This window comes from Leucoraja erinacea, chromosome 1 (assembly GCF_028641065.1).
Source record: "Leucoraja erinacea ecotype New England chromosome 1, Leri_hhj_1, whole genome shotgun sequence".
NCBI lineage: Eukaryota > Metazoa > Chordata > Chondrichthyes > Rajiformes > Rajidae > Leucoraja > Leucoraja erinaceus.
Genome location: NC_073377.1, coordinates 59116472 through 59693187, shown reverse-complemented (window position 1 = coordinate 59693187; position 576716 = coordinate 59116472). Strand labels below are relative to the sequence as shown.

The 576716-nt window shown below is 42.6% G+C and overlaps 7 protein-coding genes, 2 long non-coding RNA genes and 1 other non-coding gene across 16 annotated transcripts; 5 read left to right on the top strand and 5 right to left on the bottom strand.

Annotated features, from left to right (window-relative positions):
- Positions 1–9079: 9079 nt before the first annotated feature.
- Positions 9080–133665, top strand: micu3a (mitochondrial calcium uptake family, member 3a). 3 transcript variants are annotated; one of them, XM_055635510.1, is made up of 15 exons: positions 9080–9412; positions 35893–36046; positions 45468–45499; positions 48529–48607; positions 61284–61331; positions 62331–62413; positions 75006–75080; positions 75449–75490; positions 83358–83456; positions 104864–104958; positions 105178–105349; positions 109029–109137; positions 112211–112368; positions 125439–125507; positions 132498–133665. In XM_055635510.1, the coding sequence occupies exons 1-14, from the start codon at positions 9131–9133 to the stop codon at positions 125505–125507; spliced, it is 1497 nt and encodes a 498-aa protein (XP_055491485.1). In that variant the 5' UTR covers positions 9080–9130; the 3' UTR covers positions 132498–133665. The 3 variants fall into 3 exon arrangements, with proteins under 3 accessions (XP_055491485.1, XP_055491500.1, XP_055491493.1); XM_055635518.1 differs by lacking the exon at positions 75449–75490 and having other exon boundaries at positions 9082–9412; XM_055635525.1 differs by lacking the exons at positions 75449–75490; positions 83358–83456 and having other exon boundaries at positions 9081–9412.
- Positions 32714–55330, bottom strand: LOC129697205 (uncharacterized). The gene is made up of 2 exons (XR_008723469.1): positions 54471–55330; positions 32714–32883 (listed from the first exon to the last, which is right to left on the bottom strand). It is a non-coding gene; the product is annotated as an uncharacterized LOC129697205 (long non-coding RNA).
- Positions 133666–143337: 9672 nt separating the features above from the next.
- Positions 143338–216495, top strand: LOC129697172 (palmitoyltransferase ZDHHC2-like). The gene is given in 14 exon segments (XM_055635481.1): positions 143338–145183; positions 159307–159333; positions 161467–161561; positions 167072–167192; positions 168489–168558; positions 169809–169841; positions 173222–173255; positions 173258–173341; positions 183395–183527; positions 188886–189012; positions 191764–191856; positions 192405–192520; positions 203643–203715; positions 207100–216495. Coding segments are annotated over 13 exon segments (1098 nt in total). The 5' UTR covers positions 143338–145059; the 3' UTR covers positions 203684–203715; positions 207100–216495.
- A 2017-nt stretch (positions 216496–218512) lies between these two features.
- On the bottom strand, positions 218513–253739 carry LOC129697179 (CCR4-NOT transcription complex subunit 7). 2 transcript variants are annotated; one of them, XM_055635490.1, is made up of 8 exons: positions 253593–253718; positions 251409–251435; positions 251168–251322; positions 230115–230308; positions 228228–228389; positions 224951–225095; positions 221767–221877; positions 218513–220726 (listed from the first exon to the last, which is right to left on the bottom strand). In XM_055635490.1, the coding sequence occupies exons 3-8, from the start codon at positions 251282–251284 to the stop codon at positions 220595–220597; spliced, it is 861 nt and encodes a 286-aa protein (XP_055491465.1). In that variant the 5' UTR covers positions 251285–251322; positions 251409–251435; positions 253593–253718; the 3' UTR covers positions 218513–220594. The 2 variants fall into 2 exon arrangements, with proteins under 2 accessions (XP_055491465.1, XP_055491471.1); XM_055635496.1 differs by lacking the exon at positions 251409–251435 and having other exon boundaries at positions 253593–253739.
- Positions 253740–253921: 182 nt separating this feature from the next.
- vps37a (VPS37A subunit of ESCRT-I) lies at positions 253922–295974 on the top strand. Of its 2 annotated transcripts, none has more exons than XM_055635468.1 (12): positions 253922–254205; positions 264512–264586; positions 267958–268075; positions 272205–272305; positions 277983–278184; positions 278835–278905; positions 284026–284153; positions 284241–284299; positions 284380–284448; positions 285322–285465; positions 286790–286867; positions 295480–295974. In XM_055635468.1, the coding sequence occupies exons 1-11, from the start codon at positions 254084–254086 to the stop codon at positions 286865–286867; spliced, it is 1167 nt and encodes a 388-aa protein (XP_055491443.1). In that variant the 5' UTR covers positions 253922–254083; the 3' UTR covers positions 295480–295974. The 2 variants fall into 2 exon arrangements, with proteins under 2 accessions (XP_055491443.1, XP_055491432.1); XM_055635457.1 differs by lacking the exon at positions 295480–295974 and adding an exon at positions 292655–293030.
- mtmr7b (myotubularin related protein 7b) lies at positions 295493–399360 on the bottom strand. The gene is made up of 14 exons (XM_055635443.1): positions 399148–399360; positions 362313–362435; positions 357954–358116; positions 355345–355502; positions 352193–352321; positions 350495–350629; positions 346655–346787; positions 341505–341614; positions 338225–338350; positions 333350–333399; positions 322867–323067; positions 318149–318283; positions 314381–314507; positions 295493–295846 (listed from the first exon to the last, which is right to left on the bottom strand). The coding sequence occupies exons 1-14, from the start codon at positions 399169–399171 to the stop codon at positions 295493–295495; spliced, it is 1968 nt and encodes a 655-aa protein (XP_055491418.1). The 5' UTR covers positions 399172–399360.
- Positions 399361–408578: 9218 nt separating this feature from the next.
- Positions 408579–514339, top strand: slc7a2 (solute carrier family 7 member 2). 3 transcript variants are annotated; one of them, XM_055635422.1, is made up of 12 exons: positions 408579–408732; positions 463675–464065; positions 467024–467179; positions 469605–469770; positions 477413–477549; positions 477949–478171; positions 483666–483805; positions 494182–494284; positions 495819–496030; positions 504295–504461; positions 505365–505473; positions 508424–509973. In XM_055635422.1, exons 2-12 carry the CDS (start codon positions 463690–463692, stop codon positions 508594–508596), a joined length of 1962 nt encoding a protein of 653 aa, XP_055491397.1. In that variant the 5' UTR covers positions 408579–408732; positions 463675–463689; the 3' UTR covers positions 508597–509973. The 3 variants fall into 3 exon arrangements, with proteins under 3 accessions (XP_055491397.1, XP_055491380.1, XP_055491390.1); XM_055635405.1 differs by lacking the exon at positions 408579–408732 and adding an exon at positions 408914–409421 and having other exon boundaries at positions 508424–514339; XM_055635415.1 differs by lacking the exons at positions 408579–408732; positions 483666–483805 and adding exons at positions 408915–409421; positions 485908–486044 and having other exon boundaries at positions 508424–514339.
- Positions 470425–516792, bottom strand: LOC129697161 (uncharacterized). The gene is made up of 6 exons (XR_008723460.1): positions 514471–516792; positions 495622–495715; positions 494544–494768; positions 483615–483819; positions 476158–476199; positions 470425–471284 (listed from the first exon to the last, which is right to left on the bottom strand). It is a non-coding gene; the product is annotated as an uncharacterized LOC129697161 (long non-coding RNA).
- A 10187-nt stretch (positions 516793–526979) lies between these two features.
- On the bottom strand, positions 526980–527098 carry trnal-caa (transfer RNA leucine (anticodon CAA)). The gene is made up of 2 exons: positions 527061–527098; positions 526980–527025 (listed from the first exon to the last, which is right to left on the bottom strand). It is a non-coding gene; the product is annotated as a tRNA-Leu (tRNA).
- Positions 527099–533458: 6360 nt separating this feature from the next.
- Positions 533459–559448, top strand: pdgfrl (platelet-derived growth factor receptor-like). Its single transcript, XM_055635395.1, has 6 exons — positions 533459–534092; positions 541420–541717; positions 545990–546141; positions 546328–546621; positions 548247–548386; positions 558575–559448. Exons 1-6 carry the CDS (start codon positions 534035–534037, stop codon positions 558764–558766), a joined length of 1134 nt encoding a protein of 377 aa, XP_055491370.1. The 5' UTR covers positions 533459–534034; the 3' UTR covers positions 558767–559448.
- The last annotated feature ends 17268 nt before the right edge of the window (positions 559449–576716 follow it).

The following is a 576716-nucleotide window of genomic DNA, read 5'->3' as shown; positions in this document are numbered from 1 at the left end:
GATCGCTTCGCCGAACACCTCCGCTCGGCCCGCAAGAACCTACCTGACCTCCCGGTGGTTCAGCACTTCAACTACCCCTCCCATTCCCAATCCGACCTCTCTGTCCTGGGTCTCTTCCATTGCCAGAGTGAGCAACACCGGAAATTGGAGGAACTTGGCCAATGTACTGCCCCATAGTCTTGAACTTAATTAAAACATACAGTAGCTGTAAAGGGGGGACATAGCGTCACTTGGAGGTTTAAAACTGAAAATGGATATTTTCATTTTTTTAGTAAGCGAAGTTATCAACGTATAATTTTTTGTGTGTTGGAAAACAAAATATAGTGGCACAGCTGGAAGACTTACTGCCTCGCACGCCAGAGATCTGTGTTCAATCCTATCCTCGGTCACTGTCTGTGTTGAATTTGCACATTCTCCCTGCAAGCGTATGGGTTTCCTCCCACATCCCAAAGACGCATTGGCTTTGTAGGTTAACTTGTCTCTGTAAAATTGCCCTTAATGTGTAGGGAGTGGGTGAGGAAAGTGGGATAACAGAACTTGTGTGAATGGGTAGACAAAAATGCTGGAGAAACTCAGCCTGTGAGGCAGCATCTATGGAGCGAAGGAAATAGGCAACGTTTCGGGTCGAGACCCTTCTTCAGACTGATGTGAGGGTGGGGGGGACGGGAAGAAGAAAGGAAGAGGCGGAGACAGTGGGCTGAAGGAGAGCTGGGAAGGGGAGGAGAAAGCAGGGATTACCTGAAATTAGAGAAGTCAATGTTCATACCGCTGGGGTGTAAACTGCCCAAGCGAAATATGAGGTGCTGCTCCTCCAATTTACGGTGGGCCTCACTCTGGCCATGGAAGAGGCCCAGGACAGAAAGGTCGGATTCGGAATGGGAGGGGGATTTGAAGTGCTGAGCCACCGGGAGATCGGGTTGGTTATTGCAGACCGAGCGGAGGTGTTGGGCGAAGCGATCGCCAAGCCTATGCTTAGTCTCACTGATGTAGAGCAGCTGACACCTAGAGCAGTGGATGCAATAGATGAGGTTGGAGGAGGTGCAGGTGAACCTCTGCCGCACCTGCAAAGACTGCTTGGTTCCTTGAATGGAGGCAAGGGGATGGTAAAATGACAAGTGTGGTATTTCCTGCAGTTGCAAGGGAAAGTGCCAAGAGAGGGGGTGGTTTGGGTGGGAAGGGACAAATTGACCAGGGAGTTATGGAGGGAACGATCTCTATGGAAAGCCAAAGGGGAGGAGATGGGAACATGTGGCCAGTAGTAGGATCCTATTGGTAGACAAAAAGCTGGAGAAAATCAGCGGGTAAGGCAGTGAAAAGAGATACTGTATTATAATTTTGCTGCATGTCATTGTGGTATATATCATGTCTTGATTGGTGAATATGTTTAGTTTGTGACTTTATTTGAAGCAGAATATGTGAATGCTTCATTGAGCATAATTCCGATTGGTAACTACGCACTTCGTCCGAGCACATTATCGCACGCGTCATGCAAGCCGTCTTAAATTACCACCTAAACTGTCATTTGGCAACTTAAAAAGCTGCCAAGGTTGGCCGGCTGACAATAGAGAAAATAAATTAAGTGAGAGCCCTGCAAGGTATATAATATTTTTGACACTGTCGTAGGCCTTTCTTACATATGCTGTCACAATGCACTGTAGTCTCTAAACAACCCTTCAGTAATTTTCCTTGCCCTCCATTTCAGAATAATAGTGTTTTAAGCCAATAACTCGACACTAGCACTGGCAATAAATAAATAAATAAATAAGTGCCATATCTCAAGAAGGTTTTGTATATTTAGGAATACACATCACACGCTTTTTCACATCCCTGTTTGCAGCTAACTACATGCCTCAAGTTAGCCAAATTAAGGCTGACTTTGAGAGATGGCGTAGTCTGCCACTCACTATGGCTCGGAGAGTGCAGTCAGTGAAGATGACTGTACTTCCCAGATTTCTTTACTTGTTCCAATGTTTGCCGGTTTTCCTACCCAAGTCATTTTTTAACTCAGTTAACCAATCTATAACCTTTATATGGGGTAACAAGGTTCCAAGGGTCAATGTGCACTCTCCAAAGAGGTCATGAAGTAGGTGGACTGGGCCTTCCTAGCTTTATTAATTATTACTGGGCATCCAATATCCAAAAGATATTATTCTGGCTCCACCGACCAGATACAGACTGGTGTCTGCTTGAATCACAATCCTGTTACTCCTCGTCTCTCCCAGCTTTAGTATATTCCTCCCTGCCATTGAAACCCTCTAGATTTACATCCAACCCAGTCGTACTATCCACCATCAAAATTTTTAACCAATTTCGTTGCCATTATAAGCTTACATCAGCTTCAGTTCTGGGTCCCATTCATAGTAACCATTTATTCCCCCCCTCTACACTTGACTCAACCTTTTGACAGTGGGGTTTGAATGGTCTTATGTCCATTAAGGATTTATTTGATAGTTTCGACTATCTACACAAAAAACATGGCCTCCCACATAATCATTTCTTTAAATATCTTCAGGTTCGCCACTTTGTCATGAAAAAATGTCCTTCTTTTCCTGATCTCCCTCCTGTCACAGTGTTGGATAAACTCACTCTTACCTTTGCAAATAAAGGACTGATCTCTGCAGTATATTCTCAATTGATGTATTTAGGAGATCAAAACCTGAACAAAGTTAAAGCTAGGTGGGAGGATGACCTTGGTATGGATCTGTCTGAGGAATGCTGGACAGAAGCGCTGAAAAAAGTCCACTCCTCGTCATCATGTGCTAGATTGGGGCTCATACAATTTAAAGTTTTACACAGGGTTCATTTAAGCAAAGCCAGGCTTGCTAACATATATCCAGGGACGGACGCTGGCTGTGACAGGTGCTCGTTCTCTCCAGCCAATCTAGCTCATGCATTCTGGTCTTGCCCCAAACTTGTTAACTACTGGGCAGTGGTTTTTAAAACCATCAGTGAAGTCCTTGGGATGACAGTGAGACCTTGCCCGCTTGTAGCTGTATTTGGTGTAACAGATAAAACCTTGGGTTTAAATACAACCCAGTCTGATATCATTACATTTACATCACTTTTGGCCCGTAGGAGAATCTTGCTGGTCTGGAAATCTATCACTCCTCCATCTGCCGCTGCTTGGCTGGAAGACGTCATGTTTTTTTTAAGGTTAGAAAAGATTAAATTCACATTGAGGGGATCTGTGAAAAAGTTTTATTTGAAATGGGAACCCTTTTTATCATACTTTGAGGGTCTAAAGGAACTACCTATTGACTGAGGGCACTTGACAGTAAGTGGGGATCCTCCTTTATTCTATTTTGTTACTTTATTATTGTTAAAAAGTGCATTTGATTTTGTGATATATTTGGATTGTGAAAAAATAAGCTGCCAAGGGGTGTTTAGGGAGGGTGGGTTAGGGTTATTTTGTTTATATTATTATTATTATTATTATTATTATTTATAAAAAAACAAAATGGAGGAAAATGTAATGCCATACATCAGATGTACTGTGAATTTTTTTTTCCCTCCAATAAAAAACTATTAATTAAAAAAAATAATAATAAAAAGTGTAGCTTTCCAGCCCTTTATCTCATTGGCCACGCTCGGCTGCAAATCGATGGCAATCTGGTGGACCATCGTCCTTTAGTCGTGGGGGTGGGGGATTGGGAGGGGCCTCACAAGTGGAACAGCTTAGGGCCTCTCTTCATCTAATCCGGCCCTGCCCTTATCCATTCTACTTGTTGCACCTCAAAAAATTCCAGATTAGTCAAGCTTGATTTCCCCTTCATAAATCCATGCAGACATTGACTAATCCAGTCACTGCTTTCCAAATGCGCTGCAATAACATCTTTAACAATCGACTCAAGCATCTTCCCCACTACCGATGTAAGGCCAACTAGTCTATAATTCTGTTTTCTCTCTCCCTCCTTTCTTAAGAAGCGGAGTTATATTGGCTACCCTCCAGTCCACATGAACTGATCCAGTCGAGAGAACTTTGGAAAATGATCACCAATGCATCCATGATTTCTAGGGCCACTTCCTTGAGTACTCTGGGATACAGACAATCAGGCCCTAGGGATTTATCTGCCTTCAGTCCCAACAGCATTTCCTGACTAATGTGGGTTCCCTTCAGTTCCTCCATCCCACTAGATCCTCGGTCCCCTAGTATTTCTGGGAGATTGTGTCCTCCTTAGTGAAGACAGAACCAAACAAAGTACTTGTTTAACTGTTCTGCCATTTCCTTGTTACCCATTATAAATTCACCTGTCTCTGATTGTAAGGAACCTATATTTGTCTTCACTAATCTTTCCCTTTTTTACATATCTAAAGAAGCTTTTAGTCAGTTTTTATATTCCCACATGCTTTCTTTCATGCTCTTTTTTATATATCTACAATGACTTAATTTTAAAAGTAATTGAATGTGCATGACTATCTCATTAACCTTACTCAGATACAGAGGCATACAAATGCAAACATTTCTTCATGTTATGTTTCTGTTTGTTTCAGTTCAACAAGTCCTAGATTTTTCTGGAGACAGGAACTAAAGATGCTGCTTTACAAAATAGGCACCAAATGTTGGAGTAACTCAGCGGGTCAGGTAGCATCTCTGGAGAACATGGATAGGTGATGTTTCGGGTTGGGCATCTTCTTTAGACGGATTGTGATGGGGGGGGGATGGGAAGCTACAAGCGAGGTAGCGCAGGTCAAAGACAAAGTGATAGGTGGATATAGGTGAGGGGGATGATAGGCAGATGGTTGGAGAAAGGCTAGAGATGAAAAGACGAAAAGTGTGAGAAGATGTGCAAATTGTGAGGCCAGAGGAAGGAATATAGGTTTCAAGGTCAGTTTATTATCACATGTACCAATTAAGGTACAGTTAAATTTGAGTTACCATACTAAATGAAAAGCAACAAATCACACAGCCACATAAAATAAAAGTTAACATAAACATCCACCACAGCAGCTCCGCACATTCATCAATGCGATAGAAGATAATAAAGTCCAAGCGAATTTGCAAGGGACCAGAAAATGGGAAACAATAAAGGGTAGTAGATCACAATTAGGGAATAAAGGCCTTGGCAGAACATGCTGGTGCAATTAAACTTCTATCATGTCTCTCCTCAGCTTCTGCAATCCAGAGTAAACAATTTAAGTTTCTCCAACCTTTCCTTATAGCTAATGTCCTGTAATCCAGACAGCATCCTGGTAAACCTCTTCTGTACCTTCTCCAAAGCCTCCACATCCATTTTGTAATGGGCGAAATAGGTAAATCCAAAGAGCATTCAAGGAAAGACAGATTAAGACACTTTGATTTCATAGAAGTGTCTTAGAACTAGGCATCTCTTTGGCATTGTAGTGTCCTGTAGTGTTTGGTCGCTGTAATCCTCAACAATCAGAAGTTAGATTGGAAAGCCTGACAGGACTGGCAGTGTTGGGGAGTGTAGCCTAAGATTCTAAGACTTAAGTTTTCTGGTGAATTTTGTTCACTCTGCAGCAAAACTACAGCAAGAAATAATAAACTAAGGTTTATTTACACATGATTCCGGTAAGGGTGAAGTCAAGTAGTTGCATTCCTTAGTTGATTTGCACACTACCTGCTGTAGAACCAGCCTGGCAGTTTTCCTTCTTCAGGACTTGCCCAGCTCAGTAAGTGGTAACACTATCAAGCCACTTGTGGTAACAGACATGGAAGTCACTCATCGAAGTCCATTCTAAACATATTCTGACACCATGCTTCTTTCAATTCAAAGGATGGGGTGATGTTTCGGGTCGGGACACTTCTTCCCATCTATTTCCATACCCACTCCCTGCCCAGCTTATAACAGACATTAATCATAACCATGAGCTGTATTTGGTTGCACTAAGGATTTTTGTTTAGCTCTGATTTCTGAGTGAGGAGGCAGGAAAGCTTAATTTATTGTCACATGTACTGAGGTACAGTGAAAAGCTTTTGTTGCGTTCTAACTAGGCAGCGGAAAGACTGTCTGAAGAAGTGTCTCGGCCCAAAAGGTCACCCATTCCTTCTCTCCAGAGATGCTGTCTGTCCAGCTGAGTTACTCCAGCATTTTGGGTCTACCTTTAGCGGAAAGACAATACAAGATTACAATTGCTAGAGGTCTTGCGTCTATACACACACACGCACACTGCTACAATGGGTTGGCCCTTGCATTGCTGACTGAAGTCTGCACTGCGAGTCGCGCCCACGCTCATGGCATGCGTCGCCCACCCGTCTCGCAAGAGGCTGCTCGGTCGCTAACAAAAACTCTCTTGCATTTTGCGCTTTTAGCGGAAAGACAATTCATGAGTACAATTGTATCCATACGCACACACAGAGCTACACCGGGTTGACCCATGTATTGCGTTCTACACCAAAGCTCCGCTATAGGATCTTTGTTCTACGCTGCGAGTCCAGGGTCTTGGGTCTATACACACACACGGCTACACTGCGAGTCGAGCCCAGGCTGCACATAATTCCAATTGCAAATGGTCGGTTCCATATATATATATACACACACACGGCTACACGGGGTTCACCACTTGGGTCCACAGCAAAGATCTTATATGGATCTTTGGTCCACAGCTTGCACTATGTCGCGATTCAATTGCAAACGGTCTTGGATCCATACAGACGGCTACACGGGGTTGACCACTGTGATCTGCACTCTAGTATATTTGGTCTGCACTGCGAGTCGCACCCTAGATACCAAAGATCCTATAGGATCTTTGCTAGATACTAGCAAAGATCCTATAGAGTCTTTGGATACTAGTGATACATCTTTGCCCAGGCTGCACATGCCCCGCCCGCCTGTCTCGCGAGAGGCAGCAGCAGCAACAGCGGCGCGTGTTGGGTTGTGTCGTGTCGTATTGTGCCGGGTGGGCGGGGCGTGTTGTGTCGTGTTTGTGTCGTGTTGTGTCATGTTGTGACGTGTTGTGCCGGCTGGGTGGGCGGGGCTGCGCTGCTTTGCTCGAGACGCGACCGCTCGCTAACGGTCCGCAGCAGCAGCAGCAGCGGCTTGTGTTGTGTTGTGCCGGGTGGGTGGGGCGTGTTGTGTTGTGCCGGTGTGGGCCGGGGGGGCGTGTTGTGACGTGTTGTGTTGTGTTGTGCCGGGTGGGCGGGGCGTGTTGTGACGTGTTGTGCCGGGTGGACGGGGCGTGTTGTGACGTGTTGTGCCCAGGGGCGGATTAAGGCTCACTGGTGCCTTAAGCACTGACCAATCTTGGTGCCCCCCTCCTTTCCACACTGACCCAGTCCATTTTAGTTGTTGACCTTGTGGTGCACCTTGGAAGATAACCCTAGGGTGGACCATGATCAAGAAACAGAACATTATGATCAATTTGCACTAGTTTTATCAATTTTTTTTTTTTACAAATCTTCATTTGGTTTTTTTTTCTTTTCACCCTTTTCCCAACTTTGTGGTGCCCCCTTTGGCCCTGGTGCCCTAAGCATGTGCTTAGTCTGCTTAATGGTTAATTCAGATTCAGATTCAGATTCAGATTCAGATTCAATTTTGTCATTGTATGGTCATTGTCATTGTCAGTGTACAGTACAGAGATAACGAAATGCATTTAGCATCTCCCTTGAAGAGCGACATAGCAAACGATTTGAATTAAAAAAATTAAATAAGTGTCCCGGGGGGGGGGGGTGGTGATTGGCAGTCACCGAGGTACGTTGTTTGAGTAGAGTGACAGCCCTAAGCACGAAGCTTGTTCCTCGACCTGCTGGTTCGGCAATGGAGAGACCTGTAGCGCCCCGGATGGTTGTAAACAGTCCATGGTTGGGGTGAGAGCAGTCCTTGGCGATGCTGAGCGCCCTCCGCAGACAGCGCTTGCTTTGGACAGACTCAATGGAGGGGAGCGTGGAACCGGTGATGCGTTGGGCAATTTTCACCACCCTCTGCAATGCCTTCCGGTCGGAGACAGAGCAGTTGCCATACCATACTGTGATGCAATTGGTAAGGATGCTCTCGATGGTGCAGCGGTAGAAGTTCACCAGGATCTGAGGAGACAGATGGACCTTCTTCAGTCTCCTCAGGAAGAAGAGACGCTGATGAGCCTTCTTGATCAGAGTAGAGGTATTGTGGGTCCAAGAGAGGTCAACACCGCCCCTGGTTGTGCCGGCTGGGTGGGCGGGGCCAAAGATCCTATAGCAGAGCAAGATGGGTTACTCTCACGCAAAAGTGTAATTCGCTCATGGGCGGATTCATGGGTGATTTTATGACTCATTTTAGCAACCAGCTCCCGCCATCTTGTTCCGCCATCTTGCTCAGCCATCTCGCTTCCGGCCAAAGATTGGATCCACAGCGGGGAGAGGGAGTGCGCGGCCTGGGGCAGCGGGAGAGGGAGTGTGAGGTCCGGGGCAGCGGGGAGAGGGAGTGTGAGGTCCGGGCAGCGGGAGAGGGAGTGCGGGGCAGCGGGGAGAGGGGGAGACATTGTAGTGTGGGGGCAGGCGAGGGAGTGCGGGGGGGGGGGGGGGGGGGGGGGGGAGATAAGGCCTAGTGTGTGTGAAGTTGCGGGGAGGTTTACAATGTTTCTTATTTACAATGTTTCTTATTTAATGTCCCTTGTCTAGTCTGAAATAAAGTTCATCATTGGATCAGAAGAAATATAATTGTGTGTGTTATATGATTATATACATTTATATAATTTTCATGTATGTGTGTTTATAAACATTTTATTCTTTAACAAGAATTAACAGAATTATGAATCTAACCCTATATCACACACACAAATTTCCCCCGCAATGTCAATTACCCTGTGAGTCGGGTCGGTTCCGGTTACTACAAAATCAACTCAAACACGGCTTGTGAGCCATTTAAAAAGAAATGATTTAAAAATCATTAAAAAAAGACAATTACCAGAGTCAAATTTTATTCTTGACAAGAAGTTTGAACTGACAGATTTATGAATCTAACCCACACAAACTGTTGCCCCGCAACATTGATTACAGTGCGAGTCAGGTAGGCTCAGGTAGGCTCAGGTTACTAAAATGGGCGGGGGAAATGCCCAGGATCCGCTCCATAGCTACTACACGTCAGCCCATTGCGTTTAGCAGCAGTAGCCCATCTCGCTCCGCTATAGGATCTATGGGCGGGGCTGCGCTGCTTGGCTCGAGACGCGGCCGCTCATTAACGGTCCCGCAGCAACAATGGCCGCCTTGAGGAGACTGTCGTCGCTACAGCGCTGGTGCCCCGGCCCTGGACGTCCCGGCCCGCAGCCAGGGGGCGAGTGGCGGCCGATGCTGATACCGATACCGATGCCGGCTGCGGCTGGGAGGCGAGGGCTCTGGGTGGGGGTGGCGTGCGGCGCGGCGGCGGCCACCGCCTCCTGGTACTGCTACGATGCGGAGACGGAGGCTGGGAGCAGGAGGTGGGCTCTGCCCTCCGCTGATGTGCCGCTGCCGGTGGTGAAAGCCAAGGGAAAGGCCAAGGTAGGAGCCGCAACGGTGTGTGCAGGGTCAGCGTGTGAGTGGGATGCGGGTCGGCAGATCGAGAGCCCGCTACGCTTCCAACAGCCACCTGTCACCAGACCAATGCATCACAGTGCAAATAGAAGATTACTCGCAATCATTTCATTGATCTTTGGTGCATAATATTCAGCTATCTCTCTTCACAAGACTGGTCTTTTTTTTGCACCGGTATATGTCCTTGGGATGCTGCACCATTCGTTGCAAACGCCTCCCAGTGATCCTGTCCTGACCTACCCACGGAGAACCTAGGATGCACTAAGCTCCTCTAGTATCTCTGGGATACACTGTGCTCAGCTGATCTGGCAGTAGCTATGCAGTACCACTAACTGAAAAAAAAACATTACCTATTTTCAGGGCATTTATCCAACATAAAATGATCCCAAACCGCAGAAGGGGCTATTAGAACAGATTTCCAAACTCTTAGAGGGAGATAGTCAGGTTTTTAATAATAATAATAATAATAAATTTTATTTATTGGGCACCTTTCAGACATCTCAAGGACACCTTACATAGGTTAACAGGAATATAAACATATAATCAGAATAAAATAAATAATAAAGACATCATAGAAACACAAATTAAAAACAGAATTCAGTCCAAACACAAAAATCAAAAACACAATGTGAAGAGAGAGCAGCGGCAGCTAAAGCGCGCCAGCGTCCACTCTCCCTTCACGGCAGCCATCTTGGACAAAGACTAACAGGATTACCTTACAGACAAAAAATCATCCCCCCCACAATGGACACCACTGTGGGGGAAGGCACAATGTCCAGTCCCTATCCCAAGTTCACCCCAAAGTCAGGCTTATTGAGCCCACCGCAATTGCCTCTACTGAGGCCCGATGTTCCTGGCCGTTCTCACCGGGTGGTCTTGCCCCGGCGTCGGGAGAGTCCTCTCAGCGGCTGGGCCACCTGGAACGGCCGCTATCTAGCTGGAGACCGCGGCTTCCGAAGCCGACAAGGCCGCGCCGGTTTGGAGCTGCCAGGCTCCCGATGTTGAAGTTGGCGCCGCCCACTCCGCTCCGCAGCCCGGAGGTGTTGAACATGGCAGTCTCAGCTCACCAGAGCTCCAGCGCGTCGATCCAGCGCAGCGACCCAGGCAAGGCATCGCCCGCTCCGCTACGCGATAGCGCTCCAGCGCTTTGCCGCCACCGAGGCCGAGGTGCTGGGCGGTCCCCGCCAGGAAACGGTGCTCCAAGCCCACAGGTAGGCCACGAGGACGGGTCGACGGGCAGCCCGGAGAAAAAGCTGCCTCACCGACCAGGTAGGGACCTAGAAGTAAAATTAACCCCTACCCCCCACATTAAAAAGTCCATATCTCCAACGGACAAAAAACAGGATTCACTAAAAACTTTTTTTTTTAAAAGCGAATTAAAACGGCTAGCAGCCGTTCCCCAAGATGGCTCCTCCTCTAGGTTTTGGTATATGTTCATGTAGGTACAATGAAAGTCTTCGCGTTTCCACGTACCCTGTACAGTTGTCTGAGATGTTAAAGCCCAGGAATTTGAAAATGATAACTCTCTCCTCTGCCGTTCCAGCAATGAAAACTGCTAGTGGTCTCCCAAATTCAACTTTCTGAAGTCAGCGATCCATCTCTTGGAAACATAAGAAACTGCACGCTAGAATTTTGAGCAAAACACAAAGTACCAGAGGAACACAACGGGTCAGGCAGCATATTTGGAATGAATGGACAGGTGACATTTTGGGTCGGACCCCTCTTCAGACTGATGGAGTGGAAGGGGATAAGCTGAAAAAGTGGGGATGAGGCAAATCCTGGCAATCCTGATAGGAGGGTACAGGTCATAAGTGATAGGAGCTGAATTAGGCCATTCAGCCCCTTGACAAACGCCACTAATCAATCTGATCAGTCTGAAGAAGGGTTTCGGCCCGAAACGTTGCCTGTTTCCTTCGCTCCATGGATGCTGCTGCACCCGCTGAGTTTCTCCAGCTTTTTTGTGTAACCGCCACTAATCAATCAATGTCTCCCTTCAAACCCCATTCTCCTGCCTTCTGTTCATAACCCTTGACACCCATACTAATCAAGAATCTATCTATGCCTGCCTTAAAAATATCCATTGACATAGCATCCACAGCTTTCTGTGGCATAAAATTCCACAGATTCACCACCCTCTGAAGAAAGAAATGCCTCCTCACCTTCTTTCTAAAGGAACATCCTTTAATTCTTAAGGCAATGACCATATCCTGGACTCTCCCACTAGTGGAAACATCCTCTCCACATCCACTCTTTCAAGCCTGTCACTATTCAGTACGTTTCAATGAGGTGCCCCCTCATTCTTTTAGACTCCAGCGAGTACAGGCCCAGTGTCATCAAATGCTCATCATATGTTAACCCACTCATTCCTGGGATCATTCTTGTAAACCTCCTCTGGACCCTCTCCAGAGCCAGCACAACCTTCCTCAGATATGGTGCCCAAAATTGCTCACCTTACTCCAAATGTGGCCTGACCAGCACATTTTAGTCACTCAGTATTACATCCCTGTTTTAGTATTGATCCCCCTTGAAATAAATGCTAGCATTGCATTTGCCTTCTTTCCTACCGGTTTGATTTGCAGATTAACTTTTTGGGAATCCTGCACCAGCACTCCCCTTTGCACCTCTGATTTCTGGATTCCCTCCCCATTTAGAAAAAAGTCTATGCCTTTATTCCTATTACCAAAATGCATTACTACACATTTTGCTACACTATATTCCATCTGCCATTTATCTGCCCACTCTCCCAACCTGTCCAAGTCCTTCTGCAGAGTCCCTGCTTTCTCTACACTACCGGTGCCCCTTCTCCTATTTTCATATCATCTGCAAACTTGGCTACAAAGCCTTCAATCCCCTCATCCAAACAATGAATATACAACGTGAAGAGTAGCATCCCAGCACCGAACCCTGCGGAACTCCGCTAGTCACTGGCAGCCAACCAGAAAAAAAACCCTTTATTGCCACTCTTTGCCTTCTGACATCTGGTCAAGCTGCTATCCATGCTAGTATATGCCCTTTTATATCATATGGTGCAGTGACTAGGTGAGCTGGGACCTCAGTCATTTACAATATATATTTACAATTTAGTTGAGGGAATTAAACGTGACATCTCCAAATTTGCAGGTGACACAAAGCTGGGTGGCAGTGTGAGCTGTGATGAGGGTGCTATGAGGCTGCAGGGTGACTTGGATAGGTTGGGTGAGTTGGCAGATGCAGTATAATGTTGATAAATGTGAGATTGTCCACTTTGGTAGCAGGAACAGGAAGGCAGATTATTATCTGAATGGTGTCAGATTAGGAAAAGGACAAAGGACATTTATTGTCACATACACCAATTGGTGTAGTGAAATTTGTCTTGCCATGCAGCACACAGATAAAGATTAGACACAACATTAAAGAAATTTAACAATAAACATAAAAACATCCCCCCACAATGGTTCCCACTGGGGGAAGGCACAATGGGGAGGTGCAACAAACATAGGTGTGCTTGTACATCAGTCACTGAAATTAAGCATGCAGGTACAGCAGGCAGTGAAGAAAGCTAATGGCATGTTGGCCTTAATTGCGAGGGGATTTGTACAGGGCCCTGGTGAGACTACACCTGGAGCATTCTGTGCAATTTGGGTCTCAATGAGGGGATCTTATAGAAACATATACAATTCTTAAAGGATTGGACAGGCTAGATGCAGAAAAAATGTTCCCAGTGCCGGGGGAGTCCAGAACCAGGGGTCACAGTTTAAGAATAAGTGGTAGGCCATTTAGAACCCAGATGAGGAAAAACATCATCACCCAGCGAGTTGTGAATCTGTGGAATTCTTTGCCCCAGATGGCATTGGAGGTCAATTCACTGGATGTTTTCAAGAGAGAGTTAGATTTAGCTCTTAGGGCTAAAGGAATCAAGGGATATGGGGAAAAAGCAGGAACGGGGTACTGATTTTAGATGATCAGCCATGATCACATTGAATGGCAGTGCTGGCTTGAAGGGCCTAATGGCCTAATCCTGCACCTATTTTTCTATGTTTTTATGAGAGGGTTGATTCACAAGTTATAGGAGTAGAATTAGGCCATTTGGCCCATCGAGTCTACTCTGCCATTCAATCATGGCTGATCTCTGCCTCCTAATCCCTTTTTCCTGCTTTCTCCCCATCACCTTTTGTCGCCCGTTCTAATCTTGACAGATGGGTAGAGTAAGTGATGAAGACTATTCATGAAAAGTAGACAAAAGGGTGCCAGATAAGGAAAGGAGTGAAATGTAAACTTAGAGGTGAGATATGAATGGAAGAGGAAAGAGGAGACTAGAGAAAATATCAGATTCAAAAAAAAATGTGTACAGGGGGGTGTGGGGTGGGGATGGGGGGAGTGCAAGTTACTGAAATGGTGGGCAATGATCATACAGTGGGAGAAATGGGAGTGCACCAGGGAGGGATTGGGTGATAGGGAGGAATTTCTTTGAAATTGGAGAATTCAGTGTTCAAATGGTTGGGTTGTAATTCAACTAAGGTGCAGTTATTCCAATTTGCATGTGGCTTCGTTCTAGCAATGGAGGAGGCCAAGGAGAAAAAAGACTATGGAAATGGGAAGGGAAGTTAAAATGGTTGGCAGCCATGGGGTTTGGCAGGCAGAGCACGTGTTCAGTGAAATGGTCGCCCAGGCTATGCTTGCTCTTTCCAATGTAAAGGAGGCCACATCCGAAGGACCTAATGCACTGGACAAGGTTGGGGATGCGACAGGTGGTGGGATCACGTTGAAGGTAGCGGCAATGTCAGAGAATGATATGTTAGATGTGGAGCTGGTGGGGGAAAAAATGTGAGGTCCAAGGATACTCTACACTTGTTTAACCTGGGAGAGAGGTAGTGAGAGCAGAACTGCAGGACTCAGAAGACATGGGTGAGGGCTGTATCCACAGCAGCAAGGGATGGGAGGGGGTGGGGGCGAGGGATAAGATTAGTTCCTTGATCTTGTTGATATTGAGCGAGAGTTTGTTGCAGCACCACAACCAGCTGTTCTATCTCTCCTGTAAACTGACCTATTATTCTGCCATGCCCCCCTCCCCCTCCTCCACCTTACTTTGTCCCCTCTCTCTCCCTTATGCCCAAACTGGATCCAGACTGGATTTCTCACCTTTCCACTGCCTCCGTCCACATCCACCTGTATTATTTCATCTAGCTTCACAATTTGCACCTGTTCTATCATTATCTCTTTATATTTCTTTTCATCTCTGCCCTTTATCCAACCTAATCAACCCCCTCCTTGTCCCCCTCCCCTTTACCTGAACCCACCCAACATTTGCCAGGCTTCGTCCCGCCCCCACTTTTCTTCCAGCTTCACTTCACCCCCCCCCCCCCCACATTGCTCATGCATGTCATCCAGAGATGCTGCCTGACCATCACTGTGTCTTTTTATTTACACCAGCATCCACATTTCCTTGATATTCTGTGTCCATATTGATAAAGCTCAAATTCAGCGTGCCTTTTCTTACCTGCCATGCCACTTCCAATGACTTATGTCCATGCACCCCCAAAGATTATTGTCATTGCATTTAATTATTACGGTCAGTCCCATGTACTTACAGTGCCCTCCATAATGTTTGGGACAAAGACCCATAATTTATTTATTTGCCTCTGTACTCCACAATTTGAGATTTATAATAGAAAAAAAAATCACGTGGTTAAAGTGCACATTGTCAGATTTTATGCATGGGTATTTTTATACAGTTTAGTTTCACCATGTAGAAATTACAGCTGTGTTTATAAATAATCCCCCCCCCCCCCCCCCCCCCCCCCCCCCATTTCAGGGCACCATAATGTTTGGGACACCGCTTCACAGGTGTTTGTAATTGCTCAGGTGTGTTTAAATGCCTCCTTAATGCAGGTATAAGAGAGCTCTCAGCATCCAGTCTTTCCTCCAGTCTTTCTATCACCTTTGGCAACTTTTATTGCTGTTTATCAACATGAGGACCACAGTTGTGCCAATGAAAGTCAAAGAAGCCATTATGAGACTGAGAAACAAGAATAAAACTGTTAGAGACATCATCCAAACCTTAGGCTTACCAAAATCAACTGTTTGGAGCATCATTAAGAAGAAAGAGAGCACTGGTGAGCTACTACTCGCAAAGGGATTGGCAGGCCAAGGAAGACCTTCATAGCTGATGACAGTAGAATTCTCTCTATAATAAAGAGAAATCCCCAAACACCTGTCCGACAGATCAGAAACTCTTCAGGAGTCGGGTGTGGATTTGTCAATGACCACTGTCTGCAGAAGAATTCATGAACAGAAATACAGAGGCTACGCTGCAAGATGCAAACCACTGGTTAGCTGCAAAAATAGGATGGCTAGGATACAGTTTGCCAAGAAGTACTTAAAAGACCTTGGAAAAAGGTCATGTGGACAGATGAGATGAAGATTAACATATCAGAGTGATGGCAAGGGCAAAGTATAGAGGAGAGAAGGAACTGCCCAAGATCCAAAGCATACCACCTCATCTAAGGTGGGGGTGTTATGGCCTGGGCATGTATGGTTGCTGAAGGTACTAGCTCACATCTTCATTAATGATACAACTGCTGATGGAAGCAGCATAATGAATTCTATAGGCACATCCTATCTGCTCAAGTTTGAACAAATGCCAAACAGACTGCTAAAGCAACAAAGGAGTTTTTCAAAGCTAAAAAATGATCAATTCTTGAGTGGCCAAGTCAATATGTCAATCACCCGATCTGAACCCACTTGAGCATATCTTTTATATGCTGAAGAGGAAACGGGACTAGCCCCCAAAACAAGCATAAGGTAAAGATGGCTGCAATACAGGCTTGGCAGAGCTTCCCCAGAGAAGACACCCAGCAACTGGTGATATCCATGAATTGCAGACTTCAAGCAGTCATTGCATGCAAAGGATATGCAACAAATACTAAACATGACTACTTTCATTTACATGACATTGCTGTATCTCAAACATTATGGTGCCCTGAAATGGGAGGGGGGACTGTGTATAAACACTGCTGTAATTTCTACATGGTGAATCTAAAGTATAAAAATGGCCTTTATTAATAGCTGACAATATGCACTTTAACCGTATGTGATTTTTTTTATATTACAAATCTCAAATTATAGAGTACAGAAGCAAATAAATGATGGGTCTTTGTCTGAAACATTATGGAGGGCACTGTAGATCAAAATTCTTTGATGCTTCTTATTATAGACACCTATGGATAAATTTAACCAACTTTGTTCATATCTCCTTATTATCAACTTTTGATGTATCTTGTTCCAATACTTCCTTCTTCACCATCCTATTGAAGACAGGTGAAAGACATCTAAAAAATGTCTTTACTGATCTGTGTTTACAGGACAGTTATGCTGTTTATGTTTATGGTTCTGTTTTTGGTACATATAACAATCTAGATTTGAAAAATGAGGAAGTAATCTAATTGAAAGTAACTACATTTTTACAGGACTGGATAGGGTGGATGCATAGAGGATGTTTTCTTTGGCTGAGGAATCTAAAGGGAGGCGTCATGATGTCAGAATAACACGAAGGCCATTTAGTTGAGAGATGGGAGACATTTCTTCACGCAGAGAGTGCTAAATCTGGAATTCTGTACACTGTGAGGCTTTGCTTAGTTTAGAGATACAGCACGGAAACAGACACTTTGGCCCACCGAGTCCGTGCTGACCAGCGATCCCCACACACTAACGCTATCCTACACTCACTAGGGCCAATATACAATTTTGCCGAAGCCAATTAATGTACAAATATGTACGTCATGGAGTGTGAGAGGAAACTGGAGATCCCTGAGAAAACCCACGTAGGTCACAGTGAGAATGTACAAACTCTACAGACAGCGCCCATAGACAGGATCGAACCTGAGTCTTTAGCGCTGCAAGGCAGCAGGTCCGCTGCTGTACCACCGTGCCGAATCATCATTGAGTTCATTCATAGAAAATTAGTGCAGGAGAAGGCCATTTGGCCCTTCGAGCCAGCACCGCCATTCAATATGATCATGGCTGATCATCTAAAATCAGTACCCTGTTCCTGTTTTTTCCCCCATATATCCCTTTAGCCCTAAGATTTTTGGATATTGGAATGGAGTGTGGCGATAGTGATAGAAAAATTTGTTGTTTATGTATATTTCATGCAATATTGGAAATATTCTAATATGTTAATAATGCACACCATAAGAGTTATAAAGCTGGTCAGACGTAGTCCATTGCACATGAAAATGGAGTCCACTGGGAAATTGAAACAGTATAAAAATAGTTTTTTTTCGGTTTTGTTTCTCATTAATTCCATTCATAAAATGTTAAACATTCTGAATGATAAACGTACTTATTCATCACTTCAAAATACTAGAATGTTTTTCCAGGAAAATTAGAAATGCATATTAATTGTGTACAAACCTGTAATGCTGAGGATTAGTGTCTATGAAGGAATGATGAACATCTATGTATTTTATTTTGAAAGTTACACTTGTGTTTATGAGCATTTGTGTCAAACATATAAGCTGTTATTTAATTAAGTTGATTGTTATTAGAAGCAATGCATAATATGAAAGAATATAGAAATCCATAACTGTACTTGGAGTATTTGAAAAAACAGTCACATAAGTAACATTGTGTCGAAACATATTAATCAATGGCCAGATCAATGTGCCAACGAAAGCTCAGTTAATATCATTCTGATCGTTCAATTCAAAGGCAATGTTAAAGGTCATCTAGTTTGAGATTTGTGCACATGATCTTCGTAGCCGTATTGTGATGGTGCAGCAATAAAGTACTGGAGTAGTAATCCAGAGGATTGAGTTCATGACCCACTACAGCAGTACTTTAAATTTTGTAGTGACTTCACTGTAGCTGACTTCATATACACCTCACATGTTTGATTCTTAATTGATGTGAAATAAACTAGTAGCTATAGGCCACTAAATTGCCTGTGGTTTGTGAGGCAATTAGGAGTTGGAACTAAATGCTGGATTTTAAAGTGGCAGCCAAACATAATAAAATAAAAGACACATTTGTGTCAACTTCTGAAGAAGAGATTTTTGGCCTCTTGGCGGGTTTTAGAGGGTGCCAAGGTAGTTATAACCTGATGTTCTGACATATCCCACATGTGAGTGTATCTAGGTGTAGGGGTTTGGTATTAAAATTGGTTTTGAGGCCTTAAGTGGGTCTGATGACTAGAGGGTGGGATCCCACAAAGACTACGCTGTCACTTCTATCCTCATGAGGTATGCTTGGACAGTCTTTTGATGGGCAGGTATGTGCTAAACTGGCAGTGTATATATTTCTCTTATACCGTTGAGGCATTATTAAAAATAAATTAGCATACTTTTTAATACTGCTGTTCGCGCATTATTACTGTGCCAATTACGTATATGGTTAATTGGTCCAAATGATCTACCCCTTTCTTCCTTATCTCTCATTTTTTTCTCTAATCCAGAAAACTACCTGGTTGCTTAGTTTTAGTTTAGAGATACAGCGCAAAAATAAGCCCTTCAGCCCACCGGGTCTTCACCGACCAGCGATCCCCACATATTAACACTATCCTACACACACTCGGGACAATTTTTTACATTTACCTAGCCAATTTACATACATACCTGTATGTCTTTGGAGTGTGGGTGGAAACTAAAGATCTTGGAGAAAGCCCACGAGGTCATGGGGAGAACGTATAGACAGCACCCATAGTCGGGATCGAACCCGGGTCTCTGACGCTGCAAGCGCTGTAAGGCAGCAACTTTACTGCTGCACCACTGTGCTTCTCTGAAACTCTGCTCTGTTCATTTGAATGTCCTTCTTTTTATTTTATGTTTTATTTAAGTTCAGACAAGAATGTTTTGAAACCCCCTAGGAAGTTTTTGAAGCTTTTTGTTTCAGGCTGACGTTTTCTATGAGGAACACTATATTGGCAGTTCATATGTTTGTATATATTAGAATACAGCATCAAAAATGTAGCGGTTCTCACACTTTTTGCTGCTGAGTACCAATTAAGTACTTTCTTAAAGTCATATGGACTGCTTTTAAGATTTTAACACTTTTTGTTTGCTGCCTGATTTGTGCATGTAAGCTTAAAATTAAATGAAAGTGCACAACAGTGATTCAAATAAATTTAATAATATGAAACTTGCCCCGTTTGGTACAGAAAACAACAAGCAGATGAATAAATATTTTAAAAGAAACCCCTCGTGAAATGAGCGTGATTATTTAGCAATGTAAGTCCTATTTCTCTGCTTGCATTGAGGGAGAATGCTTTAGATTCGTCACATATTCCAACTCCAGATATAATTACACAATTTTATAAAAACATAATATAAGTAATAATTTCAAGATCATGTTTTTTATTATTATTCTACATGTGCACATTGAATAATTTCCTTTAAAAAAATAAAAATTAAAAAAGATGATATCCAAATGAGATTTCTGTGGCTGCTGTGCCAATGCAAACTTGCTGGGCAAAGTTCCTCACAGCATCTTTCCAAAGCTTAGTCTGTTTTGGTACTTGGTTTTATTTGCAGCCATTGCAGAATATTTACTCTTCGCCCTGGAAAGTAGAATGCATGGCAGAAGGTTTTGACTGCATGTTTACTGAGTTCTGGATATTATTTAATGACTTCATGGAGGAAGCAGATGAAGTTAGGTTTTGAAATTGTTAGTTCAGACCTTATCACTTGACAACTCCATAAAAGGCAACTGTGAGGATTTTGGATAGACACAAAGTGCTGAATCAACTCTGTGGGTCAGGCAGCATCAGGCAGATCTCAGTGTCTATAGTTGAGAGCAGATCACATATCCATTACTTTCCTTTTCAATCAATCAGAGTTTGAAGGGCAATACTCTTTGACTTTTGGAATAGCTGAATTCGATGGGATGATGATATTTTAATCTGAAGTGCGAGATCAGTGTATTAACTATTATCAGAAGACAAAACATATCAAGATTTTCATGCAACTCTTCCCTAATTTAGCATTTTAAAAGTTGTGATTTTAACTGCCATTTCAAACACACAGGATATACTTCTCTGCACAATTAAATATAACTAAGATAAGCAAGCTGTATATTCCAAAAGCATTCTACTAAAATAAGATTGGAAATGGAATGTCTTTTTGTTCGTATCACAGTTCATACACTCAATTAGGCATTGAAGCAGTCAGTTACTTGAGCACTCAATGCACATAAATGATGGCACTACCATCAAATATCAGTTAAATTACAAATCGGCCTAATATGACTACAATGTCAGTAATTCTGCAGAAGACAGTATCATTTACCAAAGCAACCTTGCAGATTTTCTTGGCAGTGGTATGGCCCAAGAGTCTCCGTCAAATGTAAATGGTGATGTACATTTGGCAATGCGATAGGCCAGGCAATTAGTCATTTTTAATATATCTTAATTTGTCATTATTACAATATATAGCAATATGAATTGAGACACATATAAAATTTACCCCAAACATAAATCCCATGAGATGGCTGTAGCCTTGGATATAGGAACATTTTGGAGCTTCGCAATATCCTAACTATAAAACTGGAGTCGTATACCATTGATTAAATGCCAAAGTTTGTACTGTAAACAACAGAAAGGATAAATCCAATCTGTTAAAGATTGTCCAATCTACCTGCTCTGAATTTTCAACAATGTGTAATTTACTGCTAAGTATCAACAATAATTTGCTTGCTAGTGCACAGTTTCAGTTTTGTTAGCATCACTCGGCTCCAGATCTTATTTGACCCTTTCGCCAAATATGCAGAAAGAGCTGAATTCCAGACGTGAGGTGAGAGTGACTGTACTTTAAGGATGAACCATTCAACAGTTACAAGGTTGTGTGGTTTCCCATTCTTGAAGAATTTGTACACGACTTCAAGAAAGTGAACAAAATAACTTCTTGCCTTGGAGACTGGGATCACTTTTTCTAAACATCAGAATTGGATCTCAAATATCATCAAATACATTACCATTAATTAATAGACTGCCTTTTATAATGTAAATTAGACACCAAGATTGCCAATTTAATAACTGTGGGTATTGAGAGACTTTTAAGTAGTAAAAATCAAATTTTTGCTTTCAAGATGAACAAAAATAACAGTGCATATCTAATCTCTTGTAAATTAGTAATTTGATTAACTATAGGCCATCTGTGCGATACACTTGTGGACATCGCTAAATACAATCAAGCTCCCATAATATTAAATTCCAAAATCCAACAATGGCAAAACTAGTATCCTCTCTCATTCTCTCGCTCCATATTGAGTGATTTTTTTGGTGTGTGCGTAATTTCCCAGCTGTGGACAATAGTGACTGGAGGACATCTGTAAAAACTGAACCATGTTTTGTCATCTGGATTAAAAGGGATCACATTAAACATTACAACTGAGGTCCATGCCCAAAATTCCACAAGTCTATCGTTGGTAGAGATTTAAATATAAATTTAGACTTCTTGGGAGCCAGATGTGCTTTGTTGTACATGAAAATAAATATATCAGTGATATTTTTGGTGGTGCTTTTTATAATGTTGAATGCTAGACTTTAAAAAGGACTTGCTAGCACTAACCTCTAAATAAACGAGATACTCAAAAATATGTATTTCTCATGTACTGAGAACAGTACATTGAACATTCTTACTTGCTGCAGCTTTACAAGCCCATTAACACAATAAGATGCAGATAAATAGGATTCAGTCTTTTTTTATGTAATGTGTATTTTACGTGAAGATCCCCTTCTGAATAAATGGTCACTTTTGCATTTGTAACTCTTTTCAAGAAAGGAAATTGAGTCACTCAGGTTCAGAAAGTTGTTAGGAGTGCTCTGAAGGTTTTAGGTTGTATTGCTTTTGAGTGTGAATAGCATGTGACGGGGAACTAATAGTCCAATGCTTTACTTGATCAGTGTAAGATTATAAGTAGGTACTTGTATTGTTCTGTGACATCCCTTTGAAGCACCGCACAGACAGACAAGCACGTGGCTGATATTTTGCTGCCGTTCTGCTGCTCTGGAAAGCCAGGGGGAAAATAATGGTGACAGTGAGCCCCATACACCCAATAGAACAGCACCATTTGCACACACTCTTGGGATAGCAGCATACCCCAGGAAACATGATTCTTATACTGCTTGAATCTATTGGGTACTGAGATTTTAATCCTCTGGTGGATGTTTGAGCATTAGATTAGGTAGAACAGAATAATATTTAAAAAGTTCAAAATTGTTACATTTTCTACTAAAGGAACAAGAACCATATTGATTTGCTGTTTGTAGAAATAAGACACTGCAGATGCTGGAATCTGGAGCAAAAACAACTGGGGGAAATCATGCAGGCTCTGTGGGGAAGGGAAGGCATTGTTGATGTTTTGGGTCGAGACCCTGCATCAATCTACAATTCCTCCCCCCTTTCTCCACCGTAAATGTTTCTCGACCTGCTGTCAAAATGAAGGATGCTGACTTTATTTCATTGATGTTTTGGCTTGTTTTACAGTTGAAAGCCTGATGATCCATTTCATGGTTTCTATGGAAGAAGCCAATAAAGTGATATTGCTTTGTGTAAGAGGCGACATGCTTTCACAGATGATCCGACTTAAACTGTCATCACTGTGTAATGAATAATCTACTAATAGAGAATTCCCTTGGAAAGACTAATCACAAAATGGCAGAATTTCAAAGTCAGTTTGAAAGTGTGAAACGTGGACCTGAAACATTGAAATAAAGGTAATTATAATGATGAGCATGGAATTGGTTTCCATAGAAAGAAAAATAAAGGTAAGGCAGTAGATCAATGGCAAACATTTAAGGAAATATTTCATAAATTTCAACAAAGGCATTTTAATGATGGGGGAAAAAGTTCCATGAGAAAGATGCACTATCTGTAGCTAATTAAGGACGTTGAGGATACAGTACTATAATATTGAAAGAAAAGGCATGTAACATTGCAAAGATTAGCAGTCAATAACTAAAACTAATCATAAGGGAACAATTCAAGAGTAAATTAGAAAATAACATAAAAAAGATTAACAAAGATAAAGTAAACATTGGTCCATTAGATGAGGGAATTAATGGGAAATTGAGAAATGCCAGATATTCTAAATACAGGTGCACAACCTTTTATCCGAAAGCCTTGGGACCAGACACTTGTCGGATTTCGGACATTTTCGGATTTCAGAATGGAAGATTTTTAGCGTAGATTAGGTAGGTAGCGCGGGCGGCTTGAAAAATGTGGAGCAGCTGCCTCCTCCCCGGAGACCGGGAGAATCATTGCATAAATGTTAGTCAGTTAGTTTGGAGGGATTTTATGTGGTGGTGGTGGAGTAGGGGTGAAGGGGGAAACTTTAATTCTTAGTCCCCTACCTGGTCGGCGACTCCCAACCTCGCGGAGCTGGGGGCTCCGTCCGGCCGCGGGCGGCGCCGGTTGTAGCTCCGACCCCGGCAACTCTACCCCTGGCTGCGAGGCGCTCCAAATCCAGCGCGGCCCGCGGCCGGACGTCCCAGCTCCGGGAATGTCGGGAGTCGGCGGCGTCGCAGCGCTGGGATACCAGCGGGGAGCGGGCAATGCCTTACCGGGTCGCCGTGCGGCAAGCTCCGGAGCGCTGTGGCCGCCGACTCCCAACATTCGCGGAGCGTCGCTGGATTTGGAGCCGCGGAGCTGGGGGCTCCGTCCGGCCGCGGGCGGCGCCGGTTGGAGCTCCGACCCCGGCAACTCTACCCCTGGCTGCGCGGCTCCAAATCCAGCGACGCGCCGCGATGTTGTGTGTCGGCGGCCACAGCGCTCCGGAGCTTGCCGCACGGCGACCCGGTAAGGCATTGCCCGCTCCCCGCTGGTATCCCAGCGCTGCGATGCCGCTGACTCCCGACATTCGCGGAGCTGGGGCGTCCGGCCGCGGGCCGCGCTGGATTTGGAGCGCCTCGCAGCCAGGGGTAGAGTTGCCGGGTCGGAGCTACAACCGCACCGCCCGCAGCCCCACCGGCCACAGCGCTGCGGAGCTTACTGCACGGCGACCCGGCAAGGCATTGACCGCTCCCCGCCTCTCCGACCAGGTAGGGGACTAAGAATTAAAGTTTACCCCTTCACCCCCCCTTCACATAAAAGCCCTCCAAACTAACTGACTAACATTTAAGCAATGATTTACAGATGTTTAAGCGTCTCCAGGGAGGAGGCAGCCGCTACAGTAGTACAGGCCTGGGTTGACCGTGGGTCGTTTTGGGTCAAGTTTGGCGCCAAACGCGATCTTTGGTGCGCAGACGACATCTGGAAAAAATGGCCGGTTTTCGGAGCTTTTCGGTTTCTGGAACTCCGGATAAAAGGTTGTGCACCTGTAATGACTTTGTATTGCTCTTCATGGTGTAACCTAAGAAAGATCCTGACAAGAGATAATCAGAAGGCTATAGAGAGGGAGGGATTAAAAATTATATTTATCACAGAGTAAATATCTCCAAAGTACTTGAATGGGCTGACAATCTCCTTAGTTATGAAGGTCTGCATCTTAAGATGTTGAAGGAAGGGGATACAATGATGATGGATGCATTGGTTACAATCTACCAAAATGTCCTGGATTGTTCAGAAGATTGTAAGGACACTATTCAAGAAAGGAAGGCGACAGAAAGCAGGAAACCAACATCTGCCCAGGAAAATGCTAATTCCATTATGAAGGAGGTAATAGGGTATATAGAAAATCTAAAGAATCGAGCAGAATCGGTGTCAAAGATTTCAAAGATAAATCATGTTTGACCAATTTGCTGGAGTTCTTGGAGAATATAAAAAACAAGGAGGCTAAATTGGAAATAGTAGGTGTGTATTTTGATTTCAGAATGCATTTGGACATTGAGGTTTCAAGCTCCTGTATCTTCTCCAACTTCTTCTTCTTCTTGCGAATGAAACATAAACCAAAGGAATAGTTAGATCTCAAGCCGGGTGTTAAGCAGCCAGGTTGTTGTCTCTGCATCAATGTCTGCCAGGCCCTGAGCTCCATTTGGTGGGTGGTAGAGCGGGCACCCAGAGATGTTGGCTGTCTGTTGTTGTGCTCCGCATTCACAGGCTGGGCTCTGGCGGAGCCCCCATCTCCACATGCTGGCATTGAAACGCCCAAAATGGTAAGAGGTGGAGGTGTTGCATTGCTGGTCAGGGAAGATATTACAGCAGTGCTTTGGCAGGATAGATTGGAGGGCTCGTCTAGGGAGGCTATTTGGGTGGAACTGAGAAGTGGGAAAGGTGTAGCAACACTTATAGGGGTGTATTATAGACCGCCAAATGGGGAACGAGAATTGGAAGAGCAAATATGTAAGGAGATAGCAGATATTAGTAGTAAGCACAAGGTAGTGATTGTGGGAGATTTCAACTTTCCACACATAGACTGGGAAACACATTCTGTAAATGGGCTGGATGGTTTGGAGTTTGTAAAATGTGTGCAGGATAGTTTTTTGCAGCAATACATAGAGGTACCTACTAGAGGAGGGGCAGTGCTGGACCTCCTGTTAGGAAATGAGACGGGACAGGTGGCGGAGGTATGCGTTGGGGAGCACTTCGGGTCCAGTGATCACAATACCATTAGTTTCAATATAATTATGGAGAGGGTCAGAACTGGACCTAGGGTTGAGATTTTTGATTGGAGAAAGGCTAACTTTGATGAGATGCGAGATGATTTAAAAGGAGTGAACTGGGACATTTTGTTTTATGGGAAAGATGTAGAAGAGAAATGGAGGACATTTAAAGGGGACATTTTAAGAGTACAGAATCTTTATGTTCCTGTTCGGTTGAAAGGAAACAGTAAAAATTGGAAAGAGCCCTGGGTTTCAAGGGAAATTGGACATCTTGTTCGGAAAAAGAGGGAGATCTACAATAATTATAGGCAGCATGAAGTAAATGAGGTGCTTGAGGAGTATAAGGAACGTAAAAAGAATCTTAAGAAAGAAATTAGAAAAGCTAAAAGAAGATACGAGGTTGCTTTGGCAAGTAAGGTGAAAGTAAATCCAAAGGGTTTCTACAGCTATGTTAATAGCAAAAGGATAACGAGGGATAAAATCGGTCCATTGGAGAGACAGAGTGGGCAGCTATCTGCAGAGCCAAAAGAGATGGGGGAGATATTGAACAATTTATTTTCTTCGGTATTCACCAAGGAGAAGGATATTGAATTATGTGAGGTAAGGGAAAACGAGTAGAGTAGCTATGGATACTATGAGTTTCAAAGTAAAAGAAGTACTGACACTTTTGAAAAATATAAAAGTGGATAAGTCTCCAGGTCCTGACAGGATATTCCCTAGGACATATAGGGAAGTTAGTGTAGAAATAGCCGGGGCTATGACAGAAATATTTCAAATGTCATTAGAAACGGGAATAGTCCCCGAGGATTGGCGTACTGCGCATGTTCCATTGTTTAAAAAGGGTTCTAAGAATAAACCTAGCAATTATAGACCTGTTAGTTTGACTTCAGTGGTGGGCAAATTAATGGAAAAGATACTTAGAGATAATATATATAAGCATCTGGATAAACAGGGTCTGATTAGGAACAGTCAACATGGATTTGTGCCTGGAAGGTCATGTTTGACTAATCTTCTTGAATTTTTTGAAGAGGTTACTAGGGAAATTGACGAGGGTAAAGCAGTGGATGTTGTCTATATGGACTTTAGTAAGGCCTTTGACAAGGTTCCTCGTGGAAGGTTGGTTAAGAAGGTTAAACTGTTGGGTATAAATACCGGAATAGCAAGATGGATTCAACAGTGGCTGAATGGGAGAAGCCAGAGGGTAATGGTGGATGGCTGTTTGTCGGGTTGGAGGCAGGTGACTAGTGGGGTGCCTCAGGGATCTGTGTTGGGTCCTTTGTTGTTTGTCATGTACATCAATGATCTGGATGAAGGGGTGGTAAATTAGATTAGTAAGTATGCAGATGATACCAAGATAGGGGGTGTAGTGGATAATGAAGAGGATTTCCAAAGTCTACAGAGTGATTTAGGCCATTTGGAAAAATGGGCTGAAAGATGGCAGATGGAGTTTAATGCTGATAAATGTGAGGTGCTACACCTTGGCAGGACAAATCAAAATAGGACGTACATGGTAAATGGTAGGGAATTGAAGAATACAGTTGAACAGAGGGATCTGGGAATAACCGTGCATAGTTCCTTGAAGGTGGAATCTCATATAGATAGGGTGGTAAAGAAAGCTTTTGGTATGCTAGCCTTTATAAATCAGAGCATTGAGTATAGAAGCTGGGATGTAATGTTAAAATTGTACAAGGCATTGGTGAGACCAAATCTGGAGTATGGTGTACAGTTTTGGTCGCCCAATTATAGGAAGGATGTCAACAAAATAGAGAGAGTACAGAGGAGATTTACTAGAATGTTGCCTGGGTTTCAACAACTAAGTTACAGAGATAGGTTGAATAAGTTAGGTCTTTATTCTCTGGAGCGCAGAAGGTTAAGGGGGGACTTGATAGAGGTCTTTAAAATGAGAGGGATAGACTGAGTTGATGTGGACAAGCTTTTCCCTTTGAGAATAGGGAAGATTCAAACAAGAGGACATGACTTCAGAATTAAGGGACAGAAGTTTAGGGGTAACATGAGGGGGAACTTCTTTACTCAGAGAGTGGTAGCGGTGTGGAATGAGCTTCCAGTGGAAGTGGTGGAGGCAGGTTCGTTGGTAACATATAAAAATAAATTGGATAGGCATATGGATGAGAAGGGAATGGAGGGTTATGGTATGAGTGCAGGCAGGTGGGACTAAGGGAAAAAAGTTGTTCGGCACGGACTTGTAGGGCCGAGATGGCCTGTTTCCGTGCTGTAATTGTTAATGGTTATATGGTTAAAACAAGTACGAAGTCTGTTGAGCTTCACCCATGCTCCTCTGGAGAGGTCAGACCCTGGACAGCTTTTATCTGGTGAAGAAATGTAGCTGTGTAATGGAGATGAGGTTGCCATCCACTCCTGTGACCACTTGGTGGCTATCCAGTGTGCTTTTGTCTCAGTTGGCTGGATGGATGCTAGGAATTGTTCTCCAACAAGGTATCAAATGTTGGGGTGACACATCCTCAACGATACTTTATTTTCATTTATTATGTTATCTTTGAGTACTGTGTTTATAGACATGTTATGCTGCTGCAAGTAAGAATTTCAACATTCCGTTTTCAGTACATATGACAATTAAACTCTTTTGACATGACTCTTGACTTCTCAAGGACAATTAGGGATGGGAAATTAAATGCTGACAGTCTGCAAACCTCACATCTCTTGAAAGATTAAAAAATTTAAATGGATGAAATGAGTGGGCAGGAAGTTGGCAGATAATTTGGAAAAATGTGATGCTATCAACTGAATGGAAGAATGAAAGAGCAAACTATTTAAAAGCTGATTCTGCAAAATGACGCAGGAAAGGATCTGTGGTCTTTGGACATGAAAAACAGTTAGCATGCACAAACTGCAAGTATTCAAGTATGAAAGAAGGGAAGTTTTAATGCAATTTTACAAGGCACAGGTGATTTCCGTCTGAAGTATAGCATACTTGTCTCCATGTTTAAGGAACAATGTGTTTATACTGGCAGCAGCGCAGGTGGCTTACTGGGATGAAGAGGTTGATATACGAGGAAAGATTGAACAAGTTGAGTCTTTACTTTTTGGACTATAGAAGAAAAAGAGAAGAACTTACTGAAGTGAGTGACATTCTGATGGAATGTAGATGCTGAGGGAAATGTTTCTCTAAATTAGACTATCTAGAACTAAGGGCTTTAGTTTCAGAATAAGTAGTTGCTCATTTTAATCAGATGAGAAAAAAAATCTTCTTTTAGAGAGTTGTGAATCTCAGTCTTGAGAGGCAGCATCATTAAATATATTTGAGATATATTTTGAACAAATCTCCTATAAATATAATTTACCTAACTCACATTTTTTTAGATATTTACAAATTAGACATTTTTTGAGGGCTACTCAGCCCTTTTTTCCGTTACCACATCAAACCGATATCTTGGGAAACTTTTTATATTTGAACCCTTATCAGAATGGGCTTAATAACGACTTTTTATGAGTTGAGTTTGAAATTAAAAAAAGATACATTTGATAAAATTAAGAATGACTGGGAAAGAACTTCAAATGTCTTTATTCATAGAGAAATGGGAGAGGATTCTTCAATTAGTTAATACTTCCTCAATGTGTGCAAGGCACGCTTTGATACAATTCAAGGTGGTTCACAGAGCTCATATGTCAAAAGATGTTAGCTCGTTTTTATCGTCAAATAAATCCTACCTGTGACGGATATAATTCTGAAGTGGCCTCATTGACATATGTTTTGGTCCTGCCCACTTTTGGAAAAATATTGGAAATAAAATGTTGATACTATTTCTGTAGTTTTAGGTATTGATTTACAACCTCACCCTATTACTGCAATTTTTGGGCTACCAATGTTAGATTCTATTCATTTGTCCCGTTCCGCCCATCGGCTGATTGCTTTTACCACATTAATTGCCAGAAGATCTATTTTATTTAAATGGAAAGATTCCAATCCTTCGACCACACTCCATTGCTACTCTGAAACAATATCATGTTTAAATTTAGAAAAAATTAGGAGTGACATTGTTGAACCCTTGGTTAGATTTTATAGGACTTGAGGAAGATTTATTCAACATTTTCTTACGACATGAACTGTCCCCTCGCCAACTGTTTTTTTTTCTGTTTTTTCTTTTTTTTTCTTTTTGATTTGTTGTTTTTATACATATAAGTTCTCTTTTAAACACTTAACTATATTTACATAGACCGGGAGGTCTATATTCAATGTGTATTTTGACACTGGGCTCATATTTAGGTTATACCTGCCATTAATGTAACCCTGATCCCTATGTATCAATATCACTGTTATGTTTATCATTACTTTTTTGTTCTTTTGTTTTTACTTTTGAAAAAAACGAATAAGATGATTTTAAAAGAAAAGAAAGAGATATAAATTGTGGGCTTTGGGAAAAGAGTAGGTGAATGGGACTTATTCGACTCTACTTCTTTGAGCTGGAAAAGACAATGAGACTAATGACCTCCTCTTGTCATGACAATTCTATGATTCAGATCGAGATGATTAAAATCTGAAGGAATGTAATTTCACGCTGGTAAATGTTAATTTTCAGCCTCGGGGGGTTGTTTGACATTAATTAAAGCACTAAAGTTTCCACGAGACAAATGAATATCCTGTTTTTCTGATATGTTCAGTAGGTTTCCACCATAAAAGTATCATAAACTTCATGAGGTTCGATGTATTTCTCTGGTACGTTTCTGGAGAGAGACGGCAGAAGCAATAAGTTAACGTACTGCGTTTCCCATTTTCTACTTTGACCTTATGGTTGATGGAAGTTTCTCTTTAATCTACACTGTAATGATGACCATCACTATTAGTTATGCGATAATGTTTTGATCAAAAACTCTGGGGCTTTATGCTTGTGCATTAATGGAGTCGTATAGCATAAAAATAGTCCCTTTGGCCAAACTTGTCCATGTTCGACAAGATGTCCCATCAAATCTACCATTTGCCTGCATTTGGCCTATTATCAATCATGCCCAAATGTCTTTTAAATGGTGTATTGTACCTGCCTCAACTACATCCTCTGGGAGCTTGTTTCTTATATCTGTGTGAAAAGGTTGACCCTTGGGTATCTATCAAATCTTTCCTCCCATCTTAAAGCTATGCTCTTCGGGTTCTTAATTCCCATACCCATGGTAATTACTCTGCATTTATCTATTTCCATCATGATATTATACACCTCTGTAAAATCACCCCTCAGCCTCCTGCTCTCCAAGGAATAAATGCCATACATGGTAATACCAGATATTAGCTGGCTGTTGAAAAGGACTTGGAATTTGAAAAATGTGGACAAAGCAGATTTTTTTTTGTAGTTAAACTTGAAATGAACATTTTCTTTTCACGTTAACGCCCTGTTCCTTTTGTTTTTCTGTAAAAAAAAGTTATTGGAAGTGGCAACTTTTATAGCAACCTGAAGTATTAATCATTATAAATCAGAAACATTTAAAGAAACATTTTTATTTCTGTGTCATCCTCATAGCTTTTGCTTTATTTAAAACTTTAGTCTTTATATGATTTAAAGATTATAATCAATCAAAACCATGTAAAACTGCCATGTAATTTGTAAAAGTTAATTAAGTTATTTCACCTTTGAGATTGACCTAAATATTTTTGAAGCAAAAGCAAGTGTGAATATGAGCAAGAAACTAATTGTTAATGGTCACATAAGCTATTTTGCCAATGCAATTTTTAAAATTCTATGCTGCTTCCGTTTGTATTGTATTCCAATGCAAACATAAAATTATTTATTTATTGGGTAGCTCTGGATTGATAGGCAATTTTTTCATCATTTACCGTAAGTGGCAAACGTTATCACTTGATGGGTATGTTCACGTGCGATGAAAGGCTAATGTGTTGTACGAAGTAAGATGAAAGATTCAATTGCTTGTTTATTTTCTTGAAGCTTTGTGCAATTGGTTGGCACCTGTTTTCCTTGAATGGTTGTGAATTCTTTATCTGGAACTCAATCAGGTCATCATGAGAAAACCAAATGTGAAACATCTGAGTAAAAATTTAATGGTGTTGGTTCAAGGTAATGTGAGACAATGTATTGGCAGTGAACCTTGCTTTTAGTTAGTTAGTACTTAAGACAATGATACAGAGTACAACCAATTTATAAGGAATACCCATTGCCGTGTTGTATTTGAATTCTTTTGAGCATTTGATTGGAGGGAATTGGGGTGCAGACAGGAAAACCTCAAGAATTAAAATGAACTTTAAATTCTGACAAGAATTTTACATTGTTTGGTTAGAAAATGTTACTCTGAATTATTAGACTTAAGTCCAGTGAAGGCTTTAATGATCTTTCCTTGCAGATAATCAGTGTGAAATATTTGGATAAGATGATAAATCAAGCTCCTGTTTTTTTATTTCTAATTGATTCAGGATAATATTAAACAGATCCATTCTAATAATTAATGACGATGAAGAAATCCACCCAATATTTTCCTCCTCCAACCAGCATCTCTGAAAAATACATCAATTAACAAGGTAGTCAAAATTGTAACAATTTATGCATTTCAAAGAACTTTATGCTTATAATTTATTCAGAGATACTTATGACGTTTTTAGAGGGTAGTTTAAAAGAACATCTTTATGGACGATTGAAGGAGGTAAAGAGGCTTTAAAGTTTGGAAAGGAATTACCGGGGTAAGCTGAAGCATAGGTTGCTAATGGTGGACGAATGCAACGGTTGAAGAAGCTGAAACTAAGTGGTTTGCAGGAATAGAAGACACATTTGAAACTATGGAAATTGCTTTATAATGTTTTAATACTTCAAGGTAGAACTATTTTCATAAGCTTTTGAATACTTTTTAAGGACAAAGAAGTATTACGTTTTTTTAAGTTGTTTGTACCTCTTAATAAATTGAGAAGGCTCAGATTTGATTGCAGAGATTGCATTCAGTCATGATAAATGTACACCTGTGTCAACAAATAGGTTTAAATTGTAAATTAGGGAATAGTTCAAGGTAGTTGTGCAGTTGTAATTCTGCTTGTAGCATTACGTAGATACTTGAGTAATGCTGATAACCACAGGTGTGTGACAAATGCTCAAAAGGAAATTGCTGCTGTTATTGTTTATATTCAAGCTTTTGAGCTGGTGCATGATTATCAAGAGGTAAGTAAATTCATGGCAAAGGGTGTTCATTTCCATTTAATGTAGTTTCAGGTTTGTTTTGGTAACATGTGAATTGTTAGATCCTGTGACAAATTAGTATATTTTGCCAAATTATACCTTCCTGAATTTTCGATAGCATGCATTCCTTAGAATTATTGGAAAATGAACATTAGCACTGAATACATTTCTTCCAAAAAATTAAAATAAGGCACATGACATCTAAATGTTCAATAATTAGATTTTTTTCCTACAAGAGACATTTTTAGTGACTTCTCTACTCTAAACAGTCCTGGCATAGCTGCCCTTGAGAAGCATGGGTACCGACCACCGCAAGATGTACAGTTCATTCACACCTTCCTCCCCCTTGCTGCTCCCCATCCTTCTTCCATGCTGATCACCATTGCCCTCCTCCCATTCTTTCTCTATTATGAAGTGCTCTGAGAATCTGTTTTTTGTGCATATCAACCCCAGCTTCTGGGAGAGCCTGCAGATGACTCAACGTAATGGATTGAATCTCAAACATGCTTCCTGAATCTCCCTCCCTTTGTCTCTCTATCACTTTGTAAAATTGCTTCATTTTCTAAGGTACTGGAAAACAAAACCTATAATTAATGTCTTAACATAACATTGCCATCTATTCCCTGATATACAGGTATGCTTTCTAAACAAAACCATAAATTTCACCTCAATAGATTTTAAAACTTTGTCCAATGCTTTTAATATTATTTGATATCATTTGATGGTAGAAATGAGGAAAAAAATGTCTGTACACTTATAGGTAAACGCGAGGCAGGCAATGATAAAATATCTGTGTGAGTGGAGATTGTTTGAAGATGAATAAAAGCTGATCATACTAACTGGCACATGAACGCGCAAAGGGTCAATTGTTGTGCAGAAACAATTAAGAACACTCGAGGTGGATCTATACACATAAGCTGTGACCCCCCCGCCACGTCATTTAAAATGGGAATAGACAGCAGATTGGGCCACACAGAGAGCCTAGCAATTAATATTCGGTGTTAAAGGCCTTTGTTTAGGTGTTTGTTTTGATTGTTAGGATTTCCATTTACTTAATAAAAAACAATTATGGGAACTTGGACAAAAGCTGCACAGTTTCCTGGTAAAATAGTAGCTATTGGATGTCATGCATTTTTATAAAATTAACATTGGAAGAGCTTCTTAAGGGCCTGTCCCCCTCAGGAGATCTAAACAGCAACCTCTGGTGACCTTGCCAGCCACCCAAAGTTTCCATGAGGTCACAGGAGGTTTTCGTCACTCTCCCTAATGGTCGAAAGTGGTTTTAGTGGCTTCATCTAGGTTGCTGCTATTTTTTTCATCATGATTAAAACCGGCCTCGACTAAAAATAGGTTGCCGTTTTAAAAATCGATAAATTTTTAGTCGCAGGTCTAGTCGAAGCCGGTTTCATGGTCGAGGAAGGTTTTCAACATGTGCGTGGGAGGTGGTAGGAGGTTGCAGGTCACCTCGACCTTGATTTTTTTTTTTTTTTGGGTGGCGGGGAAGGTCACCAGAGGTTGCTGTTTAGGCTTCCTAAATGGGACAGGCCCTTTAATCTCCATTTCATGAGACCTTGGTACTGTACTATTGAAATGTTTCAATGAAATGTATATATACATCACATACCAGATTTAAGATATGTAATTCTTGTTTTCAAATACTGATTCTCAGAAATTCTAATGCACTCTAGTTTCATTGCACTCATTGTGTTAGAAAGATCGTTTACGGAATTTGTTACCTTTTATTTGGCAAAATACATTAATTAGACAAAAAAATATTGGTTGTGACAATTGATAAAAAAAACAGTATAGTGCATTTCCTAAAAACATGAGAAATTAAATCAAGGATGCCAAATACATTAAAAAATAATATACAATTTATTGTTTCCTTAGTTGGTCAACATAAAAAATCATAAGGAATGTTACCCTTTTTCAACTTCCAGAATGTAAATCATCCAGTCATTACATTATTATATTCTATTTATCTCATGAGTTCAGCAGCAGAGTGAATGGTTGGATGCAGTGATATCTGACATCCAGCTCGTCTCAGGCTTCAGCATTCTACCTGGAATTGCTAGTTGTCAGAACAGTTCACTTGGCCTAGTACAGGAGAGAGTTATGGTTGTGACCGAAGGTAGACAGGTGAGAGTTTACTGCCAGCTGTTAGGTTTTGTGGTAGAGAGCATCCCTATTATCCATTTCATTGAGATCAGTTGAGGTTTATTTGTTTTAATTCTTAGCAATCAATTAAATGTTGCACGTTGTTTAAAAATATCATCTTTTTGATACATCAAACCCAAGTAGCTTGGCATTGCATTCTATATATTTTTTCTCATTCATTATATTGTTTACAGTGTACTCTGTTGTGCTGCTGCAAGTAAGAATTTCATTGTTTTATCTGGGACATATGACAATAAAACATTCTTGACTCGTGACTTGACCCTTGAATAGATTATTTCATTATCTAATCATGGCCAGATCACAGCACTGTTTGTGTGGTTGAAAACCTCAAATCATTTCCAGCCGTGCTAAACTTCTATAATTTTCTATTAATAAGACTATACAACAGAAGGAAATGTCATATTGTTGCGTCTTTTATGTGGGTTTTGAAGCAGGAGTGTGCTTTTTGATTTTGCCTATTCAGGTCCTTCATTTATTTAGGAAATACTATAATTTAAATGGATATGATAAACTGACATGTAATTTTACATGCAAGTGTACATCATTCTGTGTTGCTCTTACTGTATGAGAAATGCAACAGTCAAACATATAAGACATTTTAATTTTGTATTTTTCAGAATACAATAGAAGAAACTGATTTTGAAGATGTAGAACTGTATGTTTCTTCCCAGGAACAAAGATTTAGACTGTTTACGTCATTGGAATATGATGGGCAACTTTTCATGACCCCACAGGACTTTATTGAATCTGTCACAACAGATGAACCAAGAAGTAAGTATGATTGTGCTGTTAAATTGATTTCATACATGCATTTTTTGAAATGGAAAAGAACCAGCCACTTTGCTGTAGGATGTAGGATAGATTTTAGAGAAATGTGAATATAATGAAACATTGCTAAAGGTGACATAATTTACCCCAAGGCATATCGACTGGGGGAGGAGAATAGGGTCTAGGGTTGAAGATTTGTTGCAGGGTTTAGAAAAATGATAAAATGAAAATTAAAGGAGTTCTAAAGTGTTTCTAGTGAACTTTAATTTTTATTTCTAGCTGGATCCTGTTTTTGGAGAAGAAAGTGTAGGATAAAGTAGGATAAATTACTGTAAAGTAGGATGTAGGATACATTTTAATGCAAGAGCAGCTGCTTAAAATGGTCAGATCTATCTTTAAACATAGATCTATCCACCAGAAAAATCAAAAGGTAAAAAATATCCATCCAAAACATTCAGCTGACTTCAGTGATTTGAAGAGAGATCATACGGGTTGAGTGAAAACATTGTCTAAGAATGCAGTGAATGAGCAATGTCGGGCCCTGAAGGTAAGTTTACTTTGGATATGAATAAGCAGTTTCCCTGTGAGGAGAAATTAAGAGGCATCCAAAGCTGGTACAGGTGCACAATCTTTTATCTGACAGCCTTGGGACCAGACACTTTTCGTAATTTGGAATTAGTCGGTCTTCGGAATGGAATTTTTTTAGCGTAGATTTTAATGGCTGGGTAGAGTGCCCGGCTCATATCCGCAAGGTCGCGAGTTTGCGCCTTGATCCTGGCAGTTCCTCGGTGGCGAGTTTGAGTCTTCAATGTAGTTTTTTCTTGCAGAATAAATGTCTGTATGAAATGCAGCGTGTTGAATGAATTCCTGAATTTGTAAATGTGACCGCAGCATTGAATCACCTCCCGCACTCATGTCACCCTAGCGGGGCTACATGCCCTAAGGCGGCCTAAGGCGACATTTTCACACTCTTATATCCGTGTGCAGCAGAGGCGCCAAACGTGAGCTTTGGTGTGCAGACGACATCCCGGAAAAAATGTCTGGTTTCTTCGAGGTAGGCGATATACCCCCCCGCGCAATATACCCTCCACTTCACTTTTATGAAGGTGATTTAGTTCCCCTTTCTTCCAGGACCGACCCGAGGTTCCGCTGTCACCTCTGCGGGCCACCCTCGGTGAACGCTCACTCAACTTTGTCTTGGGATTCCTACTGTCCCACGCAATGTACCCTCACCTTCTCTTTTATGAATGGGGATTTAGTTCCCCTTTCGTCGAGGACCGACCGGAGGTTCCGCTGTCACCTCTGCGGGCCGCCCTCGGTGAACGTCCTGTCTCCCTGTCCCTGGGATAGCAGGGGGCGATCAAACAGCACAATACCCCCCTCCCCCTCCCCCCCACCCCCAACTCCAGAGGAATCCGCTCCCCGATGGGCCGCTACGGCGACAAGTGGCAGTTCGCCCACAGCCCGAGCTGCGCGACCCCAAGAACAAGACGCACCTTGCGCACCATCAGTTTCTGCCCCTCTGGAGTTGGAGCGGGGCTAGGCTGGAGTTGCTGATCTGGGATCTCCGTGCTTGCAGTGGGCCTAGGGGTCGGTGTCCCGATAAGGGGGCACAGCTCGGGCTGTGGGCGAACTGCCACTTGTCGCCGTAGCGGCCCATCGGGGAGCGGCTCCTGGTGGTCCCGATGTCTCCTGCTAATTTGCAGTTTTCCTCTGGAGTTGGAACGGGGCTGGGCTGCTGCTGGCTGTGGGTCTCTGGGATCTCCGTGCTTGCAGTGGGCCTGGGGGTCGGTGTCCCGTTGGTCCTGACGTCTCCGGTGACTGGCATTGCCGACGTGAAGACAGTGCAAAGCCCCCACGCCGGTGCAATGGGCGGGGAGCTGGAGAGGGGAGGGAAGGGGTCACACACATGGCCGGGAAGCAGAGGGGTGTAGGTGGGGTGAAACTGAAGGGAGCGACAATCTGCTGCTCCCTGCCCGCTGAGTTAAAAAATTCCCACGCAAGACTCACGATACACTGTGTATCGCGTCTACCGTGGGAACTTTTTAACTCAGCGGGCAGACAGCAGCATATTGTCAATTATTAACCCTCCCGCGCAATATACCCTCACCTTCTCTTTTATGAATGGGAATTTAGTTCCCCTTTTCTTTGAGGACCGACCGGAGGTTCCGCTGTCACCTCTGCGGGCCGCCCTCCATGAACGTTTTCAAGGACCTTTTTTCAAGGACTGAAAAAATGTCCGCTATTCGGAGGTTTTCGTTATTTGGATCTTCGGATAAAAGGTTGTGCACCTGTACTCCCAGGATAATGAACAAATTCAAGGTTTAATTAAAATAAGAACAAATGTTTTAGAGCAAATATTAGGAATAGACACACAAGGAAAATCAACACATAAATAGAGAGTACAGGAGAAATTGGAAGAACATTACATGAAAGATAAAGGGTTTGGTAATATCAAAGGAAATATACATTATTTGTTAATTTGCAAATTTATGGTGAAAAGAATGGTGACTAAAAGTAAATCCTATGAACGTAGAAAGCAGGGTATGATCTTTATCAAGGAACTGTGGAATAGCTTGGTTGGGTCTTTCAGAGTATTGAGGCTTATGACACCAGATATTGCCTATGTTACATCCTCAGGTGGTCAGCAGTGCTATCCATGAGATTACAACTTTGGCTTTTCAATAACACAGAATTTGGTTAAATTTACTTCCCCATATTGAACCAAATTCTCACCTTGGTGAGGATTAGGATTTCCAGCCACTTCTAACTCCAAATTATTGCATTTGTGCATGGACTTTCATGTAGAATTTATTCTAATTCCAAATAACTTGTTTACACATGTCAACTATCACCACTTCTTGTGATCGGTAACTTTATGGAAGCTCAATCAAGGTAACTGTTTGCTTGTCAAAGTTACCGTCTACACTCTACAGTATAGACCTGCTGTGTGGAAGATAGAAAGTTTAGTTTAGTTTATTGTCAGGTGTACCGAGGTACAGCAAAAAGCATTTGTTGTGTGCTATCCAGTCAACAGAAGGACAATACATGATTACAATCGAACCATATACAGTGTATAGATATGTGATAAGGGAATAATATTTAGTGCAAGATAAAGCCAGCAAAGTCCAATCAAGGAAAGTCTGATGGTCACCAAAGAGGTAGATAATAGTTCAGCACTGCTCTCTGGTTGTGGTAGAATGATTATGTTGCCTAATAACAGCTGGGATGAAACTGTCCCTGAATCTGGAGGTGTGCGTCTTCACACTTCTATACCTCAGGTGTGGTCAGTTTACCGCCAAATGATTTGGTGTGTCACTGGATGAAAGTTTAAAGAAATTACATTGGAAGGGGAGGTTATGAAGAGTGGAAAATGTGGAATTAAATATAAATTAGCACTGCTGCCTCATAGTTCTCCCTGTGACCATGTGACTATCCGCACATCCCAAAGGCATGCTGGCAGGTTAATTGACTGCTGTAAATTGCAACCTAGTATGCATAATATGCATCAGTGACAGCAGATGCAAAAATTGTCTCTCTTACATAAGAGAGACAATTTTTGGGGCCAAATTTCATTCACATTACTAGTAAGTAGCAACCCTTTGGCACTGATTGAAAAGTTTGAACCAAGTAATTGCTGAAGATTCAGTTCTGAGGGTGCATTTGCCAACCCAGAGGTTTTTTTAAATACCCTTTGTTAAGAGGCCTCTTCCCATTGTTGCACACACCCTGTGTACAGAGAAATTGACTGCATGCTATTAGACATGGCTGTGCATGGCTGCTCAGCCAGCAGCTGTCTGTCTCTTCATCTTTTATTTTTTATTTTAGTTAGTTAAGTGTTTTGTTTGGAGGTCTAGACTTTTTTATGTGGGGGGGGGGGGAAGGGGGAAACTACCTTTCAGGGTCCCTACCTGGTTGGAGAGGCAGCTTTTCTCCGGGCTGCAGCTTCGACCCGTCCTCGCGGCCTACCAGCGGGCCTGGAGCGGCGTTTCCTGTCGGGGACCGCCCAGAACCTCGGCTTCGGCGGCGGCACAGCGCTGGAGCGCTATCGCGGAGCGGGCGGTGCCTTGCCCGGGTCACCGCGCTGGAGCTCCGGTGAGCTGAAGATTGCTGGGGAAAACATCGGGGAGCTGCGGGACTGTGGAGCAACCAGCTGCGGGCGGCGGCGCCGAACTTTACTCCGGCTTGGCTTCGGAAGCCACGGCCTCCAGTGCGGAAGTGGTCGTTCCAGGGTTCCCAGGCCGCTGGGAGGACTCTCCCGACGCCGGAGCAACATCACCCAGCGAGAACGGCCTGGAACATCAGGCCTCCGTAGAGGCAACTGTGGAGGCCTCAATGGGCCCGACTATGGATGAACTGGGGTTGGGGACTGGACTTTGTGCCTTCCCTCATGGTGGGAGCCATTGTGGGGGGATGTTCTTTGTGTTTAAGACTCTTATTGGTGTTATGTCTGTACTTTTTGTGTGCTGCAAAATGGCAAGAAGCATTTCACTTCACTACACCTGGGTATATGTGAATGTGACTAATAAAATACCTTTGACACTAATCTCGCTTTGTTTAGGTTTTTGCAAGATCCTAACTCTGAAGATATGATGCACATCTCATGAAATTTATGGCTTTATGTCCTGGTCATAATAAAACTCTAGATATGTACATAGCAAATCTAATTGTGTGAAGTACATTGATTAGAGGCAATTATAGTCAATGGGAGCATTGTTAGTTTATTATCTTGCTCCATAAAGAAAACAATACTTTAGGTATGGTACTAATTCTAATACTTGTGTAAACCTTTTTTTAATTTCAAGCTAATAAAATATCAATTTCAAATTTGTGATTGCCATTAAAATTAGTTGTAGTTTTAATTTTGTTTTTCACTGACTTCTGTCGCAAAGTGTAATTTTTTTGACCCACAGTGCCCTTCATAATGTTTGAGACAAAGACGCATCATTTATTTATTTGCCTCTGTACTCCACAATTTGAGATTTGTAATAGAAAAAAAATCACATGTGGTTAAAGTACCCATTGTCAGATTTTAATAAAGGCAATTTTTATACATTTTGGTTTCACCATGTAGAGATTACAGCAGTGTTCATACATAGTCCCATCTCCTCCCCCCCCTCCCCCCCCCCCCCCCCCCCCCCCTCCCATTTCAGTGAACCATAATGTTTGAGATACAGCAATGTCATGTTTTGCATTTTGTTGCATATCCTTTGCATGCAATGACTGCTTGAAGTCTGCAATTCATGGACATCACCAGTTGCAGGGTGTCTTCTCTGGTGATGCTCTGCCAGACCAGTATTGCAGCCATCTTTAACTTATGCTTGTTTTGGGGACTAGGCCCCTTCAGTTTTCTCCAGCATATAAAAGACATGCTCAATTGGGTTCAGATCGGGTGATTGACTTGGCCACTCAAGAATTGACCATTTTTTAGCTTTGAAAAACTCCTTTGTTGCTTTAGCAGTATGTTTGGGATCATTGTCTTGCTGTAGAAGGAACCGCCAGCCAATGAGTTTTCAGACATTTGTTTGAATGAGCAGATAGGATGTGATTGTACACTTCAGAATTCATTATGCTACTACCATCAGCAGTTGTATCATCAATGACGATGAGTGAGCCAGCACCAGCAGCCATACATGCCCAGGCCATAACGGGGGAAGAACTATCAATCAGCTGTAATTTCTACATGGTGAAACCAAAATGTATATAAATACCCGTTAATAAAATCTGACAATGTGCACTTTAACCACGTGTGATTTTTCTTTCTATTACAAATCTCAAATTGTGAAGTACAGAGGAAAATAAATAAATGATGGGTGTTTGTCCCAAACATTATGGAGGGCACTGTGGGTATATTTAAAAGTAACTCTTTTGACTGGATCAATTTGAATCCATTTAGATGCTGTGTTAAATAAATATCCGGACAGCTTTACGGTTTGAGATCTGTTCTTTTTTATTTCTGAATAGTCTGTTTTTAATGTATTTTGTGGTCGATGTGGATTTTATAAAGGGATTCTGTCAACGTTAATTCTGTCGTTTTTGTTCTAAACAGAATGAAATTTGAATTAAATAAAATGAAAAACATGTATAAATTTAGAGTTTAAATAGAATTATCAATGAATCTAAATTAGCTAAATTAAGATAATTATGAGTTTTATATGTTTAGAAATTGTAGTGCACCCAAAACAGCAAACTAATACAACATTCTGCATGGGCCCTTTTGCTGGTTTTTGACAGAAATATTCTGTTGCACACCAGATCATGCACACCTCACCTTTCAGAGGCCTTGCATTCTGGGTGGACCAACATTGCATACAGTTCACCTCAAAGTTAACTGTCCATTTCCCTCTATAGATGCTGCCTGACCAGTTGAATTCCTCCAGCAGCTCTTTTTGGTCCAGATTCCAACATCTAGAGTCTCTTGTGTTTTCATTTGATTTCTCTCACCTTTGTATCACAGTGACTGTTCTGTGCCCTGGTTCAACTGGCTCCTACAACATCCTCAATTCCTCCTTCTCCACCTCATCTGCTCCCAAGATGTGGCTTTCCATTCTAGGACATCCGAGATGTCCATCTTTAGTAAATGTGGACTGCTCCTTAACCGATTGGTTCACTCAACCCACCCCACTGAAACCACACCTGTCCCAGATACATTTTCCAACAACTGCAGGAGATGTAACACCTGTTCCTTTTTCTCCTCCCATGCCTCATCTGGGGACCCCAGCAATCTTTCTAAGTGAAACGGGTTCACATGCACGTCTTCTAACCTCATCTACTGCAGTTGATGTCCCCAATGTGGCCTTCTGTAGATCAGCGAGACCAATGCAGACTCGGCAACCGTTTCATCGAACACTTGGGCTTGGTCCTCCAAGGCCTGCTGGATCTCCTGACTGCTAACAATTTTAACTCCTATTCCCATTCTAACTTGTCTGCCTTGGTTCTCCTTCATTGCCAGAGTGAGTCTGTGGGTATTATGGAGGAACAGCACCTCGTATTCTGCTTGGGTAGTTTACAACCCAACAGTATGAAATTTTAATTCTCCAATTTTAGGAAATACAGGTGCACAACCTTTTATCCTGTGTTCCGGAAACCGAAAAACTCCGAAAACCGGCCATTTTTTTCCAGGATGTCGTCTGCACACCAAAGCTCGCGTTTGGCGCCAAACTAAACCCGAAACGACCCACGGTCAACCCAGGTCTGTACTACTGTAGCGGCTGCCTCCTCCCCGGAGACCGGGGAGACACTTAAACATCTGTAAATCATTGCTTAAATGTTAGTCAGTTAGTTTGGAGGACTTTTATGTGAAGGGGGGGAAGGGGGGGGGGGTTGAAGGGGTAAACTTTAATTCTTAGTCCCCTACCTGGTCGGAGAGGCGGGGAGCGGTCAATGCTTTACCGGGTCGCCGTGCAGTAAGCTCCGCCGCGCTGTGGTCGCCAACTCCCAGCTGGGGCTGCGGGCGGCGCCGGTTGTAGCTCCGACCCCGGCAACTCTACCCCTGGCTGCGAGGCTCCGCAAATGTTGGGAGTCGGCGGCGTCGCAGCGCTGGGATACCAGCGGGAAGCGGGCAATGCCTTTCCGGGTCGCTGTGCGGTAAGCTCCAGGGCGCTGAGTCCGCCTTCTCCCAACGTTCGCGGAGCTGGGGGCTGCAAGCGGCGCTGGATTTGGAGCGCCTCGCAGCCAGGGGTCGAGTTGCCGGGGTCGGAGCTACAACCGGCACCGTCCGCGGCCGGACGGAGCCCCCAGCTCCGCGATGTTGGCAGTCGCCGACCAGGTAGGGGACTAAGAATTACAGTTTCCCCCCTCACCCACCCACCCCACCACCACCACATAAAATCCCTCCAAACTAACTGACTAACATTTATGCAATGATTCCCCAGTCTCTGGGGAGGAGGCAGTCGCTCCAGACTTTTCAAGCCGCCCGCGCTACCTACCTAATATACGCTAAAAATCTTCCATTCGGAAATCCGAAAATGTCCGAAATCCGACAAGTGTCTGGTCCCAAGGCTTTCGGATAAAAGGTTGTGCACCTGTACTTACAAATACCTCCCCATCTATTTCTCTCCCACACTCCCCCTTTAGCCCCACCCCTCTCCATGTCCCACCTGTTTCTCCCACACACCCCTCCCCTTCGATCCACATTCCCTTCTCTGGCTTCACAATTTGCAAGTCTCCAATCCCTCTATCTCAGTTATTTAATTTCTGGCCTATGTTACAACCATCTGCCTATCAAAAACCACCTTCGCCTGTGTCCACCAATCACCTTCCATGCTTTGCCCTGCGTCTATTTCTCCAATCTTTTGTTCCTCCCACCCCCTCCCCTACAATCAGTCTGAAGAACGGTCGTGATCCAAAACATCACCTTCTATATTTTCCAGAAATGCTGCTTGATCTACTGAGTTATTCCAGCACTTTGTCCTTTTTTGGAAACCAAGATCTGCAGTTCTTTGTTTCCACTAAATAATCCTTCCTTACTTGTTTTACTGCGATGTATACCAATTTGGATTTTCACAAAACAGACCAAATGCATGAGTTGAATTTTTGTGCAAAATTCTGCTTGTATCCTTATTTGAAGCTAGCTTCATTGACACATAATCTCTATGCCTGGTAATTGCGTGTTAGCTCCTCATCTACATTGACTTCAGGTAATCAGGTAGTGCTTCGATTTTTTAATTATTTTCGTTGTTTTCAAATCTCTCTGTGGCCTCGATCGACTCTCTGACTGTCTCATTTCATAGTAATAGAGAGGTACAACAGGGAAACCAGTCCTTGCACCACTGAGCGTGTCCTGCCCCCATTTATATTTATGGTTCGTTAATCCCTTTGCATTCTCCCTACATTCTCGTCCCTTCCACCAAATTTTACAGTGGCTAATTAACCTATCAACCCGCACATCTTTAGGATGTAATAGCAAATAGAACGAACGAAACACACAGCGAGAACATGCAAATTCCATGCAAACAACACCCGAGGTCAGGACTGAACATGGATTGAACTCCTATTGTCCACCCACTGTTGAAGATGTCAGCACCACCATCCGCCACCACCTTCCCCCCCCCCCCCCCCCCCCCCCCCCCCTATCCCAAATCCTGGTCATTGGTGTAGGTTTGATTGCAGATGTGACATTTTTTGCTGACCCAATTATTGTCGTTCTTTTACAGGGAACAATTTCATTTTTGTTATAGGATTTTCTAGACTTTTCAATGCGTATCTTTAACTGCTATCTCACTAATCAGTAAAAACAATCTATCACAATGTATGTTACAACTCAGTGTAATCACAATCATAAATTAGCACACTTTTTTTGTGCTCAAATGTAAATGTAAAAATTCTACTAATAGCCATTGATATTATTTTCCAATTTTAATGTGCGGATACTGGTATAATCCTTATAGTTAACACAAGTTAAGAAACAATACTTGTTTTGCAGGGTTGAAGCCTCGGAGATCACTCTCAAGGCAGGTGAGTGATCTTGAGACAATGGGACCAATCTTCACTTCTGGTTGAACCTGTAAACTGGCCATCAAACCAAGTTCTCGCACCATAACAAACAACCGTTACTTACTATGGCTATAAATGACTACCAAGTTTGTTTTTTCTCTAATACCTTTATCTACATAAAATATGACACTGCAGATTCCAAACACAAAAACAGTAGTAGATCTTGCATTTTGATCAACATTACAAAGAGCTTCAAGCGTCTTTTTACAGAAAATACAACTAATTTGTGTTTAGCTGCCTGTATGATGTATCAAACTAAAATAAAAGTAAGAGTAGAAATAAAAACCTGCAGATGTTGGTTAATACACAAAATGACAAAGTGCTGGAGTAACTTCAGTCTGAAGGAGGGTCTCAACTCGAAACGTCATCTATGTTCTCCAGAGATGCTGCCTGACCCGCTGAGTTACTCAAGCACTTTGTCTTTTTGTAAAATAAAAGTAAGTTTGTCAAAAGATAAGAAAGAACAAAGTAAATTCAAAGTATATTGAAGAATTTAAACTTTTTCAGTGCCTCTTCAGAAACTGCAATTTTACTGTATAATATTTTTATTGATTTAAAATTGGTTTAAAACTTGTAAATGGTGGAGATCATTGCATAGTCGCAGAAGTTAAATACAGAATATTTCATCATCTTGCTGACAATGTTAAATATTATGTTGTCTATAGGTTAGATGTAAAAAAAATTGGAAATAAATTCACCCCCAAGTAAGCAAAATATATGTTGATCGTGAAGGGGTGCTGACATGATAGGTGGGGAAGATGTTTCCTCTTATGGGAGAATCTAAAATTAGAGGTCGTTGTTTAAGAAAAGTTCAGCTCTGAAGACAGATACGGTGATTTTCTTTTTCTTTCAGAATGTCACGAGTCCTTGGAACTCTTCTTAAAAGGGAGGTGCAAACAGAGTTTTTCAATATTTTTTATGCCAGTCAGGTTGATTCCGAAAAAACAATGTGAAAGACTAATGAGGGTAGGCAAGAATGTTTAGTCAAAGTCAAAATCTGATTTGCTGTTATCTTATTAAATGGTTACTGTGATCTTTTTTGGAACATAAGGGGCTGAATGGTCTATACCTGCTCCAATTCAAATATTTGTATATTAATAAACTACTTAAATCCTCTATACAATACTAACAAGTGTGGTTGATATATTTTGGGAAGTCAAAGAGGCTTATGCAGGGCATATGCAATAAATAGCAGGGCATTAACAAATGTTGATAAACAGAGGGACTTCATGTCCTTACTTCCCTGAAAGAAGCAATGCAAGTGGATAAGGTGATGAATAAGATAAATGGCATGCTTGCCTTCATCGGTCATGGCTGGTTAACTGCACTTGGAGTATTGTGTGCAGATTTGGTTGTATCACCATAAGAAGAATATGGTTACATTGGAGAGAGTGCAGGGCGGGTTCACCAGAATGTTGCCTGGATCTGAGGATTTTAGTTACTGAGAAAGATTGGATAGGCCTGACTTGTTTTCCCTGGAGTGAAAGAGACTGAGCAGTGAGCTGATTGAGGTACATAAAATAATAAGAAGCATAAACAGGGCAGACTCTTTTCCCCATGATAAGGGGATTAAAACTAGTGGCATATGTCTAAGAAAAATAACTACAGAAATACCTTTTTGCAGTTGCTGAGAATAAATAACTTTAATAACTTTAAAAGGGGACATGACTTCAGAATTAAGGGACAGAAGTTTAGGGGTAATATGAGGGGGAACTTCTTTACGCAGAGAGTGGTGGCGGTGTGGAATGAGCTCCCAGTGGAAGTGGTGGAGGCAGGTTCATTGGTATCATTTAAAAATAAATTGGATAGGCATATGGATGAGAAGGGAATGGAGGGTTATGGTACGAGAGCAGGCAGGTGGGACTAAGGGGAAAAAAATTTGTTCGGCATGGACTTGTAGGGCCGAGATGGCCTGTTTCCGTGCTGTAATTGTTATATGGTTATATGGTTAAAAAAGGAGTTTCAAAGGGTATATGAGGGGAATTTGATTTTACACACAGAGAGTGGTCAATATCTGGATATTATTGCCAGGGAAGGTTGTGAAATCAGATACACACATTTAAGAGACACTACGCAGGCACAGAAAGGCAAGGCAGAGAAAGACATGAGGTTATGTAGGCAAATGGAAGTAGTGTAGCTAGGCAAAAATGTCACCATGGATATGGTGGGCAAAGGGGCTTCAATGACGCTACATGCACATACAACATTTAGTGTTGTCCAAGATTGATATTATCAAAATTACCACAGAAATTAAAGTTATTTATTCTCAGCAACTGCAAAAGGTATTTCTGTAGTTATTTTGCTATTAATGCAAAAGCTAGTGGATTGAATAATATATATATTTTTAAATTGTATAGGTTTTATGTGCGTATTTGGCCTTTGTTCATTTGTCCCAGTGCTTTAATCACCTTCAATTTCATTTTTCTATTCTCTCTTGGCTTGCCTCCCATTCATCAGCCATTGTAAACCTCGGCTCATTCTATGTTTAAGGTGGTGGTGTATAATTCTAATGGATGTGTATTAAATCCTGCTTGTTCCCATCTCTGTTACCCCCCACCAGCATTCCACAGCATTAAACACCTTCAATCTGGTTTTCCATTCCCCACTATTGATGACCTTGCATCCTAAACCTCAATTTTATAATCTCATAATTTAATTCCTATTTGTCATTCTCTTCCTCTACTTTTAAGACACTTCTTAAATCTGAAATTAAGAGATAAATGCTGGCAATGTTCAACAGGTCAGGCTGCATCTACAGATAAAGAAACAGTTAGCACTTCAGGTTGGTGTACCTGTCATCAGAACTCCTATAATCACAAAACCCAATTGTTCAATTGGGATCATACCATTGTTGTGTAGTAATGCAATTGGCATCCTTACAAAAATATTCTAGAAACTATTTGGGCATGTAAATAAATGATTATCTTAAAGACATTTTTGAAAAAGTTTCCTACTTCACAAAATATGTTATTTCCGAATGTAATTTGCAGGATTTAGAAAATATGCTGACAGAAACTCCGCCAGTATTGAAGGGCTCTTCAAGATTCTTTAGAACTTTGCGTGATAAAGGTCAGTAAAATTTACTTGATGAATTTTTATCGCTTTGTTATTCATTGTGAATTCATATCTGTGGTGACTTGTGACCATGGTAACAAGATTCACCATCAACCTAAGGTGCTTATGATCTAAAAAGCAAAAATTGCAGATACTGGAAATATGAATTAAAAATACAAATTGCTGCAACTACTGCTCTTGAAGAAGGGTCATTGATATAAATTATAAACTGATTTCTCTCTGCAAATACTGACTGGCTGAGTAGTTCTGGAATTTTATATTTTTATTTACATTTTATGTTCAACAATGGTAGATTTGCACTACTATTTGGGTAGCATGTCATCTATCGACACATCATAGGTCACCTGGAGAGAAACAACATCCTCAGTCATACTCAACATGGTTTCCGGGCTGGACGGTCATGTGAATCCCAGCTGATAACTACCATTCACCAAATCTTCAGCTCTGTGGAAGAAACCAAACAAGTGGACGCAGTGGTGCTAGATTTTGCAAAAGCTTTTGACACCGTTCCACATCAGAGGCTTCTTCACCATCTCAAATACTTTGGTGTAGAGGGTTCACTTCACTCCTGGATAACTAGCTTTTTAACTGACAGGGAGCAGTCGGTTGTAGTCCAGGGAACATCCTCATAGCCAGCCCATGTCGACTGGCGTACCACAGGGTACTGTGCCGGGACCACTGCTGTTTTTAGTCTACATTAACAATCTTCCTGATAACATCATATCTAAGGTCTGCCTCTTCACCGACGATCGTGTGGTTTATCGACCGATCAAGTCTCATGATGATTGCCTGATGCTTCAAAAAGATCTGCGCTCATTGGCGACATGGGATAAGAAATGGCAAATGATGTTCAAACCAGAAAAATGTTATGTTGTGTTTTACTAGGAAACCTAAACCAATCCATCATTACTATACACTCTCTGGACATCAGCTAGAGGCAGTTTCTAGTCATAAATACTTAGGAGTTACTTTGTCTGAAAACACGAAATGGAACAAGCATGTGGAAGGGGCAACATCCAAAGCCAGCGGTCATCGTCTTTCTACGTTGCAATTTGCAAAATGCACCCAAAGAAGTTAAGATCCAAGCATATAAAAGCCTTGTATGTCCACATGTTGAATATGGCTGCTCCGTGTGGGATCCTTTCACTCAAGGGAACATCAATAAGATCCAGACTCTGCAAAACAGAGCAGCAAGGTTCATATCTAACACTGACAAGTGGCAGAGCTCAGTCTCCAGCATGATAGAGGACCTTAAACTTCATCCACCTACTACTCGTCGCAAGTTCATCAGGCTGACAACATTCCACAAGATCGAGAATACCACTATTGATTTAAAGATGTAGGACACCATCCAGTTAACCCAAGCACCCATAGGCACATCAACCAGAAGCTACCAACCTGGAAATTATTTTATTCTGCACGGCACTTCATTAGCACTTTCCAATTCAATTTTATTCAATACAGCAAGGGATTGGAATACCCTACCAGCCAGCATCAGAGATCTCCAAAACATCAACACATACAAAGATGCACTCCAAAAGCATCCACATCTCGACTAGCACTTCCACCACCATCATAGTGCTGAGTGATGCTCTGCCTAGAGCTTTTCAGCCTACTACATCCAGATCCAGATCCAGCACAGGTCTTATTATAATTCCATTAAAGTTCACGGCATTTAAATTGAACTCTACTTATATTTTCAACACAAGACGAGGCGGCGCATCAATCGAGTTGCTGTCTTACAGCGCCAGAGACCCGGGTTCGATCCTGACTGGGTGCTGTCTATATGGAGTGTGTACATTCTTCCCGTGACGTGCATGGGTTTTCACCGAGATCTTCAGTTTCCTCCACACTCTAGACGCACAGATTTGCAGGTTAATTGGCTTGGTATAAATATAAATTGTCCCTAGTGTGTGTAGGATAGTGTTAATGTGCAGGGACTGCTGGTCGTTGCAGACTAAATGGGCCGAAGGACCTGTTTCTGCACTGTAGTTCTAATCTAAAAACTAAACCAAGAAGCAGTGATAGGAGCTAAGAGCGAAGATTTATTTTTAAAAGGAACGACTTGAATTGTGGGACATCGTTCTCTTACACTAGAGAAATTTAATATAGCTAGAATTCTTTACTTTCAGATTAAGAGTTAGGAGAAAATTAGTGTCATGTTTTTAGACAGCATTCCATCAAGCACAACATTAAACTGTAACCATTTTTTAGTTGCTCACAATCTTAATTTTGTCACACATCAAAATATGATAGCATTTGTACTGCACCACACTGCATGCTGTCCAATAAAATTGCACATTATTTTTTTTTTTAAGAATATAAAAATAGTACAGCACAGGAACAGGCCCATTGGCTCTCTCATGATGTCTGTCATGCATGATGCCATATTAAACTAATCCCCTCTGCTTACATATGATCCATCACCCTCCATTTAAAGCATATCCATGTGACTATCTAAAAGCTTGTTAAACACTTCTACCATATCTGAAATTTCCATCCCTAACTGCTGACTCTGCCTCTCATAATTTTTTTAAAACTTCAGTCAGTTCTCTCCTCAGCCTCTGATGACCTGGAGGAAACAATCCGAAGAAGGCAAGCATAACATACGCCACCTTTATCACAATCTTTTTGCATTACTACTTTCAAGTAGCTATGGATTCAGACCTCAAGACCCCCCCTGTATATCAATGCTCTTAAGGGTCCTTACATTAACTGTATACTTTCCCTTTATACTTGATCTCCCAAAGTGCAGCACCTCACACTTACTTGGATTAAACTCAATCTGTCATTTCCCCACCCTGTAACTGATCTATATCCAGCGGTAGCCATTGACAGCCTTCTTTGCTGCCTGCGACTCTACCAATTTTTGTGCCACCAGCAAACCAACCCATCAACATTTTTTCCTCTTGTCATTTATACGTATCACAAACAACCGGTCCTTGCACAGACAACTGCAGAACATCATTAGTCGCAGATCTCCCACTAGAATAATACCCTTCCACCACTATTCTCTGTCTTCTATGGGGGAAACCAGTTCTGATTCTAACCTACCAAATCACTGTGGATCCCATGCTTCTTGATCTTCTCTATTAGACTACCATGAGGGAGCTTGCCAAATGCCTTCCTAAAGTCCATGTAGGCAGCATCCACTGCCATATTCATATACAATCATTTTATTACCTCTTCAAAAAGCTCAATCAAATTCGTAAGACATGACCTGCCGTGGAGAAAGCCATGCTGATTGTCCCTAATTAACCAATTCACTTACAAAAGCGAGTAAACTCTATAAGAATCCTCTCCAAGAGTTTCCCTACCACTTACATTATGTTAGGCTCACTAGCCAACAATTTCCTGGATTTATTCCTATTTTCCTTTTTAAACAAAGGGACAATAATGTCTACTCTCCAGGCCTCTGGGACCTCGCCTGTGATTAGAGAGGATATAAAGAACTTTGTCAAGCCCCTAGCAATCTCCTTTATTGTCTCTCTCTTCAGATGTATCCACCTTAATAGCCGATCAAATAAAAGTTATTTTGTACATTTGTTTCCTTAGGTCAAGAGTGTTTCATTGTCATATGTCCCAGATAGAACAATACTTACTTACAGCAGCACAACAGAAAATGTAAACAAAGTACACTGTAAACAATATAATAAACGAGCGGGGAAAAAAGGTATTACTGCAGTGGTGTTAGTTGCCTTCATGAATCTGTGTAGTTAGTGGTAAAACCAGTTATGTAGGGAATTCCAGAATTCTTACTCTGTGCCAATGAAGGAACATTGTACATTTCCACAATGGCAAAACATGTGACTTAAATATGGTACAGTTCTCATGGATGTGCTCTTTATCAGATCTGTAGAAATTTAGAGATGTTGCATAAACATAGAAAATAGGTGCAGGAGTAGGCCATTCGGCCCTTCGAGCCTGCACCGCCATTCAATATGATCATGGCTGATCATCCAATTCAGTATCCTGTACCTGCCTTCCCTCCATACCCCTGATCCCTTTAGCCACAAGGGCCACATCTAACTCCCTCTTCAATATAGCCAATGAACTAGCCTCAACTACCTTCTGTGGCAAAGAATTCCACAGATTCACCACTGTGTGCAAAAAAGTTTTTCTCATCTCGGTCCTAAAAGACTTCCCCTTATCCTTAAACTGTGACCCCTTGTTCTGGACTTCCCCAACATCGGGAACAATCTTCCTGCATCTAGCCTGTCCAACCACTTAAGAATGTTGTAAGTTTCTATAAGATCACCCCTCAATCTTCTATAAGACCCCCCCCCCCCCCCCCCCCTCATGGAAGCAGGTCCTTTGGCCCAACAAGTCGACGCTGTGCATTGATCACCTGATTACGTTAGTTCTATATAATCACACTTTTGTATTCACTCCCTACATTCTAGGGACAATTTACAGTGGCCAATTAACCTACAAATGCACATGTGTTTGGGATGTGGGAGGAAACTGAAGCACCCGGTGGAAATCCATGTGGTCACAGGATGAATGTGCAAACTCCATCAGACAGCATCAGAGGTCGGGTTCGAATCCGGTTCTCTGGCACAGTAAGGCAGCAGCTCTACCATTTGTGCCACTATGGCACTATTTGGGAGGTACTATCAAAGATGCCTTGGTGTACACCGAAGAGACAGTGTGTCAGTGATGGTGATTTTCTGTCATTCAAGTAAACACTAATCCAGAGCATTACAGCCACAATGCTTTTAAGATCCATATCCTGTAGTAACCAGTGTGCTTAGTTATGTATTTATAAAGTATTAATTGTGTTCAATGTAATTAAATCTTGGTATACCTGATGGAAATCTTATTGAGATCATGAAATTTACCTCATGATCTCAAAATCCCCTCATCTGAAAATTTGATTTATTATTTCCTGAGTTTTTTTACTAAAAGTGTTCACCAATCTGACATTTTTTTAAAACCTAACGTGCTGAAGCGAGGTTGATGACGACACAATGCCTCTGCTCCTCGCGGCAAGCTGTGCAAATTTTTCAACGCGCAGCCCCACTGTTTTCCATGAGCTGCGAGTTACATGGCCCAGCCCCCTCCCCCCCCCCCTCAAGCTCTCTCTCTGCCCCCCCCCCCCTCTCTCTCTGCCCCCCACACTCAATTTCTACCCCCTCCTTCTCCCTCTCCACCCTCCTCCCCCTCCCCTCTCCACCCGCTCCCTTCTCTAGCCGCGCCAGCGCAGTTGGGGGTTATGAGTGAGTGGATAGGGCGGGGGATGGGGTAAAAGGAGCAAATTAATTATATTAATATAATCAAGGGGGGGGGGGTTAATGTGTGTGACGTCGAAGGCCTCCCCCCCCCCCCCCCCCCCCCCCGGCAACCGCGCATTGGGGGGACGGGACCCAACGGGTCCCCCATGGTCTAGTTAGTTGTAAAATTTGGGCAAGATAAACGTGAAACAAATTGCCTACATATGAAGAAAAAGTAATTAACTATAAAATAACTTTAATTATTATCAAAAGCCATACCATTGCTTGAGACTTGTAACTAAATGATCAAAACAATTTCTATTGGAAAAATAGCTTAACCGACTGAAAATGCGATAATAATTTTTGAGAGGATTAAGATGTGTTTTATCAACTTTTATGCAGTTAAATTATATTTTAAAGTAGCATAACATGTTTTACATTGTTTTAAACTTAATGCTAATACTTACCCCCCCCAAAAGAATTTTGTAATTTGAAAATTTAAAACATTTGGAAATGTTCATATTTTAAGTTTCTTCGAAAATTTGGTAAAATAAACAACTCCGAAACAAGTGTGTTGTAATTTGTGGAACATTACCCATCAAAGTAATTGGAAAAAATGCTAAAATGACTTTGACTTTTCATACCTTTGTTGGTAGGAGTTTATACGATTTTAAAAACCTTAAATGTCCAAAATCTTGTTCATTGTTGATGGATAAAGCTGCCATTAGAGCTTTGAAGAATTAATTCCTACACAGTGAATACCTGTGATGTAGGTAGTTTTCCACGCTCGGACCAAATAACTATGTTGGAACTGAAACTGAGCACCAGAACTAGGTTGAAACCTGTTAATCCTGGTGTTGAGTTTCAAACCAAAGCAAAGTCACTCACAAAGGTATTATGTTGGCTGTCAAACAAACCTCATCTTTAGATGCCTTGTGAAGGCACTCGAGAATGCCTAAGTCTGTTTGAGGTCCCTCACTAGCAAGACAATTTTATGCTCTTAATTCTATTCACAATGATCAGTATTAACTGTTAGAGTAGCATTGAGTTACAATGTATGTAAGAAAGCTTTTTATGAGGTGTTGCTGTGGAATTTTTCTGTTAACATCTATTTAAACTTCTGGCTTGTCAGTGTCAATTATTTGGACAAGAATTTGATGGCAATCACAAAGAAACACACCAATACTTTGTAATTCAGTAGGCATTAAGTATTTTCATTATATAAACATTGATTTATAACTGGAAGAACAAAGAAAAGATAGAAGATGGACACAAAAAGCTGGAGTAATTCAGCGGGACAGGCAGCATCTCTGGAGAGAAGGAATAGGTGATGTTTCGGGTTGAGACCCTTCCTCAGACTGGTTAGGGATAAGGGAAACGAGAAATATATATGGTGATGTGAAGAGATGAACAATGAATAAAAGATATGCAAAATAGTTGCGATGATAAAGGAAACTGGCCATTGTTAACTGTTTTTATGGTGAAAATTAGTAGCTAATATGACTTGGGTGGGGGAGGAATAGAGAGCGAGGGAATGCTGGGGCTACCGGGAAGGACACTCTTGCCATAGAGGGCGTACAGAGTACAGAGAAAGTTCACCAGGCTGATTCCTGGGATGTCAGGACTTTCATATGAAGAAAGACTGGATAGACTCGGTTTGTACTCGCTAGAATTTAGAAGATTGAGGGGGGATCTTATAGAAACTTACAAAATTCTTAAAGGGTTGGACAGGCTAGATGCAGGAAGATTGTTCCCGATGTTGGGGAAGTCCAGAACAAGGGGGTCACAGTTTAAGGATAAGGGGGAAATCTTTTAGGACCGAGATGAGGAAAACATTTTTCACACAAGAGTGGTGAATCTCTGGAATTCTCTGCCACAGAAGGTAGTTGAGGTCAGTTCATTGGCTATATTTAAGAGGGAGTTAGATGTGGCCCTTGTGGCTAAGGGATCAGGGGGTATGGAGAGAAGGCAGGAACAGGATACTGAGTTGAATGATCAGCCATGATCATATTGAATGGCGGTGCAGGCTCGAAGGGCCGAATGGCCTACTCCTGCATCTATTTTCTATGTTTCTACTTGGTGAGAAAAATCAATATTCATAACACTGGGCTGTAAACTGCCCAAGCAAAATAGATGCTGGAGGAGACCTAGGACAGAAAGGTTTGCGCATGAATGGGAAGGAGAGTTAAAGTGTCCAGCAACCGGGAGTTCGGGTAGGTTCAGGCGGGCTGAGCGAAGGCAAAGAAAAGATGGAGGTGGGGTTGCATGAGTAGAGGGCATAAGAATGGCTCTTCCAATGAGGTTGATGTTGCTAGCAGATTTACAAAGGTAGCTTGTAGTATAGGATAGCATTTTATTAATTGAATGCTGCATGCACCAAACATGGTGAGAACCAAACTTGTGGTTCCAGCATTTGGCTTCAATAAATTAGTCAATATATTTAGTTGTAATCCATAATATTAGTTAATCAAAGATAGGGTTTAGTGATTCTTGTGGATATAAAAGGAAATGGCTGACTGCATGTATCCAAAAACACTTCTTTTGTGCATTGTTTCTACTTGTACATAGTATTAGAAAGTGGATAATTTCAAGCTATCAATTATTGTCTCAACAGTGAAGATTCTCAGAGGGATCAAATACCGAGAGATGAATTTATAATCTTATTCTTTGAAAGAAACTCCTTATATAAATGTACCATAATTATAACACACCAGACTTTGAAGGTGCTGCAGCATAAACATTAACAAAAGGGTATGAATGCAGTCAAAATCTTACCTAGAAAGGAACACTTTATGATTTATTGTTTTATGCTGTAGTTCAAATAATGTACATTTGTTGTTTAAATTTTGTTCTTCGTGTCCAAAAATAGGTAAAATATGTTTCATTTCAAATTCTGTCCCATCCGTTTAATAAATTATTCTCTTGTTTGGGGGAATGAATCGGATCAGCTTTTATGGAAAATAAATTAAAATGGATGTGAGGATGTATCCTACGGACAGATTTTCTTTAATAGTTCTGAATGAAATATAAATATTCCACTGTGTTAGTAACTTTGTTAATGGCAACACCACCATTCATTGTGATCATGGCTGATCATCCACAATCAGTACCCGTTCCTGCCTTCTCCCCATATCCCCTGACTCCGCTATCGTTAAGAGCCCTATCTAGCTCTCTCTTGAAAGTATCCAGAGAACCGGCCTCCACCGCCTTCTGAGGCAGAGAATTCCACGGACTCACAACTCTGAGTGAAAAAGTGTTTCCTCATCTCCGTTCTAAATGGCTTGCCCTTTATTCTTAAACTGTAGCCCCTGGTTCTGGACTCCCCAACATCGGGAACATGTTTCCTGCCTCTAGCGTGTCCAAACCCTTAATAATCTTACATGTTTCAATAAGATAACCTCTCATCCTTCTAAATTCCAGAGTATACAGGCCCAGCCGCTCCATTCTCTCAGCATATGACAGTCCCGCCATCCCGGGAATTACCCTTGTGAACCTACGCTGCACTCCCTCAATAGCAAAATGTCCCCCAAATTTGGAGACCAAAACTGCTCACAATACTCCAGGTGTGGTCTCACTAGGGCCCTGTACAACTGCAGGAGAACCTCTTTGCTCCAATACTCAACTCCTCGTGTTATGAAGGCCAACATGCCATTCGCTTTCTTCACTGCCTGCTGGACCTGCATGCTTACTTTCATCGACTAATGAACAAGGAACCCCAGATCCCATTATACTTTCCCTTTTCCCAACTTTAGATAATAATCTGCCTTCCCGTTTTTGCTACCAAAGTGGATAACCTCACATTTATCCACATTAAACTGCATCTGCCCCCTCACCCAACCTGTCCAAGTCACTCTGCATTCTCATAGTATCCTCCTTACAGTTCACACAGCTTTGTGCCATTGGCAAATTTGCTAATGTTACTGAATCGTTTATCTAAATCATTGATGTATATTGTAAATAGCTGCGGTCCCAGCACCGAGCCTTGCGGTACCCCAATAGTCACTGGCTGCCATTCTGAAAGGGACCCATTAATCCCTACTCTGTTTCCTGTCTGCCAACTAATCTGTCAGCACTCGACACCCAATACCATGTGCCCTAATTTTGCCCACTAATCTCCTATGTGTGATCTTATCAAATACTTTCTGAAAGTCTAGGTACACTGCATCCACTGGCTCTCCCTTGTCCATTTTCCTAGTTACATCCTCAAAACATTCCAGAAGATTAGTCAAGCATGATTTCCCCTTCGTAAATTCATGCTGACTCGGACAGATCCGGTGACTGCTATCCAAATGTGCCGCTATTTCATCTTTTATAATTGACTCCAGCATCTTCCCCACCACCGATGCCAGGCTAACTGGTCTATAATTCCCTGGTTTCCTGGAACTGCAGAACTAGCACCTTTCTTAAAAAGTGGGATAACATTAGCTACCCTCCAATCCACAGGAACTGACCCTGAATCTATGCAACATTGAAAATGATCACAAATGCGTCCACGATTTCTCGAGCCACTTCCTTAAGTACCCTGGGATGCAGACAATCAGGCTCTGGGGATTTATCAGCCTTCCGTCCCATCAGTCTACCCAACACCATCTCCTGCCTAATGTGGATTTCCTTCATTTCCTCCGTCACCCCAGATCCTCTGGCCGCTAGTACATCAGGAAGATTGTTTGTGTCCTCCTTATTGAAGACGGATCCAAAGTACCTGTTCAACTCATCTGCCATTTCCTTGTTCCCCATAATAAATTCACCCGTTTCAGTCTTAATGGGTCCATAAAACAGTTTTAACAAGTTAACAGGTTGCAAGTGGACTAGGTTGAGATTTAAAAAGGTAGATTTATTTTTCTTTTGAATGTTAATGGCACCATTACTGACTATGAATCTTTAATCCAGATGCATTTAATTATTTAAAATTAAATTCCCCGGTTCAAATTCATGAATCCATATGTACATATGGCTGCACCTCATATTCCGCCTGGGCAGCTTGCGTCCTGATGGCATGAACGTTGAATTCTCCCAATTTTGCTAGCCCTAGCTGTCTCCTCCCCTTCCTTAACCTTCGAGCTGTCTCCTCCCACCCACCCCCCCCCCCCCCCCCCCCCTCGGGCTCGGGCTCCTCCTCCCTTTTTCCTTCCTTCCCCCCCCCTTCCCCCCCCCCCCCACCCCCCATCCACCCCCCATCAGTCTGAAGAAGGGTTTCGGCCCGAAACATCGCCTATTTCCTTCGCTCCATAGATGCTGCTGCACCCACTGAGTTTCTCCAGCAATTTTGTGTACCTTCGATCTTCTAGCATCTGCAGTTCCTTCTTGAATACCATAGAACAGTACAGCACAGGAATAGACCCTCTGCCCCACGATGTCTATGTTGAGCATGATACTACATTAACATTAATCCCGTTTCCTGCAGGTGATTCATCTCCTGCCACTCCCTGCATGTTCAGGTGCCTACCTAAAAGCTTCCTTAACGCCACTATCATATCTGCTTACACATCTGGGTAAGAATTCAGGCCACCTAAGTCCTGCATCATAAGAATTCAGGTCACTATGTCCTGTGTGCACATCTTCCAATAGGACAATCTTTTAGAAAATTTACAAATGATACGAGGAGTGAACAGAATCTTAAATAGTACTAGACCAAGTGGGACCCGTTGGGTCCCGTCCCCTGAACGCAGGGTTGTGGGGGGGCGACCTGCGACTCACACACACACACACACACACACACACACACACACACACACACACACACACACACACACCACACCCCCCCCCCCCCACATACACAGTAACCACCCCCCATGATATATTAATATTATTCATTCACTCCTTTTACCCCATCCCCCGCCCTATCCACTCATGCATACCCTAACTCGCAGGCACGGCAAGAGAGGGAGAGGTAGGGGGGCAAAGAGAGGGAGGGCAGAGAGAGAGAGCAGAGAGAGAGAGAGGGAGGGCAGAGAGAGAGGACCCGACCCGAGGACCCGACAGCTCGGTCCCGTCCCTCAATGAGGGCAGAGAGGAGGATGACGTGGACTCGGCGAGCGGGGTGGGCCTGACTTGCTCGTTCTTTCTGCATCTTTTGGAGCGGGGGCAGGCTGAGTCTTGAATAAGGGAGTGGGGTGACGTCACTCGCAGTGCGAGGAAGAAGGACATGCAGACCCATTGTGACGTCATCAGCGAAAGACAGTCGTTTTTAAATTCAAAGTTTTGTTAGATTTTTGAACATTTTCAGTAATAACTCGAGAAATAAGGCATGAGATTTTCAGATAAGGGGATTTCGGACTCCACGAGAAAAATCTCTACCGGAATATGTAAATATATTACCACTAGCACGTCGTTTTTTTGCAAAGACATGATTATACACAAACACACACACACACACACAAATAAATAAACAAGATCAGACTTTTAAGGATATAGATGCTGTTGGAGGATTTTATGATAATTTCATGTTGCAGTATATCATCTATGATTAGCTCCCTGCACTGGACTATTGGAATGTTCTGCAACTTCACAGGACCTAGTTTACTTGCCTTGCTTCATTAATTAATTTCTGACATGAGTTTGGGGCAGGTTCGATATTCTGCATATTTTATGGCTGGCGATTTCCTTTCGTAATTATAGTAGTAGAGCAGGAGCTCTGGAAATAGTAGCTTTTGTGTTTTATGCCTCAATTGTTATATTTAAACAGTAACATTGCCACAAATGAAAAACATATCTCCATTATCACAATTAATCAATGTGTACATTTTCTTTATTATTCTCAAGCCTTCTTTGTGTTATTGTGATCTTTCTGGAAGTTTTTTTTTGTGGTGACTATTACAAAATCTTTCTCCCATAACCTCAGTGCATTCAACCATAGCTATCTGACTATTGGTCACAATCTTCTGTTACAAGTAAAGAAGCAAATGTTTTTCAAAGGCTAGTAGTTGCTTCATGTTTAGTTATTTGTTGCACATTGGATATACTGCTCTCTTTGTTAGGAGACAATCTCTTTTTGTAAAACAAATCAAAACAAAAAAACCTGTTCACACTAATTGAGTGATTACCTAAGGATGTTTTACACCCTGTTATCAAAACCCAAGGAGCATCTTATCATAGATGAATGTCATACAGGTATCTTAATTTTATTTGAGTTTGTAGCCACTTAGAAGGTCAATTATACCGTTTGTTCTCTATTTTTATATGCTTTAGGGGACAAAAGCAGTAGGTCGTAAAGTTAGACTACTTAACCTCAACAAGTGCACTTTAACATTCAGGTTTAGTGTAAACAGGAAACTCTGTTCTGAAGGATAGAAACTAGATTGTGAATGTCCCACTTACAATTCTAGATGTTTTTGACATATTGGAAAAACACTGCAATTCATACAATCCACAATCTTTTTTTTCAAATGCTCTTCTAAATGATGCAAATGTGCAGTTGATTTTTCTTACAATAATCAGTGATGTCACTTTTATTTTAGGTCTGATTGCCTACACCGAATATTTGTTTCTTTTGTGCATACTAACAAGTGAGTTGAGTAAATGGCATGTTTAATAATTTCAGCAAATGCTTTTAGAACGTGTACATGGTATCATTTTACAAACCTATATAAATAATCGGAAAAGCAATCTAAGTCTCATTTTTCTAATATTTTGATTAAAGTACAAATAGTTTTTGAAGTAGGGAAAAAATAACCATTATCACCTTTTATACCTTGTATCAAAATAATTAAAGTAATAACTTTATTTTCTGTATGTTGAGTATTCCTTTCAAGCATTAGTGTATCAGCATGCCAACTGTTAAGTTCTCTGCCTCCAACATTTCTGCTTTGATTTTCTGGGTTTTTTTCTTAAATCATTTAAATATTTGAGACTGAATCATAACGATTTCAAACTTTAACCATTACTTAGTGGCATTTGATTTTGTTTCTTTTAACCCTATTTTTTCCTGCTCTTTTTCTTCCTTGTTATGGGGAATATTAACTTGTCTTTGTTCTAGACGGCAAAATATTGCTAAGTATTTCAATTAATTTTTGGGAATTATTTGAATGCGTGTCATTTGATCAAGTCTCCACTAATCGTATTCTCATTTGAGTAGTCCCAGGTGGTAGTAAGGAAAACATCTTACGACCATTAAAGCAGCAAATTAAGGGCATTATATGAATTTGACAGCATGTTTTTAATGCAATGGAATACAATTTTAAGCATTGGAAACAATGCAACATGGCTTCTAATAACACCTTAATGACACATGAAATTATTAATGACACAGTAAATTAGTGTAAACCAAATTGCATACAGTAGAAAGCTGTTAAGTTCAAACTTTTATTTATTTTGAGAAAATAAAAATATATTTGACATTATAATGAAGGAAGACCTGTTTTTAAATTTGAAGCCTGTCTGTGTATTTTACTTTCATAGTCTTCAGGAGATTTACTTGTAAAGTGATATTTGCTTTAGATTTGATAGCGTGCACCCCTTAAATATGTTACTGTATATAACAAATGTATTTTGCATAAATGTTGCAGAGCCTCATGCAGGTTTTAAAATAGCTTTCAACATGTTTGACACTGATGGCAATGAAATGGTGGATAAGAAGGAGTTCTTAGTGGTATGTACTTTAAACTGTATATCTTGTATACCAATTTTAATTTATTGTAATTAGTAAAAAATATATATTTTAATGGATTTTGCTTTTTAAAACGAGCTTTGAAGCCAATGTAAGAATTATTCTACAGTAGCCTTGTAGCATGCAAAATGTTATGGCAAGTTAATTGAAAATATCCTGACAAGCTTGGAAATATGCAAGTATTTTTATAAACTTGCTGCCCTTCAGCATTTTTTTTAATACTGTGCACATTTGTTGATTGGAGTGAGCACTTAATTCAAAATTATAGCAGGGAATTGAAGAAGGAAAAAGTACATGGAATAATTTGCATTTGGAACAATAATCTTCGGTCAATTAATTATTTATCCCAAGCTATGCTTTCATTCATATTGAACAATACTGATATGAAACCAGATTCTAAAGTAGATGTTATTTATGACAGGATAAATTTGTCATATGACAGGATTTAAATTTCGGATAACAAAATTAAAAATTTGAGGCAATTGAAAATCAACAACTACAGATGATAGAAATCTAATATAAAAACAGAAAATGATGAAAATAATCAGCAGATCAAGCACCAGGTAATATTTCAGATCAAAGACTTTAATAAGAACTGGGAAAAAGATTACCTCTGAGGCCAAGGTTGCCCAGGTGATCCCATTGTTTATGGACCATATGGTTAATGAATTAATTAGGGATTCACAAGAAATCGCAGATATTGGAAACTTGACCAATACATGGTGTTCGAGGAATTCAGCGGATTAGGCAGTATCGGTGGAAGGAAAAACAGTCAATAGTGCAGGTCCAGGCCCTTCTTACTGATTACAGTAGGGTGGGAGAAAGCTAGAAAAAAGAGGTGTGATGGGGCAAAGCCTGGCAAATGATGTGGATTCAAGTGAGGGGGGGCGAATGGGTGGAGGTTATTGATAGGCGAAGTGACAAAGGTTAGAGGTACAAAGGACACAAAATGGAGTCAGAAAAAGTAAAGTGAAATGGAATATCAAACCTTTATAAACCTCTATAAATTATATAAACCTCTATCTCAATAAAGAGCCTACCCTACCAAATACCATGTTCTATTATAGACACAAAATGCTGGAGTAAATCAGCGGGACAGGCAGCATCTCTGGAGAGAAGGAATGGGTGATGTTTTGGGTCGAGACCCTTCTTCATACTCAAAATGTCACCCATTCCTTCTCTCCAGAGTTGCTGCCTGTCCCGTGAATTGCTCCAGCATTTTATGTCCATCTTCGGTTTAAACCAGCATCTGCAGTTCCTTCCTACACCATGTTTTGTTAATGTGCTATGGAAAGATATTTTGTATCCTGGTCTGGTTATATTTCACTCAATAAACAATTGTCAATAGGTGCAGGAGTAGGCCATTCGGCCCTTCGAGCCAGCACCACCATTCAATGTGATCATGGCTGATCATCCACAATCAGTACCCCGTTCCTGCCTTCTCCCTAGATCCCCTGACTCTGCTATCTTTAAGAGCTCTATCTAACTCTCTTGAAAACATCCAGAGAACCAGCCTCCACCTCCTTCTGAGGGAGAGAATTCCACAGACTCACAACTCTGTGTGAAAAAGTTTTTACCTCATCTCCGTTCTAAATGGCTTACCCCTTTTTCTTAAAATGTGGCCCCTGGTTCTGGATTCCTCCAACATCGGGAACATGTTTCCTGCCTGTAGCGTTTCCAAACCCTTAATAATCTTATATGTTTCAATAAGATCCCTTCTCATCCTTCTAAATTCCAGAGTATACAAGCCCAGCCACTCCATTCTATCAACATATGACAGTCCCGCCATCCCAGGAATTAACCTGGTGTGAACCTACGCTGCACTCCCTCAATAGTAAGAATGTCCTTCCTCAAATTTAGAGACCAAAACTGCACACAATACTCCAGGTGTGGTCTCACTAGGGCCCTGTTCAACTGCAGAAGGACCTCTTTGCTCCAAGAGGAACTCAACTCCTCTTGTTATGAAGGCCAACATACCATTCGCTTCCTTCACTGCCTGCTGTACCTGCATGCTTACTTTCAGTCACTGATGAACAAGGACCCCCAGATCTCGTTGTACTTCCCCTTTTCCCAACTTGACACCGTTTAGATCAGGGGTCGGCAACCTACGGCCCCCGGTCTGAATGCGGCCCGTAACGTGAAATCATCCGTCCCGCGGGCGTATTTTTTTTTCCGTAATCATCCGGCCCGCAGACTTCCATAATGTCCGGTACCCCCCCGAGGCCGCGTCGCCCAGGCGCGGTGACGCAAGGAGGCCTGTGCTGGTGGCCCCCATGGCGGAGCCGCCGAGCTCTGGCTGTACCGCATCCTGCGCAAAGCCACCGGCACAGCCGTACACCTTCTGTGGCTGGGCTTCACTGTCGGGATCGGGGTTGTCAATAGGCCTGGACGAGTGAGTGTGAGTATTGGAGCCACTGCCTTCAGGACAGAGCCAAGGCAATGGTCCGTAGGTACGCCATGTTCGTGAGCGACCGTAACTGGGCCCAGTGTCCTCAAAGGGGTGGGATCTATGTGAACACGTGATTTGATGCCTGCAATCCGGGGCGGGATCCATGTGTACACGTGATAGATGTACCCGCCATCCGCTCACAGACATGCATCCTAGCCCCTATTCAGAACACGGTTGCCGATCCCTCATTTAGATATTAATCTGCCTTCCTGTTTTGTTACCAAAGTGGATAACCTCACATTTATCCACATTAAACTGCATCTGCCATGCATCTGCCTGCTCACCCAACCTGTCCAAGTCACCCTGCATCCTCATAGCATCCTCTTCACACAGCCACCCAGCTATGAGTCATCTGCAAATTTGCTAATGTTACTTTTAATCCCTTCATCTGGATCATTAATGTATAACCGAGCCTTGCGGTACCCCTCTAATCACTGCCTGCCATTCTGAAAGGGACCCGTTAATCCCTACTCTTTGTTTCCTGCCTGCCAACCAATTTTCTATTCATGTCAGCACTCTACCCCCAATACCATGTGCCCTAATTTTGCCCACTAAGCTCCTATGTGGGACCTTTTCAAATGCTTTCTGAAAGTCCAGGTGCACTACATCCACGGACTCTACCTTGTCCATTTTCCTAGTTACATCCTCAAAATATTCAAGAAAATTAGTTGAGCATGATTTCCCTTTCGTAAACCCATGCTGACTCGGACCGATCCTGTTACTGCTATCCAAATTTGCCGCAATGTCATCTTGTCGCTATGTCAGGCTAACTATCTATAATTCCCTGTTTTCTCTCTCCCTGCCTTCCTTAAAAAGTGGGATAACATTAGCTACACGCCAAGCCACAGGAACTGATCCTGAATCTATAGAACATTGGAAAATGAACACCAATGTGTCCACGATTTCCAGAGCCACCTCCTTAAGTACCCTGAGATGCAGACCATAAGGCCCTAGGGATTTATCAGCCTTCAGTTCCATCAGTCTACCCAACACCATTTCCTGCCTAATGTGCATTTCCTTCAGTTCCTCCTTCACCCTAGATTCTCTGGCCACTAGTACATCAGGGAGATTGTGTCCTCCTTAGTGAAGACTGATCCGAAGTACCTGTTCAACTCGTCTGCCGTTTCCTTGTTCCCCATAATAAATTCGTCTTTTTCAGTCTTCAAGGGTCCTCGTAACAATTTCTTCCCAATATAAATTCAATTTGAAGTCTTTCTCCTGGACCTATCAGAATGGGCCACACAAATAATGTGAATTGTTCTCATTGAAACACAGATGCTGAGTGAGTTTGGCAGTGTAGATGCTGCAAGCATGTTTTCCTTGATGAGAAAATCTAGGACTGGGGACATGGGCTGACCACCTTTACCCTAACTTGTCTTCTCCGATAATATATTTTTGTAATCAATTTTATTTAGTTTTGTCAAAATCCCAAACCAGTGAACTATTTTTCCTTGCCTTTTTATCATGTGTTTATCTTTTTTTCAGTTTCTGATGACAAGCATATCCCTCACATATTATCTTTGGTTAATTTTACAAACTATCCATTGTACTTGTATGTGCATATATATTTCTGATACAAACAGCACCCATTCATCTCTGCTAATACAGTGCCCTCCATAATGTTTGAGAATAAGACCCATCATTTATTTTTTTGCCTCTGTACTCCACAATTTGAGATTTGAAATAGAAAAAGTCACATGTGGTTAAAGTGCAGGAAACATGTTCCCGATGGGGCCACAGTTTAAGAATAAGAAGTAAGCCATTTAGAACGGAGACGAGGAAACACTTTTTCCCTCACAGAGAGTGGTGAGTCTGTGGAATTCTCTGCCTCGTAGGGCGGTGGAAGCAGGTTCGCTGGATGCTTTCAAGAGAGAGCTAGATAGGGCTCTTACAAATATCAGAATCAGGGGATATGGGGAGAAGGCAGGAACGGGGTACTAATTGGGGATGATCAGCCATGATCACATTGAATGGTGGTGCTGGCTCGAAAGGCCAAATGGCCTACTCCTGCACCTATTGTCTATTGTCTAAGTGCACATTGTCAGATTTTACTAAAGGCCATTTTTATACATTTTTGTTTTAACATGTAGAAATTACAGCTATGTTTATGCATAGTTCCCCCCATTTCAGGGCACCATAATGTTTGGGACACATAGCTTCACATGCGTTTGTAATTGCTCAGGTGTGTTTAATTGCCTCCTTAATGCAGGTATAAGAGAGCTCTCAGCATCCAGTCTTTCCTCCAGTCTTTCCATCACCTTTGGAAACCTTTATTGCTGTTTATCAACATGAGGACCAAAGTTGTGCCAATGAAAGTCAAATAAGCCATTATTAGACTGAGAAACAAGAATAAAACTTTTAGAGACATCAGCCAAACCTTAGGCTTACCAAAATCAACTGCTTAGAACATTAAGAAGAAAGGGAGCACTGGTGAGCTTACTAATCGCAAAGGGACTGGCAGGCCAAGGAACACACCCACAGCTGATGACAGAAGAATTCTCTCTATTATAAAGAAAAATCCCCAAACACCTGTCCGACAGATCAGAAACACTCCTCAGGAGTCAGATGTGGATTTATCAATGACCACTGTCCAAAGAAGACTTCATGAACAGAAATACAGAGACTACACTGCAAGATGCAAACCACTGGTTAGCTGCAAAAATAGGATGGCCAGGTTACAGTTTGCCAAGAAGTACTTAAAAGAGCAACCAAAGTTCTGGAAAAAAGTCTTGTGGACAGATGAGACGAAGATTAACTTATATCAGGGTGATGGCAGGAGAAAAGTATGAAGGAGACATGGAACTGCGAAACTTCATTCTACAGCAAGACAATGATCCGAAACATACTGCTAAAGCAACAAAGGAGTTTTTCAAAGCTAAAAAATGGTCAATTCTTGAGTGGCCAAGTCAATCACCCGATCTAAACCCAATTGAGCACATTGTGGCGGCTCCTAAGGGTCATGCCATTATACTGCCGAACCCCTCGGCACAGGAGTGGTGCAGTCCGGAGGCGGCCTTCAGCCGGAGGGTTTAAAAGGCAGGGTTTGGGTGCCATCTTCCTCTGGTTTCGTCTTCCCTTCAACCGGGAGGAATACAATAAAGGTGCTTCTCAAACACTGGACTTCGTGCCTCCTTTTGAGACCCACGCACCACATTGGTGACCCCGACGCTCCATTGGCGTCATGATGGAGAGACGAGAGAAAGCCCTACCTCCTCACACGCCAGCCCGGCCCGGGCTCTAGACGCAGTCGCCGTTAAGCTGCCTAACTTCTGGACCACCCGGCCGCTCATCTGGTTCCAGCAGGCGGAGGCCCAGTTCAACCTGTGGGGCATCACGGTCGATGCCACCCGCTTCTATTACCTGGTGGGAGCCCTCGACCAGGATGCGGTTGAAGAAGTCACGGACTTCCTCGCAGACTCCCCGGACAATAATAAATATCTCGGCCTGAAAGAGCTCCTGCTCCAGATTTACGGACTGAGTAGGATGGAGCGGGCAGGTAGGATCCTGCATATGGGGGGCCTGGGCGACCGGCGGCCATCTACCCTCCTAAAGGAGATGGTGGCGTTACTAGACGGGCACACGCCGTGCCTGTTGTTTGAATATACTTACCTGCATCTGCTGCCGGCCTACATTCGGTTGCAGCTCACCGACGTCTCGTTTGCCGACCTTCGGGCCCTCGGGAGGCGCGCCGACGCCCTGTGGATGGCGCGCCCTGATGACGTCAGCACGCTGGGCGTCAGCAGAGACGGGGTCGCGCTGAGGTCGACGCGCCCTGATGACGTCAACGCGCTGGCCGTCGGCAGGCACGCCGATGACGTCACCCCAGCAGCTCCCGATTTCCTCCGGTGGGGCGGGGGAGCTGTGGAAGGAGTGACAGCTCCAGCCCGACGGCCCGCACGATTACCCCCAGCGGCAGTGAGGGGTACTGCACCTGCAGTCCAGCGCCAGCAAGCTGCAGGCACCACCAGCAGGGGCAGGCAAGCTCCAAATAGCACCAACACAAGGAGCTGGTGCTATTTCCATCAGTGCTGGGGTGCTGCAGCACGACAATGCCGCCAGCCATGCACATTCCCGGGAAACGCCTGGGCCGGCTGCCAATAGTCCCCGCGGTGGCCGGCCAAATTCACCGCCTTTTCGCCTGGGATCGGCGCTCCGGGACCCGCTTCCTCGTGGATACAGGAGCGGAGCTCAGCGTCCTGCCCCCTTCGCTGGCCGACATTCGTTCCGGTAAGCGGGGGCCCGTCCTCACCGCGGCGAACGGCAGCCCCATCCGCACATATGGACTGCGCATGGTTCCCATCGTGCTCGGCTCCTGCCATTTCTCATGGAACTTCACCATTGCCGACGTCTCCCAACCATTGCTCAGGGCCGATTTTCTCCGGGCGCATTCCCTCATGGTGGACGTCGGACGTCAGCGTTTGGTCAACGCCACTATGATGGAGCCGATCACGTTGCGTTTGGATCAACCGGTGGGACGGCCACTGGCGTCCGTGGACTCCCGATTCGCACGGATCTTGGCTGCGTTCCCGGACATTCTCACTCCGCAGTTTCAATCAGCAACCCCCAGCCACGGGGTGGTGCATTATATCCCGACTACCGGCCCACCATTCCATGCACGAGCACGACGACTGCCACCAGATAAACTGCGTCTGGCACGGTGGGAATTCCGCACGATGGAGGCCTTGGGGATCGTTCGCCCTTCGAGCAGCTCTTGGGCGTCCCCACTCCACGTGGTACCTAAGTCAAGCGGGGGCTGGCGACCTTGTGGGGATTACCGACGGCTGAACGCTGCAACAACAGCGGATCGATACCCCGTACCCCACATCCAGGACTTCACGGCCCATTTGGCTGGGGCCACAATTTTTTCAAAAGTGGATCTGGTACGGGGTTATATTCAGATCCCGGTTCACCCGGATGACGTACCCAAGACGGCGATCATCATGCCATTCGGGCTTTACGAGTTTACTCGGATGCTGTTTGGCCTCACAAACGCTGCACAGGCCTTTCAGCGCCTCATGGACAGGGTTAACGCCATCCGTCGGTTTCCCCGCCCACGCACGGTGCGTGGCCTGCAGGAATTTGTCGGCATGGTGGCATTCTACCATCGTTTCGTGCCATCCGCGGCCCACATCATGCGGCCCCTGTATCAACTTCTGGCGGGTGGGCAGCACAAGAGCGTTGAGTGGACCCACGAGGCGGAGGCAGCTTTTGACGGCGCGAAGGAGGCCCTTGCTCGGGCCGTACTGCTGGTGCACCCGCGGGAAGATGCCCCGACTGCTCTCACGGTGGACGCCTCGGAGTCGGCGGTTGGTGCTGTGCTGGAGCAGCTGACGGGCGGAGTTTGGCGGCCCCTGGCCTTCTTCAGTCGGCACCTCAACCGTGCGCAGACCAAGTACAGCACGTTCGATCGTGAGCTCCTGGCACTGTACCTGGCTGTGCGCCATTTTCGTTACTTCCTGGAGGGCCGCCCGTTCACCGCCTACACCGACCATAAGCCGCTCACTTTCGCCCTGCAGAAGGTTTCCAACCCCTGGTCCGCACGTCAGCAGCGGCAGTTGGCTTACATCTCCGAATACACCACAACCATCCGCTACGTCGAGGGGAAAGAGAACCGGGTGGCCGACGCATTGTCCCGCCCCGCTATAAACGCCGTGTTCGAGTTGGCGCCCGGAATGGACTATTCAGCTCTGGCGGCGGCACAGCTCACGGACGATGAGGTGCCCGCCTACCGGACTGCCATCTCCGGCCTCCGCCTTGAGGATGTCCCTCTCGGTCCTGGGGGAGTGACAATCCTGTGCGATGTGTCGTCCGGTCAGCTGCACCCCATCGTCCCTGCCACCTGGCGCCGGAGGGTGTTCAAGGTGATCCACGGACTGGCTCGCCCATCAATCCAGGCGACAACGGCAATGGTGGCAGCTCGTTTCATGTGGCACGGTCTGCGCAAGCAGGTTGCCCATTGGGCTCGCACCTGCATTCCGTGCCAGACGGCAAAAATCCAGCGCCATGTCCGCGCACCTCTCCAGTAGTTCGGTCTACCTCACTGGCGGTTCGACCAACTCCACGTGGACATTGTGGGGCCTCTACCGCCGTCCCGGGGCATCACCTACCTTCTGACCATGGTGGACCGCTTCACGCGGTGGCCGGAGGCCATTCCGCTGGCCGATACTTCAACGGCTACGTGTGCTCGTGTGTTGTCCGCGCACTGGATTGCTCGCTTCGGTTTGCCGGCGCACATCTCCGACCGGGGGCCACAGTTCACCTCCGAGCTGTGGTCAGCCATGGCTCGCTTGCTGGGTGTGCAGCTGCACCACACCACGGCTTACCACCCGTAAGCTAACGGTCTGGTGGAGAGGTTCCACCAGCAGCTGAAGGCGGCATTGAAGGCACGACTCTCCGGCCCGGACTGGATGGACGAGTTGCCGTGGGTCATGCTGGGCATCCGGCCTGCTCCCAAAGAGTACTTGGCCTCATCATCGGCGCAGCCGGTGTATGGGTCGCCACTCACAGTGCCCGGGGAGCAGCAGGGAACGCCTTCCTCCACCCTTCAACGCCTTCGCGAGCGAGTTGGCAGGCTCGCACCCGTCCCGACGTCCCGCCATGGGACATTTCGCCCACACGTGCCATTGGCCCTCACGGACTGCCCGTATGTTTTCCTGCGCCGTGATGCCGGACGCCACTCCAGAGGCCGTACGAGGGCCCGTTCCGGGTGCTGGAACACGGGCAGTCGACTTTTGTCCTGGACACGGGGGGGCCGGCCGGAGGCCGTGTCGATTGACCGTTTAAAGCCGGCGCACCTGGACATTGACCAGCCGGTGCTGGTTGCTCAACCTTGGCCCCGAGGACGCCCCCCTCTCACGACTCCCTCCACCTGTCATCTGTCCTTCCGCCGGTCCCTCAACCTGTCCCTCCACCTACGCCCTCGCAAGCCCCGGGATCTGCTGACTTCCGCACGTGGGGTCGTGCGCCCGCCGGTGCGTTTTGTGCCTCTGGTTCTGGAGGGGGGGGGTCCTCTGGCGGCTCCTAAGGGTCGTGCCATTATACTGCCGAACCCCTCGGCACAGGAGTGGTGCAGTCCGGAGGCGGCCCTCAACTGGAGGGTTTAAAAGGCAGGGTTTGGGTGCCATCTTCCTCTGGTTTCGTCTTCCCTTCAACCGGGAGGAATACAATAAAGGTGCTTCTCAAACACTGGACTTTGTGCCTCCTTTTGAGACCCACGCACCACAACATCTTTTATAAGCTGAAGAGAAAACTGAAGGGGATTAGCCCCCAAACCTAGCATAAGCTAAAGATGGCTGCAATACAGGCCTGGCAGAGCATCACTCGAGAAGACATCCAGCAACTGGTGATGGCCATGAATCACGGACTTCAAGCAGTCATTGCATGCAAAGGATATGCAACAAAATACTAAACATGACTACTTTCATTCACATGACATTGCTGTGTCCCAAACATTATGGTGCCCTGAAATGGGGGAACTATGTATAAACACTGCTGTAATTTCTACATGGTGAAACCAAATGTATAAAAATGGCCTTTATTAAAATCTGACAATGTGCACTTTAACCACATGTGATTTTCTCTTTGACAAATCTCAAATTGTGGAGTACAGAGGCAAATACATAAATGATGGGTTTTTGTCCCAAACATTATGGAGGGCACTGTATACTTATCTAGGAATCTTAATACTGAACATATCATTTAAAGTTTATCTTAATATAGAACAAATAAAAACATACTGTAGCTATGCCGACTTCAATAGCAATCATTGGATAGTATTGCCAGACCTAACAGCTTAAAAATATTTTAGATGAAGAAACCTAATGCAGAATTGCAAGGTCAGAGTGTTTTTATGTCTGAATTAACAGCCTGATCAAACAATCCCAAATAATTGAAAAAGTGTATTTTTACATTAACTACTAGTAGAGCTGCCCCAGCGATCCAGACTTATTACAGATATCTGGTGCAGTCTGTGTGGAATTTGCATGGTCTCTGCTTGGGATTAATCTGGTTATTTCAGTTTCCTCCCACATACGAAAATTGTGTAGGTTAGTAGTTAAATTGACCACATAAAATGATCCTCGTAATTGAGTGGTAGAATCTGAGGAGAGTTGATGGGAATGTGGGGAGAATAAAAAAGGGATTAGTGTAAGTGGATGATTGATAACAGCGAAGTCTGGATGGGCCAAAAGGCAGTTTCCAATCTCATTATTGTAATTCTATCATGCAGTCTTACTTTGGAAGTGCAGATTTTTTTATTACAGCACTCCACCTTAAGTTAAAAAATAAACTTAGAGTGCAGTCTGTAGTCAGAAGTCTGTGAGGCAGAGGGATGGTTATGTTCTGGATGAACACCATGCATCAGTCATACAACAGATTTTTGCTCTTGATTTGCAGTCTCTTGTGTCTCCACAGCACAGTAAACAGTAGTAGTCTAAGGGGTACTGACAAGGACCTTGCTTGAAACCAATGGTGATAAGCAATAAGGTTCAAGTTCCACTCTATCAGGGAAATTCACCTGACATGATTCGCTGTTGCAATCTATATCGCCAGGTTTGGTTGAGAGATTCAGCATGGAAACGCCCTTGGACCCACTGATTCCTTGCCGACCATCGATCACCCGATCAGACAAGTTCTATGTCATCCCACTTTTGCAACCACTCCCTACACACCAGGGAAAATTAAGCTACAAATCCACATCTCTTTGGGATATCAGAGGGAAACAGAAGCACCCGAAGGAAACCCACGAGGTCACAGGGAGAATATACACACACCTCGCAGACAACAACTGAAGTCTGGATTGAACCCGGGTCTCTGGCACTGTGAAGCAGTATCTCTACCAGTCTCACCACTGTGCCACCATCACACTTCCATAAAAGCCTCTAAGCCAGTGGTTCCCAACGTGGGGCGTACGCCCCACAGGGGGGCAATTTGATTTTTAAGGGGGGCAATTTCCACCTAATGTTTTTTTCTTTTTTTTTACAATTTTTTAGTAATTTCTTGCTCAGAACTTTAACTCTTTTGTTTATTTCATTTTTCTTTTTCATGGATGCCATGTTCTTTTGAAGCTTGTTTAAACCAAGGTATTGGCGTTTTAAGCTTCTTGAGCTGAAACGGAGTTCACTTTTTAAATGATAAGAATTATATATCACCACATGGGGGGGGGGGGGGGGGGGGGGGGGGGGGGGGGGGGGGGGGGGGGGGGGGGGGGCATCAGGATTTTAGAGGTGATTAGGTGGGGCATGGCCAAAAAAAGGTTGGGAACCACTGCTCTAAGCACTTACTGACTCTGTTGATCAAATCCTGCTGTGCAGTGTTTTCTTAGGAGTCGGTTCCCTATTCACTTCGGCAATATGGAGTTCCTGCACTGACCAGGAGGAGGGAGTATTTACAGCATTTTCTTTTTTTCCCTTATTGGCCACAACCGTACTTCCCAGGTTCAAGATTTTTTAAACATGAGTATTTCAGTTCACTTGCTCTATACCAATACTTCTCGATGCACATTGAAAACAAATGCTGTTTGTGCAAGTATAAATCTAAGGTTGTGCAAACTTTTTAATTCAATATGTGGATGTATGATCTTTGTTTATGTAAAACAAAATTAAATAATTTGCCTTTGAAAGTTTATATATGTGCTACTTCCAGAACAAATGTTTGTGACCTAAAACATTTAATAAAAAACTAAATTCCCAGTCTTGATTGAGAGTGGGAAATAGAGACATGGATTGTTTTTGTTTGATAAGTAACATATCATGAGTAGTGATGATCTTTAAAATCTTGGTTTAGTTTAGGACCATTAGTAAATATTTAACAATAATAAATAATATATTGATGACGGGAAAATGGTACCAGAATTTTAATAATCCCCATATTTTACCAACTGTCTTCTAAGCAATTATTTGGACATTTTTGTTGTTTCGTAACTAGTCTTCAAAACAAATTTACTTTCTAGCTTGCTTCATTGTGAAACCCATATGTAAACTTTATTCTTAATTCTAACAGCAGACCCATGATCATGGTTAAAGGAAAGCTTAGTAACGGTGCTTTTAACTTACTGCATATTTGTATGTATGTATGTATGCATGTATAGATTTGAATGCAAGTTATTTCCACCATATTTTATTGTAGCTTCAGGAAATTTTCAGAAAGAAAAATGAGAAAAGAGGAATAAGAGGTGATGATGAAGAGAAGTCTGCACAAGTGGTAAGCACATATTAGTTTCCTGTTTTGATCTAGGATGAAGGTGATTATTTAAACATACCAGTGGCAGTTTAGTCTTATTAATATCACTTACATCATGTCAATTACTAAATCTTCAAAAAACTAAGCTGTGAGTGATAATTTGAGTAGCATACATAAATCATATTCACCAGTTCAAGGCTCCAGAATGAAAGGGGAAATATTAATATCAGACCGAAGAGCTTGTTTCTGTTCTGCCTGTGTGGTTTGATCTGAGATGGTGCTTGTATGACTGACTGCTCTTTCTAATTACATTGTCTTTCCTTTTCCTTTCCTTTTCTCATTTGCTGACTACAATCTCTAACTTGACACCACACCATATGCCATGTAAGAATCTGCAACTTTTTGGTTATCAATATGCTCCTGCTTTCAGTGTATGTATGGCCTTTTAATTGTATCTGCAGTGTTAATTTATGCAGGATACATTTTATGAGTGTAATATCTGAGTATCAAGATATTTGAGTATCAATATATAGCATGCATCTTGATTAACAATACCCAGCACCCCAAAGTTGGTTTCAAAGTATAGAAATTCTACCTTATCATTTTTAGTATTACACATTTGTGGAAATCAATCATTTAGAAGCTCAGCTAAATATGGTCAATTTATTTATTTAAAAGGTTAATCTGAATTGAATTTGGATAATTGTTGAAATCTAATAATTTAATGTCATTACTAAAAAGTGCTATAACATGTTTGGCTTTCTGAAATAATGTTTAGATTTTTTAAATGTAAAGGTCAATAAAATCATTAGTTGAGATTGCTGTGAATAAATTGAGTAAATGCTACTTTATATGCATTAGAAAATGAAAAGAACATTTCTTTTAGACTACATAGATGTTGGGAAGGTGAAAGAAATTGGTCAATAATTTCCAGTGTCTGCAAAAAAATAACCTGAACCAGATTTTTTTCAGTCATACTTTCAACACATTGGTTAGATGGGAAACAAAACAGTCTCATACTAGTTTTAAGGAAAAAAATAAATTGGTAATTCTCTTACATCTGTAATGTAACACATTTCTGCACATTTTCATTCCCACTTGTCAATGGTATCCGTAGTTGAGTAGTAACTGCAGATGCTGATTTACACCGGAGATAGACACAAGAATTCAGAAGAAGGGTCTCAACCCGAAATGTCGCCTATTCCTTTTCTCTAGAAAGGGACTCCAAATGGACTGACTCTCTTCCCACACAGCATTAGGGATCACAAACTACCATTTGCACTGTTTTCTACTGTGCTGTACTTTTTCCCAATGCTTTAATATTAAGTTACAGCCAAAGTGAGTGTAAACAACACCATATTCTTTTGACTCCTCACCTCAGTGTTTCCATCATTCTGATTGTTTCTTTTTGTCACTGATCCACATAACACAGCCCTGGTACTTCCATCCTGTAGTTCAGCAGCAGTGCCCTTCTGCTGAAGCCTCAGCCACAGGCCAGCTCACTTCTCTTTTATACATGGCAACCCATGGAAAGAAATTACAATTAAACCAACATAGAAACATAGAAATTAGGTGCAGGAGTAGGCCATTCGGCCCTTCGAGCCTGCACCGCCATTCAATATGATCATGGCTGATTATCCAACTCAGTATCCCGTACCTGCCTTCTCTCCATACCCCCTGATCCCCTTAGCCACAAGGGCCACATCTAACTCCCTCTTAAATATAGCCAATGAACTGGCCTCAACTACCCTCTGTGGCAGAGAGTTCCAGAGATTTACCACTCTCTGTGTGAAAAAAGTTCTTCTCATCTCGGTTTTAAAGGATTTCCCCCTTATCCTTAAGGTGTGACCCCCTTGTCCTGGACTTCCCCAACATCGGGAACAATCTTCCTGCATCTAGCCTGTCCAACCCCTTAAGAATTTTGTAAGTTTCTATAAGATCCCCTCTCAAACTCCTAAATTCTAGAGAGTATAAACCAAGTCTATCCAGTCTTTCTTCATAAGACAGTCCTGACATCCCAGGAATCAGTCTGGTGAACCGTCTCTGCACTCCCTCTATGGCAATAATGTCCTTCCTCAGATTTGGAGACCAAAACTGTACGCAATACTCCAGGTGTGGTCTCACCAAGACCCTGTACAACTGCAGTAGAACCTCCCTGCTCCTATACTCAAATCCTTTTGCAATGAAAGCTAACATACCATTCGCTTTCTTTACTGCCTGCTGCACCTGCATGCCTACCTTCAATGACTGGGTGTACCATGACACCCAGGTCTCGCTGCATCTCCCCCTTTCCCAATCGGCCACCATTTACATAATAGTCTGCTTTCCCGTTTTTGTCACCAAAATGTATAACCTCACATTTATCCACATTATACTGCATCTGCCAAACATTTGCCCACTCACCCAGCCTATCCAAGTCACCTTGCAGTCTCCTAGCATCCTCCTCACAGCTAACACTGCCCCCCAGCTTAGTGTCATCCGCATATTGCCTTCAATTCCCTCATCCAGATCATTAATATATATTGTAAATAGCTGGGGTCCCAGCACTGAGCCTTACGGTACCCCACTAGTCACTGCCTGCCATTGTGAAAAGGACCCGTTTACTCCTACTCTTTGTTTCCTGTTTGCCAGCCAGTTCTCTATCCACATCAATACTGAACCCCCAATGCCGTGTGCTTTAAGTTTGTATACTAGCCAATGCCTTGTGCTTTAAGTTTGTATACATGACCAACTAAGCCCTTACATTATGGCCATTCAGATTTGTTTGCATTTACATTATTCCAAACTTGGTTAGACTTCATAAATTTAGAGCCTTGGAAACAGAGCTGCTCTCACAGTAATGAAAAACCCTAAATCACATTGCCAGGATCTATTATCTGCACCTTATAGCACATAATATTTAATGGGAATAGTGATTTATATCTTATAGCCCATAAGTTTCCATATGATATATGTACGTGTGTTATACATGTGTTATGAATAGCTTGGAGCTGAACTTAAATACATGACATGCAGGCACACAGATGGGAAAAAAATCACATGTGGTTAAAGTGCACACTGTCAGATTTTACTAAAGGTCATCTTTATACATGAGGACCAAAGTTGTGCCAATGAAAGTCAAATAAGTCATTATGAGACTGAGAAACAAGAATTAAACTGTTAGAGACATCAGTCAAGCCTTAGGCTTACCAAAATCAACTGTTTTGAACATTATTAAGAAGAAAGAGAGCACTGGTGAGCTTACTAATCACAAAGGGACTGGCAGGCTAAGGAAGACGTCCACAGCTGATGACAGAAGGATTATCTCTATAATAAAGAGAAATTCCCAAACACCTGTCCGACAGATCAGAAACACTCTTCAGGAGTCAGATGTGGATTTGTCAATGACCACTGTCCACAGAAGACTTTATGAACAGAAATACAGAGGCTACACTGCAAGATGCAAACCACTGGTTAGCCACAAAAATAGGATGGCCGGGTAACATCTTGCCAAGAAGTACTTAAAATAGCAACCACAGTTCTGGAAAAAGGCCTTGCGGACAGATGTGATGAAGATTAACTTGTATCAGAGTGATGACAAGAGCAAAGTATGGAGGAGAGAAGGAACTGCACAAGATCCAAAGCATACCACCTCATCTGTGAAACACGGTGGTGGGGGTGTTATGGCCTGGGCATGTATGGTTGCTGAAAGTACTGGCTCACTCATCGTCATTAATGATACAATTGCTGATGGTAGTAGAATAATGAATTCTGAAGTGTATAGACACATCCTACCTATTCAAGTTCAAACAAATGCCTCAAAATACATAGCCGGCGGTTCATTCTACAGAAAGACAATGATCCAAAACTTACTGCTAAAGCAACAAAGGGGTTTTTCAAAGCTAAAAAAATGGTCAATTCTTGAGTGGCCAAGTCAATCACCCGATCTGAACCCAATTGAGCATGCCTTTTATATGCTGAAGAGAAAACTGAGGGACTAGCCCCCAAACCTAGCATAAGCTAAAGATGGCTGCAATACAGGCCTGGCAGAGCATCACCAGAGAAGACATCCAGCAATTGGTGATGTCCGTGAATCGCAGACTTCAAGCAGTCATTGCATGCAAAGGATATGCAACAAAATAGTAAACGTGACATTGCTGTGTCCCAAACATTATGGTGCCCTGAAATGGGAGGTCTATGTATAAACATTGCTGTAATTTCTACATGGTGAAACCAAAATGTATAAAAATTGCCTTTATTAAAATCTGACAATGTGCACTTTAACTGCATGTGATTTTTTCTATCACACATCTATTACAAATTGTGGAGTACTGAGGCAAATTAATAAATGATGGGTCTCTATCCCAAACATTATGGAGGGCACTGTACATGAATACAAGAACAATTTTTTTTTAATGAAATAAGGATTACCAATGACTTTTTTAAACTTATTTCTAGACACTGTTTTTGTTTTTGTTTTGTTTAAGATTGAAAAAAAGATAATAAATGTCAGTTTTATCACTGAATGTAAAATCAGTGAACTTTGCATTGTAAGGGAAATACGACTTGTCATGAATGTTACTGTTAGTGCTATGGTGATTTCAAAGATAATGTTAAAACCCAATTATGTCAATTTCCAAACCTTTGTCTCCTTTGCGTTATTCTCGTACATTATTGTTCCATGCCTAACGGCATACACAATACATAAGGATGGCAATATATTAGTACAGTTAATTTACAATATTTGTGTAAGGAGAAGAAAAGAACTGATATTCTAAAAATAAAAAATAAATTAACAGTACAAGATAAATGTCGACACTGCTCGGTCATTAAAATATATTAATTGATTGCAGGACCGACATCCTTTATTCTTAATGTCCATGAACTTATTTACATATCGTTTCAATAGATAAATATATCTAATACATTAAAACATATACAAAATCATATAAGGAAAGCAAGGACCTGCGCTAGGAACCGCTGTTGTTTGTGGTAATGCTTTGGACATAAATGTCATTGGGTTGGTTAGTAATTTTACAGAAGACACCAACATTGGTTGAGTTGTGGTCAGTGAGGAAGGCTGTCAAAGGATACAGTAGGATTTAGATCGGATACAAAGATGTATAAAGGAATGATATATAATGTTTAATCTGAGCAAGTGTGAGATGTTGTGATTTTAGAAGTCGAATATATGGGGAAAGTATACAGTTGGTGGCATGACCTTTAACAGCGCTGATATATAGAGGGAACTGGAGGTCCAATTCCTTAGCTTCTTGAAATGGCAATACAAATAAATGTGGCAAAAACGTGGTATGGTATGCTTTCCTTCATCGGTCGAGGCATTGAGTAAAAGGCAAGAAGAAATGTTGTAGCGTTATGAAACTTCGGTCAGGTGGCTTTTGGAGTGTTGTGTGCAGATCTGGTTCCCCCATTACAAGAATTATGTGGATGCTTTAGACAGGGTGCAGTAGAGGTTGTAGAATGCTGTCTGGATTAGAGGGTATTTGCTTTTTGAAGAGGTTGTAAATTTGGATTGTTTTCTCTAGAGCTTTGGAGGTTGAGGGGAGAGCTGATATAAGTATATAACATTATGATAGGCATATATAGGGTAGACAATCTGAACCTCTTTCCCAGGGTGGAAATTTCGAAGACTAGCTTTAAGGTGAGAAGGGTAAAGTTTAATGGAGATGTGCGGGACAAATCTGATCGTCACCTAATATTGTAGAATTCAATGTTCAGAATGTTAGGTTATAAGCTACCCAAGCAGAATATGAGGTGCTGTTCCTCTATTGTTTGCGTGGCCTTGCTATGGCAATGGAGGAGGCCAAGGACAGAAAGGTCAGTGTAGGAATGGGAAGATGAGTAAAAATGGTGAGCACAGGGAGATCGAGAAAGCCTTGGCAGAACGAGTGCAAGTATTTGGTGAAACGGTCGCTAAGTGTACGCTTGGTCTCACCAATGTTTTCAATATGCTTTTACATAGACGCATGGATATACAGGAAATGAGGGATATGGATCACGTGCAGGCTAAGGAGATTAACATGGCATCATGTTCAGCACAGACATTGTCGGCCGCAGGGTGTTCCTGCAGTATGTTCTATGTAAGAATGCTTACAGTGTATTCAGAAAGTATTCAGGCCCCTTAACCTTTTCCACATTTTGTTACGTTACAGCGTTATTCTAAAATTGATTAAATTATTTTTTTTAATCATCAATCTGTACACAATACCCCTTAGTAAATAAGCAAAAACAGGTATTTAGAAATTTTTGCAAAGTAATTAAAAATAAATAACTGAAATATCACATTTACATAAGTATTCAAACCCTTTACTGAGTACTTTGTTGAGGCACCTTTGGCAGCGATTACAGCCTCATGTCTTCTTGGGTATGACGCCACAAGCTTGGCACACCTGTATTTGGGTAATTGTTCCCATTCTTCTCAAGCTCTGTCAGGTTGGATGGGGAGCGTCGATGCACAGCTATTTTCAGGTCCCTCCAGAGATATTTGATCGGGTTCAAGTCCGGGCTCTGGCTGGGCCACTCAAGGACATTCACAGACTTGTCACAAAGCCACTCCTGCATTGTCTTGGCTGTGTGCTTAGGGTCGTTGTTCTGTTGGAAGGTGAACCTCTGCCCCAGTCTGAGGTCCTGAATACTCTGGGGCAGGTTTTCATCAAGGATCTCTCTGTACTTTGCTACATTAATCTTTCCCTTGATCCTCACTAGACTCCCAGTTCCTGCCGCTGAAAAACATCCCCACAGCATGATGCTGCAGCCACCATGCTTCACCGTAGGTATGGTATTGGCCAGCTGATGAGCGGTGCCTGGTTTCCTCCAGATGTGACACTTGGCATTCAGTCCAAAGTGTTCAATTTTGGTTTCTTCAGACAAGAGAATCTTGTTTCAGTGCCTTTTGGCAAATTCCAAGCGGGCTGCCATGTGCCTTTTACTGAGGAATGGCTTCCATCTGACCACTCCACCATAAAGGCCTGATTGTTGGAGTGCTGCCGACATAGTTGTCCTTCTGGAAGGTTCACCCATCTCCACAGAGGAACTCTGGAGCTTTGTTAGAGTGACCATCGGGTTCTTGGTCACCTCCCTGACCAAGGCCCTTCTCCCCCGATTTTTCAGTTTGGCCGGGTGGCCAGCTCTATGGAGAGTCCTGGTGGTTTCAAAGATCTTCCATTTAAGAATGACGGAGGCGACTGTGCTCTTCGCGACCTGCAATGCTGCAGAAATTGTTTTATACCCTTCCCCAGATTTGTATCTCGACACAATCCTGACTCGAAGGTCCACAGACAATTCCTTCGTCTTCATGACTTGGTTTTTGCTCTGACATGCACTGTTAACTGCGGGACATTATATGGACAGGTGTGTGCCTTTTCCATGTACAATCAATTTAATTCACCACTTGTGGACTCCAATCAAGTTGTAGAAACATCTCAAGGATAATCAATGGAAACAGGATGCACTGAAGCTCAATTTTGAGTGTCATAGCAAAGGTTCTGAATACTTACGTAAATGTGATATTTCAGTTATTTATTTTTAATTACTTTGCTAAAGTTTCTAAACACCTGTTTTCGCTATTTTATTACGAAGTATTGTGTGTAGATTGACGATGGAAAAAAAGAATTTAATCAATTTTAGAATAATGGTATAACGTAACAAAATGTGGAAAATGTGAAGGGATCTGAATACTTTCTTAATGCACTGTATGTCAATTGGAAACATTATGGGGGGCACTGTATCTCTTAAATAGCATGCATCTTACTCTTGGGTTATAATCAGGTGAGAATAGAAAAATGAGAAGGTCATTTGATTATTTCACCTTATTTATACCAGTCATCACACATGACAACTCGATACCTGATTTATGCTAATGTAAGTAATAAAATCAATCTCCCTTCCCAAAAGAACCTACCTCGTTCCTGCGATTCACCAGGTGAACGTTTATTGTATTGCCATTGAGGCAGGTATTAACCATATAACCATATAACAATTACAGCACGGAAACAGGCCATCTCGACCCTTCTAGTCCGTGCCGAACACATAATCTCCCCTAGTCCCATATACCTGCACTCAGCATTACCCTCTTTAGGTTCAGGAACTAAAGCTATGCAGTACTTCAGGTTATTTGCATGAAAAAACGATATTTAAATTTCATGATGTGCACTCCTAAAATTCCAAATTCAATCAAAATAAAGGGAAACAGCATTGATGTAATTTTCATATTTTTTCAGTGTCATGCGTAGAACTTCCACCATATCTGATGAACAGTGTCAAACCTTACAACAATTATACCTTTTCACAACTCTGCAGGTGTTAAAAAAAGATTGCCCAGATCATGCCACAGATCGAAGTTACTGGGATACATTGAGGCGTAACACCAGCCAAGCACTCTTTGCAGATCTTGCAGAGGTACAGACATATCTGAAAAGTCCTGTAAGATTTAAAGAAATTTAGTTCCAATGCATTTTATTTGGAATGTGTGTATACCATCACTTTTTGCTGAGCCAATGACAGTGCAGGTCTAAAGTTATGTTCCAAACCTTGAGAACTATGTAGTGCACTGGTAACACGCTCAGACTACCAATTCTGACAGTTGATGGATTTTAATGTATTTAAAAATAAATAATGTATTTAAAAATAAATTGTTTGTTTAAGTAAAAGCTATCTAAACCATAAAAGTATACTGTTAGTTTCCTACCAGAAGAAAAGTCTTACTGTTTTGTTGCATGTGATCCTTAACTATTCACCAACATGATTGTCTCTTCATGGTCTTGCTAAATTACAAAGAAAACCAATCAATTAGTTTGAACTGCTTCTCATTCGTTTGAAGATGGCCTTCTCCACCTTCACAGCTCAACTAGGAAAATACATTAGATGCAGACATTTCATGGTGTGCCTGTATCCCACTTTTAAAGTAAAGAGCACAGAACCAAGAACAAATTTTTTTACTATGGAGTCAACATTTTTAAATGCTCAAGCATTTGATTTTTGTTAGAAAAATACAGGAATTGAAATTCTGACAGGGTAATGTTTTCATGCAACACATTTCAAAGTCAGCATGGCTTTGTGAAGGGGAGGTCTTGCTTGACAAAATTGCTGGAATTATTTGAAGAAGAAAATAGGACAGTCAATGGAGAGTCAGTAGATATTGTTTACTTGGATTTTCAGAATTCCTTTGATAAGGTGCCACGCATGAGGCTGCTAACGAAGATATGAGCCCACTGTATCAAAGGGCATGTTTGCTGGCATGGAGAGCATGTTGGCAATAAAGGGGGCTTTTCCTGGTTGGCTGCCAGTGACCAGCGGAGTTCCGCAGGGTTCGGTGCTGGGGCCGCTACTCTTCACGTTGTATATTAATGATTTGGATGAGGGGATTGAAGGCTTTGTGGCCAAGTTTGCAGATGATACGAAAATAGGTGGAAGGGCAAGTAGTGTAGAGAAAGCAGGGACTCTGCAGAAGAACTTAGACAGGTTGGGAGAGTGGGCAGAGAAGTGACAGATGGAATATAATGTAGCAAAAGGTGGAGTCATGCATTTTGGTAGTAGGAATAAAGGCGTAGACTATTATAGAACATAGACAATAGATGCAGGAGGAGACCATTCGGCCCATCAAGCCAGCACTGCCATTCAATGTGATCATGGCTGATCATCCACAATCAGTACCCCGTTCCAGCCTTCTCCCTATATCCCCTGACTCCGCTATCTTCAAGAGCCCTATCTATCTTACACATCTTCCACCTAAGATGGCGCCTACCTGCGGTGACATTTTGCCAGCAGCACAACAGAAAATCTTCAAATATAGTATTTCTGAGCTCACGTATCAAAGAATCTGCAGAAATCAACGATGTAAGTAGCGAGCTGCTAATGCATTAGCGCTACTGCGAACTCCCAAAGATAGCGACAGTAAGGGAATCCCCGATCGGAGGGGAATCCCCGACCTTGTGGAGGTGCGCAGGTACAGTAAGTACTATACCTGTAACACTGGGGAGGCCTTCATGGAGTCCGGGATCGAGGCCGTCGGGCATGACTACAAGTAAGACTGAAGCGTAGGGGACTTCGGCCCCCTCTCCCTACCATCCTACTGGCCAAAACAAAGTGGAGGACTTGAGGTCAAGGCTGCTTTACCAAAGGGAGCTGAGAGAATGCTCTGTGTTCTGTTTCACAGAGACATGACTCACCCCCAGCTCCCCAGACTCAGCGGTCCAGCCTTAGGGTTCTCCATCCACCGTATGGACCGTACGCAGGCATCTGGGAAAGGGAGAGGAGGGGTGTCTGCCTCATGGTCAACTCTTCGAGGTGCTCAGACGTGGCAGTCCTATCCAACTCCTGCTCTCCACAACTCAAAACATCTGGCGGAAAGAAAGACATGAATATTCTGCAGCGCAGAGCTCGGAAAAATACTGAAAAGCAAGACCTCCAGGGTGGTTCTCTCCGGTTTGCTTCCAGTTCCTCGTGCTGGCGAGAGGAAAAAACGGGGAGATACAAGACCTGAATGTGTGGCTGAGGAACTGGTGCAGGGGGCAGGGATTTAGATTCTTAGACCACTGGGATCTGTTTTGGAGTAAGGGGGAACTGTACAAAAGGGACGGATTGCACCTTAACAGGTGGGGGACCAGCATTCTGGCAGGCAGGTTTGCCACTGCTACACAGGTGGTTTTAAACTAAATAAGGGGGGGGGGGGGGGGGGGGGAGAGTAAGTTAAAGGGAAAGTTAATAAGTTAAAGGAAAAGATAGTAAAGGGATAGTTAATGACCCCAGAATTAACGGGAAAGAAAGCTCACAAAAGGATAGGAGAGTATGGCCAAGTATAATAGGGATCGATGCGTAAGGAATTAAAGTATTTTATATGAATGCGCGAAGTATAAGAAGTAAAATAGATGAGCTTGAGGCTCAGTTAGAGGTTGGTAGATATGACATTGTGGGGATTACTGAGACGTGGCTGCAGTAGGATCGGGCCTGGGAACTTAATATTCAGGGTTATAAAGACAGAGACTGAAGAGTCACTGTGGATTGAGTTGAGGAATTGTAAAGGCAAGAAGACACTAATTGGTGTTATCTACAGACCCCCAAATAGTAGCCCGGATGTAGGGTGTAAGTTGCAGCAGGAGATAAAACTGGCATGTGACAAAGGTAATGTCACTGTGGTGTTGGGGGATTTCAATATGCAGGTAGACTGGGAAAATCAGGTTGGTTCAGGACCCCAAGAAAGAGAGTTTGTAGAGTGCCTCCGAGATGGATTCTTAGCGCAGCTTGTAATGGAGCCGACCAGAGAAAAGGCAATTTTGGATTTAGTGCTGTCTAGTGAACCAGATATGATAAGAGAACTCGCGGGAAAGGAACCGCTTGTAGGTAGTGATCATAATATGATTTGTTTTAATCTGCAATTTGAGAAGGAGAAGGTTAAATCGGAAGTGACAGTGATGCAGTTGAACAAAGGAGACTATGAAGCCATGAGAGAGGAACTGGTCAAGGTAGACTGGAAAGGAATCCTAGCAGGAATGACGGTGGACAGCAATGGCAGGAATTTCTGGGCATAATCCGGAAGACGCAGGATCATTTCATTCCAAAAAGGAAGAAAGATTCTAAGGGGAGTAGGAGGCAACCGTGGCTGACAAGAGAAGTTAGGGATAGAATAAAACTAAAATGAAAGATGTATAACACAGCAAAGAGTAGCCGGAAGCCAGAGGATTGGGAAACTTTCATTGGACAACAGAAGGAAACAAAACGGGCAATTACGGGCTGAAAACATGAAGTACGAGGGGAAGCTGGCCAGGAATATAAAGGACAGAAAAAGCTTCTTTAGATATGTTAAGGGAAAAGAGTAGCAAAGTTAAATGTGGGTCCCTTGAAGGCAGACACGGGTGAAATGATTATAGGTAACAAGGAAATGGCAGAAGAGTTGAACAGGTACTTCGGATCTGTCTTCACTAAGGAAGACACAAACAATCTCCCAGATGTACTGGAGGACAGAGGATCTAAGGGGGTAGAGGAACTGAAAGAAATTTTCATTAGGCGAGAAATAGTATTGGGTAGGCTAATGGGACTGAAGGATGATAAATCCCCTGGGCCGGATGGTCTGCATCCCAGGGTCCTCAGGGAGTTGGCTCTAGAAATAGTGGACGCATTGGTGATCATTTTCCAATGTTCAATAGAGTCAGGATTGGAGGATAGCTAATGTTATTCCACTTTTCAAGAAAGGAGCGAGAGAGAAAACGAGGAATTACAGAATTACAGACCAGTTAGTCTGACTTCGGTGGTGAGAAATATGCTGGAGTCAATTATTAAAGAGGTAATAATGGGACATTTAGATAGCAGTAAAAGGATTAGTCCAAGTCAGCATGGATTTATGAAAGGAAAATCATGTTTGACTAATCTTCTGGAATTTTTTGAGGATGTGACAAGTAAAATGGATGAAGGGGAGCCTGTGGATATAGTATATCTAGACTTTCAGAAAGCCTTTGATAAGGTCTCGCACGGGAGACATGACTAAAATTAGAGCACATGGTATTGGGGGTAGGGTGTTGACATGGATAGAAAAGTGGTTAGCGGTTGGGAAGCAAAGAGTAGGAGTGACCGGTCCTTTTCAGAAAGGCAGGCAGTGGCGAGTGGAGCAAAGCTCCGTGTTTACCGTATATATTAATGATTTGGAAGAGGGAATTAGGAGCAACACTAGCAAGTTTGCGGATGACACAAAGCTGGGTGGCAGTGTGAACTGTGAAGAGGATGTTAGGAGGTTGCAGGGTGACCTGGACAGGTTGAGTGTGTGGGCAGATGCGTGATTGAAAAGACTAGGCTTGTATTCACTGGAGTTGTATGAGGGGGGATCTTATAGAAACATATAAAATTATAAAAGGAGCTAGATGCAGGAAAAATGTTCCCAATGTTGGGTGAGTCCAGAGCCAGGGGCCACAGTCTTAGAATAAAGGGGAGGCCATTTAAGACTGAGGTGAGAAAAAACGTTTTCACCCAGAGAGTTGTGAATTTGTGGAATTCCCTGCCACAGAGGGCAGTGGAGGCCAAATCACTGGATGGATTTAAGACAGAGTTAGATAGAGCTCTAGGGGCTAGTGGAATCAAGGGATATGGGGAGAAGGCAGGCATGGGTTATTGATTGGGGTTGATCAGCCATGATCAAATGAGTGGCCTCCTTCTGCACCTATTTTCTATGTTTCTATGAATTGCCGTCCCTTCTACCTACCGAGGGAATTCTCCATCAACCTAACCTTCCCGAGCCCTTATTCGCCCTGACGGTATTACAGTCCTAGTCACAGAGGCCGACGTCAGAAGATCCTTCAGTGGGGTGTACCCTCGGAAAGCTCCTGGACCTGATGGTATACCCGGCCGTGTTCTAAAAACCTGTGCGGACCAACTGGCTGGAGTTTTTACGGACTCCCACTTCTGAGGTCTGAGGTTCCCACCTGCTTTAAGAGGGCATCAATAATACCGGTGCCCAAGAAGAGTAAGGTGACGTGCCTCAATGATTATCGACCAATGGCACTAACGTCTGTGGTGATGAAGTGCTTTGAGAGGTTGGTTATGGTGCACATCAACTCCTACCTCGACAAGAACCTCGACCAACTACAGTTCGCATACTGCCACAACAGGTCAATGGTAGATGCTATTTCACTGGCTCTCCACTCTGCACTGGACCACTTGGACAATAAAAACACCTACGTCAGGCTGTTGTTTATTGGCTACTGCTCGGCGTTTAATACCACCATCCCTTCCAAGCTGGTTACCAAGCTCACGGAACTGGGCCTCTGTGCATCCCTCTACAATTGGATCCTCGACTTCCTCATCCACAGACCACAGTCTGTTCGAATTGAAGGAACCACTTCATCCTCAGTAACAATTAGTACAGGAGCACCTCAAGGCTGTGTGCTCAGCCGCCTGCTTTATACCCATAACTGCATAACCAGTCATAGTGCGAACTCCATCATCAAGTTCGCCGATGACACCATTGTGGTTGGACAACTCACGGATGGGGACGAGTCAGAGTATAGAAGTGAGATCGACCAACTGACCAAATGGTGCCAGCACAACAACCTGGCTCTCAACATCAGTAAGACCAAGGAACTGATTGTGGACTTTAATAGGGGAAGGATTAGGACCCACAATCCTGTTTATATCAATGGGACGATGGTAGAGAGGGCCAATAACTGCAGCAAGTAAGAATTTCATTGTCCCTTCTGGGACATATGACAATAAAACGCTCTTGACTAGTTCTCTCTTGAAAGTATCCAGAGAAACGGCCTCCACCGCCCTCTGAGGCAGAGAATTCCACAGACTCACAATTCTCTGTGTGAAAAAGTGTTTCCTCATCTGTTCTAAATGGCTTACCCTTTATTCTTAAATTGTGGCCCCTGGTTCTGGACTCCCCCAACATTGGGAACATGTTTCCTGCCTCTAGCGTGCCCAAACCCTTAATAATCTTATGATGTTTCAATAAGATTCAGATTCAGATTCAGATTCAATTTTAATTGTCATTGTCAGTGTACAGTACAGAGACAACGAAATGCATTTAGCATCTCCCTTGAAGAGCGACATAGCAAACGATTTGAATAAAAAAAAAATAATAATAAGTGTCCGGGGGGGGGGTGGTGATTGGCAGTCACCGAGGTACGTTGTTTAGTAGAGTGACAGCCGCCGGAAAGAAGCTGTTCCTCGACCTGCTGGTTCGGCAACGGAGAGACCTGTAGCGCCTCCCGGATGGTAGGAGGGTAAACAGTCCATGGTTGGGGTGAGAGCAGTCCTTGGCGATGCTGAGCGCCCTCCGCAGACAGCGCTTGCTTTGGACAGACTCAATGGAGGGGAGCGTGGAACCGGTGATGCGTTGGGCAATTTTCACCACCCTCTGCAATGCCTTCCGGTCGGAGACAGAGCAGTTGCCATACCATACTGTGATGCAGTTGGTAAGGATGCTCTCGATGGTGCAGCGGTAGATGAAGTTCACCAGGATCTGAGGAGACAGATGGACCTTCTTCAGTCTCCTCAGGAAGAAGAGACGCTGATGAGCCTTCTTGATCAGAGTAGAGGTATTGTGGGTTCAAGAGAGGTCATCGGAGATGTTGACTCCCAGGAACCTGAAGCTAGAAACACGTTCCACCTCCGTCCCGTTAATGTGGATGGGGGTGTGCGTGCCGCCTCTGGACTTCCTGAAGTCTACAATTAGCTCCTTGGTCTTCTTGGAGTTAAGGGCCAGGTTGTTGTCAGCGCACCATGCTGCTAAGTGCTGGACCTCCTCCCTGTAGGCCAGCTCATCGTTGTTGCTGATGAGGCCAATCACCGTTGTATCATCTGCATACTTGATGATGGTGTTAGTACCATGTACAGGTGTGCAGTCATAGGTGAAGAGGGAGTAGAGGAGGGGGCTCAGCACACAGCCCTGAGGAACGCCGGTGTTCAGGGTGAGGGTTGAAGAGGTGTGCTTGTCTAACCTCACAGACTGGGGTCTGTTGGTTAGAAAGTCCAGTATCCAGTTGCAGAGGGAGGGGTCGATGCCCAGGTTACCGAGTTTGGTGATCAGTTTTGATGGAATAATGGTGTTGAATGCTGAGCTGTAATCGATGAACAGCATTCTTACATAAGTGTCTCTGTTGTCAAGGTGGGAGAGGGCGGAGTGAAGTGCCGTTGAGATGGCATCCTCCGTACTCCTGTTCTTGCGGTAGGCAAACTGATAGGGATCCAGTGTGGGGGGTAGGCAGCTTTTGAGGTGTGCCAGGACCAGCCTCTCGAAGCACTTGGTGATGATGGGGGTAAGTGCAACTGGGCGGAAGTCGTTGAGGCTTGCCGCAGTGGAGTGTTTTGGCACCGGCACGAAGGAGGTGGTTTTAAGGCACGTGGGGACAACTGCTTGGGCAAGTGACAGGTTGAAGATGTCAGTCCAGACGTCTGTCAGCTGCGCAGCACAGGCACTGAGCACGCGCCCGGGGATGCCGTCAGGGCCAGCAGCCTTACGTGCATTAGTCCTACTCAGTGCCACGTACACGTCGTAGGGGGTGAGTGTGAGGGGTTGGTGATCGGCAGGTAGCACAGCCTTGATGGCTGTCTCTAGATTGTCCCTGTCGAAGCGGCCATAGAAGTGATTAAGCTCCTCAAGGAAGGAGGCGTCGCTGGGTGTGGGGGTGATGTTGGAGGGTCTGTAGTCCGTGATGGCCTGGATGCCTTGCCACATGCGTCGGGGGTCGGAGTTGTTGTTGAAGTGCTCCTCAATCCTGAGCTTATGGCAGTGCTTGGCCTTCTTGATGCCCCTCTTCAGGTTAGCCCTGGATGAACTGTAGGCTCGAACATCGCCTGACCTGAAAGCGGTGTCCCGTGCTTTCAGCAGTAGCCTGACCTCGCTGTTCATCCATGGCTTCTGATTCGGGTACATGGTCACCTGTTTGAGGGAGGTGACACTATTGATGGTGGAGTTTATAAAGTCCAGAACAGAGGATGTATAGGAATCAATGTCCGTGTGAGAGTCAAGGGTGGCCTGGGCTGCAAACGCCTTCCAGTCAGTGTTTCCAAAACACTGCTGAAGTGTGAAGTCCGCTTCCTCTGACCAGACTTTAACTGTCCTTACAGTTGGTTTAACCCGTCTGATGAGTGGGGAGTACTTAGGGAGCAGGAACAATGAGACGTGATCAGACTGACCAAGGTGGGGGAGGGGGATGGCTTTGTAAGCTTCAGCCATATTGGTGTAGACTTTGTCCAGTGTCTTGTCTACTCTAGTGGGGAAGGATACATGTTGGTGGAATTTGGGGAGTACAGTCTTCAGGTTGGAGTGATTGAAGTCACCCGCAACAATGAAGGCTGCCTCGGGGTTGAGCGCCTGTTGTTTGCTAATGGCAGTATGCAGCTCTTTCATTGCAAGCTTGGCATTAGCATCAGGAGGGATATAGGCTGCAGTCACAACAGTGGAGGTGAACTCTCTGGGCAGATAGAACGGTCTGCATCTAACCAAGAGGAATTCAAGGTTAGCTGAGCAGTGACTCTCGATGATGGTGGAGTCCGTGCACCATGCTTTGTTTACATAAATGCACAGACCCCCCCCTCTGGTCTTACCAGAGTCTGATGTCCTGTCCGCTCGGAGTAAATGACGCCCCGATAGCTGGATGGCGCTGTCAGGAACGTCAGTGTTGAGCCAAGTTTCAGTGAAGATCAAGATGTTGTAGTCCTTGATCCGGTTGTGGGAGGTGATCCTTAGCCGGAGTTCATCCATTTTGTTTGCCAGTGAGCGCACGTTGGCGAGGAAAAGGCTAGGAATCGCTGCCCTGTGTGGGGCTAGCTCTAACCTGGCCTTTAACCCACCTCTGCGTCCCCGGCGGTGTTTTCGTACCCGTCGCCGTCTGTTGGTGCTTCTGGTGGGCCGAGCTGGCTTGGTGCGCGCTGGTGTTCTGCCGCTCCGTTGCTCCGCGTCTGCGTTACTCCGCAGGCGGTCTTCAGCCCCGCGGCTCTGCTGATGGTCTCCAGCCCCGGGGCTTACCTGGCGTTCTCCAGCTCCACGGGTCGGGTGGTGGTCTCCAGCTCCACGGGTCGGGTGGCGTTCTCCAGCTCCACGGGTCGGGTGGCGTTCTCCAGCTCCACGGGTTGGGTGGCGTTCTCCAGCTCCACGGGTCGGGTGGCATTCTCCAGCTCCACGGGTCGGGTGGTGGTCTCCAGCTCCACGGGTCGGGTGGTGGTCTCCAGCTCCACGGGTCGGGTGGTGGTCTCCAGCTCCACGGGTCGGGTGGTGGTCTCCAGCTCCACGGGTCGGGTGGTGGTCTCCAGCTCCACGGGTCGGGTGGCGTTCTCCAGCTCCACGGGTCGGGTGGTGGTCTCCAGCTCCGCGGCGTTCTCCAGCTCCACGGGCCGGGTGTCGTTCTCCAGCTCCGGGACTCACCTGGCGTTCTCCAGCTCCGCGGGACGGTTGGGCTCCGGGGATCGGGTGAGTACCGGGAGTCGGGCCAGGACCGGGGGTCGGGTCAGGGTCGGGTCAGGGCCGGGGATCGGGTGAGGACCGGGCGTCGGGCGTGGGCCGGGAGTCGGGCGAGGACAGGGGATCCGGTGAGGACCGGGGATCCGGTGAGGGCCGGGGGGTCGGGCCAGGACCGGGGGTCGGGCCAGGGCCGGGGGTCGGGCGAGAACCGGGGGTCGGGTGAGGACCGGGGGTCGGGCGAGGGCCGGGCGTCGGGCGTGGGCCGGGAGTCGGGCGTGGGCCGGGAGTCGGGTCAGGGCCGGGGGTCGGGCGAGAACCGGGAGTCGGGCGAGGGCCGGGGGTCGGGTCAGGGCCGGGGATCGGGCGAGAACCGGGGAGTCGGGCGTGGGCCGGGAGTCGGGCGAGGACCGGGGGTCGGGTCAGGGCCGGGGATCGGGCGAGAACCGGGAGTCGGGCGAGGGCCGGGGATCCGGTGAGGACCGGGAGTCGGGCGAGGGCCGGGGATCCGGTGAGGACCGAGGGGTCGGTTGGGCTCCGCGGGTCGGATGGCGGTCTCCAACCCCGCGACTCACCTGGCGGTCTCCAGTCGGGTGCTCTGTTGCTCTGATGAGCTCAGACGGAAGAGGGAAATTGTCCAAAAAGTTGTTGCAGCCGCAGGAACCGAAGTCCAGAAGTTCCTGTCGGCTGTACGAGATGAGTACAAGACTGCTCCGAGTGAGCAGCCTTGAAGCAGGTAAGGGGATCGTTGCTATTTTTCCCATTCTAGGGAGACACAGGGCGTCGCGGTGTGCCCGCGCTGCCACCATTTTGTCCCTTTTCATCCTTCTAAATTCCAGAGTATACAAGCACAGCCACTCCATTCTCTCGACATCCTGGGAATTAACCTTGTGAAACTACGCTGCACTCCCTCAATAGCAAGGATGTCCTTCCTCAAATTTGGAGACCAAAACTGCACACAATACTCCAGGTGTGGTCTCACTAGGGCCCTGTACAACTGCAGAATGACCTCTTTGCTCCTATACTCAACTCCTCTTGTCATGAAGGCCAACATGCCATTTGCTTTCTTCACTGCCTGCTGTACCTGCATGTTTACTTTACTTGACTGATGAACAAGGACCCCCAGATCTCATTGTACGTCCCCTTTTCCCAACACCATTTAGATAATCCTCCTTCCTGTTTTTGCTACCAAAGTGGACAATCTCACATTTATCCACATTAAACTGTATCTGCCATGCATCTGCCCACCCACCCAACCTGTCCAGGTCACCCTCCATTCTCATAGCATTCTCCTCACAGTTCACACTGCCACCCAGCTTTGTGTCATCTGCAAATTTGCTTATGTTGCTTGTAATCCCTTAATCTAAATCATTAATATATATTGTAAATAGCTGCAGTCCCAGCATCGAGCCGTGCGGTACCCCACAAGTTACTGGCTACAATTCTGAAAGGGTCCCGTTAATCCCTACTCTTTGTTTTCTGTCTGCCAACCAATTTTCTATCCATGTCAGCACTGTACCCCCAATACCATGTGCCCTAATTTTGCCCACTAATCTCCTATGTGGGACCTTATCAAATACTTTCTGAAAGTCCAGGTACACTACATCCATTGGCTCTCCCTTGTCCATTTTCATAGTTACCTTCTCAAAAAGTTCCAGAAGATTAGTCAAACATGATTTCCCCTTCGTAAATCCATGCTGACGTAGACCAAACCTGTTACTGTAGCGACGTTACAAAACTTACCTTCAGCGGCGCTGCAGTTCTGCCACTGGCCATGTGCGCAACTTTGGGTCCTTTAAAGGGGGGGGGGGAGATTAAAATCCAGTTTTCTGCCGCCTGTCCAAGTCGTATTTCTTCGGGCTGCTAGCTGATGCAGAAAAATCGTTCCAACTTCCATTCCCATTTATTTTATTTTTTTAATTGCAAGACAATTTCATAATTATATTAAAATAAAAAGCGACTTCTAACGCTGTCAACGCCTACAACATGACAGATCTCAAGTACGGGACAAAACACGGTGTAAATCATGTAATTTACATATAAACTTGCTTCTTGGGATGACTTTAATCAATCCTCTATAAGCAAAAATGTTATTTGGGCCTCATACGAACCAGCAGTGTTTTTCCTGCCGATATGAGGTTCATATTCACCGCAAATGCAACGTTCCAATCGATCGCGTTCCTGAAGCAAGATGGTTAAAATGCCCATTTTTTTTGGAGATCATTTTGTCTTATTCTCTCTCTCCATGATCATTATTTTAAACTAAATATTCACAACAGTTTGAGTCGCATGTATTGTGCAAAAAACAATAATTTGATTATATTTTGGGTGGATGTTTCTAGATTAATTTATGGGAATTAAAAATTAAATTCTTTACATCTGGGATATAAATTCATGACAGATTTAAAAATCATGCTATATTGTGAATTCTTGTGTGAATGGGATTAGTTTGTTATTTGGATACTTAGGCTATTTAAAAAAAATTATCCTTTTCTTAAGAAATTGAATCTGTTAATTGTTAATGGGAAAGTAGTGGGCAGAAAGGCATGTCATGTGTGGTTTGAAGAGCAAAAACCTGTAGTTCACAATGCCAAAATTGAAAAGTTGAGGAAAAGCAAGGTGTACAGTTGCTTATTAATTACAATCTGAGGAGTATAATGATGCTACTGATTATGATATGCCAATGTACCAGCTAGCAACTGATCTTCTCCATAAATACTTGGTCTATTGCTAGAAATTGTAATTTATTTATCTATCTGTTACGGATTTACAGCATATAATACAATACTAGTTACTGCTATTCAAATAGGCCGCTATTTCATCTTTTATGATTGACTCCGGCATCTTCCCCACCACCAATGTCAGGCTAACTGGTCTATAATTCCCTGTTTTATCTCTCTGGCCTTTCTTAAAAAGCAGGATAACATTAGTTGCCCTCCAATCCACGGGAACTGATCCTGAATCTATAGAACATTGGAAAATGATCACCAATGCGTCCACGATTTCGAGAGCCACTTCCTTAAGTACCCTGGAATGCAGACCATCAGGCCCTGGGGATTTATCAGCCTTCAGTCCCATCAGTCTACCCAACACCATATCCTGCCTAATGTGGATTTCCCTCAGTTCCTCCGTCACCCCAAATCCATTGACTAGTACATCAGGAAGATTGTTTGTGTCCTCCTTAATAAAGACGGACCCAAAGTACCTATTATCTAAATTGAGAGAGAATCCTGAAATCGCAGGTGCAAAAGGACTTGGGAGTGCTGGTGAGGGTTATGGGGAGAAGGCAGGAGAATGGGGTTAGGAGGGAGAGATAGATCAGCCATGATTGAATTTTTTTGGCCTTCCATCACAGCTATGTGATGGATGTTTATGTAAAATGTAATTATGTTGTGTCTGGGTCTATTTGTGTGTAATGTATGGCTGCAGAAACGGCATTTCGTTTGGACCTCTAGGGGTCCAAATGACAATTAAATTGACTCTTGACTCTTGACATGGTGGAGGAGACTTGATAGGCCAAATGGCCTACTCTACTCCTATGACTTATGACGTTAATCTAAAACCTAATCACTAAAATCGTTTGGCCACTTAAAGGTCTTCCGAATGTTCAGTATTGGTCCTCCCAAATATGTGATGCATGTATGCAAAGAGACTGCTGTGGATGCACAGCGAATCAGCAGGCAATGTTCAATATAATATGCTCTAAATTGTCCCTTGCACACGAGACTTTCAAGTGTGCTGGGCCTCAGCAGTGAAGCAAGTCTTAGCTAGAGCGTCGATCCGGCTTTGCTGTTAGGCTGCTGGACCCTACCTGGACTGCTGTTGGGGATCCATCCGAACATACTTCAGGTATGCTCTTACTTTAACTTGGCATCTTATCATAATTTATGATTGCCACAGTTCCCACCACTTCTAGCCCCCAGACTATACACCAGATCCCTGCTAATAGTCTTTGATCTTTTTTTCTCCATCTACTCCAACTGTAATTCATTTGCCTGCACATTTCCTCCACAGTCTCCAATTACTGTAATGACAGGGGAGTGTGGAGAAAATTACTTTGTGCATGTTTGGGCAAAGAAACCCTATTATACTACGCAAGGCACTTTAGTCCTTTTCATCGTGGAATACTGTAACCTGAGCGCCGTCACAGCCAAAGCTGATGTGGATCCCTCTTTCACTACCAGTTTAATGCTCATTTTTACTTGCATTAGACACTCTTGTCCATACTTTGATGTGTTCCATAGATCCAATTTTTATTGTGGAAAATAGTTTTACATATGATTTCTTGTTTACGAATTGATGAACTGTACACTGGAAGGGCCAGGAAGCGAGCGGGCAAGATCATCTCTGACCCCTCTCACCCTGGCCACAAACTCTTTGAATCACTTCCCTCTGGAAGGCGACTCCGGAATGTCAAAGCTGCCACAGCCAGACGTAAAAACAGTTTTTATCCACGAGTAGTTGCTCTACTCAACAGCCAAAAATATGTAGCCTCCCTTTGATCTGGTATTTTGTTGGTTCACAAGAGCGACATACAATATGATTTCAATAAATAAATCTATTTACATGTATACAGACATAGTGTTTTTCCTGTGGGAGGAGTGTCCGGGCGGGGGGGTTGATTGGCAGTCACCGAGGTACATTGTTGAGTAGTGTGACAGCCGCAGGGAAGAAGCTGTTCCTGGACCTGCTGGTCCGGCAACGGAGAGACCTGTAGTGCCTCCCGGATGGTAGGAAGGTAAACAGTCCATGGTTGGGGTGAGAGCAGTCCTTGGCGATGCTGAGCGCCCTCCGCAGCCAACGCTTGCTTTGGACAGACTCAATGGAGGGGAGCGAGGAACCGGTTGGGCAATTTTCACCACCCTCTGCAGTGCTTTCCGGTCGGAGACAGAGCAGTTGCCATACCATACTGTGAGACAGTTGGTAAGGATGCTCTCGATGGTGCAGCGGTAGAAGTTCACCAAGATCTGAGGAGACAGATGGACCTTCTTCAGTCTCCTCAGGAAGAAGCGATGCTGGTGAGCCTTCTTGACCAGAGTTGAGGTATTGTGGGTCCAAGAGAGGTCATCGGAGATGTTGACCCCCAGGAACCTGAAGCTGGAAATACGTTCCACCTCCATCCCGTTGATGTGGATGGGGGTGTGCGTGCCGCCCCTAGACTTCTTGAAGTCTACAATGAGCTCCTTGGTCTTCTTGGAGTTAAGGGCCAGGTTGTTGTCAGTGCACCATGCTGCTAGGAGCTGGACCTCCTCCCTATAGGCCGACTCATCGTTGTTGCTGATGAGGCCAATCACCGTTGTATCATCTCCATACTTGATGATGGTGTTAGTACCATGTACAGGTGTGCAGTCGTAGGTGAAGAAGGAGTAGAGGAGGGGGCTCGGCACACAGCCCTGTGGAACGCCGGTGTTCAGGGTGAGGGTTGAAGAGGTGTGCTTGTCTAACCTAACAGACTGGGGTCTGTTGGTTAGTAAGTCCTGTATCCAGTTGCAGAGGGAGGGGTCGATGCCCAGGTTACCGAGTTTGGTGATCAGTTTAGAGGGTATAATGGTGTTGAATGCTGAGTTGTAATCGATGAACAGCATTCTTACGTAAGTGTCTCTGTTGTCGAGGTGGGAGAGGGCGGAGTGAAGTGCCGTTGAGATGGCATCCTCCGTACTCCTGTTCTTGCGGTAGGCAAACTGATAGGGATCCAATGTGGGGGGTAGGCAACCTTTGAGGTGTGCCAGGACCAGCCTCTCGAAGCACTTGGTGATGATGGGGGTAAGTGCAACTGGGCGGAAGTCGTTGAGGCTTGCCGCAGTGGAGTGTTTTGGCACCGGCACGAAGGAGGTGGTTTTAAGGCACGTGGGAACAACTGCTTGGGCAAGTGACAGGTTGAAGATGTCAGTCCAGACGTCTTGTCAGCTGCGCAGCACAGGCCCTGAGGACGCGCCCGGGGATGCCGTCAGGGCCAGCAGCCTTATGTGCATTAGTCCTACTCAGTGCCACGTACACGTCGTAGGGGGTGAGTGTGAGGGGTTGGTGATCAGCAGGGAGCACAGCCTTGATGGCTGTCTCTAGATTGTCCCTGTCGAAGCAGCCATAGAAGTGGTTAAGCTCCTCAAGGAAGGAGGCGTCGCTGGATGTGGGGGTGATGTTGGAGGGTCAGTAGTCCGTGATGGCCTGGATGCCTTGCCACATGCGTCGGGGGTCGGAGTTGTTGTTGAAGTGCTCCTCAATCCTGAGCTTATGGCAGTGCTTGGCCTTCTTGATGCCCCTCTTCAGGTTAGCCCTGGATGAAATGTAGGCTCGAGCATCGCCTGAACTTAAAGCGGTGTCCCGTGTTTTCAGCAGTAGCCTGACCTCGCTGTTCATCCATGGCTTCTGATTCGGGAATATGGTCACCCGTTTGAGGGAGGTGACACTATTGATGGTGGAGTTTATAAAGTCCAGAACAGAGGATGTGTAGGAATCAATGTCCGTGTGGGAGTCAAGGGTGGCCTGGGCTACAAACGCCTTCCAGTCAGTCAATGTTTCCAAAACTTAGTACTTAGGGAGCAGGAACAATGAGAGGTGATCAGACTGACCAAGGTGGGGGAGGGGGACGGCTTTGTAAGCTTCAGCCATGTTAGTGTAGACTTTGTCCAGTGTCTTGTCTACTCTAGTGGGGAAGGATACATGTTGGTGGAATTTGGGGAGTACAGTCTTCAGGTTGGAGTGATTGAAGTCACCCGCAACAATGAAGGCTGCCTCGGGGTTGTGCGTCTGTTGTTTGCTAATGGCAGTATGCAGCTCTTTCATTGCAAGCTTGGCATTAGCATCAGGAGGGATATAGGCTGCAGTCACAACAGTGGAGGTGAACTCTCTGGGCAGATAGAACGGTCTGCATCTAACCAAGAGGAACTCAAGGTTAGCTGAGCACATGCTGATGTTGATCATTGGTGTTTTATCATTAATGTTTTATTATTATTAATGTTTAGTGTTTTCTGAATCATTCGTAACACTGTATGTCATGTTGTTACTTGTGGGCGGAGCAACAAGGCAAATTCCGTGTATGTGAATACTTGGCCAATAAACTTACTTACTTCCAACAATCATTATAATAAGTACATTGCCTGTAGTATAATTACCTTGCAAGCTATGACCTGCTCTCATTACTATCATCTGGTTTCAATCTTTATTGTACAACTTACTTTAATTATAACACATTTATTATTTTCCACATTTTCTCATGTCTTTAGCCTGAAAAAACGTCAGAAATAGATAATAGACGCAGGAGTAGGCCATTTGGCCCTTCGAGCAAGCAGCACCATTCAATGTAATCATGACTGATCATCCCCAATCAGTACCCCGTTCCTTCCTTCTCCCCATATCTCCTGACTCTGCTATTTTTTAAGAGCCCTATCTAGCTCTCTCGTGAAAGCATCCAGAGAACCTGCCTCCATCACCCTCTGAGGCAGAGAATTCCACAGACTCACCACTGTGGGGAAAAAGTGTTTCCTCGTCTCCGTTCTAATATAAAATATTTAATTCTTAAATGGATGTTTCCATTTTTCTCAATGCGGTGCATTTAAATGTTGTATTTTGATATAGTGTTGTAATGTTATACTGCAGTGGGGGAATGTAGATTGTACTCAAAAATAAAATTCCAAATTAGGGAGATTCTGTGGAGAATATTATTGCTCTGCGTTTCTCTTTAGGAACATTTAATTTCATCTACTACTAGTTACTAATGACACCTTGGAGTTGTACAGAAATCAATAGTTGCAACAGGGTTTAGCAAAATTATGTTAAAATAAATAAAATATAATTGCAACCAAATAAGTGTTAGCATTAAGATTCAAGTTAGAAGATTTATAATTGCTGTCAAATGCTAGTAATATATATATATAAATAATACAAATAAATAACAATTATTTATTGTCTATCTATAATTGCCCTTCAAGGTGGCGGTGAGGCACTTTGAACCATTGCAGATATTCAGGTGAAGGTATTCCCATCATGCTTAGACCCAGTAATGACAAAAGATCAGTGATGTATATCCAAGATAAGATAAAATAGTGTATCATTTGGATGGTTGTGTTGATCCCATGGGCCTGCTAGTCTTATCCTCCTTGATGATAGCTGTTGTGGCTTTGGAAGTTGCTGCAGCAGCAGCCTCGTCAGGCATTTGTAGATGTCACACACTGAACCACCATCGATAGAGAAAATATTTGAAGGTGTTGAATGGGCTGTCATTGAAGTAGGCTATCTTATATGTTTGAAACTTTAAAGGCCACTAAGCTACTGTTGTAATTTCAAACTTTGTTGGAATTGGCCATTTGTTAAGCCTTCTGCACATTTTTTTTGTTTAGCTTTTTTCGGAATTATGAAAGGCTATCTCCATGCAAGCCTTTTGCAGAGGCAATGATTAATCATTTTTACTGCAGACAGAGACCTGAGTTTGGAAAGAGTCGGGGTGATTTTTGTCTATATAAAGAGAAAAACTTGCAGTCACGAAAAAAATCAGACATTGAACACCACAACAAACTCTCAAATAAGCAGTCCCATAACAGGCCTTTGAAGTCGTGACCTTGTTTGTTTGTAAACTGCATTGAATTCCGCCTGGGTAGCCTGCGGCCAGCGGGCATGAACATTGAATTCTCCCAATTTTGCTAGCCCTTGCTGTCTCCTCCCCTTCCTTAACCCTTGAGCTGTCTCCTCCCATCCCCCCGCCCTCGGGCTCCTCCTCCTCCCCTTTTTCATTCCTTCCCCCCCCACCCCTTATCAGTCTGAAGAAGGGTTTTGGCTCGAAACGTCACCTATTTCCTTCGCTTCATAGATGCTGCTGCACCCGCTGAGTTTCTCCAGCATTTTTGTGTACCTTTGAATTAATCCTATGCACTTTAGAAAGCATCCTATCGGAATGGATGAAAACTTAGTTTGGCCACAGCTTTGCCTGAGACTCCAGGAGATTACAGAGAATTGCAGATGAAGCTCAGTCTATCATCCAAATCTCCCCCCCCTTCTCCCCCCCCCCCCCCCCCCCCCCCCCCCCCCCCCCCCCCCCCCCCCCCCCCCCACCCCACCCATCCTCTCCATTTACACTTCACGTGGCCTTGGGGAAGCTGTCAGCATAACCAAAGACCACTTGCACCTTGGTGATTCCCTCTCCCCCTGTCTACCATGGGGCTGAAGATACAAAAGTTTGAAAGCATGTACCAGCAGATTCAGAGTTCCCCACAGTTATCATCTATTGAACTGTTTAAGACTGCAGGTTAAAAACTGCAGATGCTGGAGAAATCGAAGGTTCACATTAACGCTGAAGGAACTCAGCGGGTGAGGCAGCATCTATGGAGATAAGGCATAGGCGATGTTTCGGGTCGACGTTTCGGGTCTGAAGAAGGGTCTAGTCATTGGAACTTTGTGTAACCACAGCGGTAATTTCTACATGGTGAAACCAAAATGTATAAAAATATATTTTAATAAAATCTGACAATGTGCACTTTAACCACGTGATTTTTTCTATTACAAATCTCATATTGTGGAGTACCGATGGGTCTTTGTCTCAAACATTATGGAGGGCATTGTGAATGGTAATAGTAAATCAATACCAATCCCAAGAATTCATGTAAATAGATGTAAGCAGCTAATTTGGGCATTATTTTATGGTTCTAAATCCACCAGAATATGTTTTACTCACCTACCAGCTTTCTGTAGTAAAAGTGATCCTTTACATCCTATTTCTAGTCGGTTGGGGGCGCTGCGAGTCGGCTGCCCTGCTCGACGGAGGCAACTTTTTCCATGTCTCCTCCCTTGCGGCCTAACAGCTTGGATTGTAGCGGCCTTTCCTGGAGTCGGGCCCAGAGCTTCAGCAGCGGGCACAGCGAGGACTTTTCCATCACGGAGGAGGGCGAACCCTTGCCGGGGGTCGCCAGAAAGGAGTGCTCCAATCGCTGGCCTGGTGACTTTGGCATCATAGGGTTGTGGTCTGCGGAGCTTCTAGCCACGGGGATGGCATAGACTTGCCATCCGGAGTCTGGGATTCCTTGCCGGGATGCTTTCAAGAGAGAGCTAGATAGGGCTCTTAAAAATAGCGGAGTCAGGGGATATGGGGAGAAGGCAGGAACGGGGTACTGATTGTGGATGATCAGCCATGATCACATTGAATGGCGGTGCTGGCTCGAAGGACCGAATGGCCTACTGCACCTATTGTCTATTGTCTATTAAACCACATTTAAAGAAAAGGCACATTAAACTTGCAAAGCAAGAGGAGGAGCAGTTTTGTATATAACTTTGCCATTGGCAATATTCCATCACATCACATGTCACTGCAATAATGCACACATATCCACCATTGTAGAACTGGCAGAGAACTGGATACATTGCAAATTATAGAGGAATTGCAGTTGAGAATAGGTCCTTGAGACCTGGAATTTAGGTCCTGGGATGTCGGAGGAAGAGCCATTGAGGGTCCAAGATACAAAGGACGGTTGGGGAAATGTATTGATGTTGCCAGTTTACTTTTGATAAACGTTATCAGACCATGAGAGTAGGGATGTGATAGGTGCCTAAACTGCAGTGGTCATGGGTGTAGGGGAGAGAAAGGCTTTGCATCATGAGTGTAAACCAAACCCCCCCCTACCAGAACACCCCAACCACATAATAAGCAAGGTTGTGTTCCTTTAAATAATGTAGGAGCACGCCTGTTGTTCAAAAACTATATACCACAGAATTTTTCACTGAATAATGTCAAACTATGAATTGCATGCTATTGACAACTGCTGCATAAACTGGAATTTCCATGACTTGCACACAATTATGATTTAGATTAAAATTCTTAACTTAACATACAAAAATATTGCACTAGACAAAATAATTTCTAACTCAGTGATTTATTTTTTGCATGCGAGCTACATTTTAAATATTTAAATTTAATTATGTTTTTATTTATTATTTCCTTCCCTGTTAATGTTATGTTGGTAAGATTCAGGTGCAAAGTGTTCATTTTAGTAACTCCATAGCATCTGTCTCTGTACCACATGAATTTTACCACTTCCAGCATTTTGCTGATAATATGCTTCAAAAATATGAAGATGAAAAAATCGGTCCCATTAAACTTTCCTAATCCCCTTTTAGATATCCTAGGTACTGGGTTTAATTTTGGTTCTGTCTTCATGAACCTTACATTTCTTATTCCATTTTTCTTTAACGCCTCCATCTACATTTAAGTGATCTGTATATCTATTTAAAGAATATTAAATGAATGAAGCACAAGCTTAATTTAACTCGGCAGCAATAGCTGTCCGTACTAATGGATAGACGTTCTGTAGGGATTTGGAGGAATTGGAGATGTTCTGTAGGGAATTGGAAAAAGTCAAGACTATTTTGAGAAACCAAGATGAACACTATACACAAGCCTTATCTTAGTTTTCTTGTACTCTATCTTCAGTTATTATTATATAGCAATGTATCTCGGATAAATATTTTGACGTATGTGAATAAGGTTATACATGTAGAATTTTGAAGTCTGAAAGAATGAGAAGCAGTATTAATTTCAATGTTGAAGGTACAAATAAAAGAAAGTGTAAACAAATGTTAAAGCTAGAGAGGAAAACTTAATCTCGTCAGCCAATGTGCGTATTTCTTTTTTTTTTAGTAATACCATTATCATTAAAATCAGACAGCAGATAGTATGATAGAATGAATGCTAGAGATGGAAATAGGGTTGCTAGTGACAAGCTATTCTTGAATATGGGATAGTTGTTGAATTATAAACCAAGGGTACAAGAGCAATATTTAACTAGTTTATTTGCTTTACACATGAGAAATGTTTGCTTTATAAAAAATATTAGAAGTGACTTAGAGAGACTTGGAGATTTACAAATAGATTATGGCTAAAAATTAGAAAACTTCAAAACCATCTGCCATTACAATATTAATATTTATTTTATTCCAGCGTGCAGAAGAGAGCTTTCTTGTAGATACCACATTACTTGTTCATTTTTTTGGAAGGAAAGGAAAGGCTGAGCTGAATTTCGATGACTTTTACAAGTAAGTCAAAACTGTAATTTATTTTTCTTGATTGAATTGATTTGCCTTGCAAGAACATAGAACATAAAATAGTAATTACCCAGCTTCTGTTTTAGTTATTTCCCTTATCCAGGATCCTTTACTGAATTTTAATAACCAAATAATCTATAACTTAAGCTTTTGATTGGAAAATATTTTGCTTTATGTTCTCTCATAGTCTGTCTTGTAACACTATTTTAGATTCATGGACAATATACAGACTGAAATTTTGGAAACTGAATTCCTTTCATACTCTAAAGGAATGACCACAATCAGTGAAGAGGATTTTGCTCGTACTCTATTACGCTATACAAATGTAGATAACATAGGCAATTATCTGGAGTCTGTTCGTCAAAGGATTCCTGATGAAAAGGTATTTGGTCTTTCTCGTGTGATCTGCAGAATATTCCAACAAATTAAGATAAAACAATCATTTTTTTAGGTGAATACTGCATTTATATTTGGTGATACTAAGGTATCAGTAAACTGCTTTCATTTAAATGTGAGAGGCCTGATGAGTAATGCAGGGGATCTCATGGCATAGATAGGCATGTGCGACTAGGGTATTGTAGCCATTATGAAAACCTGCCTAAGAGAGGGACGAGACTGGCAGAAAGATAAGGGTAAAAGAGGAGGAATGTTGGTTGTTTGATTCAAGAAAGTGTCACGGCAGTGGTCTGAGATGACATTAATGGTGGTTCATACAGTGAGGCCATTTTAGGGGGAGCTGAGAAATAAAAAGGGGACAACTTTGATGGGTGTTCTATAGGCCCCCCCAATAGTCAAATTGAGTTAAAAGAACAAATATGCCAGGAGATTGCAAGCAGTTGTAAGATTAATAAAATTATCATAGTAGGAGATTTTAAATTTCCCAATATAGACTGGGACTGTTATAGTGCCAAAACGTTAACGGCATGGAATTTGTCAAATGTGTTCAGGAACATCTCCTCAGATGTAAGTATAGTGAAGGACATTGCCATTACCCCATTTGTTGACAGCCAATGTCTGTTATCAATTGGGTATCTCAGCAAGAGAAACATCTTGCAGCAAGTAAATGCATCATTGAAAATCAATGCTGCTGGTGTAACAAGTAATCCTTCAGGCAGGGGATGTTTTGGATTATCCCATTGGTTTTGTTTATAAAAGGATCATGTTAATCTATCTTGGAAGAACGTGCAAGCAATTGTATTTGCTTTAAATTGCTACATGTTAGTAATGTTTGTTGTTAAATGTGAAACCAGAAAAATCTGTTTATTTTGTAAGGGTGACTATTTCATAATGTTTTGGAAACGTATATTAAGTTCAGATTCTCATCTTGTTCAATGTACCTTTAGTACATAATTAAAGCAAAATTTAGATTTTAAAATACATTCTGAAGAAGGGTCTCAACCCAAAACGTCACCCATTCCTTCTATCCAGAGATGCTGCCTGTCCCGCTGAGTTACTCCAACATTTTGTGTCTATCTTCGGTTTGAACCAGCATCTGCAGTTCCTAGCTACAATTTTGGGTGTCTACATTCAGTGATTCACCAAATCCCTCCTTTAAAAGAAGATAGAATCACAAAATAATGTTGTACTAAACACCGGCATCAACCTATTCCTTGCACCAGTCCATTCACTCAAACTCAAAAGGGTTTTTCTCTTTTCCGTCTTCTCCAGCCTTTGCTCCCAACAGGTTACTGATTTATTTCTCTTTTTGTTAACCTTTTACTTGTCTTTCTCTCCTTCCTATTCTCTCCAGAAAAATATTATTCACTCTCATATCTGGGCTGTTACTATTGATCCATATCTAAATCATAACATATGAAGTGACATCAAAAAAAGGCTAGTAATAGAAGCTGATCCTAAACAGATTTTGCTTCGCTGCCTCCCAATTCTTTCTTGTCCTTCCCTTTAACACTCCTCCTTGCCACACTATTTTGGCTCTCCCTCTCAACACCAAACTGATAACACCATTGATCATACCAGAATTGAAGGGCTTGGGTTATAAGGATAGGCTGGAGTATTTTTCCGTGTGGCATAAGAGACTTGAGGGGTGACCTTATAGATCTATATAAAATTACAAGTGGCAAAGAGCTATGTAAAGTGTGACAAGAGAATGACACAGTGGCTCAACGGTACGGCTGCTGTCTCACAGCGCCACAGACCCAGGTGCTGTCTGTGTGGAGTTTGTAGGTGGGTTTTCTCTGGGTGCTCCGGTTTCCTCCCACATTTCAAAGATGTGCCAGTTTGAAGGTTAAAACTGTAAATTGCCCCTAGTGTGAAGGATGCAAAAGTGGGATAACATAGAACTAGTTTCCGGATGATCAATGGTCAGCATGGACTTGACGGGCCGAAGGACCTGTTTCCACGCTGTATCTCTAAACTAAACAAAACTATACAAAGCATTGGTTTAAGGTGAGAGGGGGGAAATATTTAAAGGGAATCGGAGGGACAACTTATTCTCCCCACAGATGGTGATGGATATGTAGAGTGGATTGCCAGAGGAGTTGTAAGAGGTGAGTTGAATTACAATGTTAAAAAAGCATTTAGACAGGTACATGAGATGGAAAGATTTAGAGGGATTCATGCCAAACGCTAACTCGGGTAGGCAACTCTTTCATCATGGATCAGTTGGGCCAAAGGTCCTGCTTCTGTGCTATATCACTCCATGACTCTATGAAAAGTGATTATGGTTGTAGCTCGTTAATTAGGTGAACAATCAGTTAAAGTAGCCCAACCCCTGTTCAAGGCCAAAATGTTATTTGCAATAATTAATGTAGAAGCAATATTATTTCTTAATAAATTCATCAAGTATTAAGAAATTAGTTCTGAACTTTGCGAATTGAATTTTCTCTCTTTTTAGCATTCTCTGGTAAAAAGAGAATATCACTCTTCAATTATTTATTTTAAATGTCTGTATCATTTACTCTTAATTAGATTTAAGAGTCAATTTCCAGGAATCTGTTCCCAACTATCCATTATGGATAGTTGATTGCCTTCTATTGAATGCCTTCCATCAGTGTCACTAACGAATCAGAGGTTTCATGCTAATGTATCTGTTTTATAGTCACCATTTCTGATTTAAATTTTTATTCTAGAATTTAAAATTACTTATTTAATTTTCAATCTGCCATGGTAGACATTGAACGTCCTTCTGGTTGTGGGTTACTTATCTAGTGGTGTTATTATAAGTAATGTTCAACCTATGAACCTATTTAATGCATTTCGTTGTCTCTACTGTACACTGACAATGACAATTAAAATTGAATCTGAATCTGAATGATACAATGTAAAGTACTGGAAATAATACTTTATTAATATGGGCATGTGTAACAGTGTACATTCTTGTTCTGTTTTCCTTACTCTGTCTCAAGAGTCAAGAGTGTTTAATTATCATATGTACTGAAACAGAACCATAATTCTTATGTTAATTTGGCTCTAAAAATTTATGTTAAATGGCTGTGGACCATTCTCACTTGTAGTGCATTTTATGTTATCCCACTTTATTATGAAAATAAAATTCATACCTTTGTTTTCTTATCTACTTTGTAGGTTACAAATTAGAGTTCTTAATTACCTCTCTTGGCCTGGAAACTATACAAATAACATGGATGGTGTTGTGTAATGTTCTGAAGATTAGAATGTGTTGTCAGACATAGAAGAATGTTATATCAAAATTCAAAAGATTTCCCTAACTGGACTATGTTTTGTGACACTAAAACGAATATTTGCAGAGGAGCAAAACCATGGCACTCATTTAAAAGTACTTTTTCAATATATTATTTTAGCTGAATTGTGTCAAAAAGAGCAGTTGGAACAATCTTTGACCTAATCTGAGGAAAGTTTGCTGACCTTCAAATATTTTTCACTCTGTGTGTCATCATCAAGTCTAGTATTAACCTTCTATTGCTGGGTTATATCGCACACGAAGTGTTAGATATGGAACCCATAACAATAAATCAAATATAGTACTCAATTAGTTACAATTAAAGGTCTCTTAATTGACACCAATATCTATTGGAGTCATATAATGGATCACTCAGTACTTACTGATGTTATTTACATTTTAGGGGATCACTTTTGATGAATTCAGATCTTTTTTTCAATTTTTGAATAACTTGGAGGACTTTGCCATTGCAATGCAGATGTATAATTTCGTAAATCGATCAATTGGGCAAGGTGAGTAAAATTATTATTTCAAATATTTGCAGAGGAGCAAGCTCATTTGGGTAATATTGATTTTGGTTATGTTTTATAAACTTGTGAATTTGTGCTTTGAGAATAAAAAAAAGCTTTGCTGAAGTAACAAAGACTACTTATAATGATTTACAATTTTGGGCTACGAGCATTATTTTAAATAATAGTAAAGCACTTTTTAATGGCATTTAGCACTGTTTTATTATTACATTTATAAGGAATTGTTTACTTTGACCCCCTTTTTTAATAGTATATCAATCCTAATCATCTTATTTTCTAAGTTAACTTTGAGAAAACTGGAATTTAGGAATTACTGCTTTAAAAACACGTACGACCAAGTTAGATGTTAGACGCAGAAAAGGCTTTTGACCAAGTGGAATGGGCCTATCTCTTTAGTGTTGGAAAATTTCCAATCAGGAGAAAACTTCATCTCATGGGTGAAGCTGTTATATAACAACCCGACAGCCAGAATACTGACAAATCAAATTCTATCACCTAAATTTCATTTATCCAGGGGTAATAGACAAGGATGCACCCTTTCACCAATGTTATTTGCCTTAGCCATAGAACCTCTCGCAGAAAGCATCAGAGTACATTCGGGTATTCACGGATATAACACTAAACATACCAATAATAAGATTTTGTTATATGCAGACAATGTACTTTTGTACTTAATGTACAAAATTATGTATGTAAATATATTTATTGCTCATATTCTATGTTCGCTCTTCTGGGGAGATGCTAACTGCATTTCGTTGTCTCTCTACTGTACACTGCACAACGACAATAAAGTTTGAATCTGAATCTGAAATCTTATACATCATCAACTCCCAAGTTAGTATCCTAAATGTATTAAACCTTATAGAACAATTTGGTGCCTTTTCGGGGTATAGAATAAACTGGAATAAAAGTGAAATTAGGCCAATAAGAGCTCAAGACCCTTCACAACTCCAAAAATTTCCCTTCAGAATTGTTACTGAAAAATGTAGATACCTTGGAGTTTACGTGACTAGAAAATACACCTCACTATTTCAAACAAATTTTCCACCACTAATTACCAAACTAAATGCCCACATTCAATTCTGGAAAACACTCCCTATTTCCCCTATAGGTAGAGTAAATGCCATAAAGATGATCTTCCTTCCACAACTCCTATATTTATTTCAATCAATCAATATATATCTCCCCAAAAGATTTTTTTTTAATTGACTATTATTACAAATTATTACACAAGACTGGCGTTTTATGGGTCCAGATATACTAGACGATTGTTTGAATAGACATGCTGACACAAGCAAGTTAACATCTTACATTTATAACACTCCTTTAAATGCGCATACCCCATCTTCTGCGATCGATAAGCGAGCATGGGAAGACGAGTTGGGTTTATTAATTTCAAAAGATATTTGGGAGGAAAGCCTACTATACATACATTACTGCTCTCTCAATGACAGGCACTCATTGATACAATTTACAAAACTGCATAGGCTTTACTACACAAAGACTAAATTGAATAAGATCCTCCCAACTGTCTCCCCTATTTGTGATAAATGTCATCTACAAGAAGCGACTTTAACCCATTCCTTTGCTTCCTGTATAAAGATACAAAACTTCTGGAGGGGAATATTTGATATCTTCTCTAAAATACTTAAAATTAAACTGGAATACAAAACTGATAATATTAGGTATGTCAGAGACCTTCTAAGTTAACGATATTTCAAACACGTTTCCTTTACGGCATAATAACTGCGAAAAAAAGTATACTTAAATTTTGGAAAAAGACAACAGTTCCCACAGTGAAGATGTGGATTACTGACATGTCCGAGACACTACATTTGGAAAACATTAAGCTTGTTTTGGCTGAAAAGGCAGAACACTTTTTCAAAACATGGTCTCCTTTCACTGAATTTCTGTATGGTTGAACTTTTCACTGAATAACAGTATGGTTGAACACAAATTAAAAAACGATGCTAGAGATGGGTGAACGGGGGGGGATTTTTCTTGTTTATGTGTACGTAAGCCTCATTCAACTAAATATAATATTAAGTTATATCGCCTCTGAAAATTATTTTCACTTACTATATCTTACAGACATGAAATATTTTTAATGATAATTTTTTCAAATTATCATATTAGTTTTGCTAATACAGGTCCACCACCGATTTTTCCGCGCCCTTGGTTCCAGAACTTTGCCGGACCAATTGACTAATTATACCCCTACCAAGTCTCCAAGCACGATGGGCTGCTCGAAACTTAAATACAACAAATACTAATTGTATATTACTTTTATTGTAAAATTTACATTTCTTGCATGGGCAGCCCGGGTGCCAGTTAATGAGTTGCCGTCAGAAGTCCCGATGAGGGTTGGATCAGCAGCCGCCCGTGTGGCCGATGTGCCACTTTCCCGGCAGGACTACCAGGCCGACCACCACCAACACCAGATTTACCCACAAAGTCAGCTATGGGAACAGATCTGCCGGCTCCAGCTGGGCAGAAGTTCCTGAGCCCTGGCTGCAGGACAAAATTTTAACCAGCCGATTGGAGGTCCAGCTGCAGAAGTTGGCTATGGGAATGGACCCACTGTCTCTAGCTGGGCCGGAGTTCCAGAGCCCCAGCTGCAGAGGCAAATTAGAGCCACCGATCGGAAGTCCGGCCACAGAAGTCCCAATGAGGTCGAGATTGGCCACCTCGCCTAGCTTGAGTGCCACATTTTCAAGGGGAATTCTGGAGAGGATTCAAGTGCACTCTCGTAACAATTTTGTCCGGATTAAAGAAAGTGCTGGACCAACTGTTGCTGGAAAATCAGTGGTGGACCTGTAACCTACAGAAAAATTACCTTTTCAATGAATTGTTAACACTTATTAAACTATGGACATTTGTGAAATTTGGAAATATAATCTACCTTGTCTTTTTTTACAAATTGTTGTACAGTAGTGAAATCGACTTTTTATATATTTAAATTGGTTTAAAAAAAAACAGGTTAAATCTAGGCTGATCAGTAACATTGGGAACGGTGTTTCACGTTTTTAATTCTTTCTTTGGCTTGATTATGCAGATGAGTTTAAGCGTGCTGTATATGTGGCCACAAGCCTCAAACTTTCTTCTCATTTGGTGAACACAATCTTCAAAATCTTTGATGTGGACAAAGATGATCAACTAAGTTACAAGGAATTCATTGGTGTTATGAAAGATCGACTACACAGAGGATTTAGGGTGAGTAGATATAGTTTTATAAAAGATTATTGCTGAATTGCTTTGAAAGCATATTTGCTTATCTATATAGCTTAATAGGTGATAATTGCCTTGGTATTCAATCAATACAAAACATGTTAGATCTTTAATGCAATGGAAATCAACTGGAATGCTAAGAACGTGTAACTGAAGTAAACAGTAGCACTTCTGGATTAGCCCAGTGTTATCACAAACTTCTATTTAATGTTTAAACTTTCAAGGTAACTTTTATAAGATCTTGTTGTTTTGAGTAACCACTTACTAAAAATCTTTCATCTATTGAAAATGCGGTCTATTTAAGTGCACCATCCATTGTTTACATACTTATGCATACAAGGATTCAGTATTGCTCTGGCATTTTTTTTATTACCTAGTCTGATTACCAAGTCACATTATTACAAAACTGATTTATAGCTTCATCTAACTCCTGTTTATAGATTTCAAAAGAGTAAGCTGCATATAACATTGTCAATGTAAGATATCTATTAAGACTTTTTGAATACAAATGTGTGGTTCCAGCACTCATTGCAGTATGTTATAACAAACTCTAATTCTTAAGAACATTTTTAAAATAAAAATCAAATTCCTCCACAGTTTGAAAATTATGCCCTATTCACTCCTTTAATAATTCCAAAGAAGCTGATAAAACTCACTTTCATCTCAACCTCTACAGCGAATCAGCAAGTCCAGATAATACAAAAGCTTTCTCATAAATAGGAACATAGAAAATAGGTGCAGGTGGAGGCCATTTGGCCCTTCGAGCCTGCACTGCCATTCATTGTGTGATTGAAACATAGAAAATTGGTGCAGGAGGAGGCCATTCGGCCGTTCGAGCCAGCACCGCCATTCATTGCGATCATGGCTGATCATCCCCAATCAATAACCCGTGCCTGCCTTCTCCCCATATCCCTTGATTCCACCAGCCCCTAGAGCTCTATCTAACTCTCTCTTAAATCCATCCAGTGAGTTGGCCTCCACTGCCCTCCTGTGGCAGGGAATTCCACAAATTCACAACTTTCTGGTGAAAAAGTTTTTTCTCACCTCAGTCCTAAATGGCCTCCCCTTTATTCTAAGACTGTGGCCCCTGGTTCTGGACTCGCCCAACATTGGGAACATTTTCCCTGCATCTAGCTTGTCTAGTCCTTTTATAATTTTATGTTTCTACTATAAGATCCCCCTCATCCTTGTAAACTCCAGTGAATACAAGCCTAGTCTTTTCAATCTTTCCTCGTATGACAGTCCCGCCATCCCAGGGATCAATCTCGTGAACCTACGCTGCACTGCCTCAATCACAAGGATGTCCTTCCTCAAATTAAGAGACCAAAACTGTACGCAATACTCCAGATGTGGTCTTACCAGAGCCCTATATATTTCAATGGCACCCAGGTCTCGCTGTACCTCCCCCTTACCTAACCTAACTTCATTGAGATAGTAATCTGCCCCCTTATTTTTGCCACCAAAGTGGATAACCTCACATTTATTTATATTATACTGCATCTGCCACGCATCTGCCCACTCACCAATTTTCTGTCCACGTCAACACCCTACCCCCAATACCATGCGCTTTAATTTTAGTCACGAGTCTCCCATCCGGGACCTTATCAAAGGCTTTCTGAAAGTCTAGATACACTACATCCACTGGCTCCCCTTTATCCATTTTACTTGTCACATCCTCAAAAAATTCCAGAAGATTAGTCAAGCGTGATTTTCCTTTCATAAATCCATGTTGACTTGGACTAATCCTTTTACTGCTATCCAAATGCCCCATTATTACCTCTTTAATAATTGACTCCAGCATCTTTCCCACCACCGAAGTCAGGCTAACTGGTCTGTAATTCCCCGTTTTCTCTCTCGCTCCTTTCTTGAAAAGTGGGATAACATTAGCTATCCTCCAATCCACAGGAACTAATCCTGAATCTATTGAACATTGGAAAATGATCACCAATGCATCCACTATTTCTAGAGCCACCTCCCTGAGGACTCTGGGATGCAGTCCATCAGGCCCCGAGGATTTATTATCCTTCAGTCCCATTAGCCTACCCAATACTATTTCTCGCCTAATGAAAATTTCTTTCAGTTCCTCGACCCCCTTAGATCCTCTGTCCTCCAGTACTTCTGGGAGATTGTTTGTGTCTTCCTTAGTGAAGACAGATCCGAAGTACCTGTTCAACTCTTCTGCCATTTCCTTGTTCCCCATAATAATTTCATCCGTGTCTGCCTTCAAGGGACCCACATTTGACTTTGCTACTCTTTTTCCCTTAACATATCCAAATAAGCTTTTACTGTCCTCCTTTATATTCCTGGCCAGCTTCCCTTCGTACTTCATCTTTTCAGCCCGTATTGCCCATTTTGTTTCCTTCTGTTGTCCTATGAAAGTTTCCCAATCCTCTGGCTTCCGGCTACTCTTTGCTGTGTTATATATCTTTTCTTTTAGTTTTATTCTATCCCTAACTTCTCTAGTCAGCCACAGTTGCCTCCTACTCCCCTTAGAATATTTCTTCCTTTTTGGAATGAAATGATCCTGCGTCTTCTGGATTATGCCCAGAAATTCCTGCCATTGCTGTTCCACAGTGCCTGATCATTCACAATCAGTAACCCGCGCCTGCCTTCTCCCCATAATCACTTGATTCCGCTAGCCCCTAGAGCTCTATCTAACTCTCTTTTAATTTCATCCAGTGAATTGGCCTCTACTGCCTTCTGTGGCAGAGAATTCCACAAATTTACAACTCTCTCGGTGAAAAAGTTTTTTCTCATCTCAGTTTTAAATGGCCTCCCCTTTATTCTTAAACTGTGGCCCCTGGTTCTGGACTCGCTCAACATTGGGAACATTTTTCCTGCATCTAGCTTGTCCAGTCCTTTTATAATTTTATACGTTTCTATAAGATACCCTCTCATCCTTCTAAATCCAGTGAATAAAGCCCAGTCTTCCAATCTTTCCTCATATAACAGTCCCGCCATCCAGGGGATTAACCTGAACCTACGCTGCACTGCCTCAATAGCAAGGATGTCCTTCCTCAAATTAGGAGACCAAAACTGCACACAATACTCCAGATGTGGCCTCACCAGGGCCCTGTACAACTGCAGAAGGACCTCTTTACTCCTATACTCAAATCCTCCCGTTATGAAGGCCAACATGCCATTAGCTTTCTTCACTCCCTGCTGTACCTGCATGTTTACTTTCAGTGGCTAGTGTACAAGGGCTCCCAGGTCTCGTTGCACTTCCTTTTTTCCTAATCTGACACCATTGAGATAATGACCATCACCCTCTGTTTCCATCCAGGAAGCTAATTTTCTATTCAGTCGTTGGGTCTCTTTGGATCTCATGCAATCTAACCTTCCATGGGCAGCCTACCATGCAGTACCTTGTCAAATGCCTTCCTGAAATCCATATATACATTGTCCACAGCTCTGCCCTCACCAACCTTTTTGGTTATATCTTCATAAAACTCAATCAGATTAGATTAGTGAGATAAGGTCGCCCATGTACAGAACCATGCTGACTATCCCTACTGAGCCCTTGCCCATCTAAATGCATGTGTATCTTATCCCTCAGAATACTCTCCAGCAACTTTCCAACCACTGATGGTAGACTTTCTAGCCTATAGTTCCCATGCTTTTCCTTGCAGCCCTTCTTAAATGGAGGCAGAACATTTGCCACCCTCCAACTCTTCAACCATCTCATTGTATTTAATGAAGACTCCGATATCCATAGTTTTCAATGTTCTATAGACTCAGGATCAGTTCCTGTGGAGTGGAGGCTAGCTAATGTTATCCCACCTTTTAAGAAAGGCGGGAGAGAGAAAACAGGGAATTATAGACCAGTTAGCCTGACATCGGTGGTGGGGAAGATGCTGGAGTCTATAAAAGATAAAATAGCTGAACTTTGGATAGCATTAACAGGATCGATCTGAGTCAGCATGGATTTACAAAGTGGAAATCATGCTTGACTAATCTTCTGGAAATTTTTGAAGATGCAACTAGGAAAATGGACAAGGGAGAGCCAGTGGATGTAGTGTACCTGGACTTTCAGAAAGCATTTGATAAGGTCCCACATAGGAGATTAGTGGGCAAAATTAGGGCACATGGTATGGGGGGTAGAGTGCTGACATGGATAGAGAAGTGGTTGGCAGATAGGAAACAAAGAGTAAGGATTAACGGGTCCTTTTCAGAATGGCAGGCAGTGACTAGTGGGGTACCGCAAGGCTCGGTGCTGGGACCGCAGCTACTTACAATATACATCAATGATTTGGATGAAGGGATTCAAAGTAACATTAGCAAATTTGCAGATGACACAAAGCTGGGTGGCCGTGTGAACTGTAAGGAGGATGCTATGAGAATGCAGGGTGACTTGGACAGGTTGGGGGAGTGGGCAGATGCATGGCAGATAAAGTTTAATGCGGATAAATGTGAGGTTATCCACTTTGGTAGCAAAAACAGGAAGGCAGATTACTATCTAAATGGCGTCAAGTTGGGAAAAGGTGAAGTACAACGGGATCTGGGGGTCCTTGTACATCAGTCTATGAAAGTAAGCATGCAGTAAGTGAAGCAAGCGAATGGCATGTTGGCCTATATAACAAGAGGAATCTAATATAGGAGCAAAGAGGTCCTTCTGTAGTTGCACAGAGCCCTAGTGAGACCACACCTGGAGTATTGTGTGCAGTTTTGGTCCCCTAATTTGAGGAAGGACACTCTTGCTATTGAGGGAGTGCAGCATAGGTTTACAAGGTTAATTCCCGGGATGGCGGGACTGTCATATGCTAAGAGAATGGAGCAGCTGGGCTTGTACACTCTGGAGTTTAGAAGGATGAGAGGCAATCTCATTGAAACATATAAGATTGTTAAGGGCTTGGACACGCTAGAGGCAGGAAACATGTTCCCGATGTTGGGGGAGTCCAGAACCTGGGGCCACAGCTTAAGAATAAGGAGTAAGCCATTTAGAACGGAGACGAGGAAACACTTTTTCTCACTGTGGAATTCTCTGCCTCAGAGGGTGGTGGAGGCAGGTTCTCTGGATGCTTTCAAGAGAGAGATAAATAGGGCTCTTAAAAATTGCAGAGTCAGGGGATATGGGGAGAAGGCAGGAACGGGGTACTGATTGGGGATGATCAACCATGATCGCATTGAATGGCGGTGCTGGCTCGAACGGCCGAATGGCCTACTCCTGCACCTATTGCCCATTGTCTATATCTTAGCTAGGGTACCAGCAATTTTGTCTCTAGCTTTCCACAGTGATATATCTGATTGTTTCTGACAAAGATGTGTCGCTCTGTGTTAGCTATGTAACTTGCAGCAGTAAATATAATTTGACAAGTTACTGGAGCTTCTGGATCCTTTTATCTGTGGAGCTGATTAAAACCGGGTTTGAGAAAACAGGAACAGAAATCTGATTTGTAATATGGAAATGACAAAAGTAACTACAGAAAAATCCTAAAAATCCGATGGGATGTGGATTAATAAATAAAATGCTGGAAGAATTCAGCCGGGCCAAGCAGCATCAGTGAAATTAACAAAATGATCAATGTTTTTGTTTGAAACCCAGCATCAGGATTGAGGGTATAGCGGGAAAATAGCCATTGTATGAAAGTGAGAGGGAAAGATGAGACGGACTGATAGGATTAGAGGTGAGAATAATTTGCTAGCATTTGCATTTCTTGACCATGGTTCTGTTAACTGTGATGTTTCACTCAGACCATGGTTCTGTTAACTGTGATGTTTCATTCACAGCTTATAATTTCTGGAAATGGCCAAAATTGCCAGCTAAAATGAGACCATAAAGAGGTTACAACATTTCTTAATTTTGTGATGTGTTGTAATGACCCTAATTATGATTGCAGTTTGTCAACATTTGTACTTATTAAAATTGTATTATGACATGTATGCAAGGTGGCATCTGTTGTCTTGGATGGTTGCAGGTTATTCAAAATATATACAGAAATACAGCATGGAAAGATGCAAAAAGCGGGTCAGGCAACATCTAGGATTTGAGTATAGGAGCAGGGAGGTTCTACTGCAGTTGCACAGGGTCCTGGTGAGACCACACCTGGAGTATTGCGTACAGTTTTGGTCTCCTAATCTGAGGAAGGACGTTCTTACCATAGAGGGAGTACAGAGAAGGTTCACCAGACTGATTCCTGGGATGTCAGGACTTTCATATGAAGAAAGACTGGATAGACTCGGTTTGTACTCGCTAGAATTTAGAAGATTGAGAGGGGATCTTATAGAAACTTACAAAATTCTTAAGGGGTTGGACAGGAAGATTGTTCCCGATGTTGGGGAAGTCCAGAACAAGGGGTCACAGTTTAAGGATAAGGGGGAAATCTTTTAGGACCTAGATGAGGAAAATTTTTTTTTCACACAGAGAGTGGTGAATCTCTGGAATTCTCTGCCACAGAAGGTAGTTGAGACCAGTTCATTGGCTATATTTATGAGGGAGTTGGATGTGGCCCTTGTGGCTAAAGGGATCGGGGGTATGGAGAGAAGGCAGGTACAGGATACTGAGTTGGATGATCAGCCATGATCATATTGAATGGCGGTGCAGACTCGAAGGGCCGAATGGCCTACTCCTGCACCTATTTTCTATGTTTCTATCTATGGAGAAAATGGATAGGTGATGTTTTGGGTTGGCACCCTTCTTCACACGGAAAGTAGTGGCGGTGAGGGGTGCTGTCATTTTCAAGTTAAGTTGGTTTTGTATCTCTAAATCTCTTCTAGATCAGATATTGATGCTATCTTGTTTTGCATCTATTCATTGATGTAGTGAAATATATGTCAATATAGAAAATGTACGATTTTGGGGAATTGTGCTGCCATCTACTGGTTATCAGCATTATTGTTGAATAAAACAAATAGTTATAAATTGTTAAATTGTTTATTGTCATGTGTCCCAGATAGGACAATGAAATTCTTGCTTTGCTTCAGCACAACGGAATATAGTAGACATAAATCAATACAGAACAGATCAGTGTGACTATATACTATTGATATATATATATATATATATATATATATATATATATATATATATACACAAATAATCAGATAAAGTGCAATGGGCTATTAATGTTCAGAGTTTTGTTTGAGTTGAGTTTAATAGCCTGATGGCTGTGGGGAAGTAGCTATTCCTGAACTAGGATGTTGCAGATTTCAGGCTCCTGCACCTTCTACCTGAAGGCAGTGGAGAGATGAGTGTGGATCCTTGATGATGCTGCCAGCCTTTTTGAGGCAGCGACTGCGATAGATCCCCTCGATGGTAGGGAGGTCAGAGCGGATGATGGACTGGGCAGTGTTTACAACTTTTTGCAGTCTTTTCCGCTCCTGGGCGCTCAAGTTGCCGAACCAAGCCACGATGCAACTGGTCAGCATGCTCTCTACTGTGCACCTGTAGAAGTTCGAGAGAGTCTTCCTTGACATACCAACTCTCCGTAATCTTCTCAGGAAGTAGAGGCGCTTCCTCTATGTGTGCAAGCATGTCCATTGCTTACCTGGAAGTCATATTTATAAACCTTAAAACTGAACCATTCAATGCATTCAAGACTGAGACGGACATATTTTTTGGCCTATTGGGAAGTTTATAATTATGGAGATCTGGCCAGCCATGGTCTCATTGAAACGAGGAGCAGGCTCAAGGATTTGATACGGCCTATCCTTCAAAATAATAATTTATTCTAATGCAAATGAGGCCCAGGAATTGCTTTATGCTCCACTTTGGGACAAGCAAGTCAGTGGACTGTGAGATGAATTGTGCATTAAGGCAAAGGGTGAGGAGGTAGTAGTGCCAGGTACACTCTTAATTTTGTCCACACATATCCCTCTTAGTTAAAATGTTGAGGTTCAAAGGTTGAGGAGAACTTGACCATATATTCTTTCATTGTAGTACTGAGGAAAATGTGATTTGTGCAGGGCTGCCAACTCTCACGCATTGAGAGTCACGCATTTGACAAAATTCTCAGGCTGATCACAAATTTCGCACCCTCAAAAATCTGCAGGTGCTGGAATGTTCAAAATAAAGCAAAAATTGTTTTAGAGGTGAGGAAAAACCATGAGGAGAATATATGTGGATTGCATTGTCTTTTTCCAGGGATACGTGATTAAAGAACTAGAGGGCATTGGTTTAAAGCAGGGTTGTCAAACTACCAGCCTGCGGGATGATTTTGGGGGAAAAAATGTAGTTTTGTTTATCCCGTGCAGATGGTGTGATAGGTGAGACACGGTGGCACCTTCACACCTTTCAGCCTCACCTCCGCGGCTCTGTCCGTCGGCCACTTTGTCCACACCCCATGACATTTTAACCCCGGCCAGGAGCGGGCCTGGTGAGTGGGGGCGTCGGTGCCACCTCCGGAGCCGCGGGGATGAATCTCGGGCTAAGGCTCCGATGCCTGACCGGGTCACTGACCCTCACCTCCCCTGGACCCCAGTTGGACATAGAGAGCACCAGGGCTGGGCCGGGCCGGGGGGGGGGGGGGGGGGGGGGGGGGGGGGGGAATGCTCCCTGGGCATCGCCAAGTCTCCGCTCACTCCGGATGTTGTCGCCGCTTCACAGTCACACACACACTGGCGCACACAAGGTTTAAAGGGATATGGGCCAAATGCGGATGAATGGTTCTAATTTAGATGGTGCGTCTTGATCTGCATGAACAAGTTGGGATGAAGGTCCTTTCCACATTGTAGAAAGTGCTCTGGAGAGGATCCAGGGCTGGAATTTTTTTTTCACGTTGAAGAAAGATTTGATAACTTGTATTGTATTTGATAACTTGTATTGTATATGAGATTGTATTCTCTGCAGCAACGGAGGTAAAGAAAAGACTTAGTTGAGGTGAATAATATTATGAGAATAGGTTCCTTTTCAGAATGGCAGGCAGTGACTAGTGGGGTGCCGCAAGGCTCGGTGCTGGGACTCCAATTATGTACAATATATATTAACGATTTTGACGAGGGAATTAAATGTGACATCAACAAGTTTGCGGATGGCACAAAGCTGGGTGGCAATGTGAGCTGCAATGAGGATGCTATGAGGCTGCAGGGTGACTTGGATAGGTTGGGTGAGTGGGCAGACTCATGGCAGAAGCAGTATAATATGGATAAATGTGAGGTTATCTACTTTGGTGACAAGAACAGGAAGGAAGATTATAATCTGAATGATGACAGATTAGGAAAAGAGGAGGTGTGTTTGTACATCAGTCACTGAAAGTAAGCATGCAGGTACAGCAGCAGTGAAGAAAGCTAATGGCATGTTGGTCTTCATTGCAAGACGATTTGAGTTTAGGAACAAGGAGGTTCCACTGCAGTTGCACAGGACCCTGGTGCGACCGTACCTGGAGTATTGTGTGCCATTTTGGTCTCCTAATTTGAGGAAGGGCAATATTGCTCTTGAGGGAGTGCAAGGTAGGTTCACCAGGTTAATTCCTGGGATGGTGGGACTGACATATGATGAAAAAATGGGTCAACTGGGCTTGCATTCTTTGTAATTTAGGATGAGAGGGGATCTTATAGAAACATGTAAAATTCTTAAAGGATTGGACAGGCTAGCTGCAGGAAAAATGTTCCTGATGTTGGAGAAGTCCAGAACCAGGGGTCACAGTTTAAGAATAAGGGGTAGGCCATTTAGGACTGAGATGAGGAAAAACTTCTTCACACAGAGAATTGTGAATCTGTGTTTTCTGCCACAGAAGGCAGTGGATGCCAATCCACTGGATGTTTTCAAGAGAGAGTTAGATTTAGCTCTTAGGGCTAAAGGAATCAAGGGATATGGGGGGAAAAGCAGGAACGAGGTGCTGATTTTAGATGATCAACCATGATCACATTGAATGGCAGTGCTGGATCATAGCGTCGAATGGCCTACTCCTACACCTATTTTTCCATGTTTCTCACTTGAAAGCTGCAAATTTCACTTGTCATCAGCAATTTACCATTGAATGTACAACACAGTAGATATGCAGCCAACATATTACTCTCCTCACAGTTACAATCATTTCAATTAACTGACAATTGCAGGTTGGAGCAAATAATTTGTGATTGCAAAATGCCAGTTTAAACTACTGAAAACTTCCCACCCATCCTAAATAATAAAATATAATGCCTGTCCTTCATTTGATAGCCTGTCAGCTAAACTGCTCATAGCAATTTGTCATGTTCCTCAGAAGGGCCCAGTAGCATTTCACACAGTTAGTTAAATTTCAGGGAATACTAATCTATCTTCAAATTAGATAGTTATTTTGCATAGAGTGATGTCTCTCAACCTGCAAAGTAACTAAAGACAGGTTTATTCGCTTTTTGTGGTGTTGGTTGAAGAAAGAATGTGTTCCAGATCTCCTTGCACATGTCACTATTTGGACCTTAAATAGCTGACGTGGAAGTCTATTATGATTACATGGTTGAAAGGCAAAGTAAAAATTGGGGATGCTGGAAATTAAAAATTTTAAAATGCAAAAAATATTGAATGTCAGCATCGCTGGACAGAGAAATAGAGCTAATATTTTGTTGAAAATGTTTCATCTGAATCCATTTTATCCTCTGATTCCCACAGTAAGAAGGATTGGCCTGAGCTCCACATCTAAAGAAACAATAGGTGCAGGAGTAGGCCATTCGGCCCTTCGAGCCAGCAACGCCATACAACGTGATCATGGCTGATCATTCCCAATCAGTACCTTCAGTAAAACTTGTGAAAAAGTTACCCACAGCTTAATATATATATATTTTTTTCATTTGATACCTTAGCTACACAAGTAGTTAAAAATCCTCTATGATATAAACCAATAGTATGCATGCAGCACATTGTAATGGAAACTCCACAAGTTATAAAATGATCAGGTAGAATCTGTAATTTGTAAGCACCACTGGGAATACAATGAAAATGCTCAACACTTTTCTAGTTTGTTCAGTAACTAGTTCATGGGCATCTAAAAATTTGTAATGTAATGAAATAAATTATTCAGGGTATTGCAGAGGCACCAAACGTTGTGAATAAACGGTTTCTTTATTCTGGCATTATAGGTTAGTCTTCTAACATAAAGTAATTGTTGCTGCTGCGAGGCTGTTGCCCCGTGGGCTCGAGCTGGGCTCTTGCTGAGGTGGCACCACACTCACGCGAAGAGAGAGGAAGAGAGAGAGGGATGGTTGACCCGGGATTTGTTATATGTACTAAAGCACACCCCTATACCCTGTGACAACTCCTTCCCGCCATTGCCCAGTCACATGACCCTTCCCCCGACTACCGAGGGTTCGTGTAGCAAGTGGCCTAACCACCAGGTGCCGCCACAGGATAACATTAAAACAGTACAGCACAGGGCAGGCTCTTCGGCCCACCATGTTGAACATGCTGCCAAGTTAAACTAATCTCCTCTGTCTGCACATTATCCATATCATTCCCTGCATGTCCTTGTGCCTATCCAAAAATCTTTTAAATTACTATCATATCCACCTACATCACCATCCCTGGCAGAGCATTCCAGGCATTCACCACCCTCTGTTTATGTAAATAAAAATACCTGCTTACACAACTCCCGTTTTCTCCGTCATCTTCAAAGATACGCCCTGTAATCTTTGACATGTCCACCCTGGGGAAAAATGGTTCTGACTACCTGTCTGTCTGACTGTTAGACATTTTGAAATACTTTTGAAAACTTTACCTTGAATAAGCCTATCTTATTGTATGGCATTTTACTCTCTTACATTTTCACTGAAAATCAGACGGCAACTTCTGTCAGCCTGACATACACAATTAATTGCAAAAACCAGGAAGCTACCAACCAGTGTGCATGGTCTGCCATATGTTTCTCTCAATTAATGCCTGTCCCAGAGACTTAAGGGCCTGTCCCACTTGGCCGTCATTTGCGCGCCATTTACGCGACCTGGTAGCGTGTGGGTAGCGAAAGACAGGCGCATGGAGTGCTGTGGAGGAGTGTGGAGTGTCGCACGGTATCGTGCAGCGCGCCAGGTTTTCGTGCTGCACGAAATCTTTCGCACGCCATCGGCCTGTCGCGCAAATGACGGCCAAATGGGACACACTGGCGCGGCGCAACATCTCACCTCAGGCAAGCGATCGCCGAGCTCGGCCTGGGGCTCACGGCTGTTGATAGACACAAAATGGAGATAGACACAAAATGCAGACTGAAGAAGAGTCTCAAACCGAAACATCATCCATCCATTCTCCAGGGATGCTGCCAGTCCCGCTCAGTTACTCCTGCATTTTGTGTCTATCTTCAAATGACGTCGTGCCCTCCAGACGGCTGTGCGGACACATGATGATGCGCTAGACACTCACTACCAGCCTGTCGCGTAAATGACGGCCAAGTGGGAGAGGCCCTTTAACATTCAAACTTATAAAAGGTGAGAAGTGGTGTTTCTTCATCACCAGACACACTGATTTACTGGTCCTGCATACAGACTCCCTGCAGCAAGCAATGTTGTAACAGTTTATTAACCTCAGAAAATGGCAGAAATCCTGAGAAAGAATGAATGGCAACTGCTGTTTGGCATTAATTGCACAATCTGAGGAAATACATAAGGTATTACATACAATGCATAAGGAAATATGTTTTTTGCTTTAAATTCAAGTATTTTGTAAAGTTCTTTAATGGGTGATTTAATAACAATGAAATTCAAACATTATAATTGCATAATTGATACTGTTACATTTGTGAAGTTTCCCAAGTGTAGTATTGTATTTACAATGCAAAAACAAATCATGGTTCCAGGAAATCTGAAATAAAAATGTTAAATACTGTTAATACCCAGGCCATACAACATCTATGTAGAGAAACATTTTCATTGCAATTATTTTATAAAGCATAGTAAGTAAACCGAGTGATTTACATTCTGTCTTGATTTGAAATAATGATATAAAACTCAATTATATCAGTCAGCAAAGTAAAATTATAAAATGCTGCATTAATTTCCAAGCTTGCAGATCATTACTAGACTAATATTTGCTACTAGAACATTGCCTTAGCTAAAACGTATCTAACAATTTGGACATTTTAAAGTTCTTTAAAGCCATAAGCTAAAAAATATTTAATATTACCATCTCTTCGTTTTTCTTGCCTTTCATCCAACAGGGCTACAAATCTTCGCAAGGATACCCCAGTTTTAAAGCCTGCCTAAAAAAAGAGTTTGTCCGCAGATAAGTATGTAGAATTTATCTTTTTTTTTCTTAAAGGAATATTTATTAAAAAAGTAGTGATTTCCTTTAGACTTTATTAGTTAAAATATAATTCTATTCTGTCTTTTTAATTAAAAGTTTATGACTACAATTGTCTTGAGCAATCTCTCAATGGGAGATGCTCTTTAATATATGTTTGTTTAGATAAGATTTTACAAATTGTGGCAAGTAGCTGCATTTAATCTGAGATGCAGATGGTTCAAGAGTCGAAAGTTTTTTTATTGTCTTATGTCCCAGGTAGTACATTGAAATTCTTACTTGCAGCAGCACAACAGAATATGTAAACATAGTACACTGCAATCTTCAGACTTGCAATAACAGACTTGTAATAAATTAGAAAAAAAAGTTCAGAGTGTGTATACACACACACATGCACACATACACATAAAACACAAACAAACAATAATAGTGCAATAATAACAACAATAGTTCATGTAGTTCAGAGCTTATTTTAGATTGTAGTGTTTAATCGGCTAATGGCTGCAGGGAAGAAGCTGTTCCTGAACCTGGACGTTACAATTTTCACCTCCTGTACCTTATTCTCGATGTCAGGGGTGAAATGAGTGTGTGGCCAGGGTGGTGTGGGTCTCTGATGATGCTGGCTGCCTTTTTGAGGCAGCGACTGCATTAAATCCCTTCGATGGTGGGGAGGTCAGAACCAGTGAGGGACTGGGCAATATTCACAACTTTTTGCAGTCTTCACTCCTGGGCATTCAAGTTGCCAACCCAGGCCGTGATGCAACCAGTCAACATGCTCTGTAGAAGTTGAAGCAAATCCTCTCTGACATACCGCATCTCGTAATCATCTCAGGAAGTAAATGCGTTCATGTACTTTCTTTATAATTGCATCAGTGTGCTGGGTCCAGGAAAGATCTTCAGAACTATGCATGCCCAAGAATTTGAAGCTTTTAACTTTCTCCACCATTGTCCTATTGATATAGGCAGGTTTATGGATCTACATCCTTCCTCTTCCAAAGTCCACAATCAGTTCCTTGGTCTTACTGACATTGAGTGCCAGCTTGGTGTGCTGGCACCATTTAGTAGAAACATAGAAAATAGGTGCAGGAGAAGGCCATTCGGCCCTTCGAGCCTGCACTGCCATTCAATATGATCATAGCTGATCATCCAACTCAGTATCCTGTACCTGCCTTCTCTCCATACCCCCTGATCCCTTTAGCCACAAGGGCCACATCTAACTCCCTCTTAAATATAGCCAATGAACTGGCCGCAACTACCTTCTGTGGCAGAGAATTCCAGAGATTCACCAGTCTCTGTGTGAAATATGTTTTCCTCATCTCGGTCCTAAAAGATTTCCCCCTTATCCTTAAACTGTGACCCCTTGTTCTGGACTTCCCCAACATCGGGAACAATCTTCCTGTATCTAGCCTGTCCAACCCCTTAAGAATTTTGTACGTTTCTATAAGATCTCCCCTCAATCTTCTAAATTCTAGCGAGTACAAACCGAGTCTATCCAGTCTTTCTTCATATGAAAGTCCTGACATCCCAGGAATCAGTCTGGTGAACCTTCTCTGTATTCCCTCTATGGCAAGAATGTCTTTCCTCAGATTAGGAGACCAAAACTGTACGCAATACTCCAGGTGTGGTCTCACCAAGACCCTGTACAACTGCACTAGAACCTCCCTGCTCCTATACTCAAATCCTTTTGCTATGAATGCTAACATACCATTCGCCTTCTTCACTGCCTGCTGCACCTGCATGCCTACTTTTAATGACTGGTGTACCATGACACCCAGGTCTCATTGCATCTCTCCCTTTTCCTAATCGGCCACCATTCAGATAATAGTCTACTTTCCTGTTTTTGCCACCAAAGTGGATAAACTCACATTTATCCACATTATACTGCATCTGCCATGCATTTGCCCACTCACCCAGCCTATCCAAGTCACCTTGCAGCCTCCGAGCATCCTCCTCACAGCTAACACTGCCCCCCAGCTTCGTGTCATCCGCAAACTTGGAGATGTTGCATTCAATTCCCTTGTCCAGATCATTAATATATGTCGTAAATAGTTGGGGTCCTAGCACTGAGCCTTGCGGTACCCCACTAGTCACTGCCTGCCATTGTGAAAAGGACCCGTTTACTCCTACTCTTTGCTTCCTGTCTGCCAGTCAGTTCTCTATCCACATCAATACTGAACCCCCAATACCGTGTGCTTTAAGTTTGTATACTAATCTCTTATGTGGGACCTTGTCGAAAGCCTTCTGAAAGTCCAGATATAAAACATCCACTGGTTCTCCCTTATCCACTCTACTAGTTACATTCTCGAAAAATTCTATAAGATTCATCAGACATGATTTACCATTCATAAATCTATGCTGACTTTGTCCAATGATTTCACCACTTTCCAAATGTGCTGCTATCCCATCTTTAATAACTGATTCTAGCAGTTTCCCCACTACCGACGTTAGACTAACTGGTCTGTAATTCCCCGTTTTCTCTCTCCCTCCCTTTTTAAAAAGTGGGGTTACATTAGCTACCCTCCAATACTCAGGAACTACTCCAGAATCTAAAGAGTTTTGAAAAATTATCACTAATGCATCCACTATTTCTGGGGCTACTCTGGGATGCAGCCTATCTGGCCCTGGGGATTTATCGGCCTTTAAACCATTCAATTTACCTAACACCACTTCCCGGCTAACCTGGATTTCACTCAGTTCCTCCATCTCATTTGACCCCCGGTCCCCTGCTATTTCCGGCAGATTATTTATGTCTTCCTTGGTCAGTCGATCGATCTCACTTCTACACTTTGACTCATCACTATCACACAATAGTAGCATTCCAAAGGAACCTTATGTTATAGAAAACCACATTAGATAAATAACTGTGTTAATGGGGGAAAAGAGTTTTAGTTTTTAGAATTTCAGACTTGCAATAATCGTTTTTCTTGCAGGATTTACGACAATAAAGATCTTTCTATTAGAGTCATAGGGTGATACAGTGTGGAAACAGGCCCTTCAGCCCAACTTGCCCACACTGGCCAACATGTCCCATCTACACTAGTCCCACCTGCCTGCACTTGGTCCATAACCCTCCAAACCTGTTTCTTAAACGTTGGGATAGTCCCAGCCTCAACTACCTCCTCTGGTAGCTTGTTCTATACAGCCACCACCCTTTGGGTGAAAAGGTTACCCCTCAGTTTCCTATTAAATCATTTTCCCCTTGAACCTATGTCCTCTTTTCCTCGATTCCCCTACTCTGGGCAAGAGACTCTGTGCATCTACCCGATCTATTCCTCTCATTTTATACACAAAGCTTTTATATAAATTAGCTTTAAGCTTATTTTTGTCACTACATTGAAAATATTAAAGGCTGTATGTTTCATTGGTTAATAAAGTAATATCCCACGTGTCAATAGATGTGCTTGCTTGTTGATTTCAATGGGCATCTACGGTGAGACTGACAGTCTGTGTTCTTGAGAGACAATGATGTCTAATTGCTGCAGGGAGGTTATACAGATTTTTTTTTCCCTGGACTCTTATTTTGCCAGACAGCTTGTCAATTTCCAAAGTATCTTTTAAGTAGCTCTCTAGTGCCTAACAAAATCGCATTATAACTAATTCAACCCAAGAAATGAAAATCATTTTCCATAATTCAGCAATCACTTTGAATCTAATTTGTGGTATGGAAACACCTGTTATAGCAGAACTACCTTTATTTCCCTATTTGGAAATAAACAATCAATATTCTAGCTAAAAAAGAACAAAAGTTCAACGTTCGAAGAAGGGTCCCACTGAAACATCACCTGTCCATGTTTCCCAGAGATGCTGCTTGACCCGCTGAGTTACTCCAGCACCTTGTGTCCTTTTTTGTAAATCATCATTTGCAGATCCTTATTTCTAATATTTTAGTTACATAATTATAAATAAACTAATTGTAAGATTGCTGATATCACACAGTAATTTTACAATTATTTTATCCATGATTATGAAGTGTTTTGGAAACCTAAATATCAGGCAAACATTGATTGTTTAATTCCAAACAGGAAAATACAGTTAGTTTTAATTCACCTAGAACAGGACCAAAATTGCACACATTTTCAAATTATTTTCCTTGAGTTTTTGCTCAAAGGATTTGTGTATCAACAAGCACAAAGACTACGATGAATCTGTGCAATTGGATGATATGTGCTTCTACCTGCTGGTGGAACAGAATATACATTGGCCGAAAGATGTAACTCTGTCAGATTGTCACTTGACTAGTCTATGGGATGGCTCTCCCAATTTTTCAAGAAATCCCCAGATGCTAGTGAGGATGACTGCAAGGGACTAAGCTACATATACTTTTGTCTTGTCTCAAACCAGAGCCTAGGTTACTTCTTAATATAATATTATGGTGATTTTAGAAACCGTAAGAGTAACCAATGTGATAAATGTGAGGTGCTACACTTTGGCAGGACAAATCAAAATAGGACGTACATGGTGAATGCTAGGGAATTGAAGAATGCAGTTGAACAGAGGGATCTGGGAATAATCGTGCATAGTTCCTTGAAGGTGGAATCTCATATAGATAGGGTGGTAAAGAAAGCTTTTGGTATGCTAGCCTTTATAAATCAGAGCATTGAGTATAGAAGCTGGGATGTAATGTTAAAATTGTACAAGGCATTGGTGAGACCAAATCTGGAGTATGGTGTACAATTTTGGTCACCCAATTATAGGAAGGATGTCAACAAAATAGAGAGAGTACAGAGGAGATTTACTAGAATGTTGCCTGGGTTTCAACAATTAAGTTACAGAGAAAGGTTGAATAAGTTAGGTCTTTATTCTCTGGAGCGCATAAGGTTAAGGAGGGACTTGATAGAGGTCTTTAAAATGATGAGAGGGATAGACAGAGTTGATGTGGAACAGCTTTTCCCTTTGAGAATAGGGAAGATTCAAACAAGAGGACATGACTTCAGAATTAAGGGACACAAGTTTAGGGGTAACATGAGGGGGAACTTCTTTACTCAGAGAGTGGTAGCGGTGTGGAATGAGCTTCCAGTGGAAGTGGTGGAGGCAGGTTCGTTGGTATCATTTAAAAATAAATTGGATAGGCATATGGATGAGAAGGGAATGGAGGGTTATGGTATGAGTGCAGGCAGGTGGGACTAAGGGAAAATAATTGTTCGGCACGGACTTGTAGGGCCGAGATGGCCTGTTTCCGTGCTGTAATTGTTATATGGTTATATGGTTAACCAGATTCTTGTGTGGTCTGGAGTAGCGTGTAGACCTGATCAGGAAAGAATTCAGGATTACTTATGGGATCTTAAAAAAAACTGCTGTTTTTTGACAGATATTTTATAGTGTGGTTACCATTACTGAAACTTGCTTTTATTTTATTTGCATGCTAGCAAATTGCATTTCGTTTAATGCAGCTGATAATTAATTTAATTAAAATTCTGGATGTGGCAGTACAATTGGCAATTTTTAAGTGAATCTTTAGGAAATAAATATACATTTAAAATCTTCCAAAATATGTACATTAATCTCTACAAACTGAACCTGTGGATGATTATTAATTTTTCTTTAACATTATATATTCTTTAATTATTCATGGGTGGAGGGGCAGGTAGGGTGGAGGAACCAGGGAGTTTGCAGAAGGACTAGATAGGTTAGAAGAGTGCGCAAAGAAGTGGCAGATGGAATACATTGTAGCAAATTATGCAGTCATGCAATTTGGTAGTAGAAATAAAAGCGTAGACTATTTTCTAAATGGGGAGAGAATTCAGTAATCGTAGATGCAAAGGGACTTGGGAGTGCTGGAGCAAGATTCCCAAAAGGTTAATTTGCAGGTCAAATTGGTAGTAAGGAAGACAAATGCAATGTCAGCATTCATTTCGAGAGGACTAGAATATGCAAAGATGTAATGCCGAGGGCTTATAAATAGGGCGCTGGTAAGACTGCATTTGGAGTATTGTGAATAGTTTTATACTCCTATATCTGAGGAGGGATGTGTTGGCTTTGGAGAGGGTCCAAAGAAGGTTTACGAGAATGATCTTGGGGATGATTGTGTTAACATTACAGTATGATGAGTGTTTGATAGGTCTGGGCCTGTACTTGCTGTAGTTTAGAAGGATGAAGCGGGATCTTATTGAAACTTACTGAATACTGAAAGGTCTGGATGTTGAGAGGATGTTTCCACTAGTAGGAGAGTCTAGGACCAGAGGGCACAGCTTCAGAACAAAAGAACGTACCTTTAGAAAGGAGGTAAGGAGGAATTTCTTTAGCTGGAGGGTGGTGAATCTGTGGAATTTATTGCCACAGGCGGCTGTGGAGGCAGTCTTTGGGTATTTTTAAAGCGCAGATTGATAGTTTCTTGATTAGTAAGAGTAGACAGGGAGAAGACAGGAGAATGGGGTTGAAAGGGAACGATAGATCAGTCATGATTGAACAGTGGAGTCGATGGCCTGAATGGCCTAATTCTGCTCCTATAACCTAAGAACTTGTGAACACTTGTGTTTCTCAAAGACACAATTTGAACTTGTACGGCATCTTTAGCAGCGTATTGTCAGTGAGGGATTTCATGTGTCATTATTAAACAAAATTTGACACAAGATATTAGAACGGTCCTAAAAATTGGTCTCAAGAACTAAGTGTGAAGGGAAAATGGAGGGAACAAAGGAATCCATTGTGTAAAACCTGACAACAAAAGGAACAATGGTAGAGCAATAGGAATTGAGAATAAAGCTAGAATTGTGGGAACACAGAGATCTCAAAGTGCTGAAGCGTTGGTGGAGATGAAATTGATAAGATTAGTGGATTTTGAATGTGGAAGAATATTTTAAAAATGTTGTGTTGCCAGGTTCGAAGGTTACCAAAGCAGTGAATGACAAAGGGATATTAGTAATAGTTCAAATTTATGGAGGATGAACTATGAGAGGCTGGCTAGGAGAGCATTAGAATAGTTAAACCTGAAGTTAACAAACACTTACTAATTTTCTTTTCTCATCTTCTCACACAGGTGTTCAAATGGCTGGTAGTAAAAATGATTGCAAATGTGTACATAAAAAGAAGGCAATACCGGAAACAACTGAGAAGACAATATAAAGCATGTTTCTTTTAATGGTGTTGATTGTCCCAGAAAACCCATACTCAAGGTTGAATGATACTTGGCAATCTATGCAAAGAAGCCTAATTACCCTTATACCCCTATTTGAACTGTACAATTATTTGGAAAATTTTACTGCATTGCGCCTATTCAATGCACTGCTCAAATAGATCAATGGTTTTCTTTTAAATGCTTAAGTAAGAGTTAAAATTACAAGCATGTGTGATCACAAACCTTTGTTATGTCTTATGCTGGTGCTTTAGTGTTACTGATGTATAGAATATAAAATAAGTAGACAAAGATAGAAGTCGAGTAGAAAAAAATAATATGAATGAGCAAGATATAATATATCATTGAACACCTTGATTTTATAGATGGCATAAAAAGGTCATTAAATATATAACGACAAAGTAGACTGAGCATTAATCATAAAATGTATTTTGTTGCGTTGATGAAAAACCTAGGCTAGTTAATTTCTAGAGTGTGAACGGTATTCAAAATCTAAATTATTTAGAATTTAATTTGTAAGGAAAAAAGCATGGGTACATTCAAAGGGAATCCAGAAAATTTGCACGAGTGTAACAAACATTGGTATAGACCTCCTTGGTCTGTATTGTTATGGTTGATCCTGCGTGGTTTATATAAACAAATCTGGCATGGACACATTAGTTTAAATAGGAACATTGCACATTTCTGAAGAAAGCCTGTTAATTGTCATTATTACTTGTAGAATGATTGTATTGTCACCTACTAAGCACACTTTGTTCCCCTGAAAATAAGCTGTATTTATTTTTGACCTATTTATTGTATCACAATTTATTTATATTCTTCCTATCAGTTTTTCATACTATATAATTAAGCAGCATCCACGTATATTTATAAAATTAAACTGAGTTGCTACAGTTATCAGTTACAATTAGTTTCAGTGGTTTAAAAGCAGTTGAACAAACGTAAATACTGATGCCTATGAGAGAAATTACAATTATTCGGTACTTTATTTTCAAAAGTCAGCACCGGATTTGGTCATTTGCAAAATGCCTATTTCAATGACAATAAAGTTATCAAGAACAATTGTTTTAATGGATTTCCAACTGTTATTTTGATTTTGAAAGTTAGAAATTTTGGATGCTTTGCATACTGAAATTTTGAAAGTACTTGACTAAATGGGACCCCGTTATCCCTCACCACCCGTGGATCCCTTTGTCACACGGGAGGCTTGATCCCCCAACGCAATATTCCACCACTAAACCATGGCCCCCAACTGCGCATGATCGGCTGACGGTCCCACACTAACGGCAGAAGTTAAGTTAAAGTTAATAACTTTGCATTTAATATTTTGATTACCTCGCCACCTCTCTTCCTACTCCTATCCTCCTCCATTCCCCCTCATCCCCCACCACTCCGTCCCCCTCTTCTTGACTCCTTCTTCTTTCACCTGGGAAACAAGGAGGGAGAGAGGCAGAGAGAGATGAGAGAGAGGTAGAGGGATGGAAATAGAGGGAGGGGGAGGAAAAGAAGGAGGGAGGGAGTGGGAGGGAGGAGAGGGAGGGAGGGAAAAAATAGAGGGAGGGAGAGAGAGAGTGGGAAGGAGGGCTCGTCCCGGACCCAGGCTCGTCCTTGGTTCCATCCCAAGCCGCGCTTCTTTCTCGGCCCCGATCATGGCCCCATCCCAAGTCCCCGGGCTCGTCCTTGGCTCCAGCCTAGGCCTAGTCCTTGGGCTTGGCCCGTGGCACTACCCACCCCACCCAGCCGCCGCCACCCCTTCACCATGGCGCCGATGGCAATCACCAGCCGACTGACAGCAGACGCGGCTAATCAGTGCGGCGATGGTGCAGGAAGAGGCTGCGCTGTCCTGGCGATGCCCCTTCCTGACTGACAGGAGAGGAGACCAATTTGCGTGGCAGCTAGTGACAGGAAAGGAGACCAATCTGCGCATGCGCGGTTTTTAAGATTTTCAATCCTTAATAGCTTTTACATATACCATCGATCGGAACAAAACTTGTCACACTTGAGCACAGGAGAATGGTGAATAAGGTGGCGAAAAATCGCAGCACTATCGTGTACCGTGTTTCGCAAATAGAAAAAACGAGCAAACCGGAAGAGTACAAGATCAGAGTTGTTATGTATAGATTATAAATTACCATTCACAGCAATATTCATAACTATAGCACTTTTTGATATTAGAAAAACACAAAAATGGGGAAACCTGTCCGACCATACAAAAAAACACTGTGACATTAACTTTTAACAACAAGATTCCACATAATTTTCAAATAACTAAAGCAATACTGAGGATTCTAGAAATATGCTATAAAACAAAATACTGAAAATACTCCCCATGATCTGTGGAAAATGAAACAAGAGTGAACCTATTAGGTCTTAAGTGCTCAGCGGTAGAGTTATTGCCTTGCATTGCTGGAGACCCGGGTTTGAGCCTGACTATGGGTGCTGTCTGTATGGAGTTTGTATGTTCTCCCCATGACCTGCGTGAGTTTTCTCAGAGAAGCTTTGGTTTCCCCCCACAGTCCTAAGGCGTACAGGTATGTAGGTTAATTTGCTTGGTATAAATGTAAATTGTCCCTAGTGTGTGTAGGATAGTGATAGTGTGTGGGGATTGCTGGTCCTCGGACTTGGGCCTATTTCCATGCTGTATCTTTAAACTAGCAACATTATCACATATATAAATTGCTTATTATAAAAAGGTTACAAGGTATTTGACTTCGTTATCAAATCTAGTAGGCTGGAAGGTTCACATGCACCTCTTCTATCCTTATCTATTTCATCCGATGTTCCCAATGTTGGCTCCTGTACATCGGCAAAACCTAGAATAGATTTGGTGACTGTTTCGCTAAACATTTGCACTTGGTCTGCTAGACCTACTGGATCTCCCTTTACTAACCATTTTAACTCCCATTTCCATACTGACCTTTCTGCCTTAGGCCACCTCCATTGCTAGAGTGAAGCCGTACACTAATGAGAAACAGCACCTCGTATTCCGCTTGGACAGCTTACAACCCAACAATATGAACATTGAATTCTCCCATTTTAGATAACCTCCAACAAACCCCCTCTTCCAGACTTGCCCCCTTCTCCCCCCTCCCTTCTCCTGTGCCCCACCTGGACTCCCACCTATTTCTTCCCACTTCCTACATTCCTTCCTCTGGCTTCACAATTTGGAACTCCTCAACCTGTCTCGCATCTGCTTTTATCTCTGGCCTTTATTCCAACCATCTGTCGATTAAAATCCCTCTTTGCCTGTGAGCGCCTATTACCTGCCATGCTTTCTCCTGCCTCTCCTCTCTCCAAGTTTTCTTTCCCTTCTGAAGAAGAATCCCAGCTCAGAATGTCACCTTCCCATGTCCTCCGGAGATGCTGCTTGATCCGCTTACTCCAGCACGTTGTGTCCTTTCAGGCTGGGATAAAGCATGTACTTGGTCGTTTATTTGAAATATGCAGCTCTTTAAATACCAAAGTCTCCTGCTTGTCTGTGTATTAAAACAAATTTACTGAGGCAGTGAATTGTATGATGGAAACAACACTTTAATAACAATGAAAAATAAATGAAGTATCATCTACATTTACAAAATTTGCTTTAATAACCTTTAATTTGTAATTTAATTGATTTGCATTATTTAAGAAATTTATTTTGGAGAGGAGAGTGACTAGAAAAACATTTTTTTTCAGTTTGAACAATTGTTTATTTTTAGTTCCAATAGGACTTTATTGTTACTGCTGAAACTATTGTTTATTTGTCAAGACACCTTCATGTGTATGCATATTATAGAGGAGCCAGAAGAAATTTGGCAACTTGAATAGAATTGAGTTTTTGATAAGCAACGCATGTGAATGCTGCACCACTAGAATTTCGAGCCCAGAAAGATTATAAGGCATTGTTAGCAAATCTGCTAACTGGTAAAGCAATAGATCAGTTGGAAGATTTAAAAATAATAATTTAATGGAGAAACTTTAAGTTGCTTTATTTAAATTACCAAGAATGTTCCACTTTACAAAACGGTACCATGAATGTCTGAAGAAATGCCACAACTAATGAATAGTATATTTTTAAAAAGTAGATATTGATGACACTTCAAAAAAAGCTGCAAAAGATGACAATTATAAGAATGAAAAGAGTTATGAAAATATACATGAAATATGAAAATTGTACATATAGAAAATAAAATATGATTGTCAGAGCAATGTTGACCGCACCTTCAGAAAAAATAGATGCCATTTTTATAAATGCAAATAACTGGCAGGTATGTGTTTTTACATCCTCGGGAAAGGAAGATCATAACAGTGATGAGGATATGCCAAAATTAAATCAAAACTTTTAAATAATCGTACTGAAGTATGTCAAAGCTCAAAGACGAGATAGACTTTCAAGGAAGTAGAAAAGAGTATCACAAATACAAAAATATAGATTAGGGGCAGGGTAGTTAATTTGGCCCCTTGAGACCACTCCACCATTTGGTAAATTCACAGCTGATCACAGCTATCTATAAAAAAGGGCACAAAGTGCTGCAGTAACTCAACGGGTCAGACAGCATTTCTCCAGGAAAGATTCCCGATCTGAAAAGTCACCTATACATATATTCCAGAGATGCTGTCTGACCCACTGAGTTACTCCAGCACTTTGTGCCCTTTTCGTAAACCAGCATCTGCAGTTCCTTGTTTCTACTATGTTTCTTTATGTTTGGCCTTAAAATATTTAGATTATGCGTCCATTGCCGCAATAGTTTCAAATTCTCTCAACCTGATCTGGAAAAGCAAGGGCTCAACGTGTAACATCAACAATTCACTTTCCCCCACTGATGCTGCTCGACCCACTGAATTATCCATCAGTTTTCATTTGCACCGGATTTCAGCTTCTGCGGTCTCTTGTGTCTGAAAGACTCACACATGCAAGGACGAATGTATCCTCATTGACATCTTAAATGGGTGACCCTTGTTTTTCTCAAGTGTAGGTGTGGACTCGGTGGGCCAAAGGGCCTGTTTCCGCTCTATTGCTAAAGTCTAAAGTGTCATCCCAGGTTCTAACCTCTCCAGCATGAGGTAACATCTATTCACATCTATCCTGTCAAGATGGCTTGGGATCTTGTGATTCAATGAAGTACTCTCTCATACTTCTAAACTTAAGCAGAAGTAAGCTTTCGCCTGTTCAATCATTCCTTGTAAGAGAACTTGCTCATTTCAGTATCAGTCTCGTTCACCTTAACTGCTTCCAAGATGAGACCTCACTAATGTAATATATAACCAAAACAAACTGTCTCCAACTTTTGTAATCAATTTCCCTGGCAATAAACAATACATTTTTGCTAGGTTTTCTAATTACTTGCTGTATTCTAGTTATTTGCAAACCATGCACAAGGATCACCAGATTACTCTGCAATTTAGAACTCTCCATCTTTATATTTTTGTGAAGAATGACGAATTTCACTTTTTTTCCCATTACATTCAATTTCCCAGATCTTAGCCCTCTCATTCCACCAATGTAAAAACCCTCTGTAGCATCCTTATGTCCTTTACTTTCCTACTTACCTCTGTGTCATTACTAAATTGACTAACCGTTGCGTTGGTTCCTCAAAACACTTACGTAAATTGATGAAACCTTACCATTAATCCCTTTGGCAAACTACTTGTTACATTCTGCCAACCAGAAATGCTCATATTTATGCCTTTGTTTCTTGTTGGTTAGTTAAACTTCTACCCATAGCAAGATGTTACATCCTACACCATAATATTTTATTTTCTGCAATAACCTTTGATGTGGTATTTATCAAATGCCTTCTTAAAATCATGGTTCTATCCACCTGTTCCTTTTTATTCACAGCATATGTTCCTCTTTCAAATAACTCCAATAAAATGGTCAACACGAGTTTCCATTCACAAATCCTTTGATGTTGCTTAATTATCTTGAATTCTAGTTAGTGCCCTACTATAATTTATTCAATAGTAACTCACAATATTTTCCAAAAATGCCTGTTAAATGAACCGCTCTTGTTTCATGGTTCCTGTACCCCTTCCTTCAAAATAATTCCTTCTTTTCAATATATTAGTCACATTTGCCATTTTTTAATTTGATGGCACCTTATGAGAGGCATGGAAAGGGTAGACTGTCAGAACCTTTATACCAGAATGGAGCATTAGAGCACAGAGCTTGAAGGTGCGAGGGGCAAAGTTTAAAGGAGATGTGCAAAGGAACATTTTTATACAGATGCTGGTGAATCCCTGGAACGTGCTGTCAGGGGTGGTGGATGAGGCAGATACGATAGTGGCATTTAATGACTTTTGAATTGGCATATGAATATGCAGGGAATGGATTGAGTGCAATTAGAAAATAAATGGTCTTTGCATCATGTTTGGCACATACATTGTGGTCTAAAGAGCCTGTTCTTGTGCTGTACTGTTCTATTTTCTATATTAACCAAATCTAGGGAATTCTTGATAACCATCAACCATCTCAGTCCTTCCTTCAAGACACAAAATGGCTGTTAAATTGAGAGGAATTAATGAATGAAGTGCCAGGCAAAATTGTAGCAATTCATCTATATAGGAAAATGTGAAATTGCTCTCTTTAGAGTTATAGGTTAGAGAATTAATTTCTACATGGTGAAAACCTAGATGCTGTGGAACTAAAAAGTAAAGTATCCTTTATTGTCATTCAGACTTTTCAGTCTGAACGAAATGTTGTGCCTTGTGTCATAACATAGAATAAAATAACAAAACACACAATAAACACAGATTTAACATTCACCATAGTGAGTCCACCAGGTCCTACTCACTGTGATGGAAGGCAAAAGTCTTAAAGTCCTTGTCTCTTCACTCCTGTTCTCCCTCTGCGTTGAGGCGATCTAGGCTTCTGATGTTGCAACCCTGCCGGGTGATGGTAAGTCCCGCGGCCGAATCCGAGCTCCGCGAACGAGCCGGTTCAAACTCCGCAGCCCGGGGCGGTCGAAGCTGCCACCCTCCAGTCCAGCGGATGAAGCTGTCATTGCGGGAGCTCCGGAAAACAGGTCACCATCCTGGGACCTGCGATCTCTTGACGATGTCGTCCACTGGCCCCGCAGCCGAGGCTCCAAGTCGGGTCGCCGCCGCCGCGAAAAGGTCGCATCCCCCCGAAGGAAGAGATTCATGTTTCTCCCCCCCACACACACACACACACAACCTAATAAATAACCTAAAATTAACTAAAACAGGACAAAAAGAAAAGACAAACGGACTGCCAGCGAGCCGCAGCTGCAGGGAAGCGCCGCCACTTCCGGACCCGAAACTACAGAGTGGATTCATCCACATATGTGATTAAAATGTCATGGACTGGTACAGAAAATAAAAATATATAATAGAACGTTATCATTTGCATCTGGTTTAACTTAGCTTTGTAAGCCTGTTAAACGGGATTGATTTGTGGCCTAACTCCATATTCCAAACTCTTCTTTAACTTTGGTTAACAAAAAACCTTTAGACTCAATTTTATCTATGCAATTGATCTGGTGTCAATTGCTATTTGTAGAAGGGAATTTTAAGTTTTCACAACTTTCTGCTACGTTGATGGTTCCTAATGAACTTCTGGTTCAAATTTGTTGACTAACTTCCCAAATTCAAAACTTGTAAACAGTGAAAATAATTTAATTTCATTGTTCTTAACAGTTCTCTGTGGTATCTTGAAAAGTAAGTCACTTTGAATGAAATACTACTCTAGTTTGTGTAATGTAAACAATTACAGTATTTTCCCAGTTCTGAAAAAGTATAATTCTCCTGAAATGTTAAGTGCCTGTTTCCACAGATACCGAGTAGTTACAACATCTTTGTTTTGTCAGTCATGGAGCCGTATGACATATACTGTAAACAAGGCTGTCACCCAAGTATTTCAATGCTAACTATCAACTACATGTCGACAATAATCCTACTTACCAACCCTTGGTCCATAGTCTTTATGCCTTGCCAGTTCAAGTGTTGATTTAAATATTTCTTAAAAGTTGTTAGACTCATGCAGTACTTTCCAGAACCCAACAACCTCTCTGCAGGTGAAATAAATATTTATTTCCCTTACCTTAATGTGTCCTCTAGTTTTTGACACCGGTGTTACAAGAAAAACTTTCCTACTATCTTCCCTGTCTATATTATTCATTATTTTGTACATCTCTATATGGTAGGTACCCTCTTAGTCAATGCTTTACAAAGCTGAACCATAACCTCTCAGCTCTTTTATTCTGTTCTAGCTATTGAAAGCTCACCTATGGATGAGCTATGTCCCAGCTAAAAAAATGCCGCCTTCAACACCTTATAGAAACAGAAAAATAGGTGCAGGAGTAGGCCATTCGGCCCTTCAAGCCAGCAGTGCCATTCAATATGGTCATGGCTGATCATCTAAAGTTAGGACCCATTCTTGCTTTTCCCCATATCCCTTGATTCCTTTAGCCCTAAGAGCCAAATCTAACTCCCGCTTGAAAACTCTAACTCCCTCCTGACATTTCTATCTACAAAATCTTTGCCTTATCTACCTGTACTAACAACTTCAGACATCGTTGGACTTCTGCACATTTTGTCAATACTGCCGAGGGGCCCACATTTCATTGTATATTTCAGCAGCAATCAACAGCACTGCCAATTTTGGTATCTTCATTCATCCTCTCTAAGTTCATCATCTCACACTTTTTCGGATTAATTTCCATGTGCCAGTCCTCTGCCATGTTGCCAATTGATGAATATATTTCTATAACCTAAGACTATCCTCCCACAATCAACAGCACTGCCAATTTTGGTATCTTCAGTTTTTTGCATAATTTGCTTCTTTTGTATATTTTTAATTTGCCTCCAATTTGTGTCTTTTGCTTTTGGGCGATATAAATTTGCATTCCTTACAAATTATGCACATTGTTAATTGCTTTCAATTTTCTATTATTGTTTCGCTAATAACAATTCTGGCAGTGGGCTTTCACAATGACTTGTCTGCTGCATGTTCCTTGGTGAAAGTATGAGAATACTTGGGAATGCTCTGCTGATAGTTCAAACGTTCATACAGAATGGTGGAAAATCGACTTTCCTATCTATTAAATCTACATGTTATAGATAGGAAAGGTTTAGAGGGATATGAGCCAAATGTGGGCATATGGGACTAACTTAGATGGGGTACCTTGGTTCAAGGTTCAAGTTCAAGTGAGTTTATTGTCATGTGTCCCAGTATAGGACAATGAAATTCTTGCTTTGCTTCAGCACACAGAACATAGTAGGCATTTACTACAAAACAGATAATTGTGTCCATATACCATGATATGGCCGCGGAATATATACACACCGGGGAATCCAAACCAAACCCGGTGTGCGATCGCAAAGTGCAAATAACAGCAAAATGGGCTATGACTTTGACATAGTAATCAGAAGTTTTTTGTCACAGAGCCATGGATGTTTATGTTAAATGTAATTATGTTGTGTCTGGGGCTGTGTGGTTATGTAGTAGCTATTCGTTTGAACCTCCAGGGGTTGTGGCATTAAATTGACTTGACTCTGGCTCTCTGACTCTGACCTTTTACCTGAAGGTTGCAGGGAGATGAGTGTGTGGCCAGGATGGTGTGGGTCTTTGATGATACTGCCAGCCTTTTTGAGGCAGCGACTGCGATAAATCCCCTCGATGGAAGAAAGGTCCGAGCCGATGATGGACTGGGCAGTGTTTACTACTTTTTGTAGTCTTTTCCTCTCCAGGGCGCTCAAATTGCCGAACCAAGCCACGATGCAACCGGTCAGCATGCTCTACTGTGCACCTGTAGAAGTTAGAGAGAGTCTCCCTTGACAAACCGACTCTCCGTAATCTTCTCAGGAAGTAGAGGCGCTGATGAGCTTTCTTGATAATTGCATTAGTGTTCTCGGACCAGGAAAGATCTTCAGAGATGTGCACGCCCAGGAATTTGAAGCTCTTGACCCTTTCAACCATCGACCCGTTGAATTAAATGGGACTGTGGGTCCCCCTCCTACTCTTTCCAAAGTCCACAATCAGTTCCTTGGTTTTGCTGGTGTTGAGGGCCAGGTTATTGCGCTGGAACCATATGGACAGTTGCTCGATCTCTGCTATACTCTGACTCATCCCTATCAGTGATACGCCCCACAACAGTGGTGTCGTCAGCGAACTTGATGATGGAGTTCACACTGTGATTGGCTACGCAGTCATGGGTATAGAGTGAGTACAGCAGGGGGCTGAGCACGCAGCCTTGAGGTGCTCCCGTGCTGATTGTTATCGAGGCTGACACATTTCTACCAATACGAACTGACTGGGGTATGTGAATGAGGAAGTCAAGGATCCAGTTGCAGAGGGATGCGCAGAGACCCAGTTCTGCGAGTTTGGTAACCAGCTTGGAGGGGATGATTGTGTTAAATGCCGAGCTATAATCGATGAATAACAGCCTGACATATGAGTTTTTATTGTCCAAGTGGTCCAGAGCAGAGTGGAGGGCCAGCGAGATCACATCCACCATTGATCTGTTGTGGCGGCAAGTGAACTGCAGTGGGTTCAGGTTTTTGTCAAGGTAGGAGTTGATTTGCTCCATGATCAACCTCTCAAAGCACTTCATCACCACCGGCGTTAGTGCCACTGGTCGATAGTCATTGAGGCACGTCACCTTACTCTTCTTGGGCACTGGTATAATTGATGCCCTTTTAAAGCAGGTGGGAACCTCAGACCTCAGAAGTGAGAAGTTGAAAATGTCCGTAAAAACTCCAGCTAGTTGGTATGAACAAGTTGGGTTGAAGGACCTGTTGCCATGTTATACGGTTCCATGACTCTATATTTGGACACATGTCCAAGTTGGCCCATCCTCTCTTGCATCTAGTTGAGGTGCCGAAACACGACTGCCATTAGCTGTAACAAAGAATTAGTCATCCAAATGTTGCAGTGTGATGATCACACTTCCATTACCAATATTAGATGATTCATGTGGCAAGCAGTGTGTCAGCAATAAGAATTTGATTTCATAAACAACATTCAACTATGCACTCACAGTCTGATAGTAAAATTGCTCATTTTGCATCCTGGAATTGTGATCTGTGAGAAAAAAAAGATTATCGCAGTGGTAACTGAAGGAATTTATTCACACTGAAGATAATTGCTCATGCTACCTTGTCAAGATTCACAGTTAAATTTGTTCACGAGTAATCAAGATTCAAGAGTGTTTTATTGTCATGTGTCTCAGATAGGACAATGAAATTGTTACTTGCAGCAGCACAACAGAATATGTAAACATAGTACACTGTAAGCAATACAATAAAAGTAGTCTCTTCTAACCCATCATTCACAGAATCAAGCCAACACCATAGCATGAAGCATATGATAATCCGAAGGCCCATCACAGTAAATCAACAGAAATTCACAACTCAAATTGTTGGTACATTGAGATTAAAGATCAGCCACGATCTCATTGAATGGCGGAGTACACTGAGTGAGCAAATGGACAATGCACGATTACATTTTTAAACATCAACTCATTCTCAGCAATTAAGCATTGAGTTATGACAGTATTTGTAGTCCTGTGGCCCTAATTAGAAAATGCTCTGAATATTTTACATGCATATGCAGAAAGCCATAACATATAAATATTACATGTTTTTATGGTCCTATTTCTCACATTTCCTTACAACGTAAAATGAGGCTATTCTAGTCTATGCCAACTCACGTTTCATTTCTATTCAACCTACAAAAAAAATTGCAGGAAGAACTCAGCAAACCAGTCAGCATCTGTGGAGGGAAATAGACAGGTGACAGTTCAGGTTGTGACTGATTCGAGGTCTGATATTTCGATTTGTTGTTGGTCGTTTCCAGCATCTGCAGTAAATGTGCAATTCCTATACCTGCTTATTACCCTGCAGCCCATTGCCTCTCACCAACTCCAATCTGAATTATAGCAGAAATAATTTACAGAGGCCAATTAACCACCCAACCAACCATGATCTTGTTAAAATGACCCTGAACGAGTCAAAGATACACAAAGGTACACAAAAAAGCTGGAGAAACTCAGCGGGTGCAGCAGCATCTATGGAGCGAAGGAAATAGGCAACGTCATGCCATGCCTACCCTGAACGAGTCAATGTGGCTCCTAATTTTTAAAACAGATATATATATACATACAATTCTTCTTTCTTATGCTCTTTAATAATTTCGGGATTGATTATTCGTTTGCTTGAATTCTTTCAAAAAGATTTTACTGCTGAGGCTTCCAAGGCTTCGCAAAAAAACAAAAAAGGGTAGGGAATGGTGGGTCGGCTGATCAATGTGGTGTCTGCGCTACAGTCCATGTGATGCCCGGCCGGCCGCGGCGTGCCGGCGCTCTGCAGTGTGACGGTGCCGGGGCCGGCGCTCAGTCGCGGGGAGACCGAGTGCTCAGCGGACGAGCCGCCGCCACCACCACCACCACCAGCAGCAGCACCAGCACCAGCAGCAGCACCAGCGCCGCGAAATTGGAGAGAAACTGCGCCCGCCCGCCCGGAGAAGATGGCGCCGTCGCGGTCCCGCACCCTGAAGAGGTGCCAGCGGGTCTTGTACTGGGTGCCCGTCCTCTTCATCGGGCTCATCGCCTGCTGGTCCTACTACGCCTATGTCGTCCAGCTGTGCGTGGGTAAGGCAGGAGGAACAGAGCAGAGCAGAGCAGAGCTCGCCGCGTCCCGCCGCTCTGCAACGATGCCCCTTGTCAAACCTCCAGCCCGGCTGCAGCAGCAACCGACCCGCTCCCACATCTCGCCCGCCCCTCATCCCATCCCATCCCATCCCCTGCCCACAGCCTCGCCCGCCCCTCAGCCCCACTCCCTCCCTACCCCTCTCATTCCTCATCCTCCCAGGGTCTCTCTCCCCGTCCCCCTCGATCCCCATTCTCCCAGTCTCTCTTCCCTCATTCCCCATCCTCCCAGAGTCTCTCCCACCTCCATGTCCCTCCCGACCTCCCACTCTCACTGGTGTAACTCTCGCTCCTGCTGCACCCGCTGAGTTTCTCCAGCTTTTTTGTGTAACCTTCTCTCCCCCTCCATGTCCCTCCCGACCGCCCCACTCTCCTTGGTGTAACTGCTCGCTCCTCATTTCTCCGGCCCTGCCGCTTTTTTCTCCCAAACCCCCCCCTCCTCTTTCCCCTTCCCTCTCTCCCCACCCCCGCCCATGCCCGGGTCTCATCCTCCCCTCTCTCCCCATTCACACTCCAGCCGCTACCTTTCTCCATCCCCCCCCCTCTCCCCCTCCCCACTCTCCCCATCCACCCTCTCCCCCCTCCCCCTGCACCGCTGCCCCCTCCCCCATCCCCCCTCTCCCCCTCTCTCCCATCCCCCACTCTCCCCCTCCCCACTCTCCACATCCACTCTCCCACTCTCCCCTCCCCCTCCCCACCCCCCTCTCCCACTCCCCCAAACTCTCCCTCCTTCACTCTCCCCCTCCCCACTCTTCCCATCCCACTCCCTCCCCACTCTCCCCATCCACACGCTCCCCACTCTCCCTCCCCTCACTCTCCCCACTCTACCCATCCTCACTCTCCCCACTCTCCCCTCCCCACTCTCCCCGAGCTCCGCAGACCCCCTCACCCCCACTCCCCTTGACCCCCAGCCCCGCTCCCCCGAGCTCCTCCCGCCCCCACGGTTCATCTCAGCCCCTCCTGCTCCGCTGTGTGGTGTTTGTAAACAGTCGGCGGGTCTTCTCATCACCATTTGATGTGGTTGCGGCTGCCGATCCCATGCCCACTGCAAAGGTGTTCAATTTACATTCGGATCCGTGTGGAGATAAAGCAGGACGTCTTATCCTGGTTAATGGCACAAGAATCGCATATAAAGAACGTGTCTTTCCTGGTGTAATTGGATAATTCCTGGCACTTGGGGAAATCGATTATCGGGTTATTTTTTCCTGATTTTCCATAATCGTGTGACCTAGTTGTAATATAGTTTAGGCGGGTAATTACAGATACAGTACAACTTCCATATTGACATTTGTTTATAACCAAATTAAATTTCAGCCGATACCATATTTCACCTACGCAATAAAGCACGTTAGAGCTTTAATCTAAAGGGATTATTATGCAAAACTATTTTGCCAATCTCAGTGATAGTTGAGATTCTCCTAATGCCACATGACAATATTCGTAACAGAACATCGTTTTAATTTGGAAAGTTTATCTCAAAATAATCAGGTTGCAATGACGTACAAAATATGTGGCTGTGTAAAGAACAATAAACTGCATTTGTAGTGTCTCAGATTCCTGAGCTGAATCTAAATGCTAATCACGTTGTGTGTCTGCCAAGATACATACTAACAGATCTTTGTAGAAAATACATACTTTGTGGCATATAGGTTTCACACACAGTTCAGAAAGGTGTACAAAAATGTACACTCATTGTAACAAAGTTCTGAAATTAATTAAACAGTATTCTTTATTTGGGGGGAAAAAAACTGTTTCATGATCATCGGTAAGATACAACGTTCCTTTCGTGCATATAATGCATACAAAAGTTAAATGTGTTGATAAGTACCGATATGTTTGTTTTGCTCTGAGGATTCTTAGAGAAATAAAACATACTGTTGCGAATCTGTAAAACATTTAAGAACTACATGAGATGCTGCCTATCCCGCTGAGTTACTCCAGCATTTTGTGTCTATCTTCGATTTAAACCAGCATCTACAGTTCTTTCCTACACATAAGAAACACACACATGTATTAGCTTGAGTGCAGTTGCAAGCCTAGTATTATTCTGGATACTAATAGTTCTCTTTATTTTCAGCATTTAAAATATTTTGTTTGTTTCAAATATGGCATACATCTCAGTTTTGGAGGAATTAATTCATGCCAGTTTGATTTTTTAAAATTTAATTTAGCTATTTGGTGAAAAGCTGCAAATAACCAATTCTAGGAATAAATCGTTTGAATAGTGTATGTTTGTGTACCTGTGCACGTTCCAGAAGTAAAGTGTTTGATCCAGAAACCTTATTTCTGGATGTTTTTATGTTATATGAAGGCAAGGACGTGTTTGTGTAGTGTACTGTTGCAATGCCCTGTTTGTGCCATTAGTTTCAGTTGAGATACTACATTGTAGCAACACATTGTGGTTGAACTGACCACTGCAGAAACGCAGCAAGCCTCTGCATTCAGCTATTCCTTTTCCAGCTTATCTCAAAATGCACCCGTCTTGAAACTGAACATTTAATATTTTACTGGCACTAAGCTAATATTTTTTTAATCATATGACTACAAATAAAGCCTTATTTAGTGCTTATTTATTACCACATGAAATCTCATGATGTCCTGGTGCTGTGTTGTGAACATTGCAACCAGTTTGTATGCAGGGAGGTTTAATATTCAGCACAATGTTGCACAACAGTTGGTGTTGGTTGTAGGATAAATATTAGCCGGGGTGTATTGGCCAGGAAAACTCCCCAGTTCATTTTTCAACAATGTCACTGGATATTTTACATCTGCCTGAGAGAGCAGACCTTTATGGCCTTCATAACAAGAGGATTTCAGTATAGGAGTAGAGAGGTTCTTCTGCAGTTGTATAGGGCTCTGGTAAGACCACCTCTGGAGTATTGTGTACAGTTTTGGTCTCCTAATTTGAGGAAGAACATCTTTGTGTTGAGGCAGTGCAGCGCAGGTTCATGAGATTGATCCCTGGGATGGCGGGACTGTCATATGAAAGATTGAAAAGACTAGGCTTATATTGACTGGAGTTTAGAAGGATGAGGGGAAATCTTATAGAAACATATAAAATTATAAAAGGACTGGACAAGCTAGATGCAGGAAAAATGTTCCCAATGTTGGGCGAGTCCAGAACCAGGGGCCACAGTCTTAGAATAAAGGGGACGTCATTTAAGACTGAGATGAGAAAAAACATTTTCACCCAGAGAGTTGTGAATTTGTGGAATTCCCTGCCACAGAGGGCAGTGGAGGCCAAATCACTGGATGGATTTAAGAGAGAGTTCGATAGAGCTCTAGGGGCTAGTGGAATCAAGGGGTATGGGGAGAAGGCGGGCACGGATTATGGATTGGGGACGATCAGCCATGATCGCAATGAATGGCGGTGCTGGCTAGAAGGGCCGAATGGCCTCCTCCTGCACCTATTTTCCATGTTTCTATGTTTAATGCATGATCTAAAAAATGGCATCTTACATAACAGTAGACCATCAGTGTTGCACCAATATGTTAGCCTAGATTATGTGACATAGCTATAACCAAACAGTGTTGCTAACTTGCTTTTGGCAGAGGAATATTATTTATGCTTCGCATGCATTAAGTTGTATGCAAGGATCACAGAAGATAAAAATGTGCCTACTGTTGTAGTGCCTTTGTTACCTAGTACCTGAGGGGCAAGTGTTCAAAACAGAAAATTACTGAATGAAAAATACAACTTTTATAATGCCAAAACATTGGGTTGTTGAAATTAAAGCGTTGTCTTAAAATTAATAAATATTTAGGACAGGACATGCATGAAATTCTGTTAATAACTAACATTGTCCATTACTTCTGGGTCAAACCACCAATTGATTTCTAGCAGAATACTGGCACGCTTGAGTATCTGCCTTGAGTTACAGCAAAACTAGATGATAAAAAGGCTTCACAGATTGCAATCTACACATATGGCAGGAGACTCTGGAGAATAATTAGCATGGTTGTTAGTTCCAGCTGGTATCAAAAAATTATCCTTGCAAGTGTGTTATATCTTGGTAGTTTACAAGTAAATCTTTACTGCAAATAATTTAGTTTTTAGTGGTTCATCTACAACTTTGCTTCAGATATTCAGGGGCTGTTGATATTGTGAAACATAGTCACAGCTCAATGTTCACAAATTCAGGCAATTGTATGTATGTGGATACAATAATAGTATGTTGGAAGTACTCTAGTCAAGCAGCATCTGTGGAGAAGGAAGGTATAAATCATTGCAGGTGGACAAAAGTGCTGGTGAAACTCAGCGGGTGAGGCAGCATCTATGGAACAAAGGAAATGGGCAAAGTTTCGGGCCAAAACCTTTTTGCTTTTACCGATGGCTTTGGATCAACTCTCTGCATCAGGACTGAGTGGCAATAGGAAAGATTGCCAGTACGTAGCAGGTGGATGGGATAGTGACAGGTGAAACCACGTAGGGAGGGTATCATGAAATCAGGTAGGGAGGGTATGATGGCACCAGGTAGGGAGGTTATGATAGAACTAGGTAGAGGGGTATGATGGAACTATGTAGAGGGGAGGTATGATGGAACCAGTTAGGGGGTTATAATGGAACCAGCTGGGAGCAAGAGTTGGAACAAGGGCTTGCAGGTGATAGGTGGAGCCAAATGGGGAAGGGTGTTTGGGTAGATGGAACTAGGTGGGTTATCCAACAATTGGAACCAGGTTATCCAATAATTTTACTATTCCAAAATTCTCCTTACCTTCACCCTACTTGCAAGGTCAATGATGTATATGAAGAATTTGCCATTCACTGTCAGCCTTTCCGATTAAAATTTCTAAATATACCCAAATGTATTCATTATGGAGGAAACACATGTATCTGGATTCCACCGGTATATATATTGCTTTACCAATTGGTTCCATCTGCTTTCTCAGCTGTAAATGATTTAAAAAGTTATTTAATAATCATTTACATTTCTGTACCGGCATTTCTATTTTAATTTCATGATGAATCATTATGCACAGGAAATTATTTGTTAAAGTGAAGGAAGTCATTCTGTTGTTTGGCAGGATGATAGTCGTAAAGTATACAGTCTATTTTTCTTGTTATTTTGTAAATACAGCTACATGTTAAGCTTGCCTTACAGTGATGGAGATTTGATCTAGCGTAGATCTCCCTCGAATACATGGATGTAAAATGGAGCATTTACTTGTTGCTGTGGTTACAACCAATTCCGATTTTAACTGTATTGCTGAGACTTTTAATATCTGTTCACTTAGTGAGGAAGCAATTTTTTACCCATTTTGCATGAAATAAATTCTGTGCAATATGTCATGAAATATCTGTCATACCGTTACCATTGTTTCAACCTCAGTAAATCCTTGCAGTTTGATGCCAGTATAAACCTGATCTTTAGACTCTAAAATATAATTTGAAGGTGTATGGTATATCCACACTCTTGAGGGTGAATTTTCTGTGGCAAAATGGTTGCTGGTTGGTAAAAGTACTTTTAGTCTATCTGGTTATCTATTTAAATTTTAGTAATTCAATTTGTCTCTTTACACACTCATTTAGCAATGCTAAGCTAATCTAGTGAACACATTAAAAAAATATATTAATGCACGTTTGTTCGGCAATAAAAGATTCAAGAACAATGTGGTCTTAAGTATGCGAGTATGAGGATAGTTCCTCTCCTAGCTATTTGTTTTACTGGCTTTATGATTCATGGCTTGTTACCAGACTCAATGTTGTCTGTCCTGTTAGTGACGGTCATTAAGGACAAAGCTGGTAAAGTAGGCAGCCTAAATAATTACAGGCCCATAGCTTTAGCCAGCATATTGTCAAAAGTCTTAGAAAGAGTTCTGCTGGATAGAATAAATGAGTTTGTTAACTCCACAGATAACCAGTTTGGCTTTAAAGCTAAACATGGCACTGACTTATGCATATATGCCCTAAAGGAGATTGTAAACAAATATAGAGGCAAAAACTCTTCAATCCTTGTGTGCTTTATTGATGCTTCCAAAGCCTTTGACCGTGTTAATCACAGAAAGCTGTTTGGTAAAATGAGTCAAAGAGGGGTGCCTGAATACATTGTTAGAATTCTGACCTACTGGTATGCCCACCACTCAGCCCCATTTGGGGTTAGCAATGGTGTTAGACAAGAGGGAATTTTGTCCCCAGTCCTTTTTAATCTATATATTGATGATCTGCCTAAACAGTTTAAAGCCTGTAACACTGGGTGCGTGATTGGTAATATTTTAGTGAACCATATTATGTATGCAGATGATCTTGTGGTCTTTAGTCCATCTAGCGCTGGTCTCCAGCAGCTCCTTACTATTTGTTCCATGTATGGTGTGGAACATGACATTAAATATAATGCTAGTAAGAGTGCTGTTATAGTCTGTAGAACCAAAGAGGATAAATGCCTAAAATATCCTGTTTTTAAATTGTCTGACAACAATCTTAGTGTCTGTAATAAGATAAAATATTTAGGGCATATTATTACAGAACAAATGACAGATGATGAGGATATTTATAGGCAACGACGCATGCTGTATGTACAGGTGAATATTCTCTTGCGTAAATTTGGTGCGTGTGCAGATGTGGTGAAGATGTCGCTATTTAGAGCATACTGCACACCATTCTACGCTGCGCACCTGTGGTCGAACTATTTAAAGACAAGTATGCAGAAACTAAAGGTGGCATATAACGATGCCATGAGAACACTGCTAAGGCAACCTAGATGGTGTGGTGCCAGTAATATGTTTGTGGCTGCAGGAGTCAGTACTTTAGAAGCTATCCTAAGACCCCACATGTATCAATTCTTTTGCAGGATAAATAACTCTAAAAATGTGCTTATTGTGGCCTTGACAAACATAAGGGTTAGCACTACACGCTACGAATCCCAGTTGTGGAGACACTGGTATCGTTGTCTCGTTGTAGGACATTGATCATCTTTTAATCTGGATTTTTAACTTAAGTATTGTGGGTTTTTGTTAAATATAAATTATGATGTTTTTATGTGATATACCATGATTTTACATATATTTATGATATTTGATATGCAATGCATTTTTAATGTAATGTTGCCCCTTGTCTGGACCTTGAGTCCGTAATAAAGTTTATTATTATTATTATTAAAGGAGCTGCAATGTAAATTTCCATTTCCAACACCATTTTGAACATAACTGTAAAATCTTTGTATGAAACAGCAACCTTCCTTCAGTAATATTCACCATTTTTTTGGGTTGGGCTTTCAGGTTTCTGGTGAAGAAGCAAAGATGAGAGTGTTTTTTTCCATTGTTGTATATCCTTAACATTGGCTGTTGCTATGGAGCTATCTGTGATCCAGGCACACTTTGTCAGCTAATGGGAGCATAAAGAAATGAGTTGCATGGATAACATGATTTTATATATATTTACCTATTTAATTGACATTTTTAATCATTGTTGACTTTTGACCTTGATTTAAAAAATTATTATTAAAGAGCTCTGAGGTCCAACATTTTGAACATAATATCGCTGAAACACAACCTTATTATAATATTCAAATGTTTCAAAAAGGCACATATTATTGTGATTAACAGCTATGGAGCTATCTGTGATCCAGGCACACTTTGTCAGCTAATGGGAGCATAAAGAAATGAGTTGCATGGAAACAGATACCTATCTTGACAAATCATTGTTGACTTTGTATTTAAAAGAAAGGTCTGAGGTCCAACAAATACGCTCACACAATATTATAGAAAATGTTTAAAAAGGCACATATTAAGTGATTAGATATTGTTCCAAATGTTAAAGCTTTTTCTATAATATTTTCAGCTTGCAGCCTCCCCCTCTATCACATAATCATTTTAATTTGTGTGGATTTTGTCATGCATGTACCTAGGAAGGTAAATTGTGTAAATTGGCCATTCCTTGCAAGGTGGTGTTGTTGTATTCTTACAACTGTACTGGTTGTTGGTTAGGCCACACTTAGTATATACTGTACAGCAATGGTCAAGTCAAGTCAAGTTTATTTGTCACATACACATACGAGATGTGCAGTGAAATGAAAGTGGCAATGCTCGCGGACTTTTGTGCAAAAGACAAACAACCAAACAACCAAACAAATTATAAACACAATCATAACACACATATTCTTTTACATAATAAATAATGGAAGGAAAATCGTTCAGTAGAGTTAGTCCCTGGTGAGATAGGCGTTTACAGTCCGAATGGCCTCCTTATATATTATTCTTGGAGGCAGTCCAGAAGAGATTCACTGGCCTAATTACTGCAAGCAGGGTTGTCCTGTCACAAACAGCTTTCAAAAAAAAAGCTAGACCTGTATTTTTTAGTTCAGAAGAACGAGAGATGATCTTACTGAAATATATAAGATCGTAAGGGCCCATGATAGGTAGATGCAGAGGGAGGCTTCAATAAGCGGAAACAGTAAACAAAATACAAGGCGCAATTACTGCTAATTTTTGGTACCACATTATATATTGTGATGATCCCTGTGGCGTTTGTCAAAATGGACTAATCTGGATGAATGCGTACAGAAACATACTGAGCATGCAGTGGACGTCAGAATCATTGGATGCTGATGTGGCACCTGATCCTCAAAACAAGGAATTTAAATGCACATATCACACAATACAAGTCACGCACAGAAAATGTCCCCAGTCTGATTGCTAGGAATCAACCATCTTCTCCCCAAACACATACACTTACAAAACGTAATGGATTCAATAAATACTTGCATAAATGAGAAGAGCTGGTTATGTTTTGAGGGACTCTGGAATTGAACCACATGGTCCGTTTAGTTTATTGTCACGTGTACTGAGGTACAGTGAGAAGCATTTTGTTGTGTGCTACCCAGTCAGCAGAAAGACAATACATGATTCCAATCAATCCATTTACAGAGCAAAGATACATGATAACGGAATAACTTTTAGCGCAAGGTAAAGCCAGCAAAATCCTGTCATTGGTTAAGGCTTTGTTCCTGCTGGGTAGTGAGTGTTCCCATTCAGCCTCCAGCAGAATGTGGGGAGAGCACCTGAAGGCAATGCCTCCTTCTGAGCAGCAGGGGAAAAGGCGCTGGTTTGGAAGGCCCATCATCCAAGACTTTTCCAGATGAAATCATTCTCCAGAAGTGAAAGGTACAATGTAACCAGAGGCTGGACGTTCTCTAATAAAATACACCACTGAGCCATGGAGCGCAGATGCATGGCTCCAGCCAAATACCCACATGCTGGCTGCTTTGTCTATAGGTGTGAGTGTCACAGTAGCCTTCAATCTGGCCTCCAAATCGTTCCGAGTGCCACCTACTATATGTCTCACTGTTTGTAGCTGTCTCCTGGGTTCCTGATGTGATTAAGTATTTCTCTTTAGTTCAGATTCAGATTCAGATTTAGATTCAATTTTAATTGTCAGTGTCAGTGTACATTACAGATAAAGCGAAATGCATTTAGTATCTCCCTCTGTAGAGCGACATAGCAAACGATTTTGAATTAAAAAAAAAAAATATTAAGTGTCCGTGGGGGGGGGTGATTGGCAGTCACCGAGGTACGTTGTTTAGTAGATTGACAGCGGCCGGAAAGAAGCTGTTCCTCGACCTGCTGGTTTGGCAACGGAGAGACCTGTAGCGCCTCCCGGATGGTAGGAGGGTAAACAGTGCATAGTTTAGTTTAGTTTAGTTTATTATTATTATTGTCATGTGTACTGAGGTACAGTGTAAAGCTTTTTTTTTAAAAGAAAGTTGATATATGGCATTGATATAGAACGTTGCAAGTGATGTAGATTGTTTTCTTTCGCACCGTGGCTCACCAATGGAGCTGCTGCCCCATGCTTCCAGGGAAGGAGCTTCAGTACGCTCCTCAGGTGTTGTGAATTTGCATGTTCTATGTGATTTCCCATCAAGTCTACTCCGCCATTCAATCATGGCTGATCTATCTCTCCATCCTAACCCCATTCTCCTGCCTTCTCCCCATAACCTCTGACACCCATACTAATCAAGAAACAAAATATCTCTGCCTTGAATATATCCATTGACAGTCTCCACAGCCTTCTGTGGCAAATAATTCCACAGATTCACCACCCTCTGATTAAAGAAATTCCTCCTCATCTCCTTCCTAAAAGAAAGTCCTTTAATACTGAGGCTATGACCTAGACTTTCCCTCTAGTGGAAACATCCTCTTCACATCCTCTCTATCCAAGCCTTTCACTATTCTGCTCTGGGTGCTTCCTCCTCCCACATCCCTAAGGCATAGGTTATCTGTTTAATTATCCACTGTAATTTGTCCTTATTGTGCGTGGTAGAATCTGAGGAGAATTGAAAAGAATGTGGGAGAATAAAATAGGATTAATTGTGGGATTTCTATAAGTGGACGGTTGATGATGTGTGGACTCGGAAGGTCAAGGGGCCTGTTTCTGTGCCGTAAGAGGTACAGTTGTGACTTTCATCAAGGTAATTTGATTGCACTGGCTTCTGATTTAACTCACCATTCTTGTGCACAAAATAATGTTTTGGCACCATTTAAATGCTATGTATTTTGCAAGTTGTGCTAATGAAGTTCTGGTGGGTGTAGTCAATATGGCACAGCAACTTCACACCATGGTTCCAGTGTACCCATTCCAACAATGAATTACAGGGCCTCACCATCGAGACATGAAATATTATGATTGTAGATAGAAAAAAAAAAATAAGGATACAGAGAATATCCTTATTTATTAATAACAATCACCAAGAGAGTGAATTATCGATAACATCAAGGCGTTATGGAAAGCGCTTGCATTTTAAATTTCATTTGAGGAATTTTCTATTATTAACTGCAGCTTAGATTGACTTTGGAAGTTAAATTAAGGTTTAGGTGATTATAGACACAAAATGCTGGACTACCTCAGCCGTACAGGCAGCATCTCTGGAGAGAAGGAATGGGTGACTTTTCGGGTAGAGAAAGGGTCTTGTCTCGAAAAGTCACCCATTCCTTCTCTCCAAAGATGCTGCCTGTTCTGCTGAGTCACTTCAGCATTTTGTGTCTATCTTTGGTGTAAACCAGCATCTGCAGTTCCCTCTTACACATTTAAGTGATTATTTCAGGATATTTCTGTTTATTGATTAATAGACTTAAAATTAAGCTGCAGAGCCTTCAAATGTTTATGCAATGTGGTAAATAAATTTGGATTTTTTTTAGATGCTTCTAAACATAGAAATCTTAAATGTCGTTTTAGTTAAATGTGACCCTTTAAAGGTTGCATGAATGTGCATGAAACATCAATAAGAGGCTTATTATGTTACATTGTGCCTGTTTAAATAGCAACTGGTCAATAGATCTGCCTAATGCTATTAGGTCTTGGAAATGTTGATGTACTTATTTTTATTTAGGTCTATGATGACTGGTTTATTGATTGAATTTGAATGATTCTTTTAGCACACCATTCATGAAGATAAAGTCTTATTGTGCACATTTGTATCAGGTTAGTTGCTTAATGATATCAATATAATTTGGAATGAAGACAAAAATGCTGGAGAAACTCAGCGGGTGAGACAGCATCCATGCAGCGAAGGAAATAGGCAACATTTCGGGTCAAAACCCTTCTTCAAATATAATTTGGAATCTGCACTGCAGGAGGGTAGCACGGTGGCGCAGCGGTAGAGTTGCTGCCTTACAACGCCAGAGACCCTGGTTTGATCCTGACTACGGGTGCTATCTGTACGGAGTTTGCACATTGTCCATGTGACCGCATGGATTTTCTTCGGTGCTCCAGTTTCCTCCCACATTCCAAAGACGGCAGGTTTGTGGGTTTATTGGCTTCTATAACAATTGCCCCTAGTGTGTACGATAGAATAATGTACAGGTGATTGCTGGTCAGCGTGGACTGGGTGTGTCAAAGGGCCTATTTGTATGATGTATCTCTAAACTAAACCAAATTAAAGAAATCTGGCAATGCACTTTGGAAATGTGGGTCTATGTTGCCTTTGATTTTCGAACAGGCTTAGCATCTTGGATTAAACCTCAAGATGAATTACATGCATATTTTTTAACATGTAACTTATTTATGTTGATCCAGGCCAGTTAAAATGCTCCCATTTTCATAATGGCTGAGTGGTACCCTTAGAGAGGGAGATATTGAATGTGAATGGTATGGAAGAATATAACGGTGATATTGGCATTTGGTTATTAAACCTTTCAGATTCAGATTCAATTTTAATTGTCATTGTCAGTGTACAGTACAGAGACAACGAAATGCATTACCTTAGGCCATAATGATTTGAGTTGGACGAATAGCCAGAGGAGGGGGTTAATTTAACTTCCAGCTTTAATACATTCAGGTAGTTCTGGATCTTTAACACACGTTATATGTTATTTTCTTTGCATTGCATACATATTAAGCTATAAACCAAATACTAATAAATGGGAATCGTAAAAATGGTCAGCATAGACAAGGGCGACTGAGGGGCCAGTTTTCTGCGCTGTGACGCATTGACTCATGGTAAAGTGTAGAAATGTTGTTGAAAACAATGATTTAGTTTCTTTCAAAAGTGTTTAATTGTCATATGCACTGGGACTGGAATAATGAAATTCTTATAGTAGCTTTCCTAACACATTAACAGAACAACAAATAAACAAAACTAATAATGCATAAATTATCAGTTATACTAGGTTATTTTCAGATCTCTACTCATTACGATACAAAGCAATTCTGACACAGAAAATATCTTTGATAAATGTTGCTAGCACCCAGGATAAATGGTTTTCAGTTGTAATTGACAACAGTCAACAATACTTCTTGCATTTCCATGCCTTGAAGCTTTTGGCATCAATGGTTGAACAACTGTGGGTAATTGACAGTGCGTGTGTATTAAAGCAGCAGTGTTCCAAATAAAATGTGAGGAGAAATAAAAACCTGCAAATACTGGAAACTTAAACAAAGCGGAACATTCTAAAATAGACATCATTATTTATATTTATGAAGCTATTTTCTATAAAGGTTAAAGGCAATAGTAGAATAATTGTCGTCACCAGTTTGAGATCGTGCCACCTCTATTGCAGAGCAATACAGTCACCTACCTTTTGACATCCATCAACATTACCATTGCTGAGTGGCTGCAGAGTGTACCATCTATAAAATGCACTGTGATCACTCACCTAAGCTACTCTGACAGCACCTTCCCAAGCAATGACCTGTAGCTATAAGAAGGACAAGGGCAGAAGTGTGGACACATGAAACTGCAGATGCTGGTTTACAAAAAAGCCACACAGTGCTGGAATAACTGCGGGTCAGACAGCATCTCAGTGGAGCATGGATTAGCGATGTTTTGGGTCAGGACCCTTACTCAATTTCATTGCAACTCCTCAGCAAATGAAGCAAGCCATGCTAGTATGCAGCAAAATTGAGATATCATTCAGGCATGGGCTGATAAGCGGTGAGCAACATTCTTGCCACAAAAGTACCAGAGAATGATTATCTTTTAGTGGGATTCTAACTACAAATCCCAGATATAGAATGGTGTTACCATTGCTGAATGGCTTCAGCATGTTCCATTTACATAGGGAACGGTTGAATGGGTGAAACAATAGCTGTAAATAGTAAGCCAGTCAGGCAGCTGTTGTAAAAAGAGAACAAGTCTACATTCTGCGTCGGTGATCTTTCTTGAGTACCGCTGTGTATATTGTAAATATTTTCTGTTTTCATGTTGGGTGTCCAGTATAGTGCATATTGTTTCATGATGGTTTTATGTTTTTGGTTTTAAATGTTAGTATTATTCTCTCTCGTGGTTTTGTAATCTAGTTTGCCTCTAACTTGTCATTCTTTTCTTCCCTGTCATTCCCTTGATTCATCCCAAAAGCTAAAAACGAATTGGTTAAACACATCATCTATTGATCCCTTAGTACTCCACAGTCCAGTTACTCTCACTGTGTCATCAGCAGCTTGTCCTTCCAACAACCTGTATCACAAATAATCTTTGAGGTGAAGGGAAATTATCTAATGATCAGAGAATGATAGGAGATGCTTCACCAAATGAGGGTCAAATAGCCAAGGAGTTGTAAATTTTATATATATATATATATATATTTCATGCTGCTTTGGCTTTGCTTAATTTATCTTTTGTTTTTCTTTTTAGTATCAATGAAAAATATTGGAGAAAAAGGTACGTTTTTAATTTAGAGTTGTTTATCAAATAAGATTCAATGACAATTAGAAAGCAACTCTAATATTAAGCTGAGACACATAGTAGGAATGGGGCGAATTCAAGTCACAGTTATTAGTTTGGAAACTCATTGTGTGAAAGAAAATAATTAAGACTTTCTCCCCATATCCCTTGACTCCGCTATCTTTAAGAGCCATATCTAGTTCTCTCTATGTAAATTTGTATTTATTTAACCTTCAGTTCAATTATATATTTTCACTGCTGGTATTGAAAACAAAATGTCATAAGGTCATAAGGAATAGGAGTAAAATTGGGCCATTCGGTCCATCGAGCCTATTCTGCCATTCAATCATGGCTGATCTATCTCTCCCTCCAAACCCCATTCCCCTGCCTTCTCCCCATCACCTCTGACACCTGTACTAATCAGGAATTTATCTATCTCTGCCTTAAAAATATCCACTGACGGCCCCCTTCTGTGGCAAAGAATTCCACAGATTCACCACCCTCTGACTAAAGACATTTCTGCTCATCTTGTTCATAAAAGTATGTCCTTCAATTCTGAGGCTTTGACCTCTAGTCCTAGACTCTCCCATCCTCAACACATCCACTCTATCCATGCCTTTCACTATTCTGTAGGTTTCAATGAGGTCCTCCCTCATTCTTCTAAACTCCAGCAAATACATGCCCAGTGCTGACTAATGCTCATCATAGGTTAACCTACTCATTCCTGGGATCATTCTTGTAAACCACCTCTGGACCCTCTCCAGAACCAGTGCATCCTTCCCCAGATATGGTGCCGATAATTGCTCACAATATTCCGAATGCGGCCATACCAGCACCTTTTGAGACCCTCAATATTACATCCCTGTTTTTATATACAAGCCCTCTTGGAAAAAAATGCTAGCATTAAGTTTGCTTTTTTACTACCAATTCGACTTGCAGATTAACTTTTTAGGAATGCTGCTCCATCACCTCCTAGTCCCTTTGCACCTCCGATTTCTGGACTCTCATCCCATTGAGAAAATAGTCTACATCTTTATTCCTACTACCAAAATGCATACACTTTGCTACACTATATTCCATCGGCCACTTCCCTGCCCACTCTCCCAACCTGTCCAAGTCCTTCTGCAGAGATCCTGCTTCCTCTACACTACCTGCCATTCCACCTATGTTTGTATCATTCGCAAACTTTGCCACAAAGCCTTCCCCTGGCCCAAATCAGTGTATGCAACGTGAAGAATAGCAGCCCCACAGTGACCCCTCTGGAACTCCGCTAGTCACTGGCAGCCAACCAGAAAAAGCCCCCTTTATTGCCACTTTTTGTCCAGCCATCCAGCCAACCATCCATCCAGTATCTGCCCTTTGATACCGTGGGCTCTCATCTTCTTTAGCAGCATCACGTGTGGCACCTTATCAAAGGCTTTCTGAAAATCAAAGTAAACAACATCTACTGACTTTCCTTTGTCTGTCCTGCTATTTCTTCAAAGAATTCCAGCAAAGTTGTCAAGCAAGACCACCCCTTCACAAAGCCGTGCTGACTTCAGCCTATTTCTTCTATGTGAACTTCTAAGTACTCCATAACCTCATCCTTTATAATGGACTCTAAAATCTTACCAACCACTGAAGTCAGACTAACCGGCTTATAGTTCCCACTGTTTGTGCAGCGGGATAATATTGGCAATTTTCCATTCATCTGGGACCACTCCTGACTCTAGTGATTCATGAAATATCACAATCAATGCCTCCACAATCTCTAAAGCCACCTATTTCAGAACCCTAGGGTGCAGTCCATCCATCCCAGGTGACTTATTCACCTTCAGCTTCCCAAACATCTTCTCCCTGGCAATAGACACCACACTAACTTCCACCCTCTGACTCTCTTGAATTTCAGGCACATTGCTGGTGTCTTCCACTGTGCAGACTGATGCAAAAAAAAAGTTATACTATTCCTCTGCCATTTATTTATTGTTGTTAATTGTTTATTTAAATATTGTTATTATAATGCATTGGTGTGCCAGATTTAATCTTAAATCAAATTTGCCCAGTTGATTTCATAATAATATAAAGTTGAAGGACTGGCTCATTCATGCACAAGAATGAATATGATTCTTTCTGTGATCTCCTTTCTTCCAGTTGTCTGTCTAGTATTCTACCATCTGCTTTTCATCATGTTTGTGTGGTCATACTGGAAAACCATCTTTACAAAACCAATGAATCCGACTAAAGAGGTAAGCATGAAGGCAGAATAATTTTTGTTTGAAAAGGTTTGTACATAGGTTTTGTCAATTAATCTTTCCATTTTATGAACTGTTTACATAATAAAAAGGTGCACATTTTGGTATTTTGGTGTGTTTCAATGATGGAACTATTCTCGATTGTTGCTCTAATTCCATCAGTGTTCCAGATAGTACCCTTGGCAGCGATTTTTTTTCAGGAATTAGCTCCATATTACACTAATGCACTAATGCAGCTAATTAGTGTAAACTAGGAATTGGACCGGTGGCTTCCAGGGAGTGCCAAACGGAAGAGTACTTTTCTGTGCAATGGTGTCAAGGATTCTGTGAGCCAGGTCATCTTTTCTAATATTTGGTATGAGGTGACTCAGCCAGAGATGCAAAACCCAACTCAAGGATTTCCCATCTCTTGTATGTTATCAAAAGATAAGATTTAAAGACAAAAAACATTCCTTCCGAAGTGAGCCATAGTAGTGAAGTGCATGGATGAAAACAAGAGACTGTTTTTGAAACGAGAACCTGGTAACACATGTGACCATGTAACATTTGGCTTTCTGGTCTCTGGAAATAAATGGGTACTGAAGATTTATTGGCAAAGCCAGCCTTTAGTTCCATTCATATTATAGGACTGCCTTTTGGACTTTCAACCTATGAACAGTTTAAGAGTTCTCCATTTAAGTTCTCCAAGAACAGATCATAGCACCAGGAAGTAGCCCTCCAGTTTTTTTCTCTCACCATTAACCACAGTATTTTACCAGAGTTACCATTTGCAGGGAATGTAGCTTTTCCAAGTCTGCTACACCTAAATGCAGCAGGAATCTGTTGCGACAATCAGTGAGGTTTTAACGCTCCCTTTAACAATCTGAAAAGCTTTGTTTCAATGGAGCCAAATAAATAACTTAACTGGCAATTGTCAGCTGCACTGTTTCAAGGCCAGATGTGGTGTATTGACAGAAAACATCATGAACAGTTTGTTAGGTTATTTATTAAGAATGTATTTTTAAAATACAATGTTAGATAAGATCTTGATTTATTTTTCATGTTACCTTATAAAGTATCAAAGCTCTTTTGTTTTACAGTTGAAAAAATTAAATCAGACCAGTATGCCTTTGTAAAACTTTTGGAAAGTATACATCTTATTTCACTTAAGGAGATATTTGGACAGATGACCAAATGTTTGGTTAACCATTTTGGTTTTGGGACAGTTTCAAAAGAGAAAAGGTAGGGAAAAGATTTAGGGTGAAAATTACAGAAATTTGGGCCCTGCAGCTGAAATCACAACTATAAATGGAGAAGCATTTAGGTTAGGAGTAGACCAGAATTAATGGAGCCCAGATATTTTATGCTCACTTAATTAACAGCATTGTAACTAATTAATATCAAATATCCATTTCACTTTTCTACTCATACTGCACACCTCTGCCAATATTTTCACCAGTTAGTTTTCCCTTTCACTTTTGTTGGTCATTGATTTAGATTTAGTCTAATATGCTAACTTTTACCCACACTTATGCAATCATATGCATAAATCAGGTTGTGTATTGAATTCCCACAAAACATATGGATCTTAGCTTTAGGGGCTAGTGGAATCAAGGGATATTGGGAGAAGGCAGGCACGGGTTATTGATTGGGGACGATCAGCCATGATCGCAATGAATGGCGGTGCTGGCTCGAAGGGCCGAATGGCCTCCTCCTGCACCTATTTTTTATGTTTCTATGTTTCCATGGTTTTTTCTTAAAAGCCTAATGACATTTTTAGTCATATTTATTTTATATATTAAAAAGTTGTAATTTCAGAATTCTGTTTCTATAATCTGCATATTTTTATTTTAATGCAATTGTGTCCCTTTTACTTTGTCTCTAATTAGTTATTTTTAATTTTATCTGCTCAATTTTCTTTGATTTATAGATTGAGTGTATTCAATTTATACATTGAGTTGAGTGGCAGTGTGAACTGTGAGGAGCATGCTATGAGAATGCAGGGTGATTTGGACAGGTTGGGTGAGTGGGCAGATGCATGGTAGATTCAGTTTAATGTGGATAAATGTGAGGTTATCCACTTTGGTGGCAAAAACAGGAAGGCAGATTATTATCTGAATGGTGTCAAGATGGGAAAAGGGGAAGTACAACGAGACCTGGGGGTCAGTCAGTCGCTGAAAGTAAGCATGCAGGTACAGCAGGCAGTGAAGAAAGCTAATGGCATGTTGGCCTTCCTAACAAGAGTAGTTGAGTATAGGAGCAAAGCGGTCCTTCTGCAGTTGTACAGGTCCCACTGAGACCACACCTGGAGTACTCTGTGCAGCTTTGGTCTCCAAAATTGAGGAAGGACGTTTTTGCTATTGAGGGAGTGCAGCGTAGGTTCACGAGATGAATTCCCAGGATGGTGGGACTGTCATATGTTGATAGAATGGAGCGACTGGGCTTGTATACGCTGGAATTTAGAAGGATGAGAGGTGATCTTATTGAAACATGTAAGATTATTAAGGGATTGGACACGCTTGAGGCAGGAAACATGTTCCCAATGTCAGGGGAGTCCAGAACCAGGGGCCACAGTTTACGAATAAGGGGTAGGCCAGTTACAAGATACAAGATACATTTATTTGTCACATGTGCCAGTTGGCACAGTGAAATGTGATCACCATACAGCCATACAATAAAATATAGAACACCACACGATAGAGTTCAACATAAAACATCCCCACACAGCAGAATCAAAAGTTTCCCACTGTGAGGGAAGGCACCAAAGTCAGTCTCTCCCTCTGATGTTCACCCGTGGTCGGGGCCTCCAGAGCCCTCCGCAGTCGCCGCTACGGGCAGCCGCTACAGGCAGAGGCGCCTTCAATGCAGCGCCCCTAGTTAGCTCCCTAGTTAGAACGGAGATGAGGAAAAACTTTTTCACTCAGAGAGTTGTGAATCTGTGGAATTCTCTTCCTCAGAAGGCAGTGGAGGCTAATTCTTTGGATGCTTTCAAGAGAGAGTTAGATAGAGCTCTTAAAGATAGCGGAGTCAAGGGATATGGGGAGAAGGCAGGAACGGGGTAGTGATTGTGGATGATCAGCCATTACCACAGTGAATGGCGGTGCTGGCTTGAAGGGCCTATGCCTGCACCCGTTGTCTATTGTCTATTGAACAGTACAGCACGAGAATAGGGCCTTCAGACCAACATCTCCAATGCCATCCATGAGTCCAAATTAAGCTAATCCCCTTTGTCTTCACATGGTCTATATCCATTGATCCCTGCCTGCCTAAATGCGTCTTAACTGTTGCAATTATATCTGTTTCCAACACTTCCTCTACTTCCTACTCTCTGTAAATAAAAACTTGATTTGTAAATCTCCTTTTAAATCTCCCCTTCTCATCCATGCTTACCGTTTCTATTTTTTTTTAAAGTTTCTGACTATTTCCCAGTCACACTAAATACCCGCAGACAGTTTCCTTTAATCGATTCATCCAGTTCTGCTCATTAATCCCTGACCTGCCAGTGACAGTAAGTTGCGATTCTGTTTGTTGCAGTCATCCACTCACAGTAGGTGCGGAATCTTTATGGTTTTCAACCATCCTAGTTGCTGAAGAGAGTTACTTTTTTTAAAAGGGACATTTTAATCTTTGGATATTTAGATAACTTCAAACATTAGTCTTTAATAATCCCACAAAAATGTGTTGGAATAGATTGAGAGAAATCAACTGGAAAGGTACCCAAGGATTCAGATAGGGCTGCAGATAAACTGGAGATAAATCAGACAAGTGTGAGCATAATGAAGATATACCATCTAAAGTTCCAAGAGCAACCACAGTTGTTTTGTGCCTCATCTTTCCACAAGAAGATCAGGAGTGTTTAAATTGTCTACTGACACGGGGTCAATGAAACTCCTACTTGCTGTATTTTTACAGCAAGTTAAAAGTTATAGCAAGTTGTAAATCCAGTAACTCAGAGATAATATATAACAATCCAAAATATATAAAATAATAACAATAATACTATGTAACCATAATACTGCAAAAAATATCCATCGTGCAAACCAAAGATACCAATGTTAGCAATCATAGCTGCTAACATTGTGTTATGCCATGTTCAAGAGCCTGGTGGCTGCTTGGAAGAAGCTGTTCTGAAACCTGGCAGTCACAGTTTTCAGCCTCCTGTACCTTCCCAATGGTGGCAGCAAAATGAGAGTGCAGCTGTGGTGGTGGGGTCTTTGATGATACTAGCTGTCTTTTTAAGATGGTGCCTTTTATAAATGCCTTTGATGGTGGGGAGATCAGTATCGGTGATGGAATGGCCAGAATCTCCCACCTTCTGTAGTCTCCTTTATTCCTGGGCATTTGAGTTGCCAAACCAGGCTGTGATGTAACCAGTCAGTATGCTTTACACCCTACACCTGTGGAGGCTTGATGGAGAATTCATTGACAAACCAAATTTCCTCAACCTTCCAAGGAAATAAAAGCATTGCTAAGCCTTTTATGTGACTGCGTTGATGTGCAGGGTCAGATGGATCAGATAACACATCAAAATACCAAATAATAATTTGGTTTAAAATGTAACACTCAGGTTGAGACCAGCTCCACTGCAAGTTGTGTTTATAATTGAGCTACCTTTTCCAATCCAAACCCCACAGACTTGTTATTAGGCGGGGTACTTTGATCTTTATTCATACAATTTATTGCCTATTCTTAATCATTCTTGAGGGGATATTGGTGAGATGCTTAGTGAAGATACCCTAAAATTTAACGTAAATCATGAATTTGAGGCAGCGGCATTGAAGGAACTATAGACATAATTCCTAGGCATGCATGTGTGAAACTTGGAGAAGATGATAGTCCCCACCCCCCCACACGCTTCAGGGGACGATGTTGAAGAGTCCTTTGTGCAGTGCTGTGTGCATCTTGCATGTGGAGCTGGTTCTATTGGTTCTCCAACAACTACCATTAATCCTGGGACATCACACTTGAAATGCCAACAAATTTTGTCCATGCCTCCTCCTGAAATACAAGGAGGCACATTGAAATAAGTAAATGCGATATAAATAGTTAATTAAAGATGACCAGTTTATACATGCTTTATAAATTCCCTGAATATGAACATTGAATTCATAGATCTATTTCTCAAAATTACTGCTATCTCATTCGGAATGAGATTTCTTAAAATACTGCAGAGCACACGCTGCAACGGAGATTAGAAACATAGAAACATAGAAATTAGGTGCAGGAGTAGGCCATTCGGCCCTTCGAGCCTGCACCGTCATTCAATATGATCATGGCTGATCATCCAACTCAGTATCCCGTACCTGCCTTCTCTCCATACCCCCTGATCCCCTTAGCCACAAGGGCCACATCTAACTCCCTCTTAAATATAGCCAATGAACTGGCCTCAACTACCTTCTGTGGCAGAGAGTTCCAGAGATTCACCACTCTCTGAGATTGAAACCAAATTGATCCACTTAAGTTATTCTGAAGTGATAGGAATTTAGATTCTTAAATACATTTTTAATTTCTATTATTATCCACAGTTCCACCTTTCATACACAGACCGGGAACAAATAGAACGTGGGGATAGGAGTGAAAGTCAGCAGGAAGTCTTCAGACGAATGGCCAAGGAATTGCCCATCTACACAAGAACCTTATCTGGAGGTAAAAAGCAAATTAAAATTGGCAATGTTCTGCTAGACATACTTGGGTCTGATTGCATTCTGATATCTAAGTTGCTGTTTGATTGAACCGCATTTATGGCTGAAAGCTATTACAGTAATTCTAGAAATGAATAAAGCCAAAAAATGATGGAAATACTCTGCAGGACACACAGCCTCAAAGAAGAGAGAAGCATGAAATGATTGCAGGGAAAATACCTGGGGAAGTGGTCGTTTGGGCGCGTAGGAATGTGAACCAGGAAGTCGCAGAAGGAGCGGTCTCTGCGGAAAGCAGAAAGGGGTGGGGATGGGAAGCTGCGGCTGGTGGTGGATTTGTAACACCAGCCCTTAACCCTCCTCCCTCACGTACATCCAGGGACCAGCTGTCCTTCCAGGTGAGAAAGAGGTTCACGTCCACCTCCATCTAACGTCATCTACTGCATGTGGGCCTCCTGTACATCAGCGAGACCAAGCGCAGACACAGCAAACACTTGCACTTGATCTGGCAATCCCTGCTCGATCTCCCAGTTAATAACCATTCCCATTCCCATACTAACCTTTTTGTCATGGGCATCCACCATTGACAGAGTGAGGCCACACACGAGCTGGATGAGCAGCACCTCATATTCCACTGAGTAGCTTATAACCAAATGGTATAAATATTGACCATCAATTTAAGGTAACTAATCTTAATCAGAACCTGGGGAATAACTTTTGCACAAAGGGTGATGGGTTTATGGGACGAGCTGCTAGAGGAGGCAGTTGAGGCAGGTACTATTGCAATGTTTAAGAAACATTTAGACAGGTACATGGATAAGATAGGTTTAGAGGGATATGGGCCAAGCACAGGTAGGTGAGAGTAGTGTAGATGGGACATGTTGGTTGGCGTGAGCAAGATGGGCCGAAAGGTCTGTTTCCAAGCTGTATGACTTTATGACTCTTAAGTGAGAAAATATATCTATAGTGTTAAGATAAATCATACAGCTTGGATCACTATTATCTCTCGCTTTGTAATTACAAAGTGCAATGCTAGCTTTCAAATGTTTAATATGAAATTCCTTTATCCCCTATTTTAGTAGGTGTAATCAATTAATGAAGATTTAATCCATTCACCATTTGAAAATCAAAATTTGTTAAAATACGATAAGTATTCACATGCTTGTATCAAACAATGTAATTTCAATGCCTTTTTCCAATTGATGACATTGAAGCAATGGATTAATGTAATTTAGCATATCTACAGTATTGTCTTTGTCCAGATTTTTGTCCCATATATTTATGTATAGCATTGTTTCCAAAGCAATTCGATACTGCGATAGATGTCAACTTGTGAAGCCAGATCGCTGTCATCACTGCTCGGTTTGTGACAAGTAAGCATTTATTCACTCTTCCATGATGAGCCAAACTGTTCAGTGCATTCTTTGTTGAACTTACCTTAACTCTGTTATCCATGACATGTTACATTGTTGTCACATGTGTTGGTGTGAATACAGCTTTATAAAGCAACTCTAAGCTGCCATGATTATTATTATAACGTAAACTTTTTTGATGCACGATACCATAATAATTATGTGTCTTTCTTAGATTATATATTTATTTATATATTTAATGCTTGGAGCCTTTTCTACATGTTACCGTTCAGGTGGACTGATGCCATTTAGGAATAGAGATCTGCCATTATAAGCCATATGGAACACACTGCCTGAGAAGGTGGTTGAGGCAAGACAGCATTTAAAAGACACATGGACAGGTACATGGAAAGGAAAGGTTTAGCGGTTTATGGGTGAAAAGCAGGCAAATAATAATAAATTCCCATGGCAACTTAGTCTTTGCTTCAGAAGACATGGATGTCGCAGTGACGTAGCGGTACAGTTGCTGCCTTGCAGCGCCAGAGACCCAGGTTTGAACCTGACTACGGGCGCTGTCTGTACAGAGTTTGTATGTTCTCCCCGGGTTTTCTCCGGGACCACCGGTTTCCTCACACACTAAAGACCAGCAGGTTTGTAGATTAATTGGCTTCTGTAAATTGTAAATTGTCCTGAGTATGTAGGATAGTTCTTGTGTATGGGGTGATCGCAGGTCGGTATGGCCTCAGTGTACTGAAGGGTCTGTTTCCATGTTGTACCTCTAAAGTCTAAACATGTAATCAAATACTTCTCATTAATAATTCTAATCTCCTTGACATGCAACGGATATGTTTTATAAACGTTGGGAGGGATCTAAGACTTGTCATGATTTGAGATATTCATAACCCGTTTGTTTGTACAACTGTTGTGGGATGCCAAACAATTTAGTCTCCTGTCCAGATTTCTCTGCAAATTTGATAGGGAGAGTATGTGGGAAAGTGGATAAAGTACAGAACCACCTGTGATAATAAACGAGAGAGGAAACTTCAGGGTTGTATGACGCATTTGTGCTCCTAGTTCTTATGTTGGTCCACTAAAACACTATAATTTAGCACCTAATTAAGCACACTGATGAACCTTCACATAGTGAGGCACATGTAACAGTGTTACTGTCAATGACTGAAATTTCCACCTGACTTAGAAATGTAGGCAATGGTCATTGATTTATGGGGCTTTGTGAAATCTTACATTTAATTATACTTTGTATTCAACAGATGCATTTTGAAGATGGACCATCACTGTCCCTGGTATGTACAATTATGTATTTTCTGTGTTTAACCTCAAACTAGCTGCTTCATGAAATATTATGGCTTCAGATAATAACTCAATTTTTCAGGATATGTTCTCAAAACATAATTTCTCAAAACAGTCCATTATTAACAGTTTCCTCTCCCTGGTAATTGTCCCCTCCTTTATTAAACAGCCATCAGAACTCACCACCTCAAAAACAGTCAATCCTTCAGTTCTTGCAAAACACCTTCTAGTCTCCAACATCTAAAGTCCATGATCATGTTGCTCCTTTCCAAATTCATAACAACCTTTCTGAATGAATCTTATCCAGCCAGCTTTCTATGCTTGCTACAGCACAGAAATCGCTCTAGTCAAGGTTACAACCTCTCGACTCATTGGTATGTTGATCCACAGCAATCCTCTCCAATGCCTCTCCTTCATCAGATGAGGCTGCACTTGCCTGTTTTCTCTCACAAATATCCAGTTGTAAACAGACAATTTACTTCAAAGACTTCACCACAACTACACAGTAACTGCAGTTCCCGCAGGATCAATGTGGGTTCACCTATTTTTATTTTCATATCTTTCCTTAGTGTCATAGAGATTTGATACCAAATGATACACCTACATGTACACAGATGTATATTTCAGATTTACCCCATCATGACCTCGCTCTATCCTTCTACATTCTCAGTTGTCAGATTGTTTGCTTAACCTCTATCCCTGGGAAACTAAACCCATTCATCCCACATGACAAATTGCATTCTCCTGCATTGATTCCATTTAACTCTCCGGACATTCTTTCTGACTGAACAAGATCGCTTGAAAACTTGACATTCTACTTAGTATACTGCTGAGCCTAGTACTTTGCAAAAGCAACGACAGGACTAAAGTAATTCCCAGGTACACATAAAAGCTGGAGAAACTCAGCGGGTGCAACAGTATCTATGGAGCGAAGGAAATAGGCAACGTTTTGGGGCCGAAACCCTTCTTCAGACTGATCGGGGGTGGGGGGGCCAGGTAGAAGAAAGGAAAAAGGAGGAGGAGCCCGAAGGCTGGGGGATGGGAGGAGACAGTAGGAGGGCTGAGGAAAGGGAGGAGACAGCAAGGACTAACAAAATTGGGAGAATTCGATGTTCATGTCCCCAGAAGTAATTCCCAGCTGGTTATATAACCTTTCAATAGTTTTATCTTGTATTGCTTTAGAGATGCATGTAGTTCCTTGTTCGGAATCTCAGTGAATGTGGGCTTGATATTTGAGGAGGGATATAGTTTGATAATGGAGTCAACCGTAGAGTCTTTAGATTGGAGCTCAGGAAAAGGGAATGAAATACTGGAAACTAGAGGGAATGGGTGTTATTGCAAGATTCTGGGGAAAGTGGCTGTGGCCAGTTGTTAGGGTGCTGGATGATTGAAGGCAGGCGGTTGGTCAGATGCATGGGGAGTGGGGGTGGTGATCATCTGATTGTAACAGGGAGGAGCGCTCAGTGTCAGCAATAAGTTTCCTTGATAATAATAATAATAATAATATATTTTATTGTCATTGCACAGAGGTACAACGAGATTTGGTATGCAGCTTTCATCCGATGTATTAGCTAAAAATTTAGTCACAACCAGAGAAACAAGTTTAAAAAAAATACAGTTAAAGCAGTATAAAGTGCAAATAGGTCTGTACCAGGTCGATGTGTGACGTGACCATCCGAGGGAGACAGTTCATGGGGGGCACTCAGCAGGGCCGGTTCAAAGCAGCTCTAGCTCTGGGGATGAAGCTGTTCCTAAGTCTGGAGGTGTGGGCGTAGAAGGCCTTGTAACATCTGCCGGATGGTAGAAGTTCGAACAGACTATTGCAAGGGTGTGCGGAGTCTTTGTGAACGCTGATGGCCTTCCTGAGGCACCTTGTGTAGTAGATGCCCTCCAAGGCTGGTAGCTGTGTCCCAATTATCTTCTGCGCTCTGTGGACAACCCGCTGAAGAGCTCTCCTCTCCGCCTCCGTGCAGCTGAGATACCACACAGAGATGCCATATGTTAGGATGCTCTCTGTGGTGCAGCGGTAGAAGGTTGTCAGCAGCTGTTGGGGCAGACCAGTCTTTTTCAGTGTTCTCAGGAAGAACAGTCTTTGCTGTGCCTTCTTGACCAGCGCAGCGGTGTTGGTGGACCATGTGAGGTCCTCTGAGATGTGTGTGCCCAGAAACCTAAAGCTGGACACTCTCTCCACACTGATAAAGATTGGAGCGTATTCCCCATTATGTCCTTGAGGGTCCTGGGGAACACTCCTGATCATTTATCTCATATCAGTTAATCTAAATATCACCACCTGCATTTTGACCTAATCATTCCCATGAAATAATTATCAATAGCCTTTTGGGTACCTGGTTTAAATACTATAACAAGGTCTGTCACCTCTGTGTTGCCACCACTCCAACACAGGGTATACGCAGCAAACAACTGCCAGAATGACCACAAGTCACATACAGGGCAGTTGAAGTTGCCTTTTACATTTTTTAATTTTTTCCCTATTCCTAGCCTTCATCCATATGTTGTGAAAAATTGTAACATCTACCTCCCCTTTCTTCTCTTCCTTCTGGAAGAGAACACAGAAGCAGTCATAACTCTGACCGATGATGGAAACAGGATGCCGTATGCAGATATGCAAGGTTGGACACAAATCATCAGTCCAATAAAAGATCTGTGTATAAAATCTGCAGCATTCTGCTGAAATCTTAAAACACAAAGTGCTGGCGTAACCCGTGGGTCAAGCAGCATCTTCAGAGACCACGGATAGGTGATGTTTCAGATTGGGACCCTTCTTCAGACTCAATGGAGAGGTCAAAATGTAGAAACAAGAAATGCAGATGCTAGTTTAACACAAGAAGGATCCTGACCCGAAACGTCACCTATCCATGTTCGCTAGAGATGCTGCTGGACCAGCGGAGTCACTCCTTTTGTGTGAACCATTCTTTATTTCTGCTGCACTTTTAGTTTGCCCTGGAACTATTACAATATTTCATTGATAAACATGAAAAACTGTTGCATTACAAACGCCATTATTACTGATGCATTACAAACAAAATATTACTTAAGAAGAAAGGTCTCGACCCAAAACGTCGCCTATTCCTCTCCATAGATGCTGCCTCACCAGCAGTGTTTCTCCAGCATTTTTGTCTACCTATTACTTAAGAAGTATCCCATAGGTGATGTTTTTAGTAATTCTTAGACAAAGTCAATGTTAAGGATTAGTTCAAGGTCATACAATGAATTGAGGATGTTTCACGTTGTATTGAAGTTGCTAGGGTCTCACACGTTGACTCGTGTGTCATCCGTCTGTTTTGCCTCGCCTATTTTTCTTTCCTTGCATTTCGGTAACATTTTCATGAATAAATTGTTTATTTGTTTCCAGGGTGAACAACTGCGTTGGTTTCTCCAACTACAAGTTTTCTTCCTTTTCTTGGCTTACTCACTGCTTTACTGTGCATTTATCGTGGCTACTGATCTGCAGTATTTTATCAAGTTTTGGATGGTAAGTTTAACATGTCTGCCTGTGTACAGTTACACTAGAAAAGGATGGTATTTTTCTGGGAAATAACTGTTCACACAATCTAATTGATTGTACGATTAAATTTCAAGAGATAAAGCTCAGAATATTTCAGAAGTCATTTATTTGTCAAAGCTGTAAATGAAATGGATGAAACTGTCAATTACTTAGCAATCATTCTAGTGTGGTTTTGAATTTAAATGCATAATTTTCTTTCTACCTAAATACATTAGAACCAATCCAGAGATTAAATCTCTTTAAGAAATTTTAGATCTGTACAGAAATCTGTTGATAATTTACAAATTAAAGTGCAAAAGGAAAGGGGGTTTTAGATAAAAGCACCAAAATGAAAACTATATAAAATGTATCGTGTTTTCATAACATTTGCTGATTTATTTTGATAAACAGTAAACTGAAACTTTTCACACAGCCAACTTCCAGAAATAGCAATGAAAATTAGTGTAATTTTATTATTTGATATCTTCTGCGATTTCTTAATGATCTTTCGTTTGTTTGTGGAAGTGGATTCACAAACTAATGGAACCATTCATTCCAATTTTAAATATGTTCCACACGACCATGGTTTGCAGGGGCAAATATCTTGGAGCCTCCAGTTCTACAGCAGTGCCACCTTCCCTTGACATGAGAAGCTGTGTTGCCCAGCCCTTATTCTTGAATCAAACGTTGTTAGCCATATTATTGTAATTCATTGTAATTTCCACTGCCAGTGAGAGTCATTCCCATGATAGGTAATTTGTTAATATTACAGAGTAATGAACCTTTATGAGATAGAAGTCACATGAAGAAAAAGGGCCTCATAGTATTGATGGATGTGAGGCAAAACTGAGGCCTGAATTAACTTTTTCTGGTTGTAACATAATGGACAGCATTGTAGGTAGAGGGAACTCATTCCATCACCGAGAGTCATAGAGTCATAGAGTGATACAGTGCGGAAACGGGCCCTTTGGCCCAACTTGCCCACACCGGCCAATGTCTCAGCTACACTAGTCACACCTTCCCATATTTGGCCTATATCCCTCCAAACTTGTCCTATTCATGTACAGGTCTAACTGTTTCTCAAACGTTGTGATAGTCCCTGCCTCAACTACCTCCTCTGGCAGCTTGTTCCATACACCCACTACCTTTTGTGTGAAAAGGTTACCACTCAGATTCCTATTAAATCTTTTCCCTTAAACCTATGTCCTCTGGTCCTCGATTCACCTACTCTGGGCAAGAGACTCTGTGTTCCTACTCGATTTATTTCTCTCATGATTTTATAATGATGATTAGAAATGTATGCTTTTCAGTGGTTTTTAAAATAATTTATTTCATATTGATGAACCTGAAAAAGTTGTCATCTGGGACTTTCAGTATCGCATAGCCCTTCCACCCATTGGAACCCATCTAATTTGAGAACCATTAATCACGATATATTTGTGGAAAACACCTGGGCTAATATGGCATGGGTGACTTGATGCTTTGTCTGGAAAGATCCAGACATATTAAAATTAATAATGGTGATGACCTTCACTGGTGCAAGGGTGTCAAGGGTTATGGGCAAAGGCAGGAGAATGGGTTGAAAAGGGAAAAAGAGATTAGCCATGATTGAATGGCGGAGTAGACTTGATGGGCCGAATGGCCTAATTCTGCCCCAAGAACTTATGAACCATATTGCGGTACTGGATTAAGCCACAGGGATTTGGTCTAAAGCTAACATATTTCCTGACAAATTCTGGGAGAATGTGCATCATTGATGCGATGGCAGAAATGTTTAAATAAAGCCATTTTTGTCAGTAGACCCGGGCAGCTAGTGCATCCGAAGCCTGACTAAGAAATTTAAGAGTGGTGAAACATGAAACTATCTGTTTTCTTTTAAAAGATTGACTCTTGTTCCTTCACCCTGCCGAATATTCTGTTTCCCCATTGAGGTAATGTAAAAAGTAACTAAGCCAGTAATGAATGTATTAGGTAGGACACTTCGAACTTGCAGTTTATTGTGACTGCAGGTCTGGTCGGGGGAGTTCTCTCCACCATGGGTACCATGTAATCCCGTGCTACCTGCTCCATGGTCGCGTAGTTGGCGACTAAACCATCTCCTCCACCTGGTTTTCCAGGTGAGGAGGGGGCTGTGGACCCCCAGCAGGACCAAAAACAAGACCTGTTAAAGGGCGGATGAGCTCCTAGCGAGCCAACGGCCATCCACACCAGTAGGCGTTGCGATCACTGTCGTACATAGCATTGTAAGCCACCGTGCCTGTTGATGTTTTCAACTATGATGATGATGATGATTTATTGTGATGCAGTCTTTTGGGACCACATACATATGGCTTATTTCAGAAGACCTAGTAGGTAAATTTACATTTTATGTTTTCGTAAGATCATAAGTGATAGGAGCTGAATTAGGCCATTCAGCCCCTCAAGTCTACTTCTCCATTCAATCATGGCTCTCTCCCTCCTAACCCTATCTATCCTGCCTTCTCCCCATAACTTCTGACACCCGTATTATATATCCATTGACTTGGCCTCCACAGCCTTCTGTGGCAAAGGTTTCCACAGATTCACCACCATCTGACTAAAGAAATTCCTCCTCATCTCCTTCCTAAAAGAACATCCTTTAATTCTGAGGCTATGACCTCTAGTCCTAGACTCTCCTTAACAAATAAAACAAATTTCATTCACGACCTCTTTCTTTTAAGGAATCTTGTTAGACCAAATATATTTCACGCACTTTAAACTATATGAACAGTATGAAAATAGGAATAAGATTCGTATAATTTTGGATCTATACATTCAATATGCATCAGTGTGTAGGAAACGGCCAGTGGCTCCATTTAATTAATCCCATTGCAGTCTAATATATTAAAAAAACAAGATAATATATTAGATAGATAGCCTTTATTGTCATTCAGACCGAAGTCTGAACGAAATTGCAGCAGTCATTCAAACAAGAGGACATGACTTCAAAATTAAGGGACAGAAGTTTAGGGGTAATATGAGGGGGAACTTCTTTACGCAGAGAGTGGTGGCGGTGTGGAATGAGCTCCCAGTGGAAGTGGTGGAGGCAGGTTCATTGGTATCATTTAAAAATAAATTGGATAGGCATATGGATGAGAAGGGAATGGAGGGTTATGGTACGAGTGCAGGCAGGTGGGACTAAGGGGAAAAAAATTTGTTCGGCATGGACTTGTAGGGCCGAGATGGCCTGTTTCCGTGCTGTAATTGTTGTTATATGGTTATATGGTTATACATATAATACAATAAAAAACAACAATAAACACATATTAACATCCACCACAGTGAGTCCACCCAGCATCTCCTCACTGTGATGGAGGCAAAAATCTTAGGTCTGCAGTCTCTTCCCTCCTCTTCTTCCTCTGCGCTGAGGCGATACCCCCCGGGCGATGTTATAAATCAGTCCCGCGGCTCAAACACCGCGGCCCGGGGTGGTCGAAGCTGCCGCCCACCAGTCCTGCAGACGCAGCCGCTGGCCGTGGCCAAACCCCGGACTCAGGCCACCACCTGGAATTTTTATGTACAATTATTCACATGGAATTCTAATTTAGTTTTCCACAGTGCGAGCCACTTTTGTTTCTTATGTTCTGAACAGTAATCAGACATGTGGTTTAAAATCCCATAATCAGAATCAGAATGCTTTATTCTGATTCTGATTATGGGATTTGACAAGAAACCAAATTTGTGTTTTTTTGTGACTTTCTCTTGTTCTATATCCACCCTCTCTTCCCACCCCTATCCCTCCACCTTTCCTTTTGAACATAAAAGATTCAGTGGTATTATTTTGAAAAGCAGGTATTTCTTCCCAGTGTCTAGACATATTGTTCCACTCAACCAACATCTACAAAGGGAACATTGTAGATCAAAGATAGGCACAAAAAGCTGGAGTACAGGCAGCATCTCTGGAGAGAAGGAATGGGTGACGTATTGGGTGGAGACCCTTCTTCAGACTGGTTAGGGATAAAGGAAACGAGAGATATAGACAGTGATGTGGAGAGATAAAGAACATTGAATGAAAGATATGCAAAAAAGGATGATAAAGGAACCAGGCCATTGTAAGCTGTTTGTAGGATGAAAATGAGAAGCTGGTACAACTTGGGTGGGGGAGGGATAGGGAGAGAGGGAATGCCGGGGCTACCTGAAGTGAGAGAAATCAATATTCATACAACTGGGCTGTAAGCTGCCCAAGCGAAATATGAGATGTCGTTCCTCCAATTTGCATTTAGCCTCACTCTGACAATGGAGGAGACTGAGGACAGAAAGGCCTGTGTAGGAATGGGAAGGAAAATTAAAGTGTCCAGCAACCGGGAGATCAGGTTGATTCACTCTGAGCGAAGGTGTTCCATGAAATGATCGCCCAGTCTGTGTTTGTTCTCGCCGATGTATAAGAGCCCACATCTTGAACAACGGATACAGTAGATGAGGTTGGAGGTGGTGCAAGTGAACCTCTGTCTTACTTGAAAGGACTTTCGGGGTCCCTGGACAGAGTCGAGGGAGGGGGTATAGTGACAAGTGTTGCGGTTGCAGGAGAAGGTACCTGGGGAGGGGGTGGTTTGGGTGGGATGGGATGAGTTAACCAAGGAGTTGCGGAGAGAACTGTTTCTGCGGAAGACGGAAAGGGGTGGAGATGGGAAAATGTGGCTAGTGGTGGGATCCCATTGGAGGTAGCGGAAATTTTGGAGGATGATGTGTTGTATGCGACGGCTGATGGGGTGGAAGCTATGGAGTAGGGGAACTCTGTCTCTGTTGCGACTTTGGGGAGGGGGGCAAGGGCGGAGCTGCAGGGTACAGAGGAGACACGAGTGAGGGCCTGATTTATGATGGGAGAGGGGAACCCCCATTCCCTAGAGAATGAGGACATCTCGGATGTTCTAGTATGGAGCACCTCATCTTGGGAGCAGGTGCGGTGTAGACGGAGGAATTGGGAGTAGGGGATGAAGTCTTTGTAGGAAGCAGGGTGGGAAGAAGTGTAGTCGAGATAGTTGTGGGAGTCAGTGTGTTTGTAATAGACATCAATCAATAGTCTATTTCTTGTGATGGAGACTGTGAGATCAAGAAAGGGGAGGGAGGTGTCAGAGATGGCCCAAGTAAATGTGAGTGCAGGATGAAAATTGGTGGTGAAATTGGTGAAGTCCATGAGTTGTGCATGGGTGCTGGAGGTAGCACTGATGTAGTCATCAATGAAACGGAGATAGAGTTTGGTGATAGGGCCAGTGTGCACCTGAAACTGGGATTGTTCAACGTACCCTACAAAGAAGCAGGCGTAGCTGGGACCCATGCGGGTGCCCATAGCTAATTCCTTTCTTCGACTTGGAGGAAGTGGGAGGTCTAAATTGTAGATCAATCTGGCATTGCTGTTGTGGAAGCTTGCTGTGCACAAATTGGCTGCTAACTTTCCTGCAGTATGGCAATAAATGCACTTTAAACACTATTTCCATGACTGGAAGGCATATTGAGAGAGCCTGAGGTTGCAAAAGGTGCTTCTATAAACACAAGCATTTTTAGCTGTCGACATAAGGCACTTTCTCTGGTTATTTCTTGATTTGTTTATTTTATCAATTCTAACTTGTTCTATTTTTATTGATTTCCGCCATCCACTTTCACCTCTTTTGATGATGTCCCTCTTTTCAAGGATGGAATTCTAATTAAGCGCCTGAAGGAATATTGGGTAGGAATCCAAATTCTTGATCGGCCCCATTTCCCTGACAGAAATTGATTATCGATTAGCACCATTTTAACACACTCCATTTTTGATTTATAATGCTGCAGCAAACTTATTGGAGCAAAATAGTCTCTGCCTCTTTGGTAATGTTGAAATAGTGTGATATGGTGGTCGTGTTGTTGCTGTAAGCTGTGCTAACCCAATACAATTTTTGTTTTTGCTGGCTTTAGTGTTATCCTGCATGCAGTCAGTTCTAAACACTTTACAGCTAGAGAACATGTAGGACTTATTAAAGAAGGTTATGTCACCTTCTATTAGCTATCTAAGCAGGCAAGAAATCTGGTGAATTTGCAGTTTAAGCATTCGACTTCAGCAACCTGCATTTGTGATGTATTTGTGATACCTTTAGAACACAGTTGTATATCCCAATGGCGACACAGTTTAAATTGTGATAGCAGTGATGCAGAATTATCTTTGAATCTGATAGAAAAGACAACCACTAGTATGTCACTCTTCACAAAAATGGCATCGGGAATCCACACATGACCAACTTAATCAAGAAACCTTTGTTCCATATTGAACACTTGCTCTTGGTCTGCAGAATGAGGCCACAACATACTTGAGGAACAGCATCTCATATTTTGCTGGATTGGCTCGCAACCCAATGGTTGAATTCACTAATTTTCGGTAAATAATGTGCAAAACACCCCACCCTCCTTTCCCACTCCCCCCACCCCCCCCCCCCCCCCCCCCCCCCCTCTCTTCCCTGTGCCTCTATTGGACTCGCACCTATTTCTACCTTCCCCTTCCACTTACACCTACACTTCTTCCTCCGGCTTCACAATTTATAATTCTTCTATCTTTATCTCACACTTTTTGTCTTTTCAACTTTGGCCTTTGTCTAACCATCTGCCCATCTAATACCCGCCTCACCTTTATCCACTTATCACTTGCCAGACTTTGTTAGTTTTAATTTTAGAGAAACAGCATGGAAACAGACTCTTCGGCCCACTGAGTCCATGCCGACCATCGATCACCTGTACACTAGTGCTACCCTACACAGTAGAGACAATTTTTACAGATGCCAATTAATCTACAAACTTGCGTGTTTTTAGAATGTGGGAGGAAAATGGAGCACCCGGAGAAAACCCATGCGGTCACAGGGAGTACATGCTAACTCCATACAGACAACACCACATTCAGGATCGAACCAGAGACTCTTGGACTGTAAGGCAGCAACTCTACTGCTATGCCACTGTGCTGCCACTCCTTTCCAGATTTCGCCCCCTCCCCCACCTTCCCCACCACAATCAGTCTGAAGAAGAATCCCGACCTGAAATATCCCCTATCATAGATGCTGCTGCACCCGCTGAGTTTCACCAGCATTTTTGTGTACCTTCGATTTTCCAGCATCTGCAGTTCCTTCTTAAACATCCCCTATCCATGTTCCCCAAAGTTTCTGCCTGACCCGTTGATTTACTCCAGCACTTTGTGTCTTTTTTTCCCTCACTTAAGGTTTACCCAATAATAGCTACTCCCAATTAACTCTCACTAACTCTTATCTAATAATGCTGTAACCTGCCTTATTCTGATTTAGTATCTTCATCCAAGGTCCAGACTTATCCTTATTCATCTTAAAACATGCATGGGTGTGATCACTGTTCAAAAAATGCTCTTCCATTCATGATCTTCCAAGGATATCTGGCCAAGATTATCATCGCACATCTGACACAATTTTCACAAAAGACTCACTTCAAATGATGTCCATCCAATGTTTGTTGGTACCAGTAATGCTAACACTGGACAAATATGTGGAGATATACCAAATGCAACTATAGCATACTGTAGTAAATTGCAAGAAAATACACTGTAGCCTGACAAAATGCTTCAGAGCAGTGTTCTTCCATCTGTTTTTGTATTATTTATATTTGCAAAGTGACTGAACGAACAACTGATCCCAATGATGTGAGAAGAACAACGTTATGGAAATAGATGTCTAGGCTAAGATTCCTGATAAGTGTATAATTTTAGCGCTTTTATATTCATTTGCATTCTTACGTTCCAAAACACAATTGACCTCTCTTAACTTCATTAGCTTTCAAAGGAAAGTACACGTCAAACTAAATTGTAACTTTTTAGGAAGGAGCATTGACAGTAACATGTTTCATCTCATGATTGTGCAAACAACATGCTGTGGTGATGGCAGTGGTGAGGTCCAGGTTTAACCTCACTAATTGCAGTCATAGTGAGTCACAGTCATACAGCACGGAAACGGGCTCTCCGGCCCAACTTGCCCACGTCGATCAACATGCCTGATCTACATTACTCCCACCTGCCAGCTTTTGGCGTGTTGTATTACTACCTTATCCATGTACCTGTCGAAATGTTTCTTAAATATTGCGATATTATCTGCCCCAAATACCTCCTCCAGTAGCTTGTTCCATCCCCCCCCCCACGCACACACACACACACACACACCTTAAACATACTGTATGTCCAATAGTTCTCGATTCTCCTTGCAGTGTTTCAGATTTTAGGCTTCTCACTTTTAAAGTGAATTCCTCACTTAGAAATGAGCAGTAATGGACAGATTAGGCCTGCTCTAAATCTTGCAAGATTAGGTCATGAAGAGGACAATGTTAGAGAATAATCTAGTCGAAATGATCTTTGTTTAAAGGATATGGACATTGAGATTTTGATTCATGGAGCAATCAGAACTAGATTCTATACCATTCAGAATTGAATGCAGGAGGCACATTTTCACTAACAACAGAGGAAATCTGGAACTCTTTCATATTCTCATCTAAAGGATAATAACTGCTGGGTTAATTGAAATTGTTATGAACCATAAATAGGTTTCTTTTGAGTGTAGGATGTTTATGTTTATTAATCAGAGGTCAGTTGGTTGTAGTTGAGGTACAAATTAGTAGAATGTCTTGCATAGTGGAATGGCCTTTTCTTGTTCCTTATATGCCTGAAAAAGATGGGAAAACATTAAACCAGATCTGTTGCTGTAGTCGACAAAAATGCTGGAGAAACTCAGCAGATGCAGCAGCATCTATGGAGCGAAGGAAATAGGTGACGTTTTGGGCCGAAACCCTTCTTCAGACTCATGTGGGGGGGGGGGGGGGGGGGGGGGGGGGGGGGGGGGAGCAGGGAGAAGAAAGGAGAATGGAAGAGGAGGAGCCCAAGGGCTGAGGGAGTGCTGAGAAGGGGAGGAGACAGCAAGGGCTACCGGAAATTGGATAAGTCAATGTTTATGCCGCTAGGGTGCAAACTGCCCAAGCAGAATATGAGGTGCTGCTCCTCCAATTTCTGGTGGTGCTCACTCTGACCATGGAGGAGGCCCAGGACAGAGAGGTCAGATTTGGAATGGGAGGGGGAGTTGAAGTGCTGAGCCACCGGGAGATCAGGTTGGTTAAGGCGGACCGAGCGGAGGTGTTCGACGAAACGATCGTTAAGCCTATGCTTGGTCTCACCGATGTAGATCAGCTGACACCTAGAGCAGCGGATGCAGTAGATGAGGTTGGAGGAGATGCAGGTGAACGTCTGTCGCACCTAGAACGAATGTTTGGGTCTTTGAATGGAGTCGAGGGGGGAGGTAAAGAGACAAGTGTAGCATCTCTTGCGGTTGGAACGGAAAGTGCCCGGGGAGGGGGTGGTGCGGGAGGGAAGGGAAGAATTGACCAGAGAGTTACGGAGGGAGCGATCTTTGCGGAAAGCAGACGGGGGGGGAGATGTGAAGATGTGGCGAGTGGTGGGGTCACATTGGAGGTGGCGAAACTGACGGAGGACTATTTGGTATATGTGACGGCTAGTGGGGTGAAAGGTGAGGACTAGGGGGACTCGGCCCTTGTTACGAGTGGGGGATGGAGAGGGAGAGCAGTATTACGGGGTATGGAAGAGACCCTGGTGAGAGCCTCATCTATAGTAGCGGAGGGGATCCCCCCGTCCCATTGAGGACATTTCCGCTGCATACGGGTATGGAAGAGACCCTGGTGAGAAAATGGCATCGGAAATGTCCTCCGGTAGCCCTTGCTGTCTCCTCCCTTTCTCAGCTCTCCCTCAGCCCTCGGGCTCCGCCTCTTCCTTTCTCCTTTCTTCTCCTTGCCCCCCCCCCTCCCCCACACATTAGTCTGAAGAAGGGTTTCGGCCCGAAACGTTGCATATTTCCTTCGCTCCATAGATGCTGCTGCACCCACTGGGTTTCTCCAGCATTTTTGTCTACCTTCAATTTTCCAGCATCTGCAGTTTCTTCTTAAACACTGTTGCTGTAGTATGTAGTTTCAAAATTACACACAGCAGGTACAACCTTGTTTTCTATGTTCACAGTGTACTGTTACCTTTTTGTTTTTATTCCCCAGAATGGTTTGCCAGATACCCAAGCAAAGTTCCACATCATGTTCCTGTTCTTTGCAGCTGCAATGTTTTCCATCAGCCTGTCCTCTTTGTTTGGCTATCACTGCTGGTTAGTCAGTAAAAACAGGTCTACATTGGGTAAGATAAAAATTCTCGACAATAATCTATTTGAGGTGTTGAATTTTTAAACAATAAGGTTTGTGAAAATTTGGTTAACCAATAACATAGAAAAAATGAGGTGATCTCAATGTAACTTTGTGATGTTTTCATATTTTGAGTTTGCACGACTGCAGCAATATTGTGCACAGCAACATAGCCGTTGTTCTCAAAGCTTTAGGGTCATTGTGACAAAGTCCACAGGGAAACCTGTATGCATCGAAACCTCCCTTCCTGACCTGGTGACTGTCTCCTGCTCTTTCCAGCCAGACTCAAAGTTCACCAGGTACCTGTACCTGCAATGAAATTAAAACTGGTCAGTCAGGATGGGATGGGACATTCTCTATGCCATTGCACCAGCAGAATTCAAACGTGTACAGCACAGAGACCAATAGCGCTATCTCCACTCCCAATCTCTGAGTAGTAATATAGTAGTAACAGGGAAAGATTGCTTTTGTAACAGAGGAGTTGATTTAGTTCTAATAAAAATACAACATGTGACATGGTACATTTACTTTGGTGAGTAGAATGGTCAGTCTCTCTAGTCATTCAATGTGATTGGTCTTTTGTCACTGATACCATTTCTTGTCACTCTTCAGCAACGTCTCACAGGCCTTGTATCCTTTCTGCAGTGCAGTGTCCAAAGTGGGCCATGCATCTGCAGAGGTGTTCTGGACATCCATGCCACAGAAGGCTGTGGAGGCCAAATCAATGACAATAGACAATAGGTGCAGCAGTAAACCATTAGGCCCTTCGAAGCAGCACGGCCATTCAATGTGATCATGGCTGATTATCCATAATCCTGCCTTCTCCCCATATACCCTGACTCCGCTATCTTTAAGAGCCCTATCTAGCTCTCTCTTGAAAGTATCCAGAGAACCGGCCTCCTCCGCCCTCTAAGGCAGAGAATTTCACAAACTCTCTGTGTGAAAAAGTGTTTCCTCATCTCCGTTCTAAATGGCTTACCCCTTATTCGTAAAATGTGGCGCTTGGTTATGGACTCCCCCAACATCGGGAACATGTTTCCTGCCTCTAGCGTGTCCAAACACTTAATAATCTTATATGTTTCAATAAGATCCCCTCTCAACCTTCTAATCCAGAGTATATAAGCCCAGTCGCTCCATTCTCTCAGCATATGACAATCCCACCATCCCGGGAATTAACCTTGTGAACCTACGCTGCACTCCCTCAATAGCAAGAATGTCTTTCCTCAAATTTGGGGACCAAAGCTGCAAACAATACTCCAGGTGTGGTCTCACTAGGGCCCTATACAACTGCAGAAGGTCCTCTGCTCCTTTACTCAACTCCTCTTGTTATGAAGGCCAATATGCCATTCGCTCTCTTCACTACCTGCTGTACCTGCATGCGTACTTTCAGTGACTGATGAACAAGAACCCCCAGATCCCATTGTACTTCCCATTTTTCCAACTTGACACCATTTAGATAATAATCTGCCTTCCTGTATTTGCTACCAAAGTGGATAACCTCACATTTATCCACATTAAACTGCATCTGCCATTCATCTGCCCACTCACCCAATCTGTCCAAGTCACCCTGCATTCTCATAGCATCCTCCTCACAGTTCACACTGCCACCCAGCTTTATGTCATGCACAAATTTGCTAACGTTACTTGTAATCCCTTCATCTAAATCATTAACATATATTGTAAAGAGCTGCGGTCCCAGCACCGAGCCTTGCGATAACAATGGATATTGTTAACGCAGAGATTCATAGATTCTTGATTAGTAGGTGTTAGGGTTATGGGGAAAAGACGAGAATGAGGTTGAGAGGAAAAGATAGATCTGCCATGATTGAATGGTGGAGCAGACTTGATGGGCCAAATGGCCTATTTCTGCTCCTATCGCTTATGAACATCCTTTCTTTTGCACTCTTGAAATCAGTCTGAAGAAGGGTCTTGACCCGAAACATCACCCATTCCTTCTCTCCAGAGATGCTACCTGCCCGCTGAGTTACTCCAGCATTTTGTGTCCACCTTCCATGTTTAGAAAGCATATGTTCTCATCCATCCAAGGGGTTGGACAGGCTAGATGCAGGAAGATTGTTCCCGATGTTAGGGAAATCCAGGACAAGGGGTCACAACTTAAGGATAAGGGGGAAATCCTTTAAAACCGAGATGAGAAGAACTTTTTTCACACAGAGAGTGGTGAATCTCTGGAACTCTCTGCCACAGAGGGTAGTTGAGGCCAGTTCATTGGCTATATTTAAGAGGGAGTTAGATGTGGCCCTTGTGGCTAAGGAGATCAGGGGGTATGGAGAGAAGGCAGGTACGGGATACTGAGTTGGATGATCAGCCATGATCATATTGAATGGCGGTGCAGGCTCGAAGGGCCGAATGGCCTACTCCTGCACCTAATTTCTATGTTTCTATGTCTATGTTTCTATACCCTTGTCAATTTGAATCATTTTTTCAGGTTGATTTAAATCCTCCACCCTTAATAAATTTCAACCTGTTACACAAGACACTCCCACCACTCTTAACCGTATCAACCTACGGTTCACAATTCCTCCACTGAGTTTCAATATGTTTATGATTTAAATTCCATCTGGCTCACTAACTAATTTCCTGTAGTTATAAAACCAACCTTATGAAGGATGTGAGGGGATCTCGAAGAAACATATAACATTTTTAAAGAATTGGACAGGCTAGATGCAGAAAAAAAAATTCCCGATGTTGGGGGATTCCAGAACCAGGGGTCCCAGATTAAGAATAAGGGTAGGCCATTTAGGGTTGAGATGAGGAAAAACCTTTTCACCAGAGAGTTGTGAATCTGTGGAATTCTCTGTCACAGAAGGCAGTGGAGGCCCATTCACTGAATGTTTTCAAGAGAAAGTTAGATTTAGCTCTTAGGGCTAAAGGAATCAAGGGATATGGGAAAAAAAATAGGAATGGGGTACTGAATTTAAATGATTAGCCATGATCATATTGAATGGCTCGAAGGGCCGAATGGCCTACTCCTGCACCTATTTTTCCATGTTTCTATGTCTGTGATCTCTTGCATTTCTTCCAACTTTTGCCTCGTCCCTGGTCAGTTTGCATTTATTTACCTGCCCAGGTCATTGTTGGAACTTATTTTTCCTCATTCTTAAAACAACCCATTTTGATCCTCGTGGATTCCTCCACGTGGCATGTTCCTGGGCCCAATATTATATTTTTGATTGCACTTCTAATACTCATTCTGTATTGAGGGTGTTATATAAATAGAAATAAGAAATATTTAAAGTTTTTAATACATTTATTTGTGTGTATTTAAACATATGTTGATCACAGTCCATGGATTCTCCAATGGCTACAGCATTCACAGATTTCCCAATTTACAAATTTTGTTCATTTTCCTGGTACTTTGAAAATGTCAATGAATAAAGCCCTCTAGACTAAATGCATCCTTACACAAATGAGATGTGAGACTATCTTTTTTTTTCAAATTCAACCAGAACGTTGTCATTAGCTGCTTTATGCAACACTGTAATGCCAGAATCCAATCCAATCAGGCAATGTTTGTGATGATGCCAAATGCTTCATTATTGACCATGGCCAGTGTTGGCAGATTATTCTGACAATTTAAAGTAGACATTGCAGTAATAGTAACGTTTTGCTTTGTAACATGGGTTGTAACTCTAATGCAGCTGACAGCTCATTGGGCAAATGATCATGTTAAATATATTTCATTGCAGAAAGATAAGAAAAGCACAGGATGCAAATGTTCCATGTTCAGAGCATGCTCACAATATACAAACAGGTCTTTGTATTTTGATATGTGTAGACAGCAACAAAAGACTTGTTATGTTCCATGGAAGAAATGCAACACCTCTGATTTTAATCAGTAGCGCCATTGTACCAAAATCGGAAGCTATACGGGGGGGAACAGTAACACAGTGTATCACAACATTGTTGTTCAATTACAGGGACCCAAATTATTGATCTGGAGATACCAGTTCAAATCCCGTCAGTGCAGTTGTGAATGTAAAATTGAATAATTAATTAAATCTGGAATTAAAAAGTTAGTATCAGTAATGCGATTGCTGTAAAGACTCCTTCTCTGGTTCACAAATGCCAGAGAAAGACATCTGGCCTCTCACCTACAAAAAAATCAGAAAATGCTGGATGCTCCAGCTGGTCAGATGACAGATTAGTTTATTCTCAAAATCCCTTGTATATATGAAGCTCACAGCAAACAGTGCACATACAATGGTCATAAACACAATGGCAAGTGCAAAACAACAGAATGGTGCAAGATTGTAGTAAAACATCTTTGAGTCTTGCAAAAGAATATTGAAGTGCAATAACAGAATAACTGACTGAGGTAGAAATAAGAGTAAGATAACATTGCAGCGCCTCCAGGGTTGGGATATGAAGGAGGTGATTGATTCAGGAGTCGCATTGCAGTAGGGAAGAAGCATTTCTTAAGTTTGGAGGTCCGTGCTATCCCGTTCCCGCATCTTCTCCCATAAAGGCAGAGGAGAGAACAGGAAATGACCAGGGTGACAAGTATCCTTGGCGACAATTCCAGTCTTCCTGATGCAATGCACTGTAAAGATGGGCTGGATGGAAGGCAGCGGCAAGCCTTTGGTGGACTGGGCTGCGTTCACCATGCTGCAGGTTCAGGCAGTCAAAAAACAGAGTTGAAATGCATTCTGTCATAATATTTTCTATAGCACATCTGTAGAAGTTAGACAGAATTCTCATGGACTTGTCAAATATGCTCAGAAAGGAAATACGCTGATGTACTTTCTTGGTCACCCAATGGAAAGAGAAACTTTACTTAATACTTCTAGTCCAAGACCCTTCAATGTCCTCGCCAGGCCCACTCCAATGTGCTTGTTCAGAAGACAATGAAGAAATAGCCCAACAGCTGCTCATGGCTGGATGGGCACCAAATGCTGACCCAGATATCAATTACCATGATGTGGACAAGTTTCTCAATATTCTGTTGTCCCCTCATTTATCCCTTCTTCTTTGCTTTACCTGAGATGTTTGAGCCCCTTTAAAACATTTCAAACCACTGGTGCCTTAAGCTTTCTTTAATTCTCTTCCCACAACTGCTCAGATCTGACCAGGAACTGTAAAGTTAAGACACCTAAACAAAGTAAGATTGTGATTCATCTCACAAAGTTTGAAAAAGCAGACATTAAACTCTGTTCTGCCTTATGCTTTATTGATGACTGCACAGAGGAATTAAAATGGTTAGGATGCCCTTTCAAAACTATATTTCTCTCATGGATTTTGTTTTGGTTTGTTGCTTGTTATGCAGCTAAATGTTGCAAATAGTATTGTGTGAGTTCCATGTGATAACATTAAAATAATGATTCTTATGTTTCAGAGGCCTTCAGAGCACCTGTATTTCGACAAGGACCAGACAAGAATGGGTTTAGCTTGGGCTGCAGCAAGAATATGAAGCAGATATTTGGCGATGAGAAGAAGTACTGGTTGCTGCCTGTCTTTACAAGGTACAGATCCTGACATCTCCTATCCTCAACAATTCTGACAATTACCACAAATTGGGTCTAGTTTGCTATGTAAATGATTGTTGTAAAACTCCATTGAATATTAGCCTTTTCTGAGAAGCTGAATTTTCTTTTACCTCTATTAATTGATTTAATTTTGGTTTAGTATTTCCCAGAGGCTGCTGTTAAACAATTACACAATGAAAGGTAACCATGGGTGTTGGAAAAGCTGACCAAAAGATGCATTGAAGTAATAGGTTTAAAAGGTTTGCAATGATTTGTGAATACTCCAGTGTGGAAGCGGCCGTTCCAGGGTTCCCATGCCGCTGGGAGGACTCTCCCGACGCCGGAGCAACATCACCCGGCGAGAACGGCCAGGAACATCGGGCCTCCGTAGAGGCAACTGTGGAGGCCTCAATGGGCCCGACTATGGGTGAACTGGGGATGGGGACTGGACTTCGTGCCTTCCCTCATGGTGGGAGCCATTGTGGGGGGATGTTCTATGTGTTTAAGACTCTCATTGGTGTTATGTCTGTATTCTTTTTTTGTGTGCTGCAAAATGGCAAAAAGCATTTCACTTCACTACACCTGGGTGTATGTGAACGTGACTAATAAAATACCTTTGATACTTTGATGCTCTCACTGAATTAAGAGCAAAAGGTGTCTGGGGAAAGATTCCTGAGAGCAATCTGTATATCTCCACCTTAAAATTATCTGAAAATATCCGATATCAGACTCCAAAACAGACGCTCTATTCTAAACTCTGTCACAGCCAATGGTTACCAGACGGGCAAAGGCAACTAGTCAGAGATGTTCTCATAGAGCCATACAGCATAGGCAGCTTGCTCCATAGGGTGGTAGGTTCCATACACCATCCACCATATGTGTAAAAAGGTTGCATCTCAGGTTCCCATCAAATCTTTCCCCCCTCACCTTAAACATTTGCCCCTGGTGCTCGATTACCCTACTCTGGGTAAAAGTGCAGTTTCCATATCTATTCCTATGATCTTGTACGCCTCTATAAGATCACCCCTCATCCTCCTGCACTCCAAGGAATACATTCCGAGCCTGCTCAACCCCACCCTATAGCTCAGCCCTTTGAGTCCTGTTTCTTGTAGCCTTTTAGAAGCATCCCTGCTTAATCTGAATAATTCCTGGCCCTTGAATCATTCTAAAGAGTGCATGTCTGTGTTGAATTATGTTGTATATTATGTCCTTTTATAATTGTAACGCTGCATGGTAAAATAATTCCACTGCACCTTATGGTGCATGTGACAAATGCATTTGAACTTGAACTTGAGAGGCATTTAGGGATGACATTGAGAGCCTTGAATCCATTAGGTGAAAGTGCACAGAGCTTACCCCTCCCCCAACGGAGACACCAGAAGGAATGCACCAAATTACCCTCTCGCACACTTCATCTAGTACCTCTTGGCTCACCTGTAGCAAAGTTGGTCCTGTATTGGCCTCATCAGCCACCTTAGAAACCAGAGAATTTGAATAGAAATAAGTCATCCTCGATGTCATTGGACTAACTAAGAAGAAGATAGGAGGTGGACGATAAGAAAGGCCTTGAGAAAAAAAAAACATTTCGACCAAAGGAATGACAGCTGTAGGTGTTTTAGCAGATGTTAGGACTATTAAACCATCAAAAAAGTATTTATGTCTTTATGGTGCCCCACGCCCCATCATTCTCCACCCCTCTCCCTCCCCCCCCCCTCCAGATCAATGTTTTATGCATTCGAGATTAAACCTAGTTACATAAGTACGGATCCAAAGTTATATCTCATGTGCATTGTATTTTCCACATCGATATTTTCCAAATTCAAGCCATATTTTCTCTCATTGCAATGGAAGGAATTTGCGATATAAAAAAATAATCTTGTCTGTATGAAGATTACTTAAGGTACAATTTCTGTTAAAATAGAGAGTGAATACTGAAGGACTGAAAGTGTCAACTTCTGATATGTATTGGTGATCAAATACCATTGTAAAGTTGACATCAATCTCATTGGGCAAAGTTACACACCAAATGTGATCATTCAGATCATTGACCCTAAGAAGTTTTTAATTAAACTTGCAGTTTAAATCCAGTTTGGAAATTTGTCACCTTCTGAATGAGATGCTTTTAGCTGGAGAATAATGTTCTACATTTTATATTAGGCAATCATAGGATTAAAGCTTGTGATTGGCAACTAGTTTTAACAGTCCTGAGAACTGCTTGCTCACAGGTTCAAACATGCGCTTCTGAAGGACACAACTCAACACTGGGATGTGAAAGCAGAAAGAAATGTAGGTTTTATTCTTTGAAAATAAATCCAATCATTGTAGAGTTGCAGAGAGAGTCTGTGGTAAATAGTTCTCTGGAACCCAGCAACATAGCAGATTTATCACATGCAAACGGGCACTTTTGTATAACAGTAAAGTTGCACACACACACCAGGAAGTTAAAAAGCTATTGGCTTTCCCAACCTCTCCCTTTCTCTGGCTAAACTAGATCAACTATCTCACCCGTGTTAGAAGGTAAACGTGAGATCTTCCTGGTTGGTTACTGCAGGTCACCGGGCATTAAATATACCTGTTTATTAAAGGAAAAGCAAAATGTTATTCATATGTAAAAAGGTCTGTTAAATTCATCAAGAATATCAAGATAATGTACTGTAGTCTGTCCTAAAAGTTAGATTATTGCATTATTTTATAAATAAATGGCAATTTATTTTGAATTGAATAATTTCTTATGTTATGTAATTGCAGCTTGGGCGATGGTTGTTCCTTCCCAACATGTTTAGTGAATCAGGACCCAGAGCAACCCACGACTCCATCTGGGCACAACTCAACTGCTAAAAAGTATTTACTTATTTATTATATGATTCCCTGTGGATTTGGAGATTTTCAAAATAGATGTGGTTTTTTTCCTAACTCGGTGACTTAGTTTATAAGCACAAGTAATTTTTAAGCTTTCAGTTTTCAATGTTGATTATTAGATCTGTTTTAAAATATTTTATGCAATTAATCTTTGATTGCTGAGGATTTGGATATGTAATCTCTGTAAAGCATGCGGCATGTGGTAATTGGAATATTAAATCCATCCTATTCAATGAGTAGGATGGTGAAATGCCCTGGAGGTTTATTCAAAGTACCCTCACAAAGAACCAATCATTTAAATCACAATCACGTGGGGGGGAAACAACGGGTCAAGCAGCATCTATGAAGGGAATGAACAGATGACATTTAAGAGTCTGATGAAGGGTCCCATCGCAAAACATTGCTAGTTCATTCCCTCCACGGATGCTGCCTAACCTGCTGACTTCCTCAAGCACTTAGTGTTTTGCTAAAGGTTCCCGCATCTGCAGTTGCTGGTGTCTCTGTAATCATTTAATCACCTGCTCCAACAGTGTTACTGAAGGCCATCCTTTTCTTGCCAAGCCTTTACGAGAGTCCCAGAACCATCTATTGGGTAGCAACCAGACATGGTCAGATGGAACTTATGACGATGGAAAAGGCAAGCATGGTGAGTTTTTAGAACATTTCAAAATATAATGAACTTGTCAAAAGGGAACTTGAGGTCGCTCTGGCAGATAAAGTAAAGGAGAATGCAAGGAGATTGTACAAGTGCATTAAGTGCAAAGGAGTAACTAGGGAGAGAATGGGACTCCTCAAAGATCAACAACAGCGCCTATGTGTGGAGGCACAGGAGATATGCAAGGTTTTTAGTTTAGAGACACAGCATGGAAACAGGACCTTTGACCCACCAAGTTGACCATCAATCTCCTGTTTACACTAGTTCAATGTAACCCCACATTCTTATCCACTTCACATACACTGGGGTCAAATTGCTTTTGGATGCGCGAGGGAACCAGAGCACCCAGAGGAAAACCACATAGTCACACAGAGAATGTGCAAACTCCACACAGGCTGCTCCCAAGGTCAGAATCGAACCCACATCTCTGAAGCTGTGATGCAGTGCACCAGCTGCTCCACTGTGCTGCCCTTTTCTATTAAAAGGGATTTCTTGTTGGTCTCTACTACCTGCAGGTAGGAGGGTGCTTACTGTAATTCACTGGCTACATTTAAATTTAGTTTAGTTTAGAGATACAGTATGGAAATGAACCCTTCAGCCCCCCAAGTCCATGCTTTGGAAAGTTAATAGTGCTGAATTGAATCTATATTACAGAAGTGTTGAATATCTTAAAATGCATTAAAGTAGATACATCCCCAGGACCTGATCGAGGGTATAGGACATTGTCGGAAGCTAGGAAAGAAATAATGGGGCAACTGGCAGAGATATCTTTATCAGTGAAAGTCACAGACAAAGTGGGGGGTAGATTGAAGGGTGGCTGATGTTATGTCATTATTTAAGAAGTCTGCATGGTAAAGCATAGGAACTACAGACTTTACATCAGTGGTGGGAATTTTGAGTTAGCATCTACTTGAATTTGGAAAGATAGGGATTGATTGGGGATAGTCAGAGTGACTGTGTGGGGGGAGTTGTGTCTCAACGATTTGATTGAGTTTGTTGTACAGGAGATCAGGTAGATTGATGGTAGACGTTGTCGGCATGGAGTTTGGCCTTTGAAAGGGTGCTGCATCCGGAAGTGGCAGCTCTGCACAAGCAGCAGTGGCTCACCTGCAGTCCGTCTGTCTTTTGTCTTGTTGGACGTATGTTTTAGTTTATTTTTAGTTGTGTATGTGTGGGGGGCGGGGGAAACTTGTTTTAGTCTCTTCCTTCGGGGGGGATGCGACATTTTCTTTGTCGTATCTCCGTCTGCACTGAGGCCTAATCGGGGAGCTGGCGGCCTCCAACTGGGACCAAACTCGAGGCTCCGGAGGCAGACCCAGGACTTACCATTGCAAAGCTGGCCGACTTCAGGACTGTGGTGGTGCTGCGGCGGTGGCCAGACTTCGGAGCCTCGGAGGCTTCGGCCGAGGGCCCAGTGGACAACAACATCGGGAGCTCGCAGGTCCCAGGTTCTCCAAAGCTCCCACAACAACAGCTTCGTCCGCTGGACTGGAGGGTGGCAGCTTCGTCCACCCCTGGCCACGGAGTTTGAACCGGCCCGTTCGCGGAGCTCGGATTCGGCCGCGGGGCTTACCATCACTCGGCGGGGGGCCCAACATCGAAACCCTGGATCGCCTCAAAGCAGAGGGAGAACAAGGAAGGAAGAGACAAGGACTTTAAGCCTTCCATCACAGTGAGGAGGTGCCAGGTCTCACTGTTGTGGATGTTAAACTGTGTTCATTGTGTGTTCTGTTATTTTATTCTCTGTCATGACTGCAAGGCACGTAATTTTGTTCAAACCAAAGGTTTGAATAACAATAAAGGATACTTTATACTTTATACTTTATGGTGGGCTGGTCTGGAAGGATACGTTGCATGGGATTCAGGCCAAGGTAGCCAATGGGATTAAAATTGGTTTTATGGCCTTAAGTGATGGAGGATGGTGGCAGAGAGTTGTTTTTCAGACTGGAAGCCTGTAAGAGTAGTGGGGTAACACGTGCACCTATGCCTTGATGTCTTTGATGATCTTCTTTGCCCTGCTAAGGCAGCGGGAGGTGTATTTGGTTACCCTGTGAAGCCTCTGCCTGTCTGCCATGGTGCAGCTGCCATACCATGCTGTTCAGTATGTCAGCAGGCTCTCGATGGACATCAGGGAGCAGCAGGTTAGAGCAGTTGGGGCAGGAAGTGCATGTTGTGACCGCTGTCGTGTTGTCTGTCCAGAGAGCTAGTAAGTCCACATTAGGGGGACTGGAGCACTGAAGTACAATGAAGTTTTCTGGTGTTCACAGATTGTTTTCTGCAATAGGAAGGATGTCCCTTTGAAATTCCGACTACTGTCAGCAAATTTGACGATGCAAAAACAGTATAAGAGGGGGCTTGCAAGGTTGTTGCCCAGGTGGGGTCCGAGGACAGTTTTAGAAATCTTTTATCCAAAAGAAAGGATGCAGGAAGTCATTAAACTGGCTGAAACATTAAAAAGAAAGGATGCAAGAGCTGAAACATATTTTCCTGACGTATGAGAGGTTGAGGGTGACCTTGCAGAGGTTTATAAATTCCTGAGGGGCATAGATAAAATTAATAGCCTAATGCCCCTGTCCCACTTAGGAAACCTGAATTAAAACCTCTGAAGACTTTGCGCCCCACACAAGGTTTCCGTGCAGTTCCCGGAGATTTTTGTCAGTCTCCCTAATGGTCGAAAGTGGTTTCTGCTTCTTCTATGTTCCAGCGATTATTTCAAAAAATTCAAAACCAGGTCGCGACTAAAAATAGGTTGCCGTTTTATAAACCGGTAATTGTTTAGTCGAAGCCGGTTGTGATGCTAGTTGAAGGTGGTTGCCGGAGGTTGCAGGCAGTGGAAGGTCTTACCTTTTGAATTTTTCAAAAATCTCTGGGAACCACACGGAAACCTTTACGTTACAGCCTTATTTAAAAATGGATTACATTCTTTTTTTTTAATCATCAATCCACGCACAATACCCCAAAGTGAAGAAGCGAAAACAGCTGTCTAGAAATTTTTGCTAAGTAATTAAAAAGAAATAACTGAAATATATTTACATAAGTATTCAGACCCTTTGCTACGACACTCAAAATTGAGCTTAAGTTCATCCTGTTTCCATTGATTATCCTTGAGATGTTTCTACAACTTGATTGGAGTCCACCAGTGGTAAATTAAATTGATTGGACATGATTTGGAAAGGCACACACCTGTCTATATAAGGTCCCGCAGTTGACAGTGTATGTCAGAGCAGAAACCAAGCCATGAAGACAAAGGTATTGTCCGTAGACCTCCGAGACAGGATTGTGTCGAGACACAGATCTGGGGAAGGGTATAAAACAATTTCTGCAGCGTTGCAGGTCCCGAAGAGCACAGTGGCCTCCGTCATTCTTAAATGGAAGAATTTTGGAACCACCAGGACTCATCATAGAGCTGGCCGCCCGGCCAAACTGAGCAATCGGGGGAGAAGGGCCTTGGTCAGGGAGGTGATCAAGAGCCCAATGGTTTTTCTGACAGAGCTCCAGAGTTCCTCTGTGGAGATGGGAGAACCTTCCAGAAGGACAACTATATCTGCAGCACTCCACCAATCAGGGCTTTATGGTAGAGTGGCCAGACGGAAGCCACTCCTCAGTAAAAGGCACATGGCAGCCAGCTTGGAGTTTGGAGAGCACCTAAAGGACTCTCAGATTATGAGAATCAAGATTCTCTGGTCTAATGAAACCAAGATTGAACCCTTTGGCCTGAATGCCAAGCGTCACGTCTGGAGGAAACCATGCACCGCTCATCACCTGGCTAATACCATACCTATGGTGAAGCATGGTGGTGGCAGCATCATGCTGTGGGGGTGTTTTTCAGCGGCAGGAACTGGGAGACTAGTCAGGATCGAGGGAAAGATGAATGGAGCAAAGTACAGAGAGATCCTTGATGAAAACCTACTTCAGTGCGTTATGGACTTCAGACTGGGGTGGAGGACTTCCAACAGGACAATGACCCTTAGCACACAGCCAAGACAACGCAGGAGTGGCTTTGTGACAAGTCTGTGAACGTCTTTGAGTGGCCCAGCCAGTGCCCAGACTTGAACCCAATCGAACATCTCTGGAGGTATCTGAAAATAGCTGTGCAACGACACTCCCCATCCAACCTGACAGAGCTCGAGAGGATCTGCAGAGAAGAATGGGAGAAATTACCCAAATACAGGTGCCAAGCTTGTAAGCTCTGGAAAAAAAGGTCTTGTGGACAGATGAGACGAAGATTAACATATGGCAAGATGGCAAGAACAAAATATGGAGGAGAGAAGGAACTGCCCAAGATCCGAAGCTTAACATGTTATGTATGAAACACAGTGGTGGGGGTGTATGGCTGCTGAGGGTACTGGCTCACTTATCTCCATTGATAATACACCCGCTGATGGTAGTAGCATAATGAATTCTGAAGCGGATAGACACATCCTATCTTATCAAGTTCAAACAAATGCCTCAAAACTCATTGTGCAGCGGTTCATTCTGCAGCACTACAATGATCCCAAACATGCTGCTAAGCAACTAAGGAGTTTTTCAAAGCTAAAAAGAATGGTCAAGTCAATCACCAGATCTGAACCCAATTGAGCATGCCTTCTTTTTGCTGAAGAGAAAACTGAAGGGGACTACCACCATAACAAGCATAAGCTACAGATGGCTGCAATGCAGGCCTGACAGCATCAGCAGAGAAGACACCCAGCAACTGGTGATGTTCATGAATCGCAGACTTCAAGCAGTCATTGCATGCAAAGTATATGCAACATAGAAAATAGGTGCCCTGTTCTGCTTTAACAGTTGGTCCATGGCTTGCTGCAGTTTAACCACCAAAACGCTTTGATTGTTTGCAAATAACCAAAAATATATACATTCTGTGTGTACTGTCTAGTTCAGCCCCTGTATAATATAGCTCCATGAACAGCCGCAATACCTTCTGTGGCAGAGAATTCCACAGCTTCACACATCTCTGTGTGAAAAAAGTTTTTTTTCATTTCAGTCCCTCAAAAGAGCTGTCCCCCTTATCCCTAAACTGTAACCCTAATTCTGGACTCCCCAACCTCGGGAACATCTTCCTGCATCTAGCCTGTCCAACCCTTCAGTCCGTCAGTTTGCCATGTCCATCCCCCCCCTCAATCTTCTAAATTCTAGCGAGTACAAGCCGAGTCTATCCAGTCTTTCTTCATATGAAAGTCCTGACATCCCAGGAATCAGTCTGGTGAACCTTCTCGGCACTCCCTCTATGGCAAGAATGTATTTCCTCAGATTAAGAGACCAATACTGTACGCACTACTCCAGGTGTGGTCTCACCAAGACCCTGTACAACTGCAGTAGAACCTCCCTGCTCCTATACTCAAAAACTCTTGCTATGAATGCCAACATACCATTCGCTTTCTTCACTGCCTACTGCACCTGCATGCCTACTTTCAATGACTGGTGTACCATTGACACCCAGGTCTCGTTGCATCTCCCTTTTTCCTAATCTGCCACCATTCAGATAATAGTCTACTTTTCTGTTTTTGTCACCAAAGTGGATAACCTCACTTTTACCCACATTATACTGCATCTGCCATGCATTTGCCCACTCATCCAACCTATCCTATGTTTTTCACACAGCGAGAATCAATCTCTGGTGAACTCTCTGCCACAGAGGGTAGTTGAGGCCACAGTTCATTGGCTATATTTAAGAGGGAGTTAGATGTGGCCCTTGTGGCTAAGGGGATCAGGGGGTATGGAGAGAAGGCAGGTACAGGATACTGAGTTGGATGATCAGCCATGATCAGATTGAATGGCGGTGCAGGCTCGAAGGGCCGAATGGCCCACTCCTTCACCTGATTTGGTGTTTCTATGTCACCTAGGTCCGTTGCATCCTTGCAGCCTCCTAATCTGCCTCTTCATTCAGATAATAGTCTACCCCCAGCTTTGTGTCATCCGCAAACCTGGAGATGCTGCATTCAATTCCCTCGTCCAGATCATTAATCTATATTACTAAAACTCTGTTCTTGGCCGGTTTTGGCAATCTGTGCTGTCGATTTCCGAGAGAACGCCGCCTCCTCACAGCTAACATTGCCCCCCAGCTTTGTGTCATTTGCAAACTTGGAGATGTTGCATTAAATTCCCTCGTCCAGATCATTAATATATATTGTAAATAGCTGGGGTCCCAGCACTGAGCCTTGCGGTACCCCACTAGTCACTGCCTGCCATTCCTAAAAGAACCCGTTTACTTCTACTCTTTGCTTCCTGTCTGCCAGCCAGTTCTCTATCCACATCAATACTGAACCCCCAATACCGTGTGCTTTAAGTTTGTATACTAATCTCTTATGTGGGACCTTGTCGAAAGCCTTCTGAAAGTCCAGATATAACACATCCACTGGTTCTCCCTCATCCACTCTACTAGTTACATCCTCGAAAAATTCTATAAGATTTATCAGACATGATTTACCTTTCATAAATCCATGCTGACTTTGTCCAATGATTTCACCTCTTTCCAAATGTGCTGCTATCCCATCTTTAATAACTGACTCTAGCAGTTTCCCCACTACCGATGTTAGACTAACAGGTCTGTAATTCCCCATTTTCTCTCACCCTCCCTTTTTAAATACTGGGGTTACATTAGCTACCCTCCAATCCTCAGGAACTATTCCAGAATCTAAAGAGTTTTGAAAAATTATCACTAATGCATCCACTATTTCTGGGGCTACTTCCTTAAGTACTCTGGGATGCAGCTATCTGGCCCTGGGGATTTATCAGCCTTTAATCCATTCAATTTACCTAACACCACTTCCCGGCTAACCTGGATTTCACTCAGTTCCTCCATCTCAATTGACCTCCGGTCCCCTGCTATTTCCGGCAGATTATTTATGTCTTCCTTCGTGAAGACAGAACCAAAGTAATTATTCAATTGGTCTGCCATGTCCTTGTTCCCCATGATCAATTCACCTGTTTGTGACCTACATTTGTTTTAACTAATCTTTTTCTCTTCACATATCTATAAAAACTTTTGCAGTCAGTTTTTATGTTCCCTGCAGTTTTCTTTCATAATCAATTTTCCCTTTCCTAATTAATCCCTTTGTCCTCCTCTGCTGGACTCTGAATTTCTCCCAGTCCTCTGGTAGGCTGCTTGTTCTGGCTAATTTGTATGCTTCATCTTTTGTTTTGATACTATCCCTGATTTCCCTTGTTATCCATGGATGCACTATCTTCCCTGATATATTTTTTGCCAAACTTGGATGAACATAATACTAAACATAATTACTTTAATTTACATTACATTGATGAGTCCCAAACATTATGGTGCCCTGAAATGGAGGGACTATAGCCCCTGTTCCACTTGTGCGACCTCTGGCGAGTTTGCCCACAACCCATAGTCGCGGCAAGGTCGCCACGAGGATGTAGGAGGTCTTCGTCACTCTCCTTCATGGTCGAGAGTGGTCTCCGCGTAGTCGAGGCTTCAGCTAGGTCGTGCCGTATTTTTCAAGTTAAAATTGACCGCGACTAAAAGTAGGTCGCTGTCGGAAAAAATCTATACTTTTTTAGTCGTAGGTCTAGTCGACGCCGGTCATAGTAGGTCGTGATGCTAGTCATAGGTAGTCGAATGTAATAGCTCCAGGGTGAAAAAAAAAGGTCATTGGAAAAATGGTAAATTAAACAGCAGAACGTCACCTCTTTCACTCCAGGGCATGTTCATTCATAGCTGGAGAGTTTTTTGGAGACTTATGCTTTAGAGATGGAACCAAAAAGGCAGCAGCAGGAGGATACAACCCTAAAAAAATCTTGCCATGCAGGTGTTACCCACCCAGGCGGAGGACTGGCAGGAGGTGATGCCACAGGAGGTGATATTGCAGTAGAAGGAGGACTGGCCCTTGGAGGAGGAGACCAGGGTGGTAGTGTATGTCCCCACCACCACTCCATCCGTCACTGCCACATTTGAAGGCAGCGAAGCAGCCCCACATGTGCTTAAAGTTCCATCTTTTGTCAAAGCCCAGACCGACTGTCTTCCAGTCATCTGGTCTACTGGGACAGTCCATCACATCATCTCCATTCACCCATTGAGACCTCTTCTGGTGCTTTCTCTTCACCCTTACTCTTCCCCTTCTGCCTTTCTTAAATGGCTGCTGAAGCAAAAGGGCTACTGCAAACAGCAGTAGTATTTTTACTAACATTCTCCAAACTAGTTCCTTCCTTGTTTACATGGTTCAGAATTATTTAAAAAAAACCTGGAAGGCATTTTTTAGTGAGAAAAAATGCAGACATTACATCATTTTATCAGGAGATCATTTGAGCTGTAGACACTCGTCACTGGTCGTTGGTACACAAAAAAGCTGGAGAAACTCAGTGGGCGCAGCAGCATCAATGGAGCGAAGGAAATAGGCAACGTTTCGGGCCGAAACCCTTCTTCAGACGTCTTCTTCCTAAACACGTCACTTAACCCTTCTTCCTAAACACGTCACTGGTCGTTGTTGGTTTTCGGTGTGGTCCTCTGAGGTGGAAGGGGGTCGTGCTCATTCACGGACCAATTTGCCAGAGACCGTCCTCGAGTAAAACATCCATGGTCGAGGCCGGTCTTCAACATAGTCAAAGGAGGTCGTACACATAGTCGAGGAAGGTCAGAGGCCGTAGGTCACCGTGACCTTGATTTTTTTTTAGTCGACAGAGGTTGAGGTGGAGGTGGAGGTCTCCCAAGTGGGTCAGGCCCTTAAGTATAAATGGGCTGTCCCTCTTGGGCAACCTAATTGGCGAGTTTAGGAGAGTTTGAAAAAATGTCATGTTGAAGACCTCCTTCGACTATGTAGAAGACCTCCTTTGACCTCCTTTGACTATGTTGAAGACTAGCTTCGACTAGCTACGACTAGCTACGACTAATTTCAGGAGAATTGGACACAGAATAGTGGAGAGTGAAGGCGACCTCCTTCGACCTCCCTTCGACTATGATGAAGACTATCTATGACTACCTTCGTCTACCCTTGACTACCCTCGATTACCTGCGACTAACATGCCGACCTATTACGACCTACTACGACTGCAACTTAGAATAAAAAAAGTATCGATTTTTTTCCATGGCGACCGTTTTTTACTCATGTTGAAACATGTTGAAAAATACGCAGGGACCTAGCTGAGGCCTCGAGTACACGGGGACTACTCTCGAGCATGAAGGAGCGTTACAAAGACCTCCCACGACCTCGTGTTGACCATGCTGCGAGTATGAATCGGGGAAAACTGGCGACAACTCACAGATTAGGTCGCCCAAGTGGGACAACCCCTTAACACTGCCGTAATTTCTACATGGTGAAACCAAAATGTATAAAAATGGCCTTTATTAAATTCTGACAATGTACACTGTAACCACATATGATTTTTTTCTATTACAAAACTCAAATTGTGGAGTACAGAGGCAAATAAATAAATGATGAGTCTTTGTCCCAAAGGGCAGTGAGGGCACTGTATGCATATGTATATGGGTGTTTCCGTAAATAAGGGTACCAACCTATGACATGGGTGGCCAAATATGAAGGTTATAAAATCATAACGAAATACCACAGCATTAAAAATGGTCCTACCTATGATCATTTTGAGCTCATTTGTGATCAAAATTTGAAGGAAAAAAAGCGAGAAAAAAATAATGTTTATATGACATATAATACATATGGACACTTACAGATTTCTAAGCTTCCTTACAAAATGTCAGCACCTAATCCACCACGAAGTCCTTAGTTCACGGTAGGATCATTATAATCGCATTGTTTGAAGTAAAAAAAATTGCAACGAGTGCAAATAAACCCCGTTATAGTGATCGCATTCACAATGTTACTCAATTGGGGGGGGGGGGAAACAGACACACATCAGAATGAGGCATCGCTAAAATAAGTGAGCAGACTAGATATTTTATTTCATGATTTTAAGTTCTATTCATTATTATGTATTTCATTAGAAAGCTTAAACACAAAATATCAACAATAAAAAAAGATACAATAAATATAAAAATGGTTACTTTGTTTTTAATCCATACCAATGAGTTACCCCAGCATTTTGTGTCTATCTTTGGTTTAAACCAGCAGCTGCAATTCCTTCCTACACATATTGTCTTTATCAGTCAGGGCATTGAATATAAGAGTCATTACATATATATATATATATATTGAATAATGACTCTTATACTTAATGCCCTGACTGATAAAGACAACTTTTGTTGGAAGGAATTGCAGCTGCTGGTTTAAACCAAAAATAGACACAAAAAGCTGGAGTAACTCAGCAGGACAGGCAGCATCTCTGGAGAGAAGGAATGGGTGATGTTTTGGGTCGAGACCCTTCTTCAGACTGATTAGGGATAAGGGAAACGAGAGATATAGACGATGATGTAGAGAGATAAAGAACAATGAATAAAAGATATGTAAAAAAAAGTAACGGTGATAAAGGAAACAGGCCGTTGTTAGCTGTTGTTTGTTGGGTGAAAAGAGAGAGGGAATGCCAGGGTTACCCGAAGTGAGAGAACTCAATATTCATACCCCTGGGCTGTAAGCTGCCTAAGTGAAATATGAGATGCTGTTCCTCCAATTTGCATTTAGCCTCATGGTGACAATGGAGGAGACCTAGGACAGAAAGGTCTGTGTGGGAATGGTAAGAAGAATGAAAGTGTTTGGCAACCTGGGGATCAGGTAGGTTCAGGTGGGCTGAGCGAAGGTGTTCAGCGAAACGATCGCCCAGTCTACGTCTGGTCTTGCCGATGTATAAGAGTCCACATCTTGAACAATGGAAACAGTAGATGAGGTTGGAGGAGGTGTAAGTGAACCTCTGCCTAACCTGAAAGGACTGTTGGGGTCTCTGGCAAACAATATCCTTCTTTACCACTTTATCTAAGTTATATCGCCACGTTCACAGAGCGATGGACTTAGACAGATATGGCTAAGCGAGAGATAAAGTCTTGTTCAGCTCACCTGTACAATAATCACACATAATTTTGAGAGGAAAGTTTAATTTATTGGGTAGTTACATCCTTGGACCTCAATCTGCGTGAAGTGTTTGTAAGGAACGCCAAAGAATGCTAGAAAATCTATTTGTGAATAGAAATTGCATGACCAGCATAAAACCAGCTGTTATGTTACTAATGTTTTAGGTGTTTGTTAATTTACAGGTATGAACAATCCTGTCATGGTCATGGAAAATGAGACCTAGCACCCCCTGAAACACACTTAACTGTGGCAGCTGTAAGTAGACCGACATCCTTGTAACTATGTACTTCTCATTCATGGTCCACATTTGTGGTAATAGGATGAATATTATAACATTGTTTCATGTTAATATAACAATTCCATTGGATTGTGCAAATTCCAGACCAATGTACTGTAACTAAAAACTCCAGTTTCTGCATTTTGCTAGAGCTGTAATTTAAATAACTGAGTTGGCTCTTACCTACTTAAAATGCCTTCTCACTAAATCATCTTGCATAAAAGGTTATTACACCCACATGCCATGAATTTATACTCAAATTCTCTTAATTGCCTGCCTTAATTTTGTCATAAGATCAGCAGGAGACACTTGAAAATTCTTTAATAGTCTGGTGGCAAATCCATGAAAATATTGTGCCTAATTATACATATGATCTTGGACGATGAATATTTCACTGCTTTGGTTTGGCCTCCAGAAAAACCGAACGTAAATTTCAGATAGATACGCAGTATTCAGCACTTCTGCCTCTATTATGGCATGAATCAGAACACATAACAACAGTTGGAACTTCATACCTTCCATCGATTTTCATTTCATCTGAGGTCAAAAGAAATGCCGTTTCTTTTACAAACACATGAATTTTGGACACATGATTTTCAAGTCCGACATTAAAGTGAGGGGAAGCCAATTGACTTGTCTTCCACTTCTTGGATTTGTCAAAGTCAAAGCCCCCGGTGCGATGGAATTGTCCCGCGGCCATTAAAGCCACGCCGGGTGATGCAAGGTCGCACACCGGGTCTTGGTGTTAGAGCCCCCGGCGTGCGCTCGCAGAGTCCCGCGGTCATTCCAAGCCGCGCGGGGCGGTGATGTTAGGCCCCGCTCCAGGAGCTCTTCGACCCCGCAACTGGGGCGGGGGAAGTCGCCGTTGCGAGAGCCCTGAAAAGCGGGCTGATGATAGCCATCCACAGAATGCCGTTGGAGCCTCCGACTCTCCGGTCGGGCAGCGCAGCAGCAGCAGCAGCTCCTCTGGAGCTCCGGACTCGGCCAGCCCCGCGAGGTGACGGTGAGTCGTAGCACCAGAGGTCTCTTCCTGTTGGACCCTCCTCGTTCGGCCCCAAACAACGGAAACCCGACGAGGTAAGGTCGGGTCTATGCAGGGAGAGATTAAAAAGTTCCCCCCCCCCCTCCCACCCCACCCCCGGGGGCTACATAAAAACACAGACAGAAAATAATAAAACGCGGACAGACTGCAGAGGCGGCTGCTGACCAGAGTCGCGCCGCCCACCGGAAACTTCATACCTTCCATCGATTTTCATTTCATCTGGTAAAGAACGTTCTTTTTGAATTTTGGACATTGATTTCAAGTCGACATTAAAGTAGGGGAAGCAATTGACTGTTTCTTTTGGATTTGTCAATATGTGCTTTGGAAGTAATGGGAAAGAGTGAGCTGGAAAGTCTCCGAGAGCCACATTAAGCTGGGAAGAACAAACCTGAGCACTTTCATTTACATGTGTAGGAAGGAACTGCAGAAGTTGGTTTATACTGATGATAGACACAAAATGCTGGAGCAACTCAGCGAGTCAGGCAGCATCTCTGGAGAAGAGGAATAGGTGATTTTTCGGGTCATGACCCTTCTTCAGACTAATTTAAATGGCAGGTCTATGAATTAATGAAGCCTGGGGGCAGTGTGGGTAAATTCGGGGTCATTTTCAGTATCTCCAAATATTTTTGATGCTTTTTTTGTAAACTTTGCAATTTTTAAATTGTTTTCCAATTTTTCTTAGTGGAAATAGGAATATAAAGGCTGACCAACTAGGCTGTCACAGACTGATAACATTTGCATGGCGTTGAAGCTGCTTGGATAAAATGAACATGAGTACAATACTTATCAGCAATAACATTGGATTGTACAAGTTTGATAGTTTTATATCCTTGATGCTTCCCTGGTAAATCAGACCTGGCAGAGGCAATGCACTTGAGTCATAGAGTGATACAGTGCGGAAACAGGCCCTTTGGCCCAACTTGCCCACACTGGCCCACATGTCCCAGCGATACTGGTCCCACCTGCCTGTGTTTGGTCCATATCCCTCCAAACTTGTTCTATCTAGGTACCAGACTAACAGTTTCTGAAACTTTGGGATAGTCCCAGCCTCAATTTACCTCATCTGGCAGACAAAGGTGCTGGAGAAGAAAGGAAAAAGGAAAAAGGAAGAGGAGGAATCTGAGGGCTGAGGGAGAGCTGAGAAAGGGAGGAGACAGCAAGGGCTACCGGAAATTGGTGAATTCAATGTTTATGCCACTGGGGTGCAGACTGCCCAAGCGGAATGTGAGATGCTGTTCCTTCAATTTCCGGTGGTGCTCACTCTGGCCATGGAGGAGACCCAGGACAGAAAGGTCGGATTTGGAATGGGAGGGGGAGTTGAAGTGCTGAGCCACCGGGAGATCAGGTTGGTTAATGCGGACCAAGCGGAGGTGTTCGGCATAACGATCGCCAAGCCTACGCTTGGTCTCACCGATGTAGATCATCTGACATCTAAAGCACCGGATGCAATCGATGAGGTTGGAGGAGATGCAGGTGAACCTCTGTCGCACCTGGAACGACTGCTTGGGTCCTTGAATGGAGTCGAGGGGGGAGGTAAAGCGACAGGTGTAGCACCTCTTGCGGTTGCAAGGGAAAGTGCCCGGGGAGGGGGTGGTGCGGGAGGGAAGGGAAGAATTGACAAGGGAGTTACGGAGGGAGCGGTCTTTGCGGAAAGCAGACAGGGGGGGAGATGGGAAGATGTTGCGAATGGTGGGGTCACGTTGGAGGTGGCAACAAATGATGGAGGACTATTTGTTGAATGTGACGGCTAGTGGGGTGAAAGGTGAGGACTAGGGGGACTCTGCCCTTGTTACGAGTGGGGGGATGGGGAGAGAGAGCAGTGGTATAGGGTATTGAAGAGACTGAAGCAGAGGATTTTGGTAGAAAGTTGTTTTTTACACTGGAGGCCTATGACTAGTGGTGTGCCTCAGGGATCGGTGCTGGGCCCATTGCTGTTTATCATCGATATCAATGATTTGGATGAGAATGTGCAAGGCATGATCAATAAGTTTATAGATTACACTAAAATAGATAGTAGCCTAAATGGTGAGCTTGATCAGGGAAATGTCCTTAGTTTGGTTTGAAATAGATCATGGCATATTCCTTGACTTTAGTGCAAGGTACCAAGCCCACCAGATTCAACCCATCACCATAAAAATATGTTTCTTATACATTTTCTATATTTTTACTGTTTGGGCTGTGCTATCTAATGGAGCAGAACACGCAGTTTGTATAATGTAGCAGATCCACTCTGCTAAGTTGTTGCTAGGCAACAGATATAATTACGTGAGCACACTGATGACATGGAGATCTAAATCCATTGTATCTCTTTGAGTTCTAGGTGCAGCTGCTTATGGAAGAAATCTAGGAAGAAATGTTGTCCACGATCCCAACCTTCACCTACCTACTATTCCTATTAGATGTCTGTGCCTCCGTGGGATGTCCAATGGAAATAACCCTGTGATTGACTGGTTTTTCTATTATCACAGCTTAACACATACAACGTATTGGTTCAGCCACCCTTAAATGTACGATGGGGGATATAATTCTATTCTGAATGCATTTGCTTAACAAAACACGCTAAACCTTTATAGCAGCTTGGCATTGCAGCAATTATGAGATCACTGAGGAAAACATGGTCTCTTGCCCTTTGAAACAGTGCTGAAACAATACTGTTTTTATTACTGCTCCTGCCATAGTAATGCCATGATTTCCACATCAAATCATATGACATGCGCAAGGACTGACGCACATTCTCTGAGAGCAGTACATGTGATAGTATTTTCTGTTAAATAGGAATGACCTTTTAACAGACAGTTAAGGATTTCATAAGAAGAACACATTTTTATCAACATTTTAGGGGGTGGCTTACAAAGCAAAAACAAATGACATATCATGAATATGCCTTTCATTAATGCACTGGGGACTTATTTTGATTTTGATTTTGCTATGATAAGGGGTGAGAAGTGTATATGATATTGGTTTTAGAATATCTAAACCATATGTTTTGCAATTTTGCTGAAAGCAAATTGCAGAAGTAGTTGGTTTTCTGGCCAAAGAAATGCTGAATGAAAATATTTTAAATGGTTTTTCAGACGGGCGGTATTCTGTACTGTGTTGTTTCTAATGGTAGGTTTTGCATGCTGCAACTGTGGCATTCAATCCTTTTTAATTTATTTTAACAGACACGAGAAATGACCTTGTTGCCAGTTTTTGGCGTCCAGTTTTCCCTTACAAATGTTAAGTCAGCATGACAATTTCATTGTGCGTGTTGTTATAAAATGGAATGATATGAATAGTGTAACAGTTTCACAATATTTACACATCATAAGAGATACATGACAAAGTGCCATCAGCACAATCGATACAAAGGGACTTGAAATACAGAAAACATGCTGAAGTGGAAGGAGAAAAAAAAGCACAAAATTGCCCCTTCATAGTGCCTTCATTGAAAGTTGGACCCAACGCTGTAATCTATTTGAAATTAATGATCAAGACATTTTCAAAACCAAATTTTAGTGTGGCTCAAGCCAATGGAATTAGTATTATTTTTATTTCTGTAATCAATTCGTAGAGAAAAATATATATTCTGGGGAGAGAGGTTTCCCCTATGCAATGAAAAGTGAAGTAGTCTTCATTAATATTAGTTATTATGTGCATTTAATTTTCTGACTGCTGCTTTGAAACATGAGTAAATCCTCTTTGGCCTCCTCTTAAACAAGTTAATAAATAAAGTATTTAATTAGGCACCAGTCTTTTATAACACACATCGGATAATGTAAACTAAGAACAATTTTGAAGGCTGTAAAATTCTAGGGTTGTAATTTAAAAAAAAAACAAGTATATCTGTGGAAAGGGGAACTAATTATAGTGGCCTTAGAACAAATTAGTTTTCTAGTTGTGATTTCTACCAAGGCATTTTAAAAAACTGCGTTATTTCTGTGGAATATATTCAGGGGTATTTTGATTACATTGCTGGGACAAGTGCTTTAAAACAAATGGGAAAAATAAATAATTTGCATTAAGAAGAAAGTCAGTGGCTTAAAGGGGCTGTCCCACTGCGGCAACCTAATTGGCGAGTTTAGGAGAGTTTGAAAAATTGTCATGTTGAAGACTTCCTTCAACTATGTAGAAGACCTCCTTCGACTATGTTGAAGACTAGCTTCGACTAGCTTTGGGAAAATTGGACACCGAATAGTGGAGAGTGAAGACGACATCCTTCGATCTCCCTTCGACTATGTTGAACACTATGTACGACTACCTTCGATTGCCTTCGACTACCCTCGATTACCTACGAATAACATGCCGACCTACTTCGACTAAACCTACGAGTAAAAAAAGTATCGATTTTTTCCACGGCGACCTTTTTTTTACTCGAGGGCATTTTTTCAGCATGTTGAAAAATACGCCGCGACCTAGCTGAGGCCTCATGTATGCGGGGACTACTCTCGAGCATGAAGGAGAGTTATAAAGACCTCCTAGGACCTCGTGTCAATCATGCTGCGAGCATGAATCAAAGGGCAAACTCGCCAGAGCTCACGGATTAGGTCGCCGCAGTGGGACAGCCCCTTTAATGACTTAAAGCAAAAGCAAACTACTGTGGATTCTGGAAATCTGAACAATTAGCATGTTAATCCTGTTATTTCTTTGAAAATGTACTCAGTGAAGGTGTATATAGATCCAGAGAAAATCCAGTAATGGTAGCTACATGACACACAAATCAAATTAAGAGTGAAATTAATTAATCCTAGCATTAAACATTGAAGAATACCCCTATTCCAAAAGGCTTGCATGTGCATTGTCAAAATGTTGCTTCATAAGTGACCGGCCAAATCTACACCACACAATCTACAACACACACAGCGGTAGAGTTGCTGCCTTACAGTGCCAGTAGACCCGGGTTCGATCCTGACTCCAGTCTGTGCGGAGCTTGTACGTTATCCCCGTGATCGGATGGATTTTCTCCAAGTTCTTCGGTTTCCTCCCACATTCCAAAGATGTACAGGTTTGTAGGTTAATTGGCTTGGTATAAGTGTAAATTGTCCCTAGTGTGTGTGGCATAGTGTTGGTGCGTGGGGATTGCTGGTCGGTGTGGACTTGGTGAGCTTGAGGGCCTGCTTCCGCGCTGTACCGCTAAACTAAATTTGGCAGTGAAGTCGTAAATGTTACAACTTTAAATATATGATTTAATCATTCCCCTTTATCACCGGAAAATTAACTGAAAAAATAATTTTAATAAACTCTACTTTAATGATTACTAGACCAAGTGCAGACCCGTTGGGTCTGCTCCCCCAATGGTGTGATCCCCCAACCCAATATTCCACCATGCACCCGTCTCCTCCAAAGGAACTGAACCCGTTCCCAAATGTAAGATTCCAGCACTCCCCTGCCTCCCTCAGCAGTGGATTTTAAAAAAATTCCAATTTCACCTCCCCTGCCTGCTGCAGCAGTTCCAATTGCAATACCAATTGGCCCTCCCCCTCCTGTTGAAGCACTTGCTGTGATATCCCATTGAGGTGAAAAGTTCAGAGTGTTCCTGTCTTGCAACTTTGTTTTGAAGTGTGTTGGAAGCTGAAAGGAAGGAGCAGCAAATCAAAAGGAAGAAAGGCAGCCGGCAGCCGGACGGACGGACGGCAGGCGGCAGCCACAGACTTTTATATAATAACAGATAGATAGATAAATATGAGGTTGTTTGAAACCTTTAGATGTTTGGGATATGTCCTTTAAATTTAAAATTCCCATTGTTGCTTTTACAGGTCATTAAGTTGGTCAAATGCCTTGGAATCTATATCACTTTTCTAAAGCATTGGTTTTGAAAATTGTGAGCATCTAAACTTGGGAACATTCCCTGCATTCCATAATGAATAAATAATAATGTACCTCTGTCCACATTAATATTTTGTGAGGAGGATCCCGCCCAAAATGAGAGAACCAAGTTTGGGTCCCATCTTCCATCATAATGCCTCCCATGCAAGTGAGGTGGGAGATGGTAAATTGGAATTGACGACAGGCAAGGGTCAGAAGCCAGAGATGACCATCACACCTTGGGATGGTTGTACATGTGACGATTGAGGTTATTTAATTGGACTGAGGATTGGGCCTGGGGGATCAATGTTTGTTTGGGACAGAAGAGATCGGGCCACATTTTTTTATGCTGTGCCAAGGAAAGCAGTTGCTCTGTTCAATTCCACAATTGGATAATTAAAAGAATAATCCTTTCACCTGATAGCCTCCATGTTGTGCTTTGCAATTTTAGAGCATGGCAGGTAAAACACCAATGCATTCAAAAGTTGATAACACATCCTGCAAAAAGCATAGAGTGCCTTTGGCTAGTTATGTGCATTTGCTTCCTTTCCAATATATTGGGGGGCTTAGATCTAGTTTCAAATTACCAATCATTTTATCAAACTATATAAAATCTTAGAACCCTTCATATTTTTTTACTTCCTGGGGAAAGATTGCACCAATACACAAATTATCTGCTTCAGAGTACACCTATATTTTGAGCATTCCAAAGTAGTCATTTAGAGTTTAGTGTTTAGTTGAAGAGAAAGATGTCAATTGAACTGTGCAATGCTGAGTCCTATAAATAGAAATGTGATAATGCCCAGATAATATGTTCAGAGTATGTGAATTGAGAGATTAATATTGCCTTGGACTCAAGGAGAATTTGTGTGCATTTTGAAAAGAACAATTGGATCATCTTTACCCACTAGAAGTCCCAGTTTAACATTTCAAAGATAGCAGTTGTAAATGATTACATTTTCACGATTACAATGTGTGAGTCAACCAAGACTGGAGATATTGAGGTTTAAATTCAAGGCAGGAGTTACTCAATTACGTGTGAACTGGTAATGCTTTAGTTTTACATTCTTCTATTGACACTGATTAAATGTGAGAGAAATATTGCTTTAAGAAGCTATTGAAGAACGAGAGCCCTCATAAGTGACATTTCCCACCAGCCGCAGTTTTTTTTTAGGCTGATTATTTTCAGATTGACAGATCCTTTTCCATTTCCCAAAAGCAGAAATAAAATGCCATCACTGTGCAAATCAGGACCCCAAAGTTTGTTTTTGTACTTTGCTCCAAATTATTCATAAACTGTACACAACTCAGCAGTGAATGGAATTTGGGAACATTCCCTGCATTCCATAATGGAATAAGTGAAATTTTCCATAAAATACACCCATGAATTTTGTTTCCACAAAGCCAGAAAGAGGTGCATTATCACTGGTCCAGACTAACTCTGCAGTTTGCATCTCCTCCTGACAGTAACGTATCCACAGCTGGAATCAGTACAGAAATAGATGAGATGCCCTGAGTCACAACTATTTGGTATGTGCTGGTTTTTGTATACTTTAGATGTGACTACCTGACATTGTACCTATCTTGTTCTTAGTGCTTCATAAATACTTTACTTAATTACTTTGGAGGTGCACTGCCCTAAACCCTCCCACAGCAAATAAACATCTTATACACAATTTATACAGTCAGTTCCTACACAGAGCCAATGTAAATAAAAATCTAGTTTTATTTTAGAGATTCACGGTGCAATATTAGCTAAGATACAAAAAACTCCACGATTATGATTTAATGCCCCGAGGCGTTTGTAACAACCTGCCTGCTTAGTTTAACATCCCATTCAGAGATGGTCTGCTAGTACAGCAATTTCTCACTACATTGAAGTACCAAGATCACTGGAGCAGATCCTCTAAAGAAGTGAAAATGGTTACGTTTGAAGCGGGATCACTTTAAAAGAATAAAATAAAAAATTGTAAACTGTTTATATTTGTTACTGTTGTGTGAGGTTGTTTTCGATTTATGGTTCAATGAATATACACCTCTCGTTTCAGCCAATCAAGAAAGTGAGAGTGGACATAGAATAAGAGCAGGCAGGATTGGCACAAATTGACAAGAAAGCAGATAGCCATGCAGCACAGAAAGAGGCCCATTGCCCCACCACATCCATGCTGACCGGTAAGGACTCGTATTAGCCAATCCATTTTATTTACCCTGGTTCACAGGCCTCTGAGATTTAAATGTTCATCAAGGTATTTGAAATAATTGGTACAATTTAATCAAATATTGGAATGGGCATAGCCGTGTACAGTTCTGGTTTGCATACTATTGGAAAGACGTCAGTACATTGGGAGAACGTACAAAGGAAATTCACCAGGGTGTTTGTCATAGAGTGATACACCGTGGATACAGGCCCTTCAGCCCAACTTGCCCACAACAGCCAACATGTCCCAGCTGCACTGATCCCACCTGCCCACCTTTAGTCCATAGCCCTCCAAACCTGTCCTATCCATGGACCCGTCGAGCTGTTTCTTAAATGTTGGGATAGTCCCTGCCTCGACAACTTCCTCTGGTAGCTTGTTCCATACACCCACCACCCTTTGTGTGAAAAAGCTACCCCTCAGATTCCTGTTAAATCTTTTTCCCTTCACCTTCAACCTATGCCCTCTGGTCCTCGATTCACCTACTCTTGGCAAGAGACTCTGTGCATTTACCCAATCTATTCCTCTCATGATTTTGTACACCTCTAAGACCCCTCATTCTCTTGCGCTCCAAGTAAGAGTCCCAGATTACTCAATCTCTCCCTATAGCTTAGACTCTCTAGTCCTGGCAATATCCTCGTAAATCTTCTATGTACCTTTTCCAGCTTGGCAACATCTTTCGTATAACATGATGCCCATAAATGAACACAATATTTGAAATGCGGCCTCACCAACGTCTTATACAACTACAACATGACCGACACACTTCTACATGTTGTTTGGGATAGAGCGTTTCTGCATTTTCTGAAGGGCATAGAGAGGTAAATAGTGGGAACTATTCTCCAGAGCACAGGTGTTTAAACAGAGGGCATACATTTAGCGTAAGGAGTAGAAGATCCAGAGAGTTTGAAGGAAGAACTCATTCATCCAAAGGGAGTTTAGAATGCAGAACGCACTGCTAGAGTGCGTGGTAGAAGCAAGAACTCTTGCAATTAAATACCTCATTGCGTATGTAAATCTCAGAGGCTAGATGCATATGAACCGGAGAAGATAGATATGAGTAGGAAGGAGCTGCAAATGCTGGTTTAAACTGAAGATAGACACAAAAATCTGGAGAAACTCAGCGGGGCAGGCAGCATCTCCTGGAGAGAATGAATGGGTGAGGTTGAAGAAGATAGATAGATATGAACCAGGCAAAAAAGATTCCTTACTGGTCAGCATGGATATGGTGGGCCAAAGAGCCTCTGTGTGCTGTATGGCTCTGACTATTTGTTTTCTTGTCAATAACCTTCTCTGGACCCTGACATTAGAGACCAGGCTGATAGTCCTTTTAAGGGCATTGATAAAGTAAATCAATGGGAAATGAATTGTATTTGTTGAATTACATATCATAAATAACCCCAAAGAACAGTAGTTTAAGCTGTTTAAATTTGCTAATCAAATTGGAGTTTATTCAAAGTAATCATTAAAAAAAATAGTTATTTAAAAAAAATAAAATTACATTGACAGTCATTTATTCATGAAATTATTTAAAAAAATTAAAACAACTGTACAAAGGCTCCATTTATACTATTAGAAATTCAATGGGAACATTTGTTGGACACTTCAGTGGTGAGCAGATTTGAGGAGTGACATATAAATACACTACAGATATAATTTTTCACTTTGCTTGTCTCTTCAATCAGAGAACATGATTATAATCAACGTGAGATTAAAAAATGGTCTGACTAACTTTGGGGGGAAATCAAGAAGATTTTGTTTCATTTCAGCAGTTTATAAAGTTGTTGGATTGATGAGAATTTTTGCATTATGGATGTGAAATAATTTAGTTTCAGGAGGGTTTGTGAGTTAAGCCCAAAACAGGGCAAATGGCGATCTGGACAAAATCCTGGTCATCTGGCTTGTCCTCACCTAATTCTATGCTGCAGGTTCAGTTAGAAGTGTAACATTACTTTTATAATATAGGTAATTCTGCTATAAACACATATTTTCATAACATGAATTGGATATAACGTGATTGATAAATTAGGGAACACTATTTGTATTATGTAGGCCAAATTGGTAATAACACTATTTCTATTGGGAACTAGAAAACCACTTAAAAGTTACTTTGGAAATTTACGTTGAATCAAAGCTGGCTTGGGAAAGGAACAGTCTAGGAAAAAGAAACGATATTAAATACATAATATATATAACTTTTAGATCTTTTAGTTTGCAGTAACTAAAACTAAACATAGCTATTTAAAAATATATTTTATTTTTGAAAATCCTATAGGAGAAATAACTTTAATTGCAAATCTAACCTCTCGTGTCTTTAACCACCCCTCTCCCATTGACATAGTTGCTTTTATAACATGATTTTCTATAACATGAGGCTTCTTAGGAATGCAACTATGACATTATAAGAGAACAATATATGAAGGTGGGAATGGTTTCCAGGAAGAAAGAAAATAATCCAACTGGTTTTCTAAATATATTTGTGGTATGGCAAAGATTTTTTTGTCAATAACTGGGAATAAAATGTCTTGGGAGCAAAACACAAATGTATTCCTTGCATTTTAGGCAAGCTAAGTTGACAGATGGTATTACAAATATTGCATCCATGAAGTATGCATCCTACACCATCAGTGATGCGTAAACAACCACCATGTTGGATGCAATAATAGAAATTGTGTGGTATTTCTGAGTGATATTGCAGGAAATTTAGAAATAGCTAATTTTATTACTATAGGCCAGGACATTTTAATTCATAAATAGAATGGGAAACTGGTTGGTATTTTCACCTCAGCATGAATACTATCTAAGGTGTACATTTAAAAAAATCTCACTATGATTGCAGGGTATGTCTTTGTACACAGAGAACAGCAATGGAAAAATATTTCACTCAGGTTTCTTTTATATGAAGGGTCCCAACCCAATATAAACTATAGACAGATCATGTCAATACACACATCAATACTTTTCACTCAAATTGAGACGTCATAATTCTAGTAGGGTAATTATGAACCCCTTTTTAATACTTAAACTCATTCATTGATTTGTGACAGTTCCAAATTTATTTTGTAAAGACTGTTTTCACATGCTGGTTATATCCAAAGAGATTTTTTGGTACAAGCTAAAATCAAAACTTCTTTAAAAAAAAAAAGAAAAATCTACATTTTTGGAAAGTATATCTATTATATTTTTAAGTAAATGTTATCAAGTAAAGAGTACAATCACTGAACCAATGGATCCTAATGATAAGACAAATTCTAAGTTTGAGAAAAGGAAAATGTTACGATTGGATATAGATTGATATTTAAATTTCCCTTCCATCAACTCTAGTCAATGCACTTGAGGCTAAAGAATTATATTATTTTTTTTTATAATCCTTAATTTTTTTCTAAAAATCGAACTTGTAAAAGAGTTCTCTATTGAAAGGGGGACAGAGCAGTGAATACATAATTGAGCATGTTGACAGCCATTATTTTAGCCTGTTCATTTTTCAAAGGGTTGCAAAAAGCTTTGTTATTGTCAAGAATTTTGTATGTAAATGAAGTGTTGCTCTGTTTCGATTGTTTTATGCAATCAGTATGGGCTGTGGCATTTTGTTGTCAAAATGCATTTTAATGAAGTATTTTGTGTATGCATTTGTATTATTACAAAACATTATACATTGGAGTTGATTTGCTGTCTGCCATACTCTGTAATGCTGAAAATTACTCAACTACATAAAGTTGTGTTTGATTTGATTGTGACCACAGGGGTACATGTGGTTCTTGGTTTCTGTACTTTTCTAAAAAAAAAAAAACACTTCTATATCTTTTATTTAAAACTAGCTGCTTATTGGGTGCTTTTAACAATATCTTACCTGCTATAGTAAGGAATGAGACAGATCCTTGTCTGGATCCAATTACCACTTGCTGCAAATAACCTTAAAGTTGTTTTAACATGGTGTACCCCTAAATTCCACCTGTTATTGCCCAATAATGCCGAATGTGATATTCCGGCCCTCAAGCCCAAAGCTTTGAACCCCAACTTCACAATCTTAGACCCATTCACTCTCAGTTATCCCTGCATTCAAAAATAAAGTCCAGTCTAGAAGAAAGAGATTTATCTTCTGTATTGAAAAAAGTATCCATGTGATTTGTTAATGAAGTATGGTGGCATCAGAATGCCACCTTGAAGGCATCTGTATAGCATATCCAAATAAGCATTAATGCAACTGAATCAAGGTTCAGTACAATTTTGATAACGTAATTTGAATTTGGTTCCTGACTTAAATCTCCACATTCAACAAAATATTTTTTCACTATTGTAGTGGTCATTTGGGGGGCAGAGTTTTAGAGTTGGTTGTAAAACCATCTGCTGCTGTCACACCATAACATCCAGATTCCCTTCAGAGATACCAATAAGCAACATCCACCATTCACATTCCCAAGACTGCAAATGCACCCCACTCCAATCTCACTTGGAAATAAAAATTACAAAATAGAAATTAATGATTTGGTGGTCCACTACTGGAGATACCAATGTTTTAATTTTATGCACCATTATTCAACTCCCCCTGCAAGGTACCAACGCAATGATATCTATCCAAGAGTTAATGGTGAAACAGCATCAAGGAACCTCAGGACTTACCCGTTCAAAGTTCAACTTTAGAAAAGCAGGTATATGTACCTGGAGGCAAGTGGGACAAACATGCTGAAAGTACAGCAAATGACAAATGAAACGAGTCTATGATTTAAAAATCATATCTTCATTACCATTGAAAATTCATCCATCCATGTGTCAGGGTTCTTCAAACTTGTACATTCTCATTCAAATTGTTGATATAGATGACAAACAGTAATGGGCTCAGCACTGATACCCGAGGCACACCACTAGTCCACTGTATGGCTGTTGGCAGATCAATTTCCCTCTTGGGATAAATCAAGTTCTATCATATCGTCACAGGCCTCCAGTCCAAAAAACAACCTTCCACCAGCACTTTTTGCTTCCTATCATCATGCTAATTTTGTATTCAGTCGGATAGTTCTCCCTAGATCCCATGAAATTTACCTTTTAGAAGCTAAATTTTTGAATGCTATCAAAGGCCTTGCTGGTCCATACACACTACATCTATAACCCTGCCCTCATCAACCTTTTTGGTTATTTTGTCCAAAAACTCAATCACATTCATGAGACGGGTCCACCCACACACTAAACAGTGTTGACTATACCCAAACAACCAATCTTTCCAATTAATGTATATATTATCCTTCAGAATCCTCACCAGTAATTTTCCTACCACAGATGTTAGGCTTACTTTTCTATAGTTTAAGATTTTTATCCAAGGTTTAGCAGAGAACACAAAAAAGAAAAAATGTCATGCAGTTAATTCTATTGAATGTTATACCTGAAACATCTGATTCAAAGTTAAATCATTGTATGGAAGCACTGATTCAGGGTCTCAAGCCAAAACATGAGCCATCAACTTCCACAGATGCTGTTTAACACGCAAGTTCCTCCAGTGGTTTGTGTTAGGCCTAGATCATCGCATCTATTGCTAACTCAAATATAATTTCATTGTTGATGACAATTATTGTGCCTGATACACTGTGGAGGCTACAATAGGAAGAGAAACTGATAAGAGAACAAGCAACCTATTTTGCAAAACTCTTCAATACACAAAGTAAACTTGCTGGTTAAATTGGAAGCAGAATTTGTTTAATTCTGATGAATAATGTGAAAGGTGATGAACATCTTGAGCTATTAAAATCAAGCAAACATATCTTATGTAAGTAAGAAACAAATCGGAAGCCTTTATTTACAAAAAGTTTAAAAACAAATAATACCTTGTTTTTCCACATAATTGCTTTAAAAAAAGGTCCATTAGGTTACAGTTCTGTAACATAATGAAAGAACAGAACACAATAATTACATTGTAGTCACACTGGTCGGGAGATTTTGACCTTTTCCCAAGCTCTGAAATCTAATAACTGAATTTTGCAACATGCGATTGATGGTTTCAGGCAAGTACCAACTATTCAGCAAAGGTCGTCCTCCATAGCTGCTCTAGAGGGCATGCAGGATACAATGCATACGACTCAATAATATATTACATGGAGTTTACAGCTCATATATAATGTACTAAAGGGGTTGCATAGCAAGTCATGCTGCATCAAAACCAGCATCACTCTCAGCTGATATACTTATGCAATGATACTTATGGAATTGCAATACTGCAAAAAGACAGTATGCCCTTTCAAAGATTGTTTAAAAAAATTAAATTGTTTGATCCTACTCAAGTAAAATGGTAAATAAAACAGAAATACTGATTTTGTTTGAGTATCAATTCTGTCTTGTGTGGTAACATGTTTTGAAAGCCCTGCTAAACATGACTCTCAATGCTTTATAATTATGACTGACTTTGCACCATTAAAGTAAAGTAACAATTGTCTATCTCTCCCTCAGGAGTTTAAACCTCTACAGACCAGCAACCCAAATCTCCAAAACGTTTTTGGCTAGTTCCCAACTTCGCCGCTAGGTGTGGTAATCATTCTGGGAAAAGCCTGGTTTCTTAACATATGCTTCCTGCCACCAGCTGATCCACAGAAATAATGCAATAATTAGCCAAAGGGAGTTGAAGCCTAGTTTTCTACTGGTTTGGAAGGTAGGTAAGCTGAACTTAAAAACAATGGCTAAAATGAGATTAGAAGACAAAAATTCCTGTACTCTTGTTTTGAAAAGGAAACTGGTCAGAGACAATCTTGAAGTTAAAAGCTTCATGCATGCTAGAGAGTGCTTTTAAAAAAACATTTCAGCGATAACTTTGGAGGAAGCCTAACTTTGGTGTAACTGAGATGCCCCTGCATTGTTGGAATTAATTACTGCTACTGAGGATGAAAACATTTTTTGTAACAAAGCAGAGCTTGAATAAATCTCAGAACATTCTTCCGTTTGAAAAAAAGCCTGTGTCATAAACAACATTGCATCATGTACATAATCTGACACTAATGACATCAGTGCTAAGCTGTGATAAGTATAAATTTTCTCTTTTTAAACTAAAATTAAACTCGTTCAAGTTATATTTTATTACAACAATGCAGCTAGAATGTACAAACAGATGTAGTAGCTGTAACACAGTGTGTTGCGAGGTGCTGGTTTTGGTTCAGCTAGCTGCACTTCTGAATATGTCAGACTGCGTGTGTACGGGAAACATTCCCAGAAGAATAAAAGAAAGATGTAAGGCAACACTTACAGACTTCCTTTTTTTGACTGCAGCAAATACAAGAGCTTCAGTAATATTGTTCGTTACCACAAACCAGTAGGTGGAGACGCTGTCACACTAAGCCAGCAGGCACAGAAAATCCACAAACGGTAACTCCATGGTGTGAAGTAGTTCAAGTTTCTGGGCTTTCTTATCTCACTTGTGAGAACAAGCAGCAACATTCCCATAAAATAGAGGAACCAGTCACTCTCTAAAGTGCAAATTTGATGGTCCACAATCCTGAATAGCTAAAATTCCTGTTATCTTTATTTTAAGTGCCACATATTAGATTGGAACGACATATAACCAGATGATGCATTTTTAGCTTTCAGAAAGAAGAGAGAAAAATAACTGCTTGAAAATTCATCCAGGTAGTTATTTTCTAGCAACTTGTGAAAGAAAATGTATGTACTACAAATAGCTGGGCAAATTATAATAACAATGAGTTTCATTACCAAGGGCAGAATGATCAAAGTATTGGCACAAATCTAGTGAACAGAAAGAACAGGGAAATGATGAAAACCTGAAGGTCTGAGCAACTCAGACATAAGATAAAAATCAGATCCAGTATATGTGGCCCAAAAAATTAATCTCCCCATTTCAGGTCAAGGCTGCTGTTTATTAGCTTCCTCTTCATATGCATTCCCCGTGCCATTCTGAACATATGATGAACCAGAACCAAGACCATACAGATGACCACAGTACTTGGCATCATCAATGTGATCCTCAAAGAACATCTGAAGGAAAACAAAAAAAGAAAGGTAAAGAAAAATCATGAGAATTCACTGCAGAATAAAATATTCTTCTGGACTTCATACATTAATTAATCTATTTTCAACACCATGATATCAAAGGGTACTGTGGTCAGGTTCACTGATTTTAGTTTTTCATCAGCTGCTGTTTGACCTGATCACAGTTCATTATTTACTGTCCCACTTTTTTTTTCTGATAGTCCTTCAGAAAAGCCAATCAAAATTTGCATGAAAATAAATATTACTCCCAATATCAGTCAACTGAACAGTACTCTCTCATCAGTTAGAGTGTGGTTTTGAGTGTGACCTCCCATCTATCTCATTGGAGAACTGTCTTCAATCAGAAATTGTCTTGCATTAAATGATCGTCCCAACGGATGGTTCGACTGCCACGGCCGCGGGAGAATAAAGAGGAAGAAAAGTAGACTTTATTGCCTTCCATCACAGTGGGGAATGTGGGGAATCCGCTGTGGTGGATGTTTATGTTAACTTTTATGTAGTTGTGTGCCTTGTTGCTTTATTTTAGTATAGCTGTATAGTAATTCACATATCACTGTACCTTAATTAGTACACGTGACAATAAAAGACCTTTGAACACTTTATCTTTTATCTGTGCAATGTGGTCAGCTTGATTGTAATCACGCATTGTTTTTTCTTTGATTGGATAGCACGCACACAAAAAACATTTCAGTCTACATCGATAGACTTGGCAATAATAAACTAAGCTGCTGGACGAACTCAGGCAGTTGGACCAGATGCAGGATCTCGATCAGAAACACAACCAATTCCTTTCCCCCACCTCCCCGCAGATATTGCTGAACCCACTGCATCCTCTAGCAGTTTGTTTTATGCTCCAAATTCCAGTAGCTACAGTCTCTTATTTCTCCAGCTCTTCACCGAGTTGCTCTGCTCTTCCACAAGTTCCACTCTTGCCCATGGGCTCAGCATTCGCATAAAAAATGCTATAAATTTCCAGTACACACGAGATATCTACCACAGAATGTTTGTAAAAGTGTTTTGCATACCTCTCGCATTTTGAAGAAGGCCATTCCTGTTAACAGTGAATCTGATCCTGCTTGATGCTGTGGCCCAATTCGCTCCAATTCCAACTGTTCAGCTACTTCCTGCAAACCACCCTGCACAAGAAAAGCTCATTTAGATATATCGCATAATGTATGGTAGACAAAAATGCTGGAGAAACTCAGCGGGTGAGGCAGCATCTATGGAGCGAAGGAAATAGGTGACGTTTCGGGTCGAAACTCTTCTTCAGACTGATGTGGGGGGGGGGGGGGGGATGAAAGGAAGTGGGAGGAAGAAGGGAAGAGGTGGAGCCCGAGGGCTGAGAAGGGGAGGATAAAGTAAGGACTACCTGAAATTAGAGAAGTCAATGTTCATACCGATGGGGTGCAAACTGCCCTCCAATTTACGGTGGTCCTCACTCTGGCCATGGAGGAGGCCCAGGACAGAAAGTTGGAGGAGAAGCACCTCATATTGGAAATTGGAGGAGCAGCACCTCATATTTCGCTTGGGCAGTTTGCACCCCAGCGGTATGACCATTGACTTCTCTAATTTCAGGTAGTCCTTACTTTCTCCTCTCAGCTCTCCCTCAGTCCTCTGGCTCTACCTCTTCCTTTCTTCCTCCCCCCCCATCAGTCTGAAGAAGGGTTTCGACCAGAAACGTTGCCTATTTCCTTCGCTCCATAGATGCTGCCTCACCGGCTGAGTTTCTCCAGCATCTGCAGTTCCTTCTTAAACACAAGTACAAGAGGAAGTGTAAAGAAAAAAATACCAGAATGCAGAAGACAGTGCTACAGTATTATATAGCATTACAGTTAGAGAAAATGCAGTTACAAAAACTGCATTGGTTACAATGAGCTTAGTTGGGATCATATTTCAACTATTAGCTTATGAGAGGACAGTTCGTTGGTTTGATAGAAGAAGGGAAGAAGCCGTTTCTGAATCTGGTGGAATGTGTATTAGCCTTTGCCCAACAGGAGAGGAGAGGAGAGCAGAAGGAAAAACAGCCCTTGATTATGTTGGCTGCTTTCCTGAGACAGCTTAAAGTGTAGATAAAGTCAATGAGAGGCACTGGAGGAAAAGAGGCTGGTTTGTATGATGGATAGGACTGTATCCACAACTCTCCACACATAAAGTCTGTATGCACCCGCTGAGTTTCTCCAGCTTGTTTGTGTACATTCTCCACACATTCCTGTGGTCTCAGGCAGAGTGTTGACAGATTGAACTGTAGTGCGTCCCAATATGATTCTTTCTGCCATGCATACACAGAGGTTGATAAGTCATTGGAGACATGCCAAACTTTACTGGTTTTTCTGAGGAAGTAGAGACGATGGTGTGTTTTCTTGGTCATACCTTCAATGTGGTTGGTCTTCGTGATATATTTATCTCTAGACCTTGAAGTTCTCCACGATCTTCACTATTGCCCCTTTGATATTGACAGGCACGTAAACTCTACCTTATTTGCTGAAGTTAATATAACTAACTCCTTTGTCTAGCAGACATTGAGGGAGAGGTTGTTATCCTAACACCATGTTACGAAGCTCGCCGTCTCCTTCTTGTATTCTGTCTCATCATTGTTCGAGATTCAGACAATTACATTGGTGTCATCTGCAAACTTACAAATGAAGTTAGAGCAGAGCTTGGCCGCATAGTCTGAAATATATAGGGGGTAAAGTATTGGGATGAGAACATATCCTGTTGGAGCATCGGTGTGCAGAATTATTGTGGAGTTTTTTTTTAATCACATCCTCACTGATAGTAGTCTATGGATTTGGAAGTTGAGGATCCAGTTGCAGGAAGGAGGGTGGAGGGGGGTGGATCTGACTCCTATATTTGGTGCTAAATGCTATCCAGGAGTTTGGAGACAGGTTTGGTTGAGGTTATGGCATTAAAGACAGAGCTCGAGTTAATAAATAAGAGTCTGACATATTCCATGGCACATACCCACTCCCTTGTTGTCCACATGTTCCAGAGATGAGTGTATAGCCAGGGAGACAGCACCTGCATGTACCTGTAACAATGGTCGGTGAACTGCAGAGGATCAAGGCTATCCGAGAGGCTGGACTTTTGGTGCACCATGCCTAGCCTCTGGAAGCATTTCATGATGGTGGATGTCAGAGCCATGGAAGTAGTCATTAAGGCATGCTACCTTGTCTATCTTTGGCACCAGGATGACGATGGTCCTCTTAAATCAAATTCATCTAATCTTAGAAAGGAGTTGGGAGAGATTAAAGATATTCACGAAGACTCCTGCCGGCTGGTCTGTGCGGGTCCAAAGATCGTGGACGGAGACACTATCCTGGCTAGTTGCTTTCTGCGGGTTTACTCTCAGGAATAGATGGACAATAAACAACAGGTGCAGGAGTAGGCCATTCGGCCCTTCGAGCCAGCACCACCATTCAATATGATCATGACGGATCATCCCCAATCAGTACCCCGTTGCATTGGGCTATTGTGTATCAGGAAAACGTGGTCTTCACAAGCAAGAGACCTGCAGTGCAATTTAATGATGTAACTAATACTTTGACATCTGCTACAATTATAAACAGAAAGTAAATCCCTAAATTTGCCAATTACTGCTTGTGATCAATATTCCATGTGGAATTAGTTTCTGACTGATGGTAGTGCATTTATAATCCCGATGCTCGGAATCTCAGAACTGGCTCAATTTATCATCAGCAATGGTTTTGTAATTTAAAAATACGGAATAGTAAATACATAATAGTAGGCTATTCCCCTTCTAGACATTACCAGCCATGCCTATATGCAGGATTTCATGCAATACCAACTTTCCAAAATCTGTTACTTTTTACCTCACAACTTTAGCAGGAGTTCATATTTTTTTTTCGTCTTAGAATCTGATTGCTGAAGTATAGTAGAAAGTCTAAACACACACTGTTGTATTTAACCATACCTTAATATGTAAAGTACAAATTTAATATTACTTTTACACAATCATGAAAGAGCGCCCTAGCAGTTAGTCTTTGTGGAAATGCAAACACCAAAGAAATTAATATTGAACAAGTTTGGTATGTATTTATAAATTTAGTCTTCAGTGACCATGAAATATATTTTCCCCCGACAAATTTTTCATAAACATTCAAAGACTTGATTTCAGTAGCAATGAAAATCTTTAAATAAACCTACAACAACAAAAAATAGGATTACATTTTGGTTTAATTATAGAAATACCTTGAGATTTTTGCAGCTTTTCATGAGGTATTTCACATCATAAATTACAGGGAAGAACAACCTCAAGATCTCAAAGAAGTCTGGTTCTTCTTCAGGTAAGTTTGAATTGGTAAGTATTTTGATCAAGTAGCCAAAGTCGTACCCACTGCAATGAAATCATATTTCAGTCACTAAATTTTGTTTTCAATGATAAACATTTGTCGATGTATTAGTAGTACTGTACTCTGCAAATAATCCATTCAACTGCGCAATGATGGCCTTGGTATATTCCATGCTGATTTTCAACTTACTAGCATAGGTTGCTCTCCCACATAGATGATATGCAAAGGAAAAAAAATGATGTTTTCCTCTTAAAATGATCTTTAAGTTCTTAAATGCTGTCAAAAATTCAGGAGAGTTGTCAGAAACTTTCTTTTTCATACCAAAGTGTGGAATTCTCTTCCATAAAACCAGCACATGCTAGTTTATTTCATACTTTTCCATTAGTGATCAATATAGAACCAAATTAAGATGATGGATTTGTAACAAAATGGATCAACCATGATCTCACTGAATTGATTGTCATTGAATGGGATTGACTACTCCTGTAGAGTCAGTCATACTTTTGAACACCGATCCCAATATCCATGAACATGACTTAATGTGAAATTCTGTTGCGCAATTCCATTGTGAAGTGCCTTGGGATGTCTAACATTAAAGACACCACATACAAGAAAGATGTGGTGGTTTACCACCTGGATTTGGTAGCCTATTTCCAAGACTATCCTTCATCACCACTAAAGAGTCAGATGACAACATACACAAAAAAAATCTTAAGAGGGATGGTGGAATCAGAGCAGCAGGTCAGCAAATGGAGGAATTCACTTTTTACAATTTCACAATTCACAAAGCTTTTCACTACCTCGGCACACGTGACAATAAACTAAACTGAAAGTGGGTTGAAGGGAAGGGAAGGGTTGGACCAAACAAATCTAATGGGAAGAACATACAAGGCCAGATTCATGAGGCAGTTCATTGGTTATATTTAAGAGGGAGTTAGAATATCGCCTGATCCCTTGTGGCTAAAGGGATCAGGCGATATGGAGAGAAGGCAGGTACAGGATACTGAGTTGGATGATCAGCCATGATCATATTGAATGGCGGCGCAGGCTCGAAGGGCCGAATGGCCTACTCCTGCACCTATTTTCTATGTTTCTATTAATGGACATGGCAGGACTGACGGACTGAAGTGTGTTTATGATTTAGAGGAATGTACAGGAGGTGGAGGAGTTGCATTATTAATCAGGGAGAATGTCACAGCTGCACTTTGATGGGATATACTGGAGAAATCATCCACTGAGGCAATATGGGTAGAGCTAATACATAAAACAGGTGCTATCTCTGTAATGGAGCTATACTATACAGGGGCCGAACTAGACAGTACACACAGAATGTATATATTTTTGGTGTATTTGCAAACAATCAAAGCGTTTTGGTAGTTTAAGCTGCAGTAAGCCATGGACCAACTGTTAAAGCAGAACAGGGCAACTGAATTGCTGCTGAAATTATGAGACTAAGTGGCAGGAATCAACTTTACTAGATTGGATGCTGTACATATTATAGAAAGTCTACAATAGACAAGATATTCATTCTGTGACAAATCCATGAAAAATGTGGGGAATTGCATAATCCGCTGCCAAGAATATTGGATAATCACAGAGAATTATGGAGCATCCTTAATGAATGTAGCTATCCTCAAAAATGTATCATGCTCCATTTGCTCTGCAATTACATGCAAACAGTGACGTCCAGCAACAGATCCAATGTAGGACCCAATCTGAGTGAAGATCTGAGTTCAGCAAAGCAACACCATTGCACTAACTCTCACTCACTGCAACACTTTACCTCGCTTCCAACAAGCTTTGTACAGTAAGAGTTAATCTGTAAAATAAGTGGGAAACTGAAAACCTTTCCTGCTCTCCATTGCAGAACACAAATCATTTTGACCTCAGTTATAGAGTCACAAATGCAGGTGACACTTATGCCTCCACACACTTATGAACCAAGTGCTAAACCACCACCAACTTCTTTACTGCAGCATACTCGAAGATAGGTCCCGCATGTGTAAGTCAAAATTGTTCTCCAACCTACCCCCACCTTACAACAGTGTCGTGACAGTCAGGGTCTACAATGAGACGCTGGTCAACCTGGATCATTTCCCAAATCCTTGGTGTCACCTATGAGCAATCGCAGATGTCGCTGATGAAATCTGCTGTTACCTCCAGAATTTGGCTGCCTCAGGTAAAGACCAAGCACTTAAACTCAGCACCAAGTTCACATTCTTCAAACCAGCAATGATTCTCCTTCCTCCCATGTGCACTGAGGTACAAATAAACTGTATAGGTATCTCAAAGCACTAAAACGCCATCAATAAAGAAGCCTTTACAAAATTCTCCAAATGCATTTGCATGATAAGTGAACCAATGCCAGTAAAGTACCCCAAGTCAACACCTGTAATACCATGGCTGTGATCAGGTTAAGACAACTCTGGGTGACATCTACATCAACTGAGCACCTTATACCAGATTTTTTTTAAACAAGAATTCTAATCCAAGCTCCTTCAGGGTCCTTCAAGTGATTTAGAGGAAAAGCTAAATAGCTTCCCATTGGCCTATAATTTAATTCCGCTCCAGTGAATAAATTATTGAAGATGAAGCAAAGCGCTAGCACAGAATTAATAGGTTCGGTGCGATGACATGCTTTTGACTCAAGTCTGCACTAAGACTGAATGTCCTCAAGCCTCTTTGAAATAAACTTCATATTCTCAACAAGTCGTCTCATTTATTGCCAAATGCACAAGCATGGTGAGGTAAAGGTACAATGAAAACCTTGCTTGCAGCAGCATCGCAAGCACATAGCTGCAGAAAAAATGTACATAAATTACATATAAACTCTGCAAGCGGTTGATAAGAAATAAAAACTGCAAAAAAAAATTAATGCAAACACACTTTAAAAAAAATTGTGGGAAGACGAGCAAGTGTCTCAAATATTCCTGACTGAAGCATGAGAAGATCAAATCAGAACAGAAGGAGCATACAAATAATCCATCTGGCACACCTACCCAGCCCATCAAATTCTACCTGTCGCAGATCTACTGATCAAGCATGGGACTTATTTGCCACTTTACAATCTACAGATCAGTGGTGGAAGCAAGATTCAAAATTACTCACGGACTATTTAATCTAATTACATACTTTTGATTAAAAAACTTTATGAACCTTGAGGAACTTTGACTCACCTATGGAATGAAAGCCACTTGACACCTTCACATAATACCACACCAGACGTCATAAGAACTTCTGCAAAATACATTGTATCAATTCCTTCCTCCTCATGTTTTTTAAACTGGATACCAGATGTTGTAAGAAGCTCTATTGAGTCTTGTGCATACATGTCCTCCCTAAAATAAACAATAAACCTTTAAACAAACAAACAATGCAAGTCTACAAGATGCAATACATTTCATATAATAATGGGTACAATCAATTATCGAAAGTGTGTCATTTTTACAAAACAAATGCACTTCGTATAGTTTTAAATTATGACAATTAGAGTCATAGAGTGTGGAAACAGGCCAACTTGCCCACACCGGCCAACATGTCCCAGCTACACTAGTCCCACCTGCCCACTTTTGGCCCATATCCCTCCTAACCCGTCTTACCCATGTACCTATCTAACTGTTTCTTAAACGTTGGGATAGTACCTGCCTCAACTACTTCCTCTGGCAGCTTGTTCCATAAACCCACTACCCTCTATGTGAAAAAGTTACCTGTCAGATTCCTATTAAATCTTAAACCTATGTCCTCTGGTCCTCGATTCACTAACTCTGGGCAAGAGACTCCGTGCATCTACCCAGTCTATTCCTCTCATGATTTTATACACTTCTATAAGACCACCTCTCATCCTCCCGCTCTCCAGGGAACAGAGTCCCAGCCTACTCAACCTCTCCCTATAGCTCAGACCCTTGAGTTCCACCCAGCACCATCCTCGTAAATCTTCTCTTTACCCTTTCCAGCTTGACAACATATTTTCTATAACATGGTGCCCAGAACTGAACTATTACTAAACTGTACACTCGAAATGGGCCTCACCAACGTCTTATACAACTGCAACATGACCTCCCAACTTCTATACTCAATAGTCTGTTTGATGACAGCCAATGTGCCAAATGCCTTTTTGACCACACTATCTGCCTGGGACTAAACCTCCAAGGAACCATGCATCTGCACTAAACCTTTACCCAAACAATCATGTGCAAGACTACCAGATGCAGTACATTTTACTTCCACAACTTGCATCTCGTAATTTACTTTCAACCTATTGAAATTTGGCACAAATCTAAGCTGATCCAAGAATCTTCCTGAACAGAACAAACTCCAGACTAACCTTGGTCAAGTGGTTTCTGATTCCCATGAAGTGAGACATGATACATCAGTCAATATATTTTTCCACCATTGCTTACCAGGAATTTCAGCCTGCATTTTCCACAACATGATTTAGTATCTTCATGATAGACACAAAATGCTGGAGTAACTCAGCTTCGCGGGAGAGGAGGAATGGGTGACATTTCAGGTCAGGACCCTTCTCCAGAGATGTCTCAACCCGACAATTTAATCTAATTTAATCTTATCAAAATGTTACCTATTTCTTGTCTATAGAGATGCTGCCAGTCCCACTGAGTTACTACAACAATTTATGTCTATCTTCAATTTAAACCAACACCTGCAGTTCCTTCCTTCACAATTAGCAGCCACAAACTGATTCAATGATTTTGTCCCATGAGAAGTCTCCATTCATATTTGAGCCTCCTATCCATTGCCTTGATATGACTTGATTTCCAAATATGGCAAAATTAAACTAAAATCCAGCCAAAATAGTTACTTTTCTCCCTATTCCAAAGCTCTCACTTTATTCTTTTGACAGCAAGGTCACAGTGATGATTGTTTCGAAAACTACATTCTGTTATGTCATATTCCATTCAGAGTTTCGCTAACCGCAAAAATATATCTTGATAACCATTCTATTATTTTATGCAGAGACCAAATGATCAGATTGCAATTTAAAAAAAAGCCCCATTACAAAAACTAGTCTACGTATTAAGTAATAGATCCATTGTTGTACTTACGTGAGATTAAATTTGAAATTAAATTGCCATGTAGAGGTGCCTAGAGGGTACTCGCCCTGTTCATTTACAAACGTCAGCCCCAGCTGTATAATCTTCAGTAAATCCACATTACAGCGCAACAGTTGGTACTGATAGTCTGCATTGCTTCTGAATTCGCCAATTGGCCGTGCTACAACACCCGGAAATTCTGTGTCCTGGAAATTTTGTTTAAAAATGCAATCAATAATAAGTATAAATGGTTGGTTAGTGCTTAGAAATCAACAAATAATCCTCCGTCCAGAAGCGTAATTTGCACACCTTTTAATGACAATATTAATGACATTCACCTCAATAAGATTTTACTCAAGGAAAACCACAGACCGTGTGCCGAGGTGCTTTTTCGTTTCATTTCGGGATCTAAATCACGTATCTACCTGTATTTATAACATATTGCATAAAAATAGTATAGAAATCATATCTGAAACTCGTAAAGACCAAAACCTGCACATATTTTAAAAACATGAGAAAAACCTCCAATTTTCCGAGTAGTAATTGTCCAATCAAAGCATTTTTGACATTGTGTCGGACGCCATTTGACCAATCGCGCGCTTTGTTTCAGGGTAGCTAGGTAGCGAGCACACTGGGATCATGGCTGCCTCCTAATTACATCAAAAAAATAGCAAGGTTTCAAAGGAATAAAGGTAATGTAACCTTGCTGATAATTTTGTTTTACAATTGATTTATCATTGTAAAGTTATGATGTGAACTGTTAAATAAAAATGATCAATAAAAATGTAGAGCTAGGATTACGATTTGGATTAGGGTTAGGGTCAGTCGGTCAGGCTGTCGGCCGGCCCGTGGGTGCTGAGAGGGGTCGGTTGGGCATTAGCTGCGGTCCCAGCACCGAGCCTTGTGGTACCCCAGTAGTCACTGCCTGCCATTCTGAAAGGGACCCGTAAATCCCTACTCTTTGTTTCCTGTCTGACAACCACTTCTCTATCCATGTCAGCACTCTACCCCCAATACCATGTCCCCTAATTTTGCCCAATAATCTCCTATGTGGGACCTTATCAAATGCTTTCTGAAAGTCCAGGTACACTACATCCACTGGCTCTGCCTTGTCCATTTTCCTAGTTACATCTTCAAAAATTTCCAGAAGATTAGTCAAGCATGACTAATCTTGTTATGTTATGTTATGACTGTGTTTATAGTTTGTTTGGTTGTTTGTCTTTTGCACAAATGTCCACGAGCATTGCCCTTTTATAAATCCATGTTGACTCGGACCGATCCTGTTACTGCTATCCAAATGTTCGGCTATGTCATCTTTTATAATTGACTCCAGCATCTTCCCCACCACCGATGTCAGGCTTATTGAAATTTATAAGATTATTAAGGGTTTGGACACGCTAGAGGCAGGAAACATGTTCCCGATGTTGGGGGTGTCCAGAACTACGGGTCACAGATTAGGAATAAGGGGTAAGCCATTTAGAACGGAGATAAGGAAACACTTGAGGATAAATGGGGATCCTGTGGATAGGGTGAACCGTTTTAAATATCTGGGAGTCCACATCTCCGAGGATATGACATGGTCATCACACGCCTCAGCACTCGTGAGTAAGGCAAGGCAGCGCCTTTACCACCTCAGTCAATTGAGGAAATTCAGAGTGTCTCCGAGGATACTCCAGTGCTTCTACGCAGCGGCGGTGGAAAGCATCTTGTCCGGGAACATTACCATCTGGTTTGGCAATTGTTCTGCCAAGGACAAGAAGGCTCTGCAGAGAGTAGTGCGTTCGGCTGAACGCACTATGGGAACTTCACTTGCCTCCCTGCAGGAACTATACATCAGGAGGTGCAACTCCAGAGCCAACAATATCATGAGAGACCCCTTCCACCCCTGCAATGGACTGTTCCAGCTGCTACGGTCAGGCAAACGCCTCCGTTGCCATGCGGTGAGAACGGGGAGGTTGAGAAGGAGTTTCTTCCCAGAGGCCATTCGGACTGTAAACACCTATCTCACCAGGGACTAACTCTACTGAACATTTTTCCTTCCATTATTTATTATGTTAAAGAATATGTGTGTTATGATTGTGTTTATTGGTTGTTTGGTTGTTTGTCCTTTGCACAAATGTCCGCGAGCATTGCCACTTTCATTTCACTGCACATCTCGTATGTGTATGTGACAAATAAACTTGACGACTTGACTTTTTCTCACAGAGAGTGGTGAGTCTGTGGAATTCTCTACCTCAGAGGGTGGTGGAGGCTGGTGCTCTGGATACTTTAGCGAGAGAGCTAGATAGGGCTCTTAAAGATAGCAGAGTCAGGGAATATGGGGAGAAGGCAGGAACGCGGTACTGATTGGGGATGATCAGCCATGATCACATTGAATGGCGGTGCTGGCTTGAAGGGCCGAATGGCCTACTCTTGCACCTATTGTTTATTACGAGGGATCGGTCGGGCTGTCGGCTGGCCCATCAGTGCTGCGAGGGGTCGGCCGGCCCGTGGGTGCTGCGAGGGGTTGGTTGGGCTGTCGGCCAGCCGGTCGGTGTTCCAGCGAGCGGGCGGACTGACGGAGCCGGTGCTATGGGGGTGGTGAAGGCGGCCCGTGCAGCGTGCAGGGCAGTGCTGCCCACACCATCATCACCATGATGATCCAAAAAGACATCCTGGACGTGCTGAGCGGCCACACGTACAGAGCCTGCAGCCGGTCCCACAGCGGCTCCAGCTCCAGCCGTGGGCAGCTCTGGAAGGCGGGCGAGTTAGGGTTAGGCATTTTCCTCTCAGTGGAAGATGCCTTAGCCTTCCCCCAGCCTGGCACTGCCCCAGTCCCACTATGGCCATCACCCCCACTCTGCCCACTGACAGTCAGTGGGGTTCAGTAAACGGGGGGACACACAGGATCTGCCCTCACCCATTCATTAGGCAGGTTCAGGAGCCGATGAAACGCTGGACCTCTACGGCAGTCTCACTCAACATACACACTCACAATTATATTAATTATATTATTTTTATATAATATAATTATATATAACTCCAGTCATATTCACGTCATATATTATATATATCAGGTATAATATTTGGTTTAATTAGACCGCTGCACAGAATTAGGCTTTCCATAAAGTAATATGTGCATTTAGCACTAGATGGCGCTTACTTTTTCAATCTAATTTTCTAATTAGCTTAAGTTCACGTTCAAGTTACATTTATTGTCACATGCACCAATTAGTACAGTGAGATTTGAGTTACCACAGCCATATGAATAAAAAGAACATAATACACAAGAGTTTAATAAGAATCAACGTTTCCAACTGTGAGGGAAGGCAATAAAGTTCAGTCATCTTCCTCTTTGTCCACCCGTGGTCGGGGCCTCCGGCGGCCCGATGTTCAGGCCCACTCGCTGGGATGATCGAACCTCCGGCGTCGGAACGGTAGAACACTCTCAGCAGCTTGGAGTTTCCGAATCGGCCGCTTCTTACTGGAGACCGCGGATTCCAAAGTCCACAGGCTGAGCTGGTCGGAGCTCCAACACTGGCGAACCCCGGCAAGGGGTCCCAGACCTCCGCGATGTTAAAGTCAGTGCCACCCGAGGCTAGACACTCCGCAAACCACAGCTTCACGGTGTTAATTAGCAGGCCCAACACTCCGGAGCTTCAAAAAGCGATCCCCGGTAAGACATCGTCTGGCTCCGTGATGGAATTCAGTGCTGCGCCGCTGCTGAAGCTCCGGCTGGTCTCTGGCAGGAAAGGCCACGTCAATCCAGTTGGTAGGCCGCGAGGGGGGGCGAAAATGCAACTCGGAGAAATGGCGCATCCTCGACCAGTAAGTGACTGGGAAAGTCCCCCCTCTTCCCCCACATAAAAATGACTTAGAAACCTCCAAAAACATAATTTAAGACAGACTAAAAATAACAAAAAGGGTGAAAGGACGGACAAACTGCTGGCGAGGCTGCCGCGCACGGCTCCACCCAATAAAGAACTTAATTAATTAGTGCGCAACTTTTGACACTGGTGAGTTATGAATTCCTTCTCAATTATATTTTATCTAAATCTGTGCCAAATTTCAAGTAGATACCAGTCATGTGTCACAAAAGTTAAATTCTAGACACATTTTCGATGCTCGGCCCACAGCCTAATTTCATTCCCAATACAAACTAGAATTATTGGTCGGTAACAGTTCTCAATTGTCCCAGAAGTTGGATTTCTGGTATTCAAAACATGTGGTTACAATATAATGAATTAAGATTACACCTGGCCGGCAAATATAGTTGATTATATATTTTCCACTTTCCATTCTATTTATTGCTGTCTCAGTGTTGCAGATAGCTGTATTTACAAACTGGGCATTTGACATTTGATTCTACATTGCACACAGGCCACAGCTTAAAATAATATAAATCCAGGTGGCTCCTACGTTACATGCATTGAGGCAATGGGGATTCATCCTAAATGAATTCACAAATCACTACCAAAAATGTAAATATAGTATATTTTGAACCATAGACTCATACAGCATGGAAGTAAGGTGCCCAAACTCATCAACGCTGATCAAGATGCCCCATCTAAGCAAGTCCCATTTTCCCACGTTTGGCCCCTTTCCCTTGAGACCTTTCCTTTCAATGTAGCTGTCCAAATGTATTTTAAATTCAGTAATGGGCCTGTCCCACTTAAGCGACTTGTGGTGACTGCTGGCACCTGCCATAGGTCGTTGCAGGTTGCCGGAAATTTTCAACATGTTGAAAATCCAGCGGCGACCAGAATAAGGTACGATTCTTTGGGCGACTACTCACAACCATACAGGCTTCACATGTCATCAGGGCGTTGCCTGTATGGTCGTGAGTAGTCTCCTCAGTCTCCCAAAGAGTCGTCGCATCCTCATATATCGTCTCTGCACTCTTTCCAGCTTAATGACATCCTTTTTATGGTAGAGTGACCAAAAGTAAACCCAGTACTCCAAATGCACCCTCACCAACATTATGTACAACTGTACCATAATGTCCCAGCTTCTATACTTAATACTTAATCACCCTGATCACCGTCTGAAGAATGAAGGCCAAAGTACCAGAAACCTTCTTTATCACCCTCTCTACATGTGATGCTACTTTTGGGGAACAAAGTGTCTGCACTGCTGGATCCTTCTGCTCTACAACATTCTCCAGGGCCCTACCATTCACTGTAAAGGTCTTGCTCTAGTTCGAATAAATGCAACACCTCACAATTGTCTGCATCATTTTGTTTTTGTGGAATTCACATGTAAATAAATAAGTAAATGTTTAAAAAATTCCAACTCAACCTAAGGTCAATCTGGGTTGTTGAGTTTCTTCAAAATTAAGGAAGCAGATAAACCTTTCTTCATACATTTTAAGTGAACATGGGTAGCTGCAAGATTCCTTTTATTTATTTCTGCTCAAAAGTGAAATTCTCAGAAACTTAATACACAAGGTCAAACGACTAATAGTCATGCATAAATTGTCTGCAATAATATCATTTGATACAATACTTCTCCGTATTTTTCTTGGTGGGGGGGGGAAATATACTTTTACAACAATACTTTTAAGAGCAAAAATTTAAGGCAGTACTATTAATCCTTATTCTATATTTATCTGGTATAAACATGGCAATACATATTAAATGTGAGGTTGAATGCATCAAAAGAGAATTCAATTTCTTAAATCCAGTTTACACAAATTGATTATGAAAATATCAGCTGACAATTGCTCAGCTGACAATTACCCAACAACTGATGTCACATGGCTATTCTTCACACAATGTCCAGGCAAAGACACCAGCTGTTTTTAAATTGCCTCATTAGCTGATGATCAAATGCTGTAGCAGTTCTGATAAACAAACCCAATTTGCTCATTGGCTCCAGAGATGAAGGCTGACCTGTTGAAAGCCTTCAACGTTCCCTGTTTTAGTTTCAGATTTACAAGTCATGACAATCTTTTGCTTTAAAAAAAAAAAAAAATCAGTCACTAGCTGGACAGGAAAGAGTAAAATTGTCCCAGGATCTTTTAGCAAATAAATTAGGTTTGAAAAGCTGCAACAATGTGAGAAGGGAAAAACTATAAATGACCTCTGATTAATAACAATCCTGGCATTGAGCTCTGCACAGGGAAATAGATTGCATATTTTTGCTCAAGTTAAAAAACACTCCTCAACACCACACGAGCCCTGAATAACAGTAAGTTTAAGAAAAGACTGAAGGGGACTGAACAGATAAGGCATTCTGTGGATACCACCCTAGGTATATGGGGGTCTGTACGGGCAGGATAAGACGTTCTGTGGATACCGCCCTAGATAAATAGGGGTCTGTATGGGCAGAACTGGTAAAGTCAGGGATAATAGGGACTAATTAGGTAATATGAAATTGAAAATTGTTAAGGGGCAAAGTAGGATTGTGGAAAATAATAAAAGTAGTGTATAGGATAGTACAGTAACTACATGACTACTGGGACAGAATAAGAATAAGGACTATGACTGGACTGATTGATAAAGTGCAATGAACAAGATACTACAATGAGTAAGGTAACTGCAGTTGAACTAAGTAAAAAATCCCCCGTATCTAAACATTATAAAGCACTCCGAGAAATGGGAAAAAAGGACGGAAAAAACTGCTGACGAAGTGGCGCAAGGAAGGCACTTTCGATATAAATATGTGTGACGAGATGGAACTGTTAATTAAGAACTATAGGTCCAAAGATAAGTCAGAAACTGGTAAAGGGAGATAGAGGAAGAGGTTGCAGTTTGGGACGATGAGAAGGCAATAAGGGAATATAAACAGAGAAGGGGACAAAGAAAAAGGGAAAGGATGAAACAACAAATAAGGGAATTAGATGTGGATATCAGGAGGCAGCTGGCCCGAGGAACCTGAGGGATTTTGAGGCATCCTATGCAGCAGAAAGGGGGGCCAAAGAAAGCAGTCGACAGGACTGGAAAGTGATTGATGAGTGGTCATTGAAAGGAGGGCAAGGCAGTGAGGAGGAACCAGAATCGAGAAGTGATAGGGGAGATGCGAGGGCAATAAGGGATAAGGATTTAGTGGAAGATTTTAAAAAGGTGAAGGAAGGCCAGAATATCCGAGAAGCGAGAAATAGAGATTAGAATGAGAAAGAAGGTAATCCAAGAAGGATTAAAATGGGAAGACCTACAGATAGAACCACGGTTAAAGGTAGAAGAAGAGGAACGGCAACTGAGGGGTAAACAAAAAATGATGCTGTTGCTTTTAAAAATAATGGGACATACACAGTAAACCCCTTGGGGGACCCAGGACCTGGAAGGGCTGAAAAACACCTTGCTCAATATCCATGAGGGGGCAGGAAAATGGATTAGGGTTTTGAGGAGGAGACCATAGGATGGTTGTTGGCTATGGGAGATTTGAAGGCACTGCTGGTGAAAGTGATAGGAACCACTAAACTGACAGAACTCCTGGAGATGGCTGCGGCGGATAACCCAATGATCGATGGCCACCCATTTGACAGTCAGGCAGAGGGTATGGCAGACCCTCAGAAACTGTTACCCGCTTAAGGTGGACCCCAAGGCATGAAGGGCAGATCCACTGGGGGACGCAGGGAATCCAGCAGCCTATCTGGAGAACCAGCTGAAAAAGTGAATTCAAATCTGAACAAGAGATTCGAATCTGAACAAGAGATAGAAGTGAGATGTGCAATGAAATGAAAACTGGCAATGCTCGCGGACTTTGTGCAAAAAGACAAACAAGCAAACAACCAAACAAACTACAAACAGAATGGAACAGAATCACATATTATTTTACATATTAAATATTGTGGGCGGAAGGAAAAAGGGAAATAAGTTAAAAAGGAACATGAAAGTTAAAAACACACACAATTTTCGTGGAGCTGCCACAACGGCGACTGGACAGGGCTGCGCCATTTAATTTTTTTTTTTTTTTTAAATTAAAAAGAACCAGAATGCTGTTGTGAATGCCATGCCTCCTCGTCAAGTCCAGACTAGAGGAGGTGGTGGGATTGTCATTTATATCCCACCCCCAGTTCAGGGATCATCTGTTCCACATGGTCAAAAAATATCACAAAGATAGAAAAAGATTAGCAGATTAGCAGGAAGAGGTGCAGAGGAAGTTGATGCAAATGCAACTTTAAGAGCTCAAAAAGAAAGATCGTGAAAAAGGAAAGAAAATGTTGTCAGTAAAAACAGACCTGGTTGAGACGACTGAATTAAGTGACGCACCGCCTTACAATGAGTCCATGACAGAGCCAGACAGGGGCTGGAAAAACGCATGCCGATAATAAATGTCTTTGGGGGAGCATTTCCTCAAATGCCCTATCAGGAACGAAATAAATCTGGATATTAGCCCAGTCAGGACCGGGACCCCCAAGGGAGGGAGGGATCTCAAGGAGGTGGTCAAGGAAGGCTAGTACGGAGATAGGTAATAGATAGGGTGTGCTGGGGATGGGATCAGGTAGCGCACCTGAGGGGCTGCCCACACCGTCCGTGGCCCGACCCATACCAACAGGGACCAATGGAAGGTGAACGATACTTTAACCCAGGGCCAGCCGGGACTGGACCTGTGAACCCCTATGCTAGAGGTGCCCAGAGAACCTGGATGGGAAGGGACATTACCCAATGATAACACGAGAGGCAGAAGAACCCATGATTCAGGTAATTTTGAGGGGGCGGTCAACACCCATGATGATAACACGGGAGCTACATACACTTGCGTGCAACCGCAGTACGTCTCCCACCTTCCCATGTCAGGAAAATTTGTTAAAACTGTAGGTTTCTTGGGGAAAACACAGTTAACACGGTTCACGGCCCCTGTAAGTGTAGAAATGAGTAATAAAGAAATAGTATTGCCGGTATTGGTGTCCAAAGGGACCACCATTAATCTGCTAGGTAGAGATGCTCTGTTGAGACTGGAATTAAAATTGGAATGTACCAGAAACGGTTTGAGCGTGGACAGGACAAGTGCCCAATTGATATTGCAGGAAGTTAGAAAAGCCAACGTCTTTTGGATAGGAGATATAGAAGATCAAATTTGGGAAACGTGGAAAAGTGGAAGAAAGGCACGCTGGCCATATGCCCAAAGCAGCCCAGCCCAAATCGGAGTTGCACTGTACAGTGATTGTTGACGAAGCTCAGGATGCAGAAAAAAAGGGGGCTGTGGCGTGTAGGGGCATGCGGCCAGCACCACCTAAAGGCAGAAGCAATAAAAATTGGGAAACATGGGGCAGCCTTGCAGATTACATGGAATGCATTTTTGGAAAAGTGGTATAGGAGCTGCACCCCATGTGACATTGCTTGTAAATGAGGGACACCAATCCAGAGACTTGGGAGCCCTGGTGAAACGGGCAGGTACTATTACTAGTTGGGAAAGAATTATGCCACAAGTATAGAAATCAGGAAATAATAATTACATCAAGATAGTGGTGAATATAGATATGATAGGAACATCAAAAGAGGTTAGAATTACCCCCCGGATACATCTTCCTTTGATGAAGAAAAGAGAGGGTCAGACAAAGGAGGAAGGGTTAGATAGGTTGCCCCCCATTCTGTGGTCACAACACAACACAGATGTCGGAAAGGTAAAGCCCACTAGTCCAGTGGAAATGGGATTAAAGCTGGGAGCGATTCCGCCCCGGAGACCACAGTACCCCCTGAAGCCAGAGGCAGAGGAAGGTATAGCACCAACTATACAGGGTCTGCTGGAGGTGGGAGCCCTTATTAAGACAAGTAGTCCCTGTAACACCCCGCTTTTACTGGTCTTGAAAGCAGACAAATCTAAGTGGAGACTAGTACATGATCCACGAGCGGTAAACAAGGTGGTGAGAGATTAGCCAGCGGTAGTCCCAAATCCACATACACTGCTGACTAATGTTCCAACAGAGGCAATTTACTTCTCAGTAGTAGATCTTTGTTCAGCTTATTTCAGTGTGCCCTTAGCAGAGCAATGTCGGTATTTTTTTGCTTTTACCTATAGAGATACTCAATACACCTACCTATACTAGGATGCCGCAGGAATTCAAACACTCGCCCTATGTCTTGAATCAGATATTAAAGGCAGATTTGGAAGGCATACTCTTAGAAAGTACATTAATACAATATGTGGATGATTTGTTGGTTTGCTCCGCAAGTGAGGAGCAATGTGAGCGAGACACCCTGACTCTCTTGGAAAGGTTGGCGTGCGGAGGCCATAAAATGTCCAGGAAGAAGCAGGAGGTAGAATATTTAGGCCGATTAATATTCAAAGGAGTAAAGGCTGTAGCACCAGATCAAATTGAGGCAATCATTAAAGCTGCCAAACCTCAGACAGTAGGACAGATGATGACGTTCTTGGGAATGGCTGGATACAGTTCAGACTAGATTGGAGAGTATGCTGAAACTGTGATGCCATTAAGGAAAATAATGAAGGAAGCAGGACACACAAGCCTGAGAAATGTTTTGCAATGGAATGATGAGGCGGAAACAGCTTTTAACACCATTAAGCAGGAGTTACAGTCAGCTTCAGCCCTACCAAACTATGAGAAGGCCTTTCACCTGTATGTTTCTAACAGGCAGGATGGCTACACTGCAGCCGTACTGACACAGGAAACGGGCATAGGTAAAGCAAAGTAGCCTATGGCATATTACAGTAAAAAATTTGATGTGGTAACTCAGGGATACCCGCCCTGCTATCAGGGATTGGCTGCCTTGTACTATGCATATGAAAAAGCATCGTCTGTGACTATGGGCTATCCCGTGATCATATACACACAACATAAAGTAGCTGATCTGTTGGAGAAGGGAAAATTTGTGTTGACACCGGCTGGATAACAGAGTTTCAGATGTTGTTGACATTTCCAGATATTACTATACAAAAGTGTAACACAAGTAATATGGCTCATTACGTCCCGCTTGGTCATGAGGGAGAGCCCCATGATTGTGTCAGAAAAACAATGGTATTTTCTACCTTGAGAGCGAATCTAGTCAGAGCCATTGAACGATGAGGGCGTTCCTGGCCAGGACCTGCCCCGAAAGCAGTGGACAACCCTCAACCGCTTGAGGACAGGCATCGGACTCTATGGAGTAGCGATGAAGAGGTGGGGCCTCGCGGACAGCACCTCCTGCGAGTGTGGGGACCCAACACAGACAGTGGAGCACATAGTCACCAGTTGCTCCAAACACCGGCCACCGAATGGTGAACGAGGTCTGATTGACCTGGACGATGGCATGTTGACCTGGCTCGCCTCAACGGAGCTGCAGGTCTAAAAGACATACGACAGAAGATGAGGACAAAAGGTCTTGTTTGTGGATGGTTCTTGTTATAGAGATCACAATGGCAATCACGCAAGGTTTGCAGCAGTACAACAGTACCAATCAGGGTTTAAGACGATCAAATTGGAAGCTTGCCCACAACCTTGCTCAGCCCAGTTGGCAGAAATTGAGGCTTTAATAGCAGCATGTGAAATGATGGAAGGTGAGAAAGTTGATGTTTATACAGATTCAGCATATGCACACGGGGTCTGTCACTTGTTTGAGGCAGTATGGAATCAGAGAGGCTTGAGGATAAGCAACGGAGACACCAAACAAGATTATCATCAAATTTCAGACCTGATAAGGGCAATGATGAAGCCTGGGGCACTAGCTGTTGTTAAATGCCAGGCACATAAGAAGGGAAACGACATGATCACACAGGGAAATCACGCTGCAGATGTAGCAGCCAGAACAGCGTCTGGATGCCGATCAGCCGTAATTGCACCTCAGGTAAGCTTGGATCTGGATCCCACAGAGGAGGACATAATTGAAATGCAAGGTAAGGCAACCTTAGCAGAGCAAACAATGTGGAGACAAAGGGGAGGTAAGCAGAACTTGGAGAGCATGCGGATTACTGAAGGATTGTTGGTAGCATCCACATCTTTGCTGACCGTTCTTATTTCAGAAGTGCATGGGTTAGACCATTGCGCAAGGTGGGGGGGAGGGGGGAAGTAATGAGCAAGGTAAAAAAGGATGGGTTCTGGTCACCCTATTTACAGGCTTCAGTAGACCACATTTTGTCAGTGTGAGGTATGTGGTCAAAACAATGTTAGAAAGGGAATAACAACGCCTATAGGTCACATACCTGTGCCCAAAGGGCCACTTAGGCACCTGGTGATCGACTATGTGGATATGATAAAGATGGTAAGAGGGAAAAGGTACATGCTAGTAGTGATCGATAGATTTAGAAGGTGGGTGGAGGCAGTACCTTCCAAAGATTTAGGTGCAGGGACTGAAGTTAAGTTTCTGACAAATGAAGTAATCCCAAGTTACACAAAAAAGCTGGAGAAACTCAGCGGGTGCAGCAGCATCTATGGAGCGAAGGAAAAAGGCAACGTTTCGGGCCGAAACCCTTCTTCTTCTCTTAAGCACGAAGTAATCCCAAGGTTTGGTATACCTACAGAAATTAACTCCCGATCGGCTTTAATTCAGAAAATAGTCAAGCTGGTGCTACAGGCAGAGAGTGACCTTGCAGCAGGGAACGGCGATAGCTCGGCCGTATGGTCCAGAGCTGCCACTTTGGTCCAGATTGGTATGTGGGCACAATACATGGCACAGACTTTGAAATTACCACAATGCATAATATGCACTAAGGCCACAGGAAAAACATTGGCTGTACCGGATCCTCATAACAATACATATTGTGCAAAATTCTTGCTAAGTAGAACACAGTGGTCAAACTTTTCTCAATATCCGGTAGTGTCTAAACGCAGCAGGATCAACACAAGGGATGGTTCCGGCAGACCAATGCACATTATGGAATTTCACACGAGTTAGAGAACCCTATCCCGAACCACCATTAGGGATAGAAACTACACCTGCAAAACAGTATGAGTGCTACATCGCGGTGAATGGCAAACACCCAGTAGGAAATTTCCCAGGCAGCTGGAGCACAATGTAGACTTGCAATCAAAAAGAACCGAGTCAGCTAACCCAAAATATGCCCAGGTCTAACAGCCCTATTTCGCCACCAGATTGCAGGACTATTCTAACAGCAGATGCAGCAGTAGCGGATAGATTTTGGATGTGTGGGGGCAGGGCAAGAAACACTCCCACCCAACTGGACCGGATTGTGTGCTCATTGAGAAAGTTGTCCTCCTGCAACTTAATCACTTCCTGGCTTCAACTGGCTGCTACGACAATTTCCAGTCAGGTTTCGACCTCTTCATAGCACCGAGACCGCCCTTATTAAAGTTGTAAACGACATCAGTCTTAACACCGACTCTGGCAAAGTTTCAATATTAATGCTACTAGACCTCAGTGCTGCATTCGACACTGTTGATCACTCAATACTTTTGGACAGGTTGGAAAAATGGGTGGGGCTCTCAGGCACAGTCTTAAGTTGGTTCAGGTCATATTTACAAGATAGGAACTATTTTGTTTCCATTGGTGACTTTGTATCAGAACCAACCAACGTGACGTGTGGAGTCCCGCAAGGTTCGATCTTAGGGCCCTCTTTATTCAACATCTACATGCTCCCACTAGGGCAAATCATGCAAAATGATAATATTGACCACCACATATGCCGATGACACTCAAATCTATGTAGCGCTATCACCAAATGACTATCGCCCCATAGATCTGCTGTGCCAGTGCATTGAGCAAGTCAAAGACTGGATGTGCCAAAATTTTCTCCAACTAAATAAGGACAAAACGGAGATAATTGTTTTTGGTGCTAAAAAAGAAAGGCTTAAAGTAACCCAACACCTACACTCTCTGACCCTGAAAACGTCAAACAAAGCCAGAAATCTTGGGGTCATTATGGATTCAGATTTAAATTTCGACAGTCACATCAAATCAGTAACAAAATCGGCCTACTATCACCTCAAAAACGTAGCAAGATTAAGAGGACTCGTGTCAGTTCAAGACTTAGAAAAACTTGTACATGCCTTTATTAATAGCAGGCTAGATTATTGTAACGGTCTCCTTGCAGGTCTTCCTAAAAAAACTGTCAGGCAGCTACAGCTTGTTCAGAACGCTGTTGCTAGAGTTCTAACAAAGACCAAAAAATTTGAACACATTACACCAATTCTTAAATCCTTACATTGGCTCCCTGTATGTCAGAGAATTGATTTTAAAATCCTGCTGCTCACCTATAAATCACTACATGGTTTAGGACCAAAGTATATCACTGACATGCTTCCACTATATAAGCCTTCTAGACCGCTAAGATCTTCTGAAACCAATCTGTTAGTGATTCCCAGAGTAAATACAAAACATGGGAAAGCAGGATTTAGTTACTATGCAACAAATAGCTGGAATAAACTTCCTGAAGATTTAAGACTTGCCTCAACTTTGACCACTTTTAAAACAAGACTGAAAACTTTTATGTTTACTTTAGCTTTCAGCTAAATCTTAACTACATTGCACTTTTAACTTTTGCACTTTTTATAATGCATTTTTAATTTTGCTTTTCTTTTCTTTTAGTTCTATTTTATTTCATTTCATTATTTCATTCTATTGTATGACATGTTTTTATGTGAAGCACTTTGAGTCTGCCTCGTGTATGAAATGTGCTATATAAATAAAGTTGCCTTGCCTTGCCTTGCCTAGGTTAATGTTAGCACAGCCTGTCCTGGTCATAAGCCCAAAATAAATATTTGTAAAGACCCATTGGAAGAGATCATTTGAAACCCTTCCTAGATGGAATAGGACAACAAAGAGGAATCCCCAATGAGTTTAAAGCTAGGAGTGAGAATGCTGCCAGGTTGGAGCCAATATTCATATGGATCAAGCCTGCAAAAAATACAGAATGGATCAACTCTATTTATTACTAGACTAAGTGGCACCCGTTGGGTACCAGCATCACACAGGAGGGCTGGTCATCCAACGCAATATTCCACCTCTCCACCAATTCTAATATTGGTGGCCAGTTGGGGGGGGGGGGGGGGGGGGGGGCTTTCTGGAGCGCTACTATGGGTGTTGTGGGCTCAAGGGACTGGTTTCCAGAGGGCTAGTATGCAAATTGTGCGCCAAATGGATTCTTGAGCTAGCGTCTCAGTCAATCAAGCCTGTTGTGCTGGCAACTCACTCACTCACGGCTGGTGGGCTGGTAGTTGACTCACGGCTAATCCTTGAAATTCTATTTCAAGCAGGGTATAAGGTCACCAAATTCAAGTGCAGTTTCCTACCACTTCTAGCAGGGTGCAAGGCCACCAAATTCAAGTGCAGTTTCATACCATTTGAACTAGGGTGCAAAGCCACTAAAGACAGCGAGTCGTGACCTCTCCCTCCTCCATCTTGCAGAGGCTGAGCCACACCCACATTTTTGGGTTTTATAACCCCTCCCCCCCCCACCGGAAAAGGTGTGGCTTTCATGGAGTGATTGACAGGAGAGAGATTCTCAACATTTAAAAAAAAACTAATAACACTTTTATTTTTCATTGATGGGAAGAATTCTCTGGACCTGTTCAGCGGAGGGGGACTGAGTAAGATGGCCAAAAATGGTAAGTGTTTTATCTAAAATCAATATACAGTGCAAACAGGAAGTGCATTTACAGTAGTGCCTTTTAACTTCAACCCAAAGCACCCACACCACCATTTGCAGTAAGTAGTGCATTTCAACTTCATGCCACCATTTGCAGTAAGTAGTGCATTTCAACTTCATGCCACCATTTGCAGTAAGTGGTGCCTTTCAACTTCAAGCCAATGCACCCAAGCCACCATTTGCAGTAAGTAATGCCTTTTAACTTCAAGCCATTGCATCCAAGGCACCATTTGCAGTAAGTAGTGCCTTTCAACTTCAAGCCAAAGCACCCAAGCCACCATTTGCAGTAAGTAGTGCCTTTTCTACTTCAAGCCAAAGCTCCCAAGCCACCATTTGCAGTAAGTAGTGCCTTTCAACTTCAAGCCAAATTACCCAAGCCACCATTTGCAGTAAGTAGTGCCTTTTCAACTTTAAGCCACAATTTGCAGTAAGTAGTGCCTTTCAACTTCAAGCCAATGCACCCAAGCCCCCATTTGCAGTAAGTAGTGCCTTTCAACTTCAAGCCACACCCAAGCCATCATTTGCAGTAAGTAGTGCCTTTCAACTTCAAGTCAAAGCAACCAAGCCACCATTTGCAGTAAGTAGTGCCTTTCAACTTCATGCCACCATTTGCAGTAAGTGGTGCCTTTCAACTTCAAGCCACACCCAAGCCATCATTTGCAGTAAGTAGTGCCTTTCAACTTCAAGTCAAAGCTCCCAAGCCACCATTTGCAGTAAGTAGTGCCTTTCAACTTCATGCCACCATTTGCAGTAAGTGGTGTCTTTCAACTTCAAGCCACACCCAAGCCATAATTTGCAGGAAGTAGTGCCTTTCAACTTCAAAGCTCCCAAGCCACCATTTGCAGTGCCTTTGCCTTTCAAACCAAAGCTCCCAAGCCACCATTTGCAGTAAGTAGTGCTTTCAACCTCAAGCCATCGCACCCAAGCCACCATCTGCAGTAAGTAGTGCCTTTCAACTTCAAGCCACACCCAAGCTACCATTTGCAGTAAGTAGTGCCTTTCAACTTCAAGCCAAAGCTCCCAAGCCACCATTTGCAATAAGTAGTGCCTTTCAACTTCATGCCACCATTTGCAGTAAGTAATGCCTTTCAACTTCAAGCCATTTCACCCAAGCTACCAATTGCAGTAAGTACTGCCTTTCAACTGCAAGCCAAAGCACCCAAGCCACCATTTGCAATAAGTAGTGCCTTTCAACTTCATGCCACCATTTGCAGTAAGCGGTGTCTTTCAACTTCAAGCCACACCCAAGCCATCATTTGCAGTAAGTAGTGCCTTTCAACTTCAAGTCAAAGCTCCCAAACCACCATTTGCAGTAAGTAGTGCCTTTCAACTTCAAACCAAAGCTCCCAAGCCACCATTTGCAGTAAGTAGTGCTTTCAATCTTAAGCCAAAGCACCCAAGCTTTCTGGAGAACTAGTATGAACCATTTTATAACCAATAGACTTTTTTTTTTTGCTTTTTTTTTTGCAAGCTTTAGAACCAATAGACATTTTTTGCAAGCTTTAGAGCCAATAGTCATTTTTTTTGCAAGCTTTAGAACCACTAAGGGCATTTACATTTGAGTAGACATATGTTCAGTGTTATTCACAGCCCAGAGAAACGTGACCCTCTGCCTTCCTCCATCTTAAAGAGACTGTGTGGCACACCACTTCCTGGCTTTATAGTCCCACCCCCCTGCTGCCAGCGGGGGCAGCAGAGAGAATGGGGAATTTTGTAAAAACATTAATATCTCTGTCATTTTTAATCAACGGGAAAAATCCTCGGCACACGTGCGGCGGAGGTGGTCTCTGAGCAAGGTGGCCAAAAATGACGGCCGTAGGTGGCGGCGTTCTCTCGGAAATCGCAGCACAGGTGGCCAAAACCGGTCAAGAACAGACTTAGTAATATAGATAGATAGATAACTAGTAAAGATTTATTAATTACACTGAGGACACACTAATGGCCCTAGGGACCAGCTTGATGCCACCAGCAAGTTGGAGTGGCAGAATAGGCAGGCCATAGATTGGTTGCTAACAGAAAAAGTGTGTGTGTGTGTGTCCTGTTAGGGGAACACTGCTGCACCTTCATACCTAACAACACCAGCCCGGAGGGATCCTTCACTAAAGCAATGGATAAGTTGAAGAATCTGAGAAAAGAATTAAGCAGAATGTGGGATTTGGATATCAATGCTTTGATTGGCTAGAAAATATGTTAGGAGGTTGGGGAGCATAATTGGCTAAGTTGGGGTGGTTATTGGAGCAGCCCTGCTGGTGGTTACTGTTGTACTATGTTGTGTTTTTCCCTGTATTAAGTCTCTCCTAGTAAGAGCCACTGCAAAGCAGCTCCCGTTGCTTCAGGAAAAAGGCAAATCTGATCTCCTAGAGAAGCAGACCCCGTTGATAGAATACTATGATGATGTGCAAAAAACACCAGAGGAATATTGAACAATAGTCTGTAAGGATTTCTGGGTCTTGGGTGGGTTTTTGGCCCAGTGACCCAGGACCTCAGAGAAAGAACACCATGAGGCTGAACGTTACAAATAAGAGGACCCTGATTTTGGGGGCTAGTTTTAGTTTGATTCGGTGCCAATATGTGCATCTTTTGATTTGATTTTTCTGTGAGACCTAATAGATCTCAAAGCGGGGAATTATATGGAAGTACAGAAATCAGTCATTGTAACTTTTATTTTGTATCCTAAAGGGCCTGTCCCACTTTCCCGAGCTGCTCACGAATTCTCCCGGGTTTTCCCCTTGGTTAAAACTCGGTGAATGTTCGTAACAAGTCCGTAGATATATCGTAGCGGCTCGAACTCGGGTCATTAAATGTTGCAATTTTTCGCCTCCCAACTATCTTTTTACTCTAGGAGTTTAAGAAGGAACTGCAGATGCTGGAAAATCAAAGGTACACAAAAAAGTTGGAGAAACTCAGCGGGTGCAGCAGCATCTATGGAGTGAAGGAAATAGGCAACGTTTCGGGCCGAAACCCTTCTTCAGACTGATGAGGGGGTCAGGGAGAAGAAAGGAAAAAGGAGGAGCCCGAGGGCTGAGGGAGAGATAGGAAGGGGAGGAGACAGCAAGGGCTAACAGAATTGGGAGAATTCAATGTTCATGACTCCAGGATGCAGACTCCCCAAGCGGAATATGAGGTGCTGTTCCTCCAATTTCCGGTGGTGCTCACTCTGGCCATGGAGGAGGCCCAGGACAGAGAGGTCGGATACGGAATGGGAGGGGGAGTTGAAGTGCTGAGTCACCGGGTGGTCAGGTTTGTTAATGTGGACCAAGCGGAGGTGTTCGGCGAAGCGATCAGCAAGCCTACGCCTGGTCTCATCGATGTAGATCAGCTGACATAGAAACATAGAAAATAGGTGCAGGAGGAAGCCATTCGGCCCTTCGAGCCAGCACCGCCATTCATTGTGATCATGGCTGATCATTCCCTATCAATAACCCGTGCCTGCCTTCTCCCTATATCCCTTGATATGGGGAGAAGGTATCTAGCGGATGCAATAGATGAGGTTGGAGGAGATGCAGGTGAACCTCTGTCGCACCTCGAACGACTGCTTGGGTCCTTGAATGGAGTCGAGGGGGGAGGTAAAGCGACAAGTGTAGCATCTCTTGCGGTTGCAAGGGAAAGTGCCCGGGGAGGGGGTGGTACGGGAGGGAAGGGAGGAATTGACAAGGGAGTTACGGAGGGAGCGGTCTTTGCGGATGGCAGACGGGGGGAGATGGGAAGATGTGGCGAGTGGTGGGGTCACGTTGGAGGTGGCGAAACTGATGGAGGACTACTTGTTGTATGTGACGGCTAGTGGGGTGAAAGGTGAGGACTAGGGGGACTCTGCCCTTGTTACGAGTGGGGGGGATGGGGAGAGAAAGCAGTGTTACGGGGTATGGAAGAGACCCTGGTGTGAGCCTCATCTATGGTAGGGGAGGGGAACTCCCATTCCTTGAAGAATGAGGATATTTCAGATGCCCTGGTGTGGAACGCCTCATCCTGGGAGCAGATGCGGCGTAGACGGAGGAATTGGGAGTGGGGGATGGAGTCCTTACAGGAAGCAGGGTGGGAAGAAGTGTAGTCCAGGTAGCCATGGGAGTCAGTGGGTTTATAGTGGATGACGGTCAGAAGTCTATCACCTGCGGTGGAGATAGTGAGGTCAAGGAATGGTAGGGAAGTGTTGGAAATGGTCCAGGTGTATTTGAGTGCTGTATGGAAGTTAGTGGTGAAGCGGATGAAGTCAGTCAGTTGTGTGCGGGTGCTGGAGGTGGCACCAAAGCAGTCGTCGATGTAGCAGAGGTAGAGGTCGGGGATGGGGCCCTGGTACGCCTCGAACAAGGATTGTTCGACATACCCGACAAAGAGGCAGGTGTAGCTGGGGGCCATGTGCTTTCCCCTTAGCTACGCTTTGTATTTGGAGGAAATGGGAGGTCAAACTCTTGGACATTTTTTGTCATGCCGGAAGGTCCCGACTTACCCGATGCCCCGAGTACCTGCAGCTGGCATAATGAGCGGACTCCTGCGGACCCGTTATGAACATTCTCCAAGTTTGAATAAAGGGGAAAACTCGGGAGAATTCATGAGCAGCTCGGGAAAGTGGGACAGGCCCTTTAGTATTTGTAACACTTGAGTTACTTAACTTTTTATCCTTTGTATTTTAACTTGGGTAACTCTGCATGTTTGTGTAAGCCTTTGTGCTCCGTATTCATCGCTGTTTGTTTTTGTAAGGCCTTGTGTAAGCATTTGGATTCTAACATAGAAACATAGAAAAGAGGTGCAGGAGGCCATTTGGCATTTCGAGCCAGCACCGCCATTCATTGTGATCATGGCTGATCGTCCCCTATCAGTAACCCGTGCCTGCCTTCTCCCCATATCCCTTGACTCCACTAGCCTCTAGAGCTTCTCTTGTATCTTCTTCTGCAATTAGTGTAAATCATGGTGACTGGTGGTGGCCGTTATATGACCTATGTAACTCTGTAAACACATTATAGCTGGATGAGCAAGAGATGGGGGGGGGGGGGTGGGTGGGGGGGGGGGGGCAAGATAGGGGTCATGTGGTTTAAACAAGGATGGATTAAGAGATGGAAAATAACTGGGGTAGGAGGGGAGATGTGTTTGCAAGTGATTGGTTATTGCTAAGGGAATGTTTGTAAGTGATTGGGATAAGGGATTGTCTACAATTGATTGGGTATGGAAATGTATCAGGGGTGGGACGTACAGATTTAAACATGCCATAAAAAGGAGCAACTCTTTGTGTGAAGTGGACAGTCAAGCTATTAACTCTGATTGTCCCAGCCTTGATTTGCAAATAAAGGTTTAAACTTCTTGAAGAATTCTCCGCGTCGCCCGACTTAAGCTCGTGTGTCGGTGAACACGACACTCTCAGCACAAATACAACTTTCTCAGTAGCAGTAACGCTATATTTTCCACTCTGTTCATTTTTCTTTTGCAGTTTGATTGAGTGAATAGTTTGATTGCACTCATGTATGCATTGATTTGACTGGATAGCATGCATACTAAAAATTTTCACTGTATCTTGGCACGTGAAAATAATAAACCAATACCAATAAATACTTTGAAATACATCTACATTTAATCAGATCGAATTAAAAAACAAAACAAAGCAATTGACGTACCATTGCAACATAGTTGAATTTCCGAATTACTTGCCGTATTCTCTTCATCTCTTCATCCAGGTTACAAGCCCAGACCTCACAGATTCTTTGGCTGTGATCTACTGTTGCTGCTGGCATGATGCCAATTTCAAGTCGCCTTCATTAAAGCCCTACACCTGTGGGTGGGGGTTTTTTTGTAAGTGAGGATGTCCAAAAAGATACAAACTACACCACAAAAACTTAAATAATAATTGTAATTTACCTGAGATTCTTTGCACGCCCTCAATACCTGAAAATAGAGTATTTTTTGTATGTTATAAGAAAATATTTGCACTTTTATAAAGAAAACACCATCTCCAAAATAAAATGGAGGAACAATTTGCTGAAGACTTTAACAATGCACTTGATTCCATCTCAAGTGGTAACAAAATCAAATACATTACTGTGAGACTAAAAGGACCAGTTAAAAATGTACCATGTACCAAAATAAGGCAGCCTTTGTGTTCTTTTAATAAAAATTACTTTGCACATAACAGACATCCCAAGACACCCCCAAGAAAATCATCAGATAAATATCAATCACAAACGAAAGGAAAAGGGATGAAAAGAGTTAATTAAAAGTAAAAATCCAAGTGATAGATCATAATAAAGAAATAAAAAGGACAAAGACAGGGTGTTTTGGAAATTACATTTTGGTGTATCAAGGTTACGAAATAGATTGCAGACTGTGGCAAGGAATTCTTGATGAAGGCATGAAATTTATTTAAAAAACATATTCATCTAATCCATTAACAACATAAAGCAGGCTTAGTCTTCTGCTACTCTATAATTCTATAATTTTGCAAGTCGATCCAACATATCCAATACATGTCAAATATACAAATGTATGTATATTCTCCACTTGTGTGGCTCAGGCAGTTGTTACAATATAAATATAAAAAGACAAAGTCATTTCCTTGATTGGAACCTCGTCCAACAGGTGAAATTGCCCTTCAAACCATACGGTTGAAAGCAGAAGTCAGTACAGCAGGACATCAATGACACTTATGCTACATCTTCCCCAACTAAAAATACTGGGACTGCAGATGTATTGGATCAACATTTTCCAAGATCAACTTCTTGTTATGTGCCACCCTAACATGGATATATACTATTGTTCCCTTATTGTTGCAAGATCTAAAACCTAGAATGCATTAACCAATGCAAAGAAACCCTTTAGCACTGAGTTTTAAAGTATCACCAAATGGTCATATTCTAGAAAGAAGCCATTCAGTCCATAATCCCCCAAACTCCATGGGCATAGTTCAACAAGTCACGCTCCCCTACCTACTCCCCATAGCCCTGAAAACTTCCTCTCAGCCCAGGCGGGAACAATTATGGGAGTACAAAAAATGTTGGGTTCAGTAGCATCATCAACAAATTATGAATGGAAATATGGGGAATAGATTAGACAATCATTTCAAATATTTTGCAAATTCGTGAGCAATCCAATGAGTGACCTGAGTGTCACAAAGCAACCAAGCATGGAATAGAAACTTTGTAATACTTAAGCACAGTGAAAGATGCAATAAAGTTTCAACATATAAGCAAAACAAAATATGTATTTGGGGAGATGCCTTTGCAAACAAAACATTTTAGAAAGCAAATATTTCAAATTAAGCAAAACTATCAAAACAAGTTTAAAAAATGATTATTATATAATTAAGTCCTAATTTCACAAGGTGCTTGGAAGTACCAATGGGATATTAATAAGTTCAACGTTTCGATACAAATGCTTTCCTGATTTGTTGAGAAATCAGTAAAAAGACAAAAAAGAAGTCGCAACAAAGTTACACTTGCATTGTATCTACCGATACTCGGGGGGAGGAGGCAAGCATTGCTGAGTGCATAACTGGAGGTTTTAGCCATAATCTTCAGTACCCGGCATTTTTTTGAAGTGATTCTCGGGAGCTGAATTTAATCCTTAGTTGTCATCAAACTGAGTCATGCAAATGAAGTGTATTTCAATAGCTGATCACTTCTCATCAACCCAAATTCTGCTCTTTTGTTTTAACTGTTGAGAGTGAAGGTATGAATGCTTTAAACTTCAGGGGATGTTGCTTATTTTGAAAGCACACCGGAACCCAGTCTTTACACCTCGCTAACTGTTAACTTTGTTGTACAAATCGTACCCAGTAAACTGGGAGTCATGTGTGCACCTGCGGAAACCCGGGGGCATTTTTGGTTTCGTTCAGTATATTAATGATAGATAAGCGTTAAAAAAAAAAAAGACACATTTTAAGAGAAACTGGTTGTTATAATTCCTGGGACCACTGGCCGGGGAAGGGAAAGAAAATCGGTCTGTTTCAGCTGGAACTGAACATCACTAACGAGAAATATCAGGAGCTCTATTGATTTTGAACACAGATTTAGAAAAGAGTTGCCATTTGTAGGGCGTTGGTTTTACCTGCGTCAGACGGGAGCGGGCTGTGAGAACTCTTTAACTATTAGACCAGGAGCCCGTCTCCTTTACTGCCTGAAAACCCCACTCGCATCCTCCATTACAGCCACCGCGCAACTCGCTGACGTCACCGAACCGCGTGTGTTGACCTTTCAACTTTTACTCGTTCTTTCACAAAAGAAAAAGCACAATTCGAGTCAAATTGTCGCCTAAGCAGAGCAAATATCGCATTGTTGAGACGTACGTGAATATCGATCTAACTTGAAATGCTGTGGCCTGCTTTGGTTCGGTTAGGGGCAGCGACGTTTACGCAGGTCTGGTTGACGTAGTACACAGAGAGTTGGCTGGCTGGGCGGGCGGCGCTCGGGCGGATGATGGCGACGGTCGACTAGTCGCTGCCGGGAGTTGGGCCCGCGGATGGATGGATGGCCGGCGGTCTGGATTAACGAGCCGGGTCAGCTGCTGAACCAGGGTCGCCCCCTGAAACACCTCCAGCAATGAGCTGGATATTCCCGCAGTCAAAGAGCGGTGGCGGTGGCGCCGGTCACCTGCCGCCTCTGACCAACTTACAGCAGCAACGCCAGCGGCAGATCGAGTCGGTGAAGAGTTCACACAGTAGGTGAGTGCGGCGCCCCGCTGCCGGGCGGCATCAGCCCCGCTGTCCCCGCTATCCTCCTCCCTCCCCCGGGCCCCGCTATCCCCGTCCCCGGGCCCCGCTATCCCCCTCCCTTCCCCGGGCCCCGCTATCCCCGTCCCCGGGCCCCGCTATCCCCGTCCCCGGGCGGCATCAGCCCCGCTATCCCCGTCCCCGAGCCCCGCCCCCACTGCCGGGCGGCATCAAACCCGCTGTCCCCGTCCCCTCCCCCGGGCCCCGCTATCCCCGTCCCCGGGCCCCGCTATCCCCCTCCCCCGGGCCCCGCTATCCCCGTCCCCGGGCCCCCGCTATCCCCCTCCCTTCCCCGGGCGGCATTAGCCCCGCTATCCTCCTCCCCGGGCCCCGCTATCCCCGTCCTCGGGCGGCATCAGCCCCGCTATCCCCGTCCCCCGAGCCCCGCTATCCCCCTCCCTTCCCCCGGCCCCGCTATCCCAGTCCCCGGGCGGCATCAGCCCCGCTATCCCCGTCCCGGGCCCCGCTATCCCCCTCCCTCCCCCGGGCGGCATCATCCCCCGCCCTCCCCCCCCGGCATCAGCCCCGCTATCCCCCCCGTCCCCGGGCCCCGCTATCCCCGTCCCTTCCCCGGGCGGCATCCCCTGGGCCCCGCTATCCCCGTCCCTTCCCCGGGCCCCGCTATCCCCGCATCCCCGCTATCCCCGTCCCCGGGCCCCGCTATCCCCCTCCCTTCCCCGTCCCCGCTATCCCCGCTATCCCCCTCCCCGGGCCCCGCTATCCCCCTCCCTTCCCCGGACGGCATCAGCCCCGCCATCCTCCCCGGACGGCTCCCCCGGCATCATCCCCCCTCCCCCGGGCCCCCCATCCCCGCTATCCCCCCAGGGGGCATCAGCCCCCCACCCGCCATCCCCTTCCTCCTGCCTTTCCGCTCACTCCGAGTGATGCCGTCCACAGCCGAAATGTCCCTGGGAGATAATTCCCCCCGAATGCTCTGTGTGTCTTAATCCTTCCAAAAATCCCGGGGCAACAATACAAAGATAGACACGAAATGCTGGAGTAACTCAGCGGGACAGGCAACATCTATGGAGAGAAGCAATCGGTGACGATTCGAGACTTCGGTGACAACCGAGTTGTATCGCATTGTATCGAAACGTTGAACTTATTGATATCCTATCGGCACTTCCAAGCACTTTGTGAAATCTTCGTTGTAAACCAACATCTACAGTTCCTTCCTACACAATACTATGTGTCGTCTTGCGTGAACATCGTTTAATGGATAATTTGAGCCATGTACCTGTGGGTTAGTGGGCTATGATGACGAAAAGTACAAAAGAGAGTTAGATAGAGCTCTTAGGACAAGCGGAATCAAGGGGTATGGGGAGAACGCAGGAACGGGGTACTGATTGGCGGTGCTGGCTCAAAGGACCGAATGGCCTACTCCTGCACCTATTGTCCATGTATCTTGCTCCTGTCAGCTGGCTGGGGATAGAGTACTGAATCTGGGGAAGTCTAGCTTCATGTACTTTATTTGTAAAGTACATACTGTGGTGGAGTTTGTATCTGCATAACATGTATCGAGATAGCACATTAACACAAAGTAGCTAGCTTCATGTGCAGCGATCAGGGTTCAATGTTGACCTCCTGTGTTGTCCGTGGAGTTTGCACGTTCCCCGTGACCTGCGTGGTTTCCTTCCAGACACCAAAGACAAGCTGGTTTGCAGGTTAAATTGCTGCTGTAATCTGTCCCTAGTGACGTGTAGAATCAGAGGAATTGTGGGGAGGAAAGAGAAAAATATCGTTGATGGCCCAAAGGCCTGATTCCGTGTCATATTTAGCAAACCGTCTTGGTTTGACAATCAGTCGCAAAGTCAGTCTAACTATGAAGAAATAATTGAAGATAAATTCAGATTCACAGAAGAGGTGAAAACCTAAAATCATGAAAGAATAAAAATGTGATAAAAAGTAAGTCAAAAGGATTTTACGTAAGTGCAACACAGCTGGCCATATGGTTGTTTTCATTGCATTCTCTCTGCAAATTATTACCTCGCAGCTTCTTATCCAGTTTCAAATGGAATGCTGTAATTACTGACTAATGAAAATGAAACCATAACTTGACAAGTTGAATCAAAAACTCAGAACTATGAAAGCCCCACACTTCCTCGACCCCCTTTTTATACTGATATATTATGTGTCTACAATTGTTTTTATAAATGTGATTGCCTCTCATTATTCAATTCGTGACGTTAATGGCATCAAAGAAGATGTTCCACTAAAAACAACGGTGTATCAAAGTTAGAAGAGAGGATTTATTAGCTGGAATTATCCGATTTTAAGTTTGGTGATAATATTCAGCCCAACCCTGAAGCTTAAAATTAAAAAATCACAGAAATCTGTACTTAACAATTTTGTTCCATTTGGTTGAGAAAACTCAAGCATTGTTTCATAATAATTAGCAGAAACAAGAACCACAGATGCTGGTTTCCAAAGAAAGAAACAAAAGTATTGGAGTAACTCAATGGGTCAGGCAGTTTATCTGGAGAACATGAATAGGTGATGTTTTGGATCAGGACCCTTCATCAGACTGAAGAAGTCAAAACATCATGTTCTCCAGAGATGCTGCCTGACCAGCTGAGTTACTCCAGCACTTTGTGTCCTTTTTCATAATAATGATTTGAAATAGTGTATCCATATAAAGTATTGTTCCCTTATAATTGAGACAGTTAATTTCTTGTTCATATGAGATATAACTAACGGATCAAGTTCCACTTAGTAATTGTTTCTGCGACAATATCATGTGACTGAAAAACAACATGAACTCCAAGCTTAAGCCTATTTAAATCTCAATCATGTGATATACATTTGACATCATGTATTCTGTACTGAAAGTATTACAATCATTCAAAAGCATTAATTCTAAATTTGTGTTTTCTTCACCGGTGTTAAATTGTATAGATTGAGTGCCTTTAATGTTCCAAATGATAATTAATTATATTCTGAATCTTTGGAAATGTTATTGTTTGTCAGTTATAGAGTCCTACAGCACAGAAACAGGCCCTTCGGCCCAACTCTTCCATGCATATAGAGAACTAGGCAGGGGGCTGAAAAGCAGGACTTCGAGGGTGGTTATCTCTGGATTGCTTCCAGTACCTTGTGCTAGTGAGAGTAGGAACAGGGAGATTGGGGATTGGAATGTGTGGCTGAGGAGTTGGTGCAGGAGGCAGGGATTTAGATTTCTAGATCACTCGATTCTCTTCTGGGGCAGAGATGACCTGTACGAAAGGGACGGGTTGCACCTTAATTGGAGGGGGACCGACACTGGCAGGCAAATTTGTAAGTAAGTAAGTTTATTGGCCAAGTATTCACATACAATGAATTTGCCTTGGTGCTCCACCCACAAGTTACATCATGACATGACAGATACGAATGACTCAGAAAACACTAAACATTAATAATAATAAAACATGAATGATAAACCACCATTGATCAAGCATTGATCAAGCACACGGCATTGGGGGTTCAGTATTGATGTGGATAGAGAACTGGCTGGTAAACAGGAAGCAAAGAGTAGGAGTAAACGGGTCCTTTTCACAATAGAATAGAATAGTTTCTTTATTGTCATTATAACATGAACCATGTACAACAAAATTTAAAAATGTCAGCCAGTCAGTGCACCATTCAAACATTTCTAAAAGCTAACGATGCATACAAGATAAAATATTAAAAGATAAACAACTAAAATAAATATCATGAAAATGGCACGCATAAACACCCAAACCTCCATCCTTCTGTCGATTTCACAGTGTACCACAGTCCCTTAGTATGTATCGCCCCTGCGTTCCTTGGTGGCTACATTTAGTGCTTTTATAGCATTGGGGTAAAAACTTTTTTAGTCTGTTCGTCCTTGTCCTTGTAGATCTGTACCGTCTGCCTGACGGCAACAGTTCAATCAGGGAGTGTCCGGGGTGGGAAATGTCCTTTATAATACTCTGGGATTTTTTGATGCAGCGGGAACTGTGTAAGTCCTCCAAGGTAAGGAGAGGGCAGCCGACAATCCTCTGGGCGTTGTCAATGGCCCTCTGGAGCGCTTTCCTCTGAGCCGCTGTGCAGCTGGTGTACCATATGCATACACAGTATGTTAGTATGCTCTCAATGGAGCACTGATAAAAGGACAGCAGCAGTCTTTGAGTGATGTTATTCTTCCTGAGCACCCTCAGGAAGTGCAGTCTCTGCTGGACCTTTTTCAGCAGCGCAGTGGTGTTCACGCTCCACGTCAGGTCCTCCTCAATATGGATTCCCAGGAAGCGGAAATCCGCCACCCTCTTCACACAGTCCCCTCTGATAATCAATGGTACCATGTCCGTTTTATTCTTCCTAAAGTCTATTATTATTTCCTTTGTCTTTAAGGTGTTGAGGAGCAGGTTATTTTCTTCACACCACACTGTCAGCTGCTCCGCCTCATCCCGGTAGGCGTACTCGTCCCCCCTGGAGATGAGTCCCACCACCAATGGCAGGCAGTGACTAGTGGGGTACCGCAAGGCTCAGTGCTGGGACCCCAGCTATTTACAATATATTTTAATGATCTGGATGAGGGAATTGAAGGCAATATCTCCAAGTTTGCGGATGACACTAAGCTGGGGGGCAGTGTTAGCTGTGAGGAGAATGCTAGGAGACTGCAAGGTGACTTGGATAGGCTGGGTGAGTGGTCAAATGTTTGGCAGATGCAGTATAATGTTTTCCACTTTGGTGGCAAAAACAGGAAAGCAGACTATTATCTAAATGGTGGCTGACTAGGAAAAGGGGAGATGCAGCGAGACCTGGGTGTCATGGTACATCAGTCATTGAAAGTAGGCATGCAGGTGCAGCAGGCAGTGAAGAAAGCGAATGGTATGTTAGCTTTCATAGCAAAAGGATTTGAGTATAGGAACAGGGAGGTTCTACTGCAGTTGTACAGGGTCTTGGTGAGACCACACCTGGAGTATTGCGTACAGTTTTAGTCTCCAAATCTGAGGAAGGACATTATTGCCATAGAGGGAGTGCAGAGAAGGTTCACCAGACTGATTCCTGGGATGTCAGGACTGTCTTATGAAGAAAGACTTGATAGATTTGGTTTATACTCTCTAGAATTTAGGAGATTGAGAGGGGATCTTATAGAAACTTACAAAATTCCTAAGGGGTTTGACAGGCTAGATGCAGGAAGATTGCTCCCGATGTTGGGGAAGTCCAGGACAAGGGGTCACAGCTTAAGGATAAGGGGGAAATCCTTTAAAACTGAGATGAGAAGAACTTTTTTCACACAGAGAGTGGTGAATCTCTGGAACTCTCTGCCACAGAGGGTAGTTGAGGCCAGTTCATTGGCTATATTTAAGAGGGAGTTAGATGTGGCCCTTGTGGCTAAGGGGATCAGAGGGTATGGAGAAAAGGCAGGTACGGGATACTGAGTTGGATGATCAGCCATGATCATATTGAATGGCGGTGCAGGCTCGAAGGGCCGAATGGCCTACTCCTGCACCTAATTTCTATGTTTCTATGTGAACCAACAAAATACCAGATCAAAGGGAGGCTACAGATTTTTGGATGTTGAGCAGAACAACTACTCGTAGATAAAAACTGTTTTTATGTCTGGCTGTGGCAGCTGTGACAGTCCGGAGTCGCCTTCTAGAGGGAAGTGATTCAAAGAGTTTGTGGCCAGGATGAGAGGAGTCAGAGATGATCTTGCCCGCTCGCCTCCTGGCCCTTGCAGTGTACAGTTCCATCAATGGAGGGAAGGTTGCAGCCAATAATCTTCTCTGATGATTGGACGATTCGCTGCAGCCTCCAAGTGTCTTGGTGGCTGAGCCAAACCAGACCATGATGGAGAAGCCTCAACTACCTTCTGTGGCAGAGAGTTCCAGAGATTTACCACTCTGTGTGAAAAATGTTTTTCTCATCTCGGTCCTAAAGGATTTCCCCATTATCCTTAAACTGTGACCCCTTGTCCTGGACTTCCCTAACATCGGGAACAATCTTCCTGCATCTAGCCTGTCCAACCCCTTAAGAATTTTGTAAGTTTCTATGAGGTCCTCCCTCAATCTTCTAAATTCTAGCGAGTACAAGCCGAGTCTATCCAGTCTTTCTTCATATGAAAGTCCTGACATCCCAGGAATCAGCCTGGTGAACCTTCTCTGTACTACCCCTATGGCAAGAATGTCTTTCCTCAGATTTGGAGACCAAAACTGTACACAATACTCCAGGTGTGGTCTCACCAATACCCTGTACAACTGCAGTAGAACCTCCCTGCTCCTATACTCAAATCCTTTTCCTATGAATGCTAACATGCCATTCGCTTTCTTCACTGCCTACTGCACCTGCATGCCTACTTTCAATGACTGGTGTACCATGACACCCAGGTCTCGTTGCATCTCCCTTTTTCCTAATTGGCCACCATTTAGATAATAGTCTACTTTCCTGTTTTTGCCACCAAAGTGGATAACCTCACATTTATCCACATTATACTGCATCTGCCATGTATTTTCCCACTCACCCAGCCTATCCAAGTCACCTTGCAGCCTCCTAGCATCCTCACAGCTAACACTGCCCCCCAGCTTCGTGTCATCCGCATACTTGGAGATGTTGCATTCAATTCCCTCGTCCAAATCATTAATATATATTGTAAATAGTTGGGGTCCCAGCACTGAGCCTTGCGGTACCCCACTAACTGAAACATTGGAAATGATTCTGTAACTGAGGTCTCATCATGGAACTTAAATGTCTGGCAGTTGTCTTGTATGGTGGATGGTCTCGTGTTCCAAGTGTTTCCAGTGAGGCTTATCCTCTCCTGTGCTTCAAAAAAAATCTAAAATGGTTTATTGTTCAAGCTCCAACTGTGCGAATTCTTAAGCACAACTGTGTGCTGTAACTCAGTGACTGACGTTGATGTGACCTTCAGAGTTTGTAGAAGGGTCCCGACCCAAAACATTGTCTATCAATGTGCCCCATAGATGCTGCCCGACCCGCTGAGCTGAGTTTGTGTTTTGCTCAAGATTCTAGCATCTGCAGTTCCTTGTCTCTCTCTTTTAATGTAATTATTGTCTGGGAATGGAAATGTCGAATGGAATATTACTTGAAATTGGAGAGTTCAATGTTTATACCAAAAATAAGACAAAGTGCTGGAGAAGAGCCCCAGCTACACCCGCTGAGTTTCTCCAGCATTTTTGTGCACCCTATCATCTAATCATGTTCTCCAGAGATGCTGCCTGGCCTGTGCAATTCCAGCAAAAAAAAGTGTAATTTTTGTAAACAAGCATCTGCAGCTTCTTGTACCTCAATGTTTACACCATCGGTTTGAAAACTACACATGGTGATCTTACAGTTTGAATGTCCTCACTCTGGTTTGAGAATGTGAAGGGGAGTTATTGTCTATCCATTTAATTTGATTAGACTGCAGTTGTAGAATTATTTGCATATTTTCTTTAGTCTGTTCCAAGAATATAGCAGCATTGGAAACTTTGCAATGTAGATTCACTAGATGCTATTAGGAATAAGAAGTTTGTTATGAAGTGAGGCTTGTAAATTCTGAATTTGGGTAAGTGGAAGGATTAGATAGATATAGATAGATATGCCATTTATTGTCACTATACATGTACAGTGAAACTGAAAGCTGCTCGTACTCAGTGCATACATACAATTTTACACAAAAAACAAGAAACAGAAAAACAAAACAGAATGGAGATGGGGGGGGGGGGGGGAATAGGTGCACAAATTCTACGGCGCTACATACATATATACATATATACAGATGGAAGTCCGTGTTGGGCGGTGTAGTCAGTGCATGTGTGGATTTGAATTTATGGTAGATATAATTCTCGGGAAGCAGCTATTCCTGAGTCTGTTTGTCCTGGATTTGATGCACCTATAGCGCCTTCCAGAGGGCAGCAGGTCGAACAGTCCAAACGCAGGATGGGAGCTGTCTTTGGTGATCTTCTTTGCCCTGCTAAGGCAGCGGGAGGTGTAGATGTCCATCAGGGAGGGGAGAGGGCAACCAATGATCCTCTGCGCTGTCCTGGTTACCCTCTGAAGCCTCTCCCTGTCTGCCATGGTGCAGCTGCCATACCATGCTGTAATGCAGTATGTCAGCAGGCTCTCGATGGACGAGCGGTAGAAGGTCAGCAGCAGGTTAGAGTCCAGGTTGTGCTTCCTGAGGACCCTCAGGAAGTGCAGCCGCTGCTGAGCCTTCTTGATGACCGCTGTCGTGTTGTCCGTCCAGGAGATGTCAGCCGCGATATGGACGCCGAGAAACCGGAAGGTGTTGACCCTCTCCACACACTCGCCGTTAATGTGTAGGGGGACTAAGTCGGTGCTGTGCCTCCTGAAGTCGACAATGAGCTCTTTTGTTTTCCTGGTGTTCAGAGCCAGATTGTTTTCTGAGCACCAGGTTGTCAACTTCAGGACTTCCTCTCTGTAGGCTGCCTCGTCTCCCTTTGAAATAAGTCCGACCACAGTAGTGTCGTCAGCAAATTTGACGATGCGGTTGTTGTTGTGGGCCGGACTACAGTCGTAGGTGTAGAGACAGTATAAGAGGGGGCTTAGCACACAGCCCTGTGGGGAACCGGTACTCAACCTGCGAGTGGAGGAGAGGTGGGGGCCAAGTCTCACAGTCTGGGGCCGTTTTGTGAGGAAATCCTTAATCCAGGCACATGTGACAGTGGGGAGGCCGAGAGTGACCAGTTTACCAATGAGGATGTCCGGGATGATTGTGTTAAAGGCTGAACTAAAATCCACAAAGAGCATCCGGACGTAGCTCTGCCCCTGCTCCAGATGGCTCAGCACAGAGTGGAGAGCTACGGTGATGGCGTCTTCTGTGACTCTACAACTCTATGACTAGTTATGAAAGGGGAGACGCTCTGGTAAATTTTGTCATCAATGCTGAAATAATTATAAAAAATAATGTGGTACTTATTTTGGGAAAAATGAAATCAAAATTAATGCTTGTATTTGTAAACATTTTAACATGTTTCAGAGGATGTTTTTTAACCAAACGTTGAAACTAATTCTTCCATCCATTTACTAGATGTAGGCAATGTAGTGCTTGATATCTTTTAATAACCATCGAATATGCTGGAAATGCACTGCCACATGCCATGGAGGTCTTATGCCATTGGAGTCCTTATGATGATGTTTTTTCTATTTTGCTATTGGGTAGGATAGTCTGAATTTTGTATTCAAATGTCACCATTTGATAGAGAGAAACAACTGAAAATATTTGGGCCCAGTATACGTTTAACAACTCAAAGTTGGGCTCCCATGAGACGGTGTGCGCATTCATCTGAGAAGTATTGTATTTCATCTTTTTTCTGTACCAGTGTGCTTGTGCATTCCTTTCACTACAAGGTTCTGTAGTTTTATCGCCTTCCAAAGTTTGGAAAGCAATTAAGATAGATTAAGCATATTTGAGCAATTTGTGTTAAAATGTAATTTAAATGTAAGTTGAAGATTGAAATATAAATCATTACATTAGCCAGTATAATTAAAATAATTAATAACATTAATAAACTGGTGGGACATGAACAATCTGATCCTGAATGTTGACAACAAAGGAGGTCATCGTTGACTTCAGGAGAAACCGGCACAGTCACACACCACTACACATTAATGACATCGATGTGGAGTTGGTCAGTAGCACTAAGTTCCTGGGGGTGCAGATCACGAACAGTCTGACCTGGTCACAAAACATCGCATCACTAGTTAAGAGAGTGCAGCAGCGTTTGCACTTTCTGCGCCGGATGAGAAGAGCTCACCTCCCCCATCCCATCCTCACCACTTTCTACAGGGGAACCATAGAGAGCATTTTGACCAGCTGCATCGCTGTCTGCTTTGGGGACTGCAAAGCCTCCGACTGGAAGTCCGTGCAGAGAGTGGTGAGGGCGGCTGAATAAATCATCGGGACTTCTCTTCCTTCAATCCGGGACATTGCGTGCAAACGTTGCTTGTCCAAAGCCAACAGCATTATAAAAGACCCCACACATCTCCATCATGGACTGTTCACTCTGCTGCCCTCGGGCAAAAGGTATCGCAGTATAAGGAGCAGAACGGCCAGGTTTTGCAACAGCTTCTTCCCCCGAGCCATCAGACTCTTGAATTTCATATAATGTGCCGCCACTAGTATCTATTTTATCATTTTATCTATTTTATCCTTTTGTTATTTTTTGTTGCACGATGAGCCAGATGCAACAAAATTTCGTTCAGACTTGCATTTGTTGGTCTATTTTTGAATGACAATAAAGTATTTGATTGATTGATATAATTAATCATATTAATTATCTTCATTAATTTTGTACAGTGTGGTAGAAATACAGAAGGATGTGGAATACAGGCTGCCTTTTACAGCAAACAATAAAACAATCAATTTAAATATGTAAGTATAAAACATTATGTAAGATATTTTACTTGGATAGCACAATATTGTACAATAAAGAGAAAACTTAGAACTAATCAGATTTGTAGCTTTAGCTTTCTCTCCCATTTTACCAGCTGCTATTATTTTACAGGTCCATTTTCACAACAGCTTATATATATTGTGCTGGCTTTTCCCACATAATGGGATCTAACATTTCATAAATCCCTATTCCATAAGACTGCAGCCCACACATTTCACAAATCCCTATCGCATAACCCTACAAGGCCTGATCAGAACCCCAACTCCAGCCATTATATGAACACAAACACTCCCCAACAGTTGTAATAGATGGCACCTTTTTGACTGAAAATATATAATGCCTTTGGGGTCATGCCACAGTTCTAAGCCTGTCAGCACAAGCTAGTATTGTGATGATGGATCCACAACGTAAATTGTTATAGACTCATCAAATTATTCTGTTTGCTCACCACTATAATAGCATTCTCTAAAATCCAGGCCATAGTGTTTATGCATATGTTTTCTGTTTGAGTTAGGAGCTCTCTGTGTTTGTGTTTTTGATTCTCATCATGAATGTTTTGTTTTTAAATATTAACACTGCTTGATCAAATTGGTAGTTTAATTGATTGAACATAAATTGTAAAAGCTAGATGCATGGCTGACTACATAAAAATCTACAAGGAAGTAATGGGAGGGGGCTCTTCACAACGGGGGAAAAACAAAAAGATAAACAAACTTATTTTAGGGGGAAAAAAGTGTGAAATTCTAAATACAGAACTAAAAGTTGAAAGACCTCCATATATTTTCAACTTGAGATTGAACCAGTCAGTAAAAAGTCATCATTTGAGCAAAACAAATTGAGATAAACTGATCAAAAACTGCTCAAAGATATCTGTAGGGTTGACAACCTCTACAGTGGCATAGGGTTGGTCGATGTTTCAGGTCAAGATCCTGAATCAGGACTGAAGGTGAAGACGGGAGATAGCCAGTGTATAGAAGCAGGGGCGGAAAACCCAGGGGGGCCAGAGGGGACACGTTTCCCCCCCATGTTTTGAGAGGTGGGGGACATCCCCCCCAAGTTTTTGTAATCCCGATTTTACATCTCCGCTTTTAGCGCTGGATTGAAGCCTCGCGCGTGTGTGTGTGTGTGAGTGTGCGCATGCGCGCGTGGCCGCCAAAAAATTGTGTCCCCCGTCCCCTCCATGTTTTGATAGCGAGTTCCGCTCTTGTATAGAAGTGAGGAGGAGAGGTCGGACAGAGGCCGGTGATAGGTGGAACCGGATAAGAGAAGGTTGATGGGCAAATAGAACCAAGTAGGGGAGGGGATAGGAAAGGAGAACCAAGCGATTTATTTAAAAAAAACTCTTGGGGATAGAGGTATCTGGGTGATGGGCAGATGGAACCAGGTGGTGTGAATTAGTCCTGGTAACGAGGGGCAGGGGAGGATAAAAGAAAAATGTGAACAAAGTGAGAGAACCTGGATGGACTGATGGGAGTGGGTATGAACATTGTGGGTGTGGGTTACCTAAAACAGGGACATTTAGTGTACATTGGGCTGTGGGGTACACACGCTGATTATGAGGCGCTGTTCTAGTTTGCATTTTGCCTCAACGTTGCAGTGGCGAAGATCAAAGACAGACAAGTTGATGTGGAAATGGGAAATTAGAGTTGAACGAACATGCAACTGGGAATTCAGCATACCCGCTGCAGAATGAGTGAAGGTGCTCTACAAAATGGTTGCCTATTCTAAGCTTGATCTTGCCTATGTAGGGGAGACCACATCACAAACATTGAATGTAATAGACTTGTTGGATGTGGTGTTCATGACTTTCTTCCTCATCATCTGGTCTCTAGTTGAAGATGAGGGAGGAGATAGAGGGGAAAGTATTGCAGTTTCTATGGTTGCAAGGGTAAGTGCCAAGGGAGGAAGATTGATGACTGGGAAGAGTTGAGAAGAGAGTGGTCCTTGCAAAAAACAAGGAAGTGGGGAAGGAGGTTGAGGCCAGTAGTGTGTTCCCGTTGAGGCTTGCAAAGTGGCAAAGGATGATAAGCTGGATGCAGAGACTAGTGAGATTAAAGGGGAGGACCAGGGGATCACTACCTCTATTCTGTGGGGAGAGGAGGTGATGAGAGAAGAATGGGATATGGAGGAAGAAGGTTCCTTCAATTGCAACAGAGGAAGCCACTTTCTGGCAGATGGAGGCGGTTTCAGAAGTGCTAGACCTGAAAGCCTCATCTTGAGAACAGATCTAAAGGAGATGGACAAACTGAGAGAAAGGATTTAATTGTTACTGGAGACTGGGTGGGTGGAGATGTAGTGGCTGCACCTGTGGGCATCTACAGATAGGTTTATAGTTGATATAGGTAGATTGTTTGTTTCCTGAGATGGAGACAGTGAAATTCAGAAAAGGAAGCGGAGTGTTAGATATAACCTAGATGAATTTGAGGGCAAGGTGGAAGATGGCGGCAAAGGTAATAAAATTGACAAGTTCTACAAGATTTCGGGAGGCGGTGAGAGATTCTGGGTGGAGTGGTGGAAGTGGGAAAGGAACACAAGGGGTCTGGTTCCAACACTCACCTTTTTCTCAACACTTTCAATCCACTCCCTCCCCCCCCGCATCCATTTACCCAACATCTTTCCTCCTCATTTGATTCTGCCAATCGCCTATCAGCCTTTGTCGCACCCCTTCGCTTCCTCACTGGCAATCATCTCTGTACACCCTCTATCCTAACATAGTGTCTTGACCTAAAACATTGACCATCCCCTTGCCTCCGCAGATGATGCTTGACCCACTGAGTTCGTTCAGTAGTTTGTTTTTGTTCCAAATTCCAGCATCTGCAGTTTCTCGTATCTTCTTATGATAAAATGAGTAGGTAAGCAAATGTGACGTCAGGCAAAGACAAATAGAATGTTTTTCAGACTTTAAAAAAAAATCTGTTTAATTTTTAATTCTGAGAAAGCATCTTGCTAAAACCATTGAGTTCTCTTCACCTCTCACATACTGAATAACCCTGTGTTGCAGAGAGTGTTTAGTTTAGTCAGAAACCTTTTATGATGCTCTATTATAAGCAGAAGGAAGTTACTTCAGGTACTTATTGGTGTTGCAAAAGATTTTTGTGGCTTTTAACAAATCAGTTTGGCTCAATTGTCTGAAAGAATAAACAGCTGTCCGTCAATGCTAATTATATAACAATGCCAAAGTTTGCAGACTGCTAATGTATAATGTATATATTCATTTACTTCTGTCATGTCTTGCATTTGTTTAAATTTCTGAGGTGCTTTAGCAGCACCATGTTTATGTTTTAGCCACACATAAATTTAGAAACAAATGATCTTGGTTTGCTTCTAATATTTTTCTTCCACAAATTAGTTTGCTTCCTCCTCAGTTTCCCCAAGAAAAGCCTGTGGTTTCTGTCTTCCCACCAGTGCGGCATCATTTAGTGGACAAGCAGATGTGTACAATGGTGACAAGCCCAATGATTGCAAATGTACGTAGCAAAGCCTCAATATTTTACATAGCTTATATTTTTGTAAAATATATCTTCGTATTATCATGTATTTTATGTTATATTATAAATTCAGAACCTCTCCCTCAATGTCAGCAAGACGATGGAGCTAGTTATTGATTTCAGGGAGCGTGGTACAGTACATGGCCCAATCGGCATCAATGGTGCGGAAGTGGAAATGGTTGAGAGCTTCAAGTTCCTTGGCATTAATATTACCAATAATCTGTCAAATTGATGCGACAGCCAAGAAAACACACCAATGCCTTTGAGGAGAATGTGGAAATTTGACGCCTCCAATAACTCTCATAAACCTCTACACATGAACCATAGAAAGCACACTGTCGGGTTGCATCACTGCTTGGTTTGAGAACTGCGGTGACCAAGACGTAAAGAAATTGCAGAATTGAATTTGTAGCCAATTTTGTCATCAGACCAGACTCCCCACCATCTACACTAAATGCTGCAACATAATAAAGCAGCCACCATAATCAAAAACTTGGCTCATAAAGGTCCATCTTTCTTATCCCTGATTCCGTTAGACAAAAGATACAGAGGTTTGAAAATGCGCAGCACCAGACACTGGAACAGCTTCTTCCCCTCTGTAGTCAGGCTTCTGAATGGTCCTTCCATAAGCTAGGATACTCTCCGATTCATCTCTTACCCCATTGCGGACATTAGACCTTGTCTATGGAACTATTGAGCCTGAATGTTGAGATCTATATTCTGCACTCTGTATCTTCTTTGCTCCCCCTATTATACTTGAGTTTGACTTGATTGTATTTATGTATAGTGTTATCTGCTGTGAATGGATAGCACACAAAACAAAGCTTTTCACTGTACTTCGATGCACATGACAATTATTAACCTAAACCTAAACATCCACACTAATTTAGCCATTGCAGAAATTGGAAGCAAGCTGGAAGTTTTAACCTCCCACTCCACCACTGAATTCACTGTTGTGAGAGGAGACAGCTGCACTTTTACATCCGTCCATTAAATTTACTTCAGGTATACACAAAATGCTGGAGTAACTCAGCGGGTGAGGCAGCATCTCTGGAGAGAAGGAATTGACAACGTTTCTGGTCGAGACCCTTCTTCAGACTGAAGAAGGGTCTCGACCCGAAACGTCGCACAGAGATGCTGCCTCCCCTGCTGAGTTACTCCAGCATTTTGTGTCTACCTTCGATTTAAACCAGCATCTGCATCTCTTTTACAAATTTACTTCAGGAATGGTTGCATACATTTGAATGCAGTTGATGATCCAGTGGGAAAAGACAAATATTTCAATTTTATTATTTCAATGTTTTTTATTATGTGTTAATATCTTAAGCTACTTTTGATTTCAAAATAAGAATTAATTATTTAAATGTACTTGAATAGTTTCTAAATGTCTACATTAGAGTGGTATTAAAATAGTTTTAAGCCTGACAACATTGGGCCTAATCTGCCTCACAAGTTGCATCTTGGGCTTGAGGGTGAGCTCATTCAATCTTTAAATCCAAGTTGGTATGCATCCTTGGGAGTAAATCAATGGTACACACAAGTTCCAATGAGACACAGATCAATAGAAAATAAAAAATGTCGGCCTTTTTGTAGGAGAGCCGGGTGGCAGCAGCCGTTAAGGTGGCTGGCCAGCAGGTGGCGACAAAGTGAGTGGGGGGGGGGGGAAAGGATTTTATTTTAAAATGTGTACATTAAAATGTCTAAATGTAATGAGGAGTGGGTGAGTGAATGTAAAAGTAAAATGGCTAGCGAAATGGAAAAAACCTCTTGAGTTTTTGCGTGTGGTTTTGGCGGACCAAGGAATCAAAGGCCAACACACACACACACACACCAACACACACACAACACACACACACACACACACACACACACACACACACACACACACACACACACACACCCACACACACACAGTTTGAAAAGTATATAGATACTAGACCAAGTGGAGGAGAGCCGAGTGGCAGCAGGGAAATTCGCTAGCGAAATGTGAAAAATGTCGGCATATTTGGAGGTGAGCCGGGCGCCAGCAGCCGAAATGGTGGCTGGCCAGCAGGAGGCGAGAAAATGAATGAGTTGGGGGGGAGTGGGGGAGAAAGGATTTTATTAAAAATGTGTACAGAAAAATGTCTAAATGTAATGAGGAGTGGATTAGTGAATGTAAAAGTGAAATCACTAACGAAATGGAAAAAAACTCATAGTTTTTGCGTGTGGTTTTGGCGGACCAAGGAATCAAAGGGCTAAAATCTAATCTGAAAATCTAACCTGATTTACACCCACACACAAACAAACACACACACACACACACACACACACACACACCCACACACAGTTTTAAAAGTATATAGATGATATGATAAATATCTTCCTGTGGTTTGTTGCACTTATGTGTAAACAAAAATAAAAGAACTCTTCAAACAGTGAAGCCCTACATTCTAATCGGCACATATTAAACCATATCCTATCCAGTGTAACTCCACTTTTTAAAAAGGGAGGGAGTGAGAAAACGAGGAATTACAGACCAGTTATCTAACGTCGGTAGTGGGGAAACTGCTAGAATCAGTTATTAAAGATGGGATAGCAGCACATTTGGAAAGTGGTGAAATCATTGGACAAAGTCAGCATGGATTTATGAAAGGTAAATAATGCCTGATGAATCTTATAGAATTTTTCGAAGATGTAACTAGTAGAGTGGATAAGGGAGAACCAGTGGATGTGTTATATCTGGACTCTCAGAAGGCATTCGACAAGGTCCCACATAAGAGATTAGTATACAAACTTAAAGCATACGGTATTGGGGGTTCAGTATTGATGTGGTTAGAGAACTGGTTGGCAGACAGGAAGCAAAGAGTAGGAGTGAACGGGTCCTTTTCACAATGGCAGGCAGTGACTAGTGGGGTACCGCAAGGCTCAGTTCTGGGACCCCAGCTATTTACGATATATATTAATGATTTGGACGAGGGAATTGAATGCAACATCTCCAAGTTTGCGGATGACACGAAGCTGGGGGGGCAGTGTTAGCTGTGAAGAGGATGCTAGGAGGCTGCAAGGTGACTTGGATAGGCTGGGTGAGTGGGAAAATGCATGGCAGATGCAGTATAATGTGGATAAATGTGAGGTTTTCCACTTTGGTGGCAAAAACAGGAAAGTAGATTATTATCTGAATGGTGGCCGATTAGGAAAGGGGGAGATGCAACGAGACCTGGGTGTCATGATACACCAGTCATTAAAAGTAGGCATGCAGGTGCAGCAGGCAGTGAAGAAGGCGAATGGTATGTTAGCATTCATAGCAAAAGGATTTGAGTATAGGAGCAGGGAGGTTCTACTGCAGTTGTACAGGGTCTTAGTGAGACCACACCTGGAGTATTGCGTACAGTTTTGGTCTCCTAATCTGAGGAAAGACATTCTTGCCATAGAGGGAGTACAGAGAAGGTTCACCAGACTGATTCCTGGGATGTCAGGACTTTCATATGAAGAAAGACTGGATAGACTCAGTTTGTACTCGCTAGAATTTAGAAGATTGAGGGGGGATCTTATAGATACTTACAAAATTCTTAAGGGGTTGGACAGACTTGATGCAGGAAGATTGTTCCCGATGTTGGGGACGTCCAGAACAAGGGGTCACAGACCCCACAGGATAAGGGGGAAATCTTTTAGGACCGAGATGAGGAAAACCTTTTTCACACAGAGAGTGGTGAATCTCTGGAATTCTCTGCCGCAGAAGGTATTTGAGGCCAGTTCATTGGCTATATTGAAGAAGGAGTTAGATGTGGCCCTTGTGGCTAAAGGGATCAGGGGGTATGGAGAGAAGGCAGGAACAGGATACTGAGTTGGATGATCAGCCATGATCATATTGAATGGCGGTGCAGGCTCGACGCGCCGAATGGCCTACTCCTGCACCTATTTTCTATGTTTCTATGTTTATATTAAATAATGTCCATTGTTGCTTTGCTGTGTATTAATCCTCCTTTTGTTCCTGAAATTATCAAGGCTTCCAGAACAGTACCATGATCTTGCCTAAAGCTGTTTATGTCATTGTGTATAATCACACAACCTATTCATAAAAATATTCATTTATAATAATTCATATCTTTTTTTTCTAATATTGAAGTTCACAATGCATTCAGACCTTGGAAAAATTATTCAGACAATCCTTGATGAATTTCGGAAGAATCCTCCTGTGTTAGCTTCCACTTCATCATCCTTTCCATAGTAAGTATAATAATTACAAGTACAGTATTCCATTAGCTGCAAGGGGTGTTAAAACAGTCCAACCCAAGAACAGCACTGGATCAGAGTATAGAAGGAATGGGTGACGTTTCGGCTCCAGAAAGTCTGTGGATTTCAAAATGTTTTTCAAGGCCTTGAAAGTCCTTGGATTTCTCGTGAAAAATGATAAAAGTATTAATTCATATAGAGTAATGTGGATTTTTTTCATTATTTATAATGTGCATTTTTATTAAAAGTCAGGAAACATGATGTGCTTGCTAACAATGCTCCTCCCCTGTAGGAGGGAGGGGGGGAGCACTAGGAGTTAGCATAGTCAGACCATGTGCTGTCTGAATCGTGGAGGGTGTGTGTGTGTGGGCCTAGTACTGCGCCTGGACCTCTGGTGAGGTGAGCGTCGGCTCTGGCCCGCTGGTGGCCGGTGGAGAGGTGTGGGTTGGTGGAGTCGCTAGTGGAGGCCCGTGGGGGGCTGGAGTAGAGATACGGTGAACGACAGCGGCTGTGGCCCCGCCCGGGGAGTCGGCAGCCGCGGGCTGCAGTTTCGGTGGTTGCGTTTGGCCGGGAAGGAGGTGAGGGTTGGAGAGGCGGTGGATGTTGTTGCTGCTCCTCGTGGTGGCCATCTCGGCCTCGTGGTGGTCGGACAGGCGGCGCCGCGGTGAAGCTGGCAGCGGCGAGCGGTCGAGTCAAGGAATGTCGGTGGAGGAACCGGTCTGGAGTGGGTGAGTGTGTGTGTGAGTGAGTGAGTGGGTGGGTGTGAGTGAGTGGGTGTGGGTGAGTTATGGGGGTGTATGGGGGTGTGGGTGTGGGAGTATAAATTAAGGGTGAACAAGCAAGGAAATGGTCATTTGGTAATAATTATCAAAACATTATCAAAAATTTCCTGTGTAAAGGATACGTCTCTCTAATTAGAGTAAACAAGCAAGGACCAGGTATGTTACAAGTAGATGTAGGAGTAATATAAAATATTTTCAATATGACTTGAGTGTAACCAAGCAAGGAGTTGGTGTCATTTTAAGAGACCCACAGCCAGCAGCAGGTATAATTATCACAATTTGTTTGTGTAAATTAAGAAATGACAAACAAGAAAAATCTTATTTTAAGGTACAATTAAAAAAATTACAGTATTATTTTGTACAGAATTAAATCATCCAATACCAAGCAATTTATATACAAGGTACACAAAAAAGCTAGAGAAACTCAGCGGGTGCAGCAGCATCTATGGAGCGAAGGAAATAGGCAACGTTTCGGGCCGAAACCCTTCTTCAGACTGATCGGGGGGGGAGGACAAGAAAGGAAAAAGGAGGAGCCCGAAGGCTGGGGGATGGGAGGTTGTGCACCTGAGGTACACAAAAAACAGCAGGGGGACTATGAGCGAGGGGACGTTTCGGGCCGAGACAAGAAAGGAAAAAGGAGGAGCCCGAAGGCTGGGGGCTGGGAGGAGACAGCAGGGGGACTGAGGAAGGGGAGGAGACAGCAAGGACTAACAAAATTGGGAGAATTCAATGTTCATGCCCCCAGGATGCAGACTCCCCAAGAGGAATATGAGGTGCTGTTCCTCCAATTTCCAGTGTTGTTCGCTGTGGCCATGGAGGAGACCCAGGACAGAGAGGTCGGAGACGGAGTGGGAGGGGGAGTTGAAGTGCTGAGCCACCGGGAAGTCAGCTTGGTTATTGCGGACCGAGCGGAGGTGTTCGGCGAAACGATCGCCCAACCTCCGCTTGGTCTCACCGATATAGATCTGCTGACATCTAGAGCAGCGGATGCAATAGATGAGGTTGGAGGAGATGCAGGTAAACCTCTGTCGCACCTGGAACGACTGCTTGGGTTCTTGAACGGAGTCGAAGTGGGAGGTAAAGGGACAAGTGTTGCATCTCTTGCGGTTGCAAGGGAAAGTGCCCGGGGAGGGGGTGGTACGAGAGGGAAGGGAAGAATTGACAAGGGAGTTACGGAGGGAGCGGTCTTTGCGGAAGGCAGATATGGGGGGAGATGGGAAGATGTGGCGAGTGGTGGGGTCACGTTGGAAGTGGTGAAACTGACGGAGGATTACATGTTGTATGTGACGGCTGGTGGGGTGAAAGGTGAGGACTTGGGGGACTCTGCCCTTGTTGTGAGTGGGGGGGATGGGGAGAGAGAGCAGTGTTACGGGGTATGGAAGAGACCCTGGTGTGAGCCTCATCTATGGTACCCCCGTTCCCTGAATAATGAGGACATTTCAGATGCCCTGGTGTGGAACGCCTCATCTGTGGAGCAGATGCGGCGTAGACGGAGGAATTGGGAGTAGGGGATGGAGTCCATACAGGAAGTAGGGTGGGAAGAAGTGTAGTCCAGATAGCCATGGGAGTCAGTGGGTTTATCGTGGATGTCGGTCAGAAGTCTATCACCTGCAATGGAGATATTGAGGTAAAGGAATGGTAGGGAAGTGTCGGAAATGGTCCAGGTGTATTTGAGTGCCGGATGGAAGTTAGTGGTGAAGTGGATGAAGTCAGTTAGTTGTGTGCGGGTGCTGGAGGTGGCACCAAAGCAGTCGTCGATGTAGCGGAGGTAGAGGTCGGGGATGGGGGCCCTGGTATGTATTGAACAAGGATTGCTCGACGTAACCGACAAATAGGCAGGCATAGCTGGGGCCCATGCGTGTGCACATAGCTGCGCCTTGTATTTGGAGGAAATGGGAGGAGTCGAACGTGGTTATTGAGGGTAAGGACCAGCTCCGCTAGGCGGAGGAGAGGGTCAGTGGCTGGGTATAGGTTGCTTCTCCGGTCGAGGAAGAACCGAAGGGCTTAGAGACCATCCTGGTGGGGGATGGAGGTGCAGAGTGACTGGACGTCCATGGTGAAGATGAGGGGGTGAGGGCCTAGAGAATGGAATGCGCCGAGACGACGGACAGTGTCTGAGGTATCTTGAACATAGGAACCGCTGCACCCGCTGAGTTTCTCCAGCTTTTTTGTGTACCTTCGATTTTCCAGCATCTGCAGTTCCTTCTTAAACAATTTATATACAAGTCTGATAAATCATCATTGTTTGCTGGATTTTGGTCCTTGAAAATGGGATTTTTGAAAAGTCCTTGAATTTATAGTTGTTCCAAGTGTACAAACCCTGTCTGAAGAAGGGTCTAGACCTGAAACCTCGCCCATTCCTTCTCTCCAGAGATGCTGCCTGTCCCACTGAGTTACTCCAGCATTTTGTGTCTATTTTCGTTTTAAAACAGCATCTGCAGTTCCTTCCTACACGTTTGATCACAGTACACATGTTCATCCTTAGCATTTTGTCAAAAACTGCAAAACTCATTATTTACCTCATAACTTATGGGACCCGTTGTACAGAATTTGGCTGCAATATTTGTCATTATAATGGCATGACCACACTTTGGAACTCAATGGTTGCAAATTGCTTTGGGACATATCTTAAAGGTGGGGAATCTGTTATGTAAATACAAGTTCATGTTTTTTCTAATGATAAACATTTTGCTTTTACACAATTATGCAAACTTATAAACTATTTTCATTTTGAACAATAAGTTACTCGGTAGCTAATCAAATAATAGGGCTGTGTGCTGAGCCCCCTCCTGTACTCCCTCTTCACCTATGACTGCACACCTGTACATGGTACTAACACCATCATCAAGTATGCAGATGATACAACGGTGATTGGCCTCATCAGCAACAACGATGTGTCAGCCTACAGGGAGGAGGTCCAGCACTTAGCAGCATGGTGCGCTGACAACAACCTGGCCCTTAACTCCAAGAAGACCAAGGTGCTCATTGTAGACTTCAGGAAGTCCAGGGGTGGCACGCACACCCCCATCCACATCAACGGGACGTGTTTCCAGCTTCAGGCTCCTGGGTGTTAACATCTCCGATGACCTCTCTTGGACCCACAATACCTCAACTCTGATCAAGAAGGCTCACCAGCGTCTCTTCTTCCTGAGGAGACTGAAGAAGGTCCACCTGTCTCCTCAGATCCTGGTGAACTTCTACCGCTGCACCATCGAGAGCATCCTTACCAACTGTATCACAGTATGGTATGGCAACTGCTCTGTCTCCGTCCGGAAGGCCTTGCAGAGGGTGGTGAAAATTGCCCAACGCATCACCAGTTCCTCGCTCCCCTCCATTGAGTCTGTCCAAAGCAAGCGTTGGCTGCGGAGGGCGCTCAACATCGCCAAGGACTGCTCTCACCCCAACCATGGACTGTTTACCCTCCTACCATCCGGGAGGCGCTACAGGTCTCTCCGTTGCCGGTCCAGCAGGTCCAGGAATAGCTTCTTCCCGGCGGCTGTCACTCTACTCAACAACGTACCTCGGTGACTGCCAATCACCCCCCCTCCTGGACACTCCTCCCACAGGAAAAACACTATGTCTGTATATATGCTAATGTAAATATTTATTCAAATCATATGCTATGTCGCTTTTCCAGGGAGATGCTAAATGCATTTTGTTGTCTCTGTACTGTACACTGACAATGACAATTAAAGTTGAATCTGAATCTAATCTATTTGCATTTTACTAGAATAGTGTTATTTGCACAACATAAGTGCACATACATAACTAGGTATAAATTTTATCTCTTTTTCAAAGTAGCTGTAATTATACATCATGCCAGTTTATTTGTGACTTCTGTCAGTTCCCCTTTTGTTGTTTGAAGATTTTTAATAATTAGCCTAATTCTAACTCCAATGTTATGGGTGAAATATTTTAAAATACATTTGTCACATGTTTTGTACTTGGGTCCTGCAGAGGAATGCACATAGTAGTACAACACTTATAGCCCTGTCCCACGGTACGAGTTCATTCCACGAGCTCTCCCGAGTTTAAAAAAAATCAAACTCGTGGTAAGCACGGAGAATGAACATAGCGGGTACGTCGGAGTTCGGGGCCGCCTCTTTGCGCTAACGGCAGGTACTCGGGAAGACTCGCTAACGGCAGGTAAGCACGGGAAGACTCGTGAAGATTTTTCAACATGATGAAAAATGTCCACGAGAGCCCCGAGTACCGACGAGTGGCCATTGCCGTAAATCTCCGAGTTCGAATGAGGGCAAACTCGGGAGAACTCTTGGAATGAACTTGTACCGTGGGACAGGGGTTTTACTTGTTTCTCTGAAACCTCAAGAATTTAGAGATAGCCGGGTGCCTTTGGTTTCTTTTAAGTGAAATTTGAAATTTATTAATGTGTACACAAATAACAGAGATATAATTTTTCTATTACCACGGTTACAATTAAAGGAAAGATCTTTAGCAAATTTGGAACACTAAAGCAAGCGCTATTATCTCAAAATTCTTTTGAAATGTTTGTTTCATTATACATAGTTTTATAAATCTATTTATAAATCTCAAGATTAACAAAGATTTCATGTTTCTAATTTAATTCCTTTAGCAGAAAAAAAAGCCTTTTCTGCAAATATTTAAGAATGAAGTGCCATTATTGTGTCAGCTACCATTTATTAAGAAATGTTACTGCTTCAGCGTTTTGATTTATGTCTAGAAGCACATCTGTGAAAATATCACAGGCACTTAGATCGTTACAAGCTAAACTTAATTTGCATGTCTCAGTTTTACTACACTATCCTCATTTATCCTTATTTTTTAGTTAGAATTGGAAGTAAATGTCAAATTTAACATTGTGTTTATTTGTCCTTTTATTTGTTGTAACCTTTATAAATTTATCTTAGCTGTTTCAGTAGCCCTGCTGGAATGGCACCTTACCCTCCCCAAGGATTTCCATTTATTAACCCCTATCCTACTCAGGAGTCGACTGTGCCTTGTATTGTGGATTCAGGCCCTGGGTTTAATATTCTCAGACCTGCTGCTCCTGCATATGGACTGATTACAGATTTGCCATTACCAGTTCCCACAATTGACTCATCAGAACAGGTAAGCTTGAAAGCCAGCACAATATTTACAACATAAGACATATATTTTTATGATTGTTTTGTTTCAAGTTCAGTGGAAAATAGATCATTAGTATTTCTTTTTGTACTAAGGATAAAGCTACAGCCAATCCATTTTAAAATGTCCATACTTCTCTGCTAAATCTGAAAATGTATTATGAGTAAAAAGTGTGATCCGGTGCGACAGATAAAACTCGGTCATTTCAAATCGGATCCAACCCGATCACATTTCCTGGAATCCAAGAAGTTTTTGGTCAACAAGATATGCCTTGTTGATATGAATCCAGAGCAGTCCATTATAGGTGGCAGCAACTAGGTTTGGAGTATTGGGGCAGCAAGGCCTGGCTGTTTTTAATCCAGTAAAAACAGAGGGGAAAGTAACATTTTAAACTTCAAGTGCATTCTACAGTTTTTAAGAATAAATTATTTTCTTTTTGTTCTCCCCGTTGAATTATTGGACCTACCCTTTAAGAAAATGAATACATTTTTAAGAAAGATTTGACGAAAAGATTTTAATCCATCTGCAGTGAAATAAATTGCTTTGTTATTATTATTTAAATTGTCAAAACATGCTGTTTACAGTTACGATGTGAAAACTGTTTTGTTTCAAATATTTTTTTGTATCTATTTCAGTTAGGTTTGAATGGGCATAGTTATAAGATGCCAGATCTGCCTGACCACTTTTCAGAGCTCCTTGAACTTAGGTACAGTAAATATATTTTAAATTGTTAAAGATTAATAGAGCTATACAGCATGGAAACAGACCCATGGGCTAAGTTGTTGATGCCAACCAAGTTGCCTATCTATACTGATCCCATTTGCCCATATCCATCAAAACCTTTCGTAGCCATGTATCTTTCAAAATGATGTTTAAACTTTTAGTAATTGTACCTGCCTTTACCACCTCCACTGGCAGATTGTTCCATATACCCTCCATTCTCTGTGCTCCCGGATGCCTTTAAATCCTCCCCATCTCACCTAAACCAATGTCCTCTAGATTCTCACTGCAAACCCTGGAAAAAAAGACCGTGACTATGTACTCTGTCTATGTCCCTCATAATTTTATATACCTCAATAAGATCACCCCTCAGACTCCTTCACTCCAGAGAAAGGAGTCCCAATCTGTCCGATCTCATGTCATGATCTTCTGATAAAGCTTCACACGAGGTATTATTTGAACATTGACTCTATCAAAAAGCTATAATAATATCAATACTCCGTAAGATAGCTGGTGCTGTCCTTCAGACTATAGATGGAGTTCTCTGAAAATGTTTCCCACACAGAATTTTTAAAAATTCATTAATATAGGTTAGCATTAACAAATTGTAATTTCAATCTTGATGGCACAAATGGCTCCAGCAATAACTGCTTTAGCAGTACAATTTCATCGCATTTGCTGTCAATTTCCATTTGGCTCTCATGCTAACATGGTCTATCACTGACTCCTCTTCCGTTTCTCAACCTCAATCTGTATCTCTGGATAGATGAGTGACTACTGTCCATTACAACCTCACAGACTCTGATGGCTAGATTAATCATACCTCCTCCCACTCTGATTTTTGTAAGGAATCCGTGACATTTGCCCAGTTTATCTGGCTTGGACATATAACCATATAACAATTACAGCACAGAAACAGGCCATCTCGGCCCTACAAGTCCGTGCCGAACAACTTTTTTCCCTTAGTCCCATCTGCCTGCACTCGTACCATAACCTTCCATTCCCTTCTCATCCATATGCCTATCCAATTTATTTTCTCTGTTCTGATGGCAAACCCTTTTCCAGTCATTTTGAAATCTCTACATTTTACCTTGATGATGATGATATTATTGTTAATTGTACCGAGTGAAATTTTTTGTTTTTGCATACAAAGTCCACAAAAGAGTTGCCACAAAGGCACTGACAAAGTTACAAAAAGTGCTCATCCCTTCTTCGTTCTTCTTTCCCCACCCCATGTCGTGTCCCCCCTTTGTTCTTGGCTGCGCTCCCACACCGGGTCCCCCTTTGTTCTTGGTACACCCCCCCCCCCTCACATGGTCCCCCCTTTGTACTCGGCAGCGTGGCACATCCACCTTGGCCCAACTCCAACCTCACGGCTCTGACCTTAATGGTGGTTTCCACTCCAAAGCAATTAATAGGGCTCCTGCACATTTGCCCTCAGAAACAAGGAAAGGGTTCCTCTCATCCTCCTCATCCATTCTATCAGCCAGTCGGAGCTATTCATGCTTAGGTTAGTTACTGTTGGCACGGGAGAGAGAATACAGTTCTTACCAAATGAGAGAGAGAGAACGGAAAGTTACAGCTTGCATGAGAATAAGGAATACCTCGTATGTATCATCTGTTTGTTTGTACAACTACTTCAATAAAGAATCAATTAAACTGGAAAGAACGACTGGAGGATCTGGTTTTTTTTTATTGTCTGTGTACGTTCACTCCTACCTGGACTAACTGCGCTCCCGGCACCTCGCTCCACCAGGCTTTCCTTGTCCCACCCCCGGACACCTCCCTCCTCCAATCACCGCTCTCTATCTCCCTATCCCGGGAAACGGCAATGGGAGAGTGGGCTGGAAAAGGCCAGGGCGCGGCTGCAGGGCCGGGGCCTTGTCGGAGTCAATAAGCCTTTTAAAGCAAGTAGAGGGAGTGTGTGTGAGCCCTGGTGAGCAGAGGGGGGAGTCTTTGTGAGTGAGTAAAGGTGAGGGGACGTCCCTGTGAGTGAGCAGTGAGGGGGTCCCTGTGAGTGTGAGCAAAGGTAAGGGGGGGAGGGAGATCCCTGTGAGTGTGAGTGGGGAAGCCTGGGTAAACAGGCAAGATAAACGGTGCCATTGCAAGGTACAATTATCAAAAAAAATCTGCATAAAGGGGGCGCTGCCCCTTTTTACCCGCGCCAGGGACGTTGCCCCTTGGAATCCTACCAGGGGGCAATGCCACCTGGACCCCATCTCTCTTCCCCTTTTTTCAGGTTTTTTTCTTTCTCATGCCTGAGTAATGGCAACGGAAAGCTGGATTTTAACCATATAACCATATAACAATTACAGTACGGAAACAGGCCATCTCGGCCCTACAAGTCCGTGCCGAACAATTATTTTCCCTTAGTCCCACCTGCCTGCACTCATACCATAACCCTCCATTCCCTTCTCATCCATATGCCTATCCAATTTATTTTTAAATGATACCAACCAACCTGCCTCCACCACTTCCACTGGAAGCTTATTTCACACCGCTACCACTCTCTGAGTAAAGAAGTTCCCGCTCATGTTACCCTTAAACTTCTGTCCCTTAATTCTGAAGTCATGTCCTCTTGTTTGAATCTTCCCTATTCTCAAAGGGAAAAGCTTGTCCACACCAACTCTGTCTATCCCTCTCATCATTTCAAAGACCTCTATCAAGTCCCCCCTTAACCTTCTGCGCTCCAGAGAATAAAGACCTAACTTATTCAACCTTTCTCTGTAACTTAGTTGTTGAAACCCAGGCAACATTCTGGTAAATCTCCTCTGTACTCTCTCTATTTTGTTGACATCCTTCCTATAATTGGGTGAAAAAATTGTGCACCATACTCCAGATTTGGTCTCACCAATGCCTTATACAATTTTAACATTACATCCCAGCTCCTATACTCAATGCTCTGATTTATAAAGGCTAGCATACCAAAAGCTTTCTTTACCACCCTATCTATATGAGATTCCACCTTCAAGGAACTATGCACGGTTATTCCCAGATCCCTCTGTTCAACTGCATTCTTCAATTCCCTACCATTTACCATGTACGTCCTATTTTGATTTGTCTTGCCAAGGTGTAGCACCTCACATTTATCAGCATTAAACTCCATCTGCCATCTTTCTGCCCATTCTTCCAAATGGCCTAAATCACTCTGTAGACTTTGGAAAATCCTCTTCATTATCCACAACACCCCCTATCTTGGTATCATCTGCATACCTACTAATCCAATTTACCACACCTTCATCCAGATCATTGATGTACATGACAAACAACAAAGGACCCAACACATTTCCCTGAGGCACCCCACTAGTCACCTGCCTCCAACCCGACAAACAGCCATCCACCATTACCCTGTGGCATCTCCCATTCAGCCACTGTTGAATCCATCTTGCTACTCCTGCATTTATACCCAACAGTTGAAACTTCTTAACCAACCTTCCACGAGGAACCTTGTCAAAGGCCTTACTAAAGTCCATATAGACAACATCCACTGCTTTACCCTCGTCAATTTCCCTAGTAACCTCTTCAAAAAATTCAAGAAGATTAGTCAAACATGACCTTCCAGGCACAAATCCATGTTGACTCTTCCTAATCAGACCCTGTTTATCCAGATGCTTATATATATTATCTCTGTATCTTTTCCATTAATTTGCCAACCACTGAAGTCAAACTAACAGGTCTATAATTGCTAGGTTTACTCTTAGAACCCTTTTTAAACAATGGAACAACACACGCAGTACGCCAATCCTCGGGGACTATTCCCGTTTCTAATGACATTTGAAATATTTCTGTCATAGCCCCGGCTATTTCTACACTAACTTCCCTCAATGTCCTAGGGAATATCCTGTCAGGACCTGGAGACTTATCCACTTTTATATTTTTCAAAAGTATCAGTACTTCTTTTACTTTGAAACTCATAGTATCCATAGCTACTCTACTAGTTTCCCTTACCTCACATAATTCAATATCCTTCTCCTTGGTGAATACCGAAGAAAATAAATTGTTCAATATCTCCCCCATCTCTTTTGGCTCTGCAGATAGCTGCCCACTCTGTCTCTCCAATGGACCAATTTTTGAAAAGTTTGAAATTGCCATTACACAACCTATACATTCAGCTTTCATATAATGGTTCATTTTTATCCATACCATTCACCACTTTTAATGTGATGCTACCACATCTTCCCCTCCGGTTTCGTCATTCTAATGGGTCTCTCGCAAGCCTTATTCCATGTTTGCTCTCCGTAATTGCCTTTGCATTGCAGTCTCACCCCATCAGAGACATTCCCTTTGGCTTGTCAATCTCCTCTTCTAACCCCCTCATCTCCTGAGCTTAATTCTAACGTTTTCTCTCCTCACTAGTTATGAGGAAGTATCTTCAACGTTAAACGTCAACTCAGTTTCTCTTTCCACAGTTGTGACCTGTGCACAGTTTCTTTTCTAGCACTTTCTGTTTTCATTTCAGCATCTGCATTTTTTTATTTCCAGTGCAGATTGTGTCATTCATTTTTCCTTGGTCCATCCCATGATGAACATTATGTTTGTTCTCTCTATCTCTTGTCCTCTGCACTCAGATGTGTTTATTTTCTCTCTCTCGATTTCCCCCCTCACCTACAATGTTGTTCAACCTGCTGTTTCTCCAGCAGATTGTTGTTGCTCCAGATACCAGTATCTGAAGTCTCTTGTGTTTGTAATGTCAATTTATGCGTGTCTATGGAGTAAAATGGACAGACGACATTTCGGGTCGGGACTCTTCTATAGACTGGCTCCCAACCTAAAACGTTGTCTATCCATTTCTCTGACTCACTGACTCCTGTGTCTCTGATGATTGTCTAAGCTACTCTGATAATTGAGAATATGTGATTAATTGAAGGGCTCGGTCTGCACTTTAACTCCTCACCCCTAAGGTTGTTGTTTCTTGAAAGATATTGTTGTATAAAAATAAAAATTTAGCTGAACATGCTCAAACAAAACATTGAAAAGCATAGCTGTTAATATGCTTGCGGTATTTTTACAATATGCCTGAAGGGATAATTTTACAATCTGCCTGAAGGGATAATTATTATATAAAATTAGTTTTCATCTTATTCATTAATGTTGATTTTGTCGTAGTAATTCGCAGCTGACTGATTTAAATGAAAATGAGGATCTGCGATTGGGGCACTTCATGGGTTCACCACAACTGAAGCAGATATGCACTGACAAAAATGATCTGGTCAGCTACATTGAGGAGCTAGCAAGTATGTTTTGTTCTACTTATTTGCATGGATTTTTTTTGTATCTTAACTGTAATAGCCTAACCATTTTTTTGTCTGTGTCTTTGGAAGAAAGAAATCTTCAACTTGAACCTCGTTTAGAAACAAAAAGACAAGATCTATTAGATAAAGTAAGGCACTGACTTTTTTGCTTTTACATGTTTAAGTTTTTATAATGCACTTTGCTTATAATATTTGTTTTTATTTTCAGTATGATCAACTGTCTCAGCTGAAAAGGACCTTTGAAAAAAAGATGCAAAGACAGCATGAACTGAGTGAGGTGAGTGATGCTGTATTTTACCTCAAGTATAATTAGTATAGCTTTATTTAAAAATCAATTATAGAAACATAGAAAATAGGTGCAGGAGTAGGCCATTCGGCCCTTCGAGCCTGCACCGCCATTCAATATGATCATGGCTGATCATCGAACTCAGTATCCTGTACCTGCCTTCTCTCCATACCCCCTGATCCCTTTAGCCACAAGGGCCACATCTAGCTCCCTCTTAAATATAGCCAATGAACTGGCCTGAACTACCTTCTGTGGCAGAGAATTCCACAGATTCACCACTCTCTGTGTGAAGGTTCACTGTGTGAAGCACCCATTGTGTGCCGAAGGATCTGTTCCTGTTCTGTATTGTTATACATTCTACTTTGAATGTTGACCCCTTTTCTGTTGAGTCCTTCATTGCTCCTCTGGGGTAGTGGAAGCAGAGTTTCAGCAATGTAATAAAAAAGAACGGCAGATGCTGGTTTATACCAAAGATAGACACAAAACGCTGGAGTAACTCGGCGGGTCAGGCAGCATCTCCGGAGAAAATGGATAGGTTGTGGCTAAAGGGATCAGGGGGTATGGAGAGAAGGCAGGTACAGAATACTGAGTTGGATGATCAGCCATGATCATATTGAATGGCGGTGCAGGCTCGAAGGGCCGAATGGCCTACTCCTGCACCTATTTTCTATGTTTCTATGACGAATGGGACAGATTCCCATATTTATCATTTATTCCCACCTGCCCTATGTTGAGAGCTGATATCAAGGCCATTCAGTTATAGTAGTACCTCTGAATTTTAATTATCCATGAATTTTATAAAGCTCATACTTAGTGACTTTGAAGTAAGTGTATATTTTTAATTGAAATGTTGCAATTATTTAGAGTTGCAGCTTAAGTGCCCTGCAGGCCAGGTTGAAAGTTGCAGCTCATCAAGCAGAAGAGGAATCGGAAGTGATTGCTGAGGAATTCCTTGAAGGGAAGGTTGAAATTGATGATTTTCTCAGCAGCTTCATGGACAAAAGAACAGTATGTAGCAATATCTGCTTTCTACGATTTCCTGATTTTAGATTATAGAAACTCTTTGATTTGAAATGCATTAATTTATTGTTTATTAAGCAGGTGTACTTTTTCTCCATATGCCTAATTTCATAGAGAAATACGTTTCTATTTGGCACCACTAAAAGTTGTATGCTTTTGCTCATATATAAACCCAACTTTCCCTCACTTCTGATTCCATTAATGGAGAGCATTGTTTCCAACAAAGTCATGTTTGCAATTTTTCATATAGCTACCCTGCCACACAATATTGGAAATCCATGCTCTTTGCAGTCTAAAATATGGAGAAGTCTTTCAACATTACAAAGAAACAATTTTGTCTAGAGTATCATGCATGAAGTGATGATGTATGTAATAGTATCAAATCACAACTAATGTTTTATAAATTGGGCACAAAAGGAAAGAAAACTAGTCATCAATTGTGAAAATTCTATCAGCAAGAATAATAAATTGGTAATTAAGCCCTCGAATTACCCATTAACTTTCCAAACTGTAATCTTAAATAAATATGTGTTAGCAGCAATCATTACAGCTGTGATTTAAATCATAGTCCTAACAAATGGACGTCCTTAAAATAGGAAACGATACTGAATATGAAGCATTTGTACCTTTAAATGTTCACAAAAGAATAAGATCATGTTCCAAACCAGAAAAGACAGATCTTGTGAGATCATTCCTTTTATACTTAAACTGACAATCTCTTGGATTGGAATAGTTTGTGAGGTAAGTGGGTGTAAAATGAGAGACATAACACAACAGTTTACCCAAAGTTGTAAAATTTCTACTTGGGACCATTTTACAAGATACTATCAATTAATTTTCTGGTGACTTACAATTGGGGATTTTGCCTTGTGCCTAAAACTCCCTGTAGGACCGTGAGGACTTGGGCCAAAGGAGGAGACCAAATATGGGTCTCAGGTTAATCCTACTATACAGTTTTTAATCTATAACCCAGTGGATTACAGTTCTTCTATACTTACCTTGAATGTGGTGAAGGATTCTGCTGCCACCGGCCTGTCAACTGAGAGGTCCATGCTCCAAACATCTGTGTAAAATATGATTTCCCCTAATTAATTTAATAATTAATTAGTGAGATGGCAGATCATTGGTATTTTACTGTAGTTTTAATGCCGCAAAGTGCTTCCAATTCCCAATTTTAAATTAATTATAAATTCCAACTGTTGCCAAATATTACTTTATTCTGAGAACTGCTGCATCAATGTTGATTTTTTAATAGGAGTTTTATGTAAGTTTACCACTTTCACATATTACTAAATGTTTTTTGTTGCTTCAGCTTTGTCATTGCAGGCGAGCTAAAGAAGAGAAGCTTCAGCATTTGATGACACACCATGGACAATTTCACACACTATAGGTGAGGATTTTAAAATAAAAATACATGTACCTTTTCCCAAGATTGTCAAGATGGTGCAAACTGTCTTTTTGAATGGAGAACTGGAACTTTATTAGACTACATCAAGTGTTACTCAGTGTACACATGTATTTTAAACTCAAACTATAAATGAATATAGGACAATGAGCACCGTAAAATAGCATACTGAAAGGATGTGATGCCATTAGATCTTTCACAAGACCTTTCAAAAAAACTTTGCCTGAGCTTATTCTCCATATTGAAATCCATAGTACAATACCACTTGCTGTCAGACTAGACAACGGTGTATAGGAGAACTGAGTTAAGCAGATGTAGCCCATAATCATGAGCCTTCAGAAGTGAAAACCAGTGAATTGCCTTGAAGAGAAAGCAGACCATACAATTCTTCCTTAATGTTCCAGGGTACAAACTTCTAGTTTAGTTTAAAGAAACAGTGCGGAAACAAGTCCTTCGGCCCACTGGGTTTGCGCTGACACGATCTTACACACGAGGGACAATTTTTACAATTTTACCAAAGCCAATTAACCTACAAACCTGTACATCTTTCGAGTGTGGGAGAAAACCACATGATCACGGGAAGAATGTACAAACTCCATACACGCAGCGACCATAGACAGGATCAAACCTAGGTCTTTGGCATTGTAAGGCAGCAGCTCAACCTCTGCCACCGTGCCTCCCCAGTCTGCTGGTGTGCTGTCCCCCAGTTTGCTGACAAGGCCGAGGGAGTGCAGTGCCTCTTCCCAACACAAGGGGTCAGCAGCACAAGTAGAATGGTTCCAACTGTTAATGAGACTATGCCCAGGTTATTCAGCGACAAAACTTCCACTGTTATGAATGGTTGTGAATGTCTTTAATATTCATAAGCATTCAAATAATAATCAGGACCTATTTAATAGTTCATGTTTTTTAAAACAATTACTCAAAAATATTAATATTATGGCAAAAATCTTAGGGCTGCTGTCGCTTCCCTCCTCTTCTCCCTCTGCGCTGAGGCGATAACCCACCGGTCGATGGTAAGTCAGTCCCGCGGCTCACCGAGCTCCGCGAACGGGCCAGTTCAAACTCCGTGGCCCGGGGGTTGCCCTCGAGCCGGGCCGCCCTCACGGGAGCGCCGTTACCGTCGAGCTGGGCCGCCCTCACGAGAGCGCCGTTACCCTCGAGCCAGGCCGCCCTCACGGGAGCGCCATTAGCCTCGAGCCAGGCCGCCCTCACGGGAGCGCCATTACCCTCGAGCTGGGCCGCCCTCACGGGAGCGCCATTACCCTCGAGCTGGGCCGCCCTCACGGGAGCGCCATTACCCTCAGCGGAGGCAGAGAAGGGGGATACGACAAGAAAGTCGCATTCCGCCGAAGGGAGAGACAAAGTCCTGTTTCAACCCCCCCCCCCCCCGCACACATAACACAAACCTAAAAACCAAAAACTTAACTAAACAAGACGAAAAAAAACAACACAAAAAAAGTAAAAACAAACGGACTGCAGGCGAGCCGCAGCCGTTCACCAGCGCCGCCACTTCTGGATGCTGGAGTCAATTATAAAAGATGAGATAGCCGAACATTTGGATAGGAGTAACAGGGTCGGTCCGAGTCAGCATGGATTTATGAAAGGGAAATCATGCTTGACTAATCTTCTGGAATTTTTTGAATATGTAACTAGGAAAATGGACAAGGCAGAGCCAGTGGATGTAGTGTACCTGCACTTTCAGAAAGCATTTGATAAGGTCCCACATAGGAGATTAGTGGACAAAATTAGGGCACATGGTATTGGGGGTAGAGTGCTGACATGGATAGGGAAGTGGTTGGCAGACAGGAAACAAAGAGTAAGGATTAACGGGTCCCTTTCAGAATGGCAGGCAGTGAATAGTGGGATACCGCAAGGCTCGGTGCTGAGACCGCAGCTATTTACAATATACATCAATGATTTGGATGAAGGGATTCAATGTAACTAGACCAAGCGCAGACCCGTTGGGTCTGTTTCCCCAACGGCGTTTGCAGGGGGGGGGGGACTGAGGCATCATACTCACATTAACCACCCCCCAAACACACAGGGGGGGTGAGAAGAAGGGAAGGAGGGGAGAGGAGGAAGGAGGAAACGGGACAGATTTGGGAGGGAAAGGAGAGCAGGGTAGGGGGTGAGAGAGGGGGATTGGGAGAGAGATGTGGGCGAGGGGGGGGGGTGTGGGGGGGGGGGGGAGTGAGGGAAGGGGAAAGGGGTGGGTGGAGAGGGGAAAGTGGGGAGGGAGATAAAGGGGGAAGGGGGGGGATAAGTGAATGGGAGAGAGGGATGGGGAGGGGAGAGAGATATGGGGACGGAGAGAAGGAGGGAGGGGTAAGAGTGGAGGGAGGGGGAGAGGTGGGGGGAGAGGGGGGAAAGAGTGGGGAGGGATAGTGGGAGGGGGGAGAGGTTTGGGGAGGGTCAGAGGGGGAGAGGTGGAAGAGTGGGGAGGGTCAGAGGGGTGGGGGTGGAGAGGGAGGGAGGGAGGGGGGGGGAGGGAAAGGGTGGGGTGAGGGAGAGAAAGAGGGGAGGGAGGGGTAGGGGGAGTGGTGGAAGAGGGACAGAGGGGTAGGGGGCGGGGGGAGGAGAGAGGGAAGGGTTAGGGTAGAGTGAAGGGGGGTGGAGGAGAGAGGGATGGGTGGGAAAGGGGGAGGGGTGAGAAGAGGGAAACTCAGAAACATAGAAATCAGGTGCAGGAGTAGGCCATTCGGCCCTTCGAGCCTGCACCTCGTCAATATGATCATGGCTGATCATCCAACTCGGTATCCTGTACCTGTCTTCTCTCCATACCCCCTGATCCCTTTAGCCACAAGGGCCACATCTAACTCCCTCTTAAATATAGCCAATGAACACAGTTTTATATATTAACTAGACCAAGTGCAGAACCGTTGGATCTGCTCCCCCAATGGTGTCATCCCCCAACCCAATAATCCACCATGCACCCGTCTCCTCCAATGGAACTGAAGCTGTTCTCAAAAGTAAGATTCCAGCACTGCCCTGCCTCTTTAAAAAAAAAAATCCAATGGCACCTCCCCTGCCTGCTGCAGCAGTGAAAAGTTCAGTGTTCCTGTCTTGCAACTTTGTTTCGAAGTGTGTTGGAAGCTGACATGTAAATGGGAGAAGCCTGTTTATTTTTTTGAAATACTTGGGGGTGGGTGGGGGGGGTGGGGGAGGGGGGGGAGAAGGATTTGATTTAAAAACGTGTACTTGATTAAAAACGAAATGAAATGAGGAGCGGATACTTAGAAAGAAAAGCGAAATCTCTACCGAAATGGAAAATATCTCGGAGATTGAGCGTCTGGATTGGGCGTGGCAATGAATCAAAGGAAGAAATGCAGCCGGCAGCCGTACATGCAAATGAATCCATTCCGATTGGACATCTGCGAGCATCGGCCATTCCGATTGGACATCTGCGAGTATCGGGCACGAATTGAAAGGCAGGAAGGGCGCCGGTCGGCAGTTGGTCGGATGGGGCCAGAGTTTTAAATATATAAGATAGATAGATAGATGGATATTAGCAAGTTTGCAGATGACACAAAGCTGGGTGACAATGTAAACTGTGAGGAGGATGCTATGAGAATGCAGGGTGACTTGGACAGTTTGGGAGAGTGGGCAGATGCATGGCAGATAAAGTTTAATGCGGATAAATGTGAGGTTATCCACTTTGGTGGCAAAAACAGGAAGGCAGATTACTATCTAAATGGCGTCAAGTTGGGAAAAGGGGAAGTACAATGGGATCTGGGGGTCCTTGTACATCAATCTATGAAAGTAAGCATGCAGGTACAGCAGGCAGTGAAGAAAGCGAATGGCATGTTGGCCTTTATAACAGGAGGAATCGAATATAGGAGCAAAGAGGTCATTCTGCAGTTGTACAGAGCCCCAGTGAGACCACACCTGGAGTATTGTATGTAGTTTTGGTCCCCTAATTTGAGGAAGGGCATTCTTGCTATTGAGGGAGTGCAGGGTAGGTTTACAAGGTTAATTCCCGGGATGGCGGGACTGTCATATGCTGAGAGAATGGAGCAGCTGGGCTTGTACACTCTGAAGTTTAGAAGGATGAGAGGGGATCTCATTGAAACATATAAGAATTTTAAGGGTTTGGACACGCTAGAGGCAGGAAACATGTTCCTGATGTTGGGGGATTCCAGAACCAGGGGTCACAGTTTAAGAATAAGGAGTAAGCCATTTAGAATGGAGACAAGGAAACATTTGTTCTCACAGAGAGTGGTGAGTCTGTGGAATTCTCTTCCTCAGAGGGCAGTGGAGGCGAGTTCTTTGGATGCTTTCAAGAGAGAACTTGATAGGGCTCTTAAAAATAGCAGAGTCAGGGGATAAGGCAGGAACCCTTTCTGGCTTAATCCCTCCCTTTACCACCTCCAGTTTAAATTCCAGTTGGAATATTTTGGAGGACCAAGAACCAAGAACGGTGTACTGATTGGGGATGAACAGCCATGATCAAATTGAATGGTGGTGCTGGCTCGAAGGGCCGAATGGCCTACTCCTGCACCTATTGTCTATTGATCTGTCTTAATAGCATGCAAAACAAAGCTTTTCACTGTACCTCGGTACACGTGACAATAATAAACGTAAACCAAAATGCTTAGTTATCTTTGATATAGTTAATGATTTCACCTATTCATTTGAGAAAACACATTGTAATTGCACCCAGTCATTTTGATATGGGTACAGCTTGCATGTTTCAGAGAAAGTTTGCCCTTGCCTACTTGGCTTTGTGAGGATTGACCAGCATGGATGTCCAAGTCCATCACTCCTCTGAATGAAAGGCTACACTACCCACTGCACATGAGTAGCCAAGTTACAGAAATATCTGCAGATTGACTTCAGCACGAGATTGAGCCCAGTATATCTGGCATATCCTACCACAATGGTGCTGCTCATTAAGTGATACTTTCTCAGCTCCAATGAAATACTGAAGGAGCTTCATGGGTGAAGGTGCAATTTTTCGAGCGAGTTATTAAACCAAGGCACCATCCACTCTCCAAAGTAGGTGAAAAATACATACATTATTTTAAAGAGCACATGAATCCTGGCCCTCCTGCCAAAATTCAACACATAACTAAAAACAGATCATGTGGTTATTTGCTCATTGCTGCTTTACTATGCATTAGCACAGCACAGTAACACAGCGATAGAGTTACTGCGTTACAGCGCCAGAGACTTGGGTCTGAAAAAGGGTCTCGACCCGAAACATCATCAATTCCTTCTCTCCAGCGATGCTGCCTGGCCCGCTGAGTTACTCCAGCTTTTTGTTTCTAACTTGGGTTCAATCCTGACTGGGTTAATTGGCTTCGGTAAATTGTTCCCAGTGTGTAGGATGGGACTAGTGTTTGGGTGATTGCTGGCCCACGTGGATTCAGTGGGCCAAAGGGCCTGTTTCCTCACGGTATGTCTAAAAGAAACTAATGACCTCACACATCTTATGTTACAATAATATTACAGTTCAAAATTTGTCACTCACTGTCTGCTGTTTGACAGCACCTTGAAAGCAATATGAAAGGTGATGCATAAATAATTGAGATGTACTAGTCCTAGAGGCTCCCGTTAGGACTCTTTAGGTCTTAATTTGGTTACAACCTAAATAAGCATGGGCTAATGGTTGTTTGAGTTCTGCATTCTGTAGCTTCTGGCCCAGTGACCTTTGCATGTTTTTCCTTTCCCTATAGGAAATAATACCTCTAAAATGGCAAATCTTTGTGATATTTTAAATAAATTATTTCTCTTGGATGAAACTGCCATTGCTATTTATCTCCTCTACAGCTTTATGTGACATATTGAGATGCTTGCACTGGACAAGATGGAATACATTGAACCTGCCGTGTGAAAATTAATTGCATCAAAACGCAGATCTTTTGAAATGATTTGTAAATTTACAATTTCCAGTATTAAAATGCTTCTAAATTACTTAAATTTGTTCCTACTTTAGGTTTCAATATTCTATTAATACTGTTAAATTTGTATATGAAGCTTGAGTTTTTGAATTCAATATTTAATATGTATATAGTATTAATAAATGCCTGAAGAAGGATCTCGACCCGAAACGTCACCCATTTTTCTCTCCAGAGATGCTGCCTGTCCCGCTGAGTTACTCCAGTTTTTGTGTCTATTAATAAACGTATGGCTGCTTTACTAATGATATATTTGCACAATTTTCACTGTTGAAGTTTATTAAGGTGAAATCTTCAGTTTGGAAATTCAACATTGCTGTGGCATTCCATAGATACATTAATTCAGCATATCCTTTCGAGACGGGAATTCCAGAAGTGTAATCTCTCAGGTCAAACATGTTAGAAAGACTGCACATAAAGATTTTGTTTTACATTGAGGATAGAAATGCTATATCCTTTAATTTTCACTTTTGTATTACTTAGCACATTAAGCCTATCATTGTATTTTACAATAACATTTTATTTACAGAATGTTGAGAGATGCAGCAGGATTGTCTGAAACCATAAATATTTAACATATTTTCTTAAAATTAGGAATAAGATCCCAACACTACACCAAATCTTAACACATGCGGAGATTTCAAAGCAGGCCCATGATTCGTGCTTCAAATAGAAAAAGTACACAGAGGACTTAATATTGAAACTAAGAGTACTAAAATAGTTAGCACCTTGAAAAAAAAATGGTTTGAGCAACGCTAAAATATACTACTGTCTGTTGACTCAATAGGTTAATAATGCTTTGAACATAAAACTTGCTGGAAAGTAACTATTAAAGAAAATGTAATAAATATATTAATATCCATAATTAAGACTTTATTCCTTAGAGCACAGGAGGCTGAGGTGTGATCCTGTAGAGGTGTATAAAATCATGAAGGGAATAGATAAGGAAATGCGCAGTCTTTTACCCAGAGCAGGGGAACAAGAATGAAAGGATATAGGTTTACGGTGAGAGGGGAAAGATTTACTAGGAAATCGAGGGGCAGCTTTTTCATTTGGAGGGTGGTGGGTATATGGAACAAGCTGTCAGAAGGGGTAGTTGAGACAGATATGATAACATTTAAAATAAATGTGTATATGTACATGGATAGGATAAGTTTAAAAGGTTCGGTGGAACTAGTGCAGGTGGGCCATTAGTCAAGTTGAGCCAAAGGGCCTGTTTCGGTGCTGTATGACTAATTTCTTGGAGTTTTAAAAACTATTATCCAAAGATATATGCAAGATAACACAGTGGTGCAGTGGTGCAGATGCTGTATTACAGCGCCAGAGCTCCGGGTTTGATCCTGACTACGGATGCTGTCAGAGTTTGTACCTACTCTCTGTGACCACGTGGGTTTTCTCTGGGTGCTCCAGTTTTATCCCAGTTTAAGATGTGCAGTTTGGAGGTTAATTGGTTCTATAAGTTGTCCCTAGTGGGATAGAACTAGTGTACCATGATCATATTGAATGGCGGTGCAGGCTCGAAGGGCCGAATGGCCTACTCCTGCACCTAATTTCTATGTTTCTATGTGATCGCTGGTCGGCATGGAATCAGTGGGTCAAAGAGTGTTTCTACCATGTATCAAAACTAAACGAGAACAGTCAAGAGATAATGAGGCCAAATGATGGACATATATTATATAATAATTGGAAAAGGGGAGGGGGGGGAATAGAACATTTCTTTCTAGGACTATTTATTCCTATCCAAGTCAACTAAATCAACCAATTAACTCTTTTTCTGAAGAGAGAGAGACCTAAAGAAACTCATATATTGGCTAATTTAGCATTGACCAAATTTTGCAAATATACCTGAATGTTCTTAAACTGACACTGCCATTTTCAATAAATTCATTTTTGTTGAAAAGGAAATAAAATATAAAGATTATACGGTATAATTTACTAATCATACACAATAGCTGAAAATTTAGAGTTCTACAATTACAATTATTTCTCATTCAATCTTGTGACAATAGTTACATGAAATCTAGAAAATATGAAATAGATCATGTTAGTCGAATTATAACGATACATTCTACCCAATTCCATTTAAAGTAAACAAAACTTGTTTAGTTTTAGCTTTCTATTTCCTTGCCAGCAAGGAGGCCATGCAGTAAAATCCTTCAACTACCAGTTTCTCCAGTGACTTGTTTTGAGCATCAGAACTGCTGAGATTGAAGAAATGAGTCCATGATTTAAAGGATTTGGTTGAACAGATTGGTCATGCCTTCTGCCACTTGCAATGGATTTGGTGAGGAATGTGTTGGCTTCTATTATTAACCTCACTGGAGCAATCTAGTAAAATAAACACCTTGCAACTCGGTGCTGGCAAAAAAGATTTTATTTTTAAATGATTGCCGTGTTATAGCTTGCATAGGCCTTGACCATAAATGTAACAATTTTGACCCCCTTTATAAAACAGGACTGGAGGAATAAATAGATTTAGAAAAAAATCATGCTCTGCTTTCTGTTCCTTCCCACCAAAAGGTTTACTACTTGCTTTGAGTAATCACTATATATATATATCCTATATATTTAAGATAAGATGGAATTTGAAGCTATAAATTGTAACTATCCTAAAAATCTACAAGTGTCTCACATACTGGCATATAATAAGAATGTAAATGGCACCTTCTCTTTGCAAAGTGTTCTTTTTTTAACTAGGTGCACCAGCTTCTCAGGCAACAGCAAAGGCAGCTTCATCGGGGTATTCTGACAGGTGTTTGTTGCCCTCTTCACTTGACAGGTAGTCACCACCACTTGGTGATCTGCAGTTCAAGTCAGCGACTCCTGATTCCTGATCACTGTTAGCAGAAAGATCAGTATCTGAATGCTTCATGCTGTGTGTTAGAATGATAGAATCCAAATCTTCATGTGAAGGGCTACAAGAAGTGAATGGTCTGCCATTGTTTGTATAATCCTGAGGCGTATTGGCTAAATGTTGATCAGAAACAGAAATCTCCACTTTGTGAGAAAGTTTTGTTTTCTCGCTTTTGTTCTTCAGATGGGATTTATCTTGAATTTCTAACTTCTGTTAAAAAGAATCAAAGTTACATGTCAAGGAAGATTTGATTTAGTTTTAAATACCAAATAGCTGTTCAAATGAAAGCACAAGAATTATAATTTTATCGCATGTTAAATAAAGAAAATCGTGGGAGCAGATCTGCTTTTTTTCATTGATGTTAAATTATTTTACAAGATTAATCATATTTGCAAAAAGTCCACACTTTTTTCTCTAATTTTGCCATTGAACCTATTACTAAACTATTGACCCCAATTTCCAATATTAAATGCCCTTTCCTTCCATTTCCTTACTTTTATGAACTTTTTGACAAAGTTGCGCACATTTATCCTATTGTATGTACCCTCTATTATAGACAATAGGTGCAGGAGTCGGCCATTCGGCCCTTTGAGCCAGCAGTGCCATTCAATGTGATCATGGCTGATCATCCCCAATCAGTACCCTGTTCCAGCCTTGTCCCCATATCCCCTGACTCCGCTATCTTTAAGAGCCCTACCTAGCTCTCTCTTGAAAGTATTCCGAGAACTGGCCTCCACTGCCTTCTGAGGCAGAGAATTCCACAGACTCACAACTCTGTGAGAAAAAGTGTTTCCTCATCTCCGTTCTAAATGGCTTACCCCTTATTCTTAAATGGTGGTTCTGGACTCCCCCAACATTGGGAATATGTTTCCTGCCTCTAGTGTCTCCAAACCGTTAGTAATCTTACACGTTTCAATAAGATTCCCTCTCATCCTTCTAATCTCCAGAGTATACAAGCCCAGCTACTCCATTCTTTCAGCATATGACAGTCCCGCCATCCCAGGAATTAACCTTGCAAACCTACGCTGCACTCCCTCAATAGCAAGAATGTCCTTCCTCAAATTAAGGGACCAAAACTGCACACAATACTCCAAGTGTGGTCTCACTAAGACCCTATACAACTGCAGAAGGACCTCTTTGCTCCTATACTCATCTCCTCTTAGGAAGGCCAACATGCCATTCGCTTTCCTGCTGTACCTGCATGCTTACTTTAATTGACTGATGAACAAGGACCCCCAGATCCTGCTGTACTTCCCCTTTTCCCAGTTTGACACCATTTAGATAATAATCTGCCTTCCTGTTTTTGCTACCAAAGTGGATAACCTCACATTTATCCACATTAAACTTCATCTGCCCACTCACCCAACCCCCTGTCCAAGTCACCCTGCATTCTCATAGCATCCTCCTCACAGTTCACTCTGCCACCCAGCTTTGTGTCATCTGCAAATTTACTAATATTACTTTGAATCCCTTCATCTAAATCATTGATGTATATCGTAAATAGCTGCGGTCCCAGTACCGAGCCTTGCAGTACCCCACTAGTCACTGCCTGCCATTCTGAAAAGGACCCGTTAATCCCTACTCTTTGTTTCCTTTCTGCCAACCAATTTTCTATCCATGTCAGCACTCTAGCCCCAATACCCTGTGCCCTAATTTTGCCCACTAATCAATGTGGGACCTTATCATTATGCATTATCCAAATCCATAATCCCTGAAAGTTGCAACTCAAGTAGATAGAGTGTTAAAAAGAAGGCATATGGTACACTTGCCTTCATTGTTGGGGGCATTGAGTATAAGAAGAAATCATGATGCAGCTTTATAGGACTTTGGTCGCATTTGCTGTATTGTGTGCAGGTCTGGTTGTACTATTATAGGAAGAATGTGGTGGGTTTGAAAGGCTGCACAGGAGGCTTTGCAGAATGATGCTTGGATTATGGGGTATCAACTACAGGAAGAGGTTGGACAGACTTGGATCTCTTTCTCTGGAACAATGGAGGTTGAAGGGAGACCTGATGGAAGTATGTAAAATTATGAGATGCATAGATTGGGTAAACAATCCATCCTAGGAACCTTTTTCCTAGGATGGAAATATCAGGACACAGGTTTAATGAATGAATAAGTTTATTGGCCAAGTATTCACATTCAAGGAATTTGCTTTGGTGCTCCACCCGCAAGTGACAACATGACATGCTGAGTAATGAGGAAGGGTTAGTCAGTAGTCTTGTTGTGCGTGGCCCCTTGGGCAAGAGTGACCATAATATGGTTGAGTTCTTCATTAGGATGGAGAGTGACATTGTTAATTCAGAAACAATGGTTTTGAACTTAAAGAAAGGTAACTTTGAGGGTATGAGACGTGAATTGGCCAAGATTGACTGGCAATTAATTCTAAAAGGGTTGACGGTGGATATGCAATGGAAGACATTTAAAGAATGCATGGATGAACTACAAAAATTGTTCATCCCAGTTTGGCAAAAGAATAAATCAGGGAAGGTAGTGCATCCGTCGATAACAAGGGAAATCAGGGATAGTATCAAAGCGAAGGATGATGCGTACAAATTAGCCAGAAAAAGCAGCATACCGGAAGAATGGGAGAAATTCAGATACCAGCAGAGGAGGATGAAGGGCTTAATTAGGAAAGGAAAAATGGATTATGAAAGAAAACTGGCAGGGAACATAAAAACTGACTGCAAAGGTTTTTATAGATATGTGAAAAGAAAGAGATTAGTTAAAACAAATGTAGGTCCCTTGCAGTCAGAAACAGGTGAGTTGATCATGGGGAACAAGGATATGGCGGACCAATTGAATAACTACTTTGGTTCCGTCTTCACAAAGGAAGACATAAATAATCTGCCGGAAATAGCAGGGGCCCGCGGGTCAAAGGAGTTGGAAGAATTGAGTGAAATCCAGGTTAGTCGGGAAGTGGTGTTGGGTAAATTGAATGGATTAAAGGCCAATAAATCCCCAGGGCCAGATAGGCTGCATCCCAGAGTACTTAAGGAAGTAGCTCCAGAAATAGTGGATACATTAGTAATAATCTTTCAAAACTCTTTAGATTCTGGAGTAGTTCCAGAGGATTGGCGGGTAGCAAAAGTAACCCCACTTTTTAAGAAGGGAGGGAGAGATAAAACAGGGAATTACAGACCAGTTAGTCTAACATCGGTAGTGGGGAAACTGCTAGAGTCAGTTATTAAAGATGCGATAGCAGCACATTTGGAAAGTGGTGAAATCATTGGACAAAGTCAGCATGGATTTACGAAAGGTAAATCATGTCTGACGAATCTTATAGAATTTTTCGCGGATGTAACTAGTAGCGTGGATAGGGGAGAACCAGTGGATATGGTGTATCTGGACTTCCAGAAGGCTTTCGACAAGGTCCCACATAAGAGATTAGTATACAAACTTAAAGCACACGGCATTGGGGGTTCAGTATTGATGTGGATAGAGAACTGGCTGGCAAACAGGAAGCGAAGAGTAGGAGTAAACGGGCCCTTTTCACAATGGCAGGCAGTGACTAGTGGGGTACCGCAAGGCTCAGTGCTGGGACCCCAGCTATTTACAATATATATTAATGATCTGGATGAGGGAATTGAAGGCAATATCTCCAAGTTTGTGGATGACACTAAGCTGGGGGGCAGTGTTAGCTGTGAGGAGGATGCTGGGAGACTGCAAGGTGACTTGGATAGGCTGGGTGAGTGGGCAGATGTTTGGCAGATGCAGTATAATGTGGATAAATGTGAGGTTATCCATTTTGGTGGCAAAAACGGGAAAGCAGACTATTATCTAAATGGTGGCCGATTGGGAAAGGGGGAGATGCAGCGAGACCTGGGTGTCATGGTACACCAGTCATTGAAGGTAGGCATGCAGGTGCAGCAGGCAGTAAAGAAAGCAAATGGTATGTTGGCTTTCATAGCAAAAGGATTTGAGTATAGGAGCAGGGAGGTTCTACTGCAGTTGTACATGGTCTTGGTGAGACCACACTTGGAGTATTGCGTACAGTTTTGGTCTCCAAATCTGAGGAAGGACATTATTGCCATAGAGGGAGTGCAGAGAAGGTTCACCAGACTGATTCCTGGGACGTCAGGACTGTCTTATGAAGAAAGACTGGTAGACTTGGTTTATACTCTCTAGAATTTAGGAGATTGAGAGGGGATCTTATAGAAACTTACAAAATTCTTAAGGGGTTGAACAGGCTAGATGCAGGAAGATTGTTCCCGATGTTGGGGAAGTCCAGGACAAGGGGTCACAGCTTAAGGATAAGGGGGAAATCCTTTAAAACCGAGATGAGGAGAACTTTTTTCACACAGAGAGTGGTGAATCTCTGGAACTCTCTGCCACAGAGGGTAGTTGAGGCCAGTTCATTGGCTATATTTAAGAGGGAGTTAGATGTGGCCCTTGTGGCCAAGGGGATCAGAGGGTATGGAGAGAAGGCAGGTACGGGATACTGCGTTGGATGATCAGCCATGATCATATTGAATGGCGGTGCAGGCTCGAAGGGCCGAATGGCCTACTCCTGCACCTAATTTCTATGTTTCTATACAGTTAGGAATGACACATAACATATTAATATGTGAGGGGCAAAGATTAAAGGAGATATGAGGGACAATTTTCTCCCCCACGCAGGGTGGTGAGTTCCCGGAAGTCGCTGCTGCTGGAAGTTGGAGGTGGTTGAGGCAGATAAGATAGTGACATTTAAGAGACTTTGGATAGGCATATGGACATTCAAAGGTTTCAAAGGACTTTTATTGTCACATGGAGGAATAAAGATTGTTCAGGCAATGGAGGAATAAGGATTATGTGCTGGTAGATAAGAGTAGGTCTTGGCATCATGTTTAGCACATTGGGCTGAGGGCCTGTCCTGGTGCTATGTTTATTACACAGCTCGTTAATAGCCTCCACGGTTCCCATTCATCTTCATTGGTTCACTTTCTACCTGTAAAATACTTGGGGGATTTTCCTACATTAAAAGTATCCAGAGATTGTTTTCAAGAGATTATTCCCTGTGATGTAGCTGTAATGATAATGACTTGTTCAAAGATGTTACTGTTGGAATGGTATAGCTAATGATTTCAGCTGCAATCATGAAGGGAAGGTCAAAGATGATTCAGTTCAGTGTAATTTAAACGTACAATTTAGTGAACTAACATTAATTTTCCCTTGCAGAAAATAAAGGACGTAGAATTATACGGGAACAGTGGCATGTTGGTGGAAAAATACAGGAACTAGCTTTTGTTTTAAGCTCACTTTAAAGGATGTGAGCCTTGCAAGCAGGGATAGCCTTTATGTCTATCCCCGATTGTCCTGAAGGTGGTGCGGGTGAGCCACCTTCTGACATGACTTTAGTCCTGCTGTTACTGTTGTGATTTTTGCCAGTGACTTCCAGGCTGTACTACAATGGGAATAGTGGAATTACAACACAAAGGATAGACAAGACAAGACAAGATACATTTAATTGTCATTTGGACCCCTTGAGGTCCAAACGAAATGCCGTTTCTGCAGCCATACATTCCAAACAAATAGACCCAAGACACAACAACACAACATAATTTACATAAACATCCATCACATCATTGTGATGGAAGGCCAAAAACACTTATCTCTCCACTGCACTCTCCCCCCCCACGATGTCAGAGTCAAAGTCAAAGCCCCCGGCTGGCGATGGCAATTGTCCCGCGGCCATTAAAGCCACGCCGGGTGGTGCAAGGTCGCACACCGGGTCTTGCTGTTAGAGCCCCCGGCGTGCGCTCGCAGAGTCCCGAGGCCATTCCAAGCCTCGCGGGGTGGTGCTGTAAAGGCCCCGCTCCAGGAGCTCTTCAACCCCGCAACTCGGGCGGGGGAAGTCGCCGTTGCGAGAGCCCTGAAAAGCGGTCTCCCTCCAGGGAGCCGCGGGCTCCCGGTGCCACCGTCCACAGACCTGCCGTTGGAGCCTCCGACTCTCCGGTAGCAGCAGCAGCAGCAGCAGCAGCGCTCCTCCACCGCTCCACCCGCTCCGGACTCGGCCAGCCCCGCGACGGCGACGGTGAGTCGTAGCACCAGAGTCCCCGGCTTCTTCCTGTTGGAGGCCGCTCCTCGTTGCGGCCCCAACGACAACGGAAACCCGACGAAAAAGGTCGGGTCTCCAGTGCAGGGAGAGATTAAAAAAGTTCCCCCCCCCCCCCCCCCCCCCCCACACACACACACACCCCAACAAAAAATAACAAAAACTACATTAAAACACAGACAAAAAATAATAAACCGCGGACAGACTGCAGAGGCCGCTGCTGACGAGAGTCGCGCCGCCCACCGGATGGTGTGTGACTTGGTAAAAACCTGCAGGTGGTGATGTTTATGACCTTGTTTCCCTTGTCTTTAGAGGTAGGTGGGTTTGTGTGTGTGTTATGAAATAGCCTGGGAGAGGTGCTGGAGTACATTTTGGAGATATATTACACAATATAGCTGGAGTGTGCCAGTGATGGAGGGAATGAATGTTTATACATTCATAAATACATTTTACTTATGTCCTTCCTGAAGTGTGGTGACCAGAACTGCACACAGTAATAATAGCTGTAACCTAATTTAAGTATTCATAAAGTTGTATCATAACCTTGTTCCCTTTATATTCTATGTCCTAACTAATAAAGGCAAGTCAACCAAATCCTTGTATTACACAAGGAATTGGGGCACTGATTTCCCATTGATGGCAACCAAAACCCCACAGATCAAGGGAGAACAATCTGAAGCATTCATGCATTCCAGCTCAAGCCATAACCCTACTTAAGTTGCTGATTTCTGGTGCTTCATACATTTACCCCACACTCCAGACCTAGGCTCGGTTGTAAACATACCCGCATTCCAGATCCTGAACCCAGATGCACACCAACTATTGATATTTCACTACTTGCAGCAAAGAGATCCACCACATGGCAAAACCGTTCACTAAACACACCAGGGAAGGGTTCTGCATAAATATCGCCATGCTTACCAATATTGCCAGTAATACACAGCAAACGCACACGTGCATGGATTCATGGATAGTGAGTGAGTAGAGAACAAGGACTTGGTCTAGGCAATGTACCTTCTTCACCCCTTTAGCTGTGTTGCTGTCTGCAGTCAACTTTGCATGGGAATGCCAAGGTCCTTTTGTCCCTTGGTGCTTCCAAAGGTCCTATCATTTATTGTGTACATCATGTATGTACCACTTTACATTTTTCAGGATTAAATTATCCACCATTTCACTGGCCAAATTACCAAATGAACTATCTCACTCTGGAGCCAACCTTTATCACCATCCACAATGTCACTGTCCTCATATAATTTGCAAACTTGTTACTTAAATAGCTCCGACATTCACATCCATATATCCACATCACGTATATAAAACACAGCAATGATCCTGGTAGCAATCCCTACCAGAGGTCACCAATATCCAATCACAGAAACATCCTTCCAAATACACCCTCTTGCCTTCTATTACCAAGCGATTTCTGATCCAATTAACCGTGTTCCGAATTCACAGAACATAGAAACATACAGCATAGGAATGGGCCCTTCGGCCCACGATATTTGTGCCGAATATAATGCTGAACTGCTCTCATCTGCCCGCGCATGATCCATATTCATCTATTCCCTGTGTTTCCATGTATTAATCTAAAAGCCTCTTAAATTCCACAATCGTACAGTATTTGCCTCCACCATCAACCCTGGCAATGCATTCTAGAGGTGGTGCGATATGATTTTACCAGGTTGTATGCAAAACAAAGCATTTCAGTATATCTAGATACATGCAACAATAAAGTATTGAATCATAGAAACATAGAAATTAGGTGCAGGAGTAGGCCATTCGGCCCTTCGAGCCTGCACCGCCATTCAATATGATCATGGCTGATCATCCAACTCAGTATCCCGTACCTGCCTTCTCTCCATACCCCCTGATCCCCTTAGCCACAAGGGCCACATCTAACTCCCTCTTAAATATAGCCAATGAACTGGCCTCAACTACCCTCTGTGGCAGAGAGTTCCAGAGATTCACCACTCTCTGTGTGAAAAAAGTTCTTCTCATCTCGGTTTTAAAGGATTTCCCCCTTATCCTTAAGCTGTGACCCCTTGTCCTGGACTTCCTGAACATCGGGAACAATCTTCCTGCATCTAGCCTGTCCAACCCCTTAAGAATTTTGTAAGTTTCTATAAGATCCCCTCTCAATCGCCTAAATTCTAGAGAGTATAAACCAAGTCTATCCAGTCTTTCTTCATAAGACAGTCCTGAATCAGGCCCTCAATACGCTCTATACAAAAACTCACTCTGCAAATCTCCATTAAACTTTCTTCCTCTCACCTTACAGCGATGCTCTCTAGTGTTGGACATTTCAAGTCAAGTCAAGAGAGTTTATGTCATGTGTCCCTGACGACAATGAAATTCTTGCTCTGCTTCAGCACAACAGAACATAGTAGGCATTGACTACAAATCAGATCAGTGTGTCCATATACCATTATATACGTAAATACACACATGAATAAATAAGCTGATGAAGTGCAAATAACAGATAATGGGCTATTAATGTTCAGAGTTTTGTCCGAGCCAATGGCTGTGGGGAAGTAGCTATTCCTGAACCTGGTCATTGCGGTCTTCACGCTCCTGTACGTTTTACCTGAAGGTAGCAGGGAGTGTGTGGCCAGGATGGTGTGGGTCCTAATGATATTGCCAGCCTTCTTGAGGCAGCGAATGCGATAAATCCCCTCGTTGGAAGGGAGGTCAGAGCCGATGATGGACTGGGCAGTGTTTACTACTTTTTGTAGTCTTTTGCTCTGCAGGGCGCTCAAGTTGCCAAACCAAGCCATGATGCAACCGGTCAGCATGCTCTCTACTGTGCACCTGTAGAAGTTAGAGAGAGTCCTCCTTGACAAACCGACTCCGTAATCTTCTCAGGAAGTAGAGGCGCTGATGTGCTTTCTTAATAATTGCATCAGTGTTCTCGGACCAGGAAAGATCTTCAGAGTGTGCACGCCCAGGAATTTGAAGCTCTTGACCCTTTCAACCATCGAATCGTTGATATAAGCGGGACTGTGGGGCCCCATCCTACTCCTTACGAAGTCCACAATCAGTTCCGTGGTTTTGCTTGTGTTGAGGACCAGGTTATTGTGTTGGCACCATATGGACAGTCGCTCGACCTCTCTTCTATACTCTTGACTCATCCCCATCAGTGATACGTCCCACAACAGTGGTGTCGTCAGCATCTTGATGATGGAGTTCACACTATGACCGGCTACGCAGTCATGAGTATAGAGTGAGTACAGCAGGGGGCTGAGCACGCAGCCTTGAGGTGCTCCTGTGCTGATTGTTATCGAGTCTGACACATTTCCACCAATACGAACAGACTGTGGTCTGTGAATGAGGAAGTCGAGGATCCAATTGCAGAGGGATGCGCAGAGACCCAGTTATGCGAGTTTGGTAACCAGCTTGGAGGGGATGATTGTATTAAATGCCGAGCTGTAATCAATGAATTGCAGGGTTTCGGCCCGAAACGTCGCCTATTTCCTTCGCTCCATAGATGCTGCTGCACCCGCTGAGTTTCTCCAGCATTTTTGTGTACCATCAATGAATAGCAGCCTGGCATATGAGTTTTAGATGTCCAAGTGGTCCAGAGCGGAGTGGAGGGCCAGCGAGATCGCATCCACCGTTGTCCTGTTGTGGCGGTAAGCGAACTGCAGTGTGTCCAGGATTTTGTCGAGGTAGGAGTAGATTTGCGCCATGATCAACCTCTCGAAGCACTTCATCACCACCGCGTTAGTGCCACTGGTCGATAGTCATTGAGGCATGTCACCTTACTCTTATTGGGCACCGGTATAATTGGTGCCCTTTTGAAGCAGGTGGGAACCTCGGACCTCAGAAGTGAGAGGTTGAAAATGTCCGTAAAAACTCCAGCCAGTTGGTCCGCACAGGTTTTTAGAACATGACCTGGTATACCATCAGGTCCAGGTGCTTTTCGGAGGTTCACCCCTCTGAAGGATTTCCTGACGTCGGCCTCTGTGACTGAGACTGAAATACCATCACAGCAAATGGGGGCTCGGGAAGGCACATCGGTGTTTTCCCTATCAAAGCGTGTGTAAAACGCATTGAGCTCGTCAGGGAGTGATGAAAAAGTCTATCCTATCTATGCCAATGACCTATTTTAGATCAGTCTCCCATGTGGGACTTCAAAGGCCTTCAAATGGTTCACATTGACTATCAACCACATTACTCTCATCAAGATGTTCAGACATTTTCTCAAAAAAAAAAATTGTCAAACTGAAGACACCTGTACATGCCCCTATCTTCCATGGAATCTATCAGAGTAGAACAAGAAATCTAAAATCTCTCCCTTTGTCACCATCTCTTCAGCAACACATTCATATACCCCACCTTTTTGTCCCTACCTGCCAGCAAGCAGCACTGGAAGTAACTGAGAGATTACAATCCAATATGTTTTACATTTTAATTTGCTATCTAGCCCCCTTAATTCAATTTTGCAGGATCTCCTGAATATTAATAAAAAAGCAAATACTAGAAACCTGAAATACAGACAGAGAATGCAGAAAAAGCTCAGCAAGTCAGGCAAGATTTGTGAAAAGAGGAACTGTCAACATTTCAGGTCTTGGCAGGATTTCAGTTTATCCCCTCATTGGTGTAAAATGGGATTTCCTCAACTTTGAAAACTTCTGCAAAGGCAAGTGATTCTATTCCCTCGTTATTTGGTTTGCTGCACGTCAGGGACAGTAAAGGGCCTGTCCCACGAGCATGCGACTCCATGCGGCAAGCACGAACTAACGTGGTCGCTTGAGCCATACGGCCTCGTGGGGCCGGTCCCACTTCGATCGCCTGAGCCGTATGGAGTTGTGCGGAGCTGGTCCCGACATCGCGCGGGGCTCCAAAAACTGACCATGTTCAAAATTTCTACTCGGCAATGGCCGGCCGGCCTGCAGCGACCTCGATGCCGTACGCACCGCCTCGACGGGCATACGCAGCATCTTGATGCCGTACGCAGCATCTTGACGGCGTACGTCACGCACGAACTTCCCGCGGACTTCGCTCGAACTTCACGTCACTCACTCGACATCCGCGCGACCCCCGTCTTCCAGTTTGGTCGCGCTCACCGCATGCACGCGAATGCTGGTGGGACCGGCCCTGTACGGGGATCACTCGACCTCCGCGCGGCCCCCGCTTCCGGTTTGGTCGCGCTTGCCGCATGCAGGTCACATGCTCGTGTATCAGGCCCTTAAATCATCCTTGTCAACAGTCAGTGCCCTGGCTGTGTTAACAAAGCTCTTGCTGTAAATCCATCCATATCACATTGTGGCTTCCAACCATTGTGGCAAACCAAGAGGGTGATTACTGAGAGACAAGGTTTGAGGGCACACTCATGACTCTGCCAAGCAACCCACACAGATAAGACAGATGTACACATGAAAAGAACACCATGCTGCCACTCAAAGTGTGCCAGAGAAGATAAACAACTTGCAGAAACTCTGGTTCAGACCCAATCTGAAACATCACCTATCCATTTTCTCCGGAGATGCTGCCTGACCCACCAAGTTACTCCAGCGTTTTGTGTCTATCTTTGGTATAAACCAGCATCTGCCGTTCTTTTTTATTACATTGCTGAAACTCTGCTTCCACTACCCCAGAGCAGCAATGAAGGACTCAACAGAAAAGGGGTCAACATTCAAAGTAGAATGTATAACAATACAGAACAGGAACAGATCCTTTGGCACACAATGGGTGCTTCACACAGTGAAACTTCACACAGAGAGTGGTGGAATTCTCTGCCACAGAAAGTAGTTGAGGCCAGTTCATTGGCTATATTTAAGAGGGAGTTAGATGTGGCCCTTGTGGCTAAAGGGATCAGGGGGGTATGGAGAGAAGGCAGGTACAGGATACTGAGTTGGATGATCAGCCATGATCATATTGAATGGCGGTGCAGGCTCGAAGGGCCGAATGGCCTACTCCTGCACCATTTTCTATGTTTCTATGTTTCTACAATGTGCTCAACATGATGCCTAAGCCAACTTCTTATCTGCCTGCACATAATCCATATGCCTCCATTCTCTGAATATTCATGGATGTATTCAAGTCTCTTAAATGCCATTATCGTATGCTCCTCTGCCACCACCCCAGCATGATCTCTTAGGATCCAAAGGAGAGATAGCTCAATGGACAGAAAATTGCCTTCATGGAAGGGTGATGGTTGAAGGTTTGTTTACAGACTTGAGGCCTGAGGACTAGCGGTGTGCCTCGGGGATCGTGCTGTGCTTATTGCTGTTAGTCATCTATATCAATGATTCGGATGAGAATGTTAGCAAGTTGGATGCTGACACAAAGGTGGGTGCTATTGTAGATAGAGAAGATGGTTGTCAAAAATTGCAACAGGATCAGGATCGGTTGGGCAGATGGGCTGAAGAATGGTTGATGAAATTTAATACAGAGTAATGTGAGATGTTGCATTGTGGGAAATCTAACATGGGAAGGACCTACACAGTGAATGGTGGGGCTTTGGGGACTGTTGTAGGGCAGAGGGATCTAGGAGTGCAGGTTTTCTGTTCCTTGAAAGCGGCTTCACAGGTAGATTGATGGTCAAAATGGCTTTCGGCACTTTGGCCTTCATCAGAGTATTGAGTGCAGTTGGGAGGTCATTTTGCAGTTATACAAGAAGTTGGTGGGGCCACGTTTAGAGTATTGTGTTCAGTTTTGGTCACCATGTTATAGGAAAGAGGTTGTCAAACTTGAAAGGGTGCAGAGAAGATTTACGAGGTGTTGGCAGGACTCAAGGGCGTGAACTATAGGGAAAGATTGAGCAGGCTGGCACTTTATTCCTTGTGGTGCAGGAGGATGAGGGGTGATCTTCTAGAGATGTACAAAATTAAAAGAGAAATATGCACAATCTTTTGCCCAGCGTAGGGGAATTGAGAACCTGAGGACAGAGGTTTAAGGTAAGGGGGAAATGATTTAGTAGGAACCTGAGGGATATTTGTATATGGAATGAGTTGCTAGAGGAGGTAGTTGAGGCAGATACTATTGCAATGTTTAAGATGCATTTAAATAGGTACATGGACAAAATAGTTAGTTGGTGTGGGGAAGTTGGGCCGAAGGACCTGTTTCCACGCTGTATGACTCTCTGCAACGTGTCGCAAATAACATGTCCGATGCATCTCTTTTCATCTTTGCCCCTCTCATCTTCAAGGTATGCCCTCTAGTATATGATATTTCCATCTTAGTAAAATGTTCTGACTGTCTCCTCTATCTATGCCTCTATTAATTTAAATAATTCTATCAGGTCTCCCCTCAACCCCCTGGCATTCCAGAGAAAACAATCCAAGTCTATCCAACCTCTTCCTCTAACTAATACTCCCAAATCCAGGCATCATTCTGGGAGACACAAAATGCTCAGGGCCACAGGCAGCATCTCTGGAGAGAAGGAATGGGTGACGTTTCGGGTCGAGACCCTTCTTCAGACCGATATCAGGGGAGAGGGCGATACATAAATAAGGAAGTGTAAAGTGTGAAAATAGGACAATAGGAATCGAGATCAAGTAAAATGTAGAATAGATCATTGGTGGCTGGGAGTTAGCTGCTTTTTTTTTAAATCTTTGTTCAAAGCAAATAGAGATAAAATGTAGTTGGAGACAGTAAGACTGGTCGGAGAACTGGGAAGGGGGAAGGATGTAGAGAGAGGAAAAGCAAGGGTTACTTGAAGTTGGAGAAGTCAATGTTCATTCCGCTGGTTGTAAGTTCCTCAAGCGAAATATGAGGCATTGTTCTTCCAATTTGCGCTGGGCCTCACTCTGATAATGAAGGAGACCCAGGACAGAAAAGTCAGTACGGGAATGAGAGGGGGAGTTAAAGTGTTTAAAATCCGGGACATCAGGTAGGTTTAGCTGAACTGAGTGGAGGTGCTCCGTGAAACGATCGCTGAGCCTGCGCTTAGTCTCGCAGATATATAGGAGTCCACACCTGGAACAGAGGATACAGTTGGAGGAGGTGCCTCACCTGAAAAGACTGTTGGGGTCCTTCGACGGAGTGGAGGGGGAAGGTATAGGGAAAGGTGTTGCATCTCCTGCGGTTGCAGGGGAAAGAACCTTAGGAGAGGGTGGTTTGGGTGGGAAGGGACGAGTTGACCTGGGAGATGCGGAGGGAACGGTCTCTGTGGAAAGGGGTGGGGATGGGAAGATGTGGCTTGTGGTGGGATCCCGTTGGAGGTGGCGACGGCTGATGGGGTGGAAGGTTAGAGCTAGGGGGACTCTGTCCCAGTTATGACTGGGGGGAGGGGGAGCAAGAGCAGAGCTGTGGTATATCGAGGAGACCCTAGTGAGGGCCTCATCTATGATGGAAGAGGGGAACCTTCGTTCACTAAAGAATGACATCTCTGATGTCATAGTGTGGAACACCTCATCTTGGGCGCAGATGCAGCTTAGACAGAGGAATTGGGAAGAGGAGTAAATGTCCTCTACACCCTTTCCAAAGCCTTCACATCCTTTCTATATTGGGGTGCCCAGAACTGCACACAATATTCCAACTGCAACCTAAACAAAGTCCCATTAAGCTTCATCATGACTTCTTGACTCTTACATTCAATAGCCCGGCCAATGAAGGCAAGCATGCCTTATGTCTACTTTGCCATTCTGTTACTTGTGTTGCCACGGTTTGAGAGTTACAGACTAGGTCTCCAAGATCCCTCTGTAAATCAATTTTATTAAGAGCATAGCACAGATCCTTGTGGAACTTAACTGGTCACAGACCTACAGTGTGCTGCTTGCTGCATGATCTAATTTTCCATGAGAGCAAAGGCTTTATCACCAGTTCATGGCAAGCTGCTGTGTAGGAGTAAGCGGGTGAGGGAGAGAAGGCAAAAGGGGTTGTGACCTGGTTGGGTATTTTGCAAAGTTGGTGTGTTTGTAAGTGCGACTCAAAACCCTTTTCACCACCAATCCCCATTTTACCATCCCTATTGCAGACCAGCACAGTATGTGCTTGGCCCCATTACCAAAATCAAAGCTTACACAAAATAATTAATTTAAACCAAAACTGTAAATCAAATTTATCACGTTGAAATGAAATATTAAACTGGTCACCCATATCATTCCCTTTTGCTTGTCCTCACACTCTTCTGCCATTCTACTCCAATGCATACATTGTGACAGGTGATGGTTTGTTAACTCTCACTGGAGAACAACTTTGACAATCTTGTAGGCTGAATGATACAACATTGGACTGCATGGTTGCAGAATGGGTAGCTGCACTCTTGGCGGACAGCAGGGTCCACAGCTCACAGACAGCAATGGAAGGGCAAATATTGCCATCAAAAGAGAGGAAAGCAGAGTTGTTCTCTTCATAACCACTGTTACTGGGGCGGCAGGGGCCGCACGGTGGCGCAGTGGTTGAGTTGCTGCCTTACCGGAGACCCGGGTTCGATCCCGACTACGGGTGCTGTCTGTACGGAGTTTGTATGTTCTCCCCGTGTGTGGGTTTTCTCTGAGACCTTTGGTTCCTCCCGACGTACAGGTTTGTAGGTAAATTGGTTTGGTGAATGTACAAATTGCCCCTAGTGTGTGCTGGATAATGTTAATGTGCAGCGATCGTTGGTCGGCGGGTCCCCGTGGGCTGAAGGGCCAGTTTCCACGTTGTATCTCTAAACTAAACTAAACTCCATCAGTATATTGTCTCAGTCATGCTTGTAATCAATCAGAACGTTACAAAGTACTGTTGTAACCTGCTGGATTCTTTAGACTCTGGAGTTTCTCTTCATTTAATTTAACGGCATCATGTATGACATTGTGAGTCGAAGGAGCTGTTCATATATTGTACTATTCTATGTCATCCCTGAGCAGTAAATGGTGCTTACAGTCTGACCTGGTCACAAAACATCGCATCACTAGTTAAGAGAGTGCAGCAGCGTTTGCACTTTCTGCGCCGGATGAGAAGAGCTCACCTCCCCCACCCCGTCCTCACCACTTTCTACAGGGGAACCATAGAGAGCATTTTGACCAGCTGCATCGCTGTCTGGTTTGGGGACTGCAAAGCCTCCGACTGGAAGTCCGTGCAGAGAGTGGTGAGGACGGCTGAAAAAATCATCAGGACTTCTCTTCCTTCAATCCGGGACATTGCGTGCAAACGTTGCTTGTCCAAGGCCAACAGCATTATAAAAGACCCCACACCGTGCGAGGACAACACAGACTTCCTCAACACACTTAATACCTTCTTCAACCGGTTTGAGGAGGACAACACCACCACACCAACAAAAATCCCTCCCTGCCCAGATCATGAAGCACTTCACCTGGACCCAGCTGATGTGCGGAGGACCCTACTCAAGGTGAACCCCAGAAAAGCTGCAGGTCCTGACAACATACCGGGGCGTGTGCTCAGAAACTGTGCTGACCAACTCACAGAGGTTCTTACGGATATCTACAATACCTCTCTGAGCCAAGCCATCATACCAGCATGCTTCAAAGCCACCACCATCATACCGCTACCCAAGAAATCCCCAGCCTCAACACTGAATGACTACCGGCGCATAGCACTCACGTCCATCATGATGAAGTGCTTTTAAAGGTTGGTCAAGGCCCACATAACATCCCGTCTCCCCTCTACACTTGACCCATTCCAGTTTGTGTACCGTCCGATGCCATAGCAACAGCACTCCACCTAAGCCTGGCTCATCTGGAAAACAATAACAGTTACGTGCGGATGCTGTTCATCGACTTCAGCTCCGCCTTCAACAGTCATCCCCCAACACCTTGTGAATAAACTCGGCGAAATAGGCATCAGCACCCCACTATGCAACTGGTTACTGGACTTCCTCACTGACAGACCACAGATGGTAAGAGTTGGCAAAAACTCATCAGAGACCACCATCATCAACACCGGGGTCCCACAGGGATGTGTGCTGAGCCCTCTGTTGTTCACGCTGATGACACATGACTGTTGTGCCAAACACAATTCGAACCACATCATCAAGTTCGCTGATGACACTACAGTGGTGGGTCTCATCAGCCACGATGACGACTCAGCCTACAGAGAGGAGGTACAACAACTCATCAGCTGGTGTGACATCAATAACCTTCAACTCAATGTTAATAAAACAAAATAAATAACTGTGGACTTCAGGAAGAAACAGACAGCACACACCCCACTCACCATCAATGGCAGTGCAGTGGAGTCTGTGAAAAGCACCAAGTTCCTGGGAGTGCACATCACAGATGATCAGACATGGTCCACCAATACCATCTCCCTAGTCAAGAAAGCTCAGCAACGCCTCCACTTCCTTCGACGGATGAGGAGAGCCGACCTCCCCCGCTCTGCCCTCACCACTTTTTACAGGGGTGCCATTGAGAGCATTCTTACCAGCAGTCTCTCAGTCTGGTATGGCAGTTGCTCTGCTGCTGACCAGAAGGCACTACAGAGAGTGGTGAGGACAGCGGAGAAGATCACCAGATCACCCCAACCTGCAATCCAGGACTTATACCCATCTCGCTGTCGCAAGAGAGCAACCAATATCATCAAAGACACCACCCACCCAGCACACAAACTGTTCACTCTCCTACCATGTGGCAAGCGCTACCACAGCATGCGGAGCAAAAACACCAGATTCAAAAACAGCTTTTTCCTCAGGCCATCAGATTACTCAACACACTCAAGAAAATTCCATGAACATTTAACTTTAACTCAATGTCTGCAGTATGCTATTTGCACTTTTCTATATTGCACCTTTATTATTGCACTTTAATAACATACCTCAAAATTGTACTACAGTCTGGCACACTGAATATTTTAAATAATTTATATTGTCTATCTTATTGGTATATTGTCTGTCTGTGTTATAAATATTACTTGCACATTTGGAGTATGGGGAAACGCAATTTCAATCCAATTTATTTGAATTGACAATAAAGTTTACTTTGAACATCTCCATCATGGACTGTTCACTCTGCTGCCCTCGGGCAAAAGGTATCGCAGTATAGGAGCAGAACGGCCAGGTTTTGCAACAGCTTCTTCCCCCGAGCCATCAGACTCTTTAATTCCATATAATGTGCTGCCACTATTATCTATTTTATCTTTCTATCTATTTTATCCTTTTGTTATTTTATGTTGCACGGTGAGCCAGATGCAACAAAATTTCGTTCGGACTTGCATTTGCTGGTGTATTTTTGAATGACAATAAAGTCTTTGATTGATTGATGATCAAAGTTGAATCATCCTAGATGTCATTCATCTTTTGTCACAATGAAAGCTGAACCACTGGCCATCTGACTTTGCAATAAAATTAGGTCCTCAACTGTGCCAACTGGACATGTGAACATGAGAAATAGGAGCAGGAGCATGTACGCCATCTACTCTATCTATATAACTGGAGTCACAAAAGGTGGCCAGTTCCTTTGAAGCAGCACCCCAAGCACAAAATGTATTCACATAAAAGGAGAAAGTATGAACACTGGAATGGAACATAAGGGTCAAATAAGGGTCACTTACCACAATCCACCAGCAATTTTTCAGAATCATTGGTGCTTCAATGAATGGAGCCATCAGTAATTTCCACTGTTGTTTCCTTCATAAGTCCAGGTCATTTATTTAAAATAAGAGAAACCCCATCCCTGACATCCATGGAACGTATCTAACCATTTTTGTGTTGCCTTTCTTATCCTGTTGTCTCACCAAATCTTTAGCTACATTCTCTTCAGTTGTTTTCACTATCTTGAGCACAAAGCTCTATGTGGGCATTTAACAATAAGTTTTAAAAGAATTACCTCCTCTAGCATTTCAAGTTCCTCTTCCAGCTGCTGTGTTTCCTCCCTCACGGCCATCAAGAAATCAGTAACAGATTGTCGAGGATGCATTCCTTTTTCAAACCGGTTATACATACTCCTCCAAAACCTGTGCAAAACACAATCTCCAATTAGTATTTCCAAATGGCAGGAATTATTTGAGCCAAATTTTGGCAATGCCGAAAATCTGAAATAAAAACAAAAACCGCATGAAGCACTCTGGCAACATCTGTGGATACAGAAAGAGTTGCATTCAAGTTCTGACAAAGGGTCTCAGAGTTGAAACGTTAACAGTTCCTTTCTCTTCAGATGCTGCCTTTCCTTGAGTGTTTCCTGAGGCTCTAGAAGGCGCTGGTCAGGCCGCATTTGGAGTGCTGTAAGCAAATATGGGCCCTGTATCTGAGGAAGGATGTGCTGGCTCTGGAGTGGGTCCAGCCGAAGTTTACAAGAATGGTTTCAGGAATTAGTGGGTTAGCATATGACGAGCGTTTGACAGCACTGGTTGAGGGGGGACCTCATTGAAACTTACAGAATAATGAAAGGCATAGAGTGGATATGGAAAGGATATTTCCACTGATGGGAGAGTCTAGGAACAGAGGTCATAGTCTCAGAATTAAAGGGTGCTTTTTTAGAAAGGAGGTGAGGAGGAACTTCTTTACTTAGATGGTAGTTCATCTGTGGAACTCATTGCCACAGAAGACTGTGGAGGCCAAGTCAGTGGATATTTTTAAGTTTGTTCAAGTGAGTTTATTGTCATGTGTCCCTGTATAGGACAATGAAATTCTTGCTTTGCTTCAGCACACAGAACATAGTAGGCATTTACTACAGAACAGATAAGTGTGTCCATATACCATGATATAAATATATACACACATGTATAAATAAACTGATAAAGTGCAAATAACAGAAAATGGGTTATTAATAATCAGAGTTTTGTCCGAGCCAGGTTTAATAACCTGATGGCTGTGGGGAAGTAGCTATTCCTGAACCTGGTTGTTGCAGTCTTCAGGCTCCTGTACCTTCTACCTGAAGGTTGCAGGGAGATAAGTGTGTGGCCAGGATGGTGTGGGTCTTTGATGATACTGCCAGCCTTTTTGAGGCAGCGACTGCGATAAATCCCCTCGATGGAAGGAAGGTCAGAGCCGATGATGGACTGGGCAGTGTTTACTACTTTTTGTAGTCTTTTCCTCTATAGACAAATTATTGATTAGAATGGGTGTCAAGGGTTAAGGGGAGAAGGCAGGAAAGTGTGATTAGGAGGCAAAGGTCAGCCATGATTGAATGGTGGAGTAGACTCGATGGGCCGAATGGCCTAATTCTACTCCAAAAATGTGCGGACTTGAACTTGCATCCAGTAATGTCTGGTTTTGTTTCAGCATTCTGAAGTTATGTCTCACAGAAGCTTATCTGACTTGTAGAAAAAAAGACTTGGAGCAATTACTTTGTAAAAGGAAATAGTATGATGGCACTGAATCTTCCTCTTACATATTTCCTATTATTCATACTTCATGTCTGCCTTCTCCAACATTCAATAGTATCAGTTCAAAAATACAAGAAAAGTCATGACCCTTATATCTAACTGATGAATCATCTATAATTCTGTTCCGTTTTCATAAAGTCTAATATTGCATTGATAAAGGAAGAAAATTAATGGTTAATTAATGTCAATAATAAATGTAAAAACTGTTGTTCGGCATTAACAAACAATACCAGGAATAATCTCTCAACAAGCACTTTCTATGTGGTCAATGAAAATATTCCTCATGAGAGGAATAGATCGGGTAGATGCACAGAGTCTCTTGTCCCGTGTAGGTGAATCGAGGACCAGAGAACATAGGTTTAAGGTGAAGGGGAAAATATTAAATAGGAATCTGAGGGGTAACTTTTTCAGACAAAGGGTGGTGGGTGTATGGAGCAAGCTGCCAGAGGAGGAGATTGAGACTGGGACTATCCCAACGTTTAAGAAACAGTTAGACAGCCACATGGATCCTGACCACCTGCTTCACGGTATGGTACAGCAGTTGCACCGTAGCGGACAGGAAGGCACTACAACGGGTGGTGCCGCCACATCCGGTGCCCCGCTCCCTGCCATGGATGCCCTCCACCGAAAACGGTGTCTGAGACAGGCCGGGAAGATCATTAAAGACCCCTCCCACCCCAACCATGGACTGTTTGCCCTCCTCCCATCAGGGAGGCGGTACAGGAGCCTCAGGTCTCGTACCAGTAGGATGAGGAACAGCTTCTACAATAATACCATCACATTGCTGAACTCGGAGTCCCGCCGATAGACTTCTCCAGTCTCTCCGTCCACATTGTTCGATTATTGTTTGATTATTCTGTATTTTTATTTTTATTTCTATATTGCACTATACTACGGACTGACGCTAAACTGCATTTCGTTGTACCCATACTCGTATTTGTGCAATGACATTAAAGTTGAATTGAATTGAATTGAATGGATAGTTCAGGTTTGGAGGGATATGAATTAAACGCAGGCAGGTGGGACTAGTGTAGCTGAGACACATTGGCAGGTGTGGGCAAGTTGGGCCGTAGGGCCTGTTTCTATACTGTATCTATGACTGTAAGTAATGGTTTAAGTAAAACTCTAAACTAGCCAAAATCCTTTTTAATTTGTTCCCATAAATCGATGACATTTTGTAATTTTGGGACTACTGCATATTCAGATAATGAATAATGTTCAGACAATTGTGAAAGTGTTAGTTTTGGGTGAGGTGTGAACAAAGATGGTCTCTAAAGATTTGCATTCTCTAACATGTTCATTGCCAATGATCAATAATAGTCATTCAGTAAATGGGCTGCAAGGGTATTTTGGTATTGCAACCAGTACTCTATGCCTAATTACTCATTGGGGAAGATTTTATAAAAACAGCTTCATGTTGAGGGAGTAAAACAATTGGAAATCTATTGAGTAAGAAGAGGCACACAAATAAAAAACGTTTAGAGCCCAAGGAAGAGATTCTTAGCCAGCAGTAATTGGGTAAAATTGGCAGTCACAGTCCAGAAGTTAAACAAGCAATCTTGGCAGTAAATCCACAATTCAGCGATTTTTTTAAGTGACTGTTCAAATTAGAAATTGATCACGTCACATCTTCCTCTCTGAGTGGTTGTAATAGATCTCATTACACCATATAAATACTTGCAAATAGTTTCTCCCATTGTGTTGGCCAGTATTTACTTTCCACCCCAGACTATTATAATGGGATTGTTCTTTGAACTGCTGTTTCTGGGACTTTGTTGTGGACACATCACCTGTTGCATTTTCCTTCAAAATAGACGATTGAAATTAAAAGATATAGCAAGGAAACAGGCCATTCGGCCCACCGAGTCCACACCGACCATCACATTAGGTCTATGTTATTCCACATTTGCATCATTGGAGCAATTTACAGAGGCTAAATGACCTACAAATCCATTTGTCTTTGGGATGAAAAAGGAAATATACCTGGAGGAAACCGACGTGGTCATGGGGAGAATGTGAAAACTTCACACACTCTGCGCCAAGGTCGGGATCAAACATGGGTCTCTGGCACCGTGAGGCAGCAGCTCTACCAGCTGACCACTGTGCCACCCTAAAGTAGATGTAATTCAAAAGCAATTCACGAGCTATTGTGTGTTTGAGACAGTCCAAGGATATTAACAGCAAAATATTGAGACAAGTGTTTTCCTTCTAATTTGTTCTTATAGATAGTGGTGTAAAATAATAATGAAATGCCAAAATAATGCACCAACCTGAAGTTAGATGGAGCTGTATGAGGCCTCAGGACTCCTTGAGTTTGACTATGATTTTGTCTATACAGGGGATTTTTATAATCTATACAATTTTTCCACAGATGAGCCCATAGTGAATGAGTTTTCTCCTTAATTCTGTCAAAAAAGAAAAGAATTACAACACAGTTAAACCTGTCAGAGTGAATTGATAAAAAGATCCAGCAGAAAATACAGATTATTAAATATCCAACTAACAAAGATCTGCTGTATATATTGTATTAAGGATGACTTACAAATTTATTTGTCCAAAAAATCATAAGGTCATAAGTGATAGGAGTAGAATTAGGCCATCGGCCCAAAAAGTCTAATCTATCTCTCCCTCCTAACCCCCCCATTCTCCTGCCTTCACTCCATAACCTCTGATACCAATACTAATCAAGAATCTATCTATCTCTGCCTTAAAAATATCCATTGACTTGGCCACCACAGGCTTTTGTGGCAAATAATTCCACAGATTCACTACCATCTGACTAAATAAATTTCTCCTCATCTCCTTCTTAAAAGAACATCCTTTAATTCTGAGGCAATCAAGTCAAATCAAGTCCATTTTATTTCTATAGCACATTTAAAAACAACTCTTGTTGACCAAAGTGCTTTACACTAGTGCAGTGGTACATAGATCAAAAACACATACATAAATACATACATACAGCACTCTCTCGGAGGACCTCAAGAAAGGCTTGAAAGTAGAAATAAGTTTTAAGTCTAGACTTAAATGAGTTGATGGAAGGGGCAGTTCTGATGGGACGAGGGATGCTGTTCCATAGTCTAGGAGCTGTAACCGCAAAAGCGCAGTCGCCCCAGAGCTTATGCCGAGACCACGGGATGTTTAGTAACCCCGTCAGCCGATCTGAGGGACCTGGAGGTGGTGTGGTGGGTAAGCAGATTTTTGATGTAGGTGGGGGCGAGCCCGTTTAGGGGTTTGTATACAAAAAGAAGGAGCTTGAAATTAATTCGGAACCGCACAGGGAGCCAGTGGAGTGAGGCCAGAATTGGGGTGATGTGGTCCCTTTTTCGGGTGCCCGTCAGGAGTCTCGCTGCGGCGTTTTGGACCAATTGCAGGTGGGACAGGGATGATTGGCTGATGCCAGTGTAAAAGGAGTTGCAGTAATCAAGGCAGGAGGAGATAAATGAGTGGATGATCTTTTCGAGGTCATCAAATTGGAGGAAAGGTTTTATTTTGGCTATCGTCCGAAGCTGGAAGAAGCTAGCTAGCTTTTACCATGGCATTGACTTGTCAAATTTCAATGCTGAGTCACATATCACGCCTAGGTTACGGTGAGGTTTGAGTAAAGGGGCAAGGCTTCCAAGGCTGCCTGCTATCATTTTGATGGGAGTCCGAGGGGCCGAGTAGGATGACCTCAGACTTACTCTTGTTTAGTTGGAGGAAGTTCTGGGCCATCCAACACTTATATCCTCGAGGCAGTGGATAAGGTTAAATAGATTTGATCGGTTGTTGGGCTTCAGGGGGAGATAGAGTTGTGTATTGTCTGCATAGCAGTGGAAGGAAATGCCGTGCCTTTGAACGACTTGGCCTAAGGGGAGCATATACAGGGAGAAGAGAATGAGGCCTAGGGTGGAGCCTTGTGGAACCACGCAGCTGAGGCTTGCTGGGGAGGAAAAAGAGTTATCTATGTTTGTAGAGAAATTCCTATCTTTGAGGTGCCATCAATACCAACCCCGTACCGGAGACGGTCAATTAGGATGGTGTGGTCGACAGTGTCAAATGCTGCGCTGAGGTCGAGAAGGAGCAGGATTACACAGTCGCCGGAGTCAATGGTGAGCAGTAGGTCGTTATGTACCTTCAACAAGGCAGACTCTGTGCTGTGGTGGGCCCTGAAACCTGATTGGAAAGTTTCCAGGATGGTATTTTGGTGTAGGTAATGACCTCTAGTCCTATACTCTCCCACTAGTGAAAACATCCACTCCACATCCACTCCATCCAAGTCTTTCATTATTCTGCATATTTCAATGAGTCCCCCCTCATTCTTCTAAACTCCAGCGAGTACAAGCCCACTGCCGACAAACGTGTGGCACCTTAATCATCAAAGACTTTCGGGTGCTGCGGTCTCTAAGGAGGAAGCGGCCGCTCTAGTCATTCCAAGCCGCTTGAGGAGTGTTCACCCGATGCCGGAGTTCCAGCTTCCCAGCAAGAGGGCCTCAAAACATCGGACTGGCTGCAAGGCCACAAATTGGACCCGACCTCGGGTGGTCACAGAGGAAGAGGACTAAACTTTCTGGTGCCTTCCCCCACATTGAAACATTTTGATTCTTTTGTGGGGGGACGTTTATGTTGAATTCTATAATGTGCTGTGTCATTTTAATTTTTTTTAATTTTTTCTATGGATCTACAGAAACTTAATTATTTATTTTATGTAAAGCACTGGTTTCAACGCGAGTTGATTTAAACGTGCTATATAAATAAAACTTACTTACTTATTTACTGAAAATCTAAGTAAGCACCATCTACTGACTCTCCTGTGTGTCCTACTGTTCACTTCTTCAAAGAATTCCAGCAAATTTGTTAAGCAAGACCTCCCCTTCACAAAGCCATGCTGACTTTGGCCCATTTTATCATGAACTTCTATTCCGTAACCTCATCCTTTATAATGGATCCTTTATAAAATCTTACCAACCACCGAAGTCAGACTAACCGGCCTATAGTTCCCACTTTATACCCTATTATCACTTCTCCTGCAGCATTCTCCAGCAATCCAACTTCCACTCTTGCCAATTTCTTACTCTTTATATAACTGAAGACAATTTTGCTATCCTCTTTTATATTATTGGCTAGCTTACCTTCCTATTTCATCTTTTCTCCCCGTATTGCATTTTTAGTTACCTTCTGTTGATCTTTAAAAGCTTCCCAATCCTCTGGCTTCCCACTACTCTTTGCTCTGTGATACGCCTTCTCTTTTAGTTTTATACTGTCCTTGACTTCCCTTGTCAGCCACGGTCACCTCTTTCTTCCCCCTAGAATCCTTCTTCCTCTTTGGAATGAAAAAATCCTGCATCTTCGGGATTATTCCCAGAGATTCCTGCCATTGCTGTTCCACACACCCCTGCTCGGGTCCCTTTCCAGTCAACTTTGGTCGCCCCCCCTTTGTTCAGCTGTAATACCGACACATCCCATTTCACCTTCTCCCTCTCAAACTGCAGATTAAAAGTTAAAAGTTATCATGTTGTGATAAAGAGTGAATTTACTATATCAATTTTAGTCTTTTATGCAAAAAAAAAAAATTATTCAGGTCAAAAAGCTGGAGAAATCGGTGTTCTTGCATCCAGAAATTTGAGATGTATTTAGAGGCAGGAAATTATTATATTTTTTAAAGGTGGATTTATTATATTCTGTCTTTCTCAGGTTTATATTGAAGGTAGAAAATTTATCGTAAACATGAATCCTCACGGACTGGTTAGACGGTTATGTGTAGGAAGGAACTGCAGATGCTGGTTTAAACCGAGGATAGACACAAAAAGCTGGAGTAACTCAGCGGGACAGGCAGCATCTCTGGAGAGAAGGAATGGGTGACGTTTCGGGTCGAGACCTTCTTCAATATGTCACCCATTACTTCTCTCCAGTGATACTGCCTGTCCCGCTGAGTTTTTGTGCCTATCAGGTACATGGATAGAACATGGTTAGACAGGTACATGGATAGGACAGGTTTGGAGGGATATGGACCAAACGCGGGCAGGTGGGACTAATGTAGCTGGGACATGTTGGCCGGTGTAGGCAAGTTGGGCCGAAGGGCCTGTTTCCACACTGTATCACTCCATAACTGGAAACTTATGCCACCGGAGGGAGCTCAAATTCTGAGAAGAACCTTTCCGTAAATGGATTAATAATGCCAAATGATTCTCAAAGCAGACAAAGTTAACGCCAGATGAGGGAAGGATTAGCTGGAATTAACAGTTGATATATTCCACAGTAAATAAAAAATCCAAAATAAAATATGTTGAAAACCATTTGCGACATAGTTCAAATTCTGTCCTACTATAACAGAATTAAAAGGCAGTGATAATTTGCTCATTTGTAAAGGTTGTAAAACTTGATATAAAAGTACTCAGTAACAAAGTTTCAATGTTCGCACAATTCGAAAAGAGTATCAAAATGTATTTGCAATTGCACTAAGTCAGGCTTTACATTTGGCACTAAATCAATTAACTTCACAAAGGTTACACAAAAAAGCTGGAGAAACTCAGCGGGTAACTAATCACAAATATGTGAAGAGGACAAATTTGATAATGTGAATGAATAATTTTTTTTTATTTTCTCCATTAAAAGTTATTTTCTGAGGGTAAACGAGTACATCTTTATTTCTCCCGCTGAGATGTGAACTGTGAGATTTATCTGCATAGTATTATGGTGAAGATAGACACAAAAAGCTGGAGCATCTCAGCGGGACATACAGCATCTCTAGAGAGAAGGAATAGGTGCCGTTTTGGGTTGAGAGCCTTCTTCAGGCGTTATGGTGATATTGAATAAAAACTTTCTTCCGAAGATCTGCAGGACAAGTGTTAAGCGTTTTATTCATTTTTCTTGTTCAGGTCAATGACCTGAAACATTGTTTGCCTCTCCACAGGTGCAGCCTGACCTATTGAGTATTTGCACCATTTACTGTTTTTATTTAAGACATCCAACATCTACTAGTTTGCTTTTCAATATTTAAAACATATCTTACCTCAGCTCTTTGCTCTCTTTATTGTTGTTGCAAATAAAATCACCAAATTGGCAAGAGTAGACATGATGATGAATGTGCACCAGAAATCTTTCGTTGAACTCAAAGGCACAAGGAAATTGTTCCATTAGTTGCCAGACACAGTCAAAAAACTGGTCAATTACTGGTGAAACCTCCCTAGGATCACCGTCCAAGTGGCTGCATCTGGAAACGGAAGGGCAAGGTGGAGTTGTCAGATTCTTGTTGGAAGACAAAATATAAAAGAAAATACTCCATTCTGATAGTTTATATATTCTCCAACAAGATTTACTGCATAGCCACACGTTGCTCCTTTTACCCACATGCAGTAATGTTAGTAAGAAATAAATGTCTTGCATACACCAAAACGGTGCAGGTGAAACTATTTATTTATGGAAGAACCTTCTGCGTGCAGCCAATGAAGTAATGGTTTAGATATAGAAGCATACTCTTTGGAAATACAAGTACGGTAAACCCTTGTTTTTACAGACCACTTTATAATGGATTTTGGTTAAAGTGGACAGACCTACCGAACTTCATCGCCAGGCTGGTATGCCGATGTCTCCCCCCGCCTGCATCTTCTGACACCACCCCGACCCACACAGCTTTCTTCTGCCTCCACCACCTGTATTGCTGTATTGAGACCTTGGAGCTTTGTAGCTCAGGGCATGTAAGGCTTTGGTTCAATGTTTCGCTGAAAGAAGGCACCTCTGTCAATGTTATTCTTCCTCAGCTTAAATGTTATTGGTGGATCTCTACACATGAAATGCCGTACATTACACTCATTTATAGAGGCAATTGATAATAATGGACACCATTCCAATGCAGGTAAATGGTTCTAGCCTAGGTGGGGCACCTTGGTCGACGAGCAGGTTGGGCCAAAGGACCGTTTTCCTTGTTGTATGATTCATTAAGCAAACTGGTTACTCAAATGGCTATCCACCTTGTAATAACAAAATATCTAATGGAAACAACAACAGAATAGTCGACCAGCACTGTATGCGATGACATTCACGAATCCATGACTCTTACAAGGGTCAAAGGTGAAAGCCGAAAGGAAGCTGTAGATCAAGATTGTTAAGGGCCTGTCCCACTTGGGAGACCTCCACCGGGAGTTCTGGTGATCTTAAGCGACTAAAAACTACCACCCTGGTCTCCTCCTCCAGGGGTCTCTCATGCAGGGCAACCTCCCTCTATCACCCCCTGTGGCATCATATAGAAACATAGAAATTAGGTGCAGGAGTAGGCCATTCGGCCCTTCGAGCCTGCACCGCCATTCAATATGATCATGGCTGATCATCCAACTCAGTATCCGGTACCTGCCTTCTCCCCATACCCTCTGATCCCTTTAGCCACAAGGGCCACATCTAACTCCCCCTGAAATATAGCCAATGAACTGGCCTCAACTACCCTCTGTGGCAGAGAGTTCCAGAGATTCACCACTCTCTGTGTGAAAAAAGTTTTTCTCATCTCGGTTTTAAAGGATTTCCCCCTTAACCTTAAGCCGTGACCCCTTGTCCTGGACTTCCCCAACATCGGGAACAATCACCTCCTGCCACACCTCCTCCTGGGCACTCTGGGGGATTTCCGGGACCGCTGGGCACTGCGAGGGGTTGAATGCATCCTGGACAAGGATTGTAACATAATTGTATAGTAGTTTATTTGGTATATTTGTTTGTCTTGTATTATGGTGGTGGGACTGTTTTGGTTTATTGTATTCTAAATATTATTGTTTTGTTTGTATGGCTGTAGAAACAGAGTTTTGTTTGAGCCTCTGAGGTTCAAATGACAATGAATAAATATTGTATATTATATTGCATCCCACCATCCCGGGAATTAACCTTGTAAACCTACGCTGCACTCCCTCATTAGCAAGAATGTACTTCCTCAAATTAGGGGACCATAACTGCACACAATACTCCAGGTGTTGTCTCACTAGGGCCCTGTACAACTGCCGAAGGGCCTCTTTGCTCCTATACTCAACTTCTCTTGTTATAAAGGCCAACATGCCATTCACTTTCTTCACTGCCTGCTGTACCTGCATGCTTACTTTCATTGACTGATGAACAAGGACACCCAGATCCGTTGTACTTCCCCTTTTCCCAACTTGACCATTTAGATAGTAATATGCCTTCCTGTTTTTGCTACCAAAGTGGATAACCTCACATTTATCCACATTAAACTGCATCTGCCATGCATCTCCTCACTCACCCAACCTGTCCAAGTCACCCTGCATTCTCATAGCATCCTCCTCACAGTTCACACTGCCACCCAGCTTTGTGTCATCTGCAAATTTGCTAATGTTACTTTGAATCCCTTCATCTAAATCATTGATGTATATTGTAAATAAATTCTTTTTAATGATTGAATACATTTTTTGATTTAAAAAAGAAGAAAAAAAAAAGAAAAGCAAGCAGCTGGTTACCAAGCTGACGGAACTGGGTCTGTGCATCCCTTTGTAATTGGATCCTCGACTTCCTCATCCACGGACCACAGTCACTTTGAATTGGCAGAAATACTTCTTCCTCATTAACAATCAGTATGGGAGCACCTCAAGGCTGCGTGCTCAGCCCCCAGCTTTACTCACTATATACTCAAGACTGTGTAGCCCGACACAGCGCAAACTCCATCTTCAAGTTTGTCGACGACAGCACCATTGTTGGATGAATTACAGATGGTGATGAGTCAGAGTATAGAAGTGGGGTAGAGCGATTGACCAAATGGTGCCAGCACAACAACCTGGCTCTCATTATCAGTAAAACCAATGAACTGATTGTGGACTTTGGAAGAGGAAGGCTGAGGACCCACAATCCTGTTTATATCAACGGGCCAATGGTGGAGAGAGTAAAAAACTTCAAATTCCTGGTCGTGCATATTTCCGTAGATCTTTCCTGGACCCAGCACACTGATGCAATTATAAATAAAGCACATCAACGCCTGTACTTCCTGAGAAGATTACGGAGATTCAGTATGTCAGGGAGAATGCGCTTGAACTTCTACAGGTTTACAGTAGCGAGCACATTGACTGGTTGCATCATGGCCTTGTTCGGCAACTTGAACTCCCAGGATCGGAAAATACTGCAAAAAGTTGTGAACACTGCCCAGTTCATCACCTCCCCACCATCGAAGGGATTTATTGGAGTCGCTGCCTTATAAAGGCAGCCAGCATCATCAGAGACCCACACCACCCTGGCCACACACTCATTTCTCCCCGGCCATCGGGAAGAAGGTACAGGAGCCTGAAAACTGTAATGTCCAGGTTCAGAAACAGCTTCTTCCCTACAGCCATCAGGTTATTAAACATGACAACCTCAAATAAGCTCTGAACTACATAGACTATTATTGTTATTATTATTACTAAACTAAGTGGGACCTGTTGTTGGGTCCCTGTCACATGGGAGGCCTAGTCCCCCAACACAACCCATTCCCCAACGCAATATTCTACCACTCACCCGTTCCCCAAACCAATCCACCCCAATGCAATATTCCACCACTCACACCTATCCCCCTCCCATCAAATCCACCCCTCCCTGTTCCCCTCTCCCTTCTACCCCCTCCTTACCCCCTGTACTCCACTACCCCTTACCCCACTCTCTCACTCCCTTTCCCCCCTCCCTCTCTCCTCCCTCTCTCCCCCCTCCCTCCTCCCTCATCCTCTCTCCCCCCTCCCTCTCTCATCTCTCATCCCTCTCTCTCCCCCTCCCCTCCCTCCCTCCCCTCTCCCCCCCTCCCTCCGTCTTCTCTCCTCCCCCACCCTGTGCTGTGGACCGGGCTGCAGCACTCTCTCTCTGTAACAGTGTAAGAGTGCGGTGCGTTAACACCGCTCCCGGTGTCTGCGCCCGCGGGCAGGAGCCGTTGAGGTGCTGCCCGTCCCAGGACCCTCAGTGTCCCTCGCCAGTGGGTAGACAGCGGGGCTCCGTGCTGCTCCCCCCCCCCCCCCCCCATCCCCCCCCCCCCATCTCCCTCCTCCTCATTTCCCTCATCCTCCTCCCTTCACTCCCATTCCCTGCCCCAGGACCTACCCAGGTCATAGAGCAGCGCCAGGCCCTGGAACTCGGCCTGGTTCTCGTACTCGGCCCGGCCCTGGGTGTTGGCGGCCGAAGCACTCGCGGACCTGGTCCTCAACGGAGCCGGGTTCACAGTGCCGGGGGTGGGGTGAGGGTGCGGGGCGGGGTGAGGGGGGTGGGGTGGGTGAGGGTGGGGTGAGGGTGGCGGGGGTGTGGGTGCCGGGGGTGGGGTGAGGGCGGGGGGGGGGGGTGAGAGTGGGTGAGGGTGGCTGCCCGCAAAGCAGGAAGCGGAGGCTGTGCTGCAGGTTGGAGGCGACTGGGCGGCCCCCGAGGCACTGGTACACCTTGACCCAGGCCCCGGGCTGGGGCCACCCACGACTCCAGCACTCAGCTCCACAGCCGCCTGGGATCCAGTCCAGGCCCCGACAGCGGATGCGGCCAATCAGTCCCAGCGACGCCCCTTCCTGACTGACAGGAGAGGAGACCAATCTGCGTGGTGGCTACTGACAGCAATCTGCGCATGCGCGTTTTTTTACAATTTTCAAACCTTAATAACTTTTACAATGTACTATCGATCGGAACGAAACTTGTTGCACTAGCAGCACAGGCGAACGGTGAGTAAACAGGTGAAAGGCCAGAGCGCTATTAGGTACCGTTTTCGCGCAAATAGAAAAACCGCGCAAACCGGAAGAGCACAAGATCATAGTTTTAATTATGTAAGATTATTGCACTGCTATTGTTTGATTTTTGAGTATGTGAGTATTTGTGTGTGTGTGTGTATATCTATATTACTACAACTCTGATCTTGACCGCTTTTGGCCCACTGTGCTGCGATTTCCGACAGAACGCCGCCACCTACGGCCGTCATTTTTGGCCACCTCGCTCAGAGCCCACCTCCGCCTTCCGGGAATGGAGAATGTTTCCCATCTATGAAAAATCAGAGAGATATTAATGTTTCTAAAAAATTCCCCATTCTCTCTTCTGCCCCCGCTGGCGGCAGGGGGAGGGACTATAAAACCCGGAAGTGTAGTACCTCACTCAGTCTCTGCCAGACCCAGGAAGTGAAAGGGTCACGGCTCTCTGAGCTGCGAATTACACTGAACGCACGTCTACTCCACGGTGAGTCCCCTCAATGCGGCTCTAAAATGGCTGCAGCCCAATTGTTTGCCTCGCCTTTTTTAAATCTTTGTGTTCACAAAATGAATTTTGGTTGTCGGGTGGTTGCAGCCCAATTGCTTGCCTCGCCTTTTTAACAGGTTTGTGTTCACAAAATGAATTTTGGTTGTCGGGTGGCTGCAGCCCAATTGTTGCCTCGCCTTTTTAACAAGTTTGTGTTCACAAAATGAATTTTGGATGTCGTGTGGCTGCAGCCAAATTGTTTGCCTTAGCTTGGCTTTTAAAATCGTTGCAACAGTTGGATGCCAGCCCACGAATTCATTCAACCCACAGTGTCTCTACTAGCCCTCTGGAAATCAGTACCTTCGGCCCGCAACACCCATACTAACGCAATAGAAAGGCCCCCCCCCCACTGGCGAGCAATATTGAAATTGGTGGCGGGGTGGAATATTGCATCGGTGACCAGCCCTCCTGTGTGATGCTGGAACCCAACGGGTCCCACTTTGTCTAGTATGTATATATATGTAAGAATTTCATTGTTCTATCTGGGACATATGACAATAAAAACACTCTTGACTCTTGACCAAACAAAGGACAAAGACATGACCACATTAACAAGGTATGTTCTGCTAAAGAACAGAAAACCATAGGACTAAAGGTAAAGTGCTGCTTTCAGACTCTTGTAGAGTTTGATGAAGAAGTGGAAAGCCTTACAGACGACCAGATCTATAAGTGGGATAAAGTGACTACAATCTATAAACAAAGCAGTGATGGACCACAGTCAGAAGGTAAGAAAAGAAGGGAAGAAATTGAGAGGGCCACATCCAGTAAATGGTTTGCCTTAGAAAACAGGTGAACCATGTAGAAAATGTGTTCAACAGCTTATTCCAGACATTAAAGGATAAATACCGGGTGCAGTAAACCAAGACACCTCAGGAAGTTAAAAGCTTTATTAAAGCAAACAAATGCAACTAATTTAGTAATCCGGTGATTCAACAAGAGGATGCAGCTGTCTATAATGAAACAAGGAAAATGGAGTGGCTTAGAAAGAACAATTTAAAAACTCTGAAGAAGAAACAACCATCCAAGAGTCAGGAAGGATTTTGATCGCATCACAGATAGCCTAATAAAGGACCATCCAAACGGTTATATTATTATAAAATAGGCACAGCTCTGATAATGTAAACCTGAATGCTTAATTGACCAAGTTTGCAGCATCCATCCTTCTCCCTCTATGCACAGCAATCTGGGAAAAGACTACTAGATGAGTGGATCACTGGGGTTATAGACAGAAAGGCTCAATTAAACTAATCATTGGCATGCTACAGTTTTACTTGTGCCAAGATCAAAGTCCAGCATCTATCAGAGGCAATTGATAGCATTCTCAGAAATAAGCCAGCCAGGTTTTGGAAAGAAAGGATAGACTGACCAGATAAATAAAAGAATAATGCTTATTTTGGCTATGGCAATCCTACATAAACATATAGACCTTGAGAAGGCTTTTGACAATACTCACAGAACCTGCTTCTAAAATAACAACATGTGAAGGGACAACAGAGGGACAGCCTTTGCATCCCTCGATGATCTTGATTTTGCAGATGAACTTACACGTCAATAGCGAGCACAAATGCAATTCCACCAGATACATCCAGCGAGCAAGAGTCACCGTTGCCAATGCAGAAAGAGAATCTCATTCTCACTAACGTGAAATTAATTTTATTAATTGGGCAGCATCGTCAGTCAGGTGATTTGATTACGTCGGATATCGAAAATAGAAATAACAAAACCAGGATCACCTTACTCAGAGCCTGCTAACGCCAACATATGACTTGCATCATTTCAACATCTCAGTCAATATGTTGCATTTAATTTACCCTTTTTTTCTTATCCAGTTTGCCTTTCTGCAATGTATTACTATGCTAACCTGTGGTCTGTTTTTGATATGTATACACATTTATACTCAAACACTATGATGAATCTGGGTGTAGGAAAGAACTGCAGATGCTGGTTTAAATCGAAACTAGACACAAAATGCTGGAGTAACTCAGCGGGACAGGCAGCATCTCTGGAGAGAAGGAATGGGTGATGTTTCGGGTCGGGTCTGAAGAGGGATCGCGTCCCTAAACATCACCAATTCCTTTTCACCAGAGGTGCTGCCTGTCCCGCTGAGTTACTCCAGCATTTTGTGTCTATCTTTGATGAATCTTGATATTGGTTTATTCAATTTCCACACCCCCCAACCCCAAATTTTAGATTTTTATTGTAATTGAATAAGAGGGCAGAATAAATGGGATTCTATATTAGCCAAACTTGTTGAAATGGTGCAAGGCTTATGAAGGGGCCGATCAGGCTGTATGTCTGACTGGTTTCTGCTGTAAATCAGGTAATTCAATGATATTTTATATAATTATAGCGAAAGGCAATTCGGACAACTTAACTTAATTACATGGTAGAAAAAAATGCTGGAGAAACTCAGCAGATGCAGCAGTATCTATGGAACGAAGTTAGGCAACGTTTCAGGCCAAAACCCTTCTTCAGACCTTCTTCATAATTACATGTTCATTTAAATATCAATGGATTTTTTAAACTATTGCATTTCTTCTAAACCCTGGTTATACAGAAATAAATCATGACAATTAAGAATTGCAGGTGCTGTAAATCTGATATAATTTGCAAATAATTGATTTACTGACTATAAAACCATTCTTTGAGGTACTGAAGTAATGCTTTAGAATATGAAGTATTAATCAAGCATTGAACCTTCTAGTTTTCCCTTTTCCTGGTAAAAGAAAAATTGCAAATTGTTTATGATGCAATAGTCCAAGGTCAGTCAAAGCTAGATTCAAAGATAAACATGGTATGCACTGTTTGTTCAGGTAACAAGGTCAACCTGAAGAGCGAACATAGAGCAGTTAACTAATAATACAAATCTAGAAAACTAATGGAAACGGTACCAAAATGTTCCATTTCTAAATGGGAAAGACATTAAGGTTCTAAATTTAAAAAAAATTCATTTCAACAAACCAGTGTGCGTACTAGGCTGATGTTAAAGTAGGGACATGATATATGGATGTCAGGAACCATTGGTTAAATGTATATGTCCTTCAGTCATTGTCAGCATTCATTTCAGTAGTTTACTATTAATGTTACTCGGGACATGCTTGATGCAGTCGTTTAATAAGAAGCATTGGGAGATCATATTTTTTAACATGTGATGCAAAATATTTAGCGGGATTTTGAAACAACTAACATTCATATGGAACAAAATATTTAACTTCAGTCTGTAATCAACAAAGTGTTTTCACTATTGCATCCCAACTCCATTTAAATATGTCTTTTTATATTTATCAATATTTCAAAAGTTGATGGGAACTGTATCCCGACTGCAAATAAATGTCTGGGTAGATTATGACAATTGATTGCTTTGCATTTTATGAAATCTTCATCTTTCAGCAATTTTTTTTTTTTTTTAATTTACCAGAAAATGCACATTTAATATTTATTTTCTGCTGTTTAAATTGTCTAAGCTTTTTCTAAACACTAGACAACTTTTCTAAACAGTCATCCCGAGGAAGGAAATGAAAATATGACAGATACATTTTCATTTAATGTGTTCTTAAAATGTTCAAAAAATATCCCTACTTTATTCAGTAATAGGTTGTTTGCTCCAACTAAAACGGAATATCCTAAATTATCTGTTTCTACACTCATTAGGTATGTAATTGTTTTGTTCAGTATGGTCACGTTCAGAAGCTTGGATTAAACGTTCAATTGAACAATTACGTCCGACTACAGTGTAATTGCTTCACTTCAATATCTGCTTCAGTGCATCCTATTATTGGCACACAATGATGGCAGTGATTGCCAGTGATAGATACGTGTTCATTCATTTCAGTAGCAAGGTGCCAACTGGCTTTGTTCTGAACTCTATTAAAGTGACCCACTCATTTCAGTCTACTCAGTTCCTATGCTGCACTGGCAGCCACAACAAAGACTTGGCTGTTCAGTTAATGTTCTATTCAATCATAACCCACAGGACATTGATGGTGGGAGGCAAGCTGACAGTGCCGGGAGGGCAATCAGGTCTTTCGTCTTTGATAATGGTCATTGAATAATACCTCAGAGGCACAAATGTTACATGTCACTTGCTAAGCTTGCAGCAATGTTACTCTGCTAATTGGAGAAGGCACTCAATGGAAAGACACCGAAGGGTTAGATGAACAAAATGCTTCAAGGTCCGAAGTAAGGAATTCCATGGAAGTGCAAGAAAAACTTGATTGAGGCATGGAACAGCCTGGTCTTTTCAATAAATGCTTTACAAACCTCAAAAAGGACCATTCAGTCGAAGCTTGTGATGAAATTCTTCATGTGAGGACAGCATAAAAGCACATGAAATGGTTGGCATGTATTCTCAGATGTTTAACAATTGCCTTGGCAATGGACGACTGAGTGTCGCATTAACTGCATGTGCTCTTCCTGGGAAAAACACACTCAAGATACTCCATGGGGGATGGATCTGGGATCCCTGTTATTTACAATATTTATGAATGGCATTGAACTGAATGCTCTTAAAAATATCTAATTTTCCTTAGAGACAAAAAACATGGAAGGCAGATAATGAGTGAACAGGATATTGCCCAGTTTCAAACGAACAAATAGTAGGAGGATTCCTATATGAATAAATTTCGGAATAGGTAACAGTAAATATGTTTCCATGTTGAATTATTCTCTCAGAAGTTATGAGCAGAAAGTGGCGGCACTGCCCTGCAGCTGCGGCTCGCCTGCAGTCCGTTTGTCTTTTGTTTTTTTGGGTGTTTTTTTGTCCTGTTGTTTTAGTTTATTCAGTTTATTTTAGTTGTGTATGTGTGGGGGTGGGGGGGAGAAACTTGCTTTCTGTCTCTTCCCTCAGGGGGGATGCAATCTTTTCTTGTCGTATCCCCCGTCTCCGTCTCCGTCTGCGCTGAGGCCTATCGCGGAGCTGGCGGCCTCCAACTGGTACTGGCCTCGAGGGTTCGGAGGCAGAGCCAGGACTTACCAATGTGGGGCTGGCCGACTTCGCGGCTGTGGTTGCGTTGCAGCGGTGGCGACCCGACTCCGGAGCCTCGCAGGCTCGACCGTGGGCCCAGTGGATTCGGCCGCAGGCCCAGTTTTGTCCGTACAGGAAAATACTCACCAAATTTTGCATGAGCAACTATTTTCCAGTCCAATTCATATTTCATTCCGAAACACACATTTTGAAATCCAGCTTCTATTGGATTTTTTTTTTTAATGTATTAAATATTTCCTTATACAAGAAATAGAATATAAATATATGTGATGTATAATGACAGGCGTGTAATTCTCACCTGTGGTTAAATTTGTGTCCAAAGGAAACCCAGTCTTTTTCAATCAAAACCTACAAAAACAAATGTTAATATCTGGCATCACTATTGCAGCATTTGTATAAACTCTGTTAATCATTCCGAACCTCATACAAAACCTTCCGTTATCGCACAATCGCACTAAGCACACCAATACTTCCAATTCCTTAGAAGGATTAGGAAGATCGGCATGTCCCCACAACCCTCACCAACTTCCACAATGCTCCGTAGAAAGCATGTCTCGGGATGCAGCTCAGCAAACTATGGGAACAGCTCCATCCGAGACCGCATGAAATTGCAAAGAGTTGTGGATGTAGCCCAGACCATCACACAAACCAACATCCCTTCCATCGACTCCATCTACACTTCACGTTGCCGTGGCAAGGGCACCAGCATAATCAAGGACCAGTCCCACCCTGGTTATTCCCTCTTGATGAATCTCTGGACCTCTCTGCCACTGAAGGTGGTTGAGGCCAGTTCATTGGCTATATTTAAGAAGGAGTTAGATGTGGCCCTTGTGTCTAAAGGGATCACGGGGTATGGAGAGAAGGCAGGTACGGGATACTGAGTTGGATGATCAGCCATGATCATATTGAATGGCGGTGCAGGTTCGAAGGGCCGAATGGCCTACTCCTGCACTTATTTTCTATGTATCTATGTATCTTCTCCCCTCTCCCATCAGGCAAGAGGTGCTCAGCTATCTCCAACCAGGCACCTGAATCGCCCTCGCACCAAATAGAGTGCGGTCCTGAGCTGCCATCTACGCCATTTGAGTCTCTCAAACTATCTTTAATCTGACTTTACTTGACTTAACTTGGCACTAAATGTTATTCCCTTTATCCTGTATCTGTATACTGTGGAGGGCTTGGTCGTAATCATGTATAGTATTTTTGCTGACTATATAGCAGGCAACAAAAAGCTTTTCACTGTACCTCAGTACACGTGGCAAGACTAAACTAAACTAAACTATCAACGCAGGACTTTCATATGAAGAAAGACTGGATAGACTCGGCTTGTACACGCTAGAATTTAAAAGATTGAGGGGGGATCTTATAGAAACTTACAAAATTCTTAAGGGGTTGGACAGGCTAGATGCAAGAAGATTATTCCCGATGTTGGAGAAGTCCAGAACTAGGGGGTCACAGTTTAAGGATAAGAGGGAAGTCTTTTAGGACTGAGATGAGAAAATCATTTTTTACACAGAGAGTGGTGAATCTGTGGAATTCTCTGCCACAGAAGGTAGTTGAGGCCAGTTCATTGGCTATATTTAAGAGGGAATTAGATATGGCCCTTGTGGTTAAAGGGATCAGGAGTATGGAGAGAAGGCAGGGATGAGATACTGAGTTGGATGATCAGCCATGATCATATCGAATGGCGGTGCAGGCTCGAAGGGCCGAATGGCCTACTCCTGCACCTATTTTCTATGTTTCTATGTAACTAGTGCTATGAGATCTCTCCTGCCAATGTAAGGCTTTAGTCCATCAAACTAGAACATTTCACTTTGGGACCAATTTGATGGATTACAATGCAGTGCACCTCCAACAACAAAATACCTTGCTTTATACTGTGCTCTGGATAACCAACCTAGCAATCTCTGTTGTGGAGCCTGACTCTACAACCATCTCATAACTGGATGATAGAACTGTTACAGATCCAAAAACAATACTCAAGAGTAGAAGGTGATGGGTCAGCAGCCACTTTTGTTCCCAAGAAGTGCATCCTTTTGGTTTCATTGACTTACTTCTTCTTACAAGTCCAATTAATGTCGTTGTGATGATCCTTGGCTTAAATCATTTTTCTGAAAACATTGCTATAGGTGGTCTAATAGTTTTCATTTAATATGCAATTACCCACTGGAAATATCATAAATTATCTTGACCTTTGGGAGATTTGTTTCTGTGAGATTGTGCAAGTGTCAAGTCAGCACAAATAGCACATTTTTACTTTTCGTTTTAGAGATACAACGCAGAAATAGGCCCTTCGACCCCCATCGATTGGCACACTAGCACGATCCTACACACACTAGGGACAATTTACAATGACACCAAGCCTATTAACATAATTGCCTGTACGTCTTTGGAGCGTGGGAGGAACCCGGAGATCCCAGGGAAAACCCACGCAGGTCACTGGGAGAATGTATAAACTCGTACAGACAATCACTTGTGGTCTGGATCAAGCCCGGGTCTCTGGCGCTGTAAGACCGCAAATCTACCACTGCACCACCGTGCTGCCCCACATATGCAGAATAATTTTAAATATTCATGTTCACTTGACACAAATTGTGTAGCACCAGCAGCAGGGTGTTAAATATAGTTTAATGTAGGAGTCCTTGTAGTCTTGGTGCTCCAGATATTAGTTTTGGGCCAACGAGATGGCATCTGCTGTACACCTGTTGTGAAGGTAAACAAACTGCAGTGGATCAAGGCCGACTGGGAGACTGGAGTCAACGTGTGCCATCACCAGTCTCTTGAAGCGCTACTTGATGGTGGATGTCAGAGCCACTGGACCGTGGTCATTAAGGCACACTACATTACTCTTCTTTAGCACCACGATGATAGTGGTCTTTTCGAAGCAGGTGGGGACCTCCAAGCGGAGTAGTGGCAGATTAAAGATGTCTGTGAATATCTCTGCCAGCTGATCTGCACAGGTCTCGAGGAGGCAAACTGGGACTCCATTCAGGCCAGTTGCCTCCCACAGATTCACTTTTGGGAAGACCGATCTTATGCCTACCTGAGTAACCACTGGTACAGGCGTACCCAAGAATGGCGGGGCAGGTAATGTTCCTCCATTGATTTCTGTACAAAACGGAGAGAGGAAGCATTGGGCTGATCGAGGATAGGGACGGCATTTACTCCCAACAATGGACTTCTGCAGGATTAAGTCCCACATAATTGTGTGTATGTAAAAGTTTATCACGTTATTCCAATATTCAGGGTTCAGGCAACTGCCACACAAAGTATTTCCTCCCACTGAATTATCCCACTTGTTAAGAAAGGCGGGAGGGAGAAAACAGGGAAATATAGACCAGTTAGCTTGACATCGGTGGTGGGGAAGATGCTGGAGTCAATTATAAAAGATGAAATAGATAACAGGATCGGTCTAAGTCAGCGTGGATTTACGAAGGGGAAATCATGCTTGATTAATCTTCTGGAATTTTTTGAAGATGTAACAAGGGAAATGGACATGGAAGAGCCAGTGGATGTAGTGTACCTGGACTTTCAGAAAGCATTTGATAAGGTCCTACATAGGAGATTAGTGAGCAAAATTAGGGCAAATGGTATTGGGGGTAGAAAATAGGTTGGCAGACAGGAAACAAAGAGGAGGGATTAACGGGTCCCTTTCAGAATGGCGGGCAGTGGGGTACAGTGACAAGTGGGGTACCACAAGCCTCAGTGCTGGTACCGCAGCTATTTACAATGTACATCAATGATTTAGATGAAGCGATCCAAAGTAACATTAGGAAATTTGCAGATGACACAAAGCTGGGTGGCCGTGTGAACTGTGAGGAGGATGCTATGAGAATGCAGGGTGACTTGGACAGGTTGGGTTAGTGGCAGATGAAGTTTAATGTGGATAAATTTGAGGTATCCACTTTGGTTGCAAAAACAGGAAGGCAGATTATTATCTAAATGGTGTCAAGTTGGAGAAAAGGGGAAGTACAACAGGATCTGGGGGTCCTTGTTTATCAGTCAATGAAAGTAAGCATTCAGGTACAGCAGGCAGTGAAGAAAGCGAATGGCATGTTGGCCTTCATAACAAGAGGAGTTGAGTATAGGAGCAAAGAGGTCCTTCTGCAGCTGTACAGGGCCCTAATGAGACCACACTTGGAGTATTGTGTGCAGTTTTGGTCCCCTAATTTGAGGAAGGACATTCTTGCTATTGAGGGAGTGCAGCGTAGATTCGCAAGGTTAATTCCCGGGATGGCGGGACTGTCGTATGCTGAGAGAATGGAGTAGCTGGGCTTGTATACTGTGGAATTTAGGATGATGAGAGGGGATCTTATTGAAACATATAAGATTGTTAAGGGCTCTGACACGCTAGAGGCAGGGAACATGTTCCCGATGTTGGGGGAGTCCAGAACCAGGAGCCACAGTTTAAGAATAAGGTTGTAAGCCATTTAGAAAGGAGATGAGGAAACACTTTTTCTCACAGAGAGTTGTGAGTCTGTGGAATTCTCTGCCTCAGAGGGTGGTGAAGGCTGGTTCTCTGGATACTTTCAAGAGAGAGCTAGATAAGGCTCTTAAAGATGGCAGAGCCAGGGGATATGGGGAGAAGACAGGATCGGGGTACTGATTGGGGATGATCAGCCATGATCATATTGAATGGCAGTGCTGGCTCGAAGGGCCGAATGGCCTACTCATGCACCTATTGTCTATTGTCATCCCATAAATGTTGAATGAAGATTATGTCTGCCTCCCAAACAACAAGATGATTAATCCATTGCATTTGTGACAGAGTTATTTTTTTAATCTCAAACAAATAGTAAGGATACCAGTAGTGATCACAATACGCAAGTTGTTGGAACAGAAATATGAAATAAAAACATGCCAAGCTTCCCATTGCTGACAGTTCCTGAGAAACATTTAATGCAAAACGAATGTGTGGGGAATGAACTTTGAATCAATATTACATAACCAGCAGTAAAATCTACTGCCAATTTTCACACGTTAAGGATGGTCATTAACCAAAATACCAGGCTGTTAGTGACAGTAGAATCAAACTATCACAACACTTAATGCATTTGATCTTTGGTATTAAAAACAGAGAAAATATTTAAAAAAAACGTCAACATGCCAAATTGCCTCTATATACTCACCCTGTCTGTGCTATTTTTCTCATTTTTTAATACTATATTCTTACCATGAATCCTTTTAAGGTTCGGTAATGTGGATCAAGAAGCAGGCTAGCTATGGAGCAAACCTGGGCAGTTCTGTCCCAACCATCTGAGCAGTGAACCAGTACACTGGCGGCCTCCTCAGCAACAGCCTGAAACAACAAGTAGAAGAAGTAGATGAGCTTGAAGTATAAGAAGTAAAGTAGATGAGCTTGAGGCTCAGTTAGAGGTTGGTTGATATGACATTGTGGGGATTACTGAGACATGGCTGCAGGAGGATCGGGCCTGGGAACTTAATATTCAGGGTTATACATCCTATAGAAAGGGTGTAAGTTGCAGCAGGAGTTAAAACTGACATGTAACAAAGGTAATGCCACTGTGGTGATGGGGGATTTCAATATGCAGGTAGACTGGGACCAGGTTGGTTCAGGACCCCAAGAAAGAAAGTTTGTAGAATGCCTCCGAGATGGATTCTTAGAGCAGCTTGTAATGGAGCCGACCAGAGAAAAGGCAATTGTGGATTTATTGTTGTCCAATAAACCAGATATGATAAGAGAACTCGAGGTAAAGGATCCGCTTGGGGGTAGTGATCATAATATGATTAGTTTTAATCTGCAATTTGAGAATGAGAAGGTTAAATCGGAAGTGTCAGTGATGCAATTCAACAAAGGGGACTATGAAGGCATGAGAGAGGAGCTGGCCAAGGTAGACTGGACTGGAAAGGAATCCTGGGCATAATCCGGAAGACGCAGGATCATTTAATTCCAAAAAAAAAGAAAGATTCTAAGGGGAGTAAGAGGCAACCGTGGCTGACAAGAGAAGTTAGGGATGGAATAAAACTAAAAGAAAAGATGTATAACACAGCAAAGAGTAGCCGGAAGCCAGAGGACTGGGAAACTTTCATAGGACAACAGAAGGAAACAAAACGGGCAATATAGGCTGAAAAGATGAAGTACGAGGGGAAGCTGGCCAGGAATATAAAGACAGTAAAAGCTTCTTCAGATATGAAAGCGGAAAAGGGCAAAGGCAGACATGGGTGAAATGATTATGGGTAACAAGAAAAATGGCAGAAGAATTGAACAGGTACTTCGGATCTGTCTTCGGTACTTCGGATAGAAAATTGGTTGGCAGACAGGAAGCAAAGAGTAGGAGTGAACGGGTTCTTTTCAGAATGGCAGGCAGTGGCGAATGGAGTGCAGCAAGGCTCGGTGTTGGGGCTGCAACTGTTTACCATATATATTAATGATTTGGAAGAGGGGATTAGGAGCAACACTAGCAAATTTGTGGATGACACAAAGCTGGGTGGCAGTGTGAACTGTGAAGAGGATGTTGGGAGGTTACAGGGTGACCTGGACAGGTTGAGTGAGTGGTCAGATGCGTGGCAGATGCAGTATAATATAAATAAATGTGAGGTATCCACTTTGGCAGCAAAAACAAGGGGGCAGATTATTATCTCGATGGGGATCGGTTAGGTAAGGGGGAGGTGCAGCGAGACCTGGGTGTCCTTGTACACCGGTCACTGAAATTTGTCGTGCAGGTACAGTATGGAGGACGGAGGATGCCATCATAACAAACGGCAGTATTCACTTCGCAGTTGTAAAGGGCTCCCACATCTGGAGTATTGTGTACAGTTTTGGTCTCCTAAGAGGACACATTATGTGATTGAGGAGTGCAGCTGTTCACGAGATTGATCCCTGGGATGGCGGGACTGCCACAGAAAGATTCAAAGCATTCACTGGAGTTTACACTTACACACATATTCCATAAAAACTGACTCACCAAACTCGGAAAAACTGTTGGGCAATCGACCCCTCCCTCTGCAACTAAGACTGGATACTGGAAAAAATATTTTAACCAGAGAATTTAGACCCCAGTCAAATGTGGAGGATTTAAACAAGCATAGAGCCTAGTCTTCAAACCCTCAGCCCGGGTTAACAGGGGCGATTCCATGATCACAATGAATGGAGGTGCTGGCTCGAAGGCCCCCTCCTCCTACGCCTTTTTTCATGTTTCTATGTAACTGACGCATGTTTACATTCATCTGCTTGGCTACATGGTACTAATTACCATCATCACCAATGCAGATGATGAGTAACGGTGCTTTGTTTTCATGATTTTTCTGCCAACAACGATGAGCTGGCAAGAAACTATCGGGAGGAGGTCCAGCACATTAGCATGGTTAATTGGTGCGCTGACAACAACCCATGCCCAATTAAATAACTCCAAGAAGACTTATTATATGCTTTGTAGGATTAAAATACAACGTCTGACCATAGCTGGGTGCTGCAGCTTATTATGTCGCCTAATAGTCTGTTGCATTCAAGTCAATTAATTTCTCTCAATAAATCCTCAATTTCAATCTTATTTCAACATTAATTTATCAGTGCGAATGGAGCTGGATTGGCATTATATTAAAAAATAAACATTTATCATTACCTATTACTCTGATCAAGAAGTGGCTCATCAAATTCCACTCTTCTTCCTGAGTGAAGGAGACTGTGCACTGCACCTTGAAAAGACTAGGCTGTATTCACGGGGGTACAATGATGGGAACTGTGAAAGCTAAAAGTCCATCTGTCTCCTCAGATCCTGGTGAACTTCAGAAATCACTGGTTGCACCATCGTGAAAGAGCCGTCTGATCCTAGATGATCCCAACCCCATCACAGTATCGGGTATGGCAGTAGAAGCTGCTCTGTTCCGACCGCACATGCGGAAGTGGCATTGCAGAGTGCTGGTGGTGAAAAACTGATGCCCAACGCATCACGGGTCAATGTTCCCACGATATTCCCCTCCAGTTGAGTCTGTCGGAAAAGGCCATTCAGCGCTGTCTGCGGACGCCATTCAATCATGGCATTTTCGCCAAGAACTGCCTCTCCCCATAACCCCACACCTGTGGATCTGAATCTGTTATCCCTCCTAAAATATCCGGGACTTGGCGCTACAGGTCTCTCCGTTCCCGAATCCAAAGTGGTCGAATAACAGCTTCTTTCAAATCTTACGTTACACTGAGATTTCAAAGCACATTGGAGAAAGAACAAGCTTTCTTTGGGCTCCTTAATGGACTGATCTACATTTATGTATTAACATTTTCCCGTGCTTTTAGCGACATTGTAGGATATAAAAAACGTCAGGAATAAATGTGTACATGAAACTTCAGCATTACTGTTCTTCATGAGATACGTGATGGACTCACCTCAAGACTGATGATAATGCCAATGTAAGAAGAATGAAACGTGAAAATCAAAAACAGTAAACAGTAGCATTTAATTTACTTAATTTAATTAAGTAACAATTAATTTACTTACTTTTGCAATAAATATACCCGCATCCATGATGGCTTTAATGTGTTTCAACCAGCCCGAATTCTCCAAACCCCAGAGAAAGTCACTCATTGAAGGAGATCTAAGCTCACAGACTGAAAAAGATTTCAGAAATGTTTCATAACTATTGAATTGTATGATCTGCACATCAGCAAATCAATATGTTGCAGTTTAAAATGAAAAAGTATAATGCAGCTATCAGATGTTGACAATAGTGTTAGCAACTAAATGGAACTTGATAAAGAAAGCATCTTGCATGCTTGCCTCTCCATTTACAAAGACTTCCTAGGGTGAACATCATTAGCCTAACATCTCTCATTGAATCTGGTCAAGTGCAATGAGACAGGATTAATTAATGATCTCATACTAACAGATTCTCTGGGGAAGAGTGAACATAACATGATAGAATTTTACACGCAGGTTGAGAGTGAGAAACATACACATGTAGCTTAAAAGCAACTACTTTGCTATGAAGATAGAGCTGGCTAATGAGGACTGAGGGAAATAGATCAAAAATAAACAGGAGTTAAGCAGTGACAGATAATTAAAGAAAGATTTCATAATTCTCAAGATATATCTCACTCATATATAAAGACTACAAGAAAGATATCTATCCGTAACTATGCAAAAGAGTTAGGGTGTTATTATATGAAAAGAAAAGCCAATAATATTGAGAAGATAATAGTTAGCTTAAAAACTGAGTAGAATTTAGAAATAATTTTATAAAATAAACAAATAATGACCTAACAGGGAGAAATTAAATACATACAGTGCATTCAGAAAGTATTCAGACCCCTTCACGTTTTCCACATTTTGTCACGTTACAGCCTTATTCTAAAAATGGATTAAATTCTCTTTTTTATCATCAATCTATACACAATACCCCATAATAAAAAATTGATCACAGGTGTTTAAAAATGTTTGCAAAGTAATTAAAAATAAATAACTGAAATACCACATTTACATAAGTATTCAAACCCTTTACTCAGTACTTTGTTGACGCACCTTTGGCAGTGATTACAGCCTCAGGTCTTCTTGGGTATGACACTACAATGGCACACCTGTATTTGGGTAATTGTTCCCATTTTTGTATTGTATTGTGTTGTATTGTATTGTATTGTATTCAAATTTATTGTCATTGTCTCAATTTGAGACAACAAAATGAATTTCCCTTACAGGCAGTATCATAAAAAAAATCACCAAAAAATAAATAAATAATAAATAAATAATAAAACATATTAAAAATAAAATTGAAATTGAATTAAAAAAAAAGCACAAACACAGAAAGTCCACGACACAACATAACATAAATGGCACCAAGGTGAGGATGGCACCATAGTCCAGCCAGCCTCCCCTCCGTGTTCATCCGTGGTCGGGGCCTTCTTCTCGGCAGATCCTCTCAAGCTCTGTCAGATTGGATGTGGAGTGTTGATGCACAGCTATTTTCAAGTCCCTCCAGAGATATTCGATCGGGTTCAAGGTATGGCCAATTAAGGAGATTCACAGACTTGTCATGAAGCCACTCCTGCGTTGTCTTGGCTGTGTGCTTATGGTCGTTGTCCTGTTGGAAGGTGAACCTCTGCCCCAGTCTGAGGTCCTGAACGATCTGGAGCAGGTTTTCATCAAGGATCTATCTGTACTTTGCTCTGCTCATCTTTCCCTCGATCCTGACTAATCTCCCAGTTCCTGCCGTTGAAAAACATCCCCAGAGCATGATGCTGCCACCACCATGTTTCACTGTAGGTATGGTATTGGCCAGGTGATGAGCGGTGCCTGGTTTCCTCCAGACATGACACTTGGCATTCAGGCCAAAGAGTTCAATCTTGGTTTCATCGGACCAAACAATCTTGTTTAGGTGCCTTTTGGCAAACCAAGCGAGCTGCCATGTGCCTTTTACTGAGGAGTGGCTTCCGTCTGATTGGTGGAGTGCTGCAGATATAGTTGTCCTTCTGGAAGGTTCTCCCATCTCCAAAGTGGAACTCTAGAACTCTCACCTCCCTGACCAAGGCCCTTCTCCCCCAATTGCTCAGTTTGGCCGGGCGGCCAGCTCTATGAAGAGTCCTGGTTGTTTCAAAGTTCTTCCATTTAAGAATGACGGAGGCCACTGTGCTCTTCGGGACCTGCAATACTGCAGAAATTGTTTTATACCCTTCCCCAGATCTGTGTCTCGACACAATCCTGTCTCGGAGGTCTATGGACAATTCCTTCATCTTCATGGCTTGTTTTTTGCTCTGACTGCACTGTTAACTGCGGGACCTTATATAGACAGGTGTGTGCCTTTCCAAATCATGTACAATCAATTAAATTTACCACTGGTGGACTCAAGTTGTAGAATCATCTCAAGGATAATCAATGGAAACAGGATGTGCTGAAGCTCAATTTTGAGTGTCACAGCAATGGGTCTGAATACTTATGTTAATGTGATATTACAGTTATTTATTTTTAATTGCTTTGCAAAAATTTCTAAACACCTGTTTTCCCTTTTTTATTATGAGGTATTGTGTGTAGATTGATGATTAAAATAAAAAATGTAATCCATTTTAGAATAAGGCTGTAACGTAACAAAATGTGAAGGAGTCAGAATATTTTCTGCATGCACTACATAAATGTATTAAAAATACATATATACACACATGTATATATACATATACACACACACACAGACACACACATATAGATATATAACTAGATTTATATATGTATTTAAATAGATAGATAGATATATATATATCTATAGATAGATAGATAGATAGATAGATAGATAGAGATAGATAGATATATATATATATAGATAGATAGATATTTAAATACATATATAAATCTAGTTGCCAGGACTAGAGGGTCTGCGCTACAGGGAGAAGTTGAGTAAGCTAGGTCGCTATTCCTTGGAGCACAGGAGGTTGAGGGATTAACTTATAGAGGTGTATAAAATCATGAAAGGAATAGATCGGGTAGATGCACAGAGTCTCTTGCCCAGAGTACGGGAATCGGAGCAGAGGACATACGTTCAAGGTGAAGGGGAAAAGATTTAATAGGAATCTGAGGGGTAACCTTTTCACACAAAAGGTGGTGGGTGTATGGAATAAGCTGATTGGTGGAGTGCTGCAGATATAGTTGTCCTTCTGGAAGGTTCTCCCATCTCCACAGTGGAACTCTGGAACAGAGGAGGTAGTTGAGGCAGGGACTATCCCATCGTTTAAGAAACAGTTAGACAGATACATGGATAGGACAAGTTTGGAGGGATATAGACCAAATGCCTGCAGGTGGTAATAGTGTTACTGAGACATGTTGGCTGTTGTGGGCAAGTTGAGCCGATGGGCTTGTTTCCACACTGTATCACTCTATGTCTATGTCTAAATATAAAAACAATAGAATCACAATTGCATAAAAAGGAAGAAAACATCTAAGGTGGACAAGGGTTGCTTAAGGGATGAGATACGGACATTAATAATGACCTGATATCATCAGAGTTTAGAAGACGGTGACAATTTTATTGAAATATATTAGATTCCAATGGAACTTGACAGGATCTATACTGAATTACTCCAGTATTTTGTATCTATTCTCAATGCAAACTAGCATCTGCAGTCCCTTCCTACTCAGGTAGGTTGTTTAACAAGTACTGTTAAGCTCAAATACCTGAATACTGGGGGAGGATGATAATAATATCAAATTTCAGTGACAAATACAAAATAATTAATTTATGGATTACACCTAGGTAAGTATAGTTAAGAATTAAATATGCCCAGAAGTTAGCTTCAGGCTAAAGTATCATACAACTGAAAATTCCAGACTACTGAAAAGGTATTAGATGTTAATCCTTAAACAGCACCATTTAATGGCTAAAATTATTATTTTTTAATTAACATATAAAATTACACTTCTATATTCTAATAATCTCATTATCTGCTTATTTTGAAACTCAAAAAATAGTTGATAAATGTCAGCATACAGCCGAGATAAGATAAAATACTTGGCTAAATCCTGTCCAATCGCAAAAACATAATTCCTGCGGAATGAGTATCAAGTGTTTGCTCTGTAACAAAAACACACTATCTATTTGACATTTCGAATAAGTTTGCTAAACGTATAAATTCAAGCTTGTTAGTATCCAAAGTTCCTGAGAGATTTGGGATGGTCATTTCATTTCAAAAGAGATTGTAGAGTTTGGATAAGTCAAAGAGAAAGGCAAGATTTTTTTCAGCCTGTCAGCAGGTTTATCTTATTGTGCATATAATGGAATACCGTGTACTGATAGTACCATTAAGCGAGAGGGTTGCATTCTTGCAATGGACGTTCCTTCACCAGAAGAGCATGATAACATGTGCATTGTGCAATTGAACAATGGCGAAATGTACAGCAGGCCCCACACCTACCCAACGTCAACGTTCTGCCCATTGCCTACTGGGAGAGACCTCTTTAAGAGGCAACCAAATGACTTTTCATCCTGTCTAAGTCAAGACAGTTGGCTAAAGACCTCTCACAGAGGCCAGTGTGTCTCTGAGATTCTCTACCCCAGATATTGTGGAGGTGAGACCATTGGGAGCATTTAAAATGGAAGATGATAATTTTTTTAAAGATCATGGAACTGAGGTTGACAGTTAAGTGACAGAGAAGTGGCGTTGAAGCCTAGGTAGCTCAGCTATGATCATACGTAATGACGGCTAGGCCTGTGGGGCAAAATGACCTACTCCTGCTCCTATTGTCACCAGCTAGGATGGTATTGAATGGCCGGGCAGGCTTGTGTGGCCAAGTGACCTACTCCTGCTCCTATTTTCTCGTGTTTTTATGACTACTTTACCCGAGGAAGCATCACAGAAAAATCAAGCCTTGTTTGTAATGAATAAAAGTACATTTGTCAGTAGGGATCTATACTGAGTAACTGTTCAGTTGATTTCCTAACATAGGGTGCCAAGTCTCAGTTTCCTTCTCACCAAACCTCTAAAAATTTACGCAACATAGTCACGAACCACGAAACAAATTTGGGGCAGTCTCAACAAGGATGGTTAACTTTCAAACAAATTACAGCATTTACCCATTAAAATTAAGATTCAACATTAAAGAACAGAATGTCATGATTGTCTCAGCAGGATTTCATCATGCAAAAGCCATTCATCCCCACAGTAACGATTTACCATCCAGCAGCTTTTGTAGGCTATTTCTCATCACATGTATGTTTTCTATTCCTATGAACTGAAACTTGATATTGGAGTAGTTGTCTTCATTTTCGTATCCTTTTCCTGCTGCTCGGTTTGCCATGGCGTTTAACTGGGGAAACAAAATTGAGTGAGAAGATTTAGACAATCTCAAGACATATCACACCAGCATTGTATTTTGTACTTACAACTTATTTGATTAAAATAAAGAAATGTCCTACATTTCTGATATGGTCAATCTTTTGATTTTAAATGTCACCTTAAAATATAATTATATAAAATTGAGTTAATTAGATTGTTTGAATTTAAATAGGAACAAAATTAAACTTGAGTCTGAAGAAGGGTCTCGACCTGAAACGTCACCCATTCCTACTCTCCAGAGATGCTGCCTGTCCCGCTGAGTTACTCCAGCATTTTGTGTCTACCTGCCCATTATACATTCCTCACCCAGTTCCACCTACTGCCTAGGAAGGAACTGCAGATGCTGGTTTATACCGAAGATAGACACAAAGTGAGTCAGTCTAAAGAAGGGTTCCGACCCGAAACGTCACCTATTCCTTTTCTCCTGAGATGTCCCTGGCCCGCTGAGTTACTCCAGCACTCTGTGCCTATCTCCACCTATTTCCTGCCACAGCCACATACGCACGTGGACATGAGGGATCCCCATCACCACCAGTAAGGATAACTATCTGATATCTATTTATTTGTTCTTTGTAACAACTTGCCACTTTAATCACAGCAATTTCCATATTAACACACGGATCACATTTAAGCGTATTTAGTTGGCTGTGAAGTGCTTTGATGCCACATAAACATAAGGTAGACACAAAGTGCTGGAGTACCTCAGCGGGTCAAGCAGCATCTTGGAAGAAAGAGAATAGTTGACGTTTCGGGTCAGAACCCTTCTTCAGACTAAAAGTAGAGGTGGGAGGGGGAAATAAATAAACAGGAGGCTAGAAAAGGCCAGAACAAATCAGGGCCAGCAACAGATGACCTCAGGAAGGGTGAGGACCATAATGGTCCATTGTTGGAAGGTGTGATAACAAGAAGGGTCTCTTGCATCCCAATAATCAGCATCTGCAATTCCTTCCTCCACATAAACATGTTGGTGCACTCTTATTACTAGATAAAGGTCTAGTTATCATCATAAACATAATCATACTTTATTAGCCCAGTATGTTTTGCAACATACGAGGAATTGCATTTATGTTGGTACAAATAATGTATTACTACCCGAGCCATGTTGTAGGTCATGGATTCATCTTGAGTATTCAATATGAAGTAGACAAAAGCTGAAACAACTGCCTCAGGGCTGGAAATAAATCACTGGTGTGCTGCTGGGAAGAATGCCATATTTGCATATTAAAGAATGAGGCTAGTTTAAGATAGAAATTGCACTTGAACATGAGGTGTTTTATGGGCAAATAACATACATTTTAGTTATCAGTCAATACGCATGGGATGTTGTTTCCCACTCATAGAGCCCTAGAGCACAGAAAACAGTCCCTTTGGCCCAACTTACCCATGCCGACCAAGGTGCCCCATCTACACCAGTTCCACCTGCCCACATTCGACACATATCCCTAAAAACCTTTCCTATCCACATACAGTGCCCTCCATAATGTTTGGGACAAAGACCCATCATTTAAGGTTTGGCTGATGTCTCTAATAGCATGTTCATATTTAGCCCCCATTACCTTGTGAAAGATTTCAATTAACTTGGCAAGGGTTGAAATTTGACATTTGTTTTAGCAGCTAAATTAGATGCAGAAGGTAGTTTTGTCAGAGAGAACGGAAGGCAAAGGAAAAGGAGGCTGGAGGAAAACGTATAATAGTGTTTAATTGCAACATCTTTAATACAGGGAGATGAAAATGGTAATGAAGTGATGGCACAGATAGGCAAGTGGGAGTATGAGATTGATGCCGTTAATCGCTGTGGTATGAAGTTGGCCAGGAATGGCAGATCAATATTCCATGTTATGGAGGATGACTAAAGAGGTTGTGAACTTAGCAGTATTAGTTAAGAGAGCAATTGTAACTGGAGGAGGAATGATAGGTTCGAAATACCAACACATGAAGTCATGTGTTGAACTCGGGAATGTAAAAAAGGGACTGTGGCATTACTGGAATTGCTGCCATCCACATAGCCACTTGGAGATACAAGAGAAAGTATGTAGGCATATTTCTGAGAATCAAAACATGACAATCATTGAAGGAGGATATTTCAGCTATTTTAACATTAAGTGGTAAGGTGACAGACTACGGGGATAATAGAGGCGCCATTCTTAAACACCAATCAACTGAACTTTTTCCAATCAGGGACAAATGACAGGGATTGGTACTAGATTTAGTTTTTGTAAATAATCCCGTAGCTAGTGGGAAAAAAAGGGTCATGGGATTGCATTTGGCGGCAGCAACAAGGGCGTCAAAAGTGCAGCTGGTAGAGCTGCTGCCTCACAGCAGCAGAGAGCAGGGTTCAATCCTGACATTTTGGATGCTATTTGTGTGATGTTTTCGATTCTCCCTATGACCCCATGGGTTTTTTCCTGGTGCTCTGGTTTCCTCCCACATCCCAAATATGTGTGGGTTTGTAGGTTAATGGTCTCTATGAATTGCCCCTGGTGTATGGGGAGTGAATGCGAATTTGGGATAGCATAGAACTAGTGTGAAAGGATGATCGATGGTTGGCATGGACTCGGTGGGCTGAAGAACCTGTTTCCATGCTGTATCTTTCATTTAATCAATAATAACATGAAAAAGAACCAAGACAGATCAGAAATAAATGTATAGATTGGCCACTGTTAATTGTAGATGTGATTTAAAAAATATAAAAAGGAAATGAAGGGAGCACTTAGCAATTTAAGCAGCATTTGTGAAAGAAAAAGTTTTAACTTTTCAAAATGAAGACCATTTATTTCTGACTACATCTGATCTGATCTGCTCAGTATTTCCAACGTTTTTTAGTCTTATTTTAGATTTCAAGCATCTGCAACCTTTTGAACAAAAGTGGACTTAAAACTGTTACTTGAAGTGAATCACAGCCAGTGCACAGGAAGGATGCAAAGAAGGAATATCAAGGGTTTAGGTCAAACGTGTTCGCGTAATAGAAAAGGGGAAACTTCAAATTTAGACACCCCTGGAGGCCAAGGAACATACGGTATATGTGGAAGATAGATCATGACAAATTAAAGTGGTATTTGGAAGCTCGAGTGTACAGAAACCAGAAATAAGTATTGAAGTATTGCAGTGAAATTATACAAATAAATTGGGTAGCCATACAGGGTACAAGAATATAATATTTGCTGGTAAAATCAAGAGAAGCCCAAAGTATTGTGCATAGGTCTGGTCACCACTATATGGAATATGGAAACAAGAGAGAGCGTGCAGAAGAGAATTATGAGGATGCTGCCAAGATTAGAGTATTTTAGTTACGAAGAGGAAATGCTGCTTAGATTGTTTTCTTGGGTGAAAAGCAGGTTGAATGGAAGCGCACAAGAGCACGAGAGACTTACTGCGGGGGGGGAGGGGAGTTACTCCAGCAACTTGAGTCAGATTTTCTAATATACCTGAAGCAAGAATCATGCAACGTTAATCCGTTCAACCATAGCCATTTGATCCTTTTCTTCTCATAGAAGAATCAAGATCAAGCTGACTGCAGGGTCTGAATCTTTATGCTTTCAGTCAGAACTCCACAAAAGCCGAGGATTACAAGGTCTTCCATGGTTTGCAAGATACTCCATTCACTAGATAAAATGTATCAGGGAACTATTAGAATGAAGAATTCTGACGCGAGTTTGCCGCACTGTAAAGGCTGTTTACCTTTGGCCGGGTATCAACCACATACAAGAAATCACTTCCTGGATTTGACTTCCTGATGGCCTGTAGCATCTGTTCATCCTCAAGGCACCGAGCACTGAAACCTGACAGAGGCTGGCTGCTTCTACAAATAGCAGCCTAGACAGAGAAAAGAACAGGAGATGAACTCCTGCATTTCACAATACATCAAGATCTTTAAATTGCTAGCTCCCAACGCGGGCGGCGCTGACTAACAACGCGGGGTCCTGCGGTATCTCCACTGGGGACTCAGGATTTTCATTTTAAAGCTCGGGATACCCATAGCTTCCCATCCGCTGAGGAGTAGGATGCCAAACGGTTCCTTGCGTCAGCGTTCCCACCCAGCCATATTAACCAATTATATCGGGCCATACTGGGGGTGCCTTTCGGGTGCTATAGAAGGACACCAAAGGACTACGGATCATTACAGTCTCATCTGGACTATGGTGACTTCATTCTCCTTGGTGCCCCTATATTCTATGGACCAATTTTGGAATTTTACAACTTAAATCTAGGTTAATTTTTAAAATTCTAAATGTTTCTGTTCACCAGTTTTTTAAGACCAATTTTATATTTATTCCTTATTTAAAAAGTATTATTTTTACAAGCATGCATTTTTTTTTTTCACAGCACAATTCAAACATGCTCTCGGATGCAATATTTCGTTGAAAGCAAGTGACTATTTGAACATTCTTTTTAAATACAAGATTACATAAACTGCACATCATTTTTCTTGGCAGAAGAAAATCAAGATCAAGCTGACTGTCCCCTGAATCCTGAATTTAGAGCTTTCAGTCTATGAACTCCATAAAGCCGAGGATTACAAGGTCTTCCATGGTTTGCAAGATACTATCCATTCACTAGATAAAAGAAAATCAGGGAACTATGACCAGAAGAAAACTGACGCGAGTTTGCCGCATATAAAGGCTTTTTACAATAAATATGTTTGAATAAATATCAGACAAGAAATCACTTCCTATTCTTGACTAAAAATGAAGCGAAATCTTTTCAATTGTTCATCAACAAGGCACTCGAGCACTGACAACCTGAAAGAGGCTATATGCTTAGTTCACAGAAATGGAAAGCCTAGACAGAGAAAAGATCTTTGGAGATGAACTCATGCATTTCACAATATTCAAGATCTTTAAATTGCTAACTCCAATTCCCTGGCTACCCAATTTAGGAAACATTGTGTCCTTGGTATCTCCACATAATTCATTTTCGTTTTAAAGTCTTCTATACCCATAGCTTCCCATCCTCTAAGTAATGCCAAACAGTTCCTTGTAACTGATGTTTATTACCCATCATATTAACCAATTATAACAGTATACTGTGGGTGCCTTTCATCTATCTATAGCGGGACACCAAAGGTTCTCATTACAGTCTCATCTGTACTTGCAAGACTTCATTCTCAATTTGCCCCTGCATTCTATGGACCAATTTTATAATAATTACAACTTAAATCTAGGCTTAATTTTTAAAATCCCTAAATGTTTCTGTTCACCAGTCACTTTAGACCAATCTTATATTTCCTCCACCAAAAAAGTATGACTTCAAACTTACAAGCATGCAAGTTAATATTCACAGCACAATTCAAACATTCTCTCTGATGCAAATATATGGTGAAAGCAAGTTACTATTTGAACATTCTTTTTAAATTAAACATTAAGAAACTGCACATACATTGTTATCTTGGCAGAAGTAACTTAGAACTGGAAAACGTCCCCTGCTCCTGAATTTAGAGCTGCCAACTATGACTGGTATAGAGGCTGACTTTGGCACATACAGTTCTGCGGGATATGTATCACATACCTAGGACGAGAAAATAATTTAACAATGACTAGAAGTAAAACTGTTGCTACAGATATTATGGCTTTTTACAATAAATATGTTTGAATAAATATCAAGAACACCAAATATCTCAAATATTCTTATATTAAAAATTAAGCGAAATCTTTTCAATTAGACACATCAACATGGAACTCACAATACGACAACATTTGCAAAATATGCTATATATTTTAGTTCACAGAACATGGAAATACATTTCTATAGTTTGAATCTTTGGAGCATTATGTAATGTACACAATACTCTAACATCAAGTATTGAATGAAAACTAGCCATTTTTTAAAATTCAGTGCCATAAAACATTGAAAACAAACATACACAGCACCATTGGCAACACCTAACACAACATTTTGCCGAGAGAATAATTTCTTTCCCAACAGTTGGTAATGTTTCTAATAAGCAAATTATCGGTAATGTTTCTTATAAACAAATTATCACTTAGAAACATCTACCTTCTATAGGGGCTTGTTGGCAATTGCTGGGGTTAGTCTAGAATTGACAGAATTAGTTTATTTAAAAAGGCAATAACTGCTTGTGAATGGGTCTGCTGAAAACAATGACAAAAATATCTTGTGAAATCAAATTTACAACTGATAAAATCCGAGACAGCATTGTGCACACTAATACTTTCAATTCTACAAAGGTGCTATATACATCCTGGTCACCCTATATAAAAAAGGAAACCTGTTTTTCAAAGCAGTGTATTCTGTATGAAAATTGTTTGTTGAATGTCCAATGTCTTTTGTCTATTAGTTATGTTCAGCCTTTAGTTCCTAAGTTCATGTGATAGGAGCTTAATTAGGCCATTTAGTCCTTCATGTTTACTCTGCCAATCAATTATGGCTGATCTATCTATCCTTCTCTAACCCCATTCTCCTGCCCTCCACATGACACCTGATATCCATACTAATCAAGAATCTGTCTGTCTCTGGCTTAAAAATATCCAATGACTTGGTCTCCACAGCCTTCTGTGGCAATTAATTCCCCATCTCCTTCCTAAAGGAATGTCCTTTTATTCTGAGGCTATGACCTCCGGTCCTAGACTTTCCTACGAGTGAAAACACCCTCTCCACATTCACTCTAACAAAATATTTCACCATTCGGTAAGTTTCAATGAGGCCCCCCCCCTCATCCTTCTAAACTCCAGCGAGTACAAGCTCACCGCCGTCAAACGCTCATCATATGTTAACCCACTAATTCTTGGGATCATTCTCTTAAACCTTCTCCAGAGCCAGCTCATCCTACTTCAGATATGGTGCCCAAAATTGCTTACGTATTCGAAATGCCATCTAACCAGCGCCTTGTGGAGACTCAGTATTGCATTCCTATTTTTGTATTCTAGTCCTCTTGAAATAAATGCTAGCATTGTGTTTGCCTTCCTTACTACCAATTCGACTTGCAAATTAACTTTTTGGGATTCAGCACTCCCTCGTCCCTTTGCACCACCGATTTCAGAATTCTCCCCATTTAGAAAATAGTCTATTCCTTTATTCCCACTACCAAAATGCATGACACTACACTATGCCACGCTGTATTCCATCTGCCACTTCTCTGCCCACTCTCCTAACCTGTCCAAGTCGTTCTGCAAAGTTCCTGCTTTCTCTGCACTACCTGCTTCTCCACCATCTTCGAATCAGCTGCAAACTTGGCCACGAACCTTTGAAGCTCGTGCACTCCAAAGTTGAGTGCAACATTACAGTAATCCAGCCTAGCACTGACCCCTGCATGGATTACTCCGTTTCAAAATACTGCCGCCAAGAATGGGCTTCCCCTTTTTGCCAGACTTTCCTTAGGTGCCAAGAAGCTAGACTTAACGGCTGCGCCTATTTGTTTATCTACCCTTTAAAATCACGTGGGCTCTCAAAACTTCAGCAGTTTAAACGTGCGGCACTTTACGGACAATGCCTTTCTGAAAATCCAAGTCAAAAAGGGAGGTTCCCGGCAGTCCTTTGGGCCCTGCTATTTACAAAATCACCTCTGAATTCCAACAGATTCATTAATGCAACAAAACCATTTAAGGCCATCCATTTTATAATGAACAGACAAGACAGATGTGATTTTAGAGATTATAATGGACTCTAACATCTTACCAACCACTGAAGTCAGGCTCACCTGCCTATAGTTTCCTTATTGCAACTTCATCATTCCTTTGTTTTGTTAGTTATGGTGTGTTCAGCTTTAGTTAAGGTCTGTAGATATTTTAATGCTTTGCTCTATGCCTCAATAAAAGGTTTTGAACACAACTACTGAACTCGGCAAATCATTGAGAATTCAGCAATCCAACATCTTCCGTGTATCAATTTTATCTGTCTTGGTCCACTGAGAATAGAGCCAGAGGCTGAAAAATGCAGTTTTCATATCTCACCCAGTCCCAGCATATTAATTTTCCGCAGGGTCAGTACTTACCGAGTTCCTCGCAGAGGAAAAAATCAGATATCAGTTCCATAGGACATGCTGCCAATGAACAAATCTAGGACCAGTGGTGCAAGGCTGTAAGTAGTCCCATTGTTAAATGATAATATCTCCAGAAAAATAGGCTTAGGTGTGGGGAATTTTATGGATGATTATTGTCGGACAGCAGGAACATTCATCTCCTCTCTCCAAATATTTTTCCAACACACAACTAATTCACAAGTTTCAATCTTAATGCCGTGCTAAGGAATTCCTCACTTCTGACAAGTTTCCTGTGCATGCAATGTTTGGGATTGGAACAGTGGCAGCATCCCAGCGATACTGAAATCAGGGTTGATCCTCTGAACAGATGGAATTCCTCGGCAAGGATTTCAAATGATTTCTTCATCTCTATCCATGCAGAGGTTTTTCCATTTAATATCTTCATTCATATAAATTCAATTGTTGAATTTCTACTGAACTTGCTCACAGGCTCAATGCTGTAACATGTATTAAAATATTTAGTAATCCAGCTTCTAACAAATAGAATATCTTTATAAATTCACACACATAGCAAATCGGTTAGTAAATTTACCCCGTATTCTCTGTTTACATGAGAAACCTGCCAAAAGCTGTTAGGTAGTCCCATGCGATTATATTCAGCTTTGAGATATGTCAGTTTCCATCCTCTTGCTCTCTCATCTTTTCCTTGTTTTGGATTAAACGAGAAGCAATATAGTTCTTCATAGTTGACTGAAAATTGCACAAAAACACAAAACAGAATCACAATTTACTTTTATATTCATTCAGGCTCCTTCAACTCTATTTCTTCAATGGAATCACCAATGTTAATAAATCTTCAACAGTGTCACTAAAAGTAAAAACAAACAGAATTCCCAAAGATCATCGTATTTTCCATTACTTCATTCTGACAGGTTTGCATTGATAAAGTGCAAAATTCTTTCAAATTGCATTTTATATTTTTCATATTTCATATTTCCTTACAATGTGGAATGTGGTCTTAATGCACATCAAGACTATGCTGGCTTTCTGAGTGATCCCAATGATCTAATTTCCCCATCTATTTCCGTGTAACATATTCCCCCACAATAACCATTAACACCATCGATCCAAACAATTCTCCTATGCAGGAGCCAATCTAATAGCTCGCACTTCTATGAGATGTGAGAGGAAGCCGGAGAATCCAACACAGTCAAATGGAGAACGTGCAAACTCCTCACGGACAGCAGAAGAGACCAGGATCGATCCCAGGGTGCTGGTTTTGTGAGACAGCTGCACTAGCTTTAAATCTACAATGACATCATTATGATCAGCTCAACTTCTTTTCTATGTATTATAACTGCAAATCAAAACCAAAATGTACAGCCTTCTAAAGAGGTTTCATGAATGTGCATTGTTGAACATTGCATTTTGGTACATATCAGGCACGTGCCGTGAGTAATTACTCAGGGTAGGCAGTCAGTCGGCTTTTAAAAAATCTTAAACCGTGCATGTGCAGATTGTTCTCCTCTCCGTAAGCTGTCAGTTGACTTTTATAAAGTAATTTGTTTTCAAAAGCCATATCTCTTAATAAAGTACTGTATTTCCCGGCAATGAAGATGTACCTGTGTCAAAGACGCACCCCCATTTTTAGTTGCTGCATTTTGAAAAAAAGCTGGGGAGACATAGAATTTCTCACGCTCAAAAAAATAAAAAGTAACAATTCAATTTGCCCAAGGCTTCCAAATCTCCTTCATTCTGAATTACTGAATGGGTGGATTACTGAAGTGTGGAGTGTGACGGCAGGTAAAGCGATGGTGGGAAAAACAGGTGCACACCGGGACAAGTTCAATCAGTTGTGATCTTATTGAATGACAATACTAGTTCAAGGGACCAATTGGGTAGAGAGTTCCTTTCACAGCATGTGGGGTGGCCAGGGGTAAAGTTACGGGGAAAGCAGGAGCGTTGAGAAGGAGGTGGTCGGGGATCATGCCAGTAACCCACTCACTCACCGCTGCCGGGGCACTCAGGGCACGGAGCCACCGCATTGTGGCCGGGGAGGAAATTAGCTCAGGTGGCTGCGAGCGGCCGCTGGTACTGGACAGCAGAATCAGCCGCCACATCAGCGCCTTCTGCCGGCCCGCTCACCTCTGGCAGATAACAGGACAGCGGGCGGTGGAGCTTACTCCTGCGTCAGCACAAACAAGGGACCAATTGAGGTTACTCGCGCTGACACAGGAGTAAGCTCCACCGCCCACTGTCCTGTTATCCATCGCCCGGTTATTCCAACTCCTGAGTTGAAGCTCAGTGGGTCTTACTTTAGGTCTTACTTTGACCAGGAACCTCAAGTCACCTTTATGTTGAAAGACTAATCTGGCATCCAAAGTGTAGGTCAGTTAAAAGATGCTTTGTAAATAAAAACTAAGAATTAATTCCTAGTGCCATAAGTTCAAAACCTGGAAATACATGAGAGATCACAGAGAAGAAAGTGCCTTAAAATATCTGATGAGCCACTGAATAACCAGAGCACCCACCTCCTTCATCCCAAACCCCAGGAAAAGTATTGTGTCCTTATTTAGTCATTTACAGCATTCCCTATTTATCTATTAGTTTTCTGAAAAAAAGTCTGTCTGGGACACATCATTCTAGATAAAGGTCCCGACCTTTTTTGAAATCAAATGGATTGGCATTTTCCATTTTTCAAATACCAGTCAATTGGGGATCAGAATGTCAAAAGATCCACCATTGCTGCAAGGGAAAAAATTAATTCCCTTTTGAATAGACATATGGATATACAAACGTTGCAAAGGTGAAAAAAACTTTTTTCTCATACTGTTCCTTATAATTTGGTCATAATTTAAAGAGAACAATTACAGAAACATTGTTTATATTAGCAGAGAAACATTCAATAATAGGATCATTGATTGTAAAAGTTCAATGGGTACTGTATATCTTGCCTACTGTCATAATTCTGCAATGGTTTTACACTGCATTAGATTTCTACTTCCACTACATGCATCTCTGCACACAAATATGCAGAAAATTCCAGGGGCAATTTTTTTTTTTAATTTTCTATCACAGATGTTTTAACAGATGAACAAGTTCATTTATTATCCAAATTCAGATCTTGATTAAATATAAGAATGTTTTGTTTTCCATATCACAGGTTCTACTCAAAGTATCCTAATCAAGTAGGAAAATTACCTGGACGCGATAAACGAATTAACGAAATGTAAATATCATGGCAGTCTCTTTCTTGCGAAATGATAAACTGGATAACCTGGAAATTCTTGCAGCGAATAAGTAGCGAACACCCTGTTGCAGTTGTTGCTTGCTTTTCCACGGCACAGATCTGACTATGAAGTACCTGGTGCAGAAATATAAGAAATATAAGAAATTACACATCTGTGCCATATTTCTTCCTCCTTTTGAAAAACAGAAAATAACCAGAGCCGAGTCCAAAAATATAATCAAAACATTTTCATGTATTTTTACTACTGTTCCTTTTAACTCGCTGTTATCTGAAAACTTGAATATTTCTTAGTTCCACCATTAAAATCTTGCACATGTGGTGAAGCTCTGAAGACCCATAAAAGGATCCACAACAGAAAAAACAAAACCTACAACTCTAATTTGAGTCTATCTCTAAACAAATTATCATCCCATATTACGAGGTTAACTCCAATTTAAATGATTTTAATTTTGTTAATCTTTGCTAATCTTTTAAGGAGAACCTCATCAGTCCACAAACCTGGAGAGAATGTGCTTGGAAGCTCCCACATCCACCACACTAATAACCTACTTACAAAAAGGGAGCAGATATCCTGACATTATGAACCTCCAAGTTAATACTTAATTACGGGAGATGGATAGATATTAGATATTTAATAATCAAGGGATTTAACATCATGCAGGGAAATCTTATGAGATGGATGCCATGATTTTATTGTAAGAGGTTCAAAGGGTCAATGGTCCACCTTTCATTCAATCTCCTACGTTCCTATACTGAGAATCTTTGATTTGTTATTTTTGTTCAAGTGTTCAGTTACTCCCTTTATAAAGCCAGAGTAGTTATCTAGCACAGCTATTGCTAGACCCATAATAGCTGGCTGGTTGAGAGACTCTCGCCCTCTCCACCAAACTACTGATTCTAGGTCCTTTCTTAAACAGTGAAATAACATTTGCCATTTTCCAAATTAAAAGGTTTACATCTCTACAGTAAAGAATGGAAATTTATGACTAAAGAAGTGTAATTCCCTCACCTATATTAAAAAGTATATTACGGTATTGAATAGTTTCTGATAGTGATGAGCTCGTATCAGGGATGGGCCTGTTTATTCAGATGACAGCAGTAAAAATCTGGTCTGGCAAGTTCTGCTGTAACATTAGGGTTACAACATGTTTGTAATATGATGAACAACACAAAAGAAATGGAACATTCACTTTTCAGAATTTCAGTTTGACTAAACCCAGATTTGCTTGTTCTCGTGCGATTCTTGGTGGACATCCCACGAATGGAATGCTTCACAAAGGAAGTTTGATTTTTTTCAGCTCGTTAATCAATTTGATCAAAACACCAATTTTACAATATTACACCCAACTTTGATGAAAAGCAGATGTAATTGGATATGCAGGGAATGGATATGACTCACATGCAGTCAGAGGAGATTAGTTTAACTTGGCATCATGCTGGGCACAGACATTGTGGGCTGAAGGAACTGTTCCTGTGCTATACTGTTCTATGTTCTACGTTCTAAATACTCATCAGGATCTTAATGTCTACAATGTCTGCCTCTTCTTCCAAGGCTTCACAATATGCTTAGTCAAGCTGGAAGAATGCCTTAAAAGACAGGGGGGGATATCTGGACATAGGGAGAGAATTCCAGAGCATAGGACCTTGAATGGTACAGACAAGTCACCAAAGATGAGAAGTAAAGTTGAGCAATGCAATTATCTCAAGGAATTAAAAGGGATGAAAGAGATTACAAAGATATGAGATAAACAATGGAAAGATTTAAAAACAAATGTAAGAGATTTTTTAATCCATTGATTAACCAGGAATCAATGAACAGTAAGCTTTGGCACGAGGGGTGAATAGAACTTGCTGCTAGTTGGAATTTGGATTATGTTGTTTACAAGAGTAAAATATGGTGAGAATGGCCAGGTTAGACAATATTGTGATGGTATAAAAAGTAGCCCTAATGACGACACAGAGTTCGGGATGAAAGCTCGGTTTTGGATCAAATACAATATCAAGGCTGTAAAAAGGGTTGGTTCACTTTCAAAGAGTGGGAGTGAACGGGTTCTTCTCAGAATGGCAGGCAGTGGCGAGTGGAGTGCCGCAAGGCTCTGTGTTGGGGCCGTAACTGTTTACCGTATATATTAAATGATTTGGAAGAGGGAATTAGAAGCAACACTAGCAAGTCTGCGGATGACACAAAGCTGGGTGGCAGTGTGAACTGTGAAGAGGATGTTAGGAGGTTGCAGGGTGACCTGGACAGGTTGAATGAGTGGGCAGATGCGTGGCAGATGCAGTATAATATAGATAAATGTGAGGTTATCCACTTTGGCGGCAAAAACAAGGGGGCAGATTATTATCTCAATGGGGTTAGGTTAGGTAAGGGGGAGGTGCAGCGAGACTTGGGTGTCCTTATACACCAGTCACTGAAAATTGGCATGCAGGTACAGCAGGCATTCAAGAAGCTAATGGAATGTTGGCCTTCATAACAAGAACATTTCAGTATAGGAGTAAAGAGGTTCTTCTGCAGCTGTATAGGGCTCTGGTAAGACCACATCTGAAGTATCGTGTACAGTTTTGGTCTCCTAATTTGAGGAAGGACATCTTTGTGATTGAGGTGGTGCAGCGTAGGTTCATGAGATTGATCCCTGGGATGGCGGGACTGTCATATGAGGGTCACAGTTTAAGGATAAGGGGGAAATCTTTTAGGACCGAGATGAGAAAAACATTTTTCACACAGAGAGTGGTGAATCTCTGGAATTCTCTGCCACAGAAGGTAGTTGAGGCCAGTTCATTGGCTATAGTTAAGAGAGAGTTAGATGTGGCCCTTGTGGCTAAAGCGATCAGGGGGTATGGAGAGAAGGCAGGTACAGGATACTGAGTTGGATGATCAGCCATGATCATATTGAATGGCGGTGCAGGCTCGAAGGGCCGAATGGCTTACTCCTGCACCTATTTTCTATGTTTCTATGAAAGATTGAAAAGACTAGGCTTGTATTCACTGGAGTTTAGAAGGATGAGGGGGCATCTTATGGAAACATATAAAATTATAAAAGGACTGGACAAGCTAGATGCAGGAAAAATGTTCCCAATGTTAGGCGAGTCCAGAACCGGGGGCCACAGTCTTAGAATAAAGGGGAGGCCATTTAAGACTGATGTGAGAAAAAACTTTTTCACCCAGAGAGTTGTGAATTTGTGGAATTCCCTGCCACAGAGGGCAGTGGAGGCCAAATCACTGGATGGATTTAAGAGAGAGTTAGATAGAGCTTTGTGGACTGGTGAAATCAAGGGATATGGGGAAAAGGCAAACACAAGTTATTGATTGGGGACAATCAGCCATGATCACAATGAATGGCGGTGCTGGCTCGAAGGGCCGAATGGCCTCCTCCTGCACCTATTTCTATGTTTCTATGCCCCAGCATTCCCTTTCCATTCCTCCCCCACCCAAATCGCACTAGCTTCTCATTTTCACCCTACCATCAGCTTACAATGGCCTGTTTTCTTTATCATTGTTACTTTTTTAATAATAATAATAATAATAAATTTTATTTGTGGGCGCCTTTCAAAAGTTTCAAGGACACCTTACAGAGATTAACAAGAATAATAAAACATATAATCGGAATAAAATAAATAATAAAGACATCACCAAAACACAAATTAAAAACAGAATTCGATCCAAAGACAAAAAATCAAAAACACAATGTGAAGAGAGGATGAGGGGTGATCTTATAGAGCTGTATAAAATCATGAGAGGAATAGATTGGGTGAATGCACAGCATTGTGCCCATAGTAGAATCGAAAACCAGCGGACATAGGTTGAAGGAAAGGGGGAGAAAGATTCAATATAAACGCAGGGGTAACTTTTTTTTTAAGCAAAGGTTGCAAAGGTGTATGAAACAAGCTGCCGGAGGAGGTAGTTGAGGCAGATACTATCATGACATTTAAGAGACACTTGAACAGGTACACGGACAGGACGGGTTTAGAGAGTTATGGGCCAAGCATGGGCAGGTGGAACTAGTGTGAATGCGACAAGTTGGTTGGAGTGGGCAAGTTGGGGTGGGGGGCTCGTTTCCACGCCGTATGACTCTATGACCTTCCTGTGATTTTGACTGTTTTTACCAAGAGACAGAATGTGAATGAGCGAGCGAAGGATAGATGCTTGAAAGACACTGAAGACAATGGCTAAAAGATGGGAAGAAACGTAGATAGATGAAAATGGATTCAAGTGAACATAGTGTTATCCAGCTGGCGATAAGTAGCCAAATGAGCATAATACAGAACACTTTAAATAGTCACTAAATATCTGAATGCCAAATAAAACCTACCCAGGTTTCCTTCTGAGACTCAGACATATGTTCCACAAAAATTAAGTGTGTTGCTGTCAGATATAGTGAACCAACTGCTGCCTTCTTCAATAAGACTCCATCCAACAAACGGACATTTTCAACCTAAAAACATAAATAGTTCATTGCAAAAAATCTCAACTCAATTCAATAGATGTAAAGTCATAACTGAATAATGAAATGACATAGCAATTAAGCCGTGACTTTTAACTGTCTCAGAAGAGCTGTAAATGAAAGCAAATATTTATGGTACATTCGAATCCCACTTTGTTCTTCAGTCAAATAATATCAGCTAACCATCTGTCATCCTTATCTGCAGAACTGAGAATTGTACTTGCAATTAAGTTATTCATAATAGTAATTAAAGCAGTTAGGTTCTTTGTCTACTTTAGGGGACAAAGTTTTTACATTCACAGATGGTATTTTATCACCTACTCACTCAGGAATGTATACAATCTGTGTGTATTGTAAGTTTTATAAAAAGTAATTCAAAATCTTAGAAACGTGCAAAATAATGTAGCTGAAGACAATCTCAAAACTAAGCAATTTAACACCCCAAAATGAGTAGAACATTCACTTATTTTAAAGACACCATGTGTAAATGTAATTATAAGGTGGAATTATTCTGCCTGTTCCACTGTGCACAAGAAACTTCAGATGCTTTCACCTGGAACATAAAACAAATTGCTAGAAGAATTCAGCATCCCTGTTGGCAAAAGGAAAGCAGCATCTTTGGAGCCAAAGGGACTATCTCTTTGCCTTCACATATACTACCTGACCTCCTGAATTTCACTGGTGACTTGTTATTTTATCTTTACTTCACATGTTTATGGTACCATTTGAATCTACTGATGTATTCGTAACCCTACAAACAATGTCAGGCAACTTTTGTTTGACACTTTTTTCTGAAATTCACAGTTTAGCTGATAATATCTCACAGCAACAATTTAAAAAAGCATCAACATAGAACAAATTACAATTGACCAGAAAATGATTATCCTTTATTTAGTATCTGATGTTTGTGCTCACTCAGTTTTTTAAAGTTCTGCCGGGTCAGAAATTCTTTTGATTTCAAACCATCATCGAGGACACAATGAAACCTTTAAAAGCATTCTTAACTATCCAGCAATAAATCTCACTTCCAAAAGTGGCAAACATATTTTTTCAAGGAGAGGATAAAAGATAATAATAGGCAAACTTAGGCCCAAAAGACTGTTATTGTTATTATTGCATTATAATTGTTTGTTTTAGTTTTTGTGTGCATATATATGTGTGTGTGTGTGTGTGTGTGTGTGTGTGTGTGTGTGTGTGTGTGTGTGTGTGTGTGTGTGTGTGTGTGTGTGTGTGTGTGTGTGTGTGTGTGTGTGTGTGTGTGTGTGCGTGTGCATGTGTGTATATATACACACACTGAACAAACCTTTTTACTTGTTTTCTATATTCTTTACATGTACCACGTCTATATATTCTGTTGTGCTGCTGCAAGTAGAATTTCATTGTTCTATCTGGAACATATGACAATAAAACACTCTTGACTCTCGAACTCACAATTAAACTTCTGGCAAAAGCTCATCCACAAATTTTGCTTGGACGTTGAGGGAAAACAGAAAGTAAAAGCGAGCAGGATCCAGGCTTTCCTGAATTACTGCAATATTTGTGGTGACTGTTCTCCCAGGATAAGCAATGTAGAATTAGCAACATTTATTTATTTTTTTAATTGGAGCAACGCGAGTTTTGAAAATACCTCAGTTCCACAGATCCAACGATAAAAAGGTTATATTCAAATTCATCTATCATGAGATCAGAGACGAGGAATGTGTCATTTGTGACTCAATAGGAGATTGTCTCTCTACCAGCAGATCAAGAGAGTGGATTAAATCCAAGAAGCTAGGTAAAGATATAATAGAGCAGAACCACACAATTCTATGTAACTTCTGTTAAAACTGAACAAACACCCAAATCTATAAGCACGCCATCAGCACACAATATTTGAATTAAATTTTGCCTTTTACATTACATAAGCAAACACGTTTTCCATGTTAAATATAATAACTAAAGGCATTGTAATTTTTTTTTAAAAAGGAGCTTTGTGACTTTCCGTAAGGGACAAATAAATATGCTTAAAGGCTAAGTAACAACCCAAGGGTTAACACTGCACTTGTTTGTACTGACCATTATGAAATATAATAGCAGCAGTGAAAATAATATATCACATTTTCTAAGCATGAATAGAAGCAGTTTATGTCTAGTTCTTTTTTTTAATTGTGAGCAAAACACAGGATAAAGCTCTTCTTATACTATTCCAAGAATTGTCAGCCAACAACCCTGTCTTGCAGGGTAACTGTTTTGTTTCCCACACCAACCACTGTTGTGCTGCCTCAGGATTATACTTCCAACTCCGTGCTATGAATTCATGTCTAGGTAACTAGGTCAAACTGTATTCTTATTTCACTTTGGTCCTTCACAGTAACAAGCATAGACTTGACTCAAACTCCTGCGGTCAGGATGCGATTGCCAATTTTGTGCCACGTTTTCCCTTTTAAATAATTATTAATCAATGAAAGGGTTTTGTGATGCTATAAACAAGCGGAATTGGGCAGAAAGTTGGAGAACACATTTTAGTAAGAAAGGAGAACCCATTTAAACAGTAAACGGTGAGGATTAAAAAATAATGAGAAACAATAGGAAAAAGTCATAATTTAGCAGATTCTCTACCAGCTTCTCTGTAGTGCAATAATAATAATAATAATAATAATACATTTTATTTATAGTGTGCCTTTCAGGACTCTCATGGACACCTTACAATTAATACAAACACGACACCTTACAATTAAACAAGCATGAAACAAAAACAACATATACAGCAACAATACACAATTCGGAGAGAGCAGCGGCAGCCAATCGTGCCAGCGTTCACTCTCACCTCCAGCAGCCATGTTTTCCCATAGGGTGAACAGTGCAAAATACAAACTTCCTGATTTCTGACTGCCTTCTCATCCAGTCCTAGGCTTTTGATTCTTATTATTTATGGTAGCGTGTCAAGCCATAGCCAGGGCACCTCCCATGGAATTTACATTGTAAATAATTGGAATGTCAACAGTTTCCCACAACCTGGAATTGATGTTATAGATTATAGAACGTGTTTCTAGCTTCAGGTTCCTGGGAGTCAACATCTCCGATGACCTCTCTTGGACCCACAATACCTCTACTCTGATCAAGAAGGCTCATCAGCGTCTCTTCTTCCTGAGGAGACTGAAGAAGGTCCATCTGTCTCCTCAGATCCTGGTGAACTTCTACCGCTGCACCATCGAGAGCATCCTTACCAACTGCATCACAGTATGGTATGGCAACTGCTCTGTCTCCGACCGGAAGGCATTGCAGAGGGTGGTGAAAATTGCCCAACGCATCACCGGTTCCACGCTCCCCTCCATTGAGTCTGTCCAAAGCAAGCGCTGTCTGCGGAGGGCGCTCAGCATCGCCAAGGACTGCTCTCACCCCAACCATGGACTGTTTACCCTCCTACCATCCGGGAGGCGCTACAGGTCTCTCCGTTGCCGAACCAGCAGGTCGAGGAACAGCTTCTTTCCGGCCGCTGTCACTCTACTAAACAACGTACCTCGGTGACTGCCAATCACCCCCCCCCCCCCCCCCCCCCCCCCCCGGACACTTATTATTTATTTATTTTTATTCAAAATCGTTTGCTATGTCGCTCTTCAAGGGAGATGCTAAATGCATTTCGTTGTCTCTGTACTGTACACTGACAATGACAATTAAAATTGAATCTGAATCTGAGAACAGTAAAGTGATAATAAAAATCAACTACAGATGCTGGTGTATACAAAGATAGACACAAAATGCTGGAGTAACATCAGGGGATCAAGGCAGCATCTTTGGAGAAAATGGAAAGGTGGCTTTTTGAGTCAAGACCCTTCTGAAGTCTGTGCTACAGTATTCCTTTTTAAAATAAAGACAAACTGTCCAATATAAATATGAAATAAGTGGCTGGTGCAACATGATTTTAATATTCCTGACTGTAAAAAATATAGTAATATAGCAGGGGCGTCACAGTGGCATAGGTAGATATGGTGCCTTATAGCGCCAGAGACTCGGGTTTGATTCATACTGCAAGTGCTGTTTGTACAGAGTTTGCACATTCTCTCTGTGATCACGTGGGTTTTCTCTGGGTGCTCCGGTTTCCTCCCACACATAGAAACATAGAAACATAAAAAATAGGTGCAGGAGTAGGCCATTTGGCCCTTCGAGCCTGCACCGCCATTCAATATGATCATGGCTGATCATCCAACTCAGTATCCTGTACCTGCCTTCTCTCCATACCCCCTGATCCCTTTAGCCACCAGGGCCACATCTAACTCCCCCTTAAATATAGCCAATGAACTGGCCTCAACTACCTTCTGTGGCAGAGAATTCCAGTGATTCACCACTCTCTGTGTGAAAAATGTTTTCCTCATCTCGGTCCTAAAAGATCTCCCCCTTATCCTTAAACTGTGACCCCTTGGTCTGGACTTTCCCAACATCGGGAACAATCTTCCTGCATCTAGCCTGTCCGACCCCTTAAGAATTTTGAAAGTTTCTATAAGATCCCCCCTCAATCTTCTAAATTCTAGTGAGTACAAACCGAGTCTATCCAGTCTTTCTTCATATGAAAGTCCTGACATCCCAGGAATCTGGTGAATTTTCTCTCTCTCTCTACGGCAAGAATGTCTTTCCTCAGATTAGGAGACCAATACTGTACACAATACTCCAGGTGTGGTCTCACCAAGACCCTGTACAACTGCAGTAGAACCTCCCTGCTCCTATACTCAAATCCTTTTGCTATGAATGCTAACATACCATTCGCCTTCTTCGCTTCCTGCTGCACCTGCATGCCTACTTTCAATGACTGGTGTACCATGACACCCAGGTCTCATTGCATCTCCCCTTTTCCTAATCAGCCACCATTCAGATAATAGTCTACTTCCTGTTTTTGCCACCAAAGTGGATAACCTCACATTTATCCACATTATACTGCATCTGCCATGCATTTGCCCCCTCACCCAGCCTATCCAAGTCACCTTGCAGCCTCCTAGTATCCTCCTCACACCTAACACTGCCCCCCAGCTTCGTGTCATCCGCAAACTTGGAGATGTTGCATTCAATTCCTTTGTCCAAATCATTAATATATATCGTAAATAGCTGGGGCCCCAGCACTGAGCCTTGCGGTACCCCACTAGTCACTGCCTGCCATTGTGAAAAGGACCCGTTTACTCCTACTCTTTGCTTCCTGTCTGCCAGCCAGTTCTCTATCCACATCAATACTGAACCCCCAATACCGTGTGCTTTAAGTAAAGTGGGCAGCGCAACTCACGTTGCAGCGGCCTCTGCAGTCCGTCTGTCTTTTTCTATTTTTTTGTCTCGTTTTAAAAATAGTTTTTTTTTTTTTTTAAACTGGGTATGTGTGTGGGGGGCGGGGGGTGGGGAAGCTTTAAAAATCTTTCCCCTGCACGGAGAACCCGACCTTTTCTCTGTCGTGTCTCCGTTGTCGTTGGGGCCAAGCACCGTGGAGCGGCCTCCAACTGGAACGACCTGGGGCTGCAGTCGCGGAGCTGTAGACTTACCCACCATCGTGGAGCTGGCCGAGTTCGGAGCGGGTGGTGGCGCGCTGCTGCTGTCCGACCCAGGAGATTCGGAGGCTGCAGCCGCCGGCCCGGTGGACGGTGACACCGGGAGCCCGCGGGTCCCTGGTGGGAGACCGCTTTTCGGGGCTTCCACAACAGCGACTTCTCCCGCCCGAGTGGCGGAGTTGAGGATGACCTGGAGCAGGGCCTTACATCGCCCGGCGTGGCTTTAAATGGCCGCGGGACTTGTTAGCGCACGCCGGGGGCTCCAACACCAAGACCCGGAGCGCGGCCTTGCATCACCCGCCGCGGCTTTATAATTGCCGTGGGACTTATTTACCATCGCCCGCCGGGGGCTTCGGGAGGAGAACGAGGAGTGCAGGGGAGAGATAAGACTTTGCCTTCCATCATAGCGAGGAGGAGATTCATTGTGATGGATGTTTGTGTAAATTGTGTTGTGTCTTGGTTCTTCTACTTGTTTGTATGACTGCAGAAACCACATTTCGTTTGAACCTCTGGGTTCAAATGACAACAAATAAATTGTATTGTATTGTATTGTATTGTATTGTATTGTATACTAATGTCTTATGTGGGACCGTGACCTCCAAAGACATGCAGGTTTGTAGGTTAATTGGCTTCTGTAAGTTATCCCTAGTGTGTAGGATAGTAGCAGTTCACGGGTGATCGCTGGTCGGTGCAGAATCGGTGGGCTGAAGGGCCGTTTCCACACTGTATCTCTGAACTAAACTAATCATGAAAACTACAGTGCCCTCCATAATGTTTAGGACAAAAACCCATCATTTATTTATTTGCCCCTGTACTCCACAATTTGAGATTTGTAACAGAAAAAAAATCACATGAGGTTAAATCTGCACATTGTCAGATTTTATTAAAGGGTATTTTTATACATTTTGGTTTCACCATGTAGAAATTACAGCTGTGTTTATACATAGTCCCCCCATTTCAGGGCACCATAATGTTTGGGACATGGCTTCACAGGTGTTTTTAATTGCTCAGGTGTGTTTAAATTGCCTCCTTAATACAGGTATAAGAGAGCTCTCAGCACTGAGTCTTTCCTCCAGTCTCTCCATCAACTTTGGAAACTTTTATTGCTGTTTATCAACATGAGGACCAAAGTTGTGCCAATGAAAGTCAAAGAAGCCATTATGAGACTGAGAAACATGAATACAACTGTTAGAGACATCAGCCAAACATTAGGCTTACTAAAACCAACTGTTTGGAACAACATTAAGAAGAAAGAGAGTACTGGTGAGCTTACTAATCGCAAAGAGACTGGCAGGCCAAGGTAGACCTCCACAGCTGATGACAGAAGAATTCTCTCTATAATAAAGAAAAATCCCCAAACACCTGTCCGACAGATCAGAAACACTCTTCAGGTGTGGATTTGTCAATGACCACTGTCCGCAGAAGACTTCACAAACAGAAATAAAGAGGCACTGGTTAGCCGCAAAAATAGGATGGCCGGGTTACAGTTTGCCGAGAAGTACTTAAAAGAGTAACCACAGTTCTGGAAAAAGGTCTTGTGGACAGATGAGACGAAGATTAACTTATATCAGAGTGATGGCAAGAGCAAATATGGAGGGGAAAAGGAACTGCCCAAGATCCAAAGCATACCACCTCATCTGTGAAACACAGTGGTGGGGGTGTTATGGCCTGGGCAATATTATGGCTGCTGAAGGTACTGGCTCACTTATCTTTATTGATGATGCAACTGCTGATGGTAGTAGCATAATGAATTCTGAAGTGTATAGACACATTTTATCTGCTCAAGTTCAAACAAATGCCTAAAAACGCATTGGCTGGCGGTTCATTCTACAGCAAGACAATGTCCCAAACATACTGTTAAAGCAACAAAAGAGATTTTCAAAGCTAAATTCTTGAGTGGCCAAGTCAATCACCCAATCTGAACCCAATTGAGCATGCCTTTTATATGCTGAAGAGAAAACTTAAGGGGATTAGCCCCCAAAACAAGCATAAGCTAAAGATGGCTGCAATAGATGGCAGAGCATCAACACAGAAGACACCCAGCAACTGGTGATGTCCATGAATCGCAAACTTCAAGCAGTCATTGCATGCAAAGGATATGCAACAAAATACTAAACATGACTACTTTCATTTACTTGACATTGCTGTGTCCCAAACTTTATGGTGCCCTGTAATGGTGGGACTATGTATAAACACTGTTGTAATTTCTACATGGTGAAACCAAAATGTATAAAAATGGCCTTTATTAAAATCTGACAATGTGCACTTTAACCACGTGATTTTTTATATTACAAAAATCTAAAATTGTGGAGTACAGAGGCAAATAAATAAATGATGGGTCTTATTAAACATTATGGAAGGCACTGTATATGCAATGGAGAAATTCACTTGTTTTATTCCCAGCAATCTAACAAAGGTCAGAGATGAAAAGCATAATGCAATGATACAACACTCCGTCTTTAATTAGAAAAGTATATACACTGATTTATGTTCAGCCTTTGATGGCCAGAGGTGATCACAAATGATCTAGACAATGAAATGCAGGCATTCTTGCATCTCAGCAAATAAGTTGTTTTTCTGGTGATTCTGATCAAGGGATAAATATTGGCCAAGACAGCAGAATAAACACACTGCTCTTCAAATAGTGCCCAGAGATCTTTTGTCCTGCTGATAGTTAAAATGTGCCTGCCCGTCTCGTCAGTAAGATATTGCACTCGCATTCCATTCAAGAACTTCAGTCCAAAATATTTCCAACTCCAAAAGTCGAATGCTACAACTAAAGCAGAGTTACTATCTGACATTAAATTGCAAAAAAAATATTTGTGAAACAATGCAAGGATATCTGATCAAAAATAGTTTGAGAGTTGGCTGCAGCATGAATTTATCACTGAGTAACTTTCCAAGGACTATTTCCAATGATATGCACAAAGGATTATTACTTACCCTAAAAATAAAAATAAACAAAAAACACAAAAACACATTATACCAGACTCAAGACAACAGGTACAATACGCGTAAGATAACAATGGATTTTTTAGTCCTGCTTCACCGGCTCTTGATCAAGACTTTTAATAATCTCCACTTACTATTTCAAGCAAAACAATATCATGCATCACTTTTTTTTTTTAAAAGCTGTAGTGTACATTTTTAGCAGAAATTAATAAGGAAATCACCAACAACCATATCGCAATTATGGCGCATAAATGTTAGTGCATTTAGGTTATAGAAACAAGGAACTGCAGATGCTGTTTATAAGAAAATACATAAGTGCTGGAGTAACTCAGGTCAGGATTCTTTGAAGGAACGTCACCTATCCATGTTCTCCCGGGATGCTGCCTGACCCACTGAGTTATGCACCTGTCCCACTTAGGCGATATTTTAGGTGACTGCAGGTGACTAGGCTGTCACCACATGGTCGCCGGGGTGTCGTCTGTATGGTCTCCTCAGTCGCCCAAAGAGTCGTACCTTTTTTCCGGTCGCCGCTGGATTTTGAAACGTTTTGGCGACAGTCGGCGCCCGTGGGCGTGACGCCAACGATCATAGCCTGATGTAGGTGCTGTTGCCAGGATGATGTAGGTTGCTGCCATGATTACGTAGGTTGGCGCCGGTGCCGGTGCCGGTGCTGACTTCAGTTGGCTACTACATACGTCAACCTACGTCAACCAGCGACAGGTACCGGTGACTGAATTGGCCTACCTTGTGGTAGCTTGGTACAGGTGGATGTAGGTTGGCGTAGATGTGGTCGTAGGTGGACATCCTAATGGTCGCCGGTTGTCGGTAGCTTGCTGTAGCTTGACGTTGACTAGCAGGTAGTTTGTTGTAGACGTTGTCCTAGACATTGTCGTAGGGGGGTCCAGTCGCTGTTTTTTCAGCGACCTGCTACGACTATGAGTCTCCGACAGTCACCGAAAAAATTGCCTGTGGGACAGGCCCATTACTCTAGCACAATGGTTCTTAACCTTTTTGACCCCACGACCCCATCAAACATTCTTGGTCAGTACCGTGACCCCAAAACAAACATTGAAAAAAAAGCCCGATTTATTAAAACATGTCTGCCAGTATTCAGTCAATGGGATGACTGAAAATGCTTCCCAGCCATCAGGCGATCAAAACAAGGACGAATGCTCGACAGGCAGCACCTCATGTCAGTGTTGATCACAAGTCTATTGTGTGCCTTCATTATCAGAGTTACCATGGTTGAGAATCCAGCCTCACAGTGATAGGTTGAGGGGGACTGGGCCAATAGGGTCAGAGCCCTCTTCGAAAGAACAGGACAATCCTTCAATTTCAGCCAAAATGTGGCGAGCTCTTGTTCCATGAAGGTACACAAAAATGCTGGAGAAACTCAGCAGGTGCAGCAGCATCTATGGAGTGAAGGAAATAGGCAACGTTTCGGTCCGAAACCCTTCTTCAGACCCTTCGTGTTCAATGAAGTTACTCTGGAGCTGCGCATCTTCATGAATTCGGTAAAATTCAACCTTCGCAGCCACGTCAGTATTGCTGATAGCACCGTCTTCAACGGAAAACGGTTCGACGATCCATTCATCACGAGAGCGGTCGTCCAGTCCGGGAAATTAACATTTGATGGCTTCGCTAATTGCCAGAAAATGGGTTGAGATCTCCTCGTGGAAGTGGCATTCAGCATCTGGGGTAGCATCCATGAGAGGCGTCATCTCAGGGAAGATAGTCGTGTCACCATCCTGGACTCTTCTCTGGTAAAGATGAATCTTCCTCCTGAACGCTGCCACTTTGTCACAAGCCATGTGTAGCATTGGGAGGTTTCCTTGAAGTAACAGGTTCAAGGAATTCATCTTGGTGACAAAGACAGCCAAGTAAGCAACCTTCATCACGATCAGTTCATCCTGCATCTTTTCATGAAGATGATTCTCCTTCTTCGTACACCCTCTCTCCAAGAACAGCGCTATTTCCTCTCGAAGTTGAATCACACAATTGAGAACTTTACCACGCGAAGGCCAGCGCACCTCTGTGTGGAATATCAGAACATCGGCACCCATTTCTTCACACATCACTCTGAAGATTCTTGAGTTTGTTGTGCTCCCTCGGATGTGGTTCACAATTTTCACCACATCTGAAAGCACTTGTGGAAGACCAGGAGGGAGAGGGGGGGGGGGGGTGCTGAAACAGGGCTTTCTGTCTCTCCCTTCGAGGGAATGCAACTTTTTTGTCGTATCCCCCTTCTCTTCCCCCGCCTGAGCTGAGGCCTAATGGTGGAGCTGGCGGCCTCCAACCTGCGACCGACCTCGAGGCTTCGGAGGTAGAGCCAGCCAGGACTTACCACCGCGAAGCTGGCCGTCTCCGAGCTGCGGCGGCGTTCAGGCAGCGGTACGACTCGGTGCTCCGGTGAAGGCGGACGGTGCGGGGCTGAGACACTCCTGTGTGGGCGTCCCGGCTACCGGCTGGAGGGCGCACCCCTGTGGGCGGGTGGTGCGGGGCTGGAAGACGCTCCCATGTGGGCGGCCTGGTGCGGGGCTGAGACGCTCCCGTGTGGGCGGCCCGGCTCTCAGCTGGAAGGCGCTCCCGTGTGGGCGGCCCGGTCTGGTGCTGAGACGCTCCCGTGTGGGATCTGAGACGCTCCCGTGCGGGCGGCCCAGTGCGGGGCGGAGACGGTGCTCTGGTGGCTGAGGTGGCGTTCTGGCGGCGGCGACCTGAATCCGGGGCTCGGCCGCGGGCCAGTGGACGACATCGTCGGGAGCTCGCGGGTCACAGGCTGGTGCCTGTTTTCCGGAGCTCTCGTGGCAACAGCTGCGTCCGCTGGACTGGAGGGCGGCAGCTTCGACCTCCCCCGGGCCGCGGAGCTTGAACCGCGGGACTGACTTACCATCGCCCGGTGGGGTATCACCTCAGCGCAGAGGGAGAAGAGGAGGGAAGAGACAGTAACTCTAAGACTTTTGCCTCCATCACAGTGAGGAGGTGCTTGGTGAACTCACTGTGGTGGATGTTAATTTGTGTTTATTGTGTGTTGTTATTATTACATGTATGGCTGCAGGCAACAACATTTCATTCAGACCGAAAGGTCTGAATGACAAATAAAGGATTCAATTCAATGTATCATGCAGTGGGTAAAGGAGACATGGGGAGTGATATCCTTCATGAAGGCTTTGAGGCCAAATCTGCTTCCAACCATGGAAGGTGCCCCATCTGTACACAGCCCGACATGTCATTCCCAGCCAAGCTCATGTTTGATGAGGGCTATCAGCATTCTGAACACATCTTCTCCCCTAGTGGTAGTGGCCAATGGCTCCGAGAACAGGTACACATCCTTCATGGCTTCTCCGTCGAGGTATCGAATGTAGACTAGCAGATGGGAACACGAGACAACATCTGTTGACTCGTCCAGTTGCGGTGAATACACTGGACTGCTCTTCACAGCGCTCACTACTTGCAGCAGAATATCATTACTTATATCCGAGATTCGACTTTTGACTGTGTCATTCGAAGGGGAAATCTGTCTGAACATGTTTGACTGCTGTTCCCCCAGCACCAACTTCGCTGCTTCAAGAAGGCATGGCTTGATAAGCTCTTCACCGATGGTGTGAGGTTTCTTAGTCTGTGCAATTCGATAAGCAATCCGGTATGAAACCTGCAGTGCTGCTTCATTTTGACGAGCGCTGTGACCCGTCGAATCGATGCGGGAACCCTTGAATGTGGCTTCTTTTTGTTTTTCCACGCCCTTCCCTGCCAGGTCGCTTTGCCGACTCCAAATGGATCTTCAGTTTTCTGGGCTTCATGCACTCGTGGCAAAACCTTGGCACAGATAACACATTGCGGCTTGACCATGGATTTTTGAACAATGCTTGTCAAACCGAACTTGAGAAATGCTTCACTATATGTGCGCTTCTTGGCGGAGGTGGTTCGCAAAGCACACAGTTCGTGTGCGTATACGTACACGCTAACGCGAACAAAATACTGTGTGTGGTATGTACCTTTGTTAGGTTCCTAAAAATGGGCTCAATAATAGATATGTTATTTATAACCCCTTCATGACCCCCAGAAAAACCCCCAAACAACCCCCATGGAGGTCACGACCCCCAGGTTAAGAATCACTGCTCTAGCACATAATGCATTTGGATTATTCCATGCACACGATGCAGGTGATGAAACCTTAATCTATCGATCCCTTTTAAAGTCTCATCTTGTCTGTATATCTGTATATGTTGTATGTTATGTATCTTCTTCAAAACGCTACGTGCTAGCGCTTAAAATTTTACATAGTCTGACTCATATTTTTGCATTCCATGCCATAATCAGGTTCAGAAGATTTTATGCTATATTTCATGTCATTGATATTTCAAGGTTTAAAAAAGCCAACTTATCAAGATTTTTACTGCCAGCTACCAACAAACTTCGATACAAAGTTGAAATACACGAACACTTTATGCTTACACCAACCTTTTATGGCTCGTTTTCACGGGGCGACTTGACGCAAGATGTAGCCAGAGTGGAGTGGTCGTGGTCTAGCACGATATCACACGATATAACGGGGGTAGAGTAAAGAGTTCCCACGGTACTCGGCAATTCTGTCATTTGTGCGAGTGACTTGTCCGTCTCCCGATCTTTCCCGAATGAACATCGTGGACTGTAGTGTAGTTAATCACGTGGCACAAATGATGTTACTTTGTTGTCACACACTCTATTGTTTTTTTCACCCGAGCTCTTTAATGAGCTGAAGAATAATCTGTGTTTTTTCAGACAAATGTTGTTTGGTGTGATGCACCTTCTCTCAATATGTGCAAGAAGTCGTCTTATTATTTTGTCAAATATGAATAAAGACTGTATCTCACATTGACCGTGATTATTGTGTTATTTTATGATCTACTGAGAGGTGAAACTTTCAGTCTGAAGAAACTTTCAGCCCGAAACGCCACCCGTTCCTTCTCTCCAGAGATGCTGCACGTCCCGCTGAGTTGCTCCAAGCAACTGGTGTCTATCTTCAAAGGACTGACCAGGACACTCTCTCTCTCTCTCTCTCTCTCTCTCTCTCTCTCTCCTGAGGAAAGGCTCGCCTGTCAATTTCCCTCCGTAGATGCTGCCTGGCCCGCGGAGTTCCTCCAGTTAGAAACTGCTTTCAGACAAAATGCTTGTTAGCTAGTTTTATTAGATTTGTATGTAAATAGCAAACTGGCTGGATTCACTCTATCCAACTTCCGGGTTCACCGTTCGCAAGAGTTCCCACGGTGACCACAAGAGTTACTAGGATATCGCACGGGACACTTCGTTCATAAAATGTTGCAATGCTCAACCACAAGTGCACAAGACACTCTTGGACAAATTCAAACATGTTTGAATTTTCTCCCGAGTACCCAAGGTACACGATTACCTGCCGTTAGCGCCACGGTGGTCCACGAATGCCGTACTGTTACCGCACGAGGTTCCCACGATGTCAAACTCTGGTTACCTCTTGCGTCAAGTCGCACCGTGAAAAGGGGGTTTTACCTGAATGGGATATCACAGCCCTCCACCCAACATTTGAAACAATGTTACCATCACAGCTCCTGGCAGGACAGGAGGGGGAGGGTCAATTGGTATTGCAATTGGGGAAGTGCAATTGGAATTTTTTTTAAAGTCCACTGCTGAGGGAGGCAGGGGAGTTGCAGGAATCTTATGTTTGGCAACAGGTTAAGTTGGGGGACCAGGCCTACCGTGAGGGCTATAGGTTTAATGGTGCAATATTGTGTTGGGGAACGGGTTGCGTTGGGGAACCAGGACTCCCGTGTGACAGGGACCCAACATTTCCCATAGAATTGTAGGCTCACCTAAGATAGCATATTATATGTATGCCCTGCACACAAGAAACCAGAGACGTGCATTGCATTTGCATAATTTAAAGAAAACTTGGTTTTACGCGCAATCATTTGCATTGTTGCCTTTCAGTCGAAGAGCTGCAATTACGATTGGAACTTGAAGTTGCACAAATGTCAAGCTCAAGTGTCACAACTGGAAAATAGGTAAATGGTGTCTTTAGCAGTTGTCCCACTGAATTTACTATGGCTGGGAACACAAGAGCCTGAAATCAAAGATGATCAGCTATTAATAGAAAGAGTAAAAAGGGTTGAAATTGGGAGATTGTAAACGCTGAACAATCATGGCATTGGGGCAATGCACTAGCATGGGAAAGGACTGGCGAACTAACAAAATAGGATCTGGATTAATGGGTCATTTCAAGGCTGACAGGCTAACAGGCATTGTGCCACAGGAATCAGTTCTGCAACTACATTACTGACTTATAAAGGATTCAAGGATATTGCAGCCTTATTTGCAGATGAAAAAGAGATGGAAAATCAATTTGAGAAGGCAAAGAAGCTGCCAAGGGATCTAGATTGGTTATACGAGCCAGCGGAGATTTGACACATTGAGTTTAATTTGGGGAAGAATAAAAGGGAATAATGTGTATATCGAGATAGACCACAGACTGCTGCTGTACAGAGGGATCTGGGTGGCCTCATACAAAATACTGGAATTTATAAGGAAGATAAATGAGAATGTTTTCCATTATTGTGAGGAAGGCCGTATACAAATGGAGAAAATCTTACAAAGCTACAGGCCTTTGGTGAAACCAAGCATAGGCTTGGCGATCGTTTCGCCGAACATCTCCGCTCGGTCCGCATTAACCAACCTGACCTTCCGGTGGCTCAGTACTTCAACTCCCCCTCCCATTCCGTATCCGACCTCTCTGTCCTGGGCCTCCTCCATGGCCAGAGTGAGCACCACCGGAAATTGGAGGAACAGCACCTCACCTTGGGGAGTTTGCATCCTGGTGGCATGAACTTTGAATTCTCCCAATTTTGTTAGCCCTTGCTGTCTTCTTCCCTTCCTATCTCTCCCTCAGCCCTCGGGCTCCTCCTCCTCCTTTTTCCTTTCTTCTCCCGCCCCAGCTCCCACCCCCATCAGTCTGAAGAAGGGTTTCGGCCCGAAACGTTGTCTGTTTCCTTCGCTCCATAGATGCTGCTGCACCCGCTGAGTTTCTCCAGCATTTTTGTGTACCTTTGGTGAAACCACACCTGGAATACTGTGTACAGGTTTACTCTCCTTAATTAAGAGATATCCTTGAATTGGAGTGAGTTCAGAGAAGGTTCAAGTGAATGATTCCTGGGATGAAAGGGTTCTCAATGTTGAAAAATAGCGCTGTTGGGCTCATCAGTTGCAGTTGTACAGGGTCTTGGTGAGACCACACCTGGAGTATTGCGTACAGTTTTGGTCTCCAAATCTGAGGAAGGACATTATTGCCATAGAGGGAGTGCAGAGACGGTTCACCAGACTGATTCCTGGGATGTCAGGACTGTCTTATGAAGAAAGACTGGATAGACTTGGTTTATACTCTCTAGAATTTAGAAGATTGAGAGGGGATCTTATAGAAACTTACAAAATTCTTAAGGGGTTGGACAGGCTAGATGCAGGAAGATTGTTCCCGATGTTAGGGAAGTCCAGGACAAGGAGTCACAGCTTAAGGATAAGGGGGAAATCCTTTAAAACCGAGATGAGAAGAACTTTTTTCACACAGTTGTGAATCTCTGGAACTCTCTGCCACAGAGGGTAGTTGAGGCCAGTTCATTGGCTATATTTAAGAGGGAGTTAGATGTGGCCCTTGTGGCTAAGGGGATCAGGGGGTATTGAGAGAAGGCAGGTACGGGATACTGAGTTGGATGATCAGCCATGATCATATTGAATGGCGGTGCAGACTCGAAGGGCCGAATGGCCTACTCCTGCACCTAATTTCTATGTTTCTATGTTTCTAGCATACCAATCCAATTTTGGAAGAATAAGTGAGGGGGATTGATAGGTTAGATTCTGAAATGCTGCTGTTTTGTGAGGAAATCTAGAAACAGGAGAATATAATTTCATAATGCAATCCTTAGAAGGCTGAAACCCTCTCAGTACAGAAGTCTAACTGAAGAACTGTCATTTCAGGTATCACTTTTATTTTAAACGTGCAGTGTAAAGTTTTAGCAGAAAATAATATGGAAATCATCAACAGCAATATAGCAATTATAGCACAGAAATGTTATAGTATTTAGATTGCAGAAACAAGGAATTGCAGATAGAGTGATACAGTGTGGAAACAGGCCTTTCAGCCCAACTTGCTCACACCAGCCAAACTGTCCCAGCTACACTAGTCCCACCTGCCTGCGTTTGGTCCATATCCCTCCAAACCTGTCCTATTCATGTACCTGTCTAACTGGTTCTTATATGCTGAGATAGTCCCTCTCTCAATGACCTCCTCAAGCAGCTTGTTCCGTACACCCACCACCCTTTGTGTGTAAAAGGTACCCCTCAAATTATTTTCCCCTTGTCAAGTCAAGTCAGATTTATTCGTCATGTGCACATAAAGTGCAGTGAAATGAATTTGCCAGCAGTGGTACAATAAATAAAAAAACACACAATACACAATAAAAATTTATCACTGTGGTGGAAGACCCAAAGTTTGAACAGTCCTCCTCCATTTTCCCCCGTGGTTGGGACCACAACCCTCCGCAGTCGCCGCTGCAGGCGGCCAGATGTGCAGACAAGGTAAGTCCCGAATCGGTGCTTCCCTACTGGAGACCGCGGCTTCAAGATGGTGTAGGCCGCAGGCCGGCAGTCGAAGATCTAAAGTCCCTGCTGCGCTGCAGCCAGAAGCACCGCAGACCGCAGGGCCGGTGGTCAGAGCTCCTCCCCAGGGATCCCCAGCGAGGGATCCCGCTCCGGATGGTAAGTCGCTGCCGTGCCCGTGGTTAGAAGCAGGCCGCGGGCCGGCGGTCAGAGCTCTTCTTCTCCGGGGTCCCCAACGAGGGATCCCAGGCTCAGACTTCACCTTAAACCTATGTCCTCTGGTCCTCATTCACCAACTCTGGGCAAGAGACTCTGTGCATTTACCTGGTCTATTCCTCGCATGATTTTATACATCTCTATAAGATCACCCTTCATCCTACTGTGCTCCAGGGAATAGAGTCCCAGCCTACTCAACCTCTCTCTGTAGCTCAGATACTCTAGTCCTAACATCCTTGTAAATTCTTGCTGTACTTTCCAGCTTGACAACATCTTTCCCATAACATGGTGCCCTGAACTGAACACAATACTCTCAATACAGCCTCACCAACATCCTATATAACTGCAACATGACCTTCCAACTTCTGTACTCAATACTCTGACTGACGACAACTAATGTGCCAAGCCTTTTTGACCAACCCTATCTACCCGCGACTCCACCTTCAAGGAACCATGCACTTGCACTCCTAGATCCCTCTGCTCTATGACACTCCCCAGAGCCCTACCATTTATTGTGCAGGTCCTGCCCATGTCAGACTTCCCAAAATGCACAACCTCACATTTCTCTGTATTAAATCCCATCAACCATTCCTCAGCCCACCTAGCCAATCGATCACGATCCTGCTGTAATTTGTCACAACCATCTTCACTACCTGCATAACCACCCAGTTTTTATCATCTGCAAACTTGCTAATTTGCCATGTATGTTCTCATCCAAATCATTGATAGAGATGACAAACAGTAATTTACCCAGCACAGAAATCTGAGGCACACCGCTTTTGACACCTCAAGCCTGTCCCACCATTCATGATCATGGCTGAACCTCAACTCCTCTTCTCTGCATGTTCCGCAGAACCCCTAATTCCTTGATCTTCATTGGACAACTCCATCTACATTTTGATCCAAGTTGTGTCTTGTCACAGACTTCTAGCAAGAATAACATCCTTCTACCACAATCCTCCGTCTTCCATGAGTAAGCCAGATCCAAATCCAAACGACCGTCACTGTGGAATCCATGCATCTTAATTACCTTGATCAGCCTACCACAAGGGACTGCATCAAATGCCTTACTAAAATTCATATAGGCAACATCCACTGCCGTACCTTCATCAATCACCTTCATCACCTCCTCAAAAATATCTGTCAAGTTCGTACAGCATAACGTGCCACGTACAAAGCCATGTTGACTGCTCCTAATTTGCTCATACTCTTCTAAATGCGAGTAAATCCTATCTTGGTTAATCCACTGCCACAGCTTCCCTACCGATGATATGAGGCTCATTGGCCTACCATCTCCTGGATTATCTCTACTCCCCAATTCTCTGGGACTTTGCCTGTGTCTAGAGAAGAAACCTTCGTCAAGACCCCTGCAATCTTCTCTCTTGCCTCTCTCAATAACTTGCATAGAACATATCAGGCCCTTAATGATCTACAGAGAGCCCCAACACCACCTCCTTTTTGATCTCAAACTGCCCTAGCATATTAGTCTTCCATATAGACAGTAGACAATAGGTGCAGGAGTAGGCCATTCGGCCCTTCGAGCCAGCACCAGCATTCACTGTGATCATGGCTGATCATCCACAATCAGTACCCCGTTCCTGCCTTCTCCCCATATACCTTCACTCCTTTACATTTAAGAGCTGCATCTAACTCTCTCTTGAAAGCCTCCAGAACATTGACCTCCACTGCCTTCTGAGGCAGTGAGGCAGAGAATTCCACAGATTCACAACTCTCTGTGTGAAAAAGTTTTTCCTCATCCCCGTTCTAAGTGGCTTCCCCCTTATTCTTAAACTGTGGCCCCTGGTTCTGGACTTCCCAACATCAGGAACATGTGTCCTGCCTCTGGCGTGTCCAAAACCCTAAATAATCTAGTATGTTTCAATAAGATTCTCTCTCATCCTTCTAAATTCCAGAGTATACAAGCCCAGCCACTCCATTCTATCAACATATGACAGTCCTGCCATCCCGGAAATTAACCTCGTGAACCTACACTGCACTCCCTCAATAGCAAGAATGTCCTTCCTCAAATTTGGAGACACACAATACTCCAGGTGTGCTCTCACTAGGGCCCTGTACAACTGCAGAATGACCTCTTTGCTCCTATACTCAACTCCTCTTGTTATGAAGGCCAACATGTCATTCGCTTTCTTCACTGCCTGCTGTACCTGCAAGTTACTTTGATGACCAAGGACCCCCAAGATCTCTATGTACTTCCCCTTTTCCCAACTTGACATAATTCAGATAATAATCTGCCTTCCTGTTTTTGCCACCAAAGTGGATAACCTCACATTTATCCACACTATGCAGCCATGCATCTGCCCACTCACCCAACCTGTCCACGTCACCCTGCATCCCCATAGCATCCTCCTCACAGTTCACCCTGCCACCCACGTTTGTGTCATCTGCAAATTTGCTAATGTTACTTTGAATCCCTTCATCTAAATCATTGATGTATATTGTAAATAGCTGCGGTCCCAGCACCGTGTCTTGCATCTGCCCACTAGTCATTGCCTGCCCTTCTGAAAGGGACCCGTTTATCCCTACTCTTTCTTTCCTGTTTGCCAATCAATTTTCTATCCATGGCAGTACCCTACCCCCAATACCATGTGCTCTAATTTTGCCCACAAATCTCCTATGTGGGAGCTTATCAAATGCTTACTGAAAGTCCAGGTGCACTGCATCCACTGGCTCTCCCTTGTCCATTTTCTAAGTTACATCCTCAAAGAATTCCAGAAGATTAGTCAAGCATGATTTCTCCTTCGTAATCCATGCTGACTCGGACCGATTCTGTTACTGCTAACCAAATGTGCCGCTAATTCATCTTTTATAATTGACTCAAGCATTTTCCCCCCCACCAATGTCAGGCTAACTGGTCTATAATTCCCTGTTTTCTCTCTCCCACCTTTCTCGCTCCTTTCTTAAAAAGTAGGATAACATTAGCCACCCTCCAATCCATAGGAAGCGATCCTGAATCTATAGAACATTGAAAAATGATCACCAATGCGTCCATGATTTCTAGAGTCACTTCCATAAGTACCCTGGGATGCAGACCATCAGGCCCTGGGGATTTATCAGCCTTCAGTCCCATCAGTCTATTCAACACCATTTCCTGCCTAATGTGAATTTCCTTCAGTTCCTCTGTCACCCTAGATTAGGGGTCGGCAACCTACAGCCCCCGGGCCGAATGCGGCCCGTAACCCGAAATCACCCGGCCCGCAGGCATATATTTTTTTCCGTCGTCATCTGGCCTGCAGACCTCCCTCATCTCCGGTACCTCCCGTGCCTGAGGCGCGGTGACGCAAGGAGGCCTGTGCTGGCTGCCGCGATTACGGAGCCGCCGAGCCCTAGAGCTGTACCGCATCCTGCGCAAAGCTGTGTCTGGGCTTCACTGTCGGGATCAGGGTTGTTAATTGGCCGGGGACGAGTGAGTATGAGTATTGGAGCCACCGCCTTCAGGACAGAGCCAAGGCAATGGTCCGTTGGTTCGCCATGTTCAAAAGCACTCGTAACTAGGGGCCAGTGCTCCTGGTGGTGTCCTTGAAGCTGCAGGATTCATGTGAACACGTGATTTGATGCCTGCCATCCGGGGCGGGATGGGGGTGTGATCTATGTGAACACGTGGTACTCCATCCACTCACAGACATGTGTCCTGGCCACTATGCAGAACAAAGGTTGCCGACCCCTGCCCTAGATCCTCTGGCCACTAGTAAATCAGGGATATTGTTTGTGTCTTCCTTAGTGACTCACTCTTACAGTGACTCACATGAATACAGGTTTATTTGATTAAATTTAAACTAATATTCTAATGTTGAACTAAACTAATGAAATAAAGATTTACATGTGCAAAGAAACCTATCACATCATCATTGGCTCCCTGAAAGGTTTTTCATTAAATAAATCACATTTAGTTAATGTCGTCATCTGGTGGTTAGGTTCCCAATGAAACAAAATTATATAAATGATGTTAATCTGTTTTTGACAGAAACAATTGTGAGAGGTGGGTTCACCATGACTCATGCCTCAACCCTCCGAAGGCTCAACATGTAAGCAAATAACGACCAAGGATGAATTATACCATTTTCAACTGAGATTGAAAATGATACAATTGCAAAGTCATCCTGTTTCAATGTAAAGAAAAGAAATGAATGTAGTGCAAATGGACAGTTGATCTCACGGTGTTAAGCTGAATCACCTGCAGCTCAATACCGTCAAGACCTAGGAATTGGTGGTGGACTTTAAGAGGAGAGGAACACCCCTGTCCCTTGTCTCCATCAATGGTGTGGATGTGCAGTTTACCAGGGAGTACAAATACCTGGGAGTGTACCAGGACAGAAAGCTGGACTGGTCCAGGAACGCTGAGGCCCTGTACAAGAAGGGACAGAGTCGGCTGTACTTTTTGAGGAGGCTCCGCCCCTTCGACATCTGCAGTAAGATGCTGCAGATGTTCTACCAATCGGTGGTAGCCAGTGCCATCGTCCACTATAGATGGCGGACTGCGGGGGTGATGCGCCGTTGTGTAAGCTGCTCCTCCTGCAGTCCGTCCTTTCACCATTTTTTATTTTTATTTTTAGTCCTGTCCGTACAAAATGTTTATTGGAGGTCTTCTTTTATGTGGTGGGTGGGGGGAGGGGAAGGGGGAAACTGTTTTAATCCCAGTCCTACCTGGTCGGAGATGCGGTTTTCTTCCGAACCGCATCTTCGTCCTCTCTGTGCGGCCTACCATCAAGCTGGAGCAGTGCTGGAGCGCCGTTTCCTGCCGGGACTGCAGCTTTGCCGGCGGTGCAAATGCTGGGACACCAACATTGTTGAGCTGCGGCTGCAGAGCGTCCAGCCGCGGGCGGGCGGCACTGGATTTAGAACACTGGAGCCTGGGATCCGAGATCGCCAGAGTCGGAGGTCCGGCCGGCGCGGCCTGAGAACTTTGGACAATGCAGTCTTCGGGGAGGAAGCGGCCGCTTCAGTCCAGGCCGCTGAAGAATGTTCACCCGACGCTGATGATCCAGCTTCGCGGCAGAGGGCCTGAAAACATCGGGTTGGCTGAGGAGGCCACATATAGACCCCGACCTCGGGTGGGCTATGAGGGGGAGAACTGGATATTTTTAGTGCCTTCCCTCACAGTGAATTCTGCTGTGGGGGGGACGTTTCTTGTTGATTTCTATAGGGTACTGTTCTGTGTCTTTTTTTTCTTTTTCTTTTTTATTTTGTATGGATTTATTGACATTTAATCTATTCAATTAGTTTAATCAATCTCTGTAAAGCACCTTGGTTCAAAGTGATTTTGTTTAAAAGTGCTATATAAGTAAATATTATTATTATTATTATTATTATTGCCATGTGCTGGGGCAGCAGGGCGAAGGCTGAGGACGCCAATAGGATCAACAAACTCATCCGGAAGTCTGGCTCCGGCCTGGGGGCGGAGTTGGATTCATGAGGGGTGGTCTTGGAGGGGAAGATGCTCCTCAAACTGCTGAGCATCCTGGATAATACAGCTCACCCCCTCCATGAAACACTGGTCAACCTGAGGAGTACCATCAGCAGCAGACTGGTTCCATCAAGATGAGACTGAACCCCCCCACCCCCACCACACTCCTCAACCTTTGCACATCCCCAAGCCTTTCCACTCGTCACTTTAATTTCATGTTTCATGTATTCTGTGTTTTTTATGACTGTTCAAGGCAGATCAATTTCCATTCTGGGATAAATAAATTTCTATCGTATCATATCGTGTTGCAATATTTCCTCATCTCTAAACCCACCACAACGTGATCACTAAACTCATAGCTTCATGGTTTCTTATGATACATTGTTTAGAAACAGATTTACTGTGAGATGATATCTGATTATTCAATTTGTTTGCTTAAATTGCCACATTCATCAATACTATTATGGTGATACTTTGAAAGCTTTAATTGTCTATTCAGTAAATGCATCACCAAATCCAATTACTCAGCAAAGCAAAACAATTAACTAACTTCACTAGGTGTTGAACTTCAATATTTTACGTCAATGCCTCTTGGGCTTAGTTTGAAGGGAAAAGCAGCCATCCTGAAATAACTACTTTCAAGTGATATGTGCCGGCATCATGTTCATCAATTATACCCACCACCATCATTGTTTGACGTTATGCCCAAACATTAATAATAGAAATAATCTCGTTCTTCGAGAATTGTGTGCTGAAAATGAATGATCTTTGGAAAAGCGTGAGGCACAAAAGATTTGCATTTGCTTGTGTAGGAAGGAACTGCAGATGCCGGTTTAAACCGAAGATAGAAACAAAGTGCTGTAGTAACTCAGCAGGACAGGCAGCATCTCTGGAGAGAAGGAAAGGGTGACGTTTTAGGTCAAGGAATGGCTGACATTTTCATAGTAGGGTTCAGTTGCTCCATTTGCAGGTAGCTCTCTCCTCTGAAGACAGAAGAGATTCTGTCCGATGGATCTAAAATGTCTTTAACAAATACAATGATTTCCCTAAAAGATTTCCCTAAAAGAGCATTGTTACATTTTGCATGTTTTAAAGAGCAAGTATACATGCCCTAAAGTCTAGCCTATCCTTGATTTAAGAAGCTACGAATCAAAACGAGATCAACAAAAACATTTAAAAGGGGAAATAAAGTTAAAAAAATTATTTTATTATTGTTAAACAGGCAATCAGAGATTGTTGACATTATTTCCGGCAACAAGTGATTAAACATGGTATCTGCTACAATCAGAAAAAAATGACTTTAAAAAAATCGTAAATGCAAATGAGGTTGAAGCAAACATTTACACAGTCATAAACAGCTGAATGTCATTGAGACCTTCTGATCAAAATTGCTACAATCATCTGTTACTCGTGGCTCAACAAACTATTTGTGCACTATATATTTACTTTTCTTTTGCTTTTGTGTCACTGCCATGTACTTCCACCTTATACACCTATTTCACCTCTAGTTCATAATTAAACAGCTACCAGTGTGGCTGAGTAGGTCAACATAATAATCCTTAGCTGGTGACATAACTTCAGAAATTCATGCCATGTTTTGATGGACAAGGGCTGATATGGGATAGTCAGCATGGTTTTGTATGTGGGAGTTTGTGTCTCACAAATCTGATTGAATTTATTGAAGATGTGACCAAAATGGTTGATGATAGCAGAGCTGTTATGTAGATGTTGTATATTTGGACTTCAGCAAGGCATTCAACAAGGTTCCGTATGGTAGGCTGCTCTGGAATATTGATTGCATGGGATCCAAGGAGAGATTGCTAAATGGATAGAAAATTAGATTCATGGAAGGAACGAGAGAGTAATGGTGGAAGGATGTTTTTCCGACCGGAGACATTTGACTAGTGGTGTGCCTTAGGGTTTGGTGCTGAGCCCATTGCTGTTTGTCATTTACATCAATGATTTGGATGAGAACTTGCATGGCACGATCAACAAGTTTGCTGATGACACTAAAGTGGGTGGTTTCGCAGATAGTGAAGATGGTTGTCAAAGATTATAGCAGGATCTTGATCGGATTGGCAGGTGGGCTGAGGAATGGACTTTAATACAGAGAAATGAGGTGTTGCATTTGAGAAGTCTAACATGGGCAGGCTCAGTCTAACACAGTGGGGCTCTGGGGAATGTTGTAGAGCATAGGGACCTAGGAGTGCAAGTACACAGTTTTTTGAAAGTGGCATGACAAGTAGATAGGGTGGTCAAGAAGGCTTTCATCTGTCAGAATATTGAGAATAGTTGGGAGGCCATGTTACAGTTATATAAGACATTGGTGAAGCCACATCTTGAGTATGGTGTTCAGTTTTGGTCACCATGTAATAGGAAAGATGTTGTCAAGTTTGAAAGGGTTCAGAGAAGATTTACCAGGGTGTTGCCTGTACAACATCATGTGAGGAATAGATCAAGTAGATCCTGGTGGACTTCTACTGCTGCACCATCAAGAGCATCCTTACCAATTGTATTACAGTATGGTATGGCAACTGCTCTGTCTCCGACCGGAAAGCACTGCAGAGGGTGGTGAAAATTGCCCAATGCATCGCCGGTTCCTCGCTCCCCTCCATTGGGTCTGTCCAAAGCAAGCGTTGTCTGCGGAGGGCACTCAGCATCGCCAAGGACTGCTCTCACCCCAACCATGGACTGTTTACCCTCCTACCATCCGGGAGGCGCTACAGGTCTCTCCATTGCCGGACCAGCAGGTCCAGGTACAGCTTCTTCCCTGCGGCTGTCACACTACTCAACAACGTACCTCGGTGACTGCCAATCACCCCCCCCCCCCAACCCCCCGGACACTCCTCCCACAGGAAAAACACTATGTCTGTATACATGTAAATAGATTTATTTATTGGAATCATATTCTATGTCGCTCTTTCAGGGAGATGCTAACTGCATTTCGTTGTCTCTGTACTGTACACTGACAATGACAATTAAAGTTGAATCTGAGACGCACAGTCATTTGCCCAGAGTAGGGGAATCGAGAACCAGAGGACATAGGTTTAAGGTGAGGGGTGAAAGATTTAAAGGGAATCTGAGCTTTTTTTACACATAGGGTGGTGGGTATATGGAACAAGCTGCCGGAGGAGGTAGTTCAGGCAGGTACTATTGCAACGTTTAAGAAACATTTACACAGGTACATGGACAGGATAGGCTTAGAGGGATATGGACCAAAAGCAGGCAGGTGCAGATGGGGCATGTTGGTCGGCGTGGGCAAGTTGGGCCAAATGGCCTGTATCCGTACTGTGTGACTCCATGACTCTAATGTGATGAGTAGAGCGGAGCTGTACAGGTACAGTACAGCCCCCGCATTACAGAGTGTTGTATTCTGAGAAAACCAGCCGTATATCGCAATTTTTTATAACAGAAACCTTTGATAAAAAATTGTCAACATCCATGTTCTCCAGAGATGCTGCCTGACCTGCTGAGTAACTTCTTGTGTCCTTTTGTCAACGTTTATTGTTTATTTTCTGTCTATTTAGTTATTCTTTCTCATAAGAGTAAATTTTTATTCCAAAGCTCAAATTTGTTTGGCAGTGGTTTGAGAATTCTGTACGGATGAATTTCCGTAACTGGAACTGTATATTGCCAGGAATGAAGACGTTCAACTATAAGGAATGATCAGATGAACTACTATCTTTAGGAAGACAAAAATAGTTTAATTATGCTGCATACAAAATGTTCTCCGTGCAGTGACATGGGATTTTCCCAGGTGCTCTATTTTCTTCCCACATCCCAGAGATATGTGGATTGCCCAGTTTATGTTATGTGTAAGTTGCCCCTGGTGTGTAGAAGGTGATTTCCTGGTCCGAGAACACTAACGCAATTATCAAAAAAGCTCATCAGCGCCTCTACTTCCTGAGAAGATTATGGAGAGTCGGTTTGTCAAGGAAGACTCTCTCCAACTTCTACAGGTGCACAGGAGAGAGCATGCTGACCGGTTGCATCGTGGCCTGGTTCGGCAATTTGAGCGCCCTGGAGAGGAAAAGACTACAAAAAGTAGTAAACACTGCCCAGTCCATCATCGGCTCTGACCTTCCTTCCATCGAGGGGATTTATCGCAGTCGCTGCCTCAAAAAGGCTGGCAGTATCATCAAAGACCCACACCATCCTGGCCACACACTCATCTCCCTGCTACCTTCAGGTAGAAGGTACAGGAGCCTGAAGACTGCAACAACCAGGTTCAGGAATAGCTACTTCCCCACAGCCATCAGGCTATTAAACTTGGCTCAGACAAAACTTTCTGCTATTTGCACTTTATCAGTTTATTTATTCATGCGTGTATATATTTATATCATGGTATATGGACACATTTATCTGTTTTGTAGTAAATGCCTACTATTTTCTGTGTGCTTAAGCAAAGCAAGAATTTCATTGTCCTATACAGGGACACATGATAATAAACTCACTTGAACTTGAACTTGATAGGAACTGGAAGCATTGGAGGGAGTGTGGGACAAAAGAGTGAGATTAGTAAAGGCTTAGTGTAAATGGGTGTTGGATCATCGGTGTAAACACTGCGGTCTGACATGTCTGTTTGCGGACTACAAGATTCCACAACTTTATAACTGAGGAGCCAGCAGAGTAGAAGGAAGAGTTCCATCTCTCTTGCAAAGGGTTTAATAAGTAGGGACATGTTGTAAAATACTTTACTTAGACAGTGGGTCCATGGAACTGGCAGCCTAACAGTGGGAAAAGCAAATAACTTAATTGTTATTTCCAGTATCGTTGAATCGTACACCACAGAAATGGGCCCCTGCTGCCCACGTCATCCATGCCAACTATGATGCCTTTCCACTCTAATCCTCTTTGCCCGCAATAGGACCATATCCAATTATGCATTTCCTATCTATAGTGCATTCAGAAAGTATTCAGACCCCTTCATTTTTTCCACATTTTGTTACTATAGCCTTATTTTAAAATGGATTCCAATTCTTTTTTTTTTATCATCAATCTAAACACAATACCACAGAATGGCGTTTAGAACTTTTTGCAAAGTAATTAAAAAGGAATAACTGAAATAGCACATTTACATAAGTATGCAGACCATTTGCTATGACACTCAAAATTGAGCTTAGGTTCAATGTTCAAGAAGGAACTGCAGATGCTGGAAGGTACACAAAAATGCTGGAGAAACTCAGCGGGAGCGAAGGAAATAGGCAAAGTTTCGGACCGAAACCCTTCTTCAGACAGATGCAGGGTGGGGGGAGCGGGCAGAAGAAAGGAAGAGGGGGAGCTCGAGGGCTGAGGGAGAGCTGAGAAGGGGAGGATACAGCAAGGGCTAACGGAAATTCGAGAAGTCAATGTTCAAGCCGCTGGGGTGCAGACTGCCCAAGCGGAATATGAGGTGCTGCTCCTCCAATTTCCAGTGTTGCTCACTCTAGTCATGGAGGAGGCCCAGGACAGAGAGGTCGGATTTGGAATGAGAGGGGGGAGTTGAAGTGCTGAGCCACAGGGAGATCAGATTGGTTAATGCGGATCGAGCGGAGGTGCTCAGCGAAACGATCGCCAAGCCTACGCTTGGTCTCACCGATGTAGATCAGCTGACATCTAGAGCAGCGAATGCAATAGATGAGGTTGGAGGAAGTGCAGGTGAACCCCTTTCGCACCTGTAACGACTGCTTGGTTCCTTGAATGGAGTCGAGGGGGGAGGTGAAGCGACACGTGTAGCATCTCCTGTGGTTGAAAGGGAAAGTGCCCGGGGAGGGGGTGGTGCGGGTAGGAAGGGAAGAATTGCCAAAGGAGTTACGGAGGGAGCGGTCTTTGCGGAAAGCAGACAGGGGGGGAGATGTGGCGAGTGGTGGGGTTACGGAGGAATATTTGTTGTATGTGACTGCTAGTGGGGTGAAAGGTGAGGACTAGGGGGCTCTGCCCTTGTTCCGAGTGGGGGGATGTTCGAGAGAGAGCAGTGTTGCGGGGTATTGAAGAGACCCTGGTGAGAGCCCCATCTATGGTAGGGAAGGAGAACCCCCGTTCCCTGAAGAATGAAGACATTTCCGATGCCCTGGTGTGGAACACCTCATCCTAGGAGCAGATGCGGCGTAGATGGAGGAATTTGGAGTAGGGGATGGAGTCCTTACAGGAAGCAGGGTGGGAAAAAGTGTAGTCTAGATAGTCATGGGAGTCAGTGGGTTTATAGTGGATGTGGGTCAAAAGTCTATCCCTGTGTCGCTTCAGCTTCCCCTTCGACTCCATTCAAGGACCCAAGCAGTCGTTCCAGGTACGACAGAGGTTCACCTGTACCTCCTCCAACCTCATCTATTGCATCTGCTGCTCTAGATGTCAGCTGATCTACATCGGTGAGACCAAGTGCCGAACACCTCCGCTCGGGCCGCATCAACCAACCTGATCTCCCCCCCCCCCCCCCCATAAAGCCATAAAGACAAATAAATTGTCTGTAGACCTCCGAGACAGGATTGTGGCGAGACACCAGATCTGGGGAAGGGTATAAAACAATTTCTGCAGTATTGCAGGTCCCGAAGAGCACAGTGACCTCCGTCATTCTTCAATGGAAGAATTTTGGAACCACCAGGACTCATCATTGAGCTGGCCACCCGGTCAAACTGAACAATCGGGGGAGAAGGGCTTTGGTCAGGGAGGTAACCAAGAATCTGATTGTCACTCTGACAGAGCTCCAGAGTTTCTCTGTGGAGATGGAAGAACCTTCTGGAAGGACAACTATATCTGCGGCACTCCATCAATCAGGTCTTTATGATAGAGTGGCCAGACGGAAGCCACTCCTCAGTAAAAGGCACGACAGTCCGCTTGGAGTTTGCCAAAAGGCATAAGAAACAAGATTCTCTGGTCCGATGAAACGAAGGTTGAACTCTTTGGCCTGAATGCCAAGTGTCACGTCTGGAGGAAACCAGACACCACTCATCACCTGGCCTATACCATACCTACGGTGAAGCATGGTGATGACAGCATCATGCTGTGGGGTTGTTTGTCAGCAACAGGAACTGGGTAACTAGTCAGGATCGAGGCAAAGATGAACGGAGCAAAGTACAGAGAGATCCTTGATGAAAACCTGCTCCAGAGCGTTTCGGAGACAACGACCCTAAGCTCACAGCCAAGACAACGCAAGAGTGGCTTTGTAACAAGTCCGTGAATGTCGTTGACTGGCCCAGCCAGAGCCCGGACTTGAACCCGATCGAACATCTCTGGAGGGACCTGAAAATAGCTGTGCCTCGATGCTCCCCATCCATCATGACAGAGCTTTAGAGAATCTGCTGAGAAGAATGGGAGAAATTACCCTAATACAGGTGTGCCAAGCTTGTAGCGTCCTACCCAAGAAGACCTGAGGCTGTAATCGTTGCCATAGGTGCCTCAACAAAGTACTAAGTATTTGTATAATTATGTAAATGTGATATTTCTGTTTTCACTTTTTTTATTATGGGGGTATTGTGTGTAGATTGATGATAAAAAAAAATGTTAATCCATGTTAGAATAAGGCTGTAACATAACAAAAAGTGGAAAAAGTGAAGTGGTCTGAATACTTTCTGAATGCACTGCATCTGTCCAAATGCCTTTCCAAAATTATTTGTATCTGAAGATAGACATAAAATGCTGGAGTAACTCAGCGGGACAGACAGCATCTCTTGAGAGAATGATAGGTGACATTTCTGGTCAAGACCCTTCCTCAGACTGATATCTGTCTCTATCATCTCCTCTGAGAGCTCGTTCCAGATAACTTACGATGAAAAACCTACCCCCATAGATTGTCTTTACATTTCTCCCCTCTCACCTTCAACTTGTGCCCTCTAATGTTAAACTCTCCTTCCCTGGTAAAAATACCCCATCCATCCTATCTATGCCCCTCTAATTTTGTAAAACTCCTTATGGTTAATGCTCAGCCACCTGCGTTTCAGTGAGAATAAACTCAGCCTATCCTTACTGCTGGAGCTCTCTCCAGGCAATATCCTGATGAATCTTTTCTGCCATCTCTAATGTTATCACAATCTCCTTATAGTGTGGCAACCAGAACCATACATAGTACCCCAAATGCGATCTAACCAATGTCTTGTGCAATGTCTTGTAGACTATTATCTCACTGGTGGCCGATTAGGAAAAGGGGAGATGCAACGAGACCTGGGTGTCATGGTACACCAGTCATTGAAAGTAGGCATGCAGGTGCAACAGGCAGTGAAAAAAAGCGAATGGTATGTTAGCATTCATAGCAAAAGGGTTTGAGTATAGGAGCAGGGAGGTTCTACTGCAGTTGTACAGGGTCTTGGTGAGACCACACCTGGAGTATTGTGTACAGTTTTGGTCTCCAAATCTGAGGAAAGACATTCTTGCCATAGAGGGAGTACAGAGAAGGTTCACCAGACTGATTCCTGGGATGTCAGGGCTTTCATATGAAGAAAGACTGGATAGACTTGGCTTGTACTCACTAGAATTCAGAAGATTGAGGGGGGATCTTATCGAAACTTACAAAATTCTTAGGGGGTTGGACAGGCTAGATGCAGGAAGATTGTTCCCGATGTTGGGGAAGTCCAGGGCAAGGGGTCACAGTTTAAGGATAAAGGGGAAATCCTTTAGGACCGAGATGAGAAAAACATTTTTCACGCAGAGAGTGGTGAGTCTCTGGAACTATCTGCCACAGAAGGTAGTTGAGGCCAGTTCATTGGCTATATTTAAGAGGGAGTTAGATGTGGCCCTTGTGGCTAAAGGGATCTGGGGGTATGGAGAGAAGGCAGGTACAGGATACTGAGTTGGATGATCAGCCATGATCATATTGAATGGCGGTGAAAGCTCAAAGGGCCAAATGGCCTACTCCTGCACCTATTTTTTATGTTTCTATGTTTCTATGCAACGTGACATCTACTCGGGTCTCAACCTATGAATGCAAACCAAATGCATTCTTCATTACCCTATCCACCTGCGTGCCACTTTCAACAAGCTAGAGACAGAGACCCCGAGATCTCTCCATAAATCAATGATCCTAAAGTCCCTGCCATTTACTCTACATGTCCTTCTATAATTTGATTTCTCGTTTAGATTCGTTCCACAGACCACTGCTCCCACCCAACATTCCAGCTGATCTATGTCCAGCTGTATCTGTAAACAACCTTCTTCACTGTCTGTGACTCCACCAATGTTTGTGTCATCTGCAATCCTATTAACCAGATTACCTACTATCTCATCAAATCATTCATATATATTACAAACAACAATCCCTATGGTACACTACTTGCTATGGGCTTGCAGTCAGAAAAACATCCTTCAGTGACTATCCTCTGCCTATCATCCAACCAATTTTGGATCTAGTTTGCCTCAGATCTCTTGTTCCTTAACCTTCTTGATCACTCTACCTTTGTCAAAAGCCTAAAGGGCCTGTCCCACTTTCATGACCTAATTCACAACCTTTTTTTACTCGTGGACATTTTTCATCATGCTAGAAAAACCTACTTGATGCCACGAGTACCTACGACTAGCATCATGGCCTGCTACGACCTACCTACGACCTACCTACGACCTCCTACGACCTCGTGACCACCATGCTGCGAGTTTGAGTCAAGGACAAACTCGCCAGAGGTCGTGAATTAGGTCATGAAAGTGGAACGAGCCTTTTACTAAAGTCTATCACACTGTCTTCATCAATTTTCTCAGTCACCTCCACAAAAAACTCTGCCTGATTTGTGAGACATGATCTCCCCTACTCAAAACCATGCTGACTTCTAATCAGTTCTTGCCTTCCAAGTAAATATAGATCCTAGATAGATCCTATATTTCTAGCATTGAGCTTGCTTTCTTCACTACTGATTCTACTTGTAGATTTTTGGGAATCCTGCACCAGCACTCCCAAATCCCTTTGCACCTCCGATTTCTGGATTCTCACCCCATTTAGAAAATTGTCTATGCCTTTATTCCTACTACCAAAATGCATGACTCCACATTTTGCTACGTTATATTCCAACTGCCACTTCTCTGCCCACTCTCCTAACCTGTCCAGGTCCTTCTGCACAGTCCCTGCTTTCTCTACACTACCTGCCTCTCCAACAGTTTTCGTATCATCTGCAAATAAATGCCACAAAGCTTTCAATCCCCTCACCCAAATCATCAATATACAACATGAAGACTAGCGGCCCCAGCACCGAATTACACTGGTCACTGGCAGCCAACCAGAAATAGCCCCCTTTATTGCCACTCTTTGTCTTCTATCATCCAGCCAACCCATGCAAGTACCTGCCCTTGATACCGTGGGCTCTCATCTTCCTTTGCAGGCTAACTGTGGCACCTTATCAAAGGCTTTCTGAGAATCTATGTAAACAACATCTATTGACTCTCCTTTGCCTGTCCTGCTATTTACTTCTTCAAAGAATTCCAGCAAATTTGGCAAGCGAGACCTCCCCTTCACAAAGCCATGCTGACTTCGGCCTATTTTATCGTGAACTTCAAAGTACTTCGTAACCTCATCCTTTATAATGGACTCTTATCTTATCTTATCAACCATGGAAGTCAGACTATAGTTCCCACTGTTCTGCCTTGGCTCTCTTCTTGTGCAGCAGGGTAATATTGGCAATTTTCCAATCATCTTGGATCTCTCTTGACTGTAGTGATTCTTGAAATATCACTGTCAATGCCTCCATGATCTCCAAAGCCACCTCCTTCAGAACCCTAGGGTGCAGTCCATCTGGTCCAGGTGACCAATCCACCTTCAGTCCTTTCAGCTTCCCAAGCACCTTCTCCCTAGTAATGGCCACTCCACTAACTTTCACCCTCTGACCCTCGTGAATTTCAGGCACGTTACTGGTGTCTTCCACTGCGAAGGCTGATGCAAAATAGTTGTTCAACTATCACTTCTCCTGCATCATTCTCCAATGGTCCAACGTCCACTCTTGCCTCTTTCCTGCTCTTTATATAACTGAATATACTCTTGCTATCCTCTTTTATATTATTGGCTAGCTTACATTTGCGTTTCATCTTTTCTCCCTGTAGTTCCTTTTTAGTTAACCTATGGCTTCTGGCCTCCCACTAATCTTTGCAATGTTATACACCTTCACTTTTAGTTTTATACCGTGCTTGATTTCCCTTGTCAGCCATGGTCGCCTCTTTCTCCCACTAGAATCTTTCATCCTCTTTGCAATGAAAAGATCCTGCATCTTCTGGTTTATTCCCAGAAATTTCTTCCATTGCTGTTCCACCATCACCCCTGCTAGGGTCCCTTTCCAGTCAACCTTGGCCAGCTCCTCCCTCAAGCCTCTGTAGTCCCCTTTGCTCAGCTGCAATACCGGCACATTGAATATCACCTTCTCCCTCTCGAATTGCAGATTAAAGCTTATCATATTGTGGTCGCTACCTCCTAATGGTTCCTTTATCTTGAGTTTCTTTATCACATCTGGTTCATTACATAACAGTAAATCCAGAATTGCCTTTTCCCTGGTAGGCTCCACTACAAGCTGCACTAAGAATCCATCTCAGAGGCACTCTATAAATTCCCTTTCTTGGAGTCCAGTACCAACCTGATTTCCCAGTCTACCTGCATATTGAAATCTCCCATGACCCCCATAGCATTGCCTTTTTTACATGACAATTTTATCTCCTGGTGTAATGTAACTTGTACCCTATTTCCTGGCTACTGTTTGGGGGCCTGTAAATAACTCCCATTAGGTATTGCTACCCTTATAATTTATTAGCTCTATCCACGATGGCTCTACATCTTCTGATCATATGTCACCCCTCACTAAGGACTGAATTTCATTCCTAACCAACAGAGCTACTCCACCCCCTCTGCCCACTATCTGTCATTCCGATATGACATATAACCCTGAAAACTCAGTTCTCAGCTCCGATCCTCTTGCAGCCGGAGTTCATTGTGTCTCCATGGATTTACCAAGTTTCCCATGAAATTCAATGCCATTACAATCACTAAATTCCCGCACATCAACATATTTGAGATCATCATTGATATGAAATGCAATTGGGACAACCACACAAGAAATGCCCTGGCCACTAGACATGGTCAGATGAAGGGTTATCTGAACTGAATGACACACCTTCTGACCTCCTCAAAGTCTACCCATCTCTCACAGGGTGCTGTGGGTTTACAAGTTCCAACCAAGTCACACATGAACATAATTTAGATATGCATCACCATTCATAATAAGCAAGTTGAAATTCTGGAACAGTCCATCCACCAGCATTGTAGGCCTAACTCCTGCAAACATGCCAAAGTAACCCACGACAACTTTTCAAAAGATGGGAGAGAAAATATTGGCGTGGCCTAAAGTTTAAGATTTTTTTCTTTAAAAAATAAATATATATCTTCCTGAATAAAGTCATTCACAAAGATACTTGTACTTTCATTTTTTTAAATACCAGGTGTAAAGTTTTAACAATACTTGCTGCTGCATTTTATTCAAAACTACAACTTTCTGGTCACCAGTTAACATGGGTGATGTCCAAGTGCTTCATGGTGTCACACCATTAATCAAATAAACTAGTAGAGCAAGGTCAAATTATTGAGCTTGCACGAGGTTACATGTGATTGAGCTTCGTGTCCTCAAACGCACTCCCTCCATCTCAGGAAAAGGATCATATTAGAGTAGAGTTTTATGAAATTCTTCTGCACCACCTCTCCTCTCCTCTCCTCTCCCCTCCCCTCCCCTCCAAGGCAATATAAATGAGTTCCAGGAGATTACAGTGATTATGAAGCAAAATGTGTGATATTTCTACTCTTTGTATACATACAAGTTCATGGCAGATATTCCCTCAGCTCCCTTTTGAATGTTTGTGGACTCTGCACTTTCACTATACAATCCAAAAACATCTCACAGTAATAAAAAAAACATATATGGATCAGAAAGAAACTGTGATATCTAATTTACTTCCATGCATTTCCATTTCCAAGTCTGTTGAATTTAACATGACATCACAAGGAATCCAACTAGCCCTTTCATATATTAATACCACAATCAAATCTCCCAAATGTATGTTAATGGAGTAAGAAAATCCAAATCCAAGCTAAATGTGAATGGCATTGCCATTATTTGGCATCATTTTACAATAGATTATAAATGATTAAAGTAGCTGTGTCAAGCAAAAAAAAGGCTGAAAAGACACCATAGAGTTATACCAGCAACCCAGCAAGTGTTAATTAGAATGAAGAGGTACTTGCATCCTTGGCAGCATTACAAAACATACATTCGATAGAAAGTACAAACTGAGAATGATTGAACACACACAATAACACACACAAAATGACGGATCAGGTGTTGTTTCTTTACCAGCTGACTGTGGTACCAGTGGGAACAGAAATGGCTGTTGATATGTTTACATGACATCAAAGCAACTATTCAGAACCCCGATATAAAATGTACCTCACTGTACACATATTTCACCTACTGATGCTGAGGAATAACATTTTTATTTATTTATCAGTATCATTCAAAACTTCCCCTTGTTTCTAACACTTTACCTCCAAATTAGGCAATTACAGATTTTAATTAGAACATTAAAGCCGCTTATTTCAAGGATTATATATAATTAATCAATTTAACGCATTGCCTTCCTCAAAAAAAGCTTTTAAAAAAAACGTCCTTGCCTTGTGACAGGCTTTATCAAATAAATCTAAAGACTTCCCAGTAAAAATCAGTTTCAGATCGAAGGAACAAATTATTATCCAATGGTCTGTGAGAAAACAGGAACAGGAACAGGCCTGTGATTTTATTGGGAATCTAAACTGTACAATCGTTTTCGCTTGAGGGTCTATTAATCCTTCAAAGCTTCTCAAAACATCACATGCTGCTCTTGGAACGGGATTTTGTTATTATCCTTCGAAGAATTTTTTTTAATCCAATATAATTCCACGCATGCACCTGAATGGATAAAAATGGAATTATTTTAAAAAAAAACACATCCAAATCCAAAATGTAACAATTTGCAAGGTCAAAATAATACATGTTAATGTCATCTGTAATAACACGATATCAAAGATGCGAGTGGTATCTTGATCATCTGCCTTTACCTTTGGGGTTCTGATGTACTCCATTCCTTCCCAGCAAAAAAAAAATATGTGTACAATGCAATTGCAGCTCCTATTTATCCGCAGCGAAGCAAAAACGGGACGGACTTCACTGCAAAGATTATGCTTATTTTCCTAGACCGACACTAAGACAAATGTCTTAGTTTTTTCCATCAATGAATGGATGCTCCTGATGCTGCTGCAGCCGAGGTTGCACTCACCCAACAAGCTCTGCGCATTGGTTTCCTCCGGGTCCTAGCGCACACCGCTCACATTCTTGACATCTTAATTCGGTTTATTCTCTTGTAAAATGGAACCACGGAACAGATTGATTCTAATTTATGTTTTGGAGTTTGCATAATTTTACTCCAATTACTATGTTACTGTGGTTTGTTAACCTTTAGGAGAAACTCACAAAGATAAATATAACAAACGGAACAGGTGCAGGTCAGTGATGTGTAGGAAGGAACTGCAGATGGTGACAAACACCGAAGACAGACACAGAATGCTGGAGGAACTCAGTGGGACAGGCAGCGTCTGAAAGTCTGAAGAAGTGTCCCGACCGGAAACGTCGCCCATTCCTTCTCTCCAGAGATGCTACCTGTCCCACGGAGTTATTCCAGCAGGTTTGTCTATCAACAAGTATAAGTTATTTGGCCCTTCTCATGTCTGATCATTAACCTTAAGTACCATTTTCTTGCGATCTCTCTATTCCCTTTGATGTTTCTTTTGTCGGAAAGTTGTATTTCCCTCCTTAAAAATGTTTAGCAATCCTCTGTGATAGCCAATTTCATATGTTCATTGCCAATGAATAAATACATTTCTTCTCAACTCTGCACAAGAGTTCTTCCCTTTAGACTGGGACTCTGGATCCTTCATTTTAGAAACCCCAAGCAGGGGAAATATTCTCCCCAAATCCAATCCATCTATTGCTGTCAACATTTTGTAAGCTGCAATTAGGTCTCCCCTCACTCTTCCAAGCTTTAGTAAAAACAAACCTAATGGAAGTAATCTCTCCTTATTTGGCAGTCCCAACTCCTAAAAAATCTGACCTTTCCCATATTCTATCTTTGATAAATATATCCTTTCTCAGTAAGATGGTTTGAGTACCGGGGCAAGGATGTCTTGCTAGCTAGCTAAGAAGAGCCAAAATGTATGAATGCTCCAAGTCTGATCTGACCAGGGTCCTGGATCATAGCATCAGGGCTTCTGGCCACTGTACTCCAATCTTATTGCCATGAATGCCAATGGACCACTTGCAGTATAATGTGGATAAATGTGAGGTTGTCCATTTTGGTTGCAAAAACAGGAAAGCAGACTATTATCTAAATGGTGGCCGATTAGGAAAAGGGGAGATGCAGCGAGACCTGGGTGTCATGGTACACCAGTCATTGAAAGTAGGCATGCAGGTGCAGCAGGCAGTGAAGAAAGCAAATGGTATGTTAGCATTCATAGCAAAAGGATTTGAGTATAGGAGCAGTGAGGTTCTACTGTAGTTGTACAGGGTCTTGGTGAGACCACACCTGGAGTATTGCGTACAGTTTTGGTCTCCAAATCTGAGGAAGGACATTATTGCCATAGAGGGAGTGGAGAGAAGGTTCACCAGACTGATTCCTGTGATGTCAGGACTGTCTTATGAAGAAAGACTGGATAGACTTGGTTTATACTCTCTAGAATTTAGGAGATTGAAAGGGGATCTTATAGAAACTTACAAAATTCTTAAGGGGTTGGACAGGCTAGGTGCAGGAAGATTGTTCCCGATGTTAGGGAAGTCCTGGACAAGGGGTCACAGCTTAAGGATAAGGGGGAAATCCTTTAAAACCGAGATGAGAAAAACTTTTTTCACACAGAGAGTGGTGAATCTCTGGAACTCTCTGCCACAGTTGAGGCCAGTTTATTGGCTATATTTAAGAGGGATAAAGATGTGGCCCTTGTGGCTAAAGTGATCAGAGGGTATGGAGAGAAGGCAGGTATGGGATACTGAGTTGAATGATCAGCCATGATTATATTGAATGGCGGTGCAGGCTTGAAGGGCCGAATGGCCTACTCCTGCACCTAATTTCTATGTTTCTATGTTTCTATGTTTGCCTTCTTAACTGCTTGTTTCACCTCCATGATTATTTTCAGACAGATGAACATCTCTTTGAATATGAAGACCCCTTAATAATATGCTGCATTACTATTTGTCCTGCCAAAGTGGATAACTTCACATGTATTCATATTGTACTGCATGTGCCATGTTTTTGCCACTTGAGCAGTCTATCTAAGTCTTGAGACCTCTTTGCATCCTCCTCCCCATTTATAATCTCACACAGTTTATTGTCATTGGAAGGCTTCAATATAATATAATTTGGTTCACATCCAAATAATTGGTACATAATGAATAGATTGAGGTCCAAGCACTGATTATTGTAGTCCTACCTGTTAGCATCTGCCACAAAGTAAAAAATGCATTAATACCTGCAATCTGTTTCCCGTTTAACAAAAAATTTTCATGACATTCAATACTAGCATCTTAATTTGTCACACTATCCTTTTTATTTGGGACTTTGTCAAAAGTTTTCTAAAAATCCAACTACATAATATCTACTAGCTCTCCCATATTTATTCTATTTCTATTTATTCACAAGAAACTCCAGTGAGTTTTGTCAAATGCAAATTCCCTTTCAGAAATCCATGTTGGCTAATCCCATTGATATTTTCCAAGTTTCTTGTGAACAATTCTTTATAATAGCCTCCACCAATTTCTGAAGTACAAATATGAGATTAATCCCTGTTTCATCTTCCATTTTAAAATTGTTTACCATCATCTCATCATCTATCTACCATTTATCACAGTTTAAGAATAAGGAGTAAGCCATTTAGAACGGAGACGAGGAAACACTTTTTCTCACAGAGAGTGGTGAGTGTGGAATTCTCTGCCTCAGAGGGTGGTGGAGGCAGGTTCTCTGGATACTTTCAAGAGAGCCCTAGATAGGCTTAGAAATAGACTCTAGATAGACTTAAAAATAGTGAAATCGGGAGAAATGGGGAGAGGGCAGGAACGGGGTACTGATTGGGGATGATCAGCCATGATCACATTGAATGGCGGTGCTGGCTCGAAGAGCCGAATGGCCTACTGCTGCTCCTATTGTCTATTGTCTAGAGGGGGAAGATGTGAGTGATGGTGGGATTATTGGTAAATTAACTGTACTCTTTCCTTGGAGTCAGAAAATTGTGGGGTCCTCACCATGAAAATTTGAAAACAATATCCGAGACATATTTAGAGTGGAACGAGGAAGTGCTACATCATTGGATACATTGTCTTTAAGGTGAGATTTCAAGCCCTCTCTGCCTACCAGATCGATGTGAAATATCATCTGTGCTATTTTGAACAATAATTGCTATCAATCAATTATCAATAAGACTTTCCAGGTGCGACAGAGGTTCACCTGCACCTCCTCCAACCTGATCTACTGCACCCGCTGCTCTAGGTGTCAGCTGCTCTACATCGGTGAGACCAAGCATAGGCTTGGCGATCGCTTCGCCAAACACCTCCGCTCGGTTCGCAATAACCAACCTGATCTCCTGGTGGCTCAGCACTTCGACTCCCCCTCCCATTCCAAATCCGACCTTTCTGTCCTCGGCCTCCTCCATGGCCAGAGTGCGGGCCATCGTAAATTGGAGGAGCAGCACCTCATATTTCGCTTGGGCAGTTTGCACCCCAGCGGTATGAACATTGACTTCTCTAATTTCAGGTAGTCCTTTCATTCTCCACCCTTTCTCAGCTCTCCCTCAGAGCACTGGCTCCTTCCCTTCCTTTCTCCCCCCCCCCCCCCCTCACATCAGTCTGAAGAAGGGTTTCGGCCCGAAATGTTGCCTATTTCCTTCGCTCCATAGATGCTTCCTCACCCGCTGAGTTTCTCCAGCATTTTTGTCTACCATCAATAAGACAAGGTATCTGATTGCTATTACATTGTTTATTTGTGGAGACTGTAATGAGTAAATTGCAATTCTTGTCGCACTGGCTACAGAAGTACTTAATTGGCCATCTCTAATTGCCTTTAAGAAGGTGAACCATCTTTTGAACTGCTGCAATCCTTCTAGTGAAATAACTTCTGCAGTGATGTTGTCAAAGGAATTCCAGGATTTAAATCCAGTGACAATGAAGGAATGACAATATATTTCCAAAGTAGAAAGCCTTGGACAGCAACCTGCAGATGGTGGTGTCCCCATGAGGTATCATCAGAGTGGTCCAGGCGAGTAACTGTATCAACTTTATAGATGGCATGGTCCTTATACTAGTGCATCAGTGGTGGAGGGAATGAATGTATAGGATGCTTGACTGGAGGCCAATCAAGCAACCAGTTTTGCCTGGATGATGTAGAAACAAAGAACTGCAGACGCTGGTTCATACCAACAATAGACACGAAGTGCTGGAGTAACTAAGTGGCTTAGGCAGCATTTCTAGAGAAAAAAGATGGGTGATGTTTTGGGTCGGGATCCTTCTTCATTCTATGTTTTAATGGACACTATACAAAAGAAGTGGGCAGGAAAGCCAATCTGAAGAAGGGTTCCAACCCGAAACAATACCTATCCTTTTTCTCCAGAGAAGCTGCCTTACCCACTGAGTTACTCCAGCACTTTGATACTTTCTTGGTAAAAAAGTTCCCGGGTGATGTTCAGCTTCTTAAGTTGCTGGAACTGCATGCATCTGGGCAAGTGGTGTCGTACGTATAGAGTTTGTATTTTATCCCTGTGATTTTATGGGTTTCCTCTGGGTGCTACAGTTTTCTCCCACATTCCATAGATAAGCAGGTTGGTAGGTTAATTAACTGTTGTAGATTACCTATAGTTTATCAATAAATAGTAAAAATTAGGGGTGAGTTGAGGGCAATATGAAGAGAATTTGTGTAGGATTAGTGTGAAAAGATTAACAGAGTGAACTAAAATGCTAGGTTGGCTCTTGATTATGATGCATGCAATTACAATTTAGGTTGATCAAATATGTTGTTGTACATGATAAACCAGGGAACACATTTCTTCTCTACTCTGTGAGCTATTATTTTGTGGTTGTTCGTACCCGTTCCAGGTTCAGCCTATTCCATTGTTCCTCGTTTTGGGACTTTTTTTCTACCTTGCTTCCATTTTATTGGGAGATGGTAGATAGTGGGGAATAACCAAGAAAGCAACCTCTAATCTGGAGAGGATGTCAATCACTCAATCAATCAATCAATCAATCAATCAAATACTTTATTGTCATTCAAAAATACACCAACAAATGCAAGTCTGAATAAAATGTCGTTGCATCTGGCTCACCGTGCAACGTAAAATAACAAAAGGATACAATACTGACAGCAGATGGTTCTATTCACTATTTGGATTAAAATAAACACAAATATATAACAAATATAAATGTATTTCATTAAATGTAAGGAGTGCAGAACAAAATAAAACAATTAAAGCTGCAGAGCTTTAGCATCTACATTAAACATAAACATTTTATATGAAGCATGAAAATCTATTGAATAAAGTCCTCAAATGCAGTAAGGTGAGTATAAACTCTTCCAAGTTATATCATTTCAAACTTAGTCGAACGAATTGATTGGCAACAATTTAATTTGTTGAACATGTTCCAGCATGAAAGGAGACAAACATCTGGGGTAATTCCAAGAAATCCTCTTCCTCAGCACCCCTGCCAATTTGATTCACCCAATCTATATGTAGATTGAATTCACCCATTATAACTGTTTTGTGTTTGTCGCACGCATTTCTAATTTCCTGTTTGATACCATCTCCAACTTCACTACTACTGTTAGGTGGCCTGTACACAACACCCACCAGTGTTTCTGCCCCCTTAGGCACTCTTTTTCGATACTCTCACCTATCCATGTTTCCTGAGATGTTACCTGACTGGGTGTGTAATTACAGCATTTTGTGTCATTTTGTGTATGAACCAGCATCTGCAATTCTTTGTTTCTTCATGTTGCAGCATGCCTTTTTCGTTTGCACTATTCCATTTTGGATCTCAGGCAATCTATTTTGAATTGTATTCATTTTCAATTACTCATGATCTTGCACCATAATTAAATAAAGAAATTGGAATTTAAGGGAAACAATGGCTTAGAAACTAATTGTATTCATTTTCCTGGGTTATGGGCTAATAGACAGGTTGTGCCCTTTCTTGTGCATAAGAAAGGTGGCAAAAATTCATGACTAAGCTGAATTTTAATAACAGGATAGTAAACATCCGTGGCTTTCCAGCTTTCAATCAGGCAATTGAACTGTCCTCTCACCAGCTGTAGTGCAGCCCTGATCTCTCATCTACTTCATTGGAGACCTTTGAAATATCTTTACATTACATTTTATCAGACTCTATCTTGCACTAAATGTTGTACCCTTTATCTGCACACTGTGGACGGCTTGAGACGGTACATATATAGGCTTTTCTTTGACTGGATAATGCACAACAGAAAGCTTTTCACTGTACCTTGGTACATGTGACAAGAATAAACTAAACTAAACTTGTGTGATGGAAGGAGTAAAACAATTCATGGTAAATAATTGATTGCTGTAAGTACATAGAAAACGTACAATAGATTAAAATTAGAGCAGCCTCCTAGAAACATAGAAACATAGGAAATTAGGTGCAGGAGTAGGCCATTCGGCCCTTCGAGCCTGCACCGCCATTCAATCTGATCATGGCTGATCATCCAACTCAGTATCCCGTACCTGCCTTCTCTCCATACCCCCTGATCCCCTTAGCCACAAGGGCCACATCTAACTCCCTCTTAAATATAGCCAATGAACTGGCCTCAACTACCCTCTGTGGCAGAGAGTTCCAGAGATTCACCACTCTCTGTGTGAAAAAAGTTATTCTCATCTCGGTTTTAAAGGATTTCCCCCTTATCCTTAAGCTGTGACCCCTTGTCCTGGAATACTTTAGCAAATTATTGTCTTAGCAATACTTTGCAAAAGTCATTTCAATAGACAATAGTTACAGGAGTAGGCCAATCGACCCTTCGAGCCAGCACCGCCATTCAATGTGATCATGGCTGATCATCCATGATCATCCACAATCAGTACCCAGTTTCTGCCTTCTCTCCATATCCCTTAACTCCACTATCGCTAAGAGCTCTATCTAACTCTCTCTTGAAAGCATCCAGAGAACCAGCCTCCACCGCCCTCTGAGGCAGAGAATTCCACACACTCACAACTCTCTGTGTGAAAAAAAATTTCCTCATCTCCGTTCTAAATGGCTTACCACTTATTCTTAAACTATGGTCCCTGGTTCTGGACTCTCCCAAAATTGGGAACATGTTTCCTGCCTCTAGTGTGTCCAACCCCTTAATAATCTTATATGTTTCAATAAGATCTCCTCTCATCCTTCTAAATTCTAGAGTCTACATGCCCAGCCGCTCCAGTCTATCAACATATGACAGTCCCGCCATCCCGGGAATTAACCTCGTGAACCTACACAGCACTCCCTCAATAGCAAGAATTCCCTTTCTAAAAATTGTAAATTGTCCTCTGTACAAATGATACATGCATACTTTAGGTTTCTTTCTCTTCTCAGGAGGCATATTGTTTAATTCATGGTGAGTTTGTGGCCTCTTGACCTCTCACTATTTTTGTCATCAGCAATCCATTAAATGGAGGATGATCAAGATGGGCCAGAATTGGCAGAGCAGTCTTATCCTGGAACCATAGACTCAACCACAGAAGATTCAGACTGTCTCTTTAATACAGGTCAGCCACAAACTGCCTGTGGGTTACTTCCCTTTTGTTCTTTTTCTTTCTCTTTTCAGCTTTGAGGGCAGTGGATTTCTTCTCAGTTTGGCCACATCTTGATGGAAGTTGTGGAGCCATTGTTGCCACTTGATGGCTTGCTCCTGTCAGCTTAGTTATATCTATTTGCTTGTTTATGTTTCTTGATTTCTACAATCAGTGTAAACATGTTGCAACAGTTTTCCAAAGGAGAATTCTGCATGTTGGATTCAACACTTAATCTGACATTCAAGGTGAGCATTTTCAGAAAGCTGGCTATTGAGGTAACAGAAGAACATAATTGTCATCAATGTCTGTTCCCCAACAGTGATGTTTGGAATAAGTAAAACCCAAATCTGATATAACGCCCAAGTCTTCTTGATGTCAAGTGAAGATTTTAGATTATGTTAAGCTGATGCAAAAATATCAGATAGGGACTAAAATCATTCTTCCTTTGTGTAAGGATGGTACAGTCTTTGGCACATGAATATGTGACTTTCAGTAATCATCAGTAATGAATGCCCCCCTGGGAAATGCAGATGTTCTGCCTTGGGTGATAACTTTGGTGTGGTTGTCTTTTTTGAGGGTTAAAATGACCGCGAGGAAGTTGCTATGTACAATAGTGAGTTTGTGACCCTGTACAGCTCTATAGTATGTATTGCATGTAGATTTTGATGGCATTATGATTCCAGTTTTATAGAATCACTGCAATGTGATAAATTATCTCCACAAGCCACGAAGTAATATACAATAATTTAACTTGAACGACTGACTTTGAAGATCTTTCTATAGGCTAGTCTTGCATTTCCAGCTTGCTTGTTTTGGCTGACCAGGTTAGTGTGTACTTTGAAAATCACACTCGTTTCTGTTTTTCAAAACACATCGTGCTGGAGGAAATAAGCCCCGACCAAAAGAAGGGTCTCGCCTCTCCCGAAACGTCACCCATTCCTTCTCTCCAGAGATGCTGCAATGCCCCGCCGAGTTTCTCCAGCTTTTTGTGTCTACACACAGGATTATAATGGAAGAACCAGGGACATTGTTAGCCATTTCCTCCACATATGTCGCTGACCCGCTAAATTTCTCCAACGCGTTTGTGTTTTGACCAGGGTTCCAGCATCTGCAGTTTCTTGTGTCTTCGTTTTAAGTTTTTTTAAAGGACGCACCGTACAAAAGTGGGAAGCGGAGCCAGTCCGAAAAGTTCGGAGCCGAAACGTCGCCTATCCAGGCTCTCTGTCCCGCTGAGTTACTCCAGCTTTTTATGTTTATCTTCGGTTTAAACCAGCATTTGCAGTTGCTTCCTTCACACGTCGCTTATCCATGCTCTCTACATGTTCTGCCTGACCCAATGAGTTACTCCAGCATTGTGTGTGTGTGTGTGTGTGTGCGTGTGTGTGTGCGTGTGTGTGTGTTTCTTTTTGCTTTTAGGGCCAATAACATTCAGTTTTGGCTTGGGGGGGGGGGGGGGGGGTGGGGGTAGGGGGCTTAGATCATAATAATCCAACAAATAAATTCGCCCTTGGAAAGGTGGAGACTTTATTTTTGTTAACTAAGCACCGCCACACACGGATAACGTGTGTTTTCAGGTCGGGTTGAGCAGTGGGTTTGCGATCGCCCTCCCCCGGGAGCGAGCGTGCGGGGCCGCGCCTGGGGGGGTCGCGCGCCTGCGGTCCCGGGGCGGCGGCGGCGGCGGCGGGGAGAGTGTGCACGTGGCCTAGCTCCCCGACTTATATCTGGCAGCGAGCGCACTGTCGGCCAAACATTTTTGCTGCCGATCGTGGACACTCGCCGAGCGCTGCAACGCTACAGCCCGCTGCACGCCTGTGACTCGCTTCTTTGCTGCAGGTGACACTTTTACTTTAAAAAAAATAGAAACTGCATGGAGATGCTGCGCATAAAGGCAATCGGGTGGCTTTATTCTTGTTTACAAATAGAGCATTTTTCCCCAAATACCTCTAGATTACTTGGTGAGGGAAGTGTGACTTTGGTGAGTGCCGAGCCCTCCAGAGACAAGAGTGTATGTTTATGTTTAGCTGTAATACGTCTGGCACTGCTGTTCGAAAGCGAGCTGTGTGACAGTGGGTCATTACACTCAGTACTTACTGTACTGGGGTTAGGGTGACGACGAATGCATTTCAAGCCAGTTTAGTTCACTTTTATCACACAGGTAACTCGTCGCATAATAAAAGTCCGCGATTTTCATAAATGGCCATCGTGCTGCAACTGAAACCTTGAATGCAGCGAGCTCGTGTACAGTGCATCCAAAGGAATTAATTCGATTATTTTTACATTGCCCAGGGGCGACGCGACATGTTCGTCCCAAATTTCACATTCAAGTGTGTTCATGTGTTGTTTAAAAAAAAGTTTCCGGCTCTTTTCTCCTACCTTGTTGTTCCCCTCGAATACTAATTTGTGATTGGCAGATGTGGGTGGGAGGTAGAGAATACTTTTTTTCTGAGTCTGCACTAGCTCAGAAAACTAAGCAAGGGCCCATAGGAAGTACTCATTCCTCTCATTTCTTCCCGGAGAATACTGTAAGTAAAAGCATCGATCTTTTATCAGGATAAGGACTGGCGGGGGGAGAGAAAAAATGAGACAATTGGAATTGTGCATCACATCATGCACACTCTTGGCCAATTTCAAGTGTTTCTGTTCTGATGTTAAGGTGAGCAGCCGATGGAATATGCCAGCCCACTGGCTATTTATCCCAACAGTGGGGCTTTAAACCCCAGCTTCAAGTTGGCAAACAGACTTTTCAGTGCACCCATTTTATTTAATCAGTATGGTTGTCTCAAGTTTAGAATGGACATGAGGAGGAGTTTCTTTAGCCAGGGAGGGTGGTGAATCTGTGAAATTTATTGTTACAGATGGCTGTGGAGCCCACGGTATTTTTGATAGGGTAGACAGGGTAATTTGTACGGAGTCAAAGGTTATGGGGCAAAGACAGGAGAATGAGGTTGAGGGGAGAAAACAGATCAGCCATGATCAAATGGTGGAGCAGGCTTGATGGGCCGAATGGCCTAATTCCACTCCTATGTCTTATGGTCATTAGCTGTGGCAGCAACTTGGGGAAACCGTTCACAGTGCTTTGCCCTCTTCAGTTTCATAGCTATGTCAAAACAAAACATGACAAGATCTCAAAGTCCATTTCATCATTCAAGGGAATGTTATTGTCACATGTATCTAGGCACAGTGAAATGCCATAACCAGAATGTTTAATAAGCACAGGAAAAGTGATAAGCTAACAAAACATAACTGCCTATAAATAGTGCAGTACAAGGATCATACAGTAACAGATTTGGGAGCCAGAGATTTCTATGAAGTAAGTTACATGTTATAAATAATGTAACTTACAATGTACAGTCATTGTTATTCACTTTACTTTTTCAAGTATCAATTCTGCTGTGTATTATCTGTATTTGTGCAGTTTAGTTTGTTCAGTTGTCCTTTCAAATTGTATCTTTGCTGAAACAGGGTGTTTGTTAAACATGGAAATGTAGTTGTAATATCTGCAGTGTTTACAAACGTATTAACAGTTTCACGTGTGCTGCCTGTAAGACCACCAGTGAGGTTGTGCTTTGAGCATAAGCATAAAATAATTAATACAACTTTATTTCAATGTAGTTTATTTTCTTAAAGGTATTCCCAACTTTAAAACATGGAATGTTGTTGATCTTTGGTAATGTCAGGATGGTTCTAGTGAGAAAGTTAAAACACTACAATTCTGGAAATCGGAAAAAAACGGAAATGCTGAAAACATTCAGCAGATCAAGCAGCAGCTATGAAAAGAATGAGTTAATGTTTCAGGTTGAAGATGCCTGACGAGTATTTGATCTGAAACATTAACTGTTTCGCTTTCCACAGATGGGTTCTGACTTGCTGAATGGGTTCAGCATTTTCTAGTTTAGAGAGTATGATTTCCTTCTACATAGTTCATCGAACATGGAACAGTACAATACAGGAACATGTCCCTTGGCCCACAATGTCTTTGTCGAACATGATGCCAAGTTAAATTCCTCTGCTTGCGTGTCAACCAAATCCCTGCATATCCATACGCCTAGCAAAAAGCCTTTTAAACACTACTATTGTATCTGTTTCCACCACTATCCCTGACAGCACATTTCAGGCACCAATCACTATTTGTTATATTTTGTTTTAAATGTTTCACTCATGTTTAAACTCCCCCTCTGACCTTGAAGTTATTCCCTTCAGTGCATGACATTTCCACCTTTTAGGGGCTGGGGGATGAAGGGTTTATGACTATCCTATCTGTGCCTCTCATAGTTTTATATACTCTTATCGGGTCTCCCCTCAACTTCTGACGCTCCAAAGAAAACAAAACCATTTTGTCCAAACTCTCCTTGAAGCAAATACCCTCTAATCCAGACAGTATTCTGTTAAACATCTTCAGCACACTCACTAACGTCCTCAATCATCTCTGCAATGGGGTGACCAGAAATGCACACAAAGCTGCTCTTCATAGGAGAAGCATATCCACTGAAATACATCTGGTTTGCGTATCTCCTGGGTCAGGCTCATCACACTCTTCATTATACTTTAACAGTGTTTGTGACCAGTATGGATGGAGTGCAGTTGTTAAAATGTGTACTTGCATTAAATGGCGTGGCAATAGTGTTCTCTAGTATTTTTTGTAAAGTATCTGGCACAGAAAATGGCCACTTATCTCAATCTGTCAATACTGGTGTTTTAACAGTCTTCTTCTTCTTCTTCTTGCGTATGGCGTGCACAGCCTAAAGTTGTAGGACAACTTATTCTATTTGATCTGATTGTGCACACCGGGTTGATTGCATTTGTCGAAAAAGGGCGGCAGACCACGTGAAGGTTGCAATCTCCCACCCCGTGTTTAACAGTCCAGTCAAGGTGTCTCATTTGTTTACTGATTTTTTTTTTTACCAATTTAGTAGGCGTCAATGATTTTCCATCTTCCAGTCTTTTCCTTTCTCCACAAAATTTAGATTTTGCTCAATTGGCTGTTATGAAAATGAGATTCCAACTGGGGCATCAATCTTTAAGTCCAATCCTCGGCATGCATTCAAGCATGAACACTTTCTGACCAAGCTTCCTCTGAGGCACCATTTCCTCTTTGCCCAAATAAAATACTGTTAATGCCAGCATAATCAACTTCATTCTTTTAAAACACTTCAAAGAATGCGGAAATTCAGGCACCTCTCAAGTCTACACGGTGGTGTTGCAGGTAGTGCAGCTGCCTCGGCTTCAGCAACCCACATCTTATTCTACCTCTGGTGCCGCCTTGAGTTAGCATGTTCTGTGGCTACATGGGCTTTGTCTGGGTCCACTGCTTTCTTTCCATATCTCAATGATATGCTGGGTGTTGGGCGATTCTGGCTACTGTAAATTGCTCCAAGTGTAGGTGGGTACCAAGAGAAAATGGCATGTGTTAATCATCATGCGAGGGAGAGTAGGGGCAGGGAAATAAGTGGTGGAATGGGATTGCTCTGAGATTCAGTGGGCTGTATAATCTCCGATGTCATAATGAAACATAAAATTATAGCAGCACAAACTAATTGTTCTTATTGCTATTCTACTGGTTTCCATCGGCATGCAAATTATTTTTCACTTTTACATCCTTATCACTTTTTAATTCCTTGCAATAAATAATTTGAAGCCATACTTCCTGGATCACAGCCTACTCCTCAATTGGGTTAATTGGTCATTTTCACTCCTTTCATCTGTTAGGCGATATATGACTGTTCTGAACCACTTCAGCTTGCCGCTTGCCTTTCTGCTTTGAAGGCTCCCTTTAAATTTGTCATTGATCATGCCAACGGCCTTTTCCTTCATCACTGTAAATGCTTTTACTTTCTCCTTGATGGTTATCTCTCCACCCACTCAACTGCTTGGCACAAATATTTCTATGTTAGTCTAATATAAACATAAATTTAGCTGTGTCATTCCACGGTCCTATCTGAACACAGCCTAGGAACCAATTCTTCTTGTTCTGCCTGACTACTATCACACTTGGGGCCACATTTACTCTACAAGCTGCGTCAAGAAGCACCCATCAGCGTTTATTGTAAAAACAGACTTTTATCGTACTTTTTGTCCATGATCTCAGTTGTTCACGAGTGGCAATTGCTATTTAATACAAACTGACCATACATTTAGCCTGGGGTTTCAGAGAAACCTCAGAACGATTTCTTGCCCAAGTTTGCACAGTGCCATGCCATTGGGTATCTAAATGTGACATGTGTAAGGAAGAGTTTATACTATCATTTATGTTTTGTGATATTGTTACTCGTATAGATATTAGAATACGGGACATGCCCAGGTTTGCACTTTACAATGCATATATTGGTAGAACAAAAAACCTTCTTAATCTGCGTGGCATAGCAAGGCTGACATATTAAAGAAATGCAGGTGTATTCTTTTTAGTTACAAGGCTTTAATTTAAAAAAAATTGTAAAGGCATTTGTTAAGAGGAAATCTATAAAGCAGGAATTATACAAATACAAGTTATATTATTGTAATTAGAAAGCACAAATGTGTGTCAAACAGTACAGGCAGCCCAGCTTGTCCATGCCAACCAAGATGCCCCAATTAGCCCTGTTGTGGGTTTCCCGTTTAAAAAGACAACACTGGCTAGTTTCATTTGCCAGATTTTTTTCTTACTCATTTACCCTCCTTATGTCCTCTTCACAACTACCTGTCTTTGTGTCATCGATATATTGAGCTATCATACACTTCATATCTTCTTCCAAGTCATTTGTGTATATTGTATATATAAAAAAACAAATGACACAACGCTGATCCCAGCATCACAGTATTTTTATGTCATGCCAACAAGAGAATCTGGCAAATGTGGGAAAATAAGAAAGGATCAAATTGCCTTGCAAAACACCAAAGAAGCATATTATTTAAGTAGTGAGGGTTTGGATAGTTCTGAGGCGTGGCAGGATCTGAATATGTTGTAACTTGCGTCACAGAAGCCTTCATGTGTTTGATACCTCTAGATATTAACTGCTTTGCTCCACAGTTGAGGAGCAACTCCATAGAATTGTGATTGTTTTTCTTTTATTGCCAATAGGAGACTGCAAATAAACTAGGCTTTAACAATATTGCAGGGTTGGTTTAGACTGGCTGAAACCAGTTTTAAGAAACTGACGGAGCTCCCATATAGGGAGGCGTAGCAATGAGTTAGTAAATGCCACAGTGTTAAAACAATCAGAAAATGTTGATTTTAAATATTGATAGGGAATCAACAGAAAGAAAGGGGAGGTAGCATTTGGGGAGAGCAGGAAATACAACTAGTAATTGCATGCTTTTCCGTTGTCTTCGTATTTAGTTTCATTTTTTAGTTTAGAGATACAGTGCGGAAGCAGGCCCTTCGGCCCACTGGGTCTGCACCGACCAGCGATCCCCGCATATTAACACTATCCTAAACCCTCAAGGGACATTTTTTACATTTACCAAGCCAATGAACCTACATACCTGTACATCTTTGAAGTGTGGGAGAAAACTGGAGCTCCTGGAGAATACCCACGCAGGCCACTGGGAGAACATACAGACATTACCCATGTACGGGATCGAACATGGGTCTCTGGCGCTGTGAGGCAGCAACTCTACCGTTGAGCCATCATGTTGCCCTGAATAAAAGGTTTTGAATGCCACCACTGGACTCAAAGTGTCATTAAAAATTCAATGATCTAACAATAGTACAGCTTTTTTTTAAAATGTTTTCACAAGGCCCACTTTGCTGGTTTATTGGAAACATTCACAGCAATAATTGAACAACTGTCATTTTTTTAAGATTTTTTGTTTTTATTTCATATTTCCATCGTTTACAGTTTTAAAATAATTGTTATTCTCCACATCTTGCAGTCGTGTTTGGAAAGTTTTAAATGTATTTGTAAACCACCGGCATGCAGTTTCCACACGTATATAATTACATGTGTGTTGTAATTTGTCAATAACTGGAAAGATTTAAAATTGTGTCCATTATCTGCAAAAAACTGAACATCTAAGCTGCTTCCCTTTGATGTGTTCCTATTTAAGAATACCACTGCCTGTAAAGATCAGTCTGCAAATTGTCTAAAGTAGCTTCAGACAAATAGATAGAGTTTTAATAGACACATTGAAGGATATGTGCACGAGTACTGCACTCATTAATTTTTAGCCAACAGCATGGGCATTGTATTCCAGATCTTAATGTCCATGCATGTCCAACCTGTCATAACGGAGGTTCTGTAGGCTATATGAAAACTATGTTGTATAGCCAAATTTATAGGCTCTAATCTTCACTTCTGTGCTTGGGGGAAAAAATAATTAGCAATTCTTTGAATTTGGTTACAGTATGGCCGTGGGATAGAGTAGAGGTTATTTGTAATTGAGAATTTTGTTGTTGATTTTTAAGGGATGTGGGATTTGCAGTAAAACCAGCATTTAACTGCCCATCCCACAATATACCCACAATGCTATTTGGGAGGGAGTTCCCGGATTTTGATCAGCAGTGAAGGAGTGACCTTCAAGTGAAGATGGTGTGTGGATGAAGAGGTTGACAGTATTTATGACATGCCTATTTTAATGTTTCCATCAATTATTCTGATCTACCTCACTGGATTTACTGTAAATGTTTTTCACTTCGCAGCGACCACTGACTGTAGATCAAAAGCCAAGGCACGTGGGCACCAAGTGTCACTACCTGCTGAGGTTAGAAACATAGAAAGTTAGAAACATAGAAAATAGGTGCAGGAGTAGGCCATTCGGCCACCTTTCAATATGATCATGGCTGACCATCCAACTCAGTATCCTGTACCTACCTGCCTTCTCTCCATACCCCCCTGATCCCTTTAGCCACAAGAGCCACATCCAACTCCCTCTTAAATATAGCCAATGAACTGGCCTCAACTACCTTCTGTGGCAGAGAATTCCAGAGATTCACCATTCTCTGTGTGAAAAATGGTTTTCTCATCTCGGTCCTAAAGGATTTCCCCTCTATCCTCAAACTGTGACCCCTTGTCCTGGACTTCCCCAACATCGGGAACAATCTTCCTGCATCTAGCCTGTCCAACCCCTTAAGAATTTTGTAAGTTTCAATAAGATACCCCCTCACTGTCCGATTACTAGCGAGTACAAGCCGAGTCTATCCAGTCTTTCTTCATATGAAAGTCCTGACATCCCAGGAATCAGTCTGGCGAACCTTCTCTGTTATCCCTCTATGGCAAGGTTCTACCTGTCCCCAGTGTTGTGAATGATGGGCCTGGCGCAGATGCCACGCAATGTGCCAGTCAGCTGGACATTGCCGCCCCATCTGTCATTTGTGGAAAGGTTCTTCAACACCTTTAACAACAAGTTCATCGGGCAGTGGTCAGCACGAAAAACGTCCTGCAGGCACTGCGGGGAAATGACTCCATGGATCCTGTGGCGTGGTTCCCAGAGCAGACTGCCCAGCTTGTCTGGTGAAATACCTCATCACCGCAACTCACCAACAAGCACCAAGACCTGGCTTGGCTGGCGGTGAGGGGAGCCCTCCCAGTCAGATCCTTCCTACACCGTCGGAACCTCACTACCAGCGCACGCTGCCCTGCAATAGAGAGGAGACGGTTGCCCACCTCTTTGCAGAGTGTGGATTTGTAAAGAAAGTCTGGAGAGGTTTGCAAGGGTCCCTGTCACGATTTATTCCGAACAGCTCCGTCACAGAGGATTTTGCGATTTACGGACTGTTTCCAGGGACGCATTCAGAGACGGACATCGAATGCTGCTGGAAGGTCATTAACTCGGTGAAAGGCGCTCTTTGGTCTGCCCGAGCGTTGTTTACCACCCAGCAGAGAGAGATGTCCATCAGGGAATGTTGCCGACTGGCCCGCTGCAGACTGCAGGAGTACGTGCTGAGGGACGCACTCAAGCTTGGTGCAGCCAACGTCGAGGCTCTGTGGGGTAGGACCATACTCTAAGGTCTTTCTGCTGCTGGACATGGGTGGCAGGGTGTGGTGGCGACACCCCTCAAAATAAGGGAAGGGATTCCACGCCAAGGGGCCACATGAGTGGCAAGGGTGGGGGATAAATTTGAGAAATTTGAGCAATGTGTGTAAACAGTATTGAATGTTTGTACAGCTTCCAAAAATGACGATGAATTTTTTGCATGGTTCATGTATTGTATATATTTATTACCTGAATAAAGTGTATTTTGAAATTAAAATTAGCTGCAACAAATCCTTGTACCGGGTCCTGTCTTGTTGTGCCTTTTTCTCCACTGCCCATTTCTCGTAGATGCCCATTCCAGATGAAAACGGGTGACATTTTTGTTCATATATATTTGGTTTGCTGGTCGTGTCTCTGCCACACAGGAGAATCTTCACAAAATTGGTGATTTCTTTGGAGAACATCGTACTTCTGTCCTACAAATGACCTGATGGTTTCTATGGTACGAAGGAATAGGCGACGTTTCGGGTCGAGACCCTTCTTCCGACTGATGTCGGGGCGGGGGGGGGGGGGGGGGTGTGGAACGGGAAAAAGAAAGGAAGATGCAGAGACAGTGGGCTGTGGGAGAGCTGGGAAGGGGAGGGGAAGGAGGGAGAAAGCAAGGACTACCAGAATTTAGAGAGGTCAATGTTCATACTGCTGGAGTGTAAACTACTCAAGCGAAATATGAGGTGCTGCTCCTCCAATTTGTGGTGGGACTCACTCTGGCCATGGAGGAGGCTCAGGACAGAAAGGTTGGATTTGGAATGGAAGTGGGAGTTGAAGTGCTGAGTCACTGGGAGATCAGGTTGGTTATTGCGAACTGAGCGGAGGTGTTGGGTAAAGAGATCGCCAAGCCGGTCTCACCGATGTAGAGCAGTTGACACCTGGAACAGCGGATGGAATAGATGAGGTTGGAGGAGGTGCAGGTGAACCTCTGCCTCACCTGAAAAGACTGGTTGGGTCCTTGGATGGAGTCGAGGGGAGAGGTAAAGCGACAAGTGTAGCATTTCCTGCGGTTGCAATGGAATTACCAGGGGAGGGGGTGGTTTGGGTGGGAAGGGACAAATTCACCAGGGAGTTACAGAGGGAACGGTCTCTGAGGAAAGCAGAAAGGGGAGGAGATGGGAAGAAGTGGCCAGTGTTGGGATCCCGTTGCAGGTGGCAAAAATGTCGGAGGATTATGTGTTGTATGCGATGGCTGATAGGGTGGTAAGTGAGGACAAGGGGGACCCTGTCCTTGTTATGAGTTGGGGGGATGGGGAGTGAAAGCGGAGCTATGGGAATACCCGAAACGTCGCCTATTCACTCCATAGATGCTGCCTCGCATGCTGAGTTTCTCCAGCATTTTTGTCTACCTTCGATTTTCCAGCATCTTTCTTAAACCTGATGGTTTCTTGTCATTATAAACTGTTCGACTACCATGTTAAGTACTCTATCCTTAGCCTCCTAAACCAAGCTGAAAGAGTAGAATTTTAATAAATGTTTTGCAGCTGACTGGACCTAACAAATACTATGAATTGTTCCTTTATGCTATTTGCTGGTAATCATTTCTGTTTTTGTCATTTTATCTTTGTATGATTTTTGTGCCCATTTTCAATTAACCTTCAGACGCTTTGTAATTTACCTCCTCCTGTCATCTGTCCTTTGGACATGTTCTTTTCCTGCTGCTCCCTCCCCACACTTCTGACACGTTTTACTTCACTTCCGCGGCAACCTTCCCCTTTGGTGGAGAGAGTACAGCTGCAGCAAACGTCTTCAACTTCTGATTTGGCAGTGAGCACAGCAATGATATGACAGCAGTGAGCTGTTCATCCAATACCCGAGGGGAGCCACAACGCCCTGGTATTTGACACTGTGTAAAGAATGACATAATGGTTTTTTCAGTGCAAATTTGCTTATTTTTAGCAGATCCAGTTGAAGCTTGTAGAGTAGCAAAAGTTGGTAAGCAATAATATATTGGAATCCATTGCTTTTTCCAGTCTGATGAAAGACCAAATGTCTTCTGCCCATTTCCTTCCACAGATGATGCCTGACCCACTGAACTCCTCCAGCAGTTTAATTTATTGACACACATGACAAACCATTAATAGAGCTGTGAGATGAACCCTGCTGGGCACCCAAGAGCGTAATCCACTTATGTGGGCTCATTGCTCTCAAATTAGTTGTTTATCCCACTAACTCTGACCTGTCACTGCGGCAATGTGGGCCCCCTTCGTATCAGATGTGATCCCTTTTTTCTCACTACCCTTGCTCCATGCTCCTTGTAACTTGATATCAACATGTTTTCTCTCTCCCTAATTTCTGACAAAATGTCCATCTATCATATCATATCATATATCTATATACTTTAAAAACTCTGTGTGTGGGTGTCATTTTGCCTGTGAAACGTATCTCCTCGAAAACCAGATGCAAAAACATATTTTTTACATATTTCGATAGGGATTTAACTTATGATTTCAGATATCCACTCCTCTCTAAATTTGCTCAATTATGTCCCCAGATTTTGGATAAAGTTGTTCACAAAACTCACTTTAAAAAAAATGCCACCTGCCTCCTGGCCCTTCCCCCTCGCCAGCTGCTGTCAACGCACGTGCGCAGTTTTCCATGAAGTACGTTTAGTTTAGTTTAAGTTTGGCGGAGACATTGTGGGCTGATGGGTCTGCTTTGGTGCTGTACCATTCTGTGTTCTAGCCAAGTAGAACTGTAGAAGTAGAGCTGTGCAACACTTTTTATTTTCTCTCTTCGATCTCAGAGGATGTTTTTAGTTCAAAATAAACATTGAACTCTAATTCTGGCCTTTTGCGATGTGTGAATAGTTCAATTTCTCAAACCATCTACTCCAAGGCAGAATAAGAAAACTTGATTAAAATTGTAACACTGCCCTCTGATGGAGTTTGTAGTATATGCACAGAAAAGTATCAATCATCAGTGTCATTGGGACTCCGCACAAGTGAATTGAATGCAAAGTCCAGAAAATACCATTGTTTATGGTATTTGTTGACCGTTTCCTTAAAATTGAAGTGTCCAGTCCACAATTACATTCACAAATATGTGTCATGGCAACATCGTTGAACACATTGAAAGATCATACAGGACTTTGTTCTTATCATTGCAATCCACTACAAACCATTCTAAATGTAGTAGCCTTTTGGAAGGCACTTAACAAGGGTATCATTCCGAGAATGCAGACAGTCGCCAGGACTGTGGCCTCAAATGTAGCTGAGTCCCGTCTTGTGGAATTAGAAATCCAAGACAAAATCGGGTCCTGTCTCCTGGGATGCATGCCCATTGTGTATGTCTTGAAAATGTGAGGGTATGGTGGAAATTTCTTAACATATCATCCTCATGTGTTTGTCAAAGCTAATAATTCAAAATAAATGTTATCTGTGCAGGTCTGACCTTGGTCCGCAGATAGGCATACATGCTCGACTGCCACCCTGGAGCACAATGCGTGGAGACATACACATTCAATATATGTCATTTTATCTTTGATTATTTTCTTGGCCTTTCAATGGAATGTTGCCAGAGCTATAGTGCAGATACAGCAGAATTTTCACTATCAACTACATGTTTTTTAATTTGGTATCCATTGTATGTGAATGTGCCACAGTACATGTTAGATTCCAAGGACAGTCTTAAACTAGCTATATAACTTTATAATGTTGAAATACAACTGGCTTGAGTTTTATGCTGCTTTCTCTATCTGCCTGGTGCTTTTTCCAATGCTAACTGTCCTTTATATTAGTTTTATGACAAAACAAACATAATTCCGGAGAAGCAAATGATCTTCCTTTCTGTATCGCCTCATTATGAATGATTTTCCACACCCCTTCAAACCCATTTCACATTTTCCCTTCTTATCTCTGACCCTTGTTCCAACCATTTGCCAATCAACCCTCTCACCCCCCCCTCCCCACCACCTACCAGGGCCGGCCTTAAGCTGATTGGACCGATTTCTCCCAATTGAGCCCTGCGCCTAAGAGGGACCACGTGTTAATTTTCCGTATTTCGTACGGAAATACAATTTCGTTTTGTTAATTAAAGATTAAAAAAAACATTCGCCGTACGGATTTTTTTTAACAAAACGAACATGGATAACGACCGCTGCACGGCTATCAGACATGAATAATTTGTTAACTACTACTGTCGTACTTGTTAACAGTCAATAGTTAACAAGTAGTTATACAATGGGTCATCAATGCACCGATTCACATTCCTCAGTAAATGTAATTGTGTTTTGAACAAGTATTAATTACGCTGCGTTAGTTTGAATACAATTTACGCGGCGTCATTAATACTTGTTCAAAACACAATTACATTTACTGAGGAATGAAGATCGATGCATTGATGACACATTGAGAATTTCTTAAAACTCACCATCATGATTGAGGGCTTCTTCTTGGCGAGCTTCTTGGTGTGCAGCAGGTTAGTCATTTAAATTACCTACCAACCCATGTTGTGTCTCTCTGTCTTTCGCTCTCTCTCCCTCCCTCTCTCTCTCGTGCGCTCTCCCTCTCCCGCTCCCCATCTCGTCTCTCTCTAACTCCCTCGGTATTCTCGGAATCATTGACGTTTTGCGGTAGACAAAAATGCTGGAGAAACTCAGCGGGTGAGGCAGCATCTATGGAGCGAAGGAAATGGGCAACGTTTCGGTTCGAAACCCTTCTTCAAACCCGGCCCGAAACGTTGGCTATTTCCTCCGCTCCACAGATGCTGCCTCACCTGCTGAGTTTCTCCAGCATTTCTGTCTACCTTTGATTTTCCAGCATCTGCAGTTCCTTCTTGGACGTTTTGCGGTAACGGCTGCATCTGTGGTTCCTTTCTGTTTGGGGGGGGGGGGAGCGAGTCCTGGCCCGTGGCGGTTCCTGATAAGTGATATGTTTCCTTCGCGGGTGCTGCCTTGCCCGCTGAGTTCCTCCAGAACTCTGTGTTTTTTATTTGGCTCTGAAGTTGAAGGTGGACCCCTTTTTACTTTATTTAAGAGCAAAAACTTGTAGTTTACAATGACAAAATTGAAAAGTTGAGTAAAAACAAGGTACAGAGTTGCTTATTGGTTACAATCTGTGGAGTATGATGATGCTACTGTTTATGATATGCCAATGTACCAGCTAGCAACTGATTTTCTCCATAAAGACCTGGTCTATTGCTAGAAATGGTAATTTATTTATCTATCTGTTACGGATCTACAGCATATACAATAATATTAAAGTTCTGATCTTGGGAATATCACATTTGTGAATTTCAAGGTAGTCTGGGTGTTTATTATTAATTTCCGTCACAACGGTCAATTTTGTAATTAACTACAATTAGGTAATTAACTAATTATATGCTTTAATTTCAGGTCATCCAAGTAAGATGTTTTATTTTTGTTTCAGAATGCTTCAATCTATAATAACTGAAAATTTCATTCGGTTCTCTTAATTTTTAAGAAAGTTATGGGCTTTTGACTGTCCTCGATCACAACTTTTGTGTTAAGTCAATGGAAAAGCAATAGGAAACAAGATGCTAATTTCTGAGTATGAAAATGGCCATAACTTGTTTAAAACTGAAGATATGAAAGTGAATTAGGTGTCAAATTAAACTTTTTAAGCTTTATCTGATGGGATAATTTGCAGACCTGATTTTTTAAATCTCAAAATGTTGTAACATTGATAGAAAAAGGACCTGCATCTTGGAGGCCGAAGGTTGGGTTGTTAGCCAAGAAAGATAGACTTTGTTATCCCTCAGTACGGCAACATCAAGAACAATGTTGCTGTACTGAGGGATAGCCAAGTCTATCCCTCATTGCTGGCAGCTGATGGGAAGTGGCTGTAATAGTATAGTAATTCAATAAGATGACAACTGATTCATGTTGTCCCGATGTGCTCCTGCTTTTGCCACCATCTTTCCACCTGCCGTCACCCTCCACCCCCACCCATTCTGTAATTCAGAAAGAAGGAGATTTGGAAGCCTTGGGAAAATTGAATTGTTAATTTATTTTTATTTTTATTTTTACGGAGAGGAGAACAATCTGCGCATGCGCGTTTTAAGATTTTTTTAAAAGCCGACTGACTGTCATATTACTCACGACACGTGACTCATTTATAATTATTTATTCATATTTCTATGATAATTGTTCCCAATCGGGCCCCGCTCCTCCTAAAGCCGGCCCTGCCACCTACGTTGACCTATTACCTGCCACACTCTATCCTGCCTCTCCCTTTTTACAACTTTCTTTCCCCCCCCTCCAATCTGCCCAAAGATGGTCTCAACCCAAAATGTCACCTATCCATGATCTCCAGGGATGCTGCCTGACCTGCTGAATTACTCCAGCACTTATTGTCCTTTTCTACCTGACTATGGAGAGAAGGCAGGTACGGGATACTGAGTTGGATGATCAGCCATGATCATATTGAATGGCGGTGCAGGCTCGATGGGCCGAATGGCCTACTCCTGCACCTAATTTCTATGTTTCTATGTTTCTATTCCATTGTTTATATGTAGACTCTTGATGGCATATTTTTAGAACTGTCTTATCACCAATTGCTCAGATCTCCAATATTTAATTGACTAAACAAAACAAAGTTATCTCTGTCTATTGTATAAGCAGCTGCAATCTAACTCCATTACAACAAACTAGAAAAGGACACAATGTGCTGGTCCATACCAGGAAGGTTTTTTTTGACAGCCAGGTGGTTAGAACAAAGGCTAGAGCTACCAAACCATAAATTTGTTTAGAATTAGCATGAAAATGTGGTGCAAATTAGCAGATTGCATATTGATGCTCAGAGCAATTGTTTAAATTTTTTATGTTAGATCTCTTGTTTTACCTGCAGCATTTTTGCATGCTGAGTTTTTGCATTTTGTAGCCAGGCTATCTTAATCATACTTCAAGTGTTGGAAGAACTGCAGTTGTTGGTTTATACCAAAGATAGACACAAAATATTGGAGTAACTCAGCGGAACAGGCAGCGTCTCTGGAGAGAAGGAATGGTGACGTTTTGGGCCGAGACCCTTCTTGAGATGGATCTGCTCAATGTTAGATCATTAACCAACAAGACTTTTATCGTCAATTACATCATATCTGAAAAGAATCTCCAATTTCTGTTTTTGGTGGAGACATGGTTGCACATTGATGGAGTGTCATCACTTATTGAAGCTTGACCACCTAATTATAATGTTATCTAATCTGTCAGGAAAAGTGGAAGGGGTGGGGGTATAGCGGTAATTTTTACAAAAGATTTTTGTGTGCACAGAGGTTGATCTTGTGAGATTCTGTTCTTTTGAATATCTTGCCATTAACATTAAAACAGATGAAACTGTGCTCACTCTAACACTGTACAGACCACCCACACAGCTATCCTTATTCCTTATAGAATTCTCTGAATTGATCTCACTGGTCATAATGAGATATGACAGTGATTTTAAATGGAGATTTTAACATTCGTGTAAAAACGGATAGACCTCAAGGCGACAGAGTTTCTGAGCTTACTTGACACGCTAGACTTTACTCAACATGTAAATGAGGCCACTCTCAAACATAGAAATACACTGGACCTGGTGATATCCCCAGGGTTAAAAATTGATAACCTCCTGGTGTCTGATTTTACTTTCTGACCATTACTGTGTGTTTTTTGATGTATTTTTAAAGTTACTTAGGCGCTCTTTGGAGTCTCCATGTAAAAGGTGCTTTTTAGATCCAGCATCGAACTCAAATTTTCTGAGCTTGTAAGTACATTTGCTCTTCTCACCCAAGGAGATTCTGTTGGCAAAATGATAAAAGCTTTTGACAGTAACCTAGCTACGACACTTAATAAAGTTGCGCCTTTCAAGATTAAAAGGAAAGTAAGGGTTAAAACATCTCCATGGTTAAATAACTCTGTTCATACGTTGAAAAAAATCATGTAGAGTAGCCGAAAGAAAGTGGAGAAAAGCAGGACTAGAAGTACTGTATGTCCCCCTTCCCGGCCACAATGCAGTGGCTCCGCGCCTGGAGCGCCTCGGCATCAGTGAGTGAGTTACTGGCATGATCCCCGACCCCCTCCTTCTCAATGCTCCTGCCCTCCCCGCAACTTTACCCCTGGTGGCCCAGCCAATTTGTGTAGCCCAGGCCGTGCTGACCCAAGCCAGACTCGCCACATGTTCTAAAAGGAACTCTTTTCCTCCCCCGCCCCCAGCGGCGCTGTCCTTATACAGCCGCGCCCCACTTTACGGCCGCTTCCCATCAGCTGCCAGTAATGAGGGATAGACTTGGCTATTCCTCAGTACAGCAACATCAAGAACGATGTTGCTGTACTGAGGGATAGCCAAGTCTATCTTTCTTGGCTAACAACCTAACCTTTGGCCTCCAAGACGCAGGTACATTTTCGAGCCTTCTTTTTGGGTAAAAAATGGCGCCTTCATTGCTGGGAAATACGGTACGCCTTGGCATCCATAAAGAAAACATTGCTCCTTATAATAATGCTGTAAGATCTGCAAGGAGGACCCATTTTTCTCAAATGATCACAGAAAGTGGTGGAAATACTAAGATTTTGTTCTCCACCATTGACTGATTACTAAACTCTGCTTCAACTGCTGATTTTTTTTTTAAGCCAAGCTTATGTTGAAAAATGTGAGCTATTTGCAGATTATTTTAAAGATAAGCTTCAGACTATCAGAGCTGGTATCCCTTTAGATTCTACTATCCTCTACTGCCGACCTAGTAAGGCACAGGCAAAAATGAGCAGTTTCATAAGTATTTCTACCTCAGAACTTTGTAAAATTGTGGCTGAAAGCAAATCCACTAACTGTCATTTCGACGTGGCTCCGACAAAGTTTTTGTTGTGTATTTGGATGCTTGGAACTGACTTTAATAAGGCTAGGACACGGGAGCAAACTAACAAGCTTCTTTATTCCAGGACGCCACCTTGAGTCTCCCCCGTACATGCGTATATTGCACAAGGCATCACAAGACATCACATATACTAATTACATATGCTAATTATCACATACCTAACACTCCTCCCCCTTTAACTTGGAGGCAGGTAACACCATTTCTATTGCATACCTAACTGTTTTTAAAGAATGTTTATCCAGTTTTGTTCTTACATTTATGACAATCTCCCTTGAGACTGGAATTTTCCCAGATACTCGTGTCATTTATTTATTTATTTATTTAATTTTTATTAGTAGCAATACAGAGATAAAACATTAGGCATCTAAAATTATACAATTATTGTACAGCTTCATTTTTAACCTTATAACCTAAATTATGAAAATGATAAAAGAAAAGAAGAAGAAACCAAGAAAGAAAAGAAGTAGAAAGTGAAAAGATAGATTGAAGAAGAACAAAAGAAAATCCCCAAACTACCAAAGCAGTGTGGAAGAAAGATATAGAAATAAAAAAAGAAAAAGAAAAGTGGAGATATACGTCGCCCCTCGACCCCCCCCCCCCCCCCCCCCCCCCCGCCCCCCGTCCACCCAATCCAACATCGGATTTAAATATGTACTTTGTGTTGCACCATAGATTTTTGTTGTAAGAATTCGGTAAAGGGTGTCCATGTCTTAAGAAATTGATCTGGTTTTTCTGCCAAGACAAGCCTAATATTTTCCAAATGTAGTGTCTCGGACATGTCTGTGATCCACATCCACATAGGGACTGTTATCTGTTTCTAAAATCTAAGTATTGATTTTTTTGCCGTTATTAGGCCATAGTTAAGGAAACGTCTTTGAAATATCGTTAGCTCAGAACAGGCCTCTGACATACCCAGTGTGATCAGTTTTATATCGGGATCCAATTTAGTTTTAAGTATTTTGGAAAAGATACCAAAAATTCCCCTCCAGATGTTTGGTAATTTTGTGCAGGAAACAAAAGAATGGGTTATAGTCGCTTCTTGGAGGAGACATTTATCGCAGATAGGAGAGACATTTGGGAAGATCTTGTTCAATTTATACTTTAAATAATAGAGTCTATGCAGTATTTTAAATTGTATTAGGGGGCGCCTAACATTAAGAGAACGGTAATGTATATATAAAAGACTTTCCTCCCAGCTATTCTTTGAAATTGAAATTGAACTTCCCTCCAATTACCTAGTCACACTAGTGGCATCATGATGAAATTTTAAAACTCTTTCTCTGAGAAAATTTGCCCTAAAAACTGGTGTGAAACTTGTAGAGACCAAGCCAAGGCCCCAATAAACCGAACATAATTGTAATAATTGCAATTGAAATGTCCTCTTGCTTTGTTAGGAGAAAAATAGTCAATTGCTTTGTGCATTTTTGTTCAGTCCTTCAGAACTTTTCAGACCAGCGGGCTACAGCCTTGTTGACAGACATCACTGATGTACACCTTGGGGTGTGATTCATCCACCCCTATAATAAAACTGAACACCCTCCCGCAAATTTGGGATGTGATTATATGGCTTCACAGAGAGCTGTTTGAAATTGGACTTCACTTGTGTTCTCATCAAGATATAGATCATTTATTTATTTTGTTGCCATTTGTATTTGTTGGTAAAGTGGTAGACCAGGCTTAAATCAACATGATTTGGCACTTGATTCGGATGCACCGGAATTACCCCGATACCTGAAACAAATATTAAGTTCCAGTAGAATAGATTCCTTGCATTTGTAAATCCAAATGAAAGAGGGCTGAACCTTGCACCTTGTCAGAATGATATAAGCTGCTTAACAAATCACATGGTTGAGTTCCAATGCTTTCGAATGTTCATAAGAAATAATTTGGCAAGTCGTTTAAGCTAGATAAATGCTCTATATGTGACCTTTTTGTAGTTTAATAACCAAAGGGACTGAATTCTACAGAAGCATTCTCACTAAGATCAGGTAAATTAATAAGCTAATATAATGGAATTGCAGAGAATCCGTTCCTTTGCTCTCTTACATCAACTGTGCAGAGGGCGATACTGAGTGGAATGTTCGCGTTATAACCAGAACCTAAGATAATTTCCAGAAATTTAAGTTGAAATTTGTGTCCCTTTTTCTCATTTGCTCAAATGCAATTGTATATCCACATGTCGTCAAGAGTGCTTATTTACCATATGCACCAGGATTGAAACGATGAAATTAGTCATACAGCATGAAAAAAGGCCCTTCGGCCTAACTTGCCCACACCGACCACGATGTTCTATCCACACTAGTCCCACCTGCCTGTGTTTAGTCCATATCCTTCTAAACATTTCCAATGTGTGTTACTGACCAAATGTCTTTCAAATGTTGCCATAGTACCTGCGTCAACTACCTCTTCTGGTGGCTCTTTCTATATTACCGCCACCCTTTGTGTGGAGAAGGTTGTCCCTCAGGTTCCCATTAAATCTTTCCCCATCTCACATTAAACCCGTGTCCTCTGGTTTTTGATTACCTTGCACTAGGTAGAGGAATCTGTGCATTTACCCTATCTATCTGTGGGAGGTTGTGGGGGGGGGGGGTGTGTGTGGGCGGGGGCGGGGGGGTTTGTGGGGGGAGGGGTGTGAGGGCAGGGAGTTGTGTGGGGGGGGGGGGGGGTTATGGGGGCGGGGGGGGGTTTGTGGAGGGGGGGGGGGGGGGGGGGGGGTTTGTGGAGGGAGAGAGCTCGGAGAAAAGATGGGGAAGATCCATGGTTGAGAGGGCGGTATCACGGGGAAGGGGGGCAGGAGCCAGCGAGGGGGTCCAGAGGGGAAGGGGCTGTGGCTGGCGGTGCGATGTGGACTCGCAGCGGGCACTGGTCGTTCTCCTCCTCCAGGATCCAAGTCTCCGCTTTCCGTTTGGCGACATCGGCAACTACTCCAACTTCGGTCTGGGCTGGGCCGGGCTAGGCCGCTTCCGGTCCCTCCAAAAATTGGGTCCGGTTGGAGATCTCCGCCGGCCACCCTCCACTCCAGTGAAGACATGATGGCGCAAGAAGAGACAGACCGTCCCGGGGAGTGACAATGAGAAAAGACCAATCCGCGCGGCACTGACTGGCAGAAGAGGCGATCGATCTACGCATGCGCGGTTTTTACGATTTTTAAACCTCGCTAACTTTTCCTTTATACTACCGATCGGAACGAAACTTGGTGCACTCGCAGCACAGGGGAACAGTGAGTGAGCTGGCGGAAAATCATAGCGCTACCGCGTACTGTTTTTGTGCAAATAGAAAAACCGCGCAAACCGGAAGATAACAAGATCAGAATTTTAGTTATGTACAGATAGATTTACAAAGTGACATAAGGCCAAAATCCAAAGGAAGAAACTGATGAGTTATCAAGCTGGTCTCAAGCAATTTTTGACAACTTTCTGAGAACAATTTTGGATAGATGCTAATACCAATTATTCACCAAAGGCTGGAACCAATTGAGGGAATAAAATATGGAGGAAAGATGTTTCCGAAGGAATAATTCTACGTTCAAATTTTGCTTGATGCTAATTATGATCTCATTGTTGGACGAAGTGCCGTGAAAGCTAATTATGACTATGTAGTTTGCAAGAACCTTACCATCAACAGTGAAAATCTGAACATTTTAATCTGAAAAAACAATGAATGGACATCATTTGCTTTGGCGATTACAAACTTTGTTTTTCCTTTGTGTGCACCTGTTTTATTTTTGGTTTTGTTGGATTTGGGAAGACTTATTCTGAATTTCGGGTAGAAACAATGGTGCTTTAGGAAAATTATGAGGAATCAAGACGAGAAGTTACGTACAGAAAAGGGGTTGGGATTAATTGGTAAAAGAGAGATGGCACTACAAAATAAGTAAAACCTTCATTATCCCATGGGACCAAATGGTCTCTTGTTATTCTATGATGTCTTGAATGTAATTAGTGAAATTGACTAGCCTGAAAAAATCATCATATAACAATATAACCATATAACAGTCATGCATTGAGTTTTTTCTTCTTGAAATGGATTTGGATAGTTACCTGTTTTGAACATGACTCTGATGTCACAAAACAATATAATGAATACCACAAAATGGCACTGGGTTAATAAAGCCGAATCTTTTTTTTAAGTTAGAAAGATAGCAAATGTTAGAAAGATGTTAAATCCATTTCCCGTACACTTAAATATTTACTAACATCTAATTTGTTATCGATAAGTTGTATGTAATCAACGTACAGTTTGATTTATTTTTGCATGCTGTAAGGTTGGTATTGTTGAAATCTGGAGACACAAGGAACTGCAGATGCTGCTTTACAAAAAAAATCCCCACAAAGTGCTAGAGTAAGTCAGAGGATCAAACAGCGTTTTTTTGAGAACATGGATAGGTAACATTTCAGCTCGAGACGCTTCTTCAGACTGGGTCAGTTATTATTATTGAAATTTGTTAGGTTTGGAATAATTCCCAAATCCTCTGAAACGCATTGTAAATTAGTGGTATCATCTAAACCAAGTTAAATATTCAATACTGAAAGCTTTGTAAGTAGAGAGAAGAAGATTAGAAGTTTTGTTATAAGGTAGTTGAGATAGTTCATAAGTCATAGTAGCAGAATTAGGCCATTCAGCCCATCAAATCTACTCCGCCATTCAATCATGGCTGGTCTATCTTTTTCCCTCTCAACTCAATTCTCTTGCATTCTTCCCATAACATTTGACACCTTTACTAATCAAGAATGTCAATCTCGCTTTAAAATCTTCGTAGGGGGCGCTGTCGAGTATGGCTGCCCTGCCAGCAGCTGTTAGTCCTTTCACCCTCTTTTTAATTTTTAGTTAGTTAAAAGTGTTTGTTTTGGAGGTCTTCTAGTCTTTGATGTGGTGGGTGGGGGAGGGAAAAGGGGAAACTTTATTTCCTAGTCCCTACCTGGTCGGAGAGGCGGCTTCCCTCCGAGTTGCTTCTTCGCCTCCTCCTCGTGGCCTACCATCGGACTGGAGCGGCGTTTCCTGTCGGGACTGACCGGAACCCCTGCTTCGGCGGCGGCGCAGCACTGGGACACCATAATGGAGCGGGCGATGCCTTACCGAGTCGCTGTGCGGTAAGCTCTGGAGTGCTGTGGCCGCCGACTCCAACATCGAGGAGCTGTGGCTGCGGGCGTCCAGCCGCGGGCGGCGCTGGATTTAAAACACCACGGAGCCTGGGATCCGAGATCGCCAGAGTCGGAGCTCCAACCAGCGCGGCCTGAGGACTACGGGAGCCGCGGGCTCCGGGGAGGAAGAGGCCACTCCAGACATTCCTAGCCGCTGAGGAGTGTTCACCCGACGCCGGGGTTCCATCTACCTGGCAAGAGGGCCTGAAGCATCAGGCTGCCATAGCGGCGACTGCGGAGGCCACAACGGGCCCAACTATGGGGAACAGGGGACGGGACTGAACTTTGCTGCCTTCCCCCACAGTGGGAGCCATTGTTTTTATGTTTATTGTTAAATTCTTTAATGTTGTGTCTTATCTTTATTCGTGTGCTGCAATGGCAAGTCAAATTTCACTACACCAATTGGTGTATGTGATAATAAATGTCCTTTGTATCCTTGTATCCTTAAAATACTTAATGTTTTGGGCTCCATAGCTGCCCGTGGCAATGAATTCCACAGATTCACCACCCTCTGGCTAAAGTAATTCCTCCTTGTCTCCTATCTAAATGTACGTCCTTTTATTCTGAGGTTGTGCCTTCTGGTCCTGGACTCTCCCACTAGTGGAAACGTCCTCGCCACATCAACTCCATCCAGTCCTTTCACCATTTGGTAAGTTTCAATTGGGTCTCCCTCATCCATCTAAACACCAGCGAGGACAGGCCCAGTACTGTCAAATGCTCATCATACATTAACCCAATCATCCCTGGATTCAATCTCTTAAACCTCCTCTGGACCCTCTCTATCACCAGCACATCTCTCCTTAAATATAGGGTCCAAAACTGATTGCGATACTCCAAATGCAGTGCCTGAAAAGCCTCAGCATTACCTCTCTGTTTTCTTCTAGTCCACTTGAAATAAATACTAATATCGCATTTGACCTCCGATTTGCAAATATTGATTCGATTTGCAAATTAACCTTTCAAAAACCTGCACCAGCACTCCCAAGTACCTTTGCAACTCTGATTTCTGAAGCCTGCTCCCATTTAAAAATGGTCTACGCCTTTATTCCTACTACTGAAGTGCTTGACTGCACACTTTGCTACACAGCATAACATTTTCCTCCTGCAAAGAGTGGTAAATCTCTGAAATTCTCTAGCCTGAAGCGGCTGGATTATTGGAGGTACGTTGGATGAATCTGGAGCTCTCGGAGAAAACCCATGTGGTCTCTGAGAGAACGGCCAAACTCTGTACAGACAACACCCGTAGGCTGGATCAAACCCTGATTGTAGTTAAAATGCAGTAATGCTATGAGTTCTAACTGTCTGTAATATGACCATCGACAATTCATATCTGACCAGATTTGTAATATTCAGTGACAGATGGTAGACACTTTGTTCACTGATCTGTATTTAAAAGGATGGAAGCTTCATCGTGTTATGCTGATAGTACTGTTTCATGACATCTGACAATATTGATATGGCACTCTGTACTTTTGGTAACGCATATCAACTTGGTTGGAAATGCGCACTGCATTCAGCAAAACACCTGCTCCTTACAGTGTTGCTGACAAGCATTTGACAATTTAGATGGGGCAAGAACATCTTGCAACTCAAGATATTTTTTTAAATCTTGGGTTAGTGGTAGGAAGATGCTGGGGAGGGAAGAGGGAGATGCGAAGGGAGAGTGTGGAGAGTGGTCCATGCAGAAAATGGGGATGACAAAATGTGACCTTTGACCTGTTTCGCTACCGGTTTGACTGTGAATCTATGACACAAATATAATATCTACTACTCGTAAACCACATTTCCCAACATCTATCATTCTGGTTGATCTATTTTGTATTATTTTAATATTAGCAAAATTATTTTTGTACGGTGGTAATCAGAAATGTCTAGTCACCAGAGCACATCATTTTAACGATTGATAGAATGGTGAAATCACCTCACTTTTCAACCTTTAAAATACTGCAGAATCTGATTTGCATTACTGCCAATTATTGTTAGCGTAAAAGCATTTTCAACCATGTCTCTAGACATCTTTCATTTCAAATGTAGGTTATTTTAGTTTGGTTTAAGTAATTATACCTATCTGTATTTTGACTGCACATGAAATGACTTTGCATTATTTTTTAAATGGATCTGCTATTGGTCTGCCCAGTTCTAAATCTGTCGATGTGCTTGTATGACACAGTCCCAAATGCTTCATTAATGCATTATCAAATATTGTTTGTAGACAAAAGTGCTGGAGAAACTCAGCGGGTGCAACAGCATCTATGGAGCGAAGGAAATGAGCAACGTTTCAGGCCGAAACCCTTCTTCAGACAAATATTGTTTGATGCCTAATCATAGAGAGATATTTGGGCATATGATCAAAGTATTATACAAAGATATAGCTATTGAGAGAGTATGGAGTTTTTAGAAAATGGAGGGGGGGGGGGGGAGAGAGAGAGAGAGAGAGAGAGAGAGAGAGAGATAGTATAGTAGATATAGTTGGGTGTGGAAGGGTGATTTTTAAAATAGGGTATAAAAGAGAGAGTACAGGAATTTTTAATGGTAATGAGTGTTTATGATTACATTGTTCGAGAGCAGTGAAATTATGGAGATAAACAAGGAGGGGAAGACCATGGAACTCCATGTCTGTGGTGCTGCATGACCAGAATTAATGAAGATTGACCAACTCGGATTTAATGAGTAAACAGTAATTGCAGTTCAAGACAGCAGGAGGGTTGCAGAGGTGTTGTAAAGCTTGTGCCCTTGGCATTGTCTCAAAGTAATACAGGAATAGATGACAGTCTAAGCAGATGAATTGATGATGAGAGTGGAATTGGATAGTGTTACCCAGATGAAAATAGCTTTTCTTAGTTATGGTTTTGAAATGTGGTGCATTGGAGTCAAGTCTGACACGTTAATGGACTTGAATTATATAGCAGCCGTTGGCCGAATAGGTTGGAAAGAGTGAATGGACTCGGCCTTGTTCAAAGGCAATGAAACCACTAGAAGGAGAAACATCTGAAGCATAATTGTGAGCAAGTCAACCAAAAAATTGTAATTAGTTAGTTGAGTAACTTCTGTCGCTTCAGTTAGTATTGAAATTGTCTCTTAATGTTCATTACTCCTCTGGGTTCAAATAATTCCAGGTTAGAAAATCTTATATAATTAAACTCATGGTAGACAATTGATTTTAATTATATAAGATTTTCTAACTTCTGGAATTATTTGAACACATAGGAGTAATGAATGATGTTTGCACTGATTCTAACATGTGTTAGAATCAGTGCAAACATCAGCACATTTCTAAATTATAGTTCAGTGATTTTTCTGCCTAATTTGCTTAAGCTCATAAAAGAGCAAGTTTTCTTGGTGTATATATGTGTACAAAGAGCATTTCTTCAGCTTGATTAATGCTTGAATATCCAATGCATTTATTTACATTTGAGACTTTTTGGCAAATTATTGTGGGAACATGCACAAGAGTTCAGACAAAGCAAGACCTGTTTGAACAGCATCCCTTTGTGATTGATTTTATTGTGATCTTAAAGTCCATTGACCAGACGTGGAGAAATTATACCGTGTCAGGAAATGTTCGAAGCAAAATAAATTGACTTATCGTTGGTTTTTTTGCAGTTTTTATTTGGATTTCAACAAAATCAAACCATGGCAACATTTCATGGTTCTTTTGTTCAGAGCTGTCTGTTTCAATATCATATGACTTTTGCTCACAATTTTATGTCAAGATATTCAAATTTGGTATACTTGCTCCTTTTTTTATGTGATGAATGCTCATTATTGAGTTGAAGAACTTTCATGCTGGTGAAGTTAGCAATTTTTACCATCTAATGAAATCATGGAAACCTTGCAGTACAGAAGATCATTCTGCCCAATGTATTTTTGCCAGTTGAAAAAAGCTACCCAGCCACATGTCATGTTCATAGAAAAGTCCATTCCTTTTCGAGTCAAAGATACAGAATTAATGTTAATTAATTTGAATCTACTATTTAAAAGTGAGCATTTTCCATTTTGTTCGTAGTACCTTTCTATATTTGATTAAATACATCAAATGGTCACAGATATAAAATAGAAAACTTGGTCATCAACTTCCCTGCAGCAGAATTGTGCCATTTATAAAGATCGTCATTCAGATTAATTTATTATCATATACGTCAGCAATGAAATTAATTGTTCACATGAAGCTCACAGAATAAACAGGATGTCTATTGTAATGATAGGAATCTATCATTACTAAAAGTCTGACGAAGGGTCTCGACCCGAAACCTCACCTATTCCTTTTCTCCAGAGATGCTGCCCAACCAGAGTATTCGGGAGTGATAACAGCAGGGACGAAGCTGTCCATTAATCTAATGTTACATGCTTCTTACTTTTGTATCTTCTGCCCAATGGACGAGGGGGAAAAAGAGCGATTGTCTGCTTTGGGAATGGTTCTTGGCACATGAATGAATGAATGAATTAATTAATCTCTTTATTGTCATTGCACATGGTACAACAAAATTTAAAAGTCAATCCCACGGTGCGATACACAAGAGCAATTTTAAATATATAAGAAAAGGTAAAAGTACATACATATAAAAAAAAATTACAGATAAATAACAATAGCAGGTGAGGTAGAACCATTCAGTTGAATGTGAGTGTTATTTCTTATTTTGCATTGTTAAGTTCACGTGTGGCTATGGGGTAGAAGCTGTCTCTGAGTCTGTTTGTGCGAGTTTTGAAAGACCTGTGCCGTCTGCCAGAGGGCAGCAGGTGGAACAGGTTGTGTCCAGGGTGGGAAGGGTCCTTCAGGATGTTGGCTGCCCTGCCAAGGCAGAGAGAGCTGAAGATGTTCTGCAGGGAAGGCAATGGGCAGCCAGTGATTTTTTGTGCGGTGTTGATGGCCCTTTGAAGGGCTCTCCTGTCCACTGCAGAGCAGCTGGCATACCATGTGGTTATACAGTACGCCAGCACACTCGATGGAGCAGCGGTAGAAGGACACCAGCAGCTTCTCCTCCAGGTTGTTTTTCCTGAGGATCCTCTGAAAGTAGAGTCGCTGCTGGGCCTTCTTGACTGCTGTGGTGGTGTTTGTAGTCCAGGAGAGATCCTCCGTAATTTGTGTGCCCAGGAATCTGAAGTCTGAGACCCTTTCCACACAGACCCCATTGATGAATAGGGGTTTGGGGGCTGCACTGTTCTTACGGAAGTCTATGATAATTTCCTTTGTTTTTGTAGTGTTTAGGATGAGGTTGTTGTCTGAACACCACGCTGCCAGTCTTTGGACTTCCTTCCTGTAGGCTGTCTCATCTCCTCCTGAGATACGTCCAACCACAGTCGTGTCGTCCGCAAACTTGACGATGGTGTTGGTGGAGTGGGCGGGGGCACAATCGTGGGTGTAGAGGGCGTAGAGGAGGGGGCTCAACACACAGCCCTGTGGGGAGCCGGTGCTGAGTGTGATGGGGGTGGAGAGGTGATGGCCCAGTCTGACGGTCTGGGGGCGGTTAGACAGAAAGTCCTTGATCCAGAGGCAGATGGGTTGGGAGAGTCCTAAATCCATGAGTTTGGTGACCAGTCTGCTGGGGATGATGGTATTGAAGGCGGAGCTAAAGTCAATGGAAAGCATCCTCACATAGCTCCCCTGGTGTTCGAGGTGGGTCAGTACAGTGTGAAGAGCAGTGGCGATGGCATCCTCAGTGGACCTATTTGCTCTGTAGGCAAACTGGTGTGGATCGAAGATGGGCGGGAGGCTGGCTTTGATGTGCTGCTGGACCAGCCTCTCGAAACACTTCATGATGACTGGTGTGAGAGCGACCGGTCGGTAGTCGTTAAGGCCGCTGATAACAGGCTTTTTTGGTAGTGGGATGATTGTGGCAGACTTCAGGCACGGTGGGATGATGGATTTGGACAGGGACAAGTTGAAGATTTTTGTGAAGACCTCGGAGAGCTGGTCTGCACATTCCTTCAGAACCCTTCCTGTCACGCCATCCGGGCCGGCAGCCTTCCTCGGGTTCACCGCCCTGAGCACCCGCCTCACTTTATGCTCCTGCACAGTGAGGGTGTAGTTGTTGTTGTTAGGGGCTGGTGGGAGAATGGTGACGAGCTCTTCTGGTTCTGCCTCGAAGCGAGCAAAGAAGCAGTTCAGCTCCTCTGCCAGTGAGGCGTCGCCATCGGCCGTCGTGCTGTTGCTGGGCTTGTAGTTGGTGATGTGCTGGATGCCCTGCCACACCCCCGCCGTGGATCGTTATTGTTAAAGTGGTCCTCTATCTTCCTCTTGTGAGCCGCTTTGGCCTCCCTGATGCCTTTCTTCAGGTTGGCTCTAGCAGCGCTGTACAGGGCTCTGTCGCCAGACCTGAAGGCGGTGTTGCGGTCCTTGAGGAGAGTTTGCACCTCTTGTCATCCACGGCTTCTGGTTGGGGTACACCCGGATGAGTTTGTCGACGGTGACGTTGTCAACACAGTTCTGGATGTAAAAGAGTACCGTGGATGTGTACTCCTCCAAGTCCTGATTTCCAAAAATGTCCCAGTTTGTCCTTTCAAAGCAGTCCTGTAGCTGTGAGGAAGCTCCTTCAGGCCAAGTTTTAACAGTCCTGGTGGTGGGTTGAGCTTTTCTCCTGAGGGGGGTTTATGCTGGTGCTAAGTGAATGGATGGGTGATCCGACTGGCCTAAGTGTGATAGTGGTGTGGCTCTAAACCCCTTCTTGATGTTTGAGTAGGCCTTGTATTTTCTCCTCTGGTTGCACATTTGATGTGTTGTTCAAACTTGGGGAGAACTGATTTTAAGTCTGCGTGATTGAAATCACCAGCTATGATATGGGTTGCTTTGGGGTAGGTGTTCTCTTGTTTGCTGATAGCGCTATGGAGGTAGCCTAGGGCTATGCTAGCATTAGCATCCGGTGGGATATACACAGCTGTAACTATGACCACAGTAAACTCACGTGGAAGGTAGAAAGATTGATTGAGAGAGATTGAAGAAACAATTTGATCTAATATTAACAATATAGGTCTGCTTCCTTCTGTTCAGGTTGAGTCATTTGCGCTCGTCTTTTTAACCGGGTGGTATCCTATTTGGCTGGTGGAACAGTTACCAGTCTGCTGCCTTTTCCCACTGAAAATAACTTATGTGAAAGACTTATAGAAAGACTTAAGTCGTGTATCTGATTTCTCGGAATCCAGCCTGTTCTGACGGTAACTGCGGATCAATGATGTTAATTATTCTCTTTAGGATCCGTTTTTCCAGCAGTTGGTAGGCAGATGTAAACATTCGTGTCTACTTTTGGATTATGCAGTCAATGAGAATATCTTCAGCATTTGGGTAGTTTATCTGTTTACTTGCAGGAACTATCATTGTAAGGGATTTGTTAGAAATCTTGGGTAGATGTTTTCCATCCACCTACTTTGTGAAATGTTATATGAGCTGTGGCTATTGTCATTTCAGTTGATTGAAGCAACTGTCTGCAAGAGTCAGACACTTCATGGTACTTGGTTGACAACACTTGGGATTTGTAAACCTGCTATTCTGGATAAGGTGTTGTTCTATTGAGGTTGCTATCGAGACCATTGCTGTTTGCATTTGCCTTCTCAAGTGAGCAATTTGCTTATGTTCCAGGTTTTCCAGCTGGAGTGGGTTAAGTCAATATTTTTTGAGAAAATTGGACACGGTGCTGAAGGTTATCAACTCCATCTCAGCTAGTCTATCTTTTTTAAAATCTACCGCGTAGCTTAACTTTGCATATAAAAATACACCTTTGACAATGTAACACTTTGCATATAAAAATACACCTTTGACAATGTAACACTCCCGAAACTCATTGAGTCAGGTAACATCTCTGGAGAACATGGACAGGTGACATTTTGTGTCAGAACCCTTCTTTAGAACAATTGAGGTGGGGGGTGGAAGAAAGCTGGAAGAGAGGAGGAGCGGGACCAAACCTGGCAGGTAATAGATCAAATAGGGGTTTCTGATAGGCAGATGGTGGAAAAGGCCCAGAGATTAAAATACAAAAGGTGAGAGACAAAAGGATTTAAGAGTTGCAGATTGTAAAGCTAAAGGATGGAATGGAGGGGAGAAAAGAGCGAGTCCAGGTGAGGCATAGGGGAGGGAAATGGGGGTGGAAAGGGGAAGAAGGGAGAGGGATAAAGTTTTGAAATTATCTAAAATTGGAGAATTCATTGTTTCCATTCTCAAACTTTGCATCTTCCTTGGATCACGGGAAATTCTTCTATAGTTTTGGTGCAGATGGTTAAAGATCACCGGGAAATATGTAGCTATTAAGCCACGGCTAATGATTGCAAATTGTGCCTTTTTGTTCTTCTGCCCACATCGACCTACAAAGAATGTGTGTATGTTTCTAATATACTACTTTGTCCTCCATTAAACTCGCAGAAGACAATGAAAGTACTCAGTGGCCCATTCTTAAATCAATGGGTAGTTGCTGACTACATGCTTCTTTTCTACTCGGTGTAATACAAATTACTAACTTTTTGACAAGTTGCAAAAATCCTGTTGGTATTTGTTCCCACAGATCTTGCAGACAGCAAAACAAACTGTAATCAGTTTGCTATTAATGTGATTATACTTTGTGTTGGAAAGCTTGTACAGGTGCACAACCTTTTATCCGGTGTTCCGGAAACCGAAAAACTCCGAAAACCGGCCATTTTTTCCAGGATGTCGTCTGCACACCAAAGCTCGCGTTTGGCGCCAAACTTGACCCGAAACGACCCACGGTCAACCCAGGTCTGTACTACTGTAGCGGCTGCCTCCTCCCCGGAGACCGGGGAGACACTTAAACATCTGTAAATCACTGCTTAAATGTTAGTCAGTTAGTTTGGAGGGCTTTTATGTGAAGGGGGGGTTGAAGGGGTAAACTTTAATTCTTAGTCCCCTGCCTGGTCGGAGAGACGGGGAGTGGTCAATGCCTTACCGGGTCGCCGTGCAGTAAGCTCCGCAGCGCTGTGGCCGGTGGGGCTGCGGGCGGCGCCGGTTGTAGCTCCGACCCCGGCAACTCTACCCCTGGCTGCGAGGCGCTCCAAATCCAGCGCCGCCCGCGGCCGGACGCCCCCCACCCCAGCTCCGCAAATGTTGGGAGTCGGCGGCGTCGCAGCGCTGGGATACCAGCGGGAAGCGGGCAATGCCTTACCGGGTCGCTGTGCGGTAAGCTCCAGGGCACGGAGGCCGCCTTCTCCCAACATTTGCGGAGCTGGGGTGGGGGGCGTCCGGCCGCGGGCGGCGCTGGATTTGGAGCGCCTCGCAGCCAGGGGTCGAGTTACGGGGGTCGGAGCTCCAACCGGCTCCGCCCGCGGCCGGACAGAGCCCCCAGCTCCGCGATGTTGGGAGTCGCCGACCAGGTAGGGGACTAAGAATTAAAGTTTCCCCCTTCACCCACCCACCCCACCACCACCACATAAAATCCCTCCAAACTAACAATGATTCCCCGGTCTCCGGGGAGGAGGCAGTCGCTCCAGACTTTTCAAGCCGCCCGCGCTACCTACCTAATCTACGCTAAAAATCTTCCATTCGGAAATCCGAAAATGTCCGAAATCCGACAAGTGTCTGGTCCCAAGGCTTTCGGATAAAAGGTTGTGCACCTGTACCATGTTTCATTTACTGTGTGGAATTTAATGAAAATGAGGAATTTAGAATGGAGATGAGGAAACACTTTTTCACACAGGGAGTTGTGAGTGTGGAATTATCTGCCTCAGAGGGCGGTGAAGGCTGGTTCTCTGGATACTTTCAAGAGAGCTAGATGGGGCTGTTAAAGTTAGCGTAGTCAGGGGATATGGGGAGAAGGCGTGAACGGGGTACTGATTGGGGATGATCAGGCATGATCACATTGAATGGCGGTGCTGGCTCGTAGGGCCGAATGGCCTACTCCTGCACCAATTGTCTATTGTCTAAAATACTGTGTAATTGACTCGATAAACTGGAAAACTTAGCATTTTTGTTTTGCTTGCTGTTGATTTGCCATTTTGCAACTTTTCTTTCTTTGGTTTTATAAAGGGTGAGGTCAGATGGAATTAAATTTCCTGTGGAGTATTGCTAGTCTGAGTATCTTTTCATGTTTTACTAGGTTATACATATGAAGATTTGAATTGTCTCTAATAGTTCAGTGAAATCAGTACATTAAAAAATTGCTGCAGATATTAATTCTTGGAAATGTTCAAAGTTCAGTCTTGAATTTTGCACCCAAATCTATGGTGAGATGTGAACCCATAGCTTCCTGACTCTTGAGACAATGCCATTGCAAACTAAACCAAAGCCAAAGACCAAATTTGCCATCAGAATAAAGGTGGAAAGAAAATAAAGAATGAGAATGTTGGAAAAGTTATCTTGACAGATGAAGTGAGCATCCAGTGACTCGTACATGGAGTATAATGTGAAGAGATGTGAGGTTGTTCATTTTGGTAGGAAGGATGAGAAATCAATATTATTTTAAACTCAAATACAAATACTTTACTGTATTTGTGCTAGAACAAAGTGTGAAATATGATGTAATGTTATTCAAGCATTTATTCACTCTGGATCTTAAACCCATGATTGTATTAATCATAAAGTCGTACAGCAAGGAAACAGCCCCTTTTGGACCACCTATGCCGCTTATAAAGTTGCTATCTATACATCCAGTTTTCCAGCACTGTTCATTGCCTTCTATGTCATAACGCTCCAAATAATCATTTAGGTGGTGCTGAAATGCTGTGAAAATAACTACCTCCATAACCACCATGGTGATTTGTTTTTCTCATATCTCCTTTTAAATTCTTATCTCCCTACCTTAAGAGCATATCCTCAGATTACAGACATTTTCCTAAGGGATAAAGTTTCTTAGTACCAATGGTTTCAATGCTTCTCATAATTTTGTAAACCCCAATCTGGTCCCCATCTTTTCTTCTCGGATCCAAGGAAAACACACCCAGTCTATAAAGTGTCTCCAGATTGCTAAAATGCTCCTTCACGTCAGATATACTTGTATCTGTGCAGAAAGGAACTGCAGATGCTGGTTTATACTGAAGAAGATTTATACCAAAGATTTGTCTGCTCCACTGTGAAGAGTCTGGCGAAGAGCCCCAACCCGATACTCCACCATCCTTTTTCTCCAGACATGCTGCCCGACCCACTGAGTCTCTTCAACATTTTGTGTCTATCTTGCTGATACTAGGACATGTTTTTATTTTTAATTATAATTCTCATAACTGCGCTGATACTGCTCAAAGAATTGCATTTAATAAAAAAGTAAAATTCAGTGATCCGCATGGTTTAATTTGTGGTGTAGATAATTTACTGTGGATGCATTATAATTAGGTACTTTGAGGTAGCGTAAATAATTGAGAAACTAAAATTTTGGTTGATTTGATTTTCTAACTTAATTCTGCAATTTTCTCAAGCAATCAAGGACTTCGGGGTACCGTTAATAATCGTGAAAAGTTACATTTTCATTTGGTGTCAAATTTATGTTGTCAAGTTTTACGTATGGTCAAGTATCCGGGGTAGTGTTAATTTTGAAAAGTGTTTAATTTTTATTTGTTATAATTGTTAACTTAAATCTGCAGCTTTCTCATGTTACATGGAACTATTATGAAATCCTTTATATAAGAACTTCATAATATAAAAGCTTTCTATAGGCCTGAGAACATAATTTGACTGGCTATCGTATTTCTCTCACAATTTATAAAGTATTCACAATAGTCTTGATGGTTTTAACCCTGGTGAGGAAAACATTGTGAATGTATCTGATGAACGTGTAAAAAGACGAAGTAAGAATATCAGAAGCAGTTCATGTTCTTCATTGCTAAAGTACAATGGCAATAACATCAATATTAATTAATTAAAGCAAAATTGTTTCAAAACAGACAATAGATCAAAGATTTCCATATTTCTTTCCAAAGCTGAGGTGGCCTCTGTTCAGTAACCATGAACTGAATACATTTGAAATTGTTGGTCAACGTTGCAATCCTTGGAGACTATTGCAAAATACTCTGTCCAATTGAAAATGCTTTAAATTTAATTTTCACTTTCAAGTGATTAGTTCTGCACGATACAGACACATTTTTAAAGATCTTTTCGAATATATCGTGATGATGGTAAAGTGAGCTTGTAAATTATATTTTACTTTCTAATCATTGAAGTATTGTTACTAATAAAGATTTTTTTATAGAAATTGACCTATTATGCTCGTACAATATTTGTGATTTTTCTGGAGCATCTGACAATGGTCAAAGCCGACTATAATTAGAATTTAAAAAAAACATAATCAAAGCATAATATGAGCAATTGTGATATACTGGTGCACAGTAGAATCTTGAAGTAGACATAACTTGCAGTACAACTTGTCTTTCTTATCAAATTAATCAACCTAAGCACTAGCATTTGCATTAAAACATTTCCTTGAATGAAATCAGATGACTTCTGTCAAAGTTCCAGAGGTGAACTTTAACTTTAAGACATTTTGTTGAATTCACTCATCCCCAAGAGAAAGCATCTCTTATTCTTGGAAACATCCTTATCCTTGGCTGTTCTTGTGGATGTACCTATATCAACAATTGACACATCGTACTGTTTTTCATGTAATTCGTGCAACAATTTTGGATAATGTACAAATAAGATTTGTTTGGATGTAGAATATTGTGGAGGGGAATTAGAAAAACATATGAGGGTTTTTCAAAAATAACATTATGTTTTCGGGCCATTGGCCCCATGAACCATTTTAAGGTAATCATGTCCAAATTAATGAATTAATTTAAAGTTACAGCAGATTACTCAACCATCAATGTTACTGATGTGTAATAATCTGTTCAGGAATTTGTCCTCAGTTGGTCGTGCGTGTGGCCACTAAATCTCTATACTCAGCATATTTTATAACAGCACAAAATAGAACTTGCTTAAAATGATTCAAAGCAATTTTCAATCTATGAATGGTCAGATACGCAAATATTGCTTTTTCTGTGAGCTAAATTAAAAATTATGTAAACATAAAGTACTGACACTGCTTTACAATTTGTTAGATTGTTTTACACTGAATTTATTCAATTTAATTCACTTAAGCATGATGAATGAAGAGCACTTTACATAGGTTTAATTGTGTTTTGGGGATTTCGGATCACTTTCTTTATAAACGATACTGTTTCCTCAGAGCACAATTATTAAAAGATCTACTCATGGGAATATCTTCAAAAATAGCAGCCTAAAGTGAGGAGGAAAATAAGATTATAGTTAACTCTATGTTGTATCACTCATTAATGAAGACTGGAGAACTACTGCGTTCAGTAGAACATAACTAGTAATCCGAACGGTTATAATTTTGATTTGGAATACTGCTTTACAGAATTGTTATGCCCGTTTCAATTTACAGGAACAATTCAGTAACAGTTTTCTAGTACAGGAACTTTGTGCGAAGAGCAAAACTATTCAAAATTCAGAAACAATTCAGAATTAAAAGCATTAAATATTAAATGTGATTTTTGTTTGGGTAGTGTGTGCACACGTATTGATTTTAGGGAGTGTGACTATCAGACACTCCTGTGGATTGCTTCTGAAGCCACCTTTCTTGCTCTCCATTCTACCCTTGGCTGTTATCTGAGGTCTGTGTCAATAAGGCAGGCCATTTAAAATTTACTCCTGTAGCGGTTTCAGATGCTCATACCTGGTTTGGAGAATTTACCCAGAGTATTTGGATGAAATTCAAAGTGCAATTTAAGGCAATTCTCGCATCTGGAGAATTTATATTCTCCAGTTTACTTGGGATGCTTTCTCCATTCTGTGAACACAACCTTGCTGCCTTAAATAATCTGCCCTCAGTTCCTTGAACGCTCTTTGCTATTTAATGAGATCATGGTTGATCTCAAATCCAGATTCTTTCCTGACCCCAATAATTTTTCACCCCTTGCTAATCAAGAATGTATCTACCTCTGACTTGATATTTTAAAAAATCTGCTTACTGGACATGGGCAGAGGCAACAACAAAAACTTGCATCTAACTTGTTAAAAAAAAAACCTGATCTATTCTAATTTGTTGAAACTCCATTCTTAAATTGCTGAAAGTAATTTTAATTTGGTCATTTTTCTTGTTGTAATTTGTTCCACATATTTGATTTTGCTAGTTGATTCTCTCTCATATTTCCTTGGAGACTATTTGACCTGTCGATAAAAGTCAGAGGAATCCCATTTTCCTCACTTGTTTCCATATAACCTTTCTTTCATTTGCACCCATTATCTCCATCCTGTTTCTTCTACCATCCACCTACACTCGCAGTATTTTTTTTACTGTAACTAATTGATGTTCCCATCAGCAACATCTTTGGAGAAAGTACATAAGGGAAACACGTGCTGTCAAAGGGGAACCATGCAAATTCCACCCAGACATTCCGATTGAAGCTGGATAGAAACATCGAAAAACATAAAATAGGTGCAGGAGTAGGTCATTCAGCCCTTCGAGTCAGCACCGCCATTCAATATGATCATGGCTAATCCTCTAAAATCAGTACCCCTTTCCTGCTTTTCCCCCATATCCCTTGATTCCTTTCGCCCTGAGAGCTAAATCTAACTCTCTTGTTGGAGTTTTGAGGCAGCAGCACCACCTTCTGTGTCATTGTGCTGCCCTTGTACGTATTATTCATTTTACTTGCTGAGACATTTTTGTTCGTTTTTTTTTAACCGGAGGCTAAAGCTTGTATAAACAGCATCTGAAGTATACTGCATCGGCTCCAACTGCAAGACTCATTTATACCTTGACTTTTGTTAAAATTGTAATTTTTAATTTGTTAAAACTGTGGAATAACTGATATAGCATGTGCATTTTGAACGGTTGTTCACTTCTGCAGGCCTTCAACTTGCGTCACTCTTACAGAAAACAAACAATTTAAAATAATGCGCTTAGGTGAGCGATATACAAAGTCAAGCAAAATAAACAGATGCTCATTTACAAAGAGGAATTTCACTTTCGGAGCCTCACGAGGCATAAAGAACAGGTTTAAATGTGACACTGACATGACAAATTGGTCTACTTCCAGCAGGCTTAAGTGCTCTGAAAATGTTGCTTAATCAATTAATCAGCAAAAAAAATGAAGCAAACCAACGCACATGACTCATGATTTTTTAAAAAGCATCAATTCAAGTAACGAGTATTAATCTGCTTTCATTCAAACATAGGAGATGGGTTTTCAACACTTTGTTAAATGTCACATCAAAATTTTAAAGTAATCCTAATGTGTTGCTCAGAGAATTTGTTCTATTTTACTTAAGTGACTTTTAACAAAAAGACTCTGAACAGCACAAAGTCCCGACAACAGATAAGGAGATAAAAAAAATTTGCTTTCGATTATTGCGCTATATGCGGGTACCATCATAGGTTATATGTATCAGCAATTGCTTTTTTTGCTGTCAGTGAACAAAATGTGTTAATATAACCACAAATTGATATTGTGCATGCATTTAGCACAGGCACAAAATAATAATTACTTTTCTCTACCATGAATAATGTTTTAACATGTTTATGGTAATTTTCTAGTGGTTGAAATCTTGAAGATAATTAAGTAGTTTTTTTTAATATGATTGATATTTTTTATATGCATACCACCAAAAGTGAACTACATTCAGCATTTCTGAAGATAAACTATAAATCATGCAGAGTTGACAATTACAGTTGTATATGGCCTCTCTACTGCACCAAGGCCATGGAAGTGTTGCACAAAAAACAACAATTGCCTTATCTTGCCGTCATTGAACATGAGCGATGAGAGAGGTTGGGACTTCCCTGCAATAAGCCACGGTATTAAAGCATTGTAGAAGATGCAACAGGTGACTTTGCCGGTGATGGCCACTCCCTCGACCACAGCTGAGGGTGAGAATGTTCCCAATGACTTGTACTTCTGGAGGCTGCCTTACAGCTGTTAAATCCTGGCCTTGCTTTCGTAGCTGAAGGAATTACTGAATTATATACATGCTCTTGTATAAAAATAGAAAATGCCAGAAACACTTTGCAGGCCCCGCTGCATCTGTGGCAAGAGAAACATTAACTTTTCTTCATCAGAACTGGGAAGGAGAGAAAATTAGTTAACTGGCAGGGAGAGTTGGGGAGAGGTTGATGGGACAAAGGCAATCATTTGCATTGACTGAGGTCAGTGTTGCTGTGGGATTGAGATGCTACAGCAACACTGATTCTGAAATCATAAAATTGAAATTAATAACGGCAGTTAGCGAAAAGACAACGCAGACAAGGAAACGCAAAAGCAGTGAAGGAAATGGTCTGAAAAAGGTCAAGGGCTCTCATTTATGTCAAAGGGGAAATTATGGTTCAGGAAAAAAGCATCTATGTTGAAGATCCTGTCACCAATCATACAGTGGAAACAGATGAACTGCGAGAATGCAATTAGGATGTTACAGTACATTGGCTTTGAGGACTATTATCACTTTAATTCTTCATCACACTCCCACTCTAACCCCCTGCCTCTGGAGCCATGGTGTTCCATCTCTGGCATTGCCGCCTTCTGGACTAAATTTGAATTCAACTCTTGTATGTAGCTTGCTTTCTCTCTGTTGGAACTGGCCAGGTGTGCTTGTAGGGCATCCATCTGTGATATTGACAGGCTTTCTTTTTTTCCACTGGCATACCCACACCCTGCAGTGAAGCGCTTTTTACATTTCTTTATCAGTCTTTATCTATCCTCATTAACATCAACCAAATAACTACATCAACATCTTATTGCCAAGAATATTCCAGGCCTCAGCATTATCAAAAACATTCCCATCTCTCATATCCTTGTCTGATGCTTAAAATGAACCTCTCTTTCTGAATTCTGATGAAGGGACATCAATCAGAAATTTTGCTCGGAAAAAAGATGGGGGTTGTGGGGGAGAGGGGTGTATCACAGGAGAGGGTGGCAGGAGCCTGCGAGGGGGAGCAGAGGGGAAGGGGTTGGAGCTGGCGGTGCGATGGGGACTCACAACCGCCGTTGGTCGCTGGTCTTTCTGCTCCGCCAGGATCAGATTCTCCGCTTTCAGTTTGGCGACATCTCCTGCGCCGGGGCCGCTTCCAGTCCCTCTGAAAATCGTGTCCGGTTGGAAACCGCTGGCCACCCTCAGCTCCAGTAAAGACACGATGGCACAGGAAGGGGCGGACCGTCCCACGGAGTGACAGGAGAAAAGACCAATCCACGCGGCGCTGACTGGCAGGAGATCGATCTGTACATGCGCGGTTTTAAGATTTTTAAACCTCGCTAACTTTTACAATAGACCGCCGATCGGAACGAAACTTGGTGCACTCACACGGCAGGAGTACAGTGAGTGAGCTGACGAAGAATCGCAGCTCCGTTTTTGCGCAAATCGAAAGACCGCGCAAACTGGAAGAGCACAAGATCAGAGTTTTAGTTATGTATAGATAGATTCCATGCGAAAGGGGCATATCAAGTAGGTCAGAATCTTTATTTATATTCCTCCTCCTTGCTTAGTCAAGCATCTGCTTCTGCCTTGCACCAACTATTTTGCTGAAGCAAATTCTCCTTGTGTTGAGTTATGTGGTTAAAGTTGTGTGCTATAAAATTGGCAAAGCCAGTGTATTTTTAAATTCTCGGCATGAATGTCAATATAATTGACCAAAATATCACACAGACATTCAGGGTAATTTCCCCAGGTGCCAAATTAAGAAGTGCGATCAGTTTCTTAACTTTGTTTGGGGATTTGTACAAATTGAACATGAATCTTGATTCTTTTCGTGTACTCCAACAACTTCTAGCTGGCTTGAACGATTTTAGTATCTCTTCGTCCTAGTGAGAATGGTTTTTGTATCATAATCATAAGCGTAATTTATTAGCCAAGGAGGACTATTAGCCATACGAGGCATTTGGTTTGCCATACAGCCATACACCAAAAAAGGAACAAGACACATAAAAATTTGACATAAACATCCACCACATTCCCCACCGTGATGGAAGACAATAAAGTCTTATATTTTTTCCTCCTTTCCTCCCTTCCTCCCGCGGACAGGGGAGTCGAACCATTCCCCAGCCGTTGATCGAGCTCCACGTCTAAGCTCCCTCATCGGGGCAGTCGAACTCCTGCGGCTTGGAGTTCCCAAAGTAACCAGGGACTGTGAGCTCCTTGATGTTAATGACCGCAGCTCCCGCAGATTGGAGCACCAAAGGCCGACCCCTGGCAAAGGGATCACCTGCTCCGAGATGTTAAAGTCCACAGGCTTCTCGGTTTTGGAGCTCTAGGGTCCTAAACAAGAGGCCCCCAACTCCACGATGTTAGGCCGCTGTGTGGACGGAGATACGACATGGAAAATGTTGCATCTCCGTCGAGGGAAGAGATAAGAAAAGTTTCTCCCACCCCCACATAATACAAAACAAAACTAAAACATACAATTTACAACAAACTAAAAACACGAAGAAGGAAAATGACGAAGACAGACCGTTGACGAGGCAGCCATCGTGTGGCGCCCCTGGTGGTATCAGTCCCATGTTTATCTATACGTCAATTTGCCCAAAAACGGTTCGCGATAGAGCTACGATTTTTCGCCAGTTCACTCACCGTTCTCCTATGCTGCGAGTGCACCATGTTTTGTTACGATCGGTTGAATGACGTAAAAGTTAGTGAGGTTTAAAAATCGCACGTGTGCAGATCAATCTCTTCTGCCTTCCGGCGTCGTGCGGATTAGTCTCTTCCCCTGTCACTCCCCGGGTCGGGGCGCCCCTTCCTGCACCATCGCGTCTTTACTAGAGCTCGAGGGTGGCTGGCGGAGGATGCCACAATCAGCAGCCCCGCCCCAAGCAGCAGCCCAGTGTCGGAGACCCGACCCAGCCCAGCCCAGAGTCGGAGGTATCGCCGACGTCGCCAAATGGAAAACCGAGACTCTAATCCCGGCGGAGGAGAACGACCAGCGCCCGCTGTGAGTCCCCATCGCACTGCCAATTCCAGCCACTACCCCTCTGGTCCCCCTCGCTGGCTCCTCCCCCGTGATGCCCCCCCCCCACCCCCTCCCCTCCAACACATGAAGAGGAGGGGGAGGGAGTGCTGGGGATGAGGGGAAATGAGCCGCGCCTGCACAGTTTGGGGCTATGGGTGAGTGGTGGAATATTGCGTTGGGAAACGGGTTGCGTTGGGGGAATGGGTGAGTGGTGGAATATTGCGTTGGGGAAAGGGTTGCGTTGGGGGAATCCGGTGTGACTGGGACCCAATGGGTCCCACTTAGTCTAGTGTTGCATTAGTTTTCCTTCACAATGTTCACAGTGATATCATTAGCTATTCGATTAATTATGCACATTTGTTTCCAATTTCTGAAGTACACTGGCATTTCTTTATTTTGGTCAGTTTTCTTGGATTGTTTACAAACAGTATTCACAGTGATATAAACGTATTCTCTGCATGGCAGCAGGCCATGATTGAGTGAACAGATGAACAGAGCATTTTTGGCAGCCTGCCTGAACTATGGACTTGGAGGGATGTATATTCATCTCCACTCTGCGATGATATTTACTGTGACCTTTCAGTGTTCAATATTGCATGCTGCTGGTCCTCTTAAGCATTATCCTTTTTACATAGAAAAGAAAGTGTGTGTGTAGTTGGGGATTTTAAATTGGTGACATAAAGTAGGCCAACAGAAACTAGGTTGTGTCTATGTGTGAAGTTGAATTTCAATAAGCTGAAGGTTGAGGATATGGGAAGATGAGAGACCAAATGTGATTATTATAATACTCTTTGGTGTTAGATTTATCGGCAGAAATAAATATAAATACTTGGTGACAGGTGGGGTTTCAGACGGTAGGACAGCCTTTCTGGTGAAAAGTATTTGGAATTACAATTGCATTTCAACCACAATCTTATCAAATATAATGAAGTATGTAAATCAAATGTTGTCCCGACCAGTGATACATTGAGTCCCTAAGAAAAATAAATTAAAAAAGAACTTCATTCATGGAAGGTCAAAATGTATAATCAGCTCAATAAAACCAACAATAACTATATAAAGGCATCAGGATTAGACCATGCAGTTAATGATGAAGACATTAGACAAACCATTTACACCAAGTTCAAAACATTGTTTTCCCCTCTGATTTAAAAAAATGCAATTTGCATTCCACAGCCTGGCCGAACCTGATTAAAAAATGTACAACAACTTTGTTATTGATAGATTGGCATGCTAATATGTATTTCCCTTCAAGTGGCACTGTGGCAATTGATGGCTCGACCTCTGTCACAAAACCTCATTCATCTGGAGTATCATCTGAATTTCAAATTTAGGCTTGCTCTCCTCACCATTTCCTATGGAGTTTGGAAAGTTATGGGAACAATGCATCAGAGTGCGCATGAAATTCTAGTGAGCAAAGCTCTGTACTGGCACATTGTAAAATCATTCTTATTATTTTCAGGGTTGGAAATAAGTGACTTGCACTTAATGTAATTATCTTTTGTATAATGGGATAGTTGCATTTTGAGTGTATTGGCACTGATTAAATGACGTCATAAGTCATTCTGCTGCCAGCTGTAATGTTAAACTGACCCTTTCTAATAGACATTTTGAGATGGTGCTAAATATTTGCTAGTGACCCCAATCCCTGTGGGCCCTTCAGCCCGCAGTCTGCGCTGACTAACGATCTCCTGTTCACACCAGTTCTATCCTACAATTTTTACAGAAGCCAACAAACTTTAATGTGTTTGTAATGTGGGAGGAAACCAGAGCACCCGGAGAAATCCCACGGGGTCACAGGGAGAACGTACAAACTGTACATACTACACCTGTAATCAGGATCGAACCCAGGTCCCTGGCGCTCTAAGGCAGCAACTGTATTACTGCCCACAGTGCAGCATCTTAATCGGGTGGTACTGCTCAGACTTCAGTGAGACAAATGGAAAACTGCATTTGTCCACCACTAACTTCATATGGTAATGCTGCTCCTGTTGTACCTGAAACTGCAACCAGTACAAGTTCAGGAGGAGTATGGATGAAATTAATGCTTATTTTCCCTGGTAGAGACTGTAAAACTAGAGACCTAGGCTTAAGACGAGAGATTTAAGAAGGTCCTCGGGGGGGCAACGTTTCTGGCAGCTTATTCCATACACCCACCACCCTTTGTTTGAAAACATTACCTCTCATTCCTATTAAATATTTCCCTCTTCACCTTAAACCTATGTCCTCTGGTCCTCGATTCACCTACTCTGGGCAAGATACTCTGTGCATCTATACGATCTATTCCTCTCATGATTTTATACACTTCTATAAGATCACCCCTCATCCTCCTGAGCTCTAAGGAATAAAGTCTCAGCCTACTCAACCTCTCCTTATAACTCCAACTCTCTAGTCCTGGCAACATCCTTGTAAATCTTCTCTGTACCCTTTACAGCTTGACAACATCTTTCTTATAACATGGTGCCCAGAACTGAACACAGTACTCTAAATGTGGCCTCACCAACATCTTTTACAACTGCAACATGATCACCCAACTCCTCTACTCCATACTCTGACTGATGAAGGCGAATGTACCAAAAACCTTTTTGGCCACCCTATCTACCTGCGACTCGATGTTCAAAGAACCATGCACCTGCGCTCCTAGATCGTCTGCTCCACAAAACTACCCAGAACCCTACCATTCAATGTGTGGGTCCTGCCCATGTTAGACTTCTCAAAATGCAACACCTCACATTTTTCTGTATTAAATTCCATCAACCATTCCGCAGCCCACCTGGCTAATCGATCAAAATCCTGCTGCAAGATTGCACAACCATCTACACTATCTGCAAAACCACCCACTTTTGTATCATCTGTAAGCTTGCTAATCTTGCCTTGTTTGTTTTCATCCAAATCATTGATATAGGTGACAAATGGTAATGGTCCCAGCATCGAACCCTGTGTGTGTGTAGGAAGGAATTAGGCTCTGGGCCAAATGCAAGCAAATAGGACTAGCCTACTATATCACCCTTATCGGCATAGACAAGGTGGACCAAAGAGCTTATTTCCATGCTCAATGGGGAGATCAAAGGAATCTTTCACTGCTACCTTGGTACTGTATCTGCATCTGCACTTGGCTGTTGAATTTGATTTTGAGAGTGCACTAATTGAGGAGCTTGGAAAGCAGATTCTGGCCTCTGCCCTTAGAATCCATCCATGTAGGCATTGCTGGAAGTTCAAAATGTTTACACTGCAGTCTTCTTGAGGGAATGATCGGTAGGAGACGTGTACAACATCGCAGCCTGATGCCTGAGATGCAATCTCTTTCTCTCTGAAATCTGAGTACATTAAATTATTTCTGCATGAACGGTACCAGGTGACTCCTCTGATGGATGCATTGAGGAACAGCACTTTGGGAGGCATGGAGAGATCTGTTGTGGCTGATTAAAATCCTTGCCTCAGGGTCTTTCTAAAGGTTAACTTAATCTTGCCCTCCATGGAGAAAGCAATCGACGTTCAACTGTGAGGCTGGAAGTCTTGCTGCAGAATATCTCTGAGGAAAACCTTAGCCTGTAAATTCATTGGGTTGGATCATGGTTTGAGGAAGTTGTAAACATGCTGGAGATCAAATACATGGGCTTAGAGCTGGATACATTTCATATCTGCTCTTTCAGTTTTATGCTTGTTCTGACTGCTGTTCATTTGAATGGCTTTGTCGTCGCCGATCAATTGGATTCTGACAACTTGCATTCATTTTCCAGACACTTTATGTACTTGTGCACAAGTAGAGCAGTACAATCCCAGTTACTGTACTACTCTGAAATTTCAATCAGAACGGTCAACGTTTTATACAGATTTTAACCCTTGAAATTGTGCACGCTTTCTGATTTCTTATCAATAACAATACGTTCTCAAAACATTAATGTACAAATGCAATAACACTAATACAAGTAAACCTACATGCTATTTAATCCTTTATTTAATTTTCAATATCAAGAACCTTGTAGTGTCCGTCAAGGAATTCCCATCCCAAAACATTAGGGTACGTTAATTAATACCTATCAGGAACATTGATGTGTGTCAATGAATGCCTAAAGGCTACACAAAAATGCTGGAGAAACTCAGCGGGTGCAGAAGCATCTATGGAGCGAAGGAAATGGGTAACGTTTCAGGCCGAAACCATTCTTCAGACACAATGCCTAAAGGCTGTAGTGCTGTACAGCTATCCTAACTTTTGTCATACTGCAGCTTCCACATTGTGCTGTACAACTACCTTAACCTTGTGCTGTTATCTTAACCACCTTCCACAGCTTCACCAAACTTCCTTAAAGATGAGATTTGTGTTTGTTTTTATTTCAATACATTTATTGTTTAATTAATTAAAAATTGTGTTCTAAATAATTTATTTTATTGTGGCGATGAAAGATGCCTTTGATACCATCGGGTCATTCAGCGGCAGGTTCTTCGTTTCCACTGTCACCTCTTAAGACTGACTCCAACTTGTGAAACATCTACAGAATGCTGTAGTCCTCTCTGCTGTAAGTGTGGCTGCAGGATGACTAGGCGGTTCACATACAGGTGGCAGCTGGGATTGAGCATATTCTGGCCTTTTGTTTGTCATTTAGATCTGGTTGGAAGGTTGTGTCCTTGAAGGCTTTCTGGGAGAAGACTGTGCTAATGGGTACATTTTTGCTTCTTGCCATAAGGCACCATTCTGTCAGAGAGTGTGGCCAAGGCCATAACAATAACAATATATTTAGGCATGTCCTTGTATCAGCACACAACTAACTTGGAGCATGCATGGAAGAATCCTGGTCAACTGCATGGACAGCACAATCTACTTGGGGATAATTGAATTTTGCATGATTAGAACCTAATCCAGTGTCAAGGCATATGGATTTTAAACCACAACAGTTATTTTCTGCTTCATTGCTATCTCTGCTTGTTCCTTCTCATTTTTTTTCTTGTCTACTTTTTCCATACTCCCTTGCATCTGATATAGCATTTTTTCTTCTTTTTTTTAAAATATTTTTTTATTATTTTATACAATTTTTTAACAAAACAGAAAAAAAAAAAAACATATAAATAAATAAATAAATAAAAACTGAAAAAGACACCAGGAAAAAAAAGGAAGGAAAAACAAATAATTATAATTTAAAAAAATTAAATAAATAAATAAATAAATAAATAAATAAAAACAAAACCGCCAGTCATAACAGTATTGGTACAATCCACATGGTGCTACACAGTCATGCATTGCAAAAGCAGAAGTAAAGGTCACAGGACTACATCACTGCAGATAATATGAAATTATGAAATTATTGGACTTTGAGATGGTTGTTGACTTAAAAAGTTGTTTGGTATCTTGGAGTTGTAGAAGCGTATCCTTTCCATCTGTATGATTATTATCATTTCATTGAGCCATTTTTCGAAGCAGGGGGTTTTCATTTTTAAATGGAAGATTTGAGAGCACACTGGAAATAAAAGTGTAAGTTCAATCATAATAATAATAAATAAATAATAATAAAATGTTAAAGGATCAAGTCTATTACAATCTCTTTCAAATCATTTTCATGATAATCTCAATCTTTTCTGATATTTCCAAATATCTCTAAAATACTAATATCCTTTTATTAACCAAGTATTTATGCAAATATTAAATTAATTGCAGTTGTTTCTACCCAACCCAAAACACTCAAGCAAAAATTGTTCATTGTTTCCTTAAATTTCACCTCCTCATTGAAGACAAAATAATAGATTCCTCTGTCCACCTGCATCACTTCAATTCGCCTCCCTAGCTGTATGTGGCCAATGGAATATATTATGTAGCCAATCATTTATTGTATTTGTGATCTACGTTTGTATTTATTTCTTCTTCTTCATTTTTATTTATATAGCACGTTTTAAGTCAACTCTCATTGACACAAAAGTGCTTTACATAAATTAAATAATAAGTTCCATTACAACCATAGGAAAAAGGTTTGTAAATCCTTTGACGGCATGCTGCAAACCTGTTCCAGCCAATCGGCTGGAATGGTTAAAAATAAACAGTGTATGAGTCAGCTAAAAATGTTGAAGGTTCTTGAGGTTCTCACTCAGCCCAAATGATTGCTGTAAGTATTGTGTACTTGGCTATACTTTTTTTCAGCTGAGCTATATGTGTTAAAATTGTGTGATGCTAATTGGATGCATGCAATCAACCCAGCCTGCACAATCAAATAAGATCAAATAGAACAAGTTGTCCTACAACTTTATGCTGTACACGCCATACGCAAGAAGAAGGAGAAGAGTGTTTTTGATATCTATTCTTGAAAGTCCTGGTAGCAACTAATCCATACTGTGCAGATCAACTCATTTAATTGGTATGTAATGTTTGGATAGTTTGTCTTTATACTTTCCTTGTGATCAATTATTTATTTTCTGTTAAATAGATAATAACTGAGTCCGAATAAACCTGTAAAAATCCTGCTTCATAAGAATCTCCATAAATCATTCAGACATCCAATACATTTAAAGTATGTGTTTAATCAGAGTCATTGTATGGTTATGCTTAATTAAAATTGGAAATTAAATATTGCCATGATGTGATTCTCATTTTTTTTTGTTTGCTGTTTCTGAAGCTGGGACCTCAAGATCGTGAAATCCTGCATAGTGATCGTGTCTGGTCTAAATGTTGTGTTTTTGTTGATATGAGGTGCCCACAAATCTATGTGTATTCGTGTCAGAGAATTTGTACATGTCTGAAGTGAAACGGAGTGGGCTAGCCGTTGCAAGCAGCTGTTGTGGATATTTAATCCCCCAAGCAAGCCTAAAACAGGATACTTATAAATAGTATGTAAAGAAATAAGACTCTGCTTCGATATTGAATTGGAAATCATGGGAGGAAAGAAAGGTCAATAAAATGTATAATTTGGAAACTGGTCTGTGCCAATTTGTAATCAACATTAAAAAACTGTGCAAAACTCTTAATATACTCTTGGTGTGCTGCACATTCAATATTGTGAGTGTTATGCCAGGTAGTGTTAGCACTCCGTTGGTGTGATGTGCCTTCATTTGTTTTGAGGGGTGTCCCTACTGGTTTCAGCCCCCAATTTCCTGCAGCTGAAGGACCCTAGACTGTGGTCTTCCTCCATTACGCCTTTGTTTTGACTGCACCAAGCTTCAGTGCATCCCTCGGCATGTAATCTTGCAATTAGGAATGGGCTTGATGTTTATTTCTTTGTGGGGAGGCTGGTGTTGGAATGGTTAGGGTTGAAGTGATGAGGTGATGGTACAGTATAGCAGAAAATGGCATGGTCAATGTATCAAAGAAAGCCAGCCTTATTGCAGCAGCCACTGAGGGAAATAAAAGGGTTGTGTACGGAACCATTTGTTAAGGGATCAACCACTACTTTTCATACTCTTATCAAAATACTTAAGCAGTGAGCAACAACATAAGTCACGTGTGTATTGTTGGAGCTTCCTGCCTCAGTTAGTCAAATAATAATGTGTTTAATACAGTGAAGCAAACACATTCTGCTATACAATATGAAGTCAAATAGCAAAGAAAGACACACTTATTGCAACAATCGCTGAGGGAAATAAAGAATCGGGAAGAAACCCCATTAGATTTAATTACATTTTGAATACTTTGATTCATGGATGAAGCATTTGCATCTGAATGGTTAAAATAAGGCTCCTGTTGGAGGTGTGCTTTCTTTTAGAAGTGGTTTCCACAAGTGGGTTGAACAGACACATTATTTGCGAATATGATTCACCCCAATCAAATCTCAGCTGGGATTATGAGCATTGTGAACATGTCCGCTAACTCTGCTTATCACATTCCTTGAATGTCTACTGCATCTTGAGCGAATAGGAAAGCCTGTCCAATGCCATGTGGCCATTTAGTGTTGGGGCATTCCCAAAGAAAATTAAGAGATTCCAGTAAAAATCAGAATCAAAAGACATTCTTTTCCTTTAATCATTCTGGCCTTTAAAAACAAAATGACTTGGGGTTATCATATTCTGGTAATCTAAGTACAATGTATCTTTTAAAAATACACAGGTCATTTTTCTGTGATCATATCTTGGATATGACCAAGCTAATTTCTAATCATTCGCATATTATAATAATAATAATAATAAACGTTATTTTGGACTCAAGGTCCAGACACGGGACAACATTACAATAAAATACATTGCATATTAAAACCAACATAAAATACATATAAAATCTTAGCATATCACTTATAAAAACATCATAAATTATATGTATAAAAAAAAGCACAATACATGAATTAAAATCCCGAATAAAAAGAATGATCAATGTCCTACAACGAGACAGTGTCTCCACAACTGGGATTCGTAGCGTGTGGTGCTAACCCTTATGATTGACAAGGCCACAATCATTACATTTTTAGAGTCATTTATCCTGCAGATGAATTTATACATATGATTTCTTAGGATAGCTTCTAAAGTACTGACTCCTGCAGCCACAAACATGTTACTAGCACTACACCATCTAAGTTTCCTTAGCAGTGTTCTCATGGCATCATTGATGAAATGGTGACTATTTTGCAGATAATGTATCTATTCATAAACAAACGTAGGACTCAATCATCAACACCCTGTAAAACATTGGAAATTAGGATGGTGGGATTAGGTCACAGTCTTGTGGCTAGAGCCTTCAGAGGCTAGAGGGGAGACCAGTGGTTGGAGGGGAGATTAACATTGAATACAAACTTACATTGCAGGCTCACAATCAGTGCTTTATTAAAATCTAGATGCAAGTCAAGTTTATTGCAATTTGTATTGCAGTGAACTACAGGTATAATGAAAAGCTTGCTAGCTACAACATTATAGGCACATGCTCTCAGACAATACACGATTTAAGCACATATATAAAAATTATACAAGACAGTGAACATAAAAAGACTGCAAAAACAGGCATTAGTGCAAAACACAGTTATAAAATGAGGCAAGGTCATTTTTCCAAGTTCCTTTGCCAAGGTAAGATTAGGGTCGTGCGGGTTGGGTGATGAGCTTGATGGTTGTACAAAAGTAGCTGTTCCTGAACCTACCCTAGACCAAAAATGCTGGAGTAGCTCGGCGGGACAGACAGCATCTCTGGAGAGAAGGAATGGGTGACGTTTCGGGTTGACACCCTTCTTCAGACTGGTGGTTTGGGACTTAAGGTTTCTGTACCTTTTGCAGGACAGTAGCAGCAAGAAGAGGGATTGACAAACGTAATATAATAGTCTTGATGCAATTTTGTTTGATTTCTCATGGTGTGCTCCCAAGAGAAGATATTATGTTGTGCATATCCATCAGATTTGCAAAGGTGAATTACTTAAGGAAGTGCTCTATCAAATTTTCAGGTTTTCAGGTTGTTAACCCATTTCACTTGATAAAATCAGACCCAGAAATTACAGCTGTGTTTTACACCCCCCCCCCCCCCCCCCCCCCCCCCCCCCCCCCATTTCAGGACACCATCATGTTTGGGACACATGGCTTCGCAGGCTTTGTAATTGCTCAGGTGTGTTTAATTGCCTCCTTAATGCAGGTGTAAGAGACCTCTCAACATGTAGTCTTTCCATCGCCTTTGGAAACTGTCATTGCTGTTTATCAACATGAGGACCAAAGTTGTGCCAATGAAAGTCAAAGAAGCCATTATGAGACTAAGAAACAAGAATAAAACTGTTAGAGACATCAGCTAAACCTTAGCCTTACAAAATCAACTGTTTGGAACATCATTAAGAAAAAAGAGAGCACTGGTGAGCTTACTAATTGCAAAGGGAACTGGCTGGCCAAGGAAGACCTATATAGCTGATGACAGAAGAATTCTCTATAATTTAAAAAAAAAACAAACACCTGTCCGACAGATCAGAAACACTCTTCAGAAGTCAGGTGTGGATTTGTCAATGACCACTGTCCGCAGAAACTTCATGAACAGAAATACAGAGGCTACACTGCAAGATGCAAACCACTGGTTAGCTGCAAAAATAGGATGGCCAGGTTATTGTTTGCCATGAAGTACTTTAAAGAACAACCACAGTTCTGGGAAAAGGTCGTGGACAGGTAAGATGAAGATTAACATATCAGAATGATGGTAAGAGCTAAGTATGGAGGACAGAAGGAACTGCCCAAGATCCAAAGCATCCCACCTCATCTGTGAAACACGGTGGCGGGGGCGTTATGGCCTGGGCATGTATGGCTGCTGAAAGTACTGGCTCATTTATCTTAATTGATGATACAACTGCAGATGTTAGCAGCATAATGAATTCTGAAATGTAGACACATCCTTTCTGCTCCATTTCAAACAAATGCGTCAAAACTCATTGGCCTGCGGTTCATTCTACAGCGACAATGATCCCAAACGTACTGCTAAAGCAACAAAGTTTTTCAAAGCTAAAAAATGGTCAATTCTTGAGTGGTCAAGTCAATCATTCTTCTTAATGATGTGCCAAACAGTTGATTTTTTAAGGCTATGGTTTAGCTGATGTCTCTAACAGTTTTATTCTTGTTTCTTAGTCTCATAATGGCTTATTTGACTTTCATTGGCACAACTTGGGTCCTCATGTTGATAAACAGCCATAACAGTTTCCAAAGGTGATGGAAAGACTACTTGCTGAGAGCTCTCTCATACCGGCATTGAGGAGGCAATTAAACACTCCTGAGCAATTACAAACACCTGTGAAGCCATGTGTCCCAAACATGATGGTGCCCTGAAATGGGGGGACTATGCATAAACACAGCTGTAATTTCTACATGGTGAAACCAAAATGTATAAAAATGGCCTTTATTAAAATCTGACAATGTGCACTTCAACCACAAGTGATTTTTTATTCTATTACAAATCTCAAATTGTGGAGTACAGAGGCAAATAAATAAATGATGGGTCTTTGTCCTGAACATTATGGAGGGCACTGGACATTTAAATAGACTTGTGCATTATGGTGTCTTTGCAAGAATATCTGATAAGTGGTTGGTACATGCAGCTCAGCCACTTGCAAGTATTTGGTTTATGTGGCTCATCTGTTCATGGGTACACTTTGTGAGCCTTCAGGGTCTAGGTTTTAGTCTCTAGATTATAGTCTTTTCTTAACAATCTTGTTACAAATGTTAACCTATCTGTCATTGTCCGTCCTGAAAAGGACGCACGCTTCCGGCGAGTATCAGTGGAAGCCATCACTTGTCGCAATAGACGATGGTGGTAGCAGAATTAGCTCAGGATACTTCCAGTTTCCAGCCCCGCGGTGTGGACGCTTCTGCTATGGGACCTCTAGATTATAGTCAATTAAAGATTGACAAAAGGCATTATCATTGACTTTGCGTACATTGCTGGGTTAGTTAGAGAAAGGAAAGATTCTTTGGGATTCTTGCCTCATTCCCTTTTTCGTAACTCCTGCAAAGGTTTTATGACGGTGCTTGAGGCAGCATTGATTTCTCCAAGTTAATGAATAGCCTGTTAATATTGATCAACCCCATTTTCTTTGTGAATTGTGAAGTAATTTTACGTCAGACAGGAATTGTAGTGCCACTGCCTTCCCACATCAAATGAGGCCTTCCCTTATTATTAACACATACATGCCACAAATGAAGTAAACATAGCTCACATTGCCTTGAAACTGTCCCAGCCCTAAAATGTTTAATGTGATATACGTCAGATGTACAAAACAAACACAGACTGTTTCGATCAATTGGATTAATCTAGCGATTGCATTCATTCCGGCGGTCTGAGCGATGGTGTTCAGCCAAATGATCTACCAGTCTACATTTGGTCTCGTCGATGTATAAGAGTCCACGTCTTGAACAACGGATATAGAAGATGAGGTAGGAGATGGTGCAAGTGAACCACTGCCGAACCTGAAAGGATTGCCAGGATTCCTGGACAGAGTCAAGGGAGGAGGTATAGGGGCAGGAGAAGCATCTCCTGCAGTTGCAGGGAAGGTACCTGGGGAAGGGATGTTAACCAGGGAGTTGTGGAGAGAACGGTCTCTGGGGAAAGCAGAAAAGGGGTGGAGATGACAAGGCTAGTGGTGGGATCCTGTTGGAGGTGGCGAAAATGTCGGAAGATTATATAAACATAGAAAATTGGTGCAGGAGTAGGCCATTCGGCCCCGAGCCAATATGATCATGGCTGATCATCCAAAATAAGTACTCCGTTCCTGCTTTCTCCCCATATCACATGATTCCGTTAGCCCTAAGAGCTATATTTAACACTCTCTTGAATACATCTATTATGTGTTATATATGACGGCAGACTGGGTGAAGAAAAAGTATGTAAACATAAATAAAACTAGTTTGATGCATAAATCTTCAAACTGTATTTCCTCTTCGTTTTTTTTTCCCCAAATAAAATTAATGATTTGTTTTTCTTGATTTTTTTTTTTTTCAGGTTAATTTGATTGTGTGCTCATTTGCTTTCCTAAATGTCCTTCTTTCGCTTTTATTTTATCCTCCTTATATGTTTCCTTTTTGTCATCTGCAAATTCATTACATATGTTGTTAAAGTTGCCCTTTCCTCTTGTTTCAGTTTTACCCTTTCCTATTTAATCATCATTGCTTTTACGTTACCAGTTAATTTGTTCTTGAGCAAAATATAATTTTCATTAATCTGTTAATTTTCTATTTCCTATGCTCTTCTATCTCTTGTGTCAGTACTTGTGGATTCATCAACAACAATGGCTCTTGAACATAATTATATGCAATATATGTAATTAATTTGTAATTCTATTTTAGGGGGTCAGCAGTGCCAGAAAGTGTGCTTGGGAATTTATAATAACTGGTACAAACCTTGATTATGCATTAGACTTGAATATTTAAAAGAAGCAGGTCAGATTGCATGGAATAGATCTTTGCAGTAGAATAACACACTATACATTGGAAAAGATTTCCTGGTATAAGATTTCTTGGATAATATTATTAACGTGAAAAGGGATTGATTTTTTTAATGGTTTAGGAATTGCCGCAAATGGGGAGCAGCCCGTGCTGGCTGATGATCAGTATATAAAGTTCATTCATATCTAGTGCCGATCCCCTAAAGGCAAGATGCAGGATATAGGTGACTATCCATCATGGTCAGGTGCTGCACAGCAACAATATCTTCCACAATATATCTCACTAACTTGGGATTTGAAATGAAAGATAAACAGGTCAGATTGCATGGAATAGATCTTTGCAGTAGAATAACACACTATACATTGGAAAAGATTTCCTGGTATAAGATTTCTTGGATAATATTATTAACGTGAAAAGGGATTGATTTTTTTAATGGTTTAGGAATTGCCGCAAATGGGGAGCAGCCCGTGCTGGCTGATGATCAGTATATAAAGTTCATTCATATCTAGTGCCGATCCCCTAAAGGCAAGATGCAGGATATAGGTGACTATCCATCATGGTCAGGTGCTGCACAGCAACAATATCTTCCACAATATATCTCACTCAATTGAAATGAAAGATAAATCTCAACAGTCAAAAACAAATCCCATGCATATATTGAAGAAATGTTGTCATGGTGCTAAAACCTGCCCTATGTCAAAGCTGTACAAAAATAACACATATTTCTGATATACAGTAACATTGAGCAACCTAAAAAAAAAAATTAAAACTGTGTAAAGTCTTCAAATATTATTACATTACATTAAAATACAATTAGAACATTTAAATAATGTAAGAAAACATTAAAACAAATGTGAATCAACCTTGGTATTTTCCAGAGATTCCTGTCCATTCATATGAATGAATGTGCAATACCAATACCATGTAAATCCTGGCACAAATTGTTCAAGCATATCTCCCACGTAGATGAGGAGAACTGATGCAATTTTGCTATCAGTGGCCTTCTTGTCAAATGTATGTTTAACTAAGTTGTTGAGATAAGGTTGTGTTTAGCTATAACAAAGATTTTGTCATCGCAAATATAGTGTTCTAGCAATTCATAAAATTTGAAGAAAGTTCTTGGACAATAATTACTTCTATGTTTAAGTGATAAAAGCATATTTCACAAAATAAGGAACTGAAGATTTAAAATTGTTTGCCTTTCTATAAGTTCTAAAAAATATTTCTCTTTGTTTCAGCTATCCTCATCAAAGATGATACATTGTGGCCCTGTGCTGTCTTTCACTCGATGTTTGATTCGTAGAAAAATTATATCCCAGAGTGGCCTTGAAGATTCCAAGCTATGCCGCTGTTTGACCACCATAGACTTGATAGCGCTGGGAGTTGGCAGCACTCTCGGCGCTGGGGTTTATGTTCTTGCTGGTGAGGTTGCAAAATGGGATTCTGGGCCCAGCATTATCATCTCCTTCCTAATTGCAGCCTTGGCTTCAGTGATGGCGGGTCTGTGTTATGCAGAGTTTGGAGCTCGTGTTCCAAAGACTGGTTCTGCATATCTGTACAGTTACGTGACTGTTGGTGAACTCTGTGCATTCATCACAGGCTGGAATTTAATTCTTTCTTATGTCATTGGTAAGTGCCATGTACATATTATAAATAACGTAATTTCTTTATCAATTTCAAAATCTTGAATTATTTTGCTTTAACGGAGGATGCAGTAGCAGTATGTGCTTATGTTGTTTATTTTTGTTGTTTTAGACCTAGAGAGTTAAACCATTGTTTTAATAAATGTCTATGTTTTAATAAGGCAGCTGGCAAAGCTTTGCTTTAGTCACAGCCTGAGTTAAATGCATGTTTGTAAATTAGTACATTGGTCTTGTTAATTGGCTGGCAATCCATTGCTCATGTTCTTAAATAATACACAAAGTGCTGGAGTAACTGAGCCGATTAATTGTGAACCTGACTAGAGCGGGCTGGAATGAAGAAAGGTTCATTGTCACATTGTTGTACCAAAGGAAATTAATAATCACCATGTAAAAGCATTTCAAGAGCGACAGTCACCAGGACCATCTTCTGAGCCAAGTATGCAGTGAACTAACTCAAATAGAATTTGGGAGTCAAAATCTTCGAAGTATGACAAGGTTTTCAAATGATACTTACGCTTTAATATTTATAGTAAGATATTATTACTTATAAATGGAGGCATTTGTCTTTTTCTCTCATTTTCTCTCTAACCATGAGTATCAAAACCCAATATTTTTAAGGTTACATATTATATAACAGATCACTGGAACAATTGTCAGCAAATGATTATTGAAACAAAAGTCCCTTGACTATTAAATATACCTATCCAGCAATCTGAATTAATTGCAATGGAATTATGAATATTATGAATTTTAAACTTGTTTGTGAAGGAAATACTGTTGCTATTAAACCAGAAATGTAACTGGAGATTTACATAAATGGCATGCTCCATCAGCTGACTAGAGCAAATATCTCAAGTCTGACTCCAAGGTATTTCCATTGGCTACAAGGCACTGGAACTTAATAGAATAGTCCCTATTTGCCTAAAGACTGCACCTTCAATAATACTTAACATAATCCAGGAAAATGCCACTCACATGATTGGCATCCATCCATTATGTTAAATATTCAATCTTTCCAGCGCTGCCATATGGTGGCTTAATTGTGTGCCATCCACTTTTGCACCTCTTTAGGGATACTTCAACCACATTGAAATCTGTAAACAGGATAGCATGTGCTTGTCACCACCTGCTGGATCCCATCTGAGTTGCACACCAGCTTGATTAGGAAACATTGCTGATCTTGTATTGTCATTCGTCAAAATTCTACCATTCATTACACAATCACAGTTTGGGAGTATTTTCACAAGGAGCACAGTGGCTCACCATCACCCTCTCCAGGGCAGTTAGATATGGGCAGGATTTGCTTGTCTGCCTAGGACACCTAATCTTAACGTGAATTTTAAGATGTTGTAATATTGCTGACCTACCCAAGCATATTATTTGCTCATTTCATTGATATGATTTCATACTGTTGCTATGTTATAAATTTAGAATGCAACCATAGGATTTTTTAATATGGACTGGAAACTAAAAATGCACACTTTTTTTTATTTTTATGGGTTCATGCCGATTACCTTTTGGTGTAAGTGGTGAGATTAATCCTTGATTAAAATGGTTTGTGCATGTGTAGAAATGCTTGTATTTCCATTAAAATGAAAGGTAAAGGAATTGAAGATTGCAAAAGTATTTATATTGCAATATAGGGGGGTTGCACACAAGGTCACTGGGTCATAGGGCTTGACGCACGGAGCCACTCAATCCATCAGGAGGACATCCGTAACTTCCGGTATATGTTATTAATGCAAGAAACGCGTACTTTCCTACTTGTTAAAAACCCACCAAAATGTTGAATTTTTGGCTGAAATAAATTGTGGAAGTCGGGGTAAGTGTGAGAGACATATACCCAACTTTAGAATTCCAAAAGTGAAGCGAAATGAAGGTAAAGAGAAGCGAGAGCTGAAGGGAGAACAGCAGCTAAAGTGCTTGCCGAACATATCGGAATTGAAAATATTGGGAATAATCGCGTTTGCTCACTGCATTTCATCAACAGTAAGGCATTATTTGTGTTTTTTCTTGATTCCTTTGGTATCTAAAAAGTCTCAGAAGTGATAAATCTAGGTGTAAATTTTTCTTCAGGTGCGTTTTCATTTTGTATGTAAAAACCCACTTGAGAACCATGGGTGATTTAAAAAATTTACAGCCAGATTTATCACTTCTGAAACTTTTTAGATGCCAAAGGAATCAAGAAAAAACACAAATAATGCCTTAGTTGATGAAATGCAGTGAGCAAACGGCCAATGTTCGCTAAGCACTCTGTCTGTTGTTGTCCCTTCAGCTCTCACTTCTATCTACCGTCATTTCTCCTCATTTTTGGAATTCTGAAGTAGGCTAAATGTCTCACATGCTTATTCCGATTTCCATAATTATTTACAGCGCAAAAATTGACAATTTTGACGGGTTTTAACGGGCCCGCTACGCTGGAAACAATGGTAAGTGCCTACCTGCAGTTTATCGCGTGTACTCCACTTGGAGTAGCATAGCAACAGTACAGGTCATGGGTCGTGACCCGACTGCCGTGAAACCTCCCTATTGCTGTTTTGCATTTCAATTTTGTAAATGCACATTTCTAATCGATCTAACAGATATCCAGTAAGTTCAATAATTATAGTTTGTATAAAATAATCATCCCAAAAACAAGTTAAGACAGATGTAGCCCTCATATGGAATTTTAATTAAAGGAATGCAATCTGTGGTTGTCTGGCATTGTGTCAAGTTCCATGCTACAATTATTCATCTAATAAATATTTTGCTTGATAATCCACCGCTTGATTTAATTTAATTTACTGCTGCACCCGCTGAGTTTCCCCAGCTTTTTTGTGTAACCTTCGATTCTCCAGCATCTGCAGTTCCCTCTTAAACAGCTTGATTTAATTAATTGTTTATTTATATCCTTATGTGAATGTTTTGGAAATTAACTTTTTTTTACACTTTGCCTTTTACCAAGGTACATCAAGTGTTGCCAGGGCATGGAGTGGTACCTTTGATGAACTTCTTGGCAAACAGATCGGAATTTTTTTTGGCACCTACTTCAGGATGAATGCACCAGGATTGGCAGAATACCCTGACTTCTTTGCTGTGTGTCTGATATTACTATTATCAGGTATAATAGCATTAAAGTTATCATCCAGTAAATTGGGAAATATTATAATGCTTGTACAGTAGAATAATTGGGTATTGTATTCTATTGCTAGACAGAACCATTAAGCTTCATTTAAGGTATGCTTTCTTGCAGGCTAGGAAATAGTTAAATGCAACCTAAAATTATCAAATTGCCCTCAAAAGATTATCAAAGATTCATAGTATAGTCAGGTTAATTTATATGATATTGCATGAAGAGTTATCTCAGGAAGAACAGAAGTCGGCTTTGCTATTAGCCACACCTCGCCAAGATGTGATCAACATGTAAAAGAAAAGATCCAACATTCTTCTTTTGTTGCAAGAATACCAGCAGCTGCTCTATGTAACTGAGCTTGTCTATGTGTGGGACCAATAATGGCCAGAAACAGAATTGTAAGGTCAGGCTGAGAACCAAGGTGTGGGAAAAGAAAGGTAATTTATTGAGATCCTTGTGAAATATAGCAGATACAATTTTATGCGTGTACATTAAAATTTCCATTCAAAAGACTGGATATACAGTTCAGATTTGTCTTGAACACTGCTTTGTGAGCATGTGTAATTAATTATTTCCTAAAATACATCAGATTTATTCTCTTAGTAACTACTTATGAGTTTATTATTACTCATGATGTTCAGCCTTACTTTATATCTTCAGCAATCTTTGCCAGCTGCAGAAAAGGGATTTTGCATTTTAAATATTGTGTTTTTTGTATCAAAAATGAGACTTGGGTGTGGAAGTAGCCTGGCAAAGGGAGAGCCTGTGAGCTTTACTTTGGTTAGATGCTTTGACGATGAGGAAATGTTTATTCTTTTCCCATCTAATAGATGAAGTATATCCTTATTTAGGGAAAACCAATAGCAACTCTCGTTTTCCACTTACTTTGAATTAACAGATCTATTTTGGATGATTCTTGAGAAAAAGTTACACATGAAAACTATTGTCATTTGCTTTTTACTTCATGGGAGATGAACTCCAGAGATAAAGTTGAAATTCAATCACGTTATACTATTTTGAATGTAATGCACTGAAAATTGTTTTTTCAGTGAGCAATAAAAATCAGATAATTTTATCTCTTTACATTTGACTGATCACTTCCTGATATGATTTATCTTTGCGTGACTTCACATATGCTGCATGTCGGGTGATGTTATTCTCTGTGCACCACTCCTTTGGTCGTGTTGCTGGGGAGCTTGGATTAATCTGCCCTTCAAACAACCTTTGTTGATTACTCTTAGGACAGATGCTCCTAAGCCTTCTAAGGAAATAGAGACGTTGGAGTGCTTTCTTGGCCATATCTTTGAAATTACTGGTGATATTTATTCCTAAGAACTTGAAACTTTCATCCAGCTCTACTTTGGCACCATCAATGTATACTGGGGTGTGTGTACTGGTTCGCTTCCTGAAGTCAATCACAATCTCCTTTGTCTTGCTGACATTGAGGGAGTGGTTGTTGTCTTGGAACCAGATTACGAGGTTCTCAATCTCCGTCCTTTACCCCCTACAATGTTAATTTTCTTGATGCTAAGAATTCAAAAAGAGTGATATCTGGGTGGATTGGGGTGGTATCATGGCACAATGGTTGAGTTTCCTTCTTACAGTGCCAGAGACCTGGATGCTGTCTGTAAGTAGTTTGTAGATTCTCCCTGTGATCCATGTGGATTTTATCTAGGTTCCCTGTTTACCTTCCATATTCCAAAGACATGCAGATTTGTAGGTTAATTGGGTTCCATAAATTGACCCATGTGTGTGGGATAAAACTGGGATAACACAGCATTCGTGACAGGTGATCATTGGTTAGCATTGACTAGGTTTGCTGAAGGGTCTGTTTCCATGCTGTATCTCTAAAACTAAATCTAAAGTTTGATACAATCGAGTTATTTCAGCTAATGTTGAATAATGTGTTTGCTCAGCCTATAATCGGAATTAGGTTTATCTTACAAGTTGTATGAAATCAAGCTTTAGAATTCATTTTGTTGAGCTTCAGAAATAACATTTCACATAAAAGCTAACTTCTCTAATGTTGCAACAGAGCCAAGCTTAATATTTTAAATACTGAGACAAATAGATGGCAGAATATATGTACTTTTTACTTTTATGTGCATTGTGGAAGGGAAATTGAATTATTTTTTATTCAAGAATCAATTTAAAAATGTTTTTGGCCTTTGCACTACTTTTAAAAGTGCTTTCACATAGTGCTTTGAGGATGGTACCTATATCTTCTTGCTGCATTTGTTAGGTCTTTCAGAGATAGAGCAGGCAGATTCAAGAGAAACTTGGAATATCCTAAACATTTGCTCCAACTCCTGCGGTGATATATGTGCTGTGGGTAGAGAAAGTACATGAGATGGAATTTGCTGTAGCTGAAAGACCTGACTGTTGATGCTTTTTATCATTTTATGCACCTTAGGTCTTCTATCATTTGGTGTAAAGGAGTCTGCTTGGGTCACCAAAGTATTTACAGCCATCAACATTGTGGTCCTTACATTTGTTATGATTACGGGGTTTGTGAAAGGAGACCCGGAGAACTGGAAGATCAGTGAAGAAACTCTCATCAATTTCACAGTAATCACAAGGTAAGTTTGTTAAGGAGATTTAATGGATGTTTTAAATTAGTAGGAGTCTTGATGCAACGGAATAGGAATAAAATGGGTCATTGACAGGAAGGAGGGATGTCGATAGACAGTTGTTGGCTTTGGCATAGGAACTTGATGGAAAAATCCTTTAAGGGAAAATTGTGTAAATAGTTGAAAAGGAATGTGCGATGGCAGAGTAGATTGTAGGATTACTTTTGGGCTAGTCTAAAAAAGAGTTAGCGCAGACACTGGTCCAATTAGACTCCTTATAGAGTCATTGAATAATGCAAAACAGAAATGGGGCCCTCGATGTCAATGCCGATCTTTTTGCCCATCTACACCAATGCCATTTTCCTGCGGGGAGTCCATATCCTGCTATGTTTTGCCCATTTAAGTGCCTATATAAATAATAATAATAATAATAATTTTATTTATAGAGCACTTTAAAAACAATCATAGTTGCAACAAAGTGCTGTACATCACTAATCATTGACAAAAAAGTGAATACACACCAATAATAACAATCAAAAGAAATAGTAGGAAAAGACATGTAAAATAAAGAAACATTAAAAACAATAAAAACAGAAGCAAAGTCTCAGGCATGGTCAAAAGCCAGGGAGTACAAATGTGTTTTAACACTGGATTTGAAGACAGTGAGGGGGCCTGTCTGATGTGCAACGGCAGGGTGTTCCAGAGCGCTGGAGCAGCAACAGAGAAGGCTCTATCCCCTCTGAGCCTCCGATTAGACCTCGGTACCTCCAGGAGCAGCTGACCAGCTGACCTGAGGGACCGGGCAGGAGCGTATGGGTGGAGCAGCTCAGAGAGGTAAGGCGGGGCGAGCCCATTCAGAGATTTAAAAACAAATAACAGTATCTTAAAATGAACTCGAAAGTGCACCGGGAGCCAGTGGAGGGAGGCCAGAATTGGCGATATGTGCTCCCTCTTTCGAGTCCCAGTTAAAAGGCGAGCAGCAGCATTCTGAACCAACTGGAGACGAGCCAGTGAAGAACGAGCAACTCCAAAATAGAGCGCGTTACAGTAATCCAGCCTAGATGTAATAAAGGCATGGATTACTGTCTCAAAATGCTGCCGCTCGAGAATGGGCTTCACCTTCGCCAGCTTCCTTAAGTGAAAGAAGCTGGACTTAACCACTGGCTCTTAAACATTGTTATTGCGTCTAATACCACCACCTCCTCTGGTAGCACATTTCAGATATCAAACACTGTATGAATAGATTTTTCCCCTCAATCCCCCAAAAGCTTTCATCTTGTTTTTGATATCCTTACTATGAGAAGACTATTTACCCTATCCATGCCTCATTTTATTTAATATACAACTAACAGGGTATTCCTCTGGCTCATTCACCCCAGGGTAAACAAGCCCAGTCTATTCAATCCTCATAACAAAAGCCCTCCAATCCAGGCACCATTCCAGTGAATTTCCTTTGCATTTTCTCCAGCACAACTACATTCTTCTTATGGCACTGCATCCTGTGAAATGTGGTCATGGAAAACCTGAAATATACAGAAAATATTAAATTGCTTTCTCTTCAGCATATTCATCATTCAGCATTAAAGACATTTTTTACCTGTGCGTGTTATTGCAGTTTTCCGCTTTTAGCTCTTTACATTAATCAATGCATATGGCATTGGTTTGATCAGTAATATTCCAATTCTTTATACTTGTCTAGCCCGTCTGATTACTGAATGCTGACTGCAGTATGTCATAATCATAAAAGCCCATCGTATTGTCTAATTGTTGATGTTAAAGGACACAAGGTAGAAATTGTAGGCAAGAAAGAAAGCACTCGGTAGTTTATATAACAACATATATAACAACATATAACAATTACAGCACGGAAACAGGCCATCTCGGCCCTACAAGTCCGTGCCGAACAATTATTTTCCCTTAGTCCCACCTGCCTGCACTCATACCATAACCCTCCATTCCCTTCTCATCCATATGCCTATCCAATTTATTTTTAAATGATACCATCGAACCTGCCTCCACCACTTCCACTGGAAGCTCATTCCACACCGCTGCCACTCTCTGAGTAAAGAAATTCCACCTCATGTTACCCCTAAACTTCTGTCCCTTAATTCTGAAGTCATGTCCTCTTGTTTGAATCTTCCCTATTCTCAAAGGGAAAAGCTTGTCCACATCAACTCTGTCTATCCCTCTGATCATTTTAAAGACCTCTATCAAGTCCCCCCTTAACCTTCTGCGCTCCAGAGAATAAAGACCTAACTTATTCAACCTTTCTCTGTAACTTAGTTGTTGAAACCCAGGCAACATTCTAGTAAATCTCCTCTGTACTCTCTCTATTTTGTTGACATCCTTCCTATAATTGGGCGAGCAAAATTGTACACCATACTCCAGATTTGGTCTCACCAATGCCTTGTATAATTTTAACATTACATCCCAGCTTCTATACTCAATGCTCTGATTTATAAAGGCTAGCATACCAAAAGCTTTCTTTACCACCCTATCTATATGAGATTCCACCTTCAAGGAACTATGCACTGTTATTCCCAGATCCCTCTGTTCACCTGCATTCTTCAATTCCCTACCATTTACCATGTATGTCCTATTTTGATTTGTCCTGCCAAGGTGTAGCACCTCACATTTATCAGCATCCATCTCCATCTGCCATCTTTCAGCCCATTCTTCCAAATGGCCTAAATCACTCTGTAGACTTTGGAAATCCTCTTCATTATCCACAACACCCCCTATCTTGGTATCATCTGCATACTTACTAATCCAATTTACCACACCTTCATCCAGATCATTGATGTACATGACAAACAACAAAGGACACAACACAGATCCCTGAGGCACCCCACTAGTCACCTGTCTCCAACCCGACAAACAGCCATCCACCATTACCCTCTGGCGTCTCCCATTCAGCCACTGTTGAATCCATCTTGCTACTCCTGCATTTATACCCAACAGTTGAACCTTCTTAACCAACCTTCCATGAGGAACCTTGTCAAAGGCCTTACTAAAGTCCATATAGACAACATCCACTGCTTTACCCTCGTCAATTTCCCTAGTAACCTCTTCAAAAAATTTAAGAAGATTAGTCAAACATGACCTTCCAGGCACAAATCCATGTGACTGTTCCTAATCAGACCCTGTTTATCCAGATGCTTATATATATTATCTCTAAGTATCTTTTCCATTAATTTGCCCACCACTGAAGTCAAACTAACAGGTCTATAATTGCTAGGTTTACTCTTAGAACCCTTTTTAAACAATGGAACAACATGCGCAATACGCCAATCCTCGGGGACTATTCCCGTTTCTAATGACATTTGAAATATTTCTGTCATAGCCCCGGCTATTTCTACACTAACTTCCCTCAATGTCCTAGGGAAAATCCTGTCGGGGCCTGGAGACTTATCCACTTTTATAATTTTCAAAAGTGTCAGTACTTCTTTTACTTTGGAACTCATAGTATCCATAGCTACTCTACTAGTTTCCCGTACCTCACATAATTCAATATCCTTCTCCTTGGTGAATACCGAAGAAAAGAAATTGTTCAATATCTCCCCCATCTCTTTTGGCTCTGCAGATAGCTGTCCACTCTGTCTCTCCAATGGACCAATTATATCCCTCGTTATCCTTTTGCTATTAATATAGCTGTAGGAACCCTTTGGATTTACTTTCACCTTACTTGCCAAACCAACCTCATATCTTCTTTTAGCTTTTCTAATTTCTTTCTTAAGATTATTTTTACATTCCTTATACTCCTCATGCACCTCATTTACTTCATGCTGCCTATAATTATTGTAGATCTCCCTCTTTTTCCGAACAAGATGTCCAATTTCCCGTGAAAACCAGGGCTCTTTCCAATTTTTACTGTTTCCTTTCAACCGAACAGGAACATAAAGATTCTGTACTCTTAAAATTTCCCCTTTAAATGTCCTCCATTTCTCTTCTACATCCTTCCCATAAAACAAAATGTCCCAGTTCACTCCTTTTAAATCATTTTGCATCTCATCAAAGTTAGCCTTTCTCCAATCAAAAATCTCAACCCTAGGTCCAGTTCTGACCCTCTCCATAATTATATTGAAACTAATGGTATTGTGATCACTGGACCCGAAGTGGTCCCCAACGCATACCTCCGCCACCTGTCCCGTCTCATTTCCTAACAGGAGGTCCAGCACTGCCCCTCCGCTAGTAGGTACCTCTATGCATTGCTGCAAAAAACTATCCTGCACACATTTTACAAACTCCAAACCATCCAGCCCATTTACAGAATGTGTTTCCCAGTCTATGTGTGGAAAGTTGAAATCTCCCACAATCACTACCTTGTGCTTACTACTAATATCTGCTATCTCCTTACATATTTGCTCTTCCAATTCTCGATCCCCATTTGGTGGTCTATAATACACCCCTATAAGTTTTGCTACACCTTTCCCTCTTCTCAGTTCCACCCAAATAGCCTCCCTAGATGAACCCTCCAATCTATCCTGCCAAAGCACTGCTGTAATATCTTCCCTGACTAGCAATGCAACACCTCCACCTCTTGCCCCTCCAATTCTATCACACCTGAAGCAATGAAATCCTGGAATAATTAGTTTCCAATCACAGCCCTCCTGCAACCATGTTTCACTGATCACCACAACATCATACTTCCAGGTGTCTATCCAGACTCTAAGCTCATCCACCTTTCTTACAATGCTCCTAGCATTAAAATATGCACATTTAAGAAACCCCCCGCCTCTTATTCTCTGTTTATTTCCTTTTTTTTCTTTCTCCTCTTGTGTCCGAGTGCTTCCCTTTTCTGTTTCCTGCCTCCCATTCTGTCTACTAGCTTTCTCTATTTGAGTCCCTCGCCCCAACCATTCTAGTTTAAAGTCTCCCCAGTGGCCTTTGCAAATTTCCCCGCCAGGATATTGGTCCCCCTCAGGTTCAAGTGCAACCCATCCTTTCTGTACAGGTCCCACCTTCCCCAAAAGAAGTCCCAATGATCCAGAAACTTGAATCCCTGCCCTCTGCACCAGTCTTTCAGCCACGCATTTATCCTCCACCTCGCTCCATTCCTACTCTCACTGTCGCGTGGCACAGGCAGTAATCCTGAGATTGTTACCTTTTTGGTCCTTTTCCTTAACTCTCCTCCCAACTCCCTAAATCCTCCCTTCAGGACCTCTTCCCTTTTTTTACCTATGTCATTGGTACCTATATGTACCACGACCTCAGGCTCCTCTCCCTCTGATTTCAGGATATCTTGGACGCGTTGAGACACGTCCGAGACCTTGGCACCAGGGAGGCAGACCACCATCCTGGTCTCCCGACTGCGTCCACAGAATCGCCTATCCGACCCCCTAACAATAGAGTCCCCAATTACTATTGCCCTCTTCTTTTTGTCCCTACCTTTCGGAGCAACAGGGCCGGTCTCTGTGCTGGAGGCCCGTCCGCTGTCGCTACCCCCGGGCAGGCTGTCACCCCCATCCGTACTCAAACAGGAGTACTTATTTGCAAGGTGTACCGACATTGGAGTACTCACTCGTCCCTGCCTCTGCCCCTTGCCCTTCCTTAGCGTGACCCACATGTCTCTCTCCCGTGGTTTTGGAGTGACCACCTCTCTATAACTCCCCTCTATGACCTCCTCACTCTCCCTGACCAGACAGAGGTCATCGAGCTGCTGCTCCAGGATCCTAATACGGTCCCTTAGGAGCCCCATCTCGCTGCACCTGGTGCAGATGTGGATGTCTGGAGGGCCATCTGACACCATGACCTCCCACATCAGACATCCAGAACAGTACACTGGTCTGACTGTCATTCTCCCGCCTTACCCTGGATCTGATACCAGTATAATACAATAGAAACTGATGGGAGAAATCAGCAGGTATCTGACCCACATCAGCTGCTCCCTCTTGACCTTTAAACTGCACCTTTATTATATAAACACTGTACCCTTAGCTCACTGTACCTTTACTAAAGCACTGTACCTTTAGCTCACTGTACCTTTACTAAAGCACTGTACCTTTAGCTCACTGTACCTTTACTAAAGCACTGTACCTTTAGCCCACTGTACCCTTTACTGTACCTTTACTAAAGCACTGTACCTTTAGCCCACTGTACCCTTAGCTCACTGTACCTTTACTAAAGCACTGTACCTTTAGCCCACTGTACCCTTAGCTCACTGTACCTTTACTAAAGCACTGTACCTTTAACCAGAAAGCAGAAATGCTAACCTGAGGTTGCACCCAATCAGCTGCTTCCTCTAGTCTGCTTCCACCAATCAGCGGCTTCCACCAGAACCCTCCCTATGGAGTGTGGAACGTTACAGATTTTGTTAAGCCCTGACCCTCCTCCACTCTCTCCAACGGTTCCCAGGCCTCTGTAAAAGCAAGCCCCGCGCTCGATTTATATACTCACAGCCCTGACCCTCCTCCACTCGCTCCAACGGTTCCCGGGCCTCTGTAAAAGCAAGCAATTAGGGCAATGATCTCTTGGTAGATAAAACAAATTTGAGGATAATTTACATTTACTATATTTTGAACTTGAGACCTTAATACTGAAATAACTTTGGTCTCAGAGGTTCTGTTTTAAAAGGCAACAAAGATGGATATACTTGTCATATTTAAACATACAATTGGACCAATGATAGTGTGAATTGAGCTCTGAGAAGCGAGATTTGCGTGAAAGTGAACAATAGCCAAATGACGTCCTTTGGTGCTGCAAGTTTATATGAATTTGATAAAGATCTGTAATAAACATTTCACCAAGGATAACTGAAGTACAATACAATACGGTTTTATTCGTCATATTGCACATAAAGTGCAAGTGAAATGAATTTGCCAGCGGCGGACGAAGCTCCCCTCCAGAGGTGATGGTAAGTCCACGCCGGGCCCACGGTAGAAGTTGGCCACGGGCCGGCAGTGGTGGCTTCTTCTTCTCCCGGGTCCCCCACGAGTGATCCCAGGCTGCGGACGCCGCGCCAGCTGGAGCTCTGCAGACCGGGGCTTCGGGCCAGCGAAACAGAGCGTTCCCCTCCGGCGAGCCCCGGTGAGGGCTCGCCTGCTCCACGCCGAGAGTCCACGCTGCGCCCGCCGCTGAAGCCCCGGGCACGTCTCCGGCAAAGGCCGCACCGATCCTCGATGTTAGTGTTAGGCCACGGGGGAAGCAACCTGGAAACAGTCGCCTCTCCATGGAGGAGGCGACCAAAACGGTTTCCACCTTACCTCCCCCCCCCCCACACCACCCCCCACACAAAACACACAAAGAAACAGTAAAAACATACTTTAAAACACACTAAAAAAATTAAAAAAGTTGAAAAAACTAACGCGCTGCTGACACGGCTGCCGCCATTACAGCGCCCCCACCAAACTATCAACTAGGGAGAATGAATAAAAACCTTATTTGCTTTGTTATTGCAATGTCCAAAATCAAACAATTGAAAGCAAGAAGTAAAATTTGAGATTATTTCTTGGTAAAAGTCTCAACAGTTTATAATGTATAATTCTAGTATTGTACACTAGTTTCAAACATTATGTGCTGACATTTTCTTCATATAGACATGGAGTTGTTTAAATTCCATGCTGGTGAAATATATATTTGATTTTATGTGAGTAAATAAAAGTCGAGCCTACTCTGTAAACAAAATGCACATTTTGCTCTAATTGGTTTACAGCAATTTGTCATCTGCGGAGAATGTCACCAGCATTTATGGTGTGGGTGGTTTTACACCATATGGATTAAATGGAACATTGGCTGGTGCTGCAACCTGCTTTTATGCCTTTGTTGGGTTTGACTGCATTGCTACCACAGGTAAGAGTCAAGAGTTCATTTATCACCATGTTATTTAATCTAATGCGTTATACAGCAAACTACAATATGCAAGGATATATAATTTGAACACATTCAAGGGTAAATTAAGTAATGGAATAACCAATGATCTAGAATTAAGATTATATGGTAGCATATCCAAAAATGAATGTCAATTAACCCACAAACCTGTATGTCTTTGTGAGGAAACCGGAGCACTCAGAGAAAACCCATATGGTCACAAGGAGAATATACAAACTCTGTACAAACACCACCCATAGTCAGGATCGAACCCAGGTCTCTCGGGCTGTATGGCAGCAAATCTACTGCTGCCGCAGATGGTACCCCATGGTATTAACTGTTTGTATGCAAGCTATATAATGTTCATTGTTCCCATTCTAGGTGAAGAGGTGAAAAATCCCCAAAAGGCTATTCCCATTGGAATTGTGACTTCACTTTTGGTGTGCTTCCTGGCTTACTTTGGAGTTTCAGCTGCACTGACCCTCATGATGCCTTACTACCTGCTGGATGCTAGAAGCCCACTTCCTGTGGCCTTTGAATATGTCGGCTGGGGCCCTGCAAAATATCTGGTTGCTGTGGGATCTCTTTGCGCATTGTCAACAAGGTATGAAAATAACATTTAGCTTTCCTTCAGAATACACCTTTGGAAAGACTTATGGTACAGCATTCATACACAATGCAGAATCCCTGCTTCCTTCTGACTGAAATGCCTCATACAAAATCTATTTTTTAATCAAATTATTTTAAAATCATGAACTGTGCATTTAACAGAATGTCTATAGCAGTGATTCCCAACCTGGGGCCATAGCAAATTTCAGGGGGGCCACAGGAACATTTGGGGATTTAGGGGGCCACAGGTTCAATGAAGGGGGCCACTTTTTTTCCACTAATAATGTCGGGATTGAGGGGGGGGGGGGGGCACAGAAAACTGCTTAAAGAGCCCAAGGGGGGCATGAACTCAAAAAGGTTGGGAACCACTGGTCTACAGAATCAGTTTACAGCACCAAACATTTCCATTCTCAATTTCGACACTGCACAGTACATCCCAGTATTCTCTATTATTTGTGTCTATCCTGGCTGTATTAGTTCTCCATAAAAGCATGAGCTCATATTTGAAAATAAGTACCACGTGTCATTCTTGTCTTTTTAACCAACTGATCATCTTCTGTTGCAACAAACACTTCACCACCCATCAAAGTTACTTAGAATGCAAACTTCCAGCTGCCTGGCCTTTAACCAGTAACCAGCTATTCAGCTCCTCAACCACTCTTTCCCATAACAAAGCCAATTGTCTGCCTGTATGGAACTGTTCTTCATTTCATGTTGGCATGAAAAATATGTTGTCGGCCACATGGCCTTTTAACTCTTTAATTTCTTCTTTGATCCATTGATGCATGTTTATCAGGCCTGTTTGAGCCAAACTATGCTGCTGCTGAGGATCATTACTGTAATTTTATGTTCTGATATTTCTTAACATTTGTTTACATGGTATCATCTGCAAATGCTTTGTTTTGCTTTAACTCGGCGCTGTACTGTACAGGTTTAACAATGTGTTTAGTCATTTTTCTGCTAATAAAGTCAAGGTTCTGCTGGGTTTGTATGCCATTTATAGGTTAATCTGTAAATTTCTTAACAATCTTACGTATGCTGAAGCTTTTACTTTGCTTTACTTTGTGACGGAAATGTGTTTATCAGAGGTCTTGTTTTGTCATATCTCCAAACTGTTTGGAACTGGTGTTTGAAAATGCAACTTTGTGAGCTGCAAATCCCGATTTCATTTAAAGCGGAGTGAATATTTAATAAGAGACTTTGCACCTTTACAAAAACGCACTTCCAATAATCTATAGGATCCAGAGGTATCCCCAATTGAATTGACTATGGTTATGAATAGCAGTAAAATTCTAAGTCATAATTGTGAGCTAAAATAAAAACAGATACATAGTTTTTCAGAACTAATGTATTAATCAATTAGGTAGGTTGGAAGTGTCAATTTCCACAGAGTATAAATGAATGACAGCAGATCAGCCAGCCTTCCATTCACATTACTGAGAACAGGGTTCAGATTTTTCAGCCAGCAACTGAAGGAGAAGAGGGAGCTTTGGTGGAGGTTGTTCCCTGCTGTCTGATAACATGAAGCAAGCTGACAATCCTTCATCTTTGACACAGTAAGGACACCTCTTTGAGTTTTTTACACAGTTTATTATATGTGGTTTAAAGTACAAAATATGCAGCAGAATACATTAAACATTTCACTGAATTAGTGGTGTAGATTTTTTTAACCATTTATAATAATCTAGCTGGCCATCAATGGATTTAGCTCTGAAACTGAAGTTAATTTTCATTGTCAAGGTGATAAGTAGGGATTTTTGAAGTGGCATCTGGTTATCATCACGCCTTATTTAATTTAATTAACCAATGGAAAATAATTTAAGCAGGGTATATAATTGGTAGCTTTTCACTAATGTCAAATTTAGCATTGAACAGTAGTTGCAGTTAAAATCACCCCACGTTACTGTATGCAAGTGAAATTACATTTGTGTGATTTTTCTTGTTGGAATTGGTAATTTAAAGTATTTGTTTGTGAAAACTTCAAGGAGCATTTTCTAAAACTTTTGGATATGACTAACATTTTTCTCTTTCCACATCTGAATGAAATCAAATTAAATTCATTTTTATAAAATGATTACACTACTGGGCTCTACATAATGTTTGATGTTTGGCTAGAATGAATATAAACCATGTTTGGTTAACATGTGTTGGTCTAGCATGCCTAACTGATTTAATGGAACATTTTCACTATTTAATCTTTTAAGTCAAAGAGAAAGAACTTTGGAACTTCCACCTTAAGATCCAGAGTATTTACAGTACATTACAATAATAAGGTTCCTCTTGAATCACTTTTGCAGAACTTCTTGCCAGTAGCAATGATGCAATTGTTGTTGTTGGTGCCCAAGAGATTGGGAAAGAGGAGGTTAAAAATGTCATAAGAAAAATAAAATAATTATTTTAGCCTAAGCAACATTGAATTTCTGATCCTCTGACTTGTCCACAGAATAGCATTATAAGCAGTGCCTTGTTTTGACTGAAGGATTTCTCCTGATTTATCCCACCCCTGTACAAATTACCTGAAAAATGGCATTTAAAGTTGATAGTGTTTGCAATGGGATTCTGCCTAAGTTTGAAGGGGAATAAATCCAGACTGTTATGTATATTTTATAAACAGCTTTTACTCTTGTTCCCTTGAAAGCACAGACAGCAGTAAAGAAATGGGCTGAGAGCACAGACAGCATTCCCCCCACTATTGTGCCTTGCTTAAATAGCCATTCTTTGTTTGAGTCTGTGAGCATGGACATACAGTGCATTCAGAAACTATTCAGACCCCTTCACTTTTACCACATTTTGTTATGTTACAGCCTTATTCTAAAATGGATTAATTTTTTAAAAATCATCAATCTATACACAATAGAAACATAGAAAATAGGTGCAGGAGGAGGCCATTCGGCCCTTTGAGCCAGCACCGCCATTCATTGTGATCATGGCTGATCGTCCCTAATCAATAACCCGTGCATGCCTTCTCCCCATAACCCTTGATTCCACTAGCCCCTAGAGCTCTATCTAACTCTCTGTTAAATCCATCCAGCGATTTGGCCTCCACTGCCCTCTGTGGCAGGGAATTCCACAACTTCACAACTCTCTGGGTGAAAAAGACTAAGACTGTGTTCTAGACTCGCCCAACATTGGGAACATTTTTCCTGCATCTAGCTTGTCCAGTCCTTTTATAATTTTATATGTTTCTATAAGATTTCCCCACATCCTTCTAAACGCCAGTGAATACAAGCCTAGTCTTTTCAATCTTTCCTCATATGACAGTCCTGCCATCCCAGGGATCAGTCTCGTGAGCCTAGGCTGTACTGCCTCAACCACAAGGATGTCCTTCCTCAAATTGGGAGATCAAAAATGTACACAATACTCCTGATGTGCTTACCAGAGCCCTATACAACTGCAGAAGAACCTCTTTACTCCTATACTGAAATCCTCTTGTTATGAAGGCCAACATTCCATTAGCTTTCTTCACTGCCTGCTGTACCTGCACACCAACTTTCAGTGACTGGTGTACAATACCCCATAATAAAAAAGCGCACAGGTGTTTAGAAATTTTTTGCAAAGTAATTAAAAATAAATAACTGAAGTATCACATTTAGATAAGTTATCAGACCCTTTTTACTCACTACTTTATTGAGGTCATTTGGCAGCAATTACAGCCTCACGTCTTCTTGGGTATGACGCTACTAGCTTGGCACACCTGTATTTGGGTGAGTTCTCCCATTCATCTCTGCAGACCCTCTCAAGCTCTGCCAGGTTGGATGGGGAGCGTCGATGCACAGCTATTTTCAGGTGCCTCCAGAGATATTTCATCGGGTTCAAGTCCAGGCTCTGGCTGGGCCACTCAAGGACATTCACAGACTTGTCACAAAGCCACTCCTGCGTTGTCTTGGCTGTGTGCTTAAGGTCATTGTCCTGTTGAAAGGTGAACCTCTGCCCCAGTCTAAGGTCCTGAACACTCTGGAGCAGGTTTTCATCAAGGATCTCTCTGTACTTTGCTCCGTTCATTTTTCCCTCGATCCTGACCAGTCTCCCAGTTCCAGCTGCTGAAAAACATCCCCACAGCATGATGCTGCCATCACCATGCTTCACCGTAGGTATATTATTTGCCAGGTGATAAGCGGTACCTGCTTTCCTCCAGACGTGACACTTGGCATTCAGGCCAAAGAGTTCAATCTTGCTTTCCTTCAGACCAGATAATCTTGTTTAGGTGCCTTTTGGTAAACTCCAATGGGCTGTCATGTGTCTTTTACTGAGGAGTGGCTTCAGCCTAGCCACTCTAACATAAAGGGCTGATTGGTGGAGTGCAGCAGATGTGGTTTTCCTTCTGGAAGGTTCTCCCATCTCCACAGAGGAACTCTGAAGCTCTGTCAGACTGACCATCGGGTTCTTGGTCACCTCCTTGACCAAGGCCCTTCTCCCCTGATTGCTCAGTTTGGCCGGGCGGCCAGCTCTATGAAGAGTCCTGGTGGTGTCAAAGTTCTTCCATTTAAGAATGACGGAGGCCACTGTGCTCTTCGGGACCTGTAATGCTGCAGAAATTGTTTTATACCCTTCTCCAGATCTGTGTCTCGATACAATCCTGTCTCGGAGATCTACGGACAATTCCTTTGTCTTCGTGGCTTGGTTTTTGCTCTGACATACACTGTCAACTGCGGGACCTTATATAGACAGGTGTGTGCCTTTCCAAATCATATACAATCAATTTAATTCACCACTTGTGAACTCCAATCAAGTAGTAGAAACATCCCAAGGATAATCAATGGAAACAGGATGCACCAAAGCTCAATTTTGAGGGTCATAGCAATGGGTCTGAATACTTATGTTAATGTGATATTTCAGTTATTTATTTTTTATTATTTGCAACCATTTCTAAACACCTGTTTTCGCTTTTATATTATGAGGTATTGTATGTAGATTGATGATTTAAAAAATGAATTTAATCAATTTTTGCATAAGGCTTTAACGTAACAAAACATGGAAAAATTCAAGGGGTCTGAATACTTTCTGAATGCACTGAATGTTGGTTATAAAGTTATCCAGTAGGAGTGATATCACATACAGCCAAAATCGTACTGCAATTTAATACACATGCTCACTTTCTGAGGTGCCCCCAAATAACTCTTTGCCTTATTCATTTCCATTAGACAGGTCAAACAACGTGCCTAAAATGTAGATCCTTGTTACAGTCAGTAAGATGCTGGTTGGCAATGAATTCAGTGTTTTAGCATTACACCAAGCAATGTCATTTGTCATTAGGTACTAAAAGAATTCAACAACTGTATTCTGAAAATATAAATACTATTTCCCATCAATTAATTTTTTTTAATTGTGAAGAACACATTTAATTGAATTATGCAACATATTTCCCACTGGATAAGGAGAGTTTAGGATCTTATGTAGAGCCCTAATGTGAGGTAATTTTTCATTAGTTTACTGCATACCTGGTGTGACTCTGACTTGCAGCATTGTGCATGTCTTTCCTCTTCATTCAGTCTGCTTGGTTCCATTTTCCCCATGCCTCGCGTAATCTATGCTATGGCTGAAGATGGGTTGCTTTTCAAAGTTTTAGCCCGCATCAATTCTAAGACGAAGACTCCAGTTGTTGCCACAATATCGTCAGGTTTGGTTGCAGGTGAGATTTTGTAGCTGGATGGAAAAAAGAAAGTATAATTTGGGATCTGAGTTAATGAACAAATGTAGAACAACATTGTCATATGGTCAGTGCATTTTTTTTTTCCACACAAATTTAAATTTCCATGCAGACTTTATGCTGATATTATTTTCTTCCAATACCAATTGTTCTTTTTTTTCCCCAAAGCAGGGAAGTTATAATATCAATAATAATATGAGAAATCAAGTTTTCTCACTAAACTGAACGTTCTCAGTTTGCGATTTTTCTTCTTAGAATCATAGGCTTGGAGGACACAATGTCACAATTGGCAGAAGAAAACAGGATTAGGCATCACTTTGTTTCCACTCCAGTTTTGTGGTTCTAAAATGGGTGATGAGGACACATTTGGCACTGTGGATTGCTCCACATACAGTTCCTGGATGGGATGGATGGGATAGCAGTATGTTAGGTGGTGTGCTGTCTATGCAAAGCTTCTGTGTGCTCCTGATGCTTCCGAGTCGTAGAGTCATACGGCACAGAAACAGGCCCTTTGACCAAACTCATCCATGCTACTGACCAAGATGATGTCTCCCTGCATTTGGTCTATTTTTCTCTGAGTTTTCCTATCCATGTATCTGTCCATATATATTTAAAATATTGTTACTGTGCCTGCCTCAATTACTTCTGGCAGTTCATTCCATATACCCACCACCATCTGTGAAAAGGTCACTCCTAGGGTTTACTTTAAATCTAAGGTTCTTATTAAATATTTCCCCTCTCACTGTAAACCTACGGCGTTTAGCTTTTAGTTCTTGAATCCCCAACCTTGGGAAAAAGATTCTGTATTTTCATCCTATCTTTTTCTTTTCATGATTTTATACACCTCTATAAAATCAGCCCTCAGCCTCCTGCGCTTCAAGGAAAAGGTCTTAGGCGGCCCAATCCCTCCCTATAGTTCAGGCCTTCAAGTCCTGGCACCATCCTTCAAATCAAAGTTTTCGATACCTTCCTGAATGTACCTTCTCTACTTTGAGATGTTGGAGGTCAGGTAGTTGCAAAAGTCTGAGAATGTCATACTTTATTTAAGAAGTACTTGAAGCATATCTTTGTCCTTTCATCTGGTAATTTCTTCATATGACAAAGCTCTTAGCAAAGTGGAAATTTGGTGTCTTTCATGTGAACGGATAGCCTGCCCAATGATCTTGCTAAATATAATTAGGGCCTCAATGTTGGAGTTGCTGGCCTGAAAGGGAATACTGATATTGGTTTGCTTATCTATAGAACAGTACAGCAAGGCAACAAACCCTTCATCCCATGATACCTGTACCAACCTTGAAGCCCGTTTAAACCATGTTCAGGAATACGAGATTGGGTTATGTTGCTATTCTCCCTGCCTATTCATCTGACTATCCAAATGGCTTCTGAACATTGCTATCGCATGTGCTTCCACCACTTCCCCGGTAGTACATTCCAGCCATCTACTAGTCCTCGTGTAATCTTTTATATGGCCACATGGTGGTTGTGAAGTCATTCTGTAGGAGTGGTTGCATTTTGGGAAGTCAAACCAGGGTAGGTCTTTTAAGAGTGAATATTAGGACCCTAGGGAATGTCGTAGCATAGAGGGACCTGGGGGAACAAGTACAAGTCTAAAGATGGGTCTCGACCTGAAACGTCGCCTATTCCTTCTCTCCGGAGATGCTGCCTCACCCACTGAGTTTTGTGTCTACCTTCGGTACAAGTACATAGTTCCCTGAAAGTGACATCACAGGAAAGCAGGGTGGTGAGGTGTTTTGAACAATAGCATTCATCAGACAGGGAATTGAGTACAGGAGTTTGGTGTTATGTTGCAGGTGTACAAGAAGTTAGTGTGGCTGTACTTGGAGTATTGTGTACTATTTTAGTTACTCTGCTCCAGGAAAGCCTTCCAAAAAAATGCTTAACTTTCCACCCAAAATAAAATTTTAAATTAAACACCTTAACTCAATGGTCAAAATGACAATGCTTCAAACGTAGAAAAATGACCTAACCATTGACATTGGCAATTCTATATTTGCCATTTGTATCCATTACCATGGTGCAGTGCTGAATGTATTTTGTTTGAACTTTCACCTTTTTCTTTTTAGCCTATTGGGGTCTATGTTCCCATTGCCCAGAATTATGTTTGCAATGGCACGAGATGGTTTACTGTTCAATTTTCTGGGAAAAGTGAGTAAGAGGCAGTCACCAGTTACTGCAACAATGGCATCAGGGGTCATCTCTGGTAAGCTGATGCACCTTGTCCCTCCCCCAAAGGGACCTCGTCTATCCAAAATCATGCCTGGGCTTGATGTGCTATTCCCTGAAGCATGCAAAATCCTGGTGGCTCCATTAATCAAGTGGTGAGGATTGTACTTGAAGTAGGTATGCCAGGTTCAAAGGAGCAACAATTATAATTCTGTGGGAGAAATTGCACTGTAATCTCTTTTACACTTTATAAATCAATTATTTAAAAAAAAATCTGGCAAGGATTTAAGAGACTGCATGAGAATGCTTAAATTCATGAAACAAAAATACTTTTAGATAAAGGTATTTTCTGTTGAAAATGTTTTAAAATAACCTTGCATACCTAGCTAATGGCAATTGTTCACATGGATATTAAACAGTATTGAGGAGATTAAAATATGTCTTTTTAAATAAAAAGCCAGAGCATAGACAATCGTCATTTCAAGTTCTTTTTTTAATAAACCAGATGAAGCAAACTGGCATCAGAGAGTTTTGCAGCTCATTAAATTACTTAACGTCTAATCTGTGAAAAGTCTGGAACACTATTAACTTCTATTAAACATTAATTCCAGCAATTTAAAGGCACATGGTTTCATTTGTTAATGTTTAATTTTCAGTGAATAAATCGCAACATAAGTCCCCGAGACAGATTATTTGGTTTTCTGGTAGTGTAGTATTGCCCTTGCTTGAATTATTGCCAATCAAGGCATGTACAGCTTTCTCATAGGTTTCAAATATTCCTTCCAGAAAATGTGTTCATATCATGTGCTAAATTTGCAAAGTTGGGATTTTGAGGATCAAAATTAGATTCATGGATGTTGGCCCTTGAACAAAAGCAAGATCGTGACATTTTTACAGGGAGAAAAGACTCCAACATACTTTTGAAAATTATAACCAAGTAAAGGTTTTACCCAAGTAGTCATCAGGAAAGGAGATTGATGCTATGATGAGGAGGTAGTTTTCATAAGTGTCTGCAAGAAGTGTTGTGCAGATCTGTAAATGTTTAGGGAAGTAAATTTCAAACCTCATGTCATTAATCGCACAGCTCGCATGGTGGGGCAATGTTAATGGAGGATGCACAGAAAAGTAGGGTTGAAGAAATGCAGAGATCTTGAGAAATTGCAAGGCCGGAGGAAGTAATAATGAAGGGAAGGAGTAAGACTGAAAGAGTTGTGGACGTGAAATTTTTAAATCTGTGATATTGTGAGCGGTGCGAGGGGGAAAGTGAATATGGAGGTCAAAGTACTGTATATGAATGCGCGAAGTAAAAGGAATAAAGTGGACGAGCTTGATGCTCAGTTAGAAACTGGCAAGTACGATGGTGTGGGAATTACTGAGACATGGCTGCAAGAGGGCCAGGGCTGGGAACTGAATATTCAAGGGTATACCTCCTATTGAAAAGACAGACAGGTGGGCAGAGGGGGTGGGGTTGCCCTGTTGGTGAGGAATTAAATTCAGTCCCTTGCAAAGGGTGACATTGAAACAGGAGATGTGGAGTCCGTATGGATAGAATTAAGGAATTGTAAGGTAAAAAGACCCAAATGGCACTAATCTACAGGCCCTCAAACAGCAGCCTGGACATAGGGCGCAAGTTGAATCGGGAGTTAAAATTGGCTTGTAGCAAAAGTAATGCTGTGGTTGTAATGGGATATTTCAACATTCAGGTAGACTGGGAAAATCAGGTTGGTACTGGACCCCAAGAAAGGGACATTGTAGTGCCTTTGTGATGGATTCTTAGAACAATTTGTATTGGAGCCTACCAGGGAGAAGGCAATTCTGGATTTAGTGTTATGTAATGAACCGGATTTGATAAAGGACCTCGAGGTGAAATGAGCCATTGGGAGGCAGTGACCATAACATGGTCAGGTTTAATCTATAATTGGAGAAGGGTAGATCGGGGGTGTCAGTGTTGCAGTTGAATAAAGGGGACTATGGGGCCATGAGGGAGGTGCTGGCCAAAGTTGACTGGAAAGATACACTAGCAGGGATGACAGTGGAACAAAAATGGCAGGTATTTCTGGAATAATACAGAAGGTGCAGGATCAGTTCATTCCTAGGAGGAAGAAAGATTCCAAGGGGAGAAAGGGACGGCCATGGCTGACAAGGGACGTCAGGGACAGTATAAAAATTAAAGCGACGAAATACAACGTAGCAAAGATGAGCGGGAAGCAAGAGGATTGGGTAATGTTTAAAGAACAACAGAAGCGAACCAAAAAGACAATACGGGGAGAAAAGATGAGATACGAAGGTCAGCTAGACAAGAATATAAAGTAGGATAGTAAATGTTTCTTTAGGTATGTGAAGAGGAAAAAATTAGTTAAGACCAAAGTTGGACCCCTTGAAGACCGTAAAACGTGAATTTATTATGGGGAATAAGGAAATAGCAGATGAGTTGAACAGGTACTTTGGATCTGTCTTCACTAAGGAGGACACAAACAATCTTCCTGATATAGTAGTGGCCAGAGGATCTGGGGTGATGGAGGAACTGAAGGAAATCCACATTAGGCAGGAAATGGTGTTGGATAGACTGAAGACTGATAAATCCCCAGGGCCCTATGGTCTGCATCCCAGGGTACTTAAGGAAGTGGCTCTAGAAATCGTGGATGCATTGGTGATAATTTTCCAATGTTCTATAGACCCAGGATCAGTTCCTGTGGATTGGAGGGTAGCTAATGTTATCCCACTTTTTAAGAAAGATGGGAGAGAGAAAACAGGGAATTATAGACCAGTTAGCCTGACATCGGTGATGGGGAAGATGCTGGAGTCAATTATGAAAGAAGAGATAGCCGAACATTTGGATAGCAGTAACAGGATTGGTCCGAGTCAGCTTGACTAATCATGTTTGACTAATCATTTGGATTTTTTGAAGATGTAACTAGGAAAATGGACAAAGGAGAGCCAGTGGATGTAGTATACCTGGACTTTCAGAAAGCATTTGATAAGGTCCCACATAGGATATTAGTTGGCAAAATTAGGGCACATGGTATTGGGGGTAGAGTGCTGACATGGATAGAGAAGTGGTTGGCAGACAGGAAACAAAGAGTAGGGATTAACGGGTCCCTTTCAGAATGGCAGGCAGTGACTAGTGGGGTACCGCAAGGCTCGGTGCTGGGACTGCAGCTCTTTACAATATACATCAATGATTTGGATGAAGGGATTCAAAGTAACATTAGCAAATTTGCGGATGACACAAAGCTGGGTGGCAGTGTGAACTGTGAGGAGGATGCTATGAGAATGCAGGGTGACTTGGACAGGTTGGGGGAGTGGGCAGATGCATGGCAGATTAAGTTTAAGGCGGATAAATGTGAGCTTATCCACTGTGGTAGCAAAAACAGGAAGGCAAATTATTATCTAAATGGTGTCAAGTTGGGAAAAGTGGAGTACAATGGGATCTGGGGTCTTTGTACATCAGTCTATGAAAGTAAGCATGCAGGTACAGCAGGCAGTGAAGAAAGTGAATGGCATGTTGGCCTTTATATTAAGAGGAATCGAATATAGGAGCAAAGAGGTCCTTCTGCAGTTGTACAGAGCCCTAGTGAGACCACACCTGGAGTATTGTGTGCAGTTTTGGTCCCCTAATTTGTGGAAGGACATTCTTGCTATTGAGGGAGTGCAGCGTAGGTTTACAAGGTTAATTCCCGGGACTGTCATGCTGAGAGAATGGAGCAGCTGGGCTTGTACACTCTGGAGTTTAGAAGGATGAGAGGATATCTCATTGAAACATATAAGATTGTTAAGGGTTTGGACACGCTAGAGGCAGGAAACATATTCCTGATGTTGGGGGAGTCCAGAACCAGGGTCCAGTTTAAGAATAAGGAGTAAACCATTTAGAACGGAGACGAGGAAACACTTTTTCTCACAGAGAGTGGTGAGTGTGGAATTCTTTGCCTCAGAGGGTGGTGGAGGCAGGTTCTCTGGATACTTTGAAGAGATCTAGATAGGGCTCTTAAAAATGGCAGAGTCAGGGGATATGGGGAGAAGGCAGGAATGGGGTACTGATTGGGGATGATCAGCCATGATCACATTGAATGGCGGTGCTGGCTTGAAGGGCCGAATGGCTTACTCCTGCACCTATTGTCTATTGTTGGACTGTTGTCAATAGGTGATGGGCAAAGCTTTGAGTAACATAAACTTTAATTTTTGAATCAATCTACAGGTATGTCTCCAAGGCATACTGTTAGATTTTTTAAATATATGGGTTCAAAAGTGAACCTAACAGTAAAATCTGTTCTTAGCAAGTAGAGCTCGAGACAAGCCATTTGATTCTAATTGGCTTAAAATGTTAATCTTCCACAAGTTTTGTGTAGTATTGCCAAATCTTTGATTCCTAAGTAAAATAGAAACAGACATATTGAATGAGCTCTGACTTGCATGGCCAGTTCTCACAATATTTTAGATCAAATAACAAGTGGTAGATTGTAGTGTAAAACAAAGTGCTGGAGGAACTCTGCAGGCCAGGCAACATCTGTGGGTGATATTCCTTCCCTCGTTTGAGGGATGTCCCCACTGGACTCGGCCCCTTCATGTCCAGCAGTGGGAGGACCCTGGACTCTAGGCCTTCTTCACAGAGCCTTCAGTTGGCTGCACTGAGCGTCAGTGCATCTGTTAGTGTACTCCTGCCAGTCAGCAATATTGTTATATGGACATCTCACTGTGCTGAAAGACCAACGTGTTTCAGACAGAAACGTCATCACGCCAGTGTAGGAGAGGCAAGAGAAAGAGGAGGGAAAGATGATAGTACTTGAAATTGGAGACTGTTGAAATATAAGCTACACATATGACAGAATATGAGATGCTGCTCCTCCAGTTTGCATGTGGATCTCACACTGTCAATGGGGGGCGGCGAGGACAGAAAGGTCAGTATGGGAATGGGAAGTGAAGTAAAATGGTTAGCAACTGGGAGATCCAACAGTCCTTGACAGACAGAGCATAAGTGTACAGCGAAATGGTTGATAATCTACACTTGGTTTCGCCAATATAAAGAGGCCACATTTGGAGCACCGAATGCAATACATGATACTTAAAGAGGTGCATATGAACCTCTGTTTCATCTGGATGGAAGTGAGAGAGGAGGTATAAGGGTAGGTGTTGCATCTCCTGCGGTTGCAGGGAAAAGTACCTGGGGAGGGGGCGGGTTGGGTGGGAAGGGATGAATGAACCAAGTAGCAGAGGAAGTGTTTTCCACAAAAGCAGTGGCATCTGGAAGACTGGCGAGGGGATCACGTTGAGAATGTCAGAGAATGATGTGTAGCCACAGGGGCTGGTGGGGTGAAAGGTGATAATCACAGGAACCCTATCGTTGTTCCACCTGGGGGGGGGGGGTGAGAGCAGAACTGCGGGACACAGATGAGACGTGTGAGTGCTCCATTCACATCGGGGGAACAGCAGGAGTGAGATCGCACACAAACGGAACAGCATCTCTTATTCTGCTTGGATGGCTTATATTACCCGACAATATTGTCATTGAATTCTCCATTTCAAGTAATGGCCCCAACCCTCCTTACATTCCATGCCCTCCATCAACCCAGTGTACACACATTTCTCCCACCCATCCACTTGCCCTGCTCCTTACACTCATCTTCTATCCCCAAGTTCCACATTTCCCTTTTATCCTTCCTCTTTACCCTTCCATAATTGCCCTTCCTCTGCCTCTCATACACTCATGGCTGATCATCCAACTCAGTATCTTCTATACCCCCCATGTTCACTCTCCACTTCTCATCTCGGTTTTTCCCCCTTTGTGATCCCTTGTCCTGGACTTCCCCAACATCGGGAGCAATCTTCCTGCATCTAGCCTGTCCAACCCCTTAAGAATGTTGTAAGTTTCTATAAGATTTCAACCCTTCCATATCCATTGCATTGAAGTCTGGTGACTATCCCTCCATAATTCCCAGATTTGGAGACCCTACGCAATACTCCAGGTGTGGTCTCACCAAGACCCTGTTATATTTCACTCCTCCTTTTCTATTTCCATTCACTTTCTTATCTTACACCCATTTTGTCTCCTTTTCACATCTTGCCTTTGTCACTCACTGCACCCATCTGCAAATCATATGCCCCCCACCTGTATCTACCTCTCACTTTTCAGGCTTTGTCCTGTTCCCGCCTCCCTTTTCCAGCTTTCTCCCCTCCTTACACCAATCAGGCTAAAGAAAAGTTTTGTGCAGTTTTGTGATTTTCTAAGATTCACTTGGCGAGGAACGGTGAAGGGAATTTGCTGCCATGTAAAGTAAAGTAAAGTATCCTTTATTGTCATTCAGACTTTTCAGTCTGAATGAAATTTCGTGCCTTGCTGTCATAACAGAGAATAAAATAACAAAACACACAATAAACACAGATTTAACAACCACCACAGTGTGTCCACCAGGTCCTCCTCACTGTGATGGAAGGCAAAAGTCTTAAGTCGTTGTTCTCCCTCTGCGGTGATCCAGGCTTCCGATGTTGCGACCCAGCCGGGTGATGGTAAGTCCCGCGGCTGAATTCGAGCTCCGTGAACGGGCCGGTTCAAACTCTGCGGCTCGGGGAGGTCGAAGCTGCCGAAGCTCCCACCCTCCAGTCCAGCGGACGAAGCTGTCGTTGCGGGAGCTCCGGAAAACAGGTCACCAACCTGGGAGCCTCCGATGTCGTCCACTGGGCCCTCGGCCAAGGCTCCGAAGTCGGGTCGGAAGTCGGGTCGCCGCCGCTGCAACGCCACCACAGCCCTGAAGTCGGCCAGCCTTTCATTGGAAATTCCTGGCTCTGCCTCCGGAGCCTCGAGGTCGGTCCCAGTTGGAGGCCGCCAGCTTCGCCATTAGGCCTCAGCGCAGACGGAGACGGGGGATACGACAAGAAAAGGTCGCATCCCCCCGAAGGAAGAGACAAAAAGCATGTTTCTCCCCCCCCATCACACATACACAACCTAAATAAACAAAAATTAACTAAAACTGGACAAAAAGAAAAGACAAACCGACTGCAGGCGAGCCGCAACTGCAGGGCAGCGCCGCCACTTCCGGAGTAGATCATTGTAATTTGATGAAATGTGGGTGGATCAGGTATTTGTTAAAAGGCAAAAAAGGTGGTACACTGCTTCTTGGTGGATGTATGTAGGCAATTAGTAGATTACAATGGTGATGAACAAAGTTGTGTTTGGCTCATGTAAGTTGTATGTTTTAATGCGTCATATTTATTAATTTAATTGTAGCTGGAAACCATTGCCTCATAATTTCTCATGACTCAATTAGCAATGCCATTTATACACTTGCAACAAACCTAGAAATTAGCGATATCTAATTTGGCACATTGTTTTGGCATTGCACCTAAATTATAAATCATTTATGTAATTATGACCAAATGTGAATTTGATTTTTATTTTCTCTTATCATATCTGGCTTGAAACCATAACATAGTTTTTAATCTCCATTACTGTTTTAGGTATACTTGTGAATAAATGCCTTTCCAGAAAACCTGAGTGTAATTGAGGATTTCTCTTTTAAGTTTGTTTCTTAATGCTTGCTAATTATGGCCTGGGAATGGGTTATCATCAGCCACGAGCAGATAGTAAGTTTTACCTTGTTCATTAATTTTATCACCAGCAAAAAACATTTCAAATCATAAGCAAATAACATTTTATTAATCAATTAAATTATTGGAAATTTTATCAAATGGTAGATACTTTGATTAGTCTAAAACATAATCTACCCCTGTCAGCTATGCAGATAGATCCACGTTCAATATTATACTTGAATCTTTACTAGCTACACCAAATAACAGGCTCCAAAGATTAACTTTATTTAAACATTTAAAGGCAGGCACTATAGGACTAAGGACTGCTCCCGTGTATTGTCCAACAGTCTTAATGACTGTAAACTACAATTGCACTTTGAAGACATTTCATGAATTGCACAACCCTTATACAAGACAAGATAAAATGACCATACAGTGTAAAAAATATGGGAAAATATTAATTTTCTCTTTTGACAGGGTATTAATTTGTTAATTATGAGGATGCTGGTGATGGGATTAAAAGAGTGGCTGGAAATATTTTCTGCATCTGTTACGCAACCATTCATTGATATCAGGTGGAATTTCTGTATAAATGTCTTTCTATGCACCTTCATTTGTTTTAACAACTCATGTCCTGGTGAATTTTTTGGCAGCTGTCATGGCATTTTTCTTTGATCTTAAAGCCTTGGTGGATATGATGTCCATTGGGACACTCTTGGCGTACACTCTAGTAGCAGCATGTGTACTTCTCCTCAGGTAAATATTTATGTCTTATCAAGAGTCTTTGACCAGAACTGATAACTCAACATCTGTGTGTATGACCTGCTGAATATTTCCGACATTTTCCACTTTTATTTCAGATTTCCAATATTTGCAGTTTTTTGATTTTTCATTATGCAGGAGATGGCTACTCATCTCATCACTTCTGTGCAGGATTTTTTGCAAATGATTATAGCAGCCTGAAAATAGAAAGGGAGGTGGATACGGCAATGCAAAAAGCATTCAGCATGCTTACCTTAATAGTCTGGGCTATTGAGTATAAGAGTTGGGGTGTCACGTTGCAACAGCACAACATTTTAGCAGGCTTCACGTGGAGTATCACGGACCGTTCTGCTGGCCAGGAAGGGTCTCGACCCAAAACATCACCCATTCCTTCTCTCCGGAGATGTTGCCTGTCCCACTGAGTTACTCCACCACTTTGTGTCTACCTTCGATTTAAACCAGCATCTGCAGCTCTTTCCTGCACAGGATACATTAGTATTAGACAGACAATCATGATGTTGCCTAGAATGGAGAGATTGGGCTGGGATAGTTCTCACTGGGACATAGGAGGCTGAGGGGTGACCTATTCGAGGTTTATAAAATTATGAGCGGTATAGATGGTGAGGATAGTCAAAGTTGTCCTCCTAGGGTGGGACGTCTAAAACAAATTGGTGATGGTTATATGAAATGTACAGTGAGAACAGTGTTCTAGCTATTTTTCTTTCCAATCCAAATAGCTGTCTAAATGCCTTTTAAATTACATTTAGACAGCTATTTGGATAGGAAGGAAGGAGAACGATACGGGCCTAGTGCAAATGACAGTAAATCCTATCACTAAAAATCTTCTCCAGTAACTTCCTACCATTGTTATGCGACTCATCGGCCTATAGTTTCCTGGATTATCCCTATTTGCTTTCTTAACTAAATGACCAACATTGCCTACTTTCCATTCATCACGGACCTCACCTTTGACTAAAGATGATGCAAGATGGACATAAAGTGCTGGAGTAACTTAGCAGGTCAGGCAGCATCTTTGGAAAACAAGGATAGGTAACGTTTCAGATCAAGACCATTCTTCAGACTGTGGAGAGTCTGAGAAGGGGCTCAACCTGAAATGTCACCTAATCATGTCCTCCAGAGATGCTGCCTGGCCTGCTGAGTTACTCCTGCACTTCATTCCACTAGTTTCCAAAATGGGTGGTCCAGAGCACTTCTGAGCACAGAGCTTAGATATGCTGGTGATTAGCTCAGTTTTGTCTACCTAACTGAAAACGGTAATGAAATTAACAATGGGAAGAGCAGCAATAAAATGTCTGGACCCGAAACGTCACCTATTCCTTTTCTCCAGAGATGCCGTCTGATCCGCTGAGTTACTCCGGCTTTTTATGTCTATCTTCGGTTTAAACCAGCATCCGCAGTTCCTTCCTACATGGAAAAAAACAACTTTTGTTGAGTTTATATTGAATTTGTAGAATCTGATTATGTACTTGGTTTGTTTTGAAATTATACTTTGTTTTAAACTAACGAGGTATCAGCCAACTTCATTCTACAAACAAAATAATTGTTCAGACGGAGAGAACCTTACAGCTGAGGAAGATGGTGAATTAGATGGAAATGCATCAGAGTCCCATTTGACTGTGCTCAAAGAACAAGACCTCAGCTGTTCATTGCTGCTGAATCCCTCACTGGTTCCAACAGAACAGACATCAGCAGTGGTATATGGATGTGTGGGGTTTATAAGTAAGTATTACAACAGATTTATTTGTATCTCTCGTGCTATTTGTAAATTGAGTCCAGGAAATGCAGCACCACCTTTGTATTGTTGCTTCTCCAAAATGAGAGATTTTAAACTACTGCAAACTTAAAAATCACATCACTAAGGTCCTCAGAATGTCAGGACTTACAATGTTTGCTGTGGATTTGAGTGGGAATGCCAATATACAGAGAGTTTGAAGGACATTGGATTCCACTCCAAATTTATGATGAGGGAACAAAATGACAGAATGCAAGTTCATTTTTGTTTATTCTTACGTATACTGAGGTACAGTGAAAAGCTTTTGTTGCGTGCTAACCAGTTAGCAGAAAGACAATACATAATTGAAATTGAGCAATTTACAGTGTATAGATACATGATGAGGGAATAACGTTTAGTGCAAGGTAAAGCCAATAAAGTCTGATTAAAGATAGTCCGCATGTCACTAATGATGTAGATAGTAGGTCAGGACTGCTCTCTAGTTGTGGTAGGATGATTCAGTTGCCTGATAACAGCTGGAAAGAAACTGTCCATGAATGTGGAGGTGTGCCTTTTTATACTTCCATACCTTTTGCCCGATGTATAAGAATTCACACCTTGAACAAAGGATACAGTATATGAGATTGGAGGTGGTGCAAGTGAACCTCTGCCTAACCCGAAAGGACTGTCAGGGTTCCTGGACAGAGTCGAGGGAGGTGTAGGGACAGGTGTTGCATCTCCTGCAATTGCAAGGAAAGGTACATGCCGAGGGAGTGATTTGGGTGGGAAGGGATGAATTAGCCAGGGAGTTGTGGAGGGAACGGTCTCTGACGAAGGCGGAAAGGGGTGGAGATGGGAAGATGTTACTAGTGGTGGGATTCCGTTGGAGGTAGTGAAAATTTCGGAGGATTATGTGTTTGCGACGGCTAATGGGGTGAAAGGTAAGGACTAGGGGGACCTGTTGCGACTAGAGGGAGGGGGAGCAAGAGCATAGCTGCGGGTGTGGGGTACCGAGGAGACATGTGTGAAGGCCTCATCTATGATGGAAGAGGAGAACCGCCATTGCCTAAAGAATGAGGACATCTCGGATGTCCTGGTATGGAACACCTCATCTTGGGCGCAGATCCAGTGTAGATGGAGGAATTGGGAGTAGGGGATAGAGTCTTTGCAGGAAGCAGGGTGGGAAGAAGCGTAGTCTAGACAATCGGTCAGTAGGTTTATAATAAACGTTAGTCGATGGTCAAGAGTGTTTTATTGTCATGTGTCCGAGATAGAACAATAACATTCTTACTTGCTGCAGCACAACGGAATATGTAAACAGAATATGTCCATCTCTTCTGATGGAGACGGTGAGATCAAGAAAGGGGAGGGAGGTGTCGGTCCAAGTGAATTTGAGTACAGGATGGAAATTGATGTTGATATTAGTGACGTCCATGAGTTGGATATAGCTCTTAGGGCCAACGGAATCAAGGGATATGGGGAGAAAGCAGGAATTGGGCACTTATTCTGGATATTAGCCATGATCATATTGAATGGCGCTGCTGGCTCGAAGGGCCGAATGACCTACTCCTGCACCTATTTACTATGTTTCTATGTAACAGGGATTGCTCAACGTACCCTACAAAAAGGCAGGCATAGCTAGGGTCCATTGGAGCATCCATAGCTACACCTTTGATTTGGAAGAAGTGGGTGGAGCCGAAGGAGATGTTGTTAAGAGTGCAGAACAGCCCCGTTACGCGGAGGAGAGTATTAGTAGAGGGAAATTGGCTTGTTCTGCGGTCGAGGTAGAGAGGGCTTTAACAGAGGGCTTTAAGACCTTCATGGTGGGGAATGGAAACTGATGGAATTATTCTGAGAGCCAGCATTGATTTTACAGGAACAGATTGACATCTTCTAATTTTTTTAATGAGAGTATACAAGATGCATTTTTTAATATTTTGGCTCTGTAATTCAGAATATCACTGGCTTTCTGTACTTTTGGGGATGTTGACCATCAAGGCTACAAACGTTCTTAATGCCCCTCAGTTTTATTCTTGTCTATTTGAGTGCAATACAAGTGGCATGCGTTGCTGATTTAGCCTGCCTTTCTGCAGTAATGTTCTCATGTCACTTTATTACTTGCCCATACCTGACACAAGCTTGCCTGAAAGCTGGTAAACATTCAAATTAATAGAAACATAGAAAATATGTGCAGAAGGAGGTCATTTAGCCCTTCGAGCCAGCACCGCTATTCATTGTGATCATGGCTGATCAACCCATGCCTGCCTTCTCCCCATATCCCTTGATTCTGCTAGCCCCTAGAGTTCTATCTAACTTTTCAATTCATTCAGTGAATTGGCCTCAACTGCCTTCTGTGGCAGAGAATTCCACAAATTCACAACTCTCAGGGTGAAAACGTTTTTTCTCTTCTCAATTTAAAATGACCTCCCCTTTATTCTTAGACTGTGGCCCCTGGTTCTGGGCTCCCCCAACATTGGGAACATTTTTCCAGCATTTCGCTTGTCCTTTTATAATTTTATACGTTTCTATTAGATCCCATCTTTCTAAATTCCAGTTAAAACAAGCCCTTGCCAATAGCTTTCTTCACTGGTGTACAAGGACACCCAGGTCATTGAAATGGAATGCACATAAATGCTGAAACTGTAGTACTCGGAATGTAAATCCATTCCACTTTTACCATTCACCATTAAATAGGAACATTAGTACTTTGCGTCATTGGGGTTGCTGCCAGCACAAAGTCAAAGTTGTGCTTGGAGCTTAAGCTAACTGCAGATGAACCGAACCCACTAAAATACAGTAATCTTAACATGCTCTCGATTTGCCGTGCCCTGACCCAGACATTTCTAGCGCTAATGTTATGGATCAAATCAAACAAATCTATAACTATCACGGCGCTGGATAAAGCTCATTTCAGCCTGTTTTCAGTTTTGGTTGCCAAGTCATACAAAAACCATCAGAGAATCTGGAAGAAGTAGAAAGATGATGATTTATTTTTAAATACAACCAATACCAGAGGACCGAGTCATGAGGAAAAACTGCTAAATCCTTTAGTCATCGACTTGGTGGTGCTGGCTCGAAGGGCCGAAGGGCCCCCTCCTGCACCTATTTTCTATGTTTCTATGTTAATGTTATTCAATGATACTTTATTTTAATGGCATTATTTTAATGACTTATTCTAGATGGCATAGGTTTACTAGCTTTTCACTTCATCAGTTCAATTGCTAGAAATAATAAAGAATGGCAATTCTGATCAAGTGGAGGACTGAGCTGATGATGGATAGTGTAGGGAGGAATTGCAGATGCTGGTTTAAACAGAAGATAGACACGAAATGTTGGAGTAACAGCGGGACAGGCAGCATCTTTGGAGAGAAGAGATGGGTGACATCCCGACCCGAAACGTCACCCATTCCTTCTCTCTAGAGGGTGCCTGTCCCACTAAGTTACTCCAGCATTTCGTGTCTGATGGGATTTGTTTGAAAAATGTTGAAAACAATTCTCTAGCAGAATTCACAATGACATTTCATCAGTATTCTGAAATACTAACTTTTTGTCTCCGCAAATGCTGCCGAGCATTTCCAGCATGTTCGGATTTTATTGAAGGTGGATTATCAAATCACCTTCCTCCCTCACATCCATTCTCTCCCACACCTTCCCTTCAATCTGACTGACTTAATTGAATTCTTAGACAAAAACAAAGTAATTAAAGTTAATCCTGCAGATGTTGTGCCAAATGACATTTGATAATACTTGCATACAAAGAACTTAACAGTGGAGTTCAAGTCTGAGAGGGAGATAATGGTTGAATGGATCTAAAAATGGCCAAGGTTCAGAAAGAAGAGCATAATGATGAATATGTGTCTGGGATGTCTTTGCAGGTGTCAGTATGGATGCCACAGCAGTTTTTTTATATATATTTATCACCATGACTTGGATATGCTGGATACAGTTTTGAAGCTTGCTAATCTAACATAACACAGAAAGTGAAGCCATTGTAGCAATCGCATTGTTCATTTCCAAGCACCACGATTGTCGGGTTTTCGAGACAATGCAGAGAAAACGGGCTGGAATGCGATCAGTCGTAAAGAGTCACCTATTTAGAGAAACTGAGGGTGTCCTTCAAGCAGATGTGAAAGATAGCCAAATTAGTTAAAACCCACATGAATATTATTTGATAAGTAGGAGAAAACATTTCCAGTGGCAACTGGGTTAAGGAGCAGATAGGGTAAATTGAAGATAACTGTGGAAAACATGCAAAATGAGGGCAAATCAAATCATAATTCATTGAGCCATGATTTAAAATGCACTGTCAATGGATGATGGAATCAAATTCAATATCTTAAAATAAAATCACATTTACTTAAAAATATGTTCAGGATCATGTAGAAAATGGGACCACTGGAGAAATTCTTTCAGAGCCAGCACAATCCACATGCACAGGCCATCTTTAGCATGTCATTCAATAATGCTTGGACCTTTGACCTAACTAGACTTGCCTTCACTCAATAGACAATAAGTGAAGGAGTAACGTACCTTGTGGAAAACTGCGCATGCGCGTTGACAGCAGCTGCATTCATCCACAGCGGGGGGGGGAGGGGGGCGGGGGTGGCAGGAGGCAGGTGGCCCTTGATTGGTGGGCATGTGGGCATTGTGATGTCAGCATCTGGCAAGCGGTGATTATTTTTTTTAAAGTAAGTTTTGTGAACAATTTCCCCAGATTTTGTGAACAAATCTGGGGAAATAATTGAGCAAACTTAGAGAGGAGTGGATTTCTGAAATCATAAGTTAAATCCCTACCGAAATATGTAAAAATCTCTGCGTTTTTGCGTCTGGTTTTCGAGGAAATACGTTTCAAAGGCAAAATCACACCCATCCACCCGCACACACAGTTTAAAAAGTATACTAGACCAAGTGCAGACCCTTTTTTGCGGGGGGGCGGGGGGGCTTGGGGCGGAAAGAGGCGTCACACACACTAACCATCCCCACACACACTAACTACCCCCTTCAAAAATTATAGAGAGAGATGGGAGGAGAGAGAGGGGGGGAGGGAAGGGGGAGAGGTGGGGGGAAGGGAGGGGGTGGTGAGAAGGGGGTAGGGGAGGGGTGGAGGGGAGGGGGGAAGGGGGTTTAGGGGAGGGAGGGGGGGGAGAGAGAGAGAGAGAGGGGAGAGAGAGAGAGAGGTGAGAGAGAGAGAGAGAGAGAGAGAGTGGGAGAGAGGGGAGAGAGAGGGAGGGGAGAGAGAGAGGCGGGGAGAGAGAGGGCCAGGGAGGCAGGCACGGAGCGATCTGAGGACAGTGAAAAGCAGCGGGGGGACCAACCGATCGTGGCTTCCGCCAGCGTGACAGAGCCGGGCCGGGCCGGGGAGGGTGGGACGGACAATCGGGCCTCACCAGAGAGGAGGTTGTCCCCTGTGATGGGTTGAGAGGAGAGAGGGAGGAAGGAGAGGGGAGGAGGTGAGAAGAGGAGGGGAGGGTGGGGGTGGAGGGGAGGTGGGCGAGTGAGTGGGCTGCGAAATGCGGAGAGACAGAAGCGGCCTCTGACTCTCTGGAAACCCACAGCTGGAATGAGCGGGCGGGCAGGGGATGGGAGGGGCGGGGCTTCACGAGCTGCGCCGACAGTGAGGAGAACCTTCAGTGCATGAGGGAGAACAAAGACCCTATAGCTGAGCTGTACAATCTTTGTTCTGTAGAACTTTTCTCGATCTTTCTGCTCCTTTTGAAGACGTGGGGGGGGGGGGGGGGGGGGGGGGGGGGGGGGATGTGTGGGCTAACATACCTTGTGTAAAACTGCAGCTGCTGGTTTTAATCCAGAGTGGCGGGGTACGAGGAAAGGCATTGTGAGGTCAGCAGCTGGCCAATCTTAATATTTAAAAAAATGTCAGTTTGTCAAAGGCAAAATGACACACACACACACCCACAGAGTTTTATTAGATACTTATTACGTCTGTATGACGGCATGCGGCGTCACACAAACTAACCACCTCCACACATACAATAACTACCCCCCTTGATATGTTATTAATTTTCTCCTTTTACCCCAGAACCTTATCCACTGATGCATAGCCCCCCAACTCGCAGGCACGTCTAGAGAGGGAGGGGGGTAGAGAGTGAGGGCAGAGAGCAAATGGGGAGAGACACAGGGAGAGGCAGAGACAGAAGGGCAAGAGGAGGGGGGGGGGGGGGCAGGGGCAGGGGACAGAGGGAGATGGGGAGAGAGAGAGTAGGAGGGAGAGAGGGGGGGGTCGTAAGGTTTTTTTCAAAGGGTTTGCAAATGGCGTGACTGGCAGCACGTTGGGTTTGCAGCGTGAGGGAGGGAGGGGCATGACTTCACTCGCTGCGCCGGGTTTCCCAGAGGGAGTAATGGCCGCGAGGGCCCACTTCTCATCTCGTGCCCCCCGCGACAATGGCTGCCGCTGCTGCTGCCACCGTCATGTTCTACCATCGGGCGGGGGAGACGGAGAGGATTCAGAAGCAAGCCGCTGGCCTATAGAGACCGGCTGTGACCTCCGGATCTGCAGAACGCTCATTCTTTCTGTGTATTTTGAAGATCGGGGTGTTGGAGTGGGCGGGCGGGCGTGGGAGTCCAGCTGCGGGAGGCGTGGCGCGAGCGTACTTGGGCTGGGCGCGGGGAGCATGACTTCACAAAATAAACCAGGTGTCCTCGGGATCTGAAGAACCTGCTCGTTCTTTCTGCGCCTTTTAAAGAACGGGGTGTGGAGGGGGTGGTGACTTCTCGTGCAAAACAGCAGATGTTTAATCCAGAGCCGGGCCGGGGGAGGGACACGGAGAGGGACACAGACACAGAGAAACAATAAACTTCAATGCTATGAAAAAAATCAAAAACAATCTGGGGAAATAACTGACCATATATAGAGAGGAGTGAATCTCTGAACTCATGTTAAATCCCTACCGAAATATGTAAAAATCTCTGCGTTTTTGCGTCTGGTTTTCGAGAAAATACATTTCAAAGGCAATGTGACACCCCCCCCCCCAAAGTGGTCAATTCGTGAGTGGCCGTCAATCACCCGATCTGACCCCAATTGGTCATGCCTTTCAGCAACTGGTGATGTCCATGAATCGCAGACTTCAAGCAGTTATTGCATGCAAAGGATATGCACCAAAATACTAAACATAACTACTTTCATTTACATGACATTGCTGTGTCCCAAACATTATGGTGCCCTGAGATGGTGGGAATATGTATAAACACTGTTGTAATTTCTACATGGTGAAACCAAAATGTATAAAAATGGCCTTAATTAAAATTTGACAACGTGCACTTTAACCACATGTGATTCTTTTCTATTACAAATCTCAAATTGTGGAGTATAGAGGCAAATAAATAAATGATGGGTCTTTATCCCAAACATTATGGAGGGCACTAAGTACCATTATGTGGTATCCGGCATGTTTAGGTATAAGTAATTTTTTTTTCAGAAATACACCTGATGTAACAAAATGCAAAATTTGTCAATTAGGTGTGAGGATCAGTTAACTGGAGTAAATTGCCAATGAGAGTGGAGTGATCAGGTGAATAAGCCCTTTGCTTTGCCCATTGTGTTCAACCACTTCTTAATGTCAAGTGGACTAAATTCAGGTTAGAAATAGGCTACTAAGTTTTTGAAGAGTATGAATGAGATTGTCTCAGTGATTTTTGGCTGGATATAACTGAAATCATTCCAGCCTTGTTTCTTGCATGGACTTTCTGCTCGCAACCAATCTTTGTGGGTAGGTTTTAGCCATGACCCCTCACAAACTTCCATTCTAGATTTATCCTATTGGATTCTTACAATTCATTTGGTCAGGCATCAAGAAAGTTTAAAGAGATTAACTGCAGACAGATGTGGAAACTTCATCAAAGGAATAATAAAAAATATTTGGGTTGATCATTGTTGCTTTGAAAATTTGAAAATGGAGAACTGTTCTCTGGCATTATGAATGCAGGGAAATATTTTTCTACCTTTTCGGGGCATCAAATATTATATTAAAAATGGGAAGAATCACAACATCATGAATGAAAGCCTGGAAAATTAGGATACCTGATTTTTTGTTTATTCATCTTTCTCTATTCGAGGCTAAAAGGTCTATATAATTTAAGCATTTTCTGGCTCAATGTGATGGGGTAATTCCCAGCAGTGTGCTGGCATAGACACGCTGTCCTGTTGAATTGCATGCTAGAAATCAAGCACTGGCTTCTGATGTATAAACTTATGCATACAATGTAGTATTATGCATTATATTAAATGATTGTTTAAATTTACTTAATTTCTTTACAGCTGTTACCGTTTGTGCATTGAGTGCACTGATTACTTATGGCAATGAAGCAATACTTTCTCTGGTTCCCTGGAGCATTGGTCTTCTTGCAATATTCCTGCTCGTGTTCGGTGTCGCTGTTTTCATCATCACAAAGCAACCTCAAAGTCAGACCAGAGTGGTATTCATGGTAATTGATTAGTACTTATTAATAAGTAGCTACTCGGATTAATGTCAGTTTAAAAAAAAAAAACAAGCATCAGGTGTCGTTGAATCTCTTGTCATGTACGCAAATAGGGTGAGGTAGAGGAATACTGAAACTCTTGCTTGCGGCAGCATAGATCCAAACAAATAAACAAAAACATAAATTAAACAAGAAAAAAGACAGTGCAAAACAAAAATGCAATGTGCAAACATTTGCAAAATACACAATTATAAAACAACTCCATGGTAGTGTTCTTTTGCCAAGGTAGGATTAAGACAGCGCAGGTTGTTTCAAGTACTTAAAGATTTCAGGAAAGTAGTAGAGACATGTTCATTACAGGTCACGTTGATGTAGAGAAATGACATTAATTTTGTATGGAACTATGGTTAGACTGATTTACATGCTGCCCTCACTCCACCTTATTGGATAGATATAATTAGTAGAGAAAATTCTTTAAGTGGTAACAGAACCAAAGTGTTAAAATTAAGAAAGTGAATGTGGAGGGAATTCTTGTTGAAGGATCTTTAAGATTTGAAAAGATAGTTGTTCAAAGGTGATTTCACTTCAGGAGAAGGCTAAAATGGCTGGGCATAAAAATAAGATAATCACGCATACATCCACAAGGAAAGTAGCTAATAGTATTAGATTAAGGATGAAAGGATCATTTAGGGTATGTGGCCTTCTTCTGTTGTAATAGTCAGTGGGAAAACCTAATGGAAGCTTGATGGGCAGATGTTCCATAGCAGACCTTCATGGAGACCTGAATGGAGATGTGGTCGGGTTGGAGTTTGGGGGGTGGGGTGGGGGGGGGGGGGGAGGGGGGTGACGAATTGTACAATTGTAAGTGCTTCATAATTTATCAATATTCACCATGTCAATGCTTTTTAGGTGCCATTCTTACCATACCTGCCTGTTCTTAGCATCTTTGTCAACGTTTACTTGATGATGCAATTGAGTGGAGGAACCTGGATCCGATTCTCTATTTGGATGATTTTTGGTAAGCATCCTTGGAATCATACCCCTATATATCTCTTTAAAGTATGAGAGTACAAGTTACACTTCACAGTCCTGTGAATCCTGTCAGGCTATTTTGCCACCTGATGTGTATGATTGCCATCTTTCATCCCTTCTGCCACCAAAACATAGACATGGACAGTGCAAGTGTACAGTCTACACAGTGAATTGTATTCATTTGTAAAAGGCATGCTCAATTGGGTTCAGATATGGTGATTGACTTGGCCACTCAAGAATTGACCCTTTTTTAGCTTTGAAAAACTCCTTTATTGCTTTAGCAGTATGTTTGGGATAATTGTCTTGCTGTAGAATGAACTGCCGGTCAATGTTTTGAGGCATTTGTTTGAACTTGAGCAGATAGGATGTGTCTATACACTTCAGAATTCATTAAGCTACTACCATCAGCAGTTGTATCATCAATGAAGATAAGTGAGCCAGTACCTTCAGCAGCCATACATGCCCAGGCCATAATACCCCCACCACCGTGTTTCACAGATGAGGTGGTATGCTTTGGATCTTGTGCAGTTCCTTCTCTTCCTCCATACTTTGCTCTTGCCATCACTCTGATATAAGTTAATCTTCATCTCATCTGTCCACAAGATCTTTTTACAGAACTGCGGTTGCCCTTTTAAACTGTAATCTGGCCATCCTATATTTGCGGCTAACCAGTGGTTTGCATCTTGCAGTGTAGCCTCTGTACTTCTGTTCATAAGTCTTCTGCGGACCCTGGCCAGACTCCCCACATACTGTGAAATGAACTCTCCCCCCCCAATTGGTCCCTTGAACTAGTATTGTGATTCAATAAGATCACAACAAATTCAACGTCCCGGTGTGCTCCAGTTTTTCCCACCATCCACCTGCCATCACCCTCCACCCCCCACCCATTCAGTAATTCAGAATGAAGGAGAATTGGAAGCCTTGGGCAGATTGAATTGTTACTTTCTTTATTACATGTGCTCTCTTCTTAATGATGTTCCAAACAGTTGATTTTGGTAAGCCTAAGGTTTGGCTGATGTCTCAAACAGTTGTATTCTCAGTCTCATAATGGCTTCTTTGACTTTCATTGGCACAACTTTGGTCCTCGTTAATAAACAGCAATAAAAGGCCGGAGAAAAACTAGGTGCTGAGAGCTCTCTTATACCTGCATAAAGGAGGCAATTAAACACACCTGAGCAATTAAAAACATCCGTGAAGCCATATGTCCCAAACATGATGGTGCCTTGAAATGGACTTTGTATAAACACAATTTCTACTGTAATTTCTACATAGTGAAACCAAAATGTATAAAAATACTCTTTTTTTAATCTGACAGTGTGCACTCCCCACAAACTGTGAAAGGAACTCTCCCCCCCCCCAATTGGTCCCTTGAACTAGTATTGTGATTCAATAAGATCACAACAAATTCAACTTGTCCCGGTGTGCTCCAGTTTTTCCCACCATCCACCTGCCATCCTCCACCCCCCACCCATTCAGTAATTCAGAATGAAGGAGATTTGCAAGCTTTGGGCAGATTGTTACTTTCTTTATTTTTATTTTTTATTTTTACGGCGAGGAGAACAATCTGCGCATGCGTGGGTTAAAATTTTTTAAAAAGCCGACTGACTGCCTACCCTGAGTAATTACTCACGGCACTTGCCTGGTGGTGTACAATATACTCTGAACAGAGCCTGCTTCACTCTATCTGTACACGCACTAAAGTTGCGTAAGAGAATGTTTGCTTGTGCCTATAAATATCCTCATCATCTGAGTGTAAAGAAAGAACCAGATAAAGAATGAAAATGGGAAGATGATGAAAATTAATTTGAGATGTTGGGGCCTCTGACAGGAGTGGATTGATTTTTGCGGTATCGGGAACAATTCATGGGTTGAGTGGGTAACTAAAAAGAAAGCAAAAGAGATGGATTGAAATAGAAATGGTTAATTGGGATACAATGGGAGCTGCTGAATACCTCATTTGTAATACAGACCTCCGCATGACAACTATAGCATGCAGTCCTTCAGCTGCAAAAGATGGCAGTAGAGTAATAAGTAGTTGCGAGGAAAAATGCTGCAGCAAAGAGAAAAAAAGATCAACATAGAAGAGAAACACCATCAGAGATGGGTAAAAAAATGACCATAGGTATTGACATATGTGAAATACCTACAATAATAATTTGAGAAAGGAAATCTAGGCATTAAAAAATGTGTTTAAATTGATTATTATTCTTTGCAATTAAGCCATCCACTGGTTAAAGTTTGCAACTGCAGGTTTTATTAAAAAGCATTCAATCATAAAATGAAATGTAGCTGGAATGTTTTTTAACAGTTAACAATTTGAAAGACTCATTTATTAAGCAAATATTTTTCTACTTTTGCAAACACTTCTTGGTTATTTGATTAAATATTATAATTAACTACCAGGACTGCTTATAGTTCCTGAGTAAGAGTGAATTAGGTACTTTTACTCATTTATGCCTCAACCTTTTTCAAAATGCTTTTCCTAACATAATGTGACATTGTCTGACACGAGGAAATGCAGAATGTTTGAGAGACTCACTGGACTTTTGATTTTCACAAAGGAAACTCCAGCCAATATTTGAATTGTCTTATGGGCCTGTCCCACTTAGGCAACTCATTAGGCGACTGCCAGGGACTAGTTTTAATGGAATTCACCTACGACACCTGGTGACAACCTACGACAATACCTACGTCAACCTACGACAGCAAAAATTATCGCCACTGTTGCCGAAAACTTTTCAACATGTTGAAAATTTTGCGGTAGTCGCCCAAAAAATGGCCTAAGTGGGACAGGCCCATCAGAATTCTGATTGTGTTGTCAAGGACATTTCAATGTCAAGAGTACGGCCACTCCACATCCAACATTTTTGAAATTCGTAACCCATCATTTCACATACTTTCCTCTGTTTAATAATCGATTTTTTTTCTCTTTAAAGGATTTGCTATCTATTTTGGTTACGGCATCAGACACAGCGTGGAAGGCCAGCAAGACAATGAATCGGTGCAGAGTGAAACTGAGAACACAAAAAATATAGAAGGAATGGATGACAATGATATGCCAACTGAACTTGACCAATTTATTCGTCATGAAAAGACAAGTGAATGTTAGCTTTGGCATGCGGTTTGCCTCCCCTGACATATTTGTGTTTTCATGAGCAGTGAAGCTGTATTGACTTTGGTCTCAGAATTATGTCAAAGTTCTGTACAGGGACAACCAATGATTTTTTTTTTTACAACAAATAATCTGAGCTTGCCCATGCAGGAACTGAAGTGTGTTTGCTGATCACCTGCATGTACCTCGATGCTCTTTTCAGTGTCACCATGATTGATTTACACTCATCAAAATAACGTTGAATGAAAGTCTAAGTATTTTTTACCCATAACAGAAAGATCTTGGCGATGAGACAAGACTATTTATTGGGACATGAGCAATGGTGTAAGATTTTAATTTCCAATTTGTGATACATTCTTTTTCTAAAAAATTATAAATTAGAAGAACATCTTTTAAACACTTGGCAGTATAATGCAAAGGTTGTATTACTGGCCTTAAAACATAGGTATGAGAATAATCCAGTTACAGGATCATACTAAACTTTTTGCATTCAGTTCCTTTTAGAAAAGACTGTCGTAGCTAGGTTTAGAAACAAATGGGAAGGATGAGAGAAACGAAAGTGTAGGGAATATTTTTTATCCATTTACTAAACTCAGGAAAATGTTTGGTACTCTATAACATTCAATCCTCCAATAACTCATTAACTGCAAATCCTCTCGGGCCACAATCTGATATTAGATCTTTTTGGGACTAAATGTTTTATAATGTAGAAAAATGTATCACGTATATCCGAAAATGAGAACCATACATACCTCTAAACTAACAAAGCTATACAAATGATGTTTACTGTGTAAAAGTGTTGACAAATCCTTAAGGGATGTTTCTATCAATTTTATAATGCTATATTTTTGTTTTAAAACACCTGATTTTAGTTCACCATATATTGAAATGAATAAATAATGTGAATTGCCAGCCTCCCAGCTCATGTGGTGATCAGTTAAAGTAATTTCACCTTAAAACCAAGAAATAAGATTAAGAGTGGTCTGTCATTCAGCCTTGTCCAATTGTTTTAACAATTCTGGCATTATTAGTGGCATGGAATAATAATGTTTCAGGAAAATTCAGCAATTTTGTTTCCTGATATCTACTGTTACCACAATTATCAGTAAACCACCAGTGATAGAGGGATATTTTTGCTGGTTTGATGCTGAGAGGTTGATCATTTTTAAACATTATATATTATTCATCAATCCATCAAACGGCAGATTCTTACAATTGGTGGCTAATGAAACATACAAGTAATTTTCTACCTTTAACACAGATAGTAAACTGCTGTTTGCTGCCAGTGATAATATTTGATTTTCATTGGGTATGTGTGGTGGATGGTTGATCCATTAACATGTCTTTGCAAAATAAAATGAAAATTACTCTTGACTTTTATTGAGGTGCTACTGCCTAGAAATCCATCCTGTCAAGAGTTCTAAATATCTATGGAGCGAAGGTAATAGGCAACGCTTCAGGTCGAAACCCTTCTTCAGACTCTTTTGGGTGCAGGAGGTAGCACCAATGCAGTCGGCGATGTAGCGAAGGTATAGTTCGGGGTTAGGGCCACGGTACGCCTAGGACAAGGATTGTTCGACGTACCCTACAAAGAAGCAGACATAGCTAGGGCCCATGAGCGTACCCGTAGCAACGCCTTGTATTTGGAGGGAATGGGTGGAGTCAAACGAAAAGTTATTAAGGGTAAGGACCAGCTCCGCGAGGCAGAGGAGAGTATCAGTAGACGGGGATTGGTTGGTTCTGCGGACGAGGAAGAAACGGAGGGCTTTGAGACCCTCCTGGTGGAGGATGGAGGTGTAGAGTGACTGGACATTGACCCGAAAAAGTTGCCTATTTCCTTCGCTCCATAGGTGCTGCCTCACCCGCTGAGTTTCTCCAGCATTTTTGTCTATCTTCGATTTTCCAGCATCTGCAGTTCCTTCTTATAATTATAATAATAATAATAAATGTTATTTATGGGCGCCTTTCAAGAGTCTCAAGGACACCTTCTAAAAAATTAGCAGGTAGAGGAAAAACATGTAAGGGGAATGAAATAAATAGTAGAGACATGACTAGTACACAAAGTAAAGACAGAATTCAATACAAAACACAATATGAGGCAATTAATGCACAGATGAAAAGGGAGGGGGACGTGGGGCTAAGGATAGGCAGAGGTGAAGATATGGGTCTTGAGGCGGGACTGGAAGATGGTGAGGGACACGGAATTGCGGATCAGTTGGGGGAGGGAGTTCCAGAGCCTGGGAGCTGCCCTGGAGAAGGCTCTGTCCCCAAAACTGCGGAGGTTGGACTTGTGGATGGAGAGGAGACCGGCTGAAGTGGATCTGAGGACCGTGAGGGTTCAACAAGAGTTCTAAATATATTGCATTTTATTCCACCTCTATAATCTATACCACTGACTTCAAAGTGCATTTGGTGGTGTTGATGGAGTGTGAATTTTTAGGCAACTGTCTTCCACAATTACTAACTAACTTAACACATTTTGTGATACATTTCAGGTGACCATGAACTTCTGTAGAGTTCTAAATAAAGAAACATTTTTTTCTTGTGCTAAAGGAGGGTTCTGGTACATTAGGGGAAAAAACTGCTGCTTATTAATCAAAACACTTGTTCTATACCAATCCCAAATATAAAGGTGACAAAATAACAGTGGTGAAGAATTTTAAACAATCCTGACTAAGTTAAAATATTTTAAAAATTAGTCTCCACATGTTTCACAATATGATTAGACTGTAATTAATATTGGTGGAATTTTCAAAAGATGTTCCTATTCGATTGGTATTTGCCATTGCCATTAAAAGTACTGGTTTCACTGCTCATTATGCTGAAACACAAAATATGCTGGGAAAGAAATGCCTAAATTCATTTTATTTTGCCAAATTAAACTTGACTAGGTTGCTTCATTTTGAAAAAATAATGAAGCGTTAAAGAAACTGAATTATAAATAATTGTAATGAATTCACAATGCTGTTTAATTACTACTTGTATAATAGAGCAATATTTTTGTGTACTTTGATGAATTACAGTTCATGCAGCCATTTCAAGAAGATAGAACTATTTTAAACAAGACTTCACTAGGTGAAGGATTTAGATTAGACAAACACTGGCCAAAGTATATTTTAGTTGATAAAGCATTTATATGTTCATTGTATATATGATGTAGATTTATTTCAATTTAATTATGCAGCTGAGAACATGTTCCCTCGTGCAAATGAGTGTGTGTTGGTGTGTTGGTGAGACTCTCCCTGTGGTGAGTTCCCATTCTCAATCAAATCATCAGAAAAAGTGGAAGGGAAGGCCCAGGTTGGATAATAGGACAGTGTTAAACCTCCTTGTAAAGGCTATGGGGAATGCCTGTGAGACCTGCCAATGAACAGTTTAGTCACCTGTTCTTTGACCTGGACCTAGTAAATCACCTAGGGTAAGAACATTAACAAGATATTTTAAAGTATTTTAAGTATATCTTATCTGATGTCTTTATTCATTTAAAAGATGCTGTCATTGCTGGCAAGGCTGGTATTTATTTCCTATTGTATTTGCTTTTGAAAAGTTTGTTGTGAGCCAACTTCGTGAATTAGTGTAGTCCTAATGGTGAGGTCCATCATTTAGACCCAACAACAGAGGATCCAGCAATATATTTCTAAATCAGCATTCAAATAAACAGATACAAATTATGAAAGCTTTGATCTAGCATTGTCGTGCAGACCATGTTAACTATGCAACTTCAGACCGCACGTCTCTGCGTAACTCTTCAATGAAGGGTTTGTACAATTCCCAATGTAAAGCTAGCCGTGGCAGTTAAAGATCATCAAATTTTAAGTGATTGAATATTTTTTTTTGATTTGTACTAAAATTGCATTTGAGCAGATATGCAATTGCACAAATATATTAAACTATTTTCAAAAATCTTTACATCAGATCATTGTATTTTTAAATTGAAAAAAAAGTTTATTTGTTCAGAGATATTAATCAGTATTTTATATATTTTAAACTTTTGTTATCCTCTCCGTTCTTATCTCCAGAATTGAGAGGGAGAGGTTTATTGATCATTGAGATTCCAGAAAGAGCAGGAACTCCCTCAAACCCTTTATTTCTTCTTCGCGAAATCCTCAATGTTTTCACTTCTGTAAAGCTCCATCTCCAAAGGAAATCTACAAAAGTCTATCCCTGTTGGGAGAAAAGACTTTTGAGGGCAAAAATTCAGAACCAAGATTTTATTTTTTTTCTTTTCTCACTGTATGGAAATCGTGGGTCAAATCATTCCACGTAATTTATGATCTTGATGAGTTTGAGCTTGACAATCTCTCTCATTGAGGGTGTTCCTGGGTGGACTGTTATGAAGCGGGGAGGAGGGTAGCATTCTGAGTAAATAAGATCCCTCTCCTATTAAAGACCATTGGAGTCTATATTTGAAGGTCATTACCTGAAGGGAATCAAATTCTCCTGAGGGATGGAAAAGGCACATATGTGGGGAAGTACTAAAAGTAGTTAAATGACATTTAAGAAAATAGGAAAGGGTTTTGAATTTTTTTTCTTCAGAATGTCCCAAAACATATAGAGCCAAATAAATATTTATGTTAGAAGAACTGGCGAGCAACTTAATCAAGGAAAGATCACAAGGAGAACAAATGTGTTCTTTGTAGAGTGCCATTGAAAGTATTTCTCATAGACATCATCCTTTAAAATACATCCCCCACCTACCGCACCAAGATGTCAGCCTAGATAGTTGCTCAAGTTTCTGGAATCAATCCTTGCCTATAAATTTCAGAACTGCTGACAAAACATTGAACTAATTTTGCCACTTGCAATTATTAATTAAGCAGAGGTTCCATACTTCATCACACACTGTGCTATGTGATAGCAGTGAAGGAAAAAGCAATTGCTGTAATTAGTTTCTGTATCCGCTTCGATAAGAAATTTGATCTATATAGAGTTTCTACATGCAATCATTGTTTAATAACATTTTCTAAAAATATGTGTTCTAATTCACTGAATGGAATTCACACATAGTGTCCTGTGATCAAAAAGGTTTCCAATACTGTGAAATCTGATATTGCCTGCCTTAATGTAGGGAATTTCTGAAAATATTACATGCAAAATGCTGGGAGTATTAAAGTGGACTTGTTAGCATTGATCAAGAAGAAGAAAAACAGAACTTGTAGTGTGGGTTTTTTCCTGCCTTCATATCACAGAATCTGATAAAATTGCTATTTCTATAAATATTTGAAGATGACTGACTGAGCTTAGTTGCTGAGAGTGCCCAGTAGATTCAGTGCCTTCAGCATACAGGGACTGTGAATAGTCTTGCAAATTTTTTAATTTACTGCCTAACTTGGAAAGTTCTCTTTCAAAACTAGCTGAATATTTAAACTATTTACATTATCCATAGAGATCCATTATCCGTTGAGATAATTTATTTTGGTAATTTATACAACTTAGCTGTAATGTTGACAAAAATAATAAAGTTACCTACCTAATAAAGATATTTAAAAATAGGACATCCATGGTGGCAATAATGAAAAAATAATGTGCTTGATCAATGTACTTTAAATAAATTGTATGCATATTCTTATTCTACTTAACAAATGTCTACTACTTTGTAATAAAATTAGTATCCTGTATTTCTAATACAATTACAGCATTTGAAGTATATGTTTTATTTGTTGAACACAATTCACACCCTGCACTCATCCCCCATTATCAGATATTGACTCGCACTCCTATTAAATTCACTGATCTAAATGTAATTGATGTTGAGTATGAATTATTGAACAATTTCATGTGCAAAACATATCCATGCACAAGTTGCATTTTTTTTTTAAATCATACATTTTACATTCATAAAGCACTAAAAGGTTTGACATTATGCTTTACTTGCAAAAGTGGCGTTAATTGCTTCATATTTCATTAGATGATCCTCAGTTCCAACACAGAACGTACAAGACAGGAACAGGCCCTTGCGCCCACAATGTCCGTGCATTCATCACACTCTGTGTAAAAAGAAATTACCCCGCACATCAATTTTAAACGTAACCATTCTCACCTTAAAGATATGCCCTCTAGCATTTGATTTTACCATCCTGGAAAAAAGGTTTGACTCTACCCCATCCATGCCTCTCATAATTTTGTGTACTGCTATCTAGTCTCCCTGCAACCTCTGGCATTCAAAGGGAAAAAAAAAACAAATGTGTCCCTCTGCATGCATCCAATAGCCCCTAACCCAAGTATCAATCTAGTAAACCTTAGCTGCACTCTCTGCAAAGCTTCCACATCTTTCCTACAATGGGGTGACCAGAACTTCAGGCAATACACCAAATGTGGCCTAACCATAGTCCCATAAAGCTGCATCACGATTTCCTGACTTAATACCTCGTCCATTGAAGGCCAGCATATCATATGTCTTGTGTTACTACTTGTCGTATCTCTTTGTGTTGCCACTTTCAGGGAACTTTGTCTTGGACCCGAAAATCCCTCTGAATCATGCCATTAAATGTATATTTTTCCCCTTGCATTTAACCTCCCAAATGCAACATTTCCCACTGGCTCGGATTTAAATATATTTTAAGTTAGGTGTGTTTTAAATACTTTTGGTAGCATTTTAAACAGTGATTGTAAGTCCTAATTGTTTTGATTCATGCTTTGGACAACGAAGAAATAGGAGCAAGAATAGCCATTTCCGTTCCTTCAATTCGTTCAACCTCAAACATAATATTCCTGCCATTTCCCCAATTACCTTAATTTCTATAATCAAAACAATCTCAGTTTCAAACAAAATCAAGAACTGAGCCTTGACAGCCATCTTTGTTGGGGAATTCCAGTTAGGAAATGTTCCCAGATTTCACTGCTAAATGGCCTACACACATTTATACCTTGCTCTAGACTCCACAGCCAAGTTGCAAATATTCGGCTTGTACACGTTGGAATTCAGAAGACTGAAGGGGGATCTTATAGAAACTTACACCATTCTTAAGGGGTTGGACAGGCTAGATGCAGGAAGATTATTCCCGATGTTGGGGAAGTCCAGAACTAGGGGTCACAGTTTAAGGATAAGAGGGTAGACTTTTAGGACCGAGATGAGGAAATCATTTTTTACACATAGAGTGGTGAATCTGTGGAATTCACTGCCACAGAAGGTAGTTGAGGCCAGTTCATTGGCTATATTTGAGAGGGAGTTAGATGTGGCCCTTGTGGCTAAAGGGATCAGGGGGTATGGAGAGAAGGCAGGGATGGGATACTGAGTTGGATGATCAGCCATGATCATATCAAATGGCGGTGCAGGCTCGAAGGGCCGAATGGCCTACTCCTGCACCTATTTTCTATGTTTCTATTCTGCACATATTCACCCTGTTGAGCTCTCTAATATTAATATACATGTTTTATTCTAATAAACTATGCAATCTCTCCCAATCTGACAGTCTGGCCATTGCAGGCAGACCAAGAAAACAAATTTATACCCAGTATGTTGCTTAGAGCTAAGGGTTAGAGCTCAGAGGCAGAGAGAAGATCTGAGGAGGGATGAAATACAAGAAACTACAGATGCTAGAATCTTGAGGAAAAACACAAAGTGCTGGAGGAACTCAGTGAGACAGGCACAATGTGGAGGGAATGGACAGATGATCTTATGGGTCAGGAGCTTTCTTCAGACTGATTGGACTAGGGGGAAGAAAGCTGGAAAATAGTGACAAAGTCTAGCAAGTGATAGATGGAGAGAGATAAGCAGGTTGATTGGCAGAGGGGAGGACTAGGTCATGAATGCTTAGGTATGAGGTAAAAAGGAAAACACATAAGGAGAAGAGGATGAGTGAAATGTAAAGCCATAGGAAGGAATATGGGTAGAATATCTATCCACGGGAGTGGGAGGGGAATAAACGGGAAGTGGGGAACTTGGGGATGGGAAATGAGTGTAGGATGGAAAGGAGCAGTGACTGGAAGGGTAGCTGCGTGGAGAAAGGTGGGGATGAGAAAAAGTGGGAGGGTTAGAGGGGTTATCACTTGATAAATGGAGAATTCAATGTTCATACCGTTGGCTCATATGAGGTGCTATTCTCCCAGAATATAATTATAGTAAAATGTTTTTCCCTTGAAATGAAGGTCAAGGTGCCATTTGCCTTCCTCGCTATTTGGTTCACCCGTTTGATAACATTCGGTGACTTCGGTGAAATCCTAATGGACATCAACATTTAAATAATGCTCAGTATTTCTATCAGTCAATGACTTCACATTGTTCTGTGTTGTACTTGGTCTGTTGTTACCAAATCACTCAACTTGTCCATTTCCCTTGTCACTCATTGTGGCCTCATCACTACTCACATTCCCATTTAGTTTTGCTTTGTCAGCAAATTTGTAAATGTTACATTTTGTTTGGTTACCTCAGCCACATAGATCAAGATTAATTTGGGTCCAAGCAGGAATTCCCACAGTAGTCAATTAACCAAAGTCTGTCAACTAGAGATAGATATAGATATGCCATTTACTGTCACTATACATGTACAATGAAATTAAAAGCTGCTTGTACTCAGTGCATACATATAATTTAGTACAAAAAAAACAAGAAAAAGAAAAACAAAAACAGAAGGGGGGGGGAGGGGGGGAATAGGTGCACAATTCTGCAGCGCTATATACATATATACAGATGGAAGTCCGGGTGTTGGGCTGTGAAGTCAGTACATGTGGGAATTTGAATTAAGAGTAGTTATAATTTTCGGAAAACAACTATTCCTGAGTCTATTTGTCCTGGATTTGATGCACCTATAGCGCCTTCCAGAGGGCAGCAGGTCGAACAGTCCAAACGCAAGATGGGAGCTGTCTTTGGTGATATTCTTTGCCCTGCTAAGGCAGCGGGAGGTGTAGATATCCATCAGGGAGGGGAGAGGGCAACCAATGATCTTCTGTGCTGTCCTAGTTACCCTCTGAAGCCTCTCCCTGTCTGCCATGGTGCAGCTGCCATACCATGCTGTAATGCAGTATGTCAGCAGGCTCTCGATGGACGAGCGGTAGAAGGTCAGCAGCAGGTTAGAGTCCAGGTTGTGCTTCCTGAGGACCCTCAGGAAGTGCAGCAGCTGCTGAGCCTTCTTGATGACCGCTGTCGTGTTGTCTGTCCAGGAGATAACAGCAGCGATATGGACGCCGAGAAACCGGAAGGTGTTGACCCTCTCCACACACTCGCTGTTGATATGTAGGGGGACTAAGTCGGTGCTGTGCCTCCTGAAGTCGACAATGAGCTCTTTTGTTTTCCTGGTGTTCAGAGCCAGATTGTTTTCTGAGCACCAGGTTGTCAACTTCAGGACTTCCTCTCTGTAGGCTGCCTCGTCTCCCTTTGATATAAGTCCGACCACAGTAGTGTCGTCAGCAAATTTGACGATGCGGTTGTTGTTGTGGGCCGGACCACAGTCGTAGGTGTAGAGACAGTATAAGAGGGGGCTTAGCACACAGCCCTGTGGGGAGCCGGTACTCAACCTGCGAGTGGAGGAGAGGTGGGGGCCGAGTCTCACAGTCTGGGGCTGGTTGGTGAGGAAATCTTTTATCCAGGCACACGTGAGAGTGGGGAGGCCGAGAGTGACCAGTTTACCAATGAGAATGTCCGGAATGATTGTATTGAAAGCTGAGCTATAATCCACAAAGAGCATCCGGACGTAGCTCTGCCCCTGCTCCAGATGGCTCAGCACAGAGGGGACTGGTTACTCCTATTCTTCTTTTGATCTGTTAACCATCTCTCAATCTATACTTGTATATTACCCCCAATACCATGTGTTTTAACTTTGTTCAGCAATCTCCCAAGTCAGACATTATTGAAAGCTTACTGCGGCCTAACAGCGTGGAGTTGGTGGCCCTTCCTGGAGACCGACGGGTGCTCCACGTCGCAGGAGTCTGCGGGACTTCAACATTGCAGAGCTTGCAACCCCTTTGCCGGGGATCGAAGCTCCAAACACGGGACTTGCGGACTTTAACATCATGAAGAGGCCGATTCGGGAGCTCCATGCCACGGAGACAGTTTCAACCGCCCCGACGCGGGAGATTCGATCATCCAGGCGGGAGCTTTGATCGCCCCGACTGCGGATGGTTTGACTGGAGAACAAGAGGAAGAAGATTGAACTTCATTGCCTTCCCTCAAGTCAAGTCAAGAGAGTTTATTGTCATGTGTCCCAGATCCAAATTCTTGCTTGCTGCAGCACAACAGGAAATTGTAGGCAAAATACAGAACAGATCAGTGTGTCTGTATACCATAGTGTGACGGTCCCTGGGTGGTCGGTATGAGACTGTTCCAGTTGTGCGGCTGAAGCCAGCACATATTGATATTAATCAGCCGGTGCTGATAGCGCGGCCCCGTAAACGAGGGCGGCCTCTGTCTAGGGTACCTCCTTCTCTGGCTACTCCGTCCCCTGCACCTGTTGGTCAGTTGCCTGTTCCGGTGCCGGGCATGATGTGCACCCGGGCTGGCCGCCGTGTACGCCCTCCTGTCCGTTTCGTGCCTCGGGTACTTGGGGGGCGGGGATCCTGTGGCGGTCCCAGGGGGGTCGGCCACTCCTTGGATCATCCCCCTCGCCGATTGAGGGACAGGGGCGTTGATCTGCCATGGGGTTTCCAGACCACCCTGGGTTTTGTGCTCTCGAGGTGTGTGCGTGGTGTACTCTCGCTGTAGGGTTTAAAAGACTGTTTGAACCCGCCTGGCGTCTGGCCTTTTCCTGACCTCATCCAGGCCGCTACAATAGACCATATATATACACATAAATAAACAGATAAAGTGCAATAGGCTGTTAATAGTTCAGAGTTTGTTTGATATCATATTTAGTAGCCTGATGGGTGTGGGGAAGGAGCTGTTCCTGAACCTGGATGTACCAGATTTCAGGCTCCTGTACCTTCTACCTGACAGCAACGGAGAGATGAGTGCATGGCCAGGATGGTGTGGATCTTTGATGATGTTGGCAGCCTTTTTGAGGCAGCGACTGCGATAGATCCCTTTGATGGTGGGGAGGTCAGAGCCGATGATGGACTGGGCAGTGGACACAACTTTCTGCATTCTTTTCCGCTCCTGGACGTTCAAGTTGCCAAACCAAGCCACGATGCAACCAGTCAGTATGCTCTCTACTGTGCACCTGTAGAACTGAGAGAGAGACCTCCTTGACATACTGACCCTCTGTAATCTTCTCAGGAAATAGAGGCATTGATGTGCTTTCTTTATAATTGCATCTGTGTGCTGGGACCAGGAAAGATCTTCAGAAATATGCACGTCCAGGAATTTGAAGTTCTTGACCCTTTCCACCATTGTGGGTCCCCATCCTACCCCTTACAAAGTCCACAATCAGTTCCTTGGTTTTGCTGGTGTTGAGAGCCAGGTTGTTGTGCTGGCACCATTTGGTCAATCGGTCGATCTCACTTCTATACTCGTCAGCATCAGTGATTTGTTCCACAACAGTGGTGTCGTCGGCGAACCTGATGATGGAGTTCGCACTATGTCCGGCTATACAGTCATGTGTATTGAGTGAATACAGCAGCGGGCTGAGCACGCAGCCTTGAGGTGCTCCGGTGCTGATTGTTATCGAGATTGACACATTTCCACCAATACAGACAGACTGTGGTCTGTGGATGAAGAAGTTGAGGAGCCAATTGCAGAGGGATGTGTAGAGACCCAGCTCTGAGAGCTTGGTAAGCAGGTTGGAGGGGATGATGGTATTAAATGCCGAGTTGTAGTCAATGAAATACAGCCTGACATATGAGTTTTTGTTGTCCAAGTTGTCCAGAGCGGAGTGGAGAGCCAGTGAGATTGCATCCACCGTTGATTCATTGTGTGCAGTGGGTCGAGGTTCTTGTCGAGGAAGGAGTTGATATGCACCATGATCAACCTCTTAAAGCACTTCATCACTACAGACATAAGTGCCACTGATCGATAGTCATTGAGGCACGTCACCTTGCTCTTCTTGAGCACCGGTATTATTGATGCCCTTTTAAAGCCGTTGGAAACCTCAGACCTCAGAAGTGAGAGATTGAAAATGTCCGTAATGGTCCGCACAGGTTTTTATAATACGACCGGGTATACCATCAGGTCCAGGTGCTTTCCGAGGATTCACCCCCCTGAAGGATATTCTGACGTCAGCCTGTGACTGTGACTGAAATACCATCACAGTGAATGGGGGCTTGGGAAGGCACATCAGTGTTCTCCCTATCAAATCGTGTGTAAAACGCATTGAGCTCGTCAGGAAGTGATGCTTCGCTGACATTTGAGCTGCCTCCTGATTTTGCATTGTAGGTGATGGCATTCAAGCCCCGCCACAGTCGCCGAACATCCGTCTCATCCTCCAGCTTGGAGAAGAAGTCTCTTTTGGCCGTTCATTACAGTGAGGAACGTGGAATCCACTGTGATGGATGTTTAATGTATGTTAACTTTTATGTGGTTGTGTGTCTTGTTGTTGTTCACTTAGTATGGCTGTATGGTAACTCAAATTTCACTGTACCTTAATTGTACATGTGACAATAAACTGATCTTGAAACCTTGACCTTGAAAATTCAAAGGAGACCATGTTCACTCCTTGTTTACTCCAAACTTTAGCCAACTCTTCTACTAAAAATGCTTTTCATTCTAAAATGGTTTGTCACTAGTCCACCCTGAAACATTTTCTACTACTACTACTGCAGCATGCACCAAGCGGCTACTTGGAAAGCTGCAGGAGAACATCAAGTGGGCCCGAATGAAAATTAAACCAAGTAAATCTCGAAGCATTTCCATAGTCAAGGGGGTGCTTAGAGACACAAGGTTCTGTATCGGTGACGCCCCAATACCAACAGTGTCTGAACAGCCAGTTAAAAGCCTGGGCAGATGGTACAACGCAAGTCTCAAGGACAAAGAGCAGGTGCAACAAAAAATTGTCAACGGCCTGGAGAACATCAATCAGACCCTACTGCCTGGGAAACTGAAGCTCTGGTGCCTACAGTTTGGACTCCTTCCTCGGACGATGTGGCCACTGACCGTTTATGAAGCCCCAATAACAACTGTGGAGAAGATGGAGCGATCCATAACTTCATACGCGAAGAAATGGCTCGGGGTCCCACGATGTCTAACTAACATCGGCCTATATGGCAAAGGGGTCCTGCAACTACCTCTCACTAGTCTAACAGAGGAATACAAGTGTTCTAAAGTAAGACTTCAGATGACACTGAGGGACTCTAGAGACAAGACCATCAGTGCTGTTGCGCCACCCCTAGTAACTGGACGGAAGTGGACACCATCTGATGCAGTACAGCAAGCTTCATCAGCCCTGAGGCACAAAGACATCGTGGGGCAAGTCCAGCAGGGAAGAGGAGGCTTTGGCCTTACGACAAGTAAACCAACTTGGCGAAAGGCCACAACATCAGAACGGAGGACATTGGTGGTCGAGGAGGTGCGGCGACAGGAGGAGGCCACAAGAAGTGCAAAGGCGGTCTCTCTTGCCAAACAGGGGCAATGGATGCAGTGGGAAGGTGTGGAGCGGAGGAAGATCAGCTGGAAAGAACTATGGGAAATGGAAGCAAGCAAGACCAGCTTCATCATCAGAGCGACTTATGATGTGCTTCCAACACCAAAGAACCTCCATCAGTGGTACGGCGAGGATCCAACCTGTGCCCTCTGCCCAACTCCAGCAACCCTGAAACACATCATGGTAGGCTGCAAGACCAGCCTCACGCAAGGGAGATACACGTGGCGGCATAATCAGGTACTAAAAAGCCTGGCATCAGCCCTTGAGAACAGGTGGTGTGCGACCAACTCCTTGCCTCCGAGAGCAAGCAACCCCCCCCCCTCCTAAGGGCAACAAACTTTGTCCGAGAAGGAAAGAAAACATCTAAACATCCTTCCACCAGATCAGAAGAAGGAAACCTATGCAGGGCCCGTGACTGGAGGATGCTGGCGGACATCGGCCGACAACTAGTTTTTCCACCTGAAATTGCTTCCACCAACCTCAGGCCAGACTTGGTGTTCTGGTCCCCTTCACAGAAGACTGCTTACATCATAGAGCTCACAGTTCCATGGGAGAACTGTGTTGAGGAGGCCTATGAGCGTAAGAAGCTGCGCTACGCAGAGCTTGCAGCAGAGGCAACGCAGCGTGGCTGGAACACCAAAGTCTATCCAGTTGAAGTGGGATGCAGAGGATTTGTTGCATCATCTACCATCAGACTGCTGAAGGAGCTTGGAAGCTACGGTCAGGCTCTGCGGAAGACCATAAGATCACTCTCAGAGGCGGCTGAAATAAGCAGCCGGTGGATTTGGCTCAAGCGGAAAGACCCATGCTGGGCCCCAAGTACCTCAGGGTGAATCTTTGGGATGGTTTGACACGGGACACGCGCTGAGGGCTGATCATCCTGCAGCGGGCCGCCCTTGTGGAGGGTGTATAGTGTTAAAAGGCCGAAACACCCAGTGATGCAAGGGTACACTACTGATGATGTGTCCTGTGCCCAACTATCCTGAAGGTTACACAGGCCAAGATATATGTATCACCCCCCCCGCCCCCCACCGATGTTGAGCGTCTACCACTCTCAACAATCAACGGATGTCGTGAAATGCTCCCCACCTATTGGCACAAGGGACTTTTAACATCTAGTCCTGTGTATTTGATTCTCATTTTTACTGCCCATTTGGAATTTTTCATATGACACACAAAAAATCTATTAAACTTCCGTTTTTCTCATTGAAATTAAAAGAATGCACCAGGAGTATTTAACATGGTTAGCTATGTTTGAGTTAGAAAATACTTTACACAGAGTAAGGGAATCGAGAATCAGAGGACATAGGTTTATGGTGAGGGGGGAATGATTTAATAGGTGCTACTATTTTTGCATAGTGGGTGGTAGGTATATGGAATGAACTGCCGTAGGAGATAGTTGAGGTAGGTAGTATCAAAACATTTCAGAAACATTTAGGCAGGTTCATGGATAGGATAGGTTTAGAGAGATATGGAGCAAACACAGGCATGTGGGACTCCCAGGCCTGATCAATACAATACAATTTATTTATTTGTGTCATTTGAACCTCATTTTGAGATTCAAATGAAATTTGGTTTCTGCAGTCATACACACAAGAAAAAGAACCAAGACACAACACAATTTACACAAACATCCATCACAGTGAATCTCCTCCTCACTGTGATGGAAGGCAAAGTCTTATCTCGCCCCTGCACTCCTCATTCTCCTCCCGATGTCAGAGTCAAAGCCCCCGGCGGGCGATGGTAAGTGTCCCGTGGCCATTAAAGCCGCGCCGGGTGATGCAAGGCCGCGCTCTGGGTCTTGGTGTTGGAGCCCCGGGCGGGCGCTAGCAAGTCCCGTGGCCATTTAAAGCCACGCCGGGCGATGTAAGGCCCCGCTCCAGGTAATTTTCAACCCCGCAACTCGGGCAGGAGAAGTCGCCGTTGCTGAAGCCCCGAAAAGCGGTCTCCCAGCAGGGACCCGCAGGCTCCTGGTGTTAGTGTCCACCAGACCTGCGGTTGGAGCCTCCGAATCCCCGGGGTCATAGAAACGTAGAAACATAGAAAATAGTTGCAGGAGTAGGCCATTTGGCCCTTAGAGCCTGCACCGCCATTCAATATGATCATGGCTGATCATCCAACTCAGTATCCTGTACCTGCCTTCTCTCCCCCTGGTCCCTTTAGCAACAAGGGCCACATCTAACTCCCTCTTAAATATAGCCAATGAACTGGGCCCCAACTACCTTCTGATCGGTGGGCGGCGCGACTCACGTCGCAGCGGCCTCTGCAGTCCGTTTGTCTTTTTATTATTTTTTGTCTCGTTTGAATGTAGTTTTTATTAAATTTTTTTGGGTATGTGTGTGGGTATGTGTGTGTGGGGGGCAGGGGGTGGTGGGAGAAACTTTAAAAATCTATCCCCTGCATGGAGAACCCGACCTTTTCTCTGCCGGGTCTCCGTTGTCATTGGGGCCTAGCACCGTGGAGCGGCCTCCAGCAGGAACGACCTGGGGCTCCAGTCGCGGAGCCTGCGGACCTACTCACCATCGCGGAGCTGGAGGAGCGGTGGTGGCGAGCTGCTGCGACCCGACCCCGGGGATTCGGAGGCTCCAACCGCAGGTCTGGCAGACAGGAACACCGGGAGCCCGTGGGTCCCTGCTGGGAGACCTCTTTTCGGGGCTTCCGCAACAGCGACTTCACCCGCCCGAGTTGTGGGGGTTGAAGATTACCTGGAGCGGGGCCATTCATCATCGACCCGCGCGGCTTGGGGGACTTTGCTAACACCCGCCGGGGGCTCCAACAACAAGACCCGGAGCACGGCCTTGCATCACCCCGCGCGGCGTAAATGGCCGCGGGACAATTACCATCCCCCGCCGGGGGCTTTGACTCTGACATCGGGAGGGGAATGCGGAGTGCAGGGGAGAGATAAGCCTTTGCCTTCCATCACAGCGAGGAGGAGATGCGCTGTGATGGATGTTTGTGTAAATGGTGTGTGTCTTGGTTCTTTTTTGTGTGTATGACTGCAGAAACAACATTTCGTTTGAACCTCAATGGGGTTCAAATGACAAATAAATTGTATTGTATTGTATTGTATTGGGAGAGAATTCCAGAGATTCACCACTCTCTGTGTGAAAAAAGGTTTTCCTCATCTCGGTCCTAAAAGATTTCCCCTTTATCCTTAAACTGTGACCCCTTGTTCTGGACTTCCCCAACATCGGGAACAATCTTCCTGCATCTAGCCTGTCCAACCCCTTAAGAATTTTGTAAGTTTCTATAAGATCCCTCCTCAATCTTCTAAATTCTAGCGTGTACAAACCGAGTCTATCCAGTCTTTCTTCACATGAAAGTCCTGACATCCCAGGAATCAGTCTGGTGAACCTTCTCTGTACTCCCTCTATGGCAAGAATGTCTTTCCTCAGATTAGGAGACCAAAACTGTATGCAATACTCCAGATGTGGTCTCACCAAGACCCTGTACAACTGCAGTAGAACCTCCCTGCTCCTATACTCAAATCCTTTTGCTATGAATGCTAACATACCATTCGCCTTCTTCACTGCCTGCTGCACCTGCATGCCTACTTTTAATGACTGGTGTACCATGACACCCAGGTCTCGTTGCATCTCCCCCTTTCCTAATCGGCCACCATTCAGATAATAGTCTCCTTTCATGTTTTTGCCACCAAAGTGGATAACCTCACATTTATCCACTTTATACTGCATCTGCCATGCATTTGCCCACTCACCCAGCCTATCCAAGTCACCTTGCAGCCTCCTAGCATCGTCCTCACAGCTAACACTGCCCCCCAGCTTCATGTCATCTGCAAACTTGGAGATGTTGCATTCAATTCCCTCGTCCAAATCATTAATATATATCGTAAATAGCTGAGGTCCCAGAACTGAGCCTTGCGGTACCCCACTAGTCACTGCCTGCCATTGTGAAAAGGACCCGTTTACTCCTACTCTTTGCTTCCTGTCTGCCAGCCAGTTCTCTATCCACATCAATACTGAACCCCCAATACCGTGTGCTTTAAGTTTGTATACTAATCTCTTCTGTGGGACCTTGTCGATAGCCTTCTGAAAGTCCAGATACACCACATCCACTGGTTCTCCCTTATCCACTCTACTAGTTACATCCTCGAAAAATTCGATAAGATTCGTCAGATATGATTTACCCTTCATAAATCCATGCTGACTTTGTCCAATAATTTCACCGCTTTCCAAGGGTCGGGTCGCAGCCGCGCGCCGCCACAGCTCCTCCCGCTCCGAACTCGGCCAGCTCCGCGATGGTGGGTAAGTCCACAGGCTCTGTGACTGGAGCCCCAGGTTGTTCCGGTTGGTGGCCGCCCACGGCGTTAGGCCCCAACGACAACGGAGACCCGACAGGGAAAAGGTCGGGTTCTCCGTGCAGCGGAAAGATTTTAAAAGTTTCCCCCACCCCCCGCCCCCCACACACATCAGAGATCAGATATGTCAGATTACACTATGTGAAGCTGACGAAGAAATTGCAGAAGCTCTGGCCGAGATTTATGAATCACAATCTATAATAATAATTTCATTCAGTTCTCTTAATTTTTAAGAAAGTTATGGGCTTTTGACTGTCGTTGATCATAGCTTTTGTGTTAAGTCTATGAAAAAGCAATTGGGAACAAGATGCTAATTTCAGAGGATGAAAATGGCCATATCTTTTTTAATACTGAAAGTGAATTAGATGTCAAATTAAACGTCTTATTATGCTTTATCTGATGGGATAAATTGCTGACTTGATTTTTTTAATCTCAAAATGTTGTAACATTCCTACACTCTAGAACTTTGTGTTTTGCTCTCATATAACATTGCTTGTGCGTAAGTCGTAGAACCTAACCTAGCCTGCATGAAGTGAAGAAAGCAACCGTGTGCAGGAAGACGATGGAAGCGGAGAGATGGCATAAATATAAATTTGAACAAGGTGACGGAAAAAACTTGTCAGAAGTGGGATTCGAACCCACGCCTCCAGTCGGAGACCAGAACACCCGCCCCGTTGGTTGTCGGGGAAGGACGCATCCTTGAGTCTGGCGCCTTAGACCACTCGGCCATCCTGACAGCTGCCAGGCGCAGCGGCAGCGAGCTACAAACCCAGCAACTTACCCATGCGGTGCTTGCCTTTTATTCCTCTTTTTCGACCGGTTATAAGTCTATTTTCGACGAACACTTCGTTCTTTCTTGTCTCTTAATCTACCCCCGACATTCTCCGTCCCCTGACTCCGCGCCTGCCCGTTGTTTACAGCCGTTGGTCGCCGGCGGGACGCGATGGAACCCGGTGCGCGTGCTCGAGCGGGGGGGGGGGGGGGGGGGGCGCGCGCGCCGTCGCCATGTTGGATCGGGGTCGGCCACGCGCGTGCATTACGTACGTGTGCTCCGCGCGTGCGCGTGCGCGTGTACTGTATACGTGCGTGTGCTCCGTGCGTCAGCAGCTGGTGCCGGAGGAGCGCGCATGCTCATTGGGAATGACTGCGGGGCTTCCACTTCAATGCTGGAAACACCCAATAGGTCAGGCAGCATCAGTGGAGAGAGGACCTGCCAAAAAGGTTCAGCTCAAAGATCTTTCATTAGATATCCAGCTACAGCATTAAAATATATATATATTTTACAGTGGGATTTTATTTAGTTTCTCCATTGTTTGTGAACCAAATCCTACTTCTTAAAAAAAAACACACAAAGTTGGAGTAACTTAGGGGGTCGGGCAGCACCTGTGGAGGCAAATGGATAGGTGATGTATCAGGTTGGGACCATTCAGAAGGAGGGAGGATGCTGGAAAAAGAGAGGAGAGGGCGGGACAAAGCCTGGCAAGTGATAGAGGTGTGATACAGAAGTGTGAGAACGTACACCTCCAGATTCAGGGACAGTTTCTTCCCAGCTGTTATCAGGCAACTGAACTATCCTACCATAACTAGAGAGCAGTACTGAACTACTGTTTTGATCTGACTTTACTGGCTTTATCTTGCACTAAACTTCATTCCTTTATCATGGGTGATGTTTCGGGTCGAGACCCTTTTTCATACTGGTCAGAGGGGAGGGAGATACATAGATGAAGAAGTGTGAAGGTGTGAAAATAGGGCAACGGAAATGGAGATTAAGGAAAATGGAGAATTGTTAGCTGTCGGGGTCCTTGGACGGAGTCGGGGGGGGGGGGGGGGGGGGGGGGGGGGGTATATAGGGACAGGTGTTGCACCTCCTGCAGTTGCAAGGTAATGTATCTGGGGAGGGGGTGGTTTGGGTGGGAAGGGACGAGTTATCCAGGGAGTTGCGGAGGGAACGGTCTCTGCAGAAGGCGGAAAGGGGTGGAGATGTGACGATGTGGCTAGTGGCGGGATCCCTTTGCAGATGGCGAAAATGTCGAAGGATTATATGCTGCGGAAAGCGGAAAGGGGTTACCGAGAAATTGCGGATGGAATGGTTACCAGGAAGTTGCGGAGGGAACGGTTACCAGGGAGTCGCGAAGGGAACGATTACCAGGGAGTTGCGGTAACCGTTGGTAAGCATACTCCCTGGTAACCATTCCCTCCGCAACTCCCTGGTAACTGTTCCCTCCGCAACTCCCTGGTCAACTCGTCCCTTCCCACCCAAACCACCCCTTCCTCAGGTACTGTCCCATGCAACCGCTTTCACAGTCAGTTGAAAAAGAGAAAAGGATGTCAGATAAAATAGAGAGGAGATGTGAAACATGATGGCAGGGGAAGGGGATATAGGTGGAAAGGGGAAGGAGGACGGGGTGGGGGGGTAACAGGATAGTGGAAGAAATAAGTGTGCAACGTAGTGAAGTGGGGCACAGGTGGGGTGGGTACTTAAAATTGGAGAATTCAAAGTTCATACGATTGGGTTGTTAGCCACGCAAGCAAAATATGAGGTGTTGTTCCCCCAGTTTGTGTGTACCATCATTCTATCAATGGAGGAGGCTCATGACTGAAAGGTCGTCATGGGAAGGCGAGTTAAAATGATTGTAAACAAATATAGAGGCAAAAATTCTTCAATTCTTATGTGCTTTATTAATGCTCCCAAAGCCTTTGATCATGTTAATCATAGAAAGCTTTGTTAAAATGAGTCAAAGAGTGAGACCTCTGGCTTACTGGTATGCCCACCAGACTAGGCAAATAAAATGGGGCAATAGGGTCTCAGCCCCATTTGGGGTTAGCAATGATGTTAGACAAGGGGGGATTTTGTCCCCAGTCCTTTTAAATCTTTATATTGATGATCTGTCCAAGCAATTGAAAGCCTCTAATACTGGGAGCATGATTGGTAATATTTTAGTGAAGCATATTATGTATGCAGATGATCTTGTGGTCTTTAGTCCATCTAGCGCTGGTCTCCAGCAGCTCCTTACTATATGTTCTGTGTATGGTGTGATTTGTAGAACCAAAGAGGATAAATGTCTAAAATTTCTTGATTTTAAATTGTCTGACAATAATCTTAGTGTTTGTAATAAGGTAAAATATCTTGGGCATTTTATTTCAGAACAAATGACATGACGAGGATATTTATAGGCAATGACATATGCTGTATGTACAGGCAACTATTATCTTGCTTAAGTGTGTTGCGTGTCCAGCTGTGGTGAAAATGTCTCTGTTTAGAGCATATTGCACACCACTCTACACTGCACACCTGTGGTCAAACTACGGAAAGACAAGTTTGCAGAGACTAAAGGTAGCCTATAATGATGCCATGAGAACACTGCTAAGGAAACCTAGATGGTGTAGTGTTAGTAACATGTTTGTGGCTGCAGGAGTCAGTAATTTAGAAGCTTTCCTAAGAAATCATATGTATAAATTCATTTGCAGGATCATTTGACTCTAAAAATGTAATTATCGTGGCCTTGTCAAACATAAGGTTTAGCACTACACACAACCAATCCCGGTTGTGGAGACAGTGGTATCGCTGTCTTGTTGTAGGACACTGATCTTTCTTTTTTTATTCTGGATGCTAAATCATGTATTATATTTTTTGTATATAATTTATGATGCCTTATGTGATATACTAAGATTTTATATATATACTAGACTAAGTGGGACCCTTAGTCTAGTATACAGTCTAGTCTAGTCTAGTCTTGGGTCCCAGCATCACACAGGAGGGCTGGTCATCCAACGCAATATTCCACCTCTCCACCAATTCTAATATTGGTGGCCAGTTTGGGGGTTGGGGGGGGGGGGGGGGCTTTCTGGAGCGCTAGTATGGGTGTTGTGGGCTGAAGGGACTGGTTTCCAGAGGGCTAGTATGCAAATTGTGCGCCAAATGGATTCTTGGGCTGGCGTCTCAGTCAATCAAGCCTGTTATGCTGGCAACTCACTCACTCACTGGTGGGCTGGTAGTTGACTCACGGCTAATCCTTGAAATTCTATTTCCAGCAGGGTATAAGGCCACCAAATTCAAGTGCAGTTTCTTACCACTTCTAGCAGTGTGCAAGGCCACCAAATTTGTGCAGTTTCATACCATTTGAAGTAGGGTGCAAAGTCACTAAAGACAGCGAGTCGTGACCTCTCCCTCCTCCATCTTGCAGATTTGAACACCCACATTTGCGGGTTTTATAACACCCCCCCCCCCCCCCCCCCCCCCCCCCCATACCAAAAAGATGTGGCTTTCATGGAGTGATTGACAGGAGAGAGATTCTCAACATTTTTAAAAAAACTAATAACACTTTTATTTTTCATTTTTGGGAAGAATTCTCTGCACCTGCTCAGCGGAGGGGGCTGAGTAAGATGGCCAAAAATCACAGCCGTAAGTGGTAGCGTTTTATCTAAAATCAATATACCGTGCAAACAGGAAGTAAGTGCATTTACAGTAGTGCCTTTTAACTTCAAGCTAAAGCACCCAAGCCACCATTAGCAGTAAGAGGTGCCTTTCAACTTCAAGTCAAAGCTCCCAAGCCACCATTTGCAGTAAGTAGTGCCTTTCAACTTCAAGCCGAAGCAACCAAGCCACCATTTGCAGTAATAGTGCCTTTCAACTTCATGCTACCATTAGCCGTAAATAGTGCCTTTCAACTTCAAGCCAATGCACCCAAGCCACCATTTGCAGTAAGTAGTGCCTGTCAACCTCATGCCACCATTTGCAGTAAGTAGTGCCTTTCAACTTCAAGCCAAAGCACCCAAGCCACCATTTGCAGTAAGTAGTGCCTTTTCTACTTCAAGCCAAAGCTCCCAAGCCACCATTTGCAATAAGTAGTGCCTTTCAACTTCAAGCCAAAGCAACCAAGCCACCATTTGCAGTAAGTAGTGCCTTTCAACTTCAAGCCAATGCTCCCAAGTCACCACTTGCAGTAAGTAGTGCCTTTCCACTTCATGCCACCATTTGCAGTGCATTTCAACTTAATGTCAAAGCACCCAAGCTACAATTTGCAGTAAGTAGTGCCTTTCAACTTCAAGCCAATGCACCCACGTCCCCATTTGCAGTAAGTAATGCATTTTAACTTCAAGCCATTGCACCCAAGCCATCATCTGCAGTAAGTAGTGCCTTTCAACTTCAAGCCAAAGCAACCAAGCCACCATTTGCAGTAAGTAGTGCCTTTCAACTTCATGCCACCATTTGCAGTAAGTGGTGTCTTTCAACTTCAAGCCACACCCAAGCTACCATTTGCAGTAAGTAGTGCCTTTCAACTTCAAGCCAAAGCAACCAAGCCACCATTTGCAGTAAATAGTGCCTTTCAACTTCGTCAAAGCTCCCAAGCCACCTTTTGCAGTAAGTAGTGCCTTTCAACTCCATGCCACCATTTGCAGTAAGTGGTGTCTTTCAACTTCAAGCCACACCCAAGCTACCATTTGCAGTAAGTAGTGCCTTTCAACTTCAAGCCAATGCACCCAAGCCACCATTTGCAGTAAGTAGTGCCTGTCAACCTCATGCCACCATTTGCAGTGCGTTTCAACTTAATGTCAAAGCACCCAAGCTACAATTTGCAGTAGGTAGTGCCTTTCAACTTAAAACCAAAGCACCCAAGTCACCATTTGCAGTAAGTAGTGCCTTTCAACTTCAAGCCAATGCACCCACGCCCCCATTTGCAGTAAGTAATGCATTTTAACTTCAAGCCATTGCACCCAAGCCACCATCTGCAGTAAGTAGTGCATTTCAACTTCAAGCCACACCCAAGCCATCATTTGCAGTACGTAGTACCTTTCAACTTCGTCAAAGCTCCCAAGCCACCATTTGCAGTAAGTAGTGCCTTTCAACTTCAAGCAAAGCAACCAAGCCACCATTTGCAGTAAGTAGTGCCTTTCAACTTCATGCCACCATTTGCAGTAAGTGGTGTCTTTCAACTTCAAGCCACACCCAAGCTACCATTTGCAGTAAGTAGTGCCTTTCAACTTCAAGCCAAAGCAACCAAGCCACCATTCGCAGTAATAGTGCCTTTCAACTTCAAGCCAAAGCTCCAAAGCCTCCATTTGCAGTAAGTAGTGCCTTTCAACTTCATGCGACCATTTGCAGTAAGTGGTGTCTTCCAACTTCAAGCCACACCCAAGCCTCCATTTGCAGTAAGTAGTGCCTTTCAACTTCAAAACAAAGCTCCCAAGCCACCATTTGCAGTAAGTAGTGCTTTCAACTTCAAGCCAAAGTACCCAAGTCACCATTGCAGTAAGTACTGCCTTTCAACTGCAAGCCAAAACACCCAAGCCACTATTTGCAGTGCTTTCAACTTCATGCCACCATTTGCAGTAAGTAGTGCCTTTCAATTTCAAGACACACCCAAGCCAGGGGGGGTTGTGTTTCTGGAGCGCTAGTATGAACCATTTTAGAACCAATAGACTTTTTTTTGCAAACTTTAGAACTAATAGACATTTTTTGCAAGCTTCAGAACCAATAGACTTTTTTTGCAAGCTTTAGAACCAATAGTCATTTTTTTGCAAGCTTTAGAACCACTAAGGGCACTTACATTTGAGTAGACATGTGTTCAGTGTTATTCACTGCTCAGAGAAACGTGACCCTCTGCCTTCCTCCATCTTGAAGAGAGACTGTGTGGCACACCACTTCCTGGCTTTATAGTCCCCCCCCCCCCCCCCCCCCCCCCCCCCCCGCTGCCAGCAGAGAGAATGGGGAATTTTGTAAAAACATTAATATCTCTGTCAGTTTTAATCGACGGGAAAAATCCTCAGCACACATGCGGCGGAGGGGGTCTCTGAGCAAGGTGTCCAAAAATGACGGCCGTAGGTAGCGGCGTTCTCTCGGAAATCGCAGCACAGATGGCCAAAACCGCTCAAGAACAGACTTTTAGTAATATATAGATTATGGTGTTTTTATGTGCAATATATTTATGTCATGTTGTTCCTTGTCTGGGCCTTTAGCCCAAAATAAAGTTGAATAATAATAATAATAATAACAATGAATAGTAACCGTGAAATCCAGTAGACCTTGGCGGATCGAGCTCAAGTGTTCGGCCAATAGGATTGTGCAAGAAATGGATGGAGTGGGTTGATCAACGGACAGAGAGGGTGGGGGGTGCTTAAAATCGGAGAGGAGGAGAACTTCTCCAGAGATGCTGCCTGACTCGCTAAGTTACTCCAGCATTTTTGTGTCTTATTCTCAATGTTCATATCATTGGGTTGTGACCTACTCAAGCAGAATATGATGTCCTAGTCCCCCAGTTTGCTTGTGGTCTCACTCTGGGAAATCTACTTTAGGAAACTGTGCATTAATAAGGAGTTGTGTTACATGTCAATTTTGTTGCGACTCCATATTAAAGCAGTGAGTCTTTCTTGAAGTGTTGTATATTACAATGGCTTTTCGTTAAGCAGTTAATTCTATTCTCGCATCAAACTCTAGCTGCACGTTTCCCGCAGAGGGCAGTCTTCCTTCAAAAGAGGAAATACTTAACCCAATCTGGAAAAAACATTTTATTTCTGGTTCCTTTGAAAATTCCAGACAACTTCTTCCAGACTGTGGTTTTTTTTAACAGCAGCTTGCCAACCTCTTGCAATAACATTAGCAGTCTCAGAAAAAAAATCTTTCAAAGAAAATCAATTGCAGAAAGACCCTAACGCTGCTTAGAAAAGTTGCAAAATGAAGTTTTATGCCGTTTTGTTGTTTGCCTTTTTCACCGTGTTACTTTTACAAATGGGTAAGTAATGAAGAGTTTCAACCGGACAACGCTGCTGACGTGTTTAATGTTGACTTTGATTATGTTTGGATAGTACTGTACTTTTGTCTGGATTTCCTCACAACCGGTTTTATCTGTGACCGCAACGGTGAACGGAACGGTGTGTATTTATTTATATATTATTTTTCGTGTGTATTTGGGAGTGCGTGAAGAAGCTAGTCCGGGGTAAACACAGTTATGAACGTCTGCCACTCTGGTCTACATTCCCGACATCAAATCTTACTTGTATTTAATTATATCTGGCAGTAGATGCATACAAAAAGGGTAGACGCCTTGCAGTTAATTCCATTGGATAATTCCCGGAGGAGTCTGAACAAGCATGCTGCAACCGAGGTCTCACTGTTCAACGGTTTCGGCTTCGGTACAAATTGATGTGTAGATCCAAACCCTAGCTTTCAAGAGAAGCACCTCCCAACACCCAGGCAAATCTGTTTGAAACTTGGCTCCAGAGCTTCAGTTGAATCTTCCCCACCCACTAGCTGGCTACCAGCCTCAATAAATATTTAAAGCTGTTGCATATGTCATGATACACTGTGAAGAATGAAAGGAGTTAACCTCCATCAGAGTGATGCACATGGAAGGAATGAGCTCTAGAATTGAGACTGGAATAGCCTTTTCTCCACTGGGATGCATATCGGATGCTCAATAGGTAGGAGCCCGACCCCTTGACTATCTAATCGGAGAGAGGATGTGGGTACAACTGGACCCTTCGAGCCAGCACCGCCATTCAATATGATCATGGCTAATCATCTAAAATCAGTAACCCGTTCCTGCTTTCCCCCCATAACCCTTGATTCCTTTAGCCAAACATTTTGCCAGCATCTGTCAGGAATTATATCCTTAGTTCTTAAGAGAACTTTACTTGGGCAACTGGAAATAGTATCAGTTCTAGAGCAGCTACTGTGGTAGCCCCCCAAGCTACGCACATCTACTTCAGGAGTAGATTACTTATGCAGATATTTCGTCCTAAATAAAACACTGAAAAATATTGTGGACACATGTAAATCTCTTACTTTCAAAAACCGGAGTATTAACAATTTTGAACAAAGGAATGCGGAGCATTAAACAAACATTTTGGTTCTCTTGTGAAGTGCCTTGGGAGGAAAAGTGTGAGTCTTCGGAGAGGAGGCTGAGGCAAGGAAGTTATAGTTAAATCGGTTCTGTGTGTGTGCTCCGATATTTAAACTTGTGACTTATTGCAGTGATAGCAGGAATGTTATTGCAGTGCGTTTGTTGCAGGATGTGGGAAGTAGGGGCACTGGTGGTGTCTCTGACCACTACACCTGTGGGAACTTCATCCAGATGCGGCTCCTCAAGGACTGAGTTAGGGAATTGAAGCAGCAGCTGGATGACCTGCGGACCATTCGAAAAGATGAAAGCTTCCTGGACAGGACTTACAGTCAGGTTGTCACTCCGAGAGTACAGGAGGTACGACGGTTATAGACGGAAAGGAAGGGGATGAAACGAGTACAGGAGATCTTAGTGGAAGTACCTCTTGAAAACAGGTACACCCTCTGGATCTGTCAGGGCAGACGACACTTCCAGTCCGAGCGGCAGACAGGTCTGTGACTCGAACCCTGCCACTGAGGCTCGACGAGCGATACCAATGTCAGGCAGAACCACAGTGGTGGGTGACTCCATTGTCCGAGGTGCGGACAGGAGATTCTGTGGCGACAGACGAGACTTGAGGATGGTGTGTTGCCTCCCTGGTGCTAGGGTCCAAGACGTCTCAGACCGACTGCAGGACATTCTCAAGAACGAAGGAGAACAGCCGGAAGCAGTTGTGCATGTGGGCACATATGACGTGGGTAAGAAGAGGAAGGAGGTTCTGCAACGCGAGTATAGAGAACTAGGTCGGAGGCTGAAAAGCAGGACTTCTAGGGTGGTTAACTCTGGGTTGCTTCCAGTACCTTGTACAAGTGAGGGTAGGAACAGGAAGATAGGGGATCTGAATGTGTGGCTGAGGAGTTCATGCAGGGGGCAGGGATATAGATTTCTCAACCACTGGGATCTCTTCTGGGTAGAGGTGACCTGTACAAAAGGGATGGGTTGCATCTTAATTGGAAGGGGACCAACATTCTAGCAGGCAAGTTTGCTAGTGCTACGCGGGTGGGTTTAATCTAAATAGTGGGGTTGTGGGGTCAACAAAGTGGAAGTCTATGCGTGCAGTTAATGCGAAGTAGAGTGTAGGAAAGGTTACGTTTAAACTAACAGGGCAGGGGGTGGGAACCAATGCAGGGAGACAAGGGCAGAATCAAAAGGTAGAAGGGAGAAAAGAAAAACAAACCTGAAAGCTTTGTGCCTTAATGTGAGGACCATTCGTAATAAGGTGGATGGATTGAAATGTGCTATTAGTTGTTAACGGATATGATATAATTGGAATTACGGAGAAATGGCTCCAGGATGACCATGGCTGGGAGCTCAATATGCAGGGGTATTCAATATTCAGGAAGGATATACAGAAAGGAAGAGGAGGTGGTGGGGTGGCATTGCTGGTTAAAGAGGAGATTAATAGTAAGGAGAGACATTAGCTTGGATGCTGTGGAATCTGTATGGGTAGAACTGCGAAATAGCCAAGGGCAGAAAGCGTTTGTCTGAGTTGTGTATAGACCTCTAAACAAGTAGGGAGGTTGGGGAAACATCAAACAGCAAAGGCACAGCAGTTATCATGGGTGACTTTAATCTACATATAGATTGGGCCAACCAAATTGGTAGCAGCGCTGAGGAGGAGAAATTCCTGGAATGCATGTGGGATAGTTTTCGAAGCCAATATGTAGAGGAACCAACTAGAGGGCAGGCCATCCTAGACTGGGTATTGTGTAATGAGGAAAGATTAGTTAGCAATCTTGTTGTGCAAAGCCCCTTGGGCAACTGTGACCATAATATGGTGGAATTCTGCATTAAGATGGAGAGTAACATGGTTAATTTAGAAATGAATGTCCTGAATTTAAAGAAAGGAGACTTTGATGGTATGAGACGGGAATTGGCCAGGATAGATTGGCAAATGATACTTAAAGGGTTGATGGTGAAAAGGAGGAAAATAGAGCATGAAAGAACGCTTGCGAACAATATAAAAAACTGACTGTAAAAGCTTCTTTAGATATGTAAAGAGGAAAAGATTAGGGAAGAAACATAGGTCCCTTACAGTCAGAATCAGGTGAATTTATAATAAGAAACAAGGAAATGGCAGACCAGTTAAACGAGTACTTAGGTTCTGTCTTCACTCAGGAAGACACAAACAATCTCCCAGAAATACCAGGGGACCGAGGATCTGTGGCAGGGAGGTACTGAAGGAAATCCACATTAGCCAGGAAATGGTGTTAAATAAACTGTTGGGACTGAAGGCAGATAAATCCCCAGGGCCTGATGATCTGCATCCCAGAGTACTCAAGGAGGTGGCCCTAGAAATCTTGGATGCATTGGTGATCATTTTCCATTGTTCTATAGACTCTGGATCAGTTCCTGTAGACTGGAGGGTAGCTAATGTAACTCCACTTTTTAAGAAAGGAGAGAGAGAAAACAGGGAATTATAGACCAGTGAGCCTTACATCGGTAGTGGGGAAGATTATTGAGTGTATTATTAAAAACGTTATAGCAGCGCATTTGGAAAGCAGTGAGAGGATCTGTCAAAGTCAACATGGATTTATGAAGCGTGAAATCATGCTTGACTAATCTTCCGGAATTTTTTGAGGATGTAACAAGTAGAATGGATAAGGGAGAGAGCCAGTTGATGTGGTGTATCTGGACTTTCAAAAAGCCTTTGACAAGGTGAGTAGCGGATGCATGGCAGATGTAGTATAATGTGGATAAATGTGAGGTTATCCACTTGGGTGGCAAGAACAAGAAGGCAGTTTATTAGTTGAATGGTGTCAGATTAGGAAAAGGTGAAGTGCAACAAGACCTGGGCGTCCTTATAGATCAGTCACTGAAAGTAAGTATGCAGGTACAGCAGGCAGTGAAGAAAGCAAAAGGCATTTTGACCTTCATAGCAAGAGGATTTGAGTATAGGAGCAAGGAGACCCTACTGCAGTGTACAGGGCCCCGGTGAGACCACACCTGGAGTATGGTGTGCAGTTTTAGTCTCCTAATTTGAGGAAGGACATTATTGCTATTGAGGGAGTGCAGCATTGGTTCACCAGGTTAGTTCCTGGGATGATGGGATATATAGAGTTACCAACTGTTCCATATTAGCCAGGACATCCCATATTTTGGGCTGAATTGGTTTGTCCCATACGGTTCCGCCCTTGTCCCATATTTGAACACGCCAAAGTTGTCCATCAGGGCACCATTCTCGCAGCCGCGGGGACCGCCAGCGGTGCCAAGTGGGACACTCAGTTTGGAGGTGCCCAGGGAGCCGTGCAATGGCCGCACCAGGCTCCAGCTGACTGACGGCCATGGCCTACCCTTGGCCGCCCTCTCGACCACGGCCTCGAAAACCGAAGCCGCGCTGCATGCCGGGTCGAGACCCTTCTTCAGACTGAGAGTCAGGGGAGAGGGAGACACAGAGATTTGGAAAGGTTAGGTGCGAAGAGGAGACATCAAAGAGGACGCAGATCAAGGAAAATTTGGCAGTTGCCACACATGGCTGTGGAGGCCGTCTTTTTTTAAAGCGGAGATTGCCCGGTTCTTGATTAGTAAGGGTGTCAAAAGTGATGGGGAGAATGCAGAACAATGGGGTTTAGAGGGAAAATTGGTTTGCCCTGATTGAATGGTGTAGTGGACGTGATGGGCCAAATGACCTAATTCTGTTCCTGTGACATGAACATAAACTTAGGAGGACAGTTGCCAACTGTCCCATATTAGCCGGGACATCCCGTATATTGGGCTAAATTGGTTTGTCCCGTACGGGAACGCCCTTGTCCCGTATTTGACCGCTACTACACTGTAATCACCAGAGGGAACGCTTACAGGCAGATCCTAGATCTGATGCAACAGCTTGCGTACGTATAGCATGTGCCGTTGACGCCATGCACGAGTGATTCATCTGTCACCCAATCAGTTGTACAGGCCCCTTATGTGCATCAGGTGTACGCTATATTGTTGTACAGTTGTACAGGCCAATTACTGACAAAAAACAAGGTCCAGTAATGTCTTGTGTTGTTCGGATGGTTTGGCATATGCAAATATGGATAAACCTGCATAAAAGAAGACTGTGCAGCTATAACAAGCAATGGGAAGCAAAAAAGATGTGGGTTAAGCCAGTCAGCAGTGACTCGACGAAGGCCTTCTGTACTTAATGCCATCGGGAATTTGTCCCTTATTTTGACCTTTTGTTCCTATTTGGGAGAGAAAGTTGGCAAAGCTACTGGCATATGATGAAAGAATGGGTCAACTGGGCTTGTATTTACTGGACTTTAGAAGGATGAGAGGATATCTTATAGAAACATATAAAATTCTTAAGGGATAGGACAGGCTAGATGCAGGAAAAATGTTCCCCATGTTGGGGGAGTCCAGAACCAGGGTTCATAGTTTAAGAATAAGGGGTAGGCCATTTAGGACTGAAATGAGGAAAACTTTTTCACCGAGGTGAATCTGTGGAATCCTCTGCCCAGGAGGCAGTGGAGGCCAATTCACTGGATGTTTTCAAGAGAGAGTTAGATTGGGCTCTTATGGCTAGGCCAAGTGAATCAAGAGATATGGGGAAAAGCAGGAATGGGGCACTGATTTTGGATAATCAGCCATGATCATATTGAATGGTGGTGCTGGCTCAAAGGGCCAAACTCCTGCACCTATTTTCTAGGTTTCTATGTTTCTGTCTTAATAGAAAATGACACAAATAACATCCAAAATGGTAGGGTATGAAGAATCTAACAATAAAGGCGAATTAAAGGAAAACGGTATCAGTGTAAAAGAAGTGATTTGCTTGCAAGGTTCTAAAACCCCAGGGCCTGATAGTCTAAATGATGAATACTAGTAAAGCCAACATTAGAGACAGTCGATGCAATGGTTGTCATTTTCCAAACTTCTAATTTATAGAACAGCTCTGCAGATTGGGGGAGGGGGAGGGGGGGAGGGGGAGGGTGGGGGGTGGGAGTATAACTCCAGTGTTTAAGAAAGTTCTTAGTAGGAAATAAATCGGAGACCACAAACCAATTAGCCAAATGTCAATAGAAGAGAAAATACTAGATTCTATTACAAAGAATGTGGTAACAAGACACTGGAAAACATTTCAATGAGATTGGACAAAGTCAACGAGAATTTATGAAAGAGAAATCATATAACCTAGTGGAGGTTTTGGGCGGTATAACTGGTAGCAGGGGTAAGGGACAGCCAGTGGATATTATGTACTTGGATTTTCAAAAGGTCTTCGATAAAGTCCAAACATTAAAATACATTGGATTGTGGAGAGCACACTAGCGTGGTATTGAAATTTGTATGACACAAAAATGACTAGTAATACGTGTGTCTTTTTCAGGGAGGTTTAGGTTTATTATTGGCATTTGTATTGAGATACAGTTTTGCATGATATCTAATCAAATCAGATAATACTATACATAAATACAGTCAAGACAAACTGAAGTACAATAGGTAGAGTAATGAGGATGATACAGAGTCCAGAATATACTTCTCAGCATTGTAGTATACCAATTCCAGAGACAAAGTTCAAGATAATTTGTACATGAGCAGCTTCAATTTGAGTGGTCTAATCAATAACATTTCTCAGTTATTGTGCAAGTGCCCCTCCCAATTCCGGGACATGATGGACCACCCAGAGATGCATATTTCCTATTTTAAATTTTGATAGGAAATATGCACGATTGGGAGGACCATGCATTACAAGTGTAATATAGAGAGTCAATGCCTAGTATTCATGGAACAGCAGCCATCTGTTTTAAGTCTGAAGAATGGCTCGACCCGAAACATCAACCATGTATTCTCTCCAGAGATGCTGAGTTACTCCAGCATTTTGTGTCTACCTTCGATTTAAACCAGCATCTGCAGTTGTTTCCGATGCATCTGTTTTAAGTTATTTATCCCACCCTTTGTCTTAGTGGTAAGAACAATATTGTGGCTAGTGTTATTCTTTTTTTCCAGTATATAGAAGCTTATTACCACTGACAGTGAGAAAATAAATTGTTTTTTTATTGTGCTTCCTTAGTGTAGAACATATGAAATATGTTATAATTAACCAATTAACTTTGTATCAAAGTTTTGATTGATTACAGGTATTACTAAAGCATTTGTCTGTATTCATCGATTTCTGCAAACTCTGAATTCTCCGACAAATATTCTCTCAAGATTTTATTACTGTGACATTGTTCTGAAATTATTTTTGTTTTGTTTTCAGGCGATTGCCAAAAGAAGGAGAAAAGGACCCCACAACAAATCAAGAAAAATAAACAGAATAAAATTAGAGTAGTAAATAGAAATAATGCAGCAAGGGGTCGAAAGCTGAAAAAGGAGAGACTGTTTCTTGACAGGGACCTGAAGCCCACCTTCATAATGACACAAGTTTTGGATAAGGGCCGATTCCAGAAACCGAAAGAGACATTGAATCTAACCGTGGGGCAGTCTATTGAACTGCGCTGTAAAGGGGATAACATTGGCTGGGCTTATCCATCCTACCAAAACATCTCTAGGTTAAGGTAAACGGCTAAATCTGCAGGTGCTGACATGTGAGATGTGTGCAGAAACTGCTGGAAATGCTCAGCAGGTCAAGCTGTAGAGAGAGAATGAGTTATTTCCGATCAATGCCAAAGTTGTCACCAACCTCAGATGTTTACTTTCTTCAAACAAAGAAATTGTTCAGCTCCTGTCCATGCAAACTACTGTTCTTTCTTAAGCCTATTATTTCTTTCAAATCCTTGAATGTGATGTACCCTCCCAAATTGTAAATCCTCCTTTCTTGGAAGTCATTGTATGAATTCCTGCAGACAGATTTGCAGCCCTTCCACCATGTATAAGTGGCACATCAACATTATTCAATGTCATCCTGTGAAAAATAATCTTGTCCTTCTTGACCTGTGTACTGCCTTTGTTGAGATTGACTACATCAACCTTCCCCCAGTGCCCCCCACGGTCATCCAATGTGTATGGCCTCACTTGCCTGTTTCCATTCTTATTTATTCAGTTGGAGGCGGAGAGTCATCTGCAGCGCCCCATCCTCTGAGATCTCGGCACTTGTGATTTATTGACGTCCATAAGATTAATTAGGTCACCATTGCCACAGAACTGTCATCTACCAAGGCCTGGAGTTTGGAATTATTTCCCTCACTCTTTTTGTTGCCCCCTAAAAACCTATATCTGTGAACATGCTCTGTAATTTTCCCTGATATATCATGTGACTCACTTTAAAACAACGAGATGCTTTGGAAGTTTTTCTTCCATGGTGAAGGCATTATAAGAACATAAATAATGTTACAGTCCTTTTAGTTTTGCTTACTACTGTATTTTCAGAAAATGAGACATTTGTTATTATTGGAAGTTGAATATTCTCTGGCTTTATAATCTGAGTTCTGGTTCTGGGAGGTAAAAGCAAGAAAGATGGTCATCAGCTCAGATCATTTAACAGTTTGATTTTTCTTCCACAAGAGGAAGTGATCTTCATGGCTTCTGTGAGTTAACTGTTGAGAAGAGAGACAACAAAACCTAAAAGGTCAAATAACCATATAACCATATAACAATTACAGCACGGAAACAGGCCATCTCAGCCCTACAAGTCCGTGCCGAACAACTTTTTTTCCCTTAGTCCCACCTGCCTGCACTCATACCATAACCCTCCATTCCCTTCTCATCCATATGCCTATCCAATTTATTTATAAATGATACCAATGAACCTGTCTCCACCACTTCCACTGGAAGCTCATTCCACACCACTACCACTCTCTGAGCAAAGAAGTTCCCCCTCATATTACCCCTAAACTCTGTCCCTTAATTCTGAAGTCATGTCCTCTTGTTTGAATCTTCCCTATTCGCAAAGGGAAAAGCTTGTCCACATCAACTCTGTCTATCCCTCTCATCATTTTAAAGACCTCTATCAAGTCCCCCTTTAACATTCTGCGCGCCAGAGAATAAAGACCTAACTTATTCAACCTATCTCTGTAACTTAGTTGTTAAAACCCAGGCAACATTCTAGTAAATCTCCTCTGTACTCTCTCTATTTTGTTGACATCCTTCCTATAATTGGGCGACCAAAATTGTACACCATACTCCAGATTTGGTCTCACCAATGCCTTGTACAAGTTTAACATTACATCCCAGCTTCTATACTCAATGCTCTGATTTATAAAGGCTAGCATACCAAAAGCTTTCTTTACCACCCTATCTATATGAGATTCCACCTTCAAGGAACTATGCACGGTTATACCCAGATCCCTCTGTTCAACTGTATTCTTCAATTCCCTACCATTTACCATGTACGTCCTATTTTGATTTGTCCTGCCAAGGTGTAGCACCTCACATTTATCAGCATTAAACTCCATCTGCCATCTTTCAGCCCATTTTTCCAAATGGCCTAAATCACTCTGTAGACTTTGGAAATCCTCTTCATTATCCACAACACCCCCTATCTTGGTATCATCTGCATACTTACTAATCCAATTTACCACACCTTCATCCAGATCATTGATGTACATGACAAACAACAAAGGACCCAACACAGATCCCTGAGGCACCCCACTAGTCACCTGCCTCCAACCCGATAAACAGCCATCCACCATTACCCTCTGGCTTCTCCCATTCAGCCACTGTTGAATCCATCTTGCTATTCCTGCATTTATACCCAACAGTTGAACCTTCTTAACCAACCTTCCATGAGGAACCTTGTCAAAGACCTTACTAAAGTCCATATAGACAACATCCACTGCTTTACCCTCGTCAATTTCCCTAGTAACCTCTTCAAAAAATTCAAGAAGATTAGTCAAACATGACCTTCCAGGCACAAATCCATGTTGACTGTTCCTAATCAGACCCTGTTTATCCAGATGTTTATATATATTATCTCTAAGTATCTTTTCCATTAATTTGTCCACCACTGAAGTCATACTAACAGGTCTATAATTGCTATGTTTACTCTTAGAACCCTTTTTAAACAATGGAACAACATGCGCAGTACACCAATCCTCGGGGACTATTCCCGTTCCTAATGACATTTGAAATATTTCTGTCATAGCCCCGGCTATTTCTACACTAACTTCCCTCAATGTCCTAGGGAATATCCTGTCAGGACCTGGAGACTTATCCACTTTTATATTTTTCAAAAGTATCAGTACTTCTTTTACTTTGAACCTCATAGTATCCATAGCTACTCTACTAGTTTCCCTTACCTCACATAATTCAATATCCTTCTCCTTGGTGAATACCGAAGAAAAAAAATTGTTCAATATCTCCCCCATCTCTTTTGGCTCTGCAGATAGCTGTCCACTCTGTCTCTCCAATGGACCAATTTTATCCCTCGTTATCCTTTTGCTATTAATATAGCTGTAGAAACCCTTTGGATTTACTTTCACCTTACTTGCCAAAGCAACCCCATATCTTCTTTTAGCTTTTCTAATTTCTTTCTTAAGATTCTTTTTACATTCCTTATACTCCTCAAGCACCTCATTTACTTCATGCTGCCTATAATTATTGTAGATCTCCCTCTTTTTCCGAACAAGATGTCCAATTTCCCTTGAAAACCAGGGCTCTTTCCAATTTTTACTGTTTCCTTTCAACCGAACAGGAACATAAAGATTCTGTACTCTTAAAATTTCCCCTTTAAATGTCCTCCATTTCTCTTCTACATCTTTCCCATAAAATAAAATGTCCCAGTTCACTCCTTTTAAATCATCTCGCATCTCATCAAAGTTAACCTTTCTCCAATCAAAAATCTCAACCCTAGGTCCAGTTCTGACCCTCTCCATAATTATATTGAAACTAGAAAATAGAAAATAGACCCTTTAACTCCAACAAGTTTAGTCAATTGATCGTGGAGCAAGATAAATTGTCACATTACTCCAGAAGAAAGGTGCAAAAAACAGACAGGTTTCAAGAGAGATTTGTGCATCAAAAAGTATCCCTCCTCATCCATCCCACATGGTGCACTGTCGTGTGCGGGGGACTCCATTTCAAAATAATTAACAGCATGTTGAACAAATCTTTTATAAAAGCGGTCAATGCTTATTTAGTTTGCAAGGAAAACTAATGATAATATTTATTAAATACATTGTATCGTGCCATTGCTAAAATATTAGAATGTCATATATGTCAAGTTCTGCATTTAAGGTTAAATTAGTGTTCAGGTATTTCACAAGATTAATGATGGAGATCAAAATTCCATCTAAAATTTTCTAAAATTTCATTTTCTGGGAAACTTTACCCGTAGTTGTTCACAGCTCATGAGATTAACTCAGAAATCTGAAGAAGGGTCCCAGCCTGAAAACTCACCCGTCCATTCCCTCCGCAAATAATGGCTGACCTGAGGAGTTCCTCCAGTACTTTGTGTTTTGCCCCAGCATCTGAAATCTTTTTTTAAAATGAAAATGTTTTTAAAATTGTGCAAAGCCTTTTGTTTCATATAGTAACATGACAAACAAAGGTAAAAACAAGGAACTGCAGATGGTGGTTCACAAAAAAAAGGACACAAATGTCAGAGTAACTCATCAGGTCAGGCAGTATCTCAGGAGAAACATGGACAGGTGATGTTTTTAGTTGGGACCCTTCTGCAGGCAGACAAACAAAGATAATACCCAAAAATGCTTAACGCAATATTTAAGCAGCAATTAGACAGGTACATGGATAGGACAGGTTTAGAGGGATATGGGCAAATACAGTCAATTGGAACTAGTTGAGATGGGACATGTCAGTGGGCAAGTTGGGCCGAAGGAGCTGTTTCCACATTGTATGACGCTAATAGTGAAATTGGATTATTTTCCACTTAGTATAATACAGCACCAAAAGTACAGTCAGTTAAGACTTGACAACGCAAGGACCACGGACACTGGGGAATACAGCTGCTGGGGAAGACTCTGTGATGGGCCGGAGTGCAGCAAAGATGACCTGAAAATGGGCCAAACATACATCTTCTTCACAGGTAATTATTTTCTGTTGAAGTATTTATTTTCGAAATTAAACTTCTAAAATTTAAACATAGCAGGACACGTTTTATTCACATTTCTCAGTATTCGATTTTTATGCAGGTGATTGTTATGTGGTGATTAAAAGCAATTATAAATGATATAGGCAAGTCGTTTTGTTTCTATTTATTTGATTTTCCCAGATCCAGCTGAACTATTTGTGCCATCTATCAATTATTTTGATATAATCTACCTTCGATCTGATCAACCTGCAATAATCCCTTGTCGAGTTAGCACACCTTTGGCTCATGTTACACTGCATCGAGAATTCCCTCCTCAAGAAATTCCTGCCAATGGATCGCTCATTAGCTATGATGCAAAGAAAGGATTTATTATTCACCGGCCCAATCTCGAACAGAAGGGAGTCCTACACTGTGTGGCAAACCTGAAAGGAACTCTGCAGACCTCAAGCAATTACCTGCTCCTTTATGCTGAAGGTAACATCAAATGTCATAATAAAAACAAATGTATTCAGCATTATAGCAGGAAACACTGCTTACTTTCTTAAGTACATAGACGTCTTTAAAGATGCTCACATTTTGTTTACAAAAGCAAAAAATACAGAGTAAAGCACAAAGTGCCGAAGTACCTCAGTGGGTCAGGCAGCATCTTTGGAGGGAATAGACAGGCGACGATTAAGGATGAGACCATTCTTCAAGAAGACCATAACCTATCGTTTCCCTCCACAGATGTTTCCTGGCCTACTGAAGTATCATTAGATACATATGGTGTACAGAAAGACTGGAAGGTGGCTAAATTCAAAAAAGGCTGCAAAGAAAAATCTGGGAATTCTAGACAATAAGCCCGACATCCTTGTTGAGAAAGTTACGAGAGAGCATTCAGAGGAGTATGTTATACATGCATTTTGAAAGAGGGGTTGAATAGTCAGAATGGCTTTGTCGGTGGGAGATAATGTCCCACAGATTTGAAGCTTCTGATTTTATAGAAGAATAAAAGTTTCTGATTGAAGTTTTTGAAGTAAGCAAAAAGTTTGACGGGGGTAGGGCCATAGACATGGCTTGGATGGACTTCAAGGTCTTTGAGAAGGTTCCGTTTAGTAGGCTGCTATGGAAGGTTAGATTGCATGGGATCCATGGAGCTAGGTAATCGAATGCATAATTGGCTTAATGCCAGGAAGCAGAGGATGATGATGGAAGGTTGTTTTTCAGATTGGAGTCATGTGACTAGTTGTGTCTCTCAGGGATCGATACTGGGCAAATTGCTGTTTTTCTTCTATAAGAATGATTTGAATGAGAATTTACCAGGCATGATTCGTAAGTTTGCAGATTGCACTAAAATAAGTGGTATTTTAGATTGAAGATTAGTTTTGTTTAGTTTAGAGATACAGTGCGGAAACAGGCCCTTCGGTCCACACTGACAACCTATACTATCCTACACACACTGTGGACAATTTTACACTGATACCAAACCAATTAACCTTCAAACCTGTACATCGTTGGAGTGTGGGCAGGAAGCTGAAGATCTCAGAGAAAACCCACGCAGTCATGGGCATAAATTCCGTACAGACAGCACCACAGTTGGGATTGACCCCGAGTCTACAGCGCTGCAAGGTGGCAATTCTACTGCTGCACCACTGTGCCACCAATGGATACTAAGAATTAGAGGGATCTTGATCAGTTGGGCAAGTGGGATGAAGGATGGATAATGAAATTTAATTTAGATGTGTAGAGTGTTGCATTTTGGGAAGTCAAACCAGGGCAATGACCTTTGCAGTGAAGGGTAGGGAGCTGAGGAATGTTGCAATGAAGATGGATCTAGATGTACAGGTACTGGTGAAAATGGCACCCTAATACCAATGACTAGGAGAAAAGTGAAGTATTGAAATGAAGGCAGAAAGTCAGTAATGCAAAATGATTTTTGAAAATCAGAATTCCGTGGTATGTTGAGGATCGCAGAATCTTAAAAGCTCACTCATATGTTTTACACTATTGATATGAAAATAGAAAAATGTCCCCATAATTTAGACAGTAAATTTTGATTATAATTTCTTAACTTGGTGCTTTGACACAAGTACTTTACCTTGCAACTGATCACATTTCAGCTTTCCGTGGCCCTCCATCTGCAACTATAGAGGCTTCATCAAACACAGTAAGCGGTGGGGAACATGTCAATGTGACCTGCACTGCTCTGGGAAACCCAGACCTACTTGTGGACTTCACTTGGAAATATCCAGGGCAGCAGGTAATATTTTGTATTGCTCAACTTCAAACAAAACAAAAAAATCTTACCATAAATAGATTTTTTGTAGTGAGATTGAGATTCGGGGTCCTCATGTTTTACTGCAAACTATATCATAAATACTGATGAAGCAACATGTGAATGGTCAGATTAGCACAAGGTTGCCTTTGATTTTAAATGTTCATTTAATTTATTTTCATTTAAATGTTCTGCATATTTTTACAATGAAAAAATGCTTACTCTCCATTTTCTTGATGAAGAAGTTCTTTCCCCACAGAAGGGAAGAGCTTTAACTGGAAATTATTGATTAAAAAAATGTAGATTACATAGTGAAGGGCACATGCCGGAGTTATGTGGAGAAGGCAGGAGAATAGGGTTGAGAGGGAAAGATAGATCAGCCACGATTGAATGGCAGAGTAGATTTGATGGGCCAAATGGCTTAATTCTGGTCCTATCATTTATGTAAAAGGCATTTGAATATGTACATGTATAGAGGGATATGGGCCTGCCATTCATCCAAATTTTACTATTTGCAGAAATTCATTAACATTTTAAAAGATGGTAACGAATTCAATCCAGAAAATGGAATAGATACGGAACATATTCAGGAGAGTTTCCAACACTGTTTCTCCTGACTGCAGTGTACATTACAAGGAAGGGCCTTGTAATGTACTGAAAAGGGTCTCGACCCGAAACGTCACCCATTCCTTCTCTCCAGAGATGCTGCTTGTCCCACTGAGTTACTCCAGCATTTTGTGTCTACCTTCGATTGAACCAGCATCTGCAGTTCTTTCCTGCACAAGGAAGGGCCTGTTCTCTTAAAGCAGATAAGGATGGGTAAAGCCCAGGAACCTGCCCAAATGTAACCTAGGAAGCCAAGAAAAAAATAGCGAGCGGCTTGCCAGAGATAATTGCATCTTCGTTAGTCATGAGTGAGGTACCCAAAGACCGAAGGAGGGCTAATGTTGTGCTTTTAACTTGAACAAGTGCAAAATGTTGCATTCTAGTAAATTAAACCAAAATAACATTGGCACATTGTCAGTGCCCTGGAGAGTGTTTTTGAACAGAGACCTGGGGAGGAAATACATTGTTACCTGAAATTGGCAACACAAGAGGGTGGTGTTGCCTACATTGGCAAGGGCATTAAGTACAAGAGTTGGGACATTGTGTTGCCAACATTACTGAGATCATTGTGGAGTATTAAATACAGTTCTGGTCATCTAGCTGCAGGAAGGATTTTATTAAGCTGGAAAGGGTTCAAAACAAATTCACAATGTTGCTGGGACTGGACAGCTTATGTCAATAGGAGAGACTGGAGTGGCTGGAACTGTTTTCTTTAGAACACCAGAGGTGACTTTACAGAAATATATTAAATCATGTGTGTGCATTGATGAGGTCTTCTTTTTATCGAGTCCACACATAAGATTAGAAGTTGTTCAGCCAGAGCCAGAGCTGAACACACTTCTCGGCATCTGCATACAATGGTGTCTGCCCTGCACTTCTTGTGGGTGGTGGTGGAAAGATTGGTGAAAACAAGGCCGTGACGTGAACGCTCTTTCCTTGACCCCATTGATGAGGTGAATAGTCATTGTCTTCTTCCAAAGGTAGATGAGTCTAAATCTAGAGACTTTAAAGGGGACTTGAGAAGCAAGTTCTTTGACAGAGGGCAGTCAGTGTATGGAACAATGATTGAATGGCGGGGTAGACTTGATGGGCAAAATAGCCTAATTCTGCTCCTATCACTTATGAACATTCTGCCAGAGGAAGTGGTAAAGACTGTTAGACATGTGCATGGATAGGAAAGATTTAGAGATACAAGCCAAAAGGAGGTAATCAGGTCTATGTGTGTTCAGCATGGGTCCAGAAGACATAGGAGCGGAATTAGGTGATTTGGCCCATAGCTGAAGGTACACAAAAATGCTGGAGAAAATCAGCGGGTGCAGCAGCATCTATGGAGCGAAGGAAATAGGCAACGTTTCGGGCCGAAACCCTTCTTCAGACTGATAGGGGGTGGCGGGGAGAAGGAAGGAAAAAGGAGGAGGAGGAGCCCGAGGGCTAAGGGATGGGGGGAGACAGCCCGGGGGCTGAGGAAGGGGAGGAGACAGCAAGGGCTAACGAAATTGGGAGAATTCAATGTTCATGCCCGCAGGATGCAGACTCCCCAAGCGGAATATGAGGCCCATAGCTGATCTATTTTTCCCTCTAAACCCCATTCTCCTGCTTTCTCCCCATAACCAAGGGCAAGTTGGACCAAAGGGTTGGTATAAGTGTGGTGACTATGTAATTTTGCACATGTAATTTGAGTGTAAAATTCTGTTGATGCTCAATATCTTAAATATGAACATAAAGATGCAGTTAATGCCCAATAGGTTAGACAGCATCTGCAGCGAGAGAGAACGTTAATCTGTAAGGTTAGTGATCTTTTCTCAGAATGAATATTGACTTCATGAATCATTGCCCTGGAAGTGTTAGGAGAGTTGGAATACGCATTACTGGAACCAATCTGGTTCATTCTTGTTAAATCCCCATAGAATTTCTCAGTGTTATGCTTTGATACAATGTCCTATTTTACAGCACAACACGAAGCACCAGATGGCAAACTAGAGGAAAATAATGAATAACAAAGGAAAATAGACTTGTTTACATGTAGATCAGGAAACATTTGCTTTAAGTTAAGTATAACCAGAAGACAACTCATCACAATCACAATTACAATAATACTTTGCCAAGAATGTTTTGCAACATATGAGGAATTTTATCTGCCAAGTTAGTCATACAAATAAAAAGCAACGAAACACAAAAATACATTTTAACACAAAAACAACCGCCACAGTAACTCCTCCATATTCCTCACTGTGATGGAAGGCGAAATAAAGTTCAAATCTCTTCCCTTCTATGCTCTCTGGCGGTCGGGGGCCACGTGCCCTCCGTTGATGAGACGATCTTGACTCCCGTAGCCGGCGATCGGACCCCAGGTCGGGGCTGGTCGAGCCTCTGCGTCATTGGAGCTTACCGACTCGGCCTCTCCCGAGACTGCAAGCTCTTGATGGTAAGTCCGCAGGCCGCGCTTGGAGCGATCCCAGGGAAGGGATCAGCTTCAATGTGGGCTCAAGTCAGCCTCCAGCTCCATCGATGGTAGGCCGCAGAGCAACCGGAGATGTGACCCGGAAAACAATCGCATCTCCGGCAAGATACGAAACTGAAAAAAAAAAATCCCTGACCCCCTCCCCCTCCCCTCATACAAAACAAATCGGAGAACATTTACACAAACTTTTAATACACACTAAAAAAAAATGTTTAAAATTTTTTTTAAAATAATAATATTTTTATTAGAAGCAATGTACAGTAGTATAAACCTCGACATATGACAAAATACATTTATTGTACATCTTGCATTTTAGTTTGATAAAAATGAGAAAGAAAGAGAGAAAAAGAGCAAGAAAGAGAGAGAGAGAGTGAAAGAGCTAGTGGATGTGTAAACCCCTAAACTACCAAAGAGTTTAGTCGCAGAGTGAATAAGTAAAAACTTGAAGAAAAAAGAAAAAAGAAAAAAGGAAAAAGACAAAAACGAAAAATAATAAAAAGAAAAGAGAAAAATAAGACCAAAACGTGTTGATATACCTACTGCGTTGCTCACCACACCCATCACCCTGTCTGTAAATCGGTTTAATTCCGAAGTTGTGTTGCACCATATTATGCTTGTAATGAGTCAATGAAAGGAGACCACATCTTTAAAAATTGCTCTGATTTTCCTGCTAAGACGAGTCTCATATCTTCAAGATGTAATGTCTCATAAAAAAATTTTAAAGGACGAAAAAATAGAAACTGGTGGCGGGGCTGCCAATCATGCGGCACCCCTAGTGGTTTTGAATATGGATGTTAGTATGTAAATATGTGACAGATAACATTTATAGAATTCAACTTGCATTATAGCCTTATCTAACTTGGATAAAATATAGCAGCATTTTGTTCTGCTGTGGTTTCTGGGGAAAGATCAGAAAAATGAAAAATAGAAATTAATTAGCTCAATTGACCTGTGGGATTTGTCAAAATAATATACTAATCCAAAGGTCTGAAAACGTTTGTACTGCTATTGAGACATAGAACATGCAAACTTAATGTACTCAAGTGATTTTCTGACAGTAAATTATAATGATTCATCTGAGTATACGAAATTCTGATTATCTCACTTAAGTTCAAACATCTGGTGGTAAGTTGTAGTTCCCTTGTTGAGGCCCCAATTGTGGCATTCTAAGTGCAGAAGCGAGATTGATTCTGCGATCTGCCCGATGTACATAGAATGGATTACGTTATTACATAGTTGGCACCTAAAATTAGGTGCCACTGTACTGTTTTGTGATGTATTAACTTCTAATAAAAATAAACAAAAAAAAAAAAAAAAAAAAAAAAAAAAAAAAAAAAAAGTTCAAACATCTGGTGGTAAGTTGTAGTTCCCTTGTTGAGGCCCCAATTGTGGCATTCTAAGTGCAGAAGCGAGATTGAATCTGCGATCTGCCTGATGTTCACGGCACAGTACCAGGCCCTTAGACGAAGATTTTTGTTAATTATTTATACAATTCAAGTATAACTGTTTTTAGATTACTGTTTGAATGTGATCATTGGTTCAATCAATCAATGGTGCTTCTATTGTCACATGTGCAAACAGTGACATTATTTTCTTACATGCAGTCCCATACCCAAGCACATTCCCTATTAGCAAGTGTACAGAAATAGTCCACTGAGCCCGCATACAAGAGATGCCATGTTAGGCGCCATTTTTAAAGTTCAGTCCATGCTCTAGTTCTTATGAGCAGTTCCCAATACAGGCGAGCCCAGGCTGCTGCGGGCTTCCAGCCATCGCCTTCCTAGTACACGACATCCCTCTCCTCGCCCATCCACAATTGCCCCTCAGGGGTGCCTTCCGCAGCTGACCTTGAGGGTGTGGTAGGCCAGACCCCAGTTCCCTGAATTTGAATGTGATAGACTATATTGTGTGTTTCTGGTACAACTTTCCATTTGCAAAGATAAATTCAATAATGAAGTGGTAAGCTGATTGAACATGTTGTGCCGCATCTTGGTTATGCACAGTTGCATGCATATGACTTGGGGAAGAAAGTGAAACGGAATGATCTAGAAAGTGGAAGTCTAACATATGTGGGCCTTGCTCATATTGCAGCCAAATCAAGTTGCCATCATAAACTCCCGGTAGCCTACATGAGGATCATCAGCAAAGTCTTACTTGTGAATGTCGAGTTACGCTTGTAATAAGGCTCGTACCACGACGTAAACAGAGTATACCTTTAATCTGTACAATAACAACAGCAACTGCAACAGCCTCGTGTAAGCCCAGGCCTCCCTCCCTAACTGCCGACACCCTGGGTTTTCCAGACACAACCGGTTACTGGAGCCTGGCTTCTGGCAGGGTCCTAGTGCCCCTCTGCTCAGCCTTACTCTATTATTGCATAATACCACATCTCCCTTTCTTTGAGAACAAAGGGTGGACTACCTTTGTCTCTGCAGGTCTTAAGGGGTTTATTCTGCCCTTTTGCTGGAAGACCTGTCCCTGATCTAAGCATGCAAAATAGAAATAAAATAACTTGCACGTTACCATACTGTGAACTATTCTTTCAGGTTTCAGGTAAATGTAACAGGTTTACAGAACATTTTCACATCACATTTCACTCTCTCTTTTTCTTTATTGTAGAAAACAGATCAATAAATCACAAATCAAGTCTCTGCGGCTTTCTAACCTCTCTCCCACACCTAGTCCGCACAGTCTCTGTGGTGGGGCCCTCTCCGCTGGGTGATGCTGTCACTGGTGGAGCTGGCTCTGGTGGAGCTGGCTCTGGTGGAGCTGGCTCTTCTCGTGGAGCTGGCTCTTCTCCCACCGGTGGCTCATCCGCGTCGACTACCTCACTGTTGGTCTGCAGCGGCACCAAGTGCTGCCGGTTCCTCCTCAGTGTGCCCTGAGGCACCTGGACGATATAAGAGCGAGGTGCATTGTGTGTAGATAGCACTTTGCCCTGGACTCGTGCATCGGTGATCCACACATCCTCCCCAGGTATTAGTGGCTCCAGATTTCTCGCTCCGTGCCTCTTGTCAAAGGATCTTGCGTCGTTCCACCTCTTCTCCCTTTCTTTGGCCCCCAGCGCGTTGTAGTCAGGCAAAACTGGATTCAGCAGGGTTGGAAGGGCAGGAACTGTAGTGCGTAGGCGGCGCCCCATCAACAGCTCGGCTGGGCTATAGCCGTTCTGTAGAGGGGTTGCTCTGTAGGCCAGCAATGCAAGATATGGGTCTGACGCCTTTGTTAGCAAGTTTTTCACGGTTTGTACAGCGCGTTCCGCCTCCCCATTGCTCTGAGGAAACCTGGGGCTGCTCGTGATGTGCATAAAGCCATACTCTGCTGCAAAGGATTTAAAGTGGCTACCTGAGAACTGGGGCCCATTGTCACTTTTAAGAAATTCACAAATTCCATGACGAGCAAATATGGATTTCAGGTGCACCACCACATCTGTGGACCTTGTCGGTGATAGCAGCGCAACTTCCACATATCTTGAGAAATAATCTACGACTAGCAGATAAGTCTTGTTTTTCAGCGTGAATAGGTCAGCTCCCAAGGTTTGCCAAGGCCTGTCTGGCATCTCCGTTGGCATCAGCGGCTCTTTGACGTTCCTTCGCTCTTGGATGCAGGTTCTACATTTCAGCACCATGTCATTCAGCTGGCTGCTGAGTCCTGGCCACCATACCGTCTGTTTGGCCCGGCCCCTGCACTTTGTCACCCCCAGGTGTCCTTCGTGTAGTCTCTGCAGCACATCACCTTGTAAGGCTGATGGGATGACGAGCCTCGTGCCCCGCAGCAGCAGCCCATCGTGCACAGTCAGCACTGCTCTATCAGCCCAGTAATGTCTCAGCACTCCCTGCAGTTGGCTTTTGTCGGGCCAGCCGTCTGTGCAGTACTCCATCAGTGCAGAGCATGTGCTGTCTGCCTGTAGGTGCTCCCGTAGGCTGCTCAGATAATCTCCACTGACAGGAATGTTGCTGATGACAGAGTCTACATAGATGTTGGTGTCCTCTAGTAGGCTTGTGTCTGTGTGTGTTCTTGCGGCTCTCAGAGGAGCACGAGATAAGGTGTCGGCTGTCCACAGGCTTTTGCCAGGGACATGATCTACTGTATAGCTGTACCTCATGAGTCTCATCCTAAATCTTTGGATTCTTGGTGGGAGGTCATCCAAAGCTTTCCCTCCCAGCAGACTCACCAACGGCTTGTGGTCAGTTTCCAGCTCGAATGGTCTTCCCAGAATGAAACAGCTGAACCTTTCACATGCCCACGTCGCAGCCAATGCCTCCTTTTCTACTTGAGCATAGCGCTGCTCTGTTGGTGTCATTGCCCTGGACGCATATGCCACAGGTGACCACATGGCATCGCTCTTCTGCAGCAGGACTGCCCCCAGGCCAAAGGAAGAGGCATCAGCAGAGATCTTTAGAGCACTGTTTGGGTTATATAATGTGAGCACTGGTGTGGATGACAGCTCTGTTTTTAACTGATCAAAGGCGGCCTGCTGCTCTGTCCCCCAGTACCAGTGGTTCTTCTTGGACAGCAGGTCTCGTAGCACTTTGTCTTTTTCAGCCAGGTTTGGCAAGAAGCGGCCCAGCTGATTGACCATGCCCAGAAAACTCCTGAGTTCGCTGACATTTTTGGGTGCATCCAACTCTTGTACTGCTCTCGTCTTCTCTGGATCTGGCGTCACTCCATCTGCTGAAATGACATGACCCAGGAATCTGACTGTGTGGCGTGTGAGCTCACATTTGTCCATGTTGAGCGTAATGCCGGCCTTTTGTGCCTTCTCTAGCACCGCATGTAGCCGCACATCATGCTCCTCCTGCGTCTGTCCCCAGACCAGGATGTCATCCATATGACACAGTACCCCCTCCAGGCCACCGGTCACTTCTGTCATCATCATCCTTTGAAAGTGCTCGGGGGCTGATGCTATGCCAAAGGGTAGACGGTTAAAATAGTAGCGCCCAAAAGGCGTGATGAAGGTGGTGTATTTGGCAGACTCTTTTGTCAATGGTACTTGCCAAAAGCCCATGTTGGCATCTAATTTGCTGAATACTGTTGCCCCAGCTAGCATGCCCAGAGTGTGCTCTACAGAAGGTAGGATAAACTTTTCTCTGCATACTGATCCATTCATCATTGTGAAGTCCACACAAATGCGAACATCACCTGTTTTTTTCGGCACCACCACCATCCCGGCACACCAATCAGTCGGCTCCTCAATCTTGGTGATTACGCCCATCTTCTCCATACGGTCTATCTCCTCCTTCACTTTTCCCATAAGCGGCAGAGGGACTCTGCGTGGCGTGTGGAGAGAGAAGGGCACAGCCTCTGGCTTCAATTTAATTGAGTATGGCCTCCGAACAAGACCCAAGCCGCTACACAGCTTCGGATATTGTTGTCTCACAGATTCCAAGGTGATGCCGTCAACCCTGCACACAAGCTGAAGCCTTTCTATGGCAGGTCTTCCCAACAGTGCAGTGTGGAGGTCTTTGACCACATAAATGTCCTCTATGGCTGTCTTGTTGCCTCTGCGCAGTGTTTCTCTGGCTACGCCCAGGACAGAGAGTGCATTGCCCCCTGGCCCAAACAATGGGCGTGTCGACACTGCCAGGCACTTCACATCATGCCCCCCTGTAATGTCATGGTACACCTCCGCTGGCATGGCGGTCACATCAGCACCAGTATCTATTTTAAAGCACACTTTTTGTTGTCTCACTTGTAGCTGCACCGTCCATGGGTCTTTTCCAGCATCCACGGATCCCAGGAAAAAGCTCTCTTCTTCCTCTGTAGTGACAGCATTGAGAGATTTAGCACTGTTTCTGCACACTTTGCCATAATGTCCCTTTTTGCCACAGTTGTGACACACAGCATCTTTAGCAGGGCATTCCAATTTTCCATGCGAGGGCATTTTTCCACATCTATAGCAGGCCTTTGAACCTGGCTGTGGCTGTGTATTAAATTTATTTTTGCCTGGTGTTTGTGCTTGTGGCTGAGGCTTTGAGGGAAATTTGGGTTTTCTGTAGCTTTTAGCATGCACAGCATCAACATTTGAGCACTTGCTAGCACCGCTATTTTCTCCTCTTAAGTCAAACCGCTGTCGTCTAACTTCTTCAGACTGCCTTGTCTTTGTTATAGCAGTTTCAAGGGTTAGGTCTCTGTCTAGCTGTAGCTTTTCGGACAATGAGACGTTTCTCAGCCCAACCACTAACCTGTCGCGGATCAGCTCGTTCTGTAACTGTCCATAGTTGCAGTGTTCGGCTAATCCGTATAGAGCAGTGATGAAGGAATCCACCATTTCTCCTGGCAGTTGCACACGCTGATTGAACTTGGCTCTTTCATAGATAACATTCTTTTTAGGCACAAAAAATGCATCAAAGCCCGCCTTGACATCCGTGTACACCCTCCTCTCATCTGCAGTTAGCGTTAGCCCCTTTAGCACATCATCTGCTTCATCGCCCATGCAATACACTAGCGTGTTCACCTGGTTTTCTGCCGACGTCGCGTTTAAATTGCTTGCAAGCCTGAAGCGGTCGAATCTCCTGATCCAACGCTCCCATTCTTGAGGCTTGGTAAAATCGAATGGCTCTGGAGGTTGTATTGTGAACGTAGCAGTTGGTGTAGGTTGCGCCATATCTGCCAGCTCGTCTCCTATTTCCCGCCAAAACGATACACCGTCCTCTTCTTCTTTAATTATTTTCTTGCTTACAAGTCTCCCAGTTCTGGCACCATGTCGAGTTATGCTTGTAATAAGGCTCGTACCACGACGTAAACAGAGTATACCTTTAATCTGTACAATAACAACAGCAACTGCAACAGCCTCGTGTAAGCCCAGGCCTCCCTCCCTAACTGCCGACACCCTGGGTTTTCCAGACACAACCGGTTACTGGAGCCTGGCTTCTGGCAGGGTCCTAGTGCCCCTCTGCTCAGTCTTACTCTATTATTGCATAATACCACAGTGAACTGAGCTTAAAACAACTGGGAAATGAAATGAAAGGGGCGCAGATAATTGTGGTCATTTGCAAAGCTGCTGACATATGCTGAAGATGAGAGCGTGTGTATTCAGATTTGCTTCATGCAGTGTTATTTTGATGTCGTTGAGGTCAAAGTATCTGATACTATTTCTGCTTTAATAGGATGAAAGGCCAGTGATCATCACGAACAGCTGGAGGTTAATAGATCAACAAAATGGACACACTATCAGATTATCAAAGAGTATGCTATATATTGATGACATTGAAATAATTGATGTAGGTGATTATATCTGCACCGCTCAGAATGTGATGGGTGACACAACAGTGGCCACGGCAGTGTTTTCTCCTTGGTAACACTTTCTTCGTTGGAAGATTCAATCCAACTCCAGCTGGACTGTGTGTGAAGAAGGGCTGCGTGCCAGGCTGTGCTGGATCCTATTTCTAAAGTAAATTCTTGCGCCAAATATTAGTTTCTCCTCTCACTGCTGTATCATGATATATTGCAGAGACAGGATTCCAGTTTGAAAAAGATGATCACATTTAGCATCAGTTATTTGCAACATGAGCTTTCACACAAACTCCTTCACCTCTAAACAAGTACTTTAGGACGACAGATGTCTTAAGCACAGGAATTCACAGGAGGGACCTTTAATAACATAAAAGAACAAGGTAGACTTCAAAAAACAGCACAAAGTGCTGGAGTAACTCAGCGGCTCAGGCAGCATCCCTGGAGAATATGGGTAGGTGACGTTTTGGGTTGGCATCCTTCTTCAGTCTAAAGCAGGGGGTCTCCAAACTATGGCCCGCGAGCCACATCCGGCCCACCACGAGAATTTATCCGGCCCGCAGCAAGCTCTTAACACATTTCCTGCAGCGGGCTATATAGCGGGTTCTGTGGTAGCGGGGGAACTTACACGTCAGTTTGCCGTAGGCTATCAAGTTGAGGGTTTGTGTGCAGCTGCTGACAGGTTGCCGTCGATGGCCTCGGGGAGGCAGTGAAGATTGGCGACAACGGTGGCCCCAGTGTGTGTGTGTGTGTGTTGTGTGTGTGTGTGTGTGTGTGTGTGTGTGTGTGTGTGTGTGTGTGTGTGTTTGTGGGGTGTGTGTGGTGTGTGTGTGGGGTGAGTGTGTGTGGGTGGGGGTGGGTGGGGTGAGTGTGAGTGGGTGGGGTAAGTGTGAGTGGGGGTGGTGCGGGTGGTGTGAGTGTGGGTGGGGTGAATGTGAGTGTGAGTGCGGGTGGGGGGAGTGTGGGTGGGTGGGTGGAGTGTGAGTGTGGGTGGGGTGGTGTGTGGGTGGGGTGGGGTAAGTGTGAGTGGGGTGAGTGCGGGTGGTGTGAGTGTGGGTGGGAGTGTGAGTGCGGGTGGGGTGAGTGTGAGTGCGCGCGTGCGTGTACGGCCCGCAAAAATGTGCCAAATATATAATGTGGCCGTCATACCTGGTTTAAAGAAATGTCCTGACCCAATACACCACCTATCCATGTTCTCCAGCACATTGCGCATCTGCAGTTCCTTGGCTTTACAGGTGATTTTCACCTTGGGTTAAAAGCCAGACCAGCTGGCAGAAACTAAAACGTTCCCCTCCATTTGTAAGTTTCAAATGAGACAGTTAATTGGCTGCAACAGTTTCCCGTTGCCATTCATTACCCACCGTCATCTCGTCACAAACCACCTCCCATTTCTCATGAACACTTTTCCTCCAAGTAAATCTTGAGACAAACATTAACGTTCCCATGTAAGCTGATAACTCCCAGCTCCATCTCCTGGCACTTCTAGATCTGTCCACTGTTCGAACTCTTAGACTGCTTGTTACACTCCGTTACATGAACAGATGGGCCCTCTTCTTATAGATTGGGGCAAGCAAAGCCACACGTTTTCATTCCACCACATACATTCCAGCTCACTGGTCTTTCTCTGAAGCTGAAGCAGACAGTTTGCACTCAATGTCATACTTGACCCTAGATGAACATTGCCCACATATCTACACTAATAGTAGAATTACCCATTTGCATTCCTTTGGAAATACCGCAGTGCGTAAACTTACCTGCTGTTGAAACTCTGGTCTCTGCCTCTATTGCATCCAGGCTTGGTCATTACAGTGCACATATTGGTCTTCCACATTCTACTTTTTGTCACCTTGAGGCCAACTAAACCTTGCACTCAGCTCTCACCATTCCATTCAGCCATAGTCCCTGTGCTTGCTGACCTCTCATTAAAAAAAATGTTAATGATAAATGTTGCACCTTTCGTTTCCAGTGGCTTACCTTGCCTTATCTCGAATCCCCTGCAACCTTACATTATGTATACACTCCTTCAATTCATACAGTATCTCTTAATTTTACCTGACCAGCCATCAGGAGCCAAGAATCAAAGGTGTAGAATTATTTTTTGTACCCTTTTGACCTAGTTTTTGCCCTTTAACTCAAGTATGTTCATTAGGGTTTGGTATAATATCTTTCTTTGCACATTGTATCACATTTTAGACCATTGGAATATTTGGCTTTGATAGATACTGGCAAAATACTAGCCGTGGGGACAAAAGTAATTGGGACATCTCAGTCATAGCTGCACAATGCCACAACTAATTAGCAATAGTCCACAGAATGTAATTTATGGAAAGCAATGCATTTTGTTTGAGGTTGTGTAAGGGAGCTGCTTACACTTGACCCCAGGTTTGTTATGAGTGTAATGGAAGTGTTCTCAACATGAGCATTATGATATTCAAAGAAAACCGCCTGCATTTCCAGTTAGAAATAAATCTTATTACTTACCATCTAATCAGAATGTGACAGTAAAACACTTTACAGATTACTATTTTTTTTTTAAAGTGGATCTATATTTGTTCAGCTGTTTTGGAAAACTAACCACATTTTGAGGGGAGATAATTGTGCATCTCATCTACTTAAGGATTCACTGACACTGAAGGTGCAACTCGACTATGAATGAATCATTGATTCTTGACAGTTTGTAAATCATTGCATAGCTTATGAAAGTACTGTTGCAAGTTTGCACATATTACTGTGGTGTAAAATAGGGTCAAAAGGAATCTGCTCATCAGACCCATCCAGTAGTTTTTGCTTCACTTACTCTGCTTTTTGTATGATTGCATAAATTATAGTGGTAAAACATATTTTTAATAAAAAACTAAGTATAGCTTTAAGAAAATCTATACATAGCAAACAAATTCTGCATACCTGGGGTAACAACTGTTTGACTGTTCATCGTAAGTCTGTTATTTTGGAAGATGTTTCCACAGATAAATAATCCCCAGTCAGTTGCATAAAGATCAATGTCTGTCAAGCAGAGATATGCTTCATTATTAGATGCCAATGATAACAATTCCTAGTTATGTTAGTAATTGTTATTTGCACTTGTGTTCCATATAACAAGTATTAATTATTTCATTGTAAAAATACTTAAAGCATTCAGATTTGGATTTATATCAATTTGTAATCATGTTTGTACTATCATAGTAAGTGCTTTATTGCTATTGAGATCACATTTAAAAAGTATTGATCAAATGTTAGGAAGTAGTCCAACTATTTCCAACTAGATGACAAGACAAGTAGTGTTATTCAGTATATGATTACATTCTGTATTACGTTTCATTATATAAATACTCATTGAAGTTGCTTCCTGGTATTTTTCTTCTCTTTTGAAGTTATGACAGGAAAGGGAAAAGGGTCATTTTTTGGTGGCTCTATACTGGATGTTTTACTAATTTCTAATGCAGGAATTCGGCAGTTCCATTATAATGGTAAGAATCATTATCCATTACAATCTTACTAAATGTTTTGATCAGGAGATTATAATAATATCTGGGAATATCATCTGGTTAATAATGACCCCAGAACAATTTGACTGAATTCCATTTCATGATTATGTTTTCCATAGATATACACCTATCAACATTAACAATAACGCCAGTGACACATTAGAACAGAATACAAATAATTTTGCACAATAGTGCAATATATACCCATTTTCCTTTCTGCCATCTGCCCCCGTAGCAGAGCTGTACTGTGGCACAAAGCTGACATGCAAAATATCACCTGGTAAATTCTCTGTTTGAAATATGGCAATGTTTGATTGAAATCTATTGCGCTGTTGTGTCACGATTAAACAACATGAATTTATAGCATTTGACGAATGCCATTTTAAAGCAAAGGGATAATTGAATGTAAGATTCTGCCCTTGATCATCCTACCTTTATTTTCTCCAAAACAGACAGGTTTCACTTCAGCTCACAAAATCTTAAACTGTGGGATACCCATGGGTTAAATCCACTACCCTGCCATTACATAGATGCATAGACAATAGGTGCAGGAGTAGGTCATTTGGCCCTTCAAGCCAGCACTGCCATTCAATGTGATCATGGCTGATCATCCACAATCAGTACCCTGTTCCTGCCTTCGCCCCATAACCCTTGATTACGCTAACCCCAAGGGCTCTATCTAACTCTCTTTTGAATGCATCCAGTGAATCGGCCTCCACTGCCTTCTGAGGCAGAGAATTACACAAATTCACAACCCTCTGTGTGAAAATTTTATTCCCCATCTCAGTTCTAAATGGCCTACCCCTTATTCTTAAACTGTGGTCCCTGGTTCTGGGCTCCCCTAACACCGGGAACATGTTTCCTGCCTCTAGCGTGTCCAATCCCTTAATAATCTTATATGTTTCAATAAGAACCCCTTTCATCTTTCTAAATTCCAGTGTATACAAGCCCAGCCACACCATTCTTTCAACATATGACATTTCTGCCATCCCGGAAATTAACCTCGTGAACCTACACTGCACTCCCTCAATAGCAAGAATGTTCTTCCTCAAATTTGGAGACCATAACTGCACACAATACTCCAGGTATGGTCAGCCATGGCCCTGTACAACTGCAGAAGGACCTCTTTGCTCCTATACTCAAATCATCTCTTTATGAAGGCCAACATGCCATTAGCTTTTTCAGATTCAGATTCAATTTTAATTGTCATTGTCAGTGTACAGTACAGAGACAACGAAATGCATTTAGCATCTCCCTGGAAGAGCGACATAGCAAACGATTTGAATAAATAATAATAAGTGTCCGGGGGGGGTGGTGATTGGCAGTCACCGAGGTACGTTGTTGAGTAGAGTGACAGCCGCCGGAAAGAAGCTGTTCCTCGACCTGCTGGTTCGGCAACGGAGAGACCTGTAGCGCCTCCCGGATGGTAGGAGGGTAAACAGTCCATGGTTGGGGTGAGAGCAGTCCTTGGCGATGCTGAGCACCCTCCGCAGACAGCGCTTGCTTTGGACAGACTCAATGGAGGGGAGCGAGGAACCGGTGATGCGTTGGGCAATTTTCACCACCCTCTGCAATGCCTTCCGGTCGGAGACAGAGCAGTTGCCATACCATACTGTGATGCAGTTGGTAAGGATGCTCTCGATGGTGCAGCGGTAGAAGTTCACCAGGATCTGAGGAGACAGATGGACCTTCTTCAGTCTCCTCAGGAAGAAGAGACGCTGATGAGCCTTCTTGATCAGAGTAGAGGTATTGTGGGTCCAAGAGAGGTCATCGGAGATGTTGACTCCCAGGAACCTGAAGCTAGAAACACGTTCCACCTCCGTCCCGTTAATGTGGATGGGGGTGTGCGTGCCGCCTCTGGACTTCCTGAAGTCTACAATGAGCTCCTTGGTCTTCTTGGAGTTAAGGGCCAGGTTGTTGTCAGCGCATCATGCTGCTAAGTGCTGGACCTCCTCCCTGTAGGCCAGCTCATCGTTGTTGCTGATGAGGCCAATCACCGTTGTATCATCTGCATACTTGATGATGGTGTTAGTACCATGTACAGGTGTGCAGTCATAGGTGATTTTTGCACTGCCCCTTGTACCTGTGTGCTTACTTTCAGTGACTGATGTACTAGGACACCCAGGTCTTGTTGTACTTCCCCTTTTCCTATCCTGACACCATTCAGATAATAATCTGCTTTTCCGTTCTTGCATCCAACCTCACATTTATCCACAGTATACTGCATCTGCCATGCATCCGCTCACTCACCTACCAGTCCAAGTTACTCTACATCCTCAAAGCATCCTCTTCACAGTTCACACCAGCTAGCTTTGTGTCATCTGCAAATTTGCTAATGTTACTTTTAATTCCTTCATCTAAATCATTAATGTATATTTTAAATAGCTGGAGTCCCAGCAACGAGCCTTGCGGCACTCCACTAGTCACTGCCTGCCATTCTGAAAGGGACCTGTTAATCCCCACTCTTTGTTTCCTGTCTGCCAACCAATTTTCTATTCATGTCAATATCCTATCCCCAATACCACGTGCTCTAATTTTGCCCACTAATCTCCTGTAGTTGGACCTTACCAAAGGGTTTCTAAAAATCCAGGTACACTACATCCACTGGCTCTCCCTTGTCCAGTTTACTTATTGCATCCTCAAAAAAATTGCAGAAGATTTGTCAAGCATGATTTCCCTTTCGTAAATCCATGCTGACTAGGACTGATCCTGTTCCTGCTTTCCAAATGTGCCGCTATTTGATCTTTGATAATCAACTCCAGCATCTTCCCCACCACCGATCAGGCTAACTGGTCTATAATTCCCTGATTTCTCTCTCTGTCCTTTCTTGAAACGTGGGATAACATTAGCTACCCTCCAATCCACAGGAACTGATCCAGAAGCTATAGAATGTATATGCATTTCGTTGTCTCTGTACTGTACACTGACAATGACAATTAAAATTGAATCTGAATCTGGATCTGAATCTGAGAATAATAGAAAATGATCACCAATGCGTCCACAATTTCTAGAGCCACCACCTTGAGTACCCTGGGATGCAGACCATCAGGCCCTGGGGATTTATCAGCCTTCAGTCCCATCAGTCTATCCAACATCAATTCTTGACTAATGTGAATTTCTTTCAGTTCCACAGCCACCCTACGTCGTCTGTCCCCCAATACATCTGAGAGTTTGTTTGTGTCTTCCTTAGTGAAGACAGAACCAAAGTACCTGTTCAACTCCTCTGCCATTTCCTTGTTCCCCATAATAAATTCACCTGTTCCTGTCTTTAAGGGACCTATATTTGTCGTAACTAATTTTTTACTAATACCTAAAACAGCTTTCACTATCCTCCTTTATATTCTTGGCTAGCTTACCTTCATACTTCATCTTTTCTCCCCGTATTGCCTTTTTAGTTAACTTCTGTTGATCTTTAAAAGTTGCCCAATCCTCTGGCTTCCCTCTCATCATTGTTGTGTTATAAGTTTCTCTTTTATTTTTATACTGTCCTGGACTTCCCTTGTCTCTTATTCCCCTTAGCATCTTTCTCCCTCTTTGGAATGAAATGATTCTGCATATTCTGGTTTATTCCCAGAAACTCCCGCCATTGCTGTTCCACCATCATCCCTGCTAGAGTCCATTTCCAGTCAACTTTGGCCACATCCACCCTCATGCCAACATAGTTCCCTTTGTTCAACTGCAAAACTGACACTTCCGATTTTACCTTCTCCCTCTCAAATTGCAGATTACAATTTATCATATTATGGTCACTACGTCCAAATGGTTCCTTTACCTCGAGTTCCCTTATCAAAGCCGGTTTATTACACAACACTAAATCCAGAAGTGCCTAAATCCAGGTGGGCTCCAGTACAAGCTGCTCTAAGAATCCATCCCAGAGGCATTCTACAAAGTCCCTTTCTTGGGGTCCAGTACCAACCTGATTTTCCCAGTCTACCTGCATGTTAAAATCTCCCACAACCAATCTAGGTTGGTTCTTAAAATCTAGGTTGCATCTACGTTGCTTCTTAAAATCTATTTTTGATTGGAGTCGTCTTTAGTTTGATAATAACAGTCCAGTAACGGATTACAGTATCAGTCCATATGAATCTGATGTGTCTACAATGCGTATTTAGCACCTGACTAACTTATGGGAAAGGTCTCATGGCTGCCGCAGTTAAGTTTCCAGCCACCACCAGGATATTGACGGAGAAAACTGATAATTTGTGATATTTTTGCTGCATTTGCAGCATTTGCAGCTGTTGTTAGTACACCAACATTTGAACCTTCACAGGAGATTGCAATGCAATCTCTGATCTGTTTGTCATCAAGGACATCACCAAAAGCTAATTTATATGATTAAAACATATTCAGGTTGTTGTCAGCGCACCATGCTGCTAGGAGCTGGACCTCCTCCCTATAGGCCGACTCATCGTTGTTGCTGATGAGGCCAATCACCGTTGTATCATCTGCATACTTGATGATGGTGTTAGTACCATGTACAGGTGTGCAGTAGTAGGTGAAGAGGGAGTAGAGGAGGGGGCTCAGCACACAGCCCTGTGGAACGCCGGTGTTCAGGGTGATGGTTGAAGAGGTGTGCTTGTCTGACCTAATAGACTGGGGTCTGTTCATTAGAAAGACCAGTGTCCAGTTGCAGAGGGAGGGGTCGATGCCCAGGTCGCTGAGTTTGGTGATCAGTTTAGAGGGGATAATGGTGTTAAATGCTGAGCTGTAGACGATGAACAGCATTTTCACGTAGGTGTCTCTGTTGTCGAGGTGGGAGAGGGCGGATTGAAGTGCCGTTGAGATGGCATCCTCCGTACTCCTGTTCTTGCAGTCGGCGAACTGATAGGGGTCCAGTGTGGGAGGTAGGCAGCCTTTGAGGTGTGCCAGGACCAGCCTCTCGAAGCACTTGGTGATGATGGGAGTAAGTGCAACTGGGCGGAAGTCGTTGAGGCTTGCCGCAGTGGAGTGTTTTGGCACTGGCACGATGGAGGTGGTTTTAAGGCACGTGGGGACAACTGCTTGGGCAAGTGACAGGTTGAAGATGTCAGTCCAGACGTCTGTCAGCTGCGCAGCACAGGCCCTGAGGACGCGCCCGGGGATGCCGTCAGGGCATTCATCCTGCTCAGTGCCACATACACGTTGTTGGGGGTGAGTGTGAGGGGTTGGTGATCAGCAGGTAGCACAGCCTTGATGGCTGTCTCTAGATAGTCCCTGTCGAAGCGGCCATAGAAGTGGTTAAGCTCCTCAAGGAAGGAGGCGTTGCAGGATGTGGGGGTGGTGTTGGAGGGTCTATAGGTCCGTGATGGCCTGGATGCCTTGCCACATGCGTCGGGGGTCGGAGTTGTTGTTGAAGTGCTCCTCAATCCTGAGCTTATTGCAGTGCTTGGCCTTCTTGATGCCCCTCTTCAGGTTAGCCCTGGATGAACTGTAGGCTCGAGCATCGCCTGACCTGAAAGTGGTGTCCCGTGCTTTCAGCAGTAGCCTGACCTCGCTGTTCATCCATGGCTTCTGATTCGGGAATGTGGTAATCCGTTTGAGGAAGGTGACACTGTTGATGGTGGAGTTTATAAAGTCCAGAACAGAGGATGTATACGAGTCAATGGTGGCCTGGGCTGCAAACGCCTTCCAGTCAGTGTTTCCAAATCGCTGCTGAAGTGTGGAGTCCGCCTCCTCTGACCAGACTTTAACTGTCGTCACTGTGGGTTTAACACATCTGATGAGTGGGGAGTACTTAGGGAGCAGGAACAATGAGAGGTGATCAGACTGTCCAAAGTGGTGGAGGGGACGGCTTTGTAAGCTTCAGCCATATTTGTGTAAACTTTGTCTAGTATCTTGTCTTCTCTAGTGGTGAAGAAGACATGTTGGTGGAATTTGGGGAGTACAGTCTTCAGGTTAGAGTGATTGAAGTCACCCGCAACAATGAAGGCTGCCTCGGGGTTGTGCGTCTGTTGTTTGCTAATGGCAGTATGCAGTTCTTTCATTGCAAGCTTAGCATTAGCATCAGGAGGAATATAGGCTGCATTCACAACAGTGGAGGTAAACTCTCTGGGCAGATAGAACGGTCTGCATTTAACCAAGAGGAACTCTAGGTTAGCTGAGCAGTGACTCTCGATGATGGTGATGTCCGTGCACCATGCTTTATTTACATAAATGCACAGACCCCCACCTCTGGTCTAACGGGAGTCTGTTGTTCTGTCCGCTAACGGGAGTAAATGACGCCCCGTTAGCTGGATGGTGCTGTCAGGAACATCAGTGTTAAGCCATGTAAAAATTCCATTATTGTAAGAAGATGATCAGACTCTAAAGTAACTTTTGTTTGCATGGTAGCAGTTGGGTTTAATGTGCAGAAAGCACCAGTCTGTAGCAATTGATGTCAAAGGAATGGTGCCATTGTGATTGGGGAAACAAATTGGCTATTAATATTGAAGCCATTTCTATCCTGAAGTTAGCAATAGAAATAATTCATGTGTTAGCCACATAAATAACCAATAAACGGTTAATCTTCAATGGAATCTGTGCCACTTACCACATGACATGTGTCAAACCTGAAGAGAAAGGTTGTACCTGGCCACAGCAGTTGAGTTTTAGCAGTTGAGATCATTCTAATGATCATAATCCTTTTGAATGCCAAGTTGGGGGAATTAGCCTTTCATGGAAGATAACATTGGTATAATGCAAATGCTGTATACCACATATCAGATCAAATCTGGATGCAAATCTGCTTCTACGGCATGTGGACTCGACTGCATTTTTCTGAAGAATTGTCAATGGAGGCTACATTATGTAATCAACAGCAAACCAGTTTGATGCTCAATTCTCTCCCAATTCTGCAGATGGATGTTGCAAATCTACAGAGCTAAGAGCTCTTTGTTTAGTTTAGTCCTTAACGGGACGGAGGTGGAACACATTAACGGGACGGAGGTGGAACGTGTTTCTAGCTTCAGGTTCCTGGGAGTCAACATCTCCGATGACCTCTCTTGGACCCACAATACCTCTACTCTGATCAAGAAGGCTCATCAGCGTCTCTTCTTCCTGAGGAAACTGAAGAAGGTCCATCTGTCTCCTCAGATCCTGGTGAACTTCTACTGCTGCACCATCGAGAGCATCCTTACCAACTGCATCACAGTATGGTATGGCATCTGCTCTGTCTCCGACCGGAAGGCATTGCATTGCAGAGGGTGGTGAAAATTGCCCAACGCATCACCGGTTCCTCGCTCCCCTCCATTGAGTCTGTCCAAAGCAAGCGTTGTCTGCGGAGGGCGCTCAGCATCGCCAAGGACTGCTCTCACCCCAACCATGGACTGTTTACCCTCCTACCATCCGGGAGGCGCTACAGGTCTCTCCGTTGCCGAACCAGCAGGTTGAGGAACAGCTTCTTCCCGGCGGCTGTCACTCTAAAGAACAACGTACCTCGGTGACTGCCAATCACCACCCCCCCCCGGACACTTATTATTATTTATTCAAATCATGTGCTATGTCGCTCTTGCAGGGAGATGCTAAATGCATTTTGTTGTCTCTGTACTGTACACTGACAATGACAATTAAAATTGAATCTGAATCTGAATCTGAATCTTAGTTAACCAGATCTGCTGTTCAATGTAAACGTTATCTAAACTGTATGCTGCAGCGGTTTGATGTTTCAGATATGGCTGATGCTAATCCTGGCGTGTTTTTTTCATAATAATTGAATCAGATTTAATCACTTGGTCTGAGGAGATTGGAGTGAGGAAAGACAGATCAAGTTACAAAGTACAGATGGAGACTGGCATTCACGTTTTGTTGTGGAAATCTGAACCAGTGTGTCGAGATTTAAAAATTAATTGAATTCTCCTCCTCAAATTATACTAAAATGTATCAGAATGTATGAAAAAAGTAGGCCAACCATGTACAGTAGATATGGCCTGAATTCTCCACACTAATCTGACCCAGATGCAGAAGCCAGGCTGAGCTGAGACCCTGCACCAGAAGCTGAACAGGCCGCAAGCACCAAGGCTTGGGGTTGGGTACCAGGAACCCCTTCTCCCCACAATAACATGTTAAACAAGTTCAATTAAGCTTGAATTATTTAAAAAATCCCCAAAACAATAATTTTTATTCTTAACATTTTATAAGAAAATTAAAACCACTATAACTGCACTCATCTGTTTACTCTGGGTTAGTGGTCCAACTGAAATGAATGACGCATACCAGCTATCCTGGCCTGGAGAAATCTAGATGTGGTGCATGCAGCCACTGTGTTCAGCACATAAAATTTCCCCCACATTGAAAAGCCGATTAGGGGAGCTGGAGTTCAGGTGAAACCAGCATCCTCTTTCCAGCGTGCAGGCCTTCAGGTAAGACCACCAAGAGAAATTGCAGCAAATTGTGGACGCAGCCCAGACCATCACACCATCACACAAACCAACCTTCCTTCGTTTGACTCTATTTATACTTTACGCTGCCTCGGCAAGACCAGCAGCATAATCAAGGGTGAGTCGCACCGTGGCCACTCCCTCCTCCCCCCTCTCCCATCAGGCAAAAGGTATAGAAGTGTGAAAACGTACACCTCCGGATTCAGGGACAGTTTCTTCCCAGCTGTTATCAGGCAGCTGAATCATCCTACCACAACCAGAGAGCAGTGCTGAACTACTGTCTATATCTTTGTTGACCATCACACTATCCTTGATCGGACTCTGCTGGCTTTATCTTGCACTGTGTTATTCCCTTATCATGTATCTATACACTGTAAATGGCACGAACTTAAAGCACACGGCATTGGGGGTTCAGTATTGATGTGGATAGAGAACTGGCTGGCAAACAGGAAGCAAAGAGTAGGAGTAAACGGGTCCTTTTCACAATGGCAGGCAGTGACTAGTGGGGTACCCCAAGGCTCAGTACTGGGACCCCAGCTATTTACAATATATATTAATGATTTGGATGAGGGAATTGAAGGCAATATCTCCAAGTTTGTGGATGACACTAAGCTGGGGGGCAGTGTTAACTGTGAGGAGGATGCTATGAGACTGCAAGGTGACTTGGATAGGCTGGGTGAGTGGGCAAATGTTTGGCAGATGCAGTATACTGTGGATAAATGTGAGGTTATCCATTTTGGTGGCAAAAACAGGAAAGCAGACTATTATCTAGATGGTGGCCGACTAGGAAAAGGGGAGATGCAGCGAGACCTGGGTGTCATGGTACACCAGTCATTGAAAGTAGGCATGCAGGTGCAGCAGGCAGTGAAGAAAGCGAATGGTATGTTAGCTTTCATAGCAAAAAGATTTGAGTATAGGAGCAGGGAGGTTCTACTGCAGTTGTACAGGGTCTTGGTGAGACCACACCTGGAGTATTGCATACAGGTTTTGTCTCCAAATCTGAGGAAGGACATTATTGCCATAGAGGGAGTGCAGAGAAGGTTCACCAGACTGATTCCTGGGATGTCAGGACTGTCTTATGAAGAAAGACTGGATAGACTTGGTTTATACTCTCTAGAATTTAGGAGATTCTTATAGAAACTTACAAAATTCTTAAGGGGTTGGACAGGCTAGATGCAGGAAGATTGTTCCCGATGTTGGGGAAGTCCAGGACAAGGGGTCACAGCTTAAGGATAAGGGGGAAATCCTTTTAAAACCGAGATGAGAAGAACTTTTTTCACACAGCGAGTGGTGAATCTCTGGAACTCTCTGCCGCAGAGGGTAGTCGAGGCCAGTTCATTGGCTATATTTAAGAGGGAGTTAGATGTGGCCCTTGTGGCTAAGGTGATCAAAGGTATGGAGAGAAGGCAGGTACGGGATACTGAGTTGGATGATCAGCCATGATCATATTGAATGGCGGTGCAGGCTCGAAGGGCCCAATGGCCTACTCCTGCACCTAGTTTCTATGTTTATGTTTCTATGTTTCTATGATTGTAATCATGTATTGTCTTTCTGCTGACTGGTTAGCACACAACAAAAGCTTTTCACTAGTACACGTGATAATAAACTAAACTGTACTAAGACGATCTGGAACAAGGAAGATTTGGATGGCAATTTATGGATGGGATTGTTGGTCAGAAGCAAGCATGATTCTACAGGGTGATATCAGGTACAGCATTGGTTACCACCAAATTAAATTTCCATATTTTATATCAAATTTGTTATACATCAATATTTATCACAAGACAGACGGGAAGGCAGGAATGGTTGGACCTCTGTAAATATGAACAAATTAACTATATTTTGAACTCAACAGCATGCCCGCCAGTCAGCACCTGTTGAAGTATTATGGAACTTAATCAGATGGATGCCAAGAAATTAAGTCATTCTTCATTGATTTTTATCTGCAGGATCTCTAAATCGAGATAATCAATGTGGGATCAGTTGACTGGCACCAATTCCTGAAATATTTGATTTTCCACCCATAGCATATTGAATCAATACTTACAGCTTATGGTACTGTTTTGGCGGTCGCAAGAAGGACAACCAAGTTTTGTAACTTATTTTATTCTGAAAATAGCTCCTTAACTCACAGGTTCTTACAACACGTTTTGGCCACAACGGTGGGCAGCATTGAACTGCCGCACGAAAGCGAAACCGTGCGAAAAACAGCAGCCCCTCCCAAGTCACGTGACCGCGGCTTCCGAACACCAGGTTCGATACCTGCGTGCGCCAACAGGTGCCGCTACATGCCCCCCCCCACCCAGAATCCACGGTACGGAAACGCATGGGTAATGGGACGTTTCGACCGTAACGCCTAGTCCGAGGTTGCGAGGTGAGCGTAACAGTAGGGGCCTGTAAAACAGAACCGGAGGGGCGCGACAGAGGGGACCAGTGAAACATAACCGGGGGTTAAGCGCGCGCCCGCTCGCAAAGGTCAGCTAGCACCGCTGAAGCTGGGACCTCCTGATTACGGGTGACGGGCAGAAAATCCCCGGGGACCCGCAAAACCGAGCCATAAACCAGCTCCGCCGAGGAGGCGTTGAGATCTTCCTTAGGCGTGGTTCTGCTGCCTGGGAGGACCCAGGGCAACTGGTCAACCCAATCGGGGCCAGTGAGCTGGGCCTTCAAAACCGACTTGAGGTGTCTGTGAAACCGCTCGACTAAACCGTTTGACTCCGGCTGATACGCGGTGGGCTGGTGCAGCTTCGCACGGTACAGCTGCGCCAATACCACCCCACAGCGAGGACGTGAACTGGGCCCCACGATCGGTAGTAATATCTGAAGTCATCCTTCTAAACTCCAGTGAATACAAGCCTAGTCTTTTCAATCTTACTCATATAACAGTCCCCACCAACCCAGGGATCAATCTTGTAAACCTACGCTGCAGAAGAACCTCTTCACTCTAACTGTAAATCCTCTTGTTATGAAGGCCAACATTCATAGTTTCTTTACTCGCACTTGAGCCCAGGACCACTCCCAAAATGAGCGATCTAATGGGAGACAATGGCCCGTGCACAAGCCTCAGCGGAGGGATCCGTTAATGCTATTGCCTTTGCCCACCTGGTGAACCTGTCCATGATAGTGAGTAAGTAAGTGGCCCCACGCAAACACGGCAAGGGACCCACCAGGTCGACATGGATGTGCAGGAACTTGCCGTCTGGAACAGCAAAATCCTGCATGGCCATGGATGCCTGACAAGGGATACAAGAGCAGGCCCATGCTGCGACCTGCTTCCGTAACCCGTGCCAGACGAGCATGGCTGCGACCAGGGCAGAGATGGCACGAATGGATGGGTGCGCTAGGCTGTGGATGGTGTCGAAAATCTGACGCCTCCAAGCAATCGGGACAATGGGGCGGGATTTGCCCGTCGAGACATCGCAAAAGACCCGCACGCCAGCGGCGCCACAGGGCACCCCGGCCAATTTAAGGCCCGCATCAGCATTGCGGTAATCCCCCATGCTGACATCAGTTGGATTCATCCTCGACCCCCGCTACTCGGCGCGGAATAATTTGCCGTTGCGGAAGCGCCCCAAGTCTCCCCAGCAGGACCCGCCAGGCTCCGGATTAGTCTCCTGCTGGGCAGCGGCCAGCTCTGCGTAATCCACGCCTAGGCTTAAAGCGGAGACCTGGGGGGCTGCCGGGCGGGACAGCGCGTCAGCCACAACGTTCAGCTTCCCCGCCACATGCCGAATGTCAGATGTGGATTCGGATATGTAGGTGAGGTGTCTCTGTTGCCTGATGGACCAGGGGTCGGACACCTTATTCAAAGCGAACGTGAGTGGCTTGTGGTCCGTGAATGCGGTGAACGCGCGCATCTCCAGGAAATAACGGAAATGGCGGATCGCTAGGTAAAGCGCGAGGAACTCCCGATCGAAAGCACTGGACTTGATCTCCGGGGCCCGCAGCTGCCTGCTGAAAAACGGCAGTGGCACCCAGTTGCTTCCTACCCGTTGTTCGAGCACAACATCTACCGCGACATCAGATGCGTCCATGGTTAGGGCCGACGCCCTAGGGTGTACCAGCATAGTGGCGTTGGCCAACGCTGTCTTAGCCCCCTCGAAAGCCATCTCAGCCTCCTTGGACCAGACCAGGTCCTTAGGCTTGCCCGCCAGACACTGGAACAATGGCTGCATGGTGGCGGCTGCTGACGGGATGAATCGGTGGTAGAAATTGACCATTCTGATAAATTCTTGCAGGCCCTTGACGGATAGGGGCCTCGGGAAGCGACGGATAGCGTCGACCTTCTCGGGCAGCGGCAGTGCACCGTGGCAGGTAATGCTGTGACCCAAAAAGGAACTGGAACGCAATCCGCACTGGCACTTTGCGAGGTTGATCACCAACCCGTGTCTGCGCAGCCGTTCGAAGAGCAGGCGGAGGTGCTTAACGTGCTCTGCCTGCGAGCTGCTGGCCACCAGAATATCATCGAGGTAGATGAATGTGAACGGCAAACCCCGACAGACCTGATCCATTAACCTTTGGAACGCCTGAGCAGCGTTCGTCAGGCCAAAAGGCATTCTGAACCATTCGAAAAGGCCGAAAGGGGTGATGGTGGCCGTCTTAGGGACGTCGGCGGGATGGACCGGAATCTGATTATACCCACTAATGAGGCCGACCTTCGAGAAGAAGGTAGCGCCCTCCAGATGAGTCGAGAAATCCTGGATGTTCGGGACTGGGTACCGATCTGCCATGGTAACGTCTGTAATCGCCGCAAGGTCTCCAAACCCCGGACGCTTTGGTTACCATGTGCAGTGGGGAAGCCCAAGGGCTATCCAACCGCCGGACAATCCCCGTGTCCTCCATAAGTTATCCCAATAAACTGCGTATCGCACAAGACAAGTTCCAGCTTACAGGGTGCGGCTCCGTCGAACCGGAGCGTGAGCAACCCAGGGAATTCAGTGAGAAGGGCTGCGAAAGGTTGCTGGATCTTAGCTACCTCGTCGAGTTGCTGTAGGGGTGTGGACGGATGATGCGGATTGGCAGGGCACAGGTCCGACACTGGAACCATGCGCCCGCCTTGCACATCGACTAACAGAGGGAACGCGTGCAGGAAATCGGCCCCCAATATCGGTTGGGCGACGTCAGCAACGGTGAACTTCCACCTATACGGGCGGGAGTCGAAATTTAAATCCAGGGCCTGCGTACCGTAAGTGCGAATGTCGCTCCCGTTGAGGACGGGTCCTACCTTAACGACACGGGTATCTCGGGCGATTGGTGGCAGGATGCTGGCTATGGCACCGGAGTCGACCAGGAAACGGTGGCCGGAGTGGCTATCACAGACGTAGAGGCGTTCGTTTAGGCCGATCGCGTTCGCCTCTATGGACGATCGGCCGAGGCATTTCCCTGAAACGAACAGGGGCTCCGGCATCTTCGGGCTTCAGTACCGTAGCGCTGATGGTAGTAGCACCAACGTCGTCGGCTGCAGACCACTGGAAGCGGCGACGCTTCTTCGGCGCTGGGCTTCCTCTTCCTCCCGATGTCGTTTCGGTTGACAGGGGAGCGGGTGAAAGCAAAAACGACCCGCCGTCTGTGGGCCCACAACTCATCAGCCATAGTCTCTGCGAGGTGCTGGGATCGCTGAAATCAGCTCCGACGAGCATCAGGAGAACTTCATCGAGCATCTGCTCTAGGAACGCCTGTTCGAAGAGCAGACATGGGCGGTGCCCGTCCATCAAGGCTAACATCTTTGCCATGATGGTGGATGGCCGCCGATCGCCGACACTGTCCAAGTGTAGAATCTTCGCTGCCCTGTCTCTGCGACTGAGACCGAAGGTATGGAGCAGGAGGGCCTTCAGACCTTCATACTTGGCGATCGTCGGCGGGTCCCTGATGTAAGGCAACAGCCTCGAGGCACAATCCTGTGGCAGAGCTCCTACCACATGGAAATACATAGTGTCATCCGCAATAATGCGGTGCAGGTGGAACTGTGCCTCAACGTGGGCGAACCACACCTGAGATTGATCCGGCTAAAATGAGGGTAGTTTTACTCATTTTAAAACTATGAGTAAAATGTTAGTTTTGTAGGCCAGTTCATTGGCTATATTTAAGAGGTAGTTAGATGTGGCCCTTGTGGCTAAGGGGATCAGTGGTTATGGAGAGAAGGCAGGTACGGGATACTGAGTTGGATGATCAGCCATGATCATATTGAATGGCGGTGCAGG

Bases quoted from the DNA above. Each gene is read 5' to 3' on its own strand.
- micu3a (XM_055635510.1), top strand. From the start codon at position 9,131: ATGGCCGCCTTGAGGAGACTGTCGTCGCTACAGCGCTGGTGCCCCGGC. The intron at 61,332-62,330 runs GTGAGTTGAGTA...TAAATGTTGCAG, and splicing joins TCTTTTGTGCATACTAACAA to AGCCTCATGCAGGTTTTAAA. The intron at 105,350-109,028 runs GTATTTGGTCTT...TTTACATTTTAG, and splicing joins AAAGGATTCCTGATGAAAAG to GGGATCACTTTTGATGAATT.
- LOC129697179 (XM_055635496.1), bottom strand. From the start codon at position 251,284: ATGCCAGCAGCAACAGTAGATCACAGCCAAAGAATCTGTGAGGTCTGG. The intron at 225,096-228,227 runs GTGAGTCAAAGT...ATTTCATTGCAG, and splicing joins AAGTGGCTTTCATTCCATAG to TGGGTACGACTTTGGCTACT. The intron at 221,878-224,950 runs GTATTTCTATAA...TTTCTTGTGCAG, and splicing joins AAAGCTGCAAAAATCTCAAG to GGTGGTTTGCAGGAAGTAGC.
- vps37a (XM_055635468.1), top strand. From the start codon at position 254,084: ATGAGCTGGATATTCCCGCAGTCAAAGAGCGGTGGCGGTGGCGCCGGT. The intron at 278,906-284,025 runs GTACAGTAAATA...ATTTTGTCGTAG, and splicing joins TCAGAGCTCCTTGAACTTAG to TAATTCGCAGCTGACTGATT. The intron at 284,300-284,379 runs GTAAGGCACTGA...TTTTATTTTCAG, and splicing joins GACAAGATCTATTAGATAAA to TATGATCAACTGTCTCAGCT.
- mtmr7b (XM_055635443.1), bottom strand. From the start codon at position 399,171: ATGGAGTACATCAGAACCCCAAAG. The intron at 333,400-338,224 runs GTAAGAATATAG...TTGTTTTTGTAG, and splicing joins GAACCTTAAAAGGATTCATG to GTTTTGATTGAAAAAGACTG. The intron at 323,068-333,349 runs GTGAGAATTACA...TTCCGTTTCCAG, and splicing joins GGACACAAATTTAACCACAG to ATGCAGCCACTTGGACGGTG.
- slc7a2 (XM_055635405.1), top strand. From the start codon at position 409,311: ATGTGGGTGGGAGGTAGAGAATACTTTTTTTCTGAGTCTGCACTAGCT. The intron at 504,462-505,364 runs GTAATTGATTAG...AATGCTTTTTAG, and splicing joins AGACCAGAGTGGTATTCATG to GTGCCATTCTTACCATACCT. The intron at 505,474-508,423 runs GTAAGCATCCTT...TTCTCTTTAAAG, and splicing joins CTCTATTTGGATGATTTTTG to GATTTGCTATCTATTTTGGT.
- pdgfrl (XM_055635395.1), top strand. From the start codon at position 534,035: ATGAAGTTTTATGCCGTTTTGTTGTTTGCCTTTTTCACCGTGTTACTT. The intron at 546,622-548,246 runs GTAACATCAAAT...ATCACATTTCAG, and splicing joins CCTGCTCCTTTATGCTGAAG to CTTTCCGTGGCCCTCCATCT. The intron at 548,387-558,574 runs GTAATATTTTGT...CTGCTTTAATAG, and splicing joins GGAAATATCCAGGGCAGCAG to GATGAAAGGCCAGTGATCAT.